At 46.9% G+C, this 576,716-nt stretch overlaps 3 protein-coding genes across 5 annotated transcripts in view; 1 reads left to right on the top strand and 2 right to left on the bottom strand.

Moving 5' to 3' along the window:
* Positions 1-111,909: 111,909 nt before the first annotated feature.
* Positions 111,910-495,107, bottom strand: HIRA (histone cell cycle regulator). Of its 2 annotated transcripts, none has more exons than XM_078667954.1 (25): positions 494,921-495,107; positions 431,384-431,446; positions 390,334-390,444; positions 388,289-388,379; positions 380,704-380,798; positions 379,685-379,780; positions 346,980-347,140; positions 344,474-344,641; positions 271,246-271,359; positions 242,571-242,641; positions 238,568-238,673; positions 235,937-236,149; positions 235,108-235,193; positions 230,534-230,728; positions 216,514-216,696; positions 213,312-213,510; positions 177,668-177,772; positions 175,636-175,784; positions 174,511-174,672; positions 167,702-167,760; positions 152,122-152,227; positions 151,444-151,566; positions 150,327-150,490; positions 137,294-137,382; positions 111,910-112,849 (listed from the first exon to the last, which is right to left on the bottom strand). In XM_078667954.1, the coding sequence occupies exons 1-25, from the start codon at positions 494,955-494,957 to the stop codon at positions 112,733-112,735; spliced, it is 3,063 nt and encodes a 1,020-aa protein (XP_078524080.1). In that variant the 5' UTR covers positions 494,958-495,107; the 3' UTR covers positions 111,910-112,732. The 2 variants fall into 2 exon arrangements, with proteins under 2 accessions (XP_078524080.1, XP_078524081.1); XM_078667955.1 differs by having other exon boundaries at positions 216,532-216,696.
* Positions 495,108-495,651: 544 nt separating this feature from the next.
* Positions 495,652-534,869, top strand: MRPL40 (mitochondrial ribosomal protein L40). 2 transcript variants are annotated; one of them, XM_078667956.1, is made up of 4 exons: positions 495,652-495,893; positions 510,972-511,055; positions 513,516-513,671; positions 533,840-534,869. In XM_078667956.1, the coding sequence occupies exons 1-4, from the start codon at positions 495,784-495,786 to the stop codon at positions 534,147-534,149; spliced, it is 660 nt and encodes a 219-aa protein (XP_078524082.1). In that variant the 5' UTR covers positions 495,652-495,783; the 3' UTR covers positions 534,150-534,869. The 2 variants fall into 2 exon arrangements, with proteins under 2 accessions (XP_078524082.1, XP_078524083.1); XM_078667957.1 differs by lacking the exon at positions 495,652-495,893 and adding an exon at positions 499,376-499,498.
* A 20,093-nt stretch (positions 534,870-554,962) lies between these two features.
* C11H22orf39 (chromosome 11 C22orf39 homolog) overlaps positions 554,963-576,716 on the bottom strand; it is a 25,033-nt gene continuing 3,279 nt past the window's right edge. Inside the window, exons 2-3 of the mRNA XM_078666335.1 lie at positions 556,842-557,009; positions 554,963-555,308 (exon numbers count right to left, since the gene is read on the bottom strand). Coding sequence (XP_078522461.1) covers positions 555,180-555,308; positions 556,842-557,009 — 297 coding nt within the window. The 3' untranslated portion in view covers positions 554,963-555,179. The remainder of the gene's footprint in view (positions 555,309-556,841; positions 557,010-576,716) is intronic.

The raw sequence follows: 576,716 nt of genomic DNA, 5'->3' as shown, positions 1-576,716 counted from the left end.
GCTGTATTCGGCTACCCGCCCAGGACAGTTCCTGATCTTATCATTCACTAAACATTCTGCTACGATGTTTACTTTGTCGAACAACCGACTTGCACATTACAAGAAATTGCCCGTTCTCTTAACTGCATTCTATTGCTCTTGTGACAAACAATGCTCAATTTCTGTCTCCTCATTATCAACCCGTGCCTTTGCCACATACCTGCTAATGCATTGCCGGAATTCTCATTAGACTGCAAATACGAGTCTCCCTCTGCTTCCCTCTGCTTCCCCCGGATCTTTAAAACCACCTCTCGCCCCTCCCTCCAATCAAGATCACCTGTGACGCACTAGCGATTCTATTGTAGCTGTCGCACTACATTCCCCAGAGTGCTCAGTAATGTTAACCAGCCATTATGTATCTTGTGTTCAAACACCATCACCCTATTACAGCGTAAAATGCAACTTTTAACTCAGAGACTGAGTGCCGGTTTAAAAGTGAAAAGTCTGTGAACATTATCCCATGTTATGATCGTAATGTTCAAGTTACTTCTGGCTCATCATTCAAATAAACTGATTGTATGAAATCAGGTGTTCCACCTAGCATGTGGTTCAAAGGTACATTTTCGTTTTTTCAGACGCTTGTTTTCCATGCTGTGACATGGGTTGCCATAACGAAAAATAAGGACTAGGAATAGGATTCCTGCAATTAGTCCCAGGATCAGGGGAAGTCCGCCAAAAATCGAATGGACGAAATCTGGAAAAATACCCAGTATGGCTTTGAATGGTGTTAATGCCATCGAAAATACTGTCTTAAATACCTTTGAGACCCCAGTGGTATCAGAAATATTTAAGATTTCGCTCAGGATTTCCGCGAAATGTACGGGGGAATTAGTTGATAATAATGTATGTATCTCTGCAGTCGTCCTTGCGACTTGTAGATCATACGTTTCTTTTGATGACGTGAGCCTTGTAGGCGTCTGAAGAAGCACTGCTTTCATTCTGCTTAAAGTGTCTATTCGAATAGAAGTAATTTTCAAACTGGGCCATGCCCTCGCCTCCCTGTCTGGAAAGGAGCTGGGGAACAAAGAACGTCCACAGCACTTGACCTTCGCTGTTGTAGTTACTAGATAAGGAGTCCCGGGCATAAGACTGCAACATCTGCGGTCTACAATAAGAATGTAACTCCCATTATAGAGTCTTTGAAAGAATGGTTCTATTTCAGTTGCAGGTGCGCCTTGCTGGTGACATGAAAGGTTGTATGAATTCCCTTCACAGGCTCCGTGCAAACTAATACCGTTACACAGAAGCGTGCCGCTTAGTGACATAGCACAATTGTTGCCACTAAGAAACACTTTCTGTCCTTTATTACTGACACATGCATGTGAATAGGGCAGGTTCCAAGTTGTTTTAAGGTACCCCTTTCCCAATTTCTCGTACATGCCAGCCTGTATATATTTTTGGCAGTATTGAAACCTGAAGGTTGAGATTGGAATATTTATGATTCCGTGGATTATCCATTCACTGACAGGTCGTTCTGACATTGTCAACGGTAATCTTTCTAGTTTTTCAATGCTCAAGATTGTATAATCAGCACCCTTCTGCGCCATACCGATTTGTCTATCAGTAAGGTTAAAGATTTGGAATAGTGACGTTGTGTTGATTAAACGCCAAGGCACATAGCCTGAACGCAGATTTTGTAACGTCCAGCCAAGCTGTACAATGGAACGCAATTGTGACTGACCATGTTGTAATAACAGTAAGTCTTGCGATAATATATCGATTGCTGAAGACACAATGCTGTCCAATGAAAAAATTCTGGAGGACAGAGTCATTAACCCATTGTCCACTACAGAAAGTGATTTTTCCAAATGAATACGATCAATTTCACGTATTCTCTCTGCTGTTTCAATTTGAGTAACCTTCCAGGCCTCATTGTATGCTGCATATACAGAGGCTGCTATGAAACGCTTTTGACGCTGTTTGCGTGGTCCCAGTATGAAATCACGCAAGTCAGCACCATCAGCAAGTAAAGTTAGGTGTTGCTTAATTTCAGGCAGTGTGGAAGTTTGTAGCCATTGAAGGCATAATTTGCCCACACTGTAGGTTGTTATTATCCCTGGGTGATGTCTTTGGGGATATCTAGGGTCTGGCCTGGTCATTTTGAAACCCTGTGTTTTATTCAGGAATCTATCTTGACAGTTATTTGTATCTGTGGGCCAGATCAACCATTGTTTCCAATCAGGATGTGTTCTGTTTTGGTTAAGTATATGGTTTACGTCTATCTCTTCATCTGTATCAGAGCTATTGCTAAACATTATTGGCTTTGGAATAGACGGGTTATTTAAATCTTTGATTTTGGCTAAGCCAAGACAGGTGGTTTGTTGAACAGTGTCATTTAAAAATATCATTTGTTCTGGGATCATGCAGGCTCTAAACAAAGCTTCTAAACCCTGTACTTGCCATTCTTTTGTACCCCAAACACTTTTCAAATCAACATTTTTGTCCCAATAATCAAATCCAAAAGTATTCATTTTTTCAAAGAATGAATCTGAATATATCAATTTTGTGTTGGTTATCATGGTTTTCATCCCTGTCTTGTTTGACAATTTATAATAAAATGTTTCAGCATTACTTGTGTTAAAACCTGAAAAATATGAATATTTGCCATACACTGTCCTAGAGCTCCCTTTTGGAGGTGTTGCACAATGTTCCCATTGTTTATAATTTAAAACATTTCTAGGTTGTGCAGATTTATGCAAGAAATGGTTACCATAATGGTTATAGCAATACATACTATCATAATTTGTAGAACCTTGCAAATAATCATGTTTTGTAAATTTAGCAGACATTACTAAGTCAGACATCATATTGTTGATACTTTCAAAGTCCCAATCATCAGCAAATGAGTTTGGTTTTGCAAAGTCACTCAAGGAGATCTTGATTTGGTGTGGGTACTTAAGGATCTCGACAGGACCATAAATTTCATAGTCAGTGTTGTCCCATGCTACCCCACCAGGTATCGGAATTGCTGTGAAGTTGGCTGAAGAAAGTTCTGAAGAAAGTTCTCTTTTCTCGACGTGTGAAGATGTGTGTGGTTTAAGGACCAAGTTGATGTTCTGACTTGCTGTGTCCATTTGGCATATTTTCCCTCAATGAAGCGTCCCAAAGTAAATACCATGATGAGCCAAAGTATGAGGATAAATGCACCAAAACCCACCCAAAATTCAATCCATGGAGAAACCAGATATGTTTCTTTCAGTTGTTTCAAAAGTTCCTTAGCTTTGTCTTTAAAGGATTTTGATGATGGCTGTGTCTTTGATTCACTGAAGCCTTCAGAGGAATCATCGAAGTTGATGAAGTACCCGGATGCAGTTCTGTCAATTGTTCCAATTGCTTCAGGATTTTTGTTTCTTGCATTTTCACTTGGTACTTCAGTATAGATTGGTGTGTCTCTGCTAAATGTCTTTATTTGGGTTTTCAGAGGTCTGAGTTCTATTGCATTGTTGCATAGTCCTTGTTGTTCTTCTGTAGGCGTTTCGAATGTGATTAGCCTCTTTGTTAGGACCTCTGTACTGGTAGCAAACCTTGGTGTTCTGCTACTTATTGGGAGTCCACTTGGCCTACCGTTTGTTATCGGCCACATGTTGTGGTTTTACCAGGTCGATGGATACAACTCGGTTCTCCTTTTTACCAGCAAGTGGCGGTAGTACAACTGATCTTGTCCCGTTGACAGACAAGACAGGAACTGCTTTTCTGTAAGAAGGCCCAAATTCCTTCTTTACCGCGATCTTCTCCCTGACTAGATCCCCGACTTTTGGAATCCAGACAGGTCTTGCTGGGACAGGTGGTGATTCTTCAGTGGTCGTTGGCTGTTGTTTCAACTGTATGTTGCTCAGGTCTTTTCTTGTTTTGTTTAAGTCCTGCAAAATAGCCAAACGGTCTTTGACATCAAAGGTTTTTTCTGTTACCACTGAAGTCTGACTATCAAGGTCAGAGATCAACATCCTAGTTCCGAATAATAATTCGTACGGACTGAATCCCTTCAGAGAATTTCTTGGCAGGTTATTTAGACTACGTTGGACACTTATTAGATGTTTGACCCACCCAGCTCCCGAACCTAATATCCTTTCTATTATAGATTGCTTTCTGCCTTGGTTTTTTCTTTACACCATCCCATACCCTCAGGAAGGAAGTGAGAAGATTCCCGCTGGGCTGTGCTCATTTGGCCATGTTTCCCCCCCAGGCTGGATTGCCTGAGTGAAAGAAATGGTCGAACGTAGCATGCTCTTAGCGTATATGCCATTTAGACTCGCAAATCTTGTATAATAGTCTGGACGTCAGCCGAGTGCTGTGGATCTACATTATAAGTGGAAACTAGCCTGTATATGTTAATCGCAAGCCATTCTTTTTACTGGTGATGTTATCTGCAGTCAGATTCCACCGTATTTTATTTTTTCTCTCCCCACTGCGATTTCTGTTGCAGTTTGGGCAGTTTTTTACAAACATGGTATGATGGATGCTCATGCCTGGCCACCAGTACCGTGATTGTAAATCTTCCAGAGAATCTTTTAGTTTGAGGTGTCCAAGACCCTCACCCATATGTGCGTCAGCGATTAACAAGCTTCTCCTGTCCATGTTTGGAATCACTCTATCCCCCACTCCAGGGATTCGAGCAAAAGGGACGGAGTTTGCATCGATTATGTATGTGTAATTGAGTGGATAGTTGATCGGTAACGCTGAGCAGTCGCCTTTTGATGACGTTTTCACCGCCAGCAATGTTTCACCGTCAATGTATTTTAATGTACGCTTTTTTTCGATCTACGGGAGCCGATTTAGTGGCTGCCGCTGCGGCTGTTTCAGCCAATGAATTCCCTACAACGTGAACGCCATCACGTTGATGACTCAGTGAGTGAGTCACGTGAGTCTTTGGTAGTTCTTTTTAGGTCTCGCCTGTCGATGCGCATGCGCATCGAGCAAGCGAGACTATAGGGGCTCATCCAGACTTTATCTAACTTGCAAGGAATCGTGGCGATTCCTTGCAGTGCCCGTGACTTTTAAGCTCAATGCGCATGTGCATTGAGCTTAAAAGCGCGTGCACATGCCCCCAGCCGCCTGCCTTGCCTACTCTCTCTCACAGCCTCCCCCAGCTCCGCCCCCTCACTACTTGATTGCACGGCCGCTAGGCCGTGCCTCCCCTACTCTCCTCCCCCCTCCTCCTCTCCTCCCCTGCCTGCCTGCCGCTAGGCCGTGCCTCCCCTACTCTCCTCCCCCCTCCTCCTCCTACTGCCGTGTCGCACCTCTCCCCTCTCCGCCCCCTCCCCTGCCAGCCGTGTTACGGTGAAAGGCTTGTTTGTTTATTTTACCCGCCGTGTCTCTGCTGCTTCCCCCTGTCCTGTCTCTCCTCCTCTCCCTCTCTATACCCTCCCCCTCCCCCCCACCACTCCCATCAAGTCCCTCTGGCCCTTCCCTCCTCCCCGGACCCCTCCTCCCCTGCCCCCTCCTCCCCTGCCCCCTCCACCCTTTCTTGTTGTTACTACGTAAATGGTAGTCTGCCAGCACCGCCCATCCTAGGAACTCCAGCACAAGCTTCTCCTGCCTCCGCCCAGAACTGTAACCAAACACTCAGCACAAGCTTTTCCCAATTCAACTTCAGACCGCCCTCCGCTTCACTGCCCAGAACTGTGTCGGAAGTGCGGGTCGGTTTGTGGCATATTCACCTTCCACCTCTAGCAGTCGCAGCACTTCTTACAGAATTCTGCGAAGTCGCTAATGCATCCAGGTGTTTCTTTTTCTGCTCTTACCTGCACGTTTGTACAAAGTAGGCATAGGACAATTTGGTTTGTATCCAGGTGTTTATTTACGTTGACAACTTCCTGCCGCAGATCTTTCAGTACGTAAAGGAAAGCCCCTTAACCCTAGTTATCGTAAAATGCATATCTCGCCCACCCAGACCTCTCTGCTATTGGTAAGGCGCGTGTCAGGGTTCTCTTTGAGCTCTCTAAAACAAAACATGATAACATGCGCCCAACATAAACAAAGTCTACATGCTTTAACAAACAGGACTCAGGGATCCGGGGTCACACATACTCCAGCTGCCTTTTGTCTCCGGCCAGCATGTGTTTGTGGGGGCGGGGCGATAACCTCCTGTTATCTCACTGGCTGTGTCTTATAAAACATATACACGCACATTAACATTTAGAAACACCTGGTAGGGGCGTAAAACAAGGGATTTTTCATTTGCATGGACCGGCAAGCAGAGTCAGGAATAGAAGGGGTCGAATCAACAGAGAAATCGACACCATGTTTGGCTAAAAGGAATGTCTCTTTCACAAATAGAAAAGACCGTCACTCCTGCTTAGAAAATCGCCTCCAAGCAGTTTAGCCTTGCCTTGTCTGTGTTTTGAGCAAAACAAGTGTCAGCCCTACTTCGTGACTTTTGCACGTCGTAAGTACGAAACCTGTAATCTTCAATGTTTAACGATGTTTTTATTAATTAGCCTCACCAAACCCATCTGCACACAATTGGGACTTGCCATTGTTTTGACCCTTCGCGCAGCCCCATCTCTTCCTTCCAGTTGCTTATTGTCAACTTTTTAAAGTTTAGAAAGTATTCTTTCCAGGTGACTATTTGTCTGCCCACTCTTATTGGGTGGGTGGATGTACAGCCATTTCTCCAACAACCCTTACTTTTTAAATATATTAAAATAAATATTCAGTCTTTCTTTGTAGTGCTGCTTAAGCGGGGCGGACATACGCGGAGATGCAGCTAAATAGGCTCTGCCTCCTGGTTCGAGTTAGTCACTTTTAGCATCCGTCAGATTTGTCCGACTATCTGAAAACAGATTTCTACCAGCAGAAACCCTCAACATCAGACTTGTAATTTCATATCCAGCCGGAAGAAGCCTATTTCTCTTTTTTAATTTGAGATTTCTTTGGGTTTTCCTCCTCTCTCAACGCCACCTCTATTTTAACAACCCCCCACACACACACTTCTTCCTGCATTCCTCCTCCTCTTCTCAGCTCTCTCGCCCCTGCCTCTCCTCTATTTCACTGTGTGCTCTGTGTCTCGACTGCCTTCCCCGCCCATGCCCAGCCTCTTTTTTTTTAATTTGAGATTTCTTTGGGTTTTCCTCCTCTCTCAACGCCACCTCTATTTTAACAACCCCCCACACACACACTTCTTCCTGCATTCCTCCTCCTCTTCTCAGCTCTCCCGCCCATGCCCAGCCTCTTTCATCTTCCCCTCCCACACCGCCTCCCCTCTGCCCATTAATCCATTACCAGCAGCCGGTCCAAGAGAAGCTACTGTCTCCGGAGCTTGGCCGGGAGGGGTGCTGCTGTGCCCGGACCTCCCAGAGCAGCCACTGCACCCCCTCACCATCGACTAACCCTCCCTCTCCTCACCCGCCTCCTGCCGGGGTTATTGGTGGAGAGCCTTCATCCACCGCCTTTGTGCGCTGGGCGGACGCCGCCCCTTTTCTTATCTCTCCTGCAGCAAGCTACCTGATGACTCCAGGGGCCGGAGAGATCTTCAGTGCCACCCTCCCCCACCGGCACCATCCATCATCTTAGCTAGAAAGAGCAGAGAAACCACTGCCCTGCGGCACTTTCCACAACTTCCAGGTTAGAATTGAATCTTGTAGCAGGCGACCACCTACGTTAAAACAATTTATAGAGTACCTACAGAATGGTATCTTAAGGCGCCGAGAGCGGAAGTTAACATTAAAGCACGTTGGTGCTTCGTGGGCCACCGCTGGATGGCAAGTTGGGCCGGATTCCAATCTGCGGTTGCAGCAGCACATCCGCACTTCATTCTTCAAAGCCACACCATTTTGAAAGGTTTTTCAAAAAACTATTCTGATGTGAGACCCCCTCCCACACACACACACGCAACCACTGTTGTTTGTTGATGATCCCCCCAAAACACTTACTTCTGGCTAGGGGCCTGACAGAACACATGCAAGTACAGTTTATTTATATGCCCCCTTATTTAACATATCTCTTGGTGTTGAGTTGAGACACATCAGCCCAATGCTGCTGTTACCCAGGGGTCACTTGTAAAGGACAGGAGGGCCGCTTAGCTCCCTTTGTTAGTTTTTGGAGGGCAGTGTGATGACCCACTTTGTGGGATAGTTCAGAGTCAGGTAGCCTGCACTTCTGCCACGGTCTCACTAATTCAGAACGCATTTTTTTTTTACTGCCTCATTAGTTAACCGCCCCACCTCCACTTTGTTGTCTAGTTGGCAGACTCAGCTGAGAGGCCAACAACTGAATGGGTGCATGCAATAGGTCTCGGAGCATTTGAGTTAGAGCTTTTAGATTTGTTTATGGCTTTTTTTCTTTGTAATTCTTTAGCATTGCCTACAGGAAACAAAAATGCTAAAGATAAAAAAAAAAAAAACATAAACAATTCTAAAAGCACAAACTCTAATGCTGCGAGACCTATTGCATTTCCAATGCCACCTCCAGCCACATTTAAAATTACATACTAATATACACATAAGACAGAAGTAATACAAAGGGGACATGTGACACCTTTTGTTACAAACAACACATTACTTAATTATTATTAACATATACACACACTCTTAACATCACCCTCACACAACAAAACTATCACACTCTTTCACACCCGCTCAGTAACGCTAAAACAACATCTCCCTCATACACCATCACACACCTTCAGCCTCACACACACTTACTCACCCTCACACTAACACACTCACACACTCTCTTACGCAAATAACTTCACTCATCCTCCCCCCCTCACACCCCCTAACACTCTACGCGATTGCAGCCTGGAATCCCTGATAACTTTTCTTGTATCCGTGGCTGGCATTCAGTCATCCCAACGTAAACTGGTGCATTTGTCTTTTCTTAGCTGAAAATAATTTTCTATATTTCTATTGCATGATTGATTGAAATACTTTATCGGACAATCGTTCACATTCTAGATAGACAACTTGTACATCACACCCCTCGATGCATTTCGGGTTCGCGCCTTGTCCTTCCTCAAATGGTAAATACTTTTAGGGATGAAAAGGCGCCGGGTCCTGCTGCGTTGTTTTCATTTATATTTCAGACTCGTGCTGTCAATGTCTCAACTACGCTTAAACACACAGGACGAACAATGACAGTTTATTAAATGTATAATTCTGTTTTTATCAGCTCTGAAGTAGCCTCCCTACCGAGCGAGTGCTATTTAATAACAATAAATACAACACATAAGCTCAAAATATTTTTTGTAAAATGTACCTATCGCATTTCATTCTTTTTCACATATAAGAAGATAATTGGGCTTTTCACGGGCAATCAGTAAGACGCTACCTCACCCTCACTGACACTCACTCACACTCAATCACTCTCACCCTCACTCACCAGCAACGCCTCACCCTCAACGCCTCACCCTCAAATCCTCACTCACCCTCACTCTCACTCATCCTCAATCACCCTCAACATCACACACTCACTCACCCTCACTCACCCTCAACACCTCACCCTCACTCACCCTCAACTCCTCACTCACCCTCATTCTCACTCATCCTCACTCAACCACCCTCAACTTCACTGACCCTCAACGCCTCACCCAACACCTCACCTTCACTCACCATCAACATCTCACCCTCACTCACCCACAAAACATCAGCCTCAACACCTCACCCTCAATCACTCACCCTCAACAATTCACCCACACTCACCCTCCCTCACCCTCAATTCCTCACCCACACCCTCAACACTTCACCCTAAACACCTCACTCATCCTCAACGCCTCCCCCTCCCCCTCACTCACCCTCACCCTCACTCACCCTCAACACCTCACCATCACTAACACTCAACACCTCACCCTCACTAACTCACACTCAATCACCCTCAACACCTCACCCTCAACACCTCACCCTCAACACCTCACCCTCAACACCTCACCTTCAAAACCTCAACCTCAACAACTCACCCTCAACACCTCACCCTCACTCACTCTCACTCACCCTCACTCACCCTCACTCACACTCACTCACACTCAGTCACCCTCACTCACCCTCACTCACCCTCACTCACCCTCACTCACCCTCAACTCCTCACTCACCCTCACTCATCCTCACTCACCCTCAACACCTCACCCTCACCATCACCCACCCTCAACCCCTCATCCTAACTCGCAATAACCCTCCCTCACCCTCACCCTCACTCACTCTCACTCTCACTCACCCTCAACACCTCACTCACCCTCAACACCTCACTCACACTCAACTCCTCACTCACCCCCACCCTCACTCACCCTCAACACCTCACCCTCACACAGTGCAATAGGTCTCGTAGGATTTTTAGTTACAGCTTTTACAATTGTTTATTGCTTTTTTGATTTGTAATTCTTTAGCATTGGCAAAAAAAAATAAAAATGCAAAAGATTTACAACAAAAAACCCATAAACAATTCTAAATGCACTAACTCTAATGCTGCGAGACCTATTGCATTTCCAATGCTTGTTTCAAAAGAGCTACTTGTTCCCAGAGCAGTCTCTGCTTTATTGGTGCATCTGTGTCATCTTTGTAACCGTTCTGAATCCATGTCTGCAAATCCTTGTTATATGCTTTGACGCAGTAATATGAATCTGACACTATAAGTGTCGGGAATTCGCGATCCGCATTATCTAGCGCCATTTTTAATGCTATTATTTCAGTTTGTTTTTCTGAATTAGTTTCTACTGAGTGTGATTTTGTTAATAGAGGTTTTAATTTACCTCCGCGCCACACTTCTTTTGTAATCTCACATGTGGGGTTGTATGCTTGTTCTCCCCAAACGGACGGTTGAGCATGTCCGTCTGTGTAGATTACACAGGCGTAATGTCGTAGAGGCAGAATGTCGATTGGCAGAGGATACGTCTTTTCATATTTTAGATTTTTTAATTCTTCTAGGTCTGGATCAAAGCAGTAGTCTACTTTGTCCGTTGTGATTGAATTCACCCATTGTATCCATTCCGGATTCAATGTTGTTGTTGGTAAATTACACGGTGTTGCTAGTGCCTCAAAGGCTGATTCTGCTGTTCTGACTGTGATATGTCTACCGTCAGCTATGTCTTTTTCTCTAGCTATTGCGGTTTGAACTGCACGAATTATTTTTTCTGTATTACTGAATTTCTGTTCAGCTTCTGTGTACATGTGTGATTTGAATGCAATTGGTACCTTATCTCCCTCATTAGAGGTTAGGTATGTGAATCCGCATCTCCCTGGGATGACTCGGATCACAAGGTTGCGTGTATTATCACGGGTTTCTAATTTTGTTTTAATTAGCATGTCTGTTTGTAAGGATCTCAAAATTTCTGTGTGTGTTTGAGTCCAACTGGATCTTTTAAAGTCTGGTTTAATTAGATCATAAAGGGGTTTGACCCTTTCTGCGTAATTTGCAATGTAAGTTCTTCCGAAATTTAGGAAGCCTAGAATTGACTGTAGGTTTTTTAGTGTTTTAGGAGCTTGGATTACGGCACATTTCTCTAGGAAATTGTCTGCCAGGCTTTTACCTTCACTTGATAACTCATATCCTAAGAATAGGACCGTCAGATGGGCAATTCTGGACTTTTTAAAGTTGAATTTGTAACCCTCTGCAGCGAACCCAAGTATTATGGTGTTCACCCTTTTCAAGTGAGTCTCCAAGTCATCATCTGTTAAGTAAATGTCATCGACATAAGATAATGCTTCATCATCATATAGTTGTAGTAATTCTGTTACTCTCGCTGAGAATACCCCCGGGCTGTTCTTGTACCCCTGGGCTAACCGACAGAATTGTTTTTGAGTGCCATTTACTGAGAATGCAGTTAAATATCTGCTCTCTGGTGCTATGTTTTGACAAAAGAATCCATTGGAGATGTCCAAGGTTGTTTTGTATTTTTTGCGCACAATGTTATTCATTAGTGCAGCACTGTGTGAATTTTGCACTGCAAAGGTTTTGCAACATGTGTTAAGGTGTCGGTAATCCAAAACTAGACGGTACGAATTGTCTGGTTTGGAGACCGGAAACAAGGGATTGTTCATTTGTGAGGTGCAAGTTTCAATCACCCCCTGGTATTCTAGCTGATCTAGTATTTCATTTACTTGTTTTTTAGCTTCTTGCTTAATTGGGTACTGCCTTTGTGCAGTTGGTTGTGATTTTAACTGGATTTTGTGAGGAGGAGAATCCTCATCCCATCCTACATGATTTTTATATAAAGCAGGTGCTAAGGCCACTGCCCACTTTCTAGCAAGTGTATATTTTTTATGAATCGGGATTTGATTCGAGAAGGCAGGCATAATTACTTCTTCGCCATGAGGGCACTCCCTGACAAACTCTGGTGGCCAGTCTTTTTCAGCTAGAAGGATATCATAGCCCTTGGAGAGATTATCCCAAAATAGTCCCCTTATTTTCCTAGTCTTATCTCCCTCTATACGTAATGTTATCTCGTATATCTTGTGGGGCTTGCTAACTCTGGTGTCTGCAGTTTCCACTTGAAGGTATTCATTCGTGTCCACTGTCTCCAGATGATTCATAAGGACTTTGCGAGCTATGCTCACCTCTGCTGCGCTGTCTAGCATTGTCTGAGCCCACTCTCCGTTTTTCAGTTGTGTCCTCAGTATTCTCGGCATTGTTAACTACCTTGATACTGGCTACCTTCTTTTTTGGAAATTGTAGTTTCTTTTTTAGCTGAGCAGGTTCCTTGTCTTTGGACTTGGCGTGCTCTTCTGATCGTCCTCTTCTTTCCGATTTCTGCGAGGAATTCTGAAAAGATTGAGAGGGACGCGTATCAATGTCTTGATATCTATCAGGTTTTTTAATATTATCCCTATTTCTAAGGTTATATCTATTCCCAGAGGGGTCACTCTGCGGTGACCTCTGTCTTAGGTTTGGAGATTTCTCTCTTCGCCTCGGAGACCTTCCTCTGGACTGGAATTTCTTTTCTTTGGGATTGGATTGTTTGTTTCCATCCCAGTTCTTTTTCGGTGAATTATTATTATTAAACAATATTTTTTCTGGACTTGTAGTCAGTTGCGGTTTTACTGGTATTCCACCTAGACTATCTCTGCCTAGTTCTTCATAGGATTTTTCTATGATTCTGGCAATTTCAGCTGGTTGGTCTGCTATATCTGTCTCTTTTAACCTCTGGCGGATCGCCACGTTTGCTGCTTCACCTTTTATGTTGGCTAGTAATATAGCCGAGACCTGTTTGAAGTCTTTTAGTAATTTCATACCAAGAGTTAAAGCAGGTTCTGGACCGTATTCATCTTGAATTTGTTTTAGCACATCTGGTATCACCGAAATGGATGGGACACCGTGCGTTTTTGTGTAGATGGAAGCAAAGACTGTACCCCAAGTGTCACAGTCCTCAGTGTGTGGTGCGATTCCCATTGGGAGACATATAGTCAGAATCCTGTGTTTTTCCAGCGGGGTGGTGTCAGGAAACACCGCCTCTATTTGGGTGATTTTCTGTGCCAACCAGAATGGTATTTGTTCCCGTTTAGCTGGAACTTTACCTAGGCAGGATTGGATGTTCTGTGGTGTAATTTTATTTGTGTTCCCCTGGTGAGGGGTCAGCTGTGGAAGTTTAATCGCTGGCTGAATTGTTGAAGTCCGCATTACATACTGAACTAATTGTCTATGAATTTTTAGTAGTTGTTTTAGCTGTATTAACAGTTCTGCTGCAGGCATTCTTTCGATGTCTGGATGTGGTGTGTATCCGGCTAAGACCGGCCACGTTGCTCCTGGTCTTCCTAAAGGACCGAGCCTTGTTATGTGATTATTATGTATTAGGGCGCCATCAAATAAGAGCAAATGCTCTTGGAATTTGAGTGGTACTTTCACCTTCTCGAAAGGAGTGTACTCATTAGGAGGTTCCTCTACTTTGTAATAGTGGAAGTACTTTGTTACAGCATTTGCTGCTGGAAAATGTATCCATGTATAGTATACCTCTGTCTGCCGATATTCGTGTGCCTCAATTACGAATATGACTGTTCCACCTCTAGGTGTCAGTCCATTTTCTATAAGTTTTAAGGTTATAGATCTCCTTTTAATGACCGGGATGAGTATTATATCCCCGTCTGCAGCCTGCATGGTAGCATCAGCTGCTGCGAGTTCAGTTGCTAATCTAACTGCCTCTCTTTCGTCATCACTCTCTGCCATTTTACAGACAGGATGGTATTATGTTTATTTGCAGATCAGGTTTCTTTATGGAAACAGAGATTAGATGCACAATATTTTGGAACTGTTTTTATCCTTCAACGTTGACTTGACCAAAAACCATACATAGGAGTTCCCTCCTGCGAGGTTTTGGAGGATATAACCTTTCACCCACTCCAGACGTCTTTGGAGTATTCGGGAAAAGGGGTCTGATTGAGAAAGCACGACTGAGTTACTCTAAATGTCTTACGTTAGTTTTATCGCCCTTTCCAAACACGTTGGGCGCCATGTAGTGTAGCTCCTATTTTCCCAATAGGCTCTGCGCATTGGAATAGTACCTACAGCAGTAAAGGCCTAGACCAGACGTTAACTAGGTCTACTACTGTCGATACTAGACTTAATTTTTGGGTTTGCCAGCTAAGCTCAGAGTTCGCTAGAAACTTTCTCGAATGTTCAAGGAAGGATTAACTTCCCTGATTAGACAAGAAGGGATTTAGTTTCTGACAACCATAGAACATGACAACTTTGCTCTCCCCTAATCAAGAGTCAATCTCGAGAGTCGTGTGAGCACAAGGCAATTATTTTACTCAGTCAGTACGTGCATTCTTAGTCTCATCAGAATGTAGAGAAAAGGAAGAGACGGGCGTGTTCAATAAAAAGGTGTTATTTATTGATCAGTCTCTTTTCTCATACATGAGAAATGGATCGATATTATTGCAATACTTATAGTTAAGTAAAGTGCATACATTAAAAGCAATAGTATAAAATAATACTGTAAAAACATTGATATGGTTTCTGAGCCATATGATGTTTAAAATGATTAAAATATATTTACATACACATATACATTTGACTAAACGTACTCAACTGGTGTTTCTAAATACGCCTACCCCGTGTACCTGACCTAAGTCTAATGCGTGGGCGGGAATAGAAAGTTACAGTTTAAGTTAAGTTTGTTTTTGCCAAGTGAATAACTAAAGAATTCTCTGTGAGGGGTTATTCAGTTCTGTACCTGGAAGTTAGGATGAATGAGGAATGGTATCTCTTTCTCTGCTCTCGATATTCCAGGCTGCCTGCGAGGGCTACCCGGAAGCGCCGGTGCTGGGTCTCTTGGCTTGAGATAGCAGCGCGTCTCTCAGCGCGTCAGGAAGGCGGGGCTGCTGCCAGCGGGGTCTGCTTCTGCTCTCGGCTTCGGCAAGTATGGCTGCTCCGTCTTGTCACCACGCGTGTCTTTGCATAGGGCAAGGTCGGCAATATTTATACCTTAAAGGTGCCGAGATTGACGTAAGGATGGACATAGGTACGTCAATAAAGATGTCATACGACTTGCTCGTTAGCACATTCTTTTGCAAAAGTTCTCTGTGAAATCAAAACAATGGCCGCACGGATTATCCAGGTTGTCATAGGTTTGATTTGTTATGAGAACGTCGTATGCCTTATCAGGGGCTGGAGGAATGTCGCTTGTCTAATTAGATCTCAAGCGTTATGACCTAATCAGATAACACGTTCCTGTGCCGTAGTGTGACTGCGTCAGATAACGGTATCTGCATCATGGGGGATTTCTTGCCTCATGGGCTGACTGTTAGTTAACTCGATAGTTAGTTTAACCAGAATAGGGTCAGGAATAGGGGGACTGATTCAGAACCTATAGAAATACACGACAACCTTGATGACAGTGCTTCGCCCTTCCTGGGCCAGGTGCAGGCTGAGTCATCTGTCGCTCCCCAGGGGGCGGAGCCAGCATTGTGGTGGCAGAGCACAGCCTGATTAAGAGTCCAGGGGCACTCCTACCTCCCACTAAGGTGTAATCCTTGCATTCACCACCTGTCATCCCCCAGCCCTGTCACTCACACATCCCAGACAGCCAGATACACATACTAGCAGAGGCGGGCTGAAATGGTTAGGCAAGCAAATGCTAACTTTCTAAAAGTAGCATTTGCAATCACAGGATATTAAAATAAACTTTACTAAAAGAAGTATTTTATTATTCTGAGTTCAGGCATACTAAACTTTTTTTCTACCATGTTCCCTGAGCCTGCTGGGATTATAGAGTGTAATAATTCCAGCAGCCCATCTGGCCTAAAGGGAACAGGTAGCCTTACCATAGTGAAAAACGAATTTGGCAGTAATTCACTATTAGGACATGCCACACACATCAGAGCATGTCCTACCTTACAATGCACCCTGCCCGTGGGCCTACCATAGGGGTGACTAATATGAAGTTAAGGGAAGGTTTAGAGGCTGGCAAGTGTGTGCACTTGCCCAGCCAGCATGACAGTACCAGACTGCACGCAGGTTCTGCAGTGGCAGACCCTAGACACATTTTAAAAGGCTGCTTCTGTGGGTGGCGCAACCAGAGGTGCAGGCCCACTAGCAGTATTGGCATTCACAAGCCCTGGCACTCCTGGTGCACTTTACTGGGGACTGACAGTAAATCCAATGAACCAATCATGGAAATCAATCACAGTTACATTTTACATTGGGAGAGCATATGCACTTTAGCACTGGACAGCAGTGGTAAAGTGCCCAGAGTCATTAAACCACCAAAAACAGGTCAGAGAGAGTATTGGAGGAAGGCAAAAAGTTCAGGGATGACCCTGCCAAGAGGGCCAAGTCCAACAAAAGGTTTTTTGTTTCACCACTGAAGTCTGACGATCGAGGTCTTCGATTATCATTCTTGTACCAAACAAAAGTTCATACGGAGTGATTCCCCCCAGAGAATTTCTTGGCAGATTATTAAGACTACGTTGGACACTTATTAGATGTTGACCCACCCATCACCTGAACCTAATACCCTCGCTGTTATAGATTGCTTTATGTCACGTTTTTTTCTCTCCACTACCGCATTTGCCTCGGGATGGAATGGACTAGAGTACCGCAATGCAATGCCCAAGCTGGCCATGGCCTCCTTGTAAGCTCGAGAGCTAAACGCAGGACCCTGGTCAGAATGTAGCATGCCAATTGCGTATGTGCCGATAAAGACTCGCAAATCTTTTATAACAGTTCTGGCGTCAGCCGAGTGCTGGGGCCACATCCAAATGAATCTCGTCTTAATATTTATGGGATTGCTTCTTTCCGTGTGGAAGTCTGCGTGTAGATAGCCTAATGCTGTCTAACAGAGGTGTCTGGGCTAGTATCTGGTCCGATTCACAACTGCGATCTCTGTTGCAGTCCTGACAGTTCATTGCAAAATTATAAATTTGCACGCTCATTCCCGGCCACCAGTATTGTGATTGCAATTCTATTAGAGACTTCAAGATCTCTTGGTGCCTCAGACCCATTCCCATGTGTGCTTCTTGAATCAAGTAAGCCCTCCGGTTCATGTTTGGAGTTACTCTATCCCCCACTCCAGGGATTTGAGTAAAAGGAACGGAGTTCGCATCAATTATGTATGTATTATTGAGTGGATAATTTAGAGGTAATGCCGCATAGTCCCCTTTTAATGAGGCTTTAACTGCCAGCATGGTTTCTCCATCTATCTGTTTTTTAGAACGCTTTTTTGTAGCTACGGAAGCCGGTTGAACAGCTGCCGCTGCGGCTCTGTTGGCCAATGAATTCCCTGCAACGTGAACGCCATCACATTGAAGACTCTGTGTGTGTATCACGTGAGTCTTTCGTAGTTCTTTCTGTAAAAGAACTACTCGTTCCCATAGTTTTTTATGCTTTATTGTGACACCTGTCTCATCTTTGTAATCATTTTAATCCAGGTCTGCATAAAATTATTGTAAGACTGGACGCAGAAATATGAATCGCACACTATTAGTGTGGGGAATTCGCGATCAGCATTCTCGAGCGCCATCTTCAAGGCTCGTAGTTCAGCTCGCTGAGCTGTACAGTTTCCGAGTGATTCAGTTTTAGTGACCATTGGTCTGAATTTACCTATGCGCCAGCGACCTTTAACAATCGCGCATGCTGCATTGTAAGCTTTTTTATCCACAATGTAGTGTGGTGCAAATCTGTCTGTGTAGATTACACAGGTGTATTGTTCTAGAGGCAGGATCTCAATCGGCAGAGGATATTCATGTTCATAGTCTAGCTCTTCTAGCTTTTTCATTTTGGGATCAAATGCGTGTATCACGTCTGTTGTAGCAAGAGAATTAACCCATTGGATCCATTTTGGATCTAATGCCATAGCATTTGGAATGCTCGGTCTTGTTACTGCCTCAATAGCTGATACTGCTGTTAAAACAGATATGCTCTTCCCTTGAGCTAGGGCTTTTTCTTTTTCTACAGCAGTTTGAACCGCAGTCAGAATTTTTTCAGTAGAACTGAATTTCATTTCAGCTTGTGTGTACAAGTGTGATTTATAAGCTATTGGTACTGTTTCTCCCTCATTAGAGGTCAGGTATGTGTATCCGCATCTTCCTGGGATGACTCGGATTACAAGGTTGCGTTCGTTTGCGCGTGTTTGCAGTTTTGTTTTAGATAACATATCTGTTTGTATGATCGTAAAATTTCTGTGTGTTTCTGAGTCCAATTAATTGGTTTGAAATCAGGTTTTATTAATTCATAGAGAGGTTTAACCCTCTGCATAATTTAGAATGTAAGTTCTCCTGAAATTCAGGAAACCTAGAATTGATTGTAAGTTTTTCAGTGTTTTTGGGGCTTGGAGTACTGCACACTTCTCTAGGAAGTTGTCTGCTAGGCTTTTGCCTTCACTTGCTAGTTCATATCCTAAAAATAGGACTGTTAGGTGGTCAATTCGTGATTTTTTAAAGTTGAATTTGTACCCTTCAGATGCGAACCCAAGTATGATGGTGTTCACTCTTTTTAAGTGTGTCTCCAGGTCATCGTCTGTTTGATAGATGTCATTGACATAAGATAATGCCTCATCATCATACATTTGTAGTAACTCTGTTCCCCTGGCTGAAAATATTCCTGGGCTATTCTTGAATCCCTGTGGGAGACGACAAAATTGCTTTTGGGCCCCCATACTTGAGAAAGCGGTCAAATACCTGCTTTCTGGTGCAATGTTTTGACAGAAGAAACCATTGGAAATATCTAATGTCGTATTTATATTTTTTGCGCACGATGTTATTCATTAGTGCTGCACTGTGTGAGTTTTGTACTGCAAATGTTTTGCAACAAGAGTTTAGGTGTCTGTAATCCAAAACTAGACAATATGAATCGTCTAGTTTGGAGACAGGAAACAAAGGATTGTTCATTTGTGAGGTGCATGTTTCAATCACCCCCTGGTATTCAAGTTGATCTAAGATCTCCCTGACTTGTTTTTTAGCTTCTTGCTTAACAGGATACTGCCTCTGTGCAGTAGGTTGATTTTTTAACTGAATTTTATGGTGAGGAGAATCCTCATCCCATTCTACATGATATTTATATAATGCAGGGGCTTGTGCCACTGCCCATTTTCTAGCATATGTGTATTTTTTATGAATTGGAATGTGATTTGAGAAGGCAGGCATAATCATTTCTTCGCCATGTGGGCACTCCCTGACAAACTCTGGTGGCCAGTCTTTCTCAGCTAGAAGGATATCATAGCCTTTAGATAGGTTCTCCCAAAAGAGACCTCTTATTTTCCTAGTTTTATCCCCCTCTATACGTAATGTTATTTCATACAATTTATGGGGTACGCTAACTCTGGTGTCTGCAGTTTCCACTTGAATGTATTCATTCGTGTCCACTGTCTCCAGAAGATTCATCAGGATCTTGCGAGCTATGGTCACTTCTGCTGCGCTGTCTAGCATTGTCTGGGCCCATTCTCCGTTCTTGAGTTGTGTTCTCAGAATCCTCGGCATGTTTTATTTTAATACTAGCTACCTTCTTTTTTGGAAATTGTAATTTTTTACTTTGATGAGCAGGTTCCTTGTCTTTGGACTTGACGCGCTCTTCTTTATGTTCTGACCGTCCTCTTCTTTCCGATTTCTGTGAGGAAGTCTGAAAAGATCGAGAGGGACGTGTATCAATATCTTGATATCTGTCAGGTTTTCTTAAATTGTCCCTATTTCTAAGGTTGTATATTTTTTCAGAGGGCTCCCTTTGTGGAGACTTGCCCCCCAGTCTGGAGATCTATCTCTCCGTTGAGGAGACTTTCCTCTGGACTGAAACTGTTTTTCTCCTGGAGTGGTTTGTTTATTACCCTACCACCTCTTTTTTGAAGTATTGAGATTATTCTTAATAAATGTTTTTTTCAGGATTTTCAGTTAGTTGTGGTTTTAGTGGTTTCCCACCCAAACTATCGCTACCTAGTTCTTCATAGGATTTTTCAATTATTCTGGCAAGTTCATAAGGTTGTTCTGCTATATCTGTTTCTTTCAATTTTTGGCGGATTGCCACAGATGGTGCTTCCCCTTTTAATTTGGCTAGTAATATAGCCGAGACTTGCTTAAAGTCTTTCAGTAATTTCATACCTAGATTTAAAGCAGGCTCTGGACCGTATTCATTTTGATCTGTCTTAATACGTCTGGTATAACCGCTATAGAAGGAACACCATGTGTTTTTGTGTATATTGAAGCAAAGACTGTTCTCCAAGTGTCACAGTCCTCCACATGTGGTGCGATCCCCATTGGTAGGCAGATTGTCAGAATTCTGTGTTTTTCATGAGGTGTAGTATCAGGAAATACTGAGTCTATCTGAGTAATTTTTTGAGCTAACCAGAACGGAATTTGTTCCCGTTTTGAGGGTAACTTGCCAATGACTGATTGTATAGTCTGTGGTGTAATTTTATTTGTGTTCCCCTGGTGAGGGGTGTGCTGTGGAATTTTTATTGCTGGTTGGACTGTTAAAGTCCTCATGACATATTGTGCCAATTGTCTATGTAGTTTAATTAGTTGTTTTAGCTGAACTAAAAGTTCTCCGCTTGACATTTTTTCAATGTCGGGATGTGGTGTATAGCTGGCTAGAACCGGCCATGTGGCTCCTGGTCTACCTAGCGGACCGAGCCTGGTGATGTGATTTTGATGTTTTAGGGTGCCATTAAACCAGAGATGATGCTCTTGGTAGGTTAGTGGAATTTCAACGTCCTCAAAAGGAACGTATTCCGCTGGAGGTTCCTCTGCTTTGTAGTAGTGGAACTCGTGTGTCACAGCATTTGCTTCTGGAAAATTTATCCATGAATAGAATACCTCTGTCTGCCGATCTTCATGTGCCTCTACCACAAATATTACTGTACCACCTCTTGATGATACTCCATTTTCTATAAGTTTTATAGTTATGGTTTTTCTTACATTTACCGGGATGAGTATTGCATCCGGGTCATTTTGTTGGAGAGCTGTGTCATCTAAGACTGCTTGAGCTGCTATTCTAGCTCTGTCCCTTTCGTCATCCGACATTTTGCTGTCAGAAGGTTTGCAGGGCAAGTTTCAAGGAAACAAAGATTAGGTGCACAATATTTTGGAACACTGTATCCTTCAACGTTGACTAAACCAAAAACTAATACATAGGAATCTCTTCCTACTATGTTCTGGCGGATATTAACCTTTTACCCACTCCAGACGTCTATTGGAGTTTTTACTGGAAAAGGGGTCTGTGTGAAAAGCACGACTGAGTTACTCTAGTATCTAGCGTTAAATTATCGCCTTACCAAACGTTGGGTGCCATGTAGTGTAGTTCCTATATTTCCAATAGGCTCTGCGCATTGGAATAACATAAACGATAGTTTAGACGTAGGACTGAGGTCGACTAGGTCTCTATTGAATATGTTAGACTTAATTATGAATGCCAGCTAGCTCAGAGGTCACTAGAAACTTTCTCGAGTAAACAAGAAGGTGTTAACTTTCTTGAATAGACAAGAAGGGATTAGTTTCTGACAACCGCATAAACATGACAACTTTGCTCCCTCCAGAATAAGGAGTATACCTCCAGAGTCGCGGAAACAATGGACGGCTATTTCACTCAGTCAATCGTGCATGCTTAGTTTCACCAGGAGTGCAGAGAAATAGAGAGACGGGCGTTTTCAATAAAAGTGGTTATTTATTGAGCAGTCTTCTTTCTCATGCAAGAGAAGTGAATTACCAAAATTGCAATACTTGTCAGAAAGTAAAGCGCGTACAGTAAATGGAGTATTATGAAATAATACTGTAAAAGCATTGATATGGTTTCTAAGCCATAAGATACTTAAAAATGGATAAAATACATACAATGATAAAAGTTGACTAAACGTACTCAACCGGTGTACCTAACCTAAGCCTAGTACGTGGGAATGAATAAGTGAGATATAGTTTTAGTTTAAGATAGTTTTTACCAAGAATCTGAATCAAGAATTCTCTATGGGTCTAATCAGTTTCGTACCTTGGTTATAGAATGAAGGAGGTCTTGTATCTCTCTCTCTCAGGACTCGATCTCCCAGTAACCCGCAAGGGTGACCAAAAAACACTGGAGCTGGATTTCTCGGCAGGAGAAAAGACAGCGTCTCTCTCAGTGCGTCAATGGGAGGGTCGGCTTCCTTCGGCACTTGTTTCAGCTGGGTGTCGGGCAAGTAGATAGCCGATCTGCTCCAAACCACCGTGTGTTTTGCTAGGGCAGATGCTGGTATATTTATACCTGGAAGGTGCCGAATTTGACGTAAGGTTGGACATAAGACGTCACAAAGAACTCGCAGTTCTTTCAGGACTGTAGGAGTTCTTTGACAAATCAAAACAGAAGCAGGGGGAATTCCGGGCTGCTGGAGGCTTGGTTTGTTTTAATAACACGTTGTACTTTCTAGGAGTCTATGGGAGTAGCCTTGCCGTATTTGGACTGCATTGGCTATGACTAAATATGGATGTGATTCTTATGCCTTTATAAGGATATTATTTGCTATAACCACATAAGGGCATAAATCGGGAATATTTAAATAGGGTCCTAGATACGTTCACAACATTTTGAGGGAGCAAAATTAGCCAAATCAGGCCACAATATCCTGTGGGGTCTGTGTATAGAGACTGACGGAGATGGCATGGTTTCTAGTCTGGTGTATAAGATTTTTTTTTACCTGTATCCTTCTAGGGCGACTTCTGTCTTGCTTCCAGATGTAAAGGTACGTTGAATACTCAGTAACTGGCATTCTTGGTCTTCATCATATCTGGGACATGCATGAAGGGGAGAGAGAGAGAGAGCAGGAGACTACATGTATGTGTATATATATATATCAGAGTTTGTCTTGTTTTATTCTCGAAAGGAAATTACTAAATAAAAGAATTATGCTAGATACAGAAGCTGTGCCGCTGTGTTTCGTGGATTACTGTGTCGATGAGAAACAGAGATACAGGGTCTGAGTATGTATGTATGTATGTGTATGTGTATATATATATATATATATATATATATATATATATATATATATATATATATATATATGTATATGTATATATATATATATATATATATATGTCGCCACTCACTCCAAGTTCGTCGAGTGTGAAAAATAGACGGCACTCCAAGTCAGTATCTTAATCAAAAATGATTTATTTGGCAGACCCCCCTGCCCCCCTTGACATACGTGTTTCACCCGTTGGGCTTCGTCAGTGTCAGCCATTTTTTCGTACATTACACCATTATATTCCCCTCCCTCCTCAAACATAAAGAAAGGACTAAACGCTCGCCTAGGTCTTATCGGCGGCCATCTTATAGTGTGCAGTTTGTAAATTTCATCTATACACAATAGGACAATATTTACATGGGGAAAATGGTGACAAAGTGCTCGTGCATTATTAAAAAGAAGATAGAATAACAGGGTTTATTTCTTACACAAAGTCTCTCAATCATTATGATAAAGAGTTGTGGCGCACAGACATCATTTGTTGATATAACAGTGATTATAAAAGATTTTATATCTCTGTGCACTCCTATACTTTGCTTTTGTCTCGCCCTATATGGGCTTGGCTTACTAGTGTTAAGTCCCTTGTTAGATCAGATATTACGCCCTGTATGGGCCTATTCTATATACCATGGATTAGTAATCCCAGATCAGGTCTTTTGACAGGAAAAGAGTTCTAAAGATTCTCATTGCTGGACTATGTTCTAATATATGATACTTATTTGAGGGGTGAGCTAATTTACTCTAGATGGACCCAGAGTTCCTCGTCATTGTTCAACCCCTTCGGCTGCATACTCTGAAGGTCAATTATATATCTGGATTCTAGCGCCCTTAATGATCTGACTCTGTCCCCACCTCGATCTTTTTTACCTAGTTGGTCTATCAGGTAGAAAGATAATAGATCCCTATTACTTTTGTGGTGGGTCTCAAAGTGGCGTGCCACCGGATAGTTTTTATCTCTATTTGTGATGGCACACATGTGCTCCAAAATGCGTTTTTTGGCCGGATTAATTGTACTGCCGACATATATTTTGGAGCACGGGCATACCAGACAATAGATCACAAATTCCGAGTTGCAATTCAGGAACTTTGTAATCTCTCTCATGGGTCGTGAATCATTTTGTCTCCCCTCATATTTTGTCCGCTTTTTGCTGTATTTGCATGCTTTGCATTGCATGCACGGAAAGAAACCGCTAATGGGTTTGGATTTCAAAAAATAAAAAAATAAAAATACAAAAAAGGGCACACACCTTGTAAGAAGTTTCAAGCCGAAACAAAACATGTTGGTAATGATGCCGTGTCCCGTTGCTCTGCACGCAATAAATTGTAAATTGATGGAGGCAAGTTTGTGTGCGACTCGTTCATCTCTTGAGGGGGATTGTTGGAATATGAATATATATATATATATATATATATATATATATTCTTTCACCAAACACAGCGGCCGCTGTGTATATGCACATCCACTCCAGTTTCTCTCACAAGGATTTCCAAACGAGATAGCGTAAGTGCTCAAATATGGTTTATTTCTTCATTTAAATTCCAGCATATGGTATACGGAAAACATGGAACCAAAAACCCAACGCGTTTCGGCGATTTAGTCTCGCCTTGCTCACGGGTAACTCATGTAACAAAAATGAAGCTTTTAAATAAAGTTTTCACAAAGTGCACATGTGATAAGTGATAAAATAGACAAAGGACTTGGACCTTGTAACTGTGGCGGCCATCTTAGCCTAGTATTTACATAACTGGTTAAAGGGGTAAATTGTATCAAACATTCCTATTGAATTGGAATCTTATGTCTGAATATTGCTGTCATGTTCATATCACTTACATAGTTACAATTTAAATAAAATAAAAGTCCCCATTTGCAACATAATAAGTTATGCCCAAAGTCAAGTGACTAATAGCGGACCTTGTAGTCATAGCGTATTCATGTCATACCTGACTATAATTCATACCTGGCATATAATATCTGAATATTATTATCATATTCATGTCACCATAATCATGAATGGGTACACGCAACCACATAATATCTATTACCCAAAGTCAAGTGACAAATACGGACCATGTAGCCATAGCGTCCTATTTCATACCGAACTGAAATTCATACTCAGTCAAGTGACTATTATTGTGAATGTCCATATATCAGGTTATAATATTGGCTATTTGAGGCCCAACGTTTCATGTTCCAGGTAGTTACGTGAGTGTCGCTACAGAGAGTTTCTACAATTTTATCTTCAGGTGACAAATCTTCTTAACCTGTATAGCAGCAGGAAAAATAAAAGAAAAGAAAATATAGCCTGTCAGGTATAGCAATTTCATGCAATATGACAAATTCAAGACCAAACCACGTCCAAAGCAGTTAACATGTATGTCCTATGTCATACTAGTACCAATGTGTTTAAAACAATGAAACAGTAGTTTCTTCGCAGGGGAAAGGGCATACAGTGTGAATACTCAAAATCAATCAGATTCAGCATTTTCAGAAGACAACGTTAAAAACTCAAGGAATAGATCAGACAAATCAGATTGGATCAGATTAGAGTAAAAATTAGAAGTTCAGACTTTCAGTACTGTAGGGAAATATAATATAGTGAGGTACTCTACTCTCCCAGATGCCATACCATTTCTTCCTCGGAGTTAATGTAGAACTCTAGTCTTGGCAGGGAACATAGTGCTCCCCACATATTTTTTGGGGCAGGGACAGGTTAGTACATAAACGCAATATTCCGATAGGCACGTCAAATGTTTTTCTATAGTTTTGTCTCTCTCTTCTACCGGGAAGTGTACCTTCTTGATATTTGTACTGAACTTACACGCTTTACACTTCATGCAAGTGTAAAAGCCTTGGATTTTAGAGGTCGGTGATCTAGTCATACTGACCTCATTTTGGCTTACCTTGCTCCTGAGTGTATCTGCTCTGCGATAAGTAGTACATGGCCTCTCCTTTAGAATATCATCAAGGGTGGGTTCTGTTCTAAGTACTTTCCAATGCTTTTGCAGACTTTTCTGCTCTTTCATGCATTCCCCCTCCTTGGCATAGAAAGAGCGTTTTAGGGAGAGAGGTTACAAACAAAGTATCATTGACTGTGCATTCGACAAAGCGAGTAAGATTAGCCATCTGTCCTTGCTTACCCCGAAAGAGAAAAGTGGAGATGAGAGTAAAGAAACTATCAGATTCATTTCCACTTTCCATTCTAAGTCATGGAAAGTACAGAAAAGTCTGCAAAAGCATTGGAAAGTACTTAGAACAGAACCCACCCTTGATGATATTCTAAAGGAGAGGCCATGTACGTGGTTTGGTCTTGAATTTGTCATATTGCATGAAATTGCTATACCTGACAGGCTATATTTTCTTTTCTTTTATTTTTCCTGCTGCTATACAGGTTAAGAAGATTTGTCACCTGAAGATAAAATTGTAGAAACTCTCTGTAGCGACACTCACGTAACTACCTGGAACATGAAACGTTGGGCCTCAAATAGCCAATATTATAACCTGATATATGGACATTCACAATAATAGTCACTTGACTGAGTATGAATTTCAGTTCGGTATGAAATAGGACGCTATGGCTACATGGTCCGTATTTGTCACTTGACTTTGGGTAATAGATATTATGTGGTTGCGTGTACCCATTCATGATTATGGTGACATGAATATGATAATAATATTCAGATATTATATGCCAGGTATGAATTATAGTCAGGTATGACATGAATACGCTATGACTACAAGGTCCGCTATTAGTCACTTGACTTTGGGCATAACTTATTATGTTGCAAATGGGGACTTTTATTTTATTTAAATTGTAACTATGTAAGTGATATGAACATGACAGCAATATTCAGACATAAGATTCCAATTCAATAGGAATGTTTGATACAATTTACCCCTTTAACCAGTTATGTAAATACTAGGCTAAGATGGCCGCCACAGTTACAAGGTCCAAGTCCTTTGTCTATTTTATCACTTATCACATGTGCACTTTGTGAAAACTTTATTTAAAAGCTTCATTTTTGTTACATGAGTTACCCGTGAGCAAGGCGAGACTAAATCGCCGAAACGCGTTGGGTTTTTGGTTCCATGTTTTCCGTATACCATATGCTGGAATTTAAATGAAGAAATAAACCATATTTGAGCACTTACGCTATCTCGTTTGGAAATCCTTGTGAGAGAAACTGGAGTGGATGTGCATATACACAGCGGCCGCTGTGTTTGGTGAAAGACATTATTTACAGGGCGACCTCCGCCCCTGGTTTGCACCGCAGTCAAAGGTCCCGGTGAAACGGAGGAAGTGGACTTGTTTGTATATATATATATATATATATATATATATATATATATATATATATATATATATATATATATATATATATCCGCTCCCAGACACCAGCCGGTTGCACTCATGAGCGGGTGCACGCCATAACGGGGGTGTACCCGTTTTTAAATATCCAAACACAATCCCGGCGAAATGGAAATACCAAGGAAAGCAGCACTCTCAGGGGTTGTTCCAACCAATTTATTCCGGCGGAACAAACAGCAACGACGCGTTTCGCCGTAGGGCTTTGTCAAGTTGTGAGAGAAGCGAGGACATACAAACAATTTAAACTTTTCAGGATGTGGTGGAAAGTAAAGACGGACTACATGTTTACAAATAAACGGCGGCCATCTTACAGTGTATATACATTCAATGTAAAGTGCTTAAACTTATACAAAATAACCATTATATAATGTTATGTCATATATTTACAGATAATTTGCTATATAAGCATTTGATATAGCCCTGTATGGGCGCAAAGAACGATCCTAATAACATCCTGAATAATAATGTAGGCTAATGTCAAAGTACATCACATGGAAATCCGATCTAAATTCAACCATGCTTGGCAACTGTGAAATCACAATAATCATGTGCCAAATAGCATGTTTCCTACCATAAAGGTACAAAAATAAAGCCCACTGATGGGCTGATCCATGGGTGCATAACCTACATACTCCCCTAGTCCAATATCATCTCCACAAAACAAAAGACATATCAATAGCCAAAATATTCTATAATGATACAAAAATAAAAATGAATAAAGCAGTCACAGTTAATAATGGAATAGATTCCAATAATAATCTTATCACAGGTAGACACAACCACAAGCCTGTGGTCAAAATCAAAACATGCTGGTCAACTTTATCATACATGCAGAATATTAGAAGTAGATAGCAATAATTTTATCCCAAGTGTACTGATAGCTCTTCATGCATGTTCAAACCTTTGGGAATCTTGGTTTGCAAATCAATGATATACCTAGATTCCAGGCGTCGGAGCTTGAGTAGGCGATCCCCACCTCTAATGCTAGCTGGTATATTATCGAGACAAATGTACGACAACAGATCCCTGTTGCTATTGTGCATCTTCTCGAAATGCCTTGCCACAGGGTAAGCCTCATCCTTTTTGGCAATAGCACGCATGTGCTCTAATATTCTCAGTTTTACGGCATTCGTGGTACTGCCAATGTATTTCAAACCGCATGGGCAAATGTGGAGATGATATTGGACTAGGGGAGTATGTAGGTTATGCACCCATGGATCAGCCCATCAGTGGGCTTTATTTTTGTACCTTTATGGTAGGAAACATGCTATTTGGCACATGATTATTGTGATTTCACAGTTGCCAAGCATGGTTGAATTTAGATCGGATTTCCATGTGATGTACTTTGACATTAGCCTACATTATTATTCAGGATGTTATTAGGATCGTTCTTTGCGCCCATACAGGGCTATATCAAATGCTTATATAGCAAATTATCTGTAAATATATGACATAACATTATATAATGGTTATTTTGTATAAGTTTAAGCACTTTACATTGAATGTATATACACTGTAAGATGGCCGCCGTTTATTTGTAAACATGTAGTCCGTCTTTACTTTCCACCACATCCTGAAAAGTTTAAATTGTTTGTATGTCCTCGCTTCTCTCACAACTTGACAAAGCCCTACGGCGAAACGCGTCGTTGCTGTTTGTTCCGCCGGAATAAATTGGTTGGAACAACCCCTGAGAGTGCTGCTTTCCTTGGTATTTCCATTTCGCCGGGATTGTGTTTGGATATATATATATATATATATATATATATCTGATGTACACTGGACCTTACAAGTGTCCCCTAAACAGAATGGACCTCACTAACCTGCCACCGGCCAATATCTATTTGTACTCTTTCCCCAAAGTGCTCTGAGCCCACTGAAAGGAGAATAGTAGTAATTTTAAAAAACGCGAAGTATAATGAAAATAAAATATCTGACATTCTTATGCTCATCTCTCCTTCCCCACAGCTAAGGGCCTTAAGAAAGTCCTGGTTATGACTAAAATGGATCACTTCAAGAGCTCCTTGGTCTTCAAAACTGAGTTGTACGCCATTACTGGACAGTATCCTTGGTAGGTAGTGCCATTTACTACTGGTGTCAGGCCCCCGGGCACTATTGCACTAGTCATGATTAAGCAAGCTGCTCACTTTGTACACTTGACCTCAAGGATAGCAAGGGTGGGCAGTCAAGGTACACCTGGAGGCGATAACAAGAGGACTTTTATTGCGGGTGCTTAGTAGTCAGTAGTTACTGGGCAGAACCCTGTATGGCTAGTGCCGTTTACCACGGGTGCTCCGTGCCTGCAGCTTCTATTGCACATCAGTTCCCTGTGGATACTGACGTTTACCGTTTACCACTGGTGCTCCGTGCCCACAGCTTCTATTGCACATCAGTTCCCTGTGGCTACTGACGTTTACTACTGGTGCTCGGTGCCCACAGCTTCTATTGCACATCAATTCCCTGACACTACTGACGTTTACCCCATTTGCTCCGTGCCCACAGCTTCTATTGCACATCAGTTCCCTGTGGCTACTGACGTTTACCACTGGTGCTATGTGCCCACAGCTTCTATTGCACATCAGTTCTCTGTGGATACTGACGTTTACCACTGGTGCTCCGTGCCACAGCTTCTATTGCACATCAATTCCCTGCCACTACTGACGTTTACCACTGGTGCTATGTGCCCACAGCTTCTATTGCACATCAGTTCTCTGTGGATACTGACGTTTACCACTGGTGCTCCGTGCCACAGCTTCTATTGCACATCAATTCCCCGTCACTACTGACGTTTACCACTGGTGCTCTGTGCCCACAGCTTCTATTGCACAACAGTTCCCTGTGGATACTGACGTTTACCACTGGTGCTCCGTGCCCACAGCTTCTATTGCACATCAGTTCCCTGTGGACACTGACGTTTAACACTGGTGCTCCGTGCCCACAGCTTCCATTGCACATCAGTTCCCTGTGGATACTGACGTTTACCACTGGTGCTCTGTGCCCACAGCTTCTATTGCACATCAGTTCCCTGTGGATACTGACGTTTGCCACTGGTGCTCCGTGCCCACAGCTTCTATTGCACATCAGTTCCCTGTGGATACTGACGTTTACCACTGGTGCTCCGTGCCCACAGCTTCTATTGCACATCAGTTCCCTGTGGATACTGACGTTTACCACTGGTGCTCCGTGCCCACAGCTTCTATTGCACATCAGTTCCCTGTGGATACTGACGTTTGCCACTGGTGCTCCCTGCCCACAGCTTCTATTGCACATCAGTTCCCTGTGGCTACTGATGTTTACCGTTTACCACTGGTGCTCCGTGCCCACAGCTTCTATTGCACATCAGTTCCCTGTGGATACTGACGTTTACCGTTTACCACTGGTGCTCCGTGCCCACAGCTTCTATTGCACATCAGTTCCCTGTGGATACTGGCGTTTACCACTGGTGCTCCGTGCCCACAGCTTCTATTGCACATCAGTTCCCTGTCACTACTGCCGTTTACCTCTGGTGCTCCTTGCCCACAGCTTCTATTGCACATCAGTTCCCTGTGGCTACTGACGTTTACCACTGGTGCTCCGTGCCCACAGCTTCTATTGCACATCAGTTCCCTGTGGATACTGCCGTTTACCGTTTACCACTGGTGCTCCGTGCCCACAGCTTCTATTGCACATCAGTTCCCTGTGGATACTGACGTATACCGTTTACCACTGGTGCTCCGTGCCCACAGCTTCTATTGCACATCAGTTCCCTGTCACTACTGCCGTTTACGTCTGGTACTCTGTGCCCACAGCTTCTATTGCACATCTGTTCCCTGTCACTATTGCCGTTTACCTCTGGTGCTCCTTGCCCACAGCTTCTATTGCACATCAGTTCCCTGTGGCTACTGACGTTTACCACTGGTGCTCCTTGCCCACAGCTTCTATTGCACATCAGTTCCCTAAGTGGGGGGACTGACAACATGAAAATGACCTCATGACGTCACACGCTGAACGTGTCCCGGTGTCTGAAAATGACACCGGGATAAGTTCAGCATATTTCTGTGGGGCCCAACTTCTTGGCAGGGGGGACGGCGTCCACCCTGTGAAAAGAGTGGGGGGACGCTGTGTACCTGCGTGTTCCCCCGACTCGAGCCCTCTCCAAGATGCACTGTTTTCCATAGAGGAACTCTGGGTTTCTCGCTGCCTCTCTAAGTCCTCAGTATAGATTGAATGAGACTGTGTCTTGACCGCTATGGGCCGGGATGCGTTCGAATGGTCCTGACATTTGGTTCCATTGTTCACAGCACAGGAGACTGCCACCAAAAGACCTGGAGAGAAGGGTAAAAGTCCCAGTGCTCTCCATGGAGGGACTTGAGCAGACACAGGCTCCTGAGAGGCGCTGCCAGATCTTGGAGGATGCAGCTTCACCACAGTCGCACGCTTGGAACATGTCTCTGTAGCTCTTCGACCTGATATCACAGTGACTTCTTGAGCAGATTCTAACCTTCTTCGGTACAAGGTCTTCTTCTTGGTCCTAGAGCCATTCACTCTCACAAGAGGACCGTCCGCACAAGCGCCATCCTGATGGGTCCTGCTCCAGGTCCTCATAATCAGGAGCCTGATTGTTTACTCTGCTATCTCTTCCTCCTCTTCAGTCAGGGCAAAGGAATGGGCTCTTATCTGGAACATATATGAGCATGGACAGGAATTCAGCAACCAGGACAACTTACAGAGCTTTGGAAATGCTTTATTTCTAGACCTGCAGATTTCTCACCTTTTGAATACTCTCCAGGTGCCAGAGAGGGTCTGGAGATTTTATTTGCACCAATAGCTCTCCTGTGTCGCTAGGTGGTACTGTGGCAGTCCCAGCTGAGGCTCCTCCCTTGTTTTGGGGCATTAACCAAGCCACAAAAGGCACAGATCTGTGTGATGGCAGCAGTCCCTTATGCTTTTTAGGGCTCACTTACAGACAGCTTTAAGCTGTCTTTTGTCAAAGACCTATTGTGGGCAATACCAATACCTACATTGGGCAGTGGGTCAGCCCTTTATTTACCATTGGTTGGCTTCCATATCAATCACATTTACTTGCTTCTCCTTTGATGGTTTTCCTTCTGCCACTCCTGTTTGTCCCTCCCCAGGATCATGGCTTGTTTTCATTCTTTCCAGTGAAATACTTGTATCCTTTCAGTGCCAACATTCAGGAAACTACTTTCGGAGTTCAGCCCTCCAAAGGAGTGCTTGGGTTTTCTTGCTCTCTCTCTCTTGTACTGTTTTCCCGTTCAAATCTCCCCTGCACTATGTGTTGCTCCACCTCTATCCTGTATGTCGCTTCACCACCCACTCGCACCCTATAGCTCCCTGTTGTGTTTTTTTTTCAACTTTTTTTGTTTTTGAGGATCTGGCATAGCAATTTGCTACCACGCAACACCTTTCTTTTTTTTTTTTTTTTTTTTAAATATATTTTTATTGCAGAATCATGAATAGAACCATCCAACAAGTCAACCCATACACCGACGGCACCCAGCATACAGTGCAATATGAATACAATACACAGCCAATTAGCCCACATCCCGGAGGCTGGGCGGCGCTTCAATGAGTCAGTTCACTGGAGATACCTCGGTGCACACCCTAACCGGGACACAGGTCAAATGTAGTGCCTCGTTTCTGCTTTTATCCCAAAACAACCTACCCACCCTCCCCATCCAATCTTAGGCCACTCCAATGTCAAATCACGAAGTCACCACAACTACCTCCCTGGGCCATCCGGTTCCGGGAGGCTGCCGCTAGCCGGCAAACCACCCCCACCTACGATCCCTTCTCAGTACCCTCCCCCCAACTGCTGCTAATGCGGGTTCCGCAACACCTTTCTTTTTGATGTTCTTTCACACTTTTTATTTAACTTACTGCTCCATGATTGGCATCTTCCATCTTGGAATGGTACATTGAAAGTTTAAAAAAAATGGCCGTATCAAACACTTACACGCCATGGTTCTTTTCTTTTTAAGTTTGCAGAACAGGATAAGGAAAAGGTAAACGGTCAAAGTTGATCAAGATATCTGTAGATATAAACAAATAATTTTAACATATTTGCTCAAGTTCATTTACATTCGCCCAAACACATAGCCAATGTTCATTTCACATACCTGTAAAGACGAATAATATAAACAGCCAAAAATAGTACAAGCCTAGAAAACAACATTTTAAACTTAAATCACTTACATTTCCAGGGGATTTTCTGTGCTCGAACATATCACCACCAATTTCCACTTACCGTCGGTAATTGTTGTTTATGTACAGAGGCGGGTGTGATCTTTGTGAACGCTCAAAGCCATTACAACCAAGGTTACACAATCCTACCTTTCATCTCTTTTGCAGACCAGCATGAGTCTTTCTTCCTGTGATCTGCATCCCTTTCCATAACTGGTCCATTTCTATTTTCCTTATTGGTTTATGTCATTTACAGAAGTGATTCCAGCGCCATGTTGGAGCATATGACCTCCATTGTTTATTTGAAACTAGGCACATTCTCAGACCCAGCAGCCGTTTGAAGTCACCTTTACACAGTCCTGACTTTTCTCTCTTTCTCTATGTAAAAGTTCTCTTACTGTAACTTGTTGCCTATTTATTTTGTCTATGTGAACTCTTAAGAATCTGGAATTTCCATAGAAATGTCCACTCCCATATTGTGGTGTTGTGTGTGGTTGCCAGTTATCTGGTACTAAACATATTTCCATAACTCACCAAATAATCACTAAATACCTTTCGTACTTCCAAGTACTTAAATGTTTCTTTTGGTAAATTTCCTCAAGATAACGTTTTTGGTAGTGATGGAGCAAGGACTCGTAGAAAAGAAACCGCTGGAGTCAGTAGTACCTTCCTTCTATAGGACAGTTCCAGTTTATGCAATCATAAAAAAAACATGCATAGCTTGTGTCTTCATTCGTTCCTTTCAGTGAAACCACTGATAATTCCTCAATCAATCATGTTTTTCTGCAGCAATAGTGTTTCTTTCGGTCGCCTCCTCTATTCAATGGTGGCACATGATCTGGAATTATAGTTAATTTAATTTTGGGATGGGCTTCTTTTCCATTAAATCTCACGAACTCATCCTTTAGGCTGACAATTAGTTGTAGACCAAATTAGAAGAACTTCAAAAAGTAATTTATATAGACACAAGTTAATAGTTTTATGGGAGGAAAGCACACTTTTCCTAATCCAACTATATGCTGTTTTATGTTTCAGGAACGTCCAAAATCTGGAAGCTAATGAGCACAGGAAAAGTATTCAGTAAGGTAAATACAAATCTACATAACAATTATATTGGACGCTTTACCCCTATATATTGCAGCCATCTGTTGGTAAGGGCTCCCTTAATTCTTATCTTTGCAGGTTTCCTTGGAGGAATCCTTTACACTGAATGCAGGCGATGGAACAACGCCAAAGAAGCCAGGTCGTGGCCACCAACCTACAGGAAGAAGCAAGAAAAGATTCTTGCCAGAGAAACTGACATCAGGTAAGTAGGAAACTATTTTAAACAAGCAGTGGCATAGCCAATAGGTCTTGCCTTTGGGACCACAGCAGGCACCGTGGCTCTCTCAGATGCGGCTTTTGTAATCTGTTGTGTCCAAGAAAATACCTACGTTCATGCGTGGACTTCCAGGTGCACGGTCCTGACACACAGGATGCAACCAACAGACTAGACAGCATCCCGTGCGCTGGAACCAGCCACCCTAGTCACGACTGTGTCGGAATCACAACTTTGCATGCCGAGGCAGCTCTGACAGTTTTCTTATCAGCTTTCAGCAACAGTGGCAACATCTCTACCACACTGTCACATAAGCACTCCGCACGGAAACGCAATGGTAGGAACCTTAACTCTGGTGGAATGGGCTCTCAGACCCTCCAGCGGCTACTTTTTGGCCATTGCATAGCAGATCTTAATGCAAAGGACTATTTGCCACTCCAGATTGTTTTTCTGCACCGCCTTGCCTTTCTTTGCCTCAAAAACCTCCACAAAAAGCTGATAGCCCCCCCAGTGGTCTTTGTGTCTGGAAAAGAGGCGGTGTAGGACAGTTGCACTGAAAGAGCCTGGAGTTCAGTCATGGGACAGGCTAAAGTGATCGCAATTAGGAAAAGTCTTCAGAGTCAGAATACACAAGGACCAGCTGTGCTTAGGGTCAGAGGGGTGCACATGCAGAAGGTCAGGGCCAAGTTAAAGCCCCACTGGGACATCACAAACAGTATGGGAGGGAACATGTGTGTCAAGCCTTAAGTGATTTAAACAAGAACAGTAAGTCCGGTGAAAGGGCCAACATATACCCTGTAGCAAGACGTAGTTGGGCCAAAGACAAAACAATCAACGAAACACCCAACAGCTTGGCTTGTACGGGAACTGTGTTGCAGACTCCATTCCAGGCCACAAATTGCTCCTAACGTAAATGGACTTTAGAGGGAAACCTGACAACCAGGATGACATTCAAAATCTCAGGTGGTAGATCAAACGCAGTCAACTGCTGCTGCTCAATCTCCAAGCATGGAGGATTACGTATGTTCAGGTACAGAACCGTGCCTTGCTGCAGCTACAGAAGATCCTGGCGAAGCAATGGAATGATCGGAGGACAGATGTTCATGCCCAGGAGTTCTGGTTACCACACACTCCTGGCCCAATCTGGAGTCACTAGGATGTCTTGGGTCCAGTCGTTCCTGATTTTGTTCAGTACTCAGGGCAGGAGAGGCAGACGCAGAAAGTCATACAGGAGTCTTAGGCTCCAACCTTTTCTGAATGAGTCTGTATGCTGTTCACCGGTGGCCAAGAGCAAGGCTTAGACCAGGTGCTCTTCAGAGTATGAGTTAGGATGTCGGTGAATAGGAATAAGGGCTTGAAAGATACAGGTGCAGGCTGCAGGACGTCTGTACGGACATTCATTTTAACTTCAACAGAAGGTAGTTGTAGGTCCAATACCTTAGCATCATGTCGACTTACCACAGCAAAGGAAACAGGAGGTATCAATCCCACTGCTATCCTCATTGTCTTCTATGGGAGGTAAATTCTAGTCTGAATAAGAAGGAAAAAGATGATGGAGATTCTGAGAATGGCTCCATGAAGTGGCGATATGGTGTCAGAATCAGGTTGTACAGGAACTGGGTGCACTATAGTGGACTCCGAACGTGATCACAGGCGTGGGTGCGACGAACAAGTTACTCCTTCGGTAATACCTTTTCTGGTAGAGACTATCTAACTGCAGATTGCCCCCTCTATGAATTGCCCCAGACACCAGAATGGATTCGGAAACGTTTGTAAATAATTTCCTATCGCATCAGTAGGTAGCGTCTTGCAGCTCCGTGCCAGGTCCATCCCGCTCCAGATCAGATGTGACAACGGGCCCAGTATATCTATGCCATCTCCGCCTGTTGACATCCTTTCCTTTCTCTCTGCACCTACCAACGTGGATCTGGAGCTTTTCAAATTCTCTTACTTCTGACAGAGATTTTCCCTCAAATTCTCAACAAGTGTGCTGATAATGTCACCTCCAAAGACTACATTCTTTAAACCGTCTTGTGACTGTAACCATCAGATGTCAGTTACAGTTATGGACACTCATGACATCTAAATATGGTGCTTTGACTCCAAACATAACTTGGATTGTGTACATGGTCCACCAAGATGAACAAGAAGGACATCCACGACAATGTGGCGAAAGTCGCCGTCCACAAACTCCGCATCTTGAAAAAATGCTCACAATCAAAGTCGAAGTCATGATGTCCCAGTCGAACTTGAGGACATGGACATGCTCCAGTGTCTAATCTTCATCGAGGTCACGGGAATCAGGTAAGTCAAAGAAGTTCCAGAAGCAATATAGAAATCGAAGCACGGGTCTCCTCCATCCCGACACTCACACCATTCAGAGGCGCGTGATGCTACAGGTATCACTAAGCCACGGAGTCATTTTGGTCTCCCACCAAAGGGACAGGGACACTGCAACAGGTCCATAGAAAATAGATTTGCAAGAGCATAGATGCACTGATAAGATGATCTCTTCCACCTCTGAAGTTAAGTTGAAAGAACCCAGGTTGTTCCTCTCAGTCAAGGGCACTGGAGGTTATGATCCAGATGCTGCCACTCTGACTGCAAAAGGAGGTCTTCCCCGGGCAGAAGCAGACAAGGACAATAGGGAAAAGCAATGCAGATCTGACTACCATGCCCTTTTTAACTAGTCCAGCGCAATAATCTATGCTTAGTTCTGACACTCCTTCCTCACTACCTGAGGTATCAGAGGGAAGGAAGGAAACTTATAAGGTAGAGGAAAGTCCCACTTCAGATAAGCATATCCCCCAGAGCTCCTAGCATCTGAGAGTGGGGGGACACAGAATAGTGAGAAGCACACAGAATAGTGAACAGTGCATGAGAGCTCCACCAGAGGGGTGCCCCAAAGTTGGACTAACTTACCTCTGAATATTGACGTCACTCGTGGTCCACGCAGACTTAAGTCACCAGCCCTCACCTACAGGGAACCTGCCAGGTGATTGGCAACCAGATCTCATGAGTCTGAGTCCAAGCATGCAGCATTAGCGTTTTTTGACAGAGAGGGAGTGAAGCCATGCCATCCTGTTCATCAAAGTACCACATCATGGCTAAGTTGTCTGCCAGGACATGAACTGATCTCCTGCAGAGGATGGAAATAATGCCTTTAGTGCAAGGTGTATCATCCGAAGCTTGAGCAAGCTGCTATGATGCCTCTCGTCTACTGGATACCAAAGACCTTTGATTTTCAAAATAGGAGGTGTCTGTCGTCACCATGCCTGATGGCAGTTAGGGTTGGAAGGCCTTGTCACAAGGAAGGTTCCCCATCTCTGACCACCACTGTAGATGTTTTGCAGCTTCTTGTGAAATCTAGACATGGTTCGATAGTGCATCCCAGTATTGAGCTCACTGAGAGCATAGGCACCGATGAAGGGCCTTCGTATGCCAAAAAGCATGGGTAACCAACAGAATGCAGGAAGCAAGAAGGCGAGCAGACAATACACCTTTCTCAAAATGTCGGAATCTTATTCTGAATGTCTCTAATCCTAGGTGGCAGTGGACAGAGAAAAATTCCCAAAGAGAATAAAACTTGTTGTGGAACCCAGGTGGTCCAACATCAGCTGTAGCTACAAAGTATTCAGCAGCCAGTCATTGAAGTAGGGAAAACACATAACTTCGCCCTCTGAAGATGCGCCGCTATCACCGGCATCGCCTTGGTAAACACTTATTGTGCCGATGTGAACCTGAAGTGAAGGGCTGCAGACAGGTAGTGGGTGGTGCACCCCACAAATAGCAGGTACCTACTGTGCGACAGCAGAATTGGCATGTTAAAATACACATCCTGCAAGCTGAGGGACACCATTCAATCTCCCAGCTTCAGAGCCAAAATAACCTGAGCAAGGGACAGCATGTTGAATTTCTCATTGCAAAAGAAAGCATATAAGACCCAAAGGTCAATACATCCCTGTCCTTCTTGGGGACAGGAAAGTAACAGGAGAAATATCACTTCCAAATATTGTGTTTTGGATTCAATTCTATGGTTCATTTGCTCTGTAGAACTGAGGTCTCTTGATCAGTATGCAGGCATAATCTGATGAAGTGGTACAAGGCACAGAAGGAGGTGGAGAAGAAAACTCCTGGAAAGGGGGTCAGAGCTCTACTCTTACCTGCAGATCCCAGCGGGCTATTGTTATGGCCTTACAATTCAAAGATGCTAAGATATCCTTAGTCTCACAGGCTGCCCATGCTCCTTTAGAGGTGAGCCGAGGCAGTTGTGCAGGTGGGTTGGGAGTGGAGGAAGGATGCTGCTGCTGGCTGTGATGCCCTGTGAGCCACTGAGCTCCTTGTACTGTTTCAGGAATAGCTCCAGCTGCTGTACTGGGTGGAATGCCTGGTGCTGCCAAAAGGATGTTCCCCTAGAGTGCCTGTAAAACTTTTGGTACTTCCTGTGAAGTTGACTAAGATGGGAGGCCAGCCCCAGGAAATGTACTATAGCCCAACCCTGCTTGAACCTCCCATGGTTCCAATTAACTTTCTCTCCAACAGGTGGGACCCACATAATGGCATACCCATCCAGTTGGCCTGGGCATCCCCAGAAAAGCTAGTGGAATACAACCAGGCACATCATTGGATAGCAGCAGAAGACCCCATCAGGCGTACCATCCAGTTCACTGTGTGTTGTCCTGATCTGAGGATCTGCTGAGGCCCATCATGTCCATTGTGCAAAGTGATCTCATAAAATGGCCAGAAGGCTTGGCACAATTCTCTCTCACAGGGTGCCAGAGCAAGGGTATCAGAAAAGGAAACCTTCCTGTTTGCTTCAGTCTTTTGGACTCACAATCAGGAGGGGCAGTACGGAAGCCTCCCAGGTTTTGTTTTGAGGAAGATGCCTGCACCACCATACTCTGTACATAATAAAGTCGGGTGCCAGGAAAGGACTTAAAAGGTGAGGAATCTGCAGGTAAAAAAATCCATCAGATTTAGCCTTTTTACCAAAGAACCATTCACCATCTAATGGCAAAGCCATCAAAATTGCTGAGAACCCAATGAAACACATTCCGGAAACACATTCCGGATATTCTCTGGTTTACAACACCCATGCACCTAGTTGGGGCAACCAAGTCTTAGGAGTTTTGCCTGGACCAGTGCTTAATTTGAGTTGGTGGTTGCCAGTGGACGCCACCAGCACTCATTTGTGGGGACCAGCACTTATTTTTCCACATCACACACCAATAGCAGCAGGCTCTGCTCCCCTGGTCTTGTGACACTTTTAAATACCTGGGGTTCCAAATTTACCATTCGACACCAGATTTGTCGGTATTCTGGACAGGGTGATAACCAACGCTCAGTCCTACTTAACATTTTGGACAGAACTACTGCTCTCCCCTACGGGATGCATAGCAATATCTAAAATGCTATTGTTGCCCCGGCTGTCCTACGTCTTTGCCGCCCTTCCTTTTTTGCTACCCCAAAAATTGTTTTGTAACCTTAAGTCATTACGAACATACCTTATCCGAGTCAAAATTAGACTACAACTATCCCTTTCCAAATGTTATAACCCACTCTCTTAGGGGAGGGGGGGGGTCTAGGAGCTCCCAATGACAAACAATACTACGCGGCCACACAGCTGCAGTGGCCAATGCGTTGGTTGGCCTTCCACAACACCACAGAACTAGGGAGCTGGGCCACAGGACTGCGACAACACACAGTTTTGGATTGGCTACTAGGATCGGAGACTGAGATGCCGAAGATGGTGGACATCGCTTTAATGTCCACAGCCTGTGGCTGTTGGTCTCGATACTTGCACAGGGCACAACCTCTACCGCCTTATGCACCCGACTTGCCACTTTGGGTACTCCCTGGCAGTTCTTCACTGGCCAATCATTCAGAGGTGACGGAATGTTCTGGGGCAGGAATTGATAAATGGGGGGACCTGTTCGTGGACCCGACTTAGGCACGTTTAAAACCCTTATGGAGGACTATTGGATACCTCATGGCTCCTTTCTGGCATATGCATCCCTCACTCACCAGCTGGATAGGGCGTGGGGCAAGACATGATGAACCTAAGACCTCCAGATTAATTCCAACTTTACTTACGCATGGCACGGGCATACAGGCCATCCCCATGTTGTATAATTCTTTAAGGCTGGACACTGCGTCCCCTTTAACAGCGCTCAGAGAATACTGGGACACGGCACTCTCCAAGATACTGACCAACAACCAATGGGAGCAGAGCCTTGGGATTCCAACGATCATCTCTACAAATGCTAGACTTAAGTACAAACAATTCAATTATGTCCATCACACAGATCGTACCTCACACAGGTTCGCACAAATGTACCCGAGCTCATCTGATACTTGCCCACGTTGCCGCGACCAAGACGCCACGTTTATACACATGGTGACAGGTTCTCACAGAATGACACCAGCGAATCAGCAGTGGTGACAGAAGGCTGGCGACTTGCAGTCAATAAGTTAGACTTAAGCGTTAGACTCAGTAAAGGCAGCTTCAAGACTTCTGCTGTATTCCTGATGACCGAGCCATTGAAGCTGACCTCTTCAAAGATCCCACGGCTAGCTTATGTCTGTTTCCGGGAGGTATTCAGACCACTAACATTCTGAAGGCCCAGGTAAAGTCCAGTATCCAGGTAATGAGGAGGCAGCATGGTGTGTTCCTCGATATCATTGTATTCAGTGCACAGACATTTTGACACAAGTATAACCTAAGTCTCTCACTCCGACTTGAATAGCTTTTCCAAACAAATTACTTACCTTCACTAACGCTCATTCTGGTCACTCTCTATCTAAAAGCAGATACCACACCTTAAGAACATCCCTTGGTGCCAAATTTGATCCGTATAATTATCCAACAATCCTCATCCGTGTTTGAAATGGAAAAATAGAAGTGCAGGTACTCTGTAGCAGAGTAACTGCTTGTTTATGAAAAGTGTGGGTACTCTCCAATTAAAGGTATTGCATTTCTCTTGAGAAGTGCCGCTACTCTCCCTCTCGAAATAAAAAAGTGCTGGTACTCTGGACCGGACAGTACCGGCCCATTTAAAGCACTGATGCACAAGTTACTACTTGTGTAACGATATATCTGTAAGAGACATTAGTTAGTGATAGATTCCTTACCTTAGAATATCCCCAGGCGTCAGACTGGATCCGGAAATGTTTGCGTAGCAGTACCCTTGCGCGTCGGTAGGCGCCGTCTGCGGCTCCGTGTCCGTCGTCGGCGTCGTGATGACGTCGTCGAGGTACTTAGACGCCGCCTCCGCGTGCTGACGTCAGTTCTTAGACACAGCTTTTCCGCGCCAGAAACGCAGAGCCATGTTAAAAACCAACACTGGTGCCATTGAAACTAGGGCCCTGAAGGGGATGACCTTAACCCTAGATATCGGTTCGCAGAACGGGGAGGATGGGTGGGTCGGTAAGGAATCTATCACTAACTAATGTTTCTTACAGATATATCGTTATACAAGTAGTAACTTGTGCATCTGAAAGAGACACGTTAGTGATAGATTCCTTACCTTTGAATAGATACCCCAGCAATACCAAACCCGGTGGTGGGTCTGCGAACCAATAATCACACCAGAAAGTCCTGGAGGACGGAACGGCCAAAGAAGCCATCCCTCCGGACTTGACTGTCCAGGCAATAGTGTCTTGCAAACGTGTGCAGCGAGGCCCACGTAGCTGCCTGGCAAATGTCCTGCAAGGGCACTCCCCGGCCCAGGGCAGTTGTAGTCACCGTGGCCCGAGTGGAATGAGTCCGCAATCCAACAGGGGGCTCCTTTTTAGCCAAGGAGTAACATGCCTGGATACACAAGATGATCCACCGAGAGATGGTCCGCTTGTGCACCGCCTTTCCCTTCTTAGCGCCCACGTAACCAACAAAGAGTTGGTCATCCACCCGGAACTGGCGTGTGCGATCCAGATAGTAAGAGAGCGCACGTTTTGGGTCCAGACGGTGGAGCCGCTCTACCTCTTTAGAAGGATGCGGTGGCAGAAAGAAGGTGGGCAAGGTGATAGACTGCCCGATGTCGAAGGCCGTGACAACCTTGGGCAGGAAAGAGGGTCTTGTCCGCAACACAACCTTGTCCTGTAGTGTAGTTCCTATTATCCCAATAGGCTCTGCACATTGGAATAATATCTTCAATAGTATAGACGTAGGACAGAGGTTAACTAGGTCTTCTACTGACGATATTAGACTTAAAGTTTTGTGTGCCAGCTAGCTCAGAGTTCACTAGAAACTTTCGCGAATAAGCGAGGAGGAGTTTAACCTCCCTGGATAGACAAGAAGGGATTTAGTTTCTGACAACCATAGAACATGACAACTTTGCTCTCCCTAATCAAGAGTATATCTCCAGAGTCGTGTGAAAACAAAAGACAGCTATTTTACTCAGTCAATACGTGCATACTTAGTTTCACCAGATTGTAGAGAAAGGAAGAGACGGGCGTGTTCAATAAAAGGTGTTATTTATTGATCAGTCTCTTTTCTCATACAAGAGAAATGAATCGCTACAATTGCAATACTTAAGGTTAAGTAGAATGCATATAATAAAAGCAGGATTATAAAATAATACTGTAAAAGCATTGATATGGTTTCTTAGCCATATGATACTTTAAAATGAATAAAAGATATACATACATATATACATTGACTAATCGTACTCAACTGGTGCTTCTAACTATGCCTACCCCGGTGTACCTGACCTAAGCCTAATACGTGGGAAGGAGTAAGTAAGGAGCAGTTTAAGTTAAGTTTGTTTTGCCAAGAATCTGACTCAAGAATTCTCTGTAAGGGGTTAGTCAGTTCAGTACCTGGGATTTAGAAGGCAGGAGGGCTGGTATCTCTGTCTCAGGACTCGGTATCCCAGTTACCCGTGAGGGCAAGCTGGAAACGCTGGAAGCTGGATTTCTCGGCAAGAGAAAAGGCAGCGTCTCTCTCAGCGCGTCAAAAGGGAGGGGCAGCGTCCGTGGGCTTCCTGCATCAGCTGGGCTCTCCGGCAAGTAGCGCTGCTCCAAGCTCATCACCACCGTGTGCTTGCTTAGGGCAGCGTCAGTATATTTATACCTGAAAGGTGCCGAGTTTGACGTAAGGATGGACATAAAACGTCAGTAAGGATGTCATAAGAACTGGTCGTTCTTACATTCTTTACAGGAGTTCTCGAACGAAATCAAAACAATAGCTGCGGGGGATTTCCCAGGTCTGCTGGTGGTTTGGTTTGTTTTGAGAACTCGGTGTGCTTTCTAGGGGGCTGGAGGAATAGTGCTTGCTTAATGTGATAGCATGCGCTATGACTTAATCTGAAAACGGGTTTCTTTGCCGTTGTATGGATGTTAGTGAATTATAACCGGACAAGGGTCAGAAATAGGAGTATATATAGGGGGATTTATAGAGCGCATGGTGACGCCGACGGCGTGTCCCCGCGCTGAGATCCTAGTGCAGGCTGGAGGGGAGGGAGGAGAATCACTATTGGGAGTAGAGAAGTGTTTTCAGTTTAGCTCTAAAGGTGGCCTCTGAGGGTTCCAGGCGGAGCGCCACAGGGAGTTCATTCCAACTGGACGCTGCCAGGTACCTAAAGGACCTGCCACCCATCCTGGCTTTGGACACCTTAGGAATGGCCAGGCGTCGCGTGCCAGATGATCTGAGGGAACGCACAGGCTCATATTGTGTCAGAAGGTCTTGCAAGGGGAGAGGTGCCCTACCGTTGATGATCCGGTGGCACGTGCAGAGTGCTTTGAATTTCACCCTGTTTCTCACCGGGAGCCAGTGGAGTGCTTGAAGCGCGGATTTAGAGGCTGATCTTCTAGGCCGTCTGAGGACCAGCCGGGCTGCGGCATTTTGTAAGACCTGCAGACGATTTAAGTTCTTCTCGAGGGTCCCCAAGTAGAGCAGGTTGCCATAGTCCATTTTGGAGGTGACTAAGGCATGCACAAGTGTTTGGCGGGCTTTGATGGGAATGAACTCCAAGACCTTCCTAAGGGTCTTGAGGGTCCCAAAGCATGAGCCGATCACACGGTTGACCTGAGGTCCGAAAGTGAGTTTAGAGTCGAACCAAACACCGAGATTCCTTGCCTCCTGGCATGGGACTGGTGTGGGTCCTAGGCAGGGTGGCCACCACTCTGATGTCCAGGCTGCTTGGTCTCCCCCCACCACCAGCACCTCAGTCTTGCCTCCGTTGAGTATCGATACAGGTCCCTATATAAACACACTACACCCACTCCACGCGTTTATGTACATAATTACTAACTAAGCAATAGTAAACATAACTAATAGTGCATGTGTATACCGTACCACCCCAAATAATTTTTTTTTTTTTTTTTTGCATTTGAAAAATGGCATTGCGAAATACACGAAAATGAGTATAGGTACTGTATGCATTCAAGCAGTGTAATCATTCAAGAAAGGATGCACATTTTAAATCAGCAAGAATGATTCACGAAAATTACACATGAAATGGCTCTTAATACAGAAAAAAAGGTGCGAGACCACTTCATCACATATAACTACAATTACTTGTAAATAAGCTAGAGGTAGAGGTAATGTATTGTCTCTAGTGTTCCTAAAAATAGAAGCTCTGTTCTCTAAGAATAGTTCTACTTTAAGCAGAAGATAAGTGCAAAAAGGTAAATATTTTGGATTCGGGAAAAAAGTTTTCGTTTTTAGGGGAAGAAGGAAAAAAGTTCTCAGTAGCTTTGTTTTTAAAGCTGAAGGCCAAATTCAGAGTTCAGGGAACGCTGTGTGCACGTTTGCTTAAAGTCACTCTCTCTGTTCTGGTGAAAACATCATTTCAGACAGACTCTCGAAAAAACAGTCTACCGCTTCTGGTGAAAGTTCGACTAGGTTGGAAAATGTCGCTACCATGCAGTCATGCGCATGTTCGCTTTCAGTGATGTTTCGATCAGCATTGCTTACAGAAGGTCGTACCTGGTTGATGCTGCTTTCATCCTGTACTTCACTACCCTTCAATCGTAGTGGTGAAGTTTCCACGAATGCCGTCATCAGGATAGGTAGCCGCTGGGGACAGCACAATGCATGAGCCTTTACTGGACCCAACAAAGTATCTGCATCCAATGGTACTTCTGATTGTAGTGTAAGACAGGTGTCTAACACACATTCTTCGCCGCATAGCATGCACCTCAAATCAGGCATAACACAATTCTGCCACATGGGTCTGAACGAAAGAAACCAGGTCATATTCAGATCTCTTAGCCGGGCCTAGTCCAAGGACTTTAGTTATGCGGTCCCGGTAGCGTATAGCTAGGATCGTTTCTTCCATTGTTGCTGGAGTCTTGTCTGTGACATGGCTTGCCATAACGAAGCAAGAGTAGCAAAAATAAAATGCCTGCTACGAGTCCCAACAGGAGTGGAAGTCCGCCAAAGATGGAATGGACGAAATTAGGAAAAATACCCAGGACTGCTTTGAATGGTGTTAACAGTCCCGAAAAAACTGTCTTAAATACACTTGCGATACCACTTGTATCAGAAATATTTAAGATTTCGTTTAGCATTTCTGCGAAGTGTAGGGGGCAATTTGTTGATAACAATGCATGTATCTCATCCGTTGTCCTTGCAACTTGGAGATCATACGTTTCTTTTGATGACATCAAATGGGTTGGCGTCTGTAGGAGCACAGTCTTCATTCTGCTTAAAGTATCAATTCGAATAGAAGAGATATTCAAACTGGGCCAGATTTTTTCCTCCCTGTCTGGAGTGTCATTCGGAAACAATACTCTCTCACAACAAGTGACCATGGAGCTCACGCTTACCAGATAAGGGTTTCCTGGCAGCAAGCCACAACATCTGTGATCCACAATTAGAATGTAACTCCCGTTAGAAAGTCTTCTAAAGAATGGTTCTATTTTCGTTGCAGGTGTACCGAGCTGGTGACATGAAAGGTTATTTGAAGTCCCCTCACAGGCCCCATGTAAACTTATACCCTGACACAGAAGTATACCACTTAGCGATTTTTCACAATTATTACCACTAAGAAATACACTCTGTCCATTATTACTGTAACATGTGTGTGTATAAGGTACGTTCCATGTTGACTTAATGTATCCTTTACCCAACCTTTCATACTGGCCTGCCTGTATATATTTTTGGCAGTATCGAAACTGGAAAGTCGTTATTGGAATAGTTATTATCCCATGTATTATCCATTCAATGACAGGTCGTTCTGACATTGTCAATGGCAATCTCTCAAGTTTTTCAATGCTCAGAATTGTATAATCAGCACCCTTTTGTGCCAAGCTGATTTGTGTATCAGTAAGGTTAAAGATACTGAATAATGACGTTGTGTTGATTAAACGCCAAGGCACGTAGCCTGAACGCAGATTTTGTAACGTCCAGCCAAGCTGTACAATAGAACGTAATTGGGACTGACCGTGTTGCAACATCAGTAAGTCTTGCTCTATTATATCGATTGCAGATGATACAATACTGTCCAGTGAATATATTCTGGAAGACAGTCATTAACCCATTGTCTACAACAGAAAGTGATTTTTTCAAATTAACACGGTCAATTTCCCGTATTTTCTCTGCTGTCTCAATTTGAGTTTCTTTCCAAGCTTCGTTGTAAGCTGCATATATAGAGGCCGCTATGAAACGTTTTTGACGCTGTTTGCGTGGTCCCATAATGAAATCACGCAAGTCAGCACCTTCTTTAAGTAAAGTCAAGTGTTGCTTAATTTCAACCAGTGTGGATGTTTGTAGCCATTCGAGGCAGAGTTTCCCTACACTGTAAGTAGTTACTATCCCTGGATGTTGACTCTGGGAATATATAGGGTCTGGCCTGGTCAATGTGAACCCCTGTATTTTGTTCAGGAATCTATCTTGACAGTTATTTGTGTCTGTGGGCCAGATCAACCATTTTTTCCAATCAGGATGTGTTCTGTTTTGGTTTAAAATATGGGATACGTCTATTTCAACATCTGTAGTGCTATTACTGTCAGGTGTTGGTTTAGGAATAGACGGTTTGTTTATGTCTTTAATTTTGGCTAGGCCAAGACAGGTTGTCTGTTGAATTGTATCATTCAAAAATATAATTTGTTCTGGGATCATGCAGGCTCTAAATAATGATTCTATACCTTTGCACTTGCCAATCTTTTGTACCCCAGATTGTTTTCGTTTCAATATTATTGTTCCAGAAATCAAAACCGAATGTTTTCAATTTTTCTAAAAATGTCTCGGAATAGATTAATTTTGTATTCGTAAGCATGGTTTTCATTCCTGTCTTATTTGACAATTTGAAATAAAATGTTTCTGCATTACTTGTGTTAAACCCTGAGAAGTATGAGAATTTTTCATAAAATGTTTTTGAACTGCCTTTTGGTGGAGTTGCACAATGTTCCCATTGGTTATAATTAAAAATATTTCTAGGTTGAGCAGATCTATGCAGATAATGGTGACCATAGTGGTTGTAACAAAACATCTGGTCATAATTAGATGAACCTTGCAAATAATCATGTTCTGTAAATTTAGCTGACATCACTAGATCAGACATCATATCATTAATACTTTCAAAGTCCCAATCATCAGCGAATGTGCTTGGTTTTTACAAAGTCACTTAATGAAATCTTGAATTGATGAGGAAACTTCAGGAGCTCAACCGGGCCATAGATTTCGTAATCAGTTTTGTCCCATACTACCCCACCGGGTATAGGATTGGCTGTGAAGTTTACTGAAGAAAGTTCTCTTTTCTCGATGTGTGAAGACTTGTGTGGTTTCAGGACCAAGTTGATTTTCTGACTTGCTGTGCTTTTTTTTCTTAGATAGTGACAAGATGATACAGGTAAAAACATTTTGTTATCTGGGAATCACCTACGCTAATGATAGGTCATGGATACCCGAGTTTGATAATATCCGGATGAAAATGCTGCGAACCACTAGCAGCATTTTTCGCTTTGCATCCAAGCTCGGATCTAGAAGTATTTCAGATATGATTAATATATACAACATACGTTGTGTTTCCTCCGCATTGTACGGGGCGGGTGTGTGGGGCCACACCGAGGGCCTATCGCTCCAAAAGGACGAAAATAAGTTTTTAAAAAGATTGTTATGCCTTTCCCCCTCCGCCTCTGTCCAACTAACTCATGATGAGGTGGGAATCGAGTTTATTTCTGACTTAGCAGCCGTTCGGCCACTTTTATTGTGGCGTTCTATTTGGGCCAAGTCAGAAACTCGTTTCACTCAAGAAATTATTCTTGATTGTATAGGCTTGGACTATTCACTTCGCATTGCGTGGCTGAAATACATTCAATTTTGGTATAAAACCCTTTTCGAAATTGATGTTCTTCTGGACCCCGAACTGGCGGTTGCAATTCCCAAAAGAGAAATTAAACAAACATTTCTAAACTTTAAAAAGAAAGGGCGAGATAAGGTGTACGGCAAGTTAGCCACCGTGAAGTTTTATAAAGAACTAAATTTAACTCCGGGGTTTCAAGCCTACCTTTTGAATGTTTCTCGACCATCCCATCAGTTTGTACTAACTCGTGTTAGGTTGGGCATCGCACATCATCTTGTCGCCTTCCCAGTACAGAAATTAAGGTCTGAGACTCTCTGCCCTTGTGACAACTTTTCACGCCAAAGCTGCTGTCATTTTTTACTCTTTTGTAAATTTTATCACTTTTTAAGAATAAGGTATCTCAAACCCATTTTTATCAAATACAATATTCGATCTTATAAGAGTGCTCTAGAGTTATTATCGTCCCTAGAGAATGTGGATATTTGTTTTTTCGTTGCCACTTTTATACTGAAGTGTACAGCTGCCAGGAAATGTATAGTGTTGCCATAATTATATACACTCCTGTCTGTACACATTTTCTTTCCTTTTTTAACAGTATATCGTATTCAATTTTATATTATGCCCATTGCTTGAAAATGTATGGTCCAACTACCTCTCCTTTTGTATTGTACTTTGTTTTACCTCGTGTTAAATACTATAACGTACAGCTGCCAGGAATAGTTTTTGGCGTGTTAATTATTACTATTCCTGTCTGTACTTATTATTTCTGAGTTTGTTTGAGGTTCTTGTTTTTAGATTATTTTATTTTAGATTATTTAGATTATTTGTGTATGTAATGAACTATTTTATGTCTATGCTTGTGTGATTTGTATTTTCAAATCGAATAAAAGCTTATGACTTGACTTGACTTGCTGTGTCCATTGTAACATATTTTCCCTCAATGAAATGTCCCAAGCATAGTACCATGATGAGCCAAAGTATGAGGACAAATGTACCTAGTGCCACCCAAAATTCAATCCATGGAGAAATCAGATAGGTTTCTTGTAGTTGATGAAAGAGTTCTTTTGCTTTGTCTTTAAAAGTTTTTGTTGTTGGCTGTTCCCCAGGTTCGCTTGGATCCTCAGAAAAATCATCGAAGTTGATGAAGTAGCCTGATGCTGTTCTGTCAATTGTTTCAATTGCTTCTGGATTCCTTTTTGCTTTTGGAATTTGCTTTGTTTCATTAGCATAGTCAGTGGTTACATCATTGTAGATTGATTTGAGTTTCAAGAGGTTTAAGTTCCATGGCTTTGTTGCGTAGTCCTTGTTGATTCACTGCAGGTTTATCAAAGGTGATTAGTCTCTCAGTTTGAACCTCTGTATTTGTAGCAAACTTTGGTGTTCTACTACTTCTTGGGAGTCCACTTGGCCTACTACTGGTTATCGGCCACATGATTGTGGTTTAACCAGGTCGATGGATACAACTCGGTTCTCCTTTTTACCAGCAAGGGGCGGTAATACTACTGATCTTGTCCCGTTGACAGACAAGACAGGTGCTGCTTTTCTGTAAGAAGGCCCAAATTCCTTCTTTACCGCGATCTTCTCTCTGACCAGATCCCCGATTTTTGGAATCCAGACAGGCCTTTCTGGGACAGGTGGTTTCTCTTCAGTGGTTGTTGGCTGCTGTTTCAACTTTATGTTGCTCAGGTCTTTTCTCGTTTCATTTAAGTCCTGTAAAATACTCTAACGATCTTTGATATCAAAGCATTTTTCTTTCACCACTGAAGTTTGACTATCGAGGTCCTGGATTAACATTCTAGTCCCCAAACAATAGTTCGTACGGACTGAGACCTCTCAGAGAATTTCTTGGCAGATTATTAAGACTACGTTGGACACTTATTAAATGTTTGACCCACCCAGCTCCCGAACCTAATACCTTTGCTGTTATAGATTGCTCTATGCCTTGGTTTTTTCTTTACACCATCCCGTTTCCCTCAGGAAGGAAGTGAGAAGAGTCCCGCAAAAAGTAAAGTAAAGTCCACATTTGTAAAGCGCACAATCACCCGTAAGGGTCTCTAGGCGCTGGGGGGCCGTCGGGAAGATTAAGCGAGCTATTGCCCAGAGTCACATGGTGCTGGGCTGACCTGCCGCCGGAGCTGGGGATCGAACCGTGGTCCCCAGATTCCAGCGTCAGTCGCCCTGGCCGCGGCGCCACACCTCTTCCGTTGTAATGCTCCGCAATGTAATGCTCATGCTGGCCATGCCTCCCCTATAAGCTCGAGAGCTAAAGGCAAGACATTGGTCAGAACGTAGCATGCTCCTAGCGTATATGCCATTATAGACTCGCAAATCTTTTTATAACAGTTCAGACGTCAGCCGAGTGCTGGGGTCTACATTTATAAGTGAAAATAGTCTCTACATGTTAATTTGACGCATTCCTTAATATCCGCCGCCTGATTCGTATATTGGATGGTGCCCAGGCCATGGACGGTAGATCCGCAGTGCTGTCAGTGGATATAGAGAAGGCCTTTGATAGCCTGGAATGGCTATATCTTGATAAGGTCCTGGAGCAGTTTGGCCTAGGGGGTGGCTTTGGCCGCTGGACGAGGGTCCTCTATGCTGATGCAACGGCCAGGGTCAGATTGGGACAGGCAATTTCTCCTGCCTATCCGGTGCGTAGAGGGACGAGGCAGGGCTGCTCGCTGTCCCCCCTCCTGTTTGCATTGGCGATGGAACCGTTGGCGGCGCGGGCGCGAACGGGAGGGCTGTATCCAGGAGTCTTGAGCAACGGGGAACTCCATCACATCTCGCTATATGCGGATGATCTGCTGCTCTACTTGGAGGACACGGAAGGCGCCCTTGATGGGGCGACGGAAATGCTCTCCCGGTTTGGCAGGATGTCGGGCCTTAGGGTAAACTGGAGTAAAACCTGCATTTTCCCGCTGAAGGGGAACGTGTCGTACCCCCCTCTGACGATGGACGTGGTCTGGGAGGGCTCCTGCTTCACCTACCTGGGGGTCCGGGTTTATCATGAGGCTGCTGACCTATTGGAGGGAAACGTAGGCCGTTGCATACGGGGGTTGCGGGGCTGCATGACTTTTTGGGCCTCTCTCCCCTTGTCGGTGCAGGGCAGGGTAGTGCTGCTGAAAATGGTGGCACTGCCGCGGTTGCTTTATTATTTCCGCACCTTGCCGGTATGGATCCCTCTGAGGATTTTTAGAGAGTTGCGATCGATGGTAGTTGCCTTCCTTTGGGGCCACGGAAGACGCAGAGTGGCGTTGCATACTTTGTATAGGCCCAAGCTTGAGGGGGGGATGGCGGTCCCCGATTTTGAGTTGTACTACCTAGCGGCCCAGCTCCAGATCTTGACGCAGAACGTTGCGAGAGAGTTCAGGGGCCCCGACCAGGGTCGAGGGAGGGGTATTCAGCGGCACGTCCTGTCCTACATTGTACTGCAGCAGAAGCTGAGATTGGGCGATCTCACGATTGAAGAGAAAACCCTCAGGTCGTGCTGGCTTAGGAGCCTGAAGAGAGCAGGTTCTGCTCGCCCTTATGCTCCAGAGATCCCCCTGGGAATGCTGACAGCACTGCCTCATGGAGGGGATTGGTCTCAGTTGGCGGAATGGGAGGCCATGGGACTGCAGATGGTGGGAGATCTTTATGCGGACGGGGTGCTAGTACCCTATCGGGTGTTGCAGGACCAATTTGGGCTTGCGGATGGGAGCTACCTCTTGCATGCCGCGGTGACTACGGCGATGCAAAAACACTGGCAGGGGGGACTGGGCGAACCGGAAACGACTATGGCCTGCCAGTACGTTGTGATGGCTGCGGGTACGGTAAAGGCGGTGACCTGTCTTCATTCGAGAATGCTGAACGAGGGGCTGGCACCGTTGGCTGAGCTGAAGGGGAAATGGGAGAGCAGCATAGGTAGGCCCATACCGGATTCGGTGTGGGGCCACATTTGGAAGAGAACTTGGAAGGGTTGTAGGAACGCGCGCTTCCAACAGGTCCATTTCTTCATATTACATAGACCATACCTGACGCCAGGGAAAATCAGACGGCACTTTCAGGTACAGGATGCAGCGTGTCCGAGATGCTTGGCACCTGCAGTTGAGTTGGATCATATGCTGTGGGGTTGCCCGCGGTTAGGGACGTACTGGGCGGAGGTGGGAGAGCTTTTGAATGCTGTCACGGACAGGGAGGTGAACTTTGACATGGCCGCATGCATATTGCTGTGGTTCCCACATACGGCGAAGACCAAAAACACGAGCAAGTTTATCGACTTAGGACTTATTCTGGCGCAGAGGGAGATTACCTGGCACTGGAAGTCCAGGGAGGGCCCGTCTGTTCGGAGATGGTCGAATGAGCTGCGCAAATGGTCCCAGTGTGAGAGTGTGATCAGAATGCGGCAGGCTACGCAGACAGGTAATGAGAAGAGCTTGGAGCTTGCGAGAGCGTGGGAAATGATTGTGCAGGCCCTGAACGATTACTTGACCGGGGATGCAGAGGAGGGAAGCCTGGACGGGGAGGTTCCATGAGGCTAGGAAGACCACAGCTCGACCCCGATGGGCACTTTGACGTCATTTTTGGAACCCACAGATACTACCCGCATCTATGGCAGTAGGGGGGGGGGTCGGGGAGGATAGATACTAGGACACTGCTGACACACCGAAGGGGGCATCCGAGACAGGGGAAACCACCTGTTCATCAGCGATCGGTGGTAAGGAGACACGTAGGGTTTGAAGAGGAAAGAATGGTATTAGATGCGATCGGACAGATGCTCTAGTAGAGAACTAAGGTAGACCTGCCGGGGTGGATACTGGGAGCCCGGACATAGCATAACAGAAAATGTGGGAAGTATCGGCGTTGGGGGGGGAGTTTGTTAGGTAATAAAAAGCAGATACATGATCGTGCTGTTGACCGGATGTCCTTTTGGCCGCTATGTGGAACAGACTGAAAGTGATTGTTGGTACGCCGCCCGGCCTCCGGGATGTGGGCTAAATGGCCGTGTACTATGTTGTTACGATGTGGTGCCTCGCGTTGTAAGAGGATGACTGGTCGTTTGACATTGAAGATTGTCTATAATTCTGCAATAAAAACAAATTTAAAAAAAAAATAAAAAATGTTAATTTGACGCATTATTTATACTGTTTTAAAAAGAAAAAATGTATTATTGTTTAATCCAATCTGGAGCGAAACGCCATGGTAATATACCGTCTCGGTCGCCACTGCGATCTCTGTTGCAGTCTGGGCAGTTTTTTACAAATATGTGATGTTGCAGGCTCATTCCTGGCCACCAGTATACCGATTGTAATTCTTCCAGAGAATCCTTAAGCTTAAGGTGTCTAAGACCCTCACCCATATGTGCGTCTGCTATTAACAAGACTCTCCTGTTCGTGTTTGGAATTACCCTATCCCCCACTCCAGGGATTCGAGCAAAAGGAACGGAGTTTGCATCGATTATGTATGTATAATTGAGTGGATAGTTGATGGGTAATGCTGAGCAGTCGCCTTTTGATGACGTTTTCACCGCCAGCATTGTTTCCCCGTCAATGTATTTTTCTGAACTTTTTTTGTAGCTACGGAAGCCCATTTAGTTGTTTCCGTTGTGGCTGTCTCAGCCAATGAATTCCCTGCAGCGTGAACGCCATCACGCTGATGACTCAGTGAGTGTATCACGTGAGTCTTTGGTAGTTCTTTCTGTAAAAGAACTACTTGTTCCCAAAAGCAATTTTTGCTTTATTGTTGCACCTGTGTCATCTTTGTAACCGTTTTGAATCCATTTCTGTAAATCGTTATTGTATGATTTGACGCAGTAATACGAATCGCACACTATTAGTGTCGGGAATTCGCGATCAGCATTATCTAGCGCAATTTTCAACGCTATTATTTCAGTTTGTTGTTTCTACCGAGTGTGATTTTGTTACCAGAGGTCTCAATTTACCTCCGCGCCACATGTTTTTTACAATCTCGCATGTGGCGTTATAGGCTAGTTTTCCCCAAACTGAGGGTTGAGCATGTCCGTCTGTATAAATTACACAGGCGTAATGTCGTATGGGCAGAATGTCGATTGGCAGAGGGTATTCTCTTTCATATTCTAGATTTTTTAATTTTTTCATTTCCGGGTCAAAATAGTATTTTACTTTGTCTGTAGCAAGAGAATTTTCCCATTGTATCCATTTTGGATTTAGTGCCACAGTAGGTAAATTACATGGGCTTGTTAATGCCTCAAAAGCTGATTCTGCTGTTCTGACTGTAATCCATCTGCTGTCAGCTTGGTCTCTTTCTCTTGCTACAGCTGTTTGAACCGCATGAACAATGTTTTCCTTAATGCTGAATGTTTTTTCAGCTTCTGTGTACAAATGTGATTTGTATACTATTGGTACCGTTTCTCCCTCATTAGAGGTTAGGTATGTGAATCCGCATCTTCCTGGGATGACTCGGATTACAAGGTTGCGTGTGTTATCGCGTGTTTGCAATTTTGTTTTAGCTAACATGTCTGTTTGTAAAGATCTCAAAATTTCTGTGTGTTTTTGAGTCCAATTGATTCTTTTAAAATCTGGTTTTATTAGGTCGTAGAGAGGTTTAACTCTCTCTGCATAATTTAGGATGTAAGTTCTTCCGAAATTCAGGAAACCTAGAATTGATTGTAAGTTTTTCAGCGTTCTTGGTGCTTGGATTACAGCACATTTCTCTAGGAAATTATCAGCCAGGCTTTTGCCTTCACTTGATAGTTCATATCCTAAAAACAGGACAGTTAGATGGGCAATTCTTGACTTTTTGAAGTTGAATTTGTAACCCTCTGCTGCGAACCCAAGTATTATGGTGTTCACTCTCTTCAAGTGAGTATCCAAGTCATCATCTGTTAGATAGATGTCATCGACATAAGATAATGCCTCATCATCATATATTTGTAGTAACTCTGTTACTCTCGCTGAGAATAATCCTGGGCTGTTCTTGAACCCCTGTGGCAAACGACAGAAATTTTTCTGCGAGCCGTTTATTGAGAAAGCGGTCAAATATCTGCTTTCTGGTGCTATATTTTGACAAAAGAATCCATTAGAGATGTCTAATGTTGTTTTGTATTTTTTGCGCATTATGCTATTCATTAGTGCTGCACTGTGTGAGTTTTGTACTGCAAAAGTTTTGCAACATGAGTTTAGGTGTCTGTAGTCCAAAACTAGACGATATGAATCATCTGGTTTGGAGACAGGAAACAAAGGATTGTTCATTTGTGAGGTGCAAGTTTCAATCACCCCCTGGTATTCAAGTTGATCTAAGATCTCCCTGACCTGTTTTTTAGCTTCTTGCTTAATTGGGTACTGCCTCTGTGCAGTTGGTTGTGATTTTAACTGGATTTTGTGAGGGGGAGAGTCCTCATCCCATCCCCCATGGTTTTTATATAATGCAGGAGCTTGGGCTACTGCCCATTTTCTTGCAAGTGTATATGTTTTATGTATTGGAATATGATTTGAGAAGGCAGGCATAATCATTTCTTCGCCATGAGGGCACTCCCTGACAAACTCCGGTGGCCAGTCTTTTTCAGCTAGAAGGATGTCATAGCCTTTGGAGAGATTATCCCAAAATAGACCCCTTATTTTCCTAGTCTTATCTCCCTCTATACGTAATGTTATTTCATATATTTTATGAGGTTTGCTAACTCTGGTATCTGCAGTTTCCACTTGAATGTATTCATTCGTGTCCACTGTCTCCAGATGATTCATCAGGATCTTGCGAGCTATGCTCACTTCTGCTGCGCTGTCTAGCATTGTCTGAGCCCACTCTCCGTTTTCAGCTGTGTCCTCAGTATCCTCGGCATGTTTGACTACTTTAATACTGGCTACCGTCTTCTTTGGAAATTGTAACTTTTTACTTTGATGAGCAGGTTCCTTGTCTTTGGACTTGAAGTGCTCTTCCCTGTGTTCTGACCGTCCTCTTCTTTCCGATTTCTGCGAGGAAGTCTGAAAAGATCAAAAGGGACGTGTATCAATATCTTGATATCTATCAGGTTTCTTCAAATTATCCCTATTTCTAAGGTTGTATTTTTTCTCAGAGGGCTCCCTCTGGGGAGACTTGTGTCCTTGGTTCGGAGATCTTTCTCTCCGCTGGGGAGACCTTCCTCTGGACTGGAATCTTTTTTCTTTGGGAGTGGATTGTTTGTTTCCATCCCAGCTCTTTTTAGGAGTGTTCACATTATTTTTAATAAATACCTTTTCAGGATTTTCAGTTAGTTGGGGTTTTACTGGTTTCCCACCCAAACTATCTCTTCCTAGTTCTTCATAGGATTTTTCTATGATTCTGGCAAGTTCAAATGGTTGTTCTGCTATATCTGTTTCTTTCAATTTCTGGCGGATCGCCACAGATGCTGCTTCTCCTTTTATGTTGGATAACAATAATGCTGATACCTGCTTGAAGTCTTTCAGTAATTTCATACCCAGAGTTAAAGCAGGCTCTGGACCGTATTCATTTTGAATCTGTTTTAGCACATCTGGTATTACCGCCATATACGGAACACCATGTGTGTTTGTGTAAATGGAAGCAAAGACTGTGCTCCAAGTGTCACAGTCTTCCACATGTGGTGCGATCCCCATTGGAAAACAGATAGTCAGAATTCTGTGTTTCTCAACTGGGGTGGTATCCGGAAATACCGCCTCTATTTGAGTGATTTTTTGTGCTAACCAGAATGGAATTTGTTCCCTTTTAATGGGTACCTTGCCTAGACAGGACTGTATGTTCTGTGGTGTGATTTTATTTGTGTTCCCCTGATGAGGGGTCAGCTGTGGAATTTTAATAGCTGGTTGGACTGTTGAAGTCCGCATTACATATTGGACTAATTGTCTGTGTATTTTAATCAGTTGTTTTAGCTGTGCTAAAAGTTCTGGTATTGACATTTTTTCAATGTCTGGATGTGGTGTGTAGCTGGCTAGAACCGGCCACGTTGCTCCTGGTCTACCTAGTGGACCGAGCCTGGTGATGTGATCATTATGTTTTAGGGCGCTTTAAACCAGAGCAGGTGCTCTTGGTATTTTAATGGTATTTCCACCTCCTCGAAAGGAGTGTACTCATCCGGAGGTTCCTCTATCTTGTAATAGTGGAATTCCTTTGTTACAGCGTTTGCTGCTGGAAAGTTTATCCATGAATAGAATACCTCTGTCTGCCGATATTCGTGTGCCTCAATTACGAATATGACTGTACCACCTCTCGATGTCAGTCCATTTTCTATAAGTTTTAAAGTTATAGTTTTTCTTATGCTGACCGGGATGAGTATTGCATCCGGGTCAGTCTGCAGGAGACTATTGTCATCCTTTAGGAGTTGAGCTGCTATTCTACCCGCCTCCCTTTCTCCTTCGCTGTCTGACATTTTACTGACAAGAAGGTTTTTTGTTTTTGTTGCAGATCAGGTTTTCCAAGAAAACAAAGATTAGGTGCACAATATTTTGGAACACTGTATCCTTCAACGTTGAATAAACCAAAAACCATACATAGGACTCTCCTCCTACTAAGTTTGGCGGATTTTAACCTTTGACCCACTCCAGACGTCTTTGGAGTATTTATGGGAGAAAGGGTCTGTGTGAAAAAGCACGACTGAGTTACTCTAATGGCTTGCGTTAGATTTATCGCCTATCCAAACCGTTGGGCGCCATGTAGTGTAGTTCCTATTATCCCAATAGGCTCTGCGCATTGGAATAATATCTTCAATAGTATAGACGTAGGACAGAGGTTAACTAGGTCTTCTACTGACGATATTAGACTTAAAGTTTTGTGTGCCAGCTAGCTCAGAGTTCACTAGAAACTTTCTCGAATAAGCGAGGAGGAGTTTAACCTCCCTGGATAGACAAGAAGGGATTTAGTTTCTGAAAACCATAGAACATGACAACTTTGCTCTCCCTAATCAAGAGTATATCTCCAGAGTCGTGTGAAAACAAAAGACAGCTATTTCACTCAGTCAATACGTGCATACTTAGTTTCACCAGATTGTAGAGAAAGGAAGAGACGGGCGTGTTCAATAAAAGGTGTTATTTATTGATCAGTCTCTTTTCTCATACAAGAGAAATGAATCGCTACAATTGCAATACTTAAGGTTAAGTAGAATGCATATAATAAAAGCAGGATTATAAAATAATACTGTAAAAGCATTGATATGGTTTCTTAGCCATATGATACTTTAAAATGAATAAAAGATATACATACATATATACATTGACTAATCGTACTCAACTGGTGCTTCTAACTATGCCTACCCCGGTGTACCTGACCTAAGCCTAATATGTGGGAAGGAGTAAGTAAGTAGCAGTTTAAGTTAAGTTTGTTTTGCCAAGAATCTGACTCAAGAATTTTCTGTAAGCGGTTAGTCAGTTCAGTACCTGGGATTTAGAAGGCAGGAGGGCTGGTATCTCTGTCTCAGGACTCGGTATCCCAGTTACCCGCGAGGGCAAGCTGGAAACGCTGGAAGCTGGATTTCTCGGCAAGAGAAAAGGCAGCGTCTCTCTCAGCGCGTCAAAAGGGAGGGGCAGCGTCCGTGGGCTTCCTGCATCAGCTGGGCTCTCCGGCAAGTAGCGCTGCTCCAAGCTTATCACCACCGTGTGCTTGCTTAGGGCAGCGTCGGTATATTTATACCTGAAAGGTGCCGAGTTTGACGTAAGGATGGACATAAAACGTCAGTAAGGATGTCATAAGAACTGATCGTTCTTACATTCTTTACAGGAGTTCTCGAACGAAATCAAAACAATAGCTGCGGGGGATTTCCCAGGTCTGCTGGTGGTTTGGTTTGTTTTGAGAATTTGGTGTGCTTTCTAGGGGGCTGGAGGAATAGTGCTTGCTTAATGTGATAGCATGCGCTATGACTTAATCTGAAAACTGGTTTCTGTGCCGTTGTATGGATATTAGTGAATTATAACCGGACAACGGTCAGAAATAGGAGTATCGATACAGGTCCCTATATAAACACACTACAGTCCGCATGGACAGAAAGGAAAGGGGGTTCAGATGAAAGAGCCTGGAGCTCACTCACTCTCCTGGCAGAGGTGATGGCAACCAGGAAAGCAGTCTTCAGCGTAAGAAGGCGGAGAGGGCAGTTGTGAAGTGTCTCAAAGGGAGCGCACATCAGAAATGTAAGAACAAGTAAGTTCAAGTCCCACAGAGGCATTACAAACGGAACAGGAGGGAACATGTGTGTGATGCCCTTCAGAAAACGATTTACAATAGGGGACTTGAACAAAGAAGGTTGATCAGGCAGCCTTAGAAAGGCTGAAAGGGCAGAAAGGTAGCCCTTGATAGTGCCCAGAGCAGAGCCCTGCTGGGCAAGAGAAAGAAGGAAGAGAAGAACCTCAGAAAGAGGGGCAGAAAGTGGATCCACAGCATTTGCTGTGCACCATGCCACAAATGTATTCCACCTGCAGGCGTATACCGATTTTGTGGAGGGACGCCTGGCTGCCAGAATGACATTACAGACTTCAGGAGGCAAGTCAAATGGCCTTAACTGTCGCCGCTCAATCCCCAAGCATGGAGGTGGAGACTGGACAGGTTCGGGTGGAGGACTGTCCCCTGCTGCTGCGACAGAAGGTCCTCCTGAAGAGGCAGACGAACCGGGGGATCGACTGACATACTGTGTAGCTCTGGATACCAGTACCTTCGTGCCCAGTCCGGAGCCACAAGGATGACTTGGGCCCGGTCGCGCTTGATCTTCTTCAGCACTCTGGGCAGAAGTGGTATAGGCAGAAAGGCGTACAACAGACCGCAACTCCACTCGCGACGAAAAGCGTCTCCGAGCGAGTGCCGACTTGGAAATTCCAACGCGCAGAACTGATGACATTGCGCGTTCTCTTCTGTGGCGAATAGATCTAACCAAGGCTCTCCCCACAGCTGAAAGAGGCCTTGCGCCACGTCCGAGTTCAGGCGTCATTCGTGATCCATCATGCACCGACGGCTGAGCTCGTCCGCCCTGGCGTTCAGAGAACCTGCCAGGTGTTGAACCACCAGGGTCACGCCCTGATGTTCCAACCACTGCCAGAGGTGCAGAGCCTCCTGGAAAAGGGTCCACGACCCCACCCCGCCCTGTTTTTTGCAGTACCACATGGCGGTGGTGTTGTCCGTGAACACCTGCACTACACTCCCCCGAACAGAGGGGAGGAATGCCTTCAGTGCTAGACGAATCGCCCGCAGCTCCAAAAGGTTGATATGGAGCCGGGACTCCGCCGGAGACCAGAGGCCTCTGATCTCCGCCTCTCCCATGTGGCCTCCCCAGCCCTGGAGGGACGCGTCCGTCACAACTACGTGCTCCGGTTGGGGTAGGGAGAGGGATCTGCCGCTGACCCAATCGCGGTCCGTGAGCCACCACTGCAGCTGTCTCGCAGTGCCCTCCGAGATCAGGACATGGTCGGATAGGTTGCCCTAATGCTGGGCCCACTGAAACTTCAGGTCCCACTGCAGAGCCCGCATCCGCCACCAGGCGTGATGCACCAGAAGGATGCAGGAGGCCATCAGACCCAGAAGCCGCAGCGTCAACCTGACCGAGACCCGGGATAAAGGCTGAAAGAGAGGAATCAGAGCCTGAATATCCCGGACCCACTGTTCGGGTAGATAAACCCGAAACTGCCCCGAGTCGAGAACCGCTCCGATGAAGAGGAGCTTCTGAGAGGGGCACAGGTGTGACTTCGGCACATTGATGGATAACCCCAGCTGGTGCAGAAGATCTGCCGTAGTCTGGAGGTGGCTGACGACTGTTTGGGGCGAGCCCGCCTTCAACAACCAGTCGTCGAGGTAGGGGAAGACTGAAACCCCTAACCTGCGCAGATGAGCCGCGACCACCGCCATCACCTTTGTGAACACCCGTGGGGCGCTGGTAAGGCCGAGGGGAACACGGTAAACTGAAAGTGCTCGTGGCCAACCGTGAACCGCAGGTAGCGCCGGTGGCCGGCAGGACGGGGATATGGAAATAAGCGTCCTGCAAGTCCAACGCTACCATCCAGTCTCCTGGGTCCAGGGCAGCCAAGACCTGAGCCAGTGTCAGCATTTGGAACTTCTCCTTCCGGAGGAAGCCCTTGACGTTCCGTAGGTCCAAGATAGGGCGTAGGCCCCCTTTGCCCTTCTTGGGTACCAGAAAGTAGTGGGAGTAGCAACCACACCCTACTTCTGGCCCAGGAACGCGCTCGATGGCCCCCTTGGCCAAGAGGGCCGTAACTTCCTCCTGCAGAAGTCGCAAATGATCCCCCGATACACGGTGGTTCTGCGGTGGCATGGCTGGAGGAGTCGCCTCGAAGGGGAGGGAGTAGCCCCTTTAGACGATTTGCAGCACCCACCTGTCCGATGTGACAGTGCGCCAGTGGAGGAGGTGATGGCGAACCCTGCCCCCCACTGGCGACACATGGGCCTGAAAGCACGGACTCGGAGGGTTTTGAGGCGGATGCTGCGGGGGAAGGTGTGGACTGTCCTCGCCGTTGTCCCCGACCGCCGCCACGGTGGTTTCCACGGCCGCCACCGCGTTGGGTATTACTCTGCGGTGCGTGGCTGGCAGCACGTGTGGGTACACCCCTTCCTTGGCCACGAAAGGAGCGAAAGGCAGCCGTTTGCTGGCGCGGGGCCGAGAGGCCCAAGGACTTGGCCGTAGCCCTGGAGTCCTTAAAGCGCTCAAGCGCATGGTCTGCCTTGTCGCCAAAAAGGCGACGGCCATCAAACGGCATGTCCATGAGTGTGTTCTGGACATCAGCCGAGAAGTTGGCGGACCTCAACCAGGCGTGGCGACGAATCGCCACCGTCGTTGCCATCGCTCTGCCCAGTGAGTCAGTGGTATCCAGTCCACACCGGATAGAATAACGTGCCGCATCTCGGCCTTCCACAAGGGCTTGGCCGAGTTTAGCCCGTACCTCCAACGGGCATTCTGGCAGCACGTCCGCGACCGTATCCCACAGGGAGTGGGTGTAACGGCCCAAGAGGCATGCGGTGTTGGAAGACCGCAGTCCCAGACTCAGGGAGGAGAATACGGAAATGCGGTCTGGGAATTGGAAGCCTGAATAACCAGGCTCTCGGGGTGGGGTGGGTGGACAGGAAACAAGGGTCGCCCGGGGCCGGGCGGTGGCGTCTGGCCATGTTGCTATCTACAGGCGAACCTGTAGCGGGCCTGGACCAAGTGCCCAAAAGAACGTCGGTGAAGGCCTCATTAAACGGCAGCAGAGGCTCAGCCGAGCTTGACTGCGGTTTAAGGACCTCAGTGAGGAGGTTAGTCCTCACGGCCGCGACGGGGAGCTTAAGGCCCAAGGCCTTGGCTGCCCACATCAGCACCACACTGTAGGCTGCCCCCTCCTCCGTAGCCATGGTAGGAGGTGAGACAAAACCAGTGCCCGGGAGGTATCCAGACCACTGGCATCCCCAAGTCCACCTGTGCAGTCCTCCTGGGACTGGCACTCCCGTGTCAGAGGGTCCTCAGACCCCTCCCAATTCTCCTAATCACCCATCTCCTGATATTCAGGGGTGTCAAAGGATGGGGGCCGGTTCATTGAAGTAAAAGTCTCCAAACGGCGTTGAAAGCGGCGCCCAGCGGCGCCGTTTCCGCGCCGGAACCGGAGCGAGGGAGGCATCTGGGACGGCGCCGCCCGAAGACGGTGCCGGGGGTGACACCTGAGCGACCGGCGCCGTCGTAAGGTCAACCGGCGACGACCCGGATCCGGATCCAGCGGGGGCCTGCGGCGCCGGGCCCGAAGGCGCCGGCGGCGCCAGGGCCGAAGCACCCAATGGCGTCGGGGCCGAAGCCCCCGACCCGCTAGGGCTCCCAGACGGGTCCGCTGGGCCCAAGGCGCCGCGGAGCCCGCCGGGGGAGTGAGGGACCTCATGGCCATGAGGAACCGCTCTATCTCCTCCGGCGTCACGCGCGGCCCTGGGACCGGAGGGTATGGGGCCGGACGCGAAGCCCGCGACTCCGACCGAGCCGCGTGGGCGGTGTCACCCGAACCCCCGGCCGCGTCGGGGGGAGTCGGAAGAGCAATGACGTCTCTCCGACTTCTTGTGCTTACCTGACGACTTCGACCCTGAGGAGTGATGTCGACTCCCGGAGCTATGATGGCTCCGCTCCCGCGAACGGTCCCTCGACCTCCGTCCGCACTGGGACCTCTCGCGGCGCGGGGCCGACTGCCGGAGTTCGAGTCGCTTGCGGGACTGCTCCCGCCTAGCTTTCGAAGTCAGGGCCCGGCAGTCGGAACAGGTCTTGTCGTCGTGGTCGACGCCGAGACAGTGGAGACACCGAGGGTGAGGGTCGGTGACCGACATCAGTCAGTCGCAGTCCTCACAGGGTTTAAAACCTGGCATCCCTATCGGCACCGTTCGGAGTCGAAGACTCGAAAAATGATCAAAAGGGATCAAAAAAGTTTAGTAAAAAAATGACTAAGGTACCACTTTTTCCGGATCTGCGCTGCTGGCGCGGAAAAAAGAAGAACTGACGTCAGCACGCGGAGGCGGCGTCTAAGTACTCCGACAACGTCATCACGGCGCCCACGACACCGACGGCGGACGCGGAGCCGCAGACGACACCTACCGACGCGCAAGGGTACTGCTACGCAAAAATTTCCGGATCCAGTCTGACGCCTGGGGATACTCTAAGGTAAGGAATCTATCACTAACGTGTCTCTTTCAGATCCTCATATGTGCCGATAGCCGTGAATGAGGCTCTGTGGTGACTCCGTACAGCATTGTAAGTGATGGAGCAGAGCTACATATAAGTGCCACCCCTGCACGCTGATGTCAGTTTCTTAATATTTTTCCTTCGGTCCCTCAGACGCAGAGCAGTCCCAACAGACTGCAGGTGGCATAATGCCAAAATCTAAACTGGAACCTTATTATGATGTTGAGGAGTCCACTACATATTAAGGGGAGCTGGGAAGGAATTAATGAATCTGAGGTTAGGTAGAGTATCCACCAGAAAGAGCATAACCAAAGGTAAGTAACATGTTCTTGTGATTGATACCACAGCAGTAATTCCCAAAGGTGGAGGGTCTGAGGAGTAGACTCAGTCAGCAAAGTCTTGCAGGACAGAGCGGGCAAAGTAAGACTCACGTCGGACCCGATTGCCAAGGCAGTTGTGTTTTATGAATGAGTCTCAGGCCGGCAGATATCCACAACCAGCGCCCCCATGCCAAAGCTGTCGTAGCGGCCTTGGGCAGAGTGGAATCAGCCCACAGTTCCTTTGCCAGCGCACAGCAGATTTTGATGTTGAGTATTATCCAACTTAATGGGGTTCCTTTTCTGCACGCCTTCCCTTTTTTTGCTCCAGAAAATTCAATAAAGAGCTGGCCATCTACACAATGATCCCTTATACGATTGGTTTAAAAGCGCAATGCCCTTTTAGGGTTGAGCGGATGGAGTCTTTCCTCATCTTTTCTTTAAGAAGGCCACCCGTGTCACAAGCACTAATTTTTCCTGGAACAAGGTAGTGTAGGGCGGTTGCACCAACAGCACCTGTAGTTCACTCACATGGTGCGCAGTGATGAACGGAATTGAGAATGCTATTTCATGCACCAGTATTCTCGGTGAGCAGTTATGCATTGACTCAAAAGACATGCACCTAAAACTTTTCATCATAAAGATCAAGTCCATTGTGGCATGATGAACAGCTTCGGGGGAAACGTTTCGGACCTTTGATAAAACAGGTGGTTTAAGAAAACACAAAATAAAACCTAATTGCACCTACTGCAAGGTCTTGCTGGGCCAAGGGTTGGCAGGCAGTGGGTCGGTATGACGCGTACTACACGAGGCAACCAATTTCTCCCAGTATAGATGGACTTTGTCGAAGGGCATTGTGCTGAAAGCATGATATATACTACTGTGGTCAGCAGATGGAATGCAAACTGCTGCTGCTCAGTCTCCAAGCTTGGAGATATCAATTGCAGAGACACGGGTGAAGGATCCTCCCCTGTTGCTGAGACAGAAGGTCCTCCTTAAGTCGTAGCAGTATTCGGGGGCAAATGCTCAAACACAGTAACTCTGGGTACCATACTCTCCCGGCTCTGTCAAAGGCTATTTTAATGATTTTTGCCCTGGGTGCCCTACTTGACCTCTCTGCAGGAGAGGCTGTGGCAGGAATCCACACAGAAAACAACTGTTCCATGGCGGTCAATGCTTCTCCCATTGATTTTTCTGGAGGAAAATAAAGTGTGCTATACTTTTGAAACGGAGCGATCTTGCCAGTGGTGAACAGATCTAACAAGGCCATATCCCAATGATTGAAGCCGCCCTGTGATACCTCAGGGTGGAAATGCCACTTGTGATCCATCAGAAGGCATCTACTCGACTCATCTGCTGTGGTGGCATTCACAGGTCCTGCTAGATGAGGGGCAGCCAGAAAGATGTCCTGCAGTTTCAGCGACCTCCAGAGATGTTGGGTCTCCTATTGCAGTACGACATGGCAGTGTTGTTGTCTGTGAGGACTTCTCCAGCCACCCCTAGATGGATGTCAGGAAGACTTTCAGCCGAATTGTGAGCAGGTTCTAGTAGTGCACTCACAATCGGTAGAAGCATGTTTGCTTTCCAAAGAAACCCCATGTAGATGATAGTGTCGGTGTCAGCTATCCATTCTCGGGGGACTCACAGCCTTGTTTTTCACCAGTGAGTACCTGTTTTTTACTGTGTGCATGAAGCTTGACTGCTGAGCACAACTTGTGAGGTTCTGGTGCATGTTGATATCGGTAGGGTTCCATCTTCCCCTTTGGTTTTGCTTTGTTCGCCCTAAGTTGGTAGGGTACGTGGGTCCCTTGCTCACTTTGCCACTGGATTCAAGCTAGCCTGGCTGATGACGGCTGATTAGCCAGAAACCGGTCCCAGGATGCTTGTTTTTGGTCCAGGGAAGACATGGCTTGGCAGTTCGGGCTGGACTGCTCCCATGAGGCACAGGGTCCGACTGATTTGCATATGGCCTAGTCTGAACTAGGCTGGCGGAGTGAGCTAAAGAATGATGATGGATTAAACCCAAATCAGTTGACTTGGGGTGAGTGCTTGCAATGTTCAACACACCGTCCATCTTCCCCTTTGGTTTTGTTTTACGGTACACCATTAGGTCACATAGTCTTTTTGGTTCTTCTTTGTTTGTTTTGCTTTCTGTTTCTTTCTTTTTGTTTCTTTAGGGGTTTCATGGAATCACCCAAAAACCCAGATATCATTGGGTTTGATGGATAACATGTTTGAAATAATAACCAGCAACACGTGGTGATGAATATTACGTAACAGCGCATTTCCATTCAGAGCCTTGGCACAACCGTCTTTTCACTTTTACTTTTTTATTTAAAAAATTAGCATTGTTCCTAAAAATATGGTAACACAATTATTATATTATTCACAGCTTTCCCTAAAGAAGGGTGAAACCACCCGAAATACATTGGGAATCACACACAAGTTGTGTCATATTTATTGTATAATGAGATCAATGCTTTCTGTACAAACAATGTGATGCAACATTGAAGGACATTCATGTATGCAAAAGTACAATGAATTTATGATATAGAACCATTGTACCAAAACAAACTTGGTTAATCATTAAAAGTACACGCAGACAATAGATGGATTTAAATTGTTTTGAGAAAAAAATACTCTGGCATCACAAGGGAGCCCACGGGCTAACAACGGTGTGCGCATCGTGTTCAGCGCATCGAACGGTGTACTTTGATGGTAGACAGGAGGACTTACAGTGCCAGATGAATCGCCCGAAGTTCCAAAAGGTTGATGTGGAGCTGGCCTTCAGCCAGAGACCCGAGGCTTTTAATGTCCCCCTATCCTCGGGTGACCTCCCCCTATCCCAGTAGTTATTTATCCATCACAACTGTGAGGTGTCTATGGGGAAGGGAGATTAGCCTGCTGCAGTTTGGCACTTATCTACCTTCATAGAAGATCCTGATCAGTCCCCTCCAATATCTGGATAGAGTAGGAGAGGAAACCCTGTAACTGGGCACACTGAAATCTGAAGTTACACTTCAGAGCACACATGTGCCATATAGGATAATAGTATGGGGAGGATGTATGAGGCTAGGATTCCAAGAAGCATCACTGAAACCCAGAATTGGGCAGAGAGCATCCGGATTGTATCCTGAATGTCCCTGACTCTCTGGGGAATCCTGCCCATAGATTGCAGATGAAATGTTATCCCGGAGCAGAAATCCTTGAACGAGGGCGTTGGTGTCCTCTCCAAAAGATGCATGCCAAGGAGGTGTGGTCCTCCTTCAAACCCGGAGCAGAAATCCTTTTACAAACTATAATCATAGAGAGGAAGGAGCAGAAGAATTACCTTCCCACCTGTCAACCTCTTGGACCTAAAATGGCCACTTAGCACCAGCAACCGCTTATGGCCAAACAAAAACTGAGTGGGGAGCTTGTATCCCCTGGTATGACAATCTCTTGGGTCCGGAATCGCCTCCTTTTTGGTCAAGCAACGAAAAAGTAAGTAAGGCGCTGAGTTTCTTGTGCCCTCAAAGTGACATCTGCCTTTCTGGTGAAGATACAAAAAAAAAAAAAGACAATAGAAACAGAGAGGAAACAAGCCTTTATAATGCAATGGTTGCGCCTTTGGAAAAGTTAGAGCTATTGGCATTGTAAATGACAAAATTTGTATTTATGTGTTGGTTTTGAAAACAGATAAATAATGGCATTGTCATTTACATTGCCATTAGCTTAATCTCTCGCAAATGTGACACCTATTGCATTTGCACCCACACATACACACAGAGCCACACACACACACACACAGAGCCAGCCGCACACACACACACACACAGCCAGCCGCGCACGCACACACAGCCAGCCGCGCACACACACACACACAGCCAGCCGCGCGCACACACAGCCAGCCGCGCACACACACAGCCAGCCACGCACACACAGCCAGCTGCGCACACACACACAGAGCCAGCCGCACACACACACAGAGCCAGCCGCACACACACACACAGAGCCAGCCACACACACACACAGAGCCAGCCGCACACACACAAACAGAGCCAGCCGCACACACACACAGAGCCAGCCACATACACACACAGAGCCAGCCACACACACACACACACACACACACACAGAGCCAGCCGCGCACACACACACACACACACACACACACACAGACAGAGCCAGCCACACACATGACAGACGAAGGCTTCCAAGCCTGCACATTCAAAATAGACTAATAAAAACATGAAGCATGAATTAGATTGGCATCTGTAGTCTACAAAACGGCTAGGTGGTGCCCAGCAACAAGCCCTAATGGGAACTCAAACAGATCAATGTGACCATGCTCGAAATAGCGTGGTCTTGATGGATAGCCCACCCCCAAAAAAATCTGCAAATAATGAAAAACATATGAAAGCCAATAAATGAAAGGGGCTGACCCAAAGCCAACTCTCTCTTCCTGTTCCCTGGCAGAACAGGAAAGCGGTCTATTGCAGGCCTAAAAATAAGCTGTCTTTTATGTCATACAAAAGAGGAAAATCATGAATAAGATGCCGGTTTTGAGCTCATCTGCTCACATGGAGGAAATGGGAGTTGCTAACTATTGCTCTTTTCATCCAGGTGAGGATATTTCTGCACTGGTTTGTATACACCCTTAATGCTTTGAAGTATAAAACAGATGCTCTTTTGTCCTTCACTTGAAAGACTCACCCCCAAGGTTTGGTTTTGGTGACTATAACCACAATTTTAAGATCGCAATGTATCTTAAGCCGTTTAGGACCGAGGGCCAATTTTTCATGCTGGACTTTAGGTTTAGCGTGGGGAAAGGACATGACCCTATTAATAACCATGGATATCACTATCATGCATTCACGAACATACACGGGCAATGTAATGCTAAATATGCTGGCCAACTCATTTTCCAATTTATAGTCCTCTAAAACAGAACACAACAAAATGCAAACACACCTTTCACTTGAAGCAGTTCTTAAAAGTTTACCGACCAGCATCAGTGGCAGGGTTGAAAGTGTCATTTGGAAACAAAATACTGTACCCAAAAATGTATTTCCACACCATCTCCAATTACCATTTTGGTCCATAGCTCTTCATATTTAGCAAGGCCTTCTTCAACACACTCATTCTATGGACACCCCCCCCCAAATGCTCAGCTGCACTTAGACCACAAGACCCAACAGATTCTGCATAATATACATCGAAATACCTCCGAGCTAACTACTCAACAAACATCAACAGTGCCCGTAATCAGTAAACAACAAAGGTTCAGTCTATCCCAGCTGGTGAAAGTTCCTGCTCACACATCTTGCTACCCCATAAACTTCACGTTTGAGTGTCACATAATGTCCTGAAACGATCCCCAGCCAACAAATACAATACCAATGCCACAAATAAGGAGCAGCACCAACCCACAACCACACGAAATCATGTACCATCAACACACACCCCTCATCCAAACCATCTTAAGAAAAGGACTTTTCTGCCTCATTATAACTCCACGCACATAATACAACCAGCTTGTAAACCACAAACAGGATTGTAGGCGAAATCGTGATAATCTCTGATAATTAACAGACTCCCTCACTCGGCTGCTTCCTAAGAGCAGGAAGGTACAGGAGTCAGCCTACTCCTCACAGCCGCTGTCATTAGAGTAACCAGATGCAGATCACAGTGTATTAGGACCCGGGAGTGTGAGATACTCACGCCACCCCAGGTAGGGTGAACAGTATTTTTTCAGTTTTTTGGTTTAAGCATTTTCTCTTTTAGAAGTTTCACATTTAGGGGTCTATTGAAAAAGTACCCCTGAAATGAGCAAAAACAAGTTTGAAGAGCTCTGTCCAAAGCCGAGTTTCAGGCAGCAGCAGCAGCATTAATGCTCACATGATGTCCGAGTATATTTCATGCTTCTTGGAAACTGTGGTGCTCCTGGTCAAGAATGAGTTAAAATGTTTATCTCGCGGGAGGAAGTAGCTGCAGAGAGCCCCTACTATCAGCCAAAAAAGCACGTGGGATGGTTTTGGGACCCAAATGACGCTTCTATAGGGGGAGAAAGTTCTGATCAGGCGGTCGACGCGCTGACGTGGAAACAGAGCAATGAGAGACAAGGGCGGCTGTAAACACGGGCTTCAATTCACTTAGGTGACAGACTGCTGAGCCTCGATAGAATGCCTTCACAGTGGGCCGCCATTCTACAGGGAGCCTTGACATTCCCCATCCATTAGAGGACCGGGGGCCGCTGTGTGCACAGCCCAGGAGGGACAGTAAGGAGAGGCGAGGCCGGAGGGAGGGCTCGGGAGCTTTAATGAGGTTATGTTAGCACTTACTTCAAACACGTGTAGCACAGACGCCTGCACAGCTGGACTTGGAGTGCTGGCTTTAAGCTAGGTTCAGTGTAATTACAAGTCCTATCATTTAAAAAACAAGAACAGAGATGAATCGTACATTGAGGAGTACTTGTATGACACTTGCTCTGATATTGTAAAATGTTGATCAAATGCGTAAGAATCACTTATCAGTGGAAGGAGGTCATTATATACATCACTTATAAGAACAAGAAACCCGGACAGCGGGAGGGGGGAGGGGGCGGGAACGGGGACACAGACAGCGGGAGGGGGGCAGGTTAACGGGCACACGGACAGCGGGAGGGGGGCGGGAACGGGATAAGAAAAAAAACAAAAAAATGCCGCTTACCTGCAAGAAAAGTGAAATGGCGCAGCCCACCCCTGCTCGGAGTAGGGAGCGGGTCGGGTCTGCGTCCTCACAGGGAGAGCGAGCAGGCTGGTGTGACGAAGGATGCCGGCCTGGAAAAAAAATGATTACATCCGCCCACCGCCGCATGACGATCGCAAAGGGGCAGGATGAGTAAAAATTGCGGGAACGCCCACGAATCTGCTCGCAGAATGACGAGCAGATCTCTCTTCCAATGGCTAGCCTCCATTTATGGAGCTAGCCAATGGAAAGAGAGGGCGGGACAACACACACATACTGTAAACATTAGATTTCGCCTGCGCCGAAAAGCTGCGCGGTGCGCAGCTTTCGACAGGCGAAACCTAAAAATGGGCTTCCATGGTGTGCCTCGCTGTAGCTGCTACGCACCATGACCCTTCCAGCTGCCCTTGGAGAGTAGAGCGGGGATCCTACTCCTGATGTGCACCCCTTGGAGGACAGAAGGTGCTGAAAAGTCTCCTTCACTCAAGGGATCCCTTTTGGCACTTAACAGAAGAAGAAAAGGGACGGGGTAGGCAGCAGAGGCGTCCTGGCATAAAGAATGCATCGCTCTGCCCTCTATCTACAATCTTCATTTTAGATGCACTGGGAGTGCACATTGTGTATGTGATCCCTGATCTTTTCACCCTGGGGTATTTCCCTCTACAATCACTCCCTCAGGAGGCTTCAAAAGCTCCACTGCCTTTTGGCTACGTTACCACATACCGCTACATGCAGCGATTAGTGATGGCCAAGCAGCAGAAAAAGAATCAGAGTGCTTATCCAAGTCGCACAGCATGCCTATATCCAGCCTCTCCCCTCATTTTCCTTGCTTTTCTCACTCGTTGGGGGCCAATACCAGTAAATCCCACCAGTTAAGAAAACATGATATTGTTTATATTAAACATGGATTTGTGTGCTGAAAATAAATGACACATAAAGCAGAAAAATTATTCATCACATGTATGGTTTAAAGACATGGTGATGGAACCTTCACAAACGGAATATCTCGAAAGAGATATCCGCGGCGAAGAAGTGATCTCAGCCATCGCCAAGCTCAAACCGGGGAAAGCTCCAGGCCCGGATGGCTTTACAGCCCTCTTTTACAAAACATTCTGCACAACGCTAGCACCAATCCTGACGCGACTCTTTAACATCTTTTCTGAACCTGGCGCCATCCCGCCCGACCTACTGCGTGCATCCCTCACAGTGATCCCCAAACCGGGGAAGGATAGGACCAAATGTGGCTCCTACAGGCCGATATCGGTATTGAATGTAGACCTAAAACTATATACGGGAATTCTGGCGGCCCGGTTGGCTCCTCACCTGCCAGGCTTTATAGACCCCGATCAGGCAGGCTTCATCCCCGAACACCGACGGTGGATAACACCAAAAGGGTCGTTCACCTCAGAAAAAGCCTCACGTATACCCGGGGAGAGGATGATGTTAGTGGTAGACGCCGAAAAGGCGTACGACCGGGTTCATTGGCCCTATCTGGAACAGGTCCTGGAGAAGGTTGGCATCGGGGAGAAATTCCGCACCCTCATATTTAATTGTTATACGTTCCCCACGGCGATTGTGCGTGTCAATGGTTATAGCTCGGAGAGTTTTAATATAGAAAGGGGCACGAGGCAGGGATGCCCGCTGTCACCACTACTATTTGCCCTCTATATGGAGCCATTCGCTCAGAGAATCCGCCAGAACCGTGACGCAACAGGGATAGTATTTGGTGGCTTTACGCACACCATTAGTCTCTATGCAGACGATGTTCTGTTGTCACTAGAGAATCCGCAGACGGCCCTGCCGGCTTGCATAGCGGAGCTCGACTCCTTTGCAGAAGTGTCCGGATTCAAAATGAACACAGACAAATCCATAGCCCTAGATCTGTCTCTAGGCCCCCCTCCACAAAGGCCCACTTACAAAATCTCTTCCCTCTCCAATGGTCCTCCGGCACGGTGCTGTATCTAGGGATCCAGCTAGCCCCTACGCTTCCAGCTATGACAAAAGCCAACTATGCAACACTCCAAAAGAAGATACAAGAAGAGTTGAGACGTTGGAAGCACTTCCCCCCTCTCATGGCTGGGCAGGATCGCATCGGTCAAAATGACCGTCCTCCCCCAAATCCTTTATCTCGTCCGGGCATTACCGCTGCAACCACCGACGGGATGGATCCAGCAAATGCAGGCAGACCTCGCTCACTTTATCTGGCAAGGCCAGAAGCCGAGAATGAAGAAGGCACTGGCAATGCTGAGCCCAGAAGCTGGGGGCCTGGGGATACCGGATCTGCGCAAATACTTTCAGGCGGCACAACTACGCTATTTAGTAGAATGGAACAAGTGGGAGTCAGAGAGGCATTGGCTCTTTCAAGACCAGGCGATTGCAGGGCGCCCACTCCAAGAAATCCCCTTTTTGCGTAAGGCCCACCGGCCCACTAATCTATACGCCTCGTTCGTCACACGGGTCCCCTTGGAAGCGTGGGATGCCACTAACGCCGTCCACGACCTTACCACATTCCCTTCCCCACTCACGCCACTGATTGACAACCTGGATTTCACTCCAGGCCTAGAGAGGGGAGTATTCGCGCATTGGCGACCAGCGGGGTGTCGGTTCCTTTACCATGTTTACGGCCCAGACGGGGTACTCCCTTTCCCGCTCTTTAAACAGGAATATAACCTCCCAGAAACGGAACGGATGTGCTACATGCAGGTCCGGCACTGAGCACTCCAGCCGCAGGTAAGGGAAACGGCAGATAGGAAATTCCGACCATATGAAAAGGTGGCTTCTCTCACGCACCTCTGACACAAAACTAATCTCAGACCTATACAAATTCCTACAACCACCTGCAACACATTTCTACAATCCAGGCAGGGAACGCTGGGAACGTGAGCTAGGCAGGACACTGAGTCATAAAGAATGGGACCAGATCTCTTATAGGGCACGCCACTCTGCGTATCACACCGGGCTTACGGAGACTCTCACTAAGATCTCCACATACTGGTACTACACCCTGGAACGGTTGCATGATAGACCGCAGCAAGGACGAACACTGTTGGCGGGGTTGCGGACACACAGGCACCTTGTTACATCTCTTTAGAGAATGTGAGAAGTTGGCCTGGTATATGATGCTCACTATTCTAGTGAGCACCTTGCACCAGTCCAAACAACCCTTATGGTGATGGTTGTAAAGTCAACCTTGTAGACCAGCTATCCTAGGGGTAGCATGGACAAAAGCAGTCTTAGGCTAAACTCAAGAGGGCATGTGAACAGCTACCATATGCAAACCTTTTTAATACCAAATGAAAGGACACCACACAGGTTATATATTCAAAATATATATGTATTTATTTCTAAAACAACCCTCTGAACTCTTTATGAGCACAGAAGCACAAGCGCATAACAAGTAACTTAATATAACATACAAAAGTTGCACAAATATGGATAGGCCCTGGTGGCCCGCTAAACCATATACTAAAATAGTGGTATAAGAACCACGTCACGAACAATGGTAAGGCCTAGGGCCTTGGGAATCGCTGGGACTACACTGGACTAACAGTTGTTAGGAAGCAGGAGGCCCACGGGATGCGGGTGCAGTGTCTAAATGCACACGTGTGCACACATAGAAGTCAATGGGTGCGTAAAGTTAGAAAGTTAAAGTTTTAGGAGTCTTCCGACTGGACTAGAAACTAACCACTTGAAACTAGGAGTGTAAACCTTTACAGGAGCACCGCAGTACTCCCGTTACCACACCCACAGGAAGCGGGTGCATAGGTGTCAAAGTGTGTCGGGTTTCGTCGTGGAGTTCTATGGAGCCTTGGAGAAAAGATGCTGCAGGCGACCAGGAGAGAAGAGTTCGGTTGGATCCAAGGGCGGATCGAGGATGAAGAGTACTTGAAAGCAGAGGGGACAGAGTCTGGGTCACTAGCCAGTGACCAGGATGGAACCAGGAAGGAACCAGGCGATGTCGCGAAGCAATCAGGTGATGTCGAAGAGCTTGTCTCCGCTGCCATGTGGACCAGGCGGTGTCGACGACGACCAGGAGCTGGGCACGGACTTTCCCACGAAGGCTCTCGCTGTCGGCGGTGTCGGTTCTCGATTCGGAGTCAACAGGCCTTGGCAAATGCAACCCACGCAGGAATCGAAGATGGCTTCTGGATCAGACCAGCAAGGTCTGATGGGCTGCTCCTTTTCAGGGGAGCAAGGGCCAATCTGGAGAAACCAGACCAGCGTTAGAATTTCAAGTTTTCGTCGTCACCGAGGCCACTAGCCAACGGGCAAGTGATCAGACAGACACGTAGAGCAGGAAAAGGCAAAAGGGCCCCACGCAGCACTCGGTGAGTGTGGAGAGGTGATCTTCGGTGCAGTTGGTGCTCAGGGCTGGGGCTCCTCAATCCCCAATGCACAACTTCGAGGGTGCCTCAGAAGTTGCACGGAAAGCAATTCGCTGGCTTTCCAAGATGGCCGGTCCCACGTCTCTCATCGCCTCCACGGGTCTCAGCTTTGCTGTGGCTGTGGATCGGGCTGTTGGATGTCTGGAAGACCGGTTCCTGTCAGGCTCTGTGTTCGAGCTACTGCGGGAGCAACGACAAAGCAAACCGTTGAGCGCTTGATGGTGCCTGCTTGTACAGGGTGGTCACTCCTTGACCACAAGGGAGATTCTTCAGTCTTCTACGTCGAGTAGGATGTCGAAGGGTCCAGAGTTTCGTATCAGAGTTTCAGTCAGGATTATCTAAAATCTTGGGACTCAGCTCCTACCTATATACCAAATTTAGGGGCTGGATTACCTGCTAGGTCCCTCCTATGGGTGGGACCCAGGAAGGGGGTGGTTACACCCCTTTCCCTTTGTCCAGTTTCGCGCCAGAGCTGGGGCTGGAGTGCCTCAGCACCGGTTTGAACTGGCCTATGCATGGGACACCTTGTGTGCCCCAGGCAGTGTCTCCTTTCATTCAGCCCTCCCTACCCCAATACACTATAGCCTGTCTGGGGTGGTGCTAGCACCTCCCTGTGACAGGAAACCTATTGTCCAAGCCTCCCTCGCTGGAAGGACTCCCAGCAGCAGGAGGTCAGACTTGTGTCTGTGGCAGCAGCATCCATTTTATAGAGAAAGCAGATAGCCTGGGGTCCTGATTAGCAGGATCCCAGGCCAACTAAGTCGAAAACCAGCTAAACACAAGGCAACAAATCTGGGGTAACCATAGTCAGGTATCCACCTTCCTACAGAGAACTCACCTACACGAGATACCTCTGCTTGTTGCGGCTTACAGGGCCCACAGAGGCGAATTCCTAAGGAGGTACGGGTGACGGGTCTCTCGAGAGCTGGAATGAGAGGGACACAGGAAGGTGAATTTGAGCACTGGACGGGGGGGCAGGGGAGGGGGGTGGGAATCGGGGAATTTGGGGGGGTGGGTTCCTGTGGGGGGGTTGTCGCAGCACAAATGGTTGTTTCATGCCTTTGCTGGTTGAGTTGGCTACTGCATAATATGTTCATCCCCTCTGGGGCCGTACTTGCATCTCAACTGCTTCATGCCACTGTTGGACCGCATAATATCAGCCTTGTATGTTTTGTTTTGATGGTGCTGCTTTCAATATAAAGATTTAAAGACATGGTCATGGCTAACATTGTTCATGACATGAATCATGTTTGATATGTATTTAATCATTTAATTTAGACCATGTATGAATGGATAAGTATGTATGATTAGTACTAACAACGACTATATCAGGATTTTGTACATCATGCATAGGTCACATCTGGAATTGTGTATGTACCCTAATTGTGACCAAGATTGTATGTTATATTTTTGCTATAATGATTCAATATTTATGAAAACATGCATTTTCTATTATAATCTATTTTATAACTATCACAATAATAAACAAGCATTTACAATGCAATGGTCTCGGCATTATTAAAGGTAGAGCTATTGGCATTGCTCATGACATTTTTTTTTTTTAAATCATAAATAAATGGCAGTGTCATTTACATTGCCAATAGCTTAATCGTTAAATAAATGGCATTGTTATTTACAATGCCAATAGCTTAATCGCTCGCCCGCAAGCACAGCCAGGGGGCAGGGGAGCAAGCACAGCCAGGGGAGCAAGCACATAACAGATGCTGAATCCGCAGCTTTTCAGTGGAAGAGCTCAACATACAACAAGCAGGGAAACAGAGGCACGAAAATGGCGGGCACAATCATCGGATCACGAGCAGGGAAACAGAGGCACGAAAACGGCGGGCACAATCACCGGATCACAAGCAGGGAAACAGAGGCACGAAAACGGCGGGCACAATCACCGGATCACAAGCAAGGAAACAGAGGCACGAAAACGGCGGGCACAATTGATGGAGCAAGATTTTGCACGTTACGCGACTTGCTCGTACTCATGAACCTCGAATAACTATAAGATATTAATTCAACCTGTTTGTCTTACTAATTTCCCTTTTATTCTGACATTTGGGGTATCCGAGAGATGCTTGCTTATGTGTGTATTAACCTTAACAACGCTTGTCATTAAAAATGGCCGCTGCTTGGCGGGGTTTTCCTCTGCGCATGCGTCAGTCACAATCACGTGATGTGACTTATTTGCAGTTCTGGTGGGAACCTTTGCGCTTGCGTAATTGCATTAATATGGCCGCTTGGTGTCCTCACATGGTGAAGCTTGCGCTGATGTTTTCGTGTTGTAGTTTATTTGCACTAAACCTTAATGCCAATAGTTTATATAAAGTAAGGGGTATAGAGTAGCTATTCATGGTATACAGTGTAATCATTTATTTCTGTGTTTTAATTTGTTTTCGCTTACTTTTCATGTACCGCGATTTTGAGGGTCTGAGAGACACTCGTGAATCCATATTGAGCTACCATTCTGCGCATGACAGTCTTCTGCCGGTGGCATTGAATCCCTGCCAACCAAAGGTCCTAGCCAAGATGTGCCTGGGAAGATGCACCTTCACCCAGCAGAAGAAGCTAAAATGTCCTGCAAAAGTTACATTTGTATAAGTTTTCATTGTATTCTGTAGAGTATGTCATGGGAACCCCAAAATCAATAGGCGGTCCCAGAATATGTTAATATAGGCTTGTAGAATTGAAATGTGATTGGTGTGTTGACCTATCCTACTTGGGGACCAATCGAAATTGGGGATTCTGACACTTGCAACATTTGGGGGGTGGTACACTGACCCGAAAACAGTATAACTAGCCTAGGTTTAGCTAGAGAATTTGTCTGACTTGTCCGAATAGCTGACCTGTCACTGACCCAACTCACTCAATAGGTGACTTGATACAGAGGGCTGCGGAGCACTTTGTCCGAACTTTCCATAGACTCTAGAGGTTTTAAACCTTAAGTGCTGGCGGAGCACTTTGCTGGGGAATCGATAACCCAATCAGGGTTCTGGCCGATATCTGCAGAGAGGGTGGAGCGCAGGCGTTTCTTCCAAACTGCGGGTGCTGGTCTTATCCTGGTGGTCCTGTCCTGATCCTAATCTGGGTTTCCTGTCCTGTCCTGGGGTGTCCATTCTGCACCTGCTGTCCTACTGATGACGGGTTTCCTTTGGGGTCCCTCCTGTTCTTAACTGACCTGTGGCCAGGGTTGGTCTTCACACCATTCTAGGTAAATAAAGTGCTGAAACTCTATACTGCACCTTTCTAGTTTTCTGTCTTTTGCTTCAATAAGGACATATCTTTGCATATATTGATTTTCCATGCTTTTTCGCAAAACCACTGAATGAAAAGCTCATACGTTATTGTCGTTATTCTAGCATGTTCCATTTTCTACCCATCCTTTGAGTACATTTCCTTTTCAGGTCATGATATACAGATGTTCTTTGTTTTTACCCATCTTTTAGTTGATTCAAGTAATTGCACCAGTTTATTAATACGGTCTATTTCCACCTTACCTGTAGTTCCTCTTCATGGGGAAAAATTTCAACTGTGAAGTTTCTAGTATGCCCTTTATTTTTCCCCGTCCTTTAGTCTGAAATTATTTGCCTAGCTGTTTCCTCATTCTCACCTTACTGTAGACTTATAAATGATCAGCTTGATCTATTTCCATTATGGATATGTACTCTTCATTATCTTGGTTATTGATTGTTTACTGGTTATAAATCTCATGCTGTCCGAATCTGAAATCTAGATAAAATCTTTAAAACTTCCCCGGAGTCTGTGGTCTTTATGAAATACAGAAGGATATAAAGTTGGTATTGTGTTTGTTTGCCTTTTCTTCACAGCTAGCTCCCTGATTCATCGTGGTCATTAGGTACCCGTGACGGTGGATTGGTAAGTCGGGTACAATAGAAATATATAGGAAAGAACTGGGTTACTGGTAGTAGAGTGTATGGTCGCCCGATTAATAAATAATGGTGTATTGAAATATATGGGCCCGATACGTGTATGGTAAATTTGTTGGTTGGGTGACCTGCGCGCTCTATCAGTAATTTTCTGGTAGCCAGAGGATGGTTAGGGACTAGTTAAAGAAATGGTTAGGGACTAGTTAAAGAAATGGTTAGGGACTAGTTAAGATAGCTAGGTAGGTCGGATGCTGCTAAAAAGTTATTGCTGCTAATTGTGGAAATTTTGCTGCTAAACGCAATTGCGAAAGTTATTGCTTTGAAAATTATGAAATGTTTTAAATTGTTTTTCTTGCTTTTGTATTGATAAATGTACTAACCCACTCGTTAATAAATTGTTATATGTTGTCTGGAATCCCGGGGAATTGAATAACGGGTGGTAAGGAGAATCCACGCCGTACTGAGGTCACTGGCTTGAGGAAAATTGGTGCAGGTTAGGCAGAACTGGAAGCACTAATTAGGGTTTTTTCTGAATGTATGTTTGAATAAGTGATAGCAACGAGTTCGCTAATGAAACTTCAGTTGTGATATAACCTAGTAAGGGTCACACGAGAAAGGAGTAGTAGGTTCATCGGAGCTTGAGTGATAGCAAAGGGGTTCGCTAGTGAAACTTTAGACTTAGTATATATCCCGAAAAGAAGTGGATGAGTCGAAGAAGTAGCAGGTTCCTTAGCGCTTGAGTGAAGGGTAGGCAGAAGGGTTCTACTCGTAGTAATTGAAAAGTAAATGGAAGTAGTTTACTTGTAGTGAAACAAATCTTTCTTTCTAGACACTCGAGTACAGTGGCGAATGTTTCTACGTTGTAAATTAAATATCGCACTTGCACTTTAAGAAATAAATAAAAGTTTCCGTTACCTTGTGAAGGAGGGAGTCAGTTGCGGAGCTGCTCTGACGTCACTCTGTGCCGCGCTGGTATTGGTCGAAACAGCGGGTGTGTAGTGGAGCTGGAATTGTAAAGGAGGGGTGAGTGTCGAAGCGTGAGAACCTGTCTCGCGAAAAGGCCGCGCACCCATTGGTCGAGATTATTTGAAACCGTGCATTTGACTGGTTGCATGAAAATAAAAGCCGCAGTTGGATTGGGAGTGATTTTGTAAACAGAGTTGTTTGTAGGAAGTTATATGTGGCATACGTATAGGCCAGTGACTAGACCCGCGCCAAGACATTTAGGGTTTGAAAACGATCAGTGGAAGGGTCATAATACCAGCATTATGTACGGAAATAAGAGAAAACTGTCCCTTGTAAATAAAGTGAAGAATTATTTCAAAAAGGACAAACCTATTAAAACCAGAGAAGGTGTTGTCATACCGCCACCTAATACTCCCGCATCTTTCATGATGTTTGATAAAGGGTATCATTCATGTGTATGGTTGGAAAACTGGGCGGAGTACACAAAAGATGATGGAATTTTGGCTTTCCCATTGGAAGGTACATTTAATGGCAGAATCCTTTTTAATTTGAGAACGCGAATGAATGATTTACATCCCAGACCTAGATTGACACAGTACGAAGCATTAGAGGAGTGGGAGATAGAGGCTTTTGAAAGAGATAAGCCACGAATGGAAAAAGGGTTAACCAAATGGTATCCGAAATTGAAGCAAGAGACCCGAGATAAAAAGATGAAACAGTGGAGACAGAATATGATTGTAGAAGGACTGTATCCAATGATGGCAATGGGTGGTCCTGCGGGAGAGAAAAAGACAGAAAAGACCAAGCATTGGGTGTCCAGTGGGGATTCAGATGACGATTTATTGGATGACATGTTTATGAAAAATCCGCCTCCTTATAATGAAGGACCCAGATCCTCTAGTGTAGAGGATACTTCCCAACGACCCCCGTGTCAGGAAGGGAATAGATCTGTAAACGCAAGAGACAGCTGTCAAATACCTTCCTATAATGAGGACCTAGGACCTATAGGTGCCAGAGACACCTGTCTAAGACCACCATTTAGTGGAGAATCAAGATATTCAGGTGAAAGAGACTTTTGTCCAAGACCTCCTTATGAGGAAGGACCGAGATCCTTAAACACAGGAAGCCTGTTCCCAAAACCTAATTATGGTGAAGGACCAAGTATGACGCATCCAACTGCCCCAACATTGAGTCCGCAAATAGTACCTGAAATAAACCTGGAAAGAATGCTGCAGGAAAGAGAGCGAGAGGCTCTAGCCAAACAAAGAACCGAAATGATCCAGAAAATCTCCCAGTTGAATACAAGCCCGAAGCCTTGACAATCCCAGTAACTATTGGACCAGTTGTTCCTTTGTATGGGGATAGACAAGGGAGTCCAAAGGCCCCGATCATTACCCCAACTGTAGTGCAGCCAAGAAAAGAGCCCTTAAATGTAGATGATCAGACGAGTGAATGTGAATCTGAAGCTTCTTTAATGGATTTGCCGATTAGGAACTCAGGAAGGAGTTTGCAGAAGAGACATAATCCTTTCAATACGAGAGAGATTCAAATGGAATCGACTTCAGGTACCAAGAGTGTCACATTGGTGACTCCTGAAGAGATTGAGAGATGGAGTTGAGAATTAGAGAGACAAACTCCTCAGACAAAACCATTAGATATTTACAAATTGAGAATTGAAATGGAAGAACTGACGGCCGGAAACGTGGGGTTAGACAGATTAAATACCTATTCCGAGGAAGAGCTGCTGTTTATCTGCAAGAGTCTTACCCGTAATACCAGAGTGCTCCATGAGAAATTAACAGACACTGCAGCTAGTATGGGAATAGATATTTCGAAATCAAAGCCATTACAAAAACCCTATAGAGCTGAGTTCTCAGACAAAGATCTGGAAAATATGATTGTGTCAGGGAAAAAGGTGCAGATCAAAGAATTGTTGACCATGTTGCAAAAATGGGGAGACTTAGAAAAGTGGAAAGCCAGGTGGGCAAAGAAAAAGGAAGAGGTTAGATCCAAACAGACGACTTCTGAGTTTGTTTTAAAGGAAGCTGACAAGCCAGAACAGTTATACCCCATGCGAGAAGTGCCTGGTGGGAAGTATGTGCACGTTCCATGGTCCAGACAGGATATCGTGTCCTTTACTAATGACTTTCCAAAGCTACGAGAGAAACCAGTGGATTGGTACAGGCAGGTAGAAAGGTTTGTGAAAGTACAAAAAGCCTGTGGAAAGATCTGGATGGGTTTTTCGATATAGTTGTTCCCGTAGACTTGTGGACAGAATGTAAAATTGCGATTGGTTGGCCTAGTGAGGAATATGCGAGGGATCCTATTTCAGGGGCTCCTTCTGATGAGGTAATGAAAAAATACCAGCAAGTAATGTTACATCTGAAAGGGAAGGTGCCTGCAAAAGAAACTGATTGGACCAAAATAGATAGAACTACACAGGAAAGAGATGAGACTGTGCATTCCTTTTATGAAAGATTGCTACAGGTGTTTAAAACATATAGTGGCATGGATAACATTGAGATGAAGGATATGACCCACTTCATTTACAGGTTTGTAAACGGTTTAAGACCTGAAATTTGTCAATGGATCAAAGACAATAAAATCTGTTGGCAGTCTAAGAAAATGGATGAAGTCTTGCGATACGCAAAGTATTGCGAGGACGAAATGGCTGATAAGCGATAGGCTTTGAAGGAAAAAGTTATGTGGGCACAAGTCAAACTAGCTGAACAACAAGAAAAACAATTGGGTAAAATGAATAGTAATTCCCAAAATCAAGGTTCTGGGGGTGGAGAGAAGCCCAGAGTAAAAATGAGTTGAGAAGAAGCCAAAAAGAAGTTCCCCTGTCACGGGTGCAGACAGATAGGGCACTGGAGGGACGAGTGTCCATACGCACAAGATAATAACCCCCAAAACCCTGATTTAAATGCACAGAATGAAAAACCAAGAAAGAACCAGCAACAGGTAAAAGCGAGTCAGTTGCCTCGTGCACCTAGACAGAATTTTAAGGGAAAGACACCGCAAGGTGAAGACATAGAAATTTGGGGAGGAAAGGAGGATAGAAATGCAGCAACTTCGCAATTTCTGTTGAATGACACTTTCCTCAGTGATGAACCTTACTGACGGTGCCTGAGGGGGAGGACAAGGAGTGCGTACTGGGCGCCTCCTTGCCGGTAGACCAGTCCGGGCCATACATTGAAGGAAAGGTTGAAGGCAATGATGTCACCTTTCTGTTGGACACTGGAGCTACCCGTTCTACTGTAAGAACAGCAGACGTTCCAAACCTACCCCTCTCGGGAGAAGCAATCCAAGTAGTGGGTGTATCTAATCAATTGATTAGTACCCCAGTTACTGAACCCATGGAGATTACAATAGGGAATTTCAAAGAAATGCATAGATTTGTTGTCTGTGATACCAGTCATGTAAACTTATTAGGACGTGATTTGCTGTGTAAAATGAACTGCACCATCTTTTGCACACCAAAGGGCGTCGAAATTCAAACCCCAGACGAAAATGGAATATACAAATTAATGTTAATCAGACCTGACTCAGAAATTAAACGACTGACTATACAAGACTTACCTGAAGAACTCCAACAGACGGTAAAACCAGAAGTATGGGATTTTACTGGAAAGGATGTAGGACTAATGGCAAATGTAGACCCAATTAAAATAGCCATAAAAGAAGATGCAGTTTACCCCAATACTAAGCCATACAAAATGAGTGCAGAAGTAAGAGCAAGAGTGGCTATTGAAATAAAAAGATTGCTAGAAGCCAACATCATACAAGAAGTGATGAGTAGCCCATGTAACTCACCCATAATTGGAATCAAGAAACCTAGCGGCAAATACAGGGTAGTACAGGACCTGAGAAAGGTAAACAAAATTGTTGTTCCTTGCTGTCCTATTGTTCCGAACCCTGCTGTGATCCTGTATCAAATTCCCTGGGATGCTGAGTGGTTCACCGTGATAGACCTATGTCACGCATTTCTTTCGATCCCATTGCATCCAGATAGCAAATTTCTTTTCTCATTTGCATTCGACAGTCACGTGTTCGTTTGGAATCGCGTCCCCCAGGGGTACACAGAAAGCCCCTCAATAATCTTTAATCTGAAAAAGTGCCTTGAATCCCTAGTCTTGCCTGGAAATTCAGTTTTGGTGCAATATATAGACGACCTCTTGGTGGCGTCTAAAAATCAGAAAGACTGGGTTGTTGACACTATTGCCTTGCTGAACCATTTAGGTGAAGGAGGACACAAAGTATCACCTGACAAACTACAGTTCTGTACCAATTCAGTAAATTATCTGGGGCACCAGATAGAGAAGGGTATCAGGAAAGTTACTTCAGAAAGAATTAGGATAATTCGAAACATGCAGTTACCTAATACTCAGAAAGAAATCAGAATGTTCCTTGGGGTTGTGGGATACTGCAGGCAATGGATTGTGGGATTTGCAGTCCTAGCAAAACCATTGATAAAAATGACCAAGAAAGGAGCAAAAGACCCAGTAGAATGGGACGAGGAAAGCCTGACAGCATTTACTAAATTACGAGAATGTCTATGTACAGCTCCAGCTTTAGGAATGCCTGATTATTCAAAGGAGTTTGCACTGTTTTGTGACACACGAGATAATTGTGCATTGTCGGTCCTAACTCAGGAGCATGGATTAACTAGACGTCCAGTAGCATATTTTTCTGCTACTTTGGATCCAATGGCTGCTGGATTACCTGGATGTCTGAAAGCAGTATCTGCAACTTGCATGAGTCTTGAACAGAGCGAATCCATCGTTATGGGACATCATGTAACTGTATGTTCCACATGCAGTTGTAATCCTACTGACCAGAACTAAAACCCAGTATCTCACACCTAGTCGGCTGACTAAGTATGAGAGGATACTTGTAGGTGCTGCAAATGTAACCCTTACTCGATGTAACATATTGAATCCAGCAACATTGTTACCTGAGTCACTGATTGCAGAAGCAAAGGGAGAGGTCGAGCATGACTGCATTGACCTGACTGAGTTTAGTACCAAACCACGTCCAGATATGACTCGTGCAGCATCGGTCGCTCCCCCAGGCTCCCTGAACACTGGGTATCGTAGCGCTTGAATTGCAATTGCCACCATTAGTGTTTGTGCTCTGCATTTTTGTAGCGATATTTAGCTTAACTCTTAGCCCACATCACGTGAGTGATTTTTTTTCCTGTAGCGCGAGTTAATACTAAATTGCCTGCTGCGCTATTCACAATTGTTGGTTCTGCCTGCTTCTAAGATTAACTGTGCCTCTGCCAACATTTCTGAATTAATTCCCTGATTGTGCCGATCTCGTCGTGTTTGTGCTTTGAATTTCCGGCCATTTTGTTTGTTGTTGTGCCTGCCAGCCCGCCCCTCCACCCCGATCACACCTCCCTGCGGCCCCTCCCTCGCCCCGCCCCCCTTCCTCCATCCATTTATGTCTGATGGACCTATGCGCAGCGTCCTCACGCAGCGGCCGCGCCTAAGGTGCGCCAAAGGTAAGCCCGTCTGCGCCCGTCCGCGCTTGGACCGCGCCCAGCGCCTGTCCCCCTGGTCCCCGCCGTTCCCAACCCACTAGAGTCACATATGATGCCGCAACTCTCCTCGCCCTCAACCCCGGACGCGCACCACATTGCTGCGAAGCCACCCCAGGACGTACCCACGGCCCATTCGCCTGCCTCTCCTGCAAGTTTAACTGCTTCAGGACCCTCACCAAACCCACCTCCTCCACACACAGCTCCGACTCTAACCACCTGAAGTGCATCCTGCTTAACACCCGGTCGGTCCACAGACACGCAACTGAACTCTGGGACCTACTCGACACTGCATCACCGGACATCGCCTTCCTCACAGAAACATGGATGAACACATAATCAGCACCCGACATACCCATACCAGACGCTTACAAGATTATCCGAAAAGACCGCATCAATCAAACAGGAGGAGGCATCGCCATCATCCACAGAAACACCATCAAAATCACGACCAGCTCCGACGATAATCTTGCAACCGCCGAACATCTCCACTTCCAGATCCACACCGACCCCAGGACCACACTTAGAGGCACCCTCATCTACAGACCTCCAGGTACCCACACTCAATTCAGCGATGACATCACGGACTTCGTCAGCCCACTTGCCCTCGCCTCCGAGAACTACATTCTTTTAGGAGACCTCAACTACCACCTTGAAAACAAACATGACAGCAACACCGCCACCCTTCTGGACAACCTGGCCAACCTCGGACTCAAACAACTTGTTGACACCCCCACCCATGCAGCCGGACACACACTCGACCCTATCTTCACTTCCAGCAAGCATATCTCCTTCGACCGCATCACAGCTCTCCATTGGACGGACCACAGCTGTGTTCACTTCAGCTACAAAACCACCCTGAACCACAACCGCCCACAACCTATTCCTCGGAGAAATTGGAACAAAATCACCTCCGACCAACTCCTCACATCACTAAACCAAAACCCTCCCACCCTCTCACTGGACCCAAACCAAGCGGCCACCAATCTCAAGCAATGGATCACCCACAGTGCTGACGAACTAGCACCCCTGAAAAAGCACCAGATCAAATCAGCCAGCAAAAAGGCTCCCTGGTTCAACGATGACCTTAAAAAATCCAAGAAGCTATGCCGCACCATGGAGAAAACATGGAGAAAAAACCCAACCCCCGACAACATGGCCACCCTCAAGGCAGCCACCTGCAAACATCACCAACTGATTCGATCCGCCAAGAAATCAGCATTCAAGGATCGACTCGACAACAACTCTCACAACAGCAAGGAACTCTTCAACATCGTCAGAATTCACCAACCCCACCGCAGCATCTAACGACATCACTCCCTCCCAAGACCTCTGTGATACGCTTTCCTCCTTCTTCTACAACAAAATTGCCGACATCCACAACAGCTTCGTGAATGCCCCCAGCGATCAACCCCCCCCCAACCCCTTCTGTTCCCACTCCGCCTACTAACAACCTTAGCAACTGGAACCCAATCACCACTGAAGACACCACCCGCCTAATGAACTCAATCCACTCTGGCTCGCCAACCGACCCCTACCCCCACTACATCTTCAACAAAGCTGACTCCATCATCGCACCCCATCTCCGTGACGTCATCAACTGCTCGTTCAACTCTGCCACCTTTCCAGATAGCTGGAAACACGCCGAACTCAGCGCCCTTCTGAAGAAACCCACAGCAGACCCTTCGGAACTTAAAAACTACCAACCCATATCCCTCCTCCCATTCCCGGCCAAAGTCATTGAGAAAGCCGTCAATAGCCAACTCGCCGCCTTCCTTGAATCCAACAACTCCCTCGATCCATCTCAATCCGGGTTTCGAGCCAAACACAGCACCGAAACCGCCCTCATCGCTGCGACTGACGACATCTGAACACTACTAGACAACGGAGAAACTGTGGCCCTCATTCTACTCGACCTCTCCGCCGCTTTCGACAGTCTGCCACAGCACCCTTATACAACGCCTCAGCAACATCGGCATACAAGGAAAAGCCTTGGACTGGATCATCTCATTCCTCGCTGGGAGAACTCAAAGAGTTCGACTTCCCCCATTCAACTCAGAGGCCACTGAAGTCATCTGTGGCGTACCATAAGGATCTTCACTCAGTCCCACCCTCTTCAACGTTTACATGAGTCCTCTCGCCTCCATCGCGCGTCAACACAACCTCAACATCATCTCTTACGCCGACGACACCCAGTTAATCCTTTCCCTCACCAAAGACCCCAACACCGCCAAAACCAATCTTCACGAAGGCATGAAAGAAGTAGCCGAATGGATGAAACATAGCCGCCTGAAACTCAACTCAGACAAAACCGAGGTGCTCATCCTAGGATCTTCCCCCTCTGCCTGGGACGACTCTTGGTGGCCCTCCGCCTTGGGCACAGCACCCACTCCCACAGACCATGCACGTAACCGTGGCTTCATCCTAGACTCCTCTCTCTCGATGTCCAGACAAGTCAACGCAGTCTCATCCTCCTGCTTCAACGTACTTCGCATTCTCAAAAAGATCTTCCGATGGATCCCCCTCGAGACAAGAAAGACTGTCACCCACGCACTAGTCACGAGTCGTCTGGATTATGGAAACACCCTCTACGCCGGAATCACAACAAAACTACAGAAAAAACATCAACGCATCCAAAACGCATCAGCGAGACTCATATTAGACATCCCTCGCCAAGACCACATCACTGGACACTTAAAAGACCTCCACTGGCTTCCCGTCAACAAAAGAATTACTTTCCGCCTCCTCATCCACGCACACAAAGACCTCTACAATCTAGGACCCGAATGCCTCAACACTCGACTGTCCTTCTACAAACCCAACCGCCAACTAAGATCGTCCAATCAAGCCCTCGCCGCAGTCCCGCGCATCCGAAAATCCACCATGGGTGGCAGATCATTCTCCTTCCTTGCTGCCAAGACCTGGAACTCACTCCCCACTCACCTCCGCCTTACTCAAAACCACATCTCCTTCAGAAAAGAACTTAAAACCTGGCTATTCGACAAATAATGAACCCTTTGAGACCCTCTGGGTGAGTAGTGCGCTATACAAATGCCCGAACTTGAACTTGAACTAGATATCAAGGAAATGCCCCTGCCTGTAGAAGATTACGAGTTGTTTGTTGATGGCTCATGTCTGAGACATGAAACTGTAGGCCTAAGTGCTGCTTATGCTGTAGTCACGGTATCAGGCACTATAGAAGCCTCCTGTCTATTTGGAGTAAAGTCTGCACAAGTAGCCGAATTGGTTGCATTAACAAGAGCATGTAAAATTGGGAAAAATAAAAGAGTAACCGTATATATTGACAGTCGGTACGGGGTTGTGCATGACTTCGGCCAATTGTGGCTACAAAGAGAGTTTCTGACTTCTTCAGGTACTCCTATCAGAAATGGAAAAGTGGTACAGGAATTACTGGACGCCATCCAGTTACCAAAAGAATTGGGAGTGGTCCAGTGTACTGCTCACAAATCAGGTGACGACCATGTGACAGTAAGTAATCGATATGCTGACCAAGTAGCCCAACATTGTGCCAGACATCGAATGTCTGTCAATATCAAATTGGGGGGATATGGAAACAGCTGCCAACTTATGGTGTTTGAGGATGTGCCTACATGGGAAGAATTAAAAGATTTACTGAATGCAGTGACACCAAAGGAAAAGGAACGATGGAGAAAATTTGGTTGTCGCCAGAGAGGCGAGGATGGTGTCATTGTTGGCCCTGATGGTATGCCTGTGTTGCCTGACAGCCTGCTTGCTTCTGTGGCCAGATTGATACATGGAGATACACACATTGGTAGGGATGCCATGATTCGTGTTTTCCAACAGACATGGTACAGCTCGAAGTTCAGGAAAGTAGCAGAGTTGCTCTGCCAGAGGTGCTTGACATGTCAACAGTTCAACGCTGGGAAGAAAACAGTAGTTGAGATGGGAAAAATTGGAAAGTCAGGAGGTCCTTTTGTAAGATTACAAATCGACTTCATCCAGCTACCCATTTGCAAAGGAATGAGATATGTCCTTGTCATGGTCTGCCTATTTTCAAAATGGGTAGAAGCTTACCTAGCCAAGAAGAACGATGCCATAACTGTAGCCAAGTTGTTACTACGAGAACTAATACCTAGGTACGGGTTTCCGGTCACAATTGAATCTGATAGAGGTGGGCATTTCCAGAATGAAATAATTGACCAGCTCTGTAAAGCCTTCAAGATTACACAAAAGCTGCACTGTGCATATTGTCCAGAGGCTTCTGGAGTGGTGGAACAAGTAAATGGCACTATCAAGTCGAGATTAGAGAAAATGTGTGAATCTACTGGCATGAACTGGATAGAGGCTTTACCTCTTGTTCTGATGGGAATCCGAAGTATTCCAGACCGAAATACAGGCCTTAGTCCCCATGAGATCCTAATGGGAAGAGTGATGAGACAAGCATGGGTACCAGGACACAAACTGATAAGCATTTCTGATGATTTGGTACTTGAGTACTGCAAGAAACTGGGTGACCAAGTGCGTTCTATCTCTCGCCAGATTGAGGAAGACGCCGTCGCCAGTCCAGCAACTCCAGTCCATAAATTGATTACAGGCGATTGGGTGGTACTCAAGAAGCACACCCGTTCGAATTGCCTTGCACCGAAGTGGGGAAAGCCAAGACAGGTGATCCTGGTGACCACGACAGCGGTGAAGTGTGCCGGTGTGCCGAAGTGGATCCATGCTAGCCACACCAAGAAGGTGACCGAAGACAAGAAAACTGACGCTGAAGGTTGTCCAGCTGAGGGGTCTCCAGACGTTGGTCCTGAAGTAGCTGATGACGAACAACCGAGCACCAGTCGAGAGGAGTGGATACCCATAATCGACCTGACAGATGATCCCATAAGAACAAGAAGTCAAACCTACTCAGACAGAGAGTGGAATAGTGAGGAAGAGACAGGAATAGGAGAAGACAATCAGATTATTGAAATCCATGTAAAATCTGAAGAAGAAGATCAGATAGGGACAGAACAAGTAATCGACACACCTCCAAGAACTCCCGAAATTGAAAAGGGACAGACAGAAACAAGGGCGAAAGTTCAAGCGGAAGAAAATCAAAGGTTCGAAGTGCTTGAACAGGATCAGATAGAAATAGACGAATGTGTTCAGGATACAGAAATTGAAACGCCCAAAAGTCAAAACCAGTCTACACCTGAACAAGGCCAGCTTAGTTTGGTTTGCCCTGTTCCCATCATGCACTGGGACAGGAACAGACTAATTTGCATATAGCCAAGTTCTGAGCTGGGATGGTGCAGTGAGCTAAAAAATGGTGATGGATCAAGCCCTGATCTTTGGACTGGGTAAGAGTGGTCTGCTTAATTCAGGCACTCTGTTCATCACCACCCCCTTTTCTGAATCATTTTGTCCACCATAAGCGTGGAAGGGTATACTCAGATGTGAGTCCCTTGCTCATTGCACCATCAGCATTCAAGCAAGCCGGGCCGACGACGCCTGAAATGGCAGAAACCGGTCCCCGGAAGCTTGTTTCCTTCCCAGTATAAGAATTGGCTTGGTAGTTTGGTTTGCCCTGTTCCCATCATGCACTGGGACAGGAACAGACTAATTTTCATATAGCCAAGTTCTGAGCTGGGATGGTGCAGTGAGCTAAAAAACGGTGATGGATCAAGCCCTGATCTTTGGACTGGGTAAGAGTGGTCTGCTTAATTCAGGCCCTCTGTTCATCACCACCCCCTTTTCTGAATCATTTTGTCCACCATAAGCGTGGAAGGGTATACTCAGATGTGAGTCCCTTGCTCATTGCACCATCAGGATTCAAGCAAGCCGGGCCGACGACGCCTGAAATGGCAGAAACCGGTCCCCGGAAGCTTGTTTCCTTCCCAGTATAAGAATTGGCTTGGTAGTTTGGTTTGCCCTGTTCCCATCATGCACTGGGACAGGAACAGACTAATTTGCATATAGCCAAGTTCTGAGCTGGGATGGTGCAGTGAGCTAAAAAACGGTGATGGATCAAGCCCTGATCTTTGGACTGGGTAAGAGTGGTCTGCTTAATTCAGGCACTCTGTTCATCACCACCCCCTTTTCTGAATCATTTTGTCCACCATAAGCGTGGAAGGGTATACTCAGATGTGAGTCCCTTGCTCATTGCACCATCAGGATTCAAGCAAGCCGGGCCGACGACGCCTGAAATGGCAGAAACCGGTCCCCGGAAGCTTGTTTCCTTCCCAGTATTAGAATTGGCTTGGTAGTTTGGTTTGCCCTGTTCCCATCATGCACTGGGATAGGAACAGACTAATTTGCATATAGCCAAGTTCTGAGCTGGGATGGTGCAGTGAGCTAAAAAACGGTGATGGATCAAGCCCTGATCTTTGGACTGGGTAAGAGTGGTCTGCTTAATTCAGGCACTCTGTTCATCACCACCCCCTTTTCTGAATCATTTTGTCCACCATAAGCGTGGAAGGGTATACTCAGATGTGAGTCCCTTGCTCATTGCACCATCAGGATTCAAGCAAGCCGGGCCGACGACGCCTGAAATGGCAGAAACCGGTCCCCGGAAGCTTGTTTCCTTCCCAGTATAAGAATTGGCTTGGTAGTTTGGTTTGCCCTGTTCCCATCATGCACTGGGACAGGAACAGACTAATTTGCATATAGCCAAGTTCTGAGCTGGGATGGTGCAGTGAGCTAAAAAACGGTGATGGATCAAGCCCTGATCTTTGGACTGGGTAAGAGTGGTCTGCTTAATTCAGGCACTCCGTTCATCACCACCCCCTTTTCTGAATCATTTTGTCCACCATAAGCGTGGAAGGGTATACTCAGATGTGAGTCCCTTGCTCATTGCACCATCAGGATTCAAGCAAGCCGGGCCGACGACGCCTGAAATGGCAGAAACCGGTCCCCGGAAGCTTGTTTCCTTCCCAGTATTAGAATTGGCTTGGTAGTTTGGTTTGCCCTGTTCCCATCATGCACTGGGACAGGAACAGACTAATTTGCATATAGCCAAGTTCTGAGCTGGGATGGTGCAGTGAGCTAAAAAACGGTGATGGATCAAGCCCTGATCTTTGGACTGGGAACGAGTGGTCTGCTTAATTCAGGAACTCTGTTCATCACCACCCCCTTTTCTGAATCATTTTGTCCACCATAAGCGTGGAAGGGTATACTCAGATGTGAGTCCCTTGCTCATTGCACCATCAGGATTCAAGCAAGCCGGGCCGACGACGCCTGAAATGGCAGAAACCGGTCCCCGGAAGCTTATTTCCTTCTCAGTATAAGAATTGGCTTGGTAGTTTGGTTTGCCCTGTTCCCATCATGCACTGGGACAGGAACAGACTAATTTGCATATAGCCAAGTTCTGAGCTGGGATGGTGCAGTGAGCTAAAAAACGGTGATGGATCAAGCCCTGATCTTTGGACTGGGTAAGAGTGGTCTGCTTAATTCAGTCACTCTGTTCATCACCACCCCCTTTTCTGAATCATTTTGTCCACCATAAGCGTGGAAGGGTATAGTCAGATGTGAGTCCCTTGCTCATTGCACCATCAGGATTCAAGCAAGCCGGGCCGACGACGCCTGAAATGGCAGAAACCGGTCCCCGGAAGCTTGTTTCCTTCCCAGTATAAGAATTGGCTTGGTAGTTTGGTTTGCCCTGTTCCCATCATGCACTGGGACAGGAACAGACTAATTTGCATATAGCCAAGTTCTGAGCTGGGATGGTGCAGTGAGCTAAAAAACGGTGATGGATCAAGCCCTGATCTTTGGACTGGGTAAGAGTGGTCTGCTTAATTCAGGCACTCTGTTCATCACCACCCCCTTTTCTGAATCAGCTTAGTGACCAGGCAGAAGAAACAGAGATAAGACCTGGGACTAGTCAGACAGGAAGGGAAGAAGCGGAAGCAGAAGTGCCATAACTGAACGAAAATAAAAGAGCATTAGACGAAAGCCCAACCACAGTGCCAGTTAAAAGACTCAAGAAGGAAAATACAGAACCAAGGTACATTAAGAGACTGAGACTGAGACTGAAAACAGTAGAAGAAAAACTTGAGCAAAGGAAACAAGCTTTAAGTAAAACAGAGCTTTCAAATTGCACCCTATTCTGGGCCACAGTTAATTCCCCCTTCCTAAGAGACGAAAATACCCCAGTGTTAACATCCAACGTATCTAGTGAAGGGTGGATTGCCCACTTCTCTAATATTTTTGATACAAATAAAGTTTTAGAGACTTGTCGAAATCAATGGGCTGTCCTGCCGCTTGATATCTCTGTTGAGGAGGTTGAAAGCAGTATACGTAATAGCAAGGGAGGGAAGGCCCAGGGCCCTGATGGGGTACCTATAGATGTCTATAGGGTAGCCCCAGAGGTATGGGGACCGCTCCTTACGACTGTTTTTAATGCAGCTGTATGCACTGAACCCCCAGCAACTTGGTGCAAGTCAATCATAGTACCTATTTATAAAAAGGGTAGCAAGTCAGATGCAAAAAATTATCGCCCGATCTCTCTTCTTGACTCATCAGTAAAGGTGATGAGTCGAGTTATGCTTGTGAGATTACAGGACTGGGCTGAGCAGAATGGTATTTTGGCTGATAGTCAGTTTGGCTTTAGAAAAGGTCGAGGTACACTTGATCAATGCGTTAATCTTGACTTATTGATTGGGAAGTACACAGAGGCCAAACCTGGCTCTATGTACCTCTGTTTTGCAGACCTGAGTAGTGCCTTTGATATGGTTGACCACGCACTCTTGTGGCAGACGTTGCTGAAACAAGGCGCTCCAGAAGGTATAATCTTTTTCCTCGCTAGATTATATGAGAAATTGAAAACTAGTGTGCGCTTTGGAACTAGAGGAGAATGTACCCCGAAATTTAATGTTAGAAGAGGAATTAGACAGGGTGTGTTTTGGCTCCCTTGTTATTTATTTTATTCATTAATGCAATTGATGCAATTTTAAAAAAGGTCAATGCCGATGCCCCTCAGATTAATGGTGTACCAGTGCCGGTGTTGTTATACGCCGATGACGCTGTTTTACTTTCTAGGACCCCGGTGGGTCTACAGCGGTTAATGGATAGTTTTTCCTCTTTTATCAAAGACAGAAAGTTGTTAATTAACAAAGGGAAAACTTACACCATGACCTGTGGAGCCAAAGCTAGAGTTTTAAATTCCTTTTTTATAGATAGTGAGAAGGTGCAACAGGTAGCGAAAATCTGTTACTTAGGTATAACTTTTTCAAACAATAGGAAGTGGAAAAATGAATTTATTAATATACGGAATAAAATGGCTAAAAATGCCCATGGTATTAATAGATTTGCTGTCAAGGTAGGGGATCATCGATCAAGGGATATGTTGAAGATTTATCAGGCTAGATGTGCTACTATAGCTCTGTATGGGGCAGGAGTCTGGGGCTACAGCTGTGTTTCCGAACTACAGCTGGAGGAAAATCTATTCCTAAAAAGACTCCTTTTTTACCTATGTCAGCCTCGAATGAGTTAATCCATCGAGAGTTAGCAGTCAACAACCTGGCTGATCTATTATGCCTCAGGCCATTAATGACCTGGCGGTCTATTTGGTTAGAGGAAGACAAGCAGTTTAATAGATCTATCGCCGAGGACTGTCTACGCCTGGACAAATTCCAAAATATTCCCTAGTTGAGATATGTTGTTACATGTTTTTCAGACATATTCAACCTTAACCTTTTAAATAACCCCGGTGCAGCGTCCATGATCCCCAAACTCGAAATGAAAAACACCTTTTTGACCTACATGGGGAGAAAGCGGGCAATTGCAGCCGGATCTTTGTCCACGGTCATTTTTTATAATAGATACATTACAGTGGAAGGTTTCCCTTCATATTTAACCATGGTAACAAGGAACTCGCACAAATTTGTATTAATTAGGCTCAGGTTTGGAATGGTTCATCATCTAGTTGCCCATCCTAATATTAAACAACATCCGTTTGGGCCCTGTAGATGTGATGATGTATCCACCCAGAGCACTGTGCACTTTCTGTTGCTATGTAAGCTGTACAAACATTTCCGTATTGCTTTTCTGAAACCTCTATTTGTCAAATATGGTGTATGTACAGTTACACATGCTATGAATTTAATTTTTAACATGGAGACGGCAGACATTTGTTTTTATACTGCGACATTCCTAAATCAGTGCATCAACGCTAGGAAAAGTATGATTTTTTATTTGTATTATTTATTGATTAGGACATGTATGTATGCATGTTTGTTTTAATTTTATAATTATTTTTGTTGTGATATGATGTGATGTGTCATAACTGTTTTATAATATTGTATTTTGCCTGTGCTTTTATGGTCATCTCTATGAACCGAATAAAGCTTCATGAAATGAAATGTAAAACAGAGTCAACTGGAGAAAACACTAAGCGAAGAAGTGCCCGAGTAAAAAGACAGAACGAAAAGTACCAGGATCCTGAATGGACTTTCCTGGTGTTGGAGGAATTTGAGGATCTTGAGATAAGTGACGAAAGTGACGAAGAACAGACTACTGACCAGTCTGCCGAAGAAGACGAACCAACCTGAAGTTGCTCAGTGTAAGCTACCTGTGCAAAGTTACAAAGAGGGGTTGAGAGAAGCTTCTTTTGAGAAGAAATGTCTGATTCAAATGTGAATGGAAGACCTAGACGTAATTGCTGTAAAACATGCTGTAAAGTATGTATATGTAGTGTAGCCTTAGTGTTAATATTATGGATAGGACTAACAATTACTATTCCTTATATGATGAGTAAAGGTACTGATAGTGACTCTACAGAGACTGACGAAAAATGCAAGAGAAACGACATCACAAAGTGTAGAAGGACATGAGAAAGCACTTAGCATTCGACAAACTAAACCGGACTTAGAAGCATCAGATGAGGAAGGACTGCATTATCATGGAGTCAAGAACCAGACTCATTTAAATGTATTCGCTAACCTTTTAGTGCATTATGTAGAAACCATGGAAATAGAGGACTGTTATGTTTGCATGAAGCTACCTACTTCTGTAGCTGAGGGAGTGACCTACCATCACTTGCCACTAACATATGGAATTTCTTGTAGTATATTAGCTAGCTTATTCTACAAAAGAGGACCGTTACAGTACTATTACTCTAACTCAGACGTGATTTTTTCTGAACTTCCTATACGTGGAAATCTGAACCCTGTACATACAAAAAGTGACGTGACACGTTATATGGGAGAATACTTTCTGACTATAGGAACTATAGATTTAGGTGAAGCACATAGAGATAACTTGACCTGTTCATTACATGAACAAGAGAAAATGTTTCTAAACATGGCAGAGAAAAGAAGAGAAAGTTTCCAAAGAAAGGCGAATGACAAAAAGCAGAGAATTCCTAAGTGGGCTGAAAGCATGGGAAGCACCTCAAATGGTGGGGCTAGTCCTGCTTTGTTGCTGGATTTCGAGAGAAAAGGGAAGCTATGTCTTCACCGAGAAAAGACTAGTTATTATAATAACATTTTCATTGGTTCCAGTCAATGTGAACACAATTACAAGGTAATTGGAGGTTGGGGTTTCAAAAATGGGTCAGAACCTGTGTTTCCCGGAATTTATTACATATGTGGAAACAAGGCTTATTTCAAATTGCCGGATCACTGGTATGGAAGCTGCTATTTTGGCATGGTCTTCCCGAAAATATACCATGTGAATGAGATTGCTGGAAGCAATGAAAACACTAACAGTTTAGTGCGTAGTAAAAGAGAAAGTGTAGGTGAAATAATGGGTAGTATATTTAGTGCATTGATACCTGCAGTGGGAGTGGTTCTGAACACACACAGAATTTGCAAATTGTCAACTATAGTGGATCGGTTGTCTACTGACACTGCTAGTGGATTTATGATGGTCAATACCGAAATGGTTGCGATCAGATCTATGGTTTTGCAGAACAGGCTTGCTCTTGACACCTTATTAGCAAAGGAGGGCGGAGTCTGCCGAATGCTGAAAGCGCAACATTGTTGCACTTACATACCGGATAAAAGTGGGCAAATCAAAAGGTATGTAAGGAACATTACAAATTTGGAAAAGGAACTCAAACCACTGGAGGTTGATAGTGCCTGGAAGAGACTCACTGATGGTCTCTCCTCTGTAGGTCATTGGTTTTCTAATTTAGGTAAAGGTTTGTTGTACAAGGTACTGATGCCAATTGCAGTAGTAGGTTTTATCATATTCCTTATATTTGTCTGTTGCAAATGTCGCAAACACCAAAAGAAGTATACTGTGAACAAAAGAGGGGTGAAACAGAGTGTGGATGAACTTGAATTGGAGGAAATGAATAATCAAATTTATAAAAGGGGGAAAAATTCTCACCCTAACAAAGAAACGAAAGAAAAATGTAATAGAATGTTGGAAGAGATTGAATTGGGCAAATTGTGAAAGTTGGCATCTGATTCTATTGTTTTGTGATGATAGTAAATATCATCAAAGAGGGGATTGATGGAGCAAGATTTTGCACGTTAAGCGACTTGCTCGTACTCATGAACCTCGAATAACTATAATATATTAATTCAACCTGTTTGTCTTACTAATTTCCCTTTTATTCTGACATTTGGGGTATCCGAGAGATGCTTGCTTATGTGTGTATTAACCTTAACAACGCTTGTCATTAAAAATGGCCGCTGCTTGGCGGGGTTTTCCTCTGCGCATGTGTCGGTCACAATCACGTGATGTGACGTATTTGCAGTTCTGGTGGGAACCTTTGCGCTTGCACAATTGCATTAATATGGCCGCTTGGTGTCCTCACATGGTGAAGCTTGCGCTGATGTTTTCGTGTTGTAGTTTATTTACACTAAACCTTAATGCCAATAGTTTATATAAAGTAAGGGGTATAGAGTAGCTATTCATGGTATACAGTGTAATCATTTATTTCTGTGTTTTAATTTGTTTTCGCTTACTTTTCATGTACCGCGATTTTGAGGGTCTGAGAGACACTCGTGAATCCATATTGAGCTACCATTCTGCGCATGACAGTCTTCTGCCGGTGGCATTGAATCCCTGCCAACCAAAGGTCCTAGCCAAGATGTGCCTGGGAAGATGCACCTTCACCCAGCAGAAGAAGCTAAAATGTCCTGAAAAAGTTACATTTGTATAAGTTTTCATTGTATTCTGTAGAGTATGTCATGGGAACCCCAAAATCAATAGGCGGTCCCAGAATATGTTAATATAGGCTTGTAGAATTGAAATGTGATTGGTGTGTTGACCTATCCTACTTGGGGACCATTAGAAATTGGGGATTCTGACACTTGCAACATTTGGGGGGTGGTACACTGACCCGAAAACAGTATAACTAGCCTAGGTTTAGCTAGAGAATTGTGTCCGACTTGTCCGAATAGCTGACCTGTCACTGACCCAACGCACTCAATAGGTGACTTGATACAGAGGGCTGCTGAGCACTCTGTCCGAACTTTCCATAGACTCTAAAGGTTTTAAACCTTAAGTGCTGGCGGAGCACTTTGCTGGGGAAATCGATAACCCAATCGGGGTTCTGGCCGATAGCTGCAGAGAGGATGGAGCGCAGGCGTTTCTTCCAAACTGCGGGTGCTGGTCTTATCCTGGTGGTCCTGTCCTGATCCTAATCTGGGTTTCCTGTCCTGTCCTGGGGTGTCCATTCTGCACCTGCTGTCCTACTGATGACGGGTTTCCTTTGGGGTCCCTCCTGTTCTTAACTGACCTGTGGCCAGGGTTGGTCTTCACACCATTCTAGGTAAATATAGTGCTGAAACTCTATACTGCACCTTTCTATTTTTCTGTCTTTTGCTTCAATAAAGACATATCTTTGCATATATTGATTTTCCATGCTTTTTCGCAAAACCACTGAATGAAAAGCTCATACGTTATTGTCGTTATTCTAGCATGTTCCATTTTCTACCCATCCTTTGAGTACATTTCCTTTTCAGGTCATGATATACAGATGTTCTTTGTTTTTACCCATCTTTTAGTTGATTCAAGTAATTGCACCAGTTTATTAATACGGTATATTTCCACCTTACCTGTAGTTCCTCTTCATGGGGGAAATATTTCACTGTGAAGTTTCTAGTATGCCCTTTATTCTTCCCCGTCCTTTAGTCTGAAATTATTTGCCTAGCTGTTTCCTCATTCTCACCTTACTGTAGACTCATAAATGATCAGCTTGATCTATTTCCTTTATGGATATGTACTCTTCATTATCTTGGTTATTGATTGTTTACTGGTTATAAATCTCATGCTGTCCGAATCTGAAATCTAGATAAAATCTTTAAAACTTCCCCGGAGTCTGTGGTCTTTATGAAATACAGAAGGATATAAAGTTGGTATTGTGTTTGTTTGCCTTTTCTTCACAGCTAGCTCCCTGATTCATCGTGGTCATTAGGTACCCGTGACGGTGGATTGGTAAGTCGGGTACAATAGAAATATATAGGAAGGAACTGGGTTACTGGTAGTAGAGTGTATGGTCGCCCGATTAATAAATAATGGTGTATTGAAATATATGGGCCCGATACGTGTATGGTAAATTTGTTGGTTGGGTGACCGGCGCGCTCTATCACAATCACCGGATCACAATTTGGCTCAGGAACCAAAAAACTCAAAATAAAAAACAGACAAGTCTCTAACACAGATTAGATTGAATTTGACATATGCCAATGTGCAAAAACTCAAGACCAGTCACCTATTAAGCGATCCATCAGAATTCCAAAAAGACAAACAAAGCAGGTACAACTCAAACGTTTTGGATGAAAACAAAAAGGCCCTATATCTCCCCCAGTGTAGCAACCAGAATTGGTAACAGATAATGCAGCTTACACTCAGTTGAGATGACCAGTAAGTTTGCAACATCTGACCATTTATCCCACTCAATCCACACTGCACCACTCCTAGCAGCACAACAGAACATGACTACCACATTCGTTACTTCTTCAGGCCCGGGAAAGGTTGCTGACCCACACCACATCCACCCAAAATTATCAGTCCAGCAAACCCTCAATCACGTTTATTAATGTACCGAGATTCTACAATGAGGAAGCAGAGTATGCTGTAATACATAAAACGGAGTCCTGCAATCCACTGGTTTACAGTATTGAAAAACAATGTATCAGTAAGGACAGTCACTCACATTAGGAGCATGTAAATGTCCAGCGCTGCTCAGGGACCCGAGGCTTGAAGGCTGGCGGCTCTGCGGGGGTGTATAGGACGATGACCTGCCAAGGAGGTAGCCGTGGGAGCGCAGGACGGGGGCCGACAAAGGAGGTGCTTCATAGGACTGTGCCCGATGCTCACCTCTCTATCTACCCCCCCCCACTTCTGTTACTTCTCTCCAATATTGTCGACGTACTGCTGGTGTGCAACTCGTACCACGGCCATAATCACAGATGCGGAGCGTACACGGTGCTCCTAAGGCACAAAGAGCGGTGAGAGCCTAACTCAATGCGACTCGCACTGGGAACGCCAGCTGGGCCTCGCCAAACCTCATGCGTCTTGCGTAACCAGTGTATGGCGCGTCTGAGGCAGCAAGGAACACAGGGCGTACGGCGGCTGGAAGACCCGTACAGCGAGGGGGGAGGTCAGAGGGACGTCTCCCTCGTATGATGCGAACAACTAAGCAGAACAAAAGCTATCACAGGGGGGGTGCGTGCCTCGCGGACACCGCAGTCCGGAGCGCGACGCACAGAGCACGCCTTTACACAGTACCTTAGGTTTCGTAGGGGGGGGGGTCCGGGGCGGACAATGCAGGTCGAGGCGATGTCCCTCGTCGTGGTGCCTTCCTCTCAAGTTGCGAGCTTTGGATCTTGAAGAGTGCTGTGAATGCTATGAGTTGTTCTGCTGTGTGTTGCTGCAGAGTTTCTCCCGGCGCTAGGGAGTTGCGTCCACCATCATGGCGAGCTTCGGGCAGAAATGGCTGCCTCAAAGCTCCGAAAATTTCGGATTCGGGGGCGTGTTTTTAGGTTTGAGTGACGGATGATGTCACAGGTAGAAAGAAGCTAAAAAACACGCCCCGAATCCGAAAAAGACGGGGCTTAAGGGGAGTGACGCCCCTCTCCTCCAATGGCTGGCCAGCATTTACTAGGCCAGCCAATGGAGAAGAGGGGCGGGTTCAAGCCCCCTTACTAAAAAACATTAAATCTTCGGAGCTCCGCCCCCACTGCTTACAGCAGTGCGACGGAGTCCTCGACCTAAAAAATAGTTTTGGGGGGAATTATCTCTTTTCTGGTCCTATACTACTTTTGCATTTTTCTAGGTCCGCTTCTTATCTATTTCCTAAATAGTTATTTCACACAGTTATTTAACACTGATTTAGGAAATTCTTTGAGGGGTACCCCTATTGTTACACATATAGAAGTCTACCCTATGCCATGAGAGATGATCCTTTCTTTTCTTATTCCCGTGATGTCTACTAGTACTTCCCCCTCCCCTGGAGGGCAGATAGGTGGAAATAACTGGAGGATCACCCCCACCAGTGAGATGGGAAAAGCTGTTTTTGATGGGGTGTAGTTGATCCCTATGAATGGGGAGCTTTTTGGGTCCAAGTGATGAGGTACAACCTGATCTGAATAGGAGTCTGCCCTCCACTCCTTTTACATTTTTACACGCCTTATTATGCATTTCCCTGGTGTCTAGCAGGCAGTGCTTTCAAACCCTAGTACAGGGGCCTTACTGCATGAAATATAACTGCAGCCCCTATCTTTAATCTCCTTTCTGTGATAAATGCTCCATGTATGACGCATGCGGGGTATAGTAGGACACTTCATATTTCCTTGTGACCAACAGCAAGGTCGCTGGACCCCCACAACCTACTTCACTCCAGTTTTGGGAGCCTGCCTCATATCATCCGGCTTCAGCTTCCTATTCACTGCATGTTGCAGTATGGTGGCCAGTGGATTCACAGCTTACCTCTGACCAACATCTTATTCCAGGGGAAGTGGTATCTCCATGATGTTGTTCTCATTCACAGGACATTACAGAGTTTACCTTTTCAAAGCTCTGTTATTAACAAAGAAGCAAAAGAGATCACAGTGCATATGGATGCCTCCAGTCTAAAGGCCTTGTCAAGAAACACTGCGGACAATACGCCTTTCCTACGTTTACATCATGATGGTCTGAAAATCATGCCTTTACGAGCCATCAACATATTGACTGCCCATACACAGGCTCAGAAGGGCTACCTGTGCTGTTTTGCTGAAAGTCTTTTGGATTTTAGTGCATTAACTCAGAAAACCTCTGAGCTAGGCAGTGGTGGTTTCTTCACTTGGGCAGATGAGCGCCAACCCCGCCCGGTGTGAGCTTCGCAGGAAAAATATAATGGCAATAAAAAGATTTTGTTGCCATTTTATTTTTCTGAAGTGCACACTTGTAGCAGCGCCAGCCCCGAGCCCATAGACAAGCGGGGCGGGCAGCAGAGGGCAGAAGCAGTGGGTGGCTGGATGCTCCAAAGTGCTCATGTCACTTTGGACAGTTGTCTTGCGCCGGCCCAAGTGACATGCGCACTTTGAAGCTCTCCAACCAGCAGTCTTAAGACAGCTGGGTGGATACCAAGTACAGGCCTACTGGGCCTGAAGGTGCGTCCAGCCAGCCTGCTCCAACCAATCTTGGCGCTGCTCTCACAGCATGAGAGGAGCACCAGGATTGGTTTAGGGAGTTGGCTGGGCCCATGCTGCAGGAAAGAAGATCGGGACCAGAGCGAGGAGTGGAGCCAGGTAAGTGGCTTATTTTCTCTTGTTTGTGATGCATTTTGGTTGTATTTGTATTCACAGTGCTGTGTATTTATTCACTTCTGCTCCAGGCCACTGGCACCCGCTGATCTTGCACAGATTGCTGCACTACTGCTGCTGGCAGTAGTAGTTTGCCTGCCTCACCACTCCCCAAAGCTGGCAGCCACCACTGGAGTTAGTGTATGAGCTGCTCAGTTTCCTAGTATTTCCTACCTACAGTGCAATTCCAGGAAAAACTGGTTCATTGAATGGTTCTGAACAGAGCAGTAAAGTAGGATGGAGTCATCCTCTAGTAACACCAAGTTCAACTTCGATTCCTACGTCCTTCAGCTCAAAATGAAGCTTAGAATTGATGGTGCTGAAACTTGCAACTTCGCTTTTATCAACCCTGTGGGTGCAATTAATAGAAACACATTGAGCTGTGCTTGTTCTTTTCCCATAGATGATGAATGCATTGGAACGGCGTCACTGCACATTACACAACGGTAACGTTCCTAGTGCAATGCTCATGAATGCCTGGCAGGAGCACAGCCACACACTGGTTCCAATGAAACTAGGGAGAGGATGTAGCCTAACGGCTAGAGCGTTCGACCTCGAAGCTGGGGAACCGTGTTCGAGTCTCGGCAACGACGCTCAACATCCTGTGATTCTGGGCAAATCACGTAATCTCCCTGTGACTTTCAAAAATTAATGTGTCCATCTGTAACAAAACTTGTGCTCATGTAAAGCACTCTGATACCCAATGTCTTGTGTCTAGTTCGCACTATATAAAACTCGAAAAAAATAATCTAAGGTGTTATTTGCACTTACCCCAGAACCCCTAGCCCACTGGATCCCGTTTGATGCCTCCATCAGGGGGCTTCGGTGGACCGACGACATGATTGACAAAATCTCCCTATATGCTGATGACATCCTTGTTTATGTTTCTTCTCCCAGATCCTCCATTAACAGTTTATTGCATGTCATCACCAATTTGGTAAATATTCTGGTTTTTCAATCAATTGGTCCAAATCGGTTCTGTACTGTTTACATGGCCCTCCGCCCGCCCTTCCTAGGGGATTTTCAATTGCCATAGCCGAGGACGGGTTTAAATATCTTGGTGTTTTTTTTACTCCAGATCACAAACTCTTCTATGACCGTAACCTGAAAGGCACTGGCGTTCACTACCTTTGTCCCTCCCAGACAGAGCGTCTCTTTTCAAGATGTTGGCACTCCCGCGCTTCTTATATGTTCTTCACAATTGCCCATTTCCGATTGCTGATTCCTATTTCCGTGCGCTGGAAGGGGATCTACGGCTCCTCTTGTGGGATGGTAAGGCGCCCCGAATTGCCCTTCGCAAACGTACTCAGGGGTGGTACGATGGAGGCATCGCCCTGCCGAATATGCGCCTCTATTATTGGGCCTCCCAACTGGTAGCCACCAACTTTTGGATCCATGGGTCGCTTGCGAACCCGGCTTTTCGCTTGGAACACTGCCAGACGGGACGAGAAGGATACCTGGGTGCCTTATATGATAAATTCCCCCGGGGTCGTTACGTGGGGCCCATGTCACACACAATAGCTATTTGGCACCGCGCTACCAAAAGCCTGTGATGGTCGGATGTATTTACTAAGGCAACCCCGCTCTGGACCTCACAGAAGCTAGGCTCCCTATGTCACTATAAAGAGTTCGACAAATGGGACATGATCGGCATCTCCGCGCTGGGTGACTTACTCCACAGGGGGAAACTACTGACTTTTACTGACCTCCAGCAGCATCACGCTCTTTCCCAGAGCAAGGCCTTCAGGTACCTCCAAATTAAACATGCTATCCTCACGAACATGTCCGACCTTTCCTCCCTTCCAGAGGCCTCACCCCCCGAGGATAGCTTGCTTTCAGAGCCGCTCCAGACAAAGGCGATATCTTGCACTTACCGTAAATTATGTAACAACATGCCCGACTCCTTCCAGTCCCTATGGGACAAATGGCAGGGTGACGTAGGACACCTAGAAGATGAAGAATGGCGATCGGCATTGATGTCCCCCAGAGAAGCGGCGATTAATCACCGTTTCAGGTTGATTCAACTGAAAGTCCTACACAGAGCTTATATCTCTTCTCCTCTCCTGGCCAGACTAGGTAGGCGCCCTGACGATGTGTGTCTTCGTGGCTGCGGCCTCACTGGCTCCTTCTACCATGTATTGTGGGAATGTCCTATAATTCTAAATGTGGGGTGGCGTGGCACACGTAAAGTGTTCAAGAGTTCAGAAATGTCTATCTTATTTAGGTGCTGGCCGGTCTGCTCCCTCTGCCCTGTGGGGAGTTAGTGAAATGCAAAGTAACCGCTGTCTAGGTTGACAGATTGGCCAACCGCACTCTTTTGGGAGAGTGACCTCTTCAAAAGTTTAAACCAAGTAAATCCAAAGCTTTAGCCAATAAGATAATCCCCATTTCTGTGGGGTAATTAAAACAAACATAAGTTGATGGGAAGAAACAGGTGACTGTATTTCCCCTGATGAAGTGCTTTCCAGCACGAAATGCATTGGGCATGTGGATGAACTATTTGTTGTGAACATTTACAAAAAAGAGAACCTATGAGCCCTGATAATGTTGTGAAATAACAACGTTCATTTACAAACTGAATCATAGCGAATAAATTCCAATGGACTAATTGAATTTCTTTGGATTATCTTATTGGCTAAAGCTTTGGATTTACTTGGTTTAAACTTTTGAAGAGGTCACTCTCCCAAAAGAGTGCGGTTGGCCAATCTGTCAACCTAGACAGCGGTTACTTTGAATGTCCTATAATTCAACAGCTCTGGGAAAGGTGCAACCCGTAAAATGACAGAGTCGGTAGGGAAACCCATCCCTCTTTCCCCTAAAGAAGGGATCCTTAACATCTGGGGTGCCATGGACCTCACAGAGGTGGAGCTCCAGTGGGTGGCCCTGGGTTTTCTGCTGGTGAAACGTGAAGTGGCAATGCAGTGGGGTGCTCCCCAGAGGCCTCTCCTGGTGGGTTGGGTGGCTGAAATGGACAGATGCATGCTGGCTGAGAAATCTGTATTTAAAATCAGGGGATGCCCCGGAAAATGGGACAAAAAGTGGGGACACTGGAATATATATAGGGGCGAAATCTGTACTTCCCCCACTGCCGTTATGGCTATGGATAGGACTGGACCACGACGTCGTAATGATCCTTGATGTATTCTTCTTTCTGTTTTGCCCATCATGTATAATTCTGTATTGTATGAAATGATGATGACTCTGCTTTTGTTTTTCTTCAATAAAATATTAAAACCCCCCCAAAATAAATCTAAGGTGTACGTGATTGGGAAAAATCAATGCTAGGATATACTTCTGTTGGCTCTCAAATAAACACAAACTTCCCTAGATAAGACCCAACAGTGCAACGTAAACTTAATTTGTGATGTGAACTCCATAAGCAAATGACCAACAGAATCCTTCTGGTTATAAAGTTTTCGTCCTCAACTGCTTCTTTATACAGAAGCACGGTTTGTCTGCAGCAAAGGACCTATATCTAAGAGCAGGCATCCTTAACAGTAGTTTACCCTATGACCAGGCAGTGCAGAAATAGGCTCAGATCACCTAGTAATAATACAGTTATTAGCCCGGTTCTCTTTCTATCTCGAGACAAAAAACAGGCCAGTGTTATGCTGGCTTGCATTAATGGAAAACAACAGTTGATGGACAGAATGCAGAACAATGTCATACATTCTCCCCAGTACAGAGATCTGGGCCTAAATCCATCGTTTTTTTGCACTCCACAGTACCCCAGTTCAGACATGGCCATATGCAAATCAGCCTTGACCCTGTGCCTCATGGGAACAGTCCAGCCTGACCTGCCAAGCCATGTCTTTCCTGGACCGGAATCAAGCATCCCAGGACCGGTTTCTGGCTATCAGCCGTCTTCAGCCAGGATAGCTTGACTCCATTGCATTAATGGGGCACTGAGTGCCCAGCAGTACATATCTCATGTTCTAAGTCGAACATCTTCATTCAGCTCCTCTTAGCTGTTTGTCTAAAGCCCAGAGCAGCAGAAAAGCCCGTTAAATACCCACAAGTAACCATGCAAACATATGTGTATCCATCCACTTCCTTGACATGAGGTAGGATTGGACTGCTGGAAAGAGGATTTTGATTACTGAGAAATTAGACAGGCTGTGAGATCAAATAATGAAAAGTTACTTAAACGAACATATTAAAGGGAATGATACAAAGAAGGGGAGGTAGGAGCAAGAAAAAAGCAAGAAATAATTAAAAATATGAATAAACATGGAAGGAAACAAAAGTACGTTTCTCTATAACCCATGAAAAATACCATCCGTGTGATTTTGTTACAGAAAAAAAGATTTGAGAGCAAAAAGAAGAGCTGCTGACGTTTCACCAAGGAGTAAACATTGACACTGTCTCAACACTGCTGTTTGCCCTGCGGTGACTGCCATTGATGCTGTTTTTTGTTGTTATTGTTTTTAACAATGGGGGTGCCCCATGCACCCCTTTCTCCATCCTGCTCACAGGCGTTTCGGTACCTCCAACTACAGAGCTGTTTAATTAGGTGCTGCAGTGAAGGTGGCGAAATGCCCGTTTGCATAATAAACCCAGCACAAAGTACCAAACCAAACAAATTAGAGAAAACACCTATAACCACCAAGTTTAATCATTCTTGGGGGGGAAATCTAAATGCACAATACATAGAAACAGAAAATATGAAAACCTATGTATATGGTAAAATTATAAAATTAATGTCCAAGGTGAGGCCAAAAAAAGTTTCAGTTCTGCATCATAGGAAACCTCACTGAAGTCATAAATATAGAAAAGTCCCATCCACATGCAGGGGCTACGGAACACATTCTTCTGAATATAAAGGAGTCAATCTGTAGTTGGAGGTAGGTACCTTAATGTCCTTAGTCTGGTGATACCACCATAATTTGCAAGAAAGGCATTTTTCATGTGCAGAAAAATACTACAGCAGCAAGACCACAATGCAGCACTTAACTGCACACCAGCCAAAATAACCTGTAACCTTCACTCTGAGGAGGTGAAAAATGAAGGAAAAGTTGCCTGTCAGGTCAAAAGTATAGAAGCTGCAGGGGGGGGGGGGGGGGACGTGCCACAGTGCTCATGACGGCTCCTGGCCGTCATCAGTCACAGTAGGCGTGTGCTCATGACGGCCGGGAGCCGTGCGAACTCCGCCCACTGATTAATTCGCCGGCACAGGCGGGAAATTAATCGCGCGTGGGAGCCGGAGGAGCGGCAAAGTTTGGACGGCTCCCGGCCGTCATGAGCACATGACTACAGTGACTCGTGACGGCAGGGAGCCGTCCTGAGCACGGAACGAGTTAAAAGCAGCAGCTTCCCTTTCCCATCATGCACTGTCCTGTCTCTTAGCCTCACAGTCCCAGTAACTTTTGAAAGGCAATAAGTAATGAGTGATATTCGAAAATGCTCATAGAAAAAATGAAAATCAGGTGGAAGGTGGCGTTGTTTACGACTACAGGGAGGATTCCTATGACGCGGAACTAGGATTACAAGTAATATTTTCCATCTGCCTCATAGAATCCTCAGTGACAGTCATTAATATAGAATAGCTAGCATTTCCCCAACCCATGGTTGTCAATAAAAACTACAAGTATTAATCACTCACTTTATTTAGCAAGAAATATATCCTGTCGTAGCAGCACTAGCCAAATAAACTCCTTAATACTGACTGACCTATTAAAGTGTTAGTTCTTGAACTCGCATCTAAGCAATAATCCTTAGAAGTGTGTGCTAAGCTGCAGGCGGCTACCTTACAAACTTCAGTCAGCTGTACATTTGTTACCCACGCAGCAGATGCTGCTTTGTCTCTTGAGCTTTAGGTCTCCTAGGGAAAGGCTTGTTAGTGAACTCTTAACAACAAGCAATACACGAACTTTTCCACCTGGTTACACTCTGCTTTGAGTAGACTATACCAATTCTGAGAGGGCTGTAATTAACAAAGAACTAGTTTGTCTTCCAAATATCCTTAGTTCTGTCCAAATAAAATGTAAGGACTAACATCTGGGACGTGTCCTCTCTGATGGAGAAAAAGCTAAAAAAATAAATAAATACTGGTACTGATATCGCTCGATTTATATGAAAGTCTGAAGCAACTTTGGGGTGCAAAAAAGAGACCACAACAAACGGCTCACAGATTTCATCCCCCTGAGGTTTACAATTTTGATGTAAACAGCCCAATTTTCTCCCAAGGAGGCCAAAGGTGCTTTAGGAGTAAAGGCGATCGTGACAATGAAGTCTGATGTAAGTGAAGGTCGACTCCCCACCCTATTCCATTTCTGAATGAACTATTATGCTTTTCTTCACAAGCCTAAATGACCTTTCAGCACCAATGCTCCACCACCCGACAAGCTTTGGTTGTGGCTCAATCCAAATATCGTCCGGACCCAGCCCAACTCATTATTATGTATTTGCATGGTGTCTGGTGGTGTTTTTAGCCCTATGGGGAGCAGATTTAGGGAAATCCACAAAACGCCTCTCAGGAGTAACTGAAAGGCTGCTTCTGCCCACTGTAATGAGGACAGCAAGTGGCGATGTGGGGAGGGGGTCGCTCCCCATGAATTCATGCTCTGGTTGTCCAGTGGGTGGATCCCTACTCAGGGGATGCCCTCCGTGAGGACCCAGTAGGATGGGATACCCCTTGGGTGCATGGATGTCACAAATCTAAGTACTCAGCACTCCAGAGGTGGTGTACAGGAAGTGAATGTAACATCCTCCACACTTAAAGGAATAATTTAACTTCTGTTAATTATGAAGCGCTGGGGTTATTAAAGGGTTAGGTTAAGGAATATGTTTAATTTAAATGCAATAACAATTAAATTTAGCATTAGTGTAAGGTTAAGTAAATGATTGCAGTTCAAAATATTTAAGGGTTAGAGATATGTTGAGGACATTTACTGAATGTATTTAAATGTATTTTCACTGCTCTCCTGCTGAACAGCTGTGGTGGTGTACAAACCCTGTCTCAACTAAGCTGCCCCTCTCCAAGTGCAGATCTTAGGTTGATGTCTGCACTGTTCTCATCCATCTTTCACTCCTGTATGCAGAGACGTGCACTGTACACTTGTGCTGTATCTGTGCTGGTGGGTGTGTCTGAGAAAAGCCTGCACTGCTATCACCTCTAATGTAGCTACACAAATACACTGTTGTAACGTAGAACCAATCGCACTGCTACTGTGCACCTGAATTCACCCTCTGTGGTCTTGTTCTGAGGCCCACTGAAAACAACCTTTCTATGTCTATTATGTTCTGTGCAAAGGCAGGTCTAAACACTCCACATCAAGCTCTCCAATAGCTTCCAGGCTCTCAATAAGAGGAGCTCGTCATAACAATGCATTATTTCTTTATTCTGTTCATAGAAAAGGAAATGAAAAAAACCAACCAAAAAGGTCTCATTTACAAACATTTAAAAATTAAAAACCGAACCAGGACAGATTCAGTTGTGGTCAAATTGCTTAGCAAACGCTGCGGTCATAATTAGAATTCAATTATTTCCTACTCAAAATGCACCTTTAGGGAAGGAATCCTGATTATTTGCCAAAAACAAATTCATTATGTAAGTTAGCAAATTCTAGTACAAAAATAATATGTCCGCCCAGCCCCATTTTGGTCTATTGTCTTTATGGTGCATGAAAGTCTAATGACTGCAGAGTGCATGTTATCATCCAAGGAGTTGCTTAAATTAGGACTCTGGGGTCTGCGAACGGACACTCTTTACAGAACAGAACACCGGTCCTTTACCACTCTCCACACGGTTCCCCAAGTGCTGTGTGCCAGCCTGCCTGGTAGCGAAACCTTCTCCGATCTAGCAGCACGCCCTCCTGAAGCACCATCGCCATCCCCAGCTTCCAAGACAAGGCCACCACATTAGCTTTGCAGAATCCCTAAGAGCGCACCATGCCATATCTGCCCTCCTGCTTCGTGGATCCTTCGATTGCATCCTTCCATCGCCCGCTTCTTGGAAAAGAATCATCTTCCTGGCTCGTTCAAAGATGGCGGCTGGAGCCTGTCCACCCTTCGAAGCTAGTGGTGTGCGAGGCTTTCCCATCTCCCAGTCGGGTTGCTGCGTTCTTGATCCAGCATACCTATAACATAGGCATGGGTACCTCAGTAACAAAAAACTGACACAAACCGAAAGGCCTGGCACCGCTATTTGTCCTTCAAGCTTTCCAACTGTTCTTGATACTCTGTGAAAAGCCTTTGGAAACGTAGGTTAAGTCCAATCACAGGAAGAAGCTCTTTCAACAGCTCTCTTTTCCGCAGGCCCTGAGTAATTGAAAACAAAAAAATATATATTATACTCACACAAAAATCTCTTCGAATATAGACACACTGTACTATCTTAGTAGGAGAATGCATTGGCACCATCTTGTGTTCTGGACTGAGTTACTGAATTACTTCATTTAGGAGGGTTCAGTGATAGAACTATGGGGCAAGCTTTCCTTTTAACAGAAACTTGATACAATAAAGTAAAAGGATGCATGATTCAGTCAACCATTTCTGGATCTGTCTCTGGCAGCAGCATCGTTCTAAACTTGAAAAAGAGAGCCTGTAAGCACCCAGACAGCGTCAACAGAGACACTGAAGCAGATGAGACACAAGGCAGATAGAACCCGGGTTTAGAATCCCTTAGCATCACTTTCCTCCTGCACGCGCCGAGCCAACTACCCAAGTACCAAGAACTAATGATCCTGATGTGTCCTGGTCCTGTAGAGTTGTATTACTTGATAGGATTAAGAGGCGGTGGCTAAATGGGTGCTGTGAATGATGAGAAAAGGCATTTGGGATCACCCTTCTGGCAGCCATACAATTCTATGAAAAGAGTAAATGCTTTTGGATATATGTTTAAAGGAAGTTGCGGAATGAGCCTGAAAGACCAGCCGACTGCCACACTCTTCATGTAGATGGCTAGTTCTGCTTTCCTGTAGTTACACTTCAATTCTGACTGTTTAATGTGTAACAGCAAAATTCACATGATGTATCGCCGCACTAGCACAAGCTCAAACAAATGTGTTCTTGGTTTTCCAGGTACTGTAAAGGTCACCAGGTCAAGTGTTAGCTGCACTTGATCAAATCCTATATCGTGTAACCACTCCCTCCCTCAACCCATAGTAAATTGCTCTTTTGCTCTATTGCTCATTGTAAATTCTTGCTCCCGACAAGCCTCGATCCTATGGAGGCTCGGCGGTCGGCTTGAAGGTCATCCCCTCCACCGGTCTGTGGATACCTGAAGGGCTCCTGCCCCTGAAGCCGACAACTTCACCCTAGCCCCACCGGCTGCCGGATGCGGGACGACACCGCCATCCTCGTCCTTGCCCCACCGGCTGCCTGCCGCTAACCTCTCGCCTTTCACAGTGCCGCAGTGGAACGCAAACCATCGAGGCGCCGGACTTAGTCTCTAATGACCTCGCTAGGAGTATCTGCAGCAGGTGTCTCGCGGCGCGGTAAAGCCGCTGCTGAAGGTGACTACCGGTTCTGAAGCTAACCCCCTCCCCCTCCCCTGCACCGGAGTGTGGTGACACTATATGCAGAGCGGTTGTGCCGCTCTGCACAACGAAAAGGGCACCGGACCCTCCCCCACTCTCGACCTGAAGCAGGGACCCCTTCCTGAAGGCAACAGAGGACGCAGATAGCAGCACCGGGACACGACAACGCAACCCCCCCCCCATCCAGCAGAGGAATGCTAACGGTCTTGAGGGCTGAGAAGGGCCTGGGACGCAGGTTGCTAGCAAACACAGGGGTATCACATTCTCGAGCCGCGGACCCGCGAGAGCTAAGCACAGCTCAACAAACAAAAAAAGAAGAACTTTTTTATAGGAGTGAATGAAATGTCACATCTACGAAACGGAAGGGATCATCATCATCATGGTCTAAAGCAGTGCTCCTGTATAACTCTACGCGCAAAATTAACAGGCACACAGAAACTTAAGGTATTTACTTCTCCCACCCGCCTGCTCTCTTTTTAAAAACTAACTCCTTTTGTTCAAAATGGCTGGAGCCATAAAACTGTAGCAATAAATCCCCCACCTACCTCTGTTGTCCACGAGGCCCCTCAGCTTAACTCCCCCACACAGAGATAAGAATTCCTCCCAGCTAGACTTGAGCTCTGCTTGCTTAAACAGAAAGTGTAATCCCATCCCCGGTGCTCAAAGTAATAGCAGCAGACAGAGGACTAATATCTCTATCTCCCCTTGCCTGCATGGTTGTGAAGGGAAGCTGCTCTCCCCTGCTATCGAAGCAACAGCAACAAACAGAGGACTACTGTCTCGATCTGTACTACCTGGCGGCCATTTTAGACTAGTCTCTATTGGACTTTAGTATTTTAGACTAGTGTGAAAGAATGTCTGCCTATTATTCTAGTATTATACTTCTACCTATATTTTGAACATATGTTTCGCGCAGATTGCTACCTCATATATGAAAGAATGTCTGCCTATTATTGCAGTATTTCACTCCTAGCTTTATTTTGAACATTTGTAATGCACAGAATGAGTATACTGTTTTTCTGCATTTGACTTTTGTTTGCAATTGTATTTTGTTACTGACACATGTACCTCACATATTTTTGACTACACACTACTGTCACTTTCGATTCAGGTATTTTACTGCCTGCATAGGTATTTTATTTTATTCCAGTATATTATTTATATTATAGGCTATCACTAGTGACACTCACTAGTGTCTTCCTTGGCCCTGTAACTAGCGGCTGACAGTTTGTACTATCGTCCTATTTCCTACTCCTAACACCACAGCCTCTATAAAATGGAGCTCAACGGCAAGCACACTTTTAGAATTAACTACCCCTCCACTCCTCTCTCCAAAAATGCCACTAAACGTTTTAAACACAACTTCTTGAGGTCGCACCCTGAAACACCCTTTGCCGACACTTACTTCTCACCGGGCAATGGAGCCCTGAATACTGATATCATCTTCCACACCTCGCGCAGAGCCCAATGGAGAAAAACTTTCCTATCCCTACTCACAGTCTCCACCACCAGGAAAACAACTCATGGCCTAATTCTCACCATCACACCTTCCCACCTCTTCCCTGGCAGGTCTACCATTACTATCTACAATAACGGGATTGTCCTAATCCAATCCACGGACAAGAACCTGGAATTACTAGACAACCTGTTCCCCAAGTTCAAAGAGCACCTCTCCAAGCTGCGGACCCCCACCCAGAACTCCGCCAGCACTATCACCCCTGACGTCGCAGCCACCACCTACTACACTTCTACCCCTAGCACCCCAGTAAATGGCCCACCTGCTGTTAACGCCCCCCACTCCCCAAGGACAGTCACAAATAACTCCACCGCACATACTAGCAGCCCCTCTAACATGACCCTTCTTATCCCCACCCATACCCCCTCCATCCCTCCCCCCCCAGGCAGAACATCCCCCACCCACAACACAACACCATCTGAACAAGCCACCGCCCAAAGTTTATCCACCCCCCCTCCCATCCCCCCACGACAGACACCTCTCCCTCCCCATCTCCCTCCCCACTCCCACCCACGAGTCTCTCACACCTGACACAACAACTCCCACCCACAACACGCCTACATCTGCACACACCATCACTCGGAGTTTATCCACCCATCCCCCCCATGGCAGACACCTCTCCCTTCCCTGCTCCCTCCCCACTCCCACTCACAACTCTATCTCCCTCCCAACAAAAGATACAGAACATACCTCCTCCCTTACCTTAGCATCCCCCTCTCTCCCACCTCCTATTCTCAGCCCTCACTACCCTCCTGTCTCCCCCACTGTCCTCAGCCTTCACTCACTATTCTACTCACCGGCACCGTCTCCCACTGAAGTCACTACCTATGCTTACCACCCACCGCCTGTCTCACCTACATCACCCACACCCCTCGCCCACAAACACGTCCACACCTTGAATACCATCCCACTCATTAGCACCGCGGAACCCCTCAACAACGCTAGTATACCCCCCCCCCCCGATACCCTGCCTGCTCTCCAGCTCACTACTCAACCACTCACCAACGGCTCTCTCCACCAACACCTTCCCCAATGACCCTCCTGACCTGACTTTATCCACCCTCCAACAAGTCAAAGAGGAAATCTTACAAATCAAAAAAGACATCCACGCAATCAAAGACCTTCTCTCCTCACAGCCCAGTCTACCTCCCACCATCCCACTACCCTACAAACGACGCACCCTCCCTACATACCCTCGCCCCCGACGACACCAGCAATGGCCTACTATCCCCGTTCGTAATACTTCCCACCGCCCCCGTCGTGTTCTCAACCCCGTGTCGGACCGCGACCTATGCTCTCTCCTACGCTCTTATGGCCCAGGTCCGGTAAAAGACTTTTCCAACTCACACATCCCCATACCCACAATTCTTACAAACCCTCTAAGGCCCCCAACACTCAACAACAGAGGCTCCGTCCCTAACAACCTCAGAAAAGTTCCCCTCACACTAGAAAGCTCGACCACCCTTCTCTCCCCCAAACTCAAATGCATCCTACTAAACTGCAGATCGGCCCAGAGACATTCCTCCGACATCGCGGATCTCGTCTCAGATAGGGATCTGGACCTAGCCATTCTAACGGAAACGTGGCTCACTGAAGCCTCTACCCCGATTATGGACATACTAGCCCCCCCCAATTATCACATCATTAGGCTGGACAGGTCTCCTGGCAAGACGGGCGGGGGAATTGCATGCATTTTTAGGAGCAACCTCTCCGTTACTCAAGTCACCTCCCCCTCCCTTTCCTCCTGTGAACTCCTCTGCCTCGACATCACCAGTGAGGGCAAACAAGTCTGTGCTTTACATCTCATCTATCACCCGCCTGGTGACAATCTCATATTCACCCAACAATTCATGGACCTGATCACTTCCAATGCCGGTCGGCAGACCACACAAGTCTACCTGGGTGACTTCAATATCCACTGGAACGATCAGAAAGACACCGTGGTGAATAGTCTCAAAACTTTCCTCAATGCGCTTGACCTCACCCAATTATGCGATAAACCAACACACGACAACGGCGCGATACTCGATCTCATCATTGCCAAAGAGAACGCTATTCAACTGGAGGCGATTCTACCCTGCGATTGGTCAGATCACCACATTATCACCTTCATTATCAACGAAAAAGTTAAACCTAACCCTACTCAACCAATCAAAACCAAAACATGGAAAAGGGATTTGAAGAATCTCAACCCCTCTACCCTACCTCCCCACATCGGCAACCTCCTCCTTCCCCCTTCAGGGGCCTCAGATGTTCAATCACTGACTGACCACTACCTTGACTCTATGAATACATTAGTCAATGAAGTCGCCCCTCTGCAACTGAAGAGAGTCTCCACCAAAATCTCTAACCCCTGGTATGATGACAGACTCAATGACGAAAGGCGTAATATGCGAATGGCAGAGCGCACCTGGAGATCGGACCCTTCAGCACTGCATCTCAAAAAGCTTAAGAACAAGAGAAATGCCTACCTTAGGAAAATAAAGCGCACAAAGTCGGACTTCTTCAGCCGCCAGTTGGACCAAGCGAAGAACAGGCCAAGAAAGCTGTTCGAGCTAATCAGGACCCAAACAAAGGCACAACCCACACAATCAAACAGCACAACAAACGACACCCCACACTGTGAAGCCTTCTCTGCTTTCTTTAAACTAAAGACTGACAACATAAGAAATGACCTCATCATGGATGTAAGCCGATACCCCAACCACACCAGAATGGCAGACACTCAACCTAAAAACAAGGCATCCTGGCAGTACTTCGATACCTATTCGGAAGATGCAATACACAAACTGCTCTGCACCTTGAAGCCCTCTAATCACCTCACAGACCCTCTACCTGCTAATGCTGTAAAAGACTTTATCCCCTTGCTCCTCCCTCTCTGGACCAAGATCATCAACAGCTCTTTGCAACAAGGCCACATTCCAGACTCCCTTAAGGTGGGGCAAGTCACGCCTATACTCAAGAAACCTACAGCTGATCCGTCTGACCTAAACAACTATCGGCCCATCACCAATATCCCCACCCTGGCCAAACTGCTGGAGAAATGTGTCCAACTCCAACTAACAAGACACATTGATCAATTTGACCTCCTCAACCCTCATCAATCAGGCTTCAGAGCGAAACATAGCACGGAAACAGCTATGACACACATAATTGATGACGCCCTCCAAATTCTGGATCGCAATGAGTCCTGCCTCCTCATCCTTCTTGACCTCTCGTCAGCATTTGACACGGTCAAACATGAGAACTTGCTGGAGCTGCTAAGCACTAGAATGGGGCTATCGGGAACTGTTCTCAAGTGGTTTTCGTCCTTCCTTCACAATCGGTCTCAGAGGTTCAAGATCGACAATGTGCTATCTACACCTGTGCCTGCAGATCTAGGTGTCCCACAAGGATCCACCCTCTCCCCTACACTGTTCAACCTCGTTATGGAACCGCTCGCCACCTTGCTTCAAGCATCCAATGTTCAATTCCATATGTACGCCGATGACACACAACTCTATCTAAAGTTACAATCCCCGGAAGATATCAAACATCTGAATTCCACGCTTATTAACACCCAATCTTGGCTGGCCGATAATCACCTCAAACTAAATGCTCTGAAAACTGAGTTCCTACTCATCAAACCCCCGGCGAAAATCTCCACCACCCAAACCTGGCTCAACAACCTAACAGCACTCAATGTCCAACCTACCATCGTGGACTCGGCGAAATCCCTAGGCATCACACTCGACGCCAAGCTCAACATGCAGCAGCACGTCCGCAAAGCCACAAAATCAGCGAATTTCCAAATTAACACGCTGAGGAAAATTAAACCCTTCCTCCCGGCCAAAGACTTCCAAACTGCTGTACAAGCTTTAGTCATCCCTCGAATAGACTACGGAATTGCGGCCCTCAGCGGTCTCCCGTTAACCACAACAGCACCCTTAAAAGCCTCCCTGAACGCTGCTGCGAGACTCATTACTGGCTCTAGAAAGCATTCGCACATATCCCCAGACTTAAAGTCTCTAAAATGGCTGCCTTTTGAAGCCAGAATACAGCTAAAAATTGCAGTTATGACACACGCGGCCGTGCACCACAAGGCACCCAACTACCTCGCTCAAAAGCTGTCTATATCAGGAGGTTCGAGATCCAATAGGAGTACAAAAAATCTACTCCTGAAACCTCGTAGATTCCGGAAAGTGAAAACTTACAAGCGCTCCTTCTCAGGAATGGCACCCAGGATCTGGAATGCGCTCCCTCCTGAAACCAGGCTGATCTCCTCCACTGCACTCTTCAAGAAAGAGGTGAAAACAATCCTTCTGGCCAAGATCTCCTGATCGTTATAGATGTTGGTTCAGAGACTCTGCATTGCTTTGTATCACTGCTCACCCTATCTTTGCACTAGACTCTACTTGTTGGGGGCACTACTACGCTACTCTCTTACTACCGACCAAGATATGATACACGTTGGTTTACTGATCCACCTGAACACCTCTGTAGTGGGATCAATGACTTGTGCTGTCCTATATTACTTCCTTACCTGATTGTATATGGATTGGTTTTATGTATGTTTTTATTATCCATGTTATTACCATGTTATTGACTATTATACTGTTCCCATTATCTCTGTTGACTCCTACTGCCCCTACCCTGTCTTTGTGAAGCGCTCTGATATCTGTAAGGATCCTGTTCGCGCTATATAAAACTTTGAATAAATAAAATAAATAAATAAATCAGACAATAACATATCAGCTAACACATACTCCCTTCCCAAACAGATAAAGACAGACTGCCCTTGGACATTGAAGGGCAAAACTGATACACTTATGGACATCTGGAATTAAATACTTCAGAATTTGCCAACGTAAAGCATTTTCTATTAGAATTGAAGCCTCTGTTCGAAACAGCCTAGAAATCGGGAGTGAATTAATAAGTGGGAATCCAGAGTGGGAGGGAGGGGCAAGTGCTAGAGGGCTGTCCTTCATATGAATATGAAAACAGGTACTTGTACACAGTGGGGAGAGGCTTGTTTTTGACACTGGCCCCACTGCTCAATATGCTCACATAAAACCTGATCCGTACGTTTTAAACCCTGGAGAGTGATTATCATTACAGGAATGCTGCGTTTGCCGCGGTGCACAGAAATGTGAGGCCTGGCCTGCTGTCCTGGGAGACATCTGCAATGAATATGCTACTTACCAGTATGCATCTGTTCTTGGCATGTAGGGCTGCTGACATTCATATCTATAGCATAGATCGCTGCCTAGTGTTGGGTCCGGATGATTGCACATTGTTGTCCTGGAAGAGTCTTCGAAGTATCACGAGATAGGTGGCTCCTCCCCTGGACTACAGTGCGCATGGGCATCGACCCCATCCACCAGATTGTTTTTAGCCATTGTGGCGAAGATGGAGTGTAACAGTGTGAGCGATGGCCATGCCAAGAGTAAGTGTAAGTTCTGCAGCCGCTACAGGCGCCGGGGAGGAGGGCGGGCGATATGAATGTCAGCAGCCCTACATGCCAAGAACAGATGCATACTGGTAAGTAGCATATTCAGTTCGAGGCATGTGGGCTGCTGAATTCATATCGATAGCATAGAATATATAGCAGTCCCTCCATCATAGGCGGCCGCCTGTGCCAGCTGCAGATCTCTGAAAAAGTGTCTTTAGAACAGCCTGCCCTACAGCTGCTTGGAGTGCACATCTACACAGTAGTGTTAAGTAAATGTGTGTGGGGTAGACCACGTGGCTGCTCTACAAATGTCTTCCAAAGGGATATTACCAAGGAAAGCCATGGAGGCCCCCAACTTGCGGGTGGAGTGGACTCTGGGGGGGGGACCGTTAAAGTGCGCTTAGCCTTGTGATAGCAAATCTGAATACACTTAACGATCCACCTGGCTATACCCGCTTTGGAAATGGGGTTGCCTTTGTGCTGGGCAGAAAAGGCAACAAAGGGTTGTTGTGTCTTCCTAAAACCCTTTGTCCTATCGATGTAGTACATCAAAGCTCGTTTGACATCGAGAGTGTGGAGCATTCTTTCTGCTACTGTCTCCGGGTTTTGAAAGAACGCGGGCAGCTCAATGGACTGATTGACATGGAACTGCGAAACCACTTTAGGAAGAAATTTAGGGTTAGTGCGCAGCACCACCCTGTTGGAGTGAATTTGTATTAATGCCTCTTGTAGAGTGAGCGTCTGTAGCTCACTAACACGTCGCAGAGACGTAATGGCTATGAGAAACGCCACTTTCCATGTCAAGAACTGAATCTCACAGGAATGTAGTGGTTCAAAAGGAGGGCCCATCAACCTGGTGAGGACCACACTGAGGTTCCATATAGGAGCTGGTGGGGTCCTGGGAGGGATGACCCGTTTCAGTCCTTCTAGGAAGGCTTTAATGGCAGGCACTCTGAAAACAGAGAGATGCTGCCTGTTTTGGAGATAAGCTGCTATGGCGGATAAAGTGTATCCGAATGGAAGCATATGCTAGATTGCATTTGTAAAGATGTAACAAATAACAGATGATGTTGGGAATGGATGCATCTAGCAGGTTGATGTTGTGTTCAGTACAGTAAATGACAAACCGCTTCCATTTTGCTGCATAGCAGGCGCTGGTGGTGGGCTTTCTTGCCTCCCGTATGATATCCATGCATTCAGGAGGCAAGTCAAGATAGCCAAATTCTAAGACTTCAGGAGCCAGATCGCCAGGTTGAGCTGTTGCGGGTCTGGATGCTGAATGTCGCCACGGCTCTGCGTCAAAAGCCTGGGTGTGAGGTGCAGCCTTTGATGCGGTACCACGGAGAGTTCTAGAAACGTGGTGTACCATTGTTGGCGTGCCCACGTTGGAGCAACCAGGATGAGTGTCATCGAGTGTTGCTTTAGCTTTCGTGCCACCAGCGGTATGAGAGGTGCTGGGGAAAAAGCATACGCAAATCTGCCTGACCAGTTCATCCATATCGCATTGCCCTGCGACTGTGGGTGAGGGAACCTGCCGGCAAAGCTTTGGCATTTTGCGTTTTCCCTTGTGGCAAACAGGTCTATCTGTGGATGACCCCACTGCTGGAAGTACGGGCGGAGTACTGATGGATGTATCTCCCACTCGTGCATCTGGTGGCTGTACCTGCTGAGCAGATCCGCCATCTGATTGTCCTTGCCCGGGAGGTGTTCCGCCATGAGGAAGATGTTCCTCTGAATGGCCCACTTCCACATGCTCTGAGCCAGATGAGACAACTGCGGAGAGTGTGTACCTCCCTGCCTTTGAATGTAGTACATGGCCGTCATGTTGTCCGTCCGGATCAACACGACTTTGTTGCACAGATGTACTTTGAATGCCTTCAATGCCATGAAGATTGCCATCAGTTCTAGGTAGTTGATGTGCATCTTCTTCTGCTGCGTTGTCCACAGTCCCTGCACCGTGTATTGGAGCACATGAGCTCCCAATCCCTGGAGAGATGCGTCTGTCGTCAGGATAATCTGTGGCACAGGCTCCTGGAACGGTCGGCCCTTGCAAAGGTTGTGTGGATTCCACCAATGCAGAGAGCTGTATGTCCGACCGGTCACCAACACTAGGTCGATCAACTGTCCTTGAGCCTGAGTCCACTGATGAGCCAAGCATTCTTGGAGCGGATGCATATGTAGCCTCGCGTGCGGGACTATGAAGAGGCAGGAGGCCATCATGCCTATCAACTGCATGAACACTCTTGCAGGAAGCGAGTGTTGCGGTCTGAACTTTCGGATCAGTGACTGAATGCTGTCGATCCTCACAGAATTCGGCTGAGCCGTGGCCGCCAGAGTATCTATCGTCACGCCCAGATACTGCCGCACATGGGCTGGCTGAAGGTGCGATTTGGGATAATTCAGTGAGAATCCCAGATCGTGAAGAAGGTGAATGGTGTGGGACATGTTGGCGGCGCACTGCTGGGCCGACTTTGCTTGGACAAGCCAGTCGTCCAGATAAGGGTAAACGTGAACGTTCTGCCTCCTGAGGTTTGCAGCTACTGTCGCCAGACATTTTGTGAACACCCTGGGTGCTGTGGTCACCCCGAAAGGCAGGACCTTGAACTGATAATGCCGACCCCGAATAGTGAACCGGAGGTATTTTCTTTGTGATGGATGCAGTGGAATGTGGAAATAGGCATCCTTGAGATCCAAGGTTGCGAGGAAGTCTCCCTGATTGAGCAACGGGAGAACCTGCTGCAGTGTGAGCATATGAAAGTGTTCTGATAGAATGTACTGATTCAGGGGTCTGAGGTCCAGTATGGGTCTGAGGGATCCGTCCTTTTTTGAGATTAAGAAGTACAGGGCGTACACTCCCGTGCCTTCTTCCTCCACCGGCACGAGCTCGATTGCCCCTTTTTGCAGCATGACGAGTACCTCCTGCTGCAATAAGTGCAAATGCTCTGTGGACATAGGACGGTGTTTTGGTGGCATGTTGGGTGGAGTGGATGTTAACTCCAAACAATAACCGAACTGGATAAGTTTCCTGACCCACCTGTCTGTGGTGATGGATTTCCAGACGGGCAGGAACTGCTGGAGTCTCCCCCCGACAGGTGTAGTATGGTCGGGGGGCAGCGACAGGGCGTCTCTGTTTGTTGGTGGCGGAGGAGCGGGAGTTGTTGTTTCCACGACCTCTGCCCTTGGTGCTGTTGCCCCGATAGCCGCCTCTACTCTGCTTGGTGTAAGAGGACTGCGCCCCACCTTTATTGTATTGCGTTTGCTGGGACATCTGGCCTCTGGAAACACCTCTATTGCCTGAGCGACGAAAAGTGCTGCCCGAAACTGCTGGGACTGGAGAGCCCCCATGGATTTTGCTGTTTCGGTATCCTTTTTTATCTTTTCTAAGGTTGTATCCACCTCAGGACCAAATAACCTATCTGGGTTTACTGGCTGATTGAGGATGGTAGTTTGTATCTCCGGCTTGAAACCGGAGATTCTGAGCCAGGCCTGGCGTCTCAACATGACACTGGTGTTAATGGCTCTGGCCGCGGTGTCCGCCACGTCCAGTGCACACTTAATGGAAGCGTTGGAGATAAGCTTCCCTTCCTGAATAAGCATCTCAGCTGCCTCTTTATACTGATCTGGAAGATGTAACAGGGTCTCTAGTGTGTCATAGTGCGCCCTGTCATATCTGGCCAGGAGTGCCTGAGTGTTAGAGATACGCCAGACATTGGCCGCCTGAGCCGCCACCCTCTTCCCTGATGCCTCCAGCACTTTAGATTCCTTGTCTGGGGGAGGAGCATCACCAGTGGTCTGCGAGTTCGCCCTCTTCCGGGCATTAGAAACGACCAGAGAGTCCAATGGCAACTGGCCTTTGATGTAGGTGGGGCCGCCAGGCGCCGGCCTATATTTTTTCTCAATCCTAGGGTTGACCACCCTGGCCCGTGTGGGTTCCTTAAAATGTCTGCAGCATGTTTGAGAACCCCTTTTAGCATGGGGAGAGTCTTGACAGTCTTTTCTGCAGTGGAAAAGGTATCAAAAAGGAAGTACACTTCGATAGGGTCAGCGTGGAGCTCCACGCCGTGGTTGTTAGCCGCCCTCTCAATTAGAGCATTAAATGCAGCCGAATCCTCAGTAAGAGAGGTCCTGACAGTGTACACCTGAGGGTCCTGAGCAGTTTGCTGATCCCCTGGGTCACCTGCATCTGTCCATGAGTCGTGGTGATCCTCAGGATCAGTGTTGGCAGGAAAACCATACTCCTCGTCATCACCTTCTCCACCCTCCACATCCGAATAGGTGGGAGAGGGTGTAGCCACTCGTGGAGGCCGTGGAGCAAGGGGCTCCACCAGAACTGGGGATTCCGCAGCAGGCTTTTTGCGCTTCAAAGGAATCGTGTAGGTCTCCAAAGGCTGGGTTGCCGTGATCTTCCTCTCGTAGAGAGTGAGTTTCCCGGTGTCTGCGTCGATATAGTGTTCCGACTGCTCCTCCACCGAGGGTAGTCGAGGTTTTAAGCACCTAAGCGACGGAGAAGGCTTCTGCGCCGTGGACACTGGTACGGGCGCTTCGGTGACCGACCGTGGTGCGAAGGCCTTTGGTGCTACCTTCAGCGGCAACGTAAACAGGAGTGGCGTCGAAGACTTTGGCGTTGTGGCAGCTGGCTTCGTGGTGGAAGCATCCTTCGGTGCGGCCGCGGAAGCATTGTCCCTGATGCGTTGTAGAGAATCAGACACCTGCTTCGTAAAGGAATTGGACGGTTTCGTTGATCCGACAGACGTCTTCGGTCCACCAGCGAGTGAAGACTCGAGCGTCGATGCCTTGGTTTTATCCGGTACAGGATCAGCCTTTTTCTGCTCGCTGTGTCCTCCTTCCGTGCCGACGGCCTTCGGCGCCGACGGTTTCGTGCCGGTGGCCTTGACTACGGGGTGCGGGCCCCCGTTTTCGGATCGACGCCCTTGGCCGATTTCGGTTCAACGGCCTTGACCGACTTAGACTCGGCGCCCCTGACCGACTTTGGCTCGGCGCCCTTGGTCGACTTCCCCGGGTCGACAGCCTTTCTCGGCTTCGGCTGCCCCAACGTGTCTGAAGACGAGGAGGCGGCCGGAGGGACAGATGTCTTCTGTTTTGACGGTGTCTCAATTACTTTCGTTTTCGTCGACACCGAAGGTTTCGGTTTCGTTTTAACCAACGTCGGCTCCGCAGAAGTGTCCGTAGCCGGGCCCGTAGGCGAGGCCGTGGAGCTGGGTGGAAGGTCTTGGGTAAGGCCGTGTGGCGATCCCTCGACCTGAGCCTTAGTAATTGTTCGTTCGGGGCTTAGCTCTTCACACGAGCTATCCTCTGTGGCCCCGTAGGCCTCATTGTCGTCTCCTACCTCGTCGACGACGTCTTCTGCCTCGACCACTTCGACGTCCGCGTCGTATTCGTAGTCGATCTCCTCTGCTGGAGGGGAAACTTGCCGGTGCCGGGCCGACTGCCGGGCCTCCTGGCGCGCCACGCGCCGAAGTCTAATCGTTTTCTTCTATCGAAACCTAGAACAAGCCATACAGTTGGCTTCATCGTGGTCCGGCGACAGGCACTTGTTGCACACAGAGTGGACGTCGATGTGTGGGTACTTCGATCCGCATACGGGACATTTCTTGAACGGGCTCCGTTCCATGATGTCGACGAAAGTCTTGCTGCGTCGACTGGGCCCCGAGTATCGAAGAGCCACGCGACTCCTCTGGACGTCCGACTCGGGAACTGAGCCGGAACAGAGCTGGGACCGAACGCAAAACAATACCGACGGTATAGGAAAAGGCCTTCGGGCCTGAAGAAAAGTCTATATCGATTCCGACTGGAGATATCGAATATACATCCGAACCCAATGGCGGAAAAAAACAATCTGGGGATGGAGTCGATGCCCATGCGCACTGTAGTCCAGGGGAGGAGCCACCTATCTCGTGATACTTCGAAGACTCTTCCAGGACAACAATGTGCAATCATCCGGACCCAACACTAGGCGGCGATCTATGCTATAGATATGAATTCAGCAGCCCACATGCCTCGAACCTGGTTAACCCGTCCATCAGCCTGCTGTATTCAAATAATTAACACAAAGGGTTTGAGCCCATCGCATAAGAATCCAAATCAAGTCTTGGGAGAGACCAGGCTTGATACCAAGTGCAAAATAAAACCCACTGTAGGAAGCTGGCTCTTTATGTAATATATCAAAAATCAGACATACAGTGTAAAGAGTCCAGGGGTAACTTATGAGTGGACAGGGGCTTGCTGCAGCAATACCACAGTGCTCTGTTAAGGGGTAGTGTGGTCGAGCAGCCTATGGCTTAACACAGAGGAGTGCAAGACATCTGGAAATACAAACAATGGTCAATAAATGAGACACATGACTCAAGAAATGCGTTACTTACCTGCAACTGCAGTTATCCAGTATTGGTGTCTTTCATAGATTCACATGCCTGAATCATCCCCCGTCGTCGGAATGGGAGTCCCCGGTACATAAATAAAGTAATGTCCCATAGACATATAGATAACTAGGCCTAAAGGCCTCACATTAGTAAAATATCCATGTCCTTTTGCAGAAAGGATCAAACTCTAGAAAAGAGCCAATCAGCTACCACCTCCCTCAAGAACCCTCCTGGGAGGAGCCTCAGTCCCTCAAATTTTCGTACGCACAGTGCTAAGTAGGCATATTACTGAGAGAAGTAGGTAAGCCCTTCCAGGGGAGGCGGGAGGGTTGCATGTGAATCTATGATAGACACCAATACTGGATAACTGCAGTTACAGGTAACTAACGCATTTCTTATCCAGTATTAGGGGTGTCTTTCATAGATTCACATGCCTGAATCAGAGTAGCAAGCAATGAACAAAGCACATTTCGGATGGTATGAAATATATACAAGTCATCAGATAACAACACATCAAACGACTAATAGAAATACACATTCGTTAGTAAGAAATACCGTCAAATCATACAATAGAGAAATGTGCATACCTGAGAAGGATGGAGGGATGATAAGAGCACTCACCTCTACTGAAATAGATGACGAAGTACTGCTTGATAACCATGGGCGTAAAATCTGCTCCGCTCGCGGATTTTCGGCAAATTCGCAATCCGCGAACTCTCGCGAATTTGCCAAAAATTCGCATTTCCGCGCGAGACGGATTTTTTGCTTGGTCGCACTTGCCAACTAGAATACTATACAATTTTGCGGCAGGCAGCGTTCACTTACCGTCATTCAGCGTTTGCAGAGTTGCTTTTCTCCATGTTTGCGTGTGCTGCGCCATTTTGGATCTTGCTGCGGGATCCCGCGGGAGTTTGTCGACGTCATCGCGGCTTGCCACCTTGCACAGCGAGAGTTTGGCAACGCGAGTACGTCAAAGGCCCGTGATCACGCATCGCGGGAGTAAACACTTGCGAACACGTAGATGCGGCGGGCAGCGACAATCTCGCAATTGCGAGATTGCAAAATTTGCAATTTCGCACAAGAAATCCACCAGCAAGCAGCATAAACCTTGAAAATTATGATTTTTATCAGAATAACTCCTCAGGTTGACATTTGCCTGCACTTTTTTTTTGCAAGGAGTCCATTTTGGGGGTGGGGGGGGGGTTGATAGGAAGGAAGTGCCCCACAGTCTCCAACTTCCTGTTCCTGTCCAGCAGGCTCCTCCCAGTGCTTTCTTCATGTGCTGGTCACTTTGATTTGGATCTTGACCTGGAAAGATTACTTTTTGTGGATGCTGCTGGATATTTGGATTTTTGCAAAACTGAAAGCACTCAGCAGGTGCAAAAGTTCAATCTTATCATTAGTAACCATTCCCTGTAGTGCTTCCTGAGGGGTCCATTCAGATTTCAGTTGCCTACTTGCAACTATTCTATGACCCTGCTCTGACCCTCACAGCAGGCTCAGAGAATAGCTACAAGTATACAACAAAGGTCCTGTTAAAAAAATTACACTGCAACAGAAAGCAATTACAGATAAGGAAGCAGGTGCCAGCCTGGAAGTTCAAATTCAGTGACACATTAATCAGCCCCTAATTTATTCATGTCAGTTGAGGCAGGGCAGGTGTGCTTTTCCCCCATAATCTACAGTGATGAACTAGAGGGTGGCATGGGTGAGCCAGAGGGTGGCAGTGGTGAAACAGAGGGTGGCAGTGGTGAAACAGAGGGTGCTGTGATGAACCAGATGTAGAAACAACATGGCCGCGACCGTTGCTACCTGACAAGTAAGTTCGCGTTTGCGAACTGGTAAAAAACCCTTGCGAAATGGCAGAAACACTTGCGAACACAAAAAAAAAGGAATCCGCAAAATTTGCGAGAGTTCGCGGATTTTGCGGATTGTGAGTCCGTAAGTACGCAATTTCGCGGATTGCCAATTCGCAAAATCCGCCCATGCTTACTGCTTGACCCACTGCAGCATCCTTCATGAGTTCTGTATCCAGGCAGTTATGCCTAGTGAAGGTATGTGGCGACTTCCATGTTGCCGCTCTACAAATGTCTATGACCGGCACTCCTGCAAAAGTGCCATGGACGTGGACATGGCCCTGGTAGTGGGCTCTCACTTTAGATTGCATGGGTTGCCCTGCCTGTTCATGACAAAAATGAAATAGCTGCAGAAATCCAGCGTGAAATACTTTGTTTAGTGCGTGGAAGGCCCTTCCTGGGCCTGCTGTAAGCCACGATTAGTAGATGTGACTTTTTGAAGGTTTTTGCCTTTTCAATATAAAATTTCAGGCATCTTTTAAGATCTAGAGAGTGCAACGACCTTTCCGCTGTAGTACTGGGATTCGGGAAGAAAGAGCGCAAGACCACAGGTTCGTTGAGATGGAAGTACGACGGGACTTTTGGAATAAATTCAGGATTTGCCCTTAAAATTACTCTGTCCTGCTTGAATTGCAGAAAGGGTTCCTGTATCGAGAGGGCTTGGAGCTCACTCACTCGCCTCGCCGAGGTGAGTGAAAGCAGGAGGGCTGTCTTCAAAGAGAGGTATTTTAGGTCAGCCCTGTGTACCGGCTCAAAAGGATGCTTCATGAGCTGATTAAGCACTGTATTAAGGTGCCAGGTAGGTGGCACCATTTTCACAGGAGGGAAGGTTCTGTAGAGTCCTTTCAAAAACTGTTTGACTAACCTGTGGGACCAAAGAGAAGGGCCAGTAGGAGATCTTCTGTAGCGGGATATTGCCGCCAAGTGGATTCTGACTGAAGTATGAGCAAGGCCTGAGTTTGCCAGATGGAGAAGATAAGGCAGTATCTGCTCCGGAGAGGAAGAGAAAGGATGTATACCTTGAGCCTTACACCAGATGCAAAATCTCTTCCATTTTAAAGAGTATGTTTTGTTGGTACTATCCGCCCGTGCTCGAGCCAGGATGGCTCTACAGTCTGGTGGAATATTCAAATTCTGAAGTTCTCTGAACTCAGGAGCCAAGCCGCTAATTTGAGAGAGACTAGATTCGGAAGCTGGACTTGCTGGTTGCTCATTGTGAGGAGAAATGGGAACTGCTTCAAGCGGATCGGCGGCTCCAGAGATAGGCGGTAAGAGTTCCGTGAACCAATGTTGGCGTGGCCCCGTTGGGGCGATCAGAATGAGTGAACAAGGCTCCGCCTTCAACTTTCTGAGGTCCCTGGGAATCATTGGAAATGGTGGAAAGGCGTATGCAAAGACGTTGCACCATGCGATAGAAAATGCATTCCCTAGGGACCCTTTCTGGGGATGCCAGCTTGCAAAGTGTGGGCATTTGGTGTTGGATCTTGTGGCGAACAGGTCGATCCAAGGAGTGCCCCATTGGGAGAAGATTTGGTTGAGGATTCCTCGATCCAGTTCCCATTCATGAGATGTTGACCTCTGTCTGCTTAATGAGTCGGCGAGTACATTTTCCATGCCTGGGACGTACTCCGCTCGAAGAGATATATTGTGTCCAATTAACCAGTTCCAGATTTTCTGCGACTCGTGAGAGTGTTATAGAGCGAGTCCCTCCTTGTTTGTTGAGGTAATGCATCGAAGTAGTGTTGTCTGTACGAACGAGCACTAGTGAATTTTTGATTCTTGGCAGAAATGCTTGCAGGGCGAGGAAGACTCCCCGCAGTTCCAGGAGATTGATATGGAGCCCCTTTTCTATTGGGGTCCAATTTCCGCTTATCTGTAGCTCTTGAAGGAACGCTCCCCAACCTTCCAAGGAGGCGTCTGTTGTGATGACATGCGGTGTAGCCGGAACCAGAAATGGTAAGCCTTGAGAAAGGATTTGAGCAGATATCCACCATTGTAGGGCCTTGACCATCTGAGGAGTTACTTTGATGAGATCGTCGAAAGACCCTGTGCATTGGACCCATTGTGTTGAGAGTGCCTCCTGGAGGGGGCGCATCCGCAGCCGGCAGTGAGGTATCAAGAGGATACATGATGACATCATCCCAAGTAGAGATTTGAAAAGTCGGACTGTTAAGGTCCTCTTTGAAGCTACACGCATAGCCAGCGTCAAAAGCTTGTTCTTTCTCTCTTGAGATGGGAAGGCTCTCCTTAGTCGTGTGTCGAGGGTTGCACCTAGGAAATTGATGCGCTGAGAAGGTAGCAGGGCTGATTTCTCCCGATTGAGCGAGAGTACTAAATGGTTTAAAGTTGCAGACAAGCGTTGGAAGACCTGGACGTGTCTTTTAAGGATGGAGCCTTGATCAGCCAGTCATCCAGATACCGAAAGACTTGATGGTGCTGCCTGAGATATGCAGCTACTGGGGAGAGACACTTCGTGAAGATGCGAGGTGCAGACTTGAGCCCGTAGGGCAGGACACGAAATTGAAAGTGTCTGCCTGCCACTGCAAATCTTTAAATATTTTTTGTGATTTCTGTGAATTGAGATATGGAAGTAAGCGTCCTGAAGGTCCAGGGACGTCATGTAATCTTCCACTTCCAGGAGTTGTAAGACCTCCTGGATTATTACCATGCGAAACGACTGCTTCTTCAGGAATTTGTTGAGGGCCCTGAGGTTCAAAATCGGTCTCCACTTCTTCTCTTTTTTCTGAATTAAAAAGAAGCGATAATAAAATCCCCTTCCCCGTTGAGACAGAGGTACCTTCTCTATTGCCCCTTTCTGGAGCATAAGAGAGACTTCTCGGAGAAGCAGCCATAGATTTTTGTGATTCATTGGGCGTGACAGAGTTTGGGGAGGAATATGCATAGATTCCAGAGAATGGCCGAATTGAACCAATTGAAGGACCCAACGTTCCGTGGTAATCTTCTTCCAATTTGTTAAGAAATGGGAAATCTTTCCTCCAATCTTTGATGAGGGAAATGAATCCGGTACTGGCTGAAGAGACATGTCATTGTCTACGTCCGCAGTTTTTCCGCTGTCCTTTACCGCGAAAGGCTTGCCATAAGAAGATTGTTGTCCATGTTGCTGGCGTTGCTGATATTGGGGTCGACTCTGGCCTGAAGAGTATGAAGACCTGTATTGGTAGTTTCCTCTATAAGAGGACCGTCCTCTTCATCTAGACCCACGAAAGGACTGGTTCTTGTACTGGAGAGTGCCCAAAGCCCTAGCAGTGTCCGTGTCTTTTTTTATATTCTGCAGCGTTTCATCAATTTTGGGGCCGAAGAGCAATTGGCCATCATAGGGCATATCCAATATTTACGTTTGCACCTTAGGACGAAAGGAAATTGCCCTCAGCCACCCTGGCCGTTGCAAGACTGCTGCTCCAGCCAGTTGGCGGAAACCTGTTGCAGCGATATCCATCGCACAGTCTATTATTTCTTACGCTGAGGCTTCACCCTCTAGTAAAATTTTCTTTACCTCCTCTTTGGATGTATCAGGTAATTCTGATAGATACGGGGCTATATCCGCCAACAATTGTCTATTGGGTCTAAAATGTCCCGGTCTCCCGGTGTGTAGTGTGTTGCCTCTCCTGTATTGCGGCCCCATGCCCCCTTATTGTCGCTGTGGATGGTTCTGGGACTTCGGACGCCTTTATATTGAAAATGAGCCTATCATACTCCTTATCCCCATATTAACCTTTTTGTTCCTGTTTTGGGCCGTCTGGTTCCTAGGTGTCTTTTCCCCCTTTTTACGATTGTTTTGCCTCTGCCTTTTTCTGATTGTATCGGTACTGTATGCCTTGGAACCTTTGACCGCTTTACATATTGATGCCGGCCGATTTGTTTGTAGGCCTCGAATTGTAAATTTTTCTGATGCTAATAAAGGTTTAAAAAAAAAAAAAAAAAAAAAAAAAAAAAAAAAATTGTCTATTGTAGCAAAAACCCAGTTTCCTACACCTACCCTGTAAGTACCGAGTTGGTGAAGATTTTCCTTACCATAGGAAACAGGGAGTCTAAGTTTGAAAACTGAAACAGTTATTTACTTGATTAGAGTCAATTCTGTGGAATAAAAATGGAGTTTGTAACACTTTATCTAAATGGAAATCCAAATAGGGATCATTTGTAACACGAGCTTGTATCTCTGCGGATGTACAAGCCATACGAAGGAAATGAGAAGAAGAAAAAAATATGAATACAAAATTGCCTCCACAACTTAGCAGTGATGTGCCCGTCACCACTACTAAATCTGGGGAGAGGGGTCTGCCAGTGGTCCAACTGCAGTGGTGATCAGATTTCTCGCAGCCTCCTCTGAAACCTGGATGGACTTTGACAGGCTGCCTTAGTGCTGGGCCCACTGAGACTTCAATTCCCACTGTCGAGCCCGCATATGGTACCCAAAACGGTCAACAAGCATGATGCAGGAGGCCAATAGTTCAAGAAACCTCAGATTCCTCCACACTGATATACATGACCAAGGCTAACACGTCGGGATCATAGCCCAAATTTCCTGGGCTCTTTGATCCGTATGGAAGGGCTGGTAATGAAGTGTATGTAGAATGACTCTGATGAAAGGAAACCTTTGTGAATGAGTTAGGTGTGATGTTGATAGGGAACTCCAACAATGTCAGGAGGTTCGTTGCCACCTGAAGGTGGTCCATGACTGACTGTGGTGAACCTGCCTTCAACTGGCAGTGGTTGAGGTAGAGTAAGACTGGCACATCTGACCTGTGAAGAAATGCGGTGACCATCACCTTAGTAAACACTAGATGGGCATTGGTGAGGTTTAAAGGGAGCATGGCAAACTGAAAATGCTTGTAGCCCACCTTGATGTGCACATACAGCATGTGGATCTGCAAGACAGGGACCTGGAAATAGGCGTCCTCAAGGTCGAATGCTACCATCCAGTCTCCGGGCTTTAGGGCAGATAGCACCTGGGCCAACTGAGGATGCTGAATTTGTCCATCAGCATGAAGAAATTGAGAGGTGGGAGAACTAAAATTAAACAAAGACATCTTCCCTTTTCTGGCCTAAGGAAATAGGAGTAATCTCCGGTTCCAAATTCGGTGGCCAGGACGCTCTCTATTATAATTGTAATTGGATTTGTATAGCTCTTACGAACCATGCAGAGGCGTTGGAGCGCTCTACAGTGAGTAGCACCGTACTCCAAAAGCCAAGGTTAGTGGTTAACCCATTGGTTATTGAGATTCGTCATGTGCTTTAAAGAAAAAATGCATGCATTTATTCCAGTTACTGTGTGATATATTAATACTAGATAGGTGTTATCATTATGGGGGCTGTGTGGTTTCAGTTTAATGGCTGGTGAGATGGATAGGCTGACTGAGATTAGGTAACGTTAGATTACAGGAATAAAGCTTTAAAGAGGAGAGGATTGGATGTGATCTATGAAATAAGGTAAAAGTTATTTGCTGAATTACAATAAGAAAGATTAAGGCAGGCATGTGACTGAGAGGAGGCTATTTTCAGAAGGTTTGCAGTGAATGGAAGTTAAGAAGAGGGTCACTCTGAAGAAGAAAAAGGAGTAGTTTCTTACCTGTAACTCCAGTTCTGTAGTAGGGGTATCTCTGTTATAGTCATAATCTTGTGAATAGTCCCGCCCATGCAAGGGGACCCCGGAGCAATCGAAATTGTCTCTTAAGTTGTCTTCTTCTGCAGTCCTGCATAGCCACTTAAGAGAAAATCAAATACAAATAATGCAGCCTAAAACTACAAGGCTACATTGGCCAGCACTTCATCCTGAAGTAAAAAGGATAGCCAACTAATGTCAAAATGTATACATTTTGCTTAGTTTCATACATAGAGAAACTCCCCTTCACAAAAATTCTTTAAAATGATAGAGAGGAAGGGTTGGACAGACAAGCCCCCATAGGCTGTCATTATATGTCTGCAAAAGGGATACCGTGCCTTTAAGGAACTCTCCAGAGACCCTCGTATCCCAGGATGCACAGCCAAAGGCCTTTTACTTTCAGTTATTTTTGAAGGCGTATAAAGCCAGGCCTGCAGCTTACAGTACATTATCATGTTCTCCACCGGGGAGGAGGGCGTGCGCTTATGACTATAACAGAGATACCCCTACTACAGAACTGGAGTTACAGGTAAGAAACTACTCCTTCTGTAGTAGGGGATCTCTGTGTATAGTCATAATCTTGTAAATAGAATGGCAAGCCCATCCCAACAAACCAAACCGGCGGTGGAGGAAAAAGACAACACCACTACTGTGCTAACAGATTTCTCAACTAAGCCTGCCCAACCTGAGCATCTGCTCTGGCATCAGAGTCCAGACATTAGTGTTTAGCAAAGGTATGGACCGACTTCCAAGTGGCAGCCCTACAGATATCTGCAATGGGAACATTACGTAGCAAAGCTGTTGTAGCCACTTTGCCTCTGGTGGAATGAGCTTTAGGCTTACCTCCTAAGGTTTTGTTAGCCTTTTGGTAACATAACTGGATACAGGACACAATCCACCTAGAAATGGACTGTTTTGAAGTGGCAAGACCGGTCCTGACTGATCCATAATTGACAAACAATTGGTCAGACCTACGAATGTCCTTTGTCTTATCCAAGTAGAATTTCAACACTCTTCTGACATCCAGGGAATGAAGAGACCTCTCCGCTGGAGTGGAAGGGTGTTGAAAGCAAGGGTAGATGTACTCACGAGACGTTGTTTTTGTGCTGGCTGAAGAGTGGCTGAGGTCATTTCTGATTGAGACTGGGTATCTAAGTCATGTATGGAGAGGGATTCTTCCTGTGACGCTGAAGCTTCTTCCTCCTCCTCTTGTCGACCGAAGATGTTGGGGACATCTTCCATTTGCTTGCGCTGCACATCTCTTGACGTCTAGCCCTTAAATCATGAAGATTCTTTTTTAGACCGAAAAGACTTACAGGTCTAACAGGCGTCCTCTCGTTGATCAGGCGAGAGACATAAGTTGCAAACGGGATGTTGGTTGGTGTGAGGGTATTTGGAGTGGCACTTCGGACAGAAATGGAAAGGAGTGTGTTCCATTAGCAGGTCATTCTTGGCCTCTTTTCAAATTGAGTAATGTTGCCCAGCCCGTAGGCCAAAGAGACAAGTCGAAAACCTGCCACAAAATCTAGGAGGGGAAGTATACTATACCGTTCTAAACAATACCATATAGCTATGTATACCAGACCGAAGGGGTGCAGATGGAGACTCGAAACAGAGCACGAGATACTACATCCAAACCGGTCAGCGGAAAAAACACAAGTATTAAGTACTGCAACATCCCAATCCAGAGAGGCTTCTAAACCTGAACTTTGGGGAACTTGTGAACTGGTGATTCTTAGCCCTAACAGACAGATATATGCAGACCCTGATGACTGCCAGATTTCCCCTTCAACCTATCAATACTTAGTATCACCATGATTGAGCATAATAAGATAATAACTTGCTATGCGGGGCTTATATGTAGACAGAGGGTTGAGGTTAATGTAGGGACATATTAAGATTAACTGTAATAGTTATATGCATAAATAAATCTCATTAATTGCCGCTCCATTATATTTTTATCACATCAACCCTTTCACGAAGGCCCACTACAGTAGTAAGCGTTGCTCACGTCAGAGCTCGGCCTTTGATGCCAAAAGTGATGGAGGCCATTTGGGTTCACGGTGATGGATTAAACCCAGATCTTTTGACTGGGTGTGAGTGTTTGATTGATTCAGATGCTCCGTCCATCACCACCCCCTTTTGTACCGCATTTGGGTTCACGGGACACTGCTAGCCTTCTTGTAAAGAGACAGAGATGCCAAAAGTGTTTGGGAAAGCACCAGAGGCAGTAGATCTTCAGCAGCTTATTCTGGGCATAAGACATACTGACGCAGGTGATCCATGCAGGCAGCAGCGAGCTATGCCTCCATCTCTACACAACGCCCTCTTTTCATACCTCACAGAGGATAAAGGGAAACAACATACATGTTTATCTTGACTGTTTACATAGTTCCATGCAAATGTAAAACTTGATCTTACCAGTATTCTTGACTCCCACTGACTTCCAGCTGAGTTGTGCACTGGTCCTAATAAATCCTTGCAGAGCTCGCGAAGCCGGAACTCAAAGCCTGCACAAAAATAGAGAAATGTTTTTGATGAGCAAGACGTGAGCCTTAATGACAGGAAACTATGTATTTGGCAACATCAGAAGCACAGTACAAAAGGTCATATAAACTATGGGTGGTAAGTGTTTTAAAAAAAACAACAACTTTATTTTGCATTTTATTACGAACATTAAACAGATCATAAAATAACACTGAAGTCAATTTTAGTCAATTACAGTTTCTTTTATCCATGATGATCCCACCCCATCACAAGCCTTGCATTATCAAGTCTATATGCATAGAGTACATCTAGTGTTGCTTACAACTTTTCTACTGTTTGATGGCCTATTATTTTCATGCATTTATTGTTTAGCAATACACCGGAGTACTCAGTACATACACTCATTTCACTCTACTGTCTTCCTACATATTGTTGATGGTCCACAATTGTCCCCTCCTGCATTTCTCATGTTACTACTCCATTTCTCATGGTGGTCTTGCTTCTGAAGCCTTTAACAGCTGTTTTATCATTGTTTACCAGTTTGCTAAATCATCTGCTATATTTTTTGTCCGTTTCTATGAGCTCCCTCAGCATTTGCCACTGCCCATTAACCACATCTCTTACCCATGCCTGCACTTGAGGGATAGCTTTCAGTGCCACAAACCTACATCTTATTGTACCTTTCTTCAGTCTATGTACCACACCCGATGTACTTTGCGTGATCGTAAACTGTGGGAACCCTCCCGCTATTTATGGATCACTTCAGTCCAGGATTTCTCTATCATTTGGCAGAACCACCTCATATACAGAAAGTCATCTTCCGCTTTCCTGCATGTCGGATATGCTGCTGCTCACCCCAAAAATACTTTCCTACATTTTTGGGGGTAGGATAGAATAAACTGTGCACATATTAATCTGGCATTACTTTATTTTAATTGTATTTTTTTTACTTGCAAGCAGGCGATTTGATAGTCTGCCCATGGTGGGCTCTGGGCTATCTTTCTCCCACTATGTTCTAACTTTCTCCAGGATAGTTACACCTTTGTCCTCTTTTAGGACTATATAAAGGTTAGACACCAGCCTTTCGCCATTTGCTACATTTTGCATTGTCATCAGGGCCTCTTTTGTTTACAGAACCTCAGGGAAACTAGTTCATATTTCTCTTGTAATTTGGCATCTTTTAAGCATTCCCCATGTCCCACCGTGTAGCTCTGCTTATCTTCGAAAAAGCGACAAATGTATTATTCAGATATCCATTCCCTCAGTAGCCTCGTTTACCAGTTGCCCTACTCTGCTCTCCATCGAACTACATGCTGCATTGGTGTCACCACATAACAGACCTCTAAGTCAGGCAGCTGCAAGCCCCCTTTTTAACGCTACTCAATGTCTCTCCCTAAACCAGCAACACCACTACTCTGACCAACTCCTTGAAAAATGTTGGACTGAGCTCTGCATCATGATCAGGCACCTTGGACGGAAGACATTTAGGCAAGTGCAACTGATGGAGCAAGGATTCGCATGTTACGCGACTTGCTCGTACTCATGAACCTCGCATAACTATAACGAATTAACTCAACATGTTTGTCTTACTAATTTCCCTTTTATTCTGACATTTGGGGTATCCGAGAGATGCTTGCCTATGTGTACTAAACAGTAATAACGCTTGCTATTAAAATGGCCGCTGCTTAGCGGGATTTACTTCTGCGCATGCGTCGGTCACAATCACGTGATGTGACGTACTCGCAGTTCTGGTGGGAAATGTTTGCTCATGCGCAGTACAGCTAATATGGCTGCTTTGTTTTCTCATATGCTCCGTGCTTGCCAAGCTGCTTTTGCAAAGTTGTTTGTTCTGCATTTACCCTAACGCTATAGTTATTATAAAGTAAGGGGTATAGAGTAGCTATTCATGGTATACAGTGTATTCATTTTTTCTGTATTTCTAAATTGTTTTTGCTTACTTTTCATGTATCGTATTATTTGGGGCCCGAGGAACACTCGAGATTCCATATTGAACAGCCTTTTTGCGCATGACAGTCTTCTGCCGGTGACATTGAAAACTTGCCAACCCGAAGTCCCAGCCAAGATGTGCCTGGGAAGATGCACCTTCGCCTAGCAGAAGAAGCTGAATTGCTTTCAATGTATCATAATTCATAGATATACTATTGTAATAAGAATGTTAGGTCATGGGAACCCCAAATTCAATAGGCGGTCCCAAATCATGTAAATGCAGGCTTGTAGAAATGAAATATGATTGGTGTGTTGACCTATCCTACTTGGGGACCAATCGAAACTGGGGATTCTTACACTTGCAACATTTGGAGGGTGGTACACTGACCTGAAAACAGGATAACTAGCCTAGGTTTAGCTAGAGAAATTGTCCGACTTGTCCGAATAGCTGACCTGTCACTGACCCAACGCACTCAATAGGTGACTTGATACAGAGGGCTGCGGAGCACTCTGTCCGAGATTTCCATAGACTCGAGGGTTTTGTGAAACCTTAAGTGCTGGCGGAGCACTTTGCTGGGGAGTTCGATAACCCAATCGGGGTTCTGACTGATAGCTGCAGAGAGGGTGGAGCGCAGGCGTTGCTTCCGAACTGCGGGTGCTGGTCGTGCCTTGGTGGTCCTGTCCTGATCCTAATCTGGGTTTCCTGTCCTGTCCTGGGGTGTCCTTTCCGTCCTTGCTGTCCTTCTGGCGACTGTCCTTCCTGGGGTTCCTCCCGTCCTTAACTGACCCGTGGCCAGGGTTGGTCTTCACACCACTCAGGTAAATATAGTGCTTAAAAATCTACTCTGCACCTTCTATATTTTCTTTCTTTTGCTTTAATAAAGTCATACTCTTGCAAAATTGATTTCCATGCTTTTCGCATCTCTGAATGAACAAGTCATACATAAAATTGTCGTTATTCTAGCATGTTCCATTTTCTTACCCATCCTTTAAGTTCATTCCTTTTCAGTTCATGATACATAGATGTTCCTTGTCTTTACCCATTATTTAGCCGATTCAAGTAATTGCACCGGTTTATTAGTATGGTCTATTTGCATTTTTCCTATAGTTCCTCTTTATGGGGAAATATTTCCCTGTGAAATTCTAGTATGCTCTTTATTCTTCCCGTCCTTTAGTATCTCCATATTAAGTCTAAATTCTGAAACTGCTGTCTAGCATGTTCCTTGTTCTTACCTTCCTTTAGACTCACAAATGGTTGGTTTCATTTATTTCCTTTATGGATATGTGCTCTTTGTAATCTTGGTTATCGACTGTTTGTTAATTGTGAACCTTATGCTTTCTGAGATAGAAGAATTTTAGATAAAGGTTTTCAAAACTTCTTGAGTTTGTGGTTATTATAGTACAAATAGAATATATAAAGTATAAGTACTTTGGGGTCTGCCTTTCTTTTACAGCTAGCTCCCTGATCCACTGTGATCATAGGTACCCGTAACAGTGGATTGGTAAGTTGGGTACACTGGATATAAAATAGGAAGGAACAAGGGTTACTGGTAGTAGAGTGTATGGTCGCCCGATTAATGAATATGGTAAATTCAAGTTTATGGGCCCGATACGTATGTTGTAAATTTGTTGGTCGGGTGACCTGCGCGCTCTATCACAACCTGTTCCATAACATATTGCGGCAGCATGTCCCAACATGTTACTGAACTCTTGAAGGCTTTTCTGTTGTGGGTGTTACTTATCCATCTCCCAGATTAGGTCCCACCTCTGGATATGTTTCTCATACCACACTAGTGAGTCTCCCAGTGGAAACAGCCCAGTTTCTTCCAAAGTCCTGAGATAGCATCAAAGTGTTCTAGGTCTTGGAGGAGTAGGGTTATTGACACTTCAAGTTGATATAAGCTCTACAAGGTTTGTTTCCACACATACTGGTGACACGCGTGAAATTAGTTCAATACACCAATGCTTGAATGTGAAAGATAGGTTATGTAGCCCCTCAGAACCACAACTAGTGCATAGTTGAAGTGGTGTCAATGTTTTTGGGTTACTAACAGGGAGCAGTGGTAATCCAAATGATGTTCATTAATGACTTATACACTCGAGATCACTAGAAATGGAATATGTATTTCAACATATTTATTTTGAAATTGTTTTTTTAAAACTTCAGAGTCTATTGAACACAATATTGGTACCAGCACAGAAAATGCAACGCAGCTAAGCTTTTCAGTAACAGTGAAAAATGGTAAGAGCGCAATTTGTGACCCTTAACCCCTTGTGTGCTAGTGACAAGCTCAGCTCGTCATGAGGGGCGGTTGAGCTGCCCTCATGACGAGCTGAGCTCGTCACAGCCGTTGGAACGTTCGCACGTGGGGATAATTTCCCCGCTATGCTGAACGTTCGAAAACGGGTGTGGCTGTGACGAGCTCAGCTCGTCATGAGGGCATCTCTGCTGTGCCTCATGACGAGCCTAGCTCGTAACCAGCACAATGGCGCCGGGCGCCCCCCCCCCCCCCCGCACAGCGGGGGGGAAACACCCCGCAGCTAAGGGGTTAATACCCTCACTGTGCTAACTCTAAATGCTATGCTAGTTCTAGCAGATGAGTAAATAATAAGCCAGAGTTTCAGATATAGTGTGTTTAGCTGAACAACATAATTTGTTTCCTGTTTGGAATAGCTTGCCAGCTATTTCGAGAACAAGAGCAGGAGATTGTGTCTGTGCAAGAACACAATATTGGCAATAGTCTGGGTTAGTGAAGGGGAAATCCTTCACAGAGTCTTCTGGAGGCTTCAGTCAAGATGGAATCTGGTGCTATGCTCATCTGAGATCTGCAACCTGAAAGAAGTTTCTCTTTCTCACTCTCAAAAGCCACATCAAAAAGCTTACACAATATCAGCCACTGACCTGATGAATTTCTGTGAAATACAAGAAATCCCGTGGGGTAAGCTTTGTTATAACCTGACTCAAAACCGTACATCAGAAGTTCCCACTTTCATGCTACTCCACCATTTTACTCTCCATCCACACCAGTAGATTGTGCCATATATATCATGGGGACTCTCACAAGGTTTAAAAATATACAAAATGATTTATTGCGCATTACAGAAATTTCATAAAAATATATAATCTCACAGTCCTAATAATAATAAAAGCCACACCGAGGTGGTAACAAATTACATACAATTCATAAAAGCACACAAACAACAGAGTTTAAATGGTATATACTAGAAAAAATTTAAGTCAATAGAAGAGGTGGTAACACTGAGAAAACCAGAAAGAGCAGAGAGCAATGGTACATGTGCATGTTGGATACAATTAATAGGGGACTCAACAGTAGGGAAGACTGGATGTCCTTTATTATTTAAACCTCTATACCTTGCTCAAACTTAGGAAACCTGCCTAACTCCTACAGAGATTTGAGCACGATTAAAGAGTTATATGAAAATTGATAGTGTTACTAGTTTACACAGGTGTTGAGCCAAGCCAATACAAATCCATATAGAGTTAGACTTTTTACTAACTAGGTTACAAATAGTTCCTTTTCGAACCTCTTATTAGCTTCATAATTTGTATATCTTTATACTACAATTGACCAGAGAAATTTAAATTGTCCTTATAGGTATACCAGAGGTCAAAGTTACAGAACACGATAGCTTCGGGAATACAATCTCGAGTTTTCGCATAGCAATGACATAACATCGGTCTAATTCAAGTCGACACCCAGCTTATATCTAGAGGTAGACAACAATACTGTCGGCTCAGTATCACTATTAAAAAGGACCACATAAACTAAGAATAAGGAGTAGCTAATTAATAAATGATAACAGTAAGGAACGCGTTCCATTTAAATGCAGGACAATGAATGAATGAATAAGGTATTTATTGAGCGCACGGTGGCCAAGCGGCTTCCTGGCGCTGAGAGCTCTACTGATCAGAACAGAACAGGGCCAAGGAAGTTAGCCGGAGTATGCCTAGGCAAACAAGAAAGTCTTGAGCGCTTTACGGAAGTGTGAAAAAATGGGAATTGAGTGCAGAGATAGGGGGAGGGAGTTCCAGAACCGGGGGGCAAGAACAGAGAATCTGGTACCACCAGTGCGGGATTTGCGGAAGCGGGGAACAGTGAGGAGGGCGGAACTAGAGGAAAGGAGGGTACGGGCAGGGGTGTGAGTGGAGATCAGGGTGTTGATGAACGCCGAAGCAGAGCGATCAACAGCCCGGAAGACTAGGCACCCTAATTTAAATAGGGATCTCTGCAAAACAGGTAGCCAGTGAAGTGATTTAAGGACAGGAGTAATGTGATGAGTTTTGGGAAAATGAAAGATAAGACGAGCAGCCTGATTTTGGATTGCTTGGAGACGGCGAGTTTCGTAGGCAGGGATGCCCACGAACAAGCTGTTTCCATAATCAAGGCGGGAAATAATAAGGGCCGAAATGATAATTTTAATGGAATCCAGGGAAAAAAACGAGAAATTTTTCGGATCAAACGAAGGGAAAGAAAGCAAGAAGACACAACAGAGCTAACCTGGCCGTGCATTGACAGGTCCTGACTGACCTTAATGCCCAGCGTTTTAACAGAGGAAACCGGGGTAGGGGGGGGAGCAAAGATCGGGGGCCAGAAGGCAGAGGACCAAGGACTGGATGAGCCACCAGTCAAGACGAGCTCGGTCTTGTCTGGGTTGAGCTTGAGATGATTGACGCTCATCCATCCGGAGATGAAAACCAGAGTGGAGCGAAAGAATGATAAAGAGTGAGAAGAAGAGGAAAGATCAAAGACGAGCTGGAGGTCATCTGCGTAATTATACACAGAGACCCCCAGATCAAGAAGAGAAACAATGAGGGGACGAATATAAAGGTTAAAAAGAAGAGGAGAAAGGGAGGAACCTTGGGGAAGCCCACAAGACACCGGGAGGGGAGAAGCAGAGAAGCCAGAGAGGTGAACAGCTTGTGAGCGACCTGTAAGAAAGGACGCAATCCAGGAGAGAGCAGAGCCCCGAATGCCCTCTGCGCCGACACGGTCAAGTAAGATGGTATGATCAACCGTGTCGAACGCAGCGGACAAGTCGAGGAGAACTAGAGCTTGGGGAGAGTTGGTGTCGGCCTTGGCTTTCAGCTCGTCAAGGACCGCAAGCACCACTGACTCCGTAGAGTGGCCCGAGCGGAAGCCCGCTTGATGGGAAGCGAGGAGATGGTTCTGCTCAACGTAAGAGGAAAGACAAGAGGTAACATAACTTTCAAGAGTTTTGGCAAGATAGGGTAAAAGAGAGATGGGTCTGAAATTAGAGAGAAGGGAAGAATCCAGACCAGGTTTTTTAAGGATAGGGAGGACAATCGCAGATTTAAATGAGGAGGGGACCAAACCAGTGGAAAGAGAGGCATTAAGAAGAGAAAGAGGAGTGGTAGGGCAAGAGGTAAAGAGAGTACTCAACACGCGAGCAGGAGGACAGTCGGCTGGAGATCCAGACTTAATTTTAACAAGCAAGGCAAGAAAAGAGTCCAAGGAAATAGACGGGAAGGAATAAAGGGAAGAATTAGGAACAGGGGGAGCAGAATGATGGGAAAAGGAGGGAGTGGTAGGAATGTTAGATTTTATTTTAGCGATCTTCTCAATAAAGAAGTCGTTTAAGGAGGAGCAGAGGGCCTGGGAAGGAATGAGCTTAGGGCATACGCGATCAGAGGTGGCCAAGTTGTTGACCAGAGAAAAAATCTCTTTAGATTTGTTCGCAGACAAGGCAACCTGCTCAGAGAAATACTTGGTCTTGGACGCAAGGATGGCTTTTTTATAGTCATTCAACAAGCGTTTGTAGTTAGCCCCGAGGTCGGGGCAGTAATTGCGGCGCCAGAGACGCTCAGAGCGTCTGAGTTCCAGTTTAAGAACCTTAAGTTCAGAATTAAACCATTTGTGGGCCTCGTGAGGGCGAACAGACTTGACTATCTTAAGAGGGGCAACTCGGTCACAGGAAGAGGATAGCCAGTTGCTGACTGCAGCGGCCTGGATGTCAAGAGGAAGGCCATTAAGATCAGGGGGAGAAGATGCAAGGGAGAGAGAAAGGGAATGCAGATCCGCGCGGTTCCAGCTATGGGCAAGGATATTCTTAGGGCGAAGGGATTTGTGAGGGGAGCCAAGGTTGATAGTAAAAAAAATAAGAGAATGGTCAGACCCTGTGCAGGGAAGGATACTAGGGGGAGAGACTATGTCCTGAGATGACCAAACTTGGTCCAGTATATGGCCGAGGTTGTGAGTAGGAACAGAAACATGGGACTGGAGATTGAGGCACAGGAGAGTGGCCGTGAAGTCTTTGGACGCCAGGTCCTCCCTGGGATCACCAGGCCAATAGTTGAAGTCTCCCAGCAGGAGAACCGAGGAGTTATTGACTACAAGTGTAGCAAGGAGTTCCTGCAGGGAGGCCACAAATAAGGGCATGCTCAGGGGGGGGCGGTACACAAGGACGACTGTCAGAGGGACGGGAAGATTAGTGGAGCGGGCAACCAAAAAGTACACGCCAGCTATAGAAGGTTGGGAAAGAAGCTGGAATTGAAGACTGGTCCGAACAACCATGGCTACACCCCCTCCGATCCTGCCGTCAGGGCGATCAGCCCGGAAGGCGTAATAGGAATCGGGGAGGATGGCCAGGATATCAGGAAGGGAAGCCTCTGAAAACCAGGTTTCTGTTAAAAACAGAATATCGGGAGAATCAGAGGTAAGGAGGTTGAATAATTGCGATTGATGCTTGCCTGCCGAACGAGTGTTGAGGAGGCAGGCAGAAGCAGTATGAGAGGAAGAAGAAGTAGTGGTGGAAGGCATAGAATTCTGGGAGTGCGAGGAAAGAATAGCCTGCAGGGAAGCAGTACGGCCAGGATGATCTACTTAGCAGCCAACTGGGACGCGCTGATTATGAAACTCCATTCAAAGATGACGTATTTGTTTATTTCCGATCAGGTAATCCTTGAGAGGACGCCTCGGAAATAGATTAGGTCTTGTTCCGGGTTAGAGCCCGGTCATGGCCGATGAGTCGGTCATACAAGTGCTTTCAATTAAGTTAGTTAAGCACCTTTATAAGCCACGCAACAGAAGAGGGCAATTGTAAGACGCCGATACCTGAGAGAGGACGTCGCCGCTATTTCTCCTGACACCCGGTAAGTGAAAACCTGGCCGCAACACAGATTATATTTTATGTACTTTTTTTATGTAGAACGAGCTAACTTAAAGGGCTAGGATTTATATCTAAATGGGTAGGACAATATCTATTTAACATGGCTTGTTCTGTGCGCTTATTATAGCGTAAACGCAGAGTGTGTTGATTGCCCTTTATCTAAAATAAAACTCGACCTACTGCTTCTATTGTTAGCGGCATAACAGCTACTAAATATGGTTGTTTTCCTCAGCGCCTATTATAGAGTACACGCTGAGTGTAGAACGAGCGAACCTATAGGACGATTAAAATTTAAATGGGCAGGACAATATCTATTTAACATGGCTTGTTCTCTGCGCTTAACATAGCGTGCACGCAGAGTGTGTTGAATGCCCTGTATTAAAAATAAAACTCGATCTACTGCTACTATTTTTAGCGGCATAATTGCTATTAAATATGGTTGGTTTCCTCAGCGCCTACTATAACGTACACGCAGAGTGTTTCTAGGGGTTATATATTCTTTAACCTTTGTACCTTTCTTGTAAATAGGCTTAGGTGAAATCGTAGATAGAGGTTTTAAGCTTTAAACATCGTAGAACAAAAAAATTTTAGACTAAGCCTAGGGTCTTTAGACTAGCATGAATTTTTCAAATATGTGACCTCTCCATCCCCTTTCTTTCATATAGAATCTTCTGGTATGACTCGTAAATTGAATTCTTGAGAGCAGCCAGTTTGAAAAAAGACACAAGGAAAATTTAAGATATTCCTGACAGATCTTCTATAAACTTATGGGGTCTAGGAGGTACATTCCGATTTTATCATCACAACAATAAAAAACTTGAAATTGAAGTATATGCAACGCGTGTCAAAACTATCCTATCAGGTGAGATTATGAAATGTTCTCTCCCGCCCTTAGGACACTTTAGTAAAGAGACGTATACTAGCCATTGAGTTATTGTATTCACACTATTATGTTTCCCTATTTATAGCCGCCTGATATGCAAAAACGAGTTTAAGGTTTTTTTTGGAAAACCCGTGAAGTGATCTTAGAGACGGGCGTAATAAGAATAGAACACCCTCGCCAATCATTAAGGTGAGGAGATATGTGAGACCAGAGTATATACCATGGTCCTATGCACAAATTTAATGAAGGTAAAGAATAAGGAAGATTGGTTGAAATAGTATGTGTAAGATGGTGTGGTTGAAGTTAGGTGAACTGTAACACACTATATTGAGCCTTATAAATGAACCAACTGCTACATGAGCAGGTTGCATGCGAAAGATGGAGTGGTTGTGTCAGGTTAAACTTTAGCATACTAGATGATTGAGCCATATATAATTAGTAAATGACCCAAATGTTAAATGAGTAAGTTGGATTTCCTAGCTATGATCTCCCAATCATGATTCCCAAATTTTGTGTTGTCTGTGTATTTAAGTAGTAAAGAAATGGAGAGCTGTGTCTAATATCATTGGGTTTAACGAAGAGGTATTTACAAGTTAACCAACTGCCATAACGGGACGGGACAACATATGTTTTTATTATGTATAGTACTGTTTAAAAATTAGTATAATCTAGTCCTAATAGTTTTTATATTTTATAGGTGTCTTTTCTGTGACAAATTGTGCCCCAAATTCAAGAGAGATATGAACTTGTCTTGATAAAGATGGAAAGAATGTTTTAATGATCCATCGAAACGCGTCGAAGCCACATAATACGCTCAATCTACTAACTTAGCACTGCGAGAATATTAATAACAACGGAACTTATCTAACAGTGCAAGTACAACGGTGCCATAGTAGATGTGCTAACTGCAAAAGACTGACTATAGCAGTCTGATTTCAGAACTCTCGTTTGTGAGCTTTTATGAATTGAATGTAATTTGTTACCACCTCGGTGTGGCTTTTATTATTATTAGGACTGTGAGATTATATATTTTTATGAAATTTCTGTAATGCCCAATAAATCATTTTGTATATTTTTAAACCTTGTGAGAGTCCCCATGATATATATGGCACAATCTACTGGTGTGGATGGAGAGTAAAATGGTGGAGTAGCATGAAAGTGGGAACGTCTGATGTACGGTTTTGAGTCAGGTTATAACAAAGCTTACCCCACGGGATTTCTTGTATTTCACTGTTTAAGTGCCCTAGTCCCACGGATTAGTAAGAGGCCCCTCTTATCTTCTACTAATGAATTTCTGACAATCTATATACATCAGTATGTTAGTTTTAAGACACAATGGAATAAACAAATATGTAAATTCAAACTACATTGTTTATGTTATTTTGTCAGCTGACCTTAAAATACAGGGCACTTGTATCAGACTGATGTTGCATTAGGAGTTTTTGCCTGTGTCATTGTCTGGGTGATTTAACACCTTTATAGGATCCTAGAAAGACAATGACATGTGGTATCTAAGTCATAGACAAACAGGCTGTAGGAAGCAGGGTCTTTATGTGATATACTACTCAGTGGTATAATGTGTAAAGAGTCTTGAGACTCCCCTGAAGTGTACAGGGCTCGATGTAAACCCAAAGTGCCCTACTTGTGGTAGTGTGGTCGAGCAGCCTTAGGCCTAACACAGAGGAGTGTAAGGCATTTGCTATACACACAGTAACCAATTATTGACACACAACTCAAAAAGAAGATCCACACAAAATTTTATAAAAAGTAAGCTTACGTTAAAAGGCAAGTATGCTTTTCAATAGAAATACTTTTCACTTTAAAATGTGGACAGAGTGCAATTTTTCAGTTCAGCAATGTTAACTTATGGGAAGAAAACAAGAATGCAGTTTTGAAATTAAGTACAGGACTTACAAATCCAGTCTTCGGGGAACTGTGGTCAACACCAGGCAAGTTTTAAATTAGTACCAAGAGTGCACCACCAGCGGCGGGCGGGTGCAGAGGTCACATTCAGAGTCGGGCACCAATGGAGACTGGGGGTGATTAAAGATACACTGCTCACCGGTGAGTAAAGCGATGTCAGGGGTCAATCTCCTGGAGTTGAAGTAAATACGGGGGGCACAGGGCAGCATCGAACTAACACACTCAGCAGCACAGAGGCAGCCAGGTGCAGAGTGCCAACACAGCGACGGGCACCCAATGCAATTCAATGGGGGGGGGAATCAGATTTGAAAAGAGGCTGCAGGCGCTGGCCAGGAGGCTGGACCTAAAAACCCCACAGCTGCCCAGCTAAGTTCTGAAGCTAAGGGACATAGGGACACCGTTAATCAAGCTCCCCACGGCCCAGGGGCATTGGGTGAAGGGGTATCCTTTTGCGTCGGTAACAGCTTACGGGGCAGGTCGCGGTCAGGGTGAGTCTTTGGATTGGGGCTGCAGGAGTCAAGGTAGAGTCAGGCAGGGGTCATTCCACGGTGGACTCTAGCTCAGAATCGCTGGGGAACTTTTGAAGGACCGGTGGGTCACTCGGGCCATGGGAGTCAGGTGCAGAGGTGGTTCCGGGGGTAGTTTGTGGTTCCTCATGGCTGAGTTCTGGCTTTAAAATTGATTTCTTCTTGGAGAGGTCTGCTGTCCACAGGAGTACGTTGATCTTTATAGAAAGCAAGCAGTCCTCCCAGGACCTTGGAGGTTGCTGGGTCTGCAGGACGAGTCACCTTTTGGTAGCAGGGGTGAAAGGCAGCAGACAGGCCGTGGGTCTTGCGCCGAGTCAGTCACTGGTCCTTCTTTCTTGCTGTTGTGGCTTTTCGGTGTCCGGGCTTCATACGTTGTCAGAAATCTGATTCCAGGGTCTCAAAATACCACCTAAATACTAGATTTATGGGCGTTACAAGAGAGTGACAGGTTGGAACAAATGGGTTCCTTACCTGGGGTATCTACACCCTGTATTAAGCCATCCTCCTGCCCCAGGTAACATGCATACTGAAGACTCACCTTCATTCACCAGGTATCGTGCATAGATGAGCAGCCAGTGCCGATATTCTTGGCTAGACTGTAGCATTAGTGCAGACGCCGTCTGATTCTCCAGGTAAGCCAGTGTAGTCGCCTGCTGCACCAGGTGAGGCATGGAGAACAAGCGAGCTGCCTGCCTTCCAGAGCTGACAAATGAACAAGAGGAGACATCAGTTCTACAGATATTTTAGTCCAGCTGTCCTAACCCACAAACCCTAGAACTGGTTTTAGGCAAATCTACTTTTACAAAGGTCTACAGTGGATTGTCAAGGAATAAATCTTCTGCTCCATCATGAAAGTGTGAGGAAGTGTCTACATTTGAGGCTCTATATACGTTTAGTAAGATGTTCTATACATCATGCTGAGGAGCTCAAACACATAAGAGAACGAACTTTGATCAAAGGACATTCTGAAAGTCCACCAACATCTTTTGCAGACTGCAATGCAAACCAACATAGGTAACTGGTTTACTGCCTGTACCAGTGTTTAATCATTTGTAAAACTAAGTCCTATATAGCGAATGCCCCAGTGTTGGATGTGACAAATCCTGCGCAAAATAAAATCCAACATCAAGGGCATTTGGAATTTTTCAGATGTTATAATTAGCGCATATTTGGGGTTTTGTCTGAAAATGCTCATTGTACCAAATTCTGCATGACTATGTATTACTGGACCTTTTTTACGCAATATATACTGCACCTTTGCCTTTCAGTAAATATTGGCAGGTTTGAGCTGCTGAAGTTACCTGGAGACAAAGGCAGGGGTGCAGTGCAGCATTTGCTGTAAAACTCCTAACTGGAGTTACTGTACATATGGAAATTAACAGGCTCACCAAGATCAAGGCCTAAGTGGTCAATGAAAGGAAACGGAGAACTCTAGTTGGTACAACCGAATCTAGAGTGAAAATCCGGTGTTCATAAAATTAGAGGAAATCAATTACGATTTTGCATATACTTAGATTTTCTCCCCGATGTACTCAAACAAGACTTGGTAGCTACAACCCTCTATGGTCTCACTCTAGGCCTTTACTGACTAAACCTTATAATGTGCACTGACCATTCTCTTCAGTGACACTAACAGACAGGTCAAGCATGCTTACTTTGAGGTACATCCTTGTATTATGGCTAGAGGTCCTGAGCACAGCATGGCATCCTGGGACAACAGGCAGTTCCTGTAATCTGCACACTGCGCCAGTGAGTCCTGCTTATCGGAAACCAGGTTCCTTGAAAGAAAAGGAAAAAGGAAATGTTAGCAAAATAGTCCCAAATAGGCACCCACAAATGGACTGGGAAGATAGCTGAGCAGTAGGGGGAGACCTCCTTCTTCTGGCTGCTTGGAGTACAGTCGATCAAAAAGTTAAACAAAAGCCTCATATAAGTCCTTGGAGATGCTATTGGTGGGTAAACCTGGAAATCTGAGTAATTTGGCCTCTGCCTCCCTTACACTTCAGCCAGGTTTCACTCCTCTAAGACCAGGTTCACTTCTGTGTATTAGATATTTTGGCATCAGACAAAAGCCTGGAATGTTTCTAACTATTCTGCATGATCATTGGCCCCACCGTGCCCATAGGACCTGAGCCTTTCACTTTCCGGTTGGAAAATTATAATTTAACCTATCTGCAAAATTGGATGTTAAAAAACACTATGTGCACAACTTTAGGCCCTGACAGAGACTAATAAATGGCTCAGTTGCCATGAATCGATTGTGAAAATATCCTATCACGATCCACTTGCACATATGTATGTGTTTCTTTGCCAGAGCGCAACTTGTCACTTACCATGTGGAAAGAGATGGATTGAAGCAGTATGCCTTTCCATTGGACAAGCTGAGTACCGGAATACCCCTCTGAGTTAGCAGTGTTTGTAAAACGGTTGTGTCACCCTCTACAGAAAAATACAAACTAATTTAATGCCTTGGAATGGGTTAAGTACAAGCAGAAAATGAAAAGAAAGATACAAAGTGGACCAAAAGATGTTATTGAAAAGATCAAGAACAGGAGAGCTCTCCTATAAGAGGAATAACACAGGCGTGGTGCCTCCAAAGTCTGATTCAACAGTAACTTTTCCATCAGTTAACAAGACATATAATAGTGTGAACAAACGAAGGAATAAATAGAGGCAGCAATCGCCACATTATAATTAATACTGGCCTTCACAATCCTGCAAGCATATGGAAAGAGACACACACTGGAATACTATTTGGTGGAATTTATTCCATTATAAAATAATCATTAGAAAATAATTTAAATAGACGCAGGCAAATAATAAGTGAGTTAAAGAGTGAACCTGAACATCTGTCTCAACTAAAGTATTTTATCTGGGAATTGAAATCAGGTTTGTCAAGGATTTAAAGGTACAATTGCAAGTGTTAAAGATCAGGGTATGTAACCTTCTTAACCCTCCACCAATGAACTTGCTTGATTCTGTAGCTGAAGTCACTCAACATCCCTTTGGGTATGTTGGTGGGTGGGGACAGGGTAACATTCCCCTTATAGGTCTAGAATGGCTGAACATGGGGTGTGAGGTTGTATTTCATTCTAGTTGCGCTTCCACTATCACTGATGGGATATAAAGCCCTGATCAAAAGGATGATGCTCCCCAGATGCTTTTGTTTTGCAAGAGTGCTATGTTCAGTCCCAATGAGGGTGTTATAGGAACTTTTTGTTAGGACTTGGACATGCCATAAAGTTGAACTTGAGACACTGAAATGCACATATGAAATGGCTATGCCTCACTTCTTGGCTAAAAAAGATACAGTATTTACCAAGTTGGCCAAAGGAAGGAGTTGAATGTTGAAAGGAACCTGATAGTTGGTACATATGGCAATACTGATTTAAAATGTTTTTTGATGATGATGATTTAAAATTGCTTTTCACCTGCCCCAGAGCAGAGTGATGAGTACAAATGTCATATTTGGTTATACGGTGATTGGGAGGTGACCATGTCATCAAAATTCTTTGGACTCCCACATTTTACCCCTCTACAGGCAGTCATGGATGCAGCCAAGTGGATAAAGGAGGGGTGAGTGGAAATGGGCTACATATTTCACAATGAAGTATTTGTGAGGTTTGAAACTGACTGACTATGGTAGAGAGACAGACATGGAGTGGATTTCCAGCAAGGACCCTAAATCAAGAGTTCTTGCAGAAGTTATAGCAGTCTCACAAAAGGGCTTTGCATTACCTGTCTTTTGTGGAGCAATGCAGAATTGCAAATCTGTGTCACTGTTAATGCTGAATCTTAAATGGGATGAAGATTGCAAACACCCCAGAAAGATGCTGACTGGGGTGCAGTCTGTGTCAGGAAATGCACGATTCAAACTCAACCAATTCAAGTTCCTTCACAAGATATTCCACGCCTGTGGGAGTTCTAGTCCTTGATGTAAAGTGCGAATAGTGGGATTCTATGCTGTGGTCTGACAAATGGTCGGCGAATAGTGGACACAATTGTGGGGAGTGGCCTGGGAGGTGGCACACAGTTCTGTTAAGCATTGCATATTCATCCTGAACCCACAGCCGCAAAAGGGTAAGATGCGATTTAGATTCATGGCATTGTGCTTGTTTGTTGGCTTTCCGTAGAACTGCCATATACTATCTTACAAAGGCAGGCCCCCAACAGCAGAGTAGGTTCAAGGACACAAAAGACTGGACAAGGCCGAAGAACTACATATTCGAGCACCAGAAGCAATGCTAGACTGAATGAGGACTTGGGCACTTGGTGCGCGCACTGCTGCGGGAACTACTGTCTCTCCCCATACTACCGACATAAAAGCACTATAGTGTGCTATGTGATTCTGCTGGTTATGTAATGATTATTCCAATGAGGTTGAAAAATAAAAAATGACAACACACTGAGTGTGTTATATAGCCCCTCTAATCTGCTGACCCAGCTGTTTTATTCATGCTCTGCAGCCTGCATTGCATTACATAGTTTTGTATTCACTGTATGCAAAATAAATGTTTTTAAAAAACGTCTATGGCACTAACTATGCAGTTACTGGGCGACACTGAGCAGCTTACTTCACAGAAGAACGGTGATGGAAGAAGCAGAGGGGTGGTTAATCTTTTTTTTTCTCTTCTTTTATTGGGGAAGAAACAAACATCAGAGCATACAGTTGACAATATGATCATTTCTTAAAAAATTTAAGTTGCTACATTAGCCGCTTATTAATTGACATGGCGTTGTTATAATTCATGCCTATAAATCACAATTTGTATTATTCTGGCGAACTGTTGTGGAAAAACAACACAGAATACAGAATTTCAGTACATATAGTAGAGGGAAGGGAAAAGGGGGTGGGGGGGAGATCGTGGTGTGTGATCCCGGAGTCAGTCAATTTGAGTGCTAATGCAGTTGTGTGGTATATCTGTGAATGCCCGAAACTGAGAGGGGAGCTCTGATGTGACTGCATTAGGAAATGTGAGAACTTGCAACCAGAGGAGATGGGGGCGGGGTGGTTTACGGGTGGGGGGATTGGTTCTATGGTCATGGTTGGGAGGTGGGGGGATAGAATTTGGTAGTAGGATTGCAGGGCAAATAGGTAGGCCTGAAATCTTTGTCAAACATCCTTAGGACGTGACGTGGGAGGTTGAAGGGTAGAATATATCTCACTTTGCATGTCACAGTAGGTCATACTTCAGTGCAATGCCTCGTTTGTAGGACAGAACCGACTTCGCCACTGCAATGCAATTTCCCTTTTTGCTAATAATAGGGCAATGGCTATGAATCTGCTGTGCTAGCCGCGATGTTGGAGACATTACTCAGCAGGGCCAGCATGGGGATTGTGCAAGGGTTGTGGAAATCTTAAGTGATGGCGCTTGAAACACTGATGTCCAATATGAGGCGATCACGGGAAAGGACCATGTCTTGTGGACCAAGTATGCTCCAGGTAAATGTCATTTGGGGCATGGCAAGGACCTGGAGGCATCGTACTTGGCCATTTCCTGAGGGGTGACATAGGATCTATGGACGAATCAGATATGGAGGAGCTTGAGGAGATGGTTAGGAGATTCAAATGTATGTGCACACAGCTGTTCTAAGCCCAATCCTTGTCTGAAAGTGGGTGTCCCAGGTCTTCCTCCCAGTGACGGTAAGCCCCCTCATCACACGTTTTAAGGCTAAGCATGAGTGGTAGAGTTTAGTGATCAGGTGGGAGCCGCCTGGGTCTGCTATGAGTAGTGTGATAGGTGGAAATTCCACAGGTGATAAAATATAGGAGGGCATTACTGTAGGCAAAGTGATGTGCAGTCTAGTAAGAGTGAATCTGTCCATATATGATAATTCTATGTCAAGAGCCATGTCACAATGTGTCCCAATATGGCCATCTGGAAAGGGGTCTCCAAAGGTGTTAGTCATTCTTAAATTTCTATTTCAAAAGCAAATCATATGAGAGGCCGGGTGCAGTGAAGATAGTGAAGGGAAGGAAAAAGAAAAAAATCCAAATACAAGGTGTCTGGGAGTATACATTTTTGCATTTAGATGTGGACCCTAAACTACATATGAAAAAAGCCTACGCATAGGCTCAGATATACATACCTAACCTGGGAATCTGTATGATGGTAAGCCAACTGGGATGCACATGAGACTACCGAGGGCCAAACAGGAGCTCAACACATCAAGCCCATTAGAGAAGCATTAAGACTTGGAATGAAAATCTCAGCTTGGACTCAAAAAGTAGGAAGAGCCGTGTGGTACTCTACACACCGGTAGCAGCATAAACATTCTCCATATGTCGATGATGCACAACTGCACTTGAAAATGTCCTTGGCTTCAGACATCCAAATCCCAAGCCCTACCTGCACAACATCCACACCGGGATGTCCAGCGCCAACCTGAAGCTTAACCCAACACAGAATTCCTGTTATTTGCGGAGAACAGCAAACAGTATAAGCCTGACTCAATGGCATGAACCTTAGTGGCTTCGAACCACAATTTTCATTGAATGCTAAGTCACTTGAATTCATCTTAGATACCAGTTTCATCATCAAGGACCACACTGCCAAAAAACAAAGACGGCTAGGTACCTCCCTCTTTTAAAGAAAATGTTAACTGTTTCTTCCAGAAGGCGGCTCCAACTCCTCATTTCTTTACATCTGATGGTGGTAATGCCTTACTCCATGGGCTCCCAGACTCCACACTTGCACCGTTTAAGAGCCTCATATAAGCTGCAGCACATCTTATCCAGGGTGTAAAGAAATATGATCGCATCAATGGAACTCCTCTGACTCCTATTACCAGATTGCTGGACCTTAATAACCAGCTGAATCATTTACAAAGCAATTAAGACCAGCAACTCTGCTTATCTTGCAGACAGGCCCAACACCCCTGGTGGTTTTTGCTACACCTGTAGCCAGGACACCATCAGACCGCAGATTAAAAAGTGTAAAAAAGAAAATAGGACAGGCCTTTTTTAATCAATTCAGCCAAGACATGAAACAACATCATCATATACATCAGGACCACACCAACAATGCTCTAATTTAGGAAGGAATGGAATATGCACCTCTTCAAAGAACACCACATCACAATGCAATAAGTGTCCAAAAACCAGATATCTCTGCTATCAACCGCTGACCATATGCTTATGTTTGACTCAGTACAATAATCTGCAGCCTTTTGACTAGGTAAGTACAACAGAATACCACATTGTAGGAAAGTGGGTTTCTGTAGCAGTAACTCCCCCATTTTTTGGCAGATTTTGATGCACTTTTAGTGTGCACTCAATCAGGATCCCAGTGCCTATTTCCCTAAACTGTACCATTGTTTCCACAATTTGGCAGACCTCTGTCCCTTGTCAAAAGTACCAGTGGTACCAAGGGCCTTGTGACCAGTGAGGGTCCCTTTGGGCTGCAGGAGTATTGTCCCACCCTAAAGGACCCCACACCAAACACCCTGCCATTGCAGGTTACGTGTTGTGGTGTAGCTAAACTAATAGCGTCAACATGGCACACCTTCCTGGGTGCCATGCCTACGCACCACTGCCCAATTATTCGAAAGTACTGCATAAAAATCTACTTACCTGTAACTGAGTTCAACTTGGTTCTTAGAAATAAAACTAAAGTTGTATATTTCTACAAACACTGGCCTGGGGTCAGTCATTGAGTGGTTGTTCCTGCCTAGTATCAATATGCACACCAAATGCATCCACACTACCCTCTGATAAGCCTAACTGCTCATCTCAGCTACCATTAAATCGAGAGTAAGTTATTATCTACTTTAACCTTTGCCATACCTTTGAGGACTCACTGGACTCTGTGGACACTATACCTTACTTTGGTATAGTATATACAGGGCCAGCTTCTTACACATATAAATACACATATACATACAGTTACAGTAATGTTATGAACACAGTAAGAGTGCTTGCTGTCAGCTTTTCTGTGACTTTAATGAAAAGTGGGAAGTTCTTAGAGCACACGCAAAACGACTGATATAATCACGGCAACAACTATGTAGGCTGACATGTTTTTCGATTATGTTTAAGGGCACAGAAATTACAATATGAGCCCTTTGCAGCGTAAAAGTATGGTTTACAAACATAGATGCTCAATGCCAACATGCGGCTCAAGCTGACACATTTTGCGTTGTGTTAGTTTAGTCTGACAGTGAGCTTAATGTCTTCAAAACCGGTTTTATTTTGTTACTATGAGATAAAATTTGTGGTCAAAGGGTATAAATCCCCAGGATCTGACCGCTGAGTAGAAGTGGTCTTAGTGCTAGAAGTGTGCCCAAGAGGTCACACTAGATTTCTGAGCCCCTTGTTTCCAGTTAGAGTTGATTCCAGAAGCCATGCAGGTATTCTTCACCTAGAACACATATTTTCCTTCAGTGGAATAGCAATGATAAGGAAAGGCTGCAGCCACGTATTCAAAGGTATTCTGTGCTATCAGTCCTAAGAAACTCACACGGCAGATTTAGCTTATTAATGCTTTGGCTAAGAATTAGTATAGCGCTTAGAAATAGCTTTATGGTGTCAGGATGTCTGTAATTTTCTAAGAATGTTAGAAACACTTACTTTGTTTTTGCTGATAGTTACATGCTTGACTGCTTTTATTTTCACATTCTGTGTGGTTATCATACATATGTTATGCACTAGAATGAGGATTTTCAAACATTTTTAGGTCGAGCCCAGACAGCGGTTGTGCGGTCAGAATATTCTGTTGTATGCACTTTGTGGGCTTGAACTCCGCCCATCACTTTTCATTTGTCTAATTGCTTGTCATATTGTCAAGGAATATCGCGGGCTTAATGGCCAAAATGGACTTGCCAGATTGGGGAGCCCTCATAGACTCCTATGGGTTCTGCCTCCTCCAAGAGACATGGGCACTTAGCCCGATCCATCGCGTTAAGGGCCCGAGAGGCAGACCATCCGGGGGTATGTGTACATGGGTGGGAACTCATTTTGAATGTGTGGTCAAAAGAGTTAATTCCCGCTCGTCAGATATAATCTGTATTCTTTTGACTTTTAAAAATCGACAAAAACTGGCTCTTATCAACATCTACTCTCGACCGGTTCAGTATAGTGGTACCTCACCCACTTTGGTGCACTTTTGGATACTCTTTTGAAGTCCTTACCTGGAGATGTGGCTCTTGTTATTGGCAGGGACTTCAATTGCCACTATGAACCCTTTAAGGAAATAATGAAACCCATCACCGTAGAAGAGGATGCAATATGGTCAATTCCACCCCCTAATACTTATGAGGTAAAGAGATGCACCCGAATAGTGCTTCAAATGATCTCTCTTATACTAACCTTCTCCATTAGGGCCTGCAATGGGCGTTTCCCGAATTATAATCCAGGGCTCCCAACTTTTAAAAGATTAAATCGGGCATCAGTGATCGACTATTTTTTAATTAGTATGGAAATATGGCACAAAGTGGTAGATTTTAAGGTCGTGGAGCGTTCGGAAAGTGATCACAATCCACTGACTATTAAGCTAGACTTACAAGTATTAGAAACAGACCCAGGTCCTTTTATCCCGCCCCGAAGTGACCTTAGAATAGCAAATGGAGGGAGGTGTATTCGCTGGGCAACAATCATTCAATCCCCAGACTCAGTGGCGAAAATGTATAATGCCATCATCCCCCTCCTAGAAAAGGTAGCCACTGTCCATGAGACTACCTTCGATAGTAACATCGGGAATGATCTGGGAAGAATACACCAGGAAATGGTGGCAACCCTGGCGGATTTCGTTTATCGTCCCCAACTAACCAAAAGTAAACCGCGTAGTGATAAAAATCTGTGGTTTAATAAGGGCTGTAAGGATGCCAAGCGAATGCTTTTATCATCTCTGAAGGGTGGGGATTCTTTTTCTATTAAGGCAGCAAGGGGTGATTTAAAAAAAATTATCATTCTCGCAAAATCCGAATGGGAAGTAAATAGATGGTCAGACATTAAGTCTGCCCTTGATGAAAAAAAAACAAGGGCTTTTTGGAACTTGGTCCACACAGGGAACACAGAGGGCAAGACCCGCGTAGAACCAAACATTTCAGAGGAATCATGGCGACTATATTTTAAAGATCTCTATACCTTATCACAAAAGGAGCAATATGACCCACCAGCATCACTCTTGACAGCCGATCCAACTTGGCTCATCCCACCTTGCACGGTGGCAGAGGTAAAGTTAGCCTTAAGCAAGCTCCAATTGAATAAAGCCCCAGGCCTAGATAGGATCCCTGGAGACCTGTATAAAAGCGAGCAGGTTAGTGGGTCCCTTATTTATACACACTATTTAATGCAATTCTCCAGGGACTCCAAATACCCAGTACAAGGTCTGGGGCTGAGATCATCCCCATCTTTAAAAAAGGCTCACCTATGGATCCCGCCAACTATAGTCCAATCAACCTTATCGATGTATCTCAAAACGTTTATGCCAGGGTACTCCTACAACGATTGCAGGGTTGGATCAGCGATCACGATATCCTTACCCCACTACAAGCAGGATTTAGGGCCAAAACCTTTACTCTAGACCAACTATTTAGGCTCCAGTTCATTTACTGAAAGAATGTTGTGCTGGAAGGGGGAAGCCTATACCCAACCTTCGTTGACTTAAAATCTGCATTTGATACGGTGGACCATCTTGTTGGATATGGGGGTTCCACCATATCTATGCTACCAACTTAAACAACTGCACGAAGGTACTTTTGCAAGAGTTAGGCACGGTAGGAACGGACAACTGACAGACCCGTTCCCTGTTGAGAAGGGGGTGAGGCAGGGCTGCGTGCTGGCGCCGATCCTCTTCTCCCTCTTCTTAAATGGACGACCTACTCGCTATTAAGGATATAGATGCCCCTAAATTGTCCAAAACTAGGTTTCCCGCCCTGATGTTTGCGGACGACACCTTGTTGTTGTCGAAGTCAGCTCGGGGTATGCAGCATGTTCTTAACCAATTCGCGCAGTTCTGTCAAAAAAGGAATCTTGTAATCAACATAAAAAAACCTAAATATATGATTTGTAATGCTAGATCCATTAATTGCCCACAACCCTTGCTAGAGGCTGGAGCACTTGAAAGGGTCCCCACCCTCGATTATCTTGGCCTCACATTGACAGAAAACATGGGGTGGGGCCCTCAGATGGTTAAGGCTAATCTAAAACTTATCCAGGTAGTTGGGGGGATTTTAAAAGTCCATTTGAGTTGCGTTTCAAAAAACATAAGTCAACCACTGGAAATATACAGGGTACAAGCTAGGTCAGCCTCTCTCTATGGGGCGGAACTGTGGAGGCACAAGCTCCATAATGCCCTCACAGTTACTGAAAACAATTTGCTTAGACAAATTTTGACCCTGCCGAAAAGCACCCCTCTTGTTCCGCTAAGGATGAACTTAAATATTGTGCCTGTTGCGGACATTATTTCCACACGACCACTGCTATATTGGCGGCGGCTGTGGAGCTCCCCTGAGCTGGCTAGCTATAAGGAGGAGTTAAAAGTGGTGCTGTCCATACTTGGGGCAGGTAACATACCCTGGTTCTCTTACGAAAAGCACTCCTTTAGGACAATTGGTATGGAAAATTTGTGGACAGATCCTGAAGCATTCTGTCCAGCTATTTCCAAGAAAGCCCTGGCGAATGCATTAAAAGAGCACAAACAAACACACATTTTCCAGTCATCTAACCCCTCACGCCTATCGTATAGATTTCTTGATTTTAAGTGCCATTATGAATTTGAGAGGGCTTTGGATATTATCCAACCCACCCTAGCAAAGAAAATGTTCCTGCACTTCAGATTTGGAACCCTGCCACTATTTGCGATCACTAATAAATGGGCGGGAGATTCCTCCCTCCTATGCCCTGGGTGCCAGACCGAGGAAGAATCTCTAATCCATGTGACACTTTTTTGTGAAGCCTATAAATATCCAAGGCGTAAATGGATTATTCAACTCTGCAGGAATTTGGGTGTCAGGAATTACCTAGACTTCTTCAGGATTATAAGGACTGATACCGACCCGGTTCACGTGGTCGCAGTATAAAAATTATTGTTCTCTATGTGGTTAACTCGCAGCAACCTGTTAAAATCGGCACAGCTTATACCTACTGATTAGTGTCCGAAGTATTTATAAATTGAGAAACCGGACGCACTGTTGACGTTCTATACATAGATCGGTTGAGGAGGGCGATTTGGTGGGAAGTATACAAGGATCTGAGTAATATGGAACGCTTTCTATTGAAAATTTAGTTTTTTTAGAGTTCTAGATTTGTATTAAATCTGTTTCGTAAATTATATTTTTAAATGTTTTTTAGAATAATGAATTCCCATGATGACGATTGCACTTTATGGTACTTCCTTTATTCTGCCCCTATGCTTATGTACATTATGAATTGTTTATTCTGACCTTGGATCTGTGATAATAATTGTTTTATGAGATATGCTTTTATGGCTACATCTAGCCGCAATAAAGTTTTTTGACTGACTAATTGCTTGTCTTTTAAAAATTTTAGGTTGCCAGTGGGTAATTTGTCTTCCCAGACCTGCCTTTTTGTAACTCGTTCACTCTTCTGGAGCATCGCCACATGCCTTGTCAGCTTCAGCTGTTTTCTATTTTACTTTCTACTCTGGAACGTACCAGGCGCTCAATTTATGCCTGCCGCTATTCCTCTGCTATTTGCTGGTGCTGCTCGCTCTCCTCCCCTACTCTTGCCACCTCCACCGGTACTACCATTCCCTCCCTCTCCTCGTGCTGCACCTGCATCCTTTTCCGCCCTACTCTTTTCTCGCATTTACTAGTGAACCACCGTGAAAGCCTTTTACTACCATTCCGCAGTGATGAATGTTTGTGTATCGACTGTCGCCTAATGCAAGCTCAGCGGGTGATCGCGAAGCGTGCAGCATGGCTGGGCATGAGGACACAATGCCTCAGTGGTTCGTTTCTGTTGCTGGTCAACTGTGGAAGAGCAGATGCTACGTGGGCTGCGTGCACTCTTTGAATTCTTGTGCAAGTTTTACAATTGAAGTTGCACCACCTTTTAATCAGCTTCTTTTTCAATCTCCAGAGCTGTCCCCATACAGAGGTCACTGTGCCCTCCCACCAGCAGTGGGCCGATGATAGTTTTTTTCAGTTATTTAGCAAAAACTATGTAATTATCTTGATTGCCCATTAATCAATGACCGTGTTTTTATTCGCCGATATATACATTATCATTATGTACATTAATGTTGCTCAGGAATTAAGCATATTTCAGCAAACCAGCAGTTTTATTTCTAAAATAAAAACATCAACAGCATTTCAACTGTGTAAATATTGCTATATAAACAAAACAAATACATGCTGCACTTATTAACGCCCGGTCCATAAGTAAGCACAAAGATGAAATCGCTGAGTTTATTAGCGCTTATAATCTTGACCTACTTTTTATAACCGAAACATGGACCAACCCTTCTTCAGAACCTGACCTCCTTATAGCCACTCCACAAGGCTATAACATTCTTAGTCAGGACAGAAAGCTTAGAACTGGTGGAGGAATTGCTATAATTTACCGAAACTCACTTAAAACCATCATCAGTTCAGTTCCACTTCTCTCTTGCGAAGCACTGCAATTCTCTATCACCTTAGGCCCATCCCAACGCTTCAAAGGCATTCTTTTATACCGACCACCAGGCAGCAAAACCCAATTTCTTGCCACTTTTCTAGAAACAATGGAGTCCCCTAGCTACAGACAACACTACTACCATTTTAGGCGATTTTAACTTTCCCCTTGAAATTTTTTTAAACAATGATACCAATAACCTCTTAACCGACCTCGCAATCCTAGGTATTATGCAATTGGTAAAAGGTAGTACTCATGATGCAGGTCACACCCTCGACAGCCTGTTCACCAATGATAAAAACGTAAACATCTCCAAGATCCTCCCCTTAGGATGGACAGACCATCATGCGGTCATGTTCACAATTTTATCTGACTCTTACCCGCATCCTGATTATAATATTCGTTCCACACACACTTTTAGAACATGGAAAAATCTGGACTACCAGCAACTTAGAAACCTTCTGCCTTCCTCTATAACTGACCTGTCCCATAATCCTGATATAGCAGCTAAAGAATATTCAGAATGGCTTACTACCGCCTTTGACAAATTAGTACCTACGAAATCTAAATCTAGAAACCGCAGCACACCCTCGGCACCCTGGTTTAATGAGGCCCTTAGACAACAGAAACAAATCTACAGAAATAAAGAAAGACATTGGAGAAAGACCTACTCTGGAGAAGAGAAGGAAATCTATCAAAAAGAGCTTACCAAATATAAATTTCTAATCCTGCAAACAAAAAGTAACTACTATTCCTCTCAAATCGAACATGCCAAAAACTCCAATAAACAATTTTACCAGGTTGTAGCCAAACTATCTCACCTACCACCACAATCCACTCCCAAACCATCTCAATCATTTTGTGACAACTTAGCCACATTTTTCTTTGATAAAGTAAATAATATCTATACCCAATTTGCTGGCAATGCTATCACAGTACCCCCTCCCCCTGTGATCATCAAAAATCACCCTACTTTTTTGCAATTTGACAATGCTAATCTTAGTCAGGTTGCCAAAACTATGAACGCTATTAAGTCAGGATCATCCAGGGACTCTTGTCCCTCAGCTATACTTCTTCCGATCGCTGATATTATAGCACCTCAACTCACTAATATCTTCAATGGTATGTTCAATTCCGGCATTTACCCAGCAATTTGGAAAGATACCCTTCTCAAGCCGCTGTTGAAAAAAAGCACACGTTGATGCAGACGATTCGAATAACTATCGTCCCACAGCCAGTCTGCCTTTCCCTGCTAAAATTGTCGAAAAACTGATGAACCACCAAATTTCCCAATTTATTGAAGCACACTCCCTTCTGGACCACACGCAGTTTGGCTTTCGGAAGCACCACAGCACCGAGACCGCCCTTATCAAGGCCACAGACGAGATAAGAGCAGCCCTTGATCAGGGAGGAGCGGCGGTGCTCATCCTTCTTGACCTCACCGCGCCCTTTGACACGGTCGATCATAAAATTCTGATCGATCGTGTCAACGCCATGGGCATCCAGGCCAAAGCTAAAGATCTCCTGTCATCCTTCCTGGCTCACCGTACCCAGACGGTTCAGCTAGGGACATTTCAATCTGCACAAATGGTGTTACCCTGTGGTGTCCCTCAAGGCTCATCCCTCAGTCCAACTCTTTTTAATATCTATGTTACAGACTTGGCAAAAGTCATTATGGACTGTGGAATGAGCCTAACATCCTATGCAGATGACACCCAATTAGTACTCACCATCAAAGACAATGGAGACAAAATCGCCGCCAATTTTCATCAGGGCATGTCTGCCATCAGTAACTGGATGTCAACAAATTGTCTCAAACTTAACTCCAACAAAACGGAGGTCATTACTTTTGGCAGGCTTGTCCCTACCTGGCCAAATGCTTGGTGGCCCATGGACCTAGGCCCTCCCCCCCTCCCAGTCACCAAGGTTAAAAACGTAGGTGTCCTCATCGATGACAAACTCACCTTCTCCGCGCATGTAAACTCCATCGTGTCATCCTCTTTCTTCAAATTAAAAGCCATAAAAAATATTCTTCCGTATCTTCCCCCCAACTCTGGCAAGACCCTGGTTACCGCTTTTGTAATGTCCTCATTGGACTACTGTAACGGACTCCTACTTAATGCCCAACTTAAAGTCATCAAAAAGCTTCAGTCCGTACAAAATGCCGCTGCCAGGATGTTATCTGGTATTCCCAAGTTTCAACCCATTGCCCACATCATCAAAGGCTTTCACTGGTTATCTGTCTAGAACAGAATAAAGTTCAAAGCCCTCTGTATCGCCTTCAAAGCCACACAAAAACAAGGCCCACATTTTCTCTTAAAACCCCTTTCATTTCACCTTCCCAAACGATCACTTCGATCAATGAATACCCTGACCATGACGGTTCCTAGAACCAGAACTGTCACCTGGGTTGATCGCAGTTTCATGGTATCAACTGCCAAACTCTGGAACTCCCTCGACCCTGACATCAGATCATCCCCTACATTGACCATCTTCAGAAAAAAAGTTAAAACTTGGCTTTTTAACCAATAAATCTCCCTCCTCTGCTCATATCCTGCTCTATCCACAGCGCCGAGACGCCCTTGGGCATTTGTTTGCGCTATATAAATTGCATAAATAAATAAATAAATAAATATACTGAGAGCCAAAGGTGCACGCCCAACCCCTGCTTCTTGTTCTGTGAATCAAATCCAGTTTATGCTGCTGTGGGCAGTTTTACATTCCCTTTTTGGTGGGATCTTAGACAGCTGCTTGACATTACTTTAATGTGACATCAGCCCTGGATGTAGACATGGTTGGTGATGTATTTATTGGAAATACGTGTTTCGCACTACTCTTTGTATATTTTAGGTATTTAATGTAGTGTGGTAGCAGGTTAGTGAATTTGATCACTGCACATATGCTTTTTGCAAATTTACTTATTTTGTACAATTTTGGAATCATGATAGGGGAGTTATGATTGTATTTTTAATTGCTGTATGCTAGCTCCACATATTTCGGTTAACCACAATTTGATACAGACTATCGGTCAAGCATAAGTTTCAGTTTAGTACAAATTTGTTATGGTATCTTAATTGTGTATGACCAGACTGGAGAACAGAAATCAGTTGTGACACAATTGTATCTAATGAGCTTAGCCCTTCTTACCTGCGTTTACTATTTCTATCAGAAAGTGGAGAAATTTGCATTACCAGCAAACTCAAAGTCCTGCTCAATGTGCTTAGTGATAATGATACCACACAAGCAGCAGCACTATGACAACTGCTGGCTTTCAAGGCCTAGTAATCAGGATAATGTACATGGCTAAACACATAAGGTCCAAAAGGAAAGGCCGATTGGCTATGGGAGCTAGTGTCAGGGCTGCGCTCCAAATGGCTATCTAATTCATTGTTGACGCATGGAACTAAGCCAATGCCGGTGGATCTGGGAACCCTCGGATTTTATCTCATTAAAGGCGGTCACTAAGTATGGTCCAAGTGCTGCAACAGGTGCAGTAATGAGCAGATTCAATGTTCTGTTCTGGGTAATTCTTTTTGTGCAGCACAAACGTACCAGTGGCTGGCTCATATCAGAGTGAGATGCTGCTGGGTGCCACAGGGCTAACCGCAGCATCTTCAATGGAAGAAGTGTACGGGAGTAGCAGCCATGTACAATGAATGGCTGCTTTGTAGACAACATTGTGCGTTTCAAAACCAGGATCAAAAAATTACTTTCTAGGAATCACATTGTACTGGCTGATAAACACCAAACACAGCAGACCTATTATATTTCACCAATCTTACTCTAAAGGAGAAATCAGATGTGTGTACAAAACCCTCTAATCGGCAGGGCAATACCAAATGCATTAATCAGCAGTGAACACCAAACCAGACCAGCAAAGTGCATAAAACAACTCTTGCTTATTTTATGGGAAGGATTCCGTAGACCATGACTAAGATTGCTGAGCAAAAACCCAGTTGAGCTCCACCCTCATACTAGCCAGTATACAGGAAGACAAGAAGCACAACCTTTGAGTGCAAGAGGGTGTCATACTTTTCCTTTGACCTAACCAATGCAACTTTTGATAACAGCTATTAGCTGGCGGTGTTTTCATGTCTTGGGAATGTAGTGATCTGAAGGGGACTTGGACACTTTGCTGTCTATTATTGATCATAGCTTAGAGGCTAGGATATGTTTAGTGGACTCCTACAACTTCATGGGCACCATTGTATTATCGGAATACTGCATGGCCCACACTTCCAACTTGGCTATCAAGAACCTCCAACTGTTTATGATCCACATCTGCACAGCACTTGAACACCCTTTCTTCATTTAATGCAATGATTACAAGGCCATACCTGATAAAATTGTCTGCAGGGACTCCTCTTTGACGATGACGCACTGCTTATGGACATCCCTGCAAGAGGATTAGTAAAAGATCAAAACATTAACAGATTACATTGCAAATTAAAAAGCATAACAACCTGATAGAAAATTATTCAAATACTTTCAACAACCTATGTGTTGCAAACATTATGCAGCTGGTTTCTTGAATCCGTTGAGGCTAACCCTTAACCAGCTCCAACTACCTTATCTCCTAGATCTTTAAGTGTAATTATCAACTAACTGGAACCTTAAGAAAGGGGAGGCAAATGGGTCGTATGCCAATCTATGACAGAAGCCAATTCTAGAGAACTTACAGTTAAGTAACTTTTTTCCTTCCCCAGCATGGACTCTTTCATAGATAACAGTGGAAGGCTGGCATGAGGCTTACCTAATGAAAAAAAGGCTTCCTGCACACTATTTAACAATGAAACCACCACTCACTACATGTAGTCTCTCAACATCATTATTTGACCCAAACATTGACTAATCAGCTCGAGACACAGTGGCCTCTACTACCCTCAGACTCCAACTATCACATTTTCTGGCTTGTCAATTAACAGCGCCACATGAAAGGGGAGGAAAGAAATGCTGGGGAACTGTCGTTACTGGTAACTATCACTTGATCTTTCATAGATTTAAGTGCTTTATTAAGACTAACATAACAGTAATAAACCTTAAAGTGGTAGGCTGGAATGCAGTTCACCTTAAGCAAACAGATTACGTAGCATCACATGTACCACTTTCGATTCTGCTTACTTCAATACCTAATTTCATGCAAAGCACAGGAGGTTACTTCAAACCATAAGCCTTGCAGTATCAGCTGGACTGTTCCCATTGGAACAGGGTGAAGATTGATTTGAATACGGCTAGGTACAAACGGAGTGCAAAATAACAATGGATTGGTTGCAGCCCAGTAATAGCCAGTGGCGGAGATTAATTCAAGCCTTCTATTCATCAGTATTTTGTACAATTTGGTACAGATACCAGCTAGGTTCCAAAATGGGAGTCTGAGGGCCAGATGTACGACCACTTTTAGCATGCGCTAATGGGTTAGCGATCTGTTTGAGCAGGTTAATATTGGTATGGCCATGTACTAACACAATTTTGGGAGTCGCAAATGAATTGCGACTCGCAAAAAAGGGTTTAGAGACTCGCTATTTGGAAGGGGGGTTTCCTTCCAAATAGCGGCTCTCTAACCCATGTACAAATGTTTTGCGACCACAATTGCGGTCGCAAAACACTTGCAAATTACCACCCTCTTTAAGAGGGTGGTAATGGAGTCGCAAATAGGAAGGGGTCCCCAAAGGACCCCTTCCCCTTTATGACAGGCTCTGAAAATATTTTTTAAGGGCAGGCAGTCGTACCAGAGACCACTACCTGCCCTTAGAAAATGAAACAAGAGTTTCATTTTATTTTTTTAAATACACCCCGTTTTCCTTTAAGAAGACCGTAGTTATAGATTCCTTACCTTAGAATAGATATCCCAGCAATGCCAACCCCGGAGGTGGGTCTGCGAACCAAGTTCATACCAGGAAGTCCTGGAGAACAGAATGGCCGAAAAAGTCTCTCCGGACTTGGCTGTCCACGCAGTAATGATTCGTGAACGTGTGCAGGGATGCCCACGTGGCTGCCCAGCAGATGTAAACCAACGGAACTGCACGTCCGAAAGCAGTAGTGACTGCCGTTGACTGGGTAGAGTGTGGGCGCAGCCCTACTGGAGGTTCCTTTTTCGCCAAAGAATAACAGATCTTGATGCCACTGGGGCATTATGAAAGGAGAAGGAGGAAAAAGATGAGTAATGCCTTTCAGAAATCTGCTTACTATAGGGGACTTGAAAGAGAAGGCTGAACAGGAAGGCAAAGAAAGGCCAAACTGGCAGAAAGATAGCCTTTAAGAGTGCCTAGAGCAGAGCCCTGTTGGGCCAAAGATAGAATGAAGAGGAGAACCTCTGATAGGGGGGCAGAAAGGGGATCCACAGCCTTTGCTGTGCACCATGCCACAAATATGTTCCATCTACAGGCATATACCGTCTTCATGGAGGGGCGCCTGGCTGCCAAGATGACGTTACAGACTTCAGGAGGAAGGTCGAAAGCTGTCAACTGTTGCCGCTCAATCTCCACGCAAGTAGGTGGAGGCTGGACAGGTTCGGGTGGAGAACCGGCCCTTGCTGCGACAGAAGATTCTCTCGAAGAGGTAGTCTGCTCGGAGGATCGATGGCCATGCTCAAAAGCTCAGGGTACCAGACTCTTCGTGCCCAGTCCAGATCCACAAAAGTGACTTGGGCCCGGTTGCGATTGATCTTATTCAGCACTCTGGGTAGACGTGGTACAGGTGGAAAGGCATACAGGAGGCCGCAAAAGGCGTAGTCGAGCGAGTGCCGCCTTGGGAAACTCCAACAAGCAGAACTGGTGACATTGCGGGTTCTCTTCAGTGGCGAATAGATCTAAACCAATGCTCTCCCCACTGCTGGAGGAGACCTTGCACCACCTTTGAGTGAAGACGCTATTCGTGATCCATCATGCACCAGCGGCTGAGTTCGTCTGGCGTGGAGTTCAGGGAACCAGCCGGGTGTTGAACCACCAGGGATAAGCCCTGATGTTCTAGCCATGTCCAAAGGCGAAGAGCCTCTTGACATAGGGTCCACAACCACACCCTACCCTGACTGTTGCAGTACCACAAGGTTCCGTGTTGACGCCTGCAGACTCTTCACGACGACATTCCTCCACTGCGACAGGACCAGTAAGCAGATTCCCGACATCAAAAGGCACCCCTGCAGTCTCCAACCCTGCGTCCTGGTGACACGGTCTCAAAGTGTCCTGACGACGAGGGACATCTCTGCTTACCTGCCCAGCTGTTGGTTCCTCGCAGAAGACTTCCTGGACCGACGATGCAGCTGGAATTCAAAACCGGCAAACTCTATGGGATTACAGTGGGCTTCCGATACCACCTAAGCACCATGCACCCAGCCGCCCCTGTGCCACTGGTGGTGTAGTCTTGGTGCTAACGTGGGACCTCATTTGCCCTTAACTTAACCCCAGGAGCTTGCCTCCCAAGACCGAGTGGCCTTCCCGTGAGCAGACCTCAACCGAGGTGCCCCCAACCCCATTGGCGAACATTGGCGCCTAGGTGGTTCAACTTGAGTGCCAACCTGAACCTTGGGGAACCTTGGTTCTACCCTCTAAAACTTCATTGCTAAAACCGTTTACTTACCTGTAAACTTAGCATTTCGTTTTTCTCCCTAGGACTGTATGGTGGTTTTTTTCTGGAAATTCTTCTTAGTGTTGAACTGCCTTGTAGTGCAACAAAGGTAGCTTAGTGTTTTTAAAAAGGGTTAACCTGTTTGCTGATGTCCTGTGCTGTTCAAACTGTGTTAGGAGTCTGTTTCATGCTAAACTAGAAAAAATAATCCCGAAGTGATCCAAAAGTAGTCTAAAGGTAATTTCAAGTGTTTTTAACAGCTTACAAATCGTTTTCTCAAGTACAAAAGTAATCTGAATGTTCTTACAAAGCCAGTGTTCACTGTGATTTGAAAAGTAACACTGTATGAAGATTTTAACTTACCTGTAAGAAGTACAACTTGATTCTAGAAATAAAACCAAATATATTTTTATACAAACAATTAGTCTGGATTCATTCTTTGAGTGTGGGCCATTATTTCTTGTCTGAATGTGTACAACAAATGCATAACACTACCCACTCACAAGCCTAACTGCTAAATCACACTACCACAAAAGAGACTAAGATATTATCTACCTTAGCCTCTGCAACACCTTTGGGGATCCACAGGACTCTGCACACTATATCTTCTTTGGTATATATATACAGAGCCAGCTTCCTACAAATATACAGTCAGGAAAAAACCTTTGAGTACCCTGAAGACTGAATATTGTTCTTAGGAAGACTCAGAACAGGAGTTGGAAACAAAATCATCCAGATCATTCCGATGTCCAGACCATGACCAACCTTCAAAGAACAATCTACCAGATGATGACAGGAGACCACCTAAATGGAAATCTAACTCAATGAAGTAATACATGACTGATGATACATGGAAAAAAACAGCTACATAAGCAGGAAGTTCAACTTCTTACCCAAACTAATCTAAATTAGCATTGGCAATGCCAATAGGTCTGGCTTTAAAGGCGTGTGGTATGGCAATGTAAAGCATTACAAGTAAATAGTATAGAAATTAATATGCGTTTGTGTGGAAGCAAAGAACTGTAGAGTAATATAGGAGTAGGTTAAAAGGTCAGGTGATAGATATACTGTCAAGGCAGACCTAAAAATCTATGTAGGTTAATGACTGCCTTCCTCCCATCTGTGCTGCTGTCGCCAGAGAAAGACAAACACAATTAGACTGCCATGTGTGTGCCCCTGAAAGTTTAAGCTCAGCCAACTGGATAAACAAACAAGATGATTAAAGCTGTGAGGAGCAATCACTTTTGTGGAAGCACACAACTTCTGCCCAATCAAAACATGTACTCCTGACTACCAACATGTGGGCGGAGCTAAAGCTCCTCTAAAGTGATGTTCACATAATTGTCTGGCAACAGCTGTACTGTCAAGCCAAACAATAAAAATGAAGAGACTCAGCGCCCTCCTGGAAGAGTGGCACAACCCTTCAATGCTTTTTACATCCTTAGTTTGATGGCTCTGTTGGCTACATTCAGTAGGGTGTATATCGAAAATAAATGTGTCATCTTCCAGCAATAAAACACAAACCTACATTCACCGTGGCCCATTTCTTGAACGAACAAGCTCCCATATTAGGTGAAGGGAAAAGCAGAAAACAACTGAGAATGTAAACTTAAGCAACTAATTTGCTAAAGAAATACATTTCTGCAATTCTTAATTTACACCCAGAGATGACAGAAGAGCTAACAGATGACAAAAAACAGTGCATACGGGAATAAAAAAGAAACCAAATGTAATTGACAAAAGATCCTCTTACATCTCAGCCAGCCGGATAAAGTGGAATACTCTAAACTTAAACAAAAATGAGTGGAAAGGGCAGTTACTTTCGAAAGCACATGTTTAAAAAAGTCACCAGACTACATCACAAGAAAATCAAAGCTACTGAAATGTCATCCCCAGCAGGCATTAAATGGCAAGTAGGCTCAAGGTTTGCCCTATTAAGATGTATGCACTCCACTCAGACAATCATAAGTTCTGGGTTCAAAAATGGAAGCTAATCAGAAAAAAAGAAAAGTATCAGCTGATGCACACCTAATCTTAGCTAGTGACTGTACAATACTGCTGGATATGACATCTTCTACAAGATACATTCTAAACACATTCCAAAAACACTTTCTAGGTGCTAAGTGAAAAGGATAATGTACATGAAGAATGGAGGCTTGCAGACCCTAACCAGCAAAACGATCGGTTCTACTGAAAGTTTGACAAAGTTCACACCTGAATAGACTACCTATTGGTGATAAGAACCTGATTAACTTCACGATATGCAGAAATCGTCCCAATCCAACTTTTAGATCACACAACGATTTAGATGTCTATTGATATGCCCACCCACTAGAACACAAACACACGTAGGAGATAGAATATTATTTTACTTGAAGACAAAAAGTTCATCCAAAAATTCAAGACTTCTCAAAAGAGTTCTTCCAAATCAACAAGTACCCTATTTCCGCTAAAACCAGCTTTCAAAATGTAAACTTGCAGGGAGAGATTATCTGCCTTGTAAGGAAGAAAAGCCTCAAACAGACACCTGTACGCTTTAAAAGCAATCAAACGACTAAAAAATCCATACATTCAAAATAATGCTGATCATCTCACGAAGCACGGATTGTTTCCTTCTCTCAGTTGAAGCGAAGTATTAAAGGGAAGGTAATGGAGGTGGCAAAATAACAAACAATAATAAGAAAGGAAAATAATTTCCTCCATTAGCAACACAGACAGTCTTGTTAAAAACGAAGACACAGATATTAACAATACTTTCCGCCATTTCAATAAAAAGCTATGTACTAGTAAAAGCACTCCTACCCAGGACCAAAGCAGACATTATCTCAAGGAGGTTAAGTCAAAAACATGTAATAGTCTTGAAAAGGGACATCACGGCAAAGAAACCAAGGCCACAACACTCAAAATAAAAAATGCTACGGCACCTGATGGATACCCTTCAATTCCACCAACATTTCTTTAACAGATCTACATCAAAGATTAACAAGTCCATTCAACTTCTGTGTCAATGATCACTCACCCAAGACTCCTCCACGGAGTCTAACGTAACTTTGATACCGAAAGAAGGCAAAGATCACCAAAAATTAAACACACTGTAAAAAGCTTTGCAAAGACACCAGCGTCCTGACAGGAACAAATCATACCACAATCAAAGCAGACCAGACAGGTTTTGGTGATGGTGTGGTGATTGTGTGGAAGTGCCCTTAACGTCAAAAAAGGCAGTTGCCTGCGTTGAAAGGAAATACCTGTATGAATCCTTGAAACATTATGGCCTTCCACAGAAAGTAATCAAAACAATCAAATTACTGTGCCCCGACCCAGAGCTAACATCACTACCAATGGATGCTTTCAAGTAATATTGTTCTCTACAGAAGTACAAGCCTAGGATGCCCCTCTCTCCACTTGTGTTCATCCTTGCACTCAAGCTCATTCCGGAGAAGTTTGGTCTCTTCACTACCTCTCACCATAACCTAACTCCTCCTACCCCACACGATTTTGATGTTTGATTTACTTACACTGTATGCAGTAAAACTACAAAGATTTACAAACACTGCTTTCAACCCAGTTGACATGGAGTACTCACCACACAGAGAGAGCAGCAGCTGCGGTCAGAGCCATGACATAGGAGCCTGTACAGTGCAAGGTAGAGATGGGGGACGGGAGGACGATTGGGGGCAGAAGCCGTCGCCCACAGCCTGAGAATACAGAGAGTGTCCTCTTCTCGCAGGCGACACTAACCACTTCACTAGAAGAGAGAGACCACACCAGTTACAGAGGCAGACGTGTGTATCTACAGCTACATTCCACGAACATAATAGTCACTGATAACAGCATTCGCTTTAGACCTGTAGTGCTGATCATTTTTCTGAGATGCAAGAGGTCACACTAGTGTTGAAGGCAAAGTCCATGGAAAGAAGCACCCACATCCGACACATAACACTTACCAAGAGGGTGATCACATCGCAATTGGAAAGAATAATCACTATCTTCTTTCCCCTACACATTTAGGAGAAGCGATTAATGAAAGGATACCAAATTCACTCTGGTGATCACAAACAATATCAAAACAATTTCCATACTGGTCACACTACAGTCCAACAACCCACAGTGCAGAGTGACACCTGTCCGGTAATGCACTGAAAAGCTAAATACATGCACATATAATACACTATTTTTATTTCAAGAGTCTAGCATATTTAAACAAAGGCGCTCTTCATATGTGAAATAATGAAACCAAAGGATGCCAGTCATAGAGGGATGAAAATAATTAACAGGGAGGGGGCTGTAGGGAGAACACCTCCAGAAGGCATACAGACAAAAAGACCAGGGCCAAAAAAAAACACTGTCAGTCCAAAAATGTCAGGAGCCACTCTCACAAAAAGGAAGTGCATTTTGGCTTCCATTCCGACACCAAGGTCAAGCACTTATGTTGCGAAATCTGATAAATGGGAACATCTCCAGTGAACTTGCATTATTAAGAAGCTCAATAGGGGGAAAACACAAAGGGCTGTCAAGAAAACTGCCCAGGTCATGGTGGCACAACTTCACAAAGCTATGAGGAGGACTTTCACCCAACATCCAGACTTCATTAACACATCACCCGTCTCTAGCAGCAGAGCAGAAGTCAACTGAACTTGATCAAACAAAGTGATGAAAACATAAGGTGGTGGAGTTTGCTGAGCCACAGGTCAGGTTTGGAAGCTCTTACCAACTGCCAGCTGCTGTCAGGATTCGACTTGTGAGAACGGTTTCCCATTCTTTCCCTTCACGGATACACTTTAACCGGCTCAGTTTTGAGCCTGCTACAGATGTCACTTCGTTCTCGACTTCTATATACATTGAGGGATCGGAGCTGATCTGCAAATAAGAAAAGAGACAAAACCTTTCTTTAGCACCTGTTGAGAACATACTTTATGACAAGGTGGCTTTATGATGGCAGACTGGGCAGGAGTTTCTCTTTAGTGTCCCTAAAAGAAGGCAGAATAAGGCTGAATAGCTTCGTTCCTGACCAACACATATGTGAATTTTGTAAATTCTATAGGGAAACTGTGCTGGGTAGTATTCCAAGATATCCATGAATGGCCCAAGAGGCACATAGTGCACTAAACAAAGGATTTCCTTCTATTTATCCAATAAAGTATAAATGACTCATCAAGAGGCGATATACATTCTAGAGTAAATCATTTAGCAATACTTCAAAACTATCTAAATGGATATTATGAGTTGAACAAATACCAAGGGAAAAAGCTGCCCTTTTTCAACATTACAGGCCTTTCTCCTGTTCACAGAAGCACAATACTCCTGTCAGCCATGTTCAACAACTTCAAAAAACTACATAGCATCACAGCCCTTGTTGGCCTTAACTTCTACTGCTACACATATAACATACAAAATCCATGTTTTTGACCAGCACACTCATCACAGGCGACACAATGCAAGGACCGGTTATCTTCAATGCTGTTGGGAAACATCATGTGTTTTATACAGTCTCATTTAAACATGGATTCACTCCTATGGCTCATCAAAATTATCCCCTAAACCTACTGCTTCATCAACACCCAGGAGTGCGAAATGCAGATGCAAAAAAACAACGACACTCAAAGTGACAATACACAGTTGTAATCAATAAACCCAGAGAACATAATACAAAGTCCCTACTTTGCGATAATATATAGTTTCTAATTTCTACTTCATACACACAAAAAAATAAAAATAAACTCGACCCTCTGTCTACCTGCACACCTTTGGGCAATGGATGCATCTACTAACCTGGAAAGCACACAAGCAACTAGTAAAAGCATATGCTTCCTAACATTAAAGTCACGCACCAACAGTTTAATGAATAGGACATAGCCATCAACCCAGGACAAGGATCTGAACCGAACAAATCAGCATAAGATGAGTGAGGCTCCAACCTGCAACCATAATCAATTGGTAAGGCTTGAATTTACCGATTGCAAGACGAGTCATTGCCAATGTCAAATTGCATGGTAAACAAAATGCCAATAACACATCATAATGTCCAGCCACCACTACACCGTAACACCCATCCACTACCACAACTTAATTACCCAACACTACCACACCATTACGTCCAACCAGTACTACACATAAGGTTTAGCCAGTACTACAAGGTAAGGTCCTGCCACTACTAAAACAAAATCCAGCCAATACCACACCACAACATCAACCCACAACTGTGCAATAATGTCCACACTATACAGCCAAGTTACCTAGACACATTACCATTGAACATCACACAACTTGCTCTCACCATATTTCATGGAAAAACGCACGACTGCAAAAACTGACAGAGGGACTGCGAAATGATCTACTTGTCAAAACTAAAAAAAGTTCTGTATTGTCTAGCCAAGGTCATCACACAAACCAACTGAAGAGGCCACATTGTCCTCGGCGCTTACTGTCATCCAAAGCACAAATCTTTATACTCCTCTTTAAAAACCTTTCTTTCATGCAAGTAGTATCACGGTGTAATACACCATTGATGTCAGTCTCTGAATCACCACACTGCACTCTTTCAAACCCTCTCTAAATCTTCATAGGAGGTCATTCATGTACTCACCATGACAAACCCTTAATCTGGTCCACTGGTTTTCAAGAAACAGATTACATCCACCAGTTCCGCTTCAGTTACCAGAGGCGTAAATAAAGCACAGTGAGATTGTATTGCTATATCATGCTTTTCATACAATATTTATTTCTGAGGTGTGCCTACTTACCTGGAGGGTAAAGGATTTTTGAAGGACTGGAGATGGCAATTTGAGGATTAATGCTGGAGTAGCAACACAAGTTACTTCCTTCTCTGTCGTTGGCGTAACCTGGGGCTAGACAGAAAGAGAATAAACTTCAAGGTGGTGACATCTTCAACGGCCACATTATTTTAGGGTGCAAATCTTGAATATTAAGGCCTGGCACATGCCTCACATAGATGAATTGTTGTAACCCTCATCCATTGATGGGCCCTGAAATCACCTTATCCCTTGCACACATGCATTGCTCTGCGTCTTGGAAGAAGGACAAATAAAAGACAGTTACCGGAAACAGAGCACTAAAAGATTAAGCACCTGGGAAGAAGGCAATTACATCAACTTTCAGTTTTCTTGTTGTAATAATCATTGCTTCTCTACTTTACCAAACTGTGTAATTCAGTGCAAATTGTTTCATGACACTCATCTTCAATTCTATGTCAGGACCAAAGGTAAGAACTTTTCAGTTATTCCTTTATTGATACTTACAGCCACCAAAAGTAACTAAACAATATTCACTGCCCAAACTACATGAGGAACAATACTCCATGTTATTTATCACCCTGCCAGGAGATAATCTAGTATTTGTTGACCAACTGATAGAACTTGTTGCTGAGAGAACCCGTTCTGCCTCATACATCTTCTTTGGGGACTTTAACCTTTGCTAGGGTGACACTGCTGTATCACACCTATCCCTCTTTCTGACCAACAGTTGCAGCTCAGTTGTTCTCAGCCCGACCTTCCTCCCCCAATTGCGAATGGCCCAGTGAGGGGAATCTGACCACAAAAGACACCCTGCATTCAGCCGCCCTGGAGAAAAGAACACGAGGTGCACCTAAGTCCCCAGGCGCTCCAGCTGACCTGCCCAGCTGTTGGTTCCTCCCGGAAGTCTTTTTGGACGAGCCTGCAGCTAAAAACCAAAACTGAAAATCCCAATTGAAAACAACAAGGCATTCGACGGCAAAACAGCTCCCTGCACGCAGGGTGCACTTTGAGTGCTAAACCGGTTCCCCCTTTGCCCTGAGCCTAACACAAGGAGCTTGGCTCCCACAACCTTGTGGCCTGCTCACCAGCAGCCACCAACCGGAGGCCCTCTATCCCCCATTGGATAACACTGGGCCTCAGCACTCTGCACCCAGCCGCGCTAGTGCAGCTGAGGGTGTAACAAGAGTGCATCCTTGACCCTGGGGGACCCCTATACTAACCCCAGACCACCAACTCCCACAACCAAGTTCTTACCTTAAGACCGATAACACTATTTTCCTCTATAGGATAACATTGACTGTTTATCTGTGAAAAGATTTAAAGTGTGGAGTTGGAATACCTAAAGAAATTCTTTAAAATTCTACTATCAAAAACGATTTTACTTACCTATTTACAGGAAATGTCCCAGGGCAGTATCCAGGCATACTGCACTGTGTAAGAAAAGTAATCTCAAAAGTAACTTACCTGTAATTTTACAAAAAAATCCTATACAAATTATTGCATTTGCAAAGCATTGCATTTCTTATTAACAATATTTTGAGTCAAAACAAAGTGCATATACAATTATAATCCACACTGTATTGCATTTACTGCAAGTTATTTATCACTTACCTGTGCCAGGCTTGCTTGGTTCTAGGAAATAAAATACCTAAAAGATTTTTATACAAAAAAAATTGGTCTGAAGTTCAGTCTTTGAGTGTGTGAATTTATTTGCTGAGTGTGTACAACAAATGCTTAACAATGTCCTCTGATAAAGCCTTACTGCTCAACCACATTACCACAAATAGAGAGCGAGGTGCTATCTACCTTTACCTCTGCCTACCTTTGGTGTGTCACTGGACTTTGTGCACACTATACCTCACTTTGGTATGGTATATACAGAGCCAGCTTCCTACAGATTCTGCATGCTACCGTAGTGGTTGCTGCTCTTGCTCTCGTGGAGTGAGAATGCAGCCCCACAGGAGGGTCCTTCTTCGCCAATGCATAACATATTTTAATGCAGAGAGATGCATTGTTTTTGCACAGCCCAACCTTTCCTGGCACCCACATAGCAGATGAAGAGTTGATCATCCACTCAGAAGCCTATGGTACGGTCAAGATAGAAAGACAACATACGTTTTTAACTCAAGGCGGTGGAGTGTCTCCCCCTCTTTGAAGGGATGCGGGCGGGTAAAAGTTGGGCAGAATGATGGATTGTCTCCATGAAAGGGCGTGACCACTTTAGGGAGGAACAAAGCTTTGATTCGATGCACTACTTTATCCGGATGGACAGGTAGTTAAGGAGGCATGGAAGGAAGAGCCAGAAGCTCACTAACTCTGAGAGCAGAGGTGATGGCAATAAGGAAAGCAGTTTCAAGAGTTAGAAGCCTGAGAGGACAATTATGAAGAGGCTCGAGAGGAGCGCACAGACTAAATTCAAATCCCACTGGGCCCTTAGGGTGACTCTAAAACTGTTGGGGGCTTTACAAACCTGTCTTTTCTAAACTGTTGGGGGCATTTCAAACTTGCTTTATTTTAAACTGTTGGGGGTATTACAAACTCGCTCACCTGCCGCATGCCGATCACCCCTCCCTGGTCCATTGCAGCTCTAGAGTGCTGATTGTGTGAAGGGAGTTTAGGGTGACGGTCACAGCTGTATCACTCATTTCCGGTAGCACAGTTGACGCCGCCATTTTCTGACGTGCTCCAGCTCTCTCTACTGGCTCGCCCACCGCAGCTTTAAAATCAGCTGATGGGGCTGAAATGCAGCGGGCGCCGAAGACGCGCCAAAGGCGAACCCCTCCACTGCTGATTTATGCAGCGGGATCATTACGATCCCTCAGTCTGGGTCATCACATGTTGGAGGATAATGTGCTGGCAAGGCTGTTGACTGAAAACCTACTGAGGAGTAACAGTATGGAGGCGGCGGCTAGGCCTTCTCATTTGGGGATTCAGGGACAGACCTATGCCCCTACAGCATAGGGTCTGAAGGTAGCGGTGCTTAATACTCGTTCTCTGCAGAAGCACCATCTTGAGGTCTTTTCCCTGTTGCAAGATGGGGACATAGATATCCTGGCGCTTACGGAAACTTGGTTAGGGGACATGTCAGCCCAAGATATGGTCGCAGCCCTTCCCACAGAATTTGACGCCTTTTGGCAAAATAGATCAGGGGATTCTGAGGGGGGGGGTAGGGGGGTCTCATTCTTTTTCAAAAAGAGCCTTATGGTCATTAACATAATGGCAGAAAGTTGCCACAATGCAGATATCTTGGAGGTAAAAATCTCTTTTAAGTCCTCCTGCATTGCACTCATGGTAGTCTATCGGCCCCCAAGGACCACCCCTAGTTTTAATGAGCTCTTTTTTGAACTCATTAATGATTTATGTTCTAGATATAAATGTCTTTTAGCAGTGGGGGATTTTAACTACCATTGGGACAAGACACAGAGAGAGTCAGCAGCGGGTCTATTTGAGACCGCTATGCTCTCGATGGACCTGCAGCAAGTGGTTAACAGTCCTACCCATGTAAAAGGCCATACTCTTGATCTTATTTGGACCTCATAGCCTCGGGCACAGATAACTGACATCAGCCCCTGTGTCTGGCCCGATCACTCGCTGTTGAGATGTTGGGTCCCAAGTGATAGCCAATTATCGCAACCCCTACCTCTGTGGAGGAAGGTAAGAATCTGGAAAAATATTGAGGCAGATCACTTAATAGCTACTCTGCACTCAATTCCGCCCCCTAGTACGGAAAGGGCCAATTTGAACTATGAAAGTGAAGCCCTATTTACCCATTTACAGCAGGCGATTAAATAGTGGCACCAGAACGAAAAGAAAAGGTCAGAGATAAAGGGAAGGAGGCCCCATGGTTCAATGAACCACTAAGAGAAAAGCAACAACTCCTCCGTCAAGCTGAGAGGCGGTGGCGACAAAGCTATGAGCCAGTAGAGCTAAATGCCTACAAAGCCCTTTTTGCTACTTACAAATCAGCTATCTTAGCTAGGAAAGCAGAATATTATGAGGGACGGATTGTCTTGGCAGAGAATAAACAAAAAGAGACTTTTGCCATTCTGAAGGAACCGAGTCAAAAAACCGAGAAGAAATCCACAATCGCATCCGTAGATTGTGATGCTTTTCAGGAGTTTTTCCTTTAGAAAGTCACGGATATCGTCTCGGAAATTGCTAGAACCCCCACTGATCCTAGTTCCCTCGACCAGACTAGCCCTCCTCCCTGCCTTAGTAGTCAGCTGTTCAAATTCCCTAATCTTGACTCAGCCACTTTGGTATCATTAGCAAAGCGTACCAAATCAGGCTCTCGAGCAGAACCTTGCCCTCCGAGGATTTTTCAAATGGCCCTGCCAGGGCTAGAGAAGCAGGTCTTGGGACTACTCAATAATTTTCTGGATTTGGGTTATCTACCAACAAATCTGAAAGAAGCCAGGGTCACCCCCTGCTAAAAAAGTCTGGGGCGCATACCCTTACCTTAAAGAACTATAGGCCCATCTCTCAGCTCCCCTTTCTAGCTAAGATCTTGGAACAACCCGTACTAAAGATACTCTCAAGGTATCTGGAGTATCATCAACTGCTCCATGCTAGACAGGCGGGCTTTAGAGCTTGAATATAACAAAAGGAGGGAGGGAGAGGAGGAAGTGGATTCGGTCTCCCCTGGCAATTTACATAAACAAAATAGAATCCACTCTGGTAGTGGCAGTGATCCCTACAATGGTGGGGGGCACACAGTGTTGTTTTGAATACCCCTCACACACCAACAGGCCCCTTGGTGTCATGCTTCATCATCGGGGTCTTCGCACCCCTCTACGGGATGCGGCGTGCTGCGACTCACGACTACGTAGGAGCACTGAAGGTGAACTATGTGTTGGTGTGTGTGAGAGGAAAAAGGGTGTGAGTGGTGAGGTGGTTAAAAGATACCTGGCTCGTAGGAAAAAGAATAAAAAGTTTTTATTAGGCCCTCGGCTGGTATCGGTAAAAAGGTGCAGGGTGAGGTTGTCTGTTACATATTAGGGTACGTCAACCTCAAAAGTGCGTCGACATGTTTCGGAGTGTGGGAACTCCTTCTTCAGGACGAGGATATGCACAACTATCCTCACCTTACGCACATGGGATGTAGATGTAAAAGTGTACTCTACAAAAATTAAGTAGGTGAAATGTACCTATTAGTGTTATTGTAAGTAAAGTCTGTGGCGCCCAGTTGGCGTTAATAGTACAGAACCTGTGAATAAACAAAAAACGTATTAAATCATAACATCACAATGGGACGTCGATGATCAATTCAGTACATATGGGGGTGATGAAGAACCAAAATAAGGTCCAAAAACCCTGTAAGAAAAAGAAAAAAAGAACAAGGACAAACACATAGACAAATACACACGCTAGTTCAGACAGATCGCCATGATAATCCCTAAATTGGAATTCTGTAGGAATAAAGACATTTGTATAAATAGTGCTTACTTTAGGATAAAGGCTGGCTTGCCTCATGAGCCATAGCGTGGTATTGTTTTTTTTTTTTCCTGCTCAATGTGGCAACCTACAGGATGTTAAAAGTAGGTTTTTAGGGTCTTAAATGCTAGTACTGAGGTGTAATGTAAATACCACTACCAAGTATGACCAGACTCACGGATTCTGCATGACCAGATGGGCTGCCTTCCCCTCAACGCGGCTCCGATGGTATGTCGAGTCGTGCTGATCTACATGCTTATATACTGCCAAAATTGCTTCAATTAGTGCGTAATTGAAAACGGAATATGCCCAAAGAAGGACAATGTCCTTCGCAAGGAGGTCCGGTACTGCGCGCTAGTGGGGGGCGTGTCATTCCCTCAAACGCATGCGCGCAGGGAAAGTGTTTCTGAACAGGAATCCCTGTTTACTTCGCGCATGCGCGAAAAAACGCTAGCTACTCGCGCGAGTGCAGTGATTTTTAAGAAACCCAGAACGGTTATGGATACAAAATATGAGGTTTTACTTTTGATAGATCGCCCATGGGGTTAGAAAATAAAACGTGTATGTGCTATGTCTTCATACAGGGAAGTCTCGTGTCCCAAAATATGTAAAGGGGCAACCATACCAAGGATATCGGTCTGATGGAGACTCACTATTTCTGGGATGTGTAAATGGTGTGTTGACTCAATGAGGGTTTTTGCCAATGCCCAATGGAGCAAGTGTGCTTATAGAGGGGAGCCTATCGGTCATCGCAATTGGCTCCATGGAATGGAGTCATTGAGTCCAGTGGTGTCCGTTCCCAGACGGAAAACCCACCTCTGCTCCTTCTCAAATAAACCAACATCAGTTGGTAGTTGTTCAATCACAGTTCAGTGTAGTTCATTTACACAATGTTGTGCCTCCAAAAAATGTGCTGCCATTTTTGTTGTCGATTTTCTACACCTCACGTTGCTCTTGTGTTCGTTTATTCTGATCCTCACAGCTCGTGTGGTCATGCCCACGTACTCCTTGTTACATGGGCACGTGATGAGATAAACCACGTTCCTGCTGTTACAGTTGGTGAACGCTCGTTGTTCCCACTTTGTGCCGTTCTTGAAAGTGAGGGTCTGACTTTTTTTAGTTAGATGGCAACTGTTACAGTTCCCAAATGGATGGTGTCCACGTAGTCCTTGTAACCTGGTTTGCTGGATCACTGGGGTTAGAGGTCTCGTGTGCACAAGAATGTCTTTTAGATTTTTGCCCCTTCTGTGGGCAAACAAAGGTTTCTCCAAATCCAAGGTGCCACTCGTCAGGATGCGCCAGTGTTTATTCACCAGTTTGGAGACTTGATTAGAGACTGAACTGTATGTTGTAACACAGACTGGTCTGTTGGCTGTGTTCTCTCTGGGAGTTCTATCCTCAAGGAGAGCCTCCCGGTTATTATTCCGTGCCCTTTTCATTGCACTCTTTATGACTTTGTCTGGATACAGTCTCTGTTTCAATTTTTCACTTAGGTCTAGGGCTTGGGATTTATACTTGGCTACGTCGCTACAGTTGCGGCGTAGATGCAGGAACTGTCCGTATGGCAGATTTTCTCTCAGGTGACGTGGATGGAAACTGTCGAACCTGAGAAGACAATTCCTCGCCGTGGGTTTGAAATGAGTCTCTGTTTTGAGAAACCCCGCCTCATGGTAGATGTTCAAGTCCAAGAACAACATTGAGTCATTGGACATTTGGTGGGTGAACTTGAGAAAAGTGTTTTGTGTGTTCAGCCAAGTCGTGAAATCCATAATTGATTGGCCGTCCCCCTCCCAGATGACCAAGACATCATCTATGTAGCGTCGCCAGGTGCAAATTTTTTCCTTGAAAGGGTTGTTAGGATGGAGGATTTTGGTAGACTCCAGATGGTGCACGTACAGCCCCGCCAGACTCGGCGCGAAAGTACTCCCCATACTGGTTCCATGACATTGCAGATATAGAGTGTCTTCATATTCAAAAAAATTCTTGGTTAGTGCTATGGAAATACACTCCATTACCACGCCTCGGGGGTTTGGTATTTCCATGAGTTGGAATGTAGCACCTCCTCGATGATTTGGAGGGTTTCGTCATGTGGAAGGCTGGTGTAGAGGCTTTCTACGTCAAGGCTCAGCAACATCTGCGAGTCTGGGTCAAATGGATGGTTTTGTAGTAACTGTAGGACCGCTTTGGTGTCCCTCAGATATGTATCTGTTGACTGTACCAGAGGTCTCAAAAAAGCGTCAGCGAACTTAGACAAAGGTTCTAAAATTGATGCAATGCCGGACACAATTGGGCGGCCAGGTGGATTTTGTAAACTCTTATGAACCTTCGGTATTGTGTAAAAGTATGGTGTGCGTGGATTTTTCTGTATCAGAAATTCCGACTCTTTCTTAGTAAGCCAGTTGTGGGCCAAGGCTTCCTCAATCATTGCCCCTATCTGTATACGTAGGGATTCAGTAGGGTCATCCAAGAGAACCCGGTAGTTTCTCCTATCAGATAAGAGTCTTCTACATTCTTGATCGTATGCAGTTGTGGTTTGGATCACCACAGCCCCGCCTTTGTCTGCAGGCTTTATGGTGAGTTGTTTGTTCTGCGAGAGTTCCCTTATCGCCTCGTTCTCCAGTTTGCTCATATTCTGGAATGTGTTCTGTTTGGTATTCAATTCGCTGAGTTCGAGCATGATGGCTTTCTCAAATGCCAAGACTTCCACCGGGAGTTGGTTGTCCATTGGCGTGAAAGTCGATTTTGGCCTCAAGCCCGTGTTCGATAGATCCGGACTTGGCTCTTGGTTCTTAAAAAATGCTTTCAACTTTACAGTTCTCACAAAGTCTTGAATCTCCTTGTGTAAGCGGAAAGAGTCAGGTTTGTTAGTGGGAACATATCCTAGGCCTTTGTTAAGTACCTGATTCTGTAGGTCTGTTAAGGGCCAGGGAGATATGTTAATAACTAAGTTCCCCTCTTGCTTGTTGAGGCTTGGTTCGCTGTCATGCTCCTGGTGTGGACCCTGGGATCTACCTCGTCCACGGGCTGCCAGGTGACATTGTTCCCTCTCTTGTTCCTGCCTCTCTGGGGTCCTTGGCCCCACGATAAAAAAGGCTGAGGATTTTGGGGTGCGGCAATTGGATCTGGCCCCCATTGGGGGTACATTGGTCCCATTTGTGGTGGGCCTTATTGATATTGAGGGAATTGGTATTGGCCTTGGTAAGGGTTGAATTGTGGTGACCCTTGGAAGCCTCTCCAGCCTCTTTGGCGTGGAAATTGAGTTCTCTGTTGGCGGTAACCTCCTCTTTGTTGTTTTCTTTGTTGGAAACCACCAGAGTTGGTACTGGTGGAGCTACCACCTGAGTTCACACTATCAGTGTCGCTTGTGTTTCCATTCGACACAATCAGCTTTTGTGTAGGGATATGCCCTCTCAGCCGTAAAGCGGTCTTTGTCTTTTTAAAGTTTGTTAAACTTGCTTTGTTTCAATGTGATCTCAAAATCAGTCATTTGTTGATTAAGTTCCTCCAACCCTTTCTTTAGGGCTGCAGGTGAAATGAATGTTTTGAGTTGTATCTCAAGTTTTTGAATCTCTACCTTAAGTTCCTGTGATTTTCTTGTGGCTGTATGTACTATCAGTACCAGCCAATCTCTGGTACAATGCCAGGAGATAAGAGACCAGGATTTTTTAAACACGAGATCGTCTTGAAAGATAAAGGGTTCGTTTTTTACTATAAGGCCTTGAGGGGCTATTTTGTTCCTCAAATATCCCCTCATTAGGAGACCGTGTAAGGCAGCCCTAATCTGGACTCTCCTTAGATTTGTTAGTTCATCCCAGTCTGCCACTGCTGGGCCTGGGTCATTGTTGCTTAATCCTTCGAAAGGATTGACTTCCGCAAGAATCCTGTCAATATCGTCCTCACTAAAGGTAAGGCAGTGTTCATCCTCCATTCTGATATTGATGTAGGAGAAATTAAAGCGTAGTGTGTGACGATTATCTATGTGTGTCCAAGTTAGGGAGGGGCTCCCACAGCTGTGCGCTGTCTAGAACAAGAATATAACAAAAGGAGGGAGGGAGAGGAGGAAGTGGATTCGGTCTCCCCTGGCAATTTACATAAACAAAATAGAATCCACTCTGTTAGTGGCAGTGATCCCTACAATGGTGGGGAGCACACAGTGTTGTTTTGAATACCCCTCACACACCAACAGGCCCCTTGGTGTCATGCTTCATCATCGGGGTCTTCGCACCCCTCTACGGGATGCTGCGTGCTGCGACTCACGACTACGTAGGAGCACTGAAGGTGAACTATGTGTTGGTGTGTGTGAGAGGAAAAAGGGTGTGAGTGGTGAGGTGGTTAAAAGATACCTGGCTCGTAGGAAAAAGAATAAAAAGTTTTTATTAGGCCCTCGGCTGGTATCGGTAAAAAGGTGCAGGGTGAGGTTGTCTGTTACATATTAGGGTACGTCAACCTCAAAAGTGTGTCGACATGTTTCGGAGTGTGGGAACTCCTTCTTCAGGACGAGGATATGCATCTAGCTATCCCAGATTTTGAAATGGGATTACCCTTGTGTGGTGGTGAGAAAAGGTTGAGTTCTTTCTATGTAGTATAGCAATGCTCTTTTGATATCTAATGTGTGAAGAGCTCTTTCAGCTACTGACTGTACTGACTGTGGTTGCGATAAGAAAACGGGCAGTTCCACAGATTGATTGAGATGGAATGGAGAAATGACTTTGGGCAGGAATTTTGGATTAGTACGTAGAACTACCTTATTTTAATGCATTTGCAAGAAGGGTTCTTGGATGGTTAGTGCTTGTGGTTCACTAACTCTCCGCAGAGAAGTAATAGCTACTAGGAAAGCAACTTTCCATGTTAAAAATTGTAATTCACATCTGTGTAAAGGTTCAAAGGGAGATCCCATTAACCGTGTGAGAACAACGTTTAAATTCCACACGGGCGAAGGTGGTACGCTGGGAGGGATTATTCTTTTAAGGCCTTCCATAAAGGCTTTAATGGCAGGCACTTTGAACAGAGATAGATGTTGTCTGTTCTGCAGATATGCTGCTATTGCAGCAAGATGTAGTCTAATAGACGTATAGGCTAAGTTACATCTTTGGAGATGCAGTAAGTATCCTATGGTGTGTTGAATAGACACATTTAGGGGATCAATATTGTTGTTGTGACAAGATATCACAAATCGTTTCCACTTGGCAGCGTAACATGCCTTAGTGGTTGGACGTCTAGTTTCTTTAATGACATTCATGCAGTCTGGAGGAAGGTTCAGATATCCAAATTCTAGGACTTCAGTAGGCAGATCGCAAGGTTGAGCTGAGCTGGGTCAGGTGTCTGATCTCTCCACGGTTCTGTGTTAAGAGGTGTGGAGACAGGTGCAGTTTTTGGTGCGGTACTACAAACAGTTGAAGCAGTGTGGTGTACCACGGTTGTCTGGCCCACGTTGGAGCAACTAGGATGAGGGTCAGAGAATGCTGCTGTAGTTTGAGTACTGCTAGTGGCATGAGTGGTAGAGGTGGAAAAGCGTACGCAAATCTGTTTGACCAATTCATCCATATCGCATTGCCTTTTGACAGTGGGTGTGGATATCTGGCGGCGAAGCTTGGGCATTTTGTGTTTTCATCGGTGGTAAATAAGTCTATTTGAGGAGGTCCCCACATCTGAAAAAATGGTTGAAGAACTTCCATATGCAGTTCCCACTTGTGGGTCTGTTGCGTTTGGTGACTTAACAGATCCGCTATAGTATTTTGTACTCCCGGAACATGCTGGGCTAGGAGGAATATGTTTTGAGGTATAACCCACCTCCATATGTCCTGTGCTAGTTGAGAGAGTTGCAGGGAGTATGTGCCTCCCTGCTTCTATATGTAGTACATTGCTGTCATGTTGCCTGTGCGGACTAACACAGCTTTGTTTGCTACTAGCTTCTAGAAAGCTTTTAGTCCTAGGAATATTGCTAGTAACTCCAGATGATTGATGTGGAGTAATTTTTGTTGCGGTGTCCACTTGCCTTGCCCAGTAGGTGGGCTCACCAGCCGGAGAGCGATGCGTCCGCAGTCAAGATTATCTGAGGAACTGGCTCTAGGAACAGTCGTCCCTTGGAAAGGTTTTTGGTGTTCCACCACTGCAGAGAGCGATGAGTCCGACCGTCTACCAACACTAGGTCTGTTAAGTGACCTTCAGCCTGGTTCCATTGACGTGATAAGCACTCTTGGAGAGGACGCATCTGAAGTCTTGCATGGGGTACTATGAAGATGCAAGAGGCCATCATCCCTATGAGTTGCATGAACACTCGTGCTGGGAGGGGGTGTTGTAGCTGAAACTATGTTAGAAGAGTTTGCATGCTGGTTATCCTTGCTGGAGTGGGATAAGCTAGCGCTGTTGAGGTGTTTATTGTGGCACCGGTGTACTGTTGTACTTTGGATGGCTGTAGATGAGACTCGGTGCGGTTTATTGTGAACCCCAAGTTGTGGAGCAGTTAGATGGAGGTATGAGTGTGTTCCACGCATTGATTGTATGAGCTGGCTTTTATGAGCTAGTCGTCGAGGTACGGGAAGGCATGGATGTGTTGTCTTCGTAGATGCGCAGCCACTACTGCTAAGCATTTGGTGAATACTCTTGGTGTTGTTGTAACTACGAATGGGAGTACTTTGAACTGATAGTGCTGCCCGTCTATTACAAATCTGAGATACTTCCTGTGAGCCTTGTGAATGGGAATGTGAAAGTATGCGTCCTTGAGATCTAGAGTAGCCAGGAAGTCGTTTTGCAGGAGGAGCGGGAGGACTTGTTGGAGTGTGACCATGTGAAAATGGTCTGACTGTATGTATTTGTTTAGCGGTCTGAGGTCTAAAATAGGCCTTAGAGAGCCGTCCTTCTTTGGAATCAGAAAATATAGAAAGTAAACCCTCTTGTTTTGTTGGTGCAGAGGAACTGGTTCTATTGCACTTTTTTCTAGCAGGGATACTACTTCTTGCTTTAACAGAGATAGATGTTCTTGTGACATTGGACGTTGTTTGGGTGGTATGTTTGGGGGGTAGATGTCAGTTCTAGACAGTAATCTGACTGAATAATTTGTCGCACCCTCCTGTCTGATGTGATGTTGATCCAGGCAGGCGGGAATTGTTGAAGTCTTCCCCCCCACAGGAGTGGAATGTTGGGGGGGAAGGGGAGGAAAGTAATTGGGTAGGGGTAGAGGCAGAGCATGAGTTGTTGTTTTTGCCTCTGCCTTTGTTGTTGTTACCCCTGTAACCCCCACTCTGGTAGCCCTTAGTGAATGTGGATTGACCAGGGGTTTTGTAGGAAGTGGAGGGACTTTCTGAGGAGTAGCCTCTTGTGTTGCCTCTGTATGATGAGAGATGAAAGGAACGTCTGGGAGCTTGCTGCTGCAAGACTCCCATAGATTTTGCTGTATCGGTGTGTTCGAGGCATGTGGGCTGCTGAATTCATATCTATAGCATAGATCGCCGCCTAGTGTTGGGTCCGGATGATTGCATATTGTTGTCCTGGAAGAGTCTTCGAAGTATCACAAGATAGGTGGCTCCTCCCCTGGACTACAGTGCGCATGGGCATCGACTCCATTCCCAGATTGTTTTTTTCCGCCATTGGGTTCGGATGTCTATATGATCACTCAAGATCGGAATCGATAGAAACTTTCCTTTAGGCCCGAAGGCCTTTCCTTAGCATTGGTATTGTCTTGCGTTCGGTGCCCAGCGCTGTTCCGGCTCAGTTACCCGAGTCGGACTTCCAGAGGAGCCGCGTGGCTCTTCGGTGCTCGAGGCCCTGTCGACGCAACCAGACTTTCGACGACACATCATGGAACGGAGCCCGTTCAAGAAATGTCCCGTGTGCGGATCGAAGTATCCCCACATCGACGTCCACCCGGTGTGCAACAAATGCCTGTCGCCGGATCACGATGAAGCCAACTGTATGGCTTGTTCCCGTTTTCGCTCGAAGAAGACGATTCGACTTCGGCGCGTGGCGCGCCAGGAGGCCCGGCAGTCGGCACCGGTGGACATTTTCATAGGGGAAGAAGCGGACGAGCAAGAAGTTCGAGAGCCGCTTTCGACTCAGACGGAGGAGATCAACTACAACTACGACGCAGACGTCGAAGTAATCGATGCAGAAGAAGTCGTCGACGAGGTAGGAGACGACAATGAGGCCTATGGGGCCACGGAAGATAGCTCAGGCGAAGAGCTATGCCCCGATCGAACAATCACTGAGGCTCAGGTCGAGGGATCGCCACATGGCCTTACCCAAGACCTTACATTTGGATCCACGGTCTCGCCTACGGGCCCGACTACGGACACTTCTGCGGAGCCGCCATTGGTGAAATCGAAACCGAAAGTGAAAGCTTCGGTCTCGACGAAACAGAAAGTGATAGAGACGCCATCGAAACAGAAGACGTCTGTCGCTCCGGTCGCCTCCTCGTCTTCCGACATGTCGGGGCAGCCGAAGCCGAAGAAGGTTAAGGCGCACAAGGGCGTCGGACCGAAGTCGCTCAGGGGCGTCGAGCCCAAATCACTCAAGGGCGTCGAGCCGAATACTGGGGCACCGAAACAAACTGTCAAGGCCGCCGACCCGAAACCATCGGCGCCGAAGACCGTCGGCGTCGAAGGCCGTCGTCACGGCCGGAGGGCACCGCGATCCAAAAGAGGCAATTCCTGCACATCGACCGGAGAAGGCCAAAAGTTCGGTGCTCGAGTCTGCACCTGCTGGTAGACCGAGAACGCCTGTCGGATCGACGAAACCGTCCGCCTCCTTCACGAAGCAGGTGTCGGACTCATTGCAACGCATCAGGAGCAAGGCTTCCGCGGTCGATCAGAAGGATTCTTCCACCCCGAAGCCCGCTGCCAAGACGCCGAAGTCCTCGGCGCCAATCCAGTTTACGCTGCCGCCGAAAGTGGCGCTGAAGGCGTTCGCTCCAAGAACGGTCGACGACGCGCCCGTCAAGGTGTCCACGGGGTCGAAGCCTCCACAGCCCGTGGTGAGCTTGAAGCATCGACAACCCCTGTTGGAGGAGCAGTCGGAACACTTTATCGATACCGACACCGGTAAACTTTCACTCTACAAGAGAAAGATCACGCCGGCTCAGCCTATGGAGTCATACATCATTCCCTTGAAGCGCAAAAAGCCTTCTACGGATTCCCCAGTTCTGGTGGAGCCGATTGATCCACGGCCTCGGACCATTGCTCTATCCTCACCCACTTATTCAGATGTGGAGGCTGGGGAGGGGGATGATAAGGAGTACAACTTCCCTGCCAACACTGATCCTGAAGATCACCAAGACTCATGGGCAGATGCAGGGGACCCTGATGATCCGCACACTGCCCAGGACACTCAGGTGTATAATGTCAAACCCTCCCCTACTGAGGATTCTGCGGCATTCAATGCTCTCATTGAGAGGGCGGCTAAAAATCATGACGTCCAGCTGCATGCTGACCCTGTTGAGGTGGACTTCCTCTTTGATACCTTTTCCACCTCTGAAAAGACTGTCAAGACTCTGCCAATGCTGAAGGGGGTTCTGAAACATGCTGCAGACATTTTTAAGGAACCCACACGTGCCAGGGTTATCAACCCCAGGATTGAGAAAAAGTATAAGCCGGCACCTGGCGACCCTACCTACATCAGGGGCCAGTTGCCGTTGGACTCTTTGGTCGTTTCTAATGCCCGGAAGAGGGCAAATTCTCAAACCACTGGTGATGCTCCTCCCCCTGACAAGGAATCGAAAGTGCTAGAAGCATCAGGGAAGAGGGTGGCGGCTCAAGCGGCCAATATCTGGCGTATTTCCAACACTCAGGCACTCCTGGCCAGATATGACAGGGCACACTATGATACACTTGAGACCCTGTTACAGCACTTGCCCGATGAGTATAAAGAGGCAGCGGAGATGCTCATTCAGGAAGGGAAGCTCATCTCGAATGCTTCTATTAAATGTGCACTGAACGCAGCAGACACCGCGGCCAGGGCAATTAACACAAGTGTGATGCTGCGGCGTCAGGCCTGGCTCAGAATCTCCGGGTTCAAACCGGAGATACAAACCACCATCCTCAATCAGCCTGTGAACCCTGATCACTTATTTGGACCGGAGGTGGATACCACCCTGGAAAAAATAAAGAAAGACACCGAGACTGCGAAGTCCATGGGGGCTCTCCAGTCCCAGCAGTTCAGGGGTAGTACTTTTCGTCGCTCAAGCAATAGAGGTGTTTCCAGAGGCCAGATGTCCCAGCAAACACAGTACAATAAAGGTGGGGCGCAGACCTCTTACAACAAGCAGAGTAGAGGCGGCTATCGTGGCAACAGCACCAATGGCAGAGGTCGTGGAAACAACAACTCCAGATCCTCCGCCGCCAACAAACAGTGACGCCTTGTCACTGCCCCCCAACCATACAACACCTGTCGGGGGGAGACTCCAACAGTTCCTGCCAGTCTGGAAATCCATCACCACAGACAGGTGGGTCAGGAAACTTATCCAGTACGGTTATTGTCTGGAGTTAACGTCCACTCCACCCAACATCCCACCAAGGCACCGTCCTATGTCAACAGAGCATTTGCACTTATTGCAGCAGGAGGTGCTCGTCATGCTGCAAAAAGGGGCAATAGAGCTCGTGCCGGTGGGGGACAGAGGCTCCGGAGCATACTCCCTGTACTTCCTGATCCCGAAAAAGGACGGGTCCCTCAGACCCATACTGGATCTCAGACCCCTAAATCAGTACACTCTCTCAGAACACTTTCACATGCTCACGCTGCAGCAGGTTCTTCCGCTGCTCAATCAGGGAGACTTCCTCGCAACATTAGATCTCAAGGATGCATATTTTCACATTCCACTACATCCGTCACACAGAAAATACCTCAGATTCACCATTCAGAATCAGCATTATCAATTCAAGGTCCTCCCTTTCGGAGTGACCACAGCGCCCAGGGTCTTCACAAAATGCCTGGCGACAGTGGCTGCGCACCTCAGGAGGCAGAACGTTCACGTCTACCCCTATCTGGGCGACTGGCTTGTCCAAGCAAAGTCGGCCCAGCAGTGCGCTGCCAACATGTCCCACACCATTCACCTTCTTCACATTCTGGGATTCTCACTGAATTATCCGAAGTTTCACCTCCAGCCAGCCCATGTGCGGCAGTATCTGGGCGCGACAATAGATACTCTGGCAGCCACGGCTCAGCCAAATTCTGTGTGGATCAACAGCATTCAGTCGCTGATCCAGAAGTTCAGACCGCAACACTCGCTTACGCCACGAGTGTTCATGCAGTTGATAGGTGTTGGACTCGGCCTCGTGGCGTGGTCCTACCCCTCCCGCATGGCGGGCCTGGGACGACATCGGCCCTCCGTCGACCCGCTGTCGACCCCCCTGAACACGAACCCTCGACGAGAGCAGCCCCCCTGGCAACCCACGGCTCTCCCCCCCTGGGACCCCGGCGGACCCTGCCCGCCAACACCGCCGGTCTGGCGACCATGCCAGGCCACCATTTCCGGCCCGACTCCATCTTGGGCCCATCACGTCCCGAGCACGTGGCCGCAGCCATCCCTGGCTCCGGCCTCAGCGAAGCCCCGACATCGAGGCACCAAGATCCTCCCAGGTGGTAGAGTGGGCACTTGGCGGAGCCCGGGAGAGGGGAGTTTCGATGGCGCTCCAGCCGTCCCCGGGCGCCTGGTATCGATCGCCCTTCAGCCTCCCTGGGCGCTGGCTCCACCCCCCTGCTGGGTGTCTGGACACCTTCATCCCGGCCCCTCTGAACCCCAGGCGCGAGGGTCCGGACATCAAAGGACTCCAGTCCTATATCTGGGCCAGCCCTGGATTAGGACTCCAGTTGTATCTTGGAGTCGAAGCCCTGCTGACCTTGTCGCGGCTGATCCTGATCCGAACTCGTGCACCTGGAACCTTCGAGGCCCTGCTGACGCTGTCGCGGCCTGACCAAGCTGAACCACCTTCGAGGCCCTGCTGACGCTGTCGCGGCCTGACCAAGCTGAACCACCTTCGAGGCCCTGCTGACGCTGTCGCGGCCTGACCAAGCTGAACCACCTTCGAGGCCCTGCTGACGCTGTCGCGGCCTGACCAAGCTGAACTACCTTCGAGGCCCTGCTGACGCTGTCGCGGCCTGACCAAGCTGAACCACCTTCGAGGCCCTGCTGACGCTGTTGCGGCCTGACCAAGCTGAACCACCTTCGAGGCCCTGCTGACGCTGTCGCGGCCTGACCAAGCTGAACCACCTTCGAGGCCCTGCTGACGCGGCCTGACCAAGCTGAACCACCTTCGAGGCCCTGCTGACGCTGTCGCGGCCTGACCGACCTGAACCATCTTCGAGGCCCTGCTGACGCTGTCGCGGCCTGACCCCTTGAACGATCCACGTACCAGTTGCTGCCAAGACTGTCCCGCTACCCCCTATCCCCGAAACCAAGACTTTACGGATCCCTCGATCCTTGCCTGCTAACCTGCAAAGGACTTGCCTTAATTGCTTATATAAAGATTCTTGTTAATATTCCTCCTGTGTGGTGTCCATCTGTAAGTAGTGTGGTTGCTCAGCTGTTACGATTGTAGGAGAGGAGCCTCGCCAAGGAGGCCTCCCTACGGCGCTCGGCCTATTCCATACGGAGAGGTGGGTCTCGGGCGGACAGTCAGACACCTTCTGTCTCCCCTGGGGTCGCCTTTCCAACATTGGTGGCAGCGGTGGGATCCGAGCCCGCGCAAATCGTACAGCGAGTAACTCGCCACTACTAACAGAGACCCACGACCACGATGACTACTAAAGAAGCCGGAACAACCGCAGAATTCCAGAAAGAACTATTAGAGGAGTACACCCATAAAGAACTCAAACAATTCTGCAAAGCCCTAGGTATCGCTACCACCGGACTAAGCTCAAAAGACGATTTTAAAGACGCATTACAAACATGGGGGGGAGACCGGAGCGACCCCACCCCAAGCCAACGAGGACATTGTCCTAGAAGTACCCCTGAGTACAGTCGTAGCCCCAGTGGAAGAAAGAACCGCCAACAAAGAACCGGGCTTCTCCCACGAAGACGCCCGGGAGCGAGAGAGGAGTCGGCTCCATGAACTAGAGCTCGCCCGACTCCGGCTGGATGGAGAGCTTCAATTAGCAGCGAAGAAAATGGCCATTGAACAACTACGATTAGAGGGAGATCTGGAAGAGAGGCGGAGGCAAAGAGAATTGGACGAAAAAAAGCTCACGTACGAACACGAGCGTGGCCTCAAAGAACTAGAGATCAAAGCCAAGATCGAAGAGGCTGGCGCCGCGGTAATCCGGAACCCTCCACCTCCTGCCGACCCGAAGGTCCACATTCCCAAGGATATCGTCAAGGAACACTATAAAAATGACGATATCCAGCAATGGTTCAAGGCGTATGAAGTTGCCATGACCGCGCACCGCATCCCGCGAAAAGATTGGGGTGCCGGCTTGTGGGGGAGATTCGTCAGCGAAGGAAGAGACACCCTGCTAGAGCTGGCCGAGGACGTGATGTCTTCCTATGACCACATGAAGGACGCCCTGCTCACCCGGTATGGCCTCACCCCCGAGATGTACCGACAAAGGTTCAGAGACTGCAAAAAGATTCCCGGTACCACATGGGTGGAGTACGTAAACTTTTATAGCCGGGCCCTGGAAGGATGGATAAAGGGCAGCAAAGTGTCCACCTACGAGCAGCTGTTCGACCTCATCGTTTGGGAGCACCTCTCCAACAACTGCTTTGTCGAGCTCAGGCAGCATCTCCTCGACAGTAAGCTGACCGAGCCCCGAAAACTCGCCGTCGAGGCTGATCGATGGGTAAGCACCCGGGTCCCCCGGACCCCGATAGGAGAAACGGGACGGAACGGCCAGGGGCACCCCCGCCAGCGTGGCGGCGGAGGAGGCCTGAACAGGAGCCGAGACTTCCCGTCGGCCCCGGGCCGGAGTCTGCCTCGGGGGTCCCCCCAGAAGAACACTTCGCCAGCCCTGACCAGAAGAGGGCCCCCACCAGCACGGCCGGGGCCCCACCTGAACATTACTTGCCACAGATGCCAGCGGACCGGTCACTATGCCAGTGACCCCCTCTGCCCCATGAACCAGCGCCCCGGCACCACCGGGCCTCCGACCCGCCAGTTCGCTGCCGCAGCCCTGGGGGAAGGGGAAGAAGAAGACGAAGAGGTCTACAGCGAAGATCAGACCGAGTATGAGCCGGCCGTCATGGCCCTAGCCTGCCTGGGCAAAAGAGACATGGTCCCCCAGGCCCCGCTACCGAGGAACACTAAAAGTACCGTCAGTGGGTCCACATCAATGGACGACGGACCGAAGCCCTCCGAGACACGGGAGCCAGTGTGACGGCCGTCCGCTGCCACTTGGTGACCCCAGAACAGATCATACCAAACGTGCGATGCCCCGTGAGGGCCGCCGACAACTCCGAAACGCTGTGTCAGATGGCCCGAATCCCCTTCGAGTGTGGGGGGGGTGGGGGGGGGGGGCTGTCGGGCACCCTCAAAGTGACCGTCCGGGACGACGCCCCCGTGGACTGCCTCCTTGGAAACGACCTCGAGAGCTCTCCCTGGGCCCAAGTCGAACGGAGAGAGCATCTAGGAATGATGGGACTACCAGAGTGGGTCTGCGCGACGACCCGATCCATGACCGCCCGGGCCCTGGCTGCACCCGAGGCCACCCCGACTGAAGAGCCGGAGTGGCCCGCGCCCCCACCGCCCGCAGTCAATGAAGAATCCGACCCCGAGCCCGAGCCATCGGAGCGTGACCAAGAAGGCAGCGCCGAACTCAGCGACATCCCCGAACTAGCCCAATGGCGCCAAGAGGGTGGTCCCACCCGAGAACAATTCCGGCAGGAACAGAAGGCCTGCCCCTCCCTCGAGGGGACCCAACAGCAAGCCACCGCCCAAGCTGCCGGGGACACCTCAGGGTCCCACTGGGTCTACTGGGACCACGGCCTCCTATACAGTGAACAGAAAATTGCCGAGCTAGGGGCCAGTCGAGTGTTGTGGTCCCCCTACGATTCAGAGACTTCCTTTTGAACCTGGCACACGATGTGCCCCTCGCCGGGCACCTGGGGCAGGACAAAACTTACAGCCGCCTGGTGACCCATTTCTACTGGCCGAAGATGCGCAACGATGTGCATAACCACTGCCGCACCTGCCTGACATGCCAAGCCAGCGGGAAGAGCGGAGGGAAGGTGAAGGCCCCGCTCCAACCCTTTCCAGTAGTGACCACTCCCTTCGAACGAGTGGGGATAGACATCGTAGGGCCCCTGGACCCCCGAACCTCGCAAGGGCATCGCTTCATCCTCGTCCTGGTAGACCATGCCACCCGCTATCCCGAAGCCATCCCCCTACGAACCATAACGGCTCCCGTGGTGGGCCGAGCACTGATGGAGATCTTTTCCAGAGTGGAGTTCCCCCGAGAAGTCGTGAGCGATCGGGGCACAAACTTTATATCAAAGTATATGCGGTCCCTGTGGCAACAGTGCGGGGTCACGTATAAATTCACCACCCCGTATCACCCCCAAGGGAATGGACTTGTGGAGCGGTTTAACCGGACCCTCAAGGGGATGATCCAGGGCCTAGAAGAGCCCCTCCGCCGCAAATGGGACGTCCTGCTGCCCTGCCTCTTGTTCGCCTATCGGGAGGTACCACAGAAATCCCTGGGCTTCAGCCCCTTTGAACTCTTGTACGGGCACCCTGTCCGAGGTCCCCTCAGCCTGGTCAAAGAAGGCTGGGAAACTACAGTCCAAGACGCACCGCCGGATGTCTACCGGTACCTCCTGACCCTACGAAGCCAGACTCGGAAGTTCCGGGCCCTTGCCGAGGTCAATCTTGAGGCCAGCCAGGAGGACATGAAACGCTGGTATGACCAGAACTCTTCATCCATCGAGTTCGAGCCGGGCCAGCGGGTCTGGGTCATGTCCCCGGTCGAACCTTGTGCCCTCCAGGACAAATGGTCGGGCCCCTTCAAAGTGATCGAGCGCACGAGCCCTGTCACCTATCTCGTGGACATAGAGTCCCCCCGAAACCCCCTACGGGTTCTGCACGCCAACCGGCTCAAGCTCATTTTGCCCGCACAGAACTGAGCCTGCTGCTAGCTACCGACGATGGGGCCGAAGACGACTCCGAGCCCCTGCCCGACCTCCTAAGGTGCGCTGAGAAGGACGGCTCCGTCGAGGGGATCTCTCTCTCCTCCGACCTGACCCCAGCGCAACGCCGAGACTGCCAAGAACTGTTGGGGCGATTTACGGACCTGTTCTCCCTCACCCCCGGGGTGACCCAGTGGTGTGTCCACGATGTCGACACCGGGGACAGCCAGCCAGTGCGACACCGGGCCTACCGAGTTCCCGACCGAGTTCGGGCCTGCATCCAGACAGAAGTTACCAAGATGCTGGCCCTGGGGGTGGTCGAACCCTCCGACAGTCCCTGGGCTAGCCCAGTGGTCCTGGTCCCAAAAGCCGCCGCACCTGGCACCCCTCCAGAACTCAGGTTTTGTGTCGACTACCGGGGACTGAATGCTGTTACCAGAACCGACGCACATCCCATCCCCCTGGCCGATGAACTAATCGACCGCCTGGGAGCCGCCAAGTACCTCAGTACCTTCGACCTCACAGCCGGGTACTGGCAGATCGGCCTCACTCCAGGCGCCCAGGAGCGGTCGGCATTCTCCACACCCGATGGCCACTTCCAATTCAAGGTGATGCCCTTCGGCATGAAAAACGCCCCAGCCACCTTCCAGAGACTGGTGAACAAGGTGCTGGCGGGGCTAGAAGAATTCAGCGCCGCCTATCTAGACGACATTGCAGTGTACAGCCTCCACTGGGCCGAGTACCTGACGCACCTCTGGGAGGTCCTGACGGCCCTCCGCCAGGCCGGACTAACTGTGAAAGCCAGCAAGTGCCAGATAGGTCAAGGATCCGTGACCTACCTGGGACACCAAGTGGGGAGCGGCCACGTGGCTCCCCTCGAACCCAAGATTGACGCCATCGTGGCCTGGGAGCCCCCGGTCACCCAGACAGCCGTCCGGGCCTTCCTGGGGCTCACTGGATATTATCGGCGATTCATCAAGAACTATGGGAGCATTGTGGGGCCCCTCACTGAACTGACCTCGAAGAACCGGCCACAAAAAGTACAATGGACACCCACGTGTCAGGTGGCCTTCGAGACTTTGAAAACAGCCATGTGCACCGCCCCTGTGCTCCAAGCCCCTGACTACAGCCGGGAGTTTGTAGTCCAGACCGACGCCTCGGAGCACGGCATCGGGGCGGTCTTATCCCAGATTAAACCCAGAGGGGATTGACCATCCTGTGGCCTTCATCAGCCGGCGGCTGCTGGCCAGAGAGCAGCGATGGAGCACCATTGAAAGAGAGGCCTTCGCCGTCGTATGGGCCCTCAAGAAACTCAGGCCCTACCTCTTCGGCACCCACTTCCGGGTCCAGACTGACCACCGGCCCCTGCGGTGGCTGATGCAGATGCGTGGCGAAAACCCAAAGCTGCTGCGCTGGTCCATCTCCCTCCAAGGGATGGACTTCACGGTGGAGCATCGCCCTGGCGACGACCACGCCAATGCTGACGGCCTGTCCCGATTCTTCCGCCTCGACGAGGAGAATCCCCAGGAAGATGGGTGACTCTCCCCGCCTTCAGCTGGAGGGGAAGTGTGTTGGACTCGGCCTCGTGGCGTGGTCCTACCCCTCCCGCATGGCGGGCCTGGGACGACATCGGCCCTCCGTCGACCCCCCTGAACACGAACCCTCGACGAGAGCAGCCCCCCTGGCAACCCACGGCTCTCCCCCCCTGGGACCCCGGCGGACCCTGCCCGCCAACACCGCCGGTCTGGCGACCATGCCAGGCCACCATTTCCGGCCCGACTCCATCTTGGGCCCATCACGTCCCGAGCACGTGGCCGCAGCCATCCCTGGCTCCGGCCTCAGCGAAGCCCCGACATCGAGGCACCAAGATCCTCCCAGGTGGTAGAGTGGGCACTTGGCGGAGCCCGGGAGAGGGGAGTTTCGATGGCCCTCCAGCCGTCCCCGGGCGCCTGGTATCGATCGCCCTTCAGCCTCCCTGGGCGCTGGCTCCACCCGCCCTGCTGGGTGTCTGGACACCTTCATCCCGAGCCCTCTGAACCCCAGGCGCGAGGGTCCGGACATCAAAGGACTCCAGTCCTATATCTGGGCCAGCCCTGGATTAGGACTCCAGTTGTATCTTGGAGTCGAAGCCCTGCTGACCTTGTCGCGGCTGATCCTGATCCGAACTCGTGCACCTGGAACCTTCGAGGCCTTGCTGACGCTGTCGCGGCCTGACCAAGCTGAACCACCTTCGAGGCCCTGCTGACGCTGTCGCGGCCTGACCAAGCTGAACCACCTTCGAGGCCCTGCTGACGCTGTCGCGGCCTGACCAAGCGGAACCACCTTCGAGGCCCTGCTGACGCTGTCGCGGCCTGACCAAGCTGAACCACCTTCGAGGCCCTGCTGACGCTGTCGCGGCCTGACCAAGCTGAACCACCTTCGAGGCCCTGCTGACGCTGTCGCGGCCTGACCAAGCTGAACCACCTTCGAGGCCCTGCTGACGCGGTCGCGGCCTGACCAAGCTGAACCACCTTCGAGGCCCTGCTGACGCTGTCGCGGCCTGACCGACCTGAACCATCTTCGAGGCCCTGCTGACGCTGTCGCGGCCTGACCCCTTGAACGATCCACGTACCAGTTGGTGCCAAGACTGTCCCGCTACCCCCTATCCCGAAACCAAGACTTTACGGATCCCTCGATCCTTGCCTGCTAACCTGCAAAGGACTTGCCTGAATTGCTTATATAAAGATTCTTGAGAATATTCCTCCTGTGTGGTGTCCATCTGTAAGTAGTGTGGTTGCTCAGCTGTTACGATTGTAGGAGAGGAGCCTCGCCAAGGAGGCCTCCCTACGGCGCTCGGCCTATTCCATACGGAGAGGTGGGTCTCGGGCGGACAGTCAGACACCTTCTGTCTCCCCTGGGGTCGCCTTTCCAACAATAGGCATGATGGCCTCCTGCATTTTCATAGTCCCGCATGCCAGACTGCATATGCGTCCGCTTCAGGAGTGCTTAGCACATCAGTGGAATCAGGCTCAAGGACAGTTGAAAGACCTAGTGTTGGTGACCGGTCGGGCATACAACTCTCTGCATTGGTGGAATCCACACAACCTTTGCAAGGGCCGACCGTTCCAAGAGCCTGTGCCACAGATTATTCTGACAACGGACGCATCTCTCCAGGAATGGGGAGCTCGTGTACTCCACTACACGGTGCAGGGACTATGGACAACGCAGCAACAGAAGATGCACATCAACTACCTAGAACTGATGGCAATCTTCATGGCGATGAAGGCATTCAAGGTGCATCTGTGCAACAAAGTCGTGTTGATCCGGACGGACAACATGACAGCCATGTACTATATTCAAAAGCAGGGAGGTACACACTCTCCACAGTTGTCTCATCTGGCTCAGAGCATGTGGAAGTGGGCCATTCAGAGGAACATCTTCCTCCTGGCGGAACACCTCCCGGGCAAGGACAATCAGATGGCGGATCTGCTCAGCAGGTACAGCCACCAAATGCACGAGTGGGAGATACATCCATCAGTACTCCGCCCGTACTTCCAGCAGTGGGGTCATCCAGAGATAGACCTATTCGCCACAAGAGAAAACGCAAAATGCCAACGCTTTGCCGCCAGGTTCCCGCACCCACAGTCGCAGGGCAATGCGATATGGATGAACTGGTCAGGCAGATTTGCGTACGCTTTTCCCCCAGCACCTCTCATACCGCTGGTGGCAAGAAAGCTAAAGCAACACTCGATGACACTCATCCTGGTTGCTCCAACGTGGGCGCGCCAACCATGATACACCACGTTTCTAGAACTCTCCGTGGTACCGCATCAAAGGCTGCACCTCACACCCAGGCTTTTGACGCAGAGCCATGGCGACATTCAGCACCCAGATCCGCAACAGCTCAACCTGGCGATCTGGCACCTGAAGTCTTAGAATTTGGCTACCTTAACTTGCCTCCTGACTGCATGGATATCATACGGGAGGCAAGAACGCCCACCACCAGAGCATGCTATGCAGCAAAATGGAAGCGGTTCGTCATTTACTGTGCAGAACACAACATCAACCCGCTAGATGCATCTACTCACAACATCATTTGTTATTTGTTACATCTTTACAAATGCAATCTGGCATACGCTTCCATTCGGATACACTTATCCGCCATAGCGGCTTATCTCCAGAATAGGCAGCATCTCTCCGTTTTCAGAGTGCCTGCCATTAAAGCCTTTCTAGACGGACTGAAACGGGTCATTCCTCCCAGAACACCGCCAGCTCCTGTATGGAACCTTAATGTGGTCCTCACCAGACTGATGGGTCCACCTTTTGAGCCTCTGCATTCATGCGAAATCCAGTTCTTAACATGGAAAGTGGCTTTCCTTATAGCCATTACGTCACTGCAACGTGTTAGTGAGCTCCAGGCGCTCACCGTGCAAGAGCCATTTATACAGATTCACTCCAACCGGGTGGTGCTGCGCACTAACCCTAAATTTCTTCCTAAGGTGGTTTCACAGTTCCATGTCAATCAGACTATTGAACTGCCTGTGTTCTTTCAAAACCCAGAGACTGTGGCCGAAAGAATGCTCCACACTCTTGACGTCAAACGCGCTTTGATGTACTACATCGATAGGACCAAAGATTTTAGGAAGACGAAACACCTCTTTGTTGCCTTTTCTGCCCAACACAAGGGCAACCCCATTTCCAAAGCAGGTATAGCCAGGTGGATCGTTAGGTGTATTCAAATTTGCTATCAAAAAGCTAAGCGCACTTTAACAGTCCCCCCAAGAGTCCACTCCACCCGCAAGTTGGGGGCCTCCATGGCTTTCCTTGGTAATATCCCTTTGGAAGACATTTGTAGAGCAGCCACATGGTCTACCCCACACACATTTACTAAACACTACTGTGTAGATGTGCACTCCAAGCAGCAAGCAGCTGTTCTAAAAACACTTTTTCAAACGTCTGCAACTGGCACAGGCGGCCGCCGATCATGGAGGGACTGCTATCTATTCTATGCTATAGATATGAATTCAGCAGCCCACATGCCTCAAACTGAATATGCTACTTACCAGTATGCATCTGTTCTTGGCATGTAGGGCTGCTGACATTCATATCGCCCGCCCTCCTCCCCGGCGCCTGTAGCGGCTGCAGACTTTACACTTCCTCTTAGCATGGTCATCGCTCACACTGTTACACTCCATCTTCGCCACAATGGCTAAAAACAATCTGGGGATGGAGTCGATGCCCATGCGCACTGTAGTCCAGGGGAGGAGCCAACTATCTCGTGATACTTCGAAGACTCTTCCAGGACAACAATGTGCAATCATCCGGACCCAACACTAGGTGGCGATCTATGCTATAGATATGAATGTCAGCAGCCCTACATGCCAAGAACAGATGCATACTGGTAAGTAGCATATTCACTTTTTTCATTTTCTCTATAGACACGTCAACATTTGGGCCAAATAAATGTGTCTCACCAAATGGCTGATTAAGGATGGAGTTTTGTACCTCAGGTTTAAAACCTGAAATACATAGCCAGGCATGTCTACGTAGTAGGGTGCTGGTATTGATTGCCCTCGAGGCGGAATCTGCAGCGTCTAGGGAACAACGGATGTAAGTATTAGTGATATTTTTACCTTCCTGTTTAAGTTCATTAGCCCTGTTTTTGTATTTGTCTGGTAGGTGCTGCATTATGGACTCTAGTTCGTCGTAATGTGCCCTGTCGTATCTCACCAGCAAAGCTTGGGTGTTGGCAATGCGCCAGATGTTAGCTGCTTGTGCCGCTGTTCGCTTGCCGGAGGTGTCAAGGAGCTTAGATTCTTTGTCTGGTGGTGAGGCCTCACCTGATGTCTGGGAATTAGCGCGTTTACGTGCATTAGACACTACTAGAGAATCTAATTGTGCTGGACCTTTAATATAAACTGGATCTGTAGGGGCAGCTTTATATTTTTTTTCAATGCGAGGATTGAGGACCTAGCCCCGACAGGATCCTTAAAAACCTCTGTTGAGTGCTTGATGACACCCTTAAGCATTGGTAAAATGGCAGTAGACCATTGTGTGTTATCAAAAGTGTCTAGTAGGAAATCTTCCTCCACTGCATTGGTGTGTAAGTCCACCCCATGATATTGTGCAGCTCTTTGGACTAGTAGGTTAAACCATATAGTGTGCTCTGGTGGGGAAGGTCTGGAATGGTATACATCATCTTGTGGGACGTAAGGCACATCAAGGGTGTTGTAATCATCCCATGGATTAGGTGACTAAGGGGGACTATTGGTGCCTGCTTGGTCGTGTGCACCCCCACCTATGTAGTCAGAATCTGTGTCTACATCATCATCTGGATTAGTAGATGGTGTAGGTGAATGATGTGGTGGAGGAACAATATGGGGAGGTGGTGGAGAAGGGACCCTTAATATAGAGGTTGCAATGTCCTTCTTCTTTGGAGGGGGAGGAAGTGCTGGCGCCTCAAGTGGTCTCTTCTTGGAGCGGAGAGTCAATTGTCCGGTTTTAGGATCCTTTACAAGAGTTCTCTGATTGGGATACGGTGTAAAAAGTTCTTCTGAGTGGGGCAAATCCTTCGGCGTCGAAGTTTTCGGCTCCATAGGTTTTTTCGGCACAGAGTCGGTAGCTGGTGTTGAGTCTTTTGGCTTAGGAGTGTGCCCTTTTGCAATGTCTTTTACCGGAACCTGTTTTTTCGGTTCCGGGTGTTTTTTCGGCTCCGACTCGTGTGAATCTGGCGCTTTGGGCGTTTTTTTACTCGACTGAGTGCGGTTTCGGCATCGATGAGCCGCTGCCAGTCTTCGGCGTCGTGTGCTTAGGTGTCGGAGCAACAGTCGGTGTAGTAGAGGAAGATGGCTTCTTCTTCGGTGTCGGTATAGGATTGGCACCGGGAATAGGCTGGCTCGAGCCTGAGCCGCCTGAAGGCTTAGTGGGCTTCTTTGCCGGGCCCGAAGGCGGGGCGTGGGAAGCAGTGTCTCGGTATGCACCCGGGCCCGAAGGTGAGGATGTGACCGAAGCCTTTTTTTAGGGTGTCGAGGAAGGGTTGGGGTCGACGGTCTTACTTACGACCCTTTGAGCTGGAGTGATGTCCTCGACGTCGGAGTCTTCGGCATCGGAGGATCCGATACTCTCTTCGGCGTGCTGGTGTTCTGGCACGTCGACGCCCTCTTCGAAGATGTCGTCGGGGATCGAAGCTGACGAGCGAGCCATAGTTCTCCTAGCTCGTCAGTCCCGAATGGTTTTCTTGGAGTGGAATGAGGCACACGCCTAACAGTCTTTGGCCTCGTGCTCCGGTGAAAGGCAAAGGTTGCACACCTCATTTGGGTCGGTGTGGGGAAACTTCGACCCACATTGAGGACATTTCTTGAATGGCGTTCTTTCCATGAGCCAGAAAGCAAGGCCTAGGTAGGCCCGAAGGCCTTCGCCGACGACCGGAATCGAAGACTTCGAAGTGGTAGAGAATCGCGTCGATGTAGCGCGATCAAAACAATACCGTCGAACTGGGTGAGGATTGCGCGCCGAAGGATAATCAGTTGCAAACTGGAGCGCAGGAAACACATCCGAGCCCGATGGCGGAAAAAAACAATCTGGGGATGAGCCGATGCCCATGCGCAATGTGGTCCTAAGGAGGAGTCACCTATTTCGTGACTTCCAAAGAACTTTCAGGACAACAACAAACTGCAAACAACCGGGCCCAACACTAGATGGCGATCTATGCACAGTGTGCAATCTGCAGCTCATATGCCTCGAACATAGTGTTATCGGTTTTAGGGTAAGTACTTCAGTAGCGGAAGTTGAGGTTTAGTGGGTAGACTCAGGGGTCACCCAGGGTCAGAGATGTACTCTTGTTACACCCTCAGCAGCACTAGTGTGGCCGGGTGAAGAGTGCTGAGGCCCAAAGTTATCCAACGGGAGATAGGGGGCCACCGGTTGGTGGCTGCTGACAAGCACTTGGTTGTGGGAGCAAAGCTCCTGGACTTTAGCTCAGGGCAAATGGGGAAGCAAAGTAGCACCAAAGGTGCACCCTCAGCGGCACTAGGGCGGCAGGGTGCTGTTTCGACATCGGGCGCCCTGTTGTTTAGAATGAGGAACCTCCGGTTTGCAAAGGCACTGCAGGCTGGGGGACAAAGGTCTTCTGGGTGCAACCACCACTTCAGGAGGTAAGTTGGGATGTTGGGGTTTGATTAGGCACCATCGGTTTGGCCACCCAAGGCTATGGTGCAGCGGGTACAGGGGTGCCTTTTAGGGTCGGATTGTCTTACCAGCTCCTGGTTGCGGTTGGGAGGATTTAGGCTGCAGGCGTTGGCTGGAGGTTTGAGGCAGGTCAGGGGTCACCGGTTCTCGGGTCAGGATTGCCGGGGGACCTCCTTGTGGTGTTTGCCCACTCCAGCTCTGGCCATGGACGGCTGGTGCAGAGTGGTGCAGATTTGCGGTGTCCAACCGGAGCCAGAAGTTGGAGATGAACAAATCCGGTGTTCACTGGAGACATAGTCTTTGTGGTTGAAGGCAGGCAGGTCCTCCGGGGTTTTCAAGGTTGCTTGCTGCAGGACACACTGGGATTTCACAGGAGCAGGTTCGAGGTGGAGACAGGTCGGTAGGGCTGCGGCCAAGTAAGTGGCCGTCTTCCTCTTGTCAGCTTTGGCACAGCTGTTCGGTCCTCCCTCTTTTCTTGTAGTTTCTTCTGGTCTGAGGAAGCAAGCTTCAGGGGTGCCCCTAAATACTAGATTTAGTGGTGTTACAGGTAGGTAAAAAGGTTGGGACCAACGGGTCCCTTCCCTGGGGCGGGTACACCCTCTATTATGCCACCTTCCAGTGGGAGGGGGGCATAAGCCGTTCCCTGCTTGCTGAGTTCCCCCATCTACAAGATGGGGGGGACTGAGAGTTGTGCTTCACCTCACCTCCCCCACCTGAGGGGTGGAGTTGGCAGAGGTGCGCACCCTTCTCTCCTCACTTGTTTTTCCCACAGGTTCTCCCGCCCAAAGTGGTGGTCAGAACCAGTGGAGACCAGTTCCTGAAAGCAGCAAGTGGCCTGGGGAAGCTCACAAAGGTGACAATGCTTTGAAGCTTCCCCTTTGTCTACCCCCCCCCCCAATCCTGGGGGAGGAGGCTTGGCAGCTCGTCCCTGGATGTGCATTGTTTCAGGCCCCCAAGAGCAGCTGTGTTGGACTTGGCCTTTTCCCCCTAAATTTTTTGCTTTTGACCCCCTTGTCTAGGATGTCTCCCCCATGGTAATAAACCTGTATAGGCCATATGTGGTAGGAGTTGCCCTGTGTTAAAATGTAATGTTATGTAATGGTGTGAGTACTTGTAAATTTCCCCCCATTTTAGAAATGCACCTGACTACAATGTTCTGTGTTTAAAATGGATGCCAAGGCCATGGGTTTTGCCACCTGACTGCCATAGGTCAGCAGTCTAGTTATTATTACCCAGCCACCCCTAGCTTTTGGAGGGAAAGCCTGGCACCCAGGGCGCTCAACCCCTCCCCTTGAGCCAGTTTAGGCCAGCTTTGCCAACATTCTAGAAGGTTCTGGCACTGCCTGGGAGGAGGGTATAAGTAAGGGGGAGGTGCCACCAGAGAGTCAGTCAGAGCTGGGACAAGAAAGAGAGGGGACCTGCTGCGAGGTGCTACCGCCACATGGGCCTGTGAGCTGGGCCCTGCACCCCTAAAACTCCCCCCTTCTGCTGTCCCCTGTGCCCCTGACAAGGGAGGGCCCCTACCCAGGTCGCTGACGCTGTTTGGACCGGGTACCACGCCAGCACTGCGTGAAGAAGCGCCCAGGAGGTGAGGAGTGTGCCCCTGAGGAGCTGTTGTGGGACTGTCTGCCCCCCTCTGGTGAAGCTCTGGCCCCTTTGGAAGCGCTGGGCTGTGAGGTGCCTATGGTGAAGTGCTGTGGGCTGCTGACTGGCGTAAACTGCAGTATTGCCCCCTAAGCGCTGTGAGTCCAAAGACTGTTGCTGCCTGTGGAGCTGCCTGTGGAGGATTGTGCCCCCGAGGGACTGTGGCATGCTAAAGGACTGTGCCCTGCGATTGGTGTGGCCCCCAAAGTGCTGTAGGCCCTGAGAACTGTGTGGGCCGAGGGAGGAGCTGTGCTCTGTGAAAAGCACCCTTTTTCTGAGGAGAATAGCGCCAGATAAATAATTAATTAAAAGGGAGCCTACCCCTTATTGCCGCCGGTAACACCGCCGAAGCCCGAGGAGTGTTGGCGCTGCCTTGTGCCGGTTGTAAATTGGCGAAAATCACCGCCGCGGCCCGGCGCCGCCTTGGAGGGACCCTCCACCATTGTGGATACCGTTGCGGCGGCCCCCGGTACCAGGAGAGGGCCGCCGAAGTGAAGAAAGGGCCGCGTTAGGCCCTGAGGCCGCCGTCACCAGCATCACGTGACGGAGGCCCGGCCGCGTCATCGGCCCGGCCGCGTCATCGGCCCGCCCCACCACGCCGCGCACGGATTGGCCCGCGCGGCCTTGCCTGAGAGGCCGCGCAGGGATTGGCTGCCGGCCGGCAGCCAGAGAAGAGGAGCAGACTCCAAGCCCCGGGTCCCTGTGAGGGAGGGGGACCCGGGTGAAGCGCCGGTGCGGGGCCCCCGTGGTCGAGGGGGAGCCCCGATTGTGCCTTATCACCGGAGCGTGTGCCCACCACCCGGTGAGTGCCCCCACAGGAGGAGGCCGACGGAAGCCCCGGGCCCCCGTGTGGAAGGGGAGGGGCCCGGGTGAAGCTGAGGAGGCACCGGTGCGGGCCCCCTGTGCTCTGGAGAGAGCCCCGTTTGTGCCTGAAGCCTCACGGAGGCTGCCTGTAAGTCCCAGGCCCCCGTGAGGAAGGAGGGGCCCAGCTGTTGTGAGAGAGGAGGGGGCATCGAGGCACGTGGTCGGTGCCTGCCCCTCCACGGAAAGGAGCCCTGCGGCCTATCAAAGAGTCCCTGAGAGCCGCAGCAGAGGGTCAGAGCCCACAGGAGGAGATTGGGGGGGGGGGGGGGGGGCTCGAGGCACATTGTCGGTGCCTGGCCCCTCCGCAGGGAAGATCCGGCTCTTGTATAGGGAGAGAGTGCCCCGCGTGTTCCCTGCGCCAGCCTTGAGGAAAAGGAGTACCAGGAGGCGAAAGAGGAGCCCCGAGTAGCTCTGTGAGTGGGGCCTTATTCAGACTGTGTGAGGGGGTGGAGAGGGCAACGGGGCACTGGGTCGGTGTCCGCCCCCCCCCCCCATAACTTGGGATATTAGAGACCTTGGGATGGAGCACAAAGTGTTAGAGGCCCCCCAGTTGGCCCTGCTTGGATGGTAAACTTACCCTGAACTGGACAACAGCCTCAAGAGTGAACTGGTGTAGGCCGGAGGTCAATGCTGTGCCCCTGGGTCCCCCAAGGAATTATTAAAGCCCCAAGAGCCAGGGCCAGGACTTAGGTTAATGCTGGGTTGAGGTTCAGGCCGATGGTTTCGCGCCCAGTGTGTTTATGGCCTAGTGTTAATGCCCCTGTTAATGGAAGGCACCCCCCATGCGTTATTCGCCTGAGGAGACCTTTAGGGTTGCCCTATTGAAATGTTTATTCCAGCACAGTGACCAGGTGATAAAAAATGTTTGATTGGTTGTGACCAGTTATTACCGTTACTGATGCCAATGTATATTGATGTGTCACGCATTGGTTGTGACCAGTTATTACCGTTACTGATGCCAATGTATATTGATGTGTCACGCCTGCTAGGTGATCCTACGCTGATTCCAGGCAGTTATACAAATAAGGTTGCGGGCCCCTGCGGATGTTATTTACCTGCCTAAGTGAGCCTAATGTACGCACTGGTGAGGTGCGCAATGTGTTGGATGCCCAGGGTATTGCTCAGGAATAATGCGCCAGTGTTGATATGCTCATGGTTAAATGCCTAATGTCACAGCGTAATGTGTATGCCTAAGGTTCAATTGCATACAAGGGGCCCACTACCCTGATGAGATGGTCATCTCCCTGGCCTAAGGTGATGAGACCGATATCTAATGTTGATGTGCCCTTTTACTGCAGGTGTCCTGCCCCTGTGCTAGCCTGACGTGTCATTCCAGGCCCCTGGTTATATCCCATGTTAATGAGCAAGCATTGCTGATTTATTAAAGGTGTTCCTGTCTGTTGGGATTTACTGTGATGCCATGAAGTTTTCCTTTACAGGGGTCGGGTTGGAGTTATACTGCTAAGGATGAGAGCCTGAGTTGGCCCCGCCATAGTGACCCCAGGTTTAATGACAAATTTAATCACCTTCTTTATTTCAGCCATGGACTTACAGACTCAGCCCTTACTTCCCATGTAAATAATCCCCACCCTGATACACTTGGCTCTGGTGCCAGTTGGCGCCGTGTTGTGATACCACTGTTTATGCATTTTTGCCTTGCAGGTTGGAGATATACTAAACGACTTACTCATTTTCCAACTCAAACTGGTGTCCTGCCTCTTTTGTGGTGTGCCTGGTGTGTTGTCTGTGGGTACTGCGTGAGTGCTTCACATGTCCTTCGAAGTTTGGCCTGCCTGCTTGCTTCCGTGCTACCCCTCTGGAGATTTGGTAAACCCATTTCTTACAAGTAGGCTCTCAATCCAAGGGGTCTAGAAACATGTCTGGTGGTGGCAGCTGAAAGCAGCCACTCAGCTTGGACACTAGTGGTAGGTTATTTTTCAGGGGTCATCTGTAAGATGCCCTCTGTGTGAATTTTTCATTAAACCTCACACTGGCATCAGTGTGCGTTTAATGTGCTGAGAAATTTGATACTAAACTTCTCAGTTTTCAGAGTAGCCATTATGGTGCTGTGGAGTTCGTAATGACAAACTCCCAGCACCATATACTCTTAACGGCAGCACTGCACTTACAATGTCTAAGAATGGACTTCGACACTGTAGGGGTATAGGGCTCATGCACCTGTACCCTCACCACTGGTATAGTGCACCCACTAGAGAGGTAACTGACCTATACCAGGGCAGAGGGTTGTAGGCATGGCACACAGGGATGTGTACCATGTCGACTCTTCACTTTGTACTTTACCAAAACACACAGCCTGCAAAGGCAGTGTGTGAGTGTGAAGGTACATGACCTCTAAGGGTGGCACAATAAGTGCTGGAACCCTTGGAGGCCTTTGCTAGTCACAGTGCCCTGGGTACCTGTGGTACCACTTACCAGGGGCTGACCTGCGGCAAGAGATGCCAATTGGGCTTAGGCTTCTTTGCATTTTAAAGAAAGAACATAGAACCTGGGTACTTGGATTGCAGGATCCCAGGGCACACTCAGTCAAAGCACATCAGCAAATCAGCAAAAAAGTGGGGGGCAACCATGCAGAAAGAGGGCACTTTCTCACAGAGCTTTTGAGTGTGGACGCTCAGAGTCGCGCTTCGCGTCGGCAGATGGTCGGGGTGAAGTCAAAGAACGCCTATGCTTCTTCGACTTCTTTGTGTGTCTACCTGACCTCTCCAACACTCGGTATGTGATGAAGAGTGCGGCATCTGTGACAGTCCTCGGGACCTTCCTCTTGAACGAGAACGAAGCAGAGCCAGGCCTCCAACATCTTTTGGGACTGTTCTCGCAAAGCATTTGTGTTCATGGCCCGGCACTCGGAGTATGACTTCGGGTCGTGATCGCACTCCAGGCACCAGAGGCACAGGAGATGTCATGGCATCCTATGATATGAGCAGCAGGGCTTGAAGCCGGTCATTCGCTGGTACATCCTCAACGCATCAGGAGTCCATCACTCAAAATAGAAGTTGACAAAAGTCGTAAAAATTCCAGACAAAAAAAAGGCTAAGGGGTAGCTCTCTCTGGATCTTCCCTTAGGCTGGTGCGGAAAAAGAAAGAACTGACATCAGCGTGCATGGGCAGTGTCTCTATAGGTCTTGCGACGTCATCCCAGTGCCCACGACCCAGACAACCGACGTGGAGCTGACTGACGTCACCAACTGACGCACAGATGTATTGCTGTTAAAAAATCTCCACATCCAGACTGATGCCTGGGGGAATTCTAAAGGTAAGGAATCTACAACTAGTAGTCTTCATCAGATCGAAACTTCTTCAGATCTATTGTGAACTGTGCTTTGTATTATAAAACCCATTGTACTTTATTAAACTGTAGAGCGATTTATTTGATGGCGGCAGTGAGAAATGATGGGTTGAAATTACGAGGCAGGTAAACAATGCCTCCCACATTGTGCCACACAGAGCCATCCGCACCTGAACAGAAATGGACAAAGGCACCAGTCTATTGTCTTTCCGTGGCCGGCCTTTTTTCCTCTTCTCCACAGCCTCCGCATCTGCCTCAGACTTGCGTTTGGAAAGTGGTTTCGCAGCAGGGATCTTCTCCTCGCTGTCGCTGCTGCTCTCCACCACATCCCGGGGCTTCGCCTCTTTCAGCGCGCTCTGATCTTTCAATCTGGTATGAGAAGTGCAAAATATATCCAGGTTAGTTAGCGCCATTCAAAGTCTTGCACTAAAGTTCTAGGCATGTCAGTTTATAAACAAGCCCAGTGATCCTATTCCTAATTAAAGGCTCACAAAGAAAAAACAGTGCCATGAAACCCTCCTCTTGGAAATAAAAGGTATTAAAGATTTGTGAACACCAACGAACTGCTCACTCCCAGACAGCATCCAAAGAACTGAGTATATCAAAAATAAGTAAGAAACAACCAATTAACAATATGATAGCAGCTAAATAGTGGTTTATATGCTGCAAGAATTACAATTTGAAGCATGGAACAGCTATGATGCTGGCAAGGAATCACTTGGGGTAGGATGCTGGTGAGGGAAGTTGGAATTATAAGGCATGGACAAACTAGGTTTATGTTTCACATAATTTGCTTAGTATCAAATATGGTATGAACCCTCTTCCCCTAACTTAAGTGCTTAAAAGTCTAGGACGAAAGTGAACTTTAAATTACAAACATATCTATCACTTGTGACAAATCCCACACAAGTTTGGTCTGAAAAAAGCCAATCCTATTCAACCCAGCTTGTTTTTCAGGCCTGCCCTATGTACTAAAAAATGAGAGGGTCCGCTGCTCTGTGATTTTGCTTGACTTTAACAATAGGCCCCAGGGTTAACTGGAAACAAGGTGGATATTAACTCATTGAACCTATGCTTCTTGCGAGGACACTTCTCAATAAAGTCTGGCTCTGTACAAGAAGCAGCATTTGTAGGCCAACCCTGTATACCCCTGGACAGCAAGCTTGAAAACTAGGCGGAAATAAGCTTTGTAAAGTGTGAAAATTCCCAAGATCAAAACCCTATCAACTTATTGATGACTCCACATTAATGGTGTCACTGGTCTTTAGAGTCCTGTGGCTACATTCCATAAAACGGCACAAGGCCACTGTCGATGCTACATCCAATGCAATAGAGATGGTACCATAACAAAAACATTGCGCTCTTCCCAGTGCAGGGATGAATTTGCTCCCATAATTCATTGAGTGTAGCGTTAAAAGATGAACCAGCAGTTTGAATAGCTGGTCCAGGTTTCCATGCATTGGTAAACAGGCACAGTTCTGATGAGCGGTCAGGGATCCACTCACAGTTGGATGCAGGCAAGCAGCGAGGGAGGGCATGCATCTGTGAGACTGCACTGGTGTTCCCTTCCAAGTGGGTGCAAGGTAGCAGTGAGAGAATGTACAAAACGTTATTAACCTTCGGTTAAGATGTTTCTTGTGGATACTATTCACCTGCAGATTACTCACCTCGTAAATTAATACCTACACAACAAACCCAAGTAGGAGGGTCTGCGAATCAGCACAAGCAAGGGTTGTGTTTTACAGACTACAACAAAGGAAAACTCTAGCACAAACTCCAGTGTAGTGTGCCAGCTACAACCAAATCGGAGTCTACCCACTACCAGAGAGGTGTGAAATGTGCACATGGAACGTTGCTCTCCGACTTCCACTGTCGCGCACAGGGGAGAGTTATTTCAACTTTTCAACACCCAGTCTGGCGCCCTGGGGGGGAATAATTCGGTGAGGAATCTGTTGAGTTATCTAACAGACCCATACACAGGAGGGGCCATCCAAGTACCTAAAACCACTTGTGTAATAGCAAAAGGTCTGAGGGTGCAACAACAGGGGCAAACCGATTCTCCCAAACAAGTGGTGATAGAGGTTTCGCCTTCAGGACATAGCTCACTAGAGTCCAACAACCTTTTACAAAACCGAATAGTTATTTTCTTATGGAGACAGAGGTGTTACTGTTCTAACACCCATTGAGTGACTAGGGGCCCATATAATGGTGGTGGTTGAGAATGCCCGCTGAACCCAATGTCTTGATGCGTTCATGCTGAGAAATTGACTTTGGTGTTACAACTTGACTCTGAATTTAACAGGCAATATTCTGGACCCAGATAGGCTAGAACAATGGTTTGAGTGTTTTTTTGGATTAGGATGACCACTCCAGCCGAAAGAACTCGGGCACTCTTTAGGGGGTGTGAAAGCAAACTACCTTTGACCGTCATTTTGCTTGTAGCTGCTTCCAAGTTTCCAAAATGAACAGTACTCAGTTTATCTCCCATGCACGCCCTGAACCAACAGAAAACCCATACATGTCTGGTACCACCACACTCAGGGGACCAAGCAGAAAAAAGATTAGGGTAGTCATGGCTGAGAAATGTTCTTGTGCAAGGGAGCCTGCAGGGAACTACAAAGTATTGAAACCATTTGTTCCTGAAGAGAATTACCATGTTTGGAAACATCATCTTCAGAGTGCTCTACTGGCCAGCCGGTCAGAGCAATGGAGGTCCGGCTTGCACCAACAGATTCTTTAGGCCATACAGAACTAGAAAATATATAGATTTATGCTTTGATCTGCTTAAATATTAATTACATAATTGATTATGCAGTCTACATTATGTAGGAAAACCTACATATATTTGGGATTGCCAGACTCCAGACATTCAGTGGAACATCTCATTGGTTACCGTTCCACCTGTATGCTTGTCCGTTTGAAAAATGCAGCAAAATATTGAGCAATTTTTCACAAAATATCTCTACATTTTTCATTATATATTCGGGCCGCAATCAAATATTGATGCAAGGTTTGCACCAATACATAGCCTGATATGTGCGGAAAAACAACATATAGTTTGTATAAGTGATCAAAGAGACCAAATAGGTACAGGTGGCAGGAAAACATCATGACATTTTGTGCTTTTAAAAGAATCTCTGGCACAGAGGTGTGCAAACACCCAGCAGTGAAAGGGTTAATAAGTGAATTGAATTATTGGGTTTATAAACAGGTAAAAAAAAAGAAAGAAGAGGATAGTCTTCTGAAATTATTGAGCATCGATAAAGTGAATTCTTCTGCTTTTACGCTCTTGATCTTTCAACGTTTGCATGTACTTTAATGCTATATCTATTAAAGAACTAAAACAACTGAATGGCTGTTGGCAGTTCTCACCTGCTCACTGATCCATACCTGTCCATAGCAGCCGGGCTTATGTGAATGATACCAGAAGTCCCTGAGGTGGCTTTAGAGCGCTCCGTGAATCGTGAATCAAGTGCTTTCATCGGCTCAATTTTGGCTGAGGATGTTAAAAGGGAAGATGGTGCAATAGGAACTGTTGCTGAGGTAGTGTTAGTGCTGTAGAAAAACAAAAGCAAGATAGAGGGTGTCACATTGAAAGTAAACATTGAGGGGGATGACATCAAAAACAGTGCTGAACAGATGAGATAAATTATTCTGCCTGATACTTTTAATGAACAAACAGACATCCCAAACACCGCACCACTGGCAAGACAGTCACCACTCATACCTTTTCATTTTTATTTTCACCCTGGTGGTCTTGTGGGCTTCATGCCACCTCACAGGCAGAGTGAGGCATTTACCTAGGATCTGCTCACCCCAGTGCTGGGGGAAGCAGAAAGACCATCAGTCCATCATGGAAAAAAAATAAGAAACAGAATGGAGTTTGGGGCTTGACAGCTTTGGCATTGAGCTCACCCTCCATTTCCAGGCAACCAAGAGTATATCTTGGGCATGTACCCCTTCTTGGCCAGTCAATATGTAAACCTATGCCTAAAGAAATTAAATGAGGATGGCTGCAGTATTCAGGCTCTGGGTTTCAGGGACAGAGAGACTGTCTTTGGCTACAGTGTGGGTGCAGATTGATGGCAGGATAGACTGACTACCCACCAGTTCCTTTGTGTATATTTGCATTGGTGTCAAGTGTGTATATATATATATATTACTTAATCTGGTTATTTCTACATTAATTGCACCTGATTTTGAGTCTAACCGTAAGGTCATGTTGAAGCATTTCACATGGAAAGTAGCTTTTTGCTGGCTATTTCATCAACTGTGAGGGTCTGTGACATTCAAGCTTTATGTTCTATTGAACCCTAACAGTCTTCCACACAATAGAGTTGTATTAAGCACAAGTCCAACCTTTCTACCTATGCAGGATATTAACCATGCACAGCCTTTGGAACGCGCAGAGTAGGATTGGCCTTCGGGTTCGGGGACTCCATCCCTTGGGGCAAAGCATATATATATTAAGGGGAGGCCACGTGGCCCCTCTCCCCGAACTTCAATAGGCCCTGGGGCCCCCAAGGCCACATTTCTATTTTAAAGGGGACATGGCCCAAAAACTTTACCTGAACCTCATTAGGCCCTTGGGAACCCATCCACCAGGGCCTCAAGTATTTTAAAAAGGAGCCCCCCTCACTGCGACCATTTATGCCCTGGTGACCCCAAACCCAGGGCCCCTTTTCAAAGGGAAGGGGGCTGCGTGGCTGGGCTTCCCGGGACAGAGTATGTGAGACGACCTGAAAATGGGGTCCCTGGAGCCATTAATGGCTCAGGGATGGTGGGGCGTGCGATCTCCCTCCCTTTTTGTAATTTTAGTGGCACTGGGGGATGGGAGTCCTGAGAGATCACGGCAAAAATAGCTCACGTTTTTCGCATTTTGTTCGGGGCTGGGCGCTGGTCTCTTTCATTTTCCGCGCATGGAGCCTAGGGAGGGAGGGTATCCTTATTACATTACCATTAGGTCTCACCTACGCGCTGCATAGGAGGACCGTCAGCCGTTTGCTGTATAACTAGCCACTCTGTCAGGTGGCCCCATTACCTTTTGCCATAGTGCATGCTCACACGCCTGTAATGCCCCCCTGGGCAATCATACAGCGTTTTTTGCACTAACTTACAACTTATGGCACCTGGACCACCTCACCGATGTTGCAAAGACTGACCTAGCAAGAAACTCTCTAAAGCATTATGTATATGTTTTGTACTACATGTTTGTATGTCTTTTTTCTTACAGACTACACAGGGTCCTCATAACTGAGGTAAATCCCACAACTTGTGATTTGTTTTTCTTGCACTTATTTTTACACCATTATTCCAATTTTTAACTTTCACGTCCTCTGGTTAGGGTGGGCCTTAGCGCGCAAATCAGTGATGTCATCAGTGATGTCAATTGAGATGTCATCAGTGATGTCATGAGTGATGTCACTGACCATGTCATGAGTGATGTAATATGTGACGTCATCAGCAGTGCATTGCGGGCGCGCGAGTTATAGTTAGCTGAACTAACTATAACGGGGGAATTTCAATGGTTTTATGAGTGAAATGTCCAGCTAACTATAACATGTGTCAATTTTTTCAGTGAATTTCAAAGGTTTTGTAAATGCTACTTCCTAACTATAACGTGTGTAAAACCTACGGTTTTTTCAGTGAATTTGCAAGGTTTTTTAAATGCTAATTCCTAACTATAACATGTGTTAAACCTATGGTTTTTTCAGTGAATTTCAAAGGTTTTTTTAAATGCTATTTCCTAACTATACTGTGTGTTGTACAATTGTGGCCGAATGTGTGCATGATTTCATCTCTCTTGATATACGATGGACGTCGGCTTTTTGATGTACAACAATCCTTTAACCCCTCCCACGCTTATAACGGAACCGTTCCGGCATGCCTGTGCGGCGCAGATTTCGCGCCTGCGCTGACGTTCTGAAGAACGGGCGGGGCCATGACGGAACCGCTCCGTCACCAGCATAGCCCACCCGAGGGCCATGACGGAGCGGTTCCGTCACAAGTACGGGAGCGCCGTGCGGCCGCCCCACCCCCTTAGCGCTGCGGCGGAATTGCTGCAGCAGCGAAGGGCTTAATGAAAGTATGGTGTACTTTTTGTTAAAAATGATAATGAAAAATTAATTATATTCAGGTGTTTCCTTACATAAATAATGGTAATATATATATATTTTTTTTACCACGTGCACGCCCGGGTGCGCGCACCTCGCGATATCTTTTTTTTACAATGTGTTTTTTTTTGCTTGTCAGGGTTACTTAGGGACCCCCTGAGAAGCTCTAGGGGGTCAGGGAGTGTCTACCATGCCTTCTTCCCACGTTTTAAAAATGTTATGTAAATCGAGTTAAACGCTATTTTGAGACGGGGTGCGCGATCGGGTGCGCGCACCCTGCAACTTTTTAGAAAAAAAAATAAAGGTTTTTTTGGGCCTTGGGGGTCCTTAATGGACCTCCTGAGAAAACCTAGGGGGTCAGGGAGTGTCTACCTTGCCTCCTTCTCACGTTTTGAAACTTTCATGTAAATCGGGTAAAACGCTATAAGCGCAGTGCGCGCACCCGAGCGCGCACGTTAAGTCATGTGACACAAAAACAACACTTTTCATCGGTTCATAGTAGTTTCAGTTCTAGAATCTTCAGGAACCCCACCCATTTCCCTTACTATCTGTTTCAGTCTTGTGGAAGAAGGACCCTCTCCAGCTTCACTGCCAAGAACTTGAAATGGCTGCCAGACAAGATTCATCTTCATCAGAATCTGATGACCAACATCGTGTTCCTCATCGGCGAGTCAAAGAATCCTTCATTTGGCAATTTTTTCGCTTTCCAGAGGACCAAAAAAAGGTGAATGTGCCGAAGGTCACATGCAACCTTTGTGACAGAGTTCTTTCAAGGGGAACCCTTCCAAAAAATATTCCTTCTCCATCCATACAATGATTAGGCATGTGAGGCAAGTTCATCCTCCACAGTTTGCGAAGGCATCCACCAGAGACCTGGCCACACAACTGCCACCAGCTGTGGCCAGCACTTCTTTGGCAACACCTCCATCTCCCTCAACTGCCGAACTGGACCTGAGGCCATATTTAAAGAAGGTGCACATGAGGTGCAACAAGTGCTTCGAAATTCTCGTGTACTCAGAACAGAGCCTTGTGCTTGTTGAGAAAGCGCATCATGGAGCATGTGTGCACGAAAAGGCGATAATTTCTTTTTGTTTCAGTTTTTTGTTGTTCCTGTTGAACACTTTTGAAGTTCAGGATTTCAGTTTGCGTTTAAAAAAAAAACCAAAAAAAATATAAAACTTTGAAAAAAATAAAACAAAAAAAAAGTTATTTTCAGAACTAACTCATTTTTCCAAAAGGAGCTCTATTTCTTACGCACTGTGTCATCTTTCTTTTGAATGAATGTGTAGTGTATAAATGACTAACTGAAATGAATGACAAAAATGGAGTAAGGGACTGAGCAAATGAGTGAGGTAAAGGAAGTATAGTGACTGAAGAAAGTGAAGTAAAAGAGTGACTGAAACAAGGGGGCAGATGTACGTTACATGGTGCATCTCTGCAAATCAGCAGGGATGCGCCAAGTAACCTACGACAAGCAAAACCACCCGTGCGCCACCACTGATGTGCCACATTTACAATGTGGTGCACCATGGGGCAAAAACGGCACAGATGCGTGACGCATCTGTGCCGTAAAGGTGTTGCATTGCTAGAGTTGCATCGCATGCGCGATGCAGCTCCAGCAATGCTCCTAGGGGGCCCATTCAACTAATGCTGCGTCAAGCCTTACGCCTGCTTCAAGCAGGCGTAGGGTTTTGACATAGCATTGGCCTAAAAGTGACTGAGTGAAATCTACTGAGGCACAAGATGGCTGCCATCAATTTCTGTTTTGGAGTGTTGACAGACAGTGGCAGCCAATAAGCATGAAACTTGTGCACGGCAAGGTGCGCGCACTGTGCGCGCTTATAGATATATAATTGATTTCAACTTTAATTTTCTCTGAAACTACTAGAGGGATTTACACCATTTAAACAAAAGCGTAATCTGCGTACCAGACCCTACCATTTTCCCAAATTTGGTGTAATTCCGTTCAGCGGTTCGGGCTGTAGCCGTGTCTAATCGTCCTATGGAAATTAACATGGGGAAAACACGTTTTGGATCCCCCCTTTTTCTCGGCCCCCGCTTGACGAATCTTCCCGAGACTTTCAGGGAAGGAGCGGAGCGGGCCATCTTCTTTGAGAAATTCGCAGAGATTCATCAACCGGCGCCAAAGTTATTCCCAATAGAATGTTGCGGTTTTCCTATGGAAACTAGGTCCTAACTATAACTACCTACTGGCGACCGCCAGTAGGTAATATACACACACATATATATATATATATATATATAAGCTCCAAAAGTGCCCTCCCAGGCAAAGACGCACTCAACATCTGTGGCACATGTCCTTTAATAGGTAAAAACCAACTCCTTCATGCAGATACGAATTACAGCTTTCTTGTCCTCAGCCTGACGTGTTTCAGTGCTCCTGCACTTTCCTCAGAGGCAGGACAGTCTTGTGTGCTCGTGCTGACACACCCCCTTTAATTAACATATTTGGCGCCCTCTCATGGGCTTGCTCCGATGAGCACGCGCTGATTTGTGGGATATGTAGTGTGCCAGTAAATTATCACCAAATGGATGCACATAATTACTGCTGCTCCTTAAGTTCAAAAGCCCGCAAATGGGCCTCCGCATGCAGGTTTGGTTTGTCAATCCTTTAACAAATGTCCTCATTACAGCTCCGTAACAACTGAACTGCGAGGCCCCCAACACGCCTGGGGTGGTGCATCTTTCGCGGCCGGGCCGTCGCGCAAGTGCAGGAGCACTGAAACGCGTCAGGCTGAGGACAAGAAAGCTGTAATTCGTATCTGCATGAAGGAGTTGGTTTTTACCTATTAAAGATCATGTGCCTGGGAGGGCACTTTTGGAGCTTACATATACATATATTCCAAATAGAATACGTTGGGGTAGGGGCCGTCAGCAGGGTGGTCCGCGGTCAGGGTACCGGAAACACTAACATAGCACTTCAATACCCTCCAGTAAAGAAAGTATCACGGACACCGTGGTTAGTGTTGCAGCAGAGATTTAATGCAGCTGCAAAGCAACGCGTTTCAGCTCTCGCCTTGTTCACGCTTGGTGACAGGCGTTTGTTTGCACACATTTTAACTGCATTGAGAAAAAAAACCAGACAATAACTTTACCGTGATAGTGTGTAAAATAAAGTGGCCATCTTAACGATGCTATTAACATTTGATATGCATTTGTATTTATTGAACAACAAAAACTTTACCGAAGTCTGACAAATTACATGTCCACCAGGGCTTAACTCAAATACCCGGCCATACCCATAGCAATATTTTGCAGATAACATCTTTTTTGAATGATTGATAATATATATTTTATGAGCAATGACTGCATTCAAGGGAACTCGGCATCAAAAATGTAAACTAAATGATGATTTTGACAGTTTATAATGTATATATGGATGTATATTGACCTCCTGTGCACTGATGCTACCTTACCTTTTCTTGCTTTTATCTTGTAACCATTTACACTTTTTTCCTCAAATGTTTTGTTTAATTATTACTCATTTGCCTTTTTCTCCCACTCTGTTTGTAAAGCGCTCTGATATCCGTGTGGATCTTGTTCGCGCTCTATAAAACTTTCAAAATAAATAAATAAATAAATAAATTTATTAATGAGTAAACAGTATTACTGTGGGTATGTTTACAACTATTTTATTGTAAATGATGTATTTACCGATTGTGTACAGAAATACAAATGCATATCAAATGTAAATAGCATCGTTAAGATGGCCTCTTTATTTTACACACTATCACGGTGAAGTTATTGTCTGTTGTTTATGTTTTCTCACTGCAGTTAAAATGTGTGCAAACAAACGCCGGTCCCCAAGCGTGATTGATCAAGGGCTGCTCAGCCCAAAACGCGTCACTGCTGGAAACTGGTTGAAATAAAAACAAACTTGCCTCAACTGAGTGGTCCGTCCTCCTTCTTCGCCGGCGCTGCTGGAGGTGGTTTGGAGTATTGTGTGGAATATAAATATATAAATATATATAAATATATATAAATATAAATACATATATATATATATATATATATATATATATATATATCGATATGAAAACAAGTTACTGACCTGTAACTTTAGTTCTCCAGTAATGGAATCTTTCATAGATTCACATGCCTGAATCATTCCCCGTCGTCGAGACGGGAGTCTCCGGTATATAAAAAAGCAGTGCTTAGCAGTGTAGCAAACTGAAAAGAGGCCTAGGCCCATTTCCCTTTTGCAACCCATAGCCTTTGTTAAGTAAAAAAGGCCCAAACTTTCCCCTGAACCAATCAGAGCTCCTCACCCTCTAGAACACTCCTGAGAGAACCTTCTGCCCCTCAGATTTTTCGCGCATTTGTGCATATAACACACTTCTTGTGCTAAATCCGAGGTGAGCCTCTCAGGGGAGGAGGGTGGGCGCATGTGAATCTATGAAAGATTCCAATACCGGAGAACTAAAGTTACAGGTAAGTAACTTGTTTTCTTACTCCAGTATTGGAACTTTCATAGATTCACATGCCTGAATCAGAATAGCGAGCAGTGAAAAAACAAAGCACATTTTCCTGATACATTACATAATCATGCAATACCATTGGAAAATGAAGCATAATCTCATATACATATATACATACTTATATAAAATGTGACTTTGTAAACAAACGAAATTATGGATGGAGGGATGCAAGAAAGGCTCACCGTTACTGGATGATATTCCGCTGTACTGTTTCCAGGACAAGAACTTCAGGTCTGCCCTGTGTATCGGTTCAAATGGTGGCTTCATCAATTGAGAGAGTACAATATTCAGATTCCATAAAGGTGGTGGAGGCTTTGCTGGTGGAAAGACTCTGAATATCCCTTTCATGAATTGTTTGATAATCCTTGAGGAACATAAAGATGGGCCTGACGATGACCTCCTGTAGCAGGATAACGCAGCCAAATGCACCTTGATGGAGGCGTGTGCTAATTCTGACTTTGCTAACAGCAGAATGTAAGGTATAATTTGATGAGGTGCAGCAGTAAGAGGGTGAACATCATGTCTCTTACACCACAGACAAAACCTCTTCAATTTCATTCTGTAGGTTTTGTTGGTACTCTCCGCTCTGGCCTTGGACAGGATCTCCCTACATTCATGTGAGATGTTCAGATGGCTAAACTCACAGTGTTCAGGAGAAAGGCTGCTAATCGCAAGGATTTCGGGTCCGGATGGCGCACCTGCCCCATGGACATTGTCAGAAGCGATGGAATCAGGCACAACCGAATTGGACGGTCTTCCGACAGTAGCAGCAGTTCCGTGAACCAGTGTTGTATGGGCCACCACGGGGCTACTAGGATCAGCCTGCACGGCTCTTTCTAGATCTTCACCAGTACGCGGGGGAGAAGAGGAATTGGAGGAAAACCGTAGGCAAAGATGCCGGACTATGCCATGGAAAACGCATTCCCCCAAGATCCCCTCTGGGGAAGCCAGCTTGCGAAGTACTGGCATTTTCTGTTTTCCCTTGTAGCGAAGAGGTCCACCATCGGTGTTCCCCATCTCCGAAAGAAGCTGTCCAGGATCTCCTGGTCTAGCTCCCATTCGTGGCAGGACGATTTTAGCCTGCTGAGAGTATCTGCTTTGACGTTTTGATCCCCCGGGAGGTGTTCTGCTGTCAATGATATTCCCTGCTGAATAGCCCATTCCCATATCTCCTGGGCTTCCTGAGATAGGGAGAGATATCTTGTTCCCCCTTGCTTGTTTACATAATGCATCGCCGTGGTGTTGTCTGTTCTTATCAACACCGGCGCACCTTTTATCCTTGGCAGAAAAGCCAGCAATGCCAAGCGGATCGCCCTGAGCTCCAGCAGATTTATATGTAATTGCTGCTCCTCTGCCTTCCAACGGCCGCTGACCTGAAGATCCTGAAGGAAAGCTCCCCATTCTTCTAACGACGCATCCGTCGTTACCACTAGCGCAGCTGCTCTTGCTAGAAACGTCAGTCCTTGAGACACATTTGCCTTTTGCGTCCACCACTTTGCTGCCTGCAGCATGACTGGTGTCACCTTTATTGTATCGTCGAAGGATCCCTCCGCCTGACGCCATTGGAGGTCGATCTGTTCCTGCCATGGTCTCATCCTTAGCCTGCAGCAAGGTACCAGTGGAATACAAGAGGACATTGTGCCCAGCAAGGATTTGTACCTGCGGACTGAAAGAGACTTTCTTTTTCCCAAGTCTTGGAAGAGGGACACAATCCTCAGTTGTCTTTACTCGGAGGTAAACGCTTTGTTGCATTCCGTGTCCAATATTGCCCTCAGAAATGTGATCACTCTTGCTGGGTGGAGGTTTGACTTTCCCGCGTTTAGAGTCAATCCTAAATTGGCGAATAAGTCTATGCAAACTTGCGTCGACGCTCTGGCCTGTGTCTTTGATGGTGCTTTGACTAACCAGTCGTTGAGGTACGGAAATATTTGATGTCTTTGCTTCCTCAACACAGCCGCCACTGGAGCCAGGCATTTCGTGAAAACTCCTGGCGCTGACTTCAAGCCGAATGGCAGTACCCTGAATTGGTAATGTCTTTCGGCTACCCAGAACCGAAGGTACTACCTGTGTGCAGGATGTATCGGCACGTGGAAATACGCATCTTGCAGGCCAATGTGGTCATATGATCTCCTGGGTTTAATAACGGAAAGATGTCCTGTAGGGATACCATCCTAAAGATTGTTTCTTGAGATAGGTGTTTAAGGATCTGAGATCCAGAATGGGGCGCCACTGGAGCTTGTTTTCCTTGATAAGAAAAAAACAGGAGTAAAACCCCTTGTTTTCCTGGGATTTCGGTACCGGTTCTATTGCTCACTTTCGGAGCATTGTCCGAATCTCCTGCCGGAGTTGATGCAGATGATTGGCTCTTTGGTGCATCGCTGGCGTACAAGGGGGCGTCTGAAGAAATTCTAGGGTGTGATCGAATTGAACTATTTTGAGGACCCATTGGTCCGTTTTTATTTTCCGCCAATTGTGAAGATAGTGCGCAATCTTTCCACCCAGGGGAGCATCTGACAGAGCCGGAAGATGGAGGTTGTCATTGCCGACGGATGTTGTCCTTTCCTCGGCCACCACGTCCTCTTGGAGTTGATTTTGTGTATCCTCCTGACTGACGCTGGTTATATTGCTGACGGTACGGCTGCGATGAGGACTGATAAGAAGATGAATATCTCCCTTGTTGGTATCCTCCTCTATACGAGGGTTGTCCTCTACCCCTGGAGCCACGAAAAGGGGTTTTCCTGTACTGCAGTGTTCCCAGAGCCTTTGCCGTATCAGTATCCTTCTTGATACTTTCCAGCGTATCATCTATATGTTTTCCAAATAATTCTTCTCCATTGAAAGGGAGGTCTAAGATTTTGTTTTGCACCTCCGGCCTAAATGCTGTTGCTCGCAGCCAACCTTGCCTGCGCAGGACAGCAGCTCCTCCCAGGGACCTAAATGCCGTGGTCGCTATATCCATAGCGCAGTCTATGACTTCAGCCGAAGTCCTCTCTCCTTCCATGAGAATTTTCTTCGCCTCCTGCTTTTCTGGATCTGGCACCAGGTTAACGTATGGAGACCGGTCACACCACATCTGCCTGTCATACCTCCCCAATATAGCAAGGGCATTAGCGGCTCTTACAAGCAGAGCAGACATTAATGAAAAACGCTTCCCTGCGTTATCCAACCTTCTGCCCTCTTTGTCTGGAGGTGTTGCAATCGGAGCAGATGGGTTCCTGGATTTCTGTTGTGCCGCCTGCGTGATAACAGAATCCGGTTTGGGATGAGCCAGAAGGCAAGATGGAGCATCGACCGGTGCTTTATACTTTTTATCCAGTCTGGCCAGAACCGGTGTTACCGTCGCTGGCGTATCCATGACCTTCAATCCTTCTTTCGAGATATGAGACACTATAGGTATAGATCGTACAGATCTCCGATACGAGTCTTTAAAGTCATATAGAAAACATTCCGTTTTCTCCTCTGTCATGGTCAGTGCAAACCTCTTAGTGGCTCTCTCCATCAAATTATGAAATCCACCAATGTCTTCCGGTGGAGAGTCCACTGGTCTCTGCGGAGGAGTTGCAGGTGATGGGGCGATATAGTCATGCCATTCTGCACTTGTGTCCGTAATCTCACCATCCTCCTGGTCCTCATCCGAGGTATCGTGGTGTGTTGTCGGTGGTGGGGACCTAACAGTAGGTTCCGGCACAATCTCTCTCCTACGAATCGGAGTCCCTGGAACCGATCGTGGACATGGAGTAGCCTCTATGGCCCGTTGAGCGACTGGAGTCGCTGGATATCTTTTCCTATAATCTTCCAACATTCCTTGGAGATCCTTCAACAAAGAGGAGGGTACACTGGCCATCTCCTCTCGTTGCTGTTGTCGAAATCGGTGTTGTTCCTGGGGTTGTTCTTGATAACCCCCATATTCTTCCTCAGAATCGTCTTCTTGGTACTTGACCTGTAATTGCGAAGGGCTACTGGCAATACCATACTCATCATCTTCCTCCGAATCTTCCTCCTGCAGTAAGTGAGAAGGTAGCAATGGGGAGACCTTGCTTGGAGATGTAACCTCAGGTGTTATAGGTTTTTTCCAAGGCAGCAACCTTTTTTCTGGTGTTTTTTCCCTCGTCGACGAGCCCGTCGACGAGCCCATCGCCGTCGTCGACCAAGTCATTGTCGTCAACGCTACCGTCGACGTTGTAGTGACCGTTGCGCTGTCCTGGTCGACGTCGTCGTCCTCGTCGACGCTGCCGTCGACACTGCCATCGTCGACACAGTCCTTGTCGACGTTGCCGTCGTCGACGCTGCCGTCGTCGACACCACCGTTGACACGATCGTCGACGCCTTCGTCAACGGTGAAACCGTCGACGATATAGTCGTTGATGGTGAAATCGTCGACGCTGTTTTCTCACCAGTCTTATCCCTCTTCGTCGACGACTGAGGTGTTTTCGTCGTCGTCGATGGTCCCTTTTTAGTCGACAGTCCCGTCGACGGAGTTGATTTCTCCTCAGAAGGCGCTGAAGAAGATCGTTTGATGGTAATCTTGATCTTCTGAGGTGACTGTGGTGGAGCTGAGGTGGATTTTGCTCCCTTCACCTCACCAGCAGATCCCTTCTTCCCCTTAGATGAGACTGAAGGGGATTTTGAGGGACTGCGCCCTGAAGACCCTGGAGTGGTCTTTTTTGGGGCCTTCTCAGGTCTTTCCCCTGAGGAATGTGTCTGAGGAGATCTACTTCTCTTCTGAGACCTCTTAGACGCCACAGATTCCTACTCACTCTCACTTGAGAGGATTTCCTTCCTGGCTTTGACTTTCTGAAGCCAGATCAGTAGCCTTCCCTCACGATCTATCAAGGTCTTATTTGAAAAGGTACGACATACCTTACAATCTGCTGCCATATGGTCTGGATAGAGACAGTAGATGCAGTCCTTGTGAGGGTCATCTGTAAACAGCCTTTTCTTGGAGCAGGTAGAACAAGCTCTAAATAATCCTTTTTTCTCTTTCTCAGATATGGTTGATGTAGAAAACCTCAAATCCAAGCCAAAATACTGTAGAAGTAAAGACTTTGAGCAGAGCTCAAAGGAGACTCCCTAGCACAACGTGCGGTAGAAAAATCTGAGGGGCAGAAGGTTCTCTCAGGAGTGTTCTAGAGGGTCAGGAGCTCTGATTGGTTCAGGGAAAAGTTGGGGCCTTTTTTACATAACAAAGGCTATGGGTTGCAAAAGGGAAATGGGCCTAGGCCTCTTTTCAGTTTGCTACACTGCTAAGCACTGCTTTTTTATATACCGGAGACTCCCGTCTCGACGACGGGGAATGATTCAGGCATGTGAATCTATGAAAGTTCCAATACTGGAGTAAATATGATTTGCTGTGTTTTACTCCTCAGTCCATACTACCATACAGTCCCAGAGGATCACAGGTAAACCAGCACTGGTCTTCAGAAAGAGTTTCAGGCAAGTTTAAGTTGTTGTGACATTTGCCATTTTATTTTTTCAAATATTTCTTCATTTTTGGTTTTCAAAAAAGTGCAAAGTGCAAGATATCCAGTGCATCAGGTACAAACAAAACGACCTACGCGTTTCGGCCAGAAGCCTTCGTCTGGGTCATGTGATAAAAGGGTGTTTAAAAAGAGGTTGGTAGGCCCGCTCTCTCTTGCAAACAAATGATCCTATTTTCTTTTCAGCTTATTTAAAGGAACAGTGATATAAGGCACATTACAAGTTGCATTTGCTGACAGCGAAATTTCACTGTGCTCAAAATTTACCCATAGAGTATAAAATGGTCAATGATCTTGTAATGAACTAGGGATGGATATATATATATATATATATATATATAAAATATTTCTGGGGTCCCCGCACGCCTGCGGGAATTACTCTAGGATTAGAACTACCGTTAAGGAACCTACGAAACATTAGATATGTTTAACACTTTCCTTTCAAGCAATGTTGGTAAATTAGCAATTAAAGGTGCAGGTGGGAGTCAATGTTCAGTTTCTTTGCTTTCAGTCTTGTTTGGCATGTTTGGACATGTTTTAACATCCATGATCCTTTGGCTACTTGCCACAGCATAGTATACACCACGAATAGAAGACATATACCCTTGTTGGAACAGGTTATAGATGTACACCTTTGATCCAGCTTTCCAATAAATTTTTTGGTTTTCAGGAACGCCTGGCAGCTGCAAGTTGATGCCAAATGCACATTCACAAACCTTTGTTATATATTAGCAGTCAAAAAATGGCGTTCCCCTATCCTGGAACTGTAGCTAAAAAACAAAATAACCATTTTAGCTTCTTTTTGACAACACCAAGAGTATTGGGAAAAATCATTGGAAAAGCCAAAAGGCGAGACAGACTAGCATTGCCAATGCGTGTTTTATTATTCTTTGTTAGGAACAAATTGCACATTTAAGCACATAATCCTCCGAGAGAGGCATCAGAATGTACAAGAGTACATATAAAGTATAGTGGAGGGGTAGCTGCTCACTTACGATGTGAAATTTCATATGCACTCAACTTATTCTGAGGACCCATACATTTGAAGGGGATCCTCAGTAAAAACTCTAAACATGTTTCTCCAACACAGCCACCATACGTTTAACACTGAATGGTGCTAAGCTGAGAAAAACTGAGGTGCGTTCCTCAAACCTGGGTGTCATAAGCGGCATCAGAACCACCGACAAAATGACACTTGGATAATATCCTAATGTCCCTCTCATCATAGCTTATATAACCCTGGCGCATTCACTTCAAGGCCTCAATATGCCAAAACCAAGCAGCCCCAGTCCCATCAACTGACCTGTCCTTGTTAGCCTTGTCATCTGCTGACTTTATGGTGCTCACCACTGGCTGTAGAGGGAGTTTGGTAGTGCTGAAAGAGTTTGTTACCGTGGAGTCTATAGACATTAGCTGCTGATTGCTCTGAGAGGACAACATGGAGCTGGCAAGTGACCCGCATATTGGGATGCTGTTGAAGAAGGCTGTGGAAAAGTCACTGGAACAAAGAAACAAAAAATAGTTTTGTAGCTGTTTTGATTAAAACAAGTGTGAACAAAAAGTCTGAATAAAGCCTACGGCTACCAGTTGTACAGACAGCAAATCCTCCCCCACCTGCACACCAACAGGCATTACAGTAACATCTAACAGCTACGTCTAATTCCATCATTCCCCCTACTTGCTGTACTTGGGGAGCGAGAGATAGTGCCGCTTTTATTCTGCCATGCCCCCTCCTCATTTCTGTAGGTGATGAGATGTTGTGACTCTTACTCTACCACTGCCAACTCCTTGCCCTCAGTTTCTGCGAATGATGGGATCCTTTATTCTGCTGTAGTCTCCACTTTGGTGATTATAGGTAGTGAGATAGTGCAGGGTTCTGCCTGTCACTGTGATCATGTATTCCATCGTAGAATGCAAGTCTCATTCTTGAACTACCTCCTCTTTTGGTGAGATAATGGAGATCTCATTCTGTCACTGATTTCCCCTTGGTTCCTGTGGGTGGTGAGATAATGGAGATCATCCTGTCTCAGATGGTTCCTGTAGGTGGTGGGATGGTGAAGGTTACATTCCATCGCTTTCACCTCTTTGGTTTTTGTGGGTGGTGAAATGGTGTAGGTCCCATTCTGTCACTGACTCCTCTTTGGTTCCTGTGGGTGTGAGATGGTAGGGGTCACATTGAGTCACTGACGGCTCTTTGGTTCCTGTGCGTTGGGAGATGGTGGAGGTCACATTCTGTCACTGACTCCTCCTCGGTTCCTGTGGGTGGTGAGATTGTGGAGGTCACATTCTGTCACCGACTCCTCTTTGGTTCCTGTGGGTGGTGAGATGGTGGAGGTCACATTCTGTCAACGACTCATCTTTGGTTCCTGTGGGTGGTGAGATGGTGGCGGTCTCATCCGGTTACCGATACCTTCTTGGTTCCTGTGAGCGATGAGATGGTAGAAGTCACATTCTGTCACCGACTCCTCTTTGGTTCCTGTGGGTGGTTAGATGGTGGCGGTCACATTCTGTCACTGACTCCTCCTTGGTTCCTGTGGGTGGTGAGATTGTGGAGGTCACATTCTGTCACCGACTCCTCTTTGGTTTCTGTGGGTGGTGAGATGGTGGAGGTCACATCCGGTTACCGATACCTTCTTGGTTCCTGTGAGCGATGAGATGGTAGAAGTCACATTCTGTCACCGACTCCTCTTTGGTTCCTGTGGGTGGTTAGATGGTGGCGGTCACATTCTGTCACTGACTCCTCCTTGGTTCCTGTGGGTGGTGAGATTGTGGAGGTCACATTCTGTCACCGACTCCTCTTTGGTTTCTGTGGGTGGTGAGATGGTGGAGGTCACATCCGGTTACCGATGCCTTCTTGGTTCCTGTGCGTGTGAGATGGTAGAAGTCACATTCTGTCACTGACTCCTCCTTGCTTTCTGAGAGTTGTGATATGGCGGAGGTCACATTCTGTCACTGACTTCACTTTGGTTCCTGTGGATGGTGAGATAATAAAGCTCACTATCTGAAACGGAGGCCTCCTTGGTTCCTGGGGATGGTGGTCACATTCTGTCATCGACTCTTCTTTGGTTCCTGAGGGTAGTGAGAAGGTGGAGGTCACATTATGTCACTCACTCCTCCTTGGTAACTGTGTGGTGAGATAATGGAGGTCACATTCTGCCACCGACTCCTCCATGGTCCCTGAGGGTGGTGAGATGGTGGAGGCCACATTCTGTCACAGACTCCTCTTTAGTTCCTGTAAGCGGCGAGATGGTAGGGGTCACATTCTGTCACTGACTCCTCCTTGATTCTTGTGGGTGGTGAGATGGTAGGGGTTACATTCTGTCACTGACTCCTCCTTGGTTCCTGTGGGTGATGAGATAATGGAGGTCACATTAAGTCACAGACTCCTCCTTGGTTCCTGTGGAGGGAGAAATAGTGGAGGTTACACTCTGTCACTTACTCCTCTTTGGTTCCTGTGGGTGATGAGATAATGGTGGTCACATTCTGTCACTGACTCATCCATGGTTTCTGTGGCTGGTGAGATAATGAAGCAGGTTCATGTGGGTGGTGAGGTAATAGGGGTCACATTCTGACACTTACGCCTATGGAACTTGTGGGTCCTGTGAGTTGTGAGATAGCAGAGATCACATTCTGTCACTGACTCCTCCTTTGTTCCTGTGGGTGATGAGATGATGGGGAACATATTTTGTCTTTCACTGACGCTTTTTAACTTCCACTTTGCTATGAGATGGCTTAGTTTCTCTTATGCTGCAGTGCGTGACTTGCTCCACTTGTATTCTTCAAGTATACTGAGAGTTGCTAAACCCTAATTTAATTAATTACTACTCATGTGTTACTGAAAAACTCATTTATTGTTTTGCTTATTTATCCATATGTAAAGATGCAAATTCATGAATTCCCCCTGTACCCAGACTGCATTTTGAGCATGCAAAAATAGCTTCTCAAGGGGGTCAATTTATCACAATCAACTCAGTAATTTCACTGTGTAAACCGCCTCCTCTCTATAAAGGTTTCTGCTTCCCCCAATGGGATACAGTGGCACCATTAATACATTTGCATCACTAAGTATCGCTAAATATTGAAATACAAATGTAACAGATTGGAGAATCATGTTTTTAACTCCGAAATATAGAGAAGAATAAATAATGAGTGGGTTTTTTGAGGAGTACCAAGGATGCAACACATGGGAGAAACCAGTCGAGATAAGGGGAGTGCAAGTTTGAATAAGAGTTTCATACTTGAATGCATGTCAAGCCTGGAGGAATAAAGCATTTACATATAGGAAAGTGTTAACATTCAATAGTACGATGATAGAAGGCTCTGAATATTAAGGTAGTTCTCATTCTGTCACCAACTCCTCCTCGATTCCTGTGAGCAGTGGGATGGCGCAGATCACATTCTATTGCTTCTTTCTCTTTGGTTCTTTGTGGCTAATAAAATGGTGCAGGTCATATTCTCTCAATGCTGCCTCCTCAGTTTCTGTGGGAAGTGAGCTGGTGCAATTCTCATTCTGCCACCGTTTCCTCCTGTGGGTAGTGAGCTGGTGCAGTTCTCATACTATCACTGTTACCTCCTCAGTTCCTGTGGTTGGTGAAATGGTGCAGTTCTCATGGTGTCACTGACTCTACATTAGTTGCTCTGGGTAGCAAGATTATAGAGCCTTTATTCTGTTACCTTCTCCTCTCAGTTGTCCATGGATGGTGAAATTGTGCTGAACTCATTCAGGCACTTACACATCCATAGTACTTATGGATGGAGACATGCTTGATTCTTATGTTACAACATCCTTCTTGGTTCCTCTGTGTAGGTGGATGGTGCAACTCTCATTCTACCAATGCCTTTTTTTAGTTTCTGCGGGTGGTAAGATCATGCAGGTCTTTATCTGCCACTGTCTGGTTCTCAGTGTTCCTGGGTAGAGGGATGATGCTGTTGTTATTTTCAATCTCGCATCCTTGATTCCTGGAGGTTTTGTTAGGGTGCTTATCTAATATGAACAAGTGAAATTACCTTTGTTGCAGGGTTTAATCACCTCCTACTTTGCAGTTACCATCACTGTAGGGTTTAATCTCTTCCTCCTTTTGGCAGATTTAGACTTACTGGCAGACTATGTTCTTTTCTTAGGGGGATGGGAGGGTGCAGGACTTAAGTCTCCCAACACCTTTTGCGCGTTTTACTTGGTTGCTGAGATCTAGCCTATTTTTTATTGAATACTAACACTCAATGATATGTTTTCTTCAATATACCAGTCACCCAACTCTTAAAAGGATATGGGCCTCTTAAAGGGAAAGAGACTCTTCCATTGCCAGCTCTCAAGCCATTCCAAGAAAATCTAGGGACAACAGTAAGATAGCAGTTCCAAAGAAGACCTTCTAACCCTTTTGTCAGTCATAGAGATTTATTTTAAATTCAAGATTACTCACTCAGAGGTTTGCCTGGAAACTAAGCCAAGAAGCTAAGCCAACTTGCCCTTAACTTGCTGAATCAATTTTAGTAGTCTTTACCATATGGGTTTCAAGCGCTGTTTGCAATCATATGGTGATTGAATTACCATGGGTACCAAAAGTGGGTAAACACGATTCATCAGTTCAAATATTTGTTGTTGTTGTAAAAGAGGTTACTATACAACATAAGCACATTATGTGAATCCTGTTCATTTAGGGGGAAATTCATTCAGGTGCTTCAACCATGCTCTCCAGCTGACAAAAGTCGTGGCTTCTGTCCCTACACTAATTTTAAATCCACCCTCCACAGGAAAAGATACAGCATGTAACTCTACAATAGATTTTCTCTGCAAAGTGAGTGTGTTTTGACACAGAGGCTCAGGCTGATGTGAGGCCACAAAAACACCAAAAGCAGCACCAGAATTCACCAGCTTACCCAGTGTCCAATTGAGCGATGCAGAGAGGCGTGATCCTTCTTCGACCATCAGGTGTCCGCGTCTCCACCTGCTTCTTCAGAAGATTCTACAAGGAAGAAATTGTTGCAGTCTAAAGGAGAACAGTTTGATTTGTTGCATGTGTACACCGCTGTGGTGCAAGTATTAATGTCCAGTTTATTTTACTAAACTGGTATTTAATGTCAGATTATAGGTTCAAAACCTAAAAACTATGCAGCCTACTGAAAGGTAGAGTGGCTCATCAGTTGGTAACCATGTTGGCAGTTCTTAAAGATGGCGGACGCAGAGTGATGCCACTGCCTGCCAGAACAGAACAGAACAGAATTAAGGTCCCATGCAAGGGCATTTCAAGGAAGCTCATGCTGCCGGGTCTGTTATGCTCCTATTTACTGTCTACATGGATAGGGCCAGCTACTATTGCAAGAAATAATCACTTTCTCAGCAATAAACTCACCCGCAAGGGCCAAGACGGTATTTATTCTGCACATTGTCATGATGGAGACAGTTGGATTGTCAGAGGACAGTATGAATTTGAGCCCCAGTGACTGCAATTAGTTGGAAAAGCAAAGGGACTGCAAAAGCATCGGTCTCAAATCTATGGCCAAAATATATAATGGAAACTGTATTTTGATCTTCCAGTACCCATAACGGTCTCTTGCCTTAAAAGAGCAGCCAGTGCTCTATTCAGTGTCAGACATTTTCACCCACCACATGATAACAGATTAACATATGAATCCATGCAGTGTACAGAAGTCTACAATGTCCTCCAGCAGTGGTGGCCCTTTGCACGGATTCCAGAAGAGCTCTTACCTTCCTAATGTCATCAAGGCTTTCACCATTCACGATATTGGTCACCTTGGGGGTAGAAGCTTCCCTGATAGCTGCATTTCTCTCTTCGATCTTTTGCTGCTGCTGCCGCTGCTGGTACTTGAGCATCTCTGGGTTTTCAATGATGGTGGTTGACAGCTGAGCCTCTGTGGTTATTGCCAGGCTTTTGCCGTAAGTTGTCTGATGGATGGTGTTCTATGAAAATGGAAAATAAAACAAAAACAAATAAATTAGTGAATAACATCACAATTGCAGTCAAATGCTTTGCAAGGCATGACATGATAGCACCATATCCAGGATGATACAGATCGCAAATGCTTAGTTGTTAACACAGCCGTTATGCCAACATCCCTGAGCGGGCAGGCGGCGAAGTCCTACACATCTCCCTGCTTTAGACGTTATAAGCAGCAACCACATCACGAACCCAAAACATAACGATCGTACATGCCCCTCAGTCACATCCCGCACCCGCTGCCGCCCATACATACAACGTCCACACCCATCCCGTCAAGCATTCCACTCACAGTCTCAATCCCTCTCACACCCCCCCTGTTGCTCTAACCCTTACCCGCATCCTACTATCCTGAAGCACCATTTCCTCGCACCTCTCCTCAGCTGATCCCCGCCGGTTCAGTTACAGTCGCACCTTCCGCGCCACCTTCAGACCTTACCTCCACCCCACTGGGGTCATGCGCACCTTGTACATATGCAGTGTATAGTCCCCAAAAGTTCTTAGGTCTACTTCTGGGGGGGAGCAGCTCACTGTAGAGTTCCGACTGCGTGGAGCAAGCCAGCATATCTCTGGACCATTGCTGCAACGTCGGGACCGGCCCCCTCAACCAGCACATAGTTACTCTTATTTTATTCATAAGTAGACCCATATCCCCTAACCTACGGATCGCTTATGGGAGCGATTTAGTATATCCCAGGAGAGCCATGAGTGGGTCCACCTCCAATTCAGCCTCAACGACTCTGCCAAGTTCTCCAAAGACTCTCACCCAAAACACATGCACCCCCGGGCACGACTATGCCAAATGTAGGAAGTCCGCCACCCTCACATGGCACCTCTCACATTCTGCGTAGTCTCTCAAACCATATCTGTGGAGCCTCTCCGGGGTATAATATGTCCTATTCAGGTACTTAAAGTGCACCAATCTGTGCCTACCATGGAGGGATATTTTCCTGGTATTCATACAACAATAAGACCACTTAGAACCATACAACTGAACATCCAAGTCTTGCTGCCACGCAAGCCTAGCTGCCGTGTATTTATGTGCTCTGTGAGAAATAGCAATCTTATAGAGGGCAGTGACCATTTGCTAGGAGAGACAGCCTTAATAACATGTGTTAACTCCTGCATCTCAGGAGGCTCAGCCATATTTTCCCAAACAATGCCCGCAAGGCCATTCGGACTCTGTGGATATGGAACCTATTAAGCAGCTTATCGCCCTCTGGTGTACCTACAAGTTGCTCCGTCGTGCGCACCAAAAACAAATAAATAAAACAACAGGAGGAGCCTCCCGCCTCACCACTCACACCTTGTTTGGAAGTCAATTATACCCAAGCTAGGTTGTAGCTAACCTCTCTACACCTCTGCTACGAGGAGCCATTAAGTGCATGTCTGCACATGCCACCTACATTTTGTGTAAGGCACGAAAATCAAACTCTGAAGCCTTATCTATTTCACAACACTCCTCATTTAGTACAGTACCATCACCATCTGGCACATTGAGGTTTTGCATGAACAGTAGAAATGCAATCTGTTCTTGATGTCAGAAATAACTCTACAGGCAACAATCATAGTATATACCAGACAAGTCCAATAAAAACCATCGGCTGTGTTTTGTGCCACACATTGTGAGGTAAATTGGCTAAGTCACTTCCCTGTATGTGCACTCGCATGCAGACTCCCCGGAGGAGAAACACCCACCTGAAGTGCCATCTCTGAAGGATGCAATGCTCCAACAACCACAAACTATACAAAGAAACCCTCTGTGGGATTTATAAAAGGCACCTCTTGACCATCATGATCTCAATCTCACGAAGTAAGGGAGAAGCAACAAGGACAAACTGGATGGTAAATGGGATGATCCACCAGCTAGGCACCAGAACAGAACATACAATGGCAGACATTAGTTGACATTGAAAGCAAAGCGCTGGATATTGTAGCCATAACAGAGAGTTACTGTTTGCAATCATAGTGCATGATTAACCTCCTGTATACTCTATAGGTCCCACAAATACGGATGGGAAGCAGATTTGTGCTTACTAGCAACAGAGTGGTTTGTGCAATGAACTGTTGGATATAAGCAGACTATGGCTACAAATGGTTACGCAGAGCATCAAAACATCCACTCCCCGTCTTGCTGGTACCCAATGCAAGATAATCTGTACTCTAAAACCACAGATGGCACTCAAAGCTGCTCAGAGGATGGAAGTACGCCTCACACATGTAAAGTGATTCGCTACCCTTTAGCTTCCTGTGTAAACAAAAGACAGCACTTTTTTACAAGGAGCAGGTTTTATCAGGGCTGGGCACAGGGAGGCTCACATATCTGCAAACACTTCACCAGACATACACCTCTGCTATCAGGAGCCAGAAATGGACATTACCTTTTCTTCTTCACTCAGAGGATCTCCAAGCTCATCCTGTGAAAAGTCCAAGTAAGCCACAGATCCATCCATGGAGCACACCAAGATGCCGAGCCCATTCAATGTCCTGTGAAACAGAAGCAGAAGTTTTTTTTACCTTTGTACAATATTTTTTCACACCTACCCTATCTTGCCACAGATTCCTGAACATTGTTTCACAGTATCCAAAACTTTACCAGCAATTCCGTCAACTGGCATAGATGGCTTCAATGCAGTACCAACTACAGATGTGCTATGGAATCACATCTGAAAGCAATGCACTGTATACATGCAATGCCCTCTCTATAGCCATCCAGTTAAACTTATCCAACTTTACAAGGGTCAGTTCAAAATGTCAGTGCAAATTTACAACAATAACCAACAAAGGCAGAGCTAAAAACAGCATTTCCTCAGAAAACAGGAGCTGTGAGGGCAATGATGATATTGCAGGAATATGAGAGCATCCATCAGAAAAAGCATTACTAAGGGTTAGAAGCTTATTCTAATGAACATCTGTTCCCACAGAATCTTCCTCTAGAAAGTCTCAAAACAATGTCTTCAACAGTAGAAGGGTCTGATAAAAAACAAAAGAAACCATGAAATGCTGAATTACTGCTTTGAAATAATATTCACTTCTCCCGTCAGAGTCAGAGCCAAGCATTAGTGCTCAGTAAACATGCAATGCAAAAGCCAGTTACAGCCTCACAAATGCTCGAGACAGCCACCACTGTCCGAAGAAAAGACATCGCTACCCTACCTCTTGAAGAGTGGGCCCTTATTCGCTATTAAGATTCTTTATGAGGTAGCTCATAGTACACTGTAATAGAGAAGATGATTCATCAGAAAATTATTTTGTCACCCTCATCCTCTTCCGAACATCAGAATATCCCACAAAAAGTTTGTCAGAAATTCTAGACATTTTAATCATGCCACATAAAATCAATGCCCTACTACTGTCAAGACGACTGAATCACCCCTAATCCTTCAACAGATGAGCAAGCAGATAAAAGGAAGAGAAAGCAATCATATAATGAAGGTGGCACGCAGAGGCAACTTTCGGTAGAAAAGATAGCTAAATGTTGAAAAAACAGCTAAATGCTCCAAGTGGGATAATGTCCCTATCAGGAATTAATCCAGAATGAATGGGGTCACAGAGGATGGGTGTCACTTTCCCAGCAGAAAGAATGGCCCACAAGCAAGAATGTTTCAATGTTAAGTCAAGGTCTAGAACACACTGATGCAAAACTAGTCACAATCAAGTAGCTATCATGTTTGGAGCCCCAAAAGGTTGTCAAAAAGGTTATGGTGGGAAATTTTCCCTGCCTCTACACCTGCCAAGAGGTTCCCCTTTTATTTTCAAGCACCTATCAGAAAAAATTATTCAACCTTTCCGAACAAGGATATCTAGCACCGAGTAACAACTTACTCAGGCTAAAAAGGTCCCCCAGATCTCGCTCACAGCTGAAATGCATAATGCAAGAGGGTCCCAACAACAAGATGATACACTGTAATTGCTCTAGTGCAAATAAATCTTCCAGAAATGTATTTAGAGTAAAATCCAAGAAGTTGGTAAATACATACTTTCAGTTACTCCAGATGGAGAAAAAGGCACTTTGACATTCTCCATGTTGCAAAGAAATGCATCAGAATCTAGACATGGAGTTCTCACTATTCTTCAAATTTACAACTGAGGCAATATGAGTTGCTGAAACAAACAGCGTCTTGTGTAGGACTTAGAACCATAGCTCCATTGCTTTTGGGAACAATTCTTGGATACCACAAATTTCTCTTGCCGTTGCATTGCTTGTGAATTGTTTTAGCAGTGAGAACTAGCAACTAACAGCCACACATTAGTGGGAGGAAGGCTGACAAGTAAACTAGGAAGGCTGCATTTGAAAAACACTTTCATAACCACTGATTAAACAATCATTAGATGGCCTTTCCAGACAGAAGAGGGATGCTACTTTTACAATAGTTACTTGATAATACACTATCTGAAAGGGCTCAACAAAAAAATTCTGAGGGTGTGTTGCAGCGTTTGCACCTTTCTGACTGAGTGACCTTCTTTTTGCTTGCTGTAGGAAGTTGGCTCTGTATATATTATACCAAAGTGAGGTATAGCATGCACAGAATACAGTGGATCCCCACAGGTATAGCAGAGGCTAAAGTAGAAAATGCGTTACTCTCTTTTATGGTAGTGTGGTTGAGCAGTCAGGCTCATCAGAGGGTAGTATTAAGCAATTTTTGTACACACTCAGGCAAGAAATCACGTCACACACCCAAAGAATGAACTTAGACCAACTGTTTGTATAAAAAGTTGTTACTTTGTTAGTTTTATTACAAGAACCAAAATGTACTCAGTAGCAGGGAAGTGATACTTTAAATACCATTATACTTTTCAAGATACAGTGTGTACTGGTTTGGTAGGACCAAACAAATTACTCTGCAGTCAAGAAAGTGGGTTGTAAGCTCTTCAGAATACTGGTAATTACTTAAGATTACTTTGTAGTTACTTTTCAATTACGTTTCTACTTTTCAACAAAACAAACTAACCACACAGTTTGGTACATTAGCAAGCAGGATAACTTATTTGAAGACAATTAAGTTAATTTGTTGCAGTACAAGATAGGTTCAACAACATTTTTCAGAGGAAAACCCACCATGCAATCCTATGGAGGAAAAAGCAGTGTTAAGTTTCAGTTAAGTCAACGGTTTTGGTAACTATGTTTTGGGGGGTAGACCCAAGGTTCCGCTCAACATTCGATGTGCACCTCCACCAACACTAGGGTGGGCTGGTGCACAGTGCAATGGTGCCAAGGTTACCCAATGAGGCTAAGGGCACCTCGGTTGGTGGCTGCTCATGGGCAGGCCAAGGGGTGTTGGGAGGCAAGCTCCTGGAGTTAAGGTAAGGGCAAAGAGAGGTTCTAGGTCGGCACAAAGTCTACACCACCAGAGGCGCTGGGGCGGCCAGGTGCAGGGTGCTTCGGCGGTGTCGGGTGCCCAGTGCTTTCCTATGGAGGTTGCTGGTCGAGGAAAAAGGCTGCAGGCTGGAGCCAGAAGACAGAAAAAAAGGGAACCAACGTCTAGAGGGTGACATTGGAGAGTTGCTGGACACCGTTGGTCGGGCACCCCACGGCTCAGGGGCTGTGGATGAAGGGGTGTCTTTTCGTGTAGGGGTCTTCTCCCCGGTTCCGGTCAGTGGGACCTTCAGGAGGAAACGGCAGGCATCGAGGAGAAGAACAGAGGTCGACCAATGCTAGATCCAACTCGCTCGAACCCTGTGCGTCGGGTGCAGAGTGGTGAGGACTTGCAGTTCCAGCTAGATCTGTAGTCTTGGCTTGGGTTGTTGTCGGACAATTCTGGTGTCCACTGTAGATCATAGTTTATTTGGAAGGCAGAGGTCTTGGAAGCTTCTGGCTGCATGACTCGCCCGTCTTTAGCTTGCTGGGGTTCCAAAGCAGGAAACAGGCGGTAGGGCTGGGGGCCAAAGCAGTTGTCATCATCCTCTTCTCTGCAGCATGGCTCTTCAGGCCTCATTCTTCTTATTGAGTCGAATCTGAATTCTTGGTTCAGGGCTGCCCACTAAAGGCTGCATTTAGGGGGTGTTTTAGAGGCCTCGAGGTAGTAGCCAATGGGCTACTGTCCTTAGGGTGATAACACCTTTAGGGTGTTCAGAGCCGTGGGGGAGTGGGCACCATCCCTAACCCTGATTGGGGGGTCCATGTCATCTGCAAGCACTGAAGAGCGGGCTTCACCTCGCAGAGGTGGGCACACCTTCTGGGCTGTCGTGATTTTTCCCGCCTGTCTTCCTGCGGAAAAGGGGGTGAGACAGAAATGGGGACTGCTCCTACTAGCAGGACCAGTCCCCCCTAAGACGCTGAGCCCATTCAATGTCCAGTGAAACAGAAGCAGAACAAGTTTCTTAACCCTCATAAAATATTTTATGACTTGCATGATTATTTTATAATTATATGAAAGCTCTTACCATGAGATATCCATGATGGACTTATCGAACAGCTCATGCACAACAACTAAAGGCCTTTTCAAACACGTCAGCTATAAAAGGAATAAAAGAGAGAAAAAGTTAAATACATCTTAGGACAGTCTTTCATTAAGAAATACAGACCCAGAGTCTTGTGCATACAGCTTCCTCACGTGTAAATGATTATCCTTAAACTGAGAACCATAAGGGGATTTCAGTGTTCTTATGAAAGTGGCAAAAATCTCGGAAATCTGAATAAACAAAGATGCCTCATTAAAAATCAAGTTTCCTATGGGCACAAAAGAGGCTGGAATACCGATAAAATGATTGCAGGCTTCTAGAAATTTTAAGGCCACACCAACATAAAATTATGACCAAGCTACACACGTTGATCTTTCCTACCAAAAGTGCCTTCTGTACTATGTTATGCTGATTGGAGAAGAATGTTTCATGGTGTCAAATGCACGCTGCTACAAAATACCACCATTCGCATGTAGTGCTAGCTTTGTGGCTAATTAATGAGATGTTTGTGAGTCACAAATAATGTATGCCCCCTCACATCCTTGCAAAAAGATATCTGTACATTGCTTTACCCAGACTACTTGTAGGAAAAGTCTCTTTCTGTTGACATAAATACTAATTTCTGAACTTCACACACAACCAATGTCTACTCCTCCAGTCAGAATTCTGTTGTACAAAGTAAGGACTCTCATATTAGGTAGCAGCTTCACTTTCAAATCTCTTAACAGTATTTATGTGATCCATCTTGATCTTATATTTCCCAGGAGCAAAATAAAACAAGACTATTTTCAGAAGCATATACGCAACTCACTTCTTGAAATAAAGACTATTGTCTTCAGTATTTTCACATTGATCAAGGTGGGTACTCTCAAAATCGGATAAGTGAATAAACTACTGTAAATTGCATAGCTGGTAGTTAGTACTTCGACAAATCTGTGTTCAACGTTCTGTGACTTTATAATGCATAGAAATAACTAATTTAGTGATGTTGATGATGGGGAGGGTGGTGAGAATAGCTTTGAAAAATGTAGATATCAATTGTGAATAAACAATTGCTGTGCTAGATCCTGAAACAAGCTGTCAGTGTCCCATCAATGGGTAGCAGGACTGTGTCCACTCAAAGACATGTTAACCTATTGTTAACATTGAAAGTTTCTGATCAAATCGAGCTTGTGACTGTAGGTATAATATTAGCGTTCTCCATCCGTTCAAACCTCTTCAAGTAAGAGGAGTGGCTTCCGATTTAAGAGTTAAACAGTGAAGCGTGAAAGAGAATTTTCTTTGACTAATTGTTTTGCTGATCAGTCACATTAGCAAGGCAAATTCATATACACTTGAGGGTCCTTGGATTGCACACACAATGGTCCTGTTGATTGTTCTTAACTTCTGAGCCTGACCCTTCACCTTGGCATCTTAAGAAGACTGTTTTCAACTCTGGACTAAGCATGGGCGGATTTTGCGGATTGGCAATCCGCGAACTTGCGTATTTACGGATTGGCAATCCGCAAATTCGCGGGAGTTCGCGGATTTTGCGGATTGCCAATCCAATATTTTTTTGTTCGCAAGGGTTTCTGCCAGTTCGCGAGGTTTGTGTACCAGTTCGCAATTTCGAACTTACTTGTCGGCTCGCAACAGCCGCGACTATGTTGTTTCTACGTCTGGTTCATCATCACAGGTTTGCGAAGTTACCCTAGCGGTCGTACATGGGCGCGGCCATCTTGTTTGCGTGACGTAATTCCGTTTCCGGGCGCTATGTGTAATCTCGCAAAGTGTGCGGCTTGCTAGTACAATTTCGCGTGTGCTCGCGAGGAAAATCTCGCGCGAACTTACCCACGCGGTCGTGAACGGGCGCGGCCATCTTGTTTCTCATTCATTCCTATGGTTCTGGGCATGCTTTCTGAATCTGTATCCTCTCTGAATCTCTGCCATCCTTTGCTTGTTTGAAGTTTTTTTTAATCTATTTTACTTATTATCTATCCCTCTATTTTTCTAGCTCTATATTTTTGTGTTTTCTGCTACTTTTTGTTAATTTTAAACTACTTTTTTAAACTCTTTTCTTTTCTTCTTCCCTATTCTATTTCTTCTTTATTATTTAGCTTCCTTACTGCCCAGACCATGGTAAAGGGAGTCGGGAAGCAGCCCGCGAAGGGGAAGGGTCCCGCACCCCGTGCCCGGCTCCCGTGCGGGCGTTTGAGGGGGGAGAATGTCGCGCCCGGGAGATCTTTAGCGCGGAGGAGGTGGCCGCACTAGTTTTTTATGTTCAGCGCCGCCTCCCCAGGACCATCATGGCAGGCTGCAAGATCGATAGCGGTTACGGGCTCCGGGAGCGCCGGAAGCGGTGGGAGAAGGTGTGCCGGTCCATGTACCAACAATCTCGGGTCTGGCGCACCTACAACCAAGTCACCCACCGTTGGACGGATATCCTGGACCGGGAACGCGATCTGCTGGACCTGCTCGGCCTTGAGATCCCTGGGCTTGGTGAGTAGTAGTAGCTATTTCTTTACTACTCTGTTTTCTCCTGCTCTGTGTGTTATTATCTTGCAAATTTTTGTTTTTTACCAAGAGCAATAATGCTGCTGATTACATTGTAGGTAAATTATATTTCAAAATCTTCTGTGCATTTCAGGTGCACTGCTCTGCTTCTCAGTAGCGCTGCTACTATGCTTATTTGTTTTCGATTTTGTGTTCATTTCATTGGCCTGTGAAATTATGCATGAGTGTAGTTTAAAGAACTGTGTAATGCTAGACACTAAGGGTCAGATATTTAATTACCGGCGCATCCCTGCAAAGTAGCAGGGATGCGCCAGTAATTGTGCGCCACGCCACCACCACCCATGGTGCACCGTATTTACAATGCGGCGCACCATGTGCCCAAAACGTCACCGAAGCGTTACGCTTCTGTGCCGTAAAGGCGGCGCATTGCTGGAGTTGCGTCGCAACGACGGTGCAGCTCCAGCAATGCTCTGGGGTGCTCTATCTCCCCAATGCTGCGTCAAGCCGTACGTCTGCTTCAAGCAGGCGCAGGGTTTGAGTCACGCATCATTGTCCTCAAAGTGACCGATTAAAATCTTGTAGATGTCACTCAGTCACTTTTAGGATGCGTTCCTGCGCAGGAACGCCCTCCCTTGCGCCGGAACGCCCCCTGATGGCGCAGGGCTTTACAACGTGATGCATCTCCCATATGCGTCACGTTGTTAATATACGCCGCACCATGGCACCTCTTTTGTCCTGCCGCTGCGTCACAAAAGTCACGCAACAATGAAGCAAAAGAGCCGCAAGGGGCTTCTAAATCAGCCCCTACAGACTCAAGTTTAGTCCTTCTTTTGTACACATGGCGATAAGAAGAAATAGTGGTGGAGGATTGATAGTTTGAGTATTTTAATGACTGGTTAATGTAGTAGGTAACTTTTTAGTGTTGTCACTGATCTGCAATCACGATGGACTTTGTCTGTCACTTTGCGTGCTGCGGACTGCTGCCTGCCAGTCCTAGGCGAACCTTTTTAGTAGTTTGTTTAGTGAGTTACATAAGAACTTTCCAAGTCGACGGTCCGCAAATCAAGCAATACTAATAACGTAGTAGACCACATGGGATCGGTCAATATATCCCATGGAATAGTTGTCTATTTGCTATTTCGCCAAAATATTTTGTTATTGTTCTTTTGAAATGTTTGATTTGGTTGACAACAATCATCCATGTTTTCGTGTCTTTCTTTCTTTCATGTTGTACATCAGCTCCCCCCAGGGGCAAGAGGACAGAGGAGGAGGTGGTTGCTGCTGCTGCTGTAGAAGGGCAGGATCGGCCAGGCGAGGGCTCCTTTGCTGGCCCCAGTAAGTTTTCATTTTAATATAGAGTACCTATTTTTTCCTAGCGTTCCTCATTCGATTTTTTCTAAATCGTCTTTGATCTTCTTGTAGACTATCTAAATTCTTATCCTGCCTCGACTATGACTCCCTGTGGTATTACTAGATTATTCTTATTAGTCGGTCTATGTAGCTAACTAAGATTGCACATTTGGCAATTCCATTGGACTCCCATTCTAGTCAGCAATAGCTCTATGCACTGAGCCTTCCCTGGAAAAAGGAACATTTTTACTTTAGATTAGACAGTCACAAATTATTACATTGTTTTCTGGTTTTTTTCCACATTTCTTTATTCCTAGACCAAATATTATATAGTAGTGAGTGGTGTATTCTAACAATCTTAAATGTACTTTGTAGGTGGAACATCTAGTGGCGGGGCCAGCGCGGAGGTGGTGGTAGTGGAGGAGGAGGACACTTCTGGGGAGGAGGCGGTGCAAGTGCCGGACAACACCAATGTGCCTGTGAGGGTTCACACGGTGGTGGCGGGCAGAGGTAAGCTATATATTCCTTACTTATTGAGATTGAAGACTGCAGAGTGTGCTTTCTGCACGGGTGTATTATAAATCAACCAGGTAGTAGCCTCCTCTAAATGTACTTCGACTTAGCTGTGAAGTTTTTGGCGAGAAGAATCTTAATCAGATCTGAGATGAACTTGATGGATGGGATGAACGAAAAGCGAAAGAAGGGTGTAAGTAAGTGTGGAAGGACGAGAAATTTAATGATGACTGGCAAAGAAGAATGATATGTGTTTGCTTGGTCCCCGAGGTGGCTGGGAAGGAAAGAATATGGTATGGTGCATGGCTGGGTGAATGATGAAGCAAGGATGGGTGGAAGGAGAACAGCCTTGGTGGGTGAAACAGAAACTGTATGTGTGCATATACTTTGAATGGATGGATGCCTGGGTCATGGTACTATCTGACTCTTAGATAGCATATGTGTATCTAGAGAGAGTAGATGGTCACTGGATGAACTAAGTGTTACTTTGAAGAGCATGTAACACCGCACCCGCACGTCCGTTCCAGTGTAGGAAAGGCAAGGAAAAGAAGTTGTAATTTTGTCCAAATACTACCATGAATAGTAGCAGTAGTTTGTATTGCAACTGCAAGCACAGCATATATCCGGTTATTACGGTGGACCCTCCCTACCTCTCTTAAAAATTTTAGTATAGTAGTAGTACGTCATTCACGTGTCGGTGTATCACTGTTCACTCAATAAAAAGCAAATCACCTAAAGTCATCCCATATGTAATCAAATACATCCCATGTGAAGTGATAGATAATCAGATTATTTAGTTTCTTCTTTTTCCTTCTCTAGTACTCATTTGCACTGTAGGGTGAAAGTTAAATTAATTAAGCAGTAGCCCTTTTAACAGAGTATTCTCAGTGCCACCTGTAATGGAAAAATATGAGCTTCACCACCTGCATGTACTGTACCGGTACAGTAACGCAAGTCTGTCTCACTCATCATGGTGTGCGTCTGTTTTTCTCGGGTGCAAGTTCACTGCGCTGGCATTATGCCGGCTTGCAGAAGATAACGTACCAATTTTCCTAAACAAGAGAGAAGAAGAAGAATAAGACTGGTGTACTGTCATAGTCGACTGTAATGGAAGTCCATAGTGCTCGTAGAATTTGTTCCTTAAACTCACACTAATGTTAGAGCAAGGATGAAGAAGTGGGAGGTTAGATAGATACTGGCCTCAATAGTTATGTACTGTGCTTTCAAGTTGCTAGTTGTACTGTGACAACTTTCTGCTCAATCATTTTGTGTTAATCTTAAGAGCATTGGTTACAGACTATGTCTTTCTTTCTTTATATAGTTGCTCCTTCCAAATCCAACAAACCATCAAGGAAGGAGCAGGCTCGAATGGCCCGGCAACGGAGGCTGGATGCCACTGTCGCAGAATATCGGCGGCTGCTGGCCCTGAAGGAGGAGGTGGACACGCAGGCTACTACTACATCTACTGCGACAGCTGCATCCTCCTCCGGGCCCACACGGGCAGCCAGCCAGCGCAGTGCTCCAGCGGTACGGAGCCGGGCTACCAAAGCCAACCGCCACCGCCGAGCAGCAAAGACATCAGCTGCCTCCCACAGGAGTTGCAAGGCACGCCAGCGCCGCTTATCCCTCAGAGTGTCCTACCTGGAGCAGGAGGTCTTAACTTATAAGAACTTGGTGGAGGGCCTCCGCTCCGACCATGCCACCCTCCGCAAGGAGTATGATGCCCTGGCCGCTACAGTGAACAGCATCCTGCCGTAGTGTCCCTTGCCCCTTTTTTAGAGACTTTTGGGGGAATTGGGAGTTGGGTTCTTTTTGGGTCTTTTGAAGGACAATCGTTGGGGTTAGGGAGGGTCTTGCGGAAGATTATTTGTTAGGGCTACAGAAATATACTTTTTGAAACTTTATCTGAGCATACCTGTTTTTTACTGCTTTTGAGTCTGGTGGGTGGGGGTTTAACAGTAAGTTTGTTTTCCTGAAACTTAAGTCTGTGTCATTTTCTTCCTTTAAGTGTAAATGGCTAAATGTTTTCAACACTAAGTGCCTCTCACAGAGTAAGTGATCCCCCCTTTCCCACCATGGATTTTCTTCAAATCACTTGCAACCAAAATTACACATTCCCACGAGTGCTCTAAGACCCCAGAACTCAGTTGCAAAAATCAAGAACACCCCGAAACACATGCAATCCTGCTGCTAGGGCTAACCCTAACGAACCCTAAGTTACAAAAAGTGCCAAAAAGCTTTCCCGCATGGATGTTATCCAAACCAGTTTTATCCGGTATTAGACCTTCCCAGCAATGGCCCCAGAGCCGTCAACCCAGGCGAAAACAAGTAGAAGACCCCCAAACAGCCAAAAAGCAAAAGTACCAAAATGTAGACTTAGTCACTTTTCGGAAAATTTCCAAAATCACTCAGTGCGTGCTCTGCAGCTAGGCCCTAACTCCCCTCTGCCTCCATGGATTTCCTTCAAACCTCTTGCTATCAAAACTATCCATACCCAGCGTTGCTCCCAGACCCCGAAACCCACCCACAAACATCAGGAAGCCCCCCAAACAGGCCCCCGAAAACGCTACATTGAGCCAAATGTCAGAAAATGCAAAAACGTTTTCCTCATGGATGTTGTCCAAACCAGTTTTATTCGGTCTTAGACCTTCCCAGCAATGGCCCCAGAGCCGTCAACCCAGGCGAAAACAAGTAGAAGACCCCCAAACAGCCAAAAAGCAAAAGTACAGGTGATTAAAGTTTTAATTATATTAACTGTGCAAAACAAAGAAAGACAGAAACACAGGAATAAAAGTGAATAAGTACGAAAAAGATAATTTCTGATTCATTGGCTCATTTTCAGGGCTCGGTGTCAGGGAACAAGAGTTCGTCCTCATACTCTGCAAATTCAGACAGGAGTAGGTCAGTGTCACCTAACACAGAAGAAATTCCCTCATCTAAGTTGCTGTCCTCCTCGTCTTCTTCCGTCGTGCAATCTGGTACTTTGTAATCTGGTGGTATGAGGTGCTCATTCATCTTGATTATTGTTAACCTCTCCACGTTTTTGGGCGAGAGGCGGGTCCGTTTGCAAGTTACAATGCCACCAGCAGCACTGAAAACACGTTCAGAAGACACACTTGCAAGTGGGCAAGACAAGTAATGTATAGCCAGGTTGGTGATCTCTGGCCACAATTCTTTTTTCCCATGCCAATACGCCAATGGGTCAGCATTAACATAGACCTCTGTTGAGTCATTCAGATAGTCCTGCACCATCGACTCAAGGTTCTCCACGTTTCCTCCACTTTGCTTACTTTTTGCTCGGACCTTTTGAGAACCAAACCCAATCTCAGTTAGCCAATCCTCTTCATCACTCGATATTTCTGTTGTGTCTGGTGCAGATGATCCGGTTGCCGGTGTCTTTAACGGCTGAGAGGTCACTTCTGCCACAGCCACAGGTGCAGAAGTGGAGTCTTTTGACTAGGGATGGCCTGCTGATGCTGATGTACTGCCTCTTCCTTGAATTTGCTGCCGTTCTCTTTCAAACCTCATGGCTGACAAGGCTAGCCAATGTTTGTACTTTGTAACATCTTCATCACCAAAAGGAAATAATGCACTGCCTGCCAGCGCCTTTTTGTAGCGTGGATGCAGAATAGTAGCACAAATGTAATGCTGTTCTGAGTGGATATTTTGAAGACGTTCATCGCCAAGTAGGCGCTCTAATAATTTCTCTGCCAAAACAAAAGCTTCTTGCTTTTCTTCATCTTTTTGAAACTTAGAAGACACCGCCTTCAGTTTGTGCTCCAGCATGCGCAACAATGGGATAGCTTTTCCCAAATTACAGTCCTCCCTGCTGACTGCATGTGTGAAGACCTCAAAAGGACGAAGCATGTCTGTCAGGCTTTTAACTAGCTCCCATTGCTCCGCATCTAGCCTCAGGTTCTTCTGAGCTGTACCCAGTGTTAAGAAATACTGATCGAGTACCGTAAACTGCTCATACAGACGCTCAAGCATGTAGAAGGTTGAGTTCCAACGTGTTGGCACCTCCTGGATGAGTGCTTTCACTGGCATTCGACGTTCATGTAGCAGGCGCCTCAGATGCTTCAGGGCCTTAAAAGAATGGCTGAAATGGTTGCACATTTTTCGGCAGGTGACCACTAACTCGCATGCTGGACTGTCTTTATCCAAGAATTTTCTAACAACCAGGTTGATACAGTGCGCCAAACACGGCACTCTGAAATAGTTACCCAGATCCATGGCCTTAACTACATTGGCGCCATTATCCGTGGAAACATAACCAATCTCGCGTTTTTTTGGGGACAGCCAGTGAAAGACCTTTGTGTTAAACTCATTCAAAATGTTTTCTGCTGTATGACGTTTCTCCAAGCCAAACATGGCTAGTGTTGCATGTTTCCGAGCAGCTTCAAAAACTTGGTCCAGGTCAGCACCTGCGTTTAGCTTTGCTTTAACCCCTGAAAAAGAGACCCAGTGTGCAGTGATGCACATGTAATCAGTGCCAGCGCCACTGGTCCACATGTCTGTTGTCAGATGTATAGTGTGAACAGCACTCTTCTGCAAAGCTGCCCCAATCACCTTCAGCACATCTTCATGTAGTGCTGGAACCGCAACTCGGGCAAAATAGAACCGGCTAGGAACCTTCCATTTAGGGCAGAGCGCTGCCACTAATTCTAGAAAACCAACCCCTTCTACAAAAGAAAAAGGGAGAAGATCCAGCGCTAGCATTTTAGCCAGCTTAGTGTTATACAGACGCGCCGTTGGGTGGTTGCGTTCATATGGCGCGTCTGAAAACAACATGGTTCTAATGTTGCCCTGGACCATTTTACGGGATGATGATGATGACTTCTTCGACCCAGTTACGCTCGCTGATTAACTTTTTCGCATTGGTGTCTCACTGTGTCCCACACTCTTAGTGTGGCTCACAGGGGGTGTGCTGACAGGGGTACTGGGTGTAAGTGAAGCGTGTGACGCTTCTTCCTCCTCGTCATCATCAGATGGAACATCAACGTTTTCTCGACTTGCAATTCGGGCTTTCTTGATCTCCTCTAGGTGCGCAAACCATTGGACAGTGTGCTGTCTCTCAAGATGACCTCTCTGGCCTCCAGTCCCATAGTTGGTACCAAGCTTACCACGACTAACTGCAAGCTTACAAATGCTACAAATGGCTCAGTTTTCCTTTTTTGTGCAAATACTAAAGAAGTCCCAAACTGCGGACTTGAAATGTCTGGGGGGGCCAGAGGAGGCGATACTGGTGGTGGTCATGCTGCTAATGCCAGATGAAGTGGGGAATGCCTATTGCTGAACTTTACTACGTTGTGCACTTTGCCCACCACTAATTGAGGTCGAGGTGGATGGAGGTCCCTTCAGGCGAGGAAGAAATATGGAAGCGGTAGGTGGTGGTGTACTAGTTAACTTCAATGACTGTGGTGTTCCCATTGCCTCCTCGTCGACTTCATCATCACGCTCAGCAGCTTGTCGGGCTAGGGTCAAAATGTCTGTTTGCTGCATGCCCGCTGGGGCTTCAGTGACGTTAGTGATGACTGCGTCGTCGTGAGAGTCTTCAGCAGCAGGAGTATACGCCACTTCTTGTTGAGCGTCATCACACTCCATAACTATGAGAGTTTCGACGACCTTCCTTTTACGCTTAGCTACCTTTGTCAGATCATGGTGTGCCTCAGCCTCACTCTCAGACGACTGTGGTGCTGGTTCCCAAGTAAGATCCATATCATCAGAAGGAGGTGGGCTTGAAGAAGATGTAGACACCACCACCCTTGATCTTTTCCTTGCTCGGGATGTGGAAGACAATGAATGATCAGGAGGAGTGGCTTCCTCGAATGATACCTCGGCTTGATTGTCGATTTCCAGATGTGCCCCTACTTCGGGAGGAACAACTATTGTGGGCACTTGTGCCACTCCATGCACCTCTGCTTGCTCCTCTCCTTGCGCCGCCTCTCCTTCCACATGTACTTGGGCTTGTACTTGCACATGTGGTTGTTGTTGCGGCTGTGGTTGTTCAACACTCGTTAGATGAGTTACAACAACCTGTGTTGATTGAGGGACATTGCTGCTACTTTCTTGCGATGAGCCAACATCACTGGTCGATGGTGATTGAACAAGTAGACTGGCTGCCTCTGCAGCACTCAAGGGCTTGGACTTAAGTTGGCGTGGGGGTGGTGACACTGAGCCCAATGGAGCGTGGGTGCTGCTCCCAGCTTGGTCCCCAGGAGATCCCGCTGCTGCTGCAGGCGTACTTTTTTTTTTATTCCCAAAAAATGTGGCGGGCGGCACACCAGTTTGCTTGGTAACTTGCTTCTTCTGCTCCTTTCTGGCATCTTTCTTGCTAGAGGAGCTACGGGGAACTTTTTTTGGGGCCATCTTCTTCAGATGTCACTCAGAACAGCAGGCCGCAGTTGCACAAGTGGCAGAGTTGTCTGTGGCCACACGTGACGTTGTGCTGCACACACCGCAGCAGGAATTCTTCCTGGCACTGGTGGTTCTCTTGTGCACCTAAAAGCAACGGAAGAAAGAGGAACATCAGTTATACAACCCAAAAAATCGACAAAAACCACAAAATTCAGCACAATCCCAGCCCACCCATGCCCTCAATGATGTTTAAATTCAAGAAGACACCCCACAGAAAGACTAGGCCCATGCACCACTCACTACCCCTGGGCATAATGGATGAAAGTTATGCAAAATGGGTGCACCCCAAGCACATGTTGCCTGTACCAGCACTCAAGATGGCCACCACCACCCACATGGCCAGTCCACATCAACAGTACACCCCCAAAAAAAAAGAAAAACACACAAAAATCACCACAATCCAATGCCATCCAGGATGTTTACATTAAAGAGAGTGAGAGCCCACAGGCAGATTCAGTCCATGCACCACTCACTACCCCTGGGCAAAAGGCCCCACCAGCAGCCCCAAAAAAATCGACAAAAACCACAAAATTCAGCACAATCCCAGCCCACCCATGGCCTCAATGATGTTTAAATTCAACAAAACAGTTGTATCATGCACCCATAACTAACCCTGGTCCTACTGGATACTGTGGCTACCCACAATATATTTTATTTAATGTTCTGAAAAAGGTCCAAAATTGTAGTTGCAGCAACTGTAATGCCCCACACAAACTTACTTGTGAAAGTTGATTTCTAATCCAAAAGTGATCCAAAGAAAGTCAAAAAGGCCTTAAATCCAAATATCCAGCAGCATCCACAAAGAGTAATCCTTCCAGGTCAAGGTCCAAATGAAAGTGACCAGCACATGAAGAAAGCACTGGGAGGAGCCTGCTGTACAGGAACAGGAAGTTGGAGACTGTGGGGCACTTCCTTCCAAACTGGACTCCTTGCTAAAAAAAAGTGCAGGCAAATGTCAACCTGAGGAGTGATTCTGATAAAAAATCATTATTTTCTGAAGGTTTATGCTGTTTGCTGGTGGATTTTTTGTGCGAAATTGCAAAATCTGTATTTCGCGAGTGCGAGATTGTTGCTGCCCGCCGCACCTACGTGTTCGCAATTGCGAACTCTCGCGATGCGTGCTGTGCAAGGTGGCAAGGCGCGATGACGTAATCGCGGTCGACAAACTCCCGCGGGATCCCGCAGCAAGATCCAAAATGGCGCAGCACTAGCAAAATATCGAGAAAAACAACTCGGCAAACGCTGAATGACGGTAAGTGAACGCCGCTCGCCGCAAAATTGTATCTCCAAGAAAAAAAATCCGCCGTGTGCGAATTTACGGATTTTCGGCAAATTCGCTAGAGTTCGCGGATTGCAAATTTGCCGAAAATCCGCAAATTCCGCGAGCGGAACGGATTTTACGCCCATGCTTACTCTGGACAGTAGCATATTGTGCTACAATTGGGAAGCACAGGCCAATTCACCACTAGGACGGCCCTACTCTGTAAAAATGTTAAGTTTAATAAATGGCTTGGCAAATGTTTAAAGTTCCTAACACAGTATGAGATCTTTGCAGACAACCAATAACATAACATAACAATTGCTCTTGCCATCCAACCAAAACCTAAATCTCAAAACAATTAAAATCCTTAGTGTAGGAAATTGGGTTTTTGCTGCAGTCCTCCACACCCCCTTCCCACACACACACACTTTTTGCCTGGTATTTAATGCACCTTTGACTGTAGTGTACAGAGTTCCTGCTAATCAGGTACCCAGTACAAGTGTTCTTTCCCTGAAAACGTACAATTGTTTCCGCCAATTGGCAATATCGTTAGCATTCTCTTTAAGTCTCTAGTAAATGGTACCCCTGGTACCTAGAGTATGAGGTACTAAAGAAGGTTCTCTCAGAGCAGCACAAATTGGGCCACCCTAAGTGACTCCTCGCCAAACACATGCAAGACTGCCACTGCACCACGCGTTTTTTTGTGCAGACAAAAGTGAAAACGCGACATGGCACACATCCCTGTTTGCCCTACAGCAGACCTTACAGGCCTAAAGTAAGGTGCCTAATATTACATGTGAGGGCACACCTGCATGAGCAGATATGCTCCTGTCCTGGTCAGTTACATTACTGCCAGTGCAAGTGAACAAGGAAGCCATTTAAACATGTCCTGGACTCTGGTGAAAACGGGTTCCCCAGCTACATGATGGCTTCACTGAAAATAGGGATGTCTGGTATCAAACATCTCGTATTAATAAACCCACACTGATTCCAGTGTTGGATTTATTATTACATGCAACCAGGGGGCACCTTAAAGGTGCCCCCTTGAAACCCTACCAGCCTCTGGTGTGTTGGATGATTTGTCTGTCAGCCTGCCACCCGAAACAGATTCCTGACCTCCCACGATGAGGACTATTACTCTCAAAAGGTCAGTAACAAAGCTTGCATGGGATGAGGGGGTTCAAATCCCCTCCCTCAGATTGACCTACTGATCAGCACTCCTAGGCCGGTGAGCTTTAAATGAGCTCCTGCCTTCGAAATGTGAGTCTGGCTCCTCTCACAGGAGAGGAGGCCAACACCCCCTTTGTTCAGAGACCTATGGCACCTGGACAAGCGGGAAATTAGCTAGTCAGGTAGGCGTGCCCAACCCCAGGCCAGTACCACCTGATGTGGGTACGACTTTTCAGAAGTGGCCGCTGGCCCCATGCAAGGACAAAGGAGTGTTGGTGGCACTGAAAGCCTTGGGTATACATACAGCCGGAGACATGTTTAAAGAAGGGCCTCTCAAAACGCTACCGGAGATGGCAAAACAGGGAACAAAACCCACTAGTCTGCAGACCTTTCAATACCACAGAATTAGAGAGGCTTGGATAGGACAACTAGGTGATGACTTGCAGGAACCCCCAGAAGTTTCAGAACTTACCTATGTCATTAAATCTGAAATCCGAGGAAAATGATCTCGACTCTATATAAGATAGTAATAGCTCAGAGAGGGACTGGGTACAGTAAGGCACGCTTGGCCTGGCAGCGCGACCTGGAGGTAGCACTTGATGATGACGTGGCGTTACTGCTGCACTAGCACGAGGTCGGTCTCCCTGAATGGCAGGCACAGATTAGTGCATTTCAAATTCATCAACAGGGTTTATCACACTCCCGAAAGGCTGCACCGGTTTGGGTTGCGTGAGGAAGCGATATGTGACCGCTGCAAGGCACAGGACGCAGGGTTTAGGCATTTGGCGTGGGAGTGTCCGGGGGTGCATCAGTACTGGGCGGAGGTGTTCCAGCAATTAGGTAGGGTCCTTGAGGAGGAAATAGCCCCGTCTCCGACGCTGGCACTGCTGGGTTATTCCAAAGTTCTGCCCAGGGCGCAGCGCAGGATAGTGGACATGGGAATGCTGTTACCAAAGAGGAGACTGGACATGTGCTGGATGAGGGGGCCCCCACTCAAGGCGAAACAGTGGATTGAAGACCTGACTTATTGTAGCACACAGTCAGAGACATACAGTGAGCTTCTGCCTCACAAAAGCAAGCCCAAGAATTTTTGGTGACTATATTTAGATTATAGGAGATGTCAGCACTCGACGGCTGCTGATACTGGTGCGGAGGTGCCGGGAGACCCTCCCCACAGCACGCTGTAGAATAGAGGGATGGTAGGTTGGAGGGCCAATTGCTAGGAGTGGAGCGAAGTTACTGATGAGTAGACACCTCAGGTTTGAGTTTTTTTCTCGGAGGGTGGGGGGGTTTCTTTTTCTTATTATAGTTCTTTTTTGTAAATAATTTTGTCTTGTCACTTGCAATTGTGAGTTCTACACTGAAGTTCGACACTACAAGCCCAAACACTGTGTTGAACTATGATGGCCCACAGCTTAACGCCGCCCGGCCTCCGGGATGTGGGCAGAAAGGCTGTGTCCAGATTTGAAGGGCGTATGATGTTTTATTATTGGCTACTTATGCAGCAATGCATCTGACTTACAGTTTGTGTTGGGATCACTGTGATAAATAAATAAATAAAATAAAAATAAAAAATAAGAGGGGAGGATTTCTTTAGTTTAAGTTACTTTATTATTTATTAAAAAATTATTTTTTTATCACAACATTTGTATTACTTTATAGTTTCCTGGGTGTGGTTGAGTAATGCTGTTAATTATAATTTTGTTTATTTTTTAAAATAAAAACTGTTTTTGCAATTCTGATATTTGTTGTTTTGAAAATGTGTTTTATTTCCTTCATATTTAATAATGTTAGGATTTTTATATTATTTATTTACATTAATTAAATCATTTTTAATATTTCTTTGTGTTTCTTGTCCTTGCATCCCTCAATATATGGACTTTCTCTGTTACTTGTATACTAGACTCACAACAGTAAACGTGATCCTCCTAATGTATGTATTTTCCATGTGTTTGATAGGTTGGGATTAGAATAGTAAATCTGGCCCGATTTCTCAATTTTTGTTAAACTGGAATTAGAACAGTAAATCTACCTCCTTGTCCCGATTTTTTAACTTTTCTCAATGTTTGTAAGATTGAAATTAGAATACTAAATCTGAACCCCAGAAATGTGTGCACTTTCCCCAATATTTGTCAAACTTGAGTTGTAATTGTAAATCTGGAATTCCCCAATGCTTGTTAGCCTGGAGTTTAAACAGAAAATATGACCTCTCCATGTATGAACTTTTCCCTAACATTTATTATATCAGAGTTAGAATAGTAAATCTAACAAACCCAATGTATGCACTTTCGCCAACGTTTGCTAAACTGGAGTTGAATGCTAGATAAAATATGTTTTTTTAGATGTTAAAAAAAAAAGAGAGACTTTTCAGAAGTGGCCATCTTTGTGTTGGCACCCTTAGGAACTCTGGGACAGGTTTATGCCCTCTTCCCACAGGAAATGGTCATATAGGGGGCATAGTAACCCCAAGGGTCAGTAGCCTATTGGCTACCACCCTACACTCCCCTAACAACCCTAATTTCAGTATTTAGGAGAGCCCCTGGTACCAGGAAATCCGATCCTGCCGACCTGAAAGAAGAAGACGGACGTGAAGATTTGCAAACGCAAGAACTGAAGCCTCAGAATCGGACTTGGCGCCAATCCTGCTGGCCTGCCTGCCTGCCGACTTCGACAACTGCGCTGTTCTGCAGCTGCTGAGTCTCCAAAGCTTGGGAGACCTGCTAGAAACTTCACCCAGGAACCAAGACCTCCCGAGAGGTAGCGGATCTGCTTCCCAACATCCTGAAGATAACCAAATACGCCTGAGAGGACTTCGGGATCGTAGACACCGAAACCTGAAGACCCCACAGCACCTGTCGCTCCAAGCCACAGTTGAAGTGGGCTAACAGTGTAATTGTGGTCCTCAGCCCTCCAGAGACCGAGTCCACAATAGTTTAGCTCCCATTGAACTCTCCAACGACGCCTGCAGCCCCTGCAAGCAGGCCTCCTCTACCGCGACTGCTACCAGTAAGGAAGACCAGATGCCTGAAGATACCTCTTCACCGGTCACCCCTGGTCCGTGTAGAAGAGAACCAAAGGTGTCCCTATGTCCCCGAGAACCATGAGGCCTGAGCCCCCCTGTTAGTTTAGCCCGACTGGCTTCCCAGTCCAAGCCTCTTTATGCCAAGTCCGATCCCCATAGAGGAACATTGGGCATCCATCCCTGTTTTGTACCTCTGCAACTGGCCGCCCTAGTGCCGCTAGTGGTGTTCTGCTGATGTGGTCTTAAACCTTGCCCACCACTCACGTTAACTCCAGGAGATTGGTCCTGTAAGTCGCTGGACTGTACCTGAGTGCTCCATTGACTTTTCCTCCCATAGGATAACACAGCAGCTTCTAAAAAGTGTTGACTTTTTCCAACTGAAAAGAACTCTTACTTAAAAACGTACTTGCCTAAACAAAATGATTATGGTGCCTACAAGTATATAAAGATAGGTGTCATTTTTTTAAAATTGGTGTGGATTTTCTTATTGAGTCATGATTCTCATTTATTGCCCAGTGTGTGTATTTTCAGATGTCTTGCACTTCTCTGTGATAAGCCTAAGGCTGCTCGGCCACACTACCCCTCAGAAGAGCACCTTGGGATTGCCATAGCAAGCCGCTGTCCACCCATAGGTGAACCCCTGACTCTTTACACAATATATCTCTTTTTGATAGATCATATAAAGAATCAGCTTTAGCAGCTGCATCATAAGCACAATCACACAGCAGTACAGATAAGTAAACAATCTAAATAGACCTTTTCAATAAGGCTCACCTAAGTGTGCGTGAAATCTGGGAAAATAACTTTACTACTATCAGAGCAAAAAATGTTCTGCACCACATCAAGACATTAGTTGGAACAGAACTCTTATGGCTTATGAACAGTCAATGCCAGGTTTGGTGTAGCTCAAGGCTTGCGGGACGGGGGTTCATTTTCCTCCATCTTAACCTAATCAAAAACGGATATGCCTTCTTTTTCAAGATCCAAATCTACTATACAATTCCTTAATTTTAATTGGAAGTCACATGCTCCATCTAAATGGGATTTTTTTTTAATGGTTCCTGCACATAAATCATTCATTCTACAGCATTTGAAACTTACTGCTCTAATCCATCATTTTCTATTTATTTATTTTGAAAGTTTTATAGAGCGCGAACAAGATCCTTACGGATATCAGAGCGCTTTACAAACAGAGTGGGAGAAAAAGGCAAATGAGTAATAATTAAACAAAACATTTGAGGAAAAAAGTGTAAATGGTTACAAGATGAAAGAAAGACAAGGTAAGGTAGGATTAGTTACTTACCTGTAATCCTAGTTCTCTTCCAGGGGTATACTCATCAAAGTCATAAGCACTGAATAGTCCCGCCCACGTGCGGGACCCCGGAGCAATAGCCAATAATATGCATATATCTACATATATATATATATAAATACGCATAAAATAACCATATATATATATATATATATAGATAATATGCATATACATATACATATGCAGCCCAATATAACCATACTAGGCTCAAAAAACCGCCACAATTGCCTGTAAAATCTTTACATTTGCTAAATAAAGACATATAAAATACATTATATGACAATGCAAAGAAGAAAACACTGCCTTGGTTTTCTTTGAAACACACAACCTTTATTTTCAAAGGTAAAAACAGGCAGGATCATAGAGGCAGCTTTAGCCTAGATAGGCTGCATTGTAACAACAGAAAAATCTGGCGCCGTGCCTTTAAGACCTCTGTGAGCCTCCAGGCTCCCATCATGCACCACAGGTGACAGTTAGGTCAGTTCTTTTGGACGGCGTATAACAGTGTGATAACTGCATGGGTAACATGTAAAATAGACAGCTCTGGTATTCGCCCGGGGAGGCGGGTGGGTGTGCTTATGACTTTGATGAGTATACCCCTGGAAGAGAACTAGGATTACAGGTAAGTAACTAATCCTTCTCTTCCAGGGGATACTCATCAATAGTCATAAGCACTGAATATTTTTATTTATTTATTTTATTTTTAAAGTTTTATATAGCGCGGACAAGATCTTTGCAGATATCAGAGCGCTTTACAAAGAAGGGGTAAATGAGGGAGCATAGTCGAACAGGTAGTTCAGAAGAGTAAACAGTACAGTCATGTACATCAATAATACAATTAATACAGATAAGCAACGGGGTCAAATACAGGATATATATATAACTATATAGATATATGAGGTGGTAATCGGTGCGATACACAAATAGAAGCGCACAGTAAGTTACATGGAGGTGACACTAGTGAGCGGTCAAACATCCTCAAAATATAGGAGGTAGCAAATGGTGCATTCCAGGGATAAAAGTGAAATGGGTGCAGCTTCCAAAAAAAGAAAAAAAGGTATATATATAAATATAAAGGATAAAATATGAGGTAGTAATCGGTGCAATACAACAATAGAAAGTGAAATGCAGAGGAACAGATAATATGTAAATATATAAAACATGAGGTAGTGATCGGTGCAATACAGCAATAGAAGGTGAAATGGGTGCAACTTATAACAATTGTACAGTATACAAGTAGAGGTATAATGCTATTGATAAGCTGGAACCAAGTACAGGTGCAAACAAAGAGCTAAATGAGTCAAAAATGTGACTAAAGAGCAGCCAGAAATAGATGAGCTAATGATCGGTGCATTAAAATCAAGTAGAGGTATAATACTGCAATAAAAGGCAGACATTCGCTAGTTGAAAATAGACTAAAGAGGCCAGTTCTTAGAGGGTGGTCAAATCGTGAAAAAGACTAGTTCATGATGGCCGACAAAGAGAGAGAGAGAGACCAGTCTAAAATGGCAGCCAAATTGTAGTGATTGTTGAGTTTAGTTTCCCTTTCTACTCTGGGTAGGTCGAGTTAGTCCATCTTCCGTGTTGCTTAAAGGGGAGGGTAGAGTTCTGCTTCTATGCTGCTGGATGGTGAGGAGAGAGAGAGGCTTATCTCTGTCTTGCTGATCCCTGCCCTCGTTGGTATGTAGCCTCATGGTCATCTTGTGGGCAGGGAGGCGATTTATGGCTCCAGTTTATGGCCCCAGCCATATTAGCCAATGGAGAGTGTAACCATCGCAAAGCCCGCGAAAAATACAAAGCACACAGATATCAGCTTGAAATTCCAGGCATAGGGTAGAGAACCGTTTATTTTCCGTGCATAATTCCGGGCAGCAAGAGAGAAACCGACATGAGTAATTAAGGAGAAAGATTTGCGTGCAGTTACCTTCCGAGTCGTCCCTGCCGCTGCTCAAGTAGTTTTACGTGCAGTATGCAGAGTGAAAAATCGGCATGATTATTTAGAGTGGTAGCTATACGTGCAGTTACCTTCCGAGTCTTCACTGACGCTGCTGCCCAGATCAGGCACCTCTAAAGTTGCGTAATGGTTGCCCAACACACACAAATAGACAGGGTACACCGGAGCCTCTCCCGATGCCGGTTGCTCCGTTCTCGCCGATCCACTGGGAAGGGGGAGAGGGGGGGGGGGGGAAGCCTCCCAACTGCACTCTGCCCAAACCACACAGACAGGGCAAGAAACCGGGCCCGCTCCAGCTGCCCCATAACCCGAGCTTGTTGATCCACTGGGAGGGGGGAGGGGGGGGGGAAGCCTCCCGCCGGAGCGCTGCTGCAGACAGGGCACACCGGAGACGCTTAGATGCCCATTGCTCCCTTCTCTTTGCTCCACAGTCTCCCCAGCATCCTGCCGGAAAACGCTGCCCAACGCACACAAACAGGGGGCACAGCCGTTCTGGGTGCCGAATGCACCGATATCTTTGATCCACTGGGAGGGGGGGGGAAGCCTCCCGCCGGCGCGTCCTCTATCACCCGCTCCGGATCTGTAAGTACCCACTCCCGTCCGCTTGTTTCCCACCCCGGCGGCTTCAGTGACACTGATCACTTGCCGGCGGTGATTGCAGGCAAGCAGGGCACCTCCACACTCAAGGGGGCACTTGGATGCAATCGTCTGTCCGGAGCCTCCTAGGCGTCCTCATCATCGTTCCGGTCTCAGTACCGGTGCAAGCGTGGTGATCTTCAGGCGGGTTGGGTACAGGCGATGGTGATCTTCAGGTGGGTCGGGTACAGGCGGTGAACTTCAGGCGAGTCGGATTCTCAACTCGGCTCAATTCCAGCCGTCCTGGGTTTCGTCGAGGCTGCAGGGGTCCCAGTCGTCACTGCTGCAGGTCCGTGTTTTACGGCGATATTCCAGTTACTCTTAATCCAGTTACTTTTGTTCAATCCAGTTACTTGTTACGGTCCGTTTGCTCGTTTTTCTCGCCGACGGTGGTGCGTGCTATCAGGGATAATTCCAGGAATGGGATCCCCAGCACTAGGAGCTCCGGACCGGAGCTCCTATCAGGCGGCCATCTTAACCTCCGGATAGAGTAGCAAGACCATCCCATACCCTGCGGACGAATACCAGACTCTCTAAACAGCATACTAATATATATATATTATCCAAACAAATTCCTCAGGGATGCCTGACCAACTTGGGCATCCGCCTAAGTATCAGAATCAAGGCAGTAATGGCGAGCAAAGGTGTGAACCGAACGCCACGTAGCTGCCTTACAAATTTCATGAACAGGAACATTTTTAAGCATTGCTATAGTAGCAGCCTTTCCTCTAGTGGAGTGCGCTCTCGGTTTGCCCGGGAGCTGTTTCCGTGCCAACTGATAAGATAACATAATGCATGACAGAATCCATCTAGAAATGGACCTCTTAGAAGCAGGCAAGCCCATATTCAGAGGACCATAGTTCACAAACAGATGATCAGTCTTTCTAACACTCTTAGTTTTATCAAGATAAAACTTCAAAACTCTTTTCAAATCCAAAGAGTGTAGAGCTTTTTCAGCTGGAGTGCTCGGATTAGCAAAAAACGTAGGCAGTGTCACTGACTGGTTAATGTGAAAATCCGAGACTACCTTAGGAAGGAATCTTGGATGAGTCCGAAGCACCACCCTATTCGCATGGAAAACGAGATAGGGTTCTGTAGCACAAAAAGCCTGAATCTCGCTCACCCTGCGCGCAGAAGTGATAGCTACAAGGAAGGACACCTTCCACGACAGATGTTGAAGGGAGGCCTTATGTATAGGTTCGAATGGAGGACCCATCAATTTGGACAAAACCACATTAAGCTCCCAAGGAGGCGAGGGAGCCCTCACGGGAAGATACACTTTCCTGAGACCCTCCAGAAAATCCTTCACAACTGGCATTTGAAAGAAAGAAACCTGGGTAGGGGACTTTCGATATGCTGTTATTGCTGCCAGATGGACCTTAATAGAGGAATACTGTAAGCCTGCTTTGGCCAAAGAAAGTAAGTATGGTAACAGTACCTGTTCCTGACCTCGAATCGGGTCATGACCTTCAGCAGCACACCACATGAAAAACCGCTTCCACTTGAAAGCATACGACCTTCCTGTAGAAGCTCTCCTTGCCTCTCTTAAAATGTGCATACAGTCCTGCGAGAGGCTTATGTAAATGTAAATGTAAATGTATTTATATAGCGCAAATCACCGACACGGTATCTAAGCGCTTGCTTAGGGAACCCGTCCTGGTATTCCCCTGTGAGAAACCCCGGCAGGGTGTCCACAAGGTGAAAGCCAGGCATCCCGCCGCGAGGGGCCGTAGTGGAGATTAAGCAAGCTATTGCCCAGAGTCGCAGAGTGTGACCCCGTGAGTCGAGTAGGCACCGGAGCGAGAATTATCGAGTCCGTGGAATTTTTGAGCCCGAGACCTCCCGAGGCTTAGATGTCCATACTGGACGAACTCAGGAACCATACTGCTAGCTTCAGGGACGGCAGGTTGGGATGGAACAACCTGCCGTTCTCTCTGGTCAGCAGATCCGGACAGCAAGGAAGCCTCCTGTGCGGTACTGTGGATAGATACAGGAGATCCGGGTACCATCATTGGCGAGGCCAATTCGGAGCCCTTAGAATCATGTCTGTCTTGGACTTATGCAGCTTCTTGATCACTAAGGGAATGAGTGAAATCGGTGGAAAAGCGTAGAGTAATGTCTCTGACCAGTCCATCCAGAGAGCATTCCCCTTGGACTCTCGTTGTGGGTACCTGGACGCGAAGACGCGGCATTTTGCGTTGTCGGCGTCTGCAAAGAGATCGATTTCTGGTGACCCCAGGCTTGGAAGACATCTCTTATCACTTCGTCTTTTAAGACCCAGTCGTGTGCTTCTACGAAGTGTCTGCTTAGGTCGTCTGCTTGGACGTTGAGGACAACGGGCAGATAGACAGCTGAAATTTTCATACCCCGAGCCAGAAGCCACTTCCAGATTGCTTGCGCTTCCAGCAACAGAGGTCTGGATCTCGTTCCGCCCTGCTTGTTCAGATAGTACATCGTTGTTGTATTGTCCGTCTGAACAAGCAGAGAGGATGTCTTTAGAGCGGGAAAGAAAGCCTTGAGAGCTAGATGGACAGCTCTGAGTTACAGCATGTTTATGTGATACAGCCTTTCTTTGTCTGACCACACTCCTTGAACTTGAAGGGACCCCAGATGGGCGCCCCATCCCTGCAGGGACGCATCTGTCACCAGCGATCGTCTGGGCATGTCCTCTTGAAAAGGCACTCCCACTATCAGATGACTCCGCTGCATCCACCATCGAATGGAGATCCGCACTGACAGAGGTAGTGACAGTTTGTCTTCCCAACGGTTTGAAAACTGGGACCACTGATCCTCCATTGACTGCTGCAGAGGTCTCATGTGCAGTCTGGCGTTCAGAACGAGGAAAATGCAAGACGCCATGGAACCTAGCAGAGACGAGATCTGTCTGGCCGTTGGTCGAGGAGTCTTTAGTATGGTTTGACACTTGAGGAGAACGGAGGATAGTCTCTCCTCCGAAGGATACGCTTTTGCGTCCTTTGAATCTAGCAGTGCGCCCAGATAGTGTATCCTCTGCGTGGGGTTGAGGATAGACTTTTTGAAGTTTACGTGCAGGCCCAGCCTCCGCAGCTGATGTATGCTGAACGTGAGATGTTGCTGAAGCAGAATCGGAGACGCACTCTTTAGCAGCCAATCGTCTAGATAGGGATAGACGACAATATGCCTCTTCCTTAGGAAAGCCGCTACGACTGCCATGCACTTTGAGAAGGTGCGAGGAGCTGACTTTAGCCCGAAGGGCAAGACTGCGAACTGGTAATGGCTGGTTTGTATGCAAAACCTTAGAAATTTCCGATGCTTTGGGGCGATGGGGATGTGGAAATAAGCATCTTGAAGATCAATGGAGCACATCCAGTCCCTTTGATGCAGAAGTGGAATTATTTGATGTAACGCCAGCATTCTGAACTTTTCTCGCCGAATGAACCGATTGAGGCGCCTAAGATCTAGTATGGGCCTGAACTCCTTGTTTGGACCTTTCTTTGGAACTAGAAAGTATCGGGAGTAAATGCCTTGCCGACGCTGTGCCCTCGGGACCTCCTCGATGGCTGTCTTTAAGATTACTGCAGACACCTCCTGCTTCAAAAGATGAAGTCGATGGAACAGTCTTTTGAGGAGGAATGGAAGGTGGAGGAGACTTGAATCTGATTGCATATCCATTTTGTACAATATTCAGCACCCATTTGTCGTTTGTGATGTTTTTCCACTCTTCCAGGCAAAAACGAACACTTTCCCCCTCCGGAGTGGGTAACAGGCTCAGGGGAAGCAAACACTCACTGTTTTTGTTGCTGCTGCTTGTTTCCAGGTGCAGACTGTCTGGAAATGCCACCCCTTCCTCTACCAGGACGACGCTGGGAGAACTGAGATCTTCCCTGATTCTGCTGTGACGACCATTGAGGGGTTTGAACCCTCTGCTGGTTCTGTCTCCGATCGTAAGGACGGTATTTTTTCTTAAAATCCTTTCTCTTTTCGAGACCAACAGCTCTCACAGTATCAAGCTCCGTCTTCATTCTTGACATCTCATTGTCAGCATGAGAACCAAAGAGAGATTTTCCATTAAACAGCAGATTAGGAATTCGGTGTTGCGCTTCAGGTTTAAGACCCGTAAGCCTTAGCCAAGCTGACCATCTTGCACAGAGCCCATGAGCATAGCCATGTGTAGACAAGTCGGAAGCATCCGCAGCTGCGCTAATCACCTGGTTAGCCACTAGCCCACCTTCATGAAGGATTTCAAGAAAATCATGCTTGTCTTCTTTGGGAAACCGAGACAAGGAATCCCATAGTGCGCGGTCATAGCGACCCAGTAAAGCAGAGGCGCTGGCAACCTTCATGGAGGAAGCAGAGGTGGCACACATTTTCTTTCCTACGGAGTCCATAGCTTTGCTGTCTTTATCAGGAGGATGATGCCGCTCCTGTCTGATTCTTACGTGCCGCTGAGACGATGACCGAATCAGGTTGTGGCTCAGACCTCAGAAATAACGGATCATTGTCCGGAGCCTTATACTTCTTTGCGATCCGCGAAGGAACCGCTCCCAAAGATGCAGGAGTTAAGAACTTGTACTCCGCAGGATCTAACAGACCTGGAACCAGAGGAAGTAAAGGCCTTGGTGATAATTTCTGATGCAACGTCTCAAAAATGACCGTTGTCTTGACAGTAGAGACAGGCATCTCGATATTAAGTTTCGCTGCTCCACGACAGAGAACTTCATTAAAAGTAATCACGTCATCAATCGGTGATATCCTACTTGGAGGAGTTGATGACAACATTGGCGAGTAGTTCCTGTTCGAATTTGTAGACCTGGTTGACGATCTAGCATCGCGTCTTCTAGAAGAGTGGTGACGCGAAGACCTAGGAGAGGGTGAAGTTCGCCTCCTCTCCGATGGAGACTTTCTCGGAGTAGAACGCTCACGTATTCTCGGATAGTGCACCAGCTGTACAGGAGGTGATCTTGATCTTGAAGCAGGTCTGACCGACACAGGAGACCTGGAATAAGACCTTGGAAGGTTAATCCTCCTTATCTTCCAGTCTCTGATCTCCCCCAGCCAATGTGGCGAGATATTAGCCCCTGTAGGTGAGGGTGCTCTTGAGGGCTCTGGAGAGATTTGTACAATCCGCAGCCCAGGGGAGGAAGAGGAACTCCCAGAAGACACAATAGAAACCTTAGACCGGTCTTTGGACACCGTTCTAGGCCTCTTTGCTGCAGGAGACGTCGACGACAGCCTCCTCGACGTCGATTTTTCCAACGGTGATTTCCTCGACGGCGACTTCCTCGGCGGCGAATTCCTCGGCGGCGACCTCTTTGGCGGCGGCGACCTGCTCGGCAGCGACCTCATCTTCGACGACGATTGCCTCTTCGGCGTTGACGTCATGCGCCTCGACGGCGATGATTTTATCGGCGTCGTGTGCCTCGACGTCTCATGGCTGGGGCTCTTCGACGTCGAAACCTCTACTGCCCGGTTCGACGTCGACGTCATGGCACCTCTCGACGGCGACCTTGACTGACGTTTTGAGCCTCCAGACGGCGACCGACGACGTCGAGTCCCGCACTCTTGCAGTCGTAGGAGAGCCAGACCTGGACTGCCTACGCTCATGTCGCTTCTCACCTTGCTTTGACGGCGAATTCTTCTTCGACGGCGAGGGATGTTTCGACGTCGACGTATGCCGCGACGGTGATTTCGATGCTGATTTTGAGCACACAGGTACCTTAGAAGAAGATCTGTCCCTCGAAGTTGAGGGAGACCGATGTTTTCTCTTCTCCCCTCTGTCCTTGCGTTTTTTGTGTTGAGAAGAAGGCTTCCTGGAATGAAATTCTTCTCTTCCACTCACAGTTTCTCCTCTGTCATGCAGGGACTGAAGCCTGCTCTTCTCTCTCTCTCTCAAAGTCCTATTTGACAGCTTGCTGCAGTGGTAGCAGAGTTCTGGCTTGTGAGAAGATGGTAGACAAGCTACACAGACCGAATGAGGGTCTGTCTTGGCCATTTTTTTTACCACAGGCCGGACACTTGACAAATAAGGCCGGCATTATGACTGGAAAAATAGCCAAAAAACAGCAAAAAATTGTTGGATTAGTCAGATAATGACTAAAGACGTCGAGTGAAGACGAAAAAATTTGAGAAATACCAGAAGAAAGTGAAAAAATATCACCAACTGGCGAGCTCAATGCTCCAGGATCCTCACAGAAGGAGCCGGAAAAAAGAACTGACCTAACTGTCACCTGTGGTGCATGATGGGAGCCTGGAGGCTCACAGAGGTCTTAAAGGCACGGCGCCAGATTTTTCTGTTGTTACAATGCAGCCTTTCTAGGCTAAAGCTGACTCTATGATCCTGCCTGTTTTTACCTTTGAAAATAAAGGTTGTGTGTTTCAAAGAAAACCAAGGCAGTGTTTTCTTCTTTGCATTGTCATATAATGTATTTTATATGTATTTATTTAGCAAATGTAAAGATTTTACAGGCAATTGTGGCGGTTTTTTGAGCCTAGTATGGTTATATTGGGCTGCATATGTATATGTATATGCATATTATCTATATATCTATATATATATATATGGTTATTTTATGCGTATTTATATGTATTTATACACATATATGTAGATATATGCATATTATTGGCTATTGCTCCGGGGTCCCGCACGTGGGCGGGACTATTCAGTGCTTATGACTTTTATGAGTATCCCCTGGAAGAGAAGCATCAGTGCACAGGAGGTCAATATACATCCAATATACAATATACGAAGTCTCAGGAGGAAGAGTACTGAGATACAAGATTACAATGGTCAAAAGTTCAGGTAAATTTAGCTAAGAGGAGAGCTTTTACTTCTTTTTTGAAGGATATCGTGGATGAGATAAGTCTGATTTCTGGTGGGAGGGCATTCCATATCCTGGGCGCCATTCCTGAGAAGGAGCGTTTATACGTTTTTTTCTTGTGAAATCTCCGAGGTTTCAAAAGAAGATTGTCTGCGCTTCTTGTCGCTCTTGAGCCACCAGAGATTGTCAGTTTCTGAGCGAGATAGCTGGGGTAATTGTGGTGTAAAGCTTTGTGGGTCATACAGGCGATTTTCAGATGTATTCTGGCTTCGTAGGGCAGCCAGTTCAAAGCTTTTAGATCAGGAGTGATGTGTGAGCGTTTTTTCGAGCCTGTGATAAGCCTGGGTGCAGCATTAATAGTGGCTTTTAGTGGTGCGATTGTCGATAAGGGGAGACCACAGAGGGCAACACTTCCATATTCCACTCGAGGGATGACTAAGGCTTGGACTGCAGTTTTAAAATCCTTGGGAGGAAGGAAAGGTTTCAAATTACGCAATGTGTTGATATGGAAATTAGCTCCCTTCGTTGCATTGCTGATGTGATGATGCATGTTGAGATTGCCGTCGAGGGTTATGCCCAAAGATTTCGCTGAGTCCACAATAGTAAGTTGAATGTTGAGAGCAGTGAGATGATTAAGCCAGTCCTGAGTGATGGGGACTTTGGTGGGAGGTGCTATTAGGAGGAATTCTGTTTTTAGCGCGTTAAGTTTGAGGTGATTCTCTGCTAGCCAGGTCTGTGTGTTTCTAAGCGTTGTGTTGAGTATTTTGATGTCATCGAGGGTGTGTATTTTGAGGTAGAGCTGGGTGTCATCTGCGTACATGTGGAATTGAACATTAGATGCTTGGAGTAGTGCGGTAAGTGGTTCCATGACTAGATTAAACAGAGTAGGGGAGAGGGAGGATCCTTGAGGGACACAGAGTGTTACAGGAACTGGAGTGGACATGGTATTCTTGATCCTGAATTTTTGGGTCCTGTTGTGCAGAAAGGAGATGAACCACTTGAGAACTGTCCCTGAGATACCCATTCTGAGATTCAACAGTTCAAGTAAGTTCTCATGTTTGACCGTATCAAAGGCTGAAGAGAGAACGAGTAGTATGAGGAGGCAAGAACCATTCTGATCAAGTATTTGAAGTGCATCATCAATAATGTGGGTCATGGCTGATTCAGTACTGTGGCCTGCTCGGAAACCTGATTGGTATGGGTTGAGGAGGTGAAAGTGCTCGATGTGTTTAGTCAGTTGAAGGTGTACGTTTTTTTCTAGGAGTTTGGCCAGGGTAGGGATATTGGTGATAGGGCGATAATTGTTAAGACTCGGATGGGTCCACTGTGGGTTTCTTTAATATAGGCGAGACCTGTCCCACTTTGAGGGAGTCCGGGATGCATCCTTGTTGAAGTGAGCTATTAATGATTTTGGTCCATAAGGGGAGAAGTAATGGGATCAAGTCCTTTACGGCGTTTGTGGGTAGAGGGTCAGTGAGGTGATTGGAAGGCTTCAGTGTGCTAAGAATCTTGGCAATTTTTTCTTCCGAATACATTTCAAAGGATGACCACCAAGCATTGTTTTTTAACTCAATGGGCGTTTTACTGTGAGGGTTAGAGTAAAGACTTGGATCAATGAGGAGATCATTCCGGATGTTGTCAGTCTTTAAGTTGAAGAAGGTAGAGAAATCTTCACAGGACGGTAGTGCACACAGTTCTCATTTACCCAAGTAGAATAACAAAGACAACTCACCCAGACAGAGAGAGACCGGTCTTTGCTACCCACAGCACAGCAGCAGTACGGATTACTTGATTTTGCTGAACTCCCATTCTTTTGCCTTTTTTTTAAGATTTTGGGATTGAATTTCTGGAACAAAAACAAAGAATATTGAAATACACTGGAGACACAGAAACCAAACATTAAGAAAAACAGCTTTAAAAGAGCAAAAACGTTTTTCAAATACAATACTTCTTTTCTTCCTTACTATTAATGTTTTTAACTTCGACTAGATTTTTTAGTTATTAAACTGTTAACAGCTACCTATTACATTTTTGTACGTATTTTGTTTACTTAGGCTGTCTTCTATTTTGTGTACCGTCAACCTTTGACCTGAGCAGAGAATTGAAAGAAGGATAGAAAGAGGCATCTGCAGATATATCACAAAGGCAACTGTCCAATTCAGCCATAACATCATATTTTACTTTCCACTAGCAAAGAAATGCAACATTTAGCTTTGCTCAATTGCAGCAGTGATTAATCTACAGGTTACTCTGCCCGACTTCTTCTGATGTCACATTCTCTTTTGGGGTCTGCATTAGATAAAGTGGCATATGCCAATTTAATCCATCAAAGCTTATTTCCTGCCTTATTCTTTTGTCAAATACATGTTTGTGTTTCTTTTTTCTGTGCTTGATTTTTACATGTTGTTACTGTGCTTAGAAAATGAGCAGGTTGATGCTGTATAGCAGCGTGTTTAGTGTTATTTCACAGACTTGCAGCTATGCTCAGAACAGGAAAAGGCTTTGACGTCACCACTTTCATATCTCCTCAAGAACCTTATTTCTGGGGGACAGAATAATTGTCCTTAATGGAGGTGCAGCAGCTTTAAGAACCACACCCGGTGTAACAAAGCTGGAACCACAAGCATTTCGGAGTATCTCAAACTTCTACTGAACTGTAGTAAGGACAGAGGAGAGCCATAAAATAACTCCCAAGGCCCTGCCATCACGAAAGCAACCAACAAAGAACTGAAGGCCCCATCCACCCAGAAGAAGCTCTGTAACATGGTGTTGAAATGAAATGGGAAGGGGATCAGAGGGGTAGTTTAACAAGGTAATCAATCACAAGCATCAAATATGGGAGTCAAACACTGTTTATTTTGGCTCCCACTCAAGGGCAGGGTGAAGGCATATGTTCAGATTGACCACCTTCAGGAGGAACACCCTTGCCATATGGAACCACAGAAAGAAGAGTCTTAAGAGATATATCCCCTCCCACAGACCCAGACAGGGAAGTGTAAGAAGTGACTGTGCGTTCCTAATAAAAATAATAGGAAGGCATGATTGTCCATGTGAATTATGACTATCTGAAGCAGAAGGAGATGCTAGGGCTTCAGTCTGAAATGACTCACTTAGGAAAGGCCACTGCAGCTAGGAAGACCAGTTGCAACTCTAACAGGATGCATCTTATCTGTCCCAAAATGCAATTATTGACAGATCACTACAGAGGGCCCACATATGAACTCTGGAGAATCCTTCTGGTGGTCAGACCTGCAAGTCTTAGGCAGCAAAGAGGGCTGCCTACTTACAGAAGAGTAGCAAGTGCCCATCAGCTCAAAATAGGAAGCAGAAATGGGAAGACTAAAAAAGTCTGTTTTAGCAACCAGACACATGGTCCTAGAGTTCCAGCTGGTGATACTGTCAGAGTCTATCTTGAGAAACATGCTGATACAAGACGCCTGAAGTCCAAATAGCCCATGCAACCAATAAAGTTTGCTGAGCAGAAAAAATAGGTCGACACTCCTTTATAATCCCTACCTCTCTCGAGGTGAGGTGGCTTTCAGAAGTGTTATATGCAGAATGCCCACATGAGCTGAAACTTTCAGAAAAGATCAGACAGTCGTTCCGATAGGCCAGGATAAACCCTAGATTCAAAAGTGTCCAGAAGGCAAAGCAGTAAGTACCCAGGTCCTTAGATGGTGGTTTCTACACCTGACAAAGCCATCCAGATAGGGGTCAAAATGAACATTCCAAAGGTTCAAAATAGTACAATAGCACTAACTGTTTCAGGAACAATCCCACAGAAACCGGAGGTGACCATCCCATACAGGGAGTGCAGATTTCCTAGGACAAACCAAAAGCACAGGTATGTGGAATTATGCATACTGCAAGTTTGCTGAGCACAACCAGGTGTCCTGAATTGCTGCCAACATCTGAGCCAAAGACAAGCTTCTGTACTACTGTCTATGGTAGAACTGCTCCCTTTCGATAAATTAAGGTCCTACAGATCCACAATGTGGCAGAATCCTCCAACCTATTTATTAACAGAAAGCAACTATAGAGGAGCTTCAGAACCCCAGAGGTTCAGACGATGCTAACTGAGAAAAGGGGAATCTTGTCATTTACAACTATAAGATTCTTAGGGTACTGCACGGTTGACAACAGAAAACAGGAATTTTGCATGATTTAGGACCACTGTGGACATGGTGGTAAGCATTCCCTTCCAATGAGCTAGTGTGTATCTTGACATGAAAGGTTGGTGGGCAGCATTGCCACTGGATGTTTTGGGTTAGGCAATGGCCAGGTCCGCACACTGGGGCTGCCACTCTTTTTCTTGAACTGGGCGGGGAGGTCAGGGAGGAGGAGCTAGCAAAAGGCTTGAGACAAATGGCAGTACACACAGCCTTGGTGAATAGAAGAAGATTACAGTCTGGTCATTATAGCCTAGATAAAGCTCATTGACATAGCGAAGACCATGCTTTTCTTTACTATTTAGTATGTCATTCGCTGAGTGACCAAAGGGATTCTTCCCATCCAATGGGAGGTTGAAGTCTGTATCTCTGTGACTGGATGTGCGCCCCTGCTCCTCCTAGTCAAATCCCTGCTCTCCCTCCTCCACCTCCAAACTGCAGTTGCATTGCTCTTAATTGTCTCAGTTTCTTATATTCAAGATCAGTGGACGTTTGCTCCTTACTTTCCTGCTTCTCCCTTCTTCAGCACAAGCATCTCTTGTTTATTCTTGTCCCCAACAACCACTAAAAACAGCTGCAAATTCCTGCTCTTGTGCTTCTTTGGGCAAGATCAAGAAAGTACAACTCATATTAACACGGCTCAAAGAAAAAAAGCACTGGGCTGCTGTTAACTTGACAGAGCAGGAACATTTAGAAAGCTGTGAAACAAACAGGCATACTTTAGTTACATGTTATCTAAAGTAACAGTAAAGAAGAAAAACTGTGTGCTAGTCAACTTATCTTTAGGAACACCTTTAGTTTTAAAGACACCTTGCACTAAACATGTAAAAACATGATAAATTCTCTGCAAACTTCAAAAAAAGTGTATTTTATTAATATGCTTAAGAGCTTTACCTTAGCAGATCAGATCAGATCACTCCATTGAAAGGTATTTAGTTAGTGAACCAAGAGGCAAGGATTTGTCAGGTGCACCTTGTGTGTAGCCTTGGTTGTTACATAATTGGAACAACATTATAGTTTATTAAAGAAAACACAAGAGAAGGTTGTGTACAGCACAGATCCTGAACTCGTAAATTTTAAGGGGTTCTCATATGAGGTAATAAAGAAATATAAGGCAAAGTGAAATGTACCAATTGCCTAGTATCACACAATTTCGTCAAGTGGAGTTCATCGCATAACTCCATCAAAGGTCAGTTTGTCACCCCTCCAAATAGAAAAGGTCCCTTAGTCACCCCTCCGCATAGAAAAGGTCCCTTAGTCACCCCTCCGCATAGAAAAAGAACTACTGGTAGGTCTGAATCTAGCCCTATTCACAAGGGCATCACACCTAGCTTAAAACCCTAGGACTTCTCGGATCCATCACAGTCAACACAAACAGATTTAGAATCACTGAAACTTCAAACCGACAACGCATCTCAGAACATTCAAAATGCTACTCTCGAAATGAAGAGCATTTTACACCTCACTCAAGCTCATTAAAAAATCCAAACTCAAACTACAAAGCAAGCCTAAACCTTCACCCATGTTGCTGTCAAATAGGTAAGATCGCCTTCGCAAACTACTTAAGTATTTATCGGATGATGAAAGTCTAGCCTTACAACTAACCTACGATTTAACACCCGTTTCATCTTGTCTCCCCTGCAAGGAAGGCGAAAACAAAATTGGAATGGTTACAAGCAACGCAAGTAGAACATCCATACCGAAAAATAGAAAGTTCAACATCCATAACTTGAAGAGAGTATCTTTCATCACAACACAAATTCTGGGAAAACGCTCTTAGGCCTACTACTCAACTGACTATCAGCAGTGAAGCATGCCTCTGAAATCCCCAAACTCATATTGAGCCAAGAGATAGACGTGGTGATCTGAACTGAATCATGACTCACCGAATCATTTTCGCCATGCATGGATCTATTGATATATAAAAGTAGAGAACAGACTATATTGGTTCCTCCAAACTACAACATCGTGAGACTAGACGACAAATAAAAGAAGCATTTGCAATGCAATAGGTCTTGCATTACTGATAGTTTGAGGTATTGGCATAGCAATAATAATGCAACACCAATAGCTCATACTTTCAGTAATGCGAGACCTAGTGCATTGCAAATGCTTGTGTAGTGAGCCAGGAACCAGCATTATTTATATGTCTCAGTGCAGTAGCGAAAGCTGCTCCTAGAGGTTCCTAGTGAGCAAGACACCAGCACTGCATGTCTAGGTGCAGTACAGGAAGCTGCTCCTTGAGGTCCCTAGTGAGCATGGCACCAGCACTGCTTGTCTAGGTGCAGTACCGCAAGCTGCTCCTAGAGGTCCCTATTGAGCATCAACTTTTGGTCACATATGGTACTGTAGCCTGCAGAAGATATGGTAAATCCACGCTACCCATAATGCATTGCATGCAAGACAGTACCACTAGTACATTCAAATAGCTATGTCCATATATACAATTAGTAGCTTTGAAATATGAAAAAATAATTATTATATTAATTCCGGATTAGGTTGTACTCTATGTGGAGCTGATGAACGGAAATTTATAGAAGGTCTAATATAAATGTGCTAGCGAGTAAAGTAACCACTGCCAACCTAGTTTTGTCAAGTGAGCAGATGCGGAGATATGACACAAAATGTGGCAAAACATGTCGTCAAAAGCTTGTAAAATGTTTGCTTTGAAACTAATAGTAATGCAGACCTTAAGCAGAGTCTCTAATATCAAAAGTACAACCATCATATGTAGAGAATACAAATCACAATGAATATTCATATAATTGGCAAATTCATTACACCCCTGCCAAAGAAAATTATTAGCAAAACTAAGAACCCAGTTAAACCAATAAAAATTCTTCAATATTAGGTGAAATTCATAAAACCAATAAATACAATATTACATTATATTGTCTAAAACTCAACAATGATATATATACACACATACAGATATTTACAAAAAACTCCAAATTTTATTATATAAGTAAATTCATTGAATATACAGCAGAATCTCAGAGAATGATTGAATATGATCATATATAATGGGAACATATCCAAACTGATTATAAAACAGCAGACTATAATTTACAGTTTAAAGGAAATTAACTAAATCCTCTCAAGTATTAAGCCCATTCGGCATTTTGGTATTAAGACGTACAATGTATTGACTCTCTAATTGACGTAGTTTCTTTTCCCGATTTCCTCCTCTTATGGATTTCGGAACCGAGTCAATAACATAGGATTTTAAATCCTGAAGATTATTTTTGTGCACTAATTTAAAATGTCGGGCAACCGGGTAAGATGGATCCGAATTAACGATTGCCCGTAAGTGCTGCAAAATACGATTAAACACAGGAAGTTTAGTACTGCCGACATAGGAGAGTTGACAATTGCATTCTAAAATATAGACTGCGAAATACATGTAAAATAGCCTGCAATTTGGTTGGGCATGTTCGAAAAAGGATCTACAAAGGTCTGTTTATTTGTCCCAAACTTGCATGCACGGCATGAACTGCATTTAAAAAAAACTTTTTTGTTAGCCAGTTAACAGAACTAACTGTCTCAGGACTAGTTCTAACTAATGTATCCCTCATAGAGGGTGCTCTCCTGAAAGTAATTGTTGGTTGTGCTGCAAGTTCGTGTACTAATGTCAGATCGGTTTTTAAGATAGGCCAATGTTTACTGACAATTTTTCTTATTTCTCTGTCTTGACTGCTGAACGTAATAATAAGTCTCACCACAGGTTTTGCTTGAACAACAGGTGATATAGTTATTTCATTTGAATGAGGAGCATCATCCGATGCTAACCCTTTCCTCAATTTAGACAATGCAAGATGTAAAATTTTAGGATCATATCCTCCGGCGAGAAACCTATTCTTAGATTCAGTAAGACAGATGTTCAAATCCTCTTCTCTGCTGCAGATTCTTTGAATTCTTAAAAACTCCCCATAAGGGATACTTTTAATAAGGTGCTTAGGATGAGCACTATTGGCATGGAGTATTGAATTGCCAGATGTAATCTTTCTGTGTAGTTTAGTACAGATGACATTCTCTTCTACAAAAATCTCAACATCTAAAAATTCAACTTTTATGTTACTAATTTGAGCCGTGAATTCAAGATTAAGTGGATTCTCATTGATCTTACTCACAAATTCCAAAGCAGATTCTTTGAAACCCTTCCAGACAACACAAACGTCATCGATGAATCTACACCATCGAATGAGGTGGTCAGAAAACTCATTTTTGAGGGTCTGAGCTAGGATGTGCTTCTCCCACCAGCCTACGTGTAAACACGCATAGCTAGGGGAGAAGCACGCCCCCATCGCAACACCTCTTAGTTGCTGGTATAATTCTTTATTAAAAATAAAGAAGTTATTAGTTAGACAGTGTTCTGTCATACGCAGCAACATTTTGGTGTGTTCATTATAGCAGACATTTCTTTCAGATAAAAAATGACTTATAGCATTTAAACCAGCCAGATGATCAATACTGGTATATAATGAACAGATGCCCATCACTAAAAAGTGATCATCTTCTTCCCATTTAACCTCTTAATTTTTCCAAAAATTGACCAGTGTCCCTGATAAACGAAGGAAGGTTAGTAACATAATCATGAAGAAAGAAATCAACGTATTTTGACATGGCCTCCAATAAACTACCTTGGGCAGAAATTATTGGACGCCCTGGTACTGGGGTGACTTGTTTATGAACCTTAGGCAAAAGGTACAATGTGGGAGTAATAGAGAACTCAGTTTTAAAAAAATTGAATTCATCCTTATTAATTAAACCCTCCCTTTTCCACTGCAAGAGTTCTTTTAGAACCATTTCTTTAACTTTGAGCAAAATGGGAAAGGCTACCAACTTGTAACAACTAGTGTCACTCAGCTGTTTCTTAGCCTCATCCATATATGCTGCCCGGGGCCATAGAACAACGTTCCCGCCTTTATCGGCTTTATTAACAAAGATGTTTTTATCTTTGCCAATTTTATCCATAAGGCGTGAATATTGTTGTTCTCTATCGGGCATATGCATCAACATTCGGTAATACCTGTCGGTAATACCGAAAAATAACGACTCGCTATTATGAACATGCAAACCGCGATGCATCAAACTAATCGTTAAAAATTACCGAGTCGTTAATAATCGCTATTAAATAACGATTATACGCCAGCGAGAGTAGCAAAAACCGAAATCGGTAATACCGAATCGGTATTAGTGAATCCGGTATTAGCGGATTCGATATTAACGAAAACGGGAAATTTACGCGACGCTTCGGAAGCAGGCCGATGACATCACAACCAGGAAGTAGGACAGCCACGCTGCATTCAGTGTTCGGAGTAGCACAGAGGAGGAGGCAGAGCACAGGAGCTGAGGACCCTGACAGAACCAGTAGCAACCAGGAAAAGGCAAGCAGGACAAGATGGAGAAGGAGGCCCCCCAGCATGGAAAGGACACACCCCGAAAGCGAAAACGGAAGTTTTCAGATAAGGAGCTGGAAATCTTAATAGAGAGTGTGACCAGCAACCATGACCGACTCTTTGGAAAGTTGTCGCTGAAGGTGCCAGAGGCTGAAAAAAGAAAGATGTGGCTGCGCATCAAGGACAAGGTGAATGCCTGCGGAGTCACCCACCGCAGCATCGACGACCTAAAAAAACGCTGGTACGACCTGCGTAAGAGGGCCAAGGAGAGGATAGCGCAGAGGGTCAAGGATGCTGCTGGCACAGGAGGGGGCACATCCAATGTGACGCCTAACACAGCCCTGGAGGATCTAGTGGAGGCCACCATAGAACCGGAAGCTGTTGTGGGGGTCACAAGTCTGGACACCTCAGGTGCTGCGGAAGGAGGACAAGGTAAGAAGCATGGCAGCGTAACGATGCAGCGTGTACTAAGTCCCTGCCCAATCCCCCATGCCAGACCCAGTGCACATGTAGCGTTGCCCTAGACACACACCCTCACCACTGTGTTGCACCATGGGAGATGTAGTCAATACATGAATGGGTGCATGCCTGAGCCCAGAGATGAATACAGCAGCCAAGGGTCAAATGTCAGTCACAAAAAAGTAATTTATTGTGAGATGCCACAGCTATTGTCACATACTATACCATGATAATAACTATGCACTGTTTCACACACAGATGCATCCCCCATCGATTCTGACGACAGTGGCCGCCTTGTCATCTCGGAGACGCCAGAGTTGTCAGATGCGGAGTGCTCACAGGGAGCTGAAGTCATGTCCTCCCCTTCACCACCACGGCGGACAACACCTCCACCGTCCTCGCGGTCCAAGCCAGCACCACCACCACCACCACCATCCTCGCGGTCCAAGCCAGCACCACCACCACCACCATCCTCGCGGTCCAAGACACCACCACCACCACCACCACCACCACCTGTGCGGGCCACTCCGCAGAGCCGCAGAGCAGATGTTGCCGCCCTGTCCATGATGGAGTCAGATCAATGTTCATCACACCCAAATGTTCCACGCCAGGCTGTCGTCACTCCAACCAGCCAAACTGCAGGCCGACAGCGCATCAGGCAGAGGGTTGTGCCCCCGGGTCGGGCTGCTGCAAGACCGGTCGATCTGTCCGAAGGGTACGGAGTTGTGGAGACCCGGATGCTGCGTGTCCAGCGCCTGCAGGGGAGACACATGGGTGCCGTGAAACTCACCATGACAAAACTTTGCAACAAACTTGGCAACATGACTGGCGCTGTGCGTGAGCACACCAGTGCCGTATCTGCCGGCAACAAAGATATCAAGCTTTGCCTGCAAGAACTGACACGTGCCATAGTCGCAGGCCAACAGAGTGAGCGCCGGCGTCACAGGCAGATCATGCTGGCAGTGAATACTACTAACAAGGCCATCAATAAGCTGTGCAACAGCACGGCTGTGCTGTCCCGCAGGTCCGTGTCCCTGCAAGTGGAGCTAGGACATTATTGTGGGGATGTGGCAAAGGCCCTTGAGAGGGTGACCACTGCAGTGGAGCAACTGCAGCCAGGGTCAGCCAGTGTCAGCAGTCTGGGAGCGGAAGAGGGGAGTGAGGCAGCCTCCAGTGTCAGCAGCGTCTCCCTGCCGGACACCAGCGTGAGGAGGCGCAGTGGCCGCAATGCAACTGCCACTGACTCCCATCGTGTAGAACCCGAGGAGTCACAGGACAAGAGACTGGGGGTACGCGGCAAACGGAAGTGAACATGTGGCAAAGTCACACTGTCCTTGGTGAGGTAACCATGGCCAGACCAAAGTGCCGCACGCGTCACCTGTTCTGAGAAGGGACATTTATAGTTTTAATTTAACTGCAGCAGCAGCATGTTTGTGTTACGTATTTCTGCACCAGTCAGGTGTCCATGCCCATTAAACCCTTGCAAATCTGTTCCTGTTGTCAAGTCACTCTCTTACCTGTCTCAGAAATGATTCCGTGTGATGTATGTCCGCCTCCTTTGCCCTTCAGCTGTGTTGGGCACATGTGCCTGTCGGTGTTGTGGGGGGGGTTGCTGGGCACGTAGTTCATCCTCTCCCTCCACCTCTATGTGTATCCCCCTGCGCGTGGCGATGTTGTGCAGGATGGCACACACAGCAATGATCTGGCAGCAGGTCACTGGGTCATACTGCAAGGCACCTCCAGTCTTGTGCAGTATTCGGAAGCGGCTCTTGAGGATGCCGAATGTTCGCTCAACCACATTCCTTGTGCTGATGTGTGCTCTGTTGTAGCGCTGCTCTTGCAGGGTAGCTGGGTTGAGATAGGGAGTGAGGAGATATTCACGCAATGCGTATGCGCTGTCACCTGCAGGATGGGGAGAGAATGGTAATCAGCATGAATGAAATTATACATGTGGGGATGGAGTGGATGGGGAGTACGATGATGCAGCTATATGTACCTAGTAGGTGTCCCTCTCCGAATTCACCGTTGATCAGGCGCCTGTGGAGGCCACAGTGACGGAAAATGTAGGCGTCGTGTGTGCTCCCGGGGAATTGGGCTACAAGGTCCGTAATGATGAACTTGGCATTGCACACCACCTGCACATTAATAGAATGATATGATTTCCGGTTGCGGAAAATGTATTCGGTGGCTGATGGAGGACAGATGGGGACATGCGTGCAGTCAACACACCCTATGACATGGGGGAATTGTGCCACCTGGTAGAAATCCCTTTTGGTGCGGGTAAGCTGCTGGGGGGTTCTGGGGAAGGTGATGTGGCGATTAATAAATGTCAGCATGGCCTCTAGGAACCGGTGGAAGAAGCGTGATAAAGCACTTTGCGACACGCCTCCTGTCTCAGCTATTACCCCCTGGAAGCTTCCAGATGCAAGCAGGTGCAGGCAGCATAGGACCTGCACATGGGCTGGTATGGCGTTGGTCCGACGGGTCTCGTGCTGCAGTAATGGTGCCAGGTCTGCTATTAGGTCCATTATCATGGCACGGTTGAGTCTATACTTGGCGTACACCTGTTCCTCGGTCTGCCCCAGCAAAGTGATGCGCACCCTGAAGATCCTGTCCTGTATCATCCTCCTGCGCTGGGCCTGGGCGTTGATCCTCCACCTCCTAGCAAGCACGTAGAGGGCAGCCATTTTGGTGTACATGTGGGGTTTCCCAGGGCATTTATGAAGGGTTACTGATTGTCAGCACCTGCTGATGGGGTTAGTTTTTTTTTTTCTGTCCTTCTGTTAACTTTACCTCCTGATTGTGATTCCCCTTATTTTGCTCATGCTAAATAGCGATTTTAGGGATTTCCGGTATTAGCGACTGTTCATGCATTCCATTTCGATTCGTTATTGCCTATTCGGTATTTCCGAAGTATGCTTTGGGGTTCGGTATTTCCGAATGTCTGTTTAACGAATCGGTAATTTACCGCGGAGGATTTTAGCGGTTCTTTATTTTTTTCCGATTTTTTGTTTGATGCATTGCGTTTTATGGTTTTGCGTTCGGTATCGGCCTGTTTTACCGATTCGGTGTTTTACCGGGAGGTATTTTCGTTGATGCATATGCCAGTATATTGTCTATGTCTATTTTTAGACAGGCAAGTTCTATGAAGGTTCTTCAAATCATCAACCACACAATCACCAAATACATCAATTGCATCTCTAGCCATGAAGGGCATAAAAGTTGAAGGTGGACGAAAATGCGTTTGGGCAGCCTTGCCCGTAGTAATGCCCATACCCAACAAATCCTCCTGAGTGCTAAGTAGTCTCGTATCATTCGTTTCAGCCAAATCATTCACAGTTCTTAGTAATGGAACATCAGAAATCTGGAAAACAGCACTGGGTTGACTTACTTCATCAATAGCTGATGCTCTAGAATTTACACTCTTCAATTTATGATATTTAATTAACTTGAGCTTTCTAATGAATTTAAAGACGTCAATTCTAGATTGAACATATTTAAAATCTTTTTTTGGACAATAAGAAAGTCCCAAGGCCAGTAATTGGAGTTCTGCCGTGTTTAATTCTAGTTCAGTCATATTAATCACAGTATTGACAGCTGCTGTATTCACTTTTTCTGTGTTCCCCTCCTCAGTTTTTAGTTTCTTTTGTTGAATCCGCCTCGCTTTCCGCCTTTCTTTACATCGTTTGGTCCTCCGGCGGCGTTTTGAGATTGGGGTTGTGCACGTGATATTCTCGGCCTGAGTGTTTGCCGACGGTCCTCGATCATAAACCCCAATTCTTCAGAGGGACTGAAACTTGGAGGCTCATAAACCATTGTAACTGGCAAATCAATAGGAATGGACTCCACACTGCTCGAAAAACAACTTTCTCCTGAATTGGACGCTGCATCAGTGCCTTGATTGATAGATATTAATGGTGGCTGGTTTTTATTTGTCGCTAATTTCTTCACTGAATCGAAATGTTTTGCACATGTGAAAATGCGTCCAGTCTCGTAATCGCGCTTATCACGCGCAAACTTGGTGATTTTCTGTTCATTATTACATTTTCATGTTTGTCCAAACGTTTTTGGATTTCTTCTCTACCTTTTTTGACCAGATCCTTTTGGTCAAGGGCATTTAATTCAGCGATTATTACATCAATTTGAGCCACAATCTCATTCCGATCTATTTCTGCGTATTTCACTAACATGCAGACCATATTCATAGAACAGTCCAAATTGTTAGTCGCCCATTCCTTTATCACCAGTGGGTTGGGATTTTCAAATGAAGGAGCACTCTCCCTGCCTCTTTGTATTTTTCAAGAGATTTACGCTCCCACCATTTAGTAAGTTCGTTACGCTGCAATTTTTCCAATTTTTTCAGTAAGCTCTTAACATCATTTTGCTCAGTTGTTTGCACCTTGTTCTGTTGGCCGGTACTAATTGCTGCCGGCATGTCGGCAAACATCGCATCTGCTCGTCCATCACGGCTTTTCAGCACGTCTGTTGTTGATGCCATAGCGTAATTAAAGGAATAAATCTATGCACTGTTGAAGAATGTTCTGAGAACCCCTTGTTGTTATCAACAATAAAAACGGCACCGCCTGAGCCCAGACGAGTCACTTTTTGCCAAGGGTTCGCAACAGCCTTTTAATCTCCGCGCCCGCTATTTCAAAGGCTTAATAAGAGTTATGCGTGTATACAGCACGGACAGTGAGCGACTCACCTGAACACAGGACCTAACGAGTCTCGAAGTCCTCAGACGCCGAAAAGCCGCTTCAGTCCTAGCACGGTTCACCGCTTATCCGATCCGTGTCACAAGCCTCTTAGTTTCCGATATGCGTGGAGCCAGGAATCTATATATATATATATATATATATATATATCCAATCCTGGTTTGGTTTAGAAAGAACAGGCACCGACTCCGTGGATGGAAATCAAAGGTTTTTTAATCCAAAATAACGATCAGACGCGTTTCGGGAGACAAGTTCGCCTTGTTCACTTCATCTGTCATCACCATGATAATGAGCATTTTTATACTAGTGCAGAGTAACTCGTTAAGGATCGTGTGAGTGACTCGGTTATATGTGACATACAATAGACATGGAAAAGTTGGTGTCCAGTGGAAAAGTGCAAGTCATGCTAAAAAATAAAATAAAGGCATGTAAATAAGTCTTTACATTTAGTATTGTAAAAAATGAATGTTGCTGCACACGAGTTCACAATAGTCTTGGCTTGACCCTTAAGAGTGGTGTCTTTGTACATGTTATGTTGGCCCCTTGTAGCTGGGATGTAAGACATTCTTCTACGTGCAGTGACTGACATAGAAGAGTGATTTGGCTGTATGATAACGGGCCGGCGCACGCGGTTTCTGTAAGGCCAAAATGACAGGTGAGTCATTACGTGTGTGTATGTTGCTCGGGTTTATTCTGTCTGCTGTGATTAATGTGATGTCTTCCCCCTTGTATTCATAACGTTTTAGTAGTTTAGTTACCATATCCCCTCAGCCGGCGCGGCTTTGTTAAGCTGCTCAATCCGGGTGTTAGTCATGTGGAACATGCTAGGTAGCGAGTGTGTTAAATGTTTGTTATGAGAGGAGAAGGCGCGCTGCGTGGATATCGAGCGGCAACCTAGGACTGTGTTTACGGGTCCGAATTGACATTTGATTAATGGAGCGAATCTCCCGCGGTTGATGGTCTATGTTTTTCGTGTTTGTGCGTTATGTCAGAGCAGTGGCCTCGGATTTGTGAAGAGTCAGTCACTTGGCTATCGAGGTGTATCTCAGCGTTTAAAATGTATTTATTGAGTGTGTTGGCTCAGATGGCAAAAGAGGTTGAAGTTAGGAAAACTGGGATCTTGCCCCTGTGGGCGACCGAAGTGTTTGTGATGGCGTTTGCGAACTGTAGTTTCAGATCAAAACCTCTGTGTATGCATGTTGAGTTGTATGTGGATAGACAATATTGGTTAGTTTGACGTTGGTACCCTCAAGGCTTGGTGTTACTAGGGGTGAAAGGCTGGAGCCACAATTCGCGGGTGTGTGTTGCCAAGACTGTGTGGATGGTCTAGTTATTTGACCTGGATCCTGTGCTAGTGAGTGTGTGTGAGTGATTGCTATTTACAAAGTTACGTGCTCTAAGTGGATTTAAAAATAAGATGGTAAAACAGGATTTTATCAAGAGAATGGGTTATTTGGTCTGAGAAGGGAAGTAAATGAGGGCGATTCGTTAGAGTGCAGTATCATAGGTGTACCCAGAGGGCTTCATCTGCGTTATGTCCATTGGGGATTTTGTAATCTAGTTGGATGATGTATTTAGATTCCAGTCTTCTAAGTGATTGTTTTCTGTTACCTCCCCTGGGGTTCTGAGCTACACTGTCAATCACAAAATATGTGACATCTTCAGTGTTAGAAATGGGATCCCTGGTTGGCCACGGCTTGCGCCAAGGCCAGGCAGAAATCACCATTTCTGGTTAGGGTAGGGAAGTCACCCGCCAAGACAACCCCTGCTCACCCCCTTGGTAGATTGGCACGAGCAGTCAGGCCTATCTCGGAGGTCATGTGTAAAGCATTTGCGCACGCACCCCCAGCAACAACCTCCTGGGCCCCCCACAAAAGGAACTCCACCCCAGATGTATATGAAAATAGCTTTTGTATTGAAGAACACACTTAGATATAAATACGCAATTTACAAGCTGCCAGGGGCACGGGCAGAGTGTACAAGGGACTATATACAGGACAGGGCCATGGGACCACTGCCAGGAATATGCACATGATGGAACTGGCATGAGAACACATAACAACTGGGAGCTTCCTAGAACTAATACTAGAACACATAACAACCAGGAGCTTCATGGAACTAGCAGTAGAACTCACGCTAACCAGGATCAACATACATGGGACATTGGATATTCAGGAGGGAAGGAAGGACAAGGTACATAACACAACAGAGGCACCATCAGAAGGGCAACACGTAATACCTCTCAGAATCACATTAATATTAGCCAATAGCGCTCAACGGGCCAACTGGCCTTCCTGGGGCTAGGACGCACAATGTCACGACAAACCTACACGTGGCAGCTGCCCACGAAGTGCTGGGCAGCTGAGGGGCATCGTGGGAGCCTCGCAGGCTCGAAAAGGACAAGGGACCAAGGTGGAGCCTCTCTGGGCTCGAGGTAGTAGGCATGGCGGAGCCTCTCAGGGCTCGGAAAAGTAGGGCAACGTGGAGCCTCTCAGGGCTCGAGAAAATAGGACACGGGGCTGAGCCTCAGAGGCTCCGACAATGGACATAGGTGGAGCCTCTCCGGGCTCGTGGAACATCGGCTCGCAGGCAGGAGGGGGCGGGCACCGGCAATGTGCCCCCGACGCCCCCTCTAGCTGAAATGACCCCCAGAGCCTCCTCGTGGGCTTCCACTGGAAAGGCCATCAGATGTCTAGGAGCTGGGCAGGGCCCAGGGAGGCAAGCCTTACCCTGAGCCCAAGCAGCAGCACGCCCCTGGTAGATTCAAGTTGGGAACAAGAACGATTTAGAAGAGGTCACAGCCTCTTTTTATACATGAAATTCCTTTGTCTAAAGGTGCTGGGTGGGGGAGAAACCAGTCACAGCTGGTTTTGGGAGTATCTTGTTTTCCAAAGCCACCCTTTCCATTCATCAGTCAGGCTAGGGTCGTCATACGCACCCCAGGGGGGTGGAGCCAGCAGTGTGGGGGAAAGCCCAGCCCCATACAGGATACAGGCGCAGCCCCTCCCCCACATCAGCATGTTAATCTCTCCATTCACCACCGGGGCAGACCCACACAGACTCCTGGAGCCAGGCTCCCCAGCCGGCTTCAGCCAATCACGCGCCAGCTCACCTACTGCAAACACACACCCATGTCTAGAAGTGGCACTTCCATTTTAGACACACACACGCCGCATACATCATCTTGCAGCATTCAATCACACGAGTCCACACATACCAGACTCGAGCATGTATCCCCCTCGCATCGGTAACCATCAGGGACACACACATTCCCCATGCATTCCTATGGGAGGGCAGGCCTCTCTCATCTACACGCACTCAGAGGGGGAATCACCATCCCCAGGTCACATATAACAAGCAAAAACTTGAGGGGTGAACCTGCCAGAAGGCCCAGTCCAACATTCAGTTTTCCCATTGTGGTGGGCGTTGATGTGACTTGCCACTGGGTATGCGGGATCATCATTGGAAATGGCTCTGAGGTGTTGAAGAATTCTCAGGTGTACTGAATGTATGGTGCTGCCTATGTAGAGTTTTTTGCAGGTGCAACTGAGTACGTATACTGCAAAATCGGTTTTGCATGTGTAGTGTTGTTTGATCTCAAAGGGTGATTGTCTGAATGGGAACTCTACTGTCCTGGTGTTGAGTCCGTGTTTGCAGGCCTTAAACTTGGTACATTTCAAAAAGCCTGGTTGGGATTGCAGCCATGTTTTGTTCTTTGACAGTGATGGTGCGTAGTTGACTAACTCCTGTCTCATGGAGGTTGCCCTCCGAAAGGTTAGCTGTGGTCGTTTTGCGCAAATCGGGCCTAGGGTTGGGTCATTCCTAATCAGGGGCCAGTGCCTGTACAGGATTTTGCGAAGATTGTTATGATATTTGTTAAACCCTGTTATCAATCTGGGGGCCATGTTTGGTTTCGTGATGATATAGATATAGATATAGATATAGATATATATATAATAAGCAACTGCAGCCTTATACACACCAGAGCTTAATAATGCTGTAAGGACTCCCCATTATATCATAAAAGCATACATTAGAAAAAGGAAAAACAGCAGCAAAACATATTTTGAATCTGTTTAATGCTTAGCAGTCAGAAGAAACTCTCACATAGGACTGAAAGCATATACAGCTGCCAGGCTGCATTGCAGAAACAAAGACTGAAAAGCTAACTCATAGCAACATAGAGATAAACTGGCACCGTGCCTTTAAGGCAGTCATGACCCCCAGATTCCCATAATCCCTCAGGGGTGACAGTTAGGTCAGTTGTTCTTTGCGGTGACTCAAAAAGCCATGACACAAAGAGTTGACATTATCTCATTAAAAAACACAATGATCCTTTGCCCGGGGAGGTGGGTGGGTTGCTTATGACTTTGATGAGAATACTCCTGGAAGAGAACTAGGATTACAGATAAGTAACTAATCCTTCTCTTTCAGGGGATCCTCAACAATAGTCATAAGCACTAGAATAGAATAGCGAGCCTCAACTCATCCACCTGCGGGCAAAGAAAACATAACGGTAAATTAACCAATCAGCTCAGATAACTAAGTCTGGATAGATAGATTACTAGCCGAATAGATTCCTCAAGGAGGCCTGGCCCACTTGAGTATCAGCCCTGGAATCGGATTCTAGACAATAATGCCTTGTGAAAGTGTGAACCAATCTCCAGGTTGCAGCCTTGCAAATTTCTGACATTGGAACATCATGCAAGAAAGCTACTGTGGCCGCTTTTCCCCTAGTGTAGTGTGCTTTAGGAGACAACAACAAGGGTTTATGCGCCAACTGGTAAGCCAATTTTATAAAGGACACTATCCATCTTGAAATGGATCTTTTGGAGGCTGGGAAACCTGTTCTCAAGGCACCATAATTCAGAAACAATTGATCCGATTTCCTTATGCCCTTGGTATCCTCCAGATAGAATTTAAGTACTCTTTTGAGGTCCAAGGAATGTAGCAACATCTCCGCAGGAGTCGCGGGGTTTGGAATAAAAAGACGGTAGGGAGATTGACTGATTAATATGGAAATCAGATATAACCTTTGGCAAAAAAGCAGGGTGAGCCCTTAACACTACCCTGTTGTGGTGAAACACAGTATAAGGGTCTTTTGCACACAGCAATTGGATCTCACTTATGATGTTATCGCTACCAGAAAAGCGGCCTTCCACGTCAGGTGCTGTAATGTGGCCTTGTGAATGGGCTCAAAGGGAGGATCCATTAATTTGGACAGCACCAGATTCAACTCCCAGGGAGAAGTGTTTCGAACCAGGGGATACACTTTCTTCAACCTTTGTAAGAAATCCTTAACCACCTGCATTTGGAAAAAGGAAGGTTGGCTGGGTGACTTTCTGTATGCCGTAATGGCTGACAAATGAACCCTGACTGAGGCATATTTCAAACCCGCTTTTGCTAAATATATAGAAGGTAAGGAAGAATGACTTCTTCCTGCCCCTTCGTGGGGTTAAAATTATTTTCAACACACCATAGGTAGAACCTCTTCCATTTAAAAGCGTATGATGCTCTTGTGGAGGGTCGCTTAGCCTCTTTCAGGATATGCAAGCAGTCCTGCGGCAGATTTAAGTGTCCGTATTGTAGGACCTCAGGAGCCACGCTGCCAAGTTCAGGGAGGGAAGGCTGGGATGGAGAATCCTCTCGTCCATCTTGGTCAGTAGGTCCGCTATGTACGGTAGCCTCCTGTGGGGGAGTACCGATAACTGAAGAAGGTCCAGGTACCACCACTGCCGTGGCCAGTCTGGAGCTATCAGAATCATCTTCATGTTGGATCTGATGAGCTTGGACACCACCTTCGGGATCAGAGGTAGAGGAGGAAAGGCGTAGGCAAATGTCTCTGACCAATCCATCAAAAGCGCATTCCCCCTTGTCCCTGGACGGTGGAATCTGGATGCGAAGGCGTGGCATTTTTTGATTTTGTTGTCTGCAAATAAATCTATTGATGGGCGACCCCACTGTTGGAAAATGTCTGCCACCACCTTGTCATGCAGAATCCAGTCTGGCTGACCTTCGAAGTGCCGACTGAGTGTGTCTGCTTTGACATTCTGCTCTCCCGGAAGGTGCACTGCCACTATGGAGAGGTTCCGAGCCAGTGCCAAATCGCTTGAGCCTCCAGGGAGAGAGGGCAAGAGCGCGTACCACCCGGTTTGTTTAGATAATACATGGTGGTCGTGTTGTCTGTTTGAATCAGGACCGAGTTGGACGTGATCGAAGGCAAAAAAGCTTTCATAGCAAGATGGACTGCTCGTAGCTCCAACATGTTTATGTGATAGGACTGTTCTTTCGTGGACCACCGGCCCTGCATTTGAAGGCACCCCATGTGTGCCCCCCATCCTTGTAGAGATGCATCCGTTATCAACGATTGCACTGGAACTGGTTGATGGAAAGGGACTCGCACCAACAGATTCTGCGGCCAAGTCCACCACTTGATGGAAGATTTCACTGCTTGGGAGAGCACGATCCGATCCTCCCAGCGCCCTGTTGCTTGGTCCCAATTGTCTTCTAGATCTTGTTGCAATGGACGCATTCTCAGCCTGGCGTTGAGGATGAGAAATATGCAGAAGGCCATCGACCCCAGCAGAGATGCCACTTGTCGGACTGCTGGGCGATCTGTCTGAAGCAGAGCCTTGCACTTCTGCTGCATTGAGGAAAGTCTCTCCTCTGAAGGAAACGCTCTTCCTTTGTTTGTATCCAGAGTCGATCCCAGATAGTGGATCGTCTGGGTGGGCTGTTGTACAGACTTCTCCATGTTGACATGAAGACCCAGTGTAGGAGAGTAGGGTCTGCAATCCTATGATCACCCAGATTTTTGCTTTTTGCTGCACTGGTTTACGACTTTCCCTGGCTGTGGGCCTGCTAATCAGACCCACAGCCTAGCTGTTCTCTCTATCCAAATTGTACTCAGGTACTGAATTGGCACTGGGCCCTCTCCAAGTCCCTGTACCCAGGGCTGAGGTGCACCCAGAAGTCTCCCAGGGGCTGAAGCATGTATTATGCCACCCCTGGATTGACTAACTAAAACTGACACAACTGGCTGCACGACAGCTGGGGCAAGGTGGTGTACTCACCCTTTGCTTTAGATATAGTATACCTATATCTAACCCTAAAAATGGACACACAGATCTCCTATCAGTCACTCCTATAGCAGGCCTTAACCATCCTGAAGGCAGAGTGCTTGGAATCGTGTGAGATGGTGCTCTAGCATGAGCTGAGCCTGTCTGCGGCTTTCGGGATCCATCCCTTAGCCGTTTCCATGATATCGCATACCATATACTCTTAAGTGCATTATAATCCTCGCGGTTATGTGCCAACTCTGGTATCGCTTTATCAAAACATGTCGAGTAAGGTGTCATACGAATTGGAATACTAACCCCTCGCCAATTCTGGCGACGGGGTTAGCATTCCACCCTTCTAGAGGGACACGACATGCCTGTAACCTATAACCCGGTTAAAAGTCAGACAGAGCCTTAGCATCCACAAAATGGATGCTGCCACCGAGACACAAGTCTGCCCTCCTGCTGCTGGGAGTCCTCCCAGAGCAGGAGATAAGGACAAAGGGTTTCCTGCCAGGGGCGGTGCCAGCACCGTCCCAGACAGGGTTTTGTGTATTGTAGGTAGGCAGGGCTTTAGAGGAAGGTGACTACACGTGGCACCCCGGTGCTCACTGTGCATAGGCTGGCTGGAACCAGTTCCAGGGTCACTCCAGACCCTGTGCTGGGGAAAAGCCCGCCAAGGAAGTGGGTGTAACCACCCCCCTCCTAGTCCCACCCATAGGGCAGGACTTAGTCGCGTGCCAGCCCCTTTTTACAGGATAAAGGTAGAGACTGGCCCCCTTCCAAAGCAGATCATCTTTGAATCCTGAAACTACTTTCTGCGAAAGGAACTCAAGACTTCTTCCTAAGATTTCTCCCTTGTGACTAAGGAGTAGTCACCCTGCATCCGCAGGCACCATCCAAGAACACTGCGGTCTGCTGTAAGTCCTTCCTCCGGAATCCGACTGCCCAGCTCGACGAGAACCGGCTTCCCTGGCACCTCTGACCTCTACCCACCTCTACAGCCCAGCTGAGAACCGTGGGTGCGACGAGACCTCAAGGGACCGGCCATCTGCAAGACTGCACGACTTCTTTCCAGCAAGCCCGCCGAGTAATCTACTGGTGAGTGCTTTGGGGTCCGAGAAGCCCCGACTCTGAGCAGCTCCAGCTCCGAAGTGCAGCCCCCCAGCATCTCCACGATCTGCGTGGGGCCCTTCTGCTTTCCGCTGCTCACCGCGTTGTTTGGCTACTAGCCGTTGGCTTGTGGCCTTCCTGACGACGCCCGACGACATTTCTGCTGCTGGTCTGGTTGCTCCAGACTGGCCCTTGCTCCCTTCCAGAAGAGGAGCACCCCGGACCCTCCTGGTCCACTCAAGACGCCATTTTGAGTCCACCACGTGGGCTTGAATTAGCCAAGGCTTGTTGCCCAATCCTGGGTAACTTCGACGCCAACGACTTCATCCTTCGTGGGACAGCTCGCACCTCCATCCTGGTCGCCGACAACGCCTCCTGGTCCGAGAGACTGCAGAGCCCAGCAGCGCCCACTCACCTGACTGCGGTGACTTCGCCCGGTGCCATCCTGGTGCCCACTTAATCACTGGCTAGTGATTCAAGAACTTGGTCCCCTCTGCTTTCAGGTTTTCTTCTTCCTTGATCCAGGCTTGGATCCATCGAACTTTTCTTCACTGGTCGCCTGCCAGCAACTTCTTCCTTCCAGGCTCCTGGTCCGGCAACGAGATCCCCGACGTCTTTTCAGACCTATGCAGCTGCAGCCCCTGGGCTAGGTAACTTCGGCACTCCGGTGTCCCAGCATAGCCTCACTATCCAAGGGTCAGGATCCACTGTCGTTTTCTCCCTACCAGGTCGGGTTCGCCCGTGAACACTAACTTTGTGAATTCTAGCTTCCATAGACTTTGTCCCGCATCCCGCGTGAGAGTGCACACTCTGCACCCGAGTCCCCTAGGCCTCCTAGTAGTAATCTAACGATTCCCTAGTCCAGTCCTAGCGATTCCAAAGCCTATTAGAACTGTTACTTACCTGCTAGTAATTCGCATTCCACTTTTAGCGTATATGGTTTTTCGTGCCCCTCGGGCATTTGTGTAACGTGCTAACTTAAAAGTATTTTCGTAAGAGTTTTGTTGTGTGCTTAGCTCCCTGTCTCATAAAGAGCCAGGGTAGTCTTGTTATAAATAAATACACTGTTTATTTTCATAACAACTTGTGTGGTGTCCTTTCACTGGGTGTTCAAGGGGTAATGTGATGGTAAAACAGCTGGCTTAACACGCCCTCTAGAGTCTTAGCCTTAGACTGCTCGTATCCATGCTACTAGGATAGCTGGTCTATAAGGTTGACTTACAACCAATCATCAATAAGGGTTGTTTGGACTGATATATAGTGGTCACTAGAATAGTGAGCACTGCACATCAGGCCAACTTCTCACATTGGTGAGCAGCGGTTGGGATTTGAGCTTGCTGTTGTTTTACCACACATGCCCTAAGAATATCTTGTGACAGATCACATAAGTACTAAAGGTACATATAACTTAGCTTAGAATACTCTGAGTTCTACTGAACCAGCTGTTGTAGCTCCTAGGGCCTAGCACACCCTAAACTACAACTCTAGCAAGGGATCAGTAGGCAAACATATAGTGTAGGTAAGTGCACCACTTACACCTCACTAGAAAAGCATGTCGACTCAGGAGGACTCTACTGAGACTCCCCTGGTCAGTGTTGACCCTCCACAGGTCACTTCAAGATATGCAGCTCTCAGTTTCCATGAGATGAGACAGATCTGTGTCTCCAGGAAACTGAAGCAGGGGTCTAACCCCACCACTTCCTTTCTGATAGGTCTCTTAGAGACATATGATGCCAGAAAGCTTTCTCAGTTACATGAGAACATGCCAGCCTTAGAGGGAACCTCTGGGGATCCAGATCTCCACAACACTGATTCAGCAGTTGAGGAGGAGGATCAGGAGGTACTCTCTGGGGATGAGGTAGACAAGGGTCTTGAGGTAGTCAGAAGGCTAACTAGGACCAACTTAGACTTACTCGGGCTAGGATCTGGGGGCCCCCCAGTACTAACCCGAAGTGGGCCTAACCTTGGAGTTAGGAGAGATAGATCTCTTTCTAGGGACTCCAATAGATCTCTGCACTCTAATGCCTCTTCTCAGGGGAGAAGGAATCCTCCACAGAGGAGATTTACTTCCCCTCAGAGAAAGGAGCATGAGGCTAGGATGAGACAAGCTGAACTGAGGATTGAAAGGGAAGAAATTGCCCTGGCCAAAGAGAAGCTTGCCCTGGCAAGAGAGCAGCAGATGAGTGGGCTAGCTCCCACTGGTGGCAGCAATCTCCCAAGAGATAGAGAGAAGGGTTTAGATACTAAACACCTGACTAAAATAGTGCCCCCCTTTAAGCAAGGGGATGACATCCAGACATGGATGGCTGCTCTGGAGAGGGCCTGCACTGTGCAGAACATTCCCCAGAGTCAGTGGGCAGCTATACTGTGGCTCTCCTTTGATGGTAAAGGTAGAGATAAGCTCCTCACTACAAGAGTGGAGGATGCTAACAATTACCAGGTCCTGAAGAATACACTGGTTGATGGGTTTGGTTTAACCACTGAGCAGTACAGGTTGCTGTTCAGAGACACCCAGAAAACTCAGTCTCAGGACTGGTCTGATTTTGTGGATTGTGCCACTAAGGCTTTGGAGGGCTGGTTGCTGGGTAGCAAGGTTACAGATTACACAGGATTGTATAATCTAATGATGAGAGAACAAATTTTGAACAATTGTCAGAACCAGTTGCTGCACCAGCACCTTGTTGATTCAGATCTGACCTCTCCCCAAGAATTGGGAAAGAAGGCAGACAAATGGGTCAGGACAAGGATCAAGCAGAACCAGAACCAGAACCAGGGTGGTCAGAAGAAAGCAGACCAGAAGGGTAATGTCAAGAATGAGCAAAATGACCAGAAGTCTTCACCAGGTCCCCAACAAACCAAAGAGGGTGGGGGTCAGGCTTCCCAGAAGAAGAAGACTCAAGAAGGCCAGTCAAAAAGGTGGTGCCAGTACTGCAAAAGTAAATCTCACTGGTTTAGTGAGTGCACCAAAAGAGGAGGAGGACAAACTCCTGCCACTACAGCTCCTAAAGCAACTGCACCCCCTAGTACAGTCAGTAGTGGTAGTGTCACTCCCAAGGCATTAGTTGGGTTAACCTTGGGTACTGAGGGGTCTGACAACTTAGTTGGCACACTCACTCAGGCTGTCCTTGTCTGTACAGGGGATATGGATATGTCCCCTGAAATAAGTCCCAATACTTTGGGCAAATACAGGCAGACACCTTTGATTAATGGCAAGATGGCTCAGGCCTATAGGGACACTTGTGCCAGTGTCACCATGGTGACACCTAACTTTGTGGACCCTGGACAGATCATGCCAGGTACTGATTTCCTGGTGACCAATGCCAGCAATGTCACTACTAGTCATAGTGTGGCAATTGTAGCTTTCTCCTGGGGTGGAGTGAAGGGACAAAAGAAAGTTGTAGTCAGTTCAGACCTCCCAGTTGATTGATTGTTGGGCAATGATTTGGAGTCATCACAATGGTCAGAAGTGGAGCAGAGGACTCACATGGAGATGTTAGGCTTGCCAGCACATGTGCTTGCTGTGACTAGGTCACAGGCCAGAAGATGCCCCACTGAACAGGTGCTGGATCCTGAAATAATGGACCAGACACCTTCCAAGAAGAAGAGCAGTAAGGGTAAGGCTTTGCCTTCCCCCTTGCCCCAGGTTGAGGATCAAGTCTCTGAGGAGGCTGATCTAGAAGAGCTGAGGGAAACTGAGCCTAAAGAGCTTGAACTTGATCAAGTTGAGTTTCTGGGCTCAGGGGGACCCTCCAGAGCAGACCTGGGGAAGGAACAGTTGAGCTGCCCTTCCCTTGAACCCCTCAGACAGCAGGCTGCTGCTGAGGCTGCAGGGAATGCCACAGGTGCCCACAGGGTATACTGGGAAGATGGACTCCTGTACTCTGAGTCAAGAGACCCCAAGCCTGGTGCAACCAGGAGGCTGGTCATCCCCTTGTCTCTGAGAGGTTTCCTTCTCACCTTGGCCCATGAGATTCCCCTTGCAGGTCATTTAGGTCAGACAAAGACTTGGGACAGGCTTGTCTCACACTTTCACTGGCCCCATATGAATGAGAATACCAAGGAGTTTTGTCGCTCATGTGTCACTTGCCAAGCCAGTGGTAAGTCAGGTGGCACAACAAAGGCCCCCCTCATACCACTACCTGTGGTGGGGGTTCCCTTTGAAAGAGTGGGGATTGACATTGTTGGTCCAATGGAACCCCAGACAGCATCAGGACACAAGTTTATACTGGTGGTGGTGGACCATGCCACCAGGTATCCTGAGGCTATTCCCCTTAGGACCACTACAGCCCCTGTAGTGGCAAGAGCCCTAGTTGGAGTGTTCTCCAGAGTGGGTTTCCCTAAGGAGGTCGTTTCTGACAGAGGTACAAACTTCATGTCAGGATATCTGACTGCCATGTGGAAAGAGTGTGGTGTGAACTACAAGTTCACCACACCCTATCATCCACAATGCAATGGGCTTGTTGAGAGATTCAACAGGACCCTGAAAGGGATGATTCATGGACTACCTGAACCTCTTAGGAGAAGATGGGATGTCCTGATCCCCTGCCTCTTGTTTGCTTACAGAGAGGTCCCACAGAAGGGGGTTGGCTACAGCCCTTTTGAGCTTCTGTATGGGCATCCTGTAAGGGGACCCCTGTGTTTGGTGAAGGAAGGATGGGAGAGACCTCTCAAAAAGCCTGCAACCAACATAGTGGACTATGTACTTGGTCTCCGCTCCAGGATGGCTGAGTATATGGAGAAGGCATCTAAAAACCTTGAGGCCAGCCAGGAACTTCAAAAAGCTTGGCATGACCAAAAGGCTGTACTGACTGTGTACCAGCCAGGACAGAAGGTGTGGGTGCTGGAGCCAGTGGCCCCAGCAGCTCTGAAAGACAAATGGTCTGGGCCCCACACCATCATTGAGCAAAAGGGAGAGGTTACCTACTTGGTGGACCTTGGAACTCCCAGGAGCCCTCTCAGAGTGCTCCATGTTAACAGGCTCAAGGCATATGTTGACAGGAAGGACATGAGCTTGCTCATGGCCACAGATGAGGGACAGGAGGAAGAGAGTGACCCTCTCCCAGACCTGCTCACTCAGAATCCTGATGATGGGTCAGTTGATGGTGTTGTCTTTTGGGGCAGCCTCACTGAACATCAGCAACAGGATTGCAGGCAAGTTCTGCAATCCTTTCGACATATGTTCTCTCTGACACCCAGCCAAACTGATTGGTGTACCCATGATGTTGACACTGGAGACAGTCTGCCTGTCAAGAGTAAAATCTACAGGCAGCCTGATCATGTTAGAGACTGCATCAAAACTGAAGTGCAGAAAATGTTGGAACTGGGAGTCATTGAGCCCTCAGATAGCCCTTGGGCTAGCCCAGTAGTTCTAGTGCCAAAGCCTCACACCCAGGGTGGTAAGAGAGAGATGAGGTTTTGCGTAGACTACAGAGGCCTCAATGCAGTCACTAAGACTGATGCCCACCCAATACCAAGAGCAGATGAGCTTATAGATAGATTGGCTTCTGCCAACTTCTTAAGCACATTTGATTTGACAGCTGGGTATTGGCAAATCAGGTTAGCTGAGGAAGCCAAACCTAAGACAGCATTTTCTACCCCTGGAGGGCATTATCAATTTGTGGTAATGCCCTTTGGACTGAAAAATGCCCCTGCCACCTTCCAAAGGTTGGTGAATCAAGTCTTCACTGGGCTGGATGACTTCTGTGCAGCTTATCTTGACGATATTGCTGTCTTTAGCTCCACCTGGGAGGATCACCTGGTCCACCTGAGGAAAGTGTTAGAGGCCCTGCAAAAGGCAGGCCTCACTATCAAGGCCACCAAGTGCCAGATAGGGCAGTCACAGGTTGTATACCTGGGCCACCTTGTAGGTGGAGGCCAGGTTCAGCCACTGGAGAGTAAGATACAGGCCATCAAGGACTGGACTCCTCCAATCACCCAGACTCAGGTTCGAGCTTTCTTGGGCCTGACTGGGTACTATAGGAAGTTTGTCAGAAATTATGGGTCCATAGTGACCCCCCTTAATGACCTGACAAGCAAAAAGATGCCAAAGAAAGTTCAGTGGACAGCAAGCTGTCAGAAAGCATTCAATGACCTAAAGCAGGCCATGTGCACAGCACCTATCCTCAAGAGTCCAGATTACTCCAAGCCATTCATTGTCCAAACAGATGCTTCTGAGTTGGGTGTGGGAGCTGTTCTGTCTCAACTGAATTTTGATGGTAATGATCAGCCTATTGCTTTCATTAGTAGGAGGTTGACACCCAGAGAGAAAAATTGGTCAGCTATTGAGAGGGAGGCCTTTGCTGTGGTCTGGGCCCTGAAGAAGCTGAGGGCCTACTTGTTTGGCACTCACTTCACCATTCAGACAGACCATAAGCCCCTCTTGTGGCTAAATCAGATGAAGGGTGAAAACCCCAAACTGCTTAGGTGGTCCATTTCCCTACAGGGGATGGATTTTACAGTGGAGCATAGACCTGGGACTGATCACAGCAATGCTGATGGGCTCTCCAGGTATTTCCACTTAGAGCAAGAAGACTCACCTGGTCAAGGTTAGCTTATTGTCCCAAAGTTTGGGGGGGGGTCATGTAGGAGAGTAGGGTCTGCAATCCTATGATCACCCAGATTTTTGCTTTTTGCTGCACTGGTTTACGACTTTCCCTGGCTGTGGGCCTGCTAATCAGACCCACAGCCTAGCTGTTCTCTCTATCCAAATTGTACTCAGGTACTGAATTGGCACTGGGCCCTCTCCAAGTCCCTGTACCCAGGGCTGAGGTGCACCCAGAAGTCTCCCAGGGGCTGAAGCATGTATTATGCCACCCCTGGATTGACTAACTAAAACTGACACAACTGGCTGCACGACAGCTGGGGCAAGGTGGTGTACTCACCCTTTGCTTTAGATATAGTATACCTATATCTAACCCTAAAAATGGACACACAGATCTCCTATCAGTCACTCCTATAGCAGGCCTTAACCATCCTGAAGGCAGAGTGCTTGGAATCGTGTGAGATGGTGCTCTAGCATGAGCTGAGCCTGTCTGCGGCTTTCGGGATCCATCCCTTAGCCGTTTCCATGATATCGCATACCATATACTCTTAAGTGCATTATAATCCTCGCGGTTATGTGCCAACTCTGGTATCGCTTTATCAAAACATGTCGAGTAAGGTGTCATACGAATTGGAATACTAACCCCTCGCCAATTCTGGCGACGGGGTTAGCATTCCACCCTTCTAGAGGGACACGACATGCCTGTAACCTATAACCCGGTTAAAAGTCAGACAGAGCCTTAGCATCCACAAAATGGATGCTGCCACCGAGACACAAGTCTGCCCTCCTGCTGCTGGGAGTCCTCCCAGAGCAGGAGATAAGGACAAAGGGTTTCCTGCCAGGGGCGGTGCCAGCACCGTCCCAGACAGGGTTTTGTGTATTGTAGGTAGGCAGGGCTTTAGAGGAAGGTGACTACACGTGGCACCCCGGTGCTCACTGTGCATAGGCTGGCTGGAACCAGTTCCAGGGTCACTCCAGACCCTGTGCTGGGGAAAAGCCCGCCAAGGAAGTGGGTGTAACCACCCCCCTCCTAGTCCCACCCATAGGGCAGGACTTAGTCGCGTGCCAGCCCCTTTTTACAGGATAAAGGTAGAGACTGGCCCCCTTCCAAAGCAGATCATCTTTGAATCCTGAAACTACTTTCTGCGAAAGGAACTCAAGACTTCTTCCTAAGATTTCTCCCTTGTGACTAAGGAGTAGTCACCCTGCATCCGCAGGCACCATCCAAGAACACTGCGGTCTGCTGTAAGTCCTTCCTCCGGAATCCGACTGCCCAGCTCGACGAGAACCGGCTTCCCTGGCACCTCTGACCTCTACCCACCTCTACAGCCCAGCTGAGAACCGTGGGTGCGACGAGACCTCAAGGGACCGGCCATCTGCAAGACTGCACGACTTCTTTCCAGCAAGCCCGCCGAGTAATCTACTGGTGAGTGCTTTGGGGTCCGAGAAGCCCCGACTCTGAGCAGCTCCAGCTCCGAAGTGCAGCCCCCCAGCATCTCCACGATCTGCGTGGGGCCCTTCTGCTTTCCGCTGCTCACCGCGTTGTTTGGCTACTAGCCGTTGGCTTGTGGCCTTCCTGACGACGCCCGACGACATTTCTGCTGCTGGTCTGGTTGCTCCAGACTGGCCCTTGCTCCCTTCCAGAAGAGGAGCACCCCGGACCCTCCTGGTCCACTCAAGACGCCATTTTGAGTCCACCGCGTGGGCTTGAATTAGCCAAGGCTTGTTGCCCAATCCTGGGTAACTTCGACGCCAACGACTTCATCCTTCGTGGGACAGCTCGCACCTCCATCCTGGTCGCCGACAACGCCTCCTGGTCCGAGAGACTGCAGAGCCCAGCAGCGCCCACTCACCTGACTGCGGTGACTTCGCCCGGTGCCATCCTGGTGCCCACTTAATCACTGGCTAGTGATTCAAGAACTTGGTCCCCTCTGCTTTCAGGTTTTCTTCTTCCTTGATCCAGGCTTGGATCCATCGAACTTTTCTTCACTGGTCGCCTGCCAGCAACTTCTTCCTTCCAGGCTCCTGGTCCGGCAACGAGATCCCCGACGTCTTTTCAGACCTATGCAGCTGCAGCCCCTGGGCTAGGTAACTTCGGCACTCCGGTGTCCCAGCATAGCCTCACTATCCAAGGGTCAGGATCCACTGTCGTTTTCTCCCTACCAGGTCGGGTTCGCCCGTGAACACTAACTTTGTGAATTCTAGCTTCCATAGACTTTGTCCCGCATCCCGCGTGAGAGTGCACACTCTGCACCCGAGTCCCCTAGGCCTCCTAGTAGTAATCTAACGATTCCCTAGTCCAGTCCTAGCGATTCCAAAGCCTATTAGAACTGTTACTTACCTGCTAGTAATTCGCATTCCACTTTTAGCGTATATGGTTTTTCGTGCCCCTCGGGCATTTGTGTAACGTGCTAACTTAAAAGTATTTTCGTAAGAGTTTTGTTGTGTGCTTAGCTCCCTGTCTCATAAAGAGCCAGGGTAGTCTTGTTATAAATAAATACACTGTTTATTTTCATAACAACTTGTGTGGTGTCCTTTCACTGGGTGTTCAAGGGGTAATGTGATGGTAAAACAGCTGGCTTAACACGCCCTCTAGAGTCTTAGCCTTAGACTGCTCGTATCCATGCTACTAGGATAGCTGGTCTATAAGGTTGACTTACAACCAATCATCAATAAGGGTTGTTTGGACTGATATATAGTGGTCACTAGAATAGTGAGCACTGCACATCAGGCCAACTTCTCACACCCAGTTTGTGTAGTTGCTGTAGAGAGATTTGGAAATCGCTCCTTAATTGTTGAGGAGATGGCCCTTTGAGGAGCCAATCGTCTAAGTAAGGGTAGACGAATAGACCTTTTCTGTGTAGGGCGGCCGCCACCACTGCCATGCACTTGGTAAAGACTCGCGGGGCAGACTTCAGCCCGAAGGGTAAGACCTTGTATTGATAGTGCTTGACTCCTACCACAAACCATAGATACTTGCGATGACATGGAGCAATGGGTATATGGAAGTACGCATCTTGGAGGTCCACCGAACACATCCAATCTCCTGTTCGGCAATAGTCCTGTGCACACATTAAACAGTAAATACTTCGATAGATAAATAATTAGAGAAAATTAGAACGACGCAACGGTGGAGTCTTTGTTCTTAATCTTGTCTTTTAATCGTGCATCCGGTACAATTTACAAACTACAAACAGCCAGCCGACACGTGTTCATTGTAGAAAAGAGTGCTTGTAGGAACTGGGATCACCAGTTCCCCGGGGGTAGCCTGGCACGAGTAGGTAGGCACCTAAAAGCTTAGGTGTAAAGGGACCATACAGCACACACATCCACAGACAGAAAACGCACGCAATGACTGACACCACACCAGTGAGTTTGAGTAAAAATCAAGTAGCTTTTATCTAGATCAAGATCACGTTTGGTAAATCATTTAAAGCAAATCAATAGTCACAGTAGCAATAACTCATTAAAGGCAGTTCATCAGGGGAGCAAGGGGAGCAGTTCAATAATCACCATAACATGCATCAATAACCATTGCATCAGGGGAATAAAGGCTTCATTACCCAGCAGTACACATTTCATCATATACTTGTGGGTGTTCAGGGATCACTGCATTAGACTGGGTTAAAACATTTCATCAGACCAGAATGAATATTTCATCAAACATCGTGCAACATCTCCCTATGCAGGAGATCCAACATCATATTAGGTAAGCCAATATTTCCTTAGGCTAGAATAACCATTTCCTTGAATCAAGAAGAACATTTCAAGAATCTCTTCCAGTAGGATTGAGCATTTCATTGATCAGGGCTAAACATTTCATTAAATGGGAAGACCCAATTCATTGAGCGGAATGAACTTCTCATCTCAAACCCAATGCCGGACCTGGCCTGGAAGCACAGGTTCCTATAATGGTCCTGGCCCAGCTCAGGGGCCTGGCAGTCTGGTAGCCGCTTCTCACAGGCTCTCAGGGCCAACAGGGCCCAACTACAACTTTTCCCGGGGGAGGGGCGGGCACGGGGCTGGTGACGGGGAGTGGGGGGGCTCGGGGGCTCTCGGGCTCCTCCTGAGCCCCCGCGCGGGTTTCTCCTCAGGTCTCGGGCTTCCGGGCTCTTCCCGGGCCCAGGGCCAATCAGCGGCAAGGGAGGGGGCGCGGCCGATGACGCGGCCGGGCGCCCCCGTCACGTGGTGATGGTGGCTTCGGGCCCAGCGCGGCCTTATCTGGGCTGGGCCGCGGCGGTGACTGGAGTTTCTAGGTGCACTGGCTGGCGGCACCTCTCCCGATCGCCTTCCCGGGCCGGGCACGGCCCACAACAACACGGCGGCGGCCCTTTCTTGGCACCGGGGACCGCCGGGGCAGATGACGGCGGGGCCGGAAGGCTCCGGGGACTCCCGCACTGTAGCGGTGTAGGAGAGTAGGGTCTGCAATCCTATGATCACCCAGATTTTTGCTTTTTGCTGCACTGGTTTACGACTTTCCCTGGCTGTGGGCCTGCTAATCAGACCCACAGCCTAGCTGTTCTCTCTATCCAAATTGTACTCAGGTACTGAATTGGCACTGGGCCCTCTCCAAGTCCCTGTACCCAGGGCTGAGGTGCACCCAGAAGTCTCCCAGGGGCTGAAGCATGTATTATGCCACCCCTGGATTGACTAACTAAAACTGACACAACTGGCTGCACGACAGCTGGGGCAAGGTGGTGTACTCACCCTTTGCTTTAGATATAGTATACCTATATCTAACCCTAAAAATGGACACACAGATCTCCTATCAGTCACTCCTATAGCAGGCCTTAACCATCCTGAAGGCAGAGTGCTTGGAATCGTGTGAGATGGTGCTCTAGCATGAGCTGAGCCTGTCTGCGGCTTTCGGGATCCATCCCTTAGCCGTTTCCATGATATCGCATACCATATACTCTTAAGTGCATTATAATCCTCGCGGTTATGTGCCAACTCTGGTATCGCTTTATCAAAACATGTCGAGTAAGGTGTCATACGAATTGGAATACTAACCCCTCGCCAATTCTGGCGACGGGGTTAGCATTCCACCCTTCTAGAGGGACACGACATGCCTGTAACCTATAACCCGGTTAAAAGTCAGACAGAGCCATAGCATCCACAAAATGGATGCTGCCACCGAGACACAAGTCTGCCCTCCTGCTGCTGGGAGTCCTCCCAGAGCAGGAGATAAGGACAAAGGGTTTCCTGCCAGGGGCGGTGCCAGCACCGTCCCAGACAGGGTTTTGTGTATTGTAGGTAGGCAGGGCTTTAGAGGAAGGTGACTACACGTGGCACCCCGGTGCTCACTGTGCATAGGCTGGCTGGAACCAGTTCCAGGGTCACTCCAGACCCTGTGCTGGGGAAAAGCCCGCCAAGGAAGTGGGTGTAACCACCCCCCTCCTAGTCCCACCCATAGGGCAGGACTTAGTCGCGTGCCAGCCCCTTTTTACAGGATAAAGGTAGAGACTGGCCCCCTTCCAAAGCAGATCATCTTTGAATCCTGAAACTACTTTCTGCGAAAGGAACTCAAGACTTCTTCCTAAGATTTCTCCCTTGTGACTAAGGAGTAGTCACCCTGCATCCGCAGGCACCATCCAAGAACACTGCGGTCTGCTGTAAGTCCTTCCTCCGGAATCCGACTGCCCAGCTCGACGAGAACCGGCTTCCCTGGCACCTCTGACCTCTACCCACCTCTACAGCCCAGCTGAGAATCGTGGGTGCGACGAGACCTCAAGGGACCGGCCATCTGCAAGACTGCACGACTTCTTTCCAGCAAGCCCGCCGAGTAATCTACTGGTGAGTGCTTTGGGGTCCGAGAAGCCCCGACTCTGAGCAGCTCCAGCTCCGAAGTGCAGCCCCCCAGCATCTCCACGATCTGCGTGGGGCCCTTCTGCTTTCCGCTGCTCACCGCGTTGTTTGGCTACTAGCCCGTTGGCTTGTGGCCTTCCTGACGACGCCCGACGACATTTCTGCTGCTGGTCTGGTTGCTCCAGACTGGCCCTTGCTCCCTTCCAGAAAAGGAGCACCCCGGACCCTCCTGGTCCACTCAAGACGCCATTTTGAGTCCACCGCGTGGGCTTGAATTAGCCAAGGCTTGTTGCCCAATCCTGGGTAACTTCGACGCCAACGACTTCATCCTTCGTGGGACAGCTCGCACCTCCATCCTGGTCGCCGACAACGCCTCCTGGTCCGAGAGACTGCAGAGCCCAGCAGCGCCCACTCACCTGACTGCGGTGACTTCGCCCGGTGCCATCCTGGTGCCCACTTAATCACTGGCTAGTGATTCAAGAACTTGGTCCCCTCTGCTTTCAGGTTTTCTTCTTCCTTGATCCAGGCTTGGATCCATCGAACTTTTCTTCACTGGTCGCCTGCCAGCAACTTCTTCCTTCCAGGCTCCTGGTCCGGCAACGAGATCCCCGACGTCTTTTCAGACCTATGCAGCTGCAGCCCCTGGGCTAGGTAACTTCGGCACTCCGGTGTCCCAGCATAGCCTCACTATCCAAGGGTCAGGATCCACTGTCGTTTTCTCCCTACCAGGTCGGGTTCGCCCGTGAACACTAACTTTGTGAATTCTAGCTTCCATAGACCTTGTCCCGCATCCCGCGTGAGAGTGCACACTCTGCACCCGAGTCCCCTAGGCCTCCTAGTAGTAATCTAACGATTCCCTAGTCCAGTCCTAGCGATTCCAAAGCCTATTAGAACTGTTACTTACCTGCTAGTAATTCGCATTCCACTTTTAGCGTATATGGTTTTTCGTGCCCCTCGGGCATTTGTGTAACGTGCTAACTTAAAAGTATTTTCGTAAGAGTTTTGTTGTGTGCTTAGCTCCCTGTCTCATAAAGAGCCAGGGTAGTCTTGTTATAAATAAATACACTGTTTATTTTCATAACAACTTGTGTGGTGTCCTTTCACTGGGTGTTCAAGGGGTAATGTGATGGTAAAACAGCTGGCTTAACACGCCCTCTAGAGTCTTAGCCTTAGACTGCTCGTATCCATGCTACTAGGATAGCTGGTCTATAAGGTTGACATACAACCAATCATCAATAAGGGTTGTTTGGACTGATATATAGTGGTCACTAGAATAGTGAGCACTGCACATCAGGCCAACTTCTCACATTGGTGAGCAGCGGTTGGGATTTGAGCTTGCTGTTGTTTTACCACACATGCCCTAAGAATATCTTGTGACAGATCACATAAGTACTAAAGGTACATATAACTTAGCTTAGAATACTCTGAGTTCTACTGAACCAGCTGTTGTAGCTCCTAGGGCCTAGCACACCCTAAACTACAACTCTAGCAAGGGATCAGTAGGCAAACATATAGTGTAGGTAAGTGCACCACTTACACCTCACTAGAAAAGCATGTCGACTCAGGAGGACTCTACTGAGACTCCCCTGGTCAGTGTTGACCCTCCACAGGTCACTTCAAGATATGCAGCTCTCAGTTTCCATGAGATGAGCCAGATCTGTGTCTCCAGGAAACTGAAGCAGGGGTCTAACCCCACCACTTCCTTTCTGATAGGTCTCTTAGAGACATATGATGCCAGAAAGCTTTCTCAGTTACATGAGAACATGCCAGCCTTAGAGGGAACCTCTGGGGATCCAGATCTCCACAACACTGATTCAGCAGTTGAGGAGGAGGATCAGGAGGTACTCTCTGGGGATGAGGTAGACAAGGGTCTTGAGGTAGTCAGAAGGCTAACTAGGACCAACTTAGACTTACTTGGGCTAGGATCTGGGGGCCCCCCAGTACTAACCCGAAGTGGGCCTAACCTTGGAGTTAGGAGAGATAGATCTCTTTCTAGGGACTCCAATAGATCTCTGCACTCTAATGCCTCTTCTCAGGGGAGAAGGAATCCTCCACAGAGGAGATTTACTTCCCCTCAGAGAAAGGAGCATGAGGCTAGGATGAGACAAGCTGAACTGAGGATTGAAAGGGAAGAAATTGCCCTGGCCAAAGAGAAGCTTGCCCTGGCAAGAGAGCAGCAGATGAGTGGGCTAGCTCCCACTGGTGGCAGCAATCTCCCAAGAGATAGAGAGAAGGGTTTAGATACTAAACACCTGACTAAAATAGTGCCCCCCTTTAAGCAAGGGGATGACATCCAGAAATGGATGGCTGCTCTGGAGAGGGCCTGCACTGTGCAGAACATTCCCCAGAGTCAGTGGGCAGCTATACTGTGGCTCTCCTTTGATGGTAAAGGTAGAGATAAGCTCCTCACTACAAGAGTGGAGGATGCTAACAATTACCAGGTCCTGAAGAATACACTGGTTGATGGGTTTGGTTTAACCACTGAGCAGTACAGGTTGCTGTTCAGAGACACCCAGAAAACTCAGTCTCAGGACTGGTCTGATTTTGTGGATTGTGCCACTAAGGCTTTGGAGGGCTGGTTGCTGGGTAGCAAGGTTACAGATTACACAGGATTGTATAATCTAATGATGAGAGAACAAATGTTGAACAATTGTCAGAACCAGTTGCTGCACCAGCACCTTGTTGATTCAGATCTGACCTCTCCCCAAGAATTGGGAAAGAAGGCAGACAAATGGGCCAGGACAAGGATCAAGCAGAACCAGAACCAGAACCAGGGTGGTCAGAAGAAAGCAGACCAGAAGGGTAATGTCAAGAATGAGCAAAATGACCAGAAGTCTTCACCAGGTCCCCAACAAACCAAAGAGGGTGGGGGTCAGGCTTCCCAGAAGAAGAAGACTCAAGAAGGCCAGTCAAAAAGGTGGTGCCAGTACTGCAAAAGTAAATCTCACTGGTTTAGTGAGTGCACCAAAAGAGGAGGAGGACAAACTCCTGCCACTACAGCTCCTAAAGCAACTGCACCCCCTAGTACAGTCAGTAGTGGTAGTGTCACTCCCAAGGCATTAGTTGGGTTAACCTTGGGTACTGAGGGGTCTGACAACTTAGTTGGCACACTCACTCAGGCTGTCCTTGTCTGTACAGGGGATATGGATATGTCCCCTGAAATAAGTCCCAATACTTTGGGCAAATACAGGCAGACACCTTTGATTAATGGCAAGATGGCTCAGGCCTATAGGGACACTTGTGCCAGTGTCACCATGGTGACACCTAACTTTGTGGACCCTGGACAGATCATGCCAGGTACTGATTTCCTGGTGACCAATGCCAGCAATGTCACTACTAGTCATAGTGTGGCAATTGTAGCTTTCTCCTGGGGTGGAGTGAAGGGACAAAAGAAAGTTGTAGTCAGTTCAGACCTCCCAGTTGATTGTTTGTTGGGCAATGATTTGGAGTCATCACAATGGTCAGAAGTGGAGCAGAGGACTCACATGGAGATGTTAGGCTTGCCAGCACATGTGCTTGCTGTGACTAGGTCACAGGCCAGAAGATGCCCCACTGAACAGGTGCTGGATCCTGAAATAATGGACCAGACACCTTCCAAGAAGAAGAGCAGTAAGGGTAAGGCTTTGCCTTCCCCCTTGCCCCAGGTTGAGGATCAAGTCTCTGAGGAGGCTGATCTAGAAGAGCTGAGGGAAACTGAGCCTAAAGAGCTTGAACTTGATCAAGTTGAGTTTCTGGGCTCAGGGGGACCCTCCAGAGCAGACCTGGGGAAGGAACAGTTGAGCTGCCCTTCCCTTGAACCCCTCAGACAGCAGGCTGCTGCTGAGGCTGCAGGGAATGCCACAGGTGCCCACAGGGTATACTGGGAAGATGGACTCCTGTACTCTGAGTCAAGAGACCCCAAGCCTGGTGCAACCAGGAGGCTGGTCATCCCCTTGTCTCTGAGAGGTTTCCTTCTCACCTTGGCCCATGAGATTCCCCTTGCAGGTCATTTAGGTCAGACAAAGACTTGGGACAGGCTTGTCTCACACTTTCACTGGCCCCATATGAATGAGAATACCAAGGAGTTTTGTCGCTCATGTGTCACTTGCCAAGCCAGTGGTAAGTCAGGTGGCACAACAAAGGCCCCCCTCATACCACTACCTGTGGTGGGGGTTCCCTTTGAAAGAGTGGGGATTGACATTGTTGGTCCAATGGAACCCCAGACAGCATCAGGACACAAGTTTATACTGGTGGTGGTGGACCATGCCACCAGGTATCCTGAGGCTATTCCCCTTAGGACCACTACAGCCCCTGTAGTGGCAAGAGCCCTAGTTGGAGTGTTCTCCAGAGTGGGTTTCCCTAAGGAGGTCGTTTCTGACAGAGGTACAAACTTCATGTCAGGATATCTGACTGCCATGTGGAAAGAGTGTGGTGTGAACTACAAGTTCACCACACCCTATCATCCACAATGCAATGGGCTTGTTGAGAGATTCAACAGGACCCTGAAAGGGATGATTCATGGACTACCTGAACCTCTTAGGAGAAGATGGGATGTCCTGATCCCCTGCCTCTTGTTTGCTTACAGAGAGGTCCCACAGAAGGGGGTTGGCTACAGCCCTTTTGAGCTTCTGTATGGGCATCCTGTAAGGGGACCCCTGTGTTTGGTGAAGGAAGGATGGGAGAGACCTCTCAAAAAGCCTGCAACCAACATAGTGGACTATGTACTTGGTCTCCGCTCCAGGATGGCTGAGTATATGGAGAAGGCATCTAAAAACCTTGAGGCCAGCCAGGAACTTCAAAAAGCTTGGCATGACCAAAAGGCTGTACTGACTGTGTACCAGCCAGGACAGAAGGTGTGGGTGCTGGAGCCAGTGGCCCCAGCAGCTCTGAAAGACAAATGGTCTGGGCCCCACACCATCATTGAGCAAAAGGGAGAGGTTACCTACTTGGTGGACCTTGGAACTCCCAGGAGCCCTCTCAGAGTGCTCCATGTTAACAGGCTCAAGGCATATGTTGACAGGAAGGACATGAGCTTGCTCATGGCCACAGATGAGGGACAGGAGGAAGAGAGTGACCCTCTCCCAGACCTGCTCACTCAGAATCCTGATGATGGGTCAGTTGATGGTGTTGTCTTTTGGGGCAGCCTCACTGAACATCAGCAACAGGATTGCAGGCAAGTTCTGCAATCCTTCAGACATATGTTCTCTCTGACACCCAGCCAAACTGATTGGTGTACCCATGATGTTGACACTGGAGACAGTCTGCCTGTCAAGAGTAAAATCTACAGGCAGCCTGATCATGTTAGAGACTGCATCAAAACTGAAGTGCAGAAAATGTTGGAACTGGGAGTCATTGAGCCCTCAGATAGCCCTTGGGCTAGCCCAGTAGTTCTAGTGCCAAAGCCTCACACCCAGGGTGGTAAGAGAGAGATGAGGTTTTGCGTAGACTACAGAGGCCTCAATGCAGTCACTAAGACTGATGCCCACCCAATACCAAGAGCAGATGAGCTTATAGATAGATTGGCTTCTGCCAACTTCTTAAGCACATTTGATTTGACAGCTGGGTATTGGCAAATCAGGTTAGCTGAGGAAGCCAAACCTAAGACAGCATTTTCTACCCCTGGAGGGCATTATCAATTTGTGGTAATGCCCTTTGGACTGAAAAATGCCCCTGCCACCTTCCAAAGGTTGGTGAATCAAGTCCTCACTGGGCTGGATGACTTCTGTGCAGCTTATCTTGACGATATTGCTGTCTTTAGCTCCACCTGGGAGGATCACCTGGTCCACCTGAGGAAAGTGTTAGAGGCCCTGCAAAAGGCAGGCCTCACTATCAAGGCCACCAAGTGCCAGATAGGGCAGTCACAGGTTGTATACCTGGGCCACCTTGTAGGTGGAGGCCAGGTTCAGCCACTGGAGAGTAAGATACAGGCCATCAAGGACTGGACTCCTCCAATCACCCAGACTCAGGTTCGAGCTTTCTTGGGCCTGACTGGGTACTATAGGAAGTTTGTCAGAAATTATGGGTCCATAGTGACCCCCCTTAATGACCTGACAAGCAAAAAGATGCCAAAGAAAGTTCAGTGGACAGCAAGCTGTCAGAAAGCATTCAATGACCTAAAGCAGGCCATGTGCACAGCACCTATCCTCAAGAGTCCAGATTACTCCAAGCCATTCATTGTCCAAACAGATGCTTCTGAGTTGGGTGTGGGAGCTGTTCTGTCTCAACTGAATTTTGATGGTAATGATCAGCCTATTGCTTTCATTAGTAGGAGGTTGATACCCAGAGAGAAAAATTGGTCAGCTATTGAGAGGGAGGCCTTTGCTGTGGTCTGGGCCCTGAAGAAGCTGAGGGCCTACTTGTTTGGCACTCACTTCACCATTCAGACAGACCATAAGCCCCTCTTGTGGCTAAATCAGATGAAGGGTGAAAACCCCAAACTGCTTAGGTGGTCCATTTCCCTACAGGGGATGGATTTTACAGTGGAGCATAGACCTGGGACTGATCACAGCAATGCTGATGGGCTCTCCAGGTATTTCCACTTAGAGCAAGAAGACTCACCTGGTCAAGGTTAGCTTATTGTCCCAAAGTTTGGGGGGGGGTCATGTAGGAGAGTAGGGTCTGCAATCCTATGATCACCCAGATTTTTGCTTTTTGCTGCACTGGTTTACGACTTTCCCTGGCTGTGGGCCTGCTAATCAGACCCACAGCCTAGCTGTTCTCTCTATCCAAATTGTACTCAGGTACTGAATTGGCACTGGGCCCTCTCCAAGTCCCTGTACCCAGGGCTGAGGTGCACCCAGAAGTCTCCCAGGGGCTGAAGCATGTATTATGCCACCCCTGGATTGACTAACTAAAACTGACACAACTGGCTGCACGACAGCTGGGGCAAGGTGGTGTACTCACCCTTTGCTTTAGATATAGTATACCTATATCTAACCCTAAAAATGGACACACAGATCTCCTATCAGTCACTCCTATAGCAGGCCTTAACCATCCTGAAGGCAGAGTGCTTGGAATCGTGTGAGATGGTGCTCTAGCATGAGCTGAGCCTGTCTGCGGCTTTCGGGATCCATCCCTTAGCCGTTTCCATGATATCGCATACCATATACTCTTAAGTGCATTATAATCCTCGCGGTTATGTGCCAACTCTGGTATCGCTTTATCAAAACATGTCGAGTAAGGTGTCATACGAATTGGAATACTAACCCCTCGCCAATTCTGGCGACGGGGTTAGCATTCCACCCTTCTAGAGGGACACGACATGCCTGTAACCTATAACCCGGTTAAAAGTCAGACAGAGCCTTAGCATCCACAAAATGGATGCTGCCACCGAGACACAAGTCTGCCCTCCTGCTGCTGGGAGTCCTCCCAGAGCAGGAGATAAGGACAAAGGGTTTCCTGCCAGGGGCGGTGCCAGCACCGTCCCAGACAGGGTTTTGTGTATTGTAGGTAGGCAGGGCTTTAGAGGAAGGTGACTACACGTGGCACCCCGGTGCTCACTGTGCATAGGCTGGCTGGAACCAGTTCCAGGGTCACTCCAGACCCTGTGCTGGGGAAAAGCCCGCCAAGGAAGTGGGTGTAACCACCCCCCTCCTAGTCCCACCCATAGGGCAGGACTTAGTCGCGTGCCAGCCCCTTTTTACAGGATAAAGGTAGAGACTGGCCCCCTTCCAAAGCAGATCATCTTTGAATCCTGAAACTACTTTCTGCGAAAGGAACTCAAGACTTCTTCCTAAGATTTCTCCCTTGTGACTAAGGAGTAGTCACCCTGCATCCGCAGGCACCATCCAAGAACACTGCGGTCTGCTGTAAGTCCTTCCTCCGGAATCCGACTGCCCAGCTCGACGAGAACCGGCTTCCCTGGCACCTCTGACCTCTACCCACCTCTACAGCCCAGCTGAGAATCGTGGGTGCGACGAGACCTCAAGGGACCGGCCATCTGCAAGACTGCACGACTTCTTTCCAGCAAGCCCGCCGAGTAATCTACTGGTGAGTGCTTTGGGGTCCGAGAAGCCCCGACTCTGAGCAGCTCCAGCTCCGAAGTGCAGCCCCCCAGCATCTCCACGATCTGCGTGGGGCCCTTCTGCTTTCCGCTGCTCACCGCGTTGTTTGGCTACTAGCCCGTTGGCTTGTGGCCTTCCTGACGACGCCCGACGACATTTCTGCTGCTGGTCTGGTTGCTCCAGACTGGCCCTTGCTCCCTTCCAGAAAAGGAGCACCCCGGACCCTCCTGGTCCACTCAAGACGCCATTTTGAGTCCACCGCGTGGGCTTGAATTAGCCAAGGCTTGTTGCCCAATCCTGGGTAACTTCGACGCCAACGACTTCATCCTTCGTGGGACAGCTCGCACCTCCATCCTGGTCGCCGACAACGCCTCCTGGTCCGAGAGACTGCAGAGCCCAGCAGCGCCCACTCACCTGACTGCGGTGACTTCGCCCGGTGCCATCCTGGTGCCCACTTAATCACTGGCTAGTGATTCAAGAACTTGGTCCCCTCTGCTTTCAGGTTTTCTTCTTCCTTGATCCAGGCTTGGATCCATCGAACTTTTCTTCACTGGTCGCCTGCCAGCAACTTCTTCCTTCCAGGCTCCTGGTCCGGCAACGAGATCCCCGACGTCTTTTCAGACCTATGCAGCTGCAGCCCCTGGGCTAGGTAACTTCGGCACTCCGGTGTCCCAGCATAGCCTCACTATCCAAGGGTCAGGATCCACTGTCGTTTTCTCCCTACCAGGTCGGGTTCGCCCGTGAACACTAACTTTGTGAATTCTAGCTTCCATAGACCTTGTCCCGCATCCCGCGTGAGAGTGCACACTCTGCACCCGAGTCCCCTAGGCCTCCTAGTAGTAATCTAACGATTCCCTAGTCCAGTCCTAGCGATTCCAAAGCCTATTAGAACTGTTACTTACCTGCTAGTAATTCGCATTCCACTTTTAGCGTATATGGTTTTTCGTGCCCCTCGGGCATTTGTGTAACGTGCTAACTTAAAAGTATTTTCGTAAGAGTTTTGTTGTGTGCTTAGCTCCCTGTCTCATAAAGAGCCAGGGTAGTCTTGTTATAAATAAATACACTGTTTATTTTCATAACAACTTGTGTGGTGTCCTTTCACTGGGTGTTCAAGGGGTAATGTGATGGTAAAACAGCTGGCTTAACACGCCCTCTAGAGTCTTAGCCTTAGACTGCTCGTATCCATGCTACTAGGATAGCTGGTCTATAAGGTTGACTTACAACCAATCATCAATAAGGGTTGTTTGGACTGATATATAGTGGTCACTAGAATAGTGAGCACTGCACATCAGGCCAACTTCTCACAAGCGGTAAGTCAGGCAGCCGCTTGCAGGACTGAACGGCGCGGGACAAAGATAGCGCCTTGAGGCCACAACAGTTCACGGGGCACAGTGCTCGCAGGGCAGGATGAGAGCCCAGGAGCTTCGTAGCGCTTCGGGGGCAGTTATCAGTTCAGGCACAGTGCAGCCTAGCACCCAGCTGGGGGGGGGGGACTCCTTCCCAACAGATCTTTGGCAGGACAGGCCACACGCCAGTGGCAGAACAGTAGAGGGGGGTTAGGCAGGACAGCGCAGGGGTCCAGGTTAAGGCAAAAGGGGCACAGGGATGGCACAGCCCAGTGCCTGGTTGATCCCCAGTAGTCCTGTGTGCAGGAGGGTTTCTACTTGGCGCTTGGTGGTTCTTGCGCCCTTGGTTGGCAGTTCCTTGAAGGGGGGAGGGGGGGAGGGAGTTGAGTTGAAGGCTGCTGACAGGATTCCTCAGCAGGTCACTGCAGGTGGTCCCTGGGTTCCCCTCCCGCCGGGCCAGATCAGTGGGCTAGTTCAGTGTTCCTCACACAGCTTGGTGGGCAGCCCCTAAACCCTGTCACCCCCAGTGGTATAGGTTCCTGACTAGGCCCTACCGCCTAAGTCTCCTGCGTAGGTTCCCCCAGGTCAGTGATGCCCCAACTGACTAAAAACTTTCCCTCCTTTCTTTATATATGCCCAGGTCAGGTGACCACCCTCTAAGGCGGCAAAAGCAGACCCCGCCCCTATTCTAGAAGGTTCCAGGAGCTTCCCTACTCTAACTATGGGCAGGCAAGGCAGGTTGGTATGGCAACAATGTTTAAGGGTTCCAGCCAGCTCCTGGCAACTAGAGTGCTACTAAAAAGGCCACTCTGCAGTAGCAGGGGCCTATGGCAGCCATGTTTGAAGTAGAGAGCACCTGTACCTTAGCATTGGTTAGCAATAGGAAGGTGCTCGGAGACCTAAGGCCAACAAAAAAGAAAGCGGGAAAAATGAGGCAAGGGCGAAAAAAAACAGGGAAAGACCACCCTAGGGCTGACAGGTCTAACAGTGCTCTACAACTCTTCAGGGCTCAATGGCTGAGTACAAAATTGGAAAGCCCACATCCGGTGATAATTCCAACCCAGCAGGGTAGCTAGGGTCTTGGCAAGAAGTGTACGAAGATGAGAATAGCAGCCAATAATAGGCTGGTCAATGAAGAGACGCCGAATAAAGTCAAGTCTCAACAGTATGTAGCGGAAAGAAATTAAACGTGAAATCACAAAGTAAGTCAATGACCGGTTCAGTCCCGGTAAGGCACGAGTGTGTAACCTCTCAGTATCTCTCCCAAGGTGGGGATCACCGCTCCGGCGTCTACAAAACAATCTCCTGTTTGGAGATGTGGACATATTTTATGAAGGGCCAACATGCGAAACTTCTCCTTCACGATGACTTAGTTCAGCAGGTGGAGGTCCAGGACAGGTCTGAACTTGTGCTCTTGGTCTCTTTTGGGCAAACGAAAGTACCTGGGGTAGACTCCCTTCCCTCGCGGAAGGAACCTCTTCTATGGCCTTTTTTCGCCGAAGGGTTGCCACTTCCTGCCGGAGCAACTTTAGTTGGTGAGGACGAGATCTTTTTGGAGGTATGTCCTATGGAAGCACACAAAAACGTAGTGCGTATCCATTGCGCAGCATATTGAGCACCCAACGATCTTTTGTGATGCTGCACCACTCTGCTAGATGATATGAAGCACTTCCCCCCCACTGGAGTGGGCAACGGCGCCAGAGGAAGCGCCTGCTCATTGCTTCCCTGCCCATCTGGCCGTGGTAGAGGACTGTTGCTGGTGACCACCTCTACCTCTGTTGGATTTACGGCCCTGGTACTGCGACTTGCCTTGGTTTTTTTCCTTGGGACCATTGAGGGGTTTGAACCCTCTTCTGGTATCCCTTGCGCTGGTTGGGTCTGTATCGACGTTTGTACTCCTTTTTCTCCAAGCCCACGGCTTTGAGGGTGTTGAGTTCCGCCTTCATCCTGCCCATTTTCTCATCTGTATGGGTGCCAAACAGAGAGGAGCCGGGAAAACATGAGAGTTAGGATTCTCTGCTGTGCATCAGGCTTGAGTGCGGTCAACCTCAACCAGGAGGAACTCCTATCACAAACCCTATGGGCATATGAATGCGCTGATAGAGTAGCGCTGTCCGCTGCCGTACTGATCACTTGGTTGGCAACAAGTGACCCCTCCTTGATGATTTCTTCAAAGTGCTTCTGATCCTCTTTTGGCAGCTTCTCTTTGAAGCGGTCCAATGAGTCCCACAAGGCCTTATCATAGCGACCTAATAAGGCTGCTGCACTGGAGACCTTTAATGATGAAGCTGCTGAGCCGCACACCTTAAGTCCCCAAGAGTCCTGGGACCTACTTTCCTTATCGGGTGGAACCGATGAGGACGCAGCCACAGCATGAGTTTACCTCGCTGCCGCAATGATCACAGAGTATGCAGGCGAATCAGTCTTCAAGAAGACAGGGTCTGAGGAAGCCGGCTTGTATTTTTACTGAATTCGAGCCTGTGCGGCCTTGATCGTAGCTGGTGTCAGGAAGATGTCCATCATGGGTTCCAGAAGCCTAGGAACCAAGGGGAGTAATGGACAAGATGCTGCCCTCTGATGCAGAGTCTCAAAGATCACCATTGTTGCCACCTGAGGGGCAGATGTCTCGATGTTCAGCTTCTGAGCCCCTCTCTGAAGAACATCATGGTAGGTGTTGATGTCATCTATCGGAGATACCCTCGAAACAAGGCTGTCCGATAGGGTAGGGGAATAATCCCTCTTGGATGATCGGGTGGAAGAAGGAGAAGACCACAACGGTGTCCTTCTCCTTCTGCGATGGGAACTATGTCTTCGTTCCCTGGACCTGCCTGGGTGTTCCTCACGTCTTGGGGAACACGATCTGTCCACCTCCTGCACCAACCTTTGTAAAGATGACCTGTGGATGGGACTGGTATATTCCTGCATCCGCAATGTCGCCCCCGTATCCTTGTCCTAGTGATGCAGGGGGAGGAGCCAACTTGGAGACAAGTGCACAGCAGGGGAAGCCTCCCTGTGAGATGGAGACTTATGAGCAGATCTGCTGGAACGCCCTTCTGGAGAGGCTGATCTCGTGGAAGGATGTCTGGAGGAATGAGAGGAAGAATGGTGTGACGCGGATTCCGTCACCAGAACCACAGATCCTTCTCTGGACCTCACTGAGGTGGGCCTTGACGTCGGGCGTGCATCTCTCGACGTCGAACCTGACCTCCTCGATGTTGAACTCCAGTCTGATGTTGGAACCAGTCTCGACGCTTCTCTACTCTGGACGTCTGCTGCCTTGCAGACGACGCCTGGACCTCCCTTCGTCTCAATGTCGAACGTCGACTCGACGGCGAACGTCGCCGTGCAGATCCAGATGGAGGGGCTCTGCTCCTCGACGCCGAACGTCGTCTTGTTGACGACGGTGGAAGGGCTTTTCTTCCTCGATGCAGGTCATCGTCGAGACGACGGCGGACAGGTGTCGGTCGTAGAGACGACGGCAGAGGAGTTCCCATCCTCGACGCCGATCGTCGCCGGGTTGACGACGGCGGAGGACTCCTGCCTCTCGACCGCCGACGGACTGACAGCGACGGTGGGGAGCCTGCCCTCGACGCCGAATGTCGTGCTGACGACGGCGGGGGACTTCTACTCCTCGACACCGTTCGTCGCCGAGTTGACGATGGCGGAGGGCTTCTGTTCCTCGACGCCGATCGTCGCCGGGTTGACGACGGCAGAGGATCACGAGTCGACGACGTACCTGAATGTCGATGTCTTCTCGACGGCGAGCCTGCCGTCTATGGCTTTTTCTTGGACAAATGACCTACCGATAGTAGATTTTTCAGCGCCGAGCCCGACGCGGAGGTCGAAGGGTGAGGTATCTTGCTTCTAAATGGAGATCTTAACCTCTTGGAACCCTTCTTCACCAGGGACTTGCCTCTCGCAGACTTTTCTGCCAGCCCATATAGACAAATTCTTTCTCTGTCCTTTAAAGTCCCTTTGGACAGGGGCTGACAAAGAGGACAAGCCTTAGGGTCATGGTCCTTAGACAAACAAAGGATACAGACTTCATTAGAGTCTGACCTGGCCTTCTTTTTACCACAAGAAGGGCAGGTCAGACTCTAATGAAGTCTGTATCCTTTGTTGAGTGAAGTGAAGGCATTTTGAATGGAAAAAAATGCCTAAAACTGTCAAAAAAAGACAGAACCTTACTTCAGAAGGTGAAAAACGTCGAAGTAAGTCAAGAGTTCAAATAAGTGAAGATTATTTCTGACTAAAATCAGAAAGAAGTGGAGCTGTGTAACCAGGATCCTTCCTGAAGGAGCCAGAAAGAACAATTGATCTAACTGTACCCCTGAGGCATGATGGGAAGCTGGGGGTCATGACTGCCTTAAAGGCACGGTGCCAGTTTATCTCTATGTTGCTATGAGTCAGCTTTTCAGTCTTTTTAGACTTTGTTTCTGCAATGCAGCCTGGGAGCTGTATAAGCTTTCAGTCCTATGTGAGAGTTTCTTCTGACTGCTAAGCAATAAAACAGATTCAAAACATGGTTTGCTGTTGTTTTTCCGTTTCTAATGTATGCTTTTATGATATAATGGGAAGGTGATAATCGGTGGCCAAGGTCCATCACCTTTAAAGCGGTAAACTAGAGGTAAATTATGTTTTGCATTGAGAAATTACCGTGAAATTACCGCTGGATCAGTGGATTCAACCCAGATCTGTGACAGGGTTGACAGTTTGAAACGTTTCAGAGCTCCATTGTGTTTGCTTTGTTTTTGCTATGCAAGCACTCTACAACACTATCGAGATTCTGCCAAGGATCAGTAATTTTAATTTTTCTAACAGGGTGGAGAATTTTTGATTGCTTATTTAGTGTATAGCACAGAGACAGAACGTTTTTCCAGAATCTCAAGATCCTTGGTCAGGTCCCCATAATGTAAGATCAGCGACTTACTCAATAGACCACATCTCTTTTAAGTGAATTACAAAATTAACCCTTTGTATTGTTGGGTCTGAGCACCCTAGTGTTGAAGATTCAGCTCTCTCATTTTTATATAAAGAGCACCAAGATAACCCATAATTAAAAACTTTCAGAGAAATAAAGCTCTTCCTACCTTACAGATGTATTTATATAGAAATGTCCATGTGCACTATACTGTTATCACAATAAAGGATTCATTCACCTCCTTGTGAGCCACACTCTCCGTAGAGAATTATCAAGATATTAATAGAGCAGTCATCTGGTGTGGGCAACAGCAGCAAACAGCACAGAGCTTCATGACCAACACTGATCTGATATATCCGAATGCAAACAATACTTGGGACAGTGCGGAGGAGTCAGAGGGAATCATTTTACCCACAGTCTTGGCAAGATAATTGGGGATGAAGACATTTTAAACCCCCCTCACTTGGGCAAGGTGAGTGGGGTATGGCAGCAATTCACAACTTCTATCTAGAGACAGGTGACAGACGCAATGTGTGAGAATTTAGCCTGGCATATGAGGGGCACTAGTTCTAGTGGGCATCTTGTACCAGTCTAATCGACCCTTATGGATGGTGGTTGTAAAGTCAACCTTATAGAAACCTATCCTAGTGGTAGCATGAACCAGCAGTCTTCAGGCTAAGACTTCAGTAGGCGAGTTAAGCAAGTTGTTTTACCATATATAATCCCTTGAATACCAAATGAAAGGACACCACACAAGGTATATATCAAATATATATGTATTTAATCTAAACACAACCCCTCTGCACTCTTTATGAGGTCAGAGGTCAAAATACAATACAAGTCACACAGTTAATATATAATAAGTTGCACAGTATAAGTTATGCCCTAGGGGCCTCACAAACCATATACTAAGAAAGTGGTATAAGTACCACGTGAGAGTTAGCAAGCAGGCCTAGGGCCTGTAGAATCGCTGGGGCTACACTAAACAACCAAAAGCTAGGAAGTAGGAGGCCCACGGGAGACGCGTGCAGTGTCTAAACACAGTCGCGAGTTACCATTGACTTATAATGGGAAACGAAGAAGTTACAAAGTTACAGTTTAAGGACACTTCCGGATGAACTAGGATGGAACCCTTTTAAACTAAGACACTTCGAGAGTCAAGACCCATTGGAGCACCGGAGTACTCGTGTTACCTCACCCAGGGAAACCGGGTGCATAGGTGTCTTTTCGTGTTGGGTTTCGTCGTCGTTTTCTTTGGAGATCTGCAAAGAAGTGCTGCAGGCGACCAGAGGAAAAGTGTCCGAGTGGATCCAAGGGTGGATCGGAGATGTGAAGAACCTGAAAGCAGAGGGGACAAAGTCTGGGTCACTAGCCAGTGACCAGGAAGGAACCAGGAAGGAACCAGGCGATTTCGCGTGCTTGAAGGTGAAGAAGGTGAGTTTGTCTCTTCAGCCACGAGGTCCAGGAGGCATCGACGATGACCAGGCGCTTGATTCGAGCTGTCCCACGATGGATCTAGATGACTGCGGTGTCGGTATCCGGATTGGACCCAACAAGCCTTGGCAACCGCAACCCACGCAGGATGTCGAGATTTGCTCTGTTGCAGACCAGCAAGGTCTGTGGCGCTTCTCCTTTGCAGGGAAGCTAGGGCAAGCCTGGAGCAACAAGGATCGCAAGTTAAGATTCAAGATGGCGACTTCGGGGGGCTCACTAGCCAACGGGCAAGGAGCTGGAAAGATGCATCGAGCACAAATGTAAAGGCGGGGCCCACGGGACACTTGCGGAGTGTGGGGGCCTGGGCTTCGGGTCAAATGATGCTCAGGGCTGGGGCTTCTCGTACCCCAATGCACAACTTACTGAGGCTTCAGGAAAGGAGTGCAGGTAGCAAAATGCAGGCTGTCCAAGATGTCTGGTCCCACGTCTCTCATGTCCGCCACGGTTCTCAGCTTTGCTGTGGATGGGGGTCGGGATCAGAGAAGTCTGGAAGTCTAGTTCTTGAGTCGCAGTCTTCGGGTTCCGGCGGGAGCCTTGAAACTGAAGACCGGCAAAGTTGCTGATGGTGCTTGTTTGCACAGGGTGGTCACTCCTTGACCACAAGAGAGATGTCTTCCGTCTTCTAGTCAGAATAGAATGTCGAAGGTCCAAGAGTTCTGTATCAAAGTTTCTTTCCAGGATAATCTGAAGTCCTGGGGACACAGCTCCTATACTTATACTAAGGATGGGGGTTGGATTACCTGTCTAGGTCCCTCCTATTGGTGGACCTGAGAAGGGGGTGGTTACACCCCTTTCCCTTTGTCCAGTTTTGCGCCAGAGCGGGGCTGGAGTTCCCCAGCAACTGGTTTGAACCGGGCTATACATGGAGCACCTTGTGTGCCCCAGGCAGTGTCTAGATGCATTCACTGAATGCAGACCTCCCTGCCCCAATGCACAAAACCCCTGTCTGGGGAGGTGCTGGCACCTCCCTGGACAGGAAACCTATTTTCCAGGCCGTCCTTGCTGGAGTTTCTCCCAGCAACAGGAGGTCAGACTCGTGTCTGTGGCAGCAGCATCCATTTTGTGATGCTGAGGCTCTGTTTAACTTTAACCGGGTAAAGCAGTAACTTACATGTCTTTTCCCTCTAGAATGGTGGAATGCTACCCCCGCCGCCAGAAGTGACGGGGGCGGGGGGTAGTATTCCAAAGTGTTTGACACCTTACACGACATGTTTTGATAAAGCCAAACCAAAGTTAGCATTAACCGCGAGGATTATAATGAACTTAAGAGTATATGGTATGGCTATATCATAGAACAGCTTTAAGGAGATGGTTCCGAAAGCTGCAAAGGGGCTCAGCTCATGCTAGGGCACCCTCTTACATAAAACCAAGCACTCTGCCTCCAGGATTGTCGAGGCCTACCATAGGAGTGGCTTATAGGTGTATATGTGTCTATATGTAAAGGTAGATATAGGTATACTATATCTAAGTAAGGGGTTATTACATCACCTTACCCAGGCTGTGTGAACAGACCTGTGGTGCCCCTGGTTGGCCTAGGGTACACCTATGCCCTGGGTACCTATGGTACACTATACAGGGGCTCCCAAGGGTGACCAGTAATCAATCTGGTAAGTACCTAGAGTACATGGAGTCCATTTTATAGAGAAAGCAGATAGTTGGCCTGGGACCCTGCTATTCAGGGCCCCAGACTAAGTTGAAAACCAGCAAAACACCAGGAAAAAAGTTGGGGTAACCATATAGTCAGATTCCACCTTCCTACATAAAGCATTTGTTGTTACACTCTCCTTCTCTGACATGCATGGGGTTTGAGAGAATACACTGGGGCTTAAGGTCATAGGTTGTATTACTTAGCTGTACACTGTGGTTCTCCAGTATTGATACCTTTTATAGATTCACATGCATGAATCGTCCACGTCGTCTTGGTGGGAGTCCCATTAACAGTAGAAATAGCAGTACTAAATACATTACCATAGACCTCCATAGGGAATAAATGCCAATTTAGCAACCTTTCAACCTCCTTTTATAACATCCAAAGTCCAGCCAATCACAGCAAAGACCTTAGAATAACCCTCTCGTCAGAGTCATCACATCTGAGATTTCGAGCACAAGTAGATAGATAGATAAATGGTAAAATGGTGAGCCTAAAAAGGGAGGGTCGCATGTAAATCTATAAAAGATATCAATACTGGAGAACCAAAGTGTAAAGGTAAAGGTAAAGGTAAAGGAGAGGGGTTGGCCTAACGGCTAAGGCGCTCGACCTCGGACCTGGGTTCGAGTCTGGGTAACGACGCCAAAAAACCTCCTGTGATTCTGGGCAAATCACTTAATCTCCCCCTGCCTAAAATGAAAGTGTGTCCTCATGTAACGTAACTGGTGCTATGTAAAGCGCTCCGATACCTGATTCGGTTCGGGTCTAGTTCGCGCTATATAAAAATCTGCAAAAAAAAACAAAAAAAAACTTGGTTTTTCTCCAGTATTATATCTTTTATAGATTCACATGCTTGAACCCGACGAGTCAGTAGTATGTCAATTATTAGAAGCCAACATCGGCAGTGGGTAGGCGAACTATCCCACCATGACAGCACAAGAAAGACCATATAACAATATGCCTATTTAACAGTTCATATAATGCAAGCAATAAATATCAAAATAGACGTAAACAAATAAGCAAGAGGTCAAAAAGCCTCATACCTTAAGCAAAGAGAGAACGAAGTGCAGCCTAACAGCTGTATCGGTCTTCCTCCAACCACTGAGGCAGTAATGCTTTGTAAACGTGTGCTTCTTCGCCCACGATGCTGCCCTGCATATGTCAGGTATAGATGCCCCTGCAAACAGGGCTGACGAAGTTGCCACCTTCCTTCTTTGAATGAGACTGTGCTTTTGCAGGAAAAAGATGGCCAGCCTTTTCATGGCAGAAGGTAATCACTGGAGTGACCCAACGTGCAATACTGACCCTAGTTAAGGTGCTTCCCTTTTTGGGTGCAGAAAAGGATATCAGCAATTGAAAGGATTTACAAAAAGTCTTTGTTCTTAGAAAATAAAACTTCAAGCAACATTTGATGTCCAAAGAATGGACAGCTCTCTCCGCCGCCAAGGATGGATTTGGAAAAAACGTAGGCAAGATTATAGGTTTGTTTAGATAAGTAGAAGGCACCTTAGGTATGAAGGAAGGATTAGTGTGTAGTATAACTCTGTCTGCCAGAAACCGGAGATATGGCTCTTTTACGTTGAATGCTTGGGTTTCGCTGATATGTCTAGCTGACTAATAGAAAGGCCCCCTCCCAAGAAAAAATTTCAAGTCACATATGTGCACTGGTTCAAATGGAGGTCGCATTAACTGCGACAGAACAGTATTTAGTTGTCACAAAACTGGTGGAGTTTTAACCAGTGGATAGGCCCTGAAGAGGTTCTTCATAAATTCTTTAGTCTATGGGACTACATGAAGTTTAATCTAGATGTCTCCTATATCTGAATATTGACGCAAGGTGGACTTTTATGGAAGAATGCGAGAGTCTCACTTTGGCTAAGTGCAAGAGAGAGGGTAGTACTTGCTCCGGAGTAGCCGAAAATGGATGCAATGAATGACTAATATACCATGCACAAAATCTCTTCCATTTTGCAGAGTAGCACTTGACCCTGGAAGGAGCTTGAGAGTTTTGCAATATTGCCTAGAAGTCTTCAGGAATGCTTAAGCTCCGAAATGCAGCGAAGTGAGGAGCCAAACCAGCAAATGAAGAGAGAGAATTTGAGGATGGATCATTTGGCCTTTGTTCATGTAGAGAAGGTCCTCTCTTGGTGGAAAGAGAATTATAGAGCACACTGTTAGGCGATGCAGCTCTGTGTCAGGCGCCGGGAAACCCTTTTTGGGTAGCTGTTGCGCCCTATAAATTGATAAAATAATATAATTGCCTTGCCCACCTGGGGGCAATGAGAGTGAGCCAGAATGGCTCCCGCTTCATATTTTGAAGGACTCGAGGAATGACGGGAAATGAAGGCAAGGCCTAGGCGAACTTCCCTGTCCATGAGAACAGAAAAGCGTCCTCCAACGACTCCGCCTGAGGGGTTCAGCTTGCGTAAAAGATGCAATTTTTTTTGTGGTGCGTAGCAAACCAATCTAATGTTGGGTAGCCCCAGGATTGGAAGATTACCTGCAAAAGCTAGTCATTCAGCTACCATTCGTCGCATTGTTTGGACACCATGCTGAGAGAGTAAGCCCACTGGTTGTGGACTCCTAGCATGTGTTCCACTCGTAAGGAGATGTGGTTGTCAAGAAGCCACTCCCAAATCTGTGGAGCTTGGAGAGAAAGTGCTCGAGATCTTGTGCTGCCTTGCTTCTGGAGATAGAACATGGTCGTAGAACATGGTCGTAGTGTTGTCCGTCCAGACAAGAACTGAAGATCTCCGGATCCGAGGCAAGAAAGCTTTCAGGCCCAAGAACATTGCCCTTTCGACTCCTGTGTGGACCACCTGCCGTGAACTTGCAATTCCTGGAGGTGCGCCCCCATCCCTCCATTGATGCATCTAAAGTCATCACAAACTGAGGGACAGGGTAATTGAAGGATAGGCCTTGCGTAAGGTTTTTCCTGATCTTCCACCAAGACATCGCAGCCTTCATGACAGTCGAGCTCTGAATCATGTCGTTGAATGACCCTCTGGTATGAATCCATAGTGCATGCAGCTGCTCCTGCAGCGGTCGCATACCGAGATGGCAATTGGGTATCAGCTGGATGCATGAGGACACCATCCCCAGCATAGATTTGTATTTTCTCACAGAAACAGACTTTTTTTTATGAGAGAAGCTGTTTTATCTGTTGCAGACGTAACACTCTTTTGGGAGTGGGAAAAGCTTTGCCTAGACTTGTGCAGAGGCGTGCCCCCAGGAGAGTCAGAGAATTGGAAGGAGTGCCAGATGTTTTTTATAGATTGAGGCAAAGGTCCAGAGATTGGAAAAGATCCCGGGAGGCTTGAGGGGAGATGCCGGTTGCCTGGAATGTAGGAGCTTTTTTTAGTCACTCGTTCAGGTAGGGAAACACCTGGTGACCAATGCATTTGGTGAACACCCTGGGAGCCGACTTTAGACCAAAGCAAAGCACCCTGAATTGGTAAAGGCACCCTGCCACCTCGAACCTGAGAAACTTACAATGCTTGGGGTGAATGGGAATGTAGAAATAAATGTCGAGAAGATTAAGGGAATCCCCCTTTTCCATAAGAAGGATTTTCTGTATAGAGAGCATCCTGAAGGACTGATTTTTGATAAACTTGTTCGCAATCTGAGGTCCCTGACCTTCCTCCATTTTCTTGTTTTCTTTTTGATAAGGAAGAAATAGGAATAAAACCCCTGATTGCGCTGATTGAGGGGTACCTCCTCTATGGCATGTTTGAAAAGGAGTAATTTTATTTCCTTCTTGAGATCCGGTAGATGACAAAGCGGAACCTTCCGAGGTGGGATAATTGGAGGATGCTGAATGAATTCTGAGGTTTGACCATGCTGAAAGATATCCAACACCCATTTGTCCGATGAAATGGACTTCAAGTTTTGTAAGAATTTTGAAGACGTTGGACCGAATTTCTGTGGGACTGCAGTGGCCTGGAAAAACTCATTATCTTCCGTTTAAGTCTTGTGATTGATAGAGCAAGATTTCGCATCGCGACTTGCTCGATTCATGAACCTCGAATCTGTTGTAACCTCATAATAATTTGTACGTTTTACTAATATCTTTTATTTTTGGTATACATGTGTAGTAGCGAAGCTTGCCTATGTGTTTTACTAATACGAATAACCCTTGTCTATAATATGGCCGCCGTTTCTTAAATTTGCTTCTGCGCATGCGTTAGTCACACTCAAGTGACTTTACGTAGATTTAGTTTGGAGGGAAAGGGTGCGCATGCGTAATAGCCACAAGATGGCAGCTCGCAGTAATAACGTGGTGAAGCTCGTGCTGTTGCTCTCGTGTCGTTATATATGAAACAAGTTACTTACCTGTAACTTTAGTTCTCCAGTATTGGTAACTTTCATAGATTCCCATTGCTTGTATCATTCCCCGTCGTCGGACTGGGAGCCTCGGTAATAATAAATATATATATATATAAATATATACTTAGGTAAATACACCCTAATAGGTGTAAAAAGTAAAAAATTAGGCCTAGGCCTCATTATATTTTGTAGCCTATAGGTGTCCTTATGTAAAAGGACCCAAACTCACATTAGCAACCAATCAGATTAGCCTCACCCTGTGGAACCTTCCTGAGAAAGCTCAGAGCCTCAGATTTTCGTAGCCGTTGCTTTGCCACATAATCACCTAGCCCAGAAGTGAGCTTTCCCAGGGGAGGCGGGTGGGCGCATGGGAATCTATGAAAGTTACCAATACTGGAGAACTAAAGTTACAGGTAAGTAACTTGTTTCTTACTCCAGTATTGGAACTTTCATAGATTCCCATTGCTTGTATCAGAGTAGATAGCAGTTAGCATACCTCAAACATTTCGTGCATAGTTATAGAACCATTATAAACCAATGATATTATACATCATAACAACAATAAATCAGTAACCATATCATAATAAACGAAATGTTTGAAAAAACAGGAGGAGGGAAGAGAGGAAAGCTCACCTCTTACTGGAAGAGATTTCTCAGGACTGCTTGTCCAACAGCCGAATCCCCCTTTGCAGCCGCCTCCAGGCAGAAGTGTCTCGTGAATGAGTGAGTACTGCTCCAGGTGGCCGCTCTGCAAATATCCTTTATCGATACTCCAGCAAACAGCGCTGTTGACGATGAGATCGATCTTGTGGAGTGCGCCTTCACCTGTCCTTCCAACGGCTTGCCTGCCGCCTGGTGGCAGAAACGGATCGCACTCGATATCCATCTGGAAATTCCCTGCTTTGACAAAGGAAATCCTTTTCTTGGGGCCCCGAAAGCCACAAACAGCTGGGGCGTCTTCCGAAATCCAGCTGTGCGTTGCAGATAAAATTTCAGACATCTCTGAACGTCCAGAGAATGAAGTGTCCTCTCAGCCTGAGTGGAAGGCCGAGGAAAAAAAATAAATTCAGAACCACCGGTTCATTAAGATGAAAGTCTGTCGGTACCTTCGGAATGAACTTGGGGTTCATTCGTAGGATCAATGTATCATTCTTGAACTGCAAGAAAGGTTCTTTGATAGTTAAAGCCTGAAGTTCTCCCACTCTCCTTGCAGATGTGAGTGCCAGAAGAAGCGCCACTTTCCATGATAGGAACTTCAGGTCCGCCCTATGTATTGGCTCAAATGGCGATCTCATCAGTTGAGCCAGGACCACATTCAAGTGCCAAACCGGAGGTGGGGGCCTAACTGGCGGAAAAACTCTAAACAGCCCTTTCAGGAATTGCTTTATTATCCTTTTTGATAGTAGAGAAGGGCCCGATCTTGTCCTTCTGTACCTGGAAATAGCTGCCAAGTGGACCTTGATGGAAGCATGAGCCAGACCTGCCTGTGCCAAAGATAGAATGTATGGCAAGAGTTGATGCAGAGCTGATGAGAATGGATGCACTCCATCTCTCTGGCACCATAAATAGAACCTTTTCCATTTCGCTCTATATGTCTTATTAGTGCTAGGAGCTCGTGCCTGTGACAAAATGTTCCTGCATTCTTCTGAAATGTCTAAATCCTTAAACTCTCTGTGTTCAGGAGCCAAGCTGTCAACTGAAGCGAGCTCGGGTTCGGGTGGAGAACCTGGCCGTTGTACATTGATAGAAGGGTCTGGTTGGGGTGCAGATGAATGGGCCGCTTTTCCGATAGAAGAAGCAACTCCGTGTACCAGAACTGGCGAGCCCAGGCAGGCGCTATTAGTATCATCCTGCACTTGTCCAGCTTGAGCTTCTTGAGGACACGAGGAATCAGGGGAAATGGCGGAAAGGCGTAAACAAATGCGCCGGACCAAGACATCAAAAGGGCATTCCCCAGTGACCCTCGATGGTGTTCCCTGCTCGCATAACACCGGCATTTCTTGTTCCTCGGTGTTGCAAACAGGTCGATCGCTGGGGTTCCCCAACGGGAGAAGATGTCCTTGACCACTGTGTTGTCCAGTTCCCACTCGTGTGAGACTGCCCTCAAGCGGCTTAGCGTATCTGCCTTCGTGTTGCATACTCCTGGAAGGTGTTCCACCACGAGCGTGATGTTCTGTGAGATCACCCACTCCCACAGCAGCTGGGCTTCCTGAGAAAGCAGGTGCGATCTTGTGCCGCCCTGCTTGTTGACGTAATGCATTGCGGTGGTGTTGTCCGTACGTACCAGGATGGCCGAATTTGAAATCCTTGGAAGGAACGCCAACATCGCCAACCGAATAGCCCTTAGCTCCAGAACGATGATATGCAAGCGACGTTCTACTGGTGTCCAGTGGCCACTGACCTGGAGATCCTGCATGACCGCTCCCCAACCCTGAAGGGAGGCGTCTGTGGTAATGACGCGAGGAGCCGGTGCCGCTCTGAAACTGAGACCCACTGCGAGGTGAGATTTCTTCATCCACCATGAAACCGTCCGTTTCATCTGCTGGGTGACCGTTACTTTGTCGTCGAACGACCCTTCCACTTGTCTCCACTGAAGGTCCAGTTCCTCCTGCAAGGGGCGCATTCGCAGCCTGCAGTGCGGAATCAATTGAATACAGGATGAAATCGACCCTAGAAGAGATTTGTACATCCTGACTGTCATCCAAGTTTTCCTCTGCAGCCGAGCGGCTGAAGACATGAGTTTCATCTGTCTCTCTTCCGATGGGAAGGCTTTGCACAACTGAGTATCGAGTATCGCTCCCAAGAACTTCACCATACCTGACGGTTGAAGAACCGATTTCTCTCTGTTGAGTTGCAAACCCAGATGAATGAAGAGGCTCAAGCATGTGTCCACTGCTTCTGTTGCCTCTTGGAAGCTTGGTGCCTTCAGCAGCCAGTCGTCTAAGTACGGGAATACTTCCAGCGACTGTCTTCTCAGAAAAGCTGCTACCGGGGCCAGCACCTTTGTGAATATCCGAGGAGCGGATTTTAATCCAAATGGGAGCACCATGAACTGGAAGTGACTCTTGCCCACTGTGAAGCGAAGAAAACGTCTGTGAGCCGGATGGATCGGGATATGAAAATAGGCATCTTCCAGGTCTAGTGTAGCCATGAAATCGCCTGGATTCAAGAGGCGCAATATGTCCTGGAGTGAAATCATCCGAAACGACAGCTTTACGAGATAGGTATTGAGCTCCCTTAAGTCCAGGATCGGACGCCACTTTAGTTTCGTTTTTCGGATCAGAAAAAATCTTGAATAGAAACCTTCTCCTCTTTGTGATAGGGGAACACGTTGGATCGCCCCCTTCTGAAGCATTTGTTGAACTTCCAATTGCAGAAGGTTTAGATGTTTTGAAGTAGTGGCGTGGGGAGCTCTTGTAGGTGGAAACTCCTGGAATTCTAGCGTATGCCCATGTCGGATGATGTTCAATACCCACTGATCCGATGTTATTTCTTCCCAGCTGCTCAGATGTTGAGATATCCTGCCGCCCACTGGAGATACCAGAGGCGGAGGAACAGTTGGCAGAGTCAGGAGGCCGCTATTGACGCTTGCCAGCGTCTTTGCCCTGACGCCCTTGACGTCCACGAGCGTTCTGACGAGAGAACGATTGAGACTGTGACTGTCGCTGATAATATTGATTGCCGTACTGCGGTCTGTACGACTGCTGCGAGTATCGCTGTTGCTGATAACCACCTCTTGGCGAAGTGAAGCCTCTTCCTCTCGCTCCACGGAATGGTGTCTTTCTATATTGTAGGTTCCCCAGAGCCCTTGCTGTCTCTGTGTCCTTCTTTATTCCCTGTAGGGTGTCATCGACATGTTTCCCAAATAACATGTCCCCATCAAAGGGCAAGTCCAGAATCTTATTTTGGACCTCTGGTCGAAAGTAAGTCGCTCGTAGCCACCCCTGCCGTCGAAGAACAGCCGCGCTGCCCAGAGCACGGAAAGAAATGGTGGCGATGTCCATCGCACAATCAATCATTTCCGAAGAAGACCGTTGTCCTTCTTCCAGAAGTTTCGGTGCTTCGGCTCTAGGGTCATCCGCCAGCAATTCCACATAGTGTGCCACATCACTCCACATCTGGCGGTCGTATCTTGCTAGAATCGCCAAGGCATTGGCCGCCCTGACCAGCAAGCTAGCCATAGACGAAAATCGCTTTCCAGCGTTGTCTAACCTTCTACCCTCCTTGTCCGGTGGAGTTGTGAGGGTGGCCGAAGGATTCCGTGATTTCTTCTGCGCCGCCTGCGATATGACCGAGTCTGGTCTAGGTTGTCCAATCAAGCAGGCGGGACTGTCATCCGGAGCTTTATACTTTTTCTCCAAGCGTGGAAGTGTTGGAATGACTGTCGCTGGAGACTGCATCACCTTCTTTCCTTCATCCCAAATGTGCTCTACAATGGGAATCGAACGCACTGTCTTACGGTATGCCTCTTTAAAATCATACAAAAAACAATCCGTAGATGTTGCCGGCATGGTTAGCTTAAAGCGTGCCGTGGCTCTTTCCATCAAGCTGAAGAAACCTCCCACATCCGCCGGAGGTGAATCTACCGGGTCCGGCACCGGAGAAGCCGGATCCTGTGCTATATACTGGTTCCATTCGTTATCAGGATTCTGATCCTGGTTGTGTTCATCCTCATCCGAGGTATCGTCTTGGACTTGTGTCTGCCGAGGATATTCCCTCTCTTCTTCCCCCTGTGAAGGAGCCACAGACTGAACTGCCATCACCTGTGGCTGAACATGCGCCTGACCTTCCACTGGTCGCGACCCTTGCCTGCTTCTATACTCCTCCAGCATTGCTCTCAAGTCCGTCAAAAGACTCATAGGCATTGTAACCGTGCCCTGTTGTGCCTGAGTTTCCTGGTATGCGACCTGTTTTTGTTGTCGCGGCTCCTGCCCATAATAGTACTCATCATCCTGGTCAGAATCGTGGTATTTCAGATGCAACTGAGATGGACTATATGCATCCCCATACATCCCATTCTCCGAGTACTCATCCTCGTCCAACAACAGGGCTGGGGGTAATGATGACACCTTTCTAGGTGAAGTCATATCCGGAGTTATTCTCCTCTTCCTGGCGCCTCTATCACCTGCCGTCGACTGCATCTCCATAGTCTGAACCGTCGTCGACGGGACTGTCGACGAGATAAACTTCACCGTCGACGGGATCTCCATCGTCGACGGGCTCGTCATCGTCGACGGGTTCGTCATCGTCGACGGAACTGCCATCGTCGACGGGCTCACCCTTGTCGACGAGATCGTCGTCGTCGACGAGATAGCCACCGTCGACGGGATAGTCATCGTCGACGGAATTGTCTTCGTCGACGAGGTGGTAACCGTCGACGTAGTCATCGTCGTCGACGCTGTCGTCGACCCAGTCTTCGTCGACGGCATCGTCGTCGAGGTCCTCGTCGACGCCGTCGTCGTCGTCATCCTCGTCGTCGATGGATGGCTCGTCGACTTATGAGGAGACAAAGTCACCACAGAGGCTTTAGAGCCTTTTATGACCACTGTTGAAGCCTCTACAGTTGGTTTTTTGAAGGACATAGAAACTTTCTCCTGATGTGAAGGCCCAGCCGAGCCCTCATCCAGTTTTGCCTTCTGCACCTGAGGTGCTTGCCTTTCCCTCTCCTTTACACTCTCGTGAGGAGATTCGCTAGGCCCGGGCTTGCCAGACCTATCAGAGGTCCCACGCATAGCCTTTGAGGGGGGTTCAGATGAAACTTCCTCAGATGGTACACCCCTCTTCAAAGATGTCTTGGAAGATGATGATCTGGCATCTTCATCATCACTAGAAACCACTTCTTCCTTCTTTTCCAACTTTCTAAGCCAAAGAAGTAACCTTCCTTCACGATCACGAAGGGTCTTAACAGACATCATTCTGCATATCTTACAACCCTCTGGCTTGTGGTCAGGGTATAAACAGTATATACAATCCTTGTGTTTATCCTCAGTATAAAGTCGTTTTTTGCCACAAGTGGCACAAGGCCTGAAAAGGCTCTTCTTTTCCTTATCAGCCATAGTAAGAATTCAAAGGAATCCTTACCTCAAAGTAGAAGTTAGAGCAGAGCTCTAAGGAGACTCCCTGTCATCAACGATGCGGTAGAAAATCTGAGGCTCTGAGCTTTCTCAGGAAGGTTCCACAGGGTGAGGCTAATCTGATTGGTTGCTAATGTGAGTTTGGGTCCTTTTACATAAGGACACCTATAGGCTACAAAATATAATGAGGCCTAGGCCTAATTTTTTACTTTTTACACCTATTAGGGTGTATTTACCTAAGTATATATTTATATATATATATATATTTATTATTACCGAGGCTCCCAGTCCGACGACGGGGAATGATACAAGCAATGGGAATCTATGAAAGTTCCAATACTGGAGTAATTCACTAATATCTAAATTGCATAGTATATTTTTATGATGATAAATCTGAAGTACGAAATTTTGACATGAAATACCTTCGTTTATTTCTATGTGCTAATTTGTTTTCGCTTACTTTTCATGTATCCTCGGCACGGAGGGGTGATGGGGGCTTGGGAGTCCATCTTGGAGGGCAGTACTGCGCAGGACCAGCCGAGGCGAGGTGACATTGAAACCGAGCCAACAGAAGGTTCCTGCCAAGTCATGCATGGGAAGATGCACCTTCACCCAGCCAGAGGAATAAAAATGCAACATTTATTACATTGTATTCTTCTCCATTGTATTCTGTGCGACTTCTCATGGGAACCCCAATCTTGCTAGGCGGTATCCAAACATGTAAATAGGGCCTTAGAAAAGCCTGTTCTGATTGGTGTGTTAACCAAATCCTACCTTAGGACCAATCGAAATTGGGGATTCTGACATTTTGCAACATCTGGGGGGTGGTACACTGTCCCAAAACAGTATATCTAGCCTAGGTTCGCCTAGGGAATTTGTCCGACTTGTCCGAATAGCTGACCTGTCACTGACCCAACGTACTCAATAGGTGACTTGATACAGAGGTGCTGCGGAGCTCTCTGTCCGAATTTGACCATAGACTCTGAAGGTTTTACTGAACCTTAAGTGCTGGCGGAGCACTTTGCTGGGGAATTCGCTGACCCATTTGGAATCCTGACTGATAGCTGCAGAGAGGGTGGAGCGCAGGTGTTGCTTCCAAACTGCGGGTGCTGGTCGTATCCTGGTGGTCCTGTCCTGATCCTAATCTGGTTTTCCTGTCCTGTCCTGGGGTGTCCATTCTGCACCTGCTGTCCCACTGAGGGTTATCCTGCCTTGAGGGTTTTTCCTGTCCTTAACTGACCCGTGGCCAGGGTTGGTTTTCACACCAGTCTAGGTAAATATCGCTCTGAAACTCCTAAAGAAAACTGCACCTTTCTATTTTTCTGTCTTTGCTTCAATAAAGACATACCTTTGCATATGATAATTTTCCAAGCTTTTCTCACGCAACCATTGCATCTCATTAAAGTCATTTGCATTAAATTTCATAGCGTGTTCCTATGTTACCCTACCTTTTAGAAATCATTTTTTCCCATTGCAGTTTGAAATTTCCTGTTATGGTCTCTAATTTTCTCTCATAAAACTGACTCTGATTTATAGCGTGTTCACTTTGCCCTTATCATAGTTTTGTTTAGGATTCCCAATACTCTAGTTATATTCATGAAGTATATTCTAAATCTAAAATTTTACCATAGCGTGCTCATACGTAAATTTCCTTTCTAGTGTTACCAATATTTCTTTCCCCCTTAGCGTGTTCCCTGTCGCACTAGCATCTGAAAACTAAATGATTGACCTTCTAGTTCTTCTGTATAGTTATGTACTCTTTGCTAATTTGATTTTAGACAGTCTCCTTGTAGTGGAGTGTATATTCTAAAGAGATTGAATTCGAAGATAAAAAACTTTTAAAACTTCCAGTTGTCCGTGGTCATTTTCATGAAAAGTAAAGGTTATATTTTGTATTTGCATTTTTCCTGCCTTTCCTTTTACAGCTAGCTCCCTGACCCATCGTGGTCATTAGGTACCCGTATCGGTGGATGGTAAGTCGGGTACACTAGAAATAGTAGAAAACAGGAACTCACAATTATTGGTAGTTAGATTGTAAGGTCATCTGATCAATGTGGATTGGTGAATTAAAATATATGGGCCCGAGACCGAAGTAAGGTGAAAATATTGGTCGGGTGACCTGCGATCTCTATCAGTAATGATCTTTCGGCAGATTGCTGCCTCTTATGTCCTGTAGGCCACAAATAGAACTGTGTAACGTTGGACCTGAAGGATTGATTGTACGGTTGGTAAGTGTCCTGTGAATAATGCTGGAACTGCTGTTGAAATTGCGGTTTAGATGTAGACTACCCTCGAACCCTGCCTCGAAAGGACTGAAAGCGGCGTTGCTGAAGCGTGAATAGAGACTTAGCCATGTTCGGGTCCACTTTTATCAATCGAAGAGCATCATGTATGTGCTTGCCGAACAAACACTCTCCATTGAAGGGCATATCTAACACCTTTGCTTGTACCTCGGTACGAAAGGTGGTCACCTTTAGCCAACCCTGGTGTTGCAGCACTGCTGCCCCGCCATTTGACGAAAGGCAGTAGAAGAAACATCCATAGCTATTTCTACAAACCCAGCAGACGCTCGTTCCCCTTCAGACAAAATATCTTTTGCCTCCTTTCTCTTATCCTGTGGAAGATGTTCAAACAAAGAGGAAATGTCCGACCACATCTGCCGGTCATACCTTCCCAAGATGGCCATGGTGTTGAACGCTCTAATAGAGGTAGCCGCCAGAGCAGAAAACCTCTTTCCAATGTTAGCAAGCTGGCGACCTTCCTTATCAGGGGGAGCAGAACACTGGGTTGCAGGGTTTTTGGCCCTTCTCTTTGCAGCCTGCATAATTACAGAGTCCGGCCTAGGATGGCTAATTAGGCATGTGGGCGAGTTGTCAGGGGCCTTGCATTTTTTATCCAACTTTGGTAGAACCACTGGAATAGAAGCTGGTGTCTTTATCAGTTTAAGGCCTTCCTGACACAAATAATTCACTATGGGAATAGATCTGATGGAGCGCTAAATGCCTGGTTTGAAGTCATACAAAAAGCATTCAGTCTGTTTAGTCGGCATAGGTAGATCAAAGAGTTTGGATTCACACTCCAATTGGTCATGAAAGCTACCTATGTCAGCAGGTGGGGAATCTGCAGGAGGCGGGATAGGAGATGGAGGCATGGGAGCTATATAGTAATCACATTCATCCTGCGCATCCACATCAGTATGGATTTCACCTTTCTATACTTGTTGTTGATCCACATCCTCAATATCCTCTGTAATAACAATTGGAGGAGTTAGAACTTTCTCCCTGGTGGATTTGGGTGTACTTTGTCCAGCTAGATCAAGAGGGTCTGCTGAGGAGGATGCAGTGGACGTTGAGGAGCAACGCCTCTGAAAAACGCCTGTAATAATCATTGATCATATTGCACAAATCCGTCACCAATGAGAAAGGAACATTCACAGATGGTTCTCTAAAACAATGAGATTCTTCTTCTCTGTCATCATAGGGGTAGCGTTCCTGAAAGGATTCCAGCTGATGTGCAGAAGAATGCAAACAAATATTCCCCTGCTAAGTAAGAGGAAGGGTCATTGTCCTCAATATCCTCGTCATCAGAATCCTGACTTTTGGCTTTTAACTGAGAAGGACTATAAGCAGGGCCAAGCAAACCCTCATCCTCAGACTCTTGAAAGTCCAAAAGATGTTCTGGGGGTAAAGGAGAAATTTTTGAAAAACCTGTAACTGTCTGGAATGCAGAAGGCTGATTCTTGCTTCTGTTGAAGGGCCCGTCGACAGAACCATCGTCGGTGCCGTCGTCAATACCACTGTCGTCTGCGAGATCATGGTGAATGCCGTTGACAGAGTGGTACTAGATGGAGAGACACTTGTCAACAGTGAAAGCGTCAGCGACGTTGAAGGTCTCGTCAACGGTCAAGGTCTTGTCGGCGATGATGCCACCATCCAAGTTAACTGCACCCCCGTGGACGCTGCCGCCGTCTACATTTTGACCCTCGTCAGCAAAGAGACCGTTGACGGTGTAGAAACTTCATCTGGCTTACCTGCAGTGATAGCTCTCGACAACGAAGCTGTCAACGGTCGAGACGATTAATCCCTTACAGGAGTCAAGGAAGCAGAAAACGGTGCTGAGGAAGATTTTGAGGTCACCACCAGAGGTTTTTTTTGTGGCATTTCACATCAGATTTCTCTTGTTTCTGGGACCTGGATCTTTTTGGGTCCCCATGATGAGAAGATGAGCTGCCTTCCTTTCTTTTTCTAGACGAAGACTGAACTCTTTCCTCAGATTCAGAGCCCGAGTCTGAAGTTGCTTTTGTCTTCTGAAGACAGAGAAGCAGCCTACCCTTCCTGTCCTTAAAGATTTTGGCAGAAAATGTTTGGCAATATTTGCATTTCCTAGGTTTGCAGTAAGGGTAAAGGTAATAGGGACACGGTTTGTGGGGGTCCTCAGAAATTAATCTACACTTCCCACAGGTCTTACAGGGCCTGAACAACCCTGGCATGTTGCAGAAATCACAAATTCAAAGTACCTTGTCTGTAGCTGGAGGTCAAAAGTTGAAGAAACAAACTGTCACTGAGCAGAGCTCAGAGAGACTCCCTAACACACGACGTGCAGTAAGAAATCTGAGGTGTGGTGACTCTGGTTACTCTAAGGTCTCTGCAGTTATTGGCTGGACTTTGGATGTTATAAAAGAAGGTTGAAAGGTTGCTAAACTGGCTTTTCTTTCCTATGGAGGTCTATGGTAATGTATTCAGTATTGCTATTTCTACTGTTACCGTGAGACTCCCATCATGACTACGGGGAAGATTCAAGCGTGTGGATCTATAAAAGATACAATACTGGAGAAAAAAGAAAATGCTAGCCCTTAATTAAAGAGTGAAAATCCAGGTCTTCAACGCTTTTAGGAAACTATTGTGTTCCTGCAAATCACTAATGGCTCGTGGGAGAGAATTCCACAATTTTTCTGTGGCCACAGGAAAACCGCTGCCCTCCCCACCTAAACTTCCTGAATTTAAGAACAACTACAAGAATATACCTAGCAGACCGAAGATATCTAGGGGGGATATATCTCTGGAGTATCTTTTTCAGTCCTCTGGGCCCGATATTTTGCACCGCTCTATGAAAAATGCATAAAGCTGTGCGTTAGCTCACTGGTAACCAATGCAATTTGGAGATCCCCACTGAGACTGATTGGTGTGTAGGAATTTCAAGTATCAGTCGAACGGACCCATTCTGTACTAACTGTAGTTTAGCTCCAGCTGTTTTATTGATCTCCAAATAAAGTGTATTACAATAGCCTACCCTATAGGAAATCGAGGCAAGAACTACCTGCATGCGTGCTTTCAAAGGGAAAAACTGGAAAATCTTCCTCCAGTTCCTAATAATCCAAAAACAAGTGGATACCATACGACTGACCTAAAGCTCAAACAATAACTTGGTATCCAGTAATACTCCAAGATTTTTAGCGGCGTCTGCCAGGATGGGCAATACCCTAGTATTTCAGGCCACCAAGAATTATTCCAAATGGTGCGATGGTTGCCAAAAAGCAAAACCTCAGTCTTGTTCCCATTCAGTCTAAGATAGATGCTACCCATCCAATACACTACATCCTGCATACATTTCTTGAAGTTTGCAGCAGTGGCCTCCATATCCTTGGTGATAGACAAGATAATTTGCGTATCATCAGAATAGGATAGGACCTGCAATACAAAAGACCATATCAATTTGGCCAGAGGGAGGACAGAGATTAAAACGAGATGAGCTCAGAGAGGAGCCCTGAGGCGCCCAATATGGCACAAGAATGGGATCAGAACTAAGTTGGTTCATAAGAAAACAAGTTACTTACCTGTAACTTTGGTTCCCCAGTATTGGTAACTTTCATAGATTCCCATGCTTTGTATCATTCCCAGTCATCGGAATGGGAGCCTCGGTAAATAAAAAATACCATAGTAATAGGTACAAAAGAGAAAACTAGGCCTCATCTCATTTTGTAGCTTATCAACCTCTTTTTGTAAAAGAGACCAAACTTTCTGCAACAACCAATCAGAAGAGCCTCACCCCTTGGAACCTTCCTGAGAGAGCCTCAGAGCCTCAGATTTTCGTAGCCGTTGTGTAACAGCAATCATAACATGAAAAGAGGCCAAGCTTTCCCAGGGGAGGAGGGTGGGCACATCGGAATCTATGAAAGTTACCAATACTGGGGAACCAAAGTTACAGGTAAGTAACTTGTTTTCTTGCCCCAGTATTGGAACTTTCATAGATTCCCATGCTTTGTATCAGAATAGCTAGCAGTAAGCCATAAAAGCACATTTTGTTACATGAATAGCATTACATGTTACATAGTTATCCTCACAGGAAACAAATCATAAATGTTACCATAGCCAGGAATACAACAAGTGATACAAAATGTGCAATACAGGAAGGAGGGATTGTAGGGAAAGCTCACCTCTCATTGAAAAAGATTTATCAGGACTGCCTGTCCAACAGCTGCATCATTCTTCATAGAAGAATCCAGGCAGTAGTGCTTTGTGAAGGTGTGGGTACTGCTCCACGTAGCTGCCCTACAGATGTCCTTGATAGGCACTCCTGAAAATAGAACCACTGACGATGCCATAGATCTCGTTGAATGAGCACGAACTCTTCTTTCCAGAGGCTTGCCCGCTTCTTGATGGCAAAATTGGATAGCATTGGAAATCCAACGAGAGATACTGTGCTTTGACAGCGGAAATGCCTTCCGCGGGGCACTATAAGAGACAAACAGTTGAGGAGACTTCCTGATTGAAACTCCAAGGTGTGGCCACACCGAATGATATTCAAGACCCACTGGTCTGATGTAATAATTTTCCAGTTTCTAAGGCAATGAGAGATCCTGCCCCCCACTGATGTTATCGGAGGGGTAGGAACAGTAGAAAGAGCCAGGAGGCCGCTATTGACGTTTAGCATTGTCTCTGCCCTGGCGACCTTGACGGCTGTTGCCTTGCTGCCGAGAGAAAGAAGCAGATTGACCTTGCCTCTGAGTATACTGTGGTCTGTAGGACTGCGATGACTGAGAATACGAGGAGTAACGTTGTTGGTATCCTTCCCTGTTGTTAAAATTCCTGCCCTTCGCTCCTCGGAATGGCACTTTACGATATTGAAGAGTGCCTAAGGACTTGGCTGTTTCTGTGTCCTTTTTGATATCCTGTAAGGCCTCATCGATATGCTTTCCAAAAAGCATGTCACCGTCATAAGGCATATCCAATATCTTGTTCTGTACCTCAGGGCGAAACCAGGTAGCCCGAAGCCAGCCTTGTCTCCTAAGGACAGCCGAACCTGCTAGGGCTCTGAAAGCCGTTGTCGCTATGTCCAAGGCGAAGTCGATTATTTCTGCAGAAGACCGCTCTCCTTCATCCAAGATTTTCCGTGCATCCATCTTAGTAGGCTCCGGTAACTGGTCTATCAACGGAGCCATATCGCACCCCATCTGGCGATCGTAGTTGCCTAAGATCGCCAACGCATTGGAGGCACGAACTAGGAGACTTGACATAGAGGAAAACCTCTTCCTCACATTGTCCAGGCGTCTACCCTCCTTGTCCGGTGGAGAGGTCAGAGGAGCTGCCGGGTTCTTAGACTTCCTTTGGGCCGCCTGGGAGATCACGGAGTCCGGCCTTGGCTGGCCAATCAGACACGCAGGACTACCATCAGGTGCCCTGTACTTCTTTTCTAGTCTCGGTAAGACCGGGATGACGGTTGCTGGTGATTGCATAGCTTTCACTCCCTCAGACCACACATGGTCTATGATGGGAATAGAGCGGACGGATCTTTTGTATGGCTCTTTGAAATCATATAGAAAACAGTTAGTTTGAACTGTAGTAACTGGCAAACCAAAGCGTTTGGAAGCCCGCTCCATGAGGTTATGGAAACCACCTATGTCTGCAGGTGGTGAATCCACTGGATCAGGTGAAGGAGAACATGGACCTGGTAGCACGTAATCGTCCCTTTCTCTATTCGGATTAGGGACCTCCGTCACATCCCCACCGTCGTCCGAGGAATCATCATCATCCTGAACTGTATGCACCTGAATCGATGGTTGATGAACCTCCTCAGGTTCTGGATTCCGTGGCCGAACCTCTGTTGTAGTGGGAGGTGGTACAGGAGGAGGAGGCATGTGAATGGTTTCAGGAGGTTGTGAAGGAAACCGTTTCCTGTAGTCCATGAGCATCATCTGCAGGTCTGATATAAGCGAAGAAGGCATTGCCACCATACCTTGCTGGGATTGTTCCTGCAGTCTCTCTCTGGGAGGAGGTTAACGCACCTCCTCATAATAGCCATCAGAATCAGAGTCCTGATATTTCACCTGGAGCTGCAAAGGACTGTGAGCATCTCCATAAGGACCATCATTGTCGTCATCCTCTTCCTCCTCTGAATTATCTTCATCAAAAAGTAAAGCAGGAGGTAGGGGCGTCGCCCTTCGCGGGGACGTCATCTCAGGCGTAATTTGCCGTCTTTTTATCACAATACGTACTTTTTCCACCATCGACGAGAGCACTGTCGACGGAGAACTAGTCACCGTCGACAAAGGTGTAAGCGTCGGCGGCACCGTCGACGAGCTCGTCGTCAAAATCAAGGCTGTCGTCGTCATAGCCATCGTCGTCGTCATCAATGTTATCGTCGACACCACCATCGGTGTCATCCTCGTCGAGGATACCAATCTCGTCGACGAGGAAGATAGTCCAATCGTCGACGTTGAAGCTGCCGTCGTCGACGCGACCGTCGGCGGTCCCGTTGACGGGGCAGAACTGGCAGTATGATGGATTTTCGTCGTCGACGTACCTGATGATGTCACCGGGTTTTCTTCACGGATTTCGTGTCCTGAGGCAGAGAAGCAGGTTTTTTAAAACCTTTTGGTTTCTCTGAAGGCGGAGAGGCCACAGAAGGCTCCTGGGGACCTTTCTGAGTAGAAATCACCTCAGCACTCAATCCCACTGGGGACCTTTCTGAGTAGAAATCACCTCAGCACTCAATCCCACTTTCTCCTTTACACCTCAGTGAGGAGATTTTAGGGGACCAGAACCACCAGACCTATCAGCGATCTTTTGAGTGGATTTAGAAGGAGGCTCAGTAGAGGTTGAAGGGGATGACCTACCCCTTTTTATTGATCTCCTTGAAGAGGAAGCCGAAGAAGAATCCTCATCATCACTGGAAACGACCTCCTTCCTCGATTTCATCTTTTGGAGCCAGGTCAAAAGATGTCCTTCCCTGTCTCTCAACATTTTTGTAGAGAAGGTCCTGCAGATTTTACACTCTGTAGCCTTGTGGTCTGGGTACAAGCAATAAATGCAATCTGTATGCTTGTCATCTACATACAGACGCTTTTTAGAGTAAGTAGCACAAGCCTTGAACAAAGGTTTCTTTTCCTTATCAGACATTTTTCCAAGAAAAAAAGGTTGTTTTAAAGTTGTAGAAGAAAAACTGAGCAAAGCCCAGTGGAGACTCCCTCAGCACAACGTGCGGTAGAAATTATGAGGCTCTGTGGCTCTCTCAGGAAGGTTCCAAGGGGTGAGGCTCTTCTGATTGGTTGTTGCAGAAAGTTTGGTCTCTTTGCAAAAAAAAGAGGTTGATGAGCTACAAAATGAGATGAGGCCTAGGCCTAGTTTTCTCTTTTGTACCTAATACTATGGTATTTTTTATTTACTGAGGCTCCCATTCCGACGAGGGGGAATGATACAAAGCATGGGAATCTATGAAAGTTCCAATACTGGGGCAACAACGTCATCTATGTTTCAGAAAGGAAGTTAAGAGATCTAATGCCGATCCAAAGAGCCCCCTATTCCGCAGATGATCTGCCAGCAGGGCAGGAGAGAAAGGAGTACAGCAGCATCGATTCTCCAGCGGCTGCGCTGCTTTTTTTGTTTGTTAGCTTATACTCACTAGACTTGCCAACAGTAAGGGGTAAAATACAGCTGAAAGCCTAGTGCACATGCAAACATTAATCTCCAAATGTCTGTGTGTGCTCATGGTGTTTGCAAACTCTTTTCAATGACCAGAGAACCTTTGGCAGAAATACCAGACACTCACAATTTGCCTTGTATCTCCAAAACATCTTAAAGGGTTTTTACCAGACCAATTAAAGATTCACACTCGTGGCAGAGGCCCTGCAGCTGTGGCGGGGCCCCCGCAATGGGTAACTTAAGGACAGAGGTCTGGCTACAACCCATCACGAGTGCGTAGGCCATAAAAGTTGGTGACCATCCATTCAGTGATTTCACAGTTGTACATAAGAAAAGATTTCTATTGCCAATCCCTTTGTAAAGACTACTGAAAAACTATTTTGGACCTCTTATAACTGATGAACCGTTTGACTGAGCTGCACCAAATTTGGCATGTCGGTAAATATCCTCTTATACATGTTTTCTCAAACTATGGTACAGATTGGTCAAGGGAGAACAAAATTACAAGGTACAAAGACGGAATTTTCTATGGGGTTTGGTGTAAATCTTTACTAAAGAGCAGCGACTGCGCTTCAGTAACAAATATTTTTTACAGAGACTCAGTATGCACATTTTCAGTGTTGCTTCCACTAACGTTTCAACACTGTACAAATGAATACTCCATAGATGATAACTATGATACCCACAGCAACTCTTTCAATGCTATGCTACAACAATTACTCATGATAGGAAGAACAGGAGGGGACCCATAAACCGAGTTGGGATGGGTATACAGTGTAAACAGAAACAATTCCCAACAGGTATTATTGAGAGTCAATTTCAATTGTGCATGCCAGACGGCATTACTGAGAACAGAAAACAAGGAGTCAAAAAGGATTTTAGAGGAACAGTGGTATTATTTACCAAGGACAAGGGTATTCAACATATGTTTACAGTTTTCAGCAGCACTGTAAAGATTAGATCGTGTGACAACCCAGTGGCACTTGGTGCAAGGTGCTATATACAGTTTTAGTGAAGTGAAGTGCAAGTGCTTAAAAACAGCATTGGTGGCGCATAGAATGTGATATATACATCAATTGCAGCTTCAATTATAATAGACAAGTTACAATCACTTGAGACAATTATTTTTGGAGAAAGCTGAAAGTGTCATATGCGTCATTTGATTCAAGCTGTGTTGTCGACGGCGTTTCGATCCCCTTGAGTCGGGATCGTCATCAGGACGGGGTTGTTCTTAATGAATACAGTGAGGAACCATGCAAGGATGCGTGGTCTACAGCTTACGAAATCAATGCGTGCTGGTCACTGGTGGCGTCTTGTCCTGGGACTGCTCACGAGGTTGGGCAGCTCCTTAGATAAGGAGGGGCACAGAGGGCAGTAGCTCTTCTGGCGTGGCTGTATTGCACTTAATGCAGCGGCACGCATTGATTTCGTAAGCTGTAGACCACGCATCCTTGCATGGTTCCTCACTGTATTCATTAAGAACAACCCCGTCCTGATGACGATCCCGACTCAAGGGGATCGAAACGCCGTCGACAACACAGCTTGAATCAAATGACGCATATGACACTTTCAGCTTTCTCCAAAAATAATTGTCTCAAGTGATTGTAACTTGTCTATTATAATTGAAGCTGCAATTGATGTATATATCACATTCTATGCGCCACCAATGCTGTTTTTAAGCACTTGCACTTCACTTCACTAAAACTGTATATAGCACCTTGCACCAAGTGCCACTGGGTTGTCACACGATCTAATCTTTACAGTGCTGCTGAAAACTGTAAACATATGTTGAATACCCTTGTCCTTGGTAAATAATACCACTGTTCCTCTAAAATCCTTTTTGACTCCTTGTTTTCTGTTCTCAGTAATGCCGTCTGGCATGCACAATTGAAATTGACTCTCAATAATACCTGTTGGGAATTGTTTCTGTTTACACAACAATTACTCATGCATGGTGTTTCACTGCTCATTGACATTTATGCGGGCAACTTACCACTACTGTGACTGCCTTCCGGTGTCCCACAAAATCCATGTTGGTCTTCCATCCATCCCTCTCGATAATTTGAGCCGTGGGGCCAGAGTTATTCATGGCATGAGCTGAGACCAGGTAGTGTCCATCAGGGGACCAGCTGAGGCGCAAGACATGGGTTGTCCCTCCGCACTGAAAAAGTAAAAGCATCCCCTCTTAGACGTCTTAAAACTGAAATTTTCTGCATACGCAATGAAAGGTCTGCTCCTGTAGATGTGCCTACAACTCTTGCAGAAACTCGAGATTTCTCATAGCCATGTATTTTTTTGATCACTAAAAAGATAGTAACTGCAAGATGCCCAGATATATCCTTGTTTACATAGTACAGTGCTCTCCTCATTCCCGTGGCAGACCACTGAACATTTGTTCTGCTCCGTGGCTCTCTTAAGCATTGCCTATCATTAGTTTATGAACCTTAAAGCCTCCTGTTGTATCCCCTCTTTCTCCAATGTGCACATTTCTGAAAATAAATAAAAACTGGTTTATATTGGAGACCTTAAGGTTAGGGGGGGAGGGGGCGTATGATCAACTCCATATGCTCCACTAGGTATTCTAGAACCTGAAAAGATATGAACCTGTTTTTTTAGAAAAGCTAAAGAAACAAGAACTAACATTTGTGGGGTTAAAATGGTGCAGTTAATCATTGTGGAAAAGTTGGTCTGCAAAGTAGTCTGCATAACTTGCTAACTGAGGGACTGCAGTGAAGAATAATGCAACATTCCCAATAAATGCAAGAAGAGTACACCCTCCAAGAAGTACTCCCCGGGAGGCAGACACTCGACTTCAGGAGTTGATCTGAGTAGCAAACACATAGGTTTGCATTATCCCCTGACGTTTGAACATAGTCAGAAACACTTCGTGATTAATCCAACACTCATGTGGAACATGATGGAGCTGCTGCAATATATCAGAGTCCATATTTTAACATTTTACTTTCCTTCTAGATGAACTGCAAGCAAAGGGACATTAAGATCCATCACGAACAGCCAGATGACTAAGGGAATTATACTTGCTATGTCCTTGCTTACTTAAATAAAACACAGTGATAATGTTGTCTATTAGGGACTAAAAAACAGTCCACCAATTGGGGAAATAGGGATTTGAAACAGAAGAAGTTGGTCTAGAATGCTAGAAGTGATGTTCTACATTCAGAGCTATTCAGAGCATGAGAATCCAATGGCCTTGCAGTGTAATGTGAAGCGATTGTAGCCATATAAATACAAGTCTTCCGGGGCTGAAAGAAACAACTCTTTACAAGTTTCATCTCCTAAATCCAGTGTGTGGCTAGGAAGTTCATTCTTTGATTGCTTCAGTCAAAACTGGAACCAGGTGAGAGCTACTTGCCGTTAAAGGGTTCTAGAAATCTTGTCAGAGACCATAAAGATACCCAAGGTCATCAGGCACATAAATCTATGAACACCTCTGTGCCGATACCAATGATAGAGGGGAAGCATCAGATCATTTTGGCCTCAGCACTACCTTTCTTCAAAGATGGAATTGACAAGTGTTCATTGCTCCAATAAACAGACATGCTTGTTCAAAACCCTGGCTGTTTTATATACTGGAGGTAAGACAAATGTTATTCACTGTAAACAAAGATCCACCAGCACGAATGAAAACATAATTGATCTGGGAATAGAGAATAGGCCAGAAAAAAGACATATTTATTGATGCATGAAATTTAAATTGTGTTTACCTTTTTTATGTCCCCTTTACAGTAGGTTTTTAACTTCATAAGTGTTATCTTATGCCATGTGCTTGTCAATACCACTTTATCTTAATCTGATGGTATGATGCATGAAATTTCACTTTTTATGTTTCCCTCTCAGTAGTTTTTTTTCCTTCATACTTTTTACCTTCTTTGATGGGTTTCTCTAATGCTTTTATTATCTTCTTTATGTTTGCATTTGTTAAGGCTACTGCTGAAACAATAAATAAGCATCTTTACTGACAATGCTGATCTTTAACGGCAAACCTTAAAATCCCATAATGACCATGTGGTCTGTCCAAACTCACATTTGGAGATCCCTATATGCCATCAAGTCTGCTGTTTCTACAGCCTACATATGTTTAATCTTTTGAGGAGACCATGTGGAAAACTCTCCTGGATCAGGTTATAAAGTCAAAAAATCAGTTTGATTCCCCATTCTTACACAGTACCAGAATGTACCCAGATTAAAATTCTCAACCCTAAAAAGACCTAGGTGCTAAAATTACCACACACCGCAAACATGCATCCGGATACATGCATGTGCATACAAAAGCAAACATGCACATATATATACTTGTTAAAATGTAAGTAGAATGTTCCTCAATAATAGATTTAGAGTACCTCCCATGCTGCAACAAATCAAACACAAACGGAGCTACTTTAAAAAAAACACAGTCTGCTGAAAGAAAGGAATAAGTGGGATGATCGGATTAGCGTAAATGCCATCAGCTGCACAACAGTGAGATGCAGGACACCTACCTCATCAAAGGGTTTTGTGATGCTGGTTTCCAGCTGCCAGTCTAGTGTCCTCCACACCTTCAGGCTGCGGTCGTCAGCTTGGGAGGCAATATACTTCCCAACAGGATCCCAGGTCAGCCCTTTTACCAGGCCCGAGTGCCCCTGCAAGGTGGCAATAATTTCTATCAGAAAGAAATGTTCATTAAAAGGTCGGTTAAAATTAACACACAGAATAGAAAAGATAAACTAAGCTTACAGGTAATCTTGCAGAACATTTACAATTAACCTGCTTTGTCCAAAGCAATAGTTCCCATTATAGTTGTGTCCTTTTAAAAGAAAATCTTCAGTAGGACAATAACATAACATAACCTAACACGTGTATTTGTAAAGCGCACGTTCACCTCAGCAACGGAGCATCTTGGCGCTAAAATAACAGATGTATATTGTTACCCAACTGTATATATGTACAATTTTTAAAACTTTATTTATATGTCTAAACTCTATTTGTATGTACTGTTTGCTTTTATGACAATCGTCGAATAAAGCTGGTCTGACCTGACTTGTTACCCAACTCAATGGTACTCATTTTATCGACCTCAAATGAATGAAAGGCTGAGTGGACCCGCTGGGATTTGAACCTGTGACCACGGGGTTGAACACAGGCCCCTGCAGTGGATGCATTAGTCCACTGAGCCACCAGACCCGGCTCACATTACACAAGAGTTTGGCCTTGATACTTTTTGTCAATGATGGATTCTACTAATGTCAAGTCTAGTTCACGACAACTGGAGCTTTTATTATTAGGTATGTGTAGGAAGCTGGCTCTTTATATATTATACCAAAACAAGATATATTGTTTGGAGAGTCCCGGTATCCCCTATAAGGGGAAAAGGTTTGCTTTAACAACCCCAAGGTGCTTTTTTTGAGGTAGTGTGGTTGAGCAGCCCTAGTCTTATCAAGGAGGAGTGTTAGATATTTGTTGTATACACACAGTCAATAAATGATACACACACTTAATTAAGGAGATTCACACCGATGTAGAAAAATAACATGTATTTTTATATAATGTTTGACACCACGAGCTTCGTTATTTGGTAAGTACTTTTTAAAATAAAAGTTGTTAAGAAAATTGGCAAATACACTTGTATCGTCTTTAATGCTGTATGTAGTATTACCCTATAAAGACAAACACATATACTGCATACAGGTACTTAGCAGCAACTTATAGGCACAATCTTCTGGAGTTAATGTAAGAATAGGGCAAGGTCCATTGCAGCACCAACAGGTCACCTTGGTAGGTTATGGGGTGGACAATTGCAGAGGTGCCTTTTGGCGCTGGGTGCCCTGTTGGTTTCAATGGGAAACGATCCTGGGGAAAAGATGCTGCAAGCTGGTAATGGGTGTCGGAAGCTGGCTCTGTATTTACTATACCAAAGTAAGGTATAGTGTGAACAGAGTACAGTAAAACCCCAAAGGTAGGCAGAGTTAAAAGTAGATAGAACCTTACGCTCTATTTGTTGTGGTATAGGAGAACAGTAAGGCTTTATTAGAGGGTAGTGTTAAGCATTTGTTTTACACACTCGGGCAAGAAATGATGTCACACACTCAAAGTCTGAACTCAGACCAATTTGTTTGTATAAAAAACATTTATTTTGTTATTTTATTTCTAGAACAAAGCCAAGCCTGGTGCAGGTAAGTGAAATAATACTTTGCAAGTTTTGTATGCAGTGAATTAGTTGAATAGAGGTTCAAATGCAGTTGGTTGAGTTACAGGTAAATTACTTTTTAGTTACTTTACAGAATACTGTACATGTTATTTATTGGATTATTTTTAAGTTACTTTTGCTAACCAGTGTGATATGCCTAGATATCACACTGGGACATCTCCTAGACAAAAGGTAAGCTATACGGTTTTGGATATTTCCAGTTTTTCCAGTTTTCATACAAACCAACTCCACCCTTGGGAGATTTGTCAAAGAGAAGCAGTCAATGCTATGGAAGGAAATGAAGTTATTGGTTTACAGGTAAGTACTTTGTTGGGGGAGTTGGTATTCTGGGGTTAGCACCAGGGTTCCTCCAGAGTCAAGGATGTACTCTTCAAGCACAGTCAGTGGTACTAGGGCGGTCGGGTGCAGGGTGCTGTTTTGGCATCGGGTGCCCTTTTTTGAATGGGGATTGCCAGTTCTGAGCTGCAGGCTTGTCCAGGAACCAACAGTTGGTCAGGTAAGTTGGCGGGCTTAGAAACGTAGGTGCACCTCTGGTTCTCTTCTGCAGGGTGGCCGGATGCCGGGGTGTCTTTCAAGGCCGGTTTTCACCTTATCGGGCCACTCGCGGTTTGGGGGGTCTCCATGGACTAATCCTGATTGGGGAGCGCTTGCCATCTGCAAGATGGCAGGCACTGAAGAGTGGGCTTCACCGCGCCTCCCCCCCTGAGGGGTGGGGTTGGCAGAGGATATCACACCTTCTGGGCTGTACTAAATTTCCATCTAGTCTTCCTGCCGAAAAGAAGGGGAGACAGGAAGGGGGCCTGCTCCTGATAGCAGGAGAGGTTGGGAGTCCCATTAGAAAGGCGGCAAGGCCTTTGAACCTCCCCTGCCACAGTTAGCTCTTCCTGACCGGCGGGAGGCGTGACCTCCTCGCCCAGGAAAGGCTTTCTTTGTGGGCTCAGGGATTGAAGGCTCCCACCCCAGGGGTCCAGAAACATGTCTCGTAGAGGCATGATGGTGTTTAACAGTCAGGGAACCCACCAGAGGATGTCCGGTTTTCAGAGGGCATCTCTAAGATGCCCTCTGAAGGCATTTTTCATTAAATCCGACACTGGCATCAGCGTGGGTTTAATGTGCAGAGAATTTTGATACCAACGTTTTCAGTAAAGCCATTATGGCGCTGTGGAGTTCGTAATTACAAACTCCCAGCACCATATACTTTTAATGACATTACTCCACTTAGAATATCTAAGAATTGGATATGGCACATGTGTCTCATGTCGACTCTTCACTTTGTTCTGCACCAAAAAAAAAAAAGAGAGTGAGAGAGTGTGAGTGTGTGTGTGTGTGTGATATTTAAGAATTCTGGATAGTTAGCCCCACTTCCAGTAGGAAGTAGTCCTATGAAGGGGATAGTGACCCCAAGGGTCAGCAGCCCATTGGCTACGACCCTACACTCCCCTAACACCCCAAAATTAAGTATTTGGGGAACTACTGGCACCAGAAGAGCAGTTCCTGATGACCTAAGAAGAGAGAGGACACTGAAGAACCGCAAAGCAGCAAGGAGAGAAGCAGCAGCTGACCAAGCAGCAGCCCCACTGGCCTGTCAGCATCCCTTGTAGAAAACTGCACCAAAGTTGACTCGTCCTGCAGCTATTGATTCCAGAAACTTGCGAGAACTGCATCCCTACGATCAAGAACCAAGACCTCCCATGAGATAGCAGAACTGTTCCCTGCATCTCGCAGCAACTCCAAAAGGAAGGACTCAGAGGCCTCTGGAATAGCAAAAACCTGACACCAAGTCAAAGTGGGCCAACTGTGTCATTAAGGTCCCCCAGCCCTTAAAGTCCATTGTGGTTTCACACCTCGTGGACCCTTCGACGTCAACTGCAGCATCTGCACGCAAGACCCCTCTACTGCAACTGCTCCAGTAAGGAAAACCCCAAAGCTTAAAGACTCCTTTGCACCTATGGAGAAGAGGACCAAAGGTCTCCCTACGTCCTCGAGCATCGTGAGGCCTGAACACCTCTGTTGGCTCAGCAAGACCGGCCTTGTAGCCAGAACCTGAAGTCTCTTTGAGACCGATCTCCAAAGAATAACATTGGGCTCCCAAAGCGGCTTTGCACCATGCACCCGGCTGCCCTCATGCCACTGATGGTGTACTGTTGCTGCTGCTTTGGACCCCGCCCACCACTCACCTTAACTGCTGGATATTGGGCCCATATGTCGCTGTACTATACCTGTTTTATGCAATGTCTTCCTATGGAAGGAAGAACAAGTTTTTCACTCAAAAATTGCACTGTATACACTTTTTGAACTGAAAAGAATTCATATTTAAAAACGTACTTACCTGAACGATGTTTGTCTGATGCCTAAACGTAAAGATACTTGCTATTTTTATAAATTGGTGTGGATCTCGTTCTCGAGTCAAGCGCTTCATTTATTGATCATTGTGTGCATTTGCAGATGTCTTGCACTCCTCTCAGTTAAGCTTAAGGCTGCTTGACCACACTACCCCTAATAGGGCACCTTAAGATTGCCAGAGCAAGTCCCTGTCCACTTATAAGAGAACCCTTAAGACTCTTTACACGGCATATCAGAGTGATACATCACATAGAGAGCCAGCTTCCTACAGGGAACGAAAGGGAAGGCTAGGATACATACTCCTATATTAAACCCATATTACAAAAAGTTATCCTAAGTAAAAGAGGAAGATTAGTTGTCAAAAGTCCACAACTTTTATGTTTCTTTGTTAGATCCTCATACACCCTATTGGTATCATGTTTCATCATCGGATTTCATCCTGGTCCCTAAAAATCAGAATGGTTTCTATTCTAGGGAGCACTTTCAATATTTTCCTGCTGGGGTTCTCTACGACAAAAGTACCTCGAAACACCTAGGTATCCCTTTATTCACAGTATTCCTGTTATGATGAAAAAGTGCATCAAAATTCTAAATGGAAACGTGCCTGAGGAAGTAATGGCTCTACACCACTTTTGTAGCATAAAAGCCCGATAATTCAGGGTCAAAAGATGAGTGCATTGCGGGAAAAGGCAAGCCAGCCCGTTGCATGCTATATATGTTTGTATTTCGTGTATGTCCTGTGAGAAAGTGGGTTTCTATTGCAGTACAAACCCTTCCGCCCCCTACCCCACTCCCTTGTGCTGGATTTCTGATGCACTCTAACTTTATGTGCCCTAGGTCCCTGCCAATCAGGCTCCCAGGGCCTGTGTTCTTTCCCCAAAACCAAATTGGCACCTCTGGCCACAGGTCAGCCCCTGGTAAATGGTATCCCAGGTACCTAGGGCACTGTGACCTGGGAAGACCTCTGCAGCACTTATTGTGCCACCCTTAGAGGCCCTGTGCCCTGACACACACACACTGCCTTTGCAGGCTGCGTGTCTTGGTGCAGAACAAAACACAGAGTCGACATGGCACACATCCCTGTGTGCCATGCCCACAAAACGCTGCCCTGGCATAACTCAGTCACCCCTCTAGCTGGGTGCCCTGTGCAGGCGGTGTGGGTACAGGTGCATGAGCCCTGTACCCCTATAGTACCCAGGTCGATTCATGGGCACTGTAAGTGCAGTGCTGCCATTAAAGAGTATATGGTGCTGGGAGGTTGTCATTACGAACTCCACAGCACCATAATGGCTATATGTATGTTTCAGGAAACATGGGCAAGGGGAGAGGTTACCATGCTGGGCTTTGCCTCATTTTGCATCCCGGCAATTTCTGTTGGCGTAGGGAGACCATCGGGGGAATTAATCACATGGGTAGGTGGCCACCTAGGTTGCACGGCAGTGCAACTTGATACAGGCTCTAGTGACATACTATGTGTACAATTGCATTTTCCTCTTCACACTCCTATTGTTTTAATTAATGTATACTCAAGGCCCACACCCAGAGGAAAGGAGTCCACCACCCTTGAGGAACTAGACATAGTTTTATCCAGTATCTTCTCCAAACACATGGTCATAGTAGGAGGGGACCTCAACTGCCAGTTCGAGCCCCTTGAGGGCTTGTATCTTGACAGTATTCTTGAGGAGGACCTCCTTTTTGAAATACCGGAATCCAGTTGCCCACCTGTGACCAAATGGACACTCTTGGTAATCCAGATGAATTGCCCTGCCCTTAAACATTCACTCAGAGCGTGTAACGGAAGATCATTTTCTGAAACATCATGTGGTTACACGTTCCATAGCAAGGGTCGAGGGTTCCTATTGGATTACATCCTAATAAATACTAATTTCTGGAACAGGATGTCCGCTTTCAGAATTCTTCCCCGTATTGATAGTGATCACGATGCGCTAGTAGTAGACCTCCAAATAATTAATTCCGGGCGATCGCAATGTGACGATACCCTCGAGGATCCTAGGTTAATTGTTTCAAACTGTAGGAGGCGAGTACGATGGATTAATTTTACTGAATCGCAGGAAAACTTGAGCACTCTTTATGATGCTTTATTACCGGTGTTTTTAGAAGCCTCTACCCTATATAACCACAATAGGGACCTTATGGATAAAGAGGCGATCGGGCTAAACCTTGACAAATTAAAATAAATTTTATTACATTACTTTTTCCCTAGTAAACCTAATAGACCTAGTAGGCCTGTGCCCCACCCGTGGTATAACACATCCTGTCGCAAAGCCAAAAGCGCATTGGTGGCATCAATTAAAGCAAAGGATCGCCCACAAATTAAAACTCTGAGAAGGGGTTATAAAGTAGCTGTCCAGGAAGCAAAACACAGGTGGGAAATGGAAAACTGGGACCTACTAAAAACATCTCTAGGGGAAAGAGATATGAGAACATTTTGGGGAGCTGTAAACTCTGGCTCAACTATACCCAGAAGAGCGCTGGAACCTAACCTAGAAGAAGGTCTGGAGGGAGTACTTCGAATCCCTTTATAAGGAGGAGAGTTTTGAGGTGCTCCCAATAGCTGGACCTCCCGCACAAGTAGATTATCTGCCAGTACTAAATGATATCAATCACTACTCTGATGATAGCCCAGGACCAATTATAACCCTACAGGAAATAAAGGGTGCAGTAGACAAAATAGCCCCAGGTAAAACCCCAGGCTTGGATAAGATTCCAGGGGATCTTTTCAGGAGCGAGCCATCCATCTGGGCACCCTACCTCTGGGTCCTTTTTAATGCAATACTGATGGGTATGAAGATCCCTGCAAGTTGGGCGGGTGCGGAGATAATTACGATTTATAAAAAGGGCTCCCCTTTATTGCCTAGTAATTATAGACCAATCAGTCTAATTGATATCCCTCAAAAAAATTTCACACGAGTCCTACTCCTCAGGCTCCAATCCTGGATGGATGATGAGAGTGTACTTTCTCCGCTCCAGGCAGGGTTCAGGGAAAAATTGTTGACCCTGGATCAAGTATTAAGATTACAATTACTACACTGGAAGACGGTCTGCCTGGAGGGGGGTAGTCTTTACCTAATATTTGTAGACCTGAGGTCAGCTTTTGCCCTGGTGCCAAGGGAGAAACTATGGTCTGTTTTACTCGAGCTGGGGGCCCCCGCGTATCTAATATACCTCATAAGGTGCCTGCATGAAAATTATTTTGCACAAATAAGATACGGCAGGGATGGAAAACTGACAGCACCCATACCCATCAAACGTGGTGTACGTCAGGTTTGCGTGCTTGCCCCAACTTTGTTTAGCCTTTATATTAACGGCCTGATAAACGCTCTGTCACAAGAAAGAGATCTAGATGCCCCAAAACTAGCTTCACGCAGGATCTCGGATATGATGTTTGGAGATGACATGCTTTTGGTGTCTAAATCACCCATGGGGATTCAAAGGGTTTTGGACAGATTTCAGTTGTTCTGTGAGGAAAGAGGCCTTGAGATCAACCTCCAGTAAACGAAATTTATGGTGTTTAACAAACCAAAGGGTACTCGTCCAAATTCTTCACTCAATGGTAAACCTTTGGAAAGAGTAACATCCTTTATGTATCTAGGCATCACCATCACTGAGTCCATGGACTGGGGGGCGCACACAGTGAAGTCAACATTAAAATTAGCCCAGTCAACAGGGGGCATCTTGAAGGTCTTTAATAAATCAGACAAGAGTGCTGTCAGTCCGGCGCTAGAAATGTATAGGATTCAGGCATGCGGGGGTGCATTATATGGTGCAGAGCTCTGGGGCCACTGTAAGCCGAAATCTCTATTACAGGTTGAGAACCAATATATCAGGAATCTATTTAGTTTGTCACGTAGTACTCCTTTAATTCCACTACGTTTATATGTGGGATTGATGGAACTAGGAGAAGTCCTGTGTCTCAGACCCCTTCTATATTGGCACCGCCTGTGGTCGACACCTGAACTCCTCTCATATAGAGAAGAATTGTCCGAAGTTCTAGAGATTAGGGGTGCTGCTAGACTGCCCTGGTTTTCCCATATTAAACATCTGTTAACAGACATGGGTCTGGGGGAATGCTGGTCTGATCCAGAGCTAGCATGCCCTCAAATCTCTAAGAAACAAATGAAGGCCCAATATGAGAAGTATAGAAGGATTAGTTACTTACCTGTAATCCTAGTTCTCTTCCAGGGGTATACTCATCAAAGTCATAAGCACTGAATAGTCCCGCCCACGTGCGGGACCCTGGAGCAATAGCCAATAATATGTATATATCTACATATATATATATATATATATATATATATATATATATATATATATATATAATACATATAAATACGCATAAAATAACCATATATATATAGATAATATGCATATACATATACATATGCAGCCCAAACTAACCATACTAGGCTCCAAAAACTGCCATAATAGCCTGTACAATCTTTACATTTGCTAAATAAAGACATATAAAACACATTATATGATAATGTAAAGAAGAAAACACTGCCTAGGTTTTCTTTGAAACACAAAACCTTTATTTTCAAAGGTAAAAACAGGCAGGATCATAGAGGCAGCTTTAGCCTAGATAGGCTGCATTGTAACAACAGAAAAATCTGGCGCCGTGCCTTTAAGACCTCTGTGAGCCTCCAGGCTCCCATCATGCACCACAGGTGACAGTTAGGTCAGTTCTTTAGGACGGCGTATAACAGTGTGATAACTGCATGGGTAACATATAAAAGAGATAGTTCTGATATTAGTCCGGGGAGGCGGGTGGGTGTGCTTATGACTTTGATGAGTATACCCCTGGAAGAGAACTAGGATTACAGGTAAGTAACTAATCCTTCTCTTCCAGGGGATACTCATCAATAGTCATAAGCACTGAATAGAGTAGCAAGCCCATCCCATACCCTGCGGACCAATATCAGACTCTCTAAACGGTACACTCATATAGACATTACCCAAACAAATTCCTCAGGGATGCTTGACCAACCTGAGCATCCGCCTGAGAATCGGAATCAAGGCAGTAATGGCGAGAAAAGGTGTGAACCGAACGCCATGTAGCTGCCTTACAAATTTCATGTATAGGAATGACAGGAGAAAACCCATAGACCACGTTGGGATGGGTGTATCGTGTAAGCAAAAACAGTTCCCAACAGGTATTATGTAGAGACAATTTCAACAGTGTATGCAACAAGCATTACAGAAAGATCAGAGACAAGGAGTCAATTGATTTTTTCAGGAGGTAATATTATTTACCAAAAGGCAAGGAGGAGAAAAACTTTCATAGGCAAAATACAGTTTAAACAGCACTGTAAAGACCGGATCTTGTGACAACCCAGTGACACTTGGTGCAAGGTGCTATATACAATGAGTGAAGTGAATGTGCAAGTGCTTAAAAACAGCATTGGCGACGCATTGAGCAATTATATACATCAATTAGAGGCTCCGAAAAACAAGTTACAGTCACTTGGAAAAACAATTATTTCTACAGGAGCACAGGATGTGATATGCGTCGTATAATTCACGCTGTACAGTCGACGGCGTTTCGATCCCCTTTATTCGGGATCGTCATCAGGACGGGGTTGTCGATAAACACAGTGCTGTGGGCAAAAGAAGGGCAATTTTGAACCTGGGGATATTGGCTAGGGTCAGAATGGGGGGTGAGCCAGTGATCGGGTAATGGATAAAGTTAACATTAAAGGTGTGTATATGGCGTGGCTGGGGTGGTGGCCAGACCGGGAAACAGGAGTGAAACTGGGGGTGATTAATGTGGAGAGGCTGGTGGGTATATATCGAGTTAAACAAATTAATCGCCGATTAGTGGAAGAGTGGCGCAATTGCTGCGTGGGCAGACACTCACAGTTTTGTCAATCAGGCCGGCGAGGCTAGGAGGGCTCAGCCAAGTCAATAAATTGATCGGATGCTGTAAAGGAACATGCGATGGAATTATGAAAAGAAACAGGTGAGGCTTGCGACATAGACTCGCCCCATGAAGAGCAGCGTTACCTGATTTATTGTATGAATCTGATCAGCAGACGGGGTTGGCTGCGCCTGCAGGAGGGAAAGGGGAAGATCAGCTTGGGCCGGTATTGTGAGAGGACAGGTTCTTGGGTGACGGGTGCACTCGAGTTGAGCGCGCTCAGAGTGCTGGAAATATTCTTACCTGACTGGCGCAGGGAAGCAAGAGGCAATTTAAAGCTCTTCTGGCATAAGGACTAACGGCAATGAATGCGGTAGCTGATCTGGCGTGTGTGACCGTCCTGAGTATAAACCAGGAAGTACCGAGCGGGGGGCGGGGTACACTCGCTGGATGTGGGCGGGGTACGGGTGACGTGACGAGAGTGTCACGAAGGTATCCACTAATCGGAGGGAAGGGGGCGGGGTTCAGTCGCACCCAGAGGTGGGGCGGGGGGCGTGAGAACAGGTTGCCCGGGTAACAAGAACAAACAGGAACTAACTGAATTCAGGCTGTATTCAGGACAGAATTTAACGGCATGACGCGGAGGGGGCGTTTAATGGCATGACGCAGCGGAGGCGTGAAGGGCCGGAGCATGCTTGGGGCCGCGGATGGTAAATAGGTGCAGGCCCTGAGGTATAAGATTACAATTACATGTTTTTGCGATAGCGGGCATGAATATAATTACAAATCCATCACATATTCAATCCGCATTAAAACACCAATCAAAGCTACAAAATGGAGCAAAATACATTTTAGCAAGGCATGACTAGGAGCATCCATTAATACAATCGTAATATGATATAGAGACTTACATTTCGTGACTAAAAATGGAGCGAAATACATTTTTTGGCAAAGCATGACGGTAGGAAAGATAACTTGGAGCATCGAGTAAAACAATCGCAAAATGATATAGAGAATTACATTTCGCAACTAGTGGTTTGAAACCGGACGATTAGGTCCATGGTATTAGTCTATATTGGTGGACATAAACCAATGTGCGGGCTGTGATAGTAAACTCAGAGTCATAGTATATGGTTTAAATTACATCAACTATACAACTAAACAACTAATATAGAGTTCTTATTCAGGGTATAGAGAAGTAAAGTAAAGGGCAAGAGATGGAGGGACAGTATAGTTTAGATGCAGATGGTACTGGTCCATTCATCAAGGGTATTTAACCCATGGTTGAGTCAGCTCTTGCGATCCATTTACATTCAGCTCTGTTTAATAAGATGGACATATTCCCACCCCTTAGGGGTAGTGTTGGTTTCTCGATGACTAGCCACCTCAGGTCTGTGTCCATATGTGATTTTTCCATGAAATGTGTGACCAGCGGGGCCGTTAGTACTTTGCAATTGATTCTGCTTTTGTGTTGTATAATCCGTTGTTTGACCATTTGGGTCGTCTGGCCAATGTAAATGAGATCACAGGGGCAACGGATTGCGTAAATAACATTTTGGGTCTTGCAGTTTGAGTGATGCGTTAGTTGATGTGTCTGTCCATTGTAAACAAATTCCTTGGTGTTAGACGTTAGCTCACAGACACTGCAGGATTGGCACTTGAAATGTCCGATGACTGGAGGCAAGCCCCACGCTGCTGTGATGGTGTGTTTCTCCATAGTGGTAGTCGGCCAAGTGATGGCACGAACAAGGTGGTTGGCAATGTTGTTGCCTCTCTGGTAAGAGAAAAGAGGGGGTGTTTGGAATTGTTCATCGGATCGTAGCACCGAGCAGTTTCTTTTGATTATTTTGGCTACCCTATTGCTATCTGGGCTGAATACAGAGACAAAAGGGATCCTGTTCAAAGTTTTTTTGTTTTGGTTCGGCCTTAGTAAATCCTCACGGTGGTTGTACCACGCTCGTTTCTTCGCTTGCTTTACCAAACGTCGTGGGTAGCCTCTGTTTACCAGTTTCACGACCAGGATGTCCGCCTCCCTAAAGTAGTCTTTGCGCCACTTGCAATTGCGCCGGATCCGGAGGAACTGGCCAAATGGAAGACCATCACGTAAGCCCCTTGGATGGTTGCTTGAGTAGTGTAGCAGGGTGTTGCGTTCTGTGGGCTTACGGAACAGCGATGTACCGAGCTTTCCTTCTTCTGCATGTATAGTCACATCAAGGAATGGTAAGTCATTAGGTTTAGTTTCACTTGTGAATCTGAGATGTTCTTGTGAGGAGTTTAGCCAGTCCATGAAGGGTTGTAAGGAATCGGCCGTTCCATTCCAGATCAATAAAACGTCATCGATGTATCGACGCCACAGATGGATTTGGCGTCGATACGGGTTGATTGGATTAAGAATCAATGATTTTTCCAGAGCATGTACGTATAGAATGTACGTAAAGAATTACAAATTTCATGAACAGGAACATTTTAAGCATTGCTATAGTAGCAGCCTTTCCTCTAGTGGAGTGAGCTCTCGGTCTACCCGGGAGCTGTTTTCGTGCCAACTGATAACAAAGCAAAATGCATGACACAATCCATCTAGAAATGGACCTCTTGGATGCAGGTATGCCCGTATTCAGAGGACCGTAGTTTACAAACAAATGATGAGTCTTTCGAATACTTTTAGTTTTATCAAGGTAAAACTTCAAAACTCTTTTCAAATCCAAAGAGTGTAGAGCTTTTTCAGCTGAAGAGCTCGGATTAGCAAAAAACGTAGGTAGTGTCACTGATTGGTTAATGTGAAAATCCGAGATTACCTTAGGAAGGAATCTGGGATGAGTCCGAAGCACCACTCTATTCGCATGGAAAACGAGATAGGGTTCTGTAGCACAAAAGGCCTGAATCTCGCTCACCCTGCGCGCAGAAGTGATCGCTACAAGAAAGGAAACCTTCCACGACAGATGTTGAAGGGAAGCCTTGTGTATAGGTTCGAATGGAGGACCCATCAATTTAGATAAAACCACATTAAGCTCCCAAGGAGGTGAGGGAGCCCTCACAGGAGGATACACTTTCCTGAGACCTTCGAGAAAATCCTTCACAACTGGCATTTGAAAGAAAGACACCTGGCCAGGGGACTTACGATATGCTGTTATTGCTGCCAGATGGACCTTAATAGAGGAATACTGCAAACCTGCTTTGGCCAAAGAAAGTAAGTATGGTAACAGTACCTGTTCCTGACCTCGAATCGGGTCATGTCCTTCAGCAGCACACCACATGAAAAACAGCTTCCACTTGAAAGCATACGTCTTTCTTGTAGAAGCTCTTCTCGCCTCTCTTAAAATGTGCATACAATCCTGTGAAAGGCCTAGATGTCCGTACTGGACGAACTCAGGAACCATACTGCTCGCTTCAGGGACGGCAGGTTGGGATGGAACACTCTGCCGTTCTCCCTCGTCAGCAGATCCGGACAGCAGGGAAGCCTCCTGTGGGGCACTTTGGATAGATGCAGGAGATCCGGGTACCACCATTGGCGAGGCCAATCCGGAGCCACTAGAATCATGTCTGTCATCGACTTGTACAGTTTCTTGATCACCAAGGGAATGAGTGGAATCGGTGGAAATGCGTAGAGTAATTTCTCTGACCAATCCATCCATAGAGCATTCCCCTTGGACCCTCGCTGTGGGTATCTGGACGCGAAGACGCGGCATTTTGCGTTGTCGGCGTCCGCGAAGAGATCTCTTATCACTTCGTCTTTTAAGACCCAGTCGTGTGCTTCTGCGAAGTGTCTGCTTAGATCGTCTGCTTGGACGTTGAGGACACCGGGCAGATGGACAGCTGAAATTGTCATACCCCGAGCCAGAAGCCACTTCCAGATTGCTTGCGCTTCCAGGGACAGAGGTCTGGATCTCGTTCCGCCCTGCTTGTTCAGATAGTACATCGTTGTTGTATTGTCCGTCTGAACAAGCAGAGAGGATGACGTGAGTGCTGGAAAGAAAGCCTTGACAGCCAGATGCACCGCTCTGAGTTCCAACATGTTTATGTGATACAGCCTTTCTTTCTCTGACCACACTCCTTGAACTTGAAGGGACCCCAGATGGGCGCCCCATCCCTGCAGGGACGCATCTGTCAACAGCGATCGTCTGGGCATGTCCTCTTAAAAAGGCACTCCCACTATCAGATGACTCCGCTGCATCCACCAACGAATGGAGATCCGTACTGACAGAGGTAGTGACAGCTTGTCTTCCCAACGGTTTGAAAACTGGGACCACTGATCCTCCAGCGACTGCTGTAGAGGTCTCATGTGCAGCCTGGCGTTCGGAACGAGGAAAATGCAAGACGCCATGGACCCTAGCAGAGACGAGATCTGTCTGGCCGTTGGTCGAGGATTCTTTAGTAAGGTTTGATACTTGAGGAGAATAGAGGATAGTCTCTCCTCCGAAGGATACGCTTTTGCGTCTTTTGAGTCTAGAAGTGCGCCCAGATAGTGTATCCTCTGTGTGGGGTTGAGGATAGACTTTTTGAAGTTCACGTGCAGGCCCAACCTCCGCAGCTGATGTATGCAGAACGTGAGATGTCGTTGAAGCAGACTCGGGGACGCACTCTTTAGCAGCCAATCGTCTAGATAGGGATAGACGAAAATGTGTCTTTTCCTTAGGAAAGCCGCTACGACTGCCATGCACTTTGAGAAGGTGCGAGGAGCTGACTTTAGCCCGAAGGGCAAGACTGCGTACTGGTAATGACTGGTTTGTATGCAAAACCTTAGAAACTTCCGATGCTTTGGGGCGATGGGGATGTGAAAATACGCATCTTGAAGATCTATGGAGCACATCCAGTCCCTTTGATGCAGAAGTGGAATTATTTGATGTAACGCCAGCATTCTGAACTTTTCTCGCCGAATGAACTGATTGAGGCACCTGAAATCTAGTATGGACTTGAACTCCTTGTTTGGACCTTTCTTTGGAACTAGAAAGTATCGGGAGTAAATGCCTTGTCGACGCTGTGTCCTTACTTCCTCGATGGCATTCTTTACAATTAACGTAGACACCTCCTGCTTCAAAAGAAGAAGTCGATGGAACACAGACTTTTGAGGAGGAATGGAAGGTGGAGGAGACTTGAATCTGATTGCATATCCATTTTGCACAATATTCAGCACCCGTTTGTCGTTTGTGATGTTTTTCCACTCGTCCAGGCAAAAACTAACACTTCCCCCCCACCGGAGTGGGTAACGGGCTCAGGGGAAGCAAGCACTCACTGTTTCTGTTGCTGCTGCTTGTTTCCAGGTGCAGACTGTCTGGAAATGCCCCCTCTTCCTCTACCAGGACGACGCTGGGAGAACTGAGTTCTTCCCTGATTCTGCTGTGACGACCATTGAGGGGTTTGAACCCTCTGCTGGTTCTGTCTCCGATCATAAGGACGGTATTTTTTCTTAAAGCTGTCCTTTCTCTTTTCAAGACCAACAGCTCTCACAGTATCGAGCTCCGTCTTCATTCTTGACATCTCATCGTCAGCATGAGACCCAAAGAGCGATTTTCCATTGAACGGCAAATTCAAAATTCGGTGTTGAGCTTCAGGTTTAAGACCCGTAAGCCTTAGCCAAGCTGATCGTCTTGCACAGAGACCATGGGCATAGCCATGTGTAGACAAGTCGGAAGCATCTGCAGCTGCGCTAATCACCTGGTTAGCCACTAGCCCTCCTTCCTGAAGAATTTCCAGAAAATCCTGCTTGTCTTCTTTTGGAAGTTTTTCTGTAAAACGAGACAAGGAATCCCAAAGAGAACGGTCATAACGACCCAGTAAAGCGGAGGCGCTGGCAACCTTCATATAGGAAGCAGAAGTACCACACATTTTCTTTCCTACTGAGTCCATAGCTTTACTGTCCTTATCAGGGGGCACAGAGGATGATGCCGCTCCTGTCTGATTCTTACGAGCCGCTGAGACGATGACTGAATCAGGTTGTGGCTCAGACCTCAGAAATAAAGGATCATTGTCCGGTGCTTTATATTTCTTTGCGATCCGCGAAGGAACTGCTCCTAAAGATGCCGGAGTTAAGAATTTGTGCTCCGCAGGTTCCAACAGACCCGGGACTAGAGGAAGCAAAGGCCATGATGACAGCTTCTGATGTAAGGTCTCGAAGATGACCGTTGTCTTAGCAGTAGAGACAGGCATCTCAATATGAAGTTTCGCTGCACCACGACAGAGAACCTCATTAAAGGTAATCACGTCATCAATAGGTGAAATCCTACTCGGAGGAGTTGATGACAGCGTTGGAGAGTAGTTCCTCTTTGAATTCGTAGACCTTGTCAAAGATCTAGTATCGCGTCTTCTAGAAGAGTGACGACGAGAAGACCTAGGAGATGGTGAAGCACGTCACCTCTCCGATGGAGACTTTCTCGGCGGAGTACGCTTACGTCGTATCGCAGAGTGTACCACCCGTACCAGAGGTGACCTTGATCTAGCAGACACTGGAGACCTGGAACGAGACCTTGGAAGGTTAATTTTTCTTATCTTCCAGTCTCTGATCTCACCCAGCCATCTTGGAGAGATGTTAGCCCCTGTAGGTGAAGGCGCTCTTAAAGGCTCTGGAGAGATTTGTACAATCCGCAACTCAGGTGAGGAAGAGGACCTCCCAGAAGACCCAGACACCTTAGAACGGTCTTTTGACACCGTTCTAGGCCTTTTTGCAGCAGGAGACATCGACGACATCCTCTTCGACGTCGATTTTTTCAACAGCGACTTCCTCGGCGGCGACTTCCTCGGCGGCGGCTTCCTCGGCGGCGACCCCCTCGGCGGCGACCTCTTCGACGACGAATACCTCTTCGGCGTCGACGTCAGGCGCTTCGACGGCGATGATTTTCTCGGTGTCGTGTGCCTCGACATCGCTTGACTGGGGCTCTTCGACGTCGAAACCTCTGCCCGGTTCGACGTCGACATCATGGCACCTCTCGACGGCGACCTCGACTGATGTTTCGAGCCTCTCGACGGCGACCGTCGACGTCGATGAGACGACGTCGAGTCCCGTCCCCTTGCAGTCGTAGGCGAGCCAGACCGGGACCGCCTACGCTCATGTCGCTTCTCACCTTGCTTCGACGGCGAATTCTTCTTCGACGGCGAGGGATGCTTCGACGTCGACGTATGCCGCGACGGTGATTTCGATGCCGATTTTGAGCACACAGGTACCTTGGAAGAAGATCTGTCTCTTGAAGTTGAAGGAGACCGATGTTTTCTCCTCTCCCCTTTGTCCTTGCGCTGAGAAGAAGGCTTCCTAGAGTGAACATCTTCTCCTCCACTCACAGTTTCTCCTCTGTCATACAGGGACTGAAGCCTGCTCTTCTCTCTCTCTCTCAAAGTCCTACTTGAAAGTTTGCTGCCGTGGTAGCAAAGTTCTGGCTTGTGAGAAGAAGGTAGACAAGCAACACAGACCGAATGAGGGTCTGACTTAGCCATTTTTTTTACCACAGGCCGGACACTTAGCAAATAAGGCCGGCATTGTGACTGGAAAAATAGCCAAAAAACAGTCAAAAATTGTTGGATTAGTCAGATAATGACTAAAGACGTCGAGTAAAGACGAAAAAATTAGAGAAATACCAGAAGAAAGTGAAAATATATCACCAACTGGCGAGCTCAATGCTCCAGGATCCTCACAGAAGGAGCCGGAAAAAAGAACTGACCTAACTGTCACCTGTGGTGCATGATGGGAGCCTGGAGGCTCACAGAGGTCTTAAAGGCACGGCGCCAGATTTTTCTGTTGTTACAATGCAGCCTATCTAGGCTAAAGCTGCCTCTATGATCCTGCCTGTTTTTACCTTTGAAAATAAAGGTTTTGTGTTTCAAAAAAAACCTAGGCAGTGTTTTCTTCTTTACATTATCATATAATGTGTTTTATATGTCTTTATTTAGCAAATGTAAAGATTTTACAGGCTATTATGGCAGTTTTTGGAGCCTAGTATGGTTAGTTTGGGCTGCATATGTATATGTATATGCATATTATCTATATATATATGGTTATTTTATGCGTATTTATATGTATTATATATATATATATATATATATATATATATATATATATATATATATATATATATATGTAGATATATGCATATTATTGGCTATTGCTCCAGGGTCCCGCACGTGGGCGGGACTATTCAGTGCTTATGACTATTGATGAGTATCCCCTGGAAGAGAATAGCCTTATTGCATTCTAATTCCAATATAGGAAGATTAACTAAAGCCTTTTTGGAAATAAAGGATAACTCTGTCTATGAGAAGGTTCTCGACCTCATTAAACCAGCGACTGCCAGAAAACTCTATCTACAATTTAGATTTGGGATTCTGCCTCTCCGCTGTTTTACATCAAAAAGGAGAGTCCTGCTTGTGATTATTCTGAGGAATCAGAGCTGCATGTCTTTTTCAGTTGCCCGGGATACAACAAAGTGAGAAAAAGATGGTTGGTGCAGATCTGCAGAAACCTGGGTAGCAGATACTGTGTTGAAGTGTGTAGGATATTGAAGTATGATCTCAATATTCCAGTTGTTTACTCAGTTGCAGGATTTCTGTTTTCTATGTGGTGTGTGTAGGAACTGGGGTCACCAGTTCCCCAGGGGTAGCCTGGCACGAGCAGGTAGGCACCCGAAAGCTCAGGTGTTAAGTGACTACACAGCACACGCATCCACTGAGACAATAAGTACACGCAAAGTCTGAGACCACACCAGTATGTTTGATTCAAATCAATGAGTTTTATCTGCATTCAAGATCACGGTTATTAAAATCACAGTGGAAATAACTTATTACTTTTTAAAAGCACATAACTTTGCATTACCTGGCCATAAATACTTAAATACATAAATATTGAATATTAAATAACGGTAGGCCGGGCATCAGCCTTACTCCTCAACAGCACCTGCAAGGATTCTCCATTAAAGACATGTGAATAACATTTCATTCCTTACGCATAAACATTCCTGCAACTAGAAGTACACAGGTCTTTAGAAACCAGGCAACATCCTATTGCGTCAGGAGAAGACCTTTCATTAGGCAAGCGTAAGCAGATCACTGTTGTAGCAGGATTAGAACATTTTATCAAAGGTAAATCACTTTATCCGCAAAAGTAAAACATTGCATTGGCCAAGGTGAACTTTGTGCCAGGGGACTAACCAAACAGCCCAAGACAGTGCTGCTTTTAGGACCTGCCTAGGGGCAGGTAAGGACATCCAGTCCCCCCAAGGCGGGGTTAAGTCTTAAATCAGGCTCAGGCCACGTTACCAGTACTTCAATCGACCAATTTGGGCCAACAGGGCCCCACAACAGGCTCTCCCAGGGGAAGGGGCGAACTCGGGCCTTCTCCGGCCTTCCGCCCTCCTCCCTGGGGTTACCTTGCTCTTCGGGCCCCCTTGGCCCCTTGCGATGATCCCGGAGGAGGGGGGCTCGTGTTCTCCTTGGTGCCCCCTCTAGAATGTGGGCCTTCAGGCCGGGCTCAGCGATGTCAGGGGCAGACCGGGCCGACAGGAATCAGATGGGGCCCCCTCGTCACTTGAATCGGCCTTCTCCAAGCTCCGGGCAGGCCTAGCCAATCAGGGCACATCTTTGGGCAAGGCGCGGCAGCGGCCGCCTATCGGATTTTGGCCTCCTCTGGGAGTAGTCGCTGAAGCCAATCCGGATGCGGCGATGATGGGGGCGGGCCGGTGACGCGGCTGGCGCCCTTGTCACGTGGTGGTGGTGGCAATGGCTTCAGGGCATATCGCGGCCCCCTTAAACTATACGGCGGCCCTCTCCTCATATCGGGGGCCGCCGCGACAAGGCAGGCAGTAGTGGGAAGGCCCCACAGACGGGCCAGGCCCGCGGCGGTAAATTCCCAGTCAGCGCTTCGTGGCCAGGTTAGTCAGCGCCCTCAGCGCTCGAGGGGGCAACCGCGCTTCGCGGCACAGCAGATCTAGCAGTCACAGTTTTTAGGCAGTTATAGCGCTTCAGCAGGCAATCGCAGCGCTCTGGGAAAAAGGACAGCACTACTCTGGGCACGTCAATCTCCCAAGCCCCAGCAGGTCAGAGGGTTACAGCGCTACAAGGATCTCCGCACTCCTCTCAGGCAGCGATTCACGGGGAACAACACTGGGTTAGGTAGGCAGACAGTTCACTAGTGGAGCTCTGAGGAGCAGCCCAGTTCAGTTCAGTCCAGGCAGGACAGCTATACAGCCAGTCCGGTCAGTGGGAGTTATGCAGATCAGCGCAGGGACACAGGGGAGGAAGGGGGTGCAGGTGCAATACAGTCCAATATCTTGTTAGCACAGGTGATCTTATTCTTGGCGCTTGTTGGTTCTGGCGCCCTTGGGTTGAAGTAGTTTCTTGGTTTCCTGAGAGGGGGGGTGGTTGTGAGTTGAAGGCTTGTCAGCAGGTCACTTAAGATGGTCCCTGGGTTCCCCTCCCGCCAGGCCAGATCAGTGGGCTAGTTCAGGGTTCCTCACTCTACTTGGAAGGCAGCACCTAAGCCCTGTCACTCTCAGTGGCATAGGTCCCTGACTAGGCCCTACCGTCTAAATCTCCTGCGTGGGTCCCCCAGGTCAGTGATGCCCCAACTAAAGTTTCCCTCCCTTTCCTTATATAGCGACAGTTGGCAGTGGCAGTTGGTGTCATCTCCCCTGTTCTAGAAGGTTCCAGGAGCTTCCCTCATTCTAGCTATGGGCAGGCTGGCAGGCTGGCATTGATACATTGTTTAAGGGTTCCAGCCAGCTCCTGGCTACTAGAGTGCGCCTAAAAAGACCACGCTGCAGTAGCAGGGGTCAGTGGCAGCCATGTTAGGGGAAGAGAGCACCTGCACCTTAACATTGATAAGCAATGGGAAGGTGCCCAGAGTCCTAAAGCCAACAAAAAGTAGGTGGGAAAAATAAGGCAAGGGCGAAAAAAAATAGGGAAAGACCACCCTAGGGCTGACAGGTCTAACAGTGTGCAAGAAGGATTAGTTACTTACCTGTAATCCTAGTTCTCTTCCAGGGGTATCCTCATCAAAGTCATAAGCATTAGAATATTCCCGCCCATGTGCGGGACCCCGGAAACACTATATTATATGTGCCCCACATATATATACTCATATATATATATAAATACATATATATATATATAACATGCAATAGCAGCCAATAAAAACAGAGCTGAAATATGCTGTGTAGAATTTCCACCATACATGCAATAATAATAAGCATTAGAAACATGAGAAACAACACAAAGTTTGTTTTAGAAACTGTTTTAACGCTCAGAAAGCAGTAGAAATTCTTATAACTCACTGGAAGCATAGAAAGCTCCCAGGCTGCATTGCAAACACACAGTCTAAAAAGACTGAAAAGCTAACCTGTAGCTACATTGCAATAAACTGACACCGTGCCTTTAAGGCACTCATGACCCCCAGTATCCCATCATGCCTCAGGCGTGACAGTTAGGTCAGTTGTTATTTTCGGAGACTGAAAATAAACCCAATAACAAATAGGTTAACCATATCTCCTTATTAAAGAATGTCCTTTGCCCGGGGAGGCGGGAGGGTTGCTTATGACTTTGATGAGGATACCCCTGGAAGAGAACTAGGATTACAGGTAAGTAACTAATCCTTCTCTTCCAGGGGATCCTCATCAATAGTCATAAGCATTAGAATAGAATAGCGAGCCTCACCTCATCTCCCTGCGGGCAAAGGAGTAACAATACAGTAATAAACCATATTAAGCCTAGTATTCACTAAGCTTGTACAGGCCGTAGGCTACCCAAATAGATTCCTCAAAGAGGCTTGTCCTACTTGAGTATCGGCCCTGGAATCAGACTCGAGACAGTAATGTCTCGTAAAGGTATGAACTGATTTCCAAGTCGCAGCCTTGCATATCTCTGACATTGGGATGTCGTGCAAGAAGGCTACTGTAGCGGCCTTCCCTCTAGTGGAATGCGCTTTGGGCGACTGCAACAAAGGCTTGCCTGCAAGCTGATAAGCCAATTTAATGCAAGAGACAATCCATCTCGCGATGGACCTCTTGGCCGCTGGAAAACCTGTTCGCATTGAACCATAGTTCACAAACAGTTGATCCGTTTTCCTAATCCCTTTAGTCATTTCCAAATAGAACTTGAGCACTCTCTTAAGATCTAAGGAGTGAAGTGACCGCTCGGCTGGGGTCGTAGGATTTGGAAAAAATGAAGGAAGGGAAATGGACTGATTTATATGAAAATCAGAGATGACTTTAGGTAGGAAAGCTGGATGAGCCCTTAGGACTACCCTATTGTGATGAAAGATAGTGTATGGTTCTTTCGCACAGAGAGCTTGAATCTCGCTGACTCTGCGAGCAGAGGTAATCGCCACCAAAAAGGCCGCCTTCCAAGAGAGATGTTGCAAAGAGGCCTTGTGGATGGGCTCAAAAGGTGGTGACATTAACCTGGATAGCACCAGGTTTAATTCCCATGGAGGAGAAGGATTTCGCACAGGGGGATACACTTTCTTCAACCCCTGGAGGAAGTCCTTAACCACTGGAACCTGAAAGAAAGACACCTGATCTGGTGATTTTCTGTATGCTACTATGGCTGACAAATGCACCCTAATAGAAGCGTATTTCAAACCAGCAGTAGCTAGGGAAAGGAGGTATGGCAAAATGACGTCCTCCTGTCCTTTAGTCGGATCAAGGTGATGATCCCTACACCATAGGAAAAACCGCTTCCACTTAAACGCATAAGACGTTCTCGTGGAAGGTCTCTTAGCCTCCTTTAAAATGTTCATGCACTCAGGAGGCAAGTTCAAATGTCCATATTGCAGGACCTCAGGAGCCATGCTGTTAGGTTCAATGATGGGAGGTTGGGATGCATTATCCTCCCGTTCATTTTGCTCAACAGGTCCGGCCTGCAAGGGAGTCGTCTGTGTGGACACACAGACAGATGTAGAAGGTCCGGGTACCACCACTGCCGCGGCCAATCCGGAGCTATCAGGATCATTTCCATGTTCGACCTGCAGAGCTTGGAAACTACTCTCGGAATCAGAGCCAGGGGAGGAAACGCGTAAGCGAACGTCCCTGACCAATCCATCAGCAGAGCATTCCCCTGAGTTCCAGGCCGGTGAAACCTGGACGCGAAGGCGTGGCATTTGGAGTTTTCGTCGTCTGCAAACAAACCTATGGCTGGACGACCCCAGCAACGAAAAAGCTCTTCCACCACATCGTCGTTTAGCACCCAGTCTGGCTGATCTTCGAAGTGCCTGCTGAGTGCGTCTGCTTTTACGTTCAACTCGCCTGGCAGGTGCACCGCCACTATCGTGAGGCCTCGAGAGAGAGGAGCCAATGCCAAATTGCCTGAGCCTCTCGAGACAGAGGGCGAGATCTTGTGCCTCCTTGTTTGTTCAGATAGAACATGGTGGTCGTGTTGTCTGTCTGAACTAGGACTGAGTTGGACTCTATCGCTGGTAAAAACGCTTTGAGAGCCAGGAATACCGCTCGGAGTTCCAGCATATTGATGTGGTATGTCTGCTCCTGCGCAGACCACAGGCCTTGAATCTGAAGCGGACCCATATGCGCTCCCCGAACTTGTAGAGAGGCATCCGTCACTATCGACTGGTTTGGAAGAGGCTGGTGAAACCGAACCCCCACCAGCAGATTCTTTCTCCGTGTCCACCATTTGATGGCGTCTTTCGTCGCTTGGGAGAGCTTGATGCGATCCTCCCAAAGTCCTGTCGCCTGGTCCCATTGATCCTCCAGGGCCTGCTGTAGAGGCCGCATTCTCAGCCTTGCGTTTGGGATGAGAAAGATGCAGGATGCCATGGAACCCAGCAGGGATGCGACTTGTCGGGCTGTTGGAAGCCGAGAGTCTATCAGAATTCCACATTTCTGGTTCAGGGAAAAAAAGTCTCTCCTCCGAAGGAAACGCTTTTCCCACTTTTGTGTCCAGAACGGAGCCTAGGTAGTGAATTGACTGTGTAGGCCGCTGGACTGACTTCTCCAGATTCACATGGAAACCGAGCCTGTGCAATTGGAGAAGACACAGATGTAGATCGTGCTTTACCCGCACTGGAGACGGACCTTTTAGGAGCCAGTCGTCCAAGTATGGGTATAGGAAGAGTCCCTTCTTGTGCAGAAAAGCCGCCACCACCGCCATGCATTTGGTGAAGACTCGTGGTGCGGACTTGAGACCGAAGGGTAGCACCGTGTACTGATAGTGTTTGTTCCCTACGACAAACCTCAAGTACTTGCGATGTTGTTGAGCAATTGGGATGTGAAAGTACGCATCTTGCAAGTCCACCGAACACATCCAATCTCCGGCTTGAAGATGTGGGCATATTTGGTGAAGAGCCAGCATGCGGAACTTTTCTCTGATGATGATCTTGTTTAGAAGTCGTAGATCGAGTATTGATCTGAGCTTGTCCTCCTGATCTTTTTTGGGGACAAGAAAGTACCTGGAGTAAACTCCCTTTCCTCTTTGAGCGAGAAGAACCTCCTCTATCGCTCGCTTTTGTAGTAGAACTGTTACCTCTCTTCGGAGCAAGCTTAGTTGGTGAGGGGAAGCGCTCTTTGGAGGTATGTTCTTTGGAGGAGCCAGGAAACGTAGTTTGTATCCATTGCGCAGTATATTCAGCACCCACTGATCCTTGGTGATGCTGACCCACTCTGCCAGGTGTTGTGAAGCACTTCCTCCCACTGGAGTGGGCAACGGCGCCAGAGGAAGCCACTGATCAGGCTTTTCCTCCTCTTGTAGTGGTAGAGGATTGTTGATGACCTCCTTTACCTCTGCCAGGTTTACCTCGAAACTGGGGTTTTCCTTGGGCTTTACTTGGGACCATTGAGGGGTTTGAACCTTCTGTTGAGCCCCTCTCCCCCTGTTGGGCTTGAAACGACGCTTGAACTCTTTCTTCTTTTCCAAGCCCACCGCTTTCACTGTGTCTAGTTCCGTCTTCATTCGGGTCATTTCTTCGTCCGCATGCTCACCGAAAAGAGCGGAACCCGAAAAGGGGAGATTAAGGATGCGATGTTGAGCATCCGGCTTCAGGCCTGTCAAGCGTAACCATGCTGTTCTCCTGGCACAAACCCCATGAGAATAGGAATGCGCCGACAGGACAGCACCATCCGCAGCCGTGCTTATCATCTGATTCGCCACCAGACATCCTTCAGTCACGGTCTCTTCAAAGTCCTGCTGGTCTTCTTTTGGCAGCTTGGCTTTGAACCTTTCCATAGAGTCCCATAAGGCTCTGTCGTACCGACCCAGAAGTGCAGCCGCACTAGAAACCTTAAGAGTCGACGCAGCTGAGTTGCAAACTTTGCGACCCCAGGAGTCTTGCGTCTTGCTGTCCTTGTCTGGGGGGACGGAAGAAGAACCTGCCACTGCGTGTGTCTTCCTCGCCGCCGCCACAATAACAGAGTCTGCTGGCGGGTCCGATCTTACAAAAACCGGGTCAGAAGAGGCCGGTTTGTATTTCTTTTGGATGCGGGCTGGCACCGCTCTGATAGCCGCCGGAGTTAGGAATACCTCCTTGACAGGATCTATAATCCCCGGAACTAATGGCAGTAGAGGCCGGGTGATCGCCTTTTTGTGTAGAGTCTCAAAAATGACTGTCGTGGTAACCTGAGGGACAGACATTTCAATGTTCAGCTTCTGAGCTCCTCTTTGCAAGACGTCCAGATACGTGCCAATGTCATCCACTGGGGAGGATCGGGACGTAGGACTGTCCGTCAAAGTAGGGGAGTAGTCCCTCTTGGAAGACCTGGTAGAAGAGGTCGAGGAAGTAGACGGAGTTCGTCGACGTCTACGGTGGACACTGTGCCTCCTCTCCTTGGATCGTTTCGAACGTCTAGGAGAGCGAGACCTGACCCGCTCCTCTGGGTCTTTTCTTGGAGATCGGGTCCTTCTGGGAGATCTAGTTGGTGTTCTCACCGGAGATTTGCGCCTGGGAGGGCTATGCTTGTCCATCTCCTCCACTAGGATCCTGAAGAGGAGACCTGTGCTGCGAGCTGGCGTAGTCCTGCATACGTTTTGCAGCTCCAGAATCTCTCCAATGATCCAAAGACTTATACCATCTAGGTGAAAGTCTGACTTTATCCGCCCAAGGGTCCGTCCGACGCTCAGGTGACTTGCGTACTGGACTTCTGGACTTCGAAGACGTAGTTGAGGAGCCAGAGGACCTTGAGTAGGAATGACGGGAAGCTGACTCCGTTACCATCACCACATCTGAACCTCTCGACACCGAGCGATCTTCCCTCGTGGTCGAGTGCTTTCGGGGAGTCGGCGGATCAAACAATCTTGTTTTAGATTGTCTATGCGAGGATGTATGGTCTCTCGACGTCGAGCGGCGATGAGCAGCCTCCGACGGAGTTCCACGTCTCGACGTCGAACGGTGAGTACCGGCCTTCGACGGAGACCTCTCCCTCGACGTCGAACGACGATGCCCAGTCGTCGACGGAAGTCTCGACATCGTCGACGAAGCACCCTGCCTCGACGTCGATTGACGATGTCTAATCGTCGACGGAGGTCTTTCACTCGGCGTCGAACGGTGATGATCAGCCGTCGACGGAGATTTCTGCATCGACGTCGAATGTCTGTGCGACGACGGTGGAGGGGTATTGGACACCCTCGACGCCGAGAGCTGACGAGACACCGACGGAGACTGCATCCTCGACGCCGATCGACTCTTCCCTGTCGACGGCGGAGGGGTCTTGGTCCTCGACGCCGAACGTCGCCTCTTCGACGACGGCGGAGGAGTCACACTTCTCGACGCCGGTCGACGTCTGGATGACGACGGCGGAGGGGTGACCTCCCTCGACGCCGGTCGTCGCCTGGTTGACGACGGCGGAGGGGTCCTGGGTCTCGACGCCGACCGTCGCCCGGTTGACGGCGGCGGAGTTCCCTTCCTCGACGTCGGACGTCGCCCGGTTGACGCCGACGGAGGGGATTTCGACGATGGAACTGGATCCTTCGACGTCGTTGACGTACCTGGTCTTCTCTTCGACGGCGAGCCCGCCGTCGACGGTAGTTTAGACGATGAATGATCCACCGGTGGTTCTTTTCTCAGCGCCGAGCCCGACGCTGAGGGTGAGGGGTATGAAGACTTCTTTCTGGAAGATGAATGAGTCTTCTTGGAGCCCTTCTTCACCGGAGATCTTCCTCTTGATGACCTATGAGCTAGGCCATAAATGTGAATCCTCTCCCTGTCTTTTAAAGTTCTTCCTGACAGGTGTTCACAATGAGGACAGGTGCCTGGATCATGTTCCTCAGGCAGACACAGGATACAGACGTCGTGGTTGTCTGACTTGGCCTTCTTGTTGCCACAAGAAGGGCATTTGTCAAAGAGTGAAGGCATTTTCAGGAGAAAATGCTCACCAAATTGACTGAAAAAGACAGTATCTTACTTGACTAGATGTTAAATGTCGAGTAAGAACAAAAAATTGTCAAAAGTGAAGAGTTTTGCTGTCAAAAAACAGGAAAATTAGTGGAGCTGTGTAACCAGGGTCCTTCTCTGAAGGAGCCGGAAAGAACAACTGACCTAACTGTCACCCCTGAGGCATGATGGGATACTGGGGGTCATGAGTGCCTTAAAGGCACGGTGTCAGTTTATTGCAATGTAGCTACAGGTTAGCTTTTCAGTCTTTTTAGACTGTGTGTTTGCAATGCAGCCTGGGAGCTTTCTATGCTTCCAGTGAGTTATAAGAATTTCTACTGCTTTCTGAGCGTTAAAACAGTTTCTAAAACAAACTTTGTGTTGTTTCTCATGTTTCTAATGCTTATTATTATTGCATGTATGGTGGAAATTCTACACAGCATATTTCAGCTCTGTTTTTATTGGCTGCTATTGCATGTTATATATATATATGTATTTATATATATATATATATGAGCTCCGTTTTTCTGCCGAAGGCAGAATGTCTCGCGCACTCCCAGCTTTGAGCAGATAAGACCATAAATCCAAATCAATGTAGAAGTTGTTTTTATTCCATTACAGCTCGTTAACCAGCACACTGCTCGACGCGTTTCGCGGCACCAAGCCGCTTTTTCACGAGACTTAAATGTTACATAGGTTTATGTTACTGTTCATGTTTAAATAAAGTGTTGCAACACAAAAAAAAAAAAAACACAGGGAGGGGCGAAACTAAACTTAGTGAAAGTAAAAGGGGACTGTTTTCAACCACAGGAAGCCCCTAGGTCTCAGGACTTCCTTTCCCCAGAACCGCTATGCATCCTGGTATATGTAGTTCCAAACTGTAATTTCATCACTTTTTGAGCAAAAATCTGTACATTTCAATTTCTTTCGTTCTCATTATTTAGATAATTACAATCATTATCTGCAAATTAATTATTGTGTTTTGTATCACTTCCCTTTAACCCTCCAGTGGGTCTTGCTGCAATCATCATCCCTTTCTATTATCCCCTCCAGTGGGTATATATATATGAGTATATATATGTGGGGCACATATAATATAGTGTTTCCGGGGTCCCGCACATGGGCGGGAATATTCTAATGCTTATGACTATTGATGAGGATCCCCTGGAAGAGAAGGGTTTTTCTGAAAACATTAAATAAGAATTAGTAGATGTCAAGTTTAGTACTACCATCTGGTAAAATCTCCCTTTATATAATGTTATACATTTTAAAACTGAAGGGTTTTTGCTCTTTTTATCAACGTTTTTTAGTTTGAGTTATTTATTTATAAAGCACTATGCACTTTCAACAAAACTATTATGAATATGTGACGTGTTTCCATTGTATATCTGCCACCTTGCTTTTTAAAAAACTTGATTCCATGTATTTATTTAAAGATACTTCTAGTGTCTTTTTAAATCCTTCGAAAAACCATGATTTTTAAACTCTTCTAATGTATTTTCGTAAATGAATGTTTTAAAATCTGTACTTTTTAGGTCATGTTGACCGAAACAAAGTTATTTTGACTGACTGCTACACTGAAGACTGAGAAGTTTGGTATCAAACATCTCAACACATTAAAGCCACACTGATGCAAGTTTGGGATTTAATGTAAAAAGCACGACAGAGGGCAACTTAGAGTTGCCCCCTGCAACTAACCTACAACCCGTGTCTTGACTGAGTGGCTGCCTAGGCAGCCACCCAGCAGACATGTTGCTGGACCCCTGGGTAGAGAGCCATCCGCTCTCGTGGACCTGCAACAATGCACATCCTGGGGCGGAGTGCTAGGCCTCCTCCACCAGGATGGGCAGGGGAAGCTTCGCCAGGACACCTTTGTGAGCTTCTCCAGGCCACTTGCTGTACTCAGCAACTGGCCACCACCGGTTCTGACCCCCACTCTGGTGGGAAGACAGGCGGGAAAACCTAAGTGAGGAAAGGGGGTGTGCCAGCCTTTGCCAACCCCATCCCTCAGGTGGGGGAGGCGAGGTGAAGCACAACTCCGGGCTCTCGCCATCTTGAGGATGGGGAGCCCTACCCAATCAGAGACAGGCTCCTGCCCCCCTCCCACTGGAGAGTGGCCGGATAGGGGGTGTACTCACCACAGGGAAGGGACTCAGTGGTCCCTGACATTCCCCTACCTGTAACACCTCTAAATTTAGTATTTAGGGGCACCCTGAACCTTCCTTCCTCAGATCCAGATTCCGAAACTACCAAGAAGAAAGAAGACCTGCCTTGAAGCTGTTAACAAGAGGACAACACCAACTGACTTGGCTCAAGCCCTACCGGTCTGTCGACCCTCGAACCTGCTCCTGCTAAAACCCGGTGTCTCCTGTGGTCAGCAACATCGAAAACCCCGGAGGACCTGACTTGCTCATCCAAAGACTGGGACTCCCACGAGCAGTGGTTCTGCTCAAAGATTTACAACCCCATGTGCCAGCCAGGAACCGCGAATTCAGCACACTCTGCACCCGCCAAGCCTGTGCCTGAGTGGACAAAGACCACGAGGATATCCCCCCGGTAACTGTGACCAAGAATCCAGCACCCAAGGACCCTCCTCGACGCTCCTGACAACGCCTGCAGCCTCACAACCAGGGACCCCTCCAACCGCGACCAGCAAAAGGGTAAGATTTCCCAGCACCAAAAGACACCCCTGCACCCAGCACCCCACGGCCCCCTGTGCCCAACTCCTGGGTGTCTACCTAACCTACAACTTCCCAAATCACCTCTCTAAGTGGTGGTCACACCTGAAGAATCTCCGTCCCGAGCTTGCAGACTTTGTAAGTCTTGCAGCTTTCCCATTGAAATATATTGGGCGCCCGACGGCCCAAAAGCACCCTGCACCCAGCCGCCCGAGTGCCACTGGAAGTGCAGCATCTGTTCTATTCTACTTCCCCACTTGCCCTGTGTAAGTGACCAGGAGCTCAGCTCCCACGGCCGCGTGGCATGCCTGCTAGCAGCCACCAACCAAAGGCACCCTGCCCGCCAAAGGCTAACATTGGGCCTACTCACTCTGCACCCGCCTGCCCCTGTGCGGCTGAGGGTGTAACAACTGTACCTACCTGAACCTGGGAGACCCCCGAGTCATGCCCCAGAACCTTTGGAAATTCTTCCAAGTGTAGAGTTTTGAAACTTTGAAATATTCACTAAAAATCATCCGATCAACGAAAACGAAATTACTCACCTGTTATCAGGAGAGATCCCAGTGCTGGATCTCGGTGCCCAGCACTGACCCTAAAAAGTAATTACAACTGTGATTTTACGATAACTTGATTTTCCTCCATAGAATAACATTGCCTGGTTCTTGCCAGAAATTCTTCAAAATTGCATGTGTAACAAAAACGATTTGTTTCAACTGTTTACAGGAGATGCACCAGGGCTGAATCCAGGATCCAGCCCCGAGTAAGAAAAACATACGCAAAGTAATTGATAATGCATTTTACTTAAAACTCCCATTGAGCTCAATGTTATTAATGTGTTAGGATTGTGTTGCATATTGCAACAACTGTATCTATAGCATTGAAAAGTCTATTGCTATTTGAAAGTATTCAACTGTAGGATCTCATTCCGAGAAAGTATTTTATATTATACCTACTTGTGGTTCTAAAATAAAACAACAATATATTTTTATATTCAAAACAATTGGCCTAGAGTTCAGTTCTTGAGTGTGTGAGACCATCTGCTGATAGAGTGTGTACAGCAAATGCTTTACACTGTCCTCTGTACTGCCTTACTGCTCGATCAAGCTACCACTTTAGAGAGTAAGGTTATAGCTAACTTTAGCCTCTGCCAAACCTCTGGGGACTCTGTACACACTGTACCTTACTTTGGTGCAGTATATACAGAGCCACTTTCTTACATGTCCTGACTGAATTAGTCAAGTTGACGAATATTGCAAATTTACATTACAAATTGAATTGATTTAGTCCTGATGAAAGCCCTAGATCCTTTGGCCTTATTACTTAGGGCTGAAAGATGTTGACTCTTATATAGGGTGTAGGACCAATATTTCCACAAGACCCTTACAACTTTTAACCCTCAGCTGCTTGCAGCTCCCATCCCTTGTCACTTAGAGATCGGTGGAAATTCCAAACATCCACAGAAAATTGGCGTGAAAGGAAGTTCTGAACCTCAGAGACCTACCCGCAGAGGCATTGTGGCCATTGCAATCATTTTGATATGTCCATTCCACTGACAACCTCAGACCCATGTACAACAGTGACAATGGCCAACAACAGAACTCGGGAGGAAAACGACTGCTCCAGAACACGTCAAACTCTCCACCATAAATCATAGAAGCTGTGTTGCAGTATGCCATCCAAATCTGGAAACTTTTTAATGCACATATCATTAAGAAGCAACACTATATAATTTAACATATCTCAAATACCACCCAGAACAATTATCCAACTCCAAATTACTACTTTTTATTAGCAATGCCCTTCCAAGCCATCACATCCCAATGCAAGTACCCACAATCTAGTTTTTATACAAGGAACAATGTTGGTGGAATATTCTCCCCTCATTGCATACAATTCTGGCATGTGATTCCAGTCCACAATAAACAGTACATTTACATTTATGCCTCTCGCCACACTTAATAGCCAACTACAAAGAAATGTCAAAGTAAACATCACTCAATATGGAAAGTAAATTAAAGACTTGACGTGAACTGGCATTGAGTACCAAGAAAGATACATAATAGTTTGCCAAGTCTTTCACTTCTAAACCTCACCACTCATTTGGAATTCTTCCCAGCACAACCTCACCTCAAAGTTACACCCCTGTTTTACATGATTATGTCATCTATGTAAGACATCCTTATTTTATCAATCTATGTTTTTGAAGTTGTATGATGAATGAAAGATGTTAAATTGCAAGAAGCATCATTTGTGTTGAAAAACTGCCACTTTGGGTCAAAATTCAATGATTTGTAGAAGAACCTTGGTGTAATGGCAACACAGAGTGAGCTTGCAACCCTTTAAACAACTGGGGGTAGATTATTGTAAATGCTCAACTCTTATTAAAAATTTGCACTTAATCATTCTTTCCAGATTAAACACACAAGAAAATAGAATACAGGTTCAGCCTGATTAAAATAGCGATTTGGTGGAAACATTATAAGTTATTTGGTGGAAACATTATAAGTTATGCAATATATTTTGAGGGAGTTTTTCTGAACAATTAAAACAAAAAGTTAAACAGTTTAGGAAGAAAAAGAAAAGTTTCCCTTCGTCTTTACCGGCTTCGTGAGTTCCCTGGTGTAAAAATACAGAGAGATATAATAACATGAATTACTTTCCAATTTCTTCTTTTGCATTTTCAAGATCTTAGGATTTTGTCTGAGATTGTGTGGTACCCTACTCATTTGTCCGAAAGCCTAAGCATCATCACACATGAAAAGATATCATGTGATACTAGTCTGCACCTTTGGTCATCAATAAAGAGCACAAACCTGGGAACTTCAGAGCATTCCAGATGACGACGGTGTTGTCCACACTGCAAGATGCCAGCCAAGCGTCATGGGGCGACCAGGCCACGTCCATCACATCTACGGTTAAGAAAAACAAATGATAAGCCAGTTCCAGCAGCTTCTACTTTGCCGCCCACTCTGTAACTACATGATAGGATTCATGGCCAGTAGCTACAGAGTAAGATTGTCTGCAGAGAGTAAGTTCCATGAAGCATTTCGATTATTCCAAATAAATCTAAGAATTCAAGAGATTAAAGAAGATGCCCATTCAGGTTAGAGCGATGAGGTGTATGGACACTAGAAATAATCCGTCATATTCTTAGCTAGCCACACAGCCCTACCGAGCTACATCATTGTGACATTGATTATTAGCGGATAATTCCCAATATTCAAATATGTCAATGAATCGATATACAAACATTATCCAAAACTCCCTTCAGTCTCATCGTTTCAGACAGTTATACTGATGCATGTCTAAGATGAATTATCAGCTGTTCTACAGCTCTGGCAATGTTCTCAGTCATTATCAATACAGTCCCTGCTCATAAGCAAGGCTCGGACCTCCAGACCATCACCAAAACATACAACACACACTTCTACCAATGAACCTCAGTCCACCACACAACTTTTTAGGAGACACTGAATAATCGAAACCAGGATATAAAACATATCGAAAATTAAATGACAATTAAATGTACATCTACATGTACATGTCTACTGAATCCAAACAGAACAGAAGGTCTGCCAAGCATGTGAGCATTTAGGAGACGAATATTGTAATCAGTTAAGCTGACACATGTCAGTGACTAATGCAAACTTCAGGGAAAGCCCTGAAGCAGAGTTGCAGAACCTAAGTCACTGACTTGTGCCGACGTAACTGCTTCTTATATTCAAAAAATAAGATGATAAAACAAAGGCATTCCAATATGGAAAACTTGGTTTTGCGCTACTTTGATGAGCAGTAAACATTGTGCAGCCTCTGACTCTTATCCTGAACTTACCCCCAGTATGACTCCGGAGAATAGACACGCACCGCCACTGCTCCACATTTGCAAGTTTGTTGCTGGATCCAAACACAGTACTTGGTCCAATGTACCTGTGCAAAGCAAGGAAACGTTTCAGGGTAAGCTTGAGTCGGTGGGTCATAAGCTCCCATCAGTTTATCTGCCGCTCTTTCATAGTATTATAATATTATTAATAATATATAAATACACATGCCGCTTACAGGTAATTTATCAGGCGCTGATCTAATAATGACAGTCTTGTGTACTATCTCTAAAAGGCGTTTGCCTTTATGCTGTAAAAGACACACTGTGCCAAACAGAGGTCTGTGGAGACGAAGTTCTGCAGTAAAGTGTGGCAAACATGAAGTGGGTAGTGCAAATGATGATATTTACTCCTCTGGAGGATAACACAATCTTCCACAGAATATGTGTTATTATTATTGGTGCTTTTATAAAGCACTCTTGGCCAGATGTATCAATATTAGGAATAGCAATTACTTAATTGAAATTTGGAAATTGCTATTCCTAATGTATGAAACTCAGAGTTTCATTTAGCGATTCCAAGATTTGTCGCAAATCGACCTACCTCATGAATATTAATGAGGTAAGTCGCTATTTGCGGCCCGTTAGGAATCAACACCATCACAGGGATGGAGACCTGCTGAGGTCAAAACACCCCCATGTCTGGGACGACTTTTAAATGAAGCATTTTGTTTAAATGCAACCGGTTTTCCTTAAAAGAAAACAGCATGTGCTTAAAAGGCAAAGTTTATTTTTCTTTAATTCTAATTGTTTATGAAAACACAGTGGTCCTGTGGACCACTGCCTTCTTTTACACCAACTTTTTTTTTTACATTCACAAACAGAAAGGGGTTCACGAGGGGACCACTTCCCATTTCCGAATGCATTACCACTATACTTCAGTAGTCAGTAGATTATAAATATTTTGTGACCGGAATTTGGTCGCAAAACATTAATACATACTGTTCCAATTCGGTATTTGGTCGCAAACCAAAATTGTGATTCAGTAACGTGTTACTAAATCGCAGTTTGTGTTTTATACATCGCAAAATGCTTTTTTTGCTGCTGTAAACATGCCGATTTGTTTTCAACCGGAAAAAAAACTTGATACATGTAGCCCTCTGTTGCCTTACTTGGCATCACAGTGCTAATCAAAACCCATACAAAGCTAAAATGAAGTTTTTTTCCGAACAGCCATGTTTTCAACACTTTCCTAAAGGACATATGTTTTTGAATAAGTACTGATGTTTGAGGAAGCATGTTCCAAAGCTTGGGCGCAGCGAGAGAAAATGAACGACCATGCTTCTTGTTTTCCTAGAACGCAAGTTCTGTGGAGAATTGTATGGAAGAATGATGGGCTTTTACGATGCACCGCCTTATAATAGATAGAAGGTCTTGTTAATGTCACCCTTTTCTCGAGAGGCAGCCGGTGTAACTGTCTGAAAGGGTCACTTAGGGAGTCCCAAAAGAATTCGGGCAGCCAGGTTTCAAATTAACTTAAATTGCAGTTGCTTGTACTTGGGTAATACCAAATACTGCTCATTAAGGTAATCCAAACGTGGGCCAATTATGGCAGGAATGACTAGGAAGCTATGGTCCAAAGGTAACAGGAAGGATATTTCTAAATGCTTTCAGATGAAGAAAACCAACTGATGACAATAACACTATCTGAGCAGAACTGTCTAGTTTATTGCCAAAGATGAAGCATAAAGTATCTGCTGATGAGGAGACACTGTGTAGCTCAGTACCTGGGTAACCAATCAGTTTACATATATGGTACACTTATGGTTCTGTCTGAATTATTAAAAAAAACATTTACACATTTCTGGAGATAACATTAATCCTATCTGCAAGATATCCCCAGACGACCCAATCGTGTTAATGGTACACATCAACTTCCAACTCCACAAAGACGGAAGTAGCACCATTAGAAGGCACCCTTGCCTACAGACCACCAGGACCACGCCCCAGATTGTGAACAGCTATCCCAGACCTCATCGCCCCGTCCGCAAACTACTCTGACCACTACATCTTCCTAGGGAACCTCAACTTCCACCTCGACGACCTGGGCGACGCCAACACTATCGACCTTCTGGAGAGCATGAGTACATCTGCCTCAAACTGCTTGTCACAGACCCAACCCACATCGAAGGACATAAGCTAGACCCCATCTTCACCTCCAGCAACAGAGTCAGGTACAGGTGGAAATCTTAATTAAGATAATTTGTTGCTGTTAATATCACTTTGCAATAGCACTATATGTAGCTGTATTACCTCAGCACATCCTGCCTTTGAGAAAAGTCTTTCGCAAAATTTTCGGTTACATTAATTACAGTATTTTCTGAATGAACTGAACAATACTAACATTAAGCTTGGTGGTCTTTATTTGTACATTAAATGTAATCGATATGGAACAACACGGAGATTGGATTAATGCGCTCAATAAATTATTACATTTTCTTTTTTTAATTAATCTGATAGAAGCATATGTGCTTGTACTAAAAGATGAAGCAAAAGCAACATACATTGTCCACAGGTGTGGGTCAGTCGCCTAACCCCGAAGGCCACCAGTCATTAGAGGTGTGAGCCTTCAAACATCAAGAGCCATCAACAATTAAAACCTCGTCTTGTCCGAGTTAAGATTCAGAAAGTTTTCCTGCATTCTTCATGCAATTGAAATTTTGAAGTTAGCCTGATTCGAGCTACGTGCTCCATCGAGTCCGAACATAATTGCGCATCATTTGCATATGACATTATTTCTAGTTTAAAGGACCTTACCAACTAAATGAGAGGAGCCAGACAGTTGCACCAGCTTGGCTGCTTTCCTGAACACCGGACATGAGACAGGAGTGTCTTTTGACTCGAGGAGAAGGGATGACAGGACGGTATGAGATACTCTGCTGAATGCAGCCGACCAATCTAGGATGTGAGGGCAGCAACACTTCCACGAATCCTGCACCATCTGCTGACCTGAGATCCGAGGAGCACAACTGACTTGGTGCCAAGCCTGCCACCCTGCCTGCTGCACCCGACCCCCTGGAGCAACCAACTCATCCTGCCGCCATGCAGACTCCAAGAAAACTAGAGGGCTGCCAGTGCTTCGCCAATTGCCAAAAACACTACCTTGGAGTAGAGGAGCTACTCCCTGCAGCCGCAGACACCAAAGAAGCAACGCCCGGTAAACCAACCTTCTGCCTACAGAGACTAACAACGCAGCAGCTGGCCAGGAAGAGGTAGCTGTGCTTCTAAAGGTCCGATCCGTCCTCTCTCTAAGTTTAGTGACGCCAGGACCAACCAGAGCCGCACAACACCAATATCAATGCTAGCCCCTTTGCAGGAACCTAAGGCTTGTTGTGACCAGACCAGACACCAACACCGAGGAAAACCGACATGCATATCGAGAGACTTCAGGGACAGTGAAACCCACAACAGGAGTGGCACAGCTGTCCTGTTTGCCCCCTTCTGCAGAGACCAATGCCCAAGAGTGAGTCCTCGTCTACCACCACCTCAAAGCACCCCTGCACATGCCCTCCAGAACGCTAGTCCAAGGGAGGGGACGGTCCCCAAGGGGTCCTAAGACTCACAGGAGCCAAACCCACCCTTGGGTCTGACAAGACTGGATTTCCAGTCACCGCATGCAGCCTCTTTCTGCAGGTCCACTCCAGCCACGAGTGACTCCAGCACCGAACCAGATGCCAAAAGGAACAACTGCACCGAGCACCACAGACTGGGAAGTGTTCCTATGTGCCCGAGCACCTCAAGGTTCGAGATCCCCTGTGGGTTTCCCCACACTGGCCCGCCATTTCCAGCTTGCAGCCTCTTTTTGACCGGACCATTCTCCATTGAAGTGAATGGGACACCTGATGCTGTAATGCACTTCTTCAACCAGACGCCCCAAAGCCTCCCGAGGTGACCTGTTGGTATGGCCTTCGACCTTGCCCAATATTCACTTTAAGTTCTGGAGAACAGTCCCATAAGTCACTGTAAAGTACCCGAATGCAGAAGATGTTTTTCCTCCGTAGTATAACATTACCGCACTCAAAAATTGCAACGTCAGCTTTTGAAAACTGTAAAAATTCATAACACGAAAATTACTTATCTGATTCAGATGATGTTATCTTAATTTACATATAAGTATATGTTATTTTTATAAATAGGGGTCAGATTTCTTTCTCGAGTGTGTGTCTCACTTACTGCCACAAATTTGTGTGTGCAATAAATACTCAGTACTACCCTCTGATATGACAAACTGCTCGCCCACACATATAAGGTGTCCCAGATTTGTTCTTTTGCTTTCATTAGAATGCTACTGCAATCATGGGACCATGCAATAGCAGTCCCCACACTCCAAAATTTGAGAACAAAAGCTTCAACTCTAGGAGTGCTTTGGAATTAATGGAAAGCCTCTCCAAGGGTCATTGCTATGAGGCTCTAGGAAACTCAGGACAACTTCGCTCTGCAGACACCAAACATGCTCTGAAAGCGTTGGTAATGCCCCATATCTTGTGGAGTACCAAATAGAAGAAAGTAATATGTCAATTATACCCCACAGGGGCACAAGGGGTGCTCCCAACACCCTTTGAAAAGGCGGCCTTTTACCACATTTTTCTGGTGCCGGGAGACCATACACAATCAGGCACCCTGATAGTGGTTTACGCTGGGTTCTTGGCAAGGCAAGCCACAAGGCCCCAGCAGGTTCCCTGCACGCCTTGGTTACCTGGCGCAGGAACCAGAATCAAGCTCTTCAGCTCCCTCCGCAGGCGGTAGACAGCAATGCTCTTCTCGGCTCCTGCCCCGGCGAGAGCAAAGCTGCTAGTTTTAAACTCCCACCTGGAGAAGGGAGCAAATCGTCCTCTCTAGCCCATACTGGCTGAGGGCAGGAGGCAGCATGCCAGGCACTCCACCCCCAAGACATGGGCACAGGGGGCAGGCAAAGCGCCCAGCATTGTCTTCCCCTTCTGTGTTCCAGGTGATGAAACCAATAACTGCAGAAAGAACACTGATAGGAGTCTTTGTCCGCATACAGAGAGTATTACATGCTTAGATTCTGCAATGTACATGGACACACACACACGGGTTTGGGAGGGAAGTTGCTCCTATCGTTAAGATTAACTGTTCTGATTAACGTTCAAGTGAGTTTGTACTTGTGAAATATGATAACACATTTGAGGTAAAGAGGGCTGATGTGAGACACTATACTCAAAACCCACCAATGGCACATATAATATTATTTAATGAGTTGGGGAGAAATCTGCGCCCGAATTTGGGAGTCAATTAATTGGGTGGGGGGGATACCATACAATGTAACTAGCCTTGGTGGCTATATGGTAATTTACTGCAATACTGTACACTGGTTTCCTTCCATTCCCACAGCAGGCAATTTATATATGCTGTTAACGTTATCCAAGTCAAGTGCAAGAAAGTGAACGATATTACAAAAAAATATATACACTGTGTAAAATCCAAAGTTTTAGAAACCATCATGGTTTCAAAGTCAAAAACTAGATAAACAACTAACAGAGAAAATTACTAACTGGAAACCTGAGAGCACATGTGGAGCATGCAAAAAATTATGCCTTTATGGGAACCATGTACTTCAATTTATATGGCTGCACCGATCAAATCCTGAACGGAAGCACTGAAAAATGTCTTGATCCAGTTTGACATTTGGAGATATTTATAAAGATGAGAAATTGCTGGGGAAAAGTACTGATTAGAATACATCTGTTTCGGGTCCGGACGGAGATGAAGACGTGGTCTTGAATGCCCCTCACTATTTATGGCAGGTCAGCCATTTTTAAAATGGTATCCCTCACCCGATTGCTTTATCAATTACAGTACCACCCCTACCCGATCTCGCCCCATTGGTTCCGCCAAGTAGATTCAGCGTTGGGGCAATTTCTTTGGGTGGGAGGAGCGGTGCGGGTGGCGCTGCGAACGTGTTTTCTGTCAACATACTGTGGTGGCTTGGCGACTTCCGATATCCTTTCCTATTACCAGGCCTCCCATCTCCTGGTCCTGAATGAATGGTGGTATGGGGATAGGGGGGACCCAGCATATGCCCTGGAACGACATCTTATGGGCTCTAACACCCTACATGCGATTTTGCACGCAAGGCGGCTGCGAAAGAGGTTGCCACCGGCCACCCAGGTCGTGTTCCAGATCTGGAGGCAGGCACTACGCCGTATGTGATGGTGGGGCACGCTGACTGAGACCCCATTATGGAATAACGGACGTCTGCCTGCCCTGGCGTCTCCCCAGGGTTTCAGGGGCTGGGATAATATCGGAATTTCGACGTTAGGACATGTAATGTCGGGAATGACACTTAAATCCTTCCAGGACCTATGCGAAGAGTATGATATGCCCCGGTCCCAATTCTTTAAGTATCTGCAATCCCGCCATGCCATTACACCAAGCTTGGAAGGTCTGGATTCCCTCCCAGAGTTTAGTCCATTAGAGGCCAAGGTATTCATGGGGGACCTTGGGGATAAAAAGATATCTCGCATATATCAGACACTAGTCACACATTGCTCCACAACACTACTGAAGCTCCGGGAGTCATGGGAGAGGGATGTGGGGGCACTGGAGGAGGACTGGCGAGAGGCATTAGCAGCCCCTAGAAGCGCAGCCATAGCGATACGTTTGCGGCTCATCCAATTAAAATAGTTGCACAGGGTCTATTATACCAGAGAGAGATTGTGGCGGGCAGACCTCATTTCATCCCCCGATTGTCTCCGGTGTGGGAGGGAGGTGGGGACGTTGATCCACACGGTGTGGAGTTGTAGCTCACTGGATAGATTCTGGAAGGGGGTGTGGGATTATTTGACCGAGGTCTTAGGGTGAGAACTCCCTCTCACATCGCGATTAGGTCTGCTGCATGTGTTGGAAGGGGTGGGGGGGAACAGGTATAAGAGGCATTTAATGTTACTGGGCCTGACCTTGGCCAATAGAGAAGTAGCCAAAGCATGGAAAGACCCCCGAGCTCCTTCAGTTCTGGTGTGGAAGAAGGGGCTAGATTTTTGCATGGGGTTGGAGCAGCCAATCTTTGTGGCCCATGGCTGCCCACGTAAGCATTACAGGATATGGAAGAGATGGGCGGACTATCGGGGCCTGTGGCTGGAGCCTCCGGTGGAGTGGGAGGCTGCTCTGGAGATAGCATAATAGGGCCACAATGGAAGGTGTGTGTACATTTCTAGAACGACAACTGGCTTGTAGGAAAGATGAGACGATGTCGTGCGACCGGGTGGGGTGGGATCCGGGAGGGGGGAGTTGGGGGTTGGGGAGGGAGGGGGGGTGTAGCATTGTTTGATACTATTCTTGGACACAAAACGATGCAGTGATTGCTAATTCTTTAATGCTATGTATTTGATTGGCAGTTAACTCCGGAGTGCGGGGTGCTGCGCTATGTGTGCAATCTGTCAATAAAAATCTTCAAAAAAACAATACATCTGTTACCTATGCTTCCTCAAGTTCTTCTTCATTCTACTAGAGATGAGAATAACACCCTCACCCATGCATTAAAGATAAAAATTATAAAGGCCAAATACTGAGCTCAACTCACGCAGCTCGTTTCCAGAGCATAATCAACTTGTCATCGCCACCAGATGCCAAATAGACTCCGCTGTTTGACCACCGTACACAGTTGACACAGGCTGGAATGAAAACACAGAAGCAAGGTTGGTATTGGTGGATTGCAACAAGACTCAGAGAAACACTTCCTCCTGTAAACAGAAAGCATTAAATACACTATGTATAGATTTTTAAACATAGACAGCGTTGGCCATATCAGGATTCTACAATGTGTGTCCCACAATGTTCAGATCTCTCCAGGCAGTGCCAACTACTAATCTACCTTGCTGGTGGGAGAGCGAAGGATGAGACTTTTTTTTTCTATGGGTTTCTTTAGATTACAGAAAAGCCAGGTTAAAGGATAGTTGCCGTTTTACGACAGGATACACTGTTTTGTATCAACAACAAAAAATAATGGGAGCCACTGTAAAACCTACACACAAGAACACGTTTCTTAGTAGGTGTCAAGTAGGTGTAAGTTGTTTCAAAAGGAGTTTGGAGGAATTAGAAAATACCCCAAATTGTAAAGCTTTGCAAGCTGTCTGCATGCGGCTTACACTGTGACATAGCGACACAGGGTTCCCTTCCAGACAACCTTTGTGTTTTTTACATTATCTTACCAAGTGAAATATGATAACTATGATTAGCAGAAAAGGGTCAAAAGTGAAAGCTAAGTATGGGAATATGGGAGGTGAGCAATGGTTTATGTTTTGAGTAAGTTGGCTTTCTTTGATAAAATCTTTGTTACAAAGAAGCATGCTCCATTAGCTCTGCACACTGAATACAGAGTGCATCTTACAAACACAAAAAAGGTATTGAGTTATGAAGTTGCGATGAGCGATACTAGGTAAAGGCTCCATTATTTCATTTCTGTCCCATCCTTCTGTGCACAAAGCAGGCTTCTTTCTTTCACTTGGAGCAGTGCCAGAGAGGAGACTATTTTATCTAAGGGCTCTTTGAGAAAATGTGGGAGCAAGATCCATTTCAAACGAACAATAGAAGGGGTGGGGTCAAAATATGAAACTGACACTAACAGCAAATTTGAGAGGAGAAGACATAGGAGGTGATCACATCATTTCGAAATCGTATCGCCTAGCAAGCCATATATAAAGCTGTTTAACAGCACTTTGTGAATTGCTATATAGAGATGGTTTGCAAATGAGATTGCAATTTGCAATGTGAACTATGAACTAACAGGTACCTTCACAAAACATGTCTAGGGGTAGCAAAAAGACCTGCCTAATGAATGTTCATTGGACAGGTCTGAATGAGCGACCACTGCCTGCTTTCCCAAAGGCTGTCCAATATGATTCCCAAAGAGAAAGATGCCACCTTGCAAAGCAGATACTACCCTGCTTTAGGTGTCAGTGTTTTAGCCCACTACTGCGGTCGCAAACCACTGATAGACCCCTTTCCAAATCGCACCTAGGTGAGGGGTGCCAATTTCACACCCCGTCCTCTTAGAGATTTGGGTAGGATCTTTTACAAGACTAACAGACGTTTACGCCTCTTAAAAGTGCTTTTGTAAATAGTTCAAAGGTATTTTGCAAATCACCGGCTTTGCAGCTACAAAAAACCTTGGTACATCAGACATAATCATTAGAATACTGCAATATTATTGTGGGACTGGAAGGAGTGTTCTATCCTAAAAACAAAAAGCAATACACCATCTGAAACACTAAATAAAGATCAGCCTGTGTGTTCCAAACAGATACTGTAATTATTAATAAAATACCATCTGTCTCCAGAGAGTAGACCAGTGACCGCCAATTCCTGACAGGTCTGTTCAGCTTACAATAAATATTACCTCTCTCTTGACCTGGCAGTGTACTTATATCCAACCTCAAGGAATCGTGTTACTTTATTGGTGAAGCGGAGGCATAGAAAAAACATTCCTTCTTCCGGTATGATAGTTTTAATAAAAGCAGTTTGGCAACTTCAAGGGATGTCTGATGAATCCAATATTCTAGTTGACCTGCAGCCTTGCACCCGCTTCTTTGGACCTAGAGGTGTATCGACATAACTGAAGGCACCTACCTAAGTGATTGTCCATCTGGCACAGCATCTTGGGAACACTTTCATTCTTTTCAGCATCTTCTTTGAGGACCGGTGGCATGTTCCAGATGACAACCTTTCCAGAATCTTGTCCTGAAAATTAATAAACAAAACCAACCTCTTTAATTTTTAATGTCTGATTTTTCTTAACTTGAGAAATATAGAAGCTTGCTCTTACATCATATCACACTCAAGGAATAACCTCAACCCCTGATTTGCCCATTACATTATCTGGATGATGAGTGAAGTCCACTGTGCCACAGGCTTACAACCCTGTGTTTCTAGTCTGGCCTCTTGTTCCAATTTTAACTCACTTTGAACGTGAACCCGGTGAGACAGCCACAATGCACCCTGGGCACATGTCCATATCATATCCTACATGCATTATGGCATTGGCCTTTCTAGCTCAAAGCTGACCCAATTCTAATTCAATCAGGATGCTGCTGCTCAGCTTTTTCACCAGCTATCCGATACACTCCCAGTCACTGCAACTGGGTGACACTCCTTCTACCATTTAACAATGTCCAAGGTGGCCCTGAGAAGCAGCCCTACCTTTAACCGTCCACATAAAGTCCTTCACACTTCAGTCTTTTCAGCACATAGGAAATGCAGCAAATGGGAAATCCAGCACCAATACTGGTGCTCGGGACAATGATGGTGTCCAGATCCAGTTATTAACCATTTTACCCTTCCACAGTCAATGCTCTGTCCCACCCGCATTCACCTAGTGTTTCACTCTACCAGTTGATGCACTGGGTAACTTTACAGAAATAATTGATGAACCATCTGAGTTAACCCAGTCATTGTACCAGGTGACCCTCTGTCCAACCACTTTACTCTCCCCAGTCAATCCATTGGACGACTCGCTGCTCAAATAATTCACAAACCATCCAAGCTACCCCTAGTCCTTACACTTGGTGATCGTCTGTTGAACCCATTTACTACGCATTTCACCCACCCACAGTTTCTGCAGTGAGTCTTTACACTGGCATCACCCCAAGAAGTCCCGCTCAGCTTCAATGACTTAAATTATACGTCCAAAACACCTTTTAAACACTTTGATTTGCATTCACCATATCCAGATCGCCTGCTGCGTTCTTTCTGTATCCGCCTTACACAGCCTCTTCCATTTCTCAAATAAAGATTCCTTGATCTGATTACATTCCGTTCCTCAATACTGAAGACATGCCAAGCTCTTATTTTACAGTTAGTAACTAACCTCATCACATCAATAGTTCAGTCTTCAACATCAAAGAACCTGAGTTTCCTTCATTCTTGCCTCAGTGCACTTAGGACTGATTTCTCACTCCCAGAACTGGTGACTGCATGGACACTGCTCTTCAGCAGTACACATGTCTGAATCTGCGGACTATTTACAAATTACTTTTTGAACAACGAGTAGTCCACAAAATGTATTTTTTGTTAAGTAAATGTTTCGATAGTTGTTTTTGTTTAGACAGAGGCAATTTACAAAAGAGATGACAAAACTACACATTAACAAAGCGGTAGTGCTCCTACAAATATTCCCCAGAATCAGCCATGCTCATAAGCATTCTTTAATGAAGCAACCATATTCCGAAAGCTTCCTTAACAAAGCAATTGCCCTTCAAAAAATATTCCAAAGCAGTAACAAGCCACTCAAAAAATTCTGTAATGCAGAGATACTCTGGAGGTGGTAGTTGTGGTGCTTAATTATTATGACCATTACCATACATCCGGTCGCTTTTGCAAAGGTTTCATTAGTAATGATGGTAGTAAATATCTCCCTCTTTCTCACTGCATCCACCATAAAAGTGGACATTCATCGGTTTCTCTAGTTTTAATTCCTTAACACCTACTTCACTGAATGCTGGCCACAAGGTTCAATTACTCCAAACATACCTTACGTTCTTGGAGACTGCATTGCACCTCTTGCTTTGGTAACAAAAACAATAAGGAGACGTGTAGCCTTATAGAGTATAAATCAAGCATTCATTTTGTGAACTATGTTAAATTGAGAGAACATAAAGAGTAGGCTCTGGCTCTTCACACGCACACCATCACAAACGTAAACCTAGAATGGACAGTGATAGGACCAGAATATTTGCCAAAACACGATTCACCATACATCTAAAAGGTATTTAAAAACCGGATTGAGAAAGCTGCAAAAGGCATAGGTTAAATCTTTCACCAAAGAGAGTGAAGCGGTCCTCTCCTGAAAGCAGAAAACCTACAAGACTGGCCTCACCCCTGATAACGTAGCCTATAACCTAGACTTTATAAACGAGCCAACCCTAAAATATGGAGGACAAAGTGGCCAAATCTTAATGACCCCAAAACAGAGTTTGCATTCTTCAAATCACTATATCATGGCATCTTGTCGAAGGGTCCGAGGGTATTTATTTATTTAACGGTTTTATATAGCGCTGGCTAGACCCAGAGGTATCAAAGCGCTTTACAGGGGTTGGAAGTGGAAACAAGTTACAAAATAGCGTTCGTACAAAAAGGAAAAGCATGAGAAAGTATGAGCAAAATGTGAAGAACAGTAAATACCTAAACAGAACAATAAGCAGTACATTTAGTCCATAACAGGATTTGGATAGATGTGTCAGCGTGGGAGGCCAGGGATGGAGGGGGAACGTTTGAGACCGAAGAGGGAGAGTGGAGAGGACAAAGCATGTAGGAGTAGGCAGTGATTATATCGGAGCTAGTAGAAGGAGGGTGGGGGAATGTGTGAGGGGGGATAGGCGGGGGAAGTGGGTGGGGGAATGTGTGAGGGGGGATAGGCGGGGGAAGTGGGTGGGGGAATGTGTGAGGGGGGATAGGCGGGGGAAGTGAGTCAGGTTTAAAGTGGTGTGAAATCCATAGGGCCACCACAGCAAAAAATGTAGTCAAGGGTCACCCTAATATGTTTTGATATTGTTTCTTGCAGAGCACACATTTACCCTTCAATCTTCTAAGAATTTGTGAAACCAAGAAAACGGTAGCCTCAGTATATGGTCACTCTCCATATGGTACGCTGGGAGGTTTTTAGGGTTGTTTTATTGAAAACTAGTGATCTATATTCATTTTTAGGTCTCGCCTACGCAGCGCGCATTTCCCCGCATAGGAGGACCTTTAGCCGTCGCTCTGGTAATGTTCAGGCACACACTCGTGCATGTGGCGGCATCCACCTTGCGGGAGCGCGCACGAGTGCAGCGCTTGAAAATGAGCAGACTGCGCGCGCAATCACGCTTTACTCCCGGGCTTCTCTCGGTCGCTCTCTTAGTTGATGCAAGTTAGTTGACAATATGCTTTTCTTTATTATTTCTTTTCTGTTCTTTAAAACCAACATGCGTAGTTTGTCCCATAATTGATTCGATTTTTTGCTAGCGCGAGCATTGTAAACATAGGGTGCCATAGTTCTGTATCTGAGGTCCAAACAGTATTTGTGGACGGTCTGACTTTTTTTTCTGCTTGTTCCTGGTGGTTATTCGGACACGTGGGGTGCGGGTTCTTACTTTTACTAGCACACGTTTTTCTGTCCAGATTGTTGTTTCGGGTGCTCCACGTATGGATGTGCTATTGTTGCTGAAACCGTGGAATGGCCCAAGGACTCTGTTGTTACTGGCTGATATGTTTTTTTTTTTTTTTTACCTCTTACCTTACTGTGCAGTGCATGCAGATGGGAAGGGCACGTGTAGGCTGAGGTGTTTGACGACCATTGGCGTCCTCTGTCCGGTACTGAGATAAGATACGGTGGTGAACGTCCTTATTTATGCACGCTGGCTAGGAGATCTCTTTGGACTGCCTTTACTGCAGACATCGGGAAGACTGGTGAATAATTTTTTTATTGTGGCTGGTATGTTGGGACTTGTTGAGGAAGGGTGGGCGTTTCTAACGAGAGAGTTCTTGCACTGCTACGGTGGCCTTGCTTGCTGGTAGTTTGGAGATTGGGCCTCGTAATTGGGCTTGTTCTGGGTAAAGACGTACCCAGTTCATCACCTTAGTGCTCGAGGAACATTTAGACATTGAAAAAAAAGGATTTATTGAGAATTTATTGAGAATGGTCTACACGCGTAATAGTCTTATTATGCCATTTTACTCACCTGTAATAAATAGAAAAGTTCCCATCTTTTATTCTTCTAGCCAGACGAACCATAACTCTGTCAACATTTCTAAAGTTATACGAACTGGGGGCGTGGCCAATATGGCGGCGGGAAAGGCTGCGTTTCCCGAGGCTCCTGCCCGCCGCCGCCTGAACCAGCATAGCACAGCCCCTCCGGGGCATTATTTCGCTCAAAGTTTGCAGACACCGCGACAGAGACCCCTCCGGTGACGCTTGGTGCCCGATACCCAGTCCCAGGAGACGGCTACAAGCGGCAACGTAAGACGGCCGGGAGGCGGCCCCGGCCTCTCTGGTTCGGAGAGGCCCCGACAACGCGGCGCTCTGGACTACAGAGCGTCGAAGCCAGCATCTTCCTTCCCGCCGACTAATGGGCAGATTTGGCGGCCGGCGATCCCGGAGATGAGCGACTGACCCCAGCGATGGTGCCCGTGCCAAGCCGAGATTCGGGCCCGGGCGAGATTGACGCCGCCCCCGGGGCCGCGGGGAGGAAGATACGGTGGAGAGCCCACCGGACGCCGGATTACAGAGGCCTCGCTGAGCCCACCGCGGGCAGAGTGCTGCGGGCGACCCGGTCTCCGACACCCTACTGGCCCGCGCAGATCCCCGGCCCACGGTAGGTGGTGCGTCCGGAGAGGTTGTCCCTCAAGCCGCGGTGCAGCAGGTGACGCCACGGCGATTGGGGGGGCGGGCCTGTACTTGCTTTGGTCCCTCCGCGCTGGTGAAACGGCCCGACGCCCTGCCCGCCCCTCGTTGTCTGGAGGTGCTGCCTGGGGGCCGAGTCCTGCTCACAGACCGGGAGGTGGCTGGTTCAGGGCCCTGCCCAAGCGAGAAAAACTCCCTGCGGCCTTGAGACCTAACAGCCTGGTACTAGGCCGCTCGCCTGCTAGCCCGCCAGGGACTGCACGTTAAGGTACACCGAGGTGAGCTGGGGAGAGCCCTAAGGCAGATCGTGACGCGTGACTTGGTGCACAGTCGGGGCCAATATCAGGTCCGTGCCCCAGGCCAGTAGGGAAGCGCGCGCCGTGCCTGGGCCTTGTCGGCAGCCATGCTCAGAGGGCCTATGGACCCCAGGCTCCCTGACAATTGGCGCTGCGGGACGAGAGAGACTGTGGATAGCCCATTGAAAACGGAACCCCCCCAACACCTGGCTTCCCACTTGCGTCCTGACGACGTAGGGTTGTTGGACACATCACTTGACCGGGGGACTTCGGTGGTTGCAGCCGGGAGGCCGGACATACTCGAAGAGTGGCCTCTACAGCCCACTCACAAGGCTCTACAGCTTGCATCTCACTCTAAGGGGGACACTTAGTCGCTGCCTACAAGTGCGTGCCCGGAGCATCCCCAGTGGTCGCCCACGACAGGAGCGCACAAGCGATAACCGTGGTGGGAGTTTTATCGCTGGGCCGTGACGACCAGTGCTGCCGCGATCGAGGGGAACCCTGCACCTTTGTCCCTGCCCGTTCTACTTCTCCCAGGAAGGCCACAGCCGCCAGCTGACCGACATGTGCCCCCTGAGGGGGTCTACCGACTATCTGCAGCTGCCCTGTGGAGTGCTTCGGGTGCTACGTGAGTATGTCCAAAGCCAGGTCCACCAAACAGAAACCCCAGAAGGACATCTTTGGCTGTCCACAGCTGGCTGCTGACATGGCTACCGTAGCGCTGGAGGCTGAGACTGCAAAACGCCCCGCAGCGGCGGGGGATGAACCCATCATGAAGGCCTTCTTGGAGACGCTCTTCCTCACCCTCAGGGAGGATATCCAGTCGGTCAAGACGGAATTCGCCATGGAGCTTAAAGAGATACGTCGGGATGTCGACGGAGTCGGGGAGCGAGTGGCCGCACTCTAAGAGAAGAGCGATTCCACAGTCACGGACCTGACGTCGCTGCAACAGGAAGTCCTTCGATTGCAAGACTAGAACATGGACATGCAATTGCATCTGGAAGACCTGGAGAACCGCTCCCGGAGGCATAACATCCACATTCGGGGAGTGAGACTGACTGACGACACTCGGGACCTCTTTGCCTTCACTGCCGGCCTTTTCCGGCACATACTTGGTGATTCCCACGAGGCCGAAGCCGTCTTGGATAGAGCACATAGAGAGGGTCTGCCCCGCGCTCCCAACGCACCACCGGCCGACATCTTGGTGTGCGTTCAGGACTTCAAGACCAAAGAAGCAATCCTCTCAAGAGCACGGACTCTTCACCCTATCTCCTTCCAGGGTCACTCACCGGTCCTATACCAAGACCTAGCCCTGATCACTCTGCAGCAACGGCGGCAGTTCCGCCCGGTGACCGACCACTTGCGACAAGGGATCTCATACTCCTGGGGGCACCCATTTCGCCTCATCTTTAGATACAACAGTAAATTCCACCAACTGCACTCTTTAATGGAAGCATGTTGACTGCTGGGGTTGGCACCACCAAGTGAGGAAAAGGAGAACGGCGAATTCGCTGCCAAGCTAGAGCTCTCTCCATCGGACTGGCAACGCCAGGGCAGGAGAAGGCGCCCTATAAGGCCGCCCGCCTCAGAGATTGCCCGCAGCCAACAGGAAGCACTGGCAGTGGCTACTGAGGCCCTCGTGGGAGAGGGCTCTGAGGACCAATGAGGGGCTCAGACCCTTTATGTTTCTTGATCCACCCAATGCATCCTTGCTGGTTCTGGGTGGGGGCGGGAGGAGAGCTTCCCTTCCCGTAGATCACACCATGGACCCCAACCGGATGATATTCCAGCCGTCCCGGGACGACGGACTCTTTTGTCGAACAGTTCTTGCTCAAGTTTTGTTTTTTGGGTAGGGGGGTGGGTTTTATCTTTAGCGGGGGTTTTGTGGGGTTTTTCTTTGGGTCTTGTTCCCCTCGTCCACCTTCCATCCCCTTTCAGGTGTCAGTCAGCAGGGCTATTACACCTAGTTCCTTCCTTCACCAGGAAGCCATGAGCGGTCCTCTCGGACCCTGTCCCAGACGGCTCCCCTTCCACACATCACATGCCCCCAAAAGCACTTCAAATTTTCACCCTCAATGTCCGTGGTCTCAACAACCCGATTAAATGCAGGGCAGTCCTTCATTATCTGGAACACTCGGAAGCTGATATCTGCCTTTTACAAGAGACCCATCATATCCCCAAAGATCACCAAAGATAAAGGTCCCGGGCATTTCCCACACAACTATTTTCTTCTAACTCTAATAAATCAGCTGGGGTTGCTATACTTGTCTCTCGCTCTTCCCAAGATAAGGTCCTCCAGAAGGAGGCGGAGATTAAAGGCCGCTTACTCACTTACCGGTTCCAAGTAGCCAGGATTCCTCTCATAGTGGGTTCCATTTACGGCCCCAACGAGGGTCAGGGGAGATTTTTCCATAAGGCACTAACGGAGGCGACAGCTAATTCTGAACGGCATTTGTTGTTGGAAGGGGACATAAACATGGTCTTCAATAACGTCAATGACCGCTCATGTCAGCGCACGATGCAAGTCGGAGCTCTCTCCCAGCCCGACCTGGATCGGCTTCGCGATCTTGGGCTCTCGGACATGTGGCGCCACTTCCACCGCATAGTCGGGCCTATACACACTACTCTGGGGCCCATAAAACATATGCCAGGTTGGACTATCTCCTCAGCTCTGCCCCCTAACAAGATTTAGCATCAGACTCTGAAATCCTCACTGCATCCCTCTCGGACAACTCACCGGTCGTGGCCACCTTTCACTTTCCACTTATCCAGCAGCCACAGCGACACTGGTGCCTGCGCGATACACTGCTACATCATGAGTGTACAGTCACTCAAATCAAGACAGCCACCACACATTTTTTGACTCTTAACGCTAATCCTGACACATCCTTTGCGACGCAGTGGTCTGCCCTCAAAGCTGTCCTACGAGGAAAATGTATTGCTATTTCTACGGCCAACAATGTGGAACGCAGCAAAAAGAGAGCCGAACTTACCCAGCGAGTAGCTGAGTTAGAACAAATGCATCAACGCACAGGAGCCACCCGGGCCTGGCACCAGCTTTGTATAGAAAGGAAACAACTAGCTGCGTTAGACCAGGACAACGCCGAATATTCGGTTCTTCATCTCCGCCACTCCTGCTACACTGGGGGCAATAAATGTGGCCGCCTACTGGCCCACAAACTGCGGGAAGGGAGTCTACGCCAAGGCGTACAAGCCATTCGGGATCCCGGAGAATAGCTTAAATAAGAGGACGCTGACATAGCAGAAGTTTTTCGAGACTTCTACTCGGATTTATATTTGGGCGATTCCCTCGACGCTCCCCACGGTCTAGACTACCTGGAGGCCGCGCAGATTCCCCCACTCTCCCAAGCGCAGGCGGAATATCTAGATAGGGACATTGGGACGGAGGAAGTGATCGCGGCCATCTCCCGCCTCAAACTCGGCAAATCCCCAGGACCCGACGGCTACTCTGCAGCCATTTAGAAAACTTTCTGTGGCCAAATTGCCCCCTTGCTACGGGATCTTTTTAATACCTTTGCTCAGACCGGAGCCATCCCCGGCGAAATGCTACAGGCCTCCGTGGTGGTCATCCCCAAGCCTGAGAAAGATAAGACGCTCTGTAGCGCCTATAGGCCCATCTCCCTCCTAAACATTGACATAAAGCTTTACACTAGTATCTTAGCGACTCGTCTCTCGCCCTATATGCCCCAGCTCATCGAACCGGATCAGGCAGGGTTCATATCGCAGAGACAGACCAGCGATAACACCAAAAGGGTATTACACCTTATTGAGAAGGCTTCTCGCACTCGCAGGGAGTATATGCTTCTGGCTCTCGACGCAGAGAAAGCCTTTGACAGGGTGCACTGCCCCTACCTGGAACAGGTCCTGTCGAAATTTTGCTTTGGGGACAAATAGCGCACACAAATACTTAACTGCTACCGCCTACCCAAGGCGACAGACCGTGTGAACGGCCAGACATCATCCCGTTTTCCCATAAGCAGAGGCACAAGGCAGGGGTGTCCCCTCTTCCCCCTCCTTTTCGCCAACTATGGACAGCTTCGCACCCACATCCGAGAAGAGCTGGATCACTGGAAACACCATACCTTCTCCTGGCAGGGCAGAATAGCAGCCACTAAGAGGACTATACTCCCACAGATCCTTTATCTTTTCCAGACCCTTCCCTTGTGTCCCCCTACAGGCTGGATACAACAAACCCAATCAGACTTGGCGCGTTTCATCTGGCAGGGCCGTAAGCCCAGGTTTAAGCATGCCATAGCTATCCTACCCCCGGAACAGGGAGGGGTAAGGGTCCCTCACCCGCAGCTCTACTTTTATGCCTCCCAACTCGGTTATCTAGTGGAGTGGAACTGTCTCAAATCCGAGAAGCATTGGATATTTCAGGATCAAGTAGTCGCCAGCTCGCCCTTACAGGGTATCCCCTACCTTAACAAAGCGCACGACCACAATCTCTATGCCTTTTTCATTACAGGAACCACGATGGAAGCATGGGATCGCACTGCCATCACCCACGAATTGACGTTGTTCCCCTCCCCACTCACGCCACTCTTTAATAACCCCGAATTCCACCCGGGTACTGTTGCCAAGGCCTTCACACACTGGCGTTCTTCCCTATTGGGTCACTTATTTGACTTAGAAGGAATTATCCCATTTCCACGTATCCGGACGGATTATGGTATCCCGGAAGTAGAGAGGCTGTCCTACCTACAATTAAGACATTGGGCTCTTCAACCACAAGTTAGGTACGGGGCTCAGAGGTTACTAACCACATACGAGAAGTGGTTTATCACTCGCTCTGGAGACAAGAAACCCATTTCAGATCTCTACAAACACCTTCTCACCACGGTGCACACATATAATGCGGGGAGAGTGCGCTGGGAGAGAGACTTAGGCCACACCCTCACTCACAGGAAATGGGATAGTATTTATTATAGAGCCAGGCATTCGGCATATCATGCAGGCCTTACAGAGACACTGACTAAAGTAGTGACCTACTGGTACTACACCCCAGAGCGACTTCACCAGTTTGACCCCCGCCAGAGCGCCCTGTGTTAGAGGGAGTGTGGGGAGGTGGGTACACTTGAACATCTTCTTTGGGGTTGCAGCAGAATTCAGTCGTATTGGTCCCACATTTTAGATGAAGTAGATTTGCACCTAGATACACAACTCTCGCGCTTCCCGGCCTATATCCTTTTCGGCTTACCCAACGCACGTATGTATCCGGCTAAGTCGCGGAAAGGGCGCCTGATTGCTATCGCTCTGGGAGCGGCTACCCAGAATATACTTGCACACTGGCGCTCCCCTCAACCTCCCCCACACTCTAGATGGCTGCAAAGACTTTGGACAGTGTTGGGGATGGAAAAGATGTCACTTACTCTGGCGGGTAGGGGTTCAGAGTTCCCCGAACTATGGAGTCCCTTTCTAGCGCTGCTCATGACAGAATTCAGGGAATTGACTTGTCCTAGATATCTAGCCTAGCGGATACACCAATACCACAGGCGAGCTCCAAGCGAGGGGCTGGCAGCCAACGATGACTCAGGAGACACTCTGTTCCCTCCCTCCCCCCATTCTCTTTTCTCCCCTTTTTTAGGTCTCGGCTAGCCGCGCGAAGCGCGTCTCCGCCGAGCCCCTTTTGTCGGCATGTGTGCTTCCCAGGAGACAGTCCTGGCCGCGCGCATGGAGGCGATTTGAAAGTGACACGCGCACGCGAACGAGCGCTGCGGCCAGGCGCTGTCTCCTGTGAAGCACACACGCATGCGCAAACACACACAAGCGGCCACATACATACAGAGAGACTTCCCCCCCCCCCCACATACACACACGCGCATACAAGCTGCATTCATTGGTCGGTCCCAAGCACCCTTCTCTCCCTGCTCCCCGAACACCAGCCCAGCTCCCTCCCAAGCTCCGGCTGCGGCTTTACCTTTGCAGCGGCGCCGAGCCGGATGCGCGCTCAGATCTGAAGGAACAGACCCACGGAAATGTAACCGGGAGAGCGAGCGAGCTCCACCGGGAGGCTGACATCGAGAGAAGTGGGGCAGCTGCAGTGCGCTTCCACCGACTGCAGGGGGGCATCACCGAGCGGCTTGCCTTGGAAAGCGGTGGGAGGCAGGGCCGAGCTTGCGGGAGGAGGTAAGGAGAGGAGGGAGGAGAAACGAGAGCGCGCTCGAGACAGAAGCACGAGGAGGCAGGACTTCTCACGAAAAACAGAAGTGAGCTGTAGTTGACAGCCCTGGGGTACCAAAGAGTTGTCGGCGTGAAGGAGTAGAAACGTCTCGCCCTGGGGGTATTAACGTTTTAAAACTTGGTGACGCTACTCTCGTAAGTTAATAAAACGTTGCCCTTCGCAAATCGTACCCAAGCCACCACGCGTACCTCTAGAAAACAGACCCCTCAGCTTGTGATATACCACACCCGACCCTTTAGTGAAGATATGTTAGGAGCTCAGGCTCTTAAAGTTTTAAGGCTAGCCTGACTCAAAGAATGAAGGCGGTGTTCTTACCCTTGTGCAGAGTAGTGAGTGCAGAGTGAGTGTGCAGAGTAGTGAGTGCAGAGTAGTGAGTGCAGAGTGAGTGTGCAGAGTAGTGAGTGCAGAGTGAGTGTGCAGAGTAGTGAGTGCAGAGTGAGTGTGCAGAGTAGTGAGTGCAGAGTGAGTGTGCAGAGTAGTGAGTGCAGAGTGAGTGTGCAGAGTAGTGAGTAGTGAGTGCAGAGTAGTGAGTGCAGAGTGAGTGTGCAGAGTAGTGAGTGCCGAGTGAGTAGTGAGTGCAGAGTAGTGAGTGCAGAGTAGTGAGTGTGCAGAGTAGTGAGTGTGCAGAGTAGTGAGTGTGCAGAGTAGTGAGTGTGCAGAGTAGTGAGTGTGCAGAGTAGTGAGTGCAGAGTGAGTGTGCAGAGTAGTGAGTGCAGAGTGAGTGTGCAGAGTAGTGAGTGCAGAGTAGTGAGTGCAGAGTAGTGAGTGCAGAGTAGTGAGTGCAGAGTAGTGAGTGCAGAGTAGAGAGTAGTGAGTGCAGAATAGTGAGTAGTGAGTGCAGAGTAGTGTGTGCAGAGTGAGTGTGCAGAGTAGTGAGTGCCGAGTGAGTAGTGAGTGCAGAGTAGTGAGTGCAGAGTAGTGAGTGTGCAGAGTAGTGAGTGTGCAGAGTAGTGAGTGTGCAGAGTAGTGAGTGTGCAGAGTAGTGAGTGTGCAGAGTAGTGAGTGCAGAGTGAGTGTGCAGAGTAGTGAGTAGTGAGTGCAGAGTAGTGAGTGCAGAGTGAGTGTGCAGAGTAGTGAGTGCAGAGTAGTGAGTGCCGAGTGAGTAGTGAGTGCAGAGTAGTGAGTGCAGAGTAGTGAGTGCAGAGTAGTGAGCGCAGAGTGGTGAGCGCAGAGTGGTGAGCGCAGAGTGGTGAGTGCAGAGTGGTGAGTGCAGAGTGGTGAGTGCAGAGTGGTGAGTGGTGAGTAGTGAGTAGTGAGTAGTGAGTAATGAGTAGTGAGTAGAGTAGTGAGTAGAGTAGTGAGTAGAGTAGTGAGTAGTGAGTAGAGTAGTGAGTAGTGAGTAGAGTAGTGAGTAGTGAGTAGAGTAGTGAGTAGTGAGTAGAGTAGTGAGTAGTGAGTGGTGAGTAGTGAGTGCAGAGTAGTGAGTGGCTGGCCCTGTTTCTAGCTCAAGCGGCACCGGCACCTGTAGTCTAAAGATAATACCTCTGCCTCAAGTGAAGTACTCTGGTACCCAAGGATGACTAGCAAACAATATTATTCACAACGTTGCTTACTATTCAGCAACATTTGACAGTTTGCAATCAATCTTTATAAAACAATTCAGAGTTTGATAACAAATTAATGCAACACATTGTAATATACAATGCCAATAGCTCAAACTTTAATGCTGCGAGACCTATTGCATTGTAAATGCTTGTTTTCTTATTTTGATCCCGTTTGGTGGACGAGGGGTGGGCTGGGGGTGGGATTGTTGGGCTCTTTCAGTTGTTTGCCGCTTGTAGCGCCGTTTGCACCGGCTTCACCAGACCCGCTCCAAGCAGATCCTACAATATCACAGCTACCTAGGACACTTGATGTCTGTACTAAGATAAGTTTGGGAGCTGGGGGTCATGCTCTTTGCTGTGTCATTTGTCTTGAAAACTAATAAAAGATTTAAACCATAAAGTTATACAAACTCTTGAAATTGTTATAAACGCCACACTTTCCGGGAATACTTAAGTTAACAAAGTGTCAACAGTTTTTGTTTACTTTATTTGGTTGAAAATAAACCGTAAAAGTGCAATAAAACATCAGGTTAAAACATTTACATCTTGAGTAGCACAGCACGCAAACTGACATAACAGTAGAATCTAATATGTAAGATAATAAATACAACTTGCAGTCGGCGGAGGGGTCTCACTCAACAATTACCTGCCAACAAAAATCTCAGATAGATCCCCTATATTCACTGGCATGTTGGGCCGCCAAGAAGATAATCTTAATACACAGCATTGCAAAACTGCCACTGCCCTCTCAATAAACCCATCCAGAGTGGAGTTTTTCGCTTTAGTTGAATTGTTTGCCCCCAACTTAAGCTTGCCCATGTAATGACTTTTTTTTAGGTCGAGCTGGCGTTGGAGCGCAAAGCGCTCCCGCCAGCGAGACTATAGTCACCTTCCTCCCTGTCAAGGGAGTAACAGCTGTGAACGAGCCCGATACAGACCTGGGCACGAGCCGACCCAGGTCTGTGAACGAGCTTCAAGGTTGAGCAGCTTGTGCACGTTTGTTGGACGTCAGGCGCTGCAAGCCCGCCAGACCAATTATCCCAGCATGAAACTCTACTTCCTGAGGCGCCACAAGACCAATTATCCCAGCAGGAGTCTCCACTTCCTCAGGCGCTGCAACAATTATCACAGCATGAGACCCACTTATCACAGCATGTCAACAGGCGCCCCAGGCTGCTGGAGCACTCAACTATAATTAATGTGCAGTTGAGTGCTCCAGCAGCGTGGGGCGGCTCTCTGCATGCTGTGATAATTATCACTTTGGGGCCTCATGCTGTGATAATTACGGCGGCATGGTCTATTTGCAGCACTGAACATTTTCAAAGAAGGCGAAGCAGTGACATTCATTGGAGACACTCACCCTCACGCCCTCACCCCCTCACCCCTCACACACCTCCTCACCCTCACACACCTCCTCACCCTCACACACCTCCTCACCCTCACACCCCCTCACACACACCCTCACATACCCTTACCAGCACAGCAAAACACAACACAGCAAAACACAACACAGCACAGCACAGCAAAACACAACACAGCACAGCACAGCAAAACACAACACAGCACAGCACAGCAAAACACAACACAGCACAGCACAACAAAACACAACACAGCACAACAAAACACAACACAGCACAGCACAACAGAGCAAAACACAGCAAAACACAGCACAGCAAAACACAACACAGCACAGCACAGCAAAACACAACACAGCACAGCACAACGCAGCACAGCACAGCAAAACACAGCACAACACAGCACAGCAAAACACAACACAACACAGCACAGCACAGCAAAACACAGCACAGGACAGCACAGCAAAGCACAGCACAGCAAAACACAACACAGCACAGCAAAACACAACACAGCACAGCACAACACAATACAGCAAAGCACAGCACAGCAAAACACAACACAACACAGCACAGCAAAACACAACACAGCACAGCAAAGCACAGCACAGCAAAACACAGCACAGCAAAACACAGCACAGCACAACACAGCACAACACAACACAGCACAGCACAACACAGCACAGCAAAACACAGCACAGCACAACACAGCACAACACAGCACAGCAAAGCACAGCAAAACACAACACAGCACAGCACAGCAAAACACAGCACAGCAAAGCACAGCACAGCAAAACACAGCACAGCACAGCAAAACACAGCACAGCACAACACAGCACAGCAAAACACAACACAACACAACCCTCACGCCCTCACCCCCTCACCCCTCACACACCTCATCACCCTCACACACCTCCTCACCCTCACACCCTCACCTTCACACCCCCTCACACACACCCTCACATACCCTTACCAGCACAGCAAAACACAACACAACACAGCACAGCAAAACACAGCACAGTACAGCAAAACACAACACAGCACAGCACAGCAAAACACAACACAACACAGCACAGCACAGCAAAACACAGCACAGGACAGCACAGCAAAGCACAGCACAGCAAAACACAGCACAGCACAACACAGCACAGCAAAACACAACACAACACAGCACAGCACATCAAAACACAGCACAGGACAGCACAGCAAAGCACAGCACAGCAAAACACAGCACAGCAAAACACAGCACAGCACAACACAACACAGCACAGCACAGCACAACACAGCACAGCAAAACACAGCACAGCACAACACAGCAAAACACAGCAAAACACAGCAAAACACAGCAAAACACAGCACAACACAATACAGCAAAGCACAGCACAGCAAAACACAACACAACACAGCACAGCAAAACACAACACAGCACAGCAAAGCACAGCACAGCAAAACACAGCAAAGCACAGCACAGCAAAACACAGCACAGCAAAACACAACACAGCACAACACAGCACAGCAAAACACAACACAGCACAGCAAAACACAGCACAACACAACACAGCAAAACACAACACAGCACAGCAAAACACAACACAACACAGCACAGCAAAGCACAGCACAGGACAGCACAGCAAAGCACAGCACAGCAAAACACAGCACAACACAGCACAGCAAAACACAGCACAGCAAAACACAGCACAACACAACACAGCACAGCACAACACAACACAGCACAGCACAACACAGCACAGCACAGCACAACACAGCAAAACACAGCAAAACACAGCACAGCAAAGCACAGCACAACACAACACAGCATAGCAAAACACAGCACAGCAAAACACAGCACAGCACAGCAAAACACAGCACAGCAAAACACAGCACAGCAAAACACAGCACAGCAAAGCACAGCACAGCAAAACACAGCAAAGCAAAACGCAGCACAGCAAAATGCAGCACAGCAAAACGCAGCACAGCAAAGCACAGCACAGCAAAGCACAGCACAGCAAAACACAGCACAGCACAGCAAAACACAGCACAGCAAAACACAGCACAACAAAGCAAAACACAGCAAGCACAGCAAAACACAGCACAGCAAAACACAGCACAGCAAAACACAGCACAGCAAAACACAGCACAGCAAAACACAGCACAGCAAAACACAGCACAGCAAAACACAGCACAGCAAAACACAGCACAGCACAGCAAAACACAGCACAGCACAGCACAACCAAGCACAGCACAACCAAGCACAGCACAACCAAGCACAGCACAACCAAGCACAGCACAACCAAGCACAGCACAACCAAGCACAGCACAACCAAGCACAGCACAACCAAGCACAGCACAACCAAGCACAGCACAACCAAGCACAGCACAACCAAGCACAGCATAACCAAGCACAGCATAACCAAGCACAGCATAACCAAGCACAGCATAACCAAGCACAGCATAACCAAGCACAGCATAACCAAGCACAGCATAACCAAGCATAGCATAACCAAGCATAGCATAACCAAGCATAGCGTAATAAAGCACAACAAAAAATAGCATAACAAAAAATAGCATAACAAAAAATAGCATAACAAAAAATAGCATAACACAACACAACAAAACATAGCATAGCAAAACAAAGCATAGCATAGCAAAACACAACATAGCATAGCATAACAAAGCATAGCATAACAAACAAAACAAAACATAGCATAGCATAACAAAACATAGCATAACAAAACACAACATAGCATAGCATAACAAAACACAACATAGCATAGCATAACAAAACACAACATAGCATAGCATAACAAAACACAACATAGGATAGCAAAACAAAACATAGCCTAACAAAACATGGCATAACAAAACATAGCATAGCAAAACATATAATAGCATAGCAAAACATAGCATATCAAACACAACAAAACATAGCATAGCAAAACAAAGCATAGCATAGCAAAAGATAGCATAGCATAACAAAGCATAACAAAGCATAGCATAGCATAACAAAACATAGCATAGCATAACATAACAAAACATAGCATAACATAGCATAGCATAACAAAACACAACATAGCATAGCATAACAAAACACAACATAGCATAGCATAACAAAACACAACATAGCATAGGATAGCAAAACTAAACAGAGCATAGCATAACAAAACAAAGCATAGGATAGCAAAACAAAACATAGCCTAACAAAACATGGCATAACACAACATGGCATAACAAAACATAGCATAGCAAAACATATAATAGCATAGCAAAACATAGCATATCAAACACAACAAAACATAGCATAGCAAAACAAAGCATAGCATAGCAAAACAGAGCATAGCATAACAAAGCATAACAAAGCATAGCATAACAAAACATAGCATAACAAAACATAGCATAACAAAACATAGCATAACAAAACATAGCATAGCAAAACAAAGCATAGCAAAACACAACACAACACAACATAGCATAGCATAACAAAGAATAGCGTAACAAACACAACAAAGCATTGCATAGCATAACAAAACAAAGCATAGGATAGCAAAAAAACATAGCATAGCATAACAAAGCATAGAATAGCAAAACAAAACATTGCATAGCATAACAAAACATAACATAACAAAACATAGCATAGCATAACAAAACAAAACATATCATAGCCTAGCAAAACATAGAATACCAAACACAACAAAACATAGCATAACAAAACATAGAAAAACAAAGCATAACACACACAAGCACACACACACAACCACACACACACAACCACGCACACATAACCACAACCACACACACAACCACAACCACACACAACCACACACACAACTATCTATCTATCTATCGATCTATCGCCCTCACTCTATCTGTCTATCTATCGCCCTCACTCTATCTATCGGCCTCAGTCTATCTATCTAATCGCCCTCACTCTATCTGTCTATCTATCGGCCTCACTCTATCTAATCGCCCTCACTCTATCTATCTATCGCCTTCACTCTATCTTATCGCCCTCACTCTATCACCCTCACGCTATCTATCGCCCTCACTCTATCGCCCTCACTCTATCTATCGCCCTCCCTCTATCTATCGCCCTCACTCTATCTATCGCCCTCACTCTATCGCCCTAACTCTATCTATCTATCTATCGCCCTCACTCTATCTATCTAATCGCCCTCACTCTATCTATCTATCAATCTATCTATCGCCCTCACGCTATCTATCTATCGCCCTCACGCTATCTATCTATCGCCCTCACTCTATCTATCGCCCTCACTCTATCTATCTTTCTATCGATCTATCGCCCTCATTCTATCTACTTATTTAGATACTGATCGCCATCACTCTATCTATCTGTCTAGCTATCTATCGCCCTCACTCCTATCTATCTACCTATCTATCTCGCTCACTCAATCTCTCTATCGCCCTCCCTCTATCTATCTATCCCACTCACTCTATCTATCTATCCCACTCACTCTATCTATCGCATCACCACAGCATCACTAAGGGGCACAACAACATCACTATGCGCTACCACAACAACATCACTATGCGCTACCACAGGATCATTGAATGCCACAGCATCACTAGTCGCCACCACAACATCTCTCAGCCCCACCACAGCATCAATCTGTGCAACCATTTACCAACAACTGGGTCAAATATGATCTCTCAATGTTTCAAGCTTTATTACAAATGTCACAAAAAGAGGTTAGTATTTCGCTTCTGTTCTTGGATTTTCGTCACAATAAAATACACTGAACATATTCTTCAGAAAAGTTATTTACAAAAGTTTAAGTTATTGCCATTATAAATTACAATAACTTTTATTTAAGTATTAATTATTAAAAAAATTCAAAGCCATTGTTATTTGTAATATCAATACATCTAAGTCACGTGAATACAACACATATTGCATTACAAATGCTATAGGTGTCACAAGTTATAACTATTGGCATTGTAAATGACAAAGCTATTATTTTTGCTATTTTCAAAACCAACACATATATAACAAATGTGTCATTTACAATACCAATAGCTCAAACTTTCCTAATGCGAGACCTTATGCATTGCAAATGCTTGTTCTTTTTTGCTTCAGGCCAGTCACAATCCAGATGTGTACTGTCTCATACAAGCTGTTGGCACACCAGCCACAGTGATACATGGTGATGAAAAGGCCTTAATGTGTATGCCCAGCTAGTGACATAAGCTAACCTTGTACCTTGTGCGGTGGAAGAACAGCTTATCACAAGACCAGGGAGGCCCATCTCAGCCTCCTTCGGTCGAAGACGGGCCTGGTGCGTCGTGCAATGGGTATGTGTAAAATGGTATATAGCGCAGCAGGATGTTGAGGCCGCCGCCTTCCGCTCACTCCTTTCCAAGAGAATTCTGGGACTGGTAGTCCTCGTGCCGCGATGCGTCCTGCCTTAATTAATTTTCAAGCCCATGATAACACTTGGCTACCTCTTGCATTACCTCATAAGATTGAAGCAATATCATCACTCCTCCTCTGAAAACAGCACAGGTCCTAAATTTATTTGGGTAAAACTGACAAATAGTTCCAAGCTACGAGCTTACTTTCCATGCATGTATCACATCCAATAATGCCAGCACAGAGAAAGAAAACGGTTGGCAGTACTATTTTCTCTCTACAGACTGCCACATCATGAAACTCCATCCCTGCAAAGATAATACCACTGAGCATCTGCGATTCAGAACAGTGCTAGCTGTTCCCTACAGAATCACCAAGAAACATCTGTACAATTAGTGTACGTAGTTGGGAGACAATACCTTCCCACATAAAAGATTATTGTTCCTTTTTAAGACCTGCATGAAAATGAGCTTCACTTGTCTTGTCGATCGAATCATCCCCTACCCACCTCTTGGTTGCTTTACTCTTCTTAAATCAACCTTGCAAAATGGTTTTCCTTCTGTCCCTTTGGCGCTGTATGCATTCTCCCCCCTTAGAATTACAATCTCCTAATTTCTTCGTAATACAGCTGCACACTTCTTAAATCTTTCCCATGAATCAACAATTCCCCTGCTAACAATGGCATCCTAACTCCTTTAGTTCAATTTAATTAATCACACGATTAAAATGTAACTTACTTTAACTAATTGAAGCACTCCAAACGGAAGAATTCTATATTTAATGGATGAAATGGTTCATCATACGTGCACAGGCCAAAAACTGTTATCAAACACAAGAATCCGGGACTATGCATACAATGGCATCATTTTAAGAGCACAAGTGTAAACAAAACTATTTAACTAATGACCGCTGGATTAACCACCAACATTACATTCCGGAGTACTATTTTTCTTGTTGTAAAGCAATTCAGTGCCTCACTAAGGGTAGTGATATTACCTTGCAATACAAACAAGCATTGGCATAGCCAATAAGTCTCGCCTTTGGGACCTTATAAGTGTTTAGCTATGCAACAGTTGATGTTGTTGCACTAAGGATATTGTGCTGGATAACTAAACACTTATAAGGTAGAGGACTGCCAGAGGCCACACCTGAGGGCCATCTACCATAAGGAAGTGCTGCCCAAAGAGTGCAATCCACCCCAATCTACCCCATTATACTCCAATCTGCCACAGGCCTCTCTACCTCAACCTACCCCACTCCACGCTAATCTACACCACTCCACTCTACTACACTACAATCTACCCCACCCCAATCTACCCCAACCCACTCTACTCCACTCCAATATACCCCAATCTACCATATCCCACTCCTATCTACCCGACTCCAATCTATATGATTCCAATCTTCCTCAATCTGCCCCACTCCATTCCATTGTACCCTACTCTAATCCATCCAATCTACTCCCCTCCAATGTACCCCAATTCACCATAATATACCTTTCCACTCCAATCTACTCAACTCCAATCTCCACTCCAATATATCCAGCTCCACTCCAATCTCACGATCTACCCCTCTCCACTCCAACCTAGTCTAATCTACCCCACACTAATTTAGCCCACTCTACTACACTCCAATCTACCCCACTCCAATCTCCACTCCACTCTACTTAAGCACAATACCCCATTCCCCTCTACCCCACTCCACTCTACTCTAATCTATTCTACCCAATTGACCCCTCTACTCCAATCTAATCAATCATATCATTTGTAAAGCACACTACTAACCCGTGAGGGTCTCAAGGCGCTGGGGTGGGGAATGCTGCTACTGCCGAAAAGCCAGGTCTTGAGGAGTTTTCTGAAGGTCAGCAGGTCTTGGGTCTGCCGTGGGAGGATGGGGAGGGTGTTCTAGGTCTTGGTGGCGAGGTGAGAGAGCGATCTGCCGCCGGAGGTAGCTCTTCAGAAGCGGGGGATTGTGGCGAGGGAGAGGTCGGCGGAGTGGAGCTGGCGGGTGGGGGTGTAGAAGCCGAGTCGTCTGTTGAGGTACGATGGTCCGGTGTTGTGGAGTGCCTTGTGTGCGTGGGTGAGGAGCTTGAAGGTTATCCTCTTGTTGACCGGGAGCCAGTGCAGGTCTCTCAGGTGGGGTGTGATGTGGCTGCGGCGAGGGATGCCGAGGATCAGGCGTGCAGAGGCGGTCTGGATGCGTTTGAGTCGTCTCTGTAGTTTGGCCGAAGCTCCTGCATAGAGGGCATTTCCGTAGTCCAACCTGCTGCTGACGAGGGCCTGGGTGACCGTTCTTCTCGTTTCAATGGGGATCCACTTGTAGATCCTGCGGAGCATGCGGCGGGTGTTGAAGCAGGAGGAGGAGACAGCGTTGACCAGGAGTCGTCCCAGGCCTAAGGGGTGGATCCGAGGATGAGGACCTCCGTCTTGTCCGAGTTCGGCTTCAGTCGGCTGTTCCTCATCCATTCAGCGACGGCCTTCATTCCTTCGTGAAGGTTGCTTTTGGCGGTGTGGGGGTCCTTGGTGAGGATCAGCTGGGTGTCATCGGCATAGGAGATGATGTTGAGGTCGTGCCGACAGGCGACGTGGGCGAGCGGTGCCATGTAGATATTAAACAAAGTTGGGCTGAGGGATGAGCCTTGGGGTACGCCGCAGATGATCTCGGTGGCTTCGGAGCGGAAGGGGGGGGAAGGCGGACGCTCTGTGTTCTGCCGGAGAGGAAGGAGGTGGTCCAGTCCAGGGCCTTCTCTTGGATCCCGGCGCTGTGGTGGCGTGTTCGAGGTGTGTGGTGGCAGACCGTATCGAAGGCGGCTGACAGGTCCAGGAGGATGAGGGCCGCTGTTTCTTCGTTGTCCAGCAGGGACTTGATGTCATCGGTGGCAGCGATGAGGGTAGTCTCTGTACTGTGGTTGCTGCGGAAACCGGACTGGGAAGGGTCCAGGATGTTGTTCTCCTCAAGGTAGCGGGTCAGTTGTTCGTTGACGGTCCTCTCGATTACCTTTGCCAGGAACGGGGGCAGGGACATGGGCCGGATGTTCTTGAGGTCCGCCTTGGGTTTCTTGAGTAAGGCGTTGATCTCGGCGTGCTTCCAGCTCTCTGGGAAGGTTGCTGTCTTGAAGGAGGTGTTGATGACTTTCCGGAGATAGGATGTGATGGATGTGCTGGCTTTGTTGAAGATGTGGTGTGGGCATGGGTCTGACGGAGATCCGGAGTGGATGGTGTTCATGATCTTGATAGTGTAGTCATTGTTGATGATGGTCCAGGAGAGCAGGCGATTGGTGCGGATGGTGGTCGAGGGGGCGGAGGTCTCAGTGGTTGTCGGGGCGGTCGTGGCGTTAAAGCTGTCGTGGATGTCTGCGATCTTGCAGTGGAAGAAGGTGGCCAGCGAGTCACACAGGTCTTGCGAGGGTGGGACGTCGTCAGTGTTGGAGCTGGGGTTGGAGAGTTCCTTCACGATGTTGAAGAGCTCTTTGCTGTTGTGCGAGTTGTTGTCTAGGCGGTTTTTGAAGGAGGCCCTTTTGGCGGATCTGATGAGGAGATGGTGTCTGCGGGTGACGTTCTTGTGGGCTGCGTGGCTGTCTGGTGTTTGTTCACAGAGCCAGATCTGCTCCAGCTTTCGGCAGGTTTGTTTGTAGGCCCGGAGGTCTTCCGTGAACCAGCTGGCTTTCTTGTAGGTGTGACTGTTGGAGGGTTTCTTGATCGAGGCGAGGGTGTTGACGCAGTCGTTGATCCACTGTCTGAGGTTGCAGGCGGCGGTATCGGTGGGGTCGGCGGGTGGGCTCTGGGCGATGGTGGTGGTTAGCTGGTCTTCGGTGACTTTGCTACAGCAGCGGTGAGGCATCTGTTGGGTGCGGTGGTGCATGGTGCATGGTGGGTTTCTTGAAGGTGAAGTGGATGCAGCGATGCTCAGTCCAGTGGAGTTTGGTGGTGTGGTTGAAGGAGACGTGGGGGCTTGCGGAGAAGATGAGGTTAAGCGTGTGACTGGTGGAGTGGGTGGGTGATGCGACGAGTTGTCAGAGTCCGAGGTTGGCTAGGGTGTCGATCAGGGTGGTGGATTTGGTGGTGTGGTTGTTCTCGAGGTGGAATTTCAGGTCCCGGAAGAGGATGTAGTCCGTGGAGGCGAGGTCGTGTGGCTGACGAAGTCGGAGATGGAGTCGCTGAACTGTGGTCGGGGTCCGGGGGGGTCTGTAGATGAGGGTTTCTCTGAGGGTGATGTTGGGGTCGGTGTCGATATGGAAGTGCAGGTGTTCAGCGGTGTTAAGGGTGTCATTGGTGTTGATCTGAGTGTGTTCCAGTAGACAATGGCGATTCCTCCTTCTGCTCCGTTGGTGCGGTCCCTGCGGTTGATCTTGTAGCCTTCCGAGACGGCTATGGCTATGTCGGGTGCCGAGGCGGGGTTCAGCCAGGTCTCCGTCAGGAAGGCAACGTCTGGGGAGGTTTTGTCGAGTAGATCCCAGAGTTCAACGGCGTGTTTGCGGGTGGAGCGGGTGTTGAGAAGGATGCATCTGAGGTAGTTGGGTTCTTTCCAGGACGGCAGCATGGTGGGGCGGATGCTTGTGAAGCTGCAGTTCTGGCAGGTGAAGCTCCGTGGGTGCGTGGAGGGTTCTGGCATCGTAGCGGTGTCGGGTGTCATGGCGTTTGCATGGTCATGGGGTCCTTGCGCGGACGGGCAGACGGGATTGCCTTACGCACGCCTTCGGAGCGCCAGTGGCACGCCCGCTGCGCACGTCCGCTGCGAGGCATCCCTATGAGGGGATGTGGGAAGGAGGAGCAACTGGGAGCGGGGCAGCGAAGGGGATTGCAGGGGGTGGGGCCGCAGGGACGCAACAGCGGGAAAAACAGGCGGGCCGCGGGAGAACTGGGCACAGGAAGGAAAAACAAGTTTAGGCAAGAAAACAAGTACAGGCACAGAGGACTAAAAACAAGTCTGGGGTCTGACCGACCTGAGGAGGACTCTGTTGACTTGCTGGCGGACATCCGTCTGCCTGCTCTCACAGAGGCAGAGCGGGAAACCTTGGAGGCTCCGCTATCGGCTGAAGAGCTAGGTCGAGCTATCTGCGACCTTCGTTCAGGAAAAGCCATGGGACCAAACGGGCTGCCCATTGAACTTTATAAGCTCAAATCCGACGGCCTCAGCCCATATCTGAAGCGGATGTTTGAGGAAAGCAAGGAGCAGGGAGTGTTGCCGAGAGACCAACGTATAGCCAGCATTGTGGCCATCCCGAAGGATGGGAAACCCAGGGACTCATGTGCCTCTTATAGGCCTATTTCTTTGCTGAACGCGGAACCCAAGATCCTGGCTAAGGTCCTGGCCAATAGGCTCAAGCCGGTCCTGCCGTCACTGGTACATCCGGACCAGTCGGTTTTTATGCCACATCGCAATACGGCACTCAATCTCCGCCGTCTACACGGCGTGTTTGGGCGCAGCACACCATTCGGGAAGAGGCAGTGGTGGTACCGCTTGATGCCGCTATGGCATTTGATACCCTGGAATGGCCGTATATGATGGCGACCTTCGGAAATTGGGCTTCGGTCCCGAATTCATAGGGTGGGTGCGTCTCCTCTACTCTGAGCCCCTGGCCCAGGTCACGGTCACGGCGACCCTCAGGCGGTCCCCCCAACTGCCCGATTAAGATCGCCACAGATGGATTTAAATACCTTAGGATTTTTGTTTCCAAAGACGCGGCCATCCGGTATGAGAGGAATCTACTGCCCCCCTTGCAACGGTTTAAGAGGGACTCGGCCTCTTGGCGGAAGCTCCCGCTGTCCCTGCTAGGAAGGGCGTCACTCTTTAAAATTATGGCACGGCCGAGATTTTTATACGCCCTGCAGAACTACCCGGACCTGGTGCCGCAGTCGTATTTTGCATCTCTCAAAACTACGCTTAGAGAGCTACTGTGGGCCGGGGCGCCTCGGATCTCCCTCCAGAAGCTTACATTAGGCTGATTCGATGGAGGCATAGCGCTCCCGGACATTCGTAAATATTATTGGGCTGCTCACCTCTCAGCCATCAATCAGGGCACGTACTGCGATGGTAATGACCTGGGGTATGGAATGGACAGGTGGCTCTTACCGGGGGGGAATTTTGAGGCGGCGCTGTACTCTAGACCTGGCAGGTACCCGCTCACTGGGCCCACCAAGCACATATCTGGCACATAGTGCAAAGGAAATTGGGCTGGGATGACACTGACTATGGCTACCCCGTTATGGGCCTCGGAAAGACTAGGTACCCTGAGCCGCACCAAAGGGTTCCGCAACTGGGACTTGATCGGGATTTCCCACATAAAAGACTTATGGGGTTCAGGGGGGGTTACGTGCTTCACCTCACTCCAACATACATATGAGCTTGCACAAACAGAACGTTACCGTTACCTGCAGGTCCGGCACTCCCTCCAATCCAACATTCCCGCAGGGACTTTTCCCCCAGCCTCATCCCCCCTGGAGGACAGATTACTAGATGGCCACCTCCCCGAACATGCCATCTCCCTCACATATAAAAAAATTATTAACAACTCCCCAGATGTACTACAATCCCTTAAGAGAAAGTGGGAGTCCGATGGGTTGGAAATAGACGAGGAAGAGTGGACAAGTGCGCTAGCGTCCCCTAAGAAAGTGGCCATATCAGCCAGACTCCGCTTGATTCAGCTTAAAATTCTCCATCGAGTCCACATTTCAGGGACCAGATTACAATTGATGGGCCGCAGTGCGGATGGGCTCTGCAGGAGGGGATGTGGAGAGGTAGGGACATTCTTTCACATTATATGGGAGTGCCCATTGCTCCAGGTTTATTGGCAACGGATACACCATTGCATGCGGGAGGTGTGGGAGGTGGAGCTGCGGGTGTCTACTAAATATATGGGGGCCCACTGATCTGTCACCCCGTGGGAGGAATTGGGCCACACTGGGTTTCGCAATCGCAACGAGGAACATTGCTAGGTTGGGGGGGGCTGCGGGGCCTCCTAAACTTGGTCCCTGGAAGGCGGACATGGACTGGTGCATGACCCAGGAGAAGACAGTTTATGTAGCCAGAGGATGCCCACAGAAATGGGTCGGTATCTGGTCCAATTGGAATGAGTATAGGGGCCACATTTGCGAACCCCCCCAGACTACCCGGGTCGACGAACCACTTACATTGTTAAATGTATAATGATGAACTGTAATGAGTAATATCAATGGTACACAACCCCTTTCCTTTGCACTGACTTTCCTAAGGTACAATTGTATGTCTTGCACTGTATGATTGTTATGCTCGCCACTGTTTTCTGCAAAGTTAATAAAAAAGATAATTAAAATATAAAAAACAAGTCGGGGGGAGTGGCAAAGATGGCGGTGTGAGCGGACGTGACTCCTTGAGCTCCCGCCGCCGGCCGTCAGCATTATGGACTCTAAAGCATCCAGTCCCCCCCGGCTGGGTCCCGCCGCAGAGCGCCTGCTGCCCTGACGGGCCTCGGTGACCGGGGAAAGCTACACGGGTCGCCCGCGACGCTTGGAGCCGCGGGGAGCGATTCGGTCCGGGAGCGGCCTTGAGGCGCGTGGCAGCACGGAGGTGTGACCGGGGCCGGTGACGGAGTGCGCCTGGCTTGGGCGCGCCTCGGCTGGGACCCCATTGCGCAAGGGTCGGTGCACCAGTGGCGGGTCCGGCCCGCGCGGACGTCGCGCGAGGCCCCCGGGAGCCGAACTTGTCGGGGCTACTGCGGATCCGCCGCTACTGGTGTGACCTGATTGCCGACGTGAGAGAAGGCTGAGGGCCTGCGGAGGGGGTTTGGCCGCCGTCTAGCCGGCAGGTGAGAGTGGCGGAGCGACTTTGGACGGGGGGCCCCTGGCTGGAGCACCGCCGGATCGCCTGCCAGAACATTGGGCCAGAGGGACCGTCTCTGAGGTGAGGCGCAGCGGGCGGGCCTGAGAGACATACGGAGAGCGTTCCTGGGGGCATTCGCGGCCCGAGAGGGGGAGGGCCAGGCCCTGTCGGCCCACGGCACGGAGTCGGGGGGACGCTGCCTGGGGCCTGGGAGCGATCTCCTTGACCAGAGTGGAGCTAGCGCGGAAGGAAGGGGGCCCCGAGTCTGCCCCCATTGCACAAGCGGCGGCTGGGCGTCCCCACACAGCATTCCGTAGCGCAGCTGAGGCGGGTCCGGCCCGCGTGGACATTGCGTGAGGCCCTGGAAGTGGTGCTGCCCGGCGGCTGCTGCGGACCTGCCGCTGGCGGAGTGGCTTAGCTGACGGAGCTGCAGGGCCTAGAGTGACTGTGGATAGGCGTCCGCCATTTTGGGCCTCGGGGTAGGAGTCTGCCGAGCGGAGTGTGGAGAAGATTACCGCGGACCACCGCACAGAACCGGGGCAGGTCTCTGAAGCCTTGGGGATTGGTCTGTGGCCGGGCGGCGGTGCTTTGCCTTGGCGGGTGGCGGCAGGCCTCTGGGTTGGCCTCTAGGACAGCAATAAGGCGACCCTGGTGGGTGACCGGTCACCAAAGCACAGGTCTCGGTGGTTGGCACGTGGGCGGCCTTGGTGGGTGAGAAGAGGAGAGGACGGCACCTGACTGGCGTTCACGTGGTAGTTGGAGAGACACCGGTGTGTCCGTTGGTTGGTTCTTTGCTCTGGTAACTGTGAGAGGACAGTCACCCTCGCATCCTCAGGACATAGTACTACCCCACCACGTCGCCCTAGCCTTGACCTGGTAACGGGCGCCCGAGGGCTATGTCCGCAGCAAGGGCCCGGAGGGACAGGACCATCAAAGACTTGTTCGCCGCTAATACAACGGGAAAGCGGTCAGAGCCTGACGCGACGGGAAAGAGGTCAGGATCCGACAAAGGCCGCCGGCGGGTCTGCCTCAGGAGCATCGAGTATTTCTTGAATCCCTCTTTAGTGGCCTGCGGGAGGACATTCACACTTTGAAGAGTGAGCTGCAGGGGGAGATAAGGGAGGTCCGCCGCGACACAGATGCCATAGGAGAACGGGTAGCTGAATTGGAGGCCAGGGGCGAGGGTCGCGACGCCGAAATGGAGGCGTTGCAGCAAGAAATCATCCGTATCCATGACCAGCAGGTGGACCTTCAGTCACACGTCGAGGACCTAGAAAACCGTTCTCGGCGACACAACATCCCAGGATCTGGGGGGTGAAACAGACCCCCGACACGGAAGATCTTTTCAAATTTTCGCAGCATCTCTTTAATCACATCCTGGGAAGGCCAGCAGACTCGGTGCTCCGTATTGACAGGGCTCATCGGTCAGGGCCGCCCAGGGCCGCATCGGCCCTGCCAGCAGATATATTAGTCTGCATCCAGGATTTTCGCACTAAAGAAGAGATCCTTAACAAGGCTCGCCAGATGGGGACTGTCTCCTTTGGAGACCACTCGCCGTCTTTGTACCAAGACCTGGCGGCTATCACCCTGGAAAAGCGTAGGTCCTTCAGGCCGGTCACGGCGGAACTGAGACGGCGCAACATCACCTATAGCTGGGGTCACCTTTTCCGGCTCGTGTTTAAGTGGGATAAGAAGGTCTGCCAGCTGAGATCATTACGGGAAGCGTGCCGGCTTCCGAGCTTCGAGGAGCCGAAGGAGGAGGAGGGATCGCCGGCTCGAGTGGCTCCCGGGGCGGATACGGCCAGTCAGTGGAAGCAGCAACGTAGGAGGTGCAGGCCGCGGCGCCGACCCGCGGTAGAGATCAAGGAGGGTCAGCGAGCGGCAGTGGAGACGGCAGCGGCGGAACTGGCGGCAACTAATAGTGGCTGAACATTGGAATCGTCAATCTGTTGCATTACTAAGAGCTGCTGGGGCGTGCCGGCGGCGGGAGGGGAGACGATGGACTGTATTACCTTCCCCAATTACTGTTGTTCTCCATACATCTACATCCGTGGATGATGGACAATACTGTGGACTATATCCTTTATGTTTGGGGGGGCTTTTTTCTGGTTGTATTATGGGGGTTTGGGGGGGGGTTTGTTGGGGAAGGGGGGTGGGTGGTTCCAGGTCCACGGATGAACGTGCGTATGTGTGATGTGCTGTGGTGTGCGATGAGCGATGGCTGGGATGTAGACGCTTCCCACGACAGGGTTACAGAGGGTCCGGGACTAATGGGTGATGATGCCTGCTACTGAACTGCGCCTGCTTACCTTGAATGTTCGGGGCCTAAACAACCCGGTAAAGAGGCGGGCGGTCCTTTCTTTCCTGGAGAATTCAAAGGCCGACATTGGTCTCCTTCAGGAAACACACCTCTTTGCTAAGGACTGCTTCAGGATGAAGTCGCGCTGCTTCCCGCTCCAGTACTTCTCCTCAGGACCCAACAAGTCCGCAGGGGTGGCGATTTTGGTGGCCCAGCATTTTAGGGGGAAGGTTGGGAGAAAAGTGGCGGAAGTACGAGGAAGGCTGCTCTCCTACAGCTTTTCTTTAGGGGATTCCTCCTTTACTGTTAGCTCAGTTTATGCACCTAACGAAGGCCAGGAGACGTTCTTCCATCAGACACTCACTGAGGCGGCGGCTGCACCAGACAGGCATGTGTTGATCGGAGGGGACCTGAATCTGGTGTTTGACAACCAATTAGACAGATCGGGGCAGTGCTCCACACAGGCAGGTACTCTCTCACGGGAGCGGTTGGCTAGATTAGATGAGGTGGAGTTGGTTGACCTCTGGCACAGCTTTCACCCTGGGGCCCGAGGCTTTTCCTACTATTCTCATGCCCACAAAACCTATGCAAGATTAGACTACTTCCTGTCCTCCACGTCACTCACAGCGCTGGCAACAGAGATAGCTTTTGGGGCGATGGCGCTTTCTGACCACGGACCGTTATCGGTGGTGTTCTCCTTCCCGGCTGTGCCTAGAGCTGCGCGTTGCTGGAGATTGCGCGATACATTGCTACACCGTAAAGACAACGTGGAAAAAATCAATGGGGCTATTAAGGACTTCTTACTACATAATCACACCACAGACATGTCTTTGGCTACACATTGGGCGGCACTTAAGGCGGTCCTTCGCGGGGAATTCATAGCGATCTCAGCGGCAGAAAATTCAGAGAGAGCGCGCAAACGCGAGGAACTGACGGTGCGGACGAGGGAGCTCGAGCAGATGCACCAGAGGACGGGGGCGCCACGGGTGTGGAGGCAGCTCCGTCAAGTTCGACAACAACTGGCGGCCTTAGATCAAGACAGGGCGGAATACGCGGCGTTGAGGACGCGGCACTTGTACTACACCGGGGGCGACCGGTGTGGGCGTCTGCTGGGTCGTGCGCTTCGGGAGACTCCGCAACGCCATATGGTGCGGGAGATAGCTACGCAGGACAGGGGGCGCGTCACTGGCGACGGAGATATAGCAAAAGCTTTCAGCGATTTTTACACCTCTCTCTACATGGGTGCGAGGCTCGACCCCGCAGCTGGTGGGGCCTTTTTGGAGTCTGTTTCCCTCCCGACGCTGTCGCAAGACCAAGCGGCACAGCTGGACAGGAGTATTCGCCCCGAGGAGGTAATCTCGGCGATCTCACGCCTTAAGCTGGCCAGAGTGCGGGGTCCGGATGGATTCACGGCCTTCTTTTATAAAACTTTCTGCCCCCAGAGCGCCAAACGGTTGATAACACTAAGAGAGCCTTACATCTGGTAGAGAAAGAGATGCGTACTGGTGGGGAATATATTTTGCTCTGCATCGATGCAGAAAAAGCCTTTGACCGAGTCCATTGGCCATATTTAGAGAGTGTCTTGATAAAAGCAGAGTTGGGAGCGACCTTCAGGACCTGGGTCCTGAATTGTTATACCTTCCCCACGGCGAAGGTGAGGGTCAACGGATGCTCATCCCCGCGCTTCCCCATTGAACGAGGGACGTGGCAGGGGTGTCCACTGTCGCATCTGCTGTTCGCACTGTATATGGAGCCGTTGGCGCAGGCACTGAGGCTAGACCCGAGGATACAGGGGATTAAGTTTGGCGCATTCGTGCACACGGTAAGTCTGTATGCGGACAACGTCCTTCTATCAATAGGCTCCCCCAGAACCTCCTTGCCGGCGTGTGTGGAGATCCTGGACTCCTTTGCTGGAGCAGCAGGCTTCAAAGTTAATATGTCGAAATCGGAGGCACTGGACCTCTCCCTGGACGGGAGGACGCGAGCCTATTTACAAAGCCGGTTCCCCTTCCGGTGGGCGTCAGAGGCTATCCCAATATTTGGGGATCCAGCTGGCGAACACTCTGCCAGGCACGGTCCGTATCAACTATGCCAAGTTGCGTCAGACGCCATGGATGGAACTCGGCCGGTGGAGGCATCTCAATCAATCCTGGCTCAGCAGGGTTGCTGCGATTAAAATGACCATCTTGCCGCACATTTTATATGTCTTTCGGGCTATCCCCCTGCGTCTTCCGGAGGGATGGATTAGGCAGACGCAGTCGGAACTCGCCCAATTCATTTGGAATGGCAAGCGCCCGAGGATGAAGCTTAGATTGCCCATGTTGCCGCCGGAACAGGGGGGCCTGGGCCTCCCGGACCTGCGACTCTACTATCAGGCTGTGCAGCTTCGGACCTTGGTGGAATGGAGCAGGTGGGAGTCTGAAAAGCACTGGCTCTTCCAGGACCAGGCGGTGGCAGGCCGACCATTACAGGAAGTTCCCTTCCTGTGTAAGGGGCATCGCCCTCCTAATTTATATGCTTCATTCATCACGCGGGTACCTATGGAAGTATATTTACTTAATTTACGACACGAGTTGACCACATTTCCTTCCCCGCTTACGCCGCTGGTGGAAAACACAGACTTCGGGCCAGAATGCGATGCTCAGGCCTTCGCCAGGTGGCGCCAGCAGGATGCAGAGTGCTGTACCACTTATTCACGAAGAAAGGTATAGCCCCCTTCGAGCATATGAGGCGGGAGTACGGCTTGCCGGAGACGGAGAGGTTTCGCTATTTGCAAATGCGACATGGGCACTTCATGCTCAGGTGCGGACAGAGGCGGACAGGAGGCTTAGCCCTTACAAACACTGGTTACTCACACGAACAACGGATAAACGACTCATCTCGGAATTGTATTGCATGTTCTTGGCACGGTATGCACGGGTGTATAATCCAAGCAGGGTCCGCTGGGAGAGGGATTTGGGTCGGGAGCTCACTAACAAAGAATGGGAGGACATCTACTACCGAGCACGACACTAAGCATACCACATGGGACTGACTGACACCTTTACCAAACTAGTGACATACTGGTATTATACGCCGGAGAGATTGCACGAAATGGACTCCACAAGGGATGTCACCTGTTGGCGGGGTTGTGGCGAAAGGGGCACGTTGGTACACCTGTTGTGGGAATGCACCCGGATCCAGGGTTACTGGAAATTGGTTTTGGATGAGGTAGATGCCCACTTTGATACAGAGATCCCGAGGTTCCCTGCCTATGTTCTGCTGGGTCTCCCGAATGCGCTGACCTATCCGTTGAAATCACGTAGGGGGAGGCTGATTGCTATCGCCCTGGGCTCTGCAGTTCAGAATGTTCTCTCTTTCTGGCGCACTGCGCATATCCCCACTTTTCAGGGCTGGTTGTATCGACTCTGGGCAGTGCTCGGCATGGAAAAGCTGTCCTTAATTAAAGCCGGGGAAGGATCTAGGTATGCCGAATTGTGGCAGCCGTTCCGGTCTCTGTTGGCCACAGAATTTAGGGAGGTGACATGCCCCCGGTATTTGCGTCTGCTACGCCTATCAAAGGTTCACCATTGAGAGGCTTTGGTGTGGTTGGTTGTTTGTGTGCTGGGGATTATGGACCTGAAACGGGGGTGAGGGGTGGGTAGGCGGGGGAGGGGGAGGGATGGACGGTTGGGGAGGGGGAGGGGGACAGGGTGTTGTTTTTTCCTTTATCGTAGCAGGCTCGGCTTTCTAACTCCTTTGGGAACGGGAGGGCATTGCGGGGCTTAGGGACTGTTTACCTGTAGCTGTCTTGGCTTTCTACTGCCTCTGCCATTGTATGGCGTGTTCAGGTTCTGCGATGCTTCTTTACTTTTGTATGAGCTGCATTTTTCAATAAAAAGATTTAATACTAAAAAAACAAGTCTGGGAAAGAAAGCAAGTACAGGCACAGGGGAATAAAAACAAGTCTAGGTAAGAAAGCAAGTACAGGCACAGGGGAATAAAAACAAGTGTGGGCAAGATAGCAAGTAAAGGAACAGGGGAAAAAAACAAGTCTGGTCAAGTAAGCAAGTACAGGCACAGGGGAAAAAAACAAGTCTGGGCAAGAAAGCAAGTACAGGCACAGGGGAAAAAATACAAGATTAGGCAAAAACAATGCAGGCAGAGACTTGCTACAGCTTGAGGAGCGACCTGCCTGCGAGCAGGGTCAGAGGTCGCTAAACCATTCCACCCATATCAACCCCAATATACCCCACTCCAGTCCAGCCGAATCTACACCACCCCACTTTAATACCCACCCCACTCAATCCGACTCCAATCTACCTTATTTGACTCCAATCTACCCAGCTTCAAATTATCCTAATCTACACTACTCTAATCTGCCCAATTGATCCCACTTGAAGCACCCAACTCCACCCCAATCTGCCTCACTCCCCTGCACTTCAACACACCTTATAATCTACCCCATAATATACCTTACTCCATCTACCTGGTCTGCCCCATTCTTATCTACCCCACTCCAGCCCAATATGCCCTACCCTATTGCACTCCAATCTACGCCACTCTGCCCCAATCTATCCCACTCCAAACTACCCCATTCCAATCCATCTCATTCTAATCCAATCTACCCCACTACACTTCACTACAATCTACCTCAATCCACCCCACTCCAGTCTACCTCACTCTATCCCAATATACCCCACTCTAATCTACCCCATTCCACTACAATACAGCGGTCCTCCGCCGCACTGCCTGGCTCAGAGCCAGCTGGTGAAAAATAAAAAGATGTTTTATCATCGTTTTTTTTTTAAATTTGCCGGCTACGAGCCAGTGCGGGCAAGGAGGGGTTGGTCGAGGCATGGTTGGAGGTAGGAGGAGCTCTATGTGCACTTTTAAGTGCTCATGTATGTTTGGCCAGCCTTCTCAGACTGGCCAAACACACATGCATACTTAGGTTTCTCAAACCTGGCTGCATTGAACAGCCGGGCTGGGGAAACCCCATATACTCCCTGTCCTGGGCGGAACATCTTTTCAGCCCTGTCAGGCCAATCCCTGTGCTTTTCTCATAGCATGAGAGCAACATGGAGATTGCACTGGGAGTCTGTCCCTTGGCTGCTAGGACCAGGAAGAGCACAAGAGGTGCAACATGGAAGGTGGCCGGCAGCTTAGCGCCAGTTCTTTTTTAAAAAATAATATAATTTACACTCCCCCGCGCTCCCTCTCCATGCTACCTCTAACATGTTAACTCCACCAGCCCAACAACTCTTTGTAGCAGCCACCACTGCTCCAATCTACAGCACCCCAATCCACCCCCTCTTCCCCAATCTACCCCACTTAACTCCAACTTACCCCAATATACCTCACTCTGCCCCAATCAACCCATATCTACTCCACTCCTATCAACTGGATCATCTGTTTTCTCAAGGACAGATCTCAATCGGTTAGATTTTCCCACTTTATTTCTACTGAAGTCCAATTGAATGGTGAGGTTACCACAAGGCACCTCTCTTTCCCCTCATCTTTTTAATTTCTATATCCGCCCCCTAGTTCAATCTCTCTAAAACATGAAAGTCAAATTGTTTAATTATGCTAATGACATGCAACTCCTCTTTACGAGTGACAACAGTCCTAATTCCAAGTTGCATTTCTCAGACACTATGCTTTTCATCCGGGATTGGATGAACCGCAACCATCTGAAACTAAACTTTCTAGACAAAACAGAGATAGTAGTCACCAAAAATAAGTTCAACCTTTGGAGTCCCTCCTTTGGGCCTAATGAGATGCCCCCACCCCCTCCAAAGTCGTCGGTAAAAATTCTTGGCTTCATTAGTGAGGAGCTGCTTGGTTCAGTGATATCTTCATGCTTCTTCCAACTTCGCCGAAGAAGATAAAGAAATATCTTTAACAGATCTTGTCATGTCAAGAATGAACTATGCTAATTCTCTTTACTTGTGCGGAGGATCCAGTTGACCAAAACCAGGATCCTCGGCTGATCTATCAACTTCGCAAACACTGCCATATTTCTCAACACCCAATATACCCTTGTAGGCTTGGGCAATGAATAACTCAAAATGAAGAATGTCTACAAAGGATTTCACTTGTACTACGTAGTTTCTTATGTTTCAATTAATTGTGAGTCAGTCGCATACAATCAGACTCTCGGGTGTCCCGCAGGGCAACCACAGTAAATACAATTTTAAACAGACAAAAAGCAAAGCACACAGAAGATCCTATTTGCATAAAATGAATTTATATAATTTGAGCATAATAGTTTTGAGCAGGGTACAATTGAGCAAAGTAGATATCAGCAAAATAATGTTATGGACAGTTGTACAAGTAAATTTAAACATACATGTCATAACCTGCATCAGCTCCTGAAAAATGATAAGCAAATATTAACCAGATATGAATAAATATTGCTTGAGAAACTGTAGGTTTTCTTGGAGTTGACGGGACTGTCGGCGTTTCGGTCTATGTAGCCTCAGTCCATTAGACCATCCTAAGGACAAATGTTTTTTTGCAAGATTTTAAAACCTTCTGTTGAGATCGCAGAGAAATAACGGTTGACCTCACATCGGGGTGGCAGTTGAATCACCAATCTGTGGCGAAATACATAAGAAAAAAAACAAGTGTGGGCTACTGCATGGGTCAAACCACCTCTCCCCTGGGGAGGCCGACACCTGTTTAAGTATGGAGGAGCGAGCACAAGGACCCGCTCCCCCAGCCTAGCCTCTAAGAGGCCCCTGGCCCCCCACCTCGAGTTTGATATTTTAATGAAGTGGATGGGGCAGCAAGTCTCCCCTCCTCAATCCTAAAATTGCCCCAGGGAACCCATCCCATAGGGCTAAATTCCTAAAATAGGGGTTGCGGGACCCCATGCAATGGCAGTTTCCGCACCATGAGGGGAGCCCGCACGGGCCTGCGTTATTGATGAGAATTTGTAGGTTTGACTGCTAGCCCAGGATGCCATCCAGAAATTCTGCAGTCAACAATGGTTGAAATTGTTTTAAGGATGTTTTTTTCTCTAGTCAGCGTTGTATAGTAATGGTGCTTGTAGAGGGTGCAATTAGGAGAAATTCTACTTTTATTAGGTTAACTTTTAGATGGCAAGTGGAGGACCAAGTTAAGCACTCATTAAGGATCATAGGCGTTCCACATCCTTGCGGGAAAATATTTTAAATGAAGTTGATGCTAACTTTGTTAAGAAAATGGTCTACAGGCTTTATGTAAATGCTGAGTAGGGTGGGGGAGAAGATTGCTCCTTGGGGGAACCCTTGGCGTAGGCCTCATGGGTTGGAAAAAATATCTGTTGGTGTTAATCTTCAGGACATGCATGAGGAAGTCATGATTTTCTGTGTCAGAAGCCGCAGACTGGTCTAGGATGACAAACAGACAGGAACCGCCTTCATCAAGGATTAGCATGGTATCATCAGTCATTTTTAGGTCTCGGCCTAGAGACGCGCGAATCGCGTTCTCGGCAGAGAACTATTGTGATCATGTCAGCTGCCAAAGCCGACAAAAGGAGACAAGAGCTGGGCACGCGCCCAGCAATCCTAATGGGAGAGGGAGCGACAAGTGCTGGCTACGTGCGGATTCAGTCGCGCGCACGCTCACGGCGCCAGCGTCCCCGCCGATCACTGCTCTCTTCCTGGCCGGCATTCAGAAGTTTCGCAATGCAGTGAGGGCACTGAGAGGTAGGTGCTTGTTTTAAATTAGTGTTTTTTAAAATTATTATTTGTAGATCATATTTAAAGCTTGTTGAGGTAAATTCCGTATAGCTGAAATTGCAGTATGTAGAAGCACACAATGTGGTCAGCTGAATTCTCGTAGTTTAGCCCTAAACTCAGGCAGATCTTAACCCACTTCCCCCCCCAGAGGTAACCACATTAAAGCTCCCGGCTGCGGTGCGGGGAGGTGCCGGCTTAGTTAGGCTGTCTTGCCAAGAACCCGCACTTCGAGAGGCATGAAATGCAGAACTTTTTAGGTCTCGGACTTTTTACTACTTGCTCTCTCCCACCCCCCTGTTCCTCGTTGTGCTCGTTTTTCGTCCCCCCCACCCCCTGTACCTCGTCCCTCTCGCTTGTCTGGCCCCCTCACCCCCCTGTTCCTCGTTGTGCTAGTTTTAATCCCTCCCACCCCCCTGTCCCTCGTCCCGCTCGCTTGTCTGCCCCCCCCTGTTCCTCGTTCTGCTTGATCTTGCATTCAAAGAGTGTTAGCTGTTTCCACGATTCTGTGATTCTGTATTTGTTTCACGCAGCAGATTACTCTTGTACAATATAGGGTACACTTAAACTGATGAGACGAATCACCTCCTGGTGTTTGTAACATTGACACTGTTAGCTCTGGAGTTGAGGATGAAGGCAGTGCACATTTCTCACTGCTTGTGCGTGTGTCATAAAAGTGTTCAAATTTTAGGCCATCCAATCCTTGGCCGCTCTGCAGAGCGCCCGTAGCTATGGTCAAGTACTCTAGTTGTTACTATGATTCTGTGGAAATGTGGGTGAAGAGCCACTGTTGTTGAAATATTGACAATGCGGAAGTGAACGAAAATGCAGTGCTTGCAGGTGAGTGGGCGCATTGTGTGTGTGGGTTGGGGAAGTGAACTCGATGGGAGGTACATTCAGGAAGGATAGAGTGGAAAGAGATGTAAGATCTGTTGATGGGCGAGATGTGGGGAGAAAAAGGGAGTACATGTCTAATGGTGATCATAACAGGAGTTGATGTGACGCGGACGACCACTGCCCCCTTCCACAGGCCTCAGTAATGTTTAAATATCGGTCAGGTGGCATACTGGAAATCACAGATATGTCGTTTATCTTTAAGCACTGCACTTAATTATGTAGGTGTTTGCCCCTTTTAGAAACCTCTCACTTCTTTCATCCCACTTAAAGCCAGGTATTATCCACCTTAGGGAGAGAATAGGCTGTGTCTAGAGCATGTACTTAACCCACCAAGCTGTTATGCCAGTTATTAGATCTAGAAACTACGTTCCTTGAAGTTTCGGTCACTTTGGAACCAGGTTCAGGAGATGATGCAGCTCAAGTAATTCCAATGAGAAGGTTTTCATAGTGTGACTGTTCGTTGGGAATCGGCTTTTAAGTACCAGTGACGTTTTCCTCCTTGCTTTATTCTAACCTTTGTTCCAGAATTTATTTCAGAGGACACGAGAAGTAGGCAGTTTTCCATGAATAATTACCATTTTGACAAGGGCTGCACTGTATAGAGTATGGGGGAATCCCCCAGTCAGGGGAGAGAGAATCTTTATTTCCCTGCTTCAAAAAACATTTTGAGCCCCCCGGCATTTCTCTAAATAAAATGGCAAACACTGAACATACGCAGGCATCTGTGTGGAAAAGAGTGGTGTTGAGGTGACCAGAACACATCCAGTCACACTTCTCACTATATAATACTCACTCTTTCACTTTTTACTACTCGCTCTCTAATACTCTCTTTACTAATAACTCTATTCTACTCACTATCAACTACTCACTCTACCACTCTACTACTTACTCGGTGTGTGGGTGCTATTGCAATAGGTCTCGCATATGCAAGCGATTAAGCTATTGGGAATGTAAATAACAATGCCATTTATTTATGATTTAAAAAAATAAAAAAATCATGAGTAATGCCAATAGCTCTACCTTTAATGCTGCCGAGACCATTGCATTGTAAATGCTTGTTACAATAGCCGTTTCTGTGCTGTGACGGGATTTGAAACAGATTGGAATTCATATAATAGCTTATTTTCTACAAGTGTTTGTGTTGTAAAGCAACACAGCTTTCCAGAATCTTAGCAAGAAAGGGAAGATTAGTTATAGGATGAAAGTTGCTAGGGTCATCGAAGTCTGCCCCCAACCAGCTTGGAGCCAGAGGCTCTTTCGTTTCTTTTAAGGGCAGAGAAGGGGATGGACTTCCAATGATGCAAGGATGGTTTAGTTTTGGCAAGGCTATCTATCCGACTGAGTAGGTTTAATTCTTTGAAGGAGATTCAGCTAATCATCTAATAATTCTAAGCCTTACTCCGAAGAAAGCCCTACATATGCTCAACAGCTTTTATAAACACACAATAATATAACTCCATATGACTAACTTTGCATCCTTAAAGACTTCTTAATCCATTAAAGAACGATGTACGTGAATAACATTTGTCACTTAATGGATAAACAGTCACATTTTGGTACAATTAAAAATCTAATTATCTAACAGGATAAATGGAGAACGTTTCTAGCTCTTTGTGTTTGGTAACTTGGTATTCATCCTCACATGGTGTAAGTTGTGTTATATTTGGAACACACACAAACGGTACTGTACTAATTTGGAACAGACTTATCACTGTCACGTCAGGCATATATCCCCGCACACAAGATATATAAAGGCAAAAAAGTGTGTACTATGTGGTCCTCCTTGGTTGCCCTTATTTAACCACGGCATATCAGAAAAATCTAATAACATTTATATTAAGAAAAGAGAGCGCTTGCGCCACCCTGACAAAAGCACATAAATATTCCATAACTGAAATTTCACGACCATCCAAACTTGTAACAATTTCATACTTGCAAAACAATATGCACTTTATTTATAAGCATCTTGTAAATTTTGGAAACGTGGGTAAATTTCTCAAAAGCCTACCTAATATTTTAACTGATGTAAAGGGATAAAACTGTCCATTTTGGAAATCTGAATGATCATAGAGCCTTGGTGTATTTGTAATTTAGACAAAGAAACTCACCCCATAAAAAGTTATTTCACTCCAAAAACCACAGAAAGGACACTGCCACTGAAGGTTAAATCAGGTTTTTTTTTGGGCTTAGTCTCTCAAAAAGTTGGTACTGTGTATTTCTGATACATAGCGTATCTTAATTGCAGCAAACTGTACTCAGTCCCCCCCCCCCCCGACATTTTGAATACTGTGGTACCATGAATTAAAATTTCATTTTAAAATGAAGGTAAACATTTTTTTACATAAAGAATATACATAATCGGTGAGAGAAAGGCCATAGACACAAATGATATCAAATGAAGGTTGAACAAAGATGCCTGTATTGGATGTTTTCTAATACAAACATATAGCCTCTAATAGGAAAACTGTTACACTAGAAACACCTACTTGTGTTCATCTTCCATCTTTTAGTTACGCAAAAATGAACAGTTTTATTCATTTTATTAGCTCATATCTATTGATTTTACAAACAACACATGACAAATAAAATGCAAGATGTTAAATTTAGTGGAACAAAGGTAAATACAAAAGTACATCTTACAGTGTTCTTAATCTTTTTACCCATTTCTTGCAGTCAATCATCAATGTTGCTATAGCACAAAGTCCACAAAGAACTTATAAATCATGTTGAATGTAGACCCGGATTGAAAGACTAGAAAAGGATCCAGGATTGCACCAATGATAAATCAAGTCCAAAATCAGTGCTTTAGTACACAGGCCACAATCTTACAGAATAATAGACTTACCCTGGCCACCGGTTGCAAACTTTGAGCCATCTGGATGGATATCCACAGAAAAAATTGGTTTCCCTGAAAGAAATGAAAAAAAACGATGAGAGAAAAATACATAATTAAATTCTTCCCCCTTCTTTCCAACACAAGCAATGAGGAACAAAACAACAGTCTTGCATTCTAGATCAAGTGCCCAACTGTTTACTCTGTATGTGGATGGACCGCGATATAAAAGAGGCGGAAGCGCTGTTCGCAGAAGAGCAGCTCAGATCATACGACCAGCTCACAGAGGACTATGACCTACCCCCGGGACAATTCCTAACCCACCGATAACTCATCGAACATTTTTGGCCACACTCTGACCTTTCCATAGGCGAGCCGGCAACACACCCAGTCATTCACACCATTCTCTATATGTGCCAGGCCGACACTTAGTGACATGGCTATATAAATCCATACGAGAACTCACACATAAACCATTGCTTGCACTCCGAGCCCAATGGGAGGACGAGTTTGAACGTCAACTACATGACCGGGAGTGGTAGAGGGCCCTAGAGTTTCTCAAAAAAGTGTCAAGGAACGCACGTTTTAAAAACATACGGTTTTACATCCTGCATAGAGCGTATCAGACACCTGCACGCCTACAGCGATTCTACCCGGACACCCGATTGCTCTGCCCTAGATGCCACTCACCAGATGCCCACTTTCACCATATGTTCTGGAGCTGCCCCACCCTACAGCCATTCTGGTCCGTAGTCCTTGAGACACTTCAAGAACTCACAAGTCTTACGGACATACACCCCTGGGAGGCAGTCGCCCTCGGAATATTCCGAAGACCAAAAACCCACAAAGTGCCTGTCCGATTCGTATCGCTAGCAACACTACTAGCTAAAAGAAGCATCGCCATGAACTGGCGAGCTCCACTGGGTCCCCGATAGAGGGGTGGGTGGGAGCGGTTAAAAAGTGGGCAGCTGCAGAAGAGGGGACGCTCAGGGAGGAGGAGGTTAAAGGACTGCGGAAACGCCCCATATCCCTGGATTGGGCCCAATTATTGCACCAGTTCCATCACCTACGAACACCTACTGACTCCGACACATCTCAACACACCGTACCAGACCTTGATGCACACACCCCAGACAAGAGTACGCACGGCGCCACGGGGCACTGTACGGCATGCTGTGACTGGCTCCATCGCCCGAAGGATTGCCCACACCTAATGCCCTAATGTCCACACACTATAGCTGAACCGACACCGACACCCTGCCCGACGCACACACTCCTGCTCCCCCCCCCCCCAATGTATCCCCAGTTTATTCTCCCCAGTTCTCCCGGATATCACCTTACAGGGAAGATATGCAGACTATAACGACAGGCACCTCCACTAGGTTCAGACGGTATGCCCTATCACTGAATAAGTGATACCACTGTCGACCAAATGAATATAATGAGATGTAATGTAATTGTTTTGCAAAACTGCTAATAAAAAGATTTAAAAAAAATAAATAAAAAAAAGTGCTTAACTGTTTACAGTAGGGTAGACTAAGGGTAAATCTACACTTTTGAGAGCCGTTTTCTCAGAAATTGTGACGGGCCCAGAAACAGAGTTTCAATTGAGGAAAAGGTTATATGATATGAACAGGAGTGCAGACATTTTATTGTACTTTTAGCTGACTTTGTACAATGTTGTCTGAGAAATTTCCATGTACGTGCTGACATTGTGCATTCTTTTGCTCTCCATGCCCTTGGATTATTACAGGCAATTGATAAAACAGTCTGGGCACCAGGAGATAATAATGTACATAGATGGACATAGATCCCATAGTAATCACAGTTAAACAATAGGTTTCCTTACCCCGCATTCCTCAATACAAAATATCTCATGAGGGGGGGGAAGGTCTCAAAGATATTTTCTTCTGATGTAATATAAAATATCCTGTTGTTCCTGACATGAAATCTATTTTTACCATGATTCCGTCTTCAGACAAATTTTAATGTGCTTTATTTAAAAAAAAATCATTTTTTAGTGTGCCCATTGCTAAAGAAGTTAATACCTTTTCTCGTTTAGTTTAGAAAACTTTATTTCGATTCGTAAAAATCATAAAAGTATAAACATAGCATATTACACAGTTTAAAAGGACCATGCGATTATGTTTACATCCTTAAGCTTTATTATATCACCATTAAATGATTTACAGAATTTTTTTTTTAAATCACATATTAAAAGAAAGAATTTTAACAGTACAAGTGCAATTGATATTGATACCGATCTGTACACTGTTCACATAGATAGGATCCAACAATCCATGATGATAATTAATATCGATTTCTGATAATGAGTGCCACTCTAATAAAACTAAGTACAGCATTACATATTGCTGGGGTTGATAGTGAGAGTAAATGTTCATATCCCTTTTTGTAATAGCGGGATCCAAAAGTTAACAAAACCGGCCTAATGAATCTGTTTCTTGGATCTTTGTACAAAGAACAAAAAAGTATAAGATGAAGAGTGTTTTGAGAGACTTTGTTATTGCAGGCACAAAGGGGTAAACCCCATAGACTCCATCATTTGCCAAAGTTTATTTCTACATACAGTATGGAAGGCACTGGATAAGTCCATGAACGCCAAGTGGATACAACCGCGCAAGGCCCTCATGTACTTACCCATGATTAGTGCCAAATTTAGGCACTGCTCAGTAGTGCCTTTTCCCCGCCTAAACCCGTATTGGGATTCAACAATAATACCATTTGACTCGGCCCAGATTTCCAAACGGGCCAGAATCACCCTGCCCATTAGTTTACAGGACGCATCTATTAGCGATATTGGTCTGTGACAACAGGGGTCACGTTTATTTCCCTTTTTGAATATCGGAACCACTACCGCCTCTTGCCATGATGTCGGAATGCGACCTACCACAAATGCTTTAAGCAAAAGTAATAAAAGTGGTGCCCACACGTCTGTATTATGTTTAAAAAGGTCCAAAGGCACGGAGTCCGGCCCTGGAGCCTTCAGTGAGGTGCCCTTTCTTAGTGCGGCCTTTAACTCAGAGAGAGTCAGTGAGAGGCTAAGCATTTTTGCTGACTCCAACTTTAGATTGCAAATCCCCTCATTACTAGTTGTGAGGGGTGCCCCTTTTGGATTCAAAATATTCCCATAGTGTACCTTCCATGTATCCCCTGGGATGTGCACCTGTAGGGTATCCTTTTCTTCGCTACTTAAAAAAGGGCGATTTATTACCTCCCAGAAAAGTCGGCTGTCTTTTAGTTCTGAGGCTTTGCCTAAATCATCCCATGCCTGTCTTTTTAAGTCTGTTTTATGCTTAATAATGTCATCTCTATAGATTTTCCTTGCCCTTTTGACCAAATCCCTCTCCCGTGGCACTTGGCGTAATGCCTTCGTTAAGCTAGATTGCGCTCTGGAACATTCTGAATCATCAAACCATTTACAGGTATTTCCCTTATATCCTCCCATAGGTTTCAAGAGATGGGAAGCCACATTTTCTAAAAGGGCCTCGAAATTAATAATTATTACCTCTGCCTTATTTGAGGGGGTTAAGCAGGCATCTAACCTTTGTTTGTTTATCTTAAAAATCTCCAACTCTAAAAGTCGTGCATCTACCTTGTCCCATTTTAAGGTAACCCCCTGATTCTGACTAAATTTAATTGGGTGTTCCACAATCTGCATTCTCTTGAATTGAAAGCGGGACACAAACTCAGGATTAGTGGATTGTGGTCACTTGCTGGGTTAGCCTCAATCTGAAAATCATTAATAAGGTGAGTATATTTTCTTGAGACCAAGGCAAAATCAATAACACTCGTCTGGCCTACCGTGCCATGGAAAGTAGGGATACTCAAAAATCTTGAGAAATTAGACATATCCAGGGCACAAAGATCATTAACTATTATAATATTGTTTAAAGCCTCACCTTGTTTTGAGTGCTTAAAATGAGCAGATGGCTGATCATTTATGTCTACTAGGCCACAGACTCTTGAACCACTAAATTTACACAAACTACAATTAAAATCACCTACCCACATGATAAAAAGAGGAAATATAGTATTAGTTACTTTAGCAATCTCATCCTGTAATTTTTGTATGACCACTGTAGTTTGGGAATCGAATATGTTATAATACCAATTGATTAAAAGCAAGGGCACCAAAAATAGGTCCTTAATCACAAGCAATTGATACCAGGGACATTCCGCCAATGTATCAGTTTTTATCCTAGTATGCTTTACAGAAAAAGCTGCCATAAGACCGCCCTTGGCTCTTCCAGCATGTGAGGGTTCAGCTGGGACATTAAAAGATTGGTAACCATCCAAACCAGGTGCCACTCTGCTCCATGTCTCCTGGAGACAGATTATATCAAAGGATTCAACAAATTTTAGCCATACCGGGTCCTCTAGCCTCCGTTTTCATTTCAAAGGGCATACCTTTCAATTCACTCGAATTCCTCAGGGGTATACATAAAGCCCTAGTATATATAGTCAAGCTTTGAAGAAACAATAAAACCACTTTTTCCCCCTCAAAAGGCTCTGTATTACTCCAATACATTGATGATTTATAAATTGCCTCAGATACTGAGGAAGATTGTAAGGAGACAACAGTTAATTTGCGACATCATTTAGCACTCCTAGGACATAAAGTGGCCTTATCTAAAATCCAATATAGTCAACAGGAGGTTGCCTATTTAAGTCACCTCCTGTCAAAGGGTGGTAGAAGACTGCACCCAGAAAGAAATGATTTGGTACAGAAAATAACACGTCCCCAGACCCAATCTGATGTTTGCACCTTTATGGTTATGACTTCCTTTTGCAGGCAGTAGATACCCAACTTCTCTTTAATTTGCAAACCTTTGCTTGCTCTAACATCTAAGAATATTAGCAACCCACTACCTTGGACAGAGGAATCTGATCATGCTTTTCAACTACTAAGGAATGATTTATGCAATGCACCTGCTTTGAGTAACCCTGATTATGCTAAGGAATTCTGTTTGTTTATCCATGAGAAAGATGGCTGTGCTTTATCTGTTTTAACACTATCCCATGGGGAGGAATAGACCTTGTGTCTATTTTTCCTCCACATTGGATCCAGTAGCTAAGGCTTTTGCCAAATTGTTTGTGCTCAGTAGCAACTGCAGCGGTCAGACAATCTGAAATATATTTTCTAGGTCACAGTTTGACATTTATAGTACCGCACGCTGTGGATGTGCTACTAAACAAAACTCATAACCAGCACCTGACCAGTGCACGCTTAACAAGGTTAACAATTTTTGCTCCAAATATCATTCTGAAATGTTGCAATGTTTTGAACACGGCCACAGTGCTACCCCTCCCCAGTGATTCAGGGGTAGAACACCATGCTTGTGTGTTCACCACTGAAGAAGAGGCCAAGGGATTGGTAGACTTAACAGATAATCCCATATCTGACCCACAGGGAGAGTTGTTTGTGGATGATTCATGTTTCAAATTACCAAATGATACAAACACTGCTGCATAGGCATCACCACTTCGAAAACAGTGTTAGAGTCATGTAAAATACAGCCAATGTCAGCAGAAGTAATTGCCCTTACACGGGCATGTAAATTGAGTAAAGATCTGATGGTAAATATTTATACTGACAGCCAGTACAGTACGCCTTTGGCGTTGCCCACTCATTTGGGCGATTTAGAAAAAAAAAAAAGAGGCTTTTTGACTTCACCTGGTGCTGAAATACAGCATGGGGAATTAATAGTAAAGTTATTGGATGCCCAGATGTTACGAAAAAAAGTTGTCATTGTGCAGTGCCCATAAAAAGGTTATTGATGAGATAGGTCAGGGAAATTCTTTTGCAGATGAAACAGCCAACTAAACAGTCAGATCTGAATATAGTTTAATGTATGTTACAGGACCAGCTGGGTCCTTGAAGTACCAATGTTTAACAATACCTTATAATGTGTTAGAGAGATACAAAAGGAAGCTACCATGGAAGAGAAAATGGCATGTCAGATGTATGGCAGATTAGATGATACCGGTTGTTGAGTAGATCTGTCAGAGAAACAAAGATGGATGCTTTAAAATTTTATGTTAACACTATTGTTACTATGGCACACAGCCCGGATCACATTAGTGCCAAAGGAGTAGTGGCTACATTAGATCATGTATGGTTGAAGGAACCGATTCCCAGAGTGGCAGAGTCCCATGTCAAAAGATGCATGATATGCGCTACTTATAACCCAGGAAAGGGTACCCCAGACCCGACAGGCCATTTTGCACCCCCAGATTTGCCCTTTGAAGTCCTGCAAAGGGATTTCATAGAAATGGAACGAGCAGGGCAAGGTTAATTATGTCTTAGTGGTGGTTTGCACCTTTAGTAGGTGGGAAAGAGTACTACCCGAGATTTGGCTTGCCCAGAGTTCTTTGGGCGACAATGGACCACACTTCATTGGCCAAGTGATGTACCTAGTTTGCAAAGGCTTGCAGATAAGGCAAATGTTTCACGCTGCCCACCATCCACAGGCTGCGGGCCTAGTGGAAAGATACAATGGTATCTTGAAAGGAAAACTGGGAAAGGTGGGTGCTGAAACAAAATTGAAATGGCCTGATGCCTTACCAATACATTGCTTTTTATTTGCACCAATGCACATTATCTGGGTTTATCTCCCTATGAAATTATCATGGGGAGGCCTGCAAATGTATGGGGTAAATTGAATATCCCTTGCTGGTTGACTATTATGAACAATTGGCTAAACATTCACGTTGGTTTCATTCACAAGGGAAGGCCAGTCTCCCTCCTCATCTTGAAGGTCCAGGTCGTAGGCTGAGACCTGGAGGCTGGGTCTACACCCGCACATTCCAGAGAAAATCCAATCTTGAGCCACCCTGGAAAGGACCAATGCAAAGGTTACTCGCCAATCAAACTGCTGTCATGTGCATGGGACTCAAACACTGGTTACATGCCAGCCACGTCAAGAAAGCTCCACTGCGGATGTATGACGGTACAACGCGTACCGTTACAACGCGTCCCTTTAGGACGCAGTTTTAACAACACAAGTCGTTACAACGACTTGCGTTGGGGGGGCGCTGATAGTGAATAGTTTAATTTACTATTCCAACACCAGTCCCCGTGGATAGTAGGGAAGGTGTTGGATGGTAAATTAAACTATCCCCTATCCTAGAGCGCCCTCCAGCGAAAGTCGTTTTAACGACTTTCGTTGTTAAAGCTGCGTTGTAACGGTGCCGCGTTGTACCAGTTACGTTGTAAAGGATGTTCCCCCTCCACTGCCTTTGTCCTATGATCAATGTGTGAAGAAAGGGATTCTTGATTTGGAAAGTGAACAAATTCCACAGAAAGTACCTTTTAACCCGTTGGCTGCTGTCGTCGGCCAACGGTCGTCGCCTGCACTACCTTGGTAGTGCTGCGCACGTCTGTTGGCCGACGCTGCCCCACCCGTTTTTCGAACCTTCAGCACTGGAGCTGAATGTTCGGCGCAGCCAACGGGTTAATGATGGGGAGCTGGTTGAAGAAGGAGAAGTAGTGCATCCACTGATCAACTTCATTCCTGTTGAGCCCAAATTGATACCAATACCTCTATTTGAGCTTCCGGATTGTGATTCACCTAGGTATAATTTGAGACCGAGGACTGTCAAAAACAATAGATTTGAATGAAAAAACGATCTCTGAAGAAATAGCAACCCATGCCGGTGGTCAAGACCGCCCACGCATGGACCTGTACATAAGCTTGCCAGTGAGGCTTTAAAGTGAAGGACACTGGGAACTCTTGATGTTCTTTGGTTGAATAGGTAGGGATTTTTAGCAGGTCTTAGCCATGTTACATTGCTTTTGGCTGTTAGGTGTGTTTGAATGGTTTCTCTTTTAGAAAGAAAAAATAAGAGGCCTGCAGAAACAAGGTTATCTATCCAAGGAAGGGTAAAAAAGAGAAGAAAAAAAAGAATAGTCTGAACATAAAGACAAATATTAAGAGAAGCATCGAACAATCATCAAGAACAGGTATTTGTACTTCATATACGAGAAATACATTATGGGTAAGACTAGGAATACTGAACTGAGACCGCATGGGAAGTCATCCTCTGATCTGTGGAAGGATGGAAAGACTCCAGTGTCTGGTATACAACAATTTTTGACCAAGAAAGTGAAAATTGTTATTATCAAAAAACACAGAAGCACCACATTAGGAATGCTCGGGTATTTCTGATCGTTAGAAAAAAACCACTCAGTCACTAAGTCAGTGACATCAGTCACCACACCAATACCAGAGCATCAGTACATAATCCTTGCCCCTCATAAGCAAGCACACCGCTTGCAATATGAAAATACATTAATTCAGGTTTTAAATAATACCCATCTTGACAATAGTGATACAGATTGTTGGATTTGTGGCTTCTTGCCATCTTCAGTCAAAAGGAAAGCACCTCTTATTCCCTACCTTTATCCACTAATAGGTCTTGCAGTGCCTGGTGGGAATTGAATTTAGCTTCCTATATCAAAGTTACTAATAAGATTTTACAGAGCCAGTTTAGGGATCACGTCTATTATCTATGCTGGCCAAATGCCGTTAGGATCTATGGCACCGTAAAGGAGAGGGAGGAATTTACTGGCTATAACAACTCCTCTCCGCTATTATCCTTTAATGAGAGAAAGCTGTCCATGGTGGCTATGATACCCATACCTGAGCATGCCCGTAGCGCCCCTTTTTATGTTCAAGGTGAAGGGCCCCTTGCTGTTAGGAATAGTATTTGCTCCAGTACAGTGATATTAAATTGCACTAGTTCCCCATCATTTATTGCCTAGCAAAACACTTATTTTGTTTGTGGTAATCAGTCTTATGTCTGGCTCTAAATGATGGTCAGGCAAATGCTATATTGTATTTATTCTCCTTCCCACTTACCTTGCACCCTCGGATTATCATAAGGCACATTGACTTAATAAACGGGAAGTACAGGTTGACCAGACAGATACCACACTGCAGCAATGTATTGATGCAATGAAGGGCCTGGTGCCTTTCTGGGGTCCCATGGCCAGTATTGTACAGGTTTGCCGATTGACCAGGGTTGTGGAAGCTGTTATCAATAACACTGCTGGTTCACTCAGTAACATTACTGTAGAAATACAAGCTACTCGTCTTGTTACCCTTCAAAATCGTATGGTTTTAGACATTCGTTTAGCAGAGAAGGGGGGAGTATGCCACTTAATTGGTAGTGCAGGTTGTGAGTATATCCCAGATAACGATCCTAATGTGAATTTGGCCATTCAGAAACTTCACAAAATTGCTCCTGAAATACATCAGGATACTAGAGGTTGGACTTAGTCAGGTTGGTTTACAGAAGTACTGCACACATGTGGTTGGAAACTATTAGTGATAGCCTTGGTTATAGGTGGGATTATTTTAGGGTGCTGTCTATGTGTGAATTGTATTCCCATGTGCTGCAGCATGCTCCTTTCAGCCTGCAAGGACCCTCCAGTTTCTGTTCCATCACTGAATATGCTATGCAAGAAGAAGAAATACAGGATTTAATTAACATTAGTCTTACTGCCCTCACAGATTAGCTTTCTAACAAAGTCCCATTTGTTTCTTATTTTCCCCGCTAACAACCCTATAATGGAGAATATCTGAAAATGCAGCACTGTCATGATATGAGGGGTCAATCCAAATCATCTACCTCTGATACTGTAGGTTAGTGATAGCAGGTAATTACAAAATGTTAAACTTATGTTAAAGGACCATTTGAGGAAAAGGTTATATGATATGAACATGAGTACAGACATTTTTTTAAATCTATCTAACTTTGTACAACGTTGTCTGAGAAATGTTCCCATGTACTGAATTATTTTGCTCTCCATGTGCTTGGGAAAGTACTGAATAGTTGCTGGAATAATTACACCTTGTTAATCATTTGTGCTTCTCGGAGATGTAAATCCACACTTTTTTCCATCCAATTTGTAATTAGTCAAGCTCTGAGTCTCTCCCACATTACTTGCCTTGAAAATGTAGTGTGGTAGCTATTTTCTTTTATATGTATAACTGGAAGGAAATTTCCAATGGACATGGGGAGGGGAGTGGAGTCTGCATACAGACTTGTTTGAAATATAGTATAAATATGAAAGGAGAATTGTTTCAGTTGTTCATTCCCTTCACAGAATAGGTTTTTCCTTGTTGGTTTGCAACCGCTTAAGCGTGATTAAACTGCTCTGTTTTGCCTCCGACTACCTGTACTCCTTTGGATATAAGTGGACAAGAGTAGAATTATCCACAGCGCAGAGGTGCGCTTTCCACACATTTCTATACCCAATGTAGAAACATTTTGAAGCTGTTACATCTACCTTGAATAAATCTCATCTGGATTTTGGGAAGACTATTTTAAACTAATATGATAATCTTGTTTTTAAAGGTTTTTTTTCTTTTTAGGGACAGGCCAGAAATATTCACTTAAAGCAAAAAATGTATCTGATATCGTAAAGTGACCATGAAGTTTGCATCAGTAGAAAAATAAACTTACAAGTCAACGACCCCAGAAACAATCATTCTGAATTCACAGGATCCAATATTAAAACTTGGAGATTTTCTACATTTCATAGATTTTATTTTACTTCAGCTATTTCTAAAATATAAAATTTGTCATAAAATAGGAATGTGCTGGAGTCTTGACCGCACAGGAAGATGCAACTTTCCATAAAAATACCCAATGTTCACTATTTCTAGCTGTACCAACAAGCATTTACAATGCAATAGGTCTTGCAATGACATTGGTTTGAGCTATTGGCATTGCAATGTTCATTGGTACATCCAATCAGACTACCTACCACTGACTTCAGTCTGGAGACCACTACATTTTACTAGCTAGCAACAGCCACACAGCTTCAAACCATATGAATTAAGTTTGATTATTCAGAGGTTCGCGTCTGACTCACTCCTCCTTTCTTTCAAATGTAATTGAATTTAGTGGTAAGACACAGAGAAGTATCTTTTCTTCCTCGAATTTCCCACAAACATCTCATTTGCATTGGCAGGTTTACCCTAGTGTGCATGCAATGTCTTTATTCAAGCTTCAGAGTGACAGATGCATATCACTTTCAGAAGTAATATGGATGGGCGGAGTGGGTGGGAGACAGGGAGAGGGAGGGAGGGAGAGAATAAGAACGAGTTCATGCTGGTGAAAAAAACTCAAACTGTTTTAAAGATGAAACTCGACGGGGTGGCTTGAGGTGCCAACTTCAACGGCTGACGTTTACACAAGTCAGCTTTAGAGGAACTCCAACCCAAAATAAAATACCACAAACTCGCTCAACCGGAGCCCACCCATCATCGCACACTCACCACCATCCCTCTCCCCCCTCAGGCTCCAGGGAGAAACTGATGCTTCCCGAATAGCCCTACCTCCTTCCATACGCACACTGTGCCCTCCGTGTTTCTAGAAAACATCCGCCTTCCTGGGCCTTTCCGTTTAAATGGTCCCAGTGTGTTGGTCCAATTAACACACACTGAGAGACGCCTGCATGTGTTAGGATGTCAAATCAAATCCCCAGAGTCCGAGCGCAATTGAACAATTGGCAAACCCTACAGACTGGTCTACTGAAAGTGTGTGCGTTTGGGGGTGAGAGGGATTACTGCCCCGGGCACAGTTGGTTAAGTGTGTTGCCCTTCCAGTGCACGAGAAAAGCACTGGGACCGAGCAGCAGCGGTCGGTACTTTGCATCAGGTCAACAAGCTTTTAGTTAGTGGAGTTATATTGTACCCGTCACCTAACTGCTAACAGTACACCGTGTAATAACGTAAATAAATTGTGCAAATATCCACCTTTTATTCTAATTTGTCACTAAATAATAGTTAGAAATTGCTGTAGCTCGGCCACAATATTGCTCCACTGCTTCCAGAGTGAATCCTCCGTGCCTGCGTGTGGGAAGACGGTGTCCACTCTGAAGGCGTCCACCTTAGTGAGGGACACTCTTGTCCCCTGCGCACTGTCATCCCACTCCCTGCATCCACCATGCACCCCTGTGAGGCCGCTGTTCAGTGGGTTGTGAGCCTCTCAGTCCGCCCGTGCAGGCATGTGACTGCCTGCAGCTCACATGGGTGTCCCATCGTCACCAATAATCGCCACAGGTTAAACGCGAGGCACGAGGCGGAGACATGCATTGCTGCCGCTGGGTGGAAGCGCGCACACGCCAGATAAACAGGGACAGAGAATAAGCATGCGCCATCCAAAACTCCGGCGATGTCCGCTGCAAGCGCAAATGTGTGTGTGTAGAGCAGGCAGTTCTATGAACGACGTGCTTGATTTAAAGGCCTGGGCAGCACAGCGCAGGGTGTGCGAGCAAAAAGCCTAAAAAATCGGGCCATGTTCCCTTCCAGAACAGTGGCGTTACGATAATTGAGGGGGCCCCCCTGCCAGGTACGTGGAGGGCCCCCTCCGGACTCCATTAGGAGCTCTCAGGCCAAAGTGCAGTGCCGAGGGGGCCCCCTTGAGCTTGAGGGCCCCCCCGCATTGCGGGGGATGCGTGGGCCTGTGTTACGCCCCTGCTCCAGAAGCCTATGTGCCATCCTCACGGCCACTGGTATGTATGCGCCTTGCTTTGTTCCCTCATTCACAGATAGGCACAGGGCAGAAGTCCTAAAATGACAAAAAAAGCTGTCGCCATTGCGCGATTAAATTAAAATTCTGCTCTGATGCAGCCTGAGGATGAAAGGTAACCAAGCAGGGTCTGTGATCTCTGAACCCGAAGCCAGCTTCCATGTACCTCGACTACAGGGACTTAGAATGGTTCTGACACAGAGTTCGTAAAAAATGCCTAACAGACCCATTGGGAATTCTACCCACCTTCCACATCGCAACCTGCTAACACGTTTCAAGAATACCTACATTTGTATGGGAGGCGCTTTTCACCGATGCAAGGCAGCTGAGAAAGGATGCTCGGTGCACAAAGCCGACTGATGAACTTTCATTTCAGGCCTCGGTAACTTCCGCTCTGATGCAGCCGGAGGATGAAATGTAACCAAGCAGGGGCTGTGATCGCTCAACCCGAAGCCAGCTTCCATGTACCCCGACTACAGGGTCTTAGAATGGTTCTGACACAGAGTTCATGAAAAATGCCTACCAGACCCATTGTGAATCGGACCCACCTTCCACGACGCAACCTGCTAACACATTTCAAGAATACCTACATTCGGACAGCCTACAGGGAAGCGGATCTCAGAAACTCCCAGTGGAGGTAACAAGATCAAACGATGTGTCAAGGCGCAGAGTGCGGCCTTGAAAACATGGCTTAGTGCAGCATGCTCCAATTATGCCGACGGACATTTCACTACCTGCGCTGCAGCGCTTAAGTAAACGGCACCGCAGTTTTGAGTGGCAAAAAGCGTATGGGCGGAGTGGGAAGGGCAGCGGCGGAGTGGGGACACCCGCTGTAAAGAACAAGCACTCGCCATTGAGGGAAGGCAGTCGCTGTTTATTTTTGCATTGCGCTTTCACTTTGTGCAAAAATAAACACACGGCGCCCTGTCTCCTTTTGGGTTGGCCCATCTGTACTGGATCTCAACAGGCTTGTTTATATAACACGCCTCCTTGAGATAAGAAATTACTTCACGGCAGCCGTAAAGCAGGCGATCCAGTCCGCATGGGCCGTCCCAGAAAGGGAGGTAACAAAGAAGCCTCCTTTTCAATCGAAGGCCACTGTTTACCATAAACGATAACGCCTTCCAATGAAAATGAGGAACGGGGCTTCAAGTCCCCTTCTGAAATGTCCTTCATCACAAGAGATCTCGCAGAGCGAGCAGGGCGCATGCGCTGCAACGCAGGTCTGCGAGACCTAAAAATACAGTGTTGGGTAATATCTTCTAACAAGTGTACCAATATCATGATCATTTATGTGATTCTTTAGAAAAATCCTTGATAACGATGCACACTTTCTAAGTTTTTTTTATTTAACACCAGCAGGATGATCTCTAATTTTTCTCTCTCACTCACAATAAGTCTCTTTAATTCAAAACATGGAAAACAGTTCCTGTGCAATTCACACTGAATTAAGTTAATATTTTAGGCTCTTTAGTCTAGTGAATGGGGAATATGATCTACCCATAGAATATAACTTATGGTATATCAAAGTCACCTCCTATTTGTTCGAACTTTTGGTTTTCTTCTTCCCTGTAAATCAGAAAATGACTCCCCTCATGTCATATACCCTAAGAGACTCCTGATTTATGTTTATAAAGATATATATTAGATTTTGCAATTCTCTCTGAAAGAAACATTAAATAACCATCTGGTGATCTAACACTGTGATATATATTATTGGTCATTAGACATGTTAATGGATGATCTAATAAAACAATACAAACAATCTCAAAGTGCACTGCATTATTGTGAGAAACTAACTTATTATGTCGAGAGGCATGGCTAGACAGTCCAGATGGCAGATGCATAATCCAGTATCTCTGTTGCAATCCCCACAATCTGCAGACATCCTGAACACCATGGAGCCTAACCTGGCTCTGTAACAGCCTGCTGCACCTATCCAAGGGCATAGTGAGGGATTACATTTTTTACATTTTGGGCATGACCAGAAAAATATCAAAAAAGGGAACATGACCTTCAGCAAGGCAACACTAAAGGTGGCAGGTGGGGCAAGGTGCTCCACACAATACTGAGCACTGTTCCATGAGGCTGCGCTGGGTCTTTTCTTGGCATGGAGGCATGGGTTGGTGGCAACCACACTCGCCCCTACCCTTGAGGACCCAGGAATGGGCGGAAGTGCCCTGAACACCAGCTAAGGCATAGGAACAGCAAGCTCAAAAGCCACACTGGGGGTGGCCAGACAAGGTGGCAGAGTAGACATGTCACTGGAATCTGTGCAGGGGTTTCTTGCAGGTGTTGCGCTTCCGAGCCTTGACTCGGATGCAGTAGAGACCCTAGATGGCCCAATTACAAAGGAAGAAATCCTTTCGGCAATCAGACATCTCAAGCCTACAAAAACCCCAGGTAGTGATGGATTGCCAGTGGAATTTTATCATAGATTTGCAGCATGTTATGTTATACAAAGCTCTTCTATAGCGCACGGCTACTCCACGGAGTGTCCCGGCGCTTTGGCAAAGAGGAGAATAGGAAAAGTACACAGCATAACATCCTTAGCAGACCAGCACAGGGTTACTGGGAGAAGAGCCAGGTCTTCAATTCCTTTCTAAAGTAGCTGTTCTCAAAGAAAAGGGGAGATCGTTCCAGCAGCGAGGTGCTAGGTACCGGAAGGAGCGACCTCCGGTACGGGCGCGCCTGATAGAAGGAACCGCGGCCTTGGCCTCAAAAGTAGACCTAAGAGTCCTTCTGGGGACATAGAAGGCAATCCGCTTCCCAAGATAACTTGGGCCCATCCGATGGAGCGCTTTGAAGGTCACAGTCAAGATCTTAAAAGTGACTCTCTTAGCGACCGGAAGCCAATGAAGTTTCTTTAGATGCTCCGATGCTCGGGCTCTTCGTGGTAGGCCAAAGATAGCTCTAGCAGCCAAGTTCTGCACGACCTGCAAGCGTGCCATCAAGTATTTAGGAAGGCCCAGATAGAGGGCGTTCGCGTAATCGAGACGCGAACCTATCAAGGCCTGCACAGTAATTTTTTTGTGCTGAAGGGATAGTAAAGGGAGAAACTTCCGCAACATTTTCAGGATGCTGAAACACTTCCCTGTCAGCCCTATAATCTGGGGTCTAAAAGAAAGGTCGACATCACACAAGATTCCCAGATTTTTAGCTTTTAGCGAGGTGGTATCGGGCGGAGACATGTCACGAGGCCACCATGTCTTCCAACCGGGGTCCGGTGGGCATCCAAAAAAGAGCAACTCCGACTTGTCTGAGTTGCACTTCAAACTATGCATCTGAAACCAGTCAAACACGGCTTCCAGACATTCCCGGATCCGACCGCTATCAAAATCCTCACCCTTGGTACATGAGAAAAGAAGCTGGGTGTCATCAGCATAGGATATGATCTGGGCACCAAAAGATTCCGCCACCGCCGCCAGAGGGGCCATATAGATATTAAAAAGGGTGGGGCTCAGAAGGGACCCCAGGGGGACCCCCCCCTCAGCGGCGGCATTTCGGCGGAAAACGGAGGTGCCCAGATCACTTGCCGGCGGTAGGTCAGAAATGACAAACCATTTCCACACCGTCCCACGGAGACCAATCTCCCAGAGACTTAAAAGGAGACCATCGTGGGGTACGGTGTCGAAAGCCGCCGACAAATCCAGCATGACCAAGATGGCTTTACCCCCTCCGTCCAAAATCTCTCGGATGGCATCGGTAATCTCAAGAAGAGCAGTTTCCGTGCTGAAATTCGCACGGAAACCCGACTGAGAGTCGTGCAAGATGTTATTACTCTCTATGAAGCTGGAAATAGAGAGGTGCACATGCTTCTCGAGCACCTTGGCCAGAGAGGGAAGGAGGGAGATTGGTCTATAGCATCAGTGGCAGACCAACTCCTAGAGGTATACAATGAGGCCCTAGATGCCAGTTCTTTGCCAGCCTCCATCAGGGAAGCCCTAGTGGTCATGATACTGAAGCTCTGCAGATATCCATCACTTGCTTCCTCATGCAGACCGATATCGCTTCGAAATATAGATGTAAAAATTCTGAGCGGAGTTCTGGTGGCTCGTGTCCTCCCACATTTGCCCCAGCTTATATACTCGGTCGGTCTGGATTTATCCCAAGGCGCAGTACTGCTCATAATTTAAGGCTACTGGCTCATGTGTGGCATGCCCCATAGGTTTTGACAGATAACTTGGCTCTGGCACTCCTAGACATTGAGCAAGCATTTGATTCTGTAAATTGCTCATACCCCTGGCAAGTGCTCCAGAAACTAGAGGTGAGTTCAGGATTTATTCGATGGCTTCATTTACTTTATTCTGCTCCATATGCTAGGGTATGATCTGGGGGTGTGATTTCAGATTCATGTTAATTATAAAGGGGCACCCAACAGGGATGCCATTTGTCACCGCTTTTGTTCGCGATAGCCACTGAGCCATTGGCAGAAATCATGAGCAGCATGATGCAAATGTGGGGCATACCCTTAGAGAGAATGTCGGTACAATGTGCGGCACTCCTTGTTTGATGCGTGTAAACAATGGTTTAGACTATTTGAATATTTGTTATCTTCTGGGTGCCACTGGGTGGACCCTTCCTGACCTTGGGGGGGAACCAAATTTGAACAAAAAGATGCAGTATCGAATCAAATGATACTGTGCCCTTGGTGGCACTTCTGTGGAGACGTACTCTCTTAAAACGTTGGTTTGGATTTCGTATCAATAAATGATAAGTATGTATTTGTTTAAGTTCATCACATAATTTATTCGTTTGTGTTCATTCAAGATTAATTTCATCTGAATATGATCAAAATTCCAATTTCATTGATTCATTGACAATTAATCAGATTGTGAAAGATGCGTCCCTATGCATTTCGGGACTCCTGCCCTTCATCGGGGGACTGGTACACAATCTAAAAGTAAAATATATAATGTTCAGGAGTGGGACTCTACCTCAAATACGTGTAAACAGTGCTGAGTTGTGGTTAAATGACTATGTGGTTCGAAGAACCGGAAGGTGCCAAAAAAAATGAAAGAAGTGTGCACTTCAAGGGATTAGTCCGTGAATGAGTAAATCGGGGTGTTTAACGGGGCCTCGTGTTCGTGGGACCCTGGTCAGAAAGTAGGTGGGAATCGTACCATGCAATGTCCATGATATTGGCAAAAGTATACATAGTGTAACCTGAAGTTGTGGTAGAAATCGAATGCTTAAACAAATGACCTTCACCGCATGCAATTGATGCCGAAAAAACGAATGGTGAAAAAGCGGGTGAACGAGCGGTTGCTCTTACCGGTGAAAAGTTGCGAGTCGCGCTTATCCGTGTTGTCGTCGGCGTGTGCATTTGCTCGCCGAAGGCGATGTTCTTAACAAGGAAGTGATACCGACGCTTATCTAGACATAAACAGGGGAATAACGAAGTGTCGGCCATGTTGGAACGGGAATTAATATCACCGTACCAAGAGACTAATGAATGACAATGTGCGTGATCGGCCCGCGGTTCATAAAGTGTGTGATGTGTGTAACCGTAGGTAATTACGATTATTCAATGACATAAGGATATCATAACAGAGAACTGGATGTTGATTATCCATGTTAGAACCAACGACGGTAGACTCACTCGGGTCGGCCATGTTGGAATGTGTGTTGAGAACTCGATTGTAGATAAAGCTGGTGATTTCAAGAAAAAGAAAAAAGAAAAGGACCCAAGTTAATGATCCCAATGTGCATCCTATTGGAGGTTACTACGCAACCATGACAAAGTGATCATATATGCGCCCATAATAACTAATAAGTGTAGAGTGAAGTGTGTATAAACAATTTACAATAAAGATCTATGGTGGAAATGTAAACAATTCATAATTGAGAATACAATGTTTCATAATAATCTTAGATCGTCTTTATAAATTCAATGATGAACAAGCATTTACAATGCAATGGTTTCGCCTTTGGAAAAGTTTGAGCTATTGGCATTGTAAATGTTAAAATTTGTATTTATGATTTGGTTTTGAATACAGATAAATAAATGTCATTGTCATTTACATTGTCATTAGCTTAATCTTTCGCAACTGTGAGATCTATTGTACCCTACGGACGAGCTCAGCAGACAGCAATTACTACTACACACACACACACACACACACCCAGAGCCACACACACACACACACACAGGGACGTCCTGGATCTTTTGTATCCCCATGATAGTGAGACATCTGGCAGCCTGGGCATGACCCCGCAAGTCTGATATTCCTCTCAGTTCAAGTGTCACGGTAACTAAATTCCTGACCCGGGAAACGTGGTGGGGGTGGTATTTCTAATCCCAGCGTTGCCACTGCACTACAAAATGTGTATTCTGGGCAAATTCATTTAGTACAATATGGCTGAAATTGAAAATATGTAGGTTTATGTAGCTCGGTCCCCAATACTCCATTGCATCATAAGCCACATCAAATAAACCTCTGTATCCATCAGAAAGCATTAGACAGAACACTGATTCCACATCCAACATAGTGTATACATACTATGATGGTTGGTATTACTCTGCTCCTCTCAGCAACAAGCACACCGGACAACACATTAGACACTACTCTGCCTATGCAACCAACACAGCTCACATATTCCATATAGTTTGGGATCAATGCACTAGTAACATCGTGCAGTATAATAAATAGCAGAAGTAGCCATGCATGCAACCTACAGGGGGATGCACTTGGATGTACAGAGTCGGGTGGATTCAAATAGTACTTAGAAGCTACATTAGATAACTGGGAAAATGCAACATAACACACTGGAAGGAACACTACGTATTTGTATCACACACTCTGACATTCCATAGTTGGACAATGCAACACATTAGTCAGAACAGAAAGGCACCTGCTGCTTTTTTTACTGATAACCAGAAAACGAATGGGCAGCTAGGAAATGCAGAGAAAAACACAATGATAGCAACACCACACGCATGAAACGGCGCTTATCTCGCAGCGCCGGTCAACAAAGCACATAACACGCAAGCCTAGAAACCACCGCTTGTTTCACAGTGTGCGCCTTGCAAACTACTACACGGTGTAACCTACAAAATAAACACGCGTGCGCTCGTGGGGTGACAGAACTGCTGTTTCATTGAGCATAAACCCTCTGACACATTCACAACCTCTTCAGGGGACAGGTCTTACGGCTCCTAGAGAAGACATTCCAAGCAGCAACACTAAGACACCACCAGCTCGCTGCCTGAAAACTATTTCAGACCCGTTTATTAACACCGGAACCCAGAGTCGGCCTTTGCCAGAATAGTGCCCTGGGCGGAAAGACATTTGGCGCTCTCGCTGCTGCTCGTGAATACAACGAGCATCAGAGAGCACTGTTTGTGTTTAGGGGTCAGCCAAATACGTCTACACTACACCAGAATTGTTACTTGCCTCAGAACACAAACACGTCCTCCAGCGCCTATCTAACTCTTCACGCTGGTGGAGCACGTTGTTTGTTGGAGGGGGTGGGGTTTGAGTGTGTGGCAGCAGAGAGCGAGAGGGTGATGGGAGGATAAGAAAGTGTTATAAGGGGCGCTTGGAGCTCCTGAAGCCAGGCGTCAGGCACTCTGCTGTCGGCATGACCTTAACGCAGACCGCTCCATACGCCCTCTCTGAAGTTTGTCGCCATTGGCCTGGACCCAGCGCGCCCAGGATAAAAGCCGACCCTTGTGAAGCAGGCAACACGCCTTCAACAACTAACTCGAGAGTTACCTGTTACCAAGCAACACCCAACCTACTGGCCTTTAGAACGCTCGAGCACACAATGCAGACCGTGCAGGAGATCCTTCCCAAAAATATACAACCTAGGAGCCATCAGGAAACAACACAGGAAATGTTACCCAGCCTACAGCCTTCAGAACAGGAAAAACAAGCAGCTCGCACCTGCGTGGAGGGTCAGCAGCATCAGCAGGCAGGGCCCCAGCAGCGCATCCATGGCCAGAGGGTCCCGGGGTCTCTGGCTCTCTCCGCGGCTCACGCTCTTTCTACTCTGAAAGCTGGCACAGGCGAGAATCCGGCTAAACTGCGCTCTACTACGGCTCCGCCCAGCGGTGTGTGTACACAACAGAGGGGACCCGCCCACACCCTGCCAACGCGGGACTCGGGCGGGAGAGGACACGGACGGCGGGAGGGGGCAGGAGGGGGCGGGAGAGGACACGGATGGCGGGAGGGGGCGGGAGAGGACACGGACGGCGTGAGGGGGCGGGAGAGGACACGGACGGCGGGAGGGGGCGGGAGAGGACACGGACGGCGGGAAACGTGCACAGGACAGCGAGGGGGGGGCGGAAAGGCACACGGAGGGGGCGGGAATAGACAGACTTTCAGTGAGGGGAGGGAACGTGAAAAAACGTAACTCCGCCCTGGGAAAAAATCTCGGGAACGCCCCCGAATCTGGTCCGGCCTTGACGGACAGATCCGGCACTCAATGGCTAGCCTCCATTTATGGAGCTAGCCAATGAGAGCCGGGGGACGTTCCCGAAGTGCTTATGGTTAACATAGGATTTCACCTGCGCCGAAAAGCTGCGCAGAGCGCAGCCTTCGGCAGGCGAAACCCAAAAAGGTAGGAAGGAAATGAAGGAAAATGAGGAAAAGAAAAAAGAGGAACAAGGGGAAAAGTTGGTGAAAAATTTTGTGAAACAAAGTATGGAGAGAAACCATATACTAATAGTCCATGGAATTTTAGAGGAAACAACTATATTCCATCCTATCATTGAGACCTTTTGGTTGGCTAGCGTCAAGTTTCTTGATCCAGAATATTTTGCGCTGCAAGAGTCTCTTTCTGTTGTCAATACCCTGTCTGACAGGTACAATCTCCAAAACAAGGAATCTTAATTGGCTTACGTTATGTTGATGGGAAACAAAATGAGCAGCGAATGGTGATTTCAAATTTTTGTTCCTGATGGTACTTTTATGCTCGGTTATGTGAACTTTTATTTTTCTCTCTGTTTTGCCTACGTACAGGAGGCCGCACGGGCATTTAAGCAAGTATATCAAGTTCATTGAGTCACATGTGGCATTTGTGAATAGTTTGATCTTTTTTCCTGATGCTGGATGGTTGACCGAGTTGCCTTTGATGACATTGTGGCAGTGGCTGCAATTTAAACATGGTTTCGTGCCGGTATAATTGGCTGCAGGTTGTCTGGGTGTAGCTTCCAATTGATTTCAATGTTTCTGGCACGTTGGTATGCAAAAAGTGGGGTATGATTGAAAATATCACCAAAGTCTGGTTCCAACTGTATCATCTGACAATTCTTCAAAATTATCTTTCTGATTTCAGCACTTCTGGTGGAATATTTGGACACGAAGACTGATCTTTGAGTATGTTGCTGACTTTTGTGGATGGATAGTAAATCCGTACGGTTCTTAGAATTTATCCGTTCTTTTGCTGTTTGCAGAACGGACTCTGAATATTTTCTGTCCCTATATTTCTGTAGCATGTTGCTTTCTGTGTTGTAGTATGTTTCTGGTTCTGAACAGATTCTTTTTATCCTGAGTAGTTAAGAGAATGGTAAGTGTTTCTTCAAAGGTGCGGGATGAGAACTGTCAAAATGCAGTGCATTGTTCCTATCCGTGGATTTTACGTATAATTCCGTTTCAATCTTGTGGTCCTTCACAATGATCATAACATCCAGGAATGGTAGACTGTGGGTGCTCACAGAGTGAGTGAATTTTATGTGATCATCAATGTTGTTGATGTAAGTAATGAAATCAAGGATTTCATCTGGTGGATCTGCCCAAATTAGAAAAATGTTGTCTATGTATCGCCAGAATGTTCGAATCTTGTCTTGCCATCTTGGCTTGTTTAAAATGTGGTCTAACTCTAGACGATGCATGAACAGATTCGCGTAGCTGGGGGCTGCACAATTTCCCATGGATGTGCCAACTAGTTGCATGTAGTAATCTCCATTCCATGTGAAGTAGCTGTGGTACGGTGAATATTGCAGTAAATCCAGTAACAGTACTTTCAGGTCTTCTTTAATGGGATGGTGTAATAAAAATGACTCAATGGCTTCAATCCCTCTGTTGTGGGGTATGGACGTATATAAAGTACATACGTCTATTGTACATAGGGTGTTAGTGATGTTTGGATCCAAGGTAACATGTTGGAGTCTATTAAAAAAATCTGTGGTGTCGCGTAAATATGTTGTCATGCCTTTTACAATCGGTTGCAAATACATATCAATGTATTTACCCGTAGGTTCATGAATCGAATTCTTGGTGGACACGTTTGGATGGAATGGTGGTCTTTGGAGATTCTTATGTATCTTCGGTAGCATATGTAAGCTTGGATACTTGGAGTTGGTTTGTATAAGATACTTTTTTATCTTTCTCAGTGATAGTTCCCATCGTATGTGCTTTGTCCAAAATGATTTTCAATGTTTTAGCAAAAGTACCTGTGGGGTCGTGAGTCAATTTCATGTAGAGGTCGGTGTCTTGAATATGGTCAGTAACAATTTTTTGATAGAATTCGAGATCCATAATGACCAATGCTCATCCCTTGTCAGCCTTACAGCATTTGATGTGTTTGTTGCTGATGATTTGTTTTAATGACCTTTGTTCTCTGAGGTTGAAGTTATTTCTTTTAGATTCTGGTTTTTTGAAGAGCTCCTTTATAGCATTCAGGGTGATTGGTTCGTAGGAGTCTAAAATTTTGTGGCTGATTGGTGCCGTAAACGTGCTTTTGCTTTTCAGGTTCTTACATGTGTTTTCCGACGAATCAAGGGTCGGCGGGGCGATGTTGGTAAAAAAGTATCGAAGTCTCAAGTTGCGCATGAATTTATATAGGCTAACTTCAATTTCTAATTCGTCTGGGTGATATGTGGGGACAAATGATGTCCCTCGTTGTAGGGTTGCCATTTGCGCTTTGGTTATTGTCTCTTTAGAAATATTGATGACTAGGTTCTTTTGCTCCGGGTTGATTGTGCTATGGTTGTTGCGGATTCTTTTGTGGCTTCTGCTCCTCCGGGTTCGACGATTAAGGCAGGGCCTTTCTCTAAAAAAGAACCCCCGGTGGTGGGGACGTTGGTTTGTCCAGAAGTTTCAGTTGTCCTGAGCAAAGAGGTGTTTATTTAGGGTCTCCCCATATGGGGTCCACTTTTCTGTGAAGCTGATCCGTCTGATGTTGAACTATCTTCGTCTGAGGATGGATTGTTAAAAGGTCTTTGTTGTCTACGCTGGGCGTATACCTCCGCCCAGCTGTACACCTCTCCCAGCTTGTAGTCCATGGTGTCATGTTTGTATTTACGTATTTTTAAGATATCATAAGGACCAGCGGATCCCCAGAGGACTGCGGACTGGTACGGTAGTCTCTTGGTACGGTTAATTCCCGTTCCAACATGGCCGACACTTCGTAAGTCCCCTGTTTATGTCTAGGTAAGCGTCGGTATCACTTCCTTGTTAAGAACATCGCCTTCGGAGAGCAAATGCACACGCCGACGACAACACGGATAAGCGCGACTCGCAACTTTTCACCGGTAAGAGCAACCGCTTGCTCACCCGCTTTTTCACCATTCGTTTTTTCGCCATCAATTGCATGCGGTGAAGGTCATCTGTTTAAGCATTTGATTTCTACCACAACTTCGGGTTATACTATGTATACTTTTGCCAATATCATGGACTTTGCATGGTACGATTCCCACCTACTTTCTGACCAGGGTCCCACGAACACGAGGCCCCGTTAAACACCCCGATTTACTCATTCACGGACTAATCCCTTGAAGTGCACACTTCTTTCATTTTTTTTGGCACCTTCCGGTTCTTCGAACCACTTAAGTCATTTAACCACAACTCAGCACTGTTTACACGTATTTGAGGTAGAGTCCCCACTCCTGAACATTATATATTTTACTTTTAGATTGTGTACCAGTACCCCGATGAAGGGCAGGAGTCCCGAAATGCATAGGGACGCATCTTTCACAATCGGATGAATTGTCAATAAATCAATAAAATTGGGATTTTGATCATATTCAGATGAAATTAATCTTGAATGAACACAAACGAATAAATTATGTGATGAACTTTAACAAATACGGACTTATCATTTATTGATACGAAATCCAAACCAACGTTTTAAGAGACTACTTCTCCACAGGAGTGCCAACAAGGGCACAGTATTGTTTGATTCGATACTGCATCTCTTTTTGCATACCCTTAGAGGCCACCAACCATGTGGTCTCCCTCTATACAGATGATGCTTTAGTATATCTTCGACAACCAGCTTATTCTGCACATATTCTACTAAAAATTATGCAGAAGTTCGGAGAGATCTCGGTTTTAGGATTAACTCTGATAAATCGGCGCTATTCCCATTGGGAAGGCGGATGGAGGTGCCGGAAGCGGAGTTGCCTGTGGCGGATAGCCCTTGGGTGACCTCTGATGGTCTCTATTTGGGGGTTCGCTTGGCTCCTGTGTCTCTACCAATTTTAGATCTAAGCATGGGAAGGGTGGTGGAGTGAATATTAATTAGCGATCTTAGCAAGCCGTGAGTGATGACAGACCCGACACAGGGGGGTGAGTGCTCAGAAAATCAATCAATCAACCAGGGGCTTGTAGAGCGCGGCTACTCACCTGTGAGGGTCTCAAGGCACTAGGGCGGGAGTTTGGGGGGTCAACTGGTCCCTCTGGGTATAGGATCATTTAAAGAGCCAAGTCTTTAGGTCCTTCTTGAATTGGGTCAGCAATGCGGATTGCCTGAGGTGAAGGAGCAGGGAGTTCCAGGTCTTGGTGGCGAGGTAGAAGGATCTGCCTCCGGTTCTGGTCTTTGGATCCCGGGGACAGAAGCTAGGGTGAGTTGGGCGGTAATTGAGTTGTCTGGCAGGTTCGTGGAATGCGAGGAGATGGTTCAAGTATGCTAGTCTTTCGTCATGGAGAGCTTTATAGGCATGTGTGAGGAGCTTGAAGGTCATCCTCTTATTGACTGGACGCCAGTGGAGTTGTCGGAGGTGTTGCGTGATCTGGCTGTGGCAGTGGATTTCGAGGGCCAGTTTCGGACGTTCTGTAGCTTCTTGAGCTGTTTCTGGGTGACACCGGCGAAGAGTGCATTGCCGTAGTTGAGTCTGTTGGTGAGGAGTGTGTGTGTGACAGTCTTCTGGATTCTGTGGGGATCCAGCTGAAAGTCTTTCGAAGCATGCAGAACATGTGGAAGCTAGCTGAGGAAACTGCATTGATTTGGCGGTTCATTGTGAGCGATGAGTCCAGTATGATGCAGAGGTTGCGTGCGTGGTCCATCGAGGTGGGAGGGAGTCCCAGTATGGCTGGCCATCAAGCGTCATCCCAGGCTTAAAGGGTGGGTCCCGGATGAGTACTTCAGTCTTGTTAAGAGTTCAGGTTGAGCCAGCTAGCTTTCATCCAGGTAGCAATGTCCTTCATTCCGCTAAGGGACTTGGTTCTGGCGGTTTTGAGTTAATTGGTGAGGGAGAGGATCAGCTGGGTGCCGTCAGAGTAGGAGACAATGTTGAGTCTGCGGCTTCTGATGATGGCTGCAAGGGGGGCCATGTAGACATTGAAGAGGGTGGGGCCCAGGGAAGAACCCTGGGGCACTCCGCAACTGATCTCTATAGGCTCTGAGAGAAACAGAGGTAGTCAGACTCGCTGAGTCCGGCTGGTGAGGAAGGAATGGATCTAGTCCAGTGCCCTGCAGTGAATGCTGGCGTCCTGGAGGCTTGTGATTACGGTGCGCTGCGAGACGGTGTCAAAGTAGGCCGAGAGGTCCAGCAGGATGAGGGCTTCGGTTTCGCCCCAGTTTGAGGAGGGAGCGGATGTCATTGGTGGCAGCGAGGAGTCGGATTGGGTGGTGTCCAGGACATGATTTACTTTTAGGAACGCAGAGAGTTGGGCGTATATGGCCTTCTCGATGACCTTGGCTATGAAGGGGAGGAGGGAGATGGATCTGAAGTTCTTGAGGTCAATCAGGTCTGAGAACAGCTTTTTCAGTAGGGGGTTGGTCTCGGCGTGTTTCCAGTCGTCGTGGGAGGCAGAGGTTTCGATGGAGCAGTTGAAGGTGTGCCCTAGCTGGGGGGTGGCAGGTAATCTGTGGAAGATGTGGTGCGGGCAAGGATTCGACGGGTCTACTGAGTGGATGCTCCTCATGGTCTTGAGCGTGTCCTCTGTTGTGAGCAGCGTCCAGCAAGGCACGGTCTGTTGGAGTGCAGAGTGGTTGCGTGCCGTGGTGGCGGGCAAGGTCTAGGGTGTCGAAGCTGTCGTAGATCTGCCTGATCTTGTGGTGAAAGATGGTGCTGAGTTTGTTGCACAGATCTTGGGAGGAAGGGACACCTGTAGTCTAGCAGTTGGGCCTGGCGAACTCCTTGATGATGGCCAAGAGTTCTTTGCTGTTGTGTGCGATGGCGCTGATTCGGTCCTGGAGGTACGTTTTCTTTGTGGTTTTGAGGAGAAAGTCATGTGTGTTGATGGCAGATTTGAAGGTAGCGTGGGTTTCTGGGGTTGGGGTTGTTGTTGTTTCTCCATCTCTTCTTGAGTCGTCTGCAGGTGCATCTGGATTGGTGGAGGGTGGGAGTGAATCAGCTGGCTTTCTTGGAGGGTTGCTTGTGCGGTCTTTTCTGGAGGGGTGCCAGTGTGTCTGCACAGTTGGAGATCCATCGGTGGAGATTGCGTGCTGCAGTGTTGGCATCGTTGGCTTTGGCAGAGTGGTTGTGCTGAGGAAGTCGATGAGAAGTTCTTTGGTGGCCTTGATCCAGCTGCGACAGAGAGGGCGGTGTACGGTAGGTGTGGTGAAGGCGAGATGTACGCAGTGGTGGTCGATCCAGGAGTTTGGCGGTGTAGCTGCAGCAGATAGTCCCGCTGCAGAGAAGACGGGTCGAGTGTGTGTCTGGCTGTGTGGTTTAGTGCGGTGATTAGCTGCTCGAGTCCGATGTTGGTGAGGTTCTCCAGTAGGGAGGCGATGTTCTGGTTGCTGGGATTGTCCATGTGGTAGCTGAGGTCCCCAAGAAGGATGTAGTTGGTGGATGCAAGAGCCTGGGGTGCGATGAGGTCTACGATGGCTTTGGAGAAGGGCAGTCGGCCGGGGGGCCTGCAGATGAGGGTGCCATGGAGGGTCGTGTTGTGGGGTTGGTCTGGGACTGGAAGTAGAAGTGGAAGTGGAGGTGTTCCATGGTCTTTGTTGGTTGCTCAGAGTGCCCAGTCAGTCGGAGAGTGTTCTTGTAGATGGTGGCGATGCCTCTTCCTGGTCCTTGCAGGTGTTTTTGTAGCTGTCAGGGATGTCGATGGCGATGTCCGGGCTGGAGCAGGGGTTAGGCCAGGTTTCCGCGAAGAAAGCGATGTCAGTAGAGGTGGCGTTGAGGCGGTCCCAGATTTCTGTGGCGTGTTTGTGGAGGGATCGCATGTTGAGAAGGATGCAGTTGAGATGGTTGGGTGTAATGTTGGTCGACTGGGCTGTGAGGAGCTGGCGTGTTGGTGTGGGTAAAGGCACGGTTGCAGTTCCGGCAGGCGTACGTTCCATTGGTCTTCTTCGGTGACGCTAGATGGCAGGCGCGTGGCATCCAGGGTTGTGGGCAAGAAGAGTGCTGGCGTCGTAGTTGTGGAACCACAAACTAGGGTCCCTGGCACAGAGCACGGTGGGGCACAGACGCGTTTACCTTTGGTGAGGAAGCTGCACAGCCGTGCAGCGGCCGCGATTAAGGAGTGCTATGGGGGCTAGACAGATGGGAGGCTGGAAAACGCAGGAAGGGACACATGGGGGGGACCAGGGGATCGCAACGAGGGAGAAACAGTAGTAAAGGAAATAGGAAAAAGCAAAGCCAAAAAGCAGAATAAAAGAGAAAAGCACAAAGAGACAGAATAAGCAAAAAGAGAGAAGGACACAGGCGGGGGCGGGCCACAGGACATCGCAGGGGCAACGAGGGAGAAAGCAAAGCCAAAAGGCAGAATGAAAGAGAAAGAGAAAAAGTGGAAACAGAGACAGAAAAAGCAGAAAGAGAGACAGAAGGGCAGTCAAGCAGCAGAGTAGTGACCACTGGACCACCAGGGATGAGGCACAGGCGGAAGCCTGCGGGTGGAGTAGGGCCTCGAACTCCTGACCACCGGGTCAGCAGCCCTCGAGGGACAACAGCAGCTACCAGTAGGAGCTGAGGTGCGAAGTAGCAAGTCCTCTACAGGATAAGAGAACAGGAAATAGTTCATGATTGCACCCTCTGCACAAAGGCTAAAGGGGACCTGGTTAACTATAAACCCGCCGGGGGGCGTGTCCACGGCGGCGACCGGAATGGCTGCTTCGCTGTGAAGCTCCTCCATGCGGGCTCCGGCAGGCGGCTGAAAATACCGTAACAACCGCTCCTCGGCCCCACATCAACAGAACATCCGACAGCTAGAGCCGCCCTGACCATCCGGGCGGCTCCTTCGAAGGGGAGACAGGCTGGTGAGGACGCAACGGCGGAGGGGAGCTGAGACCGGTGGGCCTCTGCGCCATCTTTCCCTTACTGCGCCTGATATCGGGTGAGTGCCTCTCTGGGCTCTCTGCCGACCCTGCGGGCCCTCATCGCTCCGCCTGCGGGCTCACGCGTTCGCGGTGGGTGCTCCGTGGGCCTTCGGGTTGTGGTTCCGGGCTCTGGTGCGTTGCCGGTGCTTCGATTTGGAGGCTTGCGGTGGGACCAACGCGGCGGACGGGGGTGCTTGTTTGGCGGGGGGGGCTGTGGGCGTGGGGGCTCTGGGGGGGCCTCCCTGGTATCATTGGCGGCCCCGCCCGCGTGACACACGAACAATCTGTACATTCCCCCCTGTGCTCCCGCAGTGTTGGTGAAGGTGCAGACCATGGAGATGCACATTTTGGTCACCGCCATGGAGTGCTGAAGTGGTGTGCTCCCTAATGGCGAATTGACTCTCCGACTGCTGCCCCCTGCATGTGTGGCCCCTGACTGGTGCACGCCACGAGTGGTACTTTCAGGACGGAAGCGTGATTGGAAACGCTCATTTCCCTTTCACTGAACTGCGTGGACTGGTGACGCCCTGCACATTGGATCCGATTTGGTCCTACACTCCACATAGGCGTCTGGTCTTGCACCCTGCTTGTGCTCCGCCTGGTTCCCTGCCGCACACGAGACCCGTGCTGGCATCGCGCTTTTTAAAGTATTGCGATTTCATTGGATTTGACCATGGGGAAAAGAAATCCTAACCAGAGGAAGCTAAGCTTTGACAAAACTTCGCTCTTGGTGACGGACCCTCCGCCTAGTTCCACTGCCGGGGCGGCAAGTGCACCGGAGGGAGGGGATGCCGCTGCTATGGTTGCCACCATGATGGGTGGAATGCGCGCGGGCTTCAAGGCTCTTGATACGCGCTTTGACACCCTAGAACAAAAACTTGCGGATATGGGCTCCAAGGTGCAGGCCCATGACAGACGCCTTGATGTGGTGGAATCCAGGGTCTCAGACGTCGAGGACGGCGCGGCCAAGGCGCTTAAGAGGCTGGAACGTGTGGAGAAAATTCTCAAAGATGTGGCTATCAAAAATGAGGATTTGGAAGCGCGTAGCCGACGCAACAATCTACGCATAATTGGTGTGGCGGAGACGACAGCGACGGGGCGTTTTGACACTTTTGTTGAACAATTGCTTATTGAACGGTTTGGTAGGGACACATTCACGGATGGCTTTGTTGTGGAGCGTGCCCATAGGTCGCTGGGACCTAGACCTCGCCCCGGTCAAGCTCCGCGCCCCATAATTGCCAGGATCATGAACTTCCGCGACCGAGATGACGCGCAAGGTGGCACTCTATCCTTCTTTCCAGACTTTACGATGATGGTGCAGGAGGCGAGGCGCAAGTTCAACGGCGTCAAGGTGACTGCGCAATCTTGGTTTGAAATATGGAATGTTGTATCCCGCTAGATTGAGGTTGGGGGGGAATGGCAGGTATCGCATTTTTGAATCCCCCGCAGATGCCCAAGACTTTTGTCAAGGCTACAAGAAACAAGGCTCGCCTTCCGCCTCCAATAATGCACCGCACTCCCCTCCTCGAGTGGACACGCAGAACAGTGTGGACCTTTTTGCAGAAACTGGTCTGGGCTGATAATAGTCACGTGCTCTATGGCTTGACTTTGCTGCTGTTGTTTCAAAGTTGGTGTGATTTACCAGTGGATAGTTAAATGGCCGATGCCGATTGAGCGGCCTAGCTGGATTACCCGCATGGGGTGGCGTTGCTCACCCCTATGGCTCATGCCTTATTGTTTTCCTTTCCTGGGGTTATCTTTTATTGGAAATGTTATTGTTTCAAGACTGGGTTATTGTTCTTGAAGATTTGCTGGTTACGATTGTGCGCAATTGGGGATTGCCTCTCCTGGGCTGTTGGGAGGCTGGGTGGTGGGTGGGGGGAAGGGTATGTTATGCTTTTCGGGCTCTCTTTTTGTGTGAGTGACTGTGAGAATGCTGGAAGCGAGATGCTGGGATCATTGTTACTGGACAGAATCTTTGGTTTTGTGCTATGGCCAGGATAGGTAGGCAGTCTGGCCCATCCAGACTCACGTTGATGTCTTGAAATGTTCGGGGCTTGAACACCACGCGGAAACGCAAGCAGGTATTGAATTATGCAGCGCGACACAGGGTGGATGTCCTCTTCCTTCAGGAGACACACCTGGCACCTTCGGCTAATGCCTCGGTGGCTAGGAGTTGGGGTACACACAGAATTTTTTCCAATTTTAGCAATTATGCTAGGGGTGTTGCAATCTTAATACATAAACGTGTTCCTTTTGTGCTAACTGGCAATGTCACGGAGAAGGAGGGTTGATATGTGCTGCTGACTGGAGTGTTGATGGGGTTCAAGATCGCTATGGTTGGAGTCTACGGGCCTAATGTTGATTCCCCCGCCTTTTTTCAGGAGCTTCAATTGCTACTCCTCAACTCTGACATAGATCTGCTGGTCATGGGGGGCGATTTTAATGTAGTGCTGAACCCGGACAGGGATAGTACTTCCACCTCCCCAGACTCCAAGGCCCGGTCCAGAAAAGTGCTTGCTGATATTTGTGCACACTTCTCCCTGATAGACATAGAAGCCAGGATGCACCCCAATGCGCCGGAGTTTACACATCACTCTGGGTTCCAAGGTACTAGCACTAGAATAGACTATTGGCTGCTCTCTCCGGGGAGTCGCTGGCTGGGTGGATGCCATTTCTACACTAACAGACTTTATCGGCCCATTCCCCCATTGTACTGACTCTGCTGATTCCCAGACTGGGTGGTCATGAGACACAGTGGCTATTTCCGGGAAGGGCCCTGCTTGACCCGGTTTTTAAGGAAGATATCCGCAGCGCTATTGAGGAATACTTTGATATCAATACTGGTTCTGTAAGCACTTGGTCCACGCTGTGGGAGGGATTCAAAGCCACTATACGAGGGGTGTGCATCGACAAACATGTGGGAGTTCTGAGGGAGATTCGTAACACTCTCACCCGTCTGGAAAGAGACATTGCTGGGATTGACAGGGAGCTGCATTGGGGCCCGTCTGAGGCGGCAGAGGCCAAGCGGTTGGAATTGCTGTTGGAATTCAGGGATGCTGCTGATAGGGAGCTGAAATTTATGGGTAAATATCACACGGCGCGTCAGTACGGGGAGGGAGATAGACCAGGGAAGCTCCTTGCGCAAATGCTTCGCCCCCCTCGACAAGCGGCTTACATTACAGACATAGTGGACACGCAGGGCTCCCACTATCACTCCACTCCCGAGGTTTGCAGCACATTTTTGTCATACTACCGAACTCTTTACAAGTCAACACTTACGGGCGAACACCGCAACCCTGGGCCCTATTTGAACGAGATCGCCATGGTGTATCTGGAGAAGTATATGCAGGACTTTCTTGCTTCTCCAATCACCCCTGATGCTATAGTAGAAGCCATTGATTCTCTGAGGGGCTCTTCGGCTCCGGGACTAGATGGTTTTTCAGCAGACTTTTACAAGGAGTACAAGGAGGAGTTGGTGCCCAGACTGGTCGAGGTCTATGCAGAGGCTCTAGAGGCCGGCGCGCTGCCCCCTACACTTAGAGAGGCGGTGATTCTGCTACTCCCGAAGGAGGGGCGTGACCCCTCGTCTTGTGGGTCATACAGACCTTTGTCCCTATTGAACCTGGATTATAAGATTCTTGCCAAGGTTCTTGCGATTCGGGTGTCGCTTCTACTGGAGTCCATCATTTCCCCGGCACAGTCCGGATTTGTTCCACATAGATCCACCTCTCTTAATTTGAGAATGCTGTTCTCAGTTATCCACCGGATGGACCCATCGCTCCCTGCTGCAGCTGTGTTTCTTGACGCAGAAAAAGCGTTTGACACTCTGGAGTGGCCCTATTTTTGTCCATCATGAGGCGAATGGGGATGCCTGCGATGTTTGTGGCTACGGTGGAGTTATTATATATGGCACCTACCGCACGAATACGTCTGAACGGCACCATCACGGACAGTTTTTCACTTTCGCAGGGCACCCGGCAAGGATGCCCATTATCTCCGCTGCTGTTCATCCTGGCGATGGACCCTTTGGTGCGGCATTTTCAGGAGAAGCATCTGCACAGAGGACTTCAGTTTCGTACTGGCCCTCTCCTCGTCTCCCTTTATGCAGACGACACGATATTGTATGTCCGTAGGCCGCAGACTAACCTAGAGCCACTACTGTTGGAAATAGCCCGTTTTGGGGAATATTCGGGCCTCCGCATAAACTGGCACAAATCGGTCATTTTCCCGCTCACTCCCTCCACCTCCGAATGGGCATGCGCTTTTCCTTTGGAGTGGAATACAGACTCCGTTAAATATCTGGGGATTCATGTGCACCTCGACACTGTGTCCGTCGTCCGTTTGAACTATGGGCGCGCTCTGGATTTTTTGGAGGATCATATATTCCTTTGTCTATGGCGGGCATGATTGCCATCATAAAGATGATCGTACTTCCACGGTTTTTGTACTTGTTCAACAATATCCCGATACCCCTGACCAAGATTTTTTTCACGCAACTTCGTACACTGTTATTGAGGTTGGTGTGGGGCGGCGGGAACCCACGGGTGTCCTGGCATACCTTGACACTCCCTTATGAGCGTGGCGGATTCGGCGTGCCCGATTTTTATTTATATTATTTAGTTGCGCAGTCCTCTTATGCTTATTATTGGTTCCATCCCGATGCCAGGATTCTACACTTAAAACCGGAGGCCGACCTTGTGTTGCCGGTTTCCCTTCAGACACTCCTCCCCAAAGGCTTTCCCCGGGACCCACAGGACATACAGACGGTGTCCACCACGTGCTGGGCTTGGGATAAATTACGCAGACTGCTACACATAGACACGCTTTACTCTCCCGCCCTTCCACTGCCCAAGTTACACTGGCTGCCCATCACCAACGAAAAGGTGATGCAGCGCACACTATCCGAATTTCAGTTGGAAACTATCGGGGATCTTTTCCTGGAAGGGCATGCTTTCTCTGTAACGGAAGATCTGCACTTTGCGGACCGTACCTTCATGGACTCTTTCACGCTGACCAGACTTAGATATATGCTCCGAGCAGAATTTAACACATTCCCACTCCCCCCCGAAGAAGCTGCGATACTCACATTCATAATACAGAGCCAGACGGGATCACGTTGTCTCTAAACTATATAAACTATGTCTGTCCGCTCTCCCTTCGCGGGATGCAAAGGTACACGCTGCATGGGAGAATGATCTGGGTAATCCCATAACCGACGACCAATGGGCGGCGTGCTGTGCGGTCACTAGGACCGTGTCCCTGAATAGTAGGCACAAGCTTATCCATTTTAAATTCCTGAGACGTATGTATTACACCCCTGTTCTTGCACACAAGATAGACCCAAATAGGTCGCATGCTTGTCCTAAATGCCGGGCGCCGCAGGCTGACTTTGCCCATCTTTCTTGGACATGTCCGCGATTACATGACTACTGGCTTCAGGTACATAGAATGCTGGGGGATATGTTGGAATTGGAGTTGATGCCGACTCCTGAAGTTGTGCTGCTTGGCTATGTGGTTAATTTCCCGCATCCTGCAAACAAGCTGGCTGCAATCGGCTTGCTCCTGGCGAAGAGGGAGGTCGCATTACTATGGGGGGCCAGACGTGCTCCCAGGGCGCAGGCTTGGCTCCGCAGCATGTCACACTGCAATGTAAACAGTGTAGAGTAATCCGAGCAGGTCCCGGTGACTTCACGGCCGCTTGACATCTGGGGGCCATTTCGCACATACATCGAGAGGATCACACGGGAACAGCAGTCACAGGTGATTAACTCCATTGTAAAAGAGTGGGTGGGCTAACATGTCACACCTGTTGCACCGCTCCGGAATCCACCATTGCCATGCGGCCGGACATTTGGCCACCGCCTGCTGCGATGCAGCGAATGTGAGCCTTGTGATGCATGGTTGTCTGGGTGGCAAACTGTGATGCGTTTGGCATTAATGTGGCCGTTGTTTCTTGCATAACCTGAACGTAATACGACCTGGCTTGACACGAACCGTGATCTTGCTTACACCACATGGGTGCTAGTATTGTAAATCTGCCTTTGTTGTACTGGCTGCACTGCTCTCTTGTGTTCTCCACCGCTTACACGCTTGATTAGGGGTTTTCTTTATTTGGTGTGGTAATTTTTGTTTTTGTACACTTGCTCTGATACTCTCATAAGTTACTGTATAACTTTTCTTGCTTTTTCTTATTTTTAGGGAGAAAATATGAAGACTATTGCATTATGCTCGCTACCACTACTTACGAATATTGGTTATAACAATGCTATTGTTTATGTTGCATATTGTTTGTATATGTGATGCACACGATACGGAGTGGTTATCTCATCTGCGAATAAAGAATTTAAAAAAACAAAAAACTATAAACCCGCCCATCAGTGCCAAACCAAACCGAACACTACATCAAAACATCTCATGGTGCGTTAGAGGCCACCTCAGATACTTTCCAGACCCCAAGCGAGTAAGCGTTGACCTCTTCTGCTAAAACTATACTATAGGCCATAAATGATCTGAGGATATCTCTCGAGGCAAAAAAGAGGAATTAAGGATTGACTGGATTTAATCCAGATCTCTTGACTTGGGGTCAATGTTTTGATTTGTTCTGCATTCTGTCCATCGATTGTGTGTCTTTTGCTTCCTCGCCCTAAGTGTGCCAGGTATGCCCAGATGTGGGTCCTGGGTTCACTGTGCCATTGGAATCAAGCTATCCTGGCTGAAGAGGGGTGAAACACCGAAACCAGTCCTAGGTTGCTTGTTTTCGGTCCAGGGAGGACCTGGCTTGGCAGTTCGGGCTGGACTGTTCCCATGAGGCACAGGGTCAAGACTGATTTGCATATGGCCAGCTCTAAATTGGGGTCGCATGGTGAGCAAAAGAATGATGGATTTAACCCAGATCTCTTGACTGGGGGTGAATGTTTTGATTTGTTCTGCATTCTGTCCATCAATTGTGTGTCTTTTGCTTTCTCCCTGCTGAGGCGGGATCTCAGAAAACGCAATAGGTAAGTTGTCATGTGTAGCATTTGGCATCACGAACATCTTACTAAATAAATCAACCACCAGAATCTTCAAGCGAGCATGGCGTCTGCCGCGGTCTTCATCTCCCGCCTGCTAGATCACAATGGCGTCGAGGCTGGCGCTTTTATCAAGTTCTGCAATAGACTGCGGAACTCCCGGGACGACAGTCTTGAGATCAAACTCTGGAACGAAATATCGACCAGCGCATCTAGCCAAAAATATAGGCACCACTTGGACCAATCCCTACAGCTCCTCGGAGTCTCGGAATATTGAGGAACAAATCCACCACAACAAGCTTTGAAGAGCGTAATCAAGCGAAGCGTTCGGCTCTGGTCTTTCCACTCCGACAGAGCAAAATTATCCAGAAGGAAGCACGCTTGGGCCGTTGTCTCCGATTACAAACCAGGGGTTGAGTCCTACTTATTCACTCTCCTGGAAGGTCAAATTCATGGCCCTAAGGCTAGGTGAATGGCCCTTTTAAAGTACAATTGGGGGTGGGGTCGCACACTACTCCTTTTAAAGTATTTGCCAGAATAGCGGCGCCTTAGTCACAAAATCCAATGCAGGGAATGCGGCTACCACTCCGAAAGCTTGGAGCAAATAGCCTGCGCATGCCCAGCTCTGTTACATGACAGAAGGACCTTATTGAGAGTGGAGTGGATCAAAATAGGCGCTTGCACATGCCGTCAGGCCATAATGGCAGCTATGAATCAAGAAAACACAAAACTGAACATCCGGTTCACCAAATTGGTCACCAGAGCTGCAAAAACGTTGGGGAAAGAAAAAGCAGCAATTCCTTTGCCGGCTGGCCGAGCTATCTCTTTGCAACAAAAACTTTAGCGGCCGCCAGCCCCCCTCAGCAAGGCACATATGAACACTGTTTTCAGCACTTCAAAACCAGTTGTCATACTTACTTGTCCCTCTTTTTTAGATTTTCTCAAAACCACTGTGATAGCCATGTTACTTAACGAGCTTGATTGGTAAAAGAAAAATGCATAAGCGGACAATTTTTTAATTTTACCCACTTTTATTGTATTGTCATTGCACTAACTAAAGTCCTTTTTTCGCTTTTTTTTTTAATTTGTACATGTATACATGAGTTACATGGTTTTAACATTTTGTTGTGATTTTTGATAATCAAACAATATATTTTAATTTGATTTCGTCAGATTTTATGGAGCAAGGGAAATTGTTATAGATGTCCTCAGTGGTGCATTAATCCACTAAGAAAGGAAACAGGAACAGGTACGTGAAGAGCCGTTTATTCAACGATCCAGCTTCAGTTAGATCCTCTATAAGAATGAATAACTACCACCTACAAAAGACTCAAAATAAAAACCATCCTATTCAAATGTCTACATCCCACGCGGTACCGATTCAAACAATGCCGCATCGCATGGAATGTTATTTGAAGTAGAAACTAGTGCGTGACCGCTCGTGTCCACTTCAAATATCAACACATAACACACCTCCCTCCTTATATATATATATATTTTTTATATATATGACAATTAAGAAAGTACAAAATCTTTGAGATTAACAGGTAACTTAAGAATTCTCAAACTTCTGGTAGGACATGGTGAAACAGGAATACTTTGTTCAGTAGTGGATGATTCAATACTTGAATTACTCGTATCATCTCCATTCACATCCAAAAATACATTAGAGGAATGATTGTCATCACCAACTTCCTTTCTGCCTCTATAGATTGAAACTCTATTAAAATTCCAAACACTCCCGTCTTCCACACGTACTGCATTCTTAAACACTACCACTACTTCCAAGGGATTAGACCAATTAGATAATCCTTTACGTACCGAACAACCCTTCTTTAGCCTTACTAAATCTTCCACCTGAACAAAACAATCCAGTATATTCCTATTTTTTAACAAATCATCTTTCATTTTCAATTTATAAGCATCAGCTTTAAGCCGAATTTCCTTGAAATCAATTTCAGCAAACTCTGCTTGTGTACTCTTCTTATTTATTAGCCACCATGGAACTAGTTTTGTACTAGGTTTGCAACCTCTCAACAATTCAAAAGGAGTTAGCAAAGTAACTGCATTGGGGGTTGTAGGAAGGTGGCTACCTGACTATGGTTACCCCAGATTTTTTGCCTGTGTTTAGCTGGTTTTTTGACTTAGTTGACCTGGTTCCCTGCTAATCAGGGCCCCAGGCCACCTGCTCTCTCTGTAAAATGGATTCCATGTACCCTAGGTACATACCACAATTGGAAATGGACTCCTTGTCAGCCCCTGTATAATGCACTATAGGTGCCCAGGGCATAGGGGCCACCAAGGCCTACCAGGGGCTGCAGCATATCTTTTGCCACCCCTGGCTGGTTCTTAAATTGACACAACTGGCTGATCACTCAGCTGGGGTAAGGTGGTGTAATCACCCCTTACTTAGGTATAGTATACCTATATCTAAACCTATATCTGGACACATATAAACCTGTGAGCCACTCCTATGGAAGGCCTCATCAATCCTGGAGGCAGAGTGCGTGGTTTAATGTGAGATGGAGCTCTAGCATGAGCTGAGCCTGTCTGCAGCTGTCGGGAACAACTCCCTAAGCTGTTTCAGGATAACGCCATACCATATACTCTTAAGTGCCTTATAATCCTCGCGGTTATATAGCAACTCTGGTTTGGCTTTATCAAAACATGTCGTGTAAGGTGTCATACGATTTGGAATACTATCCCCTCGCCAGTTCTGGCGACGGGGATAGCATTCCACCCCTCTAGAGGGGTAAGACATGTTACTTTACTTAAATGCGGTTAATTTCTAAAAGGACCTTAGATCCACAAAATGGATGCCTCTGCCACAGACAAGAGTCTGACCCCCTGAAGCTGACCGAAACTCAGCCAAATGGGGCCTGGACAAAGGGTTTCCTGTTGCAGGGAGGTGTTACCACCCTCCAGACAGGAGATAGAGGATTGTAGCAGGGAGGTCTGAAAGAAACCAGACACTGCATGGGGAGCACAAGGCTGCCCCTTGCATAATCCGGCCAAACCGGTTCTGGGGCACTCCAGCCCTCGTGCCAGGGCGGCCTGGATCAAAGGAAGGGGGTGTATCCACCCACTTCCTGGGTCCCACCCATAGGAGGGGACCTAGCAGGTAATCCAGCCCCCCAGATTCGAATAAGAGTGGGAGCAGTGCCAAGACACTTCAGATTTTCCTGACGAAACATAAGAAACGAAACTCTGGCCCCTTGGACCTCCTACTCAAGTGGAAGCCCGAAGAATCTCCCTTGTGGTCAAGGAGTGACCACCCTGTGCAAACAGGCACCATCCAGCCCTCGACGTCTACTTTGTTGCAGTTCCCGCCGGAACTCGAGCGACAGAGATCGACGAGATCAAGCTTGCCTGCCTTCCAACAGCCCGATCCACAGTCCCTGCAGAGCTGAGACCCGTGGAGGCGACCGGAAGCGTGGGGCATGCCATCTTGAATTGACCACGAGACGCTGACCGTGCAGCCCACGAGTGACCCTCGAAGCTGTACACCGGGGTTTGAGAAGCCCCCACCCTGAGCCACTCTTGCAACGAAGTTCAGCCCTCCACACTCGACGAGTGCTGCGTGGGGCCCTTCTGCTCCATTTGGCTCAACGCGTTGGCCCGGTCACTTGCCAGCCGGCTAGTGGCCCCTGTGCCGACGAAACTACGAATACGACTTGTGAATCTGGTTGCTCCAGATCTACACCAGCTCCCCTGAAAAGGAGCCCCCACTCTGACCTTCCTGGTTCGAGTGAGAAGCAATCTCCCGGTTCCGCGTGGATTGCTTTTGCCAAGTGTTGTTTGCTCCAATCTTGAAGCCGACAGCGCCGACGGCGAGAGCCTGCGTGGGACAGATCGTGACCTGCTCCTGGACGTCGCAGATGCCCCAGAGCCCACGTGACAGCGGAGAGAAGCTCCTCGACGACCACCTGATTGCGCCCGACATTGCCTGGTTCCGTCCTGGTTCCACCCTGGTCACTGCTGAGTGACCCAGACTCTGTCCCCTCTGCTTTCAGGTACTCTTCAACTTGAGTCCACCCTTGGACTCCACCGGACACTTCAACTTCACCCCGCCTGCAGCCCTTTCAGCTTCAAGCACCAAGAGCCTGCGTGACGAAACCCGACTCAACTTCGACCCTGTGCACCCGCTTCCTGTGGGTGAGGTAACTTTGCTCCGCCGGTGTTCCCACACTGGTACACATCTCTAGGGTCTGTGTCTTAAGTTTTGTTCCTCTAGGTTCAGCGGAAGTGTCCTTAAACTCTAACTTTACAACTTTTACGCACCATTGGTTAACATTGGTGCATGCGTGCGCTTTCCGCACTGCTCCCGAATCCCGTGGGCCGTTCCCGACTTCAGCATTGCTTGTCCCGACTGCTCCCAGCGATTCCCTAGGCCCTAGGCCTAACCACTGCTCGAGTGGCATCTCTTATACCACTTGTTTAGTATATGGTTTGAGTGGCCACCCGCCCTCATCCATAATCGTGCAACTTTGTATGTTTAAACAGTGCTTTTGATTTAACGCTTGTGCCCCTTTATTCATAAAGAATACTGGGGATTGTTTTTAGTAATAAATACATATATTTTTATAATATATACTTGTGTGGTGTCCTTTCATTTGATATTACAGGATTGTATGTGGTAAAACAGCTCGCTTAACACGACCTTTTAAGTTAAGCCTTTAGGCTGCTTAGTCCATGCTACTCCTAGGATAGCTTGTCTAATAAGGTTGACTTACAACCAGACACCATAAGGGATTGTTTGGTCTGATAACAGGTGGTTCCAGAATTGGAAACATCACCTATCAGGCCAACTTCTCACAGGGGTTGTTCTATAAGAAAGTAACATGGATTGTAAAGCTTTGTTCCAACACAACCCACCTTTAAAAGCTAGTTGAATAGCTTCCTTAACAACCCTATTAAATCGTTCAATTTGACCATTGGCCTCTGGATAGAAAACTGCAATCCTTTTGTGAGTTATTCCCCATCTCAATAAATAGTCTTCCATCTTTTTGCTAACAAATTGTGGTCCATTGTCGGTAACTACCTCTTGAGGTATGCCTTCCCTACAAAATACATCATCTAAAAATTGTATGTTAACGTCAGAGGTAACTTCTCTAACCATCTTAATCTCTGGCCACTTAGAGAAATAATCCATAAGTACAATACCAAACGAATGTTGATGCGGCAAGATACTAAATGGGCCAATTATATCAATACCAAGTTTGCTCCAAAGTGCGGCAGGTAAGTGAACCGGTTTTGGAGTGGTAGACAGGGCCTTAGCCGACTTATCACTCACTGTTAGCACACAAATTACAAAACCTCACTTGCTGCTCAACATATGAGTCTATCCCTGGCCACCAAATATTTTCTTTTAAATGTCTTCTGGTGATAGAAATACCAAAATGTCCCTCGTGAGCAAATCAACAAACATCTTCCTGAGACCAAAAGGTGGAATAAATTCATCTCCCTTAGAATAATACCATGTTCAATCGCCAATTCATTGTGCACTTTATAATAACTAGCCAAACCCCCTATGAGCTCTTTCTCTTTCTCTTCTGGCCAATCATTTAATATAAACTTCTTTACTTCTTTTAATTCTTGGTCCTTCTCCATTTCTTCATTCCACAGTCGCTCATGAACAACAGAATTGCCATTGAACAATAAATTCACATTACTCACAACATGAGCTACTTCACATTCATCTCTGCCAACGCCATCTGATTCTTTACATGGAAGGGGTAGCCTTGACATACAGTCAGCATGAACATTATTTTTGCCAGGAACATACTCCAAACAATATTGGAAATTCTGTAACCTTGATGACAATCTAGCTAATCTGGATGACAATGTGCGTCCACCACCAGGTGGTAATATGTGAACTAAAGGTTTGTGGTCAATCTTGATGGTGAACTTGGTCCCCCATAGGAATGATTTAAAATGTTCGGCCCCCCATACACATGCTAATAGCTCCCTTTCAATTACCGAATAATGGCGCTCAGCCTCTCTCAATGTCCTTGAAGCATATGCTACAATCCATTCTTTACCCCACTCTTCTTGAATTAATACAGCACCTAATCCACAATTACTTGCATCTACCATGATAATACAGTGTTTGCCAACGACAAAAGGTTTACGACAGGGAGCTTTGGTAATCATCTCCTTAACTGTGGAAAACGTTGTTGTCATAGTATCAGTCCAAATAAATCTCACATTCTTTTTTAGCAAATTCCTGAATGGTTCACTTACAGTGGCATCATTTGGAATGAAGCTCTAACAAACCTAGAAATGCGACTAATTGTTCTTTGTTCTCAGGAATAGGAGCCTTACTAATGCTCTCCAAATGTGACATTTTTGGCTTAATTCCACTACTACTGATACTGTGTCCCAAATATTCTACTTCTTGCTTTTTAAATTTGCACTTGTCCGCACAAAGTGTTAAACCTTTACTTGATAAAGCATTGAGAACTTTCCCCAAATTATGGTCATGGTCATCGTCATTTTTCCCAAAGACTAAAATGTCATCTTGGAAGGCTATAGTTCCAGTAAGACCTTCTAGTGTCTCTTTCATCCGTCTTTGAATAACAGCAGCAGCACTAGCTAAGGCAAAAGGCCTTCTGCTAAATCTGTACAAACCCTCTGTTGCTATAAATGCAGTCATATCTTTCGATTGCTCATGGAGTAGGACTTGATGGTATGCGGTAGCTATATCTAAACATGAGAATACCTGTGCATCAGCTAGCGTAGAAACCATCTCATGTAAATTTGGAAGTGGATGCGAATCTACACAAATAGCATTGTTAAGACTGCGCAAGTCTATGCATAAACGAAGAACTCCTCCAGATTTAATAGAAATCACAACATGTGAAACCCAAGGAGAAGACTCTATCGGTTCAATAATTTTCTTAGCACACATATCACCTACCATTACCTTTAACTTGTTCCTATAAGACAAAGGAACATTCCCAACCCTGTGACGTACAGGTATAGCATTTGCATGTACTTTTATGCGATGTTTAAACCCTTTATATTCACCTAGTTTGTCACTGAACAATGTTGGAAACTCACTTTTTATTTTAGAAACCAAAGAAGCATCATTAGACTTGACCAAACTTGGTTTAGTTGTGATTGTATCAACAGAATATACAGGAGGATCAGCATTAGGATCCAGTTTTATGCCTAGTTTCTCTTGATGTGGCAACCTAAAACCGATTGCCCTACTTTGGTAACATAAATTTTCCCTCGTGTGTTACGTTCATGAAAAGTCAAATCCGCAATAAAATAACCAATTTATGGCCAGTGTAGCCACTTGGTGAAATTTCAGGTTGTACAAGTTCTATGTTAGGCCAATTAGAGCAAACAAGGTCGTGGGACAGAATAGCATACCATAAACATGAATCCACTAAGACTTTTGTGGAAATTCCATTGATGATAACATTGCATGAAGGAAATTTCTTAGTGCCAATGTCTTTAGTTACACAAAGTATAGTATTTACATCATAATCATAATCAGGGGATTCTTCTTGCTCTTGAATAACATTAACTCTTCTTGGAGCTGACCTACACACTCTTGGGAAATGTCCTTTTTTGTTGCATCTAGCACACACTTTTTCCAGAGCAGGACAAGATCTAGAGTTTCCTAGATGGTAGCTACTACCGCATCTGAAACAATAAATGCTGTTCCACCTGTTGTCAGGTTTTTGCCATCTATTCTTGTTTTCTGATAACTTTCACTTTTTTGAGTCGTAATTCTTTTATTTTTATCAACTTCTTTCTGTTTGTCATTCTCCTTGCTGACAACATGTATGTCTGACTTATTACACGATCTGTTTTCATCAACAAATTTCTCTGAATGCTCAATGGATTTTGCTATTTCAATAGCTGCATTCAGGGACATGTCTGAGGATGCCCACAATCTTTCTTGTATTTTCTTGTTATTGGTACGCATCAGAATCTGGTCTCTCAAAACTTGGTCATAGTTGATATGTTCAAAATCACATGTAACTGCTAAAGCTCTTAAGGCTGATACATAGTTATCAATAGATTAGTCTGTTTTTTGTCTTCTTGAATAAAATTTAAATCTTTCCATGACCATGTTTATTTTCTTCCCATAGTGAATAGACAATTGTTTAGATGCAATTTGGTATACATCTAAGTCAGATATATTGGCTAAAGGAGGTAGATTTTTGTATTCCTTAAGAGCAATGCCACCAAGACAATGTTTGAGTAAAGCCAATTTCCTATCTGGTTCACATTCTAGAACATCAACATATGCAAGAAACATTGCCTCCCATATATCCCATTCACTTTGTGGTTCAACAGGTAAAGTGAGAAAGGATCGGAGAGTTTGAATACCTGCCATGACTGAATGTTATATGTTCAGAAACTCCTTTGTAATCAATGCTTTCAATATTAATAATATGGTAATTTCCAATAAGGTGTGCGTGTCACAGGTGATGTTGAGATTGTCAAATAAAACTTGCCATGACACGCGTTATAGTATGTGTGCGTGTCACAGATGAAATACTTGCACAGAATAATTCACGCAATACAGCTGAATGTGCAGTTAATTTTACGCTCTTAGCGCTGTGCAGAAATACTCACACAGGTGACTGACAGCTTCTCATCAATCGCACTAATAATACTTATCCGATAATATTCCTAGAGGAAAACCGGGTTTAAAACTGCGTGTGCTCTCCAAAATCAAAACACAACGAGTTAACTCAGCGTTCGTGTAGAGTTTAGAATATCCAATGGCAAGCCAGATTGATTTGAGGACTCGTGTGCGAAGGGTGAATGGTACGCGTCCGGCACACCAATCAAATTGCTGCAAATTCCTAAGGGGGAGTGTGCCAAACTTCAGCCTGCCAATTATCACGTCGCTTCTGTAGTCGCTTGCTTTCCTCCTACGCTGCCTTCCGATATCGATCCCCCAAGCAAACTCTGACACTTGTAAGAGGATATAAATTGTTTTTTTCCTTCTCCAAAACTTCAAAACAAATCACTCCGCATGGAAACGTTCCCGATCGTCGCCAGTGTTATAGATGTCCTCAGTGGTGCATTAATCCAATAAGAAAAGAAACAAGAACAGGTACGTGAAGAGCTGTTTTATTCAACGATCCAGCTTCGGTTAGATCCTATATAAGAAGGAATAACTACCACCTACAAAAGCCTCAAAATAACAACCATCCTATTCAAATGTCTGCATCCCACGCGGTACCGATTCAAACAATGCCGCATCACGTGGAATGTTATTTGAAGTCGACACGAGTGCGTGAGGGCTTGTGTCCACTTCAAATATCAACACATAACAGAAATTACTTTGTCTACTAAGAAGCTAATTCTTATAATTAGTTGGATAAGGTGTTGAATACAAGCTTTACTAAGCGTGTTCATGTTGGGTCATGAGCATATGTTTAGAGATTGGGGAAGATCTTATTTAGAACTGTAACTGCCAATCTAATTGCTTGAACAATGATTATTTTGGATGGTTGCATTTTCTAGAAGAAAACGTGGCAACATTATTAGAGACAATAAGTGAGCAAGGATGTTTGAACTGTTTTACGGGAGGGGATGTAATACCTGACAGTTTGGAAAACAGCTTTTGGTAATTCACAACTTCCTTAATATGTTCTATAAAAGAGTTTGCTCTGGTAAGTGGTGTTAAGTCGTAGTGGATTTTATATTTATTTCTGCAGGGATTGGAGCGCTCCTTGCTTTTTAAAATATTCTTGAGTTATTTTACCATTGTCTTTTTGATGACATTAAAATTATAATGTAGCACGGAGCACAGGTCATGCCTCTGGTGGAGTAAAATTGTTCAGCATGTTAACTGCAGATTTGCGGTAATAGCTTGCAGGGAAACAAGGTTAGTAATGGGAAAATGTGCAAATTTTTGGTGCAGTAAATTGCATCTGCATGTTATTCCACAATCTGATTGCTAACTCATAACGGGGAAATAAATCCTCCCCAAGGTCATACACTTACAGAAGTATCAAAGGGTGATGTTACTATACAGTAATTCCATGTACCTCGTAATGAGAACCTAAGCTCCGTGTCATTCAGGTTCTCATTATATGATCAGGATTCACACATTCAACAGCAATGTCACTAGTATGGAAAACAATACTGATAATTAAGTTTCACATTAATGTTTTCTTAAGATAACTACTGATATGTACGTTATTGATGTTCATTACATAGATAATGTTGGTCTCTAAGTTCCAAGGGATATTCTGGTCTTAGGCAAGTATTAATTCACCTCTCATTGATAAGATCAGTCGAAAGATTACCACAGATGAAATTATCTTAAACAAATATTGATCCATAGAGTTTCACAAATGCTTTGCCTTAAAAAAAAAAACGTTCTATTCAATAAATATTGGAGCATCCAAACATCATACTCGCACTGTTACAATTAATTCAAAATCGAGTAAATGGCCTACTTCCATTTCAGTTGAAATGCAAAGAATTGCAAGATTTCCAGAAATTGCAACACACAATTCACAAAATTAAAACAAACATTAAAATAGATTATCACTGATCTCTACTAACACTGGGTCCATCTTTCGGCCAATATCTGAAGAATACCAAACTAAAGTTATTAAGACCCTAATTTCCACATTCCAAGGTGACAACATCATCATTCCAGTAACAACCATCAAATATAACCTCTGGAAACTTTGCAAAGGCCAGGTGCTTGCTTATGAATTATTGGCTTTAAATTGGCATCTTCCTGGATATATTTAAAATAGGTTGTCAACTCCTCCCCTTCCTAAAGAAACCACATGCATAGCACAATAACATGATCAGCTTCAGACCTGTCACCGTCATATATTTAAAATAGGTTGTCAACTCCTCCCCTTCCTAAAGAAACCACATGCAGAGCACAATAACCTGATCAGCTTCAGACCTGTCACCGACCAAACATCACTGGACAAGTAATTGAAAATATGCTACAACAATGAAAATACGCAACACCCACTCCATGCTAGACAAAGGTGAAGCCTGCCACCTGTCCTCTATTTGTCAGAAGCGTTTAATAATAAGGCCTGATTGTAATTTTGTAGGAGTCGGTGCTATTTACAACACAAGTTAAAATCTGAGTCCCCAGGGTTTGGAATTCATCAGGAGTGATACATAGCACCTAGCCTGACTTTCTGGGACCTAACATGCAGCGTTTGGTGCTTATAGCACCAAAATCCATGTTACGGTAAATAACTTACTTTTTTTACCCTTTGGACCCGCTAAAGTTCAACAAAGGGTGAGGTATTTAATGCACCGGGTAATTACTTAGTGTGGTAACCACAATACAACTAAGAACTCTATCCCCACTGCAAACAGGTGCTTACACATGCAATTCCTTGTGGTAGCAAAATGACCCACCGTACATTCCCCTAAATCAGTTTATAATTCTGCAGTCTAATTGGTCCAGTGCAGAAATAAATTTGACCCCAGAACTCCCATCCTGGGAGAACTTGACTTGCATCAGTTAGAAAGAAGAATCAGACTATCTGGCAGGTATTCATTTTTAAAGCCCTCGGTGACTTCCAGGGTCCTTACCTGTGCGGGGGAGAGATGTGGTGGAGTCTTTATATGCAGATGTCAGTTCTCGACCCCATCACTCTATAAAAAAACTGTTCCATGTTTAGGTAGGCTCTCTTCTTCTCGTCCCGTTACATATGGCCTCCGTGTCATCTCCATGTGCATTCAGCCCCTCCGCGCCCCTCCTTCCATGTGCATGAAGCTTCTTTATACCCCCACCCGAATTGTCATCACTCTAATGCATGTGGCAATTATCAGCCCTATCCCTGCCCAGGTGGCCTCTCTCTGCCTCTACACTGCGCTTGAAGTAATTCTGTGCCCCATCACTGAGCACAAAGACTATGTCTGTTGCATGGGCATACAGCCTTACTCTAATTATCTTGTTCGAGTGAAAATTCTCTGTTGCCCTATCACGCGGCCTCTTTTGGTCCTTGTTCGTGCAGGTTGCCTCACTCTGTCAATGTCCTGGGGGCTCACTCTGTCAATGCCCTGGGCAGCAGGCTTCTTTATGTAACTGCCCTGTGCAGGTGCCGACACCCCTGTGAAGGTGGCCTCTCTCTGACACTGCCCTGTGCAGGTGCTCCCCTGTCACTCTCCTGTGAAGGTGCTGCGACACTGTGCTGTGCAGGTGTCCCCCTGTCACTGCCCTGTGTAGGTGGCTCCCGTCTGACACTCCCCTGTGGAGGTGGCACTCCTCTGACACTGCCCTGTGCAGGTGGCCCCTCCCCTCTCCGACACTGCCCTGTGGTGGTGGCCCCTCTCCGACACTGTCCTGTGCAGGTGTCCGCCTCCCCCCCCTGTCACTACCCTGTTCAGGTGGCCCCTCTCCGACAGAGCCCTGTACAGATGGCCCCCCTCTGACACTGCCCTGTGAAGGTGATCTGACACAGTCTAGTGCAGGTGCCCCCCTGTCACTGTCCTGTGCAGGGGGCCCCTCTCTGGCACTTCCCAGTGCAAGTGGCCCCTCTCTCTGACACTGCCCTGTGGTGGTGGTCTCTCTCTAACACTGCCCTGTGGGGCGGTGGCCTCTCTCGACACTGCCCTGTGCAGGTGGCCCCCTGTCACTGCCTGTAGTATGTGATTCCAAAAGTAATCCAATTACACTCCAAAGTCAATAAGTTGATTTATTCATAACAGGACCCACGACCAGTACTTCACAGCTGAAGTCTTAATCCTTGAATGATGCATACAACATTCCTCAACAAGGTATTCTTAAATCTAGAACATAACATGTATAAACATTCCTAACATTCCTTAAAGTACCAGAATAGCTTGCCTTTATTACAAACCTCACCCCCCCTTTTTTTTAAAAAAAATTTAATGATAAAAAATAAAACAAAAGACAAATTATGTAACATAAGGAAAACAATCAATAGTACACATAATCCCTGGAATTAATTGGAGCAGATCTTAAGCGTGCACTACATCTCATGACATTGTCTCCATGATCATTGGAAATATCACTGGAAGACGCAGGAACAGTTCTGGATACCTCTGTCCCACTAACAATAGATGAATCACCTCTGTCAAAAACATGTTCTTGAACATATCTACGAATAGACTCTGTTAAATTATCTAGATCAAACCAGTCCTGTCTTTGAGATGTTTTAGTGGAACTGATTTTCTGTAAAATAATGTTTGCTTGTTTAGAAGAGACCTTGACTAATGCATTACTGTTCCACCACCCTTTTTCGTGTAACAAAACAGATGATTTGTTAATTTTCAAAACTTTAACGGGTTCAGAGAACTTTGACTGTCCTTTACTAACTTTATTGGGGTTTTTTACCAATACCCAATCACCAATATTCAGAACTCCTTCTTTAACATGCATTTTCTTATCATAATTCACTTTATAACTCCTTTGTTTCGCCTCAACATGTCCCCGAACTTTCTGCAAATCAATATTATGATAACGTTCAGCCTTTCCCAATAGCCATGATGGAGTGATAGATGAAATGGGCTTCCTTCCTCTTAATAAAACAAAAAGGAGCTACATCTGTGGTGCTCTGAGGTGTGATGTTGTAATTCCAGACCTTAAACTGCAGGAATTTCAAAACATTTAAATTATTTGCAACAGCAGTCTGAACACCCTCTTTAAATCAATCTATTTGCCCTTTCCACCAGGCCATTGGAAGCTGGACTATATAAAAGGTACCCTTATGTGTTTGACATCGTGTTTACTAAGAAAATTCGTAAATACATCAGAAACAAAATGAGATCCATTGTCGGTGACAACTTCTTTCACTCTTCCTTCAATATTAAACAAAAATTTTAAGAAAGAAACAGCTGGAGCCGAATCTGCATTGCTAACAAATGAAAAATAAAGCCATTTCCAGTAATAGTCAATGGCCAAAATTAAAAATCTCGTCACAACCAACAACATTTAAAGGACCTGTAAAATCCAACCCAATCTTTTCCCAAGCATTACTTGGCCAATTGACTGGAATGAGAGGACTATTGAACGTTTTCCAGTGCTTGTCTGAACATAAACATTCTGACCAAGTCTCCACATATCTTTTTACTTGACCATCAATCCCTGGCCACCAGTACGTCTGTCTGATTTTCTTAACCGTGGCAGAAATTCCTATATGTCCCTCATGGGCTAAAGAAATAATTTTTGATCTCAGACTAGCTGGAGGGACAAACAAATCCTGTCTCATCAATATATTATTTACAACAGATAACTCAGATGAAACTTGAGCAAAACTTCTTAATTCCATAGACATGCACCTATCCTTTGGCCAACCCTTCACCAGAAACTTTTTCACTTGAATCAAACAATCCGACTACTCCAACTCAGAAATCTTGAATTGTTCATTTATGTCCTGAACAGTAAATACATATTCCACATCTTCTAAATTCTTACCAGGACACTCAATGAAATCCTCTGAATTGACCGGTAACGTAGACAAACAATCGGCCCTAACATTTTTCCCACCGGGAATATACTTGATCTCAAAATTAAATTCCTGTAATTTAGACAAAATGCGAATCAGCCTAGATGAAGCCTTATTAGAACAACTGTCCCCCAGCATGAATATCAACGGATTATGTTCAGTATGTAATTCGTATTTGGTACTCCAAATATACATTCTAAATTTTTCGGAAGCCCAAGAGCATGCAAACGTTTCGCGCTCAATTGTGCTATAATTTTTCTCACTAACATTCAATGTACGCGAAGCAAAAGCAATAGTAGATTCCTTGCCTTCAACCATCTGACTAAAGACTGCCCCCAGACCCTTAGCACTCACATCGACTGTAATGATACATTTTGCACCATGCTAAAACGGTTTAATGGCTGGTGCTGTTACAATAAGTTTTTTGACTGACTCACAAACTCTTTGGCATTCTTCAGACCATACATATTTTGCATTTTTTTTCAAAAGATCCCTCAAAGGTTGTACAATGACTGCGTAACCTTGAACAAAGCGTGCTTAATATTCACTTAAGCCTAAAAAGGCCCAAAGAGAATCTTTATCAGTTAGTACAGTTGCATCATTAATACCTTTAAGAAGTGAAACCTTAGGTTTTATTCCCTCTGATGAGATGTTATGTCCTAAATAATTACCTTCCTGAGTCAAAAATTTGCATTTATCAATGTTGTTAACTGTCATGCCATTTGACCCTAACTTCTCCAAAACTTCCTCTAACAAGACAATGTGTTGTTCCAAACTTTCAGTATGAATTAAAATGTCATCCTGAAAGGCTTGCATGCCAACCTGATCACCAAAAATCTTATCCATTAAGCGTTGAAAAACGCTGGCGGTGGATGCCAGCCCTAATGGCATCCGTTTGTACATATACACACCGAATGGCGTTACAAAGGTAGTCAGATGTTGTGAACTCTTATTTAAAGGTATATGATGATACGCAGAGCGTAGGTCAATTGTGGAGAAATATTTGCTACTTCCTATTCTAGCTAACATCTCGTATATTCTAGGGAGAGGGTGGCAATCTACAAGAATGTTCCTATTTAGGTCTCTTAAATCTGCACATAAGCGTATGTCACCAGAGCTTTTGCGTGCGACCACGGCTGCCGAAACCCACTCTGATGACTCAACTTGTTCAATTATACCTTGCGAACACATATTAATGAGTAGCTTCTTGAGATCTTCTTGTGCTGAAAAGGGGTACAGGTCTCACTTTCTGTTTTACAGGAATGGCATTACTTTTGAGTTTGATAGTGTGTTCAAAATCCTTAATCACACCAATTTTATCAGAAAAAACATTGGGAAATTTGTTATGTAATTTCTTGGAAAAATCATCTTGTTCAGGAACCTCCTGAAAAGAGAAAACTGGCATATCACCAAGTACTACAGGTTCATCTTGTCCTGGTCTTAAAATAATCCCTAGTTTGGCTTGGTCTTGCCATCCTAAAATATCTCTTCCATTAACAGCAACATAAATGTTAGTGTAAATATTCCTACCTTTAAATAGGACACTATCCTCAAAGTACCCTTTCATGATAATATCGTATTCCCCAAATGCTTTAGGGTTGATATTAGTAGGTTTTAACAATTTTTGTGACCAAAACTTACTAAATGTTTTCTCAGCTAGTATTGTAATAGGAGATCCAGAGTCAGCCATGAAATTTAAATCAATAGTACCAATTTTAGTTTCGCAAATTGGTCCTTTACAACGTTTCTCAAACTTACCCAATGCATTAACTTCCACTGAAGATACAGAAGAATTGTTGATAGCTTCAGATAAAATCTCATTTTCCACATTGAGTTGGCTTACTTTGACTTTAGTCTTAGAGCTGCATGACAAACATTGAAAAAATGTCCAATTTCCTTACAATTATTACAACGCCTACCTTGGGCTGGAGAATTTGGATAATTGCCAAGGTGAAATTTGGAACCACATCTATAACAACTTCCACCACTTTTCCGTTCAGTGTTCTTTTTAAACACATTTTTATGTGATACCAAATTCACATTAGTTTCATTGCATGGTGAATTACCAACAACTACTGCAATTTTGGGAATATTTGTAGAAACATTGTTAGCACTTTCCGATAGAATTTTTCATGAAACTACAGAACGCTCTATACTTCCAGCTATATCCATGACCTCGTCAAGATAGGGGTTTTTACATGTCAGAATTCGCTCCTGTATCTTTTTATTAAAACAATTAAGAACTAATTAATCCCTCAATGCTGTATCCAAATAATCCTCAAAAACACATTTTGAGGCCAAAACACGTAAAACAGCTAAATAATCTTCTACAGATTCTTCAGCAGACTGCTTACGTTTGAAAAATGTATGTCTTTCGACCATTACTAAAGGCTCATCTACGTACTGCTTACCAATGCGTGCAAGAACCTCTTTAAAAACATCCCATGTCAAAAAAAAAAAAAAACAACAACATCCCATGTGTCATCTTCAGCAGGCGCTGGTACTACTGTTAGATTATCAAAAACTTCTTGACCTGCATTGCCAAGATGGTTAAACAAGAATGCTTTTTTTTCGAGAAGCAGAATATTTATCAGCATCAACAGCTTCTAAATAATTCTCAAAAATTCTGAACTACTTATGCCAGGGTTTGATAGGTTTGCCTGGTAGTTCAAGAAATGGAGGAGGTTGCATTACATTGTTGCTATTACTGGTAGCCATAATATATCAGTAAATTAAAAAAAATGATAATTAGTATAATGCAATTATACTAAAACTAATCTAACACCTACCTACTCTGTAGCCAAGCGGAAGGCATCAGTTTCACGCACCAGTCAAGCAGCGCATCAGTCTCCCAGCCTCCCGAGCCCACCTCTCGCCGCACCCGCTTCGCGGGTGCCGCTTCGCCGGTGGGTGCTGGCAGAGGCACCATCTTGAAGGACTGAGGCGAGGATACCGGCAGCAAGACTCCAAGGCGGTAAGGGGCGCGAGGGACCAGCGGGGCTGCGAGCGTGCGGGGACTTCATTTCCCAGAAGTCCCTGCAAGACCAAGGAAGAGCTTCCGGTCCGCTCTCCCTGCTGGCCCGCCCCCCGCCCATCCAAGTCAGCTAAAAGCGTCCCTCTCCCTCCACCTCGTGGGACACCTACCTACTCTGTAGCCAAGCGGAAGGCATCAGTTTCACGCACCAGTCAAGCAGCGCATCAGTCTCCCAGCCTCCCGAGCCCACCTCTCGCCGGTGGGTGCTGGCAGAGGCACCATCTTGAAGGACTGAGGCGAGGATACCGGCAGCAAGACTCCAAGGCGGTAAGGGGCGCGAGGGACCAGCGGGGCTGCGAGCGTGCGGGGACTTCATTTCCCAGAAGTCCCTGCAAGACCAAGGAAGAGCTTCCGGTCCGCTCTCCCTGCTGGCCCGCCCCCCGCCCATCCAAGTCAGCTAAAAGCGTCCCTCTCCCTCCACCTCGTGGGACACCTACCTACTCTGTAGCCAAGCGGAAGGCATCAGTTTCACGCACCAGTCAAGCAGCGCATCAGTCTCCCAGCCTCCCGAGCCCACCTCTCGCCGCACCCGCTTCGCGGGTGCCGCTTCGCCGGTGGGTGCTGGCAGAGGCACCATCTTGAAGGACTGAGGCGAGGATACCGGCAGCAAGACTCCAAGGCGGTAAGGGGCGCGAGGGACCAGCGGGGCTGCGAGCGTGCGGGGACTTCATTTCCCAGAAGTCCCTGCAAGACCAAGGAAGAGCTTCCGGTCCGCTCTCCCTGCTGGCCCGCCCCCCGCCCTTTGCACCTCCTACATAACAACATTTCCCTCCCGCAGCGCGGGACGCAGCTCGGGCAAAGACAGGGCCGTTTGAGGCCGTTCGAGGACGGCAGAGGACGGCCCCGGCCCTGTCACCCTGCATTCCACGTCGCCCCCCTAGGCCCCCACGAAAACAAACGTACATTACCGGGACTCAGGATGCGTCCCAAAACAAGAAGTGCGTCTAAGAAAGCGACTCTGGTGACGCAAGTGACCGGCCCTATAGACCTTTTCATATCCAGGGTCAATGATACCATTGACAAAAGCATCATCTTACTGGAGAAAAGAGTCTCTTTGGACCTCTTGCAGGCAAAACGATCTTCGCTTGGTTCACTTGCCACCGCAAACTCTCCCGTTCACCAGGTGGCTAACAATTGTTCCTTACCACTGCCTTTAACCACTGTTCCTACGATGACTGTCCCCAATTCCGTAGATCTGTCAGTAACTCAATCGGACTCTGATCAATCTTACGTCGATCTCGACGCATCCCCAGACTTAGAAGCCTGTCAATCACCGGTCGAGGAATTAGACCAGAGTGCCATTAGTAATCTTTTACCATTGGATCCAGAAACGACCCTAGATACAATAAAAATAAGGGAAAATATCTCCACCCATCCCAAGGCGATGCCAACCATCAGGGAAAAACCTAAGACAAAAATAAAGAACCATAATCTGATTACACCTACCCTAAATTCCTCAGCAGGTATCCCCTGTTGGGTGGAAAATATGGTTATGGACCTAAAATCCGACCTTGAAGCCAAAATTACAGCACAGATTAAACCACTTATATCAAAGTTGGACAGACTCACGACATTAATCAATACTAAATGTAGCTGTAAATCGAGCAGGAATGGTCCTTCCCCAACGCAGGGAGCAAAGGAAACATTCCAAAAAATACCATCCAGCATCAAACAAACAACAGCTATAACAGATAAGCTCAATATTTCTCAAACCAAGAAAACGACAGTAATACATTCGCTAGTTAAAAATGGGAGTAATCCGGTTGCCCCCCATAACATTCCGGAGGTGGTAGATCCTTCCTCTGCTATACAAACAGGTCCAGAAGGTCAGTCAAAAACAAATAACAGACAAACAAAAGGTAATGCTACTATTCCAACAGAGACCCCCTCTCAAGAAAAGTCATCAGCTCTGAAGACCAAGCAACCTCGGCCTAAAATAATTAACTTACCCCCGGAAGCCGCTCCCTTCGTGGTAGTACTAACAGCAGTTCCCCCACTGAAGGAGGGTGCAAGAGAATCTTTTGCTGAGCTGAGGAACAAATGTGCCCAGTGGCTTCAACTCCATAGGCCACTACCCGCCCACATTAGGGGTGATATCTTCTCCGCACGTAGAGGAGATTGGGTTGGTAGAAGTACGAAGACAATAGCGGGGGATGTCATCAGTCTCAAATTCAGGGAGATAGGGGCATCAAACTATATTTGCAACTCGCCCAATAGAGGACCTGCCACAAAAATAAATCCCCTTCCTTTATCTTACTTCCTACCCCCATCCCCAAGGCAAAATTTCCCCTTATATCCACCCCCATCAAGTACTGGCCCCACAAATCCCTCTGAATATAATACGCATCATCCCCAATACTACCCTGACAGGTCACGTCTTTCGCAAAATTTACAACATCCAGCCTCTCACTGGCAACCACCTGTCCTATTTCCTCAACCCTCACATCTTGTTCCCCAACCCCTTGTCAATCCATTTCATCATCCATATCATACCACCCAACAATGGTGGCAACCTCAGCAATCCACGTACTACAATACCCACTTATGGCAACAGCCGCGGCAAGGTTGGCTTCCTCCATTTAATCCATTAGGCCCAAACCATCAAGGCAGAGATAGGGCCGAATGGACTGGTCAGGATCATAGGACAAAGCATAATGACCCAACACGCTGGGATAGTTTGAATGGTCTCCAATTAGTTAACAGATATAGTCCCCTGGAGTGTGTCGATTGACTACCTCAACCTCAGGAATACTCCCAAAATCATACAGATCGTTTGGAACTCACGGTCCCTCCAGACCTAGAAATTACATCAGCTCCCGAGATCCTAAATGAATTAAAAAAAACAAAAAGCTCAAGTGACAGCCTAACAATCTTGAGTTTGATCTCGTGGAACATCGCTGGATTAAAGACAAAAATTGAGGATGGGACTATACTGTACCACACGCGTAATCATCAAGTTCTATGCGTACAGGAGACATGGTCACTGCAAGAATATCACCTGCAGGGGTACAAAACGTACTCGTCTCTTGCGCAGCCGGGTCACATAGGCAGACCAAAGGGAGGTCTGTGTATTTACATAGCTAATACTATCCAAAACGTTAGAATAAAGGTTATTGAACTAGCACCAAACCTGCAGATCCTTGGCCTTTACTTCCAGAAAAGAGAGTCAATGATCATTATTAATTTTTACAATAATCTGGATGAATTGGACTTTGAGAGAGTTTTGGCCCACCTCCATGAAAAACTAACTATTTTTAGAATGCAGCAAGGAGAAGGAGGCCCGGCAACAATACTATGGGCAGGCGACTTTAATCTTCACGCCTGTACCCAACCAGATAGAAAGTGCCCTGGCATGGTGACCGAAGATGGCCTCTTACTTACCCATTTCTCGCACAACAAAATGGGAAGGCAAATGAATGATCTCCTATCCGATCTGGATCTCCAGATAGTAAACACCTTGGATTACGGGGAAAACTCACTTGCACCTACCTATCTAGGAAGAGGTTACCAAACTACGGTAGACTTTATAATTATATCAGCTTCCTTACAATTAAGAGTAAAGAGTTTTGAAGTGTTACCGAATTCCCAAAGTGACCATGCAATACTAACTCTGGAAGTCTCATTAATTCATCAAAAATGTTCCCCAGTAGTAATAGCCAATGCATTGACTCAGGAAAATATCAACATAGACAAAGTAAATGGCTATACTATAAAATGGGAGAGGATAAATCCAGAGGAACTCACCAAAGAGCTAATAAGAACAGTCCATCCTCAAATTCAAATTTGTTTGGACATAGCTACAAATGACACGGAGCTTTTAACTAATTTTGCTCAAATCATGGAAAAAACCAAGGCGCTACTTACAAGGAAACAAAAACCTGGCTCATCCCGGCCTAATGGCTGGTTCAATCAAGAGTGCACTAAGGCTCACACAAAACTAAAGTTAGCCTTAAATAAAAATGAAAGGGATCCCACCACAATAGCCACTCTTAGAAGTGAATATCAAAAAATAAGGAAAAAGAGGAAGGAGGAATTGAAGCAAGCGCTGTGGCATGAACTCCACATCAGTGCCCAGGAAAAAAACTCTATAGCCTTCTGGAGAATCATAAGAACTCCCTTTTTGGCGGATGACACTTGCCCAAGAATCGAAGCCGCCATAGATGCTGCAACTTGGGTATCACACTTTACTAGCATCTTCCAAAAACCAATCAACGACCAAGACCTGGAAGAAGAGGAAAAAACATTCCCACCATACCCGATAGATATGAATTTTGAAATTTCTGAAATTCTTGTGGCATTGAACTCTACCAAAAAAGGGAAAGCTCCAGGGCCGGATGGTGTCCCGGCAGACCTTTTTAAACACCAAACAGATTTTTGGGCACCAATCCTAACAAGGGTCTGCAGCGCTACGGCAAAAATAGGAATTCTGGAGTCTTGGACTAAGTCCATCATGGTGCCGATTTTTAAAAAAGGTAATCGTTCGGACCCAGCCTGCTATCGCCCAATTTCCCTGCTGGACTCATTGGGGAAAATAGCAGGAAGAGTGATTTTAGAAAGACTCCAGGATTGGGCGGAAGAAAGAGGTATTTTATCCGACCTTCAATTCGGATTTAGAAAAGGACTAGGCACTGTGGAACAAGCCCTAAACCTATCAATAATCTTCGGGAAATATGTGCATGCAAAGAAAGCAAAACTTTATATGACCTACGTAGATCTGTCCGCGGCTTTCGACTGCGTCTCCCACATAAAATTGTGGTCCCTCCTAGCACAGATGGGGGTAGACCCACCACTCCTGAACTTTCTAAGGGAACTCTATTCCAATCCATCCGCAAGAGTTCGCTACGGGATAAAGGGAGAACTGACGGCGTCCTTCACAGTAGAGCGAGGAGTCAGACAGGGATGTGTCCTGGCGCCCTTTCTTTTCTCCCTCTATACCAACAACTTGGAGGTTGAGCTATTAAAGGGTGCCCGTGACCTCCCACTGGCCAAACACCGCCCGATCCCCGCCCTGCTGTATGCGGATGACGCCGTCCTTCTCGCACAAACTCCCCGTGAACTCCAAAGGTCCCTTAACAGATATTCCCAGTTTATGAGAACTCTTGACCTCCACATAAACGTGAAAAAGACTTTCGTAATGAAGGCTGGGGTCGGGAATAAACAACAAAAATCCATCTACCTCGAAAGTCAAAAAATTGACCCAACAAACGAATACTGTTACTTGGGGGTCATGATAGACAACAAACTCTCCTGGAAACCAGCAGTAGAAGCCAGAAAACATTGCTTCAAAAGAGCACTAGCCGCATTGGTGTCGTTTTCTCAAAAATTAGGAAAACGTCCACCCAGGGAACTGTTAACCATATATAAAGCCAAGTGCCAATCTACAGCTTTATATGGAGCAGGACTATGGGGATACACGGACGTTACCTCCCTGCAAATTGCAGAAAATAAGTTTTTTAGATTCATCCTATCTGCACCCAAAACTTCCTCTGTTTACGCCTGCCACTTAGAACTGGGGGCACCGTATATTGAAGATCTTGCTAAAATCCAACCGCTTCTTCTTTGGCGACGTATTTGGATGTCAGATAAAAACGACCTTACAAAAACAATAATGGCGGATGCAATGTCTCTGGACTACGTTTCTAAAATCAAATGGCTGGTCTATATTCGGTCCTTTCTTTGCGACCTTGGAATGGAAAAATATTATCTTAATCCCGAAAAAATTGGAGAACTCGCACATGAAAATCTAAAAAAGCGAGCGTTGGATCACCTGTCCAAATTGAGACTCCAGGTAGAAGCTGGGAAACAGTCAGTGCAGCATGCCATGCTGGTCCAATCTACTCTCTCAATGCAGCCCTATTTAAACCTTGATATTGGTACTTTCGAACGATTTCTCCTGATAAGATTCAGACTGAACACATTTCACAGACTGGTGGTCTTCCCAATACCAAATGTTTGGGATTTAAACTCACCTCCATGTCCATGTGATGGGATATCAGGTCAATCCACTATTCATACAGTTCTGTTCTGTAAATTTTATCAGGAACACCGCAAACTCTGGCTATTGACCCTTTTGAAATCTTGGGGTCTCAGACAATGTAGAACAGCCATGTTGAGCTTGCAGCTTCTGGACACTGAAGCCACATGTTACCATGTCCTTAATTTTTTGAAATGTATATACAGACATCGGAAAAACCTCTAAACTTTTAAATTAATAGTACTGTATACACTGTCGAAATTCCTTTTCGCTGCTCTTAAGTATTTTGTTAAATCAGATTTCATTGAAAATCTTCTTAACTGTAATGCTTTTATGGATCGTAATAATCCGAATAAAGTTATATTTGATTTGAACTAATCTAATATGTGGAAACAGCTAACCTGGATATATGATAAGGTTTGAGAAAACAGCAAAGTTAATGAACTGTTCCTTCAAATACAGAACAGATTAACTGTCTTTGAAAATACCTCCCAATAATAACAAATGTTTAAAATAAGATTGATTGAGGAAAATGAATAAAGCCTTAAATTAAGGAAGCCTTAAATAGTTGCAACGCGGTGCTCCGAATATATGTAGAACAAGATAAATGGTCAAACTCCTTCGTAGTGGTATTCTCCGTCTTTTCTGTTGCTAAGCAGCGAAGAATAACAAAGTCAAAATGGCGGCAGTAGTGTGAGTTGCGCGTGAGAAGACGCGATGATGTCAGGATACGTGCAGCAATCGACTGTCTATGCGCAGTTAGAACCTGGAGTTGACACGATGATGTCAAGGTATGATGAGCAATCGAATGTCCATACGCAGTCGGAATCCTAAGTGAAGAGATTCTCAATGCGCGACGAGGCGGGTAAGTTGAAGCAGTGTTTGAAAAATGCAGACTTGAATAATGCACGTGATGGAGCAAGGTGATGAACAAGATTTTGTTCAAACTTGTGAAGTTAATCTCCCATAATAAGTAATTAAAACTAATAAGCATGTGGTGAAATTATTAATCAACTTAGTTTAAAAATGCATTTATCAGTACACGCGGGATAAACTAATGTGCTATATGTTGCAAACGCAAAGAAAAATAATAAACTAACTATGTCTATTGTCTTTGTCAGTATTAAATGCGGCTGTTTAACTAATGGCATGTGCTTATTTTGTGTGCCTATGTTATGTCTTTTCCGTGACAAAAAGCTTGTGGAGATCGTGCAGTTCAACGAAGAAAAGTAATTATAATGCTGCTTGTATGTGCTTTTGCTAGGTAACATAATTAACGGGATTAATTAGTAATGGGGGTGGGTAACAGAATGGGTCTCAATTCTTTAATTAATTGATGTCTTGTGTTTGTTTAATAATAGTTTCCAAAGTGAGGCCTAAAGATGGTTCAGAAAACATGGCTGACAGAGCTGCAGACGCAAAAGCTTGTCCAGAGTGAAGCCTTCGCACATGCGTAGCTGTGGAGATTTTTACCGCACTGTCATCGTTAATTGAATAAAAAGCAGTTCTTTGGTTGAATAGAACGTGCTCACGGAGACAAGGCTCAAGGACAGGAACTTAAAGTGTCTGCCAAGGATAGGAAGTAAATGTTTGAAACTCGAGGAAAAGTAACTTTCTTGAGGAAGCTGAAAGTCGTGGTACTGAAAGACAATAGGGCTTATGTGAAGCCTGGACTTGGTCAAGAATCGGAGATGACCTAATGTTTTATCATGGACTGACACAGGACAGCCAATGAAAAGCTTGGATTAGCACAAAAGAATGTAAAATGTAGAAAGTTTAGCTAGAGAGAAAGGTATAAAACCGGACATTATGAGCAGGGAAAAAGCGCTCTACTTTCCGATTCCTGATTGACGTGACATGCTGTTGGACTTTTGGCGCACGTAAGGACAGCAGACTTTAAATGATTTTTCCTTTCTAGGTGGAGTGAGAATTAGACAGGGAAATAGATTTAGGGAATGGAAACTGTTATTCTGCTAATATTTCATATTACTGAGTTTGCTTTGAAGGTGTCCGTTTAAAAAAAAAAAAAACATTTCCTTATTAAAATGCTGCTTTATTATTTGCTTATAAAATAAAGATTCTAAAACGTAAATGCGTTTTCTTTATGAAAAATAAAGTTAATAGAATTAGATTTGATAAGACAAGCTGGTCTTGTTTATTCATGGTCTAGTTTCCATCAGTTGATCCAATCGCCTTAGTGGCCTGATTATAAATGATATTAGTTTAAAACCATGGTGAAAATAGATAAACTACAGTTGTATATAATTATGTAAATAGTTTGTGGATAGTTATGATTAATCAGACCACATGATTCAGTTGCTCAAAAATGGTCTCATTGGTATTATGGGCCTTTATAAGTGTTTATGATTAATGGTGAGTATTGAGGTAATAGGTAGCATTTATGAGACAGTTTTTCAATCAGAGCGCTGGATCACGCGTCTGAACCAACAGTCATGCCAGATACTAGCAGCCGATAGTAAACACGCCACCGCTCGATTCAACGGTCGAGTAAATTCCTTTTCGGCAACCAATGAAGTATAACAATAAATAAAGTCCAATACACTTCGGCACACTTCTCAGCATTAAGTTGAGGCATAACTGTAAGAACTCACCCTCAGCCAGGAAAGAAGCTAGGCGAACACAGTGCGAAACAGATCTCCAAAGCTGATCCGAAGAATGTGCCAAATATTTAATATATAAATTCTGCCGTTTCCGAAAATTGAAACAGAAAGTGAAAACTCACAATCTCCAAATTTTGTCGGGTGGTCCAGTCCATAAATCCCGTCCCCAATAAATGTAGTATGTGATTCCAAAAGTAATCCAATGACACTCCAAATTCAATAGGTTGATTTATTCATAACAGGACCCACGACCAGTGCTTCACAGCTGAAGTATTAATCCTTGAATGATGCATACAACATTCCTTAACAAGGTATACTTAAATCTAGTACATAACATGTATAAACATTCCTTACAGTACCAGAATAGCTTACCTTTATTACATATTATACTGCCCTGTGCAGGTAGCCTCTCTCTCTGACACTGCCCTGTGGGGGTGGCCTCTCTCTGACACTGTCCTGTACAGGTGGCCTCTCTCTGACACTGCCCTGTGCAGGTGGCCTCTCTCTGACACTGCCCTGTGCAGGTGGCCCCCTCTATCACTGCCCTGTGCAGGTGGCCTCTCTCTGGCACTGTCCAGTGCAGATGCCCTCTTTCTCTGACACTGCCCTGTGGTGCGTCCTCTCTCTGGCACTGCCCTGTGCAGGTGGCCCCCTCTATCACTGCCCTGTGCAGGTGGCCTATCTCTGGCACTGTCCTGTGCAGGTGGCCTCTCTTTGGCACTGTCCTGTGCAGGTGGCCTCTCTCTGGCATTGTCCTGTGCAGGTGGTCTCTCTCTGGCACTGCCCTGTGCAGGTAGCCTCTCTCTGGCCCTGTCCTGTGCAGGTAGCCTCTCTCTGGCACTGTCCTGTGCAGGTAGCCTCTCTCTGGCACTGTCCTGTGCAGGTGGCCTCTCTCTGGCACTGTCCTGTGCAGGTGGCCTTTCTCTGGCACTGTCCTGTGCAGGTGGTCCCCTCTAACGCTGCCCTGTGAAAGTGATCTGACACGGTCCAGTGCAGGTGCTGCCTTGTCACTGCCCTGTGCAGGTGGCCCCTCTCTGGCACTATGCAGTGCAGATTCCCTCTTCTCTCACACTGCCCTGTACAGGTGGCCTCTCTCTGGCACTGTCCTGTGCAGGTGGCCTCTCTCTGGCACTGTCCTGTGCAGGTGGCCCCTCTAACACTGCCCTGTGAAAGTGATCTGACACGGTCCAGTGCAGGTGCTGCCTTGTCACTGCCCTGTGCAGGTGGCCCCTCTCTGGCACTATGCAGTGCAGATTCCCTCTTCTCTCACACTGCCCTGTAGAGGTGTCCTCTCTCTGACACTGCCCTGTGCAGGTGGCCCCTCTCTTCCTCGCCCTCCAGGGGTGCCTGCTCCTCACCTCAGGTCCTCACTCTTCCTTGGCACCCCTGAATCTAACCCTCGAACCCCACAATTAGAGGCCCTGAGTTCGTAGATGCCCCTTCCCGCCTCTGCCCCCCCTCGACCCCCACTTACCATTGTGGTTGACCCAGGCCGGCTTGACGAGCTTCATGGTCCGCCTGCCCCCGGGGGGTGTCCCGCCCGCGGGGGCCTCTCAGCGCCGGAGCCCCTCCATGGGCCTGCCCGCGCCGCTCCCGCCCTCCGCCGGCCCCTCAGCGCCGCTCCATCCCCGGCCCGGCCTGCGCTGCGGCCCGGCAGGAAGTGAGCGCGGCGCAAAGGGGTCCGGCCGGGAACAGGGCCCGGGCCAGAGGTTCCGGCCGGGAGCGGGGGGGGGGGGCAAACTGTGAGGGGGGGGCTGGGACAGAGGCTTGGAGGGGAGGGGGGGAGGGGTTCGGGTGTGAGACAGAGGCCTGGGGACCCGAGGGGCCCGCCGGGAACTAGGCCCGGCCTGGAGGGGGTGGGGGTTCTGTGGGGGGTGGGCTGTGACAAAGGCCTGGGGACTCGACGGTCCGGTCGTGGGGGGTCGCGGCCTGTGTGGGGGGGTCTGAGACTGCCAGGAGCCGCGGCCCCTGTGGGATGACGGGGCCCCGGGGTTCCAACCGCCTGTGACGGGGGCCCCGGGGTTCCAACCGCTGTGACGGGGGCCCCGGGGGCGGGCGGGGCAGCGCCTGAGGGAACAGAGGCCTATTGTCAGGGCGGCGGGTGGCGGCTTCGGAGGCGGTGGGGGAGGGGCGCCCTCTGACAGGAGCTCTGAAGGTCGCCACGTCACAGGTGGACAGTGCTCCCGAAAACTCCAGGGGGGGGAGACGGTGAGCGTGCTGATGACGTCACGGAAAATGACGTCAAGGAAAGTGACGTCACGAGTCGGTACGTGACGTCAGTGAAACAATGGAAGCCTCAAAACTTCAGTAACCACCAGCACTGCACTGTACTTGTACATGAAGAGGAACAACACTCATCCCATCAACCGAGGGGGGTCTTATGAACCCCCCCCCCCACCACCACTGGAAATGGGGTACCCTGAAGCCTCTACAGATCCTAGGAGCAGGTCTGTACCAAGCACAGCTCTACTACACCCAGATCAGGCGAGAGCCCACCTCACTAGATATGCCAGTTAGCTATTGTGAGAGAGCTCAACACAGTCTAAAAATGTGTGAGTCTCACGCATGATGAGGGAGACTTGAGAGCTTTGCAGTTGACTGGCAAGTTCCCTAACGGAAGGCAAACATGGCCAAATCTAAGGTGACTATCCGAAGAACCTGTTTCATGCGACAGTTTCATGCATTCTGGGTATTAGATGAACACTCCTGACAGCAATGATTTGTAGTTGAGAAAGAAAGTATTGTAACCAGTTTCAATGATAATATGGAGTGAGGTTGCCACCCTAGCGAGGCTTTTGGGGCAGTATTGGTGAAGCATACTCCCTGGTTGTTCTGGGGCCAGGTCCTGGGGAAAGACTTGGTAAATGGCAAAGTTAGTGTTGTTGGTGATCTAAAGCTGATTTTCAGAAAAGTAAAAAATTAGATCACACAATGAAAATGTATGAATAAACAATTCTAAAGTGCTAATACCAGATGTTCCAGCACAACCATTTAAACATTTAGGTCTTGATTCTGAGTTTCCTGCTAAATTCCAAAAGGTTTGTGGAGCGGTGGCCAATATGCTCGTGGAGATTTCTTCACAACCGGTAATGACCATGTACGTTAAAGTCCACATCTGTCTGATACATTTTAGCAGGTCAAACCTAACAACATTTACCAGACTAAAATACTCAGCAAGCACAGAGACATGCTGATTTTGATGCACGAAGCACCAAAATACCCTTGTACTATCCTATTGTTGAAGGGTCCACTCAGAACAGGTAATAATTATTATACCAGATCAATTCCAAACATTACGTTGTTGGCTTCCATTGCATGTGATAATCAGTGCAAATGAACTAGGGCACCCTTGAAGCCTTAATAACTCACATGTTAATATGGAACCCTGGGCGCGTATCTGAGTTGATAAAGACAAATTGAATTCTTGCCAAGAGGAAAGGCATAAACTAAAACAATCTTCTTTCTGGATCCAGCAGATGTTTTCAAGAAGAAACTGGGGATATCATGGCAGACCAAATTAATGTCAAGATGTGGTCAAGCACCATCAGTCTTCTGCTTCAGAAAAGAGACCTTAATCTTCAAATAACAGACACCTCATCTGTGACTTCTTGATCATCAAACTATCTAAAATTGCCACCTCTTGTCCTTGTTCCACTTTCCATTCTATGTTAGGGCCTTGCAGTCTCTGGCTTTCATTTTCCCTTAGTTTACTACTCCTTACGCCACCCAGCCTATGTCCATAACACTGGACCACTCCATTTTGTTTTAAGTATGTGCTATAAAAGGCGATAGGCATAAATACATAGGCTAAGTACTAGAAGGCAAAAACTGTCTCATTCAAGTAATCAGAGGACATTGGCCACCACCAAAAGGGCCACTCCCTAGGATTCTGAATTTATTGGGTGAGATAAATAGTACCTTTTATAACTTTTTTCCCAATGTGGGGAATAATGTGGATTTTAGTACTTACTTTTACTAAAATTTGCTTATCTGGGTGTTTTACCCAGTTAATTTTACAGGGATCTATATTAGACCTGTCAAAATTTACCTGGGGAAAATTATGGGGCTGTTGTGTTTGCCAAAAAACTGGCACATAACAATTTAAGGAGCCCCTCGTAATGTGTGCCTGAGTCATTTCTATGTCATTTCTGTATTTAGATGAATAAAGGCAAGCCAGGTTTCGGGATATGTGGACAGATTCTATTTGTTAACCTGCTACTTCATAGGCCCCATTATGAGAAGACCGTGTTGGATGTGATCATTCTTGCACGTGATACACATCTGACACTGATGTTTAGGAATTTATTGAATGCAGTAAATATTGCCTATTTTGACTTTTGTGGGAATAGCATACAGATTTTTGTCCTTACCTCACCACGGGGCAGATGTATCGACATCGAGATTTGCGAATCTCAAATAGCGATTTTTTAGAAATCGCTATTTGAGATTTGCAAATTGGTATGTATGTAGAAAATCGCATTTTTTTTGCGATTTCTTAAAATTCCTTAATTGCGATTTGCAAATTGCCACGAGGCCCATAGGAATGAATGTGAAGTTATTCTCAATTTGCGATTCGCAAATTGAGAATAATTTCAAGGGTGCGAGGGTGTCATAAGGACACCCTGATGCACCCCTGAAATTCATATGTGTGGGCTTATGGCGCACATACATGCCCTAAGGGCATGTATGTGCGCCACATGGCACCTTCACAAATGCAAAAAAGTGCTTTTGTGAAAGAAATCGCAAATTACCACCAACTTCAAGTTGGTGGTAATTTGCGATTTCTTAATGAAAAATCGCACAACCTAGGTGCTTCATACATTGCATTTAAGGAATCGCAAAATTTGCGATTCCTTAAATGCAATCGCAAAATAAGGAATCGCAAGTTTGCAAACGCCGAAATTCTGCGAATTTCGGCGTTTGCAAACCCATTTGAGCTTTATACATATGGCCCCATACTACTGTAGTCCTGGTAAATACCTGGCATTTTCTCCATTAAATTCCGTCAGATTTGACCTGCAGAAATTTAACAGAGGGTACAAACATTTTTTGCATCCAGTGATTAATTACTGGGTGTGATAAACGTCACACCACTTATAAATGTGAGTGGATGCCAATTTAACGGGCTACCAGTAACCAGGCCCTATATATTGCTGAAGAAGAGTAACCATGAGCATTTTAAGAAGTCAAGCTCAGCAACATAAAAGCAATTGTTACAACATGATTGTATTTTTGTAGAGGATTACAAAGCTGCCTTTGATGGACTGTGTTGTAGAGCCCACCATCATATTTGGTGTAAGAGATGATTATGAAAATGTAAAAATAAAATGCATTTATTCTGATGATACTTGTTTTGTTTTTAATGTCAAACCCCATCAGGCGCTCCACCACAATATATTTCTTACCCATAATTCTAGTAATGGCATAACTGTTTGTAGTCCCCTCAAAAGATTAACATAACTGCATTACTGACCCACCTGCTCGAACATTAAAACATTACAAGTCAGATGCTACTGAATAGTGCATAGTGCTTCTGAAACCCCCCCCCCCCCAAAAAAAACTGGTTTTTTTTTTATTGAATTGTAAAATATTTTAATAAACACTTTCCATCAGTTTTATTTGATCATGTCAGAATATTAAACATAAAAAAAAAACACACACATGGCTGCCGGTAGTTAAGCTTTGCAGATGCAGCTGTGGTGGATATGTTATGTGGACAGTGTGCAAGCCCAGCCTGGGTCCTGGCACACTTCCTGCTGCAGGTCTGTGTGTCTGCGGTTTCTGCACAGTGCCCACCAGGCTGGTCTAGACTTCCAGTGTCACTCCCCGCCTCACCACCAGGGGAACAATGAGGGCTGGCCCTCTGACCCCGCCCCCCGGTGTTTCCCTCCCAGTGCCGGGCGGAACCCAGGCGTCGGCAGCGGTTTCTGGCCGGAGCTCTTAGAGTGTGACACCGGAGGCACTGCTGGTGCTGCTGCTGAGGTTACAGGAGACAGGGCTGCACCATGCTGCTGGCTGCAGGGAGGGCGTTGATGCACGGATCCAGGGCCTGGTGAGAGCTCCTGGGGCAGGGAGGGGAGGCAGGGCTGGTGCTAAAGTTACAGGAGCCTGGCCAGAGCTGGAGGCAGGGCTGTGCCATGCTGCTGTCTGCGGGGAGGGGCTTTCTACAGGGGTCCAGGGTCTGGTGAGAGCTCCTGGGGCAGGGAGGGGAGGCAGGGCTGGTGCTGAGGTATCAGGAGCCTGGGCAGAGCTGGAGACCAGGCTGTGCCCTGCTACTTACTGGCTGTAGGGAGGGCGCTGCTGCAAGGGTGTCATGAAACTGTGTAATGTTTTTGTAATTCTTTTTATGTTCCCATGTAATAGTGAATTTACTATTTGTATATATAGAGCTCTAAACACTAGTATATGTAGTAGACCTTTGTACTTACTACCATTCCTATATGTTTTTAGAGTTTATACCTCTTCCTTGAGGGACTTTACAACTTGTACATTTGCAATTTTTCTCTGTTTAAATCTCTTCCTTAAGTGACTTTACAACTTGTACATTTGCAATTTTTCTCTGTTTAAATATCTTCCTTAAGTGACTTTACAACTTGTACATTTGCAATTTTTCTCTGTTTCTATCTCTTCCTTGAGTGACCTTACAACTTGTACATTTGCAATGTTTTTCTGTTTGTATGTCTTATGGAACTCATGTAATCCAAAGTCCTTATGTAACGCAACTGGTTCTTTTGTAAAGCGCTCTGACACCTTCGGGTAATGTTCGCGCTATACAAAATCGCATTAAATAAATACATTTTTAGGGCTCGCCTGCTGATGCGCTTCAGCGCATAGCTGGCGAAGCTCTATAGGGGCTTATCCAGTGTTTATCCACTGGCGATTCCACTGGCGATTCCTTCAAGTGCATGTGCTTTTTAGGTCATTGCGCTTGCGCAAGCCCTAAAAAGCGCGTGCACAATGCCACCAGCCGCCTGCCTGCCTGCCTCGCATTACCACATCAAAGGCAGCCCTCCGAGCGCATTTCTCACCCCCTAATTATTCACGGCCGGCCGGCAGGCACATCAAAGGCTGCTGCTGCCGTGACTCGCATTTCTCCTCCCTCCTCCCCTATCACTGCCCAGGCCGGCCGTACTTTCTCTTTACAAGGGCGCCCATTCCTGAATCACTTGAAATCTCTCCACATTATTTGCATTTTGTTAATTAAAAAAATTAACTTCAACACAGCGTTGCACATTTTTCTCGACTTCGGAAGGATGAGTCCCAATCTCATTTGTACAAAGTGTTGTAATGGGATTATTGGAGAGTTAGAGAAACGTGCTCACAAGTTACATTTTTATGCAAATCATCTGAGTAAATAAACAATAGCATGGTGCCGTTTGCGTCCTTGACTTGATCTGGTTTTTATTTTTATTTTGCTATTATTCTCACAAAGGCTAAGAAGGTCTGCCTACTTTAGTATTAAGTGCTATACGTCGCATAAGCAACAGCTAACCATTCACTCACCCACGCAACGCCACTCACCCATGCAACGCCACTCACCCACGCAACGCCACTCACCCACGCAACGCCACTCACCCACGCAACGCCACTCACCCACGCAACGCCACTCACACACGCAACGCCACTCACACACGCAACGCCACTCACACACGCAACGCCACTCACACACGCAACGCCACACACGCAACGCCACACACACACGCAACGCCACACACACATGCAACGCCACACACACATGCAACGCCACTCACACATGCAACGCCACTCACACATGCAACGCCACTCACACATGCAACGCCACTCACACATGCAACGCCACTCAACCACGCAACGCCACTCACACACGCAACGCCACTCAACCACGCAACGCCACTCACCCACGCAACGCCACTCAGCCACGCAACGCCACTCAGCCACGCAACGCCACTCAGCCACGCAACGCCACTCAGCCACGCAACGCCACTCAGCCACGCAACGCCACTCACACACGCAACGCCACTCACACACGCAACGCCACACACACACGCAACGCCACTCACACACGCAACGCCACACACACACGCAACGCCACACACACATGCAACGCCACTCACACATGCAACGCCATTCACACATGCAACGCCACTCACACATGCAACGCCACTCACACATGCAACGCCACTCACACACGCAACGCCACTCAACCACGCAACGCCACTCACCCACGCAACGCCACTCACCCACGCAACGCCACTCACCCACGCAACGCCACTCACCCACGCAACGCCACTCACCCACGCAACGCCACTCACCCACGCAACGCCACTCACCCACGCAACGCCACTCAGCCACGCAACGCCACACACACACGCAACGCCACACACACACGCAACGCCACACACACACGCAACGCCACACACACATGCAACGCCACTCACACATGCAACGCCACTCACACACGCAACGCCACTCACACACGCAACAAGTTACATTTTTATGCAAATCATCTGAGTAAATAAACAATAGCATGGTGCCGTTTGCGTCCTTGACTTGATCTGGTTTTTATTTTTATTTTGCTATTATTCTCACAAAGGCTAAGAAGGTCTGCCTACTTTAGTATTAAGTGCTATACGTCGCATAAGCAACAGCTAACCATTCACTCACCCACGCAACGCCACTCACCCATGCAACGCCACTCACCCACGCAACGCCACTCACCCACGCAACGCCACTCACCCACGCAACACCACTCACACACGCAACGCCACTCACACACGCAACGCCACTCACACACGCAACGCCACACACGCAACGCCACACACACACGCAACGCCACACACACACGCAACGCCACACACACACGCAACGCCACACACACATGCAACGCCACTCACACATGCAACGCCACTCACACATGCAACGCCACTCACACATGCAACGCCACTCAACCACGCAACGCCACTCACACACGCAACGCCACTCAACCACGCAACGCCACTCACCCACGCAACGCCACTCAACCACGCAACGCCACTCAGCCACGCAACGCCACTCAGCCACGCAACGCCACTCAGCCACGCAACGCCACTCACACACGCAACGCCACTCACACACGCAACGCCACTCACACATGCAACGCCACTCACACACGCAACGCCACACACACACGCAACGCCACACACACACGCAACGCCACTCACACACGCAACGCCACACACACACGCAACGCCACACACGCAACGCCACTCACACATGCAACGCCACTCACACATGCAACGCCACTCACACATGCAACGCCACTCACACATGCAACGCCACTCACACACGCAACGCCACTCAACCACGCAACGCCACTCACCCACGCAACGCCACTCACCCACGCAACGCCACTCACCCACGCAACGCCACTCACCCACGCAACGCCACTCACCCACGCAACGCCACTCAGCCACGCAACGCCACTCAGCCACGCAACGCCACACACACGCAACGCCACACACACACGCAACGCCACACACACACGCAACGCCACACACACATGCAACGCCACTCACACATGCAACGCCACTCACACACGCAACGCCACTCACACACGCAACGGCACTCACACACGCAACGCCACTCACACACGCAACGCCACTCACACACGCAACGCCACTCACACACGCAACGCCACTCACACACGCAACGCCACTCACCCACGCAACGCCACTCACCCACGCAACGCCACTCACCCACGCAACGCCACTCACCCACGCAACGCCACTCACCCACGCAACGCCACTCACCCACGCAACGCCACACACACACACGCAACGCCACACACACACGCAACGCCACACACACACGCAACGCCACACACCCACGCAACGCCACTCACCCACGCAACGCCACTCACCCACGCAACGCCACTCACCCACGCAACGCCACTCACCCACGCAACGCCACTCAGCCACGCAACGCCGCTCAGCCACGCAACGCCGCTCATCCACGCAACGCCGCTCACCCACGCAACGCCACTCACCCACGCAACGCCACTCACCCACGCAACGCCACTCATCCACGCAACGCCACTCATCCACGCAACGCCACTCATCCATATGCAAAACGAAAAATGTCAAACTCTTCTATTGCGAGACCTATTGCATTTTCAATGCTTGTTAAAAAATGGTCCTGGGTCTGGTCTGAGGCCTGGGGCAGGGAGAGGACACAGGGCGGTGCTGTGCTGCTGGCTGCAGGAAGGGTGCTAAACAGATCCAGGGTCCCCTGAGAGGCCTGGGGCAGAGCTGTGCCAGGACTGGGTGCTTAAGTTAGAGGAGCCTGGACAGAGCTGGAGACAGGGCTGTGTCCTGCTGAAGGGAAGGAGGGCAGGGCAGGATGCAGAAGGGCACAGCTGGTGTCTGGGCTTCCATCATGGTGCCATGTGCTGTAAGGGTGCTGCTGCATGTATGAAGTGTCTGCTGAGAGCACCCGGGGCAGAGCTGTAATGCTACAAGGGCTGTGCATACTGCTGGCTGCAGGACGGTCCGTGTGGCTAGACTGATCCCATGGTCTGGTGAGAGTCCCTGGGGCAGGGAGGGGAGGCAGGGCTTTGTTGCTAATGGGGTTGCATCGTGCTGCTGACCGCAGGTATGGCGCTCCTGGTCTGCACCAGTCTAGTATGGAGTTTTTATATAGCGCCTGGCTACCCGAAGGCCTCCTAGCGCTGAAGCTGACATCGCAAGTCGTCAAATCAATGTGAGGTAGAGTTAGTTCCTAAGCAACCAAGTCTTCTGAGCTTTTCGGGATGGAAGTTCATGCTCCAGTAAGGTAACTCTAAGGGGGGAACCTCCCTTGCCCCGCATGCGTTATTCCGCAGTGCCATTACCCCTGCAGTTTTTACACCGCAAAATCTTTTACAACGCAGGGCTTTACACTGCAAACTATTAGAGCTCATTTCCCAAAGTAACGCCACGGTGGACTTAAAATAGTAAATTGCGTTGTAATGGGGAATGCGTTGTAATAGTTTGCGGTATAAAGCCCTGTGTTGTAAAAGAATTTGTGGTGTAAAGCCCTGTGTTGTAAAAAAAATTGCGGTTTAAAAACAGCGGGGTAATGGCACGTAGAGTAAAAGTGTAGTGTAAAGGGGAAAGTGTTCTATTCCTCTAAGGGTAAAGTATTCCAGATTTTAGGGGCTAGAAAAGGCGCTGAGCGGCCACCCCAAGGGACTTTGCAGATCTTGGGGACATTTAATAGATATGATGAGCTGGAGAGGATCTGAGAAGTCTCTGGGTATATAGGGGGGCTCAAATCCCGGGTGTGGTGAGTCGGATGGGATGGAGGGGAAGCGGATCAGGGTGCTGATGGGGAAGCAGGGCCTTGCTGGTACTTTCTCGGCAGCCCCCCAGGAGACATAGTAGCACCAGCCATGAGCTGTGCTGCAGGTGCGGCCCTGGGGGCAGCACCTGGCATGGAGGGAGCGCAGGGTGGCCCAAAAGAACGTGGTACGGGGTTAAACAAGGCTTGGGAGTATACATGCAAGGCAAGGGCAGAATGTGGGGGGGGTAGTGGCCGGTGCAGGGTGCAGACTGGGCAGGGTTAGGGCCATCCAGGGTTGGAAGTCCGACTTGGCATTCGCAAATAGAAAAGGTCAGTAACACAAGTGTAGAATGGGGCCAAAACAGGCCACTGGAAGAGGGCACCAGGCAAGGTCGAAATGTTTCAATAGATGATGGGCGAAAACAGGGTAGGAATGAGAAAGAGATGAAAGCAAGCAGGGAGAAACGAGAACAGAATGGTACAGCCATGGTTTAGTGGAGCAGATCTAGTAAGTAAGGCAAGACATAGCATGGGGAGCATGGAGTCAAGATGGACATGGGGTGCAGTGAAACAAGAGCTTGCAGTGGGGGAAATAGAAATATATTTGTATTTATAAAGTTTTATATAGCGTGAAGATGTCCCAAGATGGTATCAGAGCGCTTTACATTACACTGTTTTGAAATATTAGATGATATGGGTAATATACATACATTCAATATTCGACAGTCGATACAAAAGCGGTGGACAGTGGTATATAGGATAACGTGTGTGGGTAATAGTCGCGTATGAGTCAAAGTCTTAGGATGTCAATTTGTTCATTAGAAGTATTTTTACTTCTTTTTTGAAGGAGGTAAAGGAAGAGATTCTGCGTACCTTTTGGAGGTAAGGAGTTCCAAATCTTCGGTGCGATACCTGAGAATGCTCTGCAACCGGTTCTCTTTTTGTGGAAGGATTGCAGTTTCAGTAGTAGTGAACTCGCACTTCGGGATTGTCTGCATCCTCCCGACCGCTCTAGCTTTTGTGCTAAGTAACTGTGGGTATTGGTATGCAGGGCTTTATGTGTCATGCATGCAATCTTTAGTTGTATTCTTGCCTCGTAGGGTAGCCAGTTCAGATCTTTCAAGGTCGGAAAAATGTGGTTATTTCTTTTTGTCCTAGAGCCCAGTCTGGCCGCAGCGGTAAGAGATGCCCACAGTGGGGCCAGCTTGTATTTGGGAAGTCTGCATAGAGTGGAGCTTCCATAGTCCGATCTTGGTAGCACTAGGGCGTCTACTGCCATTTTTAAGTCGGTCTGTGGGAGGAAGGTTTTAAGTTTCCTTAGGATGGTCATCTGATGATTAGCTCCATAGGTGGCATTACTGATATGCGCCTATGGAAAGTAAGGAGACTGCAGAGCATACCTGAGATGTTCTGACCACATGGCACAGGCAACAAACAACACTGTACATGGCAGAGTCAAGACGGGCATTATAACAATTTAATGGATGTGCATGAGACAACGTTTTGGACTATTGGTTTCGCGACCTGAGCAATATGCAATATTCTTTCTTTTTTCTTTTTCTCATGCATATTGCCATACCTTATCAGGGCTCGAAAAATCCAAAAAATGGTACTAGTCCTGCAGGACTAGTACCTTAAAAATTGTCCTCGACCTAACTGCAACCTACTTGACCTCCGTCTCTGAAAGCGGAGCAAATGTGATAAGATAACAAGATTTAAAGGCATCTTTATTGCTCATTAACTTTGTGAGCAATAAAAATGCCTTTAAATCTTATCTTTTCACATTTGCTCCGTTTTCACAGACAGAGGACAAAAGTTGGTTTATTTTCCTACTCGCCAGAAAGGGCGAGTAGGACCTAAAAACAGCTCAACCTTGTTAAATTTGGCTCGACTATGCAAGCGGTCGAGTGGAATTTTTTCGAGCCCTGATTATTTGTGTCTTTGGCGAAGGAGAACTAGGCATATGCACATCAGGTTGACACTGTGAAAGGAATGGGGGTCAGTGGTGTAGTATGCCCCAATGCAAGGAAGAAAGAAACATATGCCCCCATAACCTCTGGTTGAGTATGAGAAAAGCTGCACTCGTTCTTTTACTCTGCGCTCAAACCTTTTCATTAGCCTGTGTTTACATATCCTTGTAACCACCAAGTGTCTCATGCTATACATGCTTTTAGTGGTACACAAGCAGCGTAAAACGACAATAACTACTAATGAGGCATTACAGGGATCTATGCACACACAGGCTATTGCTGCAAATGCCTGACTTCAAAATGTTTTCTGCCAAGAAAGGCCTTTTTCAGACATTCACTAAAACAAATAGACGCCACATTACCATGGTAACAGGTACACTCTACAGCTACATCATGTGAACTTCTTGCTGCTCCAGTCAGAAAGATGATATAATGCAGACCCTTAAAGACCATGGAAGTACTCTTGATGTATGCGAAAAGACAGATGCGGAGACCTGGAGAGTCTACAGTGTTTCAGAAATGGGCAGAGCTGCTAGGCCTCTTGGAGCGTTTCTGCCTCCATGAGCCGCGTGTGCGATATTATTGTCCAATAGAATAAGAATGATACCTTTTAGAACATAAAATGGCAGTCGAAGACTAAAAAGATACGCAAGGGGGGTAAAAATATGAAAATGAAACATTCTTTGTCGTAAATGTGTACAACACTTAGAGGTGGAGCCAAGCATCTTCCAAGTTGTGAAAAATAAAAATATATATGTAATATTTGTGTCAGTCAAGTTGGTTATTATATTCCTCTAAGGATGTTGAATAGGGTCCTCTGGATACTAACATGTGGCCTGCAGTTTAAACACAGATCTTAGCAGTAGATGGTTACCCAGCTGAACTATCCCAGGACCTGCTCTACCTATTCTTTGTAACTTTGCAGACACTGGTCTCCCACTTCACCTTGACAATAGACATCGTGTATGTAATATTCTTGCTGGCTTTTTAAAAATTGTTTATTGATCTGTCACCATCTATGCAGCCAGGATCTGAAACAACATCCCTGTTAGCCATCAGAACTACTCAACCCTGCTCCAATAACGAAAAAAAAGACGCAACATTTTAAAGGACACTACAGCACGATGCAGTAACAGTTCCACTTCTGCACACAGAACCCAGTTACCTCTCCTATCACTCGTTGGCTGTATTTCTACCTTTGACACTATACTGCGCTCTCCTGCCTTCTGGCTTAATTCGTGCTGTACAATTACCACATACATACATACTACAAAATATTTCAGAAGGATTTTCTGCCCTAAGCGCACATTAGGCCTCCTGAAAGAGCACCAGTATTCCTCGACACGGCCTCTGCAATTAAACTATGGTAGTATATCCTGCAATTAAGCTAGAGTGTTATATCCTGCAATTAAGTTACAGTGTTATATTCTGCAATTAAGCTAGAGTAGTGGGATATGCTAAAATCACCCCAGGGTGGTATACCTTGCTATATCCTCCAGTTAAGCCAGAGTGGTATATCATGCAATTAACCCAGAATGGTATATTAAGCTGGAGTGGTGTACCCTGAAATTAAGCTGGAGTGGTGTACCCTGAAATTAAGCTGGAGTGGTATACCCTGAAATTAAGCTGGAGTGGTATACTCTGAAATTAAGCTGGAGTGGTGTACCCTGAAATTAAGCTGGAGTGGTATACTCTGAAATTAAGCTGGAGTGGTATACCCTGAAATTAAGCTGGAGTGGTATACGCTGAAATTAAGCTGGAGTGGTATACCCTAAAATTAGGCTGGAGTCATATATCCTGCAATGAAGCTAGAGTGGTATATCCTGCAATGAAGCTAGAATGGTATACTCTGTAATTCAGCTAGTGGTACAGCCTGCAATTAAGCGAGAGTGGTATATGCTGCAATCACCCTAGAGTGGTATATCCTGCTATATCCTCCAGTTAAGCTAGAGTGGTATATCCTGCAATTAATCTGGAGTGGTATATCCTGCAATTAAGCTGGAGTGGTATACCCTGCAATTAAGCTGGAGTGGTATACCCTGCAATTAAGCTGGAGTGGTATACCCTGCAATTAAGCTGGAGTGGTATACCCTGCAATTAAGCTGGAGTGGTATACCCTGCAATTAAGCTGGAGTGGTATACCCTGCAATTAAGCTGGAGTGTTATACCCTGCAATTAAGCTAGAGTGGTATACCCTGCAATGAAGCTGGGTGGTATACCCTGCAATGAAGCTGGGTGGTATACCCTGCAATTAAGCTGGAGTGGTATACCCTGCAATTAAGCTATAGTGGTATACCCTAACATTAAGCTGGAGTGGTATATCCTGAAATTAAGCTAGATTGATATATGCTGCAATCACCCTAGGGTGGTATATCCTCCCATTAAACTAGAGTAGTATATCCTCCAATTAAACTAGAGTGGTATATCCTCCAATTAAACTATAGTGCTATATCTTCCAATTAAGCTAGAGTGGGATATCTTCCAATTAAGCTAGGGTAATATATCTTGCAGCTAAGCTAGGGTGGTATATGCTAAAATTAGGCTAGAGTGGTATATCCTGCAATTAAGTTAGCATGGTCAATTAAGCTAGAGTGGTATAACCTGCAATTAAGCTAGGGTGGTACAACCTGCAATTAAGCTAGAGTGGTAAATCATGCAATTAACCTAGGGTGGTATATTCTGCAAGTAAGCTACAGAGCTATATGCTGCAATCACTCTAGTGTAGTATATCCTGCTATATCCTCCAGTTAAGCTAGAGTGGTATATCCTTTAATTAAGCTGCTACATCCTGCAATTAAGCTGGTTTATCCTGCAATTAAACTAGAACTGTATATCCTGCAATTAAGCTATGGTTGTATATTTTGCAATTAAGCCAAAGTGGTATATCCTGCAATTAAGCTAGGGTGGTGTATCCTGCAATTAATCTAGATGGTATATCCTGTAATTAAGCTAGAATGGTATATCCCGCAATTAAGCTAGGGTGGTATATCCTGTAATTAAGCTAGAGTGGGATATCCTGCAATTAAGCTAGGGTGGTATATCCTGCAATTAATCTAGGTGGTATATCCTGCAATTAAGCTAGAGTGATATATCCTGCAATTAAGCTAGGGTGGTGTATCCTGCAATTAATCTAGATGGTATATCCTGTAATTAAGCTAGAATGGTATATCCTGCAATTAAGCTAGGGTGGTATATCCTGTATTTAATCTAGAGTGGGATATCCTGCAATTAAGCTAGGGTGGTATATCCTGCAATTAATCTAGAGTGGGATATCCTGCAATTAAGCTAGGGTGGTATATCCTGTAATTAATCTAGAGTGGGATATCCTGCAATTAAGCTAGAGTGGGATATCCTGCAATTAAGCTAGGGTGGTATATCCTGCAATTAATCTAGGTGGTATATCCTGCAATTAATCTAGAGTGGGATATCCTGCAATTAAGCTAGGGTGGTATATCCTGTAATTAATCTAGAGTGGGATATCCTGCAATTAAGCTAGGGTGGTATATCCTGTAATTAATCTAGAGTGGGATATCCTGCAATTAAGCTAGAGTGGGATATCCTGCAATTAAGCTAGGGTGGTATATCCTGCAATTAATCTAGAGTGGGATATCCTGCAATTAAGCTAGGGTGGTATATCCTGTAATTAATCTAGAGTGGGATATCCTGCAATTAAGCTAGGGTGGTATATCCTGCAATTAATCTAGGTGGTATATCCTGCAATTAAGCTAGAGTGATATATCCTGCAATTAAGCTAGGGTGGTGTATCCTGCAATTAATCTAGATGGTATATCCTGTAATTAAGCTAGAATGGTATATCCCGCAATTAAGCTAGGGTGGTATATCCTGTAATTAATCTAGAGTGGGATATCCTGCAATTAAGCTAGGGTGGTATATCCTGCAATTAATCTAGGTGGTATATCCTTCAATTAAGTTAGAGTGGTATATCCTGCAATTAAGCTAGGGTGGTATATCCTGCAATTAAGCTAAAGTGGTATATCCTGCAATTAAGCAAGGGTAATATATCCTGTAATTAGGTTAGAGTGGTATATTCTGCAATTAAGATAGGGTAGTACATCCTGCAATTGAAAGGGTGAGGGTCCAGTAATTGTTGTGTTCCTCTGCGGCGAGCGGCGCTGACCAGTATCAGATTAAATGGTCTTGAGTACGCACACCTACTATTGCAGATAACATGGCTTCATGAGTTTGTTACATAAGAAACACAGTGTTATCTCTGCATGCTTGCTGTTGAACTGACATCATATTTTGTGTCACTTTTAGTTCCCAAAGAACATGGCCTCTGCAGACGCGCGCGAGCCACTGGCAGGCTTCAGTGCTTGCTCTCAGGACATCTCTTCCCATGAGGTAAATGGCTGACTTGGTAGTAACTGGTGAAATTTCATTTTCTTTAACTTATCTATGTAAATAACATGAACTTGATAATAAATAGGTATTCTGAGGCACATATAGTGCCCCATCTTCCCACTGAAGATTTTGTTCTAACAATTTCGAATCCAAAACAAGACATTTTTTTCTTTATGATTGGTGTAGCAGGCTTAGGTGAATGTATATACACATACATGATTGTGGGTTCCTGCCTATTTACCACACACCTATAAACAGCAGAGGGATAGGAAAACAGTCTGTCTTATATTCGGTCCTATAACATATATTATTCCATTGATTCTGTGATAGAAATGTATTAGAATGTATGTTCATGTAAATAAAGTAAAGTGACGTCAGTTACGATTGCTAATTGTTGTAATCTTCTATGTTGTTTATGGAGTGTGGAGCACTGTGCCTAGTGCATTCCACATTCCTACGTGGCTAGATGGTTCTACTCCTTGGCAGTTGCTGTTGATTGGCCAGAGGGAGAGCCACACATTTCCACTCTGATATTCTTTCTACAATACATAACTAATCAGGTCTCGAAAAATCTGAAAAATGGTTCTAGTCCTGCAGGTCTAGTACCTTCAAAAATCTCCTCGACCTAACAGTAACCTACTTGACCTCAGTCTCCAAAAGCAGAGCAATTGTGACAAGATAACAAGATTTAAAGGCCTTTTTATTGCTCACAAAGCAAATGAGCAATAAAGATGCCTTTAAATCTTATCTTGTCACATTTGCTCCGTTTTCAAAGACGGAGGACAAAAGTTAGTATGCTTTCCTACTCGCCAGAAAGGGCGAGTAGGACCTAAAAATAGTTCGACCTCATAAATTTTACCTCGCAAATGCGAGCGGTCGAGTGGATTTGTCGAGCCCTGCTAATTTATAATATACATTTTTCTAAATTACCACACTAATATCATGGGTGAAGTAAATAAGCCACCAAGGACATTGTTCTGGAATTTGGAAAATGTGAGGATAAGTATAGTAAACTTATATGTTCTGACCTTCACAATATTCTGCTTCTCAATAGTTAGGCCTTGATGTTTTGGCCCCATTTGATTTTCTCACTATCTCCCACCTATAGCTCTTGCAATATTTATTTTTTTGAAGACGGAGATGCAGGCACCCCATGATGTCAGCACCACACAGAAAAAAGAGCTCTTACTGATACATGATTATGGGTGGCAGAGACGTAGGATAGATATGCCCCTTACCTCGTGGCTCCAAACGTATCTCCCGTCCAAAAAAGAGAGAGTTTCCCTGGCTAGACCAAAAGGGACCGGGTATTGTAATCACTAAAAAGAAAAGTTTCCCTTTTGTTTTGTTTACTACTCCTACTATGAGATTGTATGCATACTACAGTGAACCAAAGAAAAAGTACATACATTTCAAATATAGTAACACGTAATCTAAATTTATATTCTTATTATTTTATTATTTGCATCTTTATCAAAATGTAAGCAATATTGTATCCATTTAAAAACAATTTTCATTACATATCGTATACATTTTCGTAAAAACAAACATTTAAAGAATATCTTTTAAGTAATTCTTTCAACAGTTATTGCCAATAATCAAATGAATTTTACATACTTCTCAGTACATATCATAATATTAAAAACATGATTTTTATTAAAACAGATTAACTGTGTCCTCTTGTCTACGCGTTTCGGTGTATCTTGTAGTTAAAACACCTTCTTCAGGACTGTAGTTTGCATACAATCTCATAGTAGGAGTAGTAAACAACACAAAAGGGGAACTTCCAAACATATCTCCTCCATATGTACCTGAAGTAGATGCAGATGTTTTAAGGCCTGTAAACTTGGCCTATTCGTTCCAAAAGGGTAGTGAGTTCAGAAAGGAGGTATAATTTTATACAGTGATATTTGCTAGAGGCAGGGTAGCCCTCTCATGTGCATCAATGTCATCTTATCTTATTGTGCTACCCCTGCAGCAGACCCACTCTGTTCTACCCAGGACTTTCATTTACGTATACAACCCATGCCAAACACAACCCCTGTGGATGAGCACCAAACCCTAGCTTGTGTTGCCTCTTCTGATTTCACCTTTACTGTGTCATTGGTTCCCTCTAGCGGCTGGAATAAGAACTGGGGACCACTTCCTACCACACCTCTTGCATTTGCTACCACTACTTCTTACCCCATAATTGTCCCCCTTTGTGGTGTGTTCTCCCTTTGTAGCAGCGTCTCTCCCTCATGACCTTTTCTCTTCATTTTTGTGCAATAAAAAGTTTTTTAAAGAATATATATTTCACTCCCTTTTTGCTTCTACCTCTGGTGGGCCACAGCGCAGAGTTTACAAGGCTTGGAATAGTCTGCAGCTGTGAGCCTTCCTGAAAGCACCATTTATTGGAGTCCTTTTGTCTGTATAAGTCCCATTGAGAATAAATATTTCATTATGTATCTCTTCCTCCAGGGCCGAGCCCAAGAAAAAGAAGCGAGTGGACCCCAGACGAGACCTGGCAACCCGAGACCGCTTGCGGAAGAAGTTGAAGAAGTTGGAGCGCGTGGCCCCGGAGCTGATCCCCATTGAGGACTTCGCAGCGCCCACTCAGCACACGATTCAGCTAAAGTAGGGTGGCTCCTTGATGTCCATTATTCCAATTGGCAGCTTATGTCCTATTTAGGTCCCACACTCTTAATGCTGCATGGTCCCTTTTTTATTTACATTTCATATATACATGATCTTTGGCTTTTGAGACTGCAGCGTTCTTTGCCCAGATATATATCTCCTGAGACAACTTTGGCAGACTTATGTCATCTGTCTAGATTCTTATTTCCAATGGCTGGGCCTTCTAGAGGAAAGCGCCTTCTCACAGACATAGACAGAGAGAGTGCTATTCCGCCTTAGAATAAAATATTAAGGCGCCAGATGTATGATCCTATTTTGCATGCACAAACGGGTTTGCGACCCGTTTGCGCATTTAAAATGTGAAAGGGCTATGTACAATTCCTAAAAAGCGAGTCGCAATTTATTTGCGACTCGCTATTTAGGAATTGTGACACGCTATTAGGAAGGGGCGATTCCTTCCTAATAGCGACCGCAACCCCATGTATGAATGTTTTGCAACCAAAACACTCATAAATGACCACCCTCTTCAAGAGGGTGGCAATGCAGTCGCTATTTGGAAGGGGTCCCCAGGAGACCCCTTACACTTTGTGACTGTCTCTAAAAATATTTGTTAAGGGCAGGCAGTGGTCCCAGGAATCACTACCTACCCTTAAAACAATGAAATTAAAAAGTTTAATGTTTTCTTTTTTTGAATGCATCCATTTTTTTCTTTAAGGAGAAGGGGATGCATTTTAAAAAAAATGCTTTATTTAAAAGCAGTCCCAGACATGGTGGTCTGCTGAGCCCAGCAGCTCACCATACCTGGGAGGGCCTGTCATTTTCAATGGGCACGCAAATTGTGAGCGGCTCATTAATATTCATTAGCCTCGCAATTTGCGACCCCATTGGTGATCGCAAACAGTGTTAAACACACTGTTGTACATGCCAAATAGCGCCTCGCAAATTGCGAGTCGCAAATGAGTTGCAATTTGCGAGGCGCTATTTTGCACGTCGTACATCTGGCCCTATCTCCCTAAAATGTGTTATCTGTGATTAGACTGCAGACCCTGATATAACTAAATTGTGGGTTGAAAACACTGAGAAATTGATAAAAAGGAAAAATCTTACCTACATTTACGTCATCGAAAATTGGTTATAAACCAGTATGTCTAAAACAAGAAAAAAGTATGCTTAAGTGTCACAGTGATATTCAAGTGGGGGGAGGGAGTCCATGCAGCGAGTCCTGAATTTTAAAACTGAGGATTCTGCATCCTGAAGCTGTGTGCATGGTCAGATTGCCAGAAGCTCCCTTTCTTTCTATCCCTTGGAAGCTTGATGTGTTACTGCTGCCCCCAGGTGTGATGTGTTACTGCTGCCCCCAGGTTTATGTGTTACTGCTGACCCCAGGTTTGATGTGTTACTGCTGCCCCCAGGTTTGATGTGTTACTGCTGCCCCCAGGTTTGATGTGTTACTGCTGCCCCCAGGTTTGATGTGTTACTGCTGCCCCCAGGTTTGATGTGTTACTGCTGCCCCCAGGTTTGATGTTTTACTACTGATCCCAGGTTTGATGTTTTACTACTGATCCCAGGTTTGATGTGTTACTGCTGCCCCCAGGTTTGATGTTTTACTGCTGCCCCCAGGTTTGATGTGTTACTGCTGCCCCCAGGTTTGATGTGTTACTGCTGCCCCCAGGTTTGATGTGTTACTGCTGCCCCCAGGTTTGATGCGTCACTGCTGCCCCCAGGTGTGATGTGTTACTGCTGCCCCCAGGTGTGATGTGTTACTGCTGCCCCCAGTGTGATGTTTTACTGCTGCCCCCAGGTGTGATGTGTTACTGCTGCCCCCAGGTTTGATGTGTTACTGCTGCCCCCAGGTTTGATGTGTCACTGCTGCCCCCAGGTTTGATGTGTCACTGCTGCCGCCAGGTTTGATGTGTTACTGCTGCCCCCAGGTGTGATGTGTTACTGCTTCCCCCAGGTTTGATGTGTTACTGCTGCCCCCAGGTTTGATGTTTTACTGCTGCCCCCAGATTTGATGTGTTAATGCTGCCCCCAGGTTTAATGTGTTACTGCTGGTTTGATGTGTTACTGCTGCCCCCAGGTTTGATGTGTTACTAATGCCCCCAGGTTTGATGTGTTACTGCTGCCCCCAGGTTTGATGTGTTACTGCTGCCCCCAGGTTTGATGTGTTACTGCTGCCCCCAGGTTTGATGTGTTACTGCTGCCCCCAGGTTTGATGTGTCACTGCTGCCCCCAGGTTTGATGTGTTACTGCTGCCCCCAGGTTTGATGTGTTACTGCTGCCCCCAGGTGGGATGTGTTACTGCTGCCCCCAGTGTGATGTTTTACTGCTGCCCCCAGGTGTGATGTGTTACTGCTGCCCCCAGGTTTGACGTGTCACTGCTGCCCCCAGGTTTGACGTGTCACTGCTGCCCCCAGGTTTGATGTGTCACTGCTGCCCTCAGGTTTGATGTGTCACTGCTGCCCCCTGGTTTGATGTGTTACTGCTGCCCCCAGGTTTGATGTGTTACTGCTGCCCTCAGGTGTGATGTGTTACTGCTGCCCCCAGGTGTGATGTGTTACTGCTGCCCCCAGGTGTGATGTGTTACTGCTGCCCCCAGGTGTGATGTGTTACTGCTGCCCCCAGGTGTGATGTGTTGCTGCTGCCCCCAGGTGTGATGTGTTGCTGCTGCCCCCCGTTTTGATATTCTACTGCTGCCCCCAGGTTTTATGTGTTACTGATGCCCCCAGGTTTGATGTGTTACTGCTGCCCCCATGTGTGATGTGTTACTGCTGCCCCCAGGTTTGATGTGTTACTGCTGCCCCCAGGTTTGATGTGTTACTGCTGCCCCCAGGTTTGATGTGTTACTGCTGACCCCAGGTGTGATGTGTTACTGCCGACCCCAGGTGTGATGTGTTACTGCTGCCCCCAGGTGTGATGTGTTACTGCTGCCCCCCGTTTTGATGTTCTACTGCTGCCCCCAGGTTTGATGTGTTACTGCTGCCCCCAGGTTTGATGTGTTACTGCTGCCCCCAGGTGTGATGTGTTACTGCTGCCCCCAGGTGTGATGTGTTACTGCTGCCCCCAGGTTTGATGTGTTACTGCTGCCCCCAGGTTTTATGTTTTACTGCTGCCCCCAGGTTTTATGTTTTACTGCTGCCCCCAGGTTTGATGTTTCACTGCTGCCCCCAGGTTTGATGTGTTACTGCTGCCCCCAGGTTTGATGTGTTACTGCTGCCCCCAGGTGTGATGTGTTACTGCTGCCCCCAGGTTTGATGTGTTACTGCTGTCCCCAGGTTTGATGTGTTACTGCTGCCCTCAGGTGTGATGCCCCCAGGTGTGATGTGTTACTGCTGCCCCCAGGTTTGGGGGTCACTGCTGCCCCCAGGTTTGATGTTTACTGCTGACCCCAGGTGTGATGTGTTACTGCTGCCCCCAGGTGTGATGTGTTACTGCTGCCCCCAGGTTTGATGTGTTACTGCTGCTCCCAGGTTTGATGTGTTACTGCTGCCCCCAGGTTTGATGTGTTACTGCTGCTCCCAGGTGTGATGCCCCCAGGTGTGATGTGTTACTGCTGCCCCCAGGTTTGGGGGTCACTGCTGCCCCCAGGTTTGATGTGTTACAGCTGCCCCCAGGTGTGATGTGTTACTGCTGCCCCAGGTTTTTATGTGTTACTGCTGCCCCCAGGTTTGATGTGTTACTGCTGCCCCCAGGTGTGATGTGTTACTGCTGACCCCAGGTTTGATGTTTACTGCTGCCCCCTGGTTTGATGTGTTACTGCTGCCCCCAGGTTTGGGGGTCACTGCTGCCCCCAGGTTTGATGTTTACTGCTGCCCCCAGGTTTGATGTGTTACTGCCGCCCCCAGGTGTGATGTTTTACTACTGACCCCAGGTCTGATGTGTTTCTGCTGCCCCCAAGTTTGATGTGTTACTGCTGCCACCAGGTGTGATTTGTTACTGCTGCCGCCAGGTTTGATGTGTTACTGCTGCCCCCAGGTTTGGGGGTCACTGCTGCCCCCAGGTTTGATGTTTACTGCTGTCCCCAGGTTTGGGGGTCACTGCTGCCCCCAGGTTTGATGTTTACTGCTGCCCCCAGGTTTGGGGGTCACTGCTGCCCCCAGGTTTGATGTTTACTGCTGTCCCCAGGTTTGGGGGTCACTGCTGCCCCCAGGTTTGATGTTTACTGCTGCCCCCAGGTGTTATGTGTTACTGCTGCCCCCAGGTTTGATGTTTACTGCTGTCCCCAGGTTTGGGGGTCACTGCTGACCCCAGGTGTGATGTGTTACTGCTGCCCCCAGGTGGGATGTGTTACTGCTGCCCCCAGGTGTGATGTGTTACTGCTGCCCCCAGGTGTGATGTTTTAGTGCTGACCCCAGGTTTGATGTGTTACTGCTGCCCCCAGGTTTGATGTGTTACTGCTGCCCCCAGGTTTGATGTGTCACTGCTGCCCCCAGGTTTGATGTGTTACTGCTGCCCCCAGGTTTGATGTGTTACTGCTGCCCCCAGGTGGGATGTGTTACTGCTGCCCCCAGGTGTGATGTGTTACTGCTGCCCCCAGGTGTGATGTTTTAGTGCTGACCCCAGGTTTGATGTGTTACTGCTGCCCCCAGGTTTGATGTGTTACTGCTGCCCCCAGGTTTGATGTGTTACTGCTGCCCCCAGGTGTGATGTGTTACTGCTGCCCCCAGGTTTGATGTGTTACTGCTGCCCCCAGGTTTGATGTGTTACTGCTGCCCCCAGGTGTGATGTGTTACTGCTGCCCCCAGGTTTGATGTGTCACTGCTGCCCCCAGGTTTGATGTGTTACTGCTGCCCCCAGGTTTGATGTGTTACTGCTGCCCCCAGGTGGGATGTGTTACTGCTGCCCCCAGTGTGATGTTTTACTGCTGCCCCCAGGTGTGATGTGTTACTGCTGCCCCCAGGTTTGACGTGTCACTGCTGCCCCCAGGTTTGATGTGTCACTGCTGCCCCCAGGTTTGATGTGTCACTGCTGCCCCCTGCTTTGATGTGTTACTGCTGCCCCCAGGTTTGATGTGTTACTGCTGCCCTCAGGTGTGATGTGTTACTGCTGCCCCCAGGTGTGATGTGTTACTGCTGCCCCCAGGTGTGATGTGTTACTGCTGCCCCCAGGTGTGATGTGTTACTGCTGCCCCCAGGTGTGATGTGTTGCTGCTGCCCCCAGGTGTGATGTGTTGCTGCTGCCCCCCGTTTTGATGTTCTACTGCTGCCCCCAGGTTTTATGTGTTACTGATGCCCCCAGGTTTGATGTGTTACTGCTGCCCCCATGTGTGATGTGTTACTGCTGCCCCCAGGTTTGATGTGTTACTGCTGCCCCCAGGTTTGATGTGTTACTGCTGCCCCCAGGTTTGATGTGTTACTGCTGACCCCAGGTGTGATGTGTTACTGCTGAACCCAGGTGTGATGTGTTACTGCTGCCCCCAGGTGTGATGTGTTACTGCTGCCCCCCGTTTTGATGTTCTACTGCTGCCCCCAGGTTTGATGTGTTACTGCTGCCCCCAGGTTTGATGTGTTACTGCTGCCCCCAGGTGTGATGTGTTACTGCTGCCCCCAGGTGTGATGTGTTACTGCTGCCCCCAGGTGTGATGTGTTACTGCTGCCCCCAGGTTTGATGTGTTACTGCTGCCCCCAGGTTTTATGTTTTACTGCTGCCCCCAGGTTTTATGTTTTACTGCTGCCCCCAGGTTTGATGTTTCACTGCTGCCCCCAGGTTTGATGTGTTACTGCTGCCCCCAGGTTTGATGTGTTACTGCTGCCCCCAGGTGTGATGTGTTACTGCTGCCCCCAGGTTTGATGTGTTACTGCTGTCCCCAGGTTTGATGTGTTACTGCTGCCCTCAGGTGTGATGCCCCCAGGTGTGATGTGTTACTGCTGCCCCCAGGTTTGGGGGTCACTGCTGCCCCCAGGTTTGATGTTTACTGCTGACCCCAGGTGTGATGTGTTACTGCTGCCCCCAGGTGTGATGTGTTACTGCTGCCCCCAGGTTTGATGTGTTACTGCTGCTCCCAGGTTTGATGTGTTACTGCTGCCCCCAGGTTTGATGTGTTACTGCTGCTCCCAGGTGTGATGCCCCCAGGTGTGATGTGTTACTGCTGCCCCCAGGTTTGGGGGTCACTGCTGCCCCCAGGTTTGATGTTTACTGCTGACTCCAGGTGTGATGTGTTACTGCTGCCCCCAGGTGTGATGTGTTACTGCTGACCCCAGGTTTGTGGGTCACTGTTGCCCCCAGGTGTGATGTGTTACTGCTGCCCCCAGTTTTGATGTGTTACAGCTGCCCCCAGGTGTGATGTGTTACTGCTGCCCCAGGTTTTTATGTGTTACTGCTGCCCCCAGGTTTGATGTGTTACTGCTGCCCCCAGGTGTGATGTGTTACTGCTGACCCCAGGTTTGATGTTTACTGCTGCCCCCTGGTTTGATGTGTTACTGCTGCCCCCAGGTTTGGGGGTCACTGCTGCCCCCAGGTTTGATGTTTACTGCTGCCCCCAGGTTTGATGTGTTACTGCCGCCCCCAGGTGTGATGTTTTACTACTGACCCCAGGTGTGATGTGTTACTGCTGCCCCCAGGTTTGATGTGTTACTGCTGCCACCAGGTGTGATTTGTTACTGCTGCCGCCAGGTTTGATGTGTTACTGCTGCCCCCAGGTTTGATGTGTTACTGCTGCCCCCAGGTTTGGGGGTCACTGCTGCCCCCAGGTTTGATGTTTACTGCTGACCCCAGGTGTGATGTGTTACTGCTGCCCCCAGGTGTGATGTGTTACTGCTGCCCCCAGGTGTGATGTGTTACTGCTGCCCCCAGGTGTGATGTTTTACTGCTGACCCCAGGTTTGATGTGTTACTGCTGCCCCCAGGTTTGATGTGTTACTGCTGCCCCCAGGTGTGATGTGTTACTGCTGCCCCCAGGTTTGATGTGTTACTGCTGCCCCCAGGTTTGATGTGTTACTGCTGCCCCCAGGTGTGATGTGTTACTGCTGCCCCCAGGTTTGATGTGTTACTGCCGCCCCCAGGTTTGATGTGTCACTGCTGCCCCCAGGTTTGATGTGTCACTGCTGCCCCCAGGTTTGATGTGTCACTGCTGCCGCCAGGTTTGATGTGTTACTGCTGCCCTCAGTTGTGTCACTGCTGCCCCCAGGTTTGATGTGTCACTGCTGCCCCCGGGTTTGATGTGTTACTGCTGCCCCCGGGTTTGATGTGTTACTGCTGCCCCCAGGTTTGATGTGTCACTGCTGCCCCCAGGTTTGATGTGTCACTGCTGCCCCCAGGTTTGATGTGTCACTGCTGCCCCCAGGTTTGATGTGTCACTGCTGCCGCCAGGTTTGATGTGTTACTGCTGCCCCCAGTTGTGTCACTGCTGCCCCCAGGTTTGATGTGTCACTGCTGCCCCCGGGTTTGATGTGTTACTGCTGCCCCCAGGTTTGATGTGTTACTGCTGCCCCCAGGTTTGATGTGTCACTGCTGCCCCCAGGTTTGATGTGTTACTGCTGCCCCCAGGTTTGATGTGTCACTGCTGCCCCCAGGTTTGATGTGTTACTGCTGCCCCCAGGTTTGATGTGTTACTGCTGCCCCCAGGTGTGATGTGTTACTGCTGCCCCCAGTGTGATGTTTTACTGCTGCCCCCAGGTGTGATGTGTTACTGCTGCCCCCAGGTTTGACGTGTCACTGCTGCCCCCAGGTTTGATGTGTCACTGCTGCCCCCAGGTTTGATGTGTCACTGCTGCCCCCTGGTTTGATGTGTTACTGCTGCCCCCAGGTTTGATGTGTTACTGCTGCCCTCAGGTGTGATGTGTTACTGCTGCCCCCAGGTGTGATGTGTTACTGCTGCCCCCAGGTGTGATGTGTTACTGCTGCCCCCAGGTGTGATGTGTTACTGCTGCCCCCAGGTGTGATGTGTTACTGCTGCCCCCAGGTGTGATGTGTTACTGCTGCCCCCAGGTGTGATGTGTTGCTGCTGCCCCCAGGTGTGATGTGTTGCTGCTGCCCCCCGTTTTGATGTTCTACTGCTGCCCCCAGGTTTGATGTGTTACTGATGCCCCCAGGTTTGATGTGTTACTGCTGCCCCCATGTGTGATGTGTTACTGCTGCCCCCAGGTTTGATGTGTTACTGCTGCCCCCAGGTTTGATGTGTTACTGCTGACCCCAGGTGTGATGTGTTACTGCTGACCCCAGGTGTGATGTGTTACTGCTGACCCCAGGTGTGATGTGTTACTGCTGACCCCAGGTGTGATGTGTTACTGCTGCCCCCAGGTGTGATGTGTTACTGCTGCCCCCCGTTTTGATGTTCTACTGCTGCCCCCAGGTTTGATGTGTTACTGCTGCCCCCAGGTTTGATGTGTTACTGCTGCCCCCAGGTGTGATGTGTTACTGCTGCCCCCAAGTGTGATGTGTTACTGCTGCCCCCAGGTTTGATGTGTTACTGCTGCCCCCAGGTTTTATGTTTTACTGCTGCCCCCAGGTTTTATGTTTTACTGCTGCCCCCAGGTTTGATGTTTCACTGCTGCCCCCAGGTTTGATGTGTTACTGCTGCCCCCAGGTGTGATGTGTTACTGCTGCCCCCAGTGTGATGTTTTACTGCTGCCCCCAGGTTTGATGTGTTACTGCTGCCCCCAGGTTTTATGTTTTACTGCTGCCCCCAGGTTTTATGTTTTACTGCTGCCCCCAGGTTTGATGTTTCACTGCTGCCCCCAGGTTTGATGTGTTACTGCTGCCCCCAGGTTTGATGTGTTACTGCTGCCCCCAGGTGTGATGTGTTACTGCTGCCCCCAGGTTTGATGTGTTACTGCTGTCCCCAGGTTTGATGTGTTACTGCTGCCCCCAGGTTTGATGTGTCACTGCTGCCCCCAGGTTTGATGTGTCACTGCTGCCCCCAGGTTTGATGTGTCACTGCTGCCCCCAGGTTTGATGTGTCACTGCTGCCCCCATGTTTGATGTGTTCCTGCTGCCCCCAGGTGTGATGTGTTACTGCTGCCCCCAGTGTGATGTTTTACTGCTGCCCCCAGGTGTGATGTGTTACTGCTGCCCCCAGGTGTGACGTGTCACTGCTGCCCCCAGGTTTGATGTGTCACTGCTGCCCCCAGGTTTGATGTGTCACTGCTGCCCCCTGGTTTGATGTGTTACTGCTGCCCCCTGGTTTGATGTGTTACTGCTGCCCTCAGGTGTGATGTGTTACTGCTGCCCCCAGGTGTGATGTGTTACTGCTGCCCCCAGGTGTGATGTGTTACTGCTGCCCCCAGGTGTGATGTGTTACTGCTGCCCCCAGGTGTGATGTGTTACTGCTGCCCCCAGGTGTGATGCTGCTGCCCCCAGGTGTGATGTGTTGCTGCTGCCCCCAGGTGTGATGTGTTGCTGCTGCCCCCCGTTTTGATGTTCTACTGCTGCCCCCAGGTTTGATGTGTTACTGATGCCCCCAGGTTTGATGTGTTACTGCTGCCCCCATGTGTGATGTGTTACTGCTGCCCCCAGGTTTGATGTGTTACTGCTGCCCCCAGGTTTGATGTGTTACTGCTGCCCCCAGGTTTGATGTGTTACTGCTGACCCCAGGTGTGATGTGTTACTGCTGACCCCAGGTGTGATGTGTTACTGCTGACCCCAGGTGTGATGTGTTACTGCTGCCCCCCGTTTTGATGTTCTACTGCTGCCCCCAGGTTTGATGTGTTACTGCTGCCCCCAGGTTTGATGTGTTACTGCTGCCCCCAGGTGTGATGTGTTACTGCTGCCCCCAGGTGTGATGTGTTACTGCTGCCCCCAGGTTTGATGTGTTACTGCTGCCCCCAGGTTTTATGTTTTACTGCTGCCCCCAGGTTTTGTGTTTTACTGCTGCCCCCAGGTTTGATGTTTCACTGCTGCCCCCAGGTTTGATGTGTTACTGCTGCCCCCAGGTGTGATGTGTTACTGCTGCCCCCAGTGTGATGTTTTACTGCTGCCCCCAGGTTTGATGTGTTACTGCTGCCCCCAGGTTTTATGTTTTACTGCTGCCCCCAGGTTTTATGTTTTACTGCTGCCCCCAGGTTTGATGTTTCACTGCTGCCCCCAGGTTTGATGTGTTACTGCTGCCCCCAGGTTTGATGTGTTACTGCTGCCCCCAGGTGTGATGTGTTACTGCTGCCCCCAGGTTTGATGTGTTACTGCTGTCCCCAGGTTTGATGTGTTACTGCTGCCCTCAGGTGTGATGCCCCCAGGTGTGATGTGTTACTGCTGCCCCCAGGTTTGGGGGTCACTGCTGCCCCCAGGTTTGATGTTTACTGCTGACCCCAGGTTTGATGTTTACTGCTGACCCCAGGTGTGATGTGTTACTGCTGCCCCCAGGTGTGAAGTGTTACTGCTGCCCCCAGGTGTGATGTGTTACTGCTGCCCCCAGGTTTGATGTGTTACTGCTGCTCCCAGGTTTGATGTGTTACTGCTGCCCCCAGGTTTGATGTGTTACTGCTGCTCCCAGGTGTGATGCCCCCAGGTGTGATGTGTTACTGCTGCCCCCAGGTTTGGGGGTCACTGCTGCCCCCAGGTTTGATGTTTACTGCTGACTCCAGGTGTGATGTGTTACTGCTGCCCCCAGGTGTGATGTGTTACTGCTGACCCCAGGTTTGTGGGTCACTGCTGCCCCCAGGTGTGATGTGTTACTGCTGCCCCCAGTTTTGATGTGTTACTGCTGCCCCCAGGTGTGATGTGTTACTGCTGCCCCAGGTTTTTATGTGTTACTGCTGCCCCCAGGTTTGATGTGTTACTGCTGCCCCCAGGTGTGATGTGTTACTGCTGACCCCAGGTTTGATGTTTACTGCTGCCCCCTGGTTTGATGTGTTACTGCTGCCCCCAGGTTTGGGGGTCACTGCTGCCCCCAGGTTTGATGTTTACTGCTGCCCCCAGGTTTGATGTGTTACTGCCGCCCCCAGGTGTGATGTTTTACTACTGACCCCAGGTGTGATGTGTTACTGCTGCCCCCAGGTTTGATGTGTTACTGCTGCCACCAGGTGTGATTTGTTACTGCTGCCGCCAGGTTTGATGTGTTACTTCTGCCCCCAGGTTTGGGGGTCACTGCTGCCCCCAGGTTTGATGTTTACTGCTGTCCCCAGGTTTGGGGGTCACTGCTGCCCCCAGGTTTGATGTTTACTGCTGACCCCAGGTGTGATGTGTTACTGCTGCCCCCAGGTGTGATGTGTTACTGCTGCCCCCAGGTGTGATGTGTTACTGCTGCCCCCAGGTGTGATGTGTTACTGCTGCCCCCAGGTGTGATGTTTTACTGCTGACCCCAGGTTTGATGTGTTACTGCTGCCCCCAGGTTTGATGTGTTACTGCTGCCCCCAGGTGTGATGTGTTACTGCTGCCCCCAGGTTTGATGTGTTACTGCTGCCCCCAGGTTTGATGTGTTACTGCTGCCCCCAGGTGTGATGTGTTACTGCTGCCCCCAGGTTTGATGTGTCACTGCTGCCCCCAGGTTTGATGTGTCACTGCTGCCCCCAGGTTTGATGTGTCACTGCTGCCCCCAGGTTTGATGTGTCACTGCTGCCGCCAGGTTTGATGTGTTACTGCTGCCCCCAGTTGTGTCACTGCTGCCCCCAGGTTTGATGTGTCACTGCTGCCCCCGGGTTTGATGTGTTACTGCTGCCCCCAGGTTTGATGTCACTGCTGCCCCCAGGTTTGATGTGTCACTGCTGCCCCCAGGTTTGATGTGTCACTGCTGCCCCCAGGTTTGATGTGTCACTGCTGCCGCCAGGTTTGATGTGTTACTGCTGCCCCCAGTTGTGTCACTGCTGCCCCCAGGTTTGATGTGTCACTGCTGCCCCCGGGTTTGATGTGTTACTGCTGCCCCCAGGTTTGATGTGTTACTGCTGCCCCCAGGTTTGATGTGTCACTGCTGCCCCCAGGTTTGATGTGTTACTGCTGCCCCCAGGTTTGATGTGTTACTGCTGCCCCCAGGTTTGATGTGTTACTGCTGCCCCCAGGTGTGATGTGTTACTGCTGCCCCCAGTGTGATGTTTTACTGCTGCCCCCAGGTGTGATGTGTTACTGCTGCCCCCAGGTTTGACGTGTCACTGCTGCCCCCAGGTTTGATGTGTCACTGCTGCCCCCAGGTTTGATGTGTCACTGCTGCCCCCTGGTTTGATGTGTTACTGCTGCCCCCAGGTTTGATGTGTTACTGCTGCCCTCGGGTGTGATGTGTTACTGCTGCCCCCAGGTGTGATACTGCTGCCCCCAGGTGTGATGTGTTACTGCTGCCCCCAGGTGTGATGTGTTACTGCTGCCCCCAGGTGTGATGTGTTGCTGCTGCCCCCAGGTGTGATGTGTTGCTGCTGCCCCCCGTTTTGATGTTCTACTGCTGCCCCCAGGTTTGATGTGTTACTGCTGCCCCCAGGTTTGATGTGTTACTGATGCCCCCAGGTTTGATGTGTTACTGCTGCCCCCATGTGTGATGTGTTACTGCTGCCCCCAGGTTTGATGTGTTACTGCTGCCCCCAGGTGTGATGTGTTACTGCTGCCCCCAGGTTTGATGTGTTACTGCCGCCCCCAGGTTTGATGTGTCACTGCTGCCCCCAGGTTTGATGTGTCACTGCTGCCCCCAGGTTTGATGTGTCACTGCTGCCGCCAGGTTTGATGTGTTACTGCTGCCCTCAGTTGTGTCACTGCTGCCCCCAGGTTTGATGTGTCACTGCTGCCCCCGGGTTTGATGTGTTACTGCTGCCCCCGGGTTTGATGTGTTACTGCTGCCCCCAGGTTTGATGTGTCACTGCTGCCCCCCGGTTTGATGTGTCACTGCTGCCCCCAGGTTTGATGTGTCACTGCTGCCCCCAGGTTTGATGTGTCACTGCTGCCGCCAGGTTTGATGTGTTACTGCTGCCCCCAGTTGTGTCACTGCTGCCCCCAGGTTTGATGTGTCACTGCTGCCCCCGGGTTTGATGTGTTACTGCTGCCCCCAGGTTTGATGTGTTACTGCTGCCCCCAGGTTTGATGTGTCACTGCTGCCCCCAGGTTTGATGTGTTACTGCTGCCCCCAGGTTTGATGTGTCACTGCTGCCCCCAGGTTTGATGTGTTACTGCTGCCCCCAGGTTTGATGTGTTACTGCTGCCCCCAGGTGTGATGTGTTACTGCTGCCCCCAGTGTGATGTTTTACTGCTGCCCCCAGGTGTGATGTGTTACTGCTGCCCCCAGGTTTGACGTGTCACTGCTGCCCCCAGGTTTGATGTGTCACTGCTGCCCCCAGGTTTGATGTGTCACTGCTGCCCCCTGGTTTGATGTGTTACTGCTGCCCCCAGGTTTGATGTGTTACTGCTGCCCTCAGGTGTGATGTGTTACTGCTGCCCCCAGGTGTGATGTGTTACTGCTGCCCCCAGGTGTGATGTGTTACTGCTGCCCCCAGGTGTGATGTGTTACTGCTGCCCCCAGGTGTGATGTGTTACTGCTGCCCCCAGGTGTGATGTGTTACTGCTGCCCCCAGGTGTGATGTGTTACTGCTGCCCCCAGGTGTGATGTGTTGCTGCTGCCCCCAGGTGTGATGTGTTGCTGCTGCCCCCCGTTTTGATGTTCTACTGCTGCCCCCAGGTTTGATGTGTTACTGATGCCCCCAGGTTTGATGTGTTACTGCTGCCCCCATGTGTGATGTGTTACTGCTGCCCCCAGGTTTGATGTGTTACTGCTGCCCCCAGGTTTGATGTGTTACTGCTGACCCCAGGTGTGATGTGTTACTGCTGACCCCAGGTGTGATGTGTTACTGCTGACCCCAGGTGTGATGTGTTACTGCTGACCCCAGGTGTGATGTGTTACTGCTGCCCCCAGGTGTGATGTGTTACTGCTGCCCCCCGTTTTGATGTTCTACTGCTGCCCCCAGGTTTGATGTGTTACTGCTGCCCCCAGGTTTGATGTGTTACTGCTGCCCCCAGGTGTGATGTGTTACTGCTGCCCCCAAGTGTGATGTGTTACTGCTGCCCCCAGGTTTGATGTGTTACTGCTGCCCCCAGGTTTTATGTTTTACTGCTGCCCCCAGGTTTTATGTTTTACTGCTGCCCCCAGGTTTGATGTTTCACTGCTGCCCCCAGGTTTGATGTGTTACTGCTGCCCCCAGGTGTGATGTGTTACTGCTGCCCCCAGTGTGATGTTTTACTGCTGCCCCCAGGTTTGATGTGTTACTGCTGCCCCCAGGTTTTATGTTTTACTGCTGCCCCCAGGTTTTATGTTTTACTGCTGCCCCCAGGTTTGATGTTTCACTGCTGCCCCCAGGTTTGATGTGTTACTGCTGCCCCCAGGTTTGATGTGTTACTGCTGCCCCCAGGTGTGATGTGTTACTGCTGCCCCCAGGTTTGATGTGTTACTGCTGTCCCCAGGTTTGATGTGTTACTGCTGCCCCCAGGTTTGATGTGTCACTGCTGCCCCCAGGTTTGATGTGTCACTGCTGCCCCCAGGTTTGATGTGTCACTGCTGCCCCCAGGTTTGATGTGTCACTGCTGCCCCCATGTTTGATGTGTTCCTGCTGCCCCCAGGTGTGATGTGTTACTGCTGCCCCCAGTGTGATGTTTTACTGCTGCCCCCAGGTGTGATGTGTTACTGCTGCCCCCAGGTTTGACGTGTCACTGCTGCCCCCAGGTTTGATGTGTCACTGCTGCCCCCAGGTTTGATGTGTCACTGCTGCCCCCTGGTTTGATGTGTTACTGCTGCCCCCTGGTTTGATGTGTTACTGCTGCCCTCAGGTGTGATGTGTTACTGCTGCCCCCAGGTGTGATGTGTTACTGCTGCCCCCAGGTGTGATGTGTTACTGCTGCCCCCAGGTGTGATGTGTTACTGCTGCCCCCAGGTGTGATGTGTTACTGCTGCCCCCAGGTGTGATGTGTTACTGCTGCCCCCAGGTGTGATGTGTTACTGCTGCCCCCAGGTGTGATGTGTTGCTGCTGCCCCCAGGTGTGATGTGTTGCTGCTGCCCCCCGTTTTGATGTTCTACTGCTGCCCCCAGGTTTGATGTGTTACTGATGCCCCCAGGTTTGATGTGTTACTGCTGCCCCCATGTGTGATGTGTTACTGCTGCCCCCAGGTTTGATGTGTTACTGCTGCCCCCAGGTTTGATGTGTTACTGCTGCCCCCAGGTTTGATGTGTTACTGCTGACCCCAGGTGTGATGTGTTACTGCTGACCCCAGGTGTGATGTGTTACTGCTGACCCCAGGTGTGATGTGTTACTGCTGCCCCCCGTTTTGATGTTCTACTGCTGCCCCCAGGTTTGATGTGTTACTGCTGCCCCCAGGTTTGATGTGTTACTGCTGCCCCCAGGTGTGATGTGTTACTGCTGCCCCCAGGTGTGATGTGTTACTGCTGCCCCCAGGTTTGATGTGTTACTGCTGCCCCCAGGTTTTATGTTTTACTGCTGCCCCCAGGTTTTGTGTTTTACTGCTGCCCCCAGGTTTGATGTTTCACTGCTGCCCCCAGGTTTGATGTGTTACTGCTGCCCCCAGGTGTGATGTGTTACTGCTGCCCCCAGTGTGATGTTTTACTGCTGCCCCCAGGTTTGATGTGTTACTGCTGCCCCCAGGTTTTATGTTTTACTGCTGCCCCCAGGTTTTATGTTTTACTGCTGCCCCCAGGTTTGATGTTTCACTGCTGCCCCCAGGTTTGATGTGTTACTGCTGCCCCCAGGTTTGATGTGTTACTGCTGCCCCCAGGTGTGATGTGTTACTGCTGCCCCCAGGTTTGATGTGTTACTGCTGTCCCCAGGTTTGATGTGTTACTGCTGCCCTCAGGTGTGATGCCCCCAGGTGTGATGTGTTACTGCTGCCCCCAGGTTTGGGGGTCACTGCTGCCCCCAGGTTTGATGTTTACTGCTGACCCCAGGTTTGATGTTTACTGCTGACCCCAGGTGTGATGTGTTACTGCTGCCCCCAGGTGTGAAGTGTTACTGCTGCCCCCAGGTGTGATGTGTTACTGCTGCCCCCAGGTTTGATGTGTTACTGCTGCTCCCAGGTTTGATGTGTTACTGCTGCCCCCAGGTTTGATGTGTTACTGCTGCTCCCAGGTGTGATGCCCCCAGGTGTGATGTGTTACTGCTGCCCCCAGGTTTGGGGGTCACTGCTGCCCCCAGGTTTGATGTTTACTGCTGACTCCAGGTGTGATGTGTTACTGCTGCCCCCAGGTGTGATGTGTTACTGCTGACCCCAGGTTTGTGGGTCACTGCTGCCCCCAGGTGTGATGTGTTACTGCTGCCCCCAGTTTTGATGTGTTACTGCTGCCCCCAGGTGTGATGTGTTACTGCTGCCCCAGGTTTTTATGTGTTACTGCTGCCCCCAGGTTTGATGTGTTACTGCTGCCCCCAGGTGTGATGTGTTACTGCTGACCCCAGGTTTGATGTTTACTGCTGCCCCCTGGTTTGATGTGTTACTGCTGCCCCCAGGTTTGGGGGTCACTGCTGCCCCCAGGTTTGATGTTTACTGCTGCCCCCAGGTTTGATGTGTTACTGCCGCCCCCAGGTGTGATGTTTTACTACTGACCCCAGGTGTGATGTGTTACTGCTGCCCCCAGGTTTGATGTGTTACTGCTGCCACCAGGTGTGATTTGTTACTGCTGCCGCCAGGTTTGATGTGTTACTTCTGCCCCCAGGTTTGGGGGTCACTGCTGCCCCCAGGTTTGATGTTTACTGCTGTCCCCAGGTTTGGGGGTCACTGCTGCCCCCAGGTTTGATGTTTACTGCTGACCCCAGGTGTGATGTGTTACTGCTGCCCCCAGGTGTGATGTGTTACTGCTGCCCCCAGGTGTGATGTGTTACTGCTGCCCCCAGGTGTGATGTGTTACTGCTGCCCCCAGGTGTGATGTTTTACTGCTGACCCCAGGTTTGATGTGTTACTGCTGCCCCCAGGTTTGATGTGTTACTGCTGCCCCCAGGTGTGATGTGTTACTGCTGCCCCCAGGTTTGATGTGTTACTGCTGCCCCCAGGTTTGATGTGTTACTGCTGCCCCCAGGTGTGATGTGTTACTGCTGCCCCCAGGTTTGATGTGTCACTGCTGCCCCCAGGTTTGATGTGTCACTGCTGCCCCCAGGTTTGATGTGTCACTGCTGCCCCCAGGTTTGATGTGTCACTGCTGCCGCCAGGTTTGATGTGTTACTGCTGCCCCCAGTTGTGTCACTGCTGCCCCCAGGTTTGATGTGTCACTGCTGCCCCCGGGTTTGATGTGTTACTGCTGCCCCCAGGTTTGATGTCACTGCTGCCCCCAGGTTTGATGTGTCACTGCTGCCCCCAGGTTTGATGTGTCACTGCTGCCCCCAGGTTTGATGTGTCACTGCTGCCGCCAGGTTTGATGTGTTACTGCTGCCCCCAGTTGTGTCACTGCTGCCCCCAGGTTTGATGTGTCACTGCTGCCCCCGGGTTTGATGTGTTACTGCTGCCCCCAGGTTTGATGTGTTACTGCTGCCCCCAGGTTTGATGTGTCACTGCTGCCCCCAGGTTTGATGTGTTACTGCTGCCCCCAGGTTTGATGTGTTACTGCTGCCCCCAGGTTTGATGTGTTACTGCTGCCCCCAGGTGTGATGTGTTACTGCTGCCCCCAGTGTGATGTTTTACTGCTGCCCCCAGGTGTGATGTGTTACTGCTGCCCCCAGGTTTGACGTGTCACTGCTGCCCCCAGGTTTGATGTGTCACTGCTGCCCCCAGGTTTGATGTGTCACTGCTGCCCCCTGGTTTGATGTGTTACTGCTGCCCCCAGGTTTGATGTGTTACTGCTGCCCTCGGGTGTGATGTGTTACTGCTGCCCCCAGGTGTGATACTGCTGCCCCCAGGTGTGATGTGTTACTGCTGCCCCCAGGTGTGATGTGTTACTGCTGCCCCCAGGTGTGATGTGTTGCTGCTGCCCCCAGGTGTGATGTGTTGCTGCTGCCCCCCGTTTTGATGTTCTACTGCTGCCCCCAGGTTTGATGTGTTACTGCTGCCCCCAGGTTTGATGTGTTACTGATGCCCCCAGGTTTGATGTGTTACTGCTGCCCCCATGTGTGATGTGTTACTGCTGCCCCCAGGTTTGATGTGTTACTGCTGCCCCCAGGTTTGATGTGTTACTGCTGCCCCCAGGTTTGATGTGTTACTGCTGACCCCAGGTGTGATGTGTTACTGCTGACCCCAGGTGTGATGTGTTACTGCTGCCCCCAGGTGTGATGTGTTACTGCTGCCCCCCGGTTTGATGTGTTACTGCTGCCCCCAGGTGTGATGTGTTACTGCTGCCCCCAGGTGTGATGTGTTACTGCTGCCCCCAGGTGTGATGTGTTACTGCTGCCCCCAGGTGTGATGTGTTACTGCTGCCCCCAGGTGTGATGTGTTACTGCTGCCCCCAGGTTTGATGTGTTACTGCTGCCCCCAGGTTTTATGTTTTACTGCTGCCGCCAGGTTTGATGTTTCACTGCTGCCCCCAGGTTTGATGTGTTACTGCTGCCCCCAGGTTTGATGTGTTACTGCTGCCCCCAGGTGTGATGTGTTACTGCTGCCCCCAGGTTTGATGTGTTACTGCTGTCCCCAGGTTTGATGTGTTACTGCTGCCCTCAGGTGTGATGCCCCCAGGTGTGATGTGTTACTGCTGCCCCCAGGTTTGGGGGTCACTGCTGCCCCCAGGTTTGATGTTTACTGCTGCCCCCAGGTTTGATGTTTACTGCTGACCCCAGGTGTGATGTGTTACTGCTGCCCCCAGGTGTGATGTGTTACTGCTGCCCCCAGGTTTGATGTGTTACTGCTGCCACCAGGTGTGATTTGTTACTGCTGCCGCCAGGTTTGATGTGTTACTGCTGCCCCCAGGTTTGGGGGTCACTGCTGCCCCCAGGTTTGATGTTTACTGCTGTCCCCAGGTTTGGGGGTCACTGCTGCCCCCAGGTTTGATGTTTACTGCTGACCCCCGGTGTGATGTGTTACTGCTGCCCCCAGGTGTGATGTGTTACTGCTGCCCCCAGGTGTGATGTGTTACTGCTGGACCCAGGTTTGATGTTTTACTGCTGCCCCCAGGTTTGATGTGTTACTGCTGCCCCCAGGTGTGATGTGTTACTGCTGCCCCCAGGTTTGATGTGTTACTGCTGCCCCCAGGTTTGATGTGTTACTGCTGCCCCCAGGTGTGATGTGTTACTGCTGCCCCCAGGTTTGATGTGTCACTGTTGCCCCCAGGTTTGATGTGTCACTGCTGCCCCCAGGTTTGATGTGTCACTGCTGCCCCCAGGTTTGATGTGTCACTGCTGCCGCCAGGTTTGATGTGTTACTGCTGCCCCCAGTTGTGTCACTGCTGCCCCCAGGTTTGATGTGTCACTGCTGCCCCCGGGTTTGATGTGTTACTGCTGCCCCCAGGTTTGATGTGTCGCTGCTGCCCCCAGGTTTGATGTGTCGCTGCTGCCCCCAGGTTTGATGTGTCACTGCTGCCCCCAGGTTTGATGTGTCACTGCTGCCGCCAGGTTTGATGTGTTACTGCTGCCCCCAGTTGTGTCACTGCTACCCCCAGGTTTGATGTGTCACTGCTGCCCCCGGGTTTGATGTGTCACTGCTGCCCCCAGGTTTGATGTGTTACTGCTGCCCCCAGGTTTGATGTGTCACTGCTGCCCCCAGGTTTGATGTGTCACTGCTGCCCCCAGGTTTGATGTGTCACTGCTGCCCCCAGGTTTGATGTGTCACTGCTGCCGCCAGGTTTGATGTGTTACTCCTGCCCCCAGGTTTGATGTGTTGCTGCTGCCCCCAGGTGTGAAGATTTACTGCTGCCCCCAGGTGGGATGTGTTACTGCTGCCCCCAGGTTTGATGTTTTACTGCTGCCCCCAGGTTTGATGTGTTACTGCTGCCCCCAGGTTTGATGTGTTACTGCTGCCCCCAGGTTTGATGTTTTACTGCTGCCCCCAGGTTTGATGTTTTACTGCTGCCCCCAGGTTTGATGTTTTACTGCTGCCCCCAGGTTTGATGTGTTACTGCTGTCCCCAAGTTTGGTGTTTTACTGCTGCCCCCAGGTTTGACGTGTTACTGCAGCCCCCAGGTTGGATGTTTTACTGCTGCCCCCAGGTTTGATGTGTTACTGCTGCCCCCAGGTGTGATGTGTTACTGCTGACCCCAGGTTTGACGTGTTACTGCAGCCCCCAGGTTGGATGTTTTACTGCTGCCCCCAGGTTTGATGTGTTACTGCTGCCCCCAGGTTTGATGTGTTACTGCTGCCCCCAGGTTTGGGGGTCACTGCTCTGATGCTTTCTCGTGTGCTTCTCTCCCTCAGGGTCCGCGCCCCCGCCGCCCTGTCCTTCGAGGAGAGCGAGCGACGCGCCGTGCTGCTCAAGAGGTGGTCCCAGTTCAAGCAGGAGGAGCACAGGCAGGAGATGGCCGCCATCACCTCCCTGGTGGATGCCCAGGCCAAAGCGCTGCAAGAGCTGCGCCTGGAGTCGGAGGAGCTATACCAGGCCGCGGTGCGCAGGGACTCGGGGCTCTTCCCCTTCGAGAGCGAGGGGCCAAGCCATACCCCGCCCATCCCCAACTACGAGGCGCCCGAAGGGAGGTACAATGACGTCACCAAGGTGTACACTCAGTGAGGGGGGAGCTGTCTTGTACTCCTGCTGCTTCCACTCACTGGTGATGACGTCACTGTGTATGATAAACCAGGGGCTTATGCTGACACTGGTGATGACGTCACTCTGTATGGTACACCAGGGGCTCCTGCTGCTCCCACTCACTCTGGTGATGACGTCATTAGACTGGTGCAGCTCTCAAGTGTAGTCAGTTAATGATTTATTTCTTACTACCTTCTTACACTGGGGTTGCCTGGTCCTGTAACTTATAGCGCCAAGACTTCTCCTGGTATTCGTTGTGCTCTACAAGTTTCTTCATTCATTCATACTATTAATTGGGAAGTCAGATGAAGCCCTGGAACTTGCTGGGCTGATACTTTGGACATAAAGATACCTTTCACTGTTGCAACACGGTCGGTCTTAGAAGCGACACCCTGAATGTGACACCGCGTGAAGCCTTTTGGAAGGAGATCCTGTTTCCAGTGCCCAGCAGGAACGGTGCTGGCACCTTCTGTCGCGGCTTGGATTATTGCTAAAATGCTATTGTAGATTAAAACATTACCAAAATAAATAGAATATAGTGAAAACCACGCGGTGGGTGGCAGGACACATCTGTTCTTTTCATTCAGTAAGTGAAAATCCATAAACATCAACTATGAAATTTGTGAAATATTTTTCCTGTCTTTTCCTACTGAGCACACCCTGGACAGAATACGGAATTATTCAATATTTCACAATGCACAATCTTCATTTTCCATAATTGGTGCTTTCTTTATTTCTTCACTGTGTAAAAGTGTATGCCATGGGAGTATGGTGCCAACGACACTCCTCGCCCACAGATGTTCTGCAGAGTCACATGCCCTTAGCTCTATGTGGCTTAAGAAGGTTTCATGCCACTTCTCAGGCATGGGATGAATGAACAAATCAGTTTATTTCTATACAGTTTGTTTTATCAAGGGTATGTATGTAGCACAAACCTGGCTGTGGAGTGCTTTATGTAGCGCATACAGATGTGTCTGGTGTGCAAGGTTACACCGTGTGAAGACAGAGCATTAAAGAGCCACATGGGTGCACAAACCTGCAGTGAAATTGAGGCGGGGTGGGGAGCTGACGAAGGGTGAGTTGGTCAGGACTGGCCAGACGAGTTATTCTGATGGCTGCAGAAACGGTGACACTTCTGTTTCCAAGTGGGTGAGTCTAGTACTCTAGAATGAAGGTTAAGGTGCTTCAAGGCTTCGGTTCATAGATCTGGAATCCTTATTTTCTTGTCCTTTGTGGACTTCTAGGACCGCCAGCCCTGTGCAAAGAATGCCGATATGGAGGGTGTATGAAAGGTAATCTAGTTTTGTGATTTGAGTAGGTTGCTGATCACACAGTAAGGTATACTTGCGTTTAATGGAGGCTGGTAGAGGACCCAATGTAGTTGTCGTAGAATGATAGTGAGGCGGTCAGAGTGCAGCTCCATCAATCAACAGCATTTGTAAAGGTCAACATTGGCACCCCTAGGGGGATCTGGGCGCTGTATCTCCGTTGAAGAGCCAGGTCTCGAGTCCCTTACTCAAGTCTGCCAGAGAGGGGGCTGTTCGGAACTAGAGGGGAAGGTTGTTCCAGGTCTTGGCAGCGATGTAGGAGGAGTGGCCACTGCTGCAGCTGCGACAAATGCGGGAGGTGTGCGAGAGCGAGGAGGAACGCAGGTGTTTGTCTAGAGGGTTGGTGGAAATTCAGTCAATGGTTGATGTAGGCAGAACCTAGGCCATAAAGGGCTTTGTAGGCATGTGCGAGGATCTTGAACTGGCATCTCTTCTGGATTTGGATCCAGTGAAGTTCTCTCAAGTGGTGGGTTCGTTTAGGGAGGTCCAGGATGAGTCTGGCTGCGGTGTTCTGTATGGTCTGGAATCTTCCGAGGAACTGGGTGGAGATGCTGGTGTGTATATAGCATTGCCATAATCGAGGCGGCTGGGGACGAGACCCTGAGTGGCGGTGTTTCTGGTGTTGGTTGGGATTCATCTGAAGACCCTGCGGAGCATGCAAAGTGTGTGGAAGCAGAAGGAGGCAACTGCGTTGATCTGTCGTTTCATAGTGAGTTGGCTGTCGAGGATGATGCCGAGGTTCCACGCATGGTCGGTCCATGTGGGTCAGAGTTCTGAAGGGCCACCAGCTCTGATCCCATGCAGAGGTGTTCTTCCCAAAGATCAGTACTAAAGTTTTATCAGAGTTGAGTTAAAGGCATCCAGGAAATGTATGAGTAGCCAGCTTTGTGTCGAAGAGAAGTGAGAGAACAGCCACTGGGGCAGTCATTTGTGGATAGCTCTCTGTGGAGTAACTGTTTACCACTGTTTCAGAGGCCCTTGGATACTGTTTTACATATCAGTGGATGCCAAGCGTTTCTGGGTGGATGTTGACTCTTCAGTGAGTAGTGTGATCTAGCACTTGAGGTTTAACCTTGTATGTGATGAGGGTGTGGGTCCCAAAAACTGCATGATACACGTGATAACATAAAAAAGAGAGTGAGAGTTACACCTTTTAAAAGTATTATTCTTAATAATAGACTGTATAATGGAAACATTGTTATGTGCATTTACCCTAAGGTGTCTTGGTGCAAATTGATGGCAAAGTAATGCAGACGTGCTGAGAAATTACAAGTTAAACATTGAGATTAATACATAAAATCAGAATGTCCTAAGCTCTCGCCTGTGGCCAGCAGCCCTCCCCAAACAGGTTTACAGTGGGATAGGTGGACGGAGTGTACATATACTGGAGGTGAGTGGTTGAAAAGTTTCGGCACTCCATCCATCATCTTGTGTTTGTGCTGTTCTTAACAATAACGTGTCCAGACTCCTTTCTGTGATAGCAATCCTCGAAGACCGGGCAGAAGATGCTGAAAACTGATCGAGACATAACAACTTCAGGTTTATGAGATTCCTGGAAGACGTCAAATTTACTAACCCAGAGAAATTCCTGAATACTGGAAGGGAAATTGTCAGCATAGTTTGCAATGAGCGGGCTCATATATGCTTGGCCCAACGACCCCTCTGGGTGATTCCTCGTGCACTATGATCGCCCAAATACTTAATTAAAGAGGCAGATACACCATCCTCAGACAGGTGCAGAAAGCCAGCAACCTGGGACTGCAATACACTTGCATCGTGATCTTCCCAGATTATTGAAGACGTCCAGAAAATTATTTGACCAAGTTAATATTAGCTCTGTGCTCTGAACCTCCAATTTGGTGCTAATCTTCCCCATCAATTTAAAGTGATCCATAACTCTTGATCTCACTTCTTTGAAACTCCGGAAGTGGCCTGGGACTGAGTGACTGAAAGGAAACATATCAGACGTGTTGTTGCCCAGGACCGAGATTCCCCTGGCCAAACATTTCAACCACCTTCGACCAATGTGCAACCCAAACTGAGAAGACGAACAAGATCCCTGCGGGAAACTAGATGAAACTGGGATTCACCAGACTCCTCTGGGTCTGGATAAAAAATTATTCAAGCAGTGCGGTGGGCTGCGTAGCCCACCTAGAGACAACCCAGACTGACCTAGTGTTTTCACAGACGATTTTGGCGCAGAAGGCCCAACCTGATTGGTGGGACAAGGGTTATGTTGCTAACTGAAGGCAGGTTGTGAGCGACAGTTCTGATGTATCTACAAATAGAGCTGTCACCAGCTCTTAATGAATTAAGACGTTATGTTGACTTGGCAGAGTTTCCTAAATAGGAGAATGTCCATTTCTAATGCTTGACATGGTTTGTTTAATTGGATTTTACAGGGTGACAGATGCTTCAGAGAAAAAAGTTGAGGTCTGGGGTTGTCAGGGGTTGGGAAGTTTAGTATAAATCAGTTTTTTGTTCCATGCTCACACTTCACACAACTTACACTCATATATGACCACTGGATGCTCCATGTCCACTAAGCAGCCCTTTCTATCCTCTGGGACGATCATCCGGTGGAATAAACTGACTAATCACCGCTATACTAACATCCCACAACCCCCATTTTTTTTTTTTTTTTATATATTTTTTTTAAATTTTTTTTTTTTTTTTCTTTTCAGACTAATGGTCCCAAACTTTATTTAAATTCACAGATAAGCCAGTAAGTATACATACAGTGTCAGAACAACGGGTTATTGCCACAAACAGTACCTAGCAGATTGCACATGTTGACACAGCAGTTATACATTAGTGAAAATAAACAGTTGCTGGTAGAAATGCATTGGTACATAAGTGACTGTGCCAGGGAGTGACTCATGGTGCAGTGCCCGCAGTTCGCAGCACTGCAGAAAGGGCCCAGCGTGTTCAAAAAAAGAAAAGTCCACAGTCAGTGCATGAAATTGAGTTCCCTGTACAATGCAGCAGAGGATAGAGGCAACAGTATACCTTCCCATGGGTCATGGGTCGCTGTGTGTCCGCTCCCCAGTCCCGAACGTATCGAAGCAGCTCCATGTGAGATATAGACGAGGAGGTGTGGTCGGGCATGATTAGGGGTACAGTATAATCGGCCTCTGTGTCAACCAAAGAGTGAACTGGGAAGTCTAATACAGGGGGAAGGGAAAAACATTCCAAAAAACTGTTGGACTAGTATTCGTGTGTGTGGTAGTGTACCCAGGATCCTAACTGTGTGTGGTGCATCCGATATGGGCCATGCAGGGGCAGGGACAAGTGAGGAAGCGGCGTCGCCGCGGCTGCGAGGCAAAAAGGGGGGGGGCACAAGCGGCAGGAGGGCAAATGCGGCAGGGGATGTCTCCGCCACACACGGTCTCGGGGGGGGGGAGGGGGCGCGCGGAGTGGAGGGGAAGACAGGGGGGGAAGGGGCGGGGCAAAGGGGAGGAGGGGAGAAGGAAAGGGGCGGCGGAGCCCGTGTTAGGTGCGGACAGCAGTCGATGGAGCCCTCCCTATGTCGCAACGGGACGGCACCCTATTTCGGCTTGTGTGCATGCGTGGTGATACGCAATCAGGGCAGCGTCCCAGTCTTGGGCGATCGGGTATTTCCGGAGTCCAGCGGTTTCCTCCCTGTGAAGTGACACACTCTCCGCACAGGCCCAGGTGGCAAAAGAGCGGCGCCAGTCCGTAGGGCGCGGTGGGTCGGCACTCTTCCAGCGTCGTGTGATAAGACGCTTGGCCGTGATTAGGCCTAAATCCCAAAAGCGCGCCCGCATCTTGGTCTGTTTGGTCCTCCTGTAGAGTCCCAAGAGGCACACTTCCCAAGTCTTGGGAAGAGTTTCGCCCGTGGCCGCCGTCAGCATGTCCGCAACCGCAGACCAGTACAAGGTAAGATGAGCGCAGCTCCAGAGTGCATGCAGGAGGTCCGAGTCTTGGAGGCCGCATCTGGGATACGCCGAGGAAGTGAGTCCGAAGTAACGATTCAGTTTGTCTGGAGATAGATATGCCCGGTGGATGATGTAATACTGTATAATCTTGAATCGCGCATTGCGGGGGACGACCCTGGCGCCCGCTAGAATAGCATTCCACTGGTTGTCTGTCCAGTCCGTGCCACGGTCGGCCATCCCCTTGTCCCTCAATCTCCGAGAGGAAAATTGCGTGTGGCTGTGTAAGGCCTGCGCAAGCCAATGTACAAGGTGTGAACCATCTCCCATCACGTGCAGGTATTGGATGAGTAGGTGTGTGGACGGCTCGTGACTGAGGTCACCCCACGCCTTTGTCAACTCACGTAGGAGTCTGGCGTGTGTCAGAAATTGCCCCACCGGCAGCTCTGTGTCCGTGGCCAAGGTCTCGAAGGGTAACAGCTCCCCGTCGCTGTACAGGCCGCCCAGGTCGTCCAAGTCCACCGCAGTCCAGCTGCGTAGTTCGGCCGAGGACAGCGTGCCTGCACCCAGGGGCGTCCCCAGTAGAGGCAGGTTCGGGGCATAGGGCACCGTTTGTTTGGTGAGCAACATCCCACAACCCCCATGACCGTCTTTTCAATTATTTCTTGGAATGTTAATGGCGTTCTGGATCGGATTAAAAGGACAGCTGTCCATTACTATACCAAACAAACCTTGCCAGCAATCCTTAAGCTGCAAGATACCCACTTGTTGGGGTCCCAATGTTCCTTTTTGAAGTACTTTGGCTGTGACAGGTTTTTTAATTTTTTCATGTAGGGTTTGCTTGGGGATCCAGGAGAGGGGCCATTCTTATCCATGGGAGTTTCTCTCTGGTGGCGACAGCCACTACCTCTAACTCACAGGGTAGATTTGTGGGAGTGGAGGGTCTCCTTGAAGGGAAACAATGCAACCTGTTAAGTATCAATATGCTACCCTAGTTACCCATTTCTTCTCTTAAAATTATTGAAGCAACCATCCTGAATTTCCCATAAGGGGTAACCATAAGAGGGGGTGATTTGAACGCCTCACCTGACCCAGATATGGACTCTCTTGCCTTTCTTCACCCCATGTCAGGCTGCTTGAAAAGAGCTAAGCAACCGACGAACTAGATGAAGTCACTAGCTCTATGTGATGTCTGGAGTGTGTGGAACCCATGTCACAGACGATACTCATACTTCACCAACACACATGACACTCTCCCGCATCATCTCCGTTCTACCCCATGGGACGAATGTTCTTCATGTAACAGCAGCAACAATCCTCCCCAGAGGTATTTCAGATCACTTGCCGGTTACCGTTCATGTCAAGGTGGCTGACGTGGTCCAAAGACCCATTTGCCGGCTTATTGTGTGGCATCTAACAGATGACCAATGTCTGGACTATCTGTCTACTGAACTCCAAGCCTACTTTGACATAAACCAGGGTACAGTGACCTCAATGGGTACATTATGGACAGTGGGCAAAGCCACCATAAGGGGATGGCGGGGAGCTATGTCAAACTTCAAGAGAAAGAAAAGCTGAACCAATTAATCATTCTCAAAGCCCAAACCCTGAGCCTAGACTGTCAATGTCCGAAGAGGATGTCAGAAACTCTCTGTCGTTAACTGCCGCACGCTAGCAGTTCACTACGTCAAACCTTCTTAGAAAAGGTCCTCCAGTGTTGGAGGGTATCAAGGAGGTGAGTGTACGAACACAGAGATAAAACTGGGAAGCTGTTCTACTGGTTAGCCTCCAGAATAATCCCTGCGATCGTGGATTCAATGGCCCACAGAAGACGCAGTTCCATAAAGATAGCAACTGTCTTTGCCTAATACTATCAAACACTCTATGCTCTGCAACCACAGTCTTTACAAGAGCAAGCCAGCTCCATCCGGGAGTATATTCCTCTTCCATCGACCTCGCTTTCCTTTAGCAGTAATCTAGACTTGCCCCTTACTATAGAGTAGATTGACGAGGCCCTGCAAGGGATCAATTCCAGCAAAATGCACAGACGAGGCTTCCCCCTGGAGTACTACCATAAATTCAGAAATATTCTCTTCCTTCGGTTGCTCAAAGTCTACGCTGAAGCAACCACAAATTATATTTTTCCATCTGAACTCAATATGGCCACCATCATGGCCAGCTCTAAGTACGGTCGACCTGCAAACCAGTGTGTCTCCTATAAGCCTAGATAACTCATCAATTCAGAAATTTAAATATTTGCTAAAGTCCTCGATAAGACTCCAATGAGTTCTGACTACCCTCATCCACCCAGACCAATGCAGCTTTATGCCCAACCATGGCACTCGCCACTGTATAAGGCCCGTCTATGAGGCCCTAGCCCACCTTCAACACATAGGTGATCCCTGTGCACTTCTTTTAATAGAATTCGAGAAGATGTTTAACTCCGTGGACTGGTCGTTTTTGAACAACGTCCTTAAGCGTTTCTGACCTGGTCCACGGTTTTGAAGTTATGTCAGGCTGCTATACTCAGCACCATTAGCACAAGTGCAGGTAAATGGAGTCGTTTCTGGCCCATTTCCCATCCAGAGAGGAACAGGCAGGGCTGCCCATTGCGCTGCTCCTCTTCGCCCTGGCAATAGAACCCCTATCTAGACTTGTGAGATGTGACACAACTGCAGAGGTGGGAGGGGGTGATGGAGGAGCGAAGAGCACTTTACTTGGACAATGTCCTCCTTTTCTTGGCCAACCACAACTCTCTGGCCCTACTGTTCATGACTCCTAGATTTACACGAAGAAGCCTTTGGTCTTCAAGTGAAACAGAGTAAACCCTACTGGACCCACACCACGGTGAAGTTGTCGGAGACCTCTAATACTATAAAATGACTGGGCTCTCACTAGTTGGCTATGTACATCTCCCAAGAACTCAGTCTGACGTGGAGTCTCAATCTCTCCCCTCTTCTGACTAAAATGAAAAAGGGATCTCCACAAATGGGTGCAACTTCCACACCCCATGCTTGGCAAAATTGCACTATTTAAAATGATGATATTTCCACGTTTTCCTGTACATCCTCCAAAATTTCCCACTGATGATCCCAGGCCATTGGTTTAGAAGCCTCACCGTCACAATATGCTCCTTCTTGTGGTCAGGTCACTCTCCCTGTATAACCCTAGATGTCGGCAATCAGTGTATGATGAAGGAATGGGGATGGCTCACTTACAGCGATACTATTGAGCGGCACAAACCCTGGTGATCAATGACTGGTTCAGTGGGGGGGTTGGGATAACCCGGTGTACCAAGCAGAACTCTCCCCTCTGGTGCTAGGTAATGTGCTAGGGATGCTATATGGAAGCCATATTCCTCAGAGTCTCCTGGAGGTTACGAAGGTGGTTTTAGTAAGCTGGTGCTTGGCGCGGCGCATAATTGGTTGGGACAATACATCAACACAGGAAACCCCATTATGTCAGAAGAGATAGTTTCACCACTCCACATATCTAAAAGGTTTCACTATGTGGGATAACATTGGCCTTACAAATGTGGGATGTATGGCACAGGGAATATACACTATCATTTCAGGACCTACAAACGCAGGCCCAGCTGGCTCGGATTCAATTTTGTAAGTACCAGCAGCCCCGACATGCCCTCACCAGTCGAAAGACCAATATCACATATTTGCCCAAAAATTAACCCACTTGAGGCCCAGCTGTTGATGGGCCAACTGAGGAAGGGGGCATATCTCAGATATATTGCACCTAGCAATTAATGCCCCTGATAAATTTACAACCCTTAAACAGAAGTGGGAGGGGTGGGTGGGACCTCTTGATGACTTCGACTGGCCTGATGCACGGATGGCTCCCTTTGCGATTGCTCTTCTCCTCTTCAACTGGTCTAACTGAACTATTTGAACGCCACCTACCTCACTCCCTATCCCTCTGGCATGGAGGTAAAATCCCTCATCCCGTCTGCTTTCGTTGTGCTTACTTAAACACAGATTTCTTCCATGTGGTCTGACACTGTTCTAAAAAGGCCAAGTACTGGCAGGGGATTAAGGGAGTTCTACCCAGTGTCTTGAAATTGCCAGTGGAGCCGTCACTGAGATTGGCCCTACTGAGAATACTAGATGATCATGGCATCAGGAAATGTAGAATTGTGGGAATGACCCCAGTGGTCCAAAAAGAGATATAACAGGCACATGGAAATGCCCCTTGCTGACAGAGTGGCGAGTGGGATTGGACTGGTGTGTGAAGATGAGCCAATTTACAAAGCCTGATGTTGTCCCCAGAAGCATACTGCGGTCAACGATGAGCGAAAGGGTGGGTGGATGGATGGATGAGTGAAAGGGTAAATGGATAGATGGATGAGTTGATGGGTGGGTAGAAGGGTGGATGGATGAGTGAAAGGAGGGATGGATGAGCTTAGGGATGGATGGATGACTGAAAGAATGGATGAAAGGGGGATTGATAAGTGAAAGAATGACTATGTTTGATGGATAGGTTCCAAGGTAGATGGATAGGTTTGGATATGAATGGGTAGGTGTATGGACATAATGGTGACAGGCTATAAAGGGGAAATTGTGATTATCAACAAGTGGATGAATGGATAGTGCTTGGATGGAAAAGACAAGAAAGCTGTTCTGGGGAGGATTGTAATTTCTGGCTTTGCTTGCTTGGTGTCATAAGAGCTTTGGTTCAAAGTTGGGGGGTATTTTTATTTTCTGGCTGCTCCCCTGTAGCAGACTGCTGGACTTCGCCAGTCTCCTGATGCCCAACACCAGATCCAAGCTGCAGAGGACACAGCCAACGAGCTCCATCAACGAAGAAAAGAACCGGAAACATTTCTAAGTGCAAATGTTAATGCTAGACTAGGACCAACCCAACCCCTGCATCTGATCGGCGATCCATATTGGTTAGCCCTGAAACTCTGACTTTGGCATTTGCATTCGAGGTTCATAGACTACTGCAAGTGGAAAGCAGTGGTTTATGAAACCTTTTGAATGAATTGTAGTGATTTATGAAAAGCCTTAACATAACTCTGATCTCTTCTTTAGATTTTTGTCATATTGGTGACTATTTAAAGATAAAAATAGATACTATTATTTTATAAATTGGAGTAGGATTTTTATTGTGTCATGTTTCTTATTTATTAACTGCTTTGGTGCCGATAGATGCTTTGCTATTGATTCCGTTTGAGTGAAGCCGGACTGCTCAGTGCCACTGAGCTAAGTTTCAAAGTGACCTAACTGGACCTGATACAGAATAGTGTTGTTATTACTTGGTGAGGTACCACAACCACCCCAACTAATAATCCACTTCATAATCCATTCACGATGAAAACGGCTCAATAAAGAGAGGGATCACATTTTATTCGTGATCTGGGGAACTTACGGCAACATCTAGAGTATGACACATGTAAGATAAGACTAGATCATCACTTAGCGTGAATTTGTTGCATTTGTAAACTAGCAAACATGTTACACCCTCTCCTTGTTTGGTGTTTTATACAGCGTGAACTGGACCCAAAGGTATCAGAGCGCTTTACATGAGCACCAGTTACGTTACAGACGGACACAATCATTTTGTTAAGCACGGAAAGATCAAGTGATTTGCCCAGAATCACAGAATGTTGAGCGTCCCCTAAAGACTCGAACCTGGTTCCCCAGCTCCGAGGTCGACCGCCCTCGCCGTTTGGCCACATTCTCTCCCCTTAATTGCTGAAACTTTCATTAGGCAGATGTGAAATGAACAATACATTACAACGATCCGTATGATGTATTATATATTTGCCTGATGGTTTAGGAGTTGCTGTTTTTTTAATTCTTGCATCATTTCAAGCATGTGTTTCATGTAAAAGAGAATAAGACTGAAATGTTTAAAAATAACACAAAAATGCATTGGGTGTTTTTGCAGTAATAAGGATGGTTCACGAATTATAAGATACAAGTTGCGCCCTAAAAGTCGGCATTAAAGAAATAAAACTACTAATTGTATCTGCACGAAATTGCGCATAACTTCATTAAAAAGAGGTAGGACTCTCTCCAAATAACGTGTTCCCTGCGGAACACAGAAAATGCATTGTTGCTTCAAGAAAGTGAATTCATGGCTGTCAGATTGTTAAGAAATGCTTGAAACTTCAGACCATGGACATTCACCCCTAGTCTAAAAATTTCCAGAATCTACAACTGTTGAGTTTTCGAGTTACGAGGAAATCCTCAGAGATGGAGATAGGAGAGTATTAAAAATACTGGTGGGAAGTCCTTGGCGCGATGTGCCAATGACAATCAGAACCTCGCTTTCTCATTCTGGCTCACCAGTACATTTTCCTCCTCCAGGGACCTGTGTCACAAGTTACACTGTCAGCAGTTCCACTTGGTTTTGAGACTGTTTACAAAGTGCTAGGGTCTATTGGGTAACTGTTAAACACTCAAAGTGGTGCTCCTTCTACCATGATTAATCCAGGATGTCTAATCTTGAGTAATGCCAAAGGGGAAAAGCCAGTCACTGAATTGGGTGTAGTGTGGTGCAACAATAACACACTGTAACAGGAAATTTCTACAGATTTTCTTGAAATATTAGCTAATTGTAAGCATTCTTTGATCATCCTATTAGTTCTCACAACTGGCCCAATAGCTTTGGGACAATACAAGGCAGTGCAAAGATTGCGTAGGGACAATTCTCTGAAATAAATTGAAACCCGTTGACTGTTATTAAGGTGCTGGGTATCCCTTCAATTAGAAGGGCATCCCGGAGAAAGTTGATGTGTAGTTTGAAGGTGATACTGTATACCATGTTTGTTACCAGCCAATGCGATTCATACTCAACTAAAACAAACATGCAGTTGCCGCTAGCGTTATAGATTTTGAGGGGACCTATTATGCCTGGTGCTAGTTTATTCCATGGTCTATCTAGGACTTTCACTAGAGACATCATAACCTTCCTAGTGATTCAGGACTTGTACCTAATTCGACATGGTAAGCAATCTCTTCATGTTCAATTATATTATCCATGGCAGTGAACCAGAACATAGTTCTTAGTAAAGCACCTACCCAATTTATTTCATGTGTTAAATCGGCAATTCTTTCCCATTACTCTGGTGGGTGCACAATTTTATCTACTCTCATGATGTGGCTCCCTATTTTGCTTAATTTGTTTACTAAAGGGGTTTGCTCCCATCAGGTAGTTCACAACACTTGTTAAGCCCAGCTCCTAGGATTTTCTCTTTAATTGTGGCAAGAAGTACATAATTTCTCAAGTTCTCTTCCTATCCCTTTTCCTTAAATGCTAGAACAGATAAAGACACAATAGACAACTCTTCAGTCAAATCTACATGCCCCTTGATCACTGAAGGTAACCAGGATAAAAAGTATGCAGCCAAATTGTATTCATCAGGCACATACTCTACTTCTCGGTTGTACCCTTCTAACAAAAGCATCCTCATGAAGTAAGGATTGACATGAGGAGTTTATAATCAGTTCTCAATGAGAAGAGTAAAGACCACATGTGAGAAGTTGGCCTGATGTGCAGTGGTCACTATTCTAGTGGTCACTATATATCAGTCCAAACAACCCTTATTGATGATTGGTTGTAAGTCAACCTTATAGACCAGCTATCCTAGTAGCATGGATACGAGCAGTCTAAGGCTAAGACTCTAGAGGGCGTGTTAAGCCAGCTGTTTTACCATCACATTACCCCTTGAACACCCAGTGAAAGGACACCACACAAGTGTTATGAAAATAAACAATGTATTTATTAGAATCACAACAACCCTGTACTCTTTATGAGGACAGGGTGCTAAGCACACAACAAAACTCTTATGAAAATACTTAAGTTAGCACGTTATACACAAATGCCCGAGGGGCACGAAAAACCATATACTCTAAAAGTGGAATGCGAATTACTAGCAGGTAAGTAACGATTCTCAGAGGCTTTGGGATCGCTAGGACTGGGATACTGAACCTTTAGATTACTAGCAGGAGGCCTAGGGAACTCGGGTGCAGAGTGTGCACTCTCACGCGGGATGCGGGACAAAGTCTATGGAAGCTAGAATTCACAAAGTTAGTGTTCACGGGCGAACCCGACCTGGTAGGAAGAAAACGACAGTGGATCCTGACCCTTGGATAGTGAGGCTATGCTGGGACACCGAAGTGCCGAAGTTACCTAGCCCAGGGGCTGCAGCTGCATAGGTCTGAAAAGACGTCGGGAATCCTCGTGCCGGACCAGGAGCCTGGAAGAAGGAAGTTGCTGGCAGGTGACCAGTGAAGAAAAGTTCGATGGATCCAAGCCTGGATCAAGGAAGACGAAAACCTGAAAGCAGAGGGGACCAAGTTCTTGAATCACTAGCCAGTGATTAAGTGGGCACCAGGATGGCACCGGGCGAAGTCACCTCGACCAGGTGAGTGGGCGCTGCTGGGCTCTGCAGTCTCTCGGACCAGGAGGCGTTGTAGGCGACCAGGATGGAGGTGCGAGCTGTCCCACGAAGGTTCTTGCTGTCGACGTCGCTGGACCCAGGATTGGGCAACAAGTCTTGGCAAATGCAAGGCCCACGCGGTGGACCTAAAATGGCGTCTTAGCCGGACCAGGAGGGTCCAGGGTACTTCTCCGATGGAGGGAAGCAAGGGCCAGTCTGGAGCAACCAGACTAGCAGCAGTATTGTCGTCGGGCGTCGTTCGGAAGGCCACAAGCCAGCGGGCTAGTAGCCAAACAACGCGGTGAGCAGCAACAAGCAGAAGGGCCCCACGCCGATCGTGGAGATGCTGGGGGGCTGGAGTTGCTCAGGGTGGGGGCTTCTCGGACCCCAAAGCACTCACCAGGAAATTACTCGGTGGGCTTGCTGTGCAGAAGTCGTGCAGTCTTGGCGATGGCCGGTCCCTCGAGGTCTCGTCGCACCCACGGTTCTCAGCTGTGCTGTAGAGGTGGGTAGAGGTCAGAGGTGCCAGGGAAGCCGGGTCTCGTCGAGCTGGGCAGTCGGATGCCGGAGGAAGGACGTGCAGCAGACCGCAGTGTTCTTGGATGGTGCCTGCGGATGCAGGGTGACTACTCCTTAGCCACAAGGGAGAATCTTGAAGAAGAAATCGTGAAGTCCTTTCGTGGAAAGTGGTATCTTGATTCCAAAGATGATCTGATTTGGAAGGGGGCCAGTCCCTACCTTTATCTGGGAAAAGGGGGCTGGCACGCGACTAAGTCCTGCCCTAGGGGTGGGACCAGGAGGGGGGAGGTTACACCCACTTCCTTGGCGGGCTTTTCCCCAGCACAGGGTCTGGAGTGTCCCTGGAACTGGTTCAAGCCAGCCTATGCACAGTGAGCACCGGGGTGCCACGTGCAGTCACCTTCCTCTGAAGCCCTGCCTACCTACAATACACAAAATCCTGTCTGGGACGGTGCTGGCACCGCCCCTGGCAGGAAACCCTTTGTCCTTATCTCCTGCTCTGGGAGGACTCCCAGCAGCAGGAGGGCAGACTTGTGTCTCGGTGGCAGCATCCATTTTGTGGATGCTAAGGCTCTGTCTGACTTTAACCGGGGTTAGGGGTTACATACATGTCGTGTCCCTCTAGAAGGGTGGAATGCTAACCCCGTCGCCAGAATTGGCGAGGGGTTAGTATTCCAATTCGTATAACACCTTACTCGACATGTTTTGATAAAGCGATACCAGAGTTGGCATATAACCGCGAGGATTATAATGCACTTAAGAGTATATGGTATGCGATATCATGGAAACGGCTAAGGGATGGATCCCGAAAGCCGCAGACAGGCTCAGCTCATGCCAGAGCACCATCTCACACGATTCCAAGCACTCTGCCTTCAGGATTGTTAAGGCCTGCCATAGGAGTGACTGATAGGAGATCTGTGTGTCCATTTTAGGGTTAGATATAGGTATACTATATCTAAAGCAAAGGGTGAGTACACCACCTTGCCCCAGCTGTCGTGCAGCCAGTTGTGTCAGTTTAGTTAGTCAGCCCAGGGGTGGCATAATACATGCTTCAGCCCCTGGGAGACTTCTGGGTACACCTCAGCCCTGGGTACAGGGACTTGGAGAGGGCCCAGTGCCAATTCAGTACCTGAGTACAATTTGGATAGAGAGAACAGCTAGGCTGTGGGTCTGATTAGCAGGCCCACAGCCAGGGAAAGTCGTAAACCAGTGCAGCAAAAAGCAAAAATCTGGGTGATCATAGGATTGCAGACCCTACTCTCCTACACCACATATAACATCTGAAATGTTTTATAGCTCAAAAGCTGGCCACCACTTCTTCCCTTTCAACTGTGGAGTAGCTGAACTATGCTCCTTTTAAAGCATGTGAAGCAAAGCCACAGTTACTTTTACATTGACTTTTTGGGAAAGGATGGCCCCTAATCCTTTGGTACTGGCATCCGTGATAAGAATGGTTTTGCAGCTTACATCAACACTTCCTACGGTGGGGCTATACCAGTGGCATCTGTAAATTACTTCTGACATGTCTGGGCTCTTTTACATTGTGATCCCGTTTTTAGTAAATATCTAAGTGGATGCACTTGTTAACAAAAATCTTTCACATATTAAGACATGTACTCTGCTATTCCTGAAAAGAATTTGAGTTCATCTGTACTGTTATAGACAAGCTAGCTCTCACAAATAAATATATATTTTTATGGATACGCCTGCTCTGATAAGAGTACCTAATGCTCTGTGTAGGGTGTTTTCATGCTCTACTAGGGTGGCCCTATTAATAAGGATAGTGTGCTGAATACATAGGATGTTTTTTAAACCCTCTAAAATGTGCTGCATTATTCTCTGGAAAACAGCTGCAGCAGATGCTAAATAAAATTCAATCCTATTGTATCTGTATGACCTCATAGGGAATGATAGAAGATTATAGGTATTTGGATTCAGGATTCAATATAACTTGGTGTTAGGCTGACGATAGGTGTTTCAGCGTCACCGATGTATCATACTAAGCATCTCACTGATCCTTGGTAAGTAGAATTTAGGGTTGAGCTCCCACAAGTCCATACACAAACTTGTGCTTTGGTGGCTATAACTTTAGGAGATAGCAATTCTGCAGTGGGTTCTAGAACACCTTGGACTGTCAGCCTCTTACGTTCCCATTATAAACCTTCTCTCATTGGTTGGGGAATAGGGAGCGCTTTGTGAACCACAAGTTTGGCATTTACTTTTAATTTCATTTATGTTCAAATAGCTTGAGAATCCCTGTTTTCTCAGGGAAAAGTTATGAAATTTCTATAAACACGCTCGTACCTGAAAATGATCTATCAATCAAAAGAACTTGGTCTACATTGTTGAGATCTTATTTTATCCCTATCTGTTTCTCCAACTTAGCAAGGTTGAACCTTGTTTAGCTACATACATTTTCCCAATGGTAAATCTTACTTTAAAGAAAAAAAGATATCAAATGGTTCAAGTACACACCCTTTATTTACAAACTTCCGTGGGATAGTTTATTATCTAGGTGTGGGAATGGAGTACACATCAGAAAAGAAAGTAACAAATTCCATATTTAACTCTAATTTCCAAGTGGGATAATTATGAACATCTCTGCTGACACTCACTTAAAAAAATTGTTTACTTTTTTCGTAATCCCTGCATGCTATTACATGTACATGTACTTGTTTGTCCTGTTCTTTACAACTGTCTTGTTGCAATTCTGTAAACACAAGGAGATGATGGTGAGTGCTGAAACTTTTCAGACACTCACACCCAGTCACAGATCTGGGTTGAATCCATCGTCGTTCTTTAGCTTACTTTCCTACCCCAGTTCAGACCCAGCCATGTGCAAATCAGTCTCGACCCTGTTCCTTATGGGAACTGTCCATCCCGAACTGCCAAGCCAGGTCATTCCTGGACCAGAAACAAGCATCCTGGGACCGGTTACGGTGTAGCACCCCTCATCCGCCAGGCTAACTTGAATCCAGTGGCAAAAAGAGCAAGGTACCCACATTTAAGCATACCCTGCCAACTTCGGGTGAACAAAGCAAACACAGGGAGATGATGGACGGAGTGCTGAAACTTTTCAGATAATCACCCCCAGTCACAGATCTGGGTTGAATTCATCATCGTTCTTTAGCTCACTTTGCCACCCAGTTCAGACCCAGCTATATGCAAATCAGCCTTTACCCTGTTCCGTATGGGAACAGTCCAGCCCGAACTGCCAAGCTAAGTCTTCACTGGACCGGAAACAAGCATCCTGGGACCGGTTTCGGGGTAGCACCCTCATCTGCCAGGCTAGCTTGAATCCAGTGGCAAAGTGAGCAAGGGACCCACAACTGGCCATACCCACCAACTTAAGGCGAACAAAGCAAACAAGGAGATGATGAGGGGTGATGCCCCAAAACCGGTCCCAGGATGCTTGTTTTCAGTTCCAGGGGGGCCTGGCCTGGCAGTTCTGGCTGGACTGTTCCCATGGGGAACAGGGTCGAGGCTAATTTACATATGGCTGGGTCCAAACTGGAATGGCCTGGCGAGCAAAATAACGATGGATTAAACCCAGATCTGTGCCTGGGGGTGAATGTTTGCCAATGTTCAACATTCCATCCATCATCTTTTTGTGTTCCATTTTTTTGTTGCAAATCTGCACATAACACCTCAAGCAGGACAAAGTGGGTTATTAGCTAAATTATTGACATTACCACACCTAAAGCATTTAATTTTAGGGTTGTTCGACTGACCCTTACACTTGTGAAATTGCAACTCCCTCACTGAGTATTTCATCACTTCTTCTTCTTGTCAACACATTCATTAACCACCTATAACTGTGTGCCTGGGAGTTCGTGGGGACACGAGGTGGGATCCCCCTGGATTAGGGTCTCCCCTAAATGTAAGCCCCTAAGGTAGTACAATGCTCCATAGGGTTTGGTGGTAGTCAGAGGTGTGGTCTCCTGTTCTCCCTCAATTGCTCTCCTTTTCCCCTTCCCTGTGGATCCCATTGTAAAGCCAAGTGCATGTGTTTGAATTGATATCAAGTGAATGTAACTGTGCCAATTCCAGCAGGCCAGTCTGTGTTCTGAATCAGACAACACTTAAAGAAAGACTTCGGCAAAAGACATTTCCAAAGACTGCACCCCTACATAAGAGATTTACTCTCTGCTCATCCCTCGCATCCTATGCCCTGTTGTGCTGTGTAGGCAAAAACCCACCAACCACAACTAGCTGTATAGAAACCAACTGGTACCAATTCACACTTTCCCCTGAAGCTTCATTGCCATGGAAGTTGAGGTATGTCACACCTGAAAGGAAAATGCATTGTGACATGACTGGCTCCTGCCAAACATTTGGGGTCAACTTTGGATCTGAGAGGCTTGATAGTTGTAGGCTACCTGCCAGTCTACTAGCTGTAAGCTGACCCCTATAGCTTAACAAGTGATCACCTTTCACTTGATGAAGCTCCACCCATCTATGTGAAGGAAGGCTAGAAAAGGAGGAAGAATCTTTGGTTGTTTCACTCAGGTGTTGGGAATACACCGCTAGTACAAATGACGACTGTGCTTCTGCAATCCAGGGAAGAGAAGGACCCCCTGGTGTGTAGATCAGAGCCTGAGCCTAGATCAAAGCTTGAGTCAAGAGCACTGTTGTGAGGAGTCTGAGACAAGTGAGATCGACAAGCCTAAGACTATTGCTCAACCCAAACAGACTGGTCTCTGTGATATCGAACGTTGGGTGTTTAAGGAGATCCCTAGCGCTCATGTAGAAATACACTCTTTCATAAATCTCCAATACAGTCTCCTTGCGTGCTTGCAAACTAGATGGGAGAAGAGAACACCCCACTTCTCTCTAAACAATCCTAAGATTGAACAATATTTCCAGTAATGTTCACAGCACACCACTTATCACCAAATATATTACACAATAATTTTCACAAAAACATAAGACAATCCATTGGGCTCTTGATGATTCCTTCTTTCTTTTCACTTTATTTTCTTAACTCCAATCCCTTAAGCCAACGCGTTTCGCCGGGGTTATGGTAACCCACCGGCTTCGTCAAGGCTCAACTTTGTGTTACTTCTTGATACCTTCTTGGGAATTATGCTTCACTTTCAGTGAGGATCTTTGGAGTTTCCATCATTTACAGGTCGCCTGTACTCGGGTGGAGCAGTACACCTAACTTTAGGGGGGGGAGACACATTGAGTAGCAGGCGGCGGTGGAAGGACCGAACTTTATAATCAAGATCGGCAATTCACCGATCTATTGGATTGAGGCATAAATATTCAGCAAATCAAGGCGGCAGTATTAGAAAATCCTTCACCGCACGCTATATTCGGTGCTGGCAGATACTGATAAATACGATTTTAAATGATGGAAACTCCAAAGATCCTCACTGAAAGTGAAGCATAATTCCCAAGAAGGTATCAAGAAGTAACACAAAGTTGAGCCCTGACGAAGCCGGTGGGTTACCATAACACCGGCGTAACGCGTTGGCTTAAGGGATTGGAGTTAAGAAAATAAATTGACAAGAAAGAAGGAATCATCAAAAGCCCAATGGATTGTCTTATGTGTTTGTGAAAATTATTGTGTAATATATTTGGTGATAAGTGGTGTGCTGTGAACATTACTGGAAATATGGTCTCTGTGATAGTCTGCCAACTACCACATTTATGTGTGGGCCCTTGTTCTTTCCTACCCTCTAGCACCCCGCTACGATCAAGCATGATCCCAACAGAAAATGTTTGCCAACCTACCTGAAGGGGTCTGCAAGTGAGTGCAACGCAGAGAAGAGAGGGCCCATGTGCCTCCATGTTTGCCAACACAATAGCAACTCCAACAGAGCGCAAGTGTACAGAGGGCCAATACGTCTCCACACTTTGTTGCCAATCCTAAGAATATCAGGAGACAAGACTGTGACTATCTCCCTTAGCCGGAGGACCTGAGTGCATGTGTCCACCAATGCTTCGCGTGCCTCCCCAGCATACAGCGACTTTAGGGCACATTTGCCTAAATCTCTACTGTGATGCCCTGACAGCACTTTTCCTTCAGCACTGCATCAAAAGAGGGACAGCTACCAGCCCAAGTGGTGCCTGGGCAGTGTAGCACCCCCTAAAATGTGGCATTACAGAGCCCAAAGTGAACTCCACCTGTAGAACTGAGTAAGATACAGAAAAGTGAGACTGTCGGTTTTAACCCAGAACTGCACTTTGGGCACAGGCATGCATCTCCACTTTAAACCCGTAACCTTACTTTGAACACGGGTACGCCATAGAAACAGATGCAGAATAAATGGGCTACTTACACATATCACTTTTCATAGCAATAATACTCCCTCCTTCACTTTATTTCACTCTTAAAGAAACTTGGAAGACATCTTCATTCGGATGCCAAAAAACACACATTTTGCATACCTTGTGAGTGCAGTTCCTTCCTCTCTATTCTCCTACTCCGAGGTGGGGCTAGTCTCACATTTCTCTCCTCTATACTCATTATTACCCCACTGTAGACCGATATTCTGTAAAATGACAGTGCCCATTGCCTATAAACTGAGTGTCAAGCTGAGCTTAACACCTTGGCTTCGCCGAGTTACCCTAAAGTACTAATGTACAAGTACCATTTCTTGCCAATTCCATCCCACTATCTGAAAACATTTTACGCACTGCAGGTCACATCTATCATCTTTTAATGCGTGAATATTTTACAGTGATTCCATTATAAAACTGGCTCAAAGTTCAAGCTTTCAGAAACATGCCTGCTTATATGGAGAAGGAGTCTTCCCTCCTTACTAGAGGTTAGCAACGTTCTTGAGGAGACTGCACAAAATTACCAGAGCCATGTGATGTGGCTCAGGATAGGGTTCCTGGTTGGTTCTCTGCTGCCTCTTCATTGCTTCGGTTTCTCAGAGCGCAGGGGGAGATACCACTCATTGGGGGGAGTCCTACGCAAAGACCACACTGGCTCATGTCTCTTCTTCTCTTCAAGGCGGCTCTGCTCGCTTCTGCATAGCGCCTCCTACAAGGCAAACAAAGTAGATACAACTGAGCTCACTGCTGCAGACCATTACTGATTGTGTGATTATTCCATCAATGCCAAAGCTTTGGGCAACTGTGCCTGCAAGATTCGTGTTAAGGGAAGCCTAATTCAACCTACTTGGAAACCTTAGGTCAAAACTATATTCTTTCAAGAAAACTTGTGCTCATTGTGGGGTGTGTTCCCTGTTGTCGGGTTCCTATAAGCCAGATATGATTTAAATAAGACAACATCCAGGGACAACTTAATTGTTTTGCCTGATAACACTCATGAAGTGAGACAAAAAGGCACCACCCTATTTAGAATGAGAAATATTTACAATTACATTTCAATAGGCATGGCTGGCGCATGAGTGGAATAGATGAGGAAGGGAGAGATTTGATGAACATATTTGAATTCTATTAAATGTACCTACAGTAGAGGAGCATAGGGTACTATGGAGATTTAAATACCCCATAGGCACGAGCATATTTCAGCAGATGATTGGTTTTAGAAGAAGTGGTAACCGGGAGATCCCCTGAAATGGGTGGATTAGGAATAGTATACAGAAGTTACAAAAAAGGAGAACTAGCATCCAGCAGGAGTTTTGGGGGGAAAGCAGTAACAGAAATGCAATAGACAAGCAAGGAGAATACTTCTAATGTAGACAAAAAACATAGGTAAGGTACGTGTGCTCTGGCTGTTTTGGTCTGCTACCAATGTCCAAGTGAAGCTTTCTGGCCTCAAGGGGCTGGCACGGCAAAATCAGCTCCTGTCAACATGTGAAGGTTCTGTGATGCCACAGTATGAAAATGGTGCAGCAAATGTTGTCCACAAATGGTGAGAATTTGCTCTGCAGGTTAGATGTACACTGTTTACAGAACAAATCTAGTTTTCAACGAAGCTTCCGCCTGATTTCTGCAGTGGTCAGGTTATCAGGACCGAAGCATCGTTTAAGTGATGGATACCACCAACATGTTTCACTCTCCTCACCTGCTTTAGTCTAGTAAAATAATTTCTTTGTAGTCTGCTTCTGGAGGGCAAGGTTGTTGAAAAGGAGGAGCACAGCTAGTAAGGGCACTACTATCTCTCATTTTACAAATTCTGAATGAAGCAGGAATCAGATCCATATTTTTTATTTGCAAAAATGAATGATGTGCAGATTTAAAGCCGTGCAGCCTGCATAATTTGGAAGAGGGGAAGCGAAGGTATAATTAAAATATTTAAAGCTTTCTGGAGTATATGTACAGTGAGGAGGGGAAGAGTAGCAGTAGAGGTGTAGTTCTAAAGCAAGGGGTCAGAAACGTTTTTGACCTGACAGGTTCATGAGTGATAAAAAAAAAAGAGTGTCCTCTATTGCATAAAAGAGTGAGGGCAAAATTAGTAATCAAATTGTAAAAAAAACATAAAATGGAAAAATCCTAGTCTGGTAAGAAAAACAGAACATGAAACTCGGTGGGGTCTATCTACATTATCCTAGCTTTTGGTCCATACGTACCTAGCTCTAGGGATCGAATATGCTTACGCCATCCATACCTTAGCTGCAGGGCTGTGCTTTTTTTCCCATTCCCGGCATGCAGTGTAGTCAGTTTTCCACTGTTGGCAAGAAGGCATTTCACCAAAGGTATAATAATAGTGGAACCGATTTCGAAGGCTTTTGCAATTCTTCCATTCAGACCAGTAATCGTCACAAGCACGAGGCGGCTAGGGGAAAAGATACATTTAATATCAGAAATAATATCAAATAAGAAAGACTGGCAGCATAAATACTCTGAAAAAGTGAGGGGGTCAATAGGCAGAAGTACATTTATTCAAAGCCACTTTGGGGACTGGCGGCTCTTTCTTGAAAGCCAAAATAAACCCATGGCATAGATAAAGCGCAGAGACAGACGGACAAGTGGTCTGCAGATCTGCGCTACTATATTGAGTCCTGGGAGTTCTTATTATTATAGCCCAGTATATCCATAGCTGTGTTGTCCTTTTCCAAATGAACAGCTCGCACAGCTTTCCCATATGCTGCATGCCTGTTTAAAGCTAAAATACCGTTTTTTATATTCTTCAATGCATTTTTCAGTCATGAAAATAATATAGTCTCTACCCACACCGCCTACACTGAAGTACTCTACAGTGTTTTCTGTGTAGAAGGTTTGCTCTCAACGTTTCAATCATGCAACTGGTGAGGATCAATTTATCAATGGGAGTCGTTTAACTCTGAACACCAAAAGTGAACTCATTTGAGATGCTCTTGCCTTCTTTTGAATCCAGGCATTTTCTCTCACTATTCCTAGAGTTCTAGGTTTGTCCACTGAGGGGCCTTCCTGTTGTTGCAACGCCACAAGCTACAAGTTCTTCTCTTTATCGAGGAACAGCTCATCATAGAATAAGCATCTTTAACTATGTTTCCACACATCAATCTGTCACTCTAATGTTTTAAGATAAACATATGTACTGTCATGTATTGCTCACAATCCATCATATCCAACCCATCTCTTTGTACCCACCCTAGCTGGTATAATGTCATAAGTACCATGTTCTGTTGCCATGTCCAGTATTTCTTGTCAAAATGCTCTATTATGTGAAAAATTATAAACAGTAACAGATGCAAAAGGTGCTTCTCAAATTAGACTGTGCCAGGGACCTCCCCAGCTCCAGTCTTTTCATAAGGGGCTTTCTGAGAACCCTTAATATCTGCTTCCAGATCTTAAATGATATGCTTTAATTTGATAACGCGCAGCGATTCATACCAAGGAGGGTATATGTTGGTGCTCATGAAAGTCGGCCCATCATCTCAACTATTGGCTCATGTACCGAGCCACTGTCAAAATATGTAGACAGATTTTTATGCCCTTTGACGCAGAGATATGCATCATATGTCCGCGACACCAGGGATATCATTAACAAAATTGAGGGCCTGCAATTCAATCCTGCCACAGACATCCTGGTGACGCTCGACATTGAGGCGTTGTACACCAACATTCCTCAATGTCGAGCGTTGCAAGCGGTGTCTGCTCTCCTCAGGAGATATCCATCTGATCGCCCAGATATTTTCATTCTCCAATGCTTGGAAATTGTGCTCATGAACAACTTTTTTGAGTATAATGGGAAGATTTTCAAGCAAATTAAGGGGACATCAATGGGGGCATCTTGTGCCCCTAGTGTGGCCAACGCATTCATGGGAGAATGGGAGCTTAAAAATATTTACAACGAACTGGCCCCATTTTTTGAAAACATTTTTGTTTGGAAGCGTTTTATTGATGATATTTATTTTATTTGGAAAGGATCTGAAGAAGAACTGCAGGCGTTTTACCTTTGGCTCAATGCAAGTGACACCAACCTGAGGTTCACTATGAACCTAAGCACCCAAAAGGTAGACTTTTTAGACATCAGCATTGCAGGTACCAATGGACACCTAACAGTTAGTCTTTTTAGGAAAAGCACTGCCAAAAATACAATCTTGGAATTTGGCAGCTTCCATCCGAATTGCCAAAGGGAATCTATACCCTTTGGCGAATTTTTACGAATTCGCCGCAATTGTACAGATATTGGTGCATTTCACTTTCATGGGGATGCACTCAAAGACAGACTACTGAGGAGAGGTTACCCACATCGCTTGGTGCGACAAGCCTACAAAAGGGCCAAATATTATGATAGATCTGCACTATTACAAGGTAAAACACGTGTCAAACAGGACAGAATCACTTGTGTGATCAACCATTCCACCCTGAACAACAAACTTCGCAATATCATCAACAGAAACTGGAGGATATTGAACACGGATGAGAGTGTTCCTCCGCTTCCTCTCCCCATGTTGGCGTATAGGAGAAATAGAAATCTTAGGGACATGTTGGTCCACGCCAGACCGCCCACGAGAAACTCCCAAAACAACCAGCTTTCCATCACTGGACTTCCGGCAGTATTGGGCAACCACAGGTGTGGCTCTTGCCACGCTTGCGAGTCAGCCATGATATCTGACACTATTACCTATAATGAAAAAGAGATTAAACTACGTTGCCTTACCAACTGCCGTAGTAGTAACATAGTGTATATCCTTTTCTGTGATTGTGGCCTGGCCTATGTTGGCGAAACAGGTCGCGAGTTTCGCGTCCGTTTCAGCGAACATAAGTCTGCCATCAGGACCAAAAAGTTATCTGCCCCGATAGTCCAACATTGTATTGACAAGTCCCATAAGGAGGATGAGATCAAATGGTCTATCCTGGAAAAAGTTACACCGAAAATGGGACAACTGAGTGAAATCACGCGCAAAAAACGTGAAACCTTTTGGATTTTCCTGCTAGACAGTGTGAAAAGAGGACTCAACGAGGAACTTTCTTGGTATGTGACCAAGTAAAATATTATCTCCTCGATGCAGGAATCTTCAGTATGTGCCAATGTGGATAATTGTTATGAATCACGCAGAGAAACTGTTTTTTACTGCTCCCCCTGTGCAGTTTCAGTATAGTTTAGGTTCATTGAATCTTGAACCCACACGAGATTATTAGGTGGGATGTCTAACACATTTGATTATTAAAAAAAAAAAATTTCGGGTAGGATTGTATGTGAATACGTATATATTAATACAGTGTGTATACTAATATACATGTTGCAGCATTGATGACTCAGTTGTCACACATGTTTCGTGTGCCTTCCTTGGTGGTTGGACTACCCCATGCACTTGGTATTTTACAGATGGACCAGTTGCGGCTTTTCAGGTCTTTTTCGAAAGATTCCCTCTGTTTTTCTCGCAATTTTGCGTTGAAATTAAATAGCGTCACTTTCTACACCTTGAACGGTGGGACCACTAGTACTGATAATTCCACTTACGCAATTATTGATACATTCTGTATCATTAAAAGCTTACTTTATTGTAATTTGCTATAATTATACACCTCCGCCCTTGACTATGTCACACTTTACCATGTAAGTCTCAAGCCTAGAATTGTGGGACCAAGAGGACTGATAATTCCATTTATGCAACTATTGGATACACTTTGAACCATTAAAGGCTTGTGTTATTGCAATTTGTTGCGGTTGCACATCACCTTTTCTGATTACAGCACACTTTAACATGTCAATCTTAAGCTGTAAATGCATTTAATTATAGTGACTGGGCTCAGCGTCACTATTTATTTTGCCACGTTTATATTTGAAACTACCCTCGTAATCTGGTATTAGCAAGATGGACGCACTCCGTAAGTCCTTCGTTTGTGTTTACATTTGAAGCCCTTCGTTTGTGTCTACACTGGGAGACCTTGGTCATCACACGCCCATTTCCCACGGGATTGGGACGTCTTTGAAGGGGTATAAATCATGGCGGCTATGAAGTGGCTGTCGACTTAGGGGCGCAGAGACGGAGCAGGATTACGGCGCGTTGCCACAGACCTGAAGGTAGGCGGTTGAATTATGGAGTCGTTCGGGAGGTACCCCCGGCTTGAGTGTTAGGCATGGCACTTTATAGTCTTGGCGCATTTGGTACTAACCCGATGAGTGGGTTTTTATATATATTGTACTGACACTTAAGAAAAAGGCGGTATTTTGTACGCCCGCCAGCCCGAGAAACAGTACAGGGCCTCCGGCCATCCTGCCTAAGGGTGACAAGTAAACGCGGCACCGGGCAGGGCATTTGGTGTTGCGGAATTTTTTGCTAACAGCTCGAAGAGTGGGGCCTGAAGCTTTGCACTTAGTTAGGAGCGTATGTGCTCTGAGGCATAAACGGCAACATGCGTGGGTAACAGTCTAAGAGAGTACAGGGCTTTCCTTGCTGCTAGCGCGTTAATGCTAACGAAGATCAATGTTCGCGTAGACCAATGTTGTTGTCACAACACTTTCAGTCCGTAATGATCACTCTTTACTGAAGCATGGATGCCTGAACGCTCTTAAGATAGGTGGACTATTTAGATTTATACAACTATCTACGTGCATGACTGCTCGCCAGACTCTGCATACATTTAAATAGCGTGTAACACTGGTTTTTCATCCTCCTCCATAGGGTCGCTGGCATACAATATAGCAGTTGATTAATGGACTGCACCTCCACTGTGTATAAAAGTAAGCCTTCACTATTCTTTTTATGGCTTGACTGCTCTTTGTTATCTTGGATATGCATATCATGTGTAGTGCGTCAGCGCTCATGCGAACCTCTTGTCGTTTTTTCTTCTATAACAGATTAGGAAGCAACAGTACTTAGTCCCTTCGCCGTCTGTTCCAATTAACTTGAGACCATCTTTTAATGTAGCACACTGATGTATCTCTTGAAGCCTTACTAAACAAGGACACACTGCGACCGCCTGGGTAGGTCACCATCAGGGCTCAATAAGGATGTGTGTTTGCAGCAAGCATCCATATATTATGCAAATTTTGAAACCTGTGTACAAATTATGACATTATGGTGTTTAACATTCTCCCTGTAGCCATCAATTTGGATGATTTCCTGAGTCTCGCATGTCATTATTGCTTCCATCATGAACTTCGCTATTGGTAAGCCCAATGTAATCAGGGTAATGTTAGAGTCTCAGCAAGTCGTCAGTACATTATAATTGACATCCTCCTTCAATTCCTTTGTAGATGCTGCTTAATTGATCTGGTTCCTTACTGGTTTTTTGACCTTTTATACTCACACTTACTTATGAGAAATACCCACTGTGTAAGTATACGTAACGAACATCTGTGTAATTGCGAGCCCCCCAGGCCTTGGAGGTTGGGCCTCCTTGTATATATCCCTTTCTTTTGGTGCTCATAATTTAGCTGGCAACAAGATATGAGAGTGAATAGGTAATTCTGGGCCCATATTAGGTTTTTTACTATGCAGCTATTTGAATCATTTTCCCTTTGCTTTTTCAGTTTAGGATTTTACTATAGTCACGGTGATGAGCCCCCATAGTTTAATAGCAATAGTGAATGTTGTACTTTGTTTTTAATATTTCATTTGCGGATGTCTGAGTGACAGATCTATTTTTCTTTTTAGGTTTTTGGTTCTGTCTAACCCCCGGGTTCTGCACTAAATGATGAACAAGGTCCTGATGAAGGTGGCTTGAACCACCGAAACGCGCGTAGACCTGCTACAAGGGCCGCTATTCCTCCCCTAGAGCCCTTGAACAATTTAGCTGTGTGATCTGGCTGATTGTTAACCAGTTCCCTTTTCATCTATGTATGAGGTTTGATTGTAGTATGATTGGTAGCACGAGAGTAAGTTGGTTGTATGTCTGATACCATGGGGTTTATTTATTGATTTGTTGGTGATTTTTATGACTCTATTGTGTTGTTCATGAATTTGTATAATTAATTGATGTGTTTTCTATAAAATTGTCTGATTTATAACGATTTTTATATGAATTTACACTTACAAAAAAGAGAAATAATAAATACAATGTTTTGAATGATTTCTGTTCAGTATTACCCTTTTTTCTGTCACTAGTTGTTGATATGTATTGATGTATGCACACAATTGAAGTATTTGGCCAATGAAGGGACTTCTTCCCCTTTCAGTTCGGTGCTCATGAAAGTCTCCAGAGAATAAAACAGCCAAATTTCCACATTTGTTCAAATTTCACAAAGTCTGCGCAACAACGGAGATGGAGAGGCAGCATATTCCAGGCAGTAGTAAAAGAGAAAGCTTTGGCACCGTGTCTAGCGGTGCAGACATGTGGGACTGTCAGAAGCTCCTTGACGCGCAATCTTAAAGTGCGGTAGGGCCGGTGGCGATGCTATTTAACCATTAGATAGAGAGGGGCCTTGCCCATCAAGGACTTATGAAGGAGACAACAGGTTTTAAACAAAATACATTTGTGAATAAGAAGCCAATGCAGATCTCTCAAAATAGGAACCGAGGGAAGAGACTGCCGTAAGATTGCTGACCAAGCGGGCAGCAGGATTTTGCACCACCTGGCGCTCAGACAGTAAGATGTCATTAACTTTCATAAATAGTGCATTACTGTAGTCCAGACGGCTTATGACCAAGGCCTGGACCAGCGTTTTCCTGGCAAAAGATGGTAGCCAAGGAAAGACCCTCCTCAGGAGTTTCATAGTCGTAAAACAGAAACCGCATAATGCCATGATGTGATTCTTTATGGAATGTTTTTGATTTAGTATAACGCCCAAGTTTTTCGCAGCATGACATGGTGATGGAGCTACCCCCAGCTCCGCAGGCCACCACTCAGGGCTCCAGAGGCGCTGGGCTTTCCCAAACAGTAAGATCTCAGATTTTTCACCATTCAGCTGGAGACAGTTGGTTGTCATCCAAGTAGCAATTTTCCTAAGACAGACTTGGATGCGGCGTTTTGCTTCACCAATATCCTGCCTGTGAGAAGTTGGCCTGATGTGCAGTGTTCACTATTCTAGTGATCACTATATATCAGTCCAAGCAACCCTTATTGATGATTGGTTGTAAGTCAACCTTATAGACCAGCTATCCTAGTAGCATGGATACGAGCAGTCTAAGGCTAAGACTCTAGAGGGCGTGTTAAGCCAGCTGTTTTACCATCACATTACCCCTTGAACACCCAGTGAAAGGACACCACACAAGTTGTTATGAAAATAAACAGTGTATTTATTTATAACAAGACTACCCTGGCTCTTTATGAGACAGGGAGCTAAGCACACAACAAAACTCTTACGAAAATACTTTAAGTCGCACAATTTACACAAATGCCCGAGGGGCACGAAAAACCATATACTACAAAAGTGGAATGCGAATTACTAGCAGGTAAGTAACGATTCTCAGAGGCTTTAGAAACGCTAGGCCTACAATACTGAACACTCAGGTTAGGAGCAGGAGGCCTAGGGGCGCCACGTGCAGAGTGGGAACTCTCACGCGTAAGGCGGGAAAAAGCCTATGGAAGCTAGTATTCACAAAGTTAGTGTTCTCGGGCGAACCCGACTAGGTAGGTCAAAAACGAAAGTGGATCTGGACCCTTGGATAGTGAGGCTATGCTGAGGCACCGAAATGCCGAAGTTACCTAGCCCAGGGGCTGCAGCTGCATAGGTCTGAAAAGACGTCGGGATTCTCCGTTGACGAACCAGGAGCCTGAAGGAAAGGAATTGCTGGCAGGCGACCAGTGAAGATTGTTCGGGTGATCCAAGCCTGGATCGAAGATAGATGACACCTGAAAGCAGAGGGGACCAAGTTCGTGACTACTAGCCAGTAGTCAGGTGGCACCAGGAGGGCACCGGATGGTAGTCACCTCGACTAGGTGAGTGGGCGACGCTGGGCTCTGTAGTCTCACGGACCAGGAGGCGTTGTCGGCGACCAGGATGGAGGTACGAGCTGTCCCACGATGGATGATGCTCTCGACGTCGCTGGACCCAGGATTGGGGCAACAAGTCTTGGCAAATTCAAGCCCACGCGGTGGACCTAAAATATCGTCTGGAGTGGACCAGGAGGGCCCGGGGTGCTTCTCTCTTGGAAGGGAGCAAGGGCCAGTCTGGAGCAACCAGACCAGCAACAGTGATGTCGTCGGGCGTCGTTAAGAAGGCCACAAGCCAGCGGGCTAGTAGCCAAACAACGCGGTGAGCAGCAAAAAGCAGAAGGGCCCCACGCAGATCGTGGAGATGCTGGGAGGCTGAACTTCGGTGCTGGGGCTGCTCAGGGTCGGGGCTTCTCGGACCCCAAAGCACTCACCAGAGGATCCCTCGGCGGTCGTGCTGGAAATAAGTCGTGCAGTCTTGAAGATGGCCGGTCCCTCGAGGTCTCGTCGCACCCACGGTTCTCAGCTTAGCTGTAGAGGTGGGTAGAGGTCAGAGGTGCCAGGGAAGCCGGTTCTCGTCGAGCTGGGCAGTCAGATTCCAGAGGAAGGACTTGCAGCAGACCGCAGTGTTCTTAAGATGGTGCCTGCGGATGCAGGGTGACTACTCCTTAGTCACAAGGGAGAATCTTGAAGAAGAAATCTTGATGTCCTTTCGTAGAAAGTCGTGTCTTGATTCCAAAGATGATCTAATTTGGAAGGGGGCCAGGTCCTGCCTTTATCCTGCAAAAGGGGGCTGGCACGCGACTAAGTCCTGCCCTATGGGTGGGACTAGGAGGGGGGTGGTTACACCCCTCTCCTTTGGCGGGCTTTCCCCAGGCCAGGGGCTGGAGTGCCCCTGGAACTGGTCTCAGCCGGCCTATGCACAGTGAGCACCGGGGTGCCACTTGCAGTCACCTTCCTCTGAAGCCCTGCCTACCTAGGATACACAAAATCCTGTCTGGGACGGTGCTAGCACCGCCCCTGGCAGGAAACCCTTTGTCCTTGCCTCCTGCTCTGGGAGGACTCCCAGCAGCAGGAGGGCAGACTTGTGTCTCGGTGGCAGCATCCATTTTGTGGAGCTAAGGCTCTGTTTGACTTTAACCGGGGTTACAGGTTACATCCATGTCGTGTCCCTCTAGAAGGGTGGAAACCTAACCCCGTCGCCAGAATTGGCGAGGGGTTAGTATTCCAATTCGTATGACACCTTACTCGACATGTTTTGATAAAGCGATACCAGAGTTGGCATATAACCGCGAGGATTATAATGCACTTAAGAGTATATGGTATGCGATATCATGGAAACGGCTAAGGGATGGATCCCGAAAGCCGCAGACAGGCTCAGCTCATGCCAGAGCACTATCTCACACGATTCCAAGCACTCTGCCTTCAGGATTGTTAAGGCCTGCCATAGGAGTGACTGATAGGAGATCTGTGTGTCCATTTAGGTTTAGATATAGGAATACTATATCTAAAGCAAAGGGTGAGTACACCACCTTGCCCCAGCTGTCGTGCAGCCAGTTGTGTCAGATTTGGATGGCCAGCCAGGGGTGGCATAATACATGCTGCAGCCCCTGGTAGGCCCTGGGTACACCTATGCCCTGGGTACCTAAGGTACACTGTACAGGGACTGATAAGGTAACTCAGTATCCAATTGGATATGTACCCAGGGTACATGGAATCCATTTTACAGAGAGAGCAGTAGGCCTGGGGTCCTGAATAGCAGGGCCCCAGGTCAACTAAGTCAGAAAACCAGCAAAACACCAGGCAAAAAGTTGGGGGCAACCATAGTCAGGGATCTACCTTCCTACACTGCCCCATCAACATGATCAGCTGAGTGCCATCAGCATATGAGATTACATCAAGGCCCCAAGATTTAACAATCTGGGCCAAGAGGGGCACATAGATGTTAAACAAAGCCGGGCTTAGGGATGGGCCTTGAGGCACCTCCTTATTTAATGGAAATACTGCGCCAATTTGAATGGGCCCAGCATGATTGATTTTACAGCTCTCTCTCTGAAGTCTGCCAGCCACAGTATGGCCTTGCCTCTGACACCAATTGCCTGCAGCCTGCTGATCAAAACTGCATGGGAAACTGTGTTGAAGGCTGCTGAAAGCTCTAACAACACAAGCATGGCAGGGAAACCAGTATCCAAAGTACAACGTAAAAAGTCTGTGACTGGCACCAGCGCAGTCTCTATGCAGTGAGCAGCTATGAATCCCAATGGGGAAGGAGCCATAATCTTGTGGTCCTCAAAAAATGCCATAAGCTGCTTGTGTGTGCAACAAATGACTAACATGCCCTCTGATAAACCTAAAGCTGCTCGACCATACTACCACTAATAGAGCACCTTGCGATTTTTAAAGCCAGCCCTTGTACACTGATAAGGGATACCAAGACACTCTACACAGTGCACCTCATTTTGGTACACTATACAGAGAGCCAGCTTCCTACATTCTGGCGCCCAGAAAAGGTGTGCTCTATGAGCTAAACACTATAGTTTGAAGTCTTTCTTTATCAAACATTACAGGTGTGAGGTTCAGTAACTGTGCAGGGCACTTTTAGCTATGCCCCACAGACATGAGATGAAGTTAAAAGGGAGCATGAATTGAGGGCTGGTGCTCCTGCTGAACTGCCTGCATACGGCTGATGCAGTACAGCGACTGTTTTTTCACAGAAATTAACTACTAAGGTGATTTCACACTATTGAAGCACTGGTGGAATGCAGGAATATAAAAGTGTTTTCCAAACTAGGTCGGCAGTCTATTTCAGGTAGGTCGCAAATGAGCAATAAAGATGCCTTTACATTTTGTGTTTATCTTGTCATATTTGCTTCAACGACAGAGGTGAAATATCAGGCTATGTCTTCTGTTTTTAACGTGAACTATGTGGCAATCTTGGAATTAGGCCTGCAAATGATCGGTGATTTGTATAAAGAGGGATCGCTGCTTTCGTTTCAGGAGCTGCGCGACGCTTACGGCCTCCCGAGGGGGGGGATTACCTGTTGCATGCCTCGCTGGTGGCTAGTATCCGGAACCATTGGAAGAAGGGCCTTTCTGAACCACCGACGTCTGAGAGCTGTCAATATGTGGTTATGGCGGCTGGTACTTACAAGGCCATCACCTGTCTCTATCGGAGGCTGTCAACGGAAACGCTGCAGCCCCTGGACGGGTTGAAAACCAAATGGGAAGGGGATATCGGGCGACCGATCCCTGACTCGACTTGGCCGCAGCTTTTGCGGCGTGCATTGAAAGGCACTAGGAATGCCAGGTTCCAGATGGTCCAATTTTTCTCCCTCCACCGAGCTTACTTGACGCCAGTTAAGATCTCGCAGTATTTTGAGGGCGCGTCTTCACTCTGCCCTAGATGTGGAGTGGAAGGTGCGGATTTTGCCCATATGTTATGGTCTTGTGTGAAGCTAACTGATTATTGGGAGACGGTGGTGGCCTGCCTGAATGCTGTCACGGATCGGCAAATTGAAGCGGATATGGGCGTTTGTTTATTATTGTGGTTCCCTCACACCCCCCGCACTCGCATTACCAGCAAATTTTATGACTTGGGCCTGATATTGGCCAAACGGGAAATCACCATGCATTGGAAATCCAACCGGGGCCCCAGCTACTCACGTTGGAGGTCCACCCTGGAGCGGTGGGCGAAAGCAGAGAGCGCGTTGCGGCTGCAACAGGCCAGGCGACTAGATAGTGACAGGGAGCTAGAGTCGGCCAGGGCGTGGAAGGCCCTAGTGACTGCGCTGCAAATGCCTGAGAGTGACCAAAGCGAGGATGGCGAGGCAGCGACGCCATAGGGTGGCTCGGCTGTGAGGTTCCCCATTACCGGTGCTGTACACAACTGACATGAGTAACGACGGAGGTCTTGGGAGTTCAGGTCCCCCAATGGAATGCATTACCTACCTCCTCCTCTCGACTGATTCGAGGAGGGGACGGATTGTTGGGTCTTGGCTGATGAGAGGGAAGACACTGGCGCACTCACTAGGGGGGTGGGGTACGGGGAGGGATTGGTTGTGGGATTGTTATTATAAAAGGAATATATTCAGAAACGAACTGTTATCCTATATTATCAGATATAAACGCATAAGTTGTTCATTGTACTGCAATACTCTACTCTGAAATGCCAATAAAAATTGTTTTTACAAAAAAAAGAACTATGTGGCAATCTTGCTGGCCTGCTGGGAGTGTGAAAGGAAAGTCTGTACAATGCAATTTTTTGTAACACAACAACATTTAAAGTCCTATAAATTAACTACACACGTTTTAGAATATATCAGCAGTAAGGAAAGCAAAAATGAGGCACATTTTTTTGTAATCCTGAAATGTGACAGAGACAAACATTTTAATAGGATCAAAACAAATCATGACAATTTTACTTGGTGATGTCCAAATGGTAAATATTCACTGAAACCTGATTTCCACCAGTTATCATTTGTGAGCTATATAGTTTTATCAGTAAAACTGAATGTTGTGGAAATATAGCGACCATTTCAATGGAAAATGTGCTGCTTGTATATGATAGTGCGCTACTGCATGATGCTTTAGCAATATATTTGTGAAAGTGTGCTCCAAAATGCACTACCAGCTACATACTACACCCTTACCACTCTCCTGCTGAATACATTGACTACACTTTGTGTGAATCTAGGACTTTTTACAATCCCTGACACTCCCTGTAACATTGATGTCAGCACCCCCACTCTGAAAATTGTTACAGCACCACAGGTGCTGAAGTATGTACAATTTCAAAACAAACCTCTGCAAGCTTTCCCATGTAAGACTCCTGGTGAACCTTTCAGTGTTTTATTTACTATTTTTTTACTTCACAAAGCCATTTAACCAGAGAATGATCTCACCATACAAGAGCATACAAAATCGTTCCACTGGTGTACTACTGATACAAATTGAGAATTATGGATGTGGGCTAATGGCCAGAGCTGCTGACGTTAGATCGAGGGAACGAGATTTGAGTTCCAGTGTCGGACCTGGGCAAGTCACTTAATCTCCTGTGCTTAAAATAATAAAATGAATCTGATCTTATGTTATGTAAGATGCCTACGGGTAATCGAGCGCTATATAAGAACACCTAATAATAATAACGCTTAATAATAGGGAACTCATGTAAAGCACTCCAATGCTCTTGGGTAATGTTTGTGCTTTATAATACTGCTATATATATCACAAATATGAGTCCAAATTGGGCCTCGTTTTAACACAAAAATGGATATGAGGCATTACCCCACACTCTGCTGTAGAACGAGTTTTTCAAAGTTGCTAAAATTACCCCACTCTGAAAAGTGTTCCAGCTCCAGTGCAGTTTACCATCTGCCACTTGTATGGCCAGATAATATTTTAGCTACTGTCCAATAAAGAAATATCGAAGAGCGTGGTCAAGGTTGTGATATTTAAAAATAATTGCTGTTAGAGAGTGTTGGAAATGGGGGTTGCCCAAGTCTCAAAGGGGGTAGCATGGCATCAAGCGGGCAGGCCAAACTTGGAGGACATGTGAAGCACTCACGCAGTACCCTCAGTCAACACACCAGGCACACCACAAAAGAGGCAGGACACCAATTTGAGTTGGAAAAAGATACGTCATTTAGTAGGGTTTCCAACCTGCAAGTCAAAAATGCATTAACAGTGTCATCATAACACGGCGCCAACTGGCACCAGAGCCAAGTATTTCAGAGGGGGAATTATTTACATAGGAACAAAAAGGGTTTGAGTCCATAGTCCATAGCTGTAAAGAAAAAGGATGGTTAATAAAACATTAGACCTGGGGCCAACTCAGGCTCTCATCCTTAGGGGGTTGGCTGAAAAATGTAAGTTACAACATTATGCATAAATACACCTCATGCATTATAACGCCAATCCCCACCCCTGTAAGGGAAAAACAGAGCATCACAGCACATTTAATATTAGACAGGAGCACCTATCATGAATCAACATGGCTGGCTCATCAATCTGGTACATAAACAAGGGCCTGGAATAACATCAGGCCAACCCATTGAACAACCTAGGCGGAACATACATCGCCCAGCATAGATATCAGGTAGGGGCCCTACTTCTGGACCAGGAGCACCTGTACGAAAACAGCAAGGCTTCCTCTACCATAAACCCTGGAGAATCAACATCAGGGTGTACACAACAGCCCACCCTTATTACTTCTAGACTCCCTTAGACATTTCCTTGCCCAGACTTCCTCTCTAACTGGGGACCCCAGGACAACCCATAAGGTAGGTACCTAAATTTGCAATGAGGGGGAATAAGACTCTCTCTACCCCAGAATATGCAATAAGGGCAGTTTGTGTCAGGAAAGTTAGGGCAGTTCAACAAATCTGGAGCCCAAGACACAGGTGCCTTCCGCAAAACGGGGCGCCTGTCAAGGCGACACGGTCCCAGGGGCGGGCACCGGCAATGTACCCCGTTGCCCCCCCTTCCACCAACTTAAGACAAGCCCCACTCACCAGGCTCTCTTCGATGGCTTCTGTGGGGCTCAGTAGATCCTGCGGGGCGTCCTTTGGGGTCTCCTCTGCAGGGGGGAACCAGGCACCGACAATGTGCCTCGAGTCGCAGGATTCCCCGGTGATCTGCGCCGGTCACTTGGGCCCACAAGGCCTCACTCAGGCCTTAGCGCCGCAATCGGGGCTCCCTCTTCACTATGGGGGCCCCGTTACACAACTCCTGCTGCCTTCTGGCCTCCTCTAGGCTCCGCCCCTTTCCTAGGGGGGGGGCAGGCACCGACAATGTGCCTCGAGGCCCCTCCCTCCCTGTGGCATCACTCGGGCCCCAGTGGTTCCAAAACGGCCTCCTTCTCTCAGAGGGGCCTGGGGCTCCAACACGGTGTCTGGGCACCCGTGGGGGAAGCCTGCCTGGCTTTCCTCCCACGTTATAAGGCTCCTGCAGACGGCTTCGTTGGAGGGGGCGGGGCTGGCACCGACAATGTGCCCCGGCCCCTCACTTTAGGACCGCAGACCGGCGGGGTGGCCTCCCGCTCCGGTCGCTCCAATTCGGGGCTCCCTCCTTGGCACGGGGGCCCCGCACCAACACTTCACCTGGGTCCCCTTCCCTCACGGGGACCTAGGGCTTGGCGACGCTCTCCTCGCTCTAGCGGGCCGGCACCGACAGCGTGCCCCGGCCCCGCCTTCTCCACCGGCCCCTCGCGTGGGGCACAGACCGGCGGGGTGGCCTCCCGCAACGGTCGCTTCTCTCGGGGCTCCCTCCTCGTCACGGGGGCCCCGCAACGGAGCTTCACCCGGGTCCCCCTCCTACCTCACGGGGACCCGGGGCTTCGATTTCCCTTCTCCCGGCCTTCCCGGCCGATAACCAATCCCTGCGCGGCCTTCAGGGGTCACGGCCGCGCAGGCCAATCAGTGCGTGGCGGGGGGCGGGCCGATGACGCGGTCAGGCCCCCGTCACGTGACGAGGTAGACGGCGGCTTCAGGGCCCAGCGCGGCCCTCACTCCACTTCGGCGGCCCTCTCCTGGCACCGGGGGCCGCCGCAACGAGGCCCTCAGCAGTGGGGGGGGTCCCACACACGCCGGACCGCGGCGGTGAATCCCAGCGGCGGTAAGGGGTAGGCTCCCTTGTAATTAATTAATAATAAGGCGGACAGCGCGCTGACACGAGGGTAGGCTCCTCAGCGCTGTTTCTCCTCGCAGTTTCCTCAGCCCACACAGCGCGATTCTCCTCAGAAGAAGGCGCTATTTACAGCGCACTGCTCTTCAGCGCTTCACCACACAGTGCTATGCAGGGCACAGTTCGAGTACCTAGCGCTTCTCAATTATAGCGCTTGACAGGCAGTCCAGGGGCAGTCTAATAGACACAGTTCCTCGAGGGCACACTCCTCCTCAGAATAGCGCTTGCCGGGCAGTACCTCACAAGGGCAACAGTTCCTTCAGGCAGCTCCTCACGACCCAGTACTTCCACAGGGTCACAGCTTCAGCAGGGGGAGTGGACAATCCTATTTCTCACCTCCTGGGCGCTTCTTCATCGCAGCGCTGGCGTAACTCCCGGTTCCCACAGTGTCAGGGACCTGGGTAGGGGCCCTCCCTTGTCAGGGGCCCATGGGGACAGCAGAGGGGGGGTTTATAGGGGTGCAGGGCCCAGCTCACAGGCCCATGTGGCGGTAGCACCTCACAGCAGGTCCCCTCTCTTCCTTGTCCCAGCGCTGACTGACTCTCTGGTGACACTTCACCCTATTTATACCCTTCTCCCAGGCAGTGCCAGGACCTTCTAGAATGTTGGCACATCTAGCCTAAACTGGTTCTAGGGGAGGGGGTGAGCACCCTGGGTGCCAGGCTTTCCCTCCAAAACTAGGGGTAGCTGGGTAATATTATCTAGACCGCTGACCTATGTCAGTCCAGTGGCAAAACCCATGGCCATGGCATCCATTTTAAAAGCAATACATTTCAGTCAGGTGCAGTTTTAAAATGGGGGTGCAGTTTTAAAATGGGGGATTTTACAAGTGCTCACATTATGTCAGGTAATTACATTTTCACAAGGTGTCTCACACCACTCATGGCCTATACAGGTTTAATCCCATGGGGGAGACAATCTAGATGAGGGGGTCAAAAGCGAAGAAATTTGGGGGGAAAAGGCCAAGTCCAACACGACTCCCCCCCAGCCAAAAGCCAGGGTAGACATATCAATGCCTTGATGGGCTTCCCTGCTTGGGGCGGAAAAAGGTGGACGCAGGCCTGCAACTACAGGAGCACCTGCAGTCTCTCCTCCACTCTGGAACCCAATGGTTCTCTTTCGCAACCCTCCCTTCACCAACAAAACCACCCCACTGGTGTTCCCTAGTGGGATGTTTCTCCTTCCTAGAGTGGGAGGCTCTAGCCTCAGGCTTGTAATTCCCTTGGACCACTCTCCTCTCTCCAAATTGCCACTGGTCCACCCATCTGGGGTCTACACCCTCAGACTGACCAGCCCTTAGGGGCGAGGCTCTCCTCCCCCTACTTCTCCTCCTAGGGTTCCTCCATCTCCTACGCTGGGGGACACCCTCACACAACTCTCTCCCCAACCTGGAGCCGAAACCCACAGGCTGAACCGGTGACAGGGGCGAGTTCTCCCTCTCCCTGCACCCCCTCCCAGAGTTCCGCACCCTCCTACCCGGAGAAGTACCCCTGGGAGTCACTTCCGGGGGGACTCTGGTTACAGAGGTCCCTCCCACCAGGGCAGGCAAACCCTGTCCCTGGCCACCCAACCCAGGATCTGCGCCCTGTGGCTGAGCTGGTGACAGAGAAGAGACCTTCCTCCCTCTGCACCCCCTCCCAGAGTTCCGCACCCTCCCACTGGGAGTAGTACCCCTGGGAGTCAAATTGGTAGGGACCTGAATTACAGGTACCCCACCCTCCAGGTCAGGCAACCCCTTAACCTGGAACCCCAGTCCAGGATCTAAACCCTGTGACTGGTCAGACCCCCGAACCACTGGAGCTCCAATTAATGATGCTCCGGGTCCTCCTGACATGAGGGGATCCTTTCCTCTGGATGACGCATCGGGACAGCCTAGTCCCCCAACCGGAGGTTCTCTTAAAGAACACTCCAGGCCCGGTGACCACAGCTGGGGCCTCTCGGGACACCTCCCCGTCTCACTCAGTTCAGGATCACTTCCCTCAGCCTTCCCAGACGCTCTGGCACTTACCCAGAGGTCTGCCTCCCGTGCAAGTTCCCTGGGGTCTGAGAACCCGCACCGCAACAGATGGTGACGCAGTCTTGGGACACAACTCCTTAGCATGTGCTCCCGGATAACGGCATGGCACAGCCCTTCCCAATCCTCCACTGCTCTCCTCACCACCCAATCCACCAGTACAGTCCAACACTCCTCCTCAAACTCTCCCCAGGACTGATGGAACAGCTTTCCCCTGCCCCTAAACACTAACCCGTCCTCCTCTTCCGGGGAATCAGGCACAGTTTCTTGGGTTTCGGGAGTGGGACTCCTTGCACTGGACCTACACTCGCTGCCACCACTGGATCCCACCCTCTTCGGTGAATCCAGACTCCTAAAACCACTCTCAGGGGACAACCTACCCACCTGAGCTGATCTCTCCCTGGCGAAGGCCCTCTCCGCCTCCGCCATCCTCTCCAGCGCTAGGACTTTTTCAGTCTCTAGTCGCTGCTCTTCTACCCTCAGCTGCGCTAAGCCCTCGGCATGCCTGAGCTTTGCCAGCGACAGCTGATACTCCCTCTCTTCTCTCCTATCTACCCACTCTTCTGGGGACAGGGAAAGGGATGGGGCAGTGCCCCCGGGACTGGACCCAGTGCGAGACTCCCTATCTTCGGTGTCCTCCACAGCTACTGGCGTCTCTGCCCTGCTAGACTCTTCCTCCTCCTCATCTGAGCAATTACCTCCCAGGGTTCTGGATGGGGAGCCCTCTCTCTGGTCTCTAACCCACTGACCCTTCAAAACTTCGGGGGGGTAGTCAGACAAGTCCCCATTAATCTCTAAGGGCTCTCCCCTCTTGAGGGCCTCATAGAGAAACAAATTCCTCCTAATGTTCCCTACTGGGGGTATCCCTCTCTCCAGGAGGAAGTCTATCACCTCCTGTTCGGTGTACTCCATCAGTTCCACTTCCTGGTAAATCAACCCCATCGTGGCGAGGTACACCCGGGACACACCCTCCCAGTGGAACAAGGGGACAATTCAAAATACTCTTCAGGAGGAAGCAATCAAAAACAATATTCAAACAATAATCCCCACCACAAGGCTCTACTTGTGGTGTAACCTGTGGCCGCTGTGGTACTGCGCAAACACAAGTCCTATCCCACCGCTCTGCCACCAAATGTTGGAAATGGGGGTTGCCCAAGTCTCAAAGGGGGTAGCATGGCATCAAGCGGGCAGGCCAAACTTGGAGGACATGTGAAGCACTCACGCAGTACCCTCAGTCAACACACCAGGCACACCACAAAAGAGGCAGGACACCAATTTGAGTTGGAAAAAGATACGTCATTTAGTAGGGTTTCCAACCTGCAAGTCAAAAATGCATTAACAGTGTCATCATAACACGGCGCCAACTGGCACCAGAGCCAAGTATTTCAGAGGGGGAATTATTTACATAGGAACAAAAAGGGTTTGAGTCCATAGTCCATAGCTGTAAAGAAAAAGGATGGTTAATAAAACATTAGACCTGGGGCCAACTCAGGCTCTCATCCTTAGGGGGTTGGCTGAAAAATGTAAGTTACAACATTATGCATAAATACACCTCATGCATTATAACGCCAATCCCCACCCCTGTAAGGGAAAAACAGAGCATCACAGCACATTTAATATTAGACAGGAGCACCTATCATGAATCAACATGGCTGGCTCATCAATCTGGTACATAAACAAGGGCCTGGAATAACATCAGGCCAACCCATTGAACAACCTAGGCGGAACATACATCGCCCAGCATAGATATCAGGTAGGGGCCCTACTTCTGGACCAGGAGCACCTGTACGAAAACAGCAAGGCTTCCTCTACCATAAACCCTGGAGAATCAACATCAGGGTGTACACAACAGCCCACCCTTATTACTTCTAGACTCCCTTAGACATTTCCTTGCCCAGACTTCCTCTCTAACTGGGGACCCCAGGACAACCCATAAGGTAGGTACCTAAATTTGCAATGAGGGGGAATAAGACTCTCTCTACCCCAGAATATGCAATAAGGGCAGTTTGTGTCAGGAAAGTTAGGGCAGTTCAACAAATCTGGAGCCCAAGACACAGGTGCCTTCCGCAAAACGGGGCGCCTGTCAAGGCGACACGGTCCCAGGGGCGGGCACCGGCAATGTACCCCGTTGCCCCCCCTTCCACCAACTTAAGACAAGCCCCACTCACCAGGCTCTCTTCGATGGCTTCTGTGGGGCTCAGTAGATCCTGCGGGGCGTCCTTTGGGGTCTCCTCTGCAGGGGGGAACCAGGCACCGACAATGTGCCTCGAGTCGCAGGATTCCCCGGTGATCTGCGCCGGTCACTTGGGCCCACAAGGCCTCACTCAGGCCTTAGCGCCGCAATCGGGGCTCCCTCTTCACTATGGGGGCCCCGTTACACAACTCCTGCTGCCTTCTGGCCTCCTCTAGGCTCCGCCCCTTTCCTAGGGGGGGGGGCAGGCACTGACAATGTGCCTCGAGGCCCCTCCCTCCCTGTGGCATCACTCGGGCCCCAGTGGTTCCAAAACGGCCTCCTTCTCTCAGAGGGGCCTGGGGCTC

The sequence above is a fragment of the Lissotriton helveticus genome, chromosome 11 (genome assembly GCF_964261635.1).
Source record: "Lissotriton helveticus chromosome 11, aLisHel1.1, whole genome shotgun sequence".
NCBI lineage: Eukaryota > Metazoa > Chordata > Amphibia > Caudata > Salamandridae > Lissotriton > Lissotriton helveticus.
Note: the sequence above shows the minus strand (reverse complement) of the source record. Positions and strands in the feature narration are given on the sequence as shown.

What these genes read in the sequence shown, in the direction of transcription:
- HIRA (XM_078667954.1), bottom strand. Translation starts at nt 494,957, where the DNA reads ATGAAGCTCGTCAAGCCGGCCTGGGTCAACCACAATG. An exon ending in GACAAGGCTAACAAGGACAG is followed by an intron (nt 216,697 to 230,533) that starts GTCAGTTGATGG and finishes GTTTTTCTACAG; the next exon opens with CACTAACACTACCTCAGCAA. An exon ending in AGGTATGGATCAGTGAGCAG is followed by an intron (nt 213,511 to 216,513) that starts GTGAGAACTGCC and finishes TTCTCATACCAG; the next exon opens with ATTGAAAGATCAGAGCGCGC.
- MRPL40 (XM_078667956.1), top strand. Translation starts at nt 495,784, where the DNA reads ATGAAGAGGAACAACACTCATCCCATCAACCGAGGGGGGTCTTATGAA. An exon ending in AGGACATCTCTTCCCATGAG is followed by an intron (nt 511,056 to 513,515) that starts GTAAATGGCTGA and finishes CTCTTCCTCCAG; the next exon opens with GGCCGAGCCCAAGAAAAAGA. An exon ending in CAGCACACGATTCAGCTAAA is followed by an intron (nt 513,672 to 533,839) that starts GTAGGGTGGCTC and finishes TCTCTCCCTCAG; the next exon opens with GGTCCGCGCCCCCGCCGCCC.